General features: G+C 43.1%; 5 protein-coding genes and 1 long non-coding RNA gene across 24 annotated transcripts; 2 read left to right on the top strand and 4 right to left on the bottom strand.

Moving 5' to 3' along the window:
• Positions 1-1,931: 1,931 nt before the first annotated feature.
• Positions 1,932-11,224, bottom strand: LOC125448339 (uncharacterized). Of its 2 annotated transcripts, XR_007246689.2 has the most exons (4): positions 9,585-11,224; positions 5,426-5,752; positions 3,898-3,947; positions 1,932-2,496 (listed from the first exon to the last, which is right to left on the bottom strand). It is a non-coding gene; the product is annotated as an uncharacterized LOC125448339 (long non-coding RNA). The 2 variants fall into 2 exon arrangements; XR_009443509.1 differs by having other exon boundaries at positions 1,932-3,947.
• Positions 11,225-11,499: 275 nt separating this feature from the next.
• On the top strand, positions 11,500-99,892 carry slc11a2 (solute carrier family 11 member 2). 4 transcript variants are annotated; one of them, XM_048523613.2, is made up of 18 exons: positions 11,500-11,603; positions 11,745-11,867; positions 45,854-45,937; positions 49,036-49,172; positions 51,102-51,224; positions 51,543-51,662; positions 53,324-53,430; positions 55,530-55,600; positions 66,632-66,699; positions 68,647-68,802; positions 71,481-71,639; positions 72,530-72,616; positions 73,611-73,730; positions 76,656-76,805; positions 84,548-84,621; positions 85,009-85,162; positions 87,941-87,994; positions 98,639-99,892. In XM_048523613.2, exons 3-18 carry the CDS (start codon positions 45,904-45,906, stop codon positions 98,696-98,698), a joined length of 1,674 nt encoding a protein of 557 aa, XP_048379570.1. In that variant the 5' UTR covers positions 11,500-11,603; positions 11,745-11,867; positions 45,854-45,903; the 3' UTR covers positions 98,699-99,892. The 4 variants fall into 4 exon arrangements, with proteins under 4 accessions (XP_048379570.1, XP_048379568.1, XP_048379567.1 ...); XM_048523611.2 differs by lacking the exon at positions 11,745-11,867 and adding an exon at positions 95,008-95,026 and having other exon boundaries at positions 11,517-11,603; XM_048523610.2 differs by lacking the exon at positions 11,745-11,867 and having other exon boundaries at positions 11,517-11,603.
• A 25,811-nt stretch (positions 99,893-125,703) lies between these two features.
• Positions 125,704-132,237, bottom strand: LOC125448343 (zinc finger and BTB domain-containing protein 39). Of its 4 annotated transcripts, none has more exons than XM_048523607.2 (2): positions 132,200-132,237; positions 125,704-128,202 (listed from the first exon to the last, which is right to left on the bottom strand). In XM_048523607.2, the coding sequence occupies exon 2, from the start codon at positions 128,097-128,099 to the stop codon at positions 125,961-125,963; it is 2,139 nt and encodes a 712-aa protein (XP_048379564.1). In that variant the 5' UTR covers positions 128,100-128,202; positions 132,200-132,237; the 3' UTR covers positions 125,704-125,960. The 4 variants fall into 4 exon arrangements, with proteins under 4 accessions (XP_048379564.1, XP_048379563.1, XP_048379565.1 ...); XM_048523606.2 differs by lacking the exon at positions 132,200-132,237 and adding an exon at positions 132,078-132,193; XM_048523608.2 differs by lacking the exon at positions 132,200-132,237 and adding an exon at positions 131,973-132,030.
• A 16,086-nt stretch (positions 132,238-148,323) lies between these two features.
• Positions 148,324-338,432, bottom strand: LOC125448320 (arf-GAP with GTPase, ANK repeat and PH domain-containing protein 1-like). 5 transcript variants are annotated; one of them, XM_048523565.2, is made up of 19 exons: positions 338,030-338,432; positions 243,884-243,942; positions 236,678-236,765; positions 224,879-224,964; positions 219,354-219,495; positions 213,396-213,530; positions 206,962-207,086; positions 201,459-201,611; positions 195,673-195,759; positions 193,009-193,113; positions 188,881-189,028; positions 188,013-188,150; positions 182,932-183,072; positions 174,972-175,031; positions 173,589-173,743; positions 172,386-172,476; positions 171,311-171,533; positions 168,847-169,102; positions 148,324-156,023 (listed from the first exon to the last, which is right to left on the bottom strand). In XM_048523565.2, exons 1-19 carry the CDS (start codon positions 338,190-338,192, stop codon positions 155,826-155,828), a joined length of 2,553 nt encoding a protein of 850 aa, XP_048379522.1. In that variant the 5' UTR covers positions 338,193-338,432; the 3' UTR covers positions 148,324-155,825. The 5 variants fall into 5 exon arrangements, with proteins under 5 accessions (XP_048379522.1, XP_048379524.1, XP_048379523.1 ...); XM_048523562.2 differs by lacking the exon at positions 338,030-338,432 and adding an exon at positions 273,447-274,938 and having other exon boundaries at positions 148,326-156,023; XM_048523567.2 differs by lacking the exon at positions 174,972-175,031.
• A 9,580-nt stretch (positions 338,433-348,012) lies between these two features.
• Positions 348,013-420,023, bottom strand: cdk4 (cyclin dependent kinase 4). Of its 8 annotated transcripts, XR_007246680.2 has the most exons (9): positions 419,735-420,023; positions 411,693-411,950; positions 405,550-405,685; positions 403,989-404,156; positions 403,229-403,338; positions 399,260-399,284; positions 355,835-355,931; positions 351,563-351,619; positions 348,013-348,437 (listed from the first exon to the last, which is right to left on the bottom strand). XR_007246680.2 is itself a non-coding variant. In XM_048523434.2 (8 exons), exons 2-8 carry the CDS (start codon positions 411,908-411,910, stop codon positions 390,837-390,839), a joined length of 909 nt encoding a protein of 302 aa, XP_048379391.1. In that variant the 5' UTR covers positions 411,911-411,950; positions 419,735-420,023; the 3' UTR covers positions 388,894-390,836. The 8 variants fall into 8 exon arrangements, 6 of the variants coding, with proteins under 6 accessions (XP_048379396.1, XP_048379394.1, XP_048379391.1 ...); XR_007246681.2 differs by lacking the exons at positions 348,013-348,437; positions 351,563-351,619 and adding an exon at positions 354,549-354,567; XM_048523434.2 differs by lacking the exons at positions 348,013-348,437; positions 351,563-351,619; positions 355,835-355,931; positions 399,260-399,284 and adding exons at positions 388,894-390,926; positions 396,065-396,200; positions 396,773-396,823.
• Positions 356,493-375,805, top strand: LOC125448269 (tetraspanin-31). The gene is made up of 6 exons (XM_048523441.2): positions 356,493-356,677; positions 361,013-361,180; positions 362,426-362,506; positions 370,457-370,597; positions 371,617-371,724; positions 374,363-375,805. The coding sequence occupies exons 1-6, from the start codon at positions 356,615-356,617 to the stop codon at positions 374,435-374,437; spliced, it is 636 nt and encodes a 211-aa protein (XP_048379398.1). The 5' UTR covers positions 356,493-356,614; the 3' UTR covers positions 374,438-375,805.
• Positions 420,024-467,965: the final 47,942 nt, after the last annotated feature.

The raw sequence follows: 467,965 nt of genomic DNA on the forward strand, positions 1-467,965 counted from the left end.
CAGGCCTGGCTAAGACAGTTTCCCCCAATTTATCAGGAGACTAAAGCCATTTTTGTTGGTTCGCTACCACAAAATATAATCAGTGCTTTGGTGCTGTGTTCAAGCTCCTAAGCTCATTCACTTCCATTTGCTTTTCTTTCTTTTCTTCACTTGTTCATTTTTATTTTTAAATCTTTTACTTTGGCAAGGCATCAGTAACGGGCCCTGGCTGACCATGTTCCAGGTCCTGACAATCAGAGCCTGCAAGTGGGCCCTGCAGTGTTCCAGGTCCCAGTGATTGGAGCCAGCGATTGGGTCCTGCGGTGTTCCAGGTCCTGGCAATCAGAGCGTGCGAGTGGGCCCTGTGATGTTCTGGGTCCCAGTGATCGGAGCCTGCGAGTGGGCCCCGCAGTGTTCTGGGTCCCAGTGATCGGAGCCTGCGAGTGGGCCCCGCAGTGTTCTGGGTCCCAGTGATCGGAGCCTGCGAGTGGGCCCCGCAGTGTTCTGGGTCCCAGTGATCGGAGCCTGCGAGTGGGCCCCGCAGTGTTCTGGGTCCCAGTGATCGGAGCCTGCGAGTGGGCCCTGCGGTGTTCTGGGTCCCAGTGATCGGAGCCTGCGAGTGGGCCCTGCGGTGTTCTGGGTCCCAGTGATCGGAGCCTGCGAGTGGGCCCGGCAGTGTTCTGGGTCCCAGTGATCGGAGCCTGCGAGTGGACCCCGCAGTGTTCTGGGTCCCAGTGATCGGAGCCTGCGAATGGGCCCTGCAGTGTTCTGGGTCCCAGTGATCGAAGCCTGCGAGTGGGCCCTGCAGTGTTCCAGAACCGGGCAATCGGAGCCTGCAAGTGGGCCCTGCAGTGTTCTGGGTCCCAGTGATCGGAGCCTGCGAGTGGGCCCCGCAGTGTTCTGGGTCCCAGTGATCGGAGCCTGCAAGTGGGCGCTGCAGTGTTCTGGGTCCCAGTGATCGGAGCCTGCGAGTGGGCCCTGTGATGTTCTGGGTCCCAGTGATCGGAGCCTGCGAGTGGGCCCCGCAGTGTTCTGGGTCCCAGTGATCGGAGCCTGCGAGTGGGCCCCGCAGTGTTCTGGGTCCCAGTGATCTGAGCCTGCGAGTGGGCCCCGCAGTGTTCTGGGTCCCAGTGATCGGAGCCTGCGAGTGGGCCCCGCAGTGTTCTGGGTCCCAGTGATCGGAGCCTGCGAGTGGGCCCCGCAGTGTTCTGGGTCCCAGTGATTGGAGCCTGCGAGTGGGCCCTGCAGTGTTCTGGGTCCCAGTGATTGGAGCCTGCGAGTGGGCCCTGTGATGTTCTGGGTCCCAGTGATTGGAGCCTGTGAGTGGACCCCGCAGTGTTCTGGGTCCCAGTGATCGGAGCCTGCGAATGGGCCCTGCAGTGTTCTGGGTCCCAGTGATCGAAGCCTGCGAGTGGGCCCTGCAGTGTTCCAGAACCGGGCAATCGGAGCCTGCAAGTGGGCCCTGCAGTGTTCTGGGTCCCAGTGATCGGAGCCTGCGAGTGGGCCCCGCAGTGTTCTGGGTCCCGGTGATCGGAGCCTGCGAGTGGGCCCTGCGGTGTTCTGGGTCCCAGTGATCGGAGAATGCGAGTGGGCCCTGCAGTGTTCTGGGTCCCAGTGATCGGAGCCTGCGAGTGGGCCCCGCAGTGTTCTGGGTCCCAGTGATTGGAGCCTGCGAGTGGGCCCTGCAATGTTCTGGGTCCCAGTGATCGGAGCCTGCGAGTGGGCCCTGTGATGTTCTGGGTCCCGGTGATCGGAGCCTGCGAGTGGGCCCTGCAGTGTTCTGGGTCCCAGTGATTGGAGCCTGCGAGTGGGCCCTGCAGTGTTCTGGGTCCCAGTGATCGGAGCCTGCGAGTGGGCCCTGTGATGTTCTGGGTCCCAGTGATCGGAGCCTGCGAGTGGGCCCTGCAGTGTTCTGGGTCCCAGTGATCAGAGCCTGCGAGTGGGCCCCGTAGTGTTCCGGCCCTTGGGACCGGTAGCTCTCGAATCAGAGGCGGTGGCAGCAGGAGATCAGAGGCAGTAGCGTTAATGGCAGCCAGCACCCAACTCCTCCCAAGACTCCGGTTCGTGGCTTGACCTGAGTGCCTACATGGAAATAAGACTTCAATAAGACTTTAATATCTGGATGTTTTTCTTTCCTTTTGGCTTTGTTTGTTTCATTTCTGCTCTTTTTTTAATTCAGTTTTGTAATCAAGTCCACAGCCAAGATGGCGCTGGAGAATGGCCACTTGTACACTTTTTCCTGTGTTTCTAAACTTGAGTACACATGACAATAAAGTCTAATTCTAACAAAATATGTTCCCATGCCATCGGCTTCAGTCTTCTCCCTGGGCAATATCTACAGATGGCCCAGTGTTCACAGCCTGGGTGCACCATATGGCCTTGAGCTAGACATCTGGGCCCATATTCTCTGCATCACAAAGGGTCCACCTTCCAACTCCACAACACTGACTGTCTCTGCTCTTGTCTCAGCTCCTCCGCAGCCAGAAGTCTCATCCTTGTCTTTGTTATAGAGCTCCACTTTAAGAAAAGAGAGAAGAAAAAGACGAGAGACCAAAACACAAATGAAGACCTCGCTTTAAAAGAGTAGAAATATTAATCAATCCTACTCACCAGGCAACTGCTTTGCCATGCACTCACAGCATGACTATCGTTCTTGATGTCGCTCTGCTGGTTTCCCTCTCAAACTGCACCTTTTACCTTCTCCCGCTCAGCTCCTGCTCTGGAGAGTTTACTTCGCGCAGTAAGCCTTAGTTAAATTACCTCAAATTCTCCGTTTGAACCAAATTCCCAGTTTCGCACACTCAGCCCTTGTCTCAGTCAGACAAAGTCTCCATTCACATTGATTGTGCACCCTTGCCCATTGATCCTTGATGGCAATACCAAAGATAACGATACAGAGGCAGGAGGCAACTGGAGCTACAATGAGAAGGATAAGAGTGGAACCAGGTGGGAGCAATGCCCCCAGCCAGCTGGATGACAGTAGAGAGGTGTTGGAGGAGAAAGGTGACAAGGGACAGTTTACATTTGTCACAGGCACTTTGTTGACTGTCTTGTATTGATAGCTTCTCATTTTGCTCTTTCCCCGAAAACAAAAGCATTCTCTCTGTAGCCTTTCATCATCTGAAAGACCTCTAATCAATCACCGTTCAGCCTTCCCTTTGCAAAACAGATTCAGTTTACCTTGTGTTTCTGCTATAACCCTTGCAAATCCTTTTTGCAACTTCTCCAGGGCTGTATCTGCATATCTTTCTTTCTAACATGGAGAGTAGGACCGTACCAAAGTCGAGAAAAGTTTCATCGGCTCTGCTTTAATTTGAGGACAATGTCTACTCAGGGTTGGATTGTGTTGTGGGTCTTTGTGTGACTGAAACAGGCCAATTTCCAAACTACAGATCTTTGTCCACGTGAGGCAGAACCTACTGCGATGTGGAGTTCAGGCTCTGTCTCATCATGAAGGGGAGGTGATGGCCTAGTGGTATTATTGCTGAACTATTAATCCAGAGATGCAGATGTTCTGGGGACCTGGGTTTGAATCCTGCCACGGCAGGTGGTGGAAGTTGAATTCAATAAATATCTGGAATTAAGGATCTAACGATGACCGTGAATCCATTGTCGAATGTTGGAAAAACCCATCTGGTTCAACTAATATCCTTTCGGGAAGGAAACTGCCATCCTTACCTGGTCTGGCCTACATGTGACTCCAGACCCACAGCAATGTGGTTGACTCCTACCTGCCCTCTGGGAAAAGAGGGATGGGCAGTAAATGCTGCTTGGCCAGTGACACCCTCATCCCATGAATGAATAAAGAAATAAAGGTGCTTGGACTTAAAGCCTGATGGAGCACAATGGACAAGGTGTCACCATTATGACTGATTTGTAGCAAGCTCCTCTGAGTCTTTCTTGTCAATCCTGCCTCACCTCAAGGAGAGTTTCGGATGGTGTCTTTGGAGTGTTTTTTTTGTTGCCACCTGGGAATAAGAGAGAACAGATTCAAGTTTCATATAACCTCAAAATGCCCTCAAACATTACTTCTGTTTCTCTGTACAGATGCTGCCCGATTGTGGAATTCAATTGTAGAATGGTTACAATACAGGAGGCCATTCAGCCTATCATGTCCATGTCGGCCTTCTGCAAGACAATTCACTGAGTGCCACTCCCCAGTTTCCTCTGTAACCTTGAGTTTTTTTCATCTTCATACAACAATTCCATTCCCCCTTGAAAGCTGTGATTGAATCTGCCTCACCAGTTTCAGGCCGTGCATTCCAGATCCCAACCTCTCATGTGAGCGTGTAAATCAGGAGGAGTAGACCATAACTCCACCATTCAATAAGATCCTCCTGGAGACCAGTTACTAGTGGTGTACTGCAAGGGTCGGTGTTGGGTCCACTGCTGTTTGTCATTTTTATAAATGACCTGGATGAGGGCATAGAAGGATGGGTTAGTAAATTTGCAGACGACACTAAGGTCGGTGGAGTTGGGGATAGTGACGAAGGATGCTGTAGGTTGCAGAGAGACATAGATAAGCTGCAGAGCTGGGCTGAGAGGTGGCAAATGGAGTTTAATGCAGACAAGTGTGAGGTGATGCACTTTGATAGGAGTAACCGGAAGGCAAAGTACTGGGTTAATGGTAAGATTCTTGGCAGTGTAGATGAGCAGAGAGATCTCGGTGTCCATGTACACAGATCCTTGAAAGTTGCCACCCAGGTTGACAGGGCTGTTAAGAAGGCATACAGTGTTTTAGCTTTTATTAATAGAGGGATCGAGTTCCGGAACCAAGAGGTTATGCTGCAGCTGTACAAAACTCTGGTGCGGCCGCACTTGGAGTATTGTGTACAGTTCTGGTCACCGCAATATAAGAAGGATGTGGAAGCTTTGGAAAGGGTGCAGAGGAGATTTACCAGGATGTTGCCTGGTATGGAGGGAAGGTCTTACGAGGAAAGGCTGAGGGACTTGAGGCTGTTTTCGTTAGAGAGAAGAAGGTTGAGAGGTGACTTAATTGAGACATATAAAATAATCAGAGGGTTAGATAGGGTGGATAGGGAGAGCCTTTTTCCTAGGATGGTGACAGCGAGCACGAGGGGGCATAGCTTTAAATTGAGGGGTGAAAGATATAGGACAGATGTCAGAGGTAGTTTCTTTACTCAGAGACTAGTAAGGGTATGGAACGCTTTGCCTGCAATGGTAGTAGATTCACCAACTTTAGGTACATTTAAGTCGTCATTGGACAAGCATATGGACGTACATGAAATAGTGTAGGTTAGATGGGCTTGAGATCAGTATGACAGGTCAGCACAACATCGAGGGCCAAAGGGCCTGTACTGTGCTGTAATGTTCTATGTTCTATCATAGCTGAACTAATTTCTCCACATTTACATCTAACTATGATAACATGCTGGATTAAAAAACGTTTTCCAACTAATCAATAATTCCTTCTTTTGCCAATTACCTTAAATTTGTGTCCTGTTTTTGATCTGTCCACCAATGGGAACAGGCTCTGTTTTATCATCACTTTAGGACCCCGGAGCAACCTTGTAATGATGTCAGAGAGCTGCTCCCTACTGGGCATAAATAGCCCAGTGTGCGTGGTGTTAGTTAGTTGGTTGAATTCTAACCATGCGATTGAGAAAATAGTAGAAAATAGTCTTAATAACGTAATAACAAGAGTAGTACTTGATATCTCAGATTACCACGTATAAGAGTCTTTAGAGTGCATTTGCAATAAACAGAAGTCCAAGGAAGCCAAAAAAAAACCAAAACCACAGATGCTGGAGATCTGAAAGAAATAAAAACAGAAATTACTGGAGAACTGAAGCCCTTCCCTCCGTTGTCAACATTCTACAGGAATCATTCCCTCCAGGACACCCTGGTCCACTTCTCCTCCACTCCCAACACCTCCTTACACCCCCATGGCATCTTCCTTCGCAATCACAGAAGGTACAACGCCTACCCGTTAACCTCCTCACTATCAAGGCCCCAGGCACACCTTCCAGGTGAAGCATTGATTTATCTGTACTTTGCTCAATCCAGTTTACTGCTCATAATGCAGTTTCCTCTACACTGGGGAGTGAAGTGCAGACTGGGTAACCACTTTGTGGAGCACCTATGTTCTGTCAGGGAAAATGACCATGAGCTTCCACCATTCATGACCTCATCACCTCAGGGGACCTCCCACCCACAGCCTCCAACCTCATTGTTCCCCAACCCCGCACGGCCCGTTTCTATCTCCTTCCCAAAATCCACAAACCTGCCTGCCCTGGTCGACCCATCGTCTCAGCCTGCTCCTGCCCCACCGAACTCATCTCCACCTATCTGGACTCCATTTTCTCCCCTTTGGTCCAGGAACTCCCCACCTATGTCCGTGACACCACCCACGCCCTCCACCTCCTCCAGGACTTCCAATTCCCTGGCCCCCAACACCTCATATTCACCATGGACGTCCAGTCCCTGTACACCTGCATTCCGCATGGAGATGGCCTCAAGGCCCTCCGCTTCTTCCTGTCCCGCAGGCCCGACCAGGCCCCCTCCACCGACACTCTCATCCGCCTAGCGGAACTCGTCCTCACACTCAACAACTTCTCTTTTGACTCCTCCCACTTCCTACAGACTAAGGGGTTGGCCATGGGCACCCGCATGGGCCCCAGCTATGCCTGCCTCTTTGTAGGTTACGTGGAACAGTCCATCTTCCGCACCTACACAGGCCCCAAACCCCACCTCTTCCTCCGGTACATTGATGACTGTATCGGTGCCGCCTCTTGCTCCCCAGAGGAGCTCGAACAGTTCATCCACTTCACCAACACCTTCCACCCCAACCTTCAGTTCACCTGGGCCATCTCCAGCACATCCCTCACCTTCCTGGACCTCTCAGTCTCCATCTCAGGCAACCAGCTTGTAACTGATGTCCATTTCAAGCCCACCGACTCCCACAGCTACCTAGAATACACCTCCTCCCACCCACCCTCCTGCAAAAACTCCATCCCCTATTCCCAATTCCTCCGCCTCCGCCGCATCTGCTCCCACGATAAGACATTCCACTCCCGCACATCCCAGATGTCCAAGTTCTTTAAGGACCGCAACTTTCCCCCCACGGTGATTGAGAACGCCCTTGACCGCGTCTCCCGCATTTCCCGCGACACATCCCTCACACCCCGCCCCCGCCACAACCGCCCCAAGAGGATCCCCCTCGTTCTCACACACCACCCTACCAACCTCCGGATACAACGCATTATCCTCCGACACTTCCGCCATTTACAATCCGACCCCACCACCCAAGACATTTTTCCATCCCCACCCCTGTCTGCTTTCCGGAGAGACCACTCTCTCCGTGACTCCCTTGTTCGCTCCACACTGCCCTCCAACCCCACCACACCCGGCACCTTCCCCTGCAACCGCAGGAAATGCTACACTTGTCCCCACACCTCCTCCCTCACCCCCATCCCAGGCCCCAAGATGACATTCCACATTAAGCAGAGGTTCACCTGCACATCTGCCAATGTGGTATACTGCATCCACTGTACCCGGTGCGGCTTTCTCTACATTGGGGAAACCAAGCGGAGGCTTGGGGACCGCTTTGCAGAACACCGCCGCTCAGTTCGCAACAAACAACTGCACCTCCCAGTCGCAAACCATTTCCACTCCCCCTCCCATTCTCTTGATGACATGTCCATCATGGGCCTCCTGCACTGCCACAATGATGCCACCCGAAGGTTGCAGGAACAGCAACTCATATTCCGCCTGGGAACCCTGCAGCCATATGGTATCAATGTGGACTTCACCAGTTTCAAAATCTCCCCTTCCCCCACTGCATCCCTAAACCAGCCCAGTTCATCCCCTCCCCCCACTGCACCACACAACCAGCCCAGCTCTTCCCCCCCACCCACTGCATCCCAAAACCAGTCCAACCTGTCTCTGCCTCCCTAACCGGTTCTTCCTCTCACCCATCCCTTCCTCCCACCCCCAGCCGCACCCCCAGCTACCTACTAACCTCATCCCACCTCCTTGACCTGTCCGTCTTCCCTGGACTGACCTATCCCCTCCCTACCTCCCCACCTACACCCTCTCCACCTATCTTCTTTGCTCTCCATCTTCGGTCCGCCTCCCCCTCTCTCCCTATTTATTCCAGTTCCCTCCCCCCATCCCCCTCTCTGATGAAGGGTCTAGGCCCGAAACGTCAGCTTTTGTGCTCCTGAGATGCTGCTTGGCCTGCTGTGTTCATCCAGCCTCACATTTTATTATCATGAGCTTCCAGTTGCCTGCTACTGCAACATTCCACTGTTGTGATGCTGTCATTTTAGAAGGTTTTTTTTGAACAGAAGTCGTAAGGCAGTGGTGAAAAAACTGACGATTGAATATGACTTGTGTAAACAACTCGTGAGGTCTTGGGTTTTTTTTAAAAACAACCTGAATGGGTTTAGTCAACTTTCACAGATCCAGATTTCTGGGTTTTGTTTTTTTCCGTAACATCAGAAGGTCTTAGGGTCTCAAAAGAGTTGAAAGCCTCAGTGAATATCTCTTAGCTGCTACATTCTCTGAATTTTCTCTATTTTTTTTTACTTCTGGATTGGAGAACTGCATGTGAGAATCTGCCTGAATTTGCCTTTTTGCCAAGGGGTGTGTTTATTGGATGTTACTATATTGGAACTGTTAATAAACTGTTAATTAGTACTAGGTACTGTATCTATTATTCTGTTATGTTTCCAATAGTTAGGTTATTCTAAATACCTCTTCCTTTTGTTTGTATTCCAACTGAAGTGTTTAAATAAATTGTGTTTTGTTTAATGTTGAGTAGTTTGACCAATTGCATCTGGAGCACAGTACTTCACACCTACCTCGAAAATAAGAAAAATTTAGGGTCTTGGCTACATTCTTAAAATATCTTAAGGGAGTCTGGTCTGGCCCATAACACCATGTTCCAAGGTAACATTTCTGTCTCAGGCTTGCTGCAGTGTTCCAGCTTGTGAGGCCTGGGTTTTGTTTTTGAAAGTTGGAACAATAGAAGCAGCCTGAATGGGTGGGGCCAAGCTCTCACAGAACCAGAGTTTTTAGTTTTTCAGTAGCAGTTGCTGGGGTCTTCAAGCTGAGCTTGGAAGCTGCGGTATATCTCTTTCTGCTACCTCTCTCTCGCTTTCTCAGAGTTTTCTCTTGATGTTTCTTCCTTCTGGACTAGAGAACTGCATGTGAGACAATCTATTTTCATGAATTTGCCTTTGCCAAGGGTGTGTTTATGGGATGTTACTGTATTGGAACAGTCAATTAGTGGTAGTTAATATATACTTTTTAAGCATTTCAATAGAGTTATGGTTAAGCCAATTCTTTCACTTTTACTTTGTCTGTATTTTAACTGTAGTGTAAAAATAAATGTGTTTGCTTAATGTTGAGCAGTCTGACCAATTGAATTGCATTTGGAATGCAACACCTGGCACTTAACTTTAAAGTAAGAAAACATTAGGGTCTACACTGTACTCTGAATATTTTGAGGGGGTTTGGTCTGGTCCATAACACTCCTTCTACATCTATCATCTACCCCTACAAACATAGGTCTTGTCATGAAATGGGTTGCTTTTAACACAGCCATCCCATTTTCACCTCATCAAAGTCCCCATTATTACCTATATATCTTTTCTTCTCCATCTATGAAAATAAATCAGAGTTAACGTTTCGAGTCTGGTGACCCTTTCTCCTCACAGATGCTGCCAGACCTGCTGGGTTTTTCCAGTAGCTTCAGTTTTTGTCTCTGAGTTACAGCATCCTCAATTCTTTTAATTTTTATCTTTTCTTCTTTCCTGGCCTACTGTCAACCATTCCTTTATCTGCCGATCATTTTTGTTCTCTCTCTTTCCCAGAGTACTGAAGGAGATGATTTTTCAGGAATCAGGTTGTAGGCATGCTCACTGAGCTGGTGGATTTGGTTGCAAATGTTTTGTCACCCTGCTATCCAATGTCATCAGTGCGACTCCATGGAAGCATTGGTGTTCCATCCCGCTTGTTATTTATCTGCCTCAGTTTGCTGGGGTGGTTGGTATTATTTCCGGTTCTGTTTCTCAGTGGTTTGTGCACAGGGTCTACTTCAATGGGTTTGTTGATGGAATTCCGGTTGGAATACCAGGCCTCCAGGAAATCCCTGGCATGATTCTGTTTGGCTTGTGTGATTATGGATATATTGTCCCAGTCGCATTCATGTCCCTCGTTTTCTGTGTGTAGTGAGGCAAGTGAGGATTGGTTGTGGCTAGTTGGGTGTTCATGTAGTCAATTTTCTTCTGGTTTGGCCTATGCAGTGTTTCTCACAGTCCTTGCATGGTATTTTGTATATTACCCTGGTTTTGGGTATGGGATCCTTTACATTTGTCAGTAGCTGTCATAGTGTGGTTGTCGGTTTGTGGACTACTCTGATACCTAGGAGCCTGAGTAGTCTTGTGGTCATCTCTGAAATATCCTTGATGTACAGTAGGGTGATTAATGGGTCAGGTTGCGTTATGTCTTCCTGTTGTGGTCTGTCTCTTAGGTAATGGCAGACTGTGCTTTTTGGGTATCCATTTCATTTGAAGACAAATTGCTACGGAGGCCAAGTCATTGAGTGATTAAGACAGCGATAGATAGGTAGGCGAATGAGTTTGAGAAATATCAGCCATGACATGGTGGCTCAGTGGTTAGCACTGCTGCTTCACAAGTGTCAGGGACCCGGGTTCAATTCCTCCCTTGGAGGACAGTCAGTGTGCAGTTTGCACATTCTCCCTGAGTCTGTGTGGGTTTGCTCTGGTTGCCTCCCACAGTCCAAAGATGTGCAGGTTAGGGTGAATTGGCTATGCTGAGTTTTCTATAGTGTTGAGATGTGTAGATGAGGTGGGTTATAGGAAGATGGGTGTGGGTGGGATGCTTTGAGGGTTGGTATGGACTTGTTGGGCCAAAGGCCCTGTTTTCACACTGTTGGGATTCCATGATCAAATGGCCTAATTCTGCACTTAAGTCTTATGGTCTCTATCTCCACCTATCTGCTCACTCCTTTCCTCCCACCCCCAAACAGCAGAATAAATGCCACCTGCTTCTCCATTTGAAAGGTCACTGGACCTGAAACGCTGTTTCTCTCTCCACAGATGCTGCCGAGTTTCTCCAGCAATTTCAGTTTTTGCTCCCCGTAGCATTCTTAGGTTTGCTGAATATTTCCACCATGTTTCTGTTTCTACTCAATACAACCTCCACGTTCCTAAGAAAAATGAACCCCACGAGATTTGTTTGCATTGAAGAAAACAGGCCACACCTTCCCGGTCGAAATGCGGCTACTTCCTCCGCTCCTGCAAGTGGCGCTGTGCCTGGAAGTCTACAGATACACACCGGCGAACAGCAGACGTGCAAAGCGGATTAATGAGCAGAGAGCAGGCGGAGCCTGATCCAATGAGCAGCGAGGAGGCGGGGCCTGTGCCAACGAGCAGCGTGGAGGCGGGAGGGGGAATGAGGACAGCGGACAGGGCGGACCCTGGGATCAGGCCAATGAACGGCGAGGAGCTGGGGTAGGAGCCAATGAGCAGCGAGGAAGCGGGGGTGGGCCCAGATCTCGGTGGCGGTACTCGCTTGGAGTAAAGTTGGAGACGATCGAGGAAGGCGGCGTGGCTGTGCCTCGTCGAGTTGACCAGGTAAGGGGTCAGTTTTTCCTTCACTTCAGTGGTCAACATTTTTTAAAAGCACGATTTTGTGTGGTGGAGGCAAAAAAACATACTTAATCTGGGTGTTATGTTATATGTCTCTTACTTTTCTTTCACCTCCCCTCCTGCAAGACGTGGACTTTGCGTAGTAGTGCAGAAACAAATTGACGTGGAAGCTACCATTTCTTCAGGGGAGTGGATGTGTAAGGGACCCCAAGGTTTTGTCCTTTGATGACCGTCATCAACACAGAAGTGGTAATGCACAAGAAGTCTGTTCGGCCCATCGTGTCTACCCCGGGTTTGTTCGGATCCGGATTCTTTGTATTTCCCTTTCTATAAGCGAAGCTGGCCTTGAACGGATTTTAACGGTTTCGTGATGGATTAGGGAAGGACGAGGGCCAGTTGACATAATGAGACGGAGAGCTGTCTTAGACACGATCAGTGGCCAGTTTCTAACACTGTGTGAAGCTGGAGAAACACAGCAGGCCAGACGGCATCAGGGGGTCAGGAAAGTTGACGTTTCGGGTCAGGACCCTTCTTCAGAAATGGGGGAAAGGGGAGGGAGCTCAAATAAATAGAGGGGTGGGACTGGGGAAGGTAGGTGGGATGCTGATAGGTGAATACAGGCAGGTAGTGGTGGGAATTGGTCAATGAGGTGGGAGAGATGACGGCAGGCTGTGTCAGGGATAATGGGAACTGCAAATACTGGCGAGTCCGAGATAACAAAGTGTGAGGCTGGATGAACACAGCAGGCCCAGCAGCATCTCAGGAGCACAAAAGCTGACGTTTCGGGCCTAGACCCTTCATCAGAGAGGGGGATGGGGGGAGGGAACTGGAATAAATAGGGAGAGAGGGAGGCAGACTGAAGATGGAGAGAAAAGAAGATAGGTGGAGAGAGTGTAGGTGGGGAGGTAGGGAGGGGATAGGTCAGTCCAGGGAAGACGGACAGGTCAAGGAGGTGGGATGAGGTTAGTAGGTGGGAAATGGAGGTGTGGCTTGAGGTGGGAGGAGGGGATGGGTGAGAGGAAGGACAGGTTAGGGAGGCTGGGACGAGCTGGGCTGGTTTTGGGATGTGGTGGGGGAAGGGGAGATTTTGAAGTTTGTGAAATCCACATTGACACTGTTGGGCTGCAGGGTTCCCAAGCGGAATATGAGTTGCTGTTCCTGCAACCTTCAGGTGGCATCGTTGTGGCACTGCAGGAGGCCCATGATGGACATGTCGTCTAAGGAATGGGAGGGGGAGTTAAAATGGTTTGCGACTGGGAGGTGCAGTTGTTTATTATGAACCGAGCGGAGGTGTTCTGCAAAGCGGTCCCCAAGCCTCCACTTGGTTTCCTCAATGTAGAGGAAGCCACACTGGGTACAGCGGATACAGTATACCACATTGGATGTGCAGGTGAACATCTGCTTGATGTGGAAAGTCATCTTGGGGCCTGGAATGGGGGTGAGGGAGGTGGTGTGGGGGCAGGTGTAGCACTTCCTGCGGTTGCAGGGGAAGGTGCCAGGTGTGGTGGGGTTGGAGGGGAGTGTAGAGCAGACAAGGGAGTTGCGGAGGGAGTGGTCGAAGAACGAGGACATCTGGGATGTACAGGAGTGGAATGCCTCATCCTGGGAGCAGATGTAGCAGAGGTGAAGGAATTGGGAATAGGGGATGGAATATTTGCAGGAAGGTGGGTGGGAGGAGGTGTATTCCAGACAGCTGTGGGTGTCACTGGGTTTGAAATGGACATCAGGTCAAGGAGGTGGGAGGGGAGGTCAATTTGTTTGTTGTGGCATCTTTATTCATTCAGGGATGAGGGCATCGCTGGCTAGGCAGCATTTTTTTGCTTATCCCTAATTGTGCAGATGGCAGTTAAGAATCAACCACAAGTTTCCTTCCCTAAAGGCAGGAAAGGACATGAATGAACCAGATGGGTTTTCCCAACAATCGACAATAGATTCACAGTCAACATTAGATGCATAATTCCAGATATTTATTGAATTCAAATTCAGCCATCTGCCATGGTAGGATTCAAACCCATATCCCTATCTGGGTCTCTGGATTAACAGTTTCACTCTTGTCTTCAAATGCCACATTGGTGCCAGCTATCCCTATCCTTGTAATCTCAACTGACAGACCTCTGTGATCTTTGCAGCTTTATTTTTCACTTCTCCTGTGTTCGTCACTGGCCATGCCTTCAGCCACCTGGAACCCTTCCCACCTATCACCACTGTTCCGCTACCACCCCTCCCTCCCGTTAATCTGCAGCTCCCCCTACCCCCACATCCAGCCCTGAAGAAGGGTAATACCCAAAACGTTGAATGCTCCTTTCCTCCAGATGCTGCTTGGCCTGCTGTGTTCTTCCACCCTCCTGTTTGTCTCTCTTGGGCATTACCCCATATTCCTCCTTTTCAGATGTTGTTGAAAACCAACCAAGCTTTTGTTCCTGTACCTGAATCACTTCTTGTGCTTCAGTGTAAAATATTGTCTTTCAGTGCTCCTGTGAAGTGTCTTGCAATGTCTTATTACTTTAACTATACTGTACAAATACGAAGTGTTCCTCTAGCGGCTCCAATAAATGTACCTTTCAAAGTAAAGAGGAATGTGTGTCTTGGTGTCAGCCCTGAAATGCACCCAGTGTATCTGCCACTGTCAATTTTTTTCAAGATAAAGACGGTCAAAATTGTCGACGGGGTTACTGATATCTCCTCTTTAGAGGAAATAGCGCAGTCATCCCATATTATTAAAAGCAGTTAAAATTGGTTGTGTTGGTACTTGGTGGAAGACTGAAAATATGTCCTGAGTTTGAACTTCTACCAGACTGGTGATGTGGTCATTGAACAAGACAGGTTACTGATGCTGCTTAAGAGGGTCTGGTCGAATAATGGGTTGTGGACAGGTGGTGTAAAATGAAACCAAGAACTACAGATGGTGGAGATCGTTCGCAGAAAGTGTTGGAGAAATTCAGCAGGTGTGGCAGCATATATAGAGAATGAAGAACAGAGTTAATGTGTCATGTCCAATGATTCTTCATCACAACTGAAAGCAGCTGGGAAATGATGTGGCAGGTAGGGAGTGATATAGGAAGAAGTTAGTCAAATAGTGCCCAGAGAGAGAAAGAAAGGAAAAGCAGACAAAGGGATTGCTGGTGATAAGCCAGGCAAGCGTTAATGGACGCTAATAGGAAGCGTGAATAGTGGAAAATGAGTTGGCTGTGCTGGGAACAGGATGGGGATGTAGGGATGGGTGAATGTGTGATTTGTTGTCACACTTCTCCAGTGAGAGAAACAGTAAAATACAGTGAAAAGTGAAATAACTCCTCAAAGGCCAGTATCCCATCACCAGGTCACCCTTTACTTATACATGCATAGTACATCAGTGACCCAGCTAGCTTGGAGCTGCCTCCCAGAGCGAGCAGAATTCTGACATTCCTGTTTCTATCCATCAGCCAGGACTCACTGATTAGACCAAGTTAACAGCCCCAGTCATGGAACTCATAGGCACGACTGGTGAAGTCCAGCTGGCTGACCTTGTTGCAATCGCTACATCTCGCCCCCTCTCTAAGCCATGGGATTTAGGCCTGTTCTTTTTCCTGTAGTTTTTCTTGGGGCATTTTCACACCAGGTCTGGTTCCTCCAACTCTGCCTCGGATACATGTATCACACCATAGCACACCTCTTGCACCTGGAGGGTCTCATGAAATTCATCTTCAGTCAGTGATGGTGTTGAGGCTGAGACATCTCCTGTGTCCATTTTGTCCTCAGAGGTTTTCTCAATGCTCAGCGGAAGGTGAGAACCCACTGGCTCTGACAGCCTTACTGAATGTTCTGAGAGAACCGGGTTATGTTTGGCTGCTGCCCAGTTTGTGAGGTTGTTGCTTTCATGTGGTCCACGTGCTTGTTCAGGACTGTCTCTCCCACCTGAACTTTGTACGTTACAGGACCCCATGTTGTGTGACCATGTCCCTTACTTATGCAGGGCCATTCCCATGGTTTCAACATCAATCTTTAACCCCCGAAGTAAACTGCCTGTCTCATTTAGGGGAGTCATGTGTCAGCATTGGCATTCCTGATGCCATTTTCAACCACCACTGCCACAATTCCGCGAAGATCAATTTAACCTGGTGCGGGGTCTTCTCCCCATTAGCAACTCTGCCTCTGCTGTCCCTGTAGTTGCATGAGGGCTGATCCTATAATCCAGCATGAACTAGGTCAGTTTGGTATCAAGTAAAGCTGTAGGCTATTTCTTTAAGCCTGTCTTCAATGTTTGGACTGCTCTTTCAGCCACACCATTGGATGATAGGTGGTACTGAGCTGTCCTTACATGCTGAATGCGATTCGATTTTCGGAAATACTTCAATTCCTAGCTGGTAAATGATGGGCTATTGTCTGTGATCGATGTCTCTGGGCATCTGTGGTATTGCAAAAGATGCTTGCAGCTTTTCTATTGGCTTCTCCATGTTTGATGAATGAGCTCTTTGCACATCCAACCACCTTGACTGGCTGTCCGCAACGACTAAGAACATTGTGCCCATGAAATGACCGGCATAGTCAATGTGTAACCAAGTCCAGGGTTGACCCAGCCATTCCGCAAATGTGGGGGTACTGCTGGTGGTAATTTTTGTCCTTGTCGGCACTCTGGGCACTGCCCCACCAGTGTGACTGTCAGCATCCAATTCTGGTCACCAGTCATAACTTCTCACCAATACCATTGTTTCCTGGATGACCTGAGTTCGGGTTCAACCAGTATCTGGCAGTGACTTTTGCTCGGGACAGTCACTCTTGCTTCCCATAATAAAATGCAGTTCTCTCTCGTGATCTGGTCTCTCCGCGTCCAGAAAGGTTTCAACTGTGGCAGCCCTTTTGCTTGCCCCGTCCCCACCAGCTGTTTTAGTTTTGCCAGGATGGAATCTTTTTGCATCCAAAGTCTGATATTGTCAGCAGTGACTGTAAGGTGACCAGAAGGTTTAAAATCAGAATGGACGCTGAGTAGTGACGCCACTAGTAGTTGGTGTATCCACCAGCGGGAGGCAGCTCTAGGCATCGACCAGTCTGAGTTCTCTTACTCAGTTTGGGCCTATCCTCAAAAATTTTAACTGTCTGGCTGAGGCTTGGCTTTGTTTTGGGGTTTTGCTGTGGGCTGACCTAAAGCCCTCTTTTCAGGATATGCCCCACGTGACGCTATGCGATTACCTTCACTCAAGTGGTGTTCCCTAAGCACAGTTGGCCTGGTGAGGGTGTTCACGTCTGTCAAAATACGCTCTAACTCGTAAGCTCCACTTGCTGCATTTTCTAATGACAAAGCCAATTGTAGTGCCTGTTTGAAGCCCAGTTGTACTTTGGCTAGTAGGCGCTTTTTACATTGTCACATAATCCTTGTACTTAAATGGTCTGTCAGCATCCTATTAAATCAAACTCAGTGCCTCTGCCAGTCATCTTAACCTGGTTAAAAATCCTGACATGGATTCCTCAATTCCCAAGCTGCCAAGTAAAACTGATAGCATCTCAGAATTCGAAGAGGCTGGGGTGTGTAATATTCCTTAGCTAAATGTCAACTATTGAAAGGTTCTAGTATCTGGTGCCTCAGGAAAAGTTCAGCTCTTAATAACAGAGAAGACCAAAGCTTGTAGAGTGAACAGATCCTCTTCTCTGTCAGCTAGGGCTTCCTGATTGGATCAGATTAACAGCCCAAATAAGGAAACTCATTGTATGCTGTCAACCTGGCTGACTTCATTCCAGTCATTACAAAAACCTTTTCCACTGTCATCCAGTTTTTCTTTTTCTCCTGGTTTTTACCATCAGAGCACTTTCTTTTGTCAGCTTCTCCCTTTTCTCTGTGTCTGATGCAAATACCACCATTTACCAGCTGCTTAGCGTTCTGACAAAAAGCCAATGGACTTGAAACACTATCTTTCCAGGTATGCTGAGTTTCTCCAGCACTTGGTTTTTGCCTGGAGAGTGGAGACTGATAGGGTGGCCCCACTGGGTGGGAAACTTGCTAATAATCACGGAATCCCTACAGGGTGGAAACAGGCCCTTTGGCCCAACAAGTCCACGCCGACCCTCAGAGCATCCCACCCAGATGCATTCCTCCTCCTCCCACGCCCCATAATGCACCTAATCTATGCGTCCCTGGACACTATGGGTAACTTAGCATGGCCAGTCCACCTAAACTGCATATCTTTGGACTGAGGAAGGAAACCAGAGCACCCAGAGGAAACCCACACAGACATGAGGAGAATGTGCAAACTCTACACCGTCGCCTGAGGGTGGAAGCAAACACAGGACCCTGGTGCTGTGAGGCAGGAGTATTAACCACTGAGCCAGCATGCCGCACGAAGATAATAAAGTGTGGAGCTGGATGAACACAGCAGGCCCAGCAGCATCTCAGGAGCACAAAAGCTGACGTTTCGGGCCTAGACCCTTCATCAGAAAAGGGGGATGCTGCCTGGCCTGCTGTTGTCATCCAGCTCCACACTTTTGTTATCTTGGATTCTCCAGCATCTGCAGTTCCCATTATCTCTGATCACCATGCCACCCTATTGTGTTTATCTTTGCAAAACAATGATGTTTAATCCAATTAAACTCTGTAAATGGATGTCGAATGCTGTTTGAAGTGCATCAATGTATGAAAAACATGTTTCCGTGTCTTTAGGAAATGCAGCTTGAGGGATAGATGTCTGGATTTCTAACGCAAAATGCTGGTGTATGCATTTAATTATAGCTTCCTTCTAGAAGACTTAGATTGACATGTATATAAGGGAAAGGAGTCTGTACTTTATTGTTATAAAACTTTTGGATGACGTGCATCACAAAGCTGGACACACCCTTGATCCTTTGCAGAAGCAACCACATAGGGACTGGCCTTGGGAGGTTCCTGCAGAAGAACATTACTTTTGTCTCTCTTTCTGTCTCTTTCCCCCCCGATCCCCACCCCGTCTCTCTCTCTCTGTCTCTGTCTGTGTGTGTGTGTGTGTCTCCGTTCTCCCCCACCCCCAGCTTCTCTTCCTGATGTTTTGGTGGACTGTCTGGCCATTCAGTGTTATCCAGTGATTGGCTGTCACCCCAGCTGGTCAACAAAAGCTGTCACTAATACTTTCTGCTGCAGTTCAAACAGAAATGATGTGGAAAGTTGAGATAACAAGGTGTAGAGCTGGTTGAACGCAGCAGGCCAAGCAGCATCAGAGGAGGAGGAAGGCTGAATTTTCAGGCCTAGACCCTTTTTCTGAAGACGGGTCTAGTCTCGAAACATCAGCCTTCCTGCTCCTCTGATGCCGTTTGGCCTGTTGTGTTCATCCAGCTCTACGCCTTGTTATCTCAGATTCTCCAACATCTGCAGTTCCTGCTGTCTCTTGTGAAAAGCTTGTGCACCATTGCTGCTCGTCTGTTGAGCATGGAGTATAGACTCGCATGTCTGCTCATACAGAGGTGTAACAATTGTCGTACAAACCCATCTGGCTCTCTAATGTCACTATTGGAAGCAAAGCTTCTGTGCTTATGTGGTTGGGATTGCAGAAACATTTGCATCATCTATAACTACTGGGTGAGGTGTGATGCCTGGACCGTGGCTAATGTTGTACTTTTTTGTTTAAGTACAGTCGTAAGGAGTTGGCAGATGATGCTCAATTTGGATAAATGCAAGGTATTACATCTTTTTGTACAACCAACAGGAGCAGTTCTTATACAATTAAAGGTAGGGCCCTGGGCCTTGTTGCGGAACAGGTTGACCAAGGGGTTCAGGTACATAGTTCTTTGAAGTTTTCTTCACACATGGATGGTGTGGTTAAAAAAGATGTTTAGCACGCTTGCCTTCATTGTTCAGTCCTTTAAGTATAGGAGTTGGAGCATCATATTGACGTTGTACCAGATGAGGCCTCTTCTGGAGTACTGTGTCCAGTTCTGGTTGCCCTGCTGCAAGAAGGATGTTATTAAGCTGGAGAGGATTCAGAAAAGATTTACCTGGATGTTGCTGGGCATGGAAAGTTTGAGTTATAAAGAAAGGATGGGATTTTCCTCACTGAAGCTTAGGAGGTTGAGAGGTGACTTTGTAGAGGTTTATACAACCATGAGAGGGTATAGTTAAGGTGAATGGTAGGTGTCTTTTCCCTTGTGTGGAGGTGAGTGGGAATTAAAAAGACACAAGGGGCAATTTCCTTTCTACACAGAGTGGAAGGAACTTCCTGAGAAAGTGGTGGAGGTGGGCACAGTCACAGTGTTTAAAAGACTCTCAGATAAGTACATGAATAGTTAAGGTTTGGAGGAATATGGGCCAGGAGTAGGCAGGTGGGACTAGTTTAGCTTGGGATTATGTTTGGCATGGACTGGTTAGACCGAAGGGTCTGTTTCAGTGCTGTGTGACTCTAAACTTTATGCGGATATTGCTGGCTAGATCAGCATTTGCTCCCTGTCCCTAATTGTCCCTGGAGAAGGTGGTAGTGAGCTGCTGCCTTGAACCCCTGCAGCCCATATTATATGTGGGACACCCACACACTGTTGGGGAGGAATGGTGATTATTTCTAAGTCAAGGTGCTGTATGGCTTGGAGGGGAACTTGCAGGGGGTGCTGTTCCCATGTATCTGCTACCCGTTTGGCAGTTACTGTCTTAGGGAATCTTGGCGAATTGCAATAGCTTGTCTTGAGATGGTACAGACTGGTATGCCTGAGATCTACACGTCACTCCAATCACGCACCAATCTATTTGACTCTTAGCTGGTGTTTGGAGTGAGCTACCAAGCTCTGCAGTTGTAGCAAACATTTTTGAGATGTGTAAATCAACCCACATTCTGAAAGTTAATTTGGAAAGTGTTTGCTCTCTGCTGGTGCAGTAATTCCACTTTGTGTCTCAGTCCCACCGACAGCAAGAAGCTGACCAACTCCCTGGGTTAACACTGCAGCCGTATCCCAGCAATGGTACCTTCAGGCCTATACTTTTGCACAAGTGCTGTGCATGAGTGACTGACAGGATGTGTCAGGGAGAGAGAAGTCTGTGTGTGAGTGATGCGCTGTGGCTGTAGCTTGAACTGAGCACATGTGTATATCAGTGTTACTGTGTTATCCAGCCAGTCGATGATTACCCGAAAGCCACAGGCCTATAGGCTGACTGTTGTAAATTAGTTGTCGGCATGTCTGAATTTGTTTCCTGCAGTCATGGGTCATTAACCATTTGATTAGAGGTTTCCACACTGCTCCAGCATGTAGGATGACTCTGGACTGAGTTTTCTGGGTTGATTGTAATGCCAGGGTGGAGCAGTTAGCTTGTGTCTATCCTTTTGTCGAAATATTTTGCAATTGTATTCTCATCCAACCGTCGGACATGACCAGTTGAATTTTAGGTTGGAGAGGCAGCGCAACTTGTTTTGGGCCAGTGGCTGAAGAAGGAAGCCAGGTAGCAGGGAGAAGGATAGGGCAGTGGGGAGGGGAGGGGCACAGTGGATTTGGAGTTTCAAGAGAGCATGGATTTAGCTCCTACTAGTCAGCGTGCTGCTGTTTGCAATAAAACAAACGTGTAGTGTGTCTTGGCAGTGCAGTTAAGTACAAGTAATTTACTTTGTCAAGGTTTTGAGCACAGCAGCGAAATGAATGAGTGATTATTTTACTTTTTGGTATTGTTTGAAGGACTGCTGGCTCAAAACATTGAGAGAATATCCAGCAGTCAGGCTTTAGATGAACAGCTCATCTGCAAGAAGGAAGGTTAAGTCGGGCATTTCTGATAACTTTTCACAACCTCAGGATGTCTCAAAGCTCTTCCCAGCCAATGAAGTACATTTCAAATCTAATCACCTTGGAATGTGGGAATATTGATCTTGTGCATAATAATATTCCACAAACTGCCATGTTATAATGGTGAGGTGAGCTGATAGTTGAGGGATGAATGTTGGCCAGGATTGTGGAGGGGGTTCTCCCCCAGCACTTTGTCAGGGGTGACAAGGGCCTTTGATTTATTTAACACTTCTCACTTCCCACAATGCAGCAGTCCCTTGCTGTACCAGCTTATCATGTTGGATTTTATGTATGAGTCTTTGGAATGGAGTCACCTGCTAGTTAACTCCCCAGCCTTGATTATCTTACTGCAAGCTCTGGATTGTCTCGTTTACCCTGTTATTAACATTTCACCACCCTTAGTTACCCTTCTATTATAGAACATAGATAGAACATAGAACATTACAGGACAGTACAGGCCCTTCGGCCCTCGATGTTGTGCTGACCTGTCATACCGATCTCGAGCCCATCTAACCTACACTATTTCATGTACGTCCATATGCTTGTCCAATGACGACTTAAATGTACCTAAAGTTGGCGAATCTACTACTGTTGCAGGCAAAGCGTTCCATTCCCTTACTAGTCTCTGAGTAAAGAAACTACCTCTGACATCTGTCCTATATCTTTCACCCCTCAATTTAAAGCTATGCCCCCTCGTGCTCGCCGTCACCATCCTAGGAAAAAGACTCTCCCTTTCCACCCTATCTAACCCTTTGATTATTTTATATGTTTCAATTAAGTCACCTCTCAACCTTCTTCTCTCTAATGAAAACAGCCTCAAATCCCTCAGCCTTTCCTCGTAAGACCTTCCCTCCATACGAGGCAACATCCTAGTAAATCTCCTCTGCACCCTTTCCAAAGCTTCCACATCCTTCTTATAATGCGGTGACCAGAACTGTACACAATACTCCAAGTGCGGCCGCACCAGAGTTTTGTACGGCTTCACCATAACCTCTTGGTTCCGCAACTCGATCCCTCTATTAATAAAAACTAAAACACTGTATGCCTTCTTAACAGCCCTGTCAACCTGGGTGGCAACTTTCAAGGATGTGTGCACATGGACACCGAGATCTCTCTGCTCATCTACACTACTAAGAATCTTACCATTAGCCCTGTACTTTGCCTTCCGGTTACTCCTACCAAAGTGCATCACCTCACACTTGTCTGCATTAAACTCCATTTGCCACCTCTCAGCCCAGCTCTGCAGCTTATCTATGTCTCTCTGCAACCTACAGCATCCTTCGTCACTATCCATGACTCCACCGACCTTGGTGTCGTCTGCAAATTTACTAACCCATCCTTCTACTCCCTCATCCAGGGAATTTATAAAAATGACAAACAGCAGTGGACCCAACACCAACCCTTGCGGTACACCACTAGTAACTGGTCTCTAGGATGAACATTTCCCATCAACTACCACCCTCTGTCTTCTTTCAGCAAGCCAATTTCCGATCCAAACTGCTATATCTCCCACAATTCCATTCCTCCGCATTTTGTACAATAGCCTATTGTGGGGAACCTTATCGAACGCCTTGCTGAAATCCATATGCACCACATCAACCGGTTTACTCTCATCTGTTTGGTCACCTTCTCAAAGAACTCAATAAGGTTTGTGAGGCACGACCTTCCCTTCACAAAACCGTGCTGACTATCCCTAATCAATTTATTCTTTTCTAGATAATTATAAATCCTATCCCTTATAACCTTTTCCAACACTTTACCGACAACTGAGATAAGGCTCACTGGTCTATAATTACCAGGGTTGTCTCTACTCCCCTTCTTGAACAGGGGAACCACATTTGCTATCCTCCAGTCATCTGGCACTATTCCTGTAGACAATGACGAGTTAAAGATCAATGCCAAAGGCTCTGCAATCTCCTCCCTGGCTTCCCAAAGGATCCAAGGATAAATCCCATCCGGCCCAGGGGACATAGCTATCTTCACCCTCTGTAGGATTTCTAATACCTCTTCCTTGTGAACCTCAATCCCACCTAGTCTCATAGCCTGTATCTCAGTATTCACCTCGACAACATTGTCGTTTTCTAGAGTGAATACTGTTGAAAAATATTCATTTAGCGCTTCTCCTATCTCATCTGACTCCACACACAATTACCACTACTATCCTTGATTGGCCTAATCTTACTTTTGTCATTCTCTTATTCCTTAAATACCTGTAGAAAGCCTTAGGGTTTACCCTGATCCTATCCACCAACAACTTCTCATGTCTCCTCCTGGCTCTTCTGAGCTCTCTCTCTCTCGGTCTTTCCTGGCTACCTCGTAGCCCTCAAGTGCCCTAACTGAGCCTCCACATCTCATCCTAACATAAGCCGCCTTCTTCCTCTTGACCAGAGATTCCACCTCCTTCGTAAACCACGGCTCCCGCACTCTACAGCTTCCTCCCTGCCTGACAGGTGCATACTTATCTAGGACACACAGGAGCTTTTCCTTGAATAAGCTCCACATTTCTAATGTGCCCATCCCCTGCAGTTTCCTTCTCCATTCTATGCTCCCTAAATCTTGCCTAATCTCATTGTAATTGCCTTTCCCCCAGCTATAACTCTTGCCCAGTGGTATACACCTATCCCTTTCCATCACTAAAGTAAACATAACAGAATTGTGATCACTATCACCAAAGTGCTCACCTACTTCCAAATCTAACACCTGGCCAGGCTCATTACCCAGTACCAAATCTAATGTGGCTTCGCCCCTTGTTGGCCTATCTACATACTGTGTAAGGAAGCCCTCCTGCACACACTGGACAAAAACTGACCCATCTATAGTACTCAAACTATAGTGTTCCCAGTCAATATTTGGAAAGTTGAAGTCCCCCATGACAACTACCGTGTCTCTCTCACTCCTATCGAGAATCATCTTTGCTATCCTTTCCTCTACATCTCTGGAACTATTCGGAGGCCTATAGAAAACTCCCAACAGGATGACCTCTCCTTTCCTGTTTGTACCCTCAGCCCATACTACCTCAGTTGACGAGTCCCCAAACATCCTTTCTGCAACTGTAATACTGTCCTTGACCAACAATGCCACACCTCTGCCCCTTTTACCATCTTCTCTGTTCTTACTGAAACATCTAAATCCCGGAACCTGCAAAAACCATTCCTGTCCCTGCTCTATCCATGTCTCCGAAATGGCCACAACATCAAAGTCCCAGGTACTAACCCATGCTGCAAGTTCACCCACCTTATTCCGGACGCTCCTGGCATTGAAGTAGACACTCTTCAGACCAACTTCTTGCTTGCCGGTGCCATCTTGCTTCCCTGAAACTTTATTTCGGACCACCCTACTCTCAACCTTTTCTATATTCGAACTACAATTTTGGTGCCCATCCCCCTGCTGAATTAGTTTAAACCCACCCGAATAGCCTTAGCAAATTTCCCCCCCAGGATATCGGTACCGCTCTGGTTCAGGTGAAGACCATCTTGCTTGTAGAGGTCCCACCTACCCCAGAAAGAGCCCCAATTATGCAAGAATCCAAAACCCTCCCTCCTGCACCATCCCTGTAGCCACATGTTCAACTCCTCTCTCTCTCCCTATTCCTTACCTCACTAGCACATGGCACGGGCAACAAACCAGAGACAACAACTCTGTTCATCCTAGCTCTCAGCTTCCATCCCAGCTTCCTGAATTTCTGCCTTTAAATCCCCATCTTTCTTCCTACCTATGTCGTTGGTGCCAATGTGGACCATGACTGGAGCTGCTCCCCCTCCCCCTTAAGGATCCCAAAAACACGATCAGAGACATCACGCACTCTGGCACCTGGGAGGCAACACACCAACTGTGAGTCTCTCTTGTCCCCACAGAACCTCCTATCTGTCTCCCTAACTATAGAGTCCCCAATGACTACTTCTCTGCTCCTCTTCCCCCTTCTCTTCTGAGCAGCAGGGACAGACTCTGTGCCAGAGACCTGTGCCCCACTGCTTTCCCCTGGTAAGTCATCCCCCGCAACAGTATCCAGAAGGGTATATTTATTGTTGAGGGGAATGGCCGCAGGGGATCCCTGCACTGCCTGCTGGTTCCCTTTCCGATCTCTGACCGTAACCCATCTGCCTTTTTCCGTATTTGAGGAGTGACTACCTCCCTGTAACTCCTCTCAATAACCCCCTCTGCCTCCCGAATGATCCGAAGTTCATCCAGCTCCAGCTCCAGTTCCCTAACGCGGTTTTCGAGGAGCTGGAGTTGGGTGCACTTCCCGCAGATGTAGTCAGCAGGGACACTAGTGGTGACCCTTACCTCCCACATTCTGCAGGAGGAACATTCAACTGCCCTGACCTCCGTTCCCATTGTTCTAAATTCCCAAGACTTAAAAAATAAAGAATAAAATATAAACTTGTTACCTTACCAATCAATCCCTGACTCTGCCTGTTTGCCCCTATGTTAATTCTGAGCTCTTCTCAGGAGCAGTTTCCACATTACAGGACAGCAGCTGGTGTCAGGGTCAGGACTGAGAAATCCGATTCAACCTGCCGGAGCTGTGAACATTCAGTTGTACGGCCACTGAGATCCCTGTACCCTGCAAGTTCTGGTCTGAGCTAGTGGTTTCAGAACCAATTCTGCTTGAAACACTTTTGAGAAGGGAGTATTAATTGAACAAAGGTCAGCGTGGCAGGCATGTTAGCAGTTCATAGAGAATTGCATCATTTAGACATTAACGTTTGGGAGTGGAATCGGTTTTAACCCTTATCGGGGGAAGCCACATACTGGAATAATAACTGTTGCAAGAAATGGTGAGGAGGTTATGTAGAATCTGAGAGAGCCAACCACATTATCTTTTAAACAGCCAGCACTATCAGACTTTACATAAGGAATTTTTTTTTTCGTTTTGCTTTTGTTTGCAACTTGGCTGTTTCGCTCATTGTGGCTGCTTTGTATTATCAGAGGAATTGATGATTCTTGTGCCACGCGTGACAACCTTGTTGCTGTTAGTCACCCACTCACCACCTGAGCTTGACGTCCATGCATACAGATGCAAATCCAGGGTTTATGCAAGTAGTTCAGACTGAGATACCCAGCGCACTACCTCAGCACTGAGTGCTGCGCTGTTGGAGGTGCCATCTTTCAGATGAAATGTTGACCTGATGTAAAGGCTGGAGATTCTGGAAGTACTGTGTTTGGTAGGTTTGGCAACATTTGTGAAGAGAGCAACAGTTTAGTCTTTCAGGTTGATGACTGCTCATCAGGACGAGAATGTGTTAGGCATGTGACAGATATTGAGTAAGTGTAGATTTCGGGAAATGAGGCCATGCTGGCAGTTTTTGCATGTTGTATACTCTGTACAGCTTTGCGAATCAGAATAACATATTTTCTAAAGTCTTTATAGCCTTCTTGAATTGTTGCATTCCATTTGGTGTAGGGATACGCACAGTGCAGTTAAAATTATAGAATTAAAGCAGGCCATTCAGTCCATCGAGTCCACACTGGGCCTCTGAAGAGCATTTCCGCTCAGACTCACCCTCTCTACTCTTTCCCTGCATTTTGCATGGCTAACCCACCTAAGCCTGCATATCTCTGGACATTATGGACAATTTAGCACAGCCAATCTACCTACTCTGCACATCTTTTGGACTGTGGGAGGAAACTGGAGCACCTGGAGGAAGCCCATGCAGAGACAAGGAGAATGTGCAAACTCCACACACAGTCACCTGGGGATGGAATCGAACTTAGGCCCCTGGCACCGTGAGGCAGCAGTGCTAACCACCGAGCCGCAAGGGAATTCAGGATTTTGATCCAGTGATAGTCAAGAAGCGGTGATCTCGCTCTAAGTCTGGATGGTGTGTGACTTGGAGGGGAGCTGCAGATGATGGTATATCTGTTGGCCTTTTCTTTCTAGCTGGCTGTGGTTTTAGGTTTGAAAGGTGTTGTCTAAGCAGCCTTGGTGAATTTCTAAAGGTGTGGCTTGTATAAAATACACACAGCAAAGTGCTACTTTATTTTTAAAGGTGTTGAGTTTCTTGAGTATTGTTTGAGCTACACTCATCCAAGCAAGTTGGAGAGTATTCCATCACAGTCCTGAGATGTGCCTTGTAGATGGTGGACAGGCTTTGTGGGAAAAGAGAGGTGAGTTATTTCCCAGTCCCTCTTGTAGTTGGGGTGATGAGGATTGGGAGTTCAACTGTTGGGGAGTGAGTCTTCCATATTGAACTTGCTGGGAAGTCAAGGCTCTCTGAGATGAAAATATTGTAATGCAGTGGGACTTCGGTAGGACAGAATAACATGTTATCAAGAAGTGAAATTATGTAGGACCAGAGTTGCTTATTACTGTCATGGAAGAAGGGAGGACAGTAATAAGTGTAGTGCTGGTAATGAAGCTTTTCCCCTGTCATACTGTATTTCTGGTAACTGTGTCATAGTATTTTAAGAATCTTTGAACCTTTCAAATTTGCCTGTGCAAGCAAAAGCATTTCCAACTGAGTTGAAATGTCGCTCCTAGAATTGACTCTCATTCATTTCTTTTCCCCACCCCAAAAAAAAACTTTTGAAAAGACTATAATTTTGGAATCATAGAATGGTCACAGCACAGGAGGATGCTCTTCATCCCATTGTTTCTACTGGGTCTCTGCAGGAGCAACTGATCTAGTGCTGCTCCCACTCCTTTTCCCCTGCAGCCTGCAAACCTTTCCCCTTCAGGTAAGGATTCAAATCTCCCTTCAAAACCTGCATTCCAGTTCCCAAACGTTGAGAGCATGGGAAGACCTTTTGGAGTGTGGGGTGCTGCAGAGTTCTGTAAGAGCAGGGGCCTGTTAGGGTAAAACGCTGCAGCTCCACACAGCCATTACTGCTACCGAGCCGTTTGTGAAGCACTGTCCTCTCAACATCTTTTAAAATGACAATTTTTCCTCCTGTCACCATCACTTCTTTTGCCATTCACCTTGCATTGGTGTACTGTGGTTCTTGATCCTTCATCCAATGGGGACAGTTTCTCTGTTATTCTGTCCAGATCCGTCAAGATTTTGAACAGCCGTGACTGAATTTGGAAGAGTGTGGCAATAATCAACCTCTATTATTTCACAAGTTAATGCAAATGTATAACGACCCACTTAAACTAACGAAATCAATTTGCCACACTGACTACAATTCAAGACAAAAGTAATTCACACATGAGGTTTCATTAACAAGAAAATAACTTTGAAGAATATACATATGTATAATAACAATTGGCAAAAAATTTAGATTATTAGCTTCCTCCTCTGTAACTTTAACCATGTTCAATCGAAACCCAAGCACGCATACATTCACAAATAAGACCAATAAAAACAGACCCTTTGGCAAAAAATGTTATGGGTGGAAAAATATAGACAGTAAATAAATTCTGTGGTTAAAAAGTTCAGGCCACAAACAGGGAAAGAAGTTGTTTCTCACAGTTCTTTGTCTCACAATCACTAGAAAGAAAATGGTATCTACAGAGTAACCGTCACTCTCCGATTCACTAACTAATCAGGTTAACTTGGGTCCTCTCTTCTATTTGAATTCTTTATTTAGAATCTCTGGTTTTGTTTTGGCCAGAGAGAAATGATGTGAAATGCTTCTTGTCTGCAGGCTTCCTGATGTCTGAGTGCACTGCATACTCAACTCTAAGAATTTGCAGCTGGACCAATCTGAAAGCCATCACGAGATAATTTTTTTTCGTTGACTCAAAACTTGTGATACTGCACTGTCTGAAAGTACCTTACCTCACTGCTCCAAAAAGTCACCTTGTTTTGTTTGGTGAAAGTGTACACCACACAATTCCACTTGATCTTCAAGTTGCAGGAAAACAGCCTCTCTTGTCAGCTTATTAACTAAATTGCAGTGCCTGGCTTCAATTTTATAGTTTATAGTCAAAAAGGAACAATATGTTGTCTGTTACCATACCCTTCAATGCTCGTGTCTCTGACCTGAACAAACGCAGTTTATTTGGGAAATTGGGAACTGCAGATGCTGGAGAATCCGAGATAACAAAGTGTGGAGCTGGATGAACACAGCAGGCCAAGCAGCATCTTAGGAGCACAAAAGCTTATTTGGATTGCATCCTAAGATATTAAAGGGCGTCACAATAGAGATGGTAGATGCACTGGTACTCATCTTCCAAGAAAACTGCCAATGTAGCACCCTTAATCAAATGGGGAGGGAAAGAAAACAATGGGTAACAATAGATGTTAAGCTCACTGATCTATCATTTGTTTGTCTATTAAAGGACATAATAGCAGAGCATTTAGAAACATAGTATAATCAATAGAGTCGGCATAGCATCGTGAAAGGGGAGACATGCCTGACAAATTTTATTAGTTCTTTGAGGGGATAACGTGCAGAATAAATAAAGGGAGAACAGCAAATGTCATATACTTGGGTTTCTAAAAAGTGTTCAATAAGGTACCACACATAAGTGTGGGGTTCCACAGGGCTCTGTCCTTGGGCCTCTACTGTTTGTTATTTTTATTAATGACTTGGACGAGGGAATTGAAGGATGGGTCAGCAAGTTTGCAGACGACACAAAGGTCGGAGGTGTCGTTGACAGTGTAGAGGGCTGTTGTAGGCTGCAGCGGGACATTGACAGGATGCAGAGATGGGCTGAGAGGTGGCAGATGGAGTTCAACCTGGATAAATGCGAGGTGATGCATTTTGGAAGGTCGAATTTGAAAACTGAGTACAGGATTAAGGATAGGATTCTTGGCAGCGTGGAGGAACAGAGGGATCTTGGTGTGCAGATACATAGATCCCTTAAAATGGCCACCCAAGTGGACAGGGTTGTTAAGAAAGCATAACGGTGTTTTGGCTTTCATTAACAGGGGGATTGAGTTTAAGAGTCGTGAGATCTTGTTGCAGCTCTATAAAACTTTGGTTAGACCGCACTTGGAATACTGCGTCCAGTTCTGGGCGCCCTATTATAGGAAAGATGTGGATGCTTTGGAGAGGGTTCAGAGGAGGTTTACCGAAGAGAGGTTGACTGAGCTCGGTCTCTTTTCATTGGAGAAAAGGAGGAGGAGAAGGGACCTAATTGAGGTATACAAGATAATGAGAGGCATAGATAGAGTTGATAGCCAGAGACTATTTCCCAGGGCAGAAATGGCTAGCACGAGGGGTCATAGTTTTAAGCTGGTTGGTGGAAAGTATAGAGGGGATGTCAGAGGCAGGTTCTTTACGCAGAGAGTTGTGAGAGCATGGAATGCGTTGCCAGCAGCAGTTGTGGAAGCAAGGTCATTGGGGTCATTTAAGAGACTGCTGGACATGTATATGGTCACAGAAATTTGAGGGTGCATACATGAGGATCAATGGTCGGCACAACATTGTGGGCTGAAGGGCCTGTTCTGTGCTGTACTGTTCTATGTTTTATGTTCTATAAGGCTAACCACTTAGGAGTCAAAGGTGTTGGAGTCAGTACAGCATGGATAGAGGAACGGCTAACTAATGGATTATGGAAGAACACCTCATTTTCTGCATGCGAATTCTACGCCCTTCTGCACTCTATCCAATTCAATAGTTTTCAGGTTTGAGCTCTCCCATATCCTTACTATATGCCCCACACCAGGCCTTGTTGTCATATGGTCTTCCATTGCACACAACCCATTGATAATCCCCATTAACAGCTATTCACCCTCTTAGCCCAATCATTATCCACACCTTTGTCCAACTATTCTTCTTTCTCTTTGGGCTGTATCCCCAACTGTCGTTTTACTCCTTACCACTGCTCCCCCCGCCCCCATCTTATCTTCAGCATAAAACCAACATTTTCCTAGCTACCATCAGTTTTGAGGAAGGGTCACTGGACCTGAAATGCTGACTCTGATTTCTCTCCACGGATGCTGTCAGACCTGCTGAGCTTTTCCAGCAACTTCTGTTTGTTGTTTCTGATTCCCAGCATCTGCAGTTCTTTTGGTTTTTAAGGGAAGACAGAGTGGGGATAAGGGGTAATTTTCAGGGTGGTGACCCATGGTTGGGGAGCACCACAGGGATCAGTAATGGGCCCATAGTTATTTACAATATATACTAATAACTTGGATGAGGAAAGTGAATGTACTTGGAGCCAAGTTTGCAGAATACGCAAAAATAGGTGGGAATGCAACTGGTGAGGATGACCCAGTCTACAGAGGGTATAGACAGGTTGAATGAACGAGTTGGAAAAACTTGGCAGATGGAATATAATGTGGGGAAATGTGAAGATATGTACTTTGGCAGGAAAAACAGAAACTGAATATTAATTAAATGGAGAAAGTCCACAGAAAGCTACAACACAAGAATTTGTGGGTCCTCATGCATGAACCACAAAACACTAGCATCAGAGGTCAGTGGGAAATAGGGAAAAGCAAATATAAAGTTGTACTTTATTTCAAAAGGGATGGAGTACAAGCGTAGGAAAGTCTTGCAAAACCCATACGTGCCACTCGTCAGAACATATAGAGTCATACAGCAGAGAAACAGACCCTTCAGTCAAACTAGTCTGCACCAACCCGACAACCCAGTATGACCTAGTCCCATTTGCCAGCATCTTGCCCATGTCCCTCTAAACCATTCCTATTCATATACTCACCCAGATGCCTTTTAAATGTTGTAACTGTACCAGCCTCCACCACTTCCTCTGGCAGCTTGTTCCATACACACACCACCCTCTGCATGAAAAAGTTGCTCCTTAGGTCTCTTTTATAACTTATTCCCCCTCTCACCTTAAACCTGTGCCCCTTGGCTATTCACCCTGTCTGTGCCTCTCATAATTTTAGAAACCTCTATAATAAGGTCATCTCTCACTCTACAATAATGTGAACAGTTTGGGTTCCTGTGTCTGTTGAAAGATATACTGCCATTAGACATAGCCCAGAGATGATGTTCTGGATTGATCCCAGGTATGGAGGGATTTTCTAAAGGGATTGAACGTTGTTGGAGTTTAGAAGAATGTGAGATGACACTATTGAAAGAGTCTTGGCTGGGCTTGACGGGGTGGATGCTGGGAGGTTGTTTTCCCTTGACGTCAGTCTCAAAGCAGAAGCATAATCTCATAATGGTTCATCCACTTAACGAAAATAAAGGTGGACTTCTGAAGGTAGTGAAGCTGTGAAGGTTGTATTGTTAAGTATATTTAAGGCTGAGAATCTTGGACTCTTGCATCACAGATGGTAGTATCTGTACCTCTGAGCCAGGGGGCCTAGGTTCAAGCCCTCTCTTGATAACATCTCTGAGCAGGTTGATTAGAAAATATCTATTTAAGGATGAGATGTAGATTTCAATCTGTAAGGGACTCGAGGGTCATAGGAAAAGGCAGGAAAGTGGCACTGAGGATTATCAGATCAGCCAAGATCTTAATGGGCTGAATGGTCTGCTTCAAATCCAACATCTTATGGCCTTGTTGTCTCCCTCTGAAATGCCCGCATCACTGAAGATCTTCATTCCTAGAATCACTCTCATGAATATTCTCTGCACCTTCTCCAAAGCCTTCAAGCCCTTTCTAATTATGGTGCCCAGAATTGCATGTAATGCAGCCAGACCCCAACTTGCAAATGCTCATACTTACAAACAGAATCTCATATAGGAATGTGTTAATATTCATTTTAAAGATTTGACCTGCAAATGTTTCCTTGTACTTACGAACGGCTATTTAATGTCGTCCTGTATTGTGTCTGACTTGTGTACAAATCAACTTGCAAAAGTACTCCAGAAAGGAACCCATTGACAACCTGGGGACTGCCTGTACTATATTCCAACTGAAGCAGTGATCAAAAATATCGGACTTGGAATGTTAATTTTGTTTCTCATTCAAGAGACACTAACAGTCCTGCTGAGTTTCTCCAGCACTTCGTTTTTACTTTAGATTTCCAGCAACTGGAGTATTTCATTTTTTTTGTGTTTTACGTAAGTTTACCATGATTTTCCTGCTTCTGTACTCTGCCCCTGTTTATAAACCCCAGGTTACTATATGCTTTGGGAACTGCTCTCTCAACTTGTCCTGCCACTTTTAATGATATGCATATATCAGTGCTCCTGCATCCCCTTTAGAGTTGTATCCCTTCATTTGTATTTAAATTAAATTTCATCAGCCACTTATCTAGCCATTCCAGCATAGGTAGCCTACCATCTCGAATTCATAATGTGAATTTTCTGTTTTCAAATGTTAGAGTCAGCTGTGTCTTTTCAGTAACAAAAACAGAAGTTGTTGGAAAAGCTCAGCAGGCCCGGCAGCATCTGTGAAGAGAAGTCGCGGTTAATGTTTAGGATCCGGTGACCCTTCCTCAGAACTGTCTTTTCAGTATTTGTAGTCTTTATAGTAATGGTTAATGTGTGTTATATATCTGGGTCTTTTCAGGTCATGTATTCTAGTTATATTGGCTACTGTATTAAATTGGACTTTGTGTCTGGCTCCCTGTTATTTTGTGTTGGTTATGTTTCTACGAGTGAGCCCAGGACCTTGGTGATTTTTTTCTCTAGGTCTATCTTGTTTGTCTACTGAAAGCAGCAGAACATCAGAGTGTGGTTTGGTTGAACAATAGGTGAATAAGCAAATGTGAAACAGTAATATAATATTAACAATAGATATCCTAATCAGGTGATATAATTGTGTGCAATCAAGGCTAAGCTAATATTTTGTCGTAACACTTCTCAAAAGTAGTTATTATCCTGGACTTTGCAACTGTGAAACAGTTTGGTTTGCCCTATCTCAGAGTTTAAAGCGAGTGACTGATTTGAATCATTCAACTTACTCCTCAGAAGGAAAAAACCCAAAGGACTGCAGATGCTGTAAATCAGAAATTGCTGGAAAAGCTCAGCAGATCTGGCAGCATCTGTGGAGGGAATTTGGAATTAATGTTTGAGAAACCCGAGTTGCTGGAGCTTGATTTATTTATAGTCGCGGTCAGCTCAATTGAATCAGAGCAGTCCATCATGCAGTAGTCTCTTCGTATTTGAAAGAAGGGTATAAATAAACGGATGGAAGGTATGGTTGCCAAATATGCTGATGACACAAAGATGGGTAGGAGAGAATATTAGGTTCCCAGAGGAGATTGACAGGTTAGGTGAATGCACAAACACATGGCAGGTGGAGTATAAATTATTCATTCTGACAGCAAAAATGAAAAAGAACCATATTATCATATGGTGAGAGATTGCAGAGGGAGATGGGTGTTTTTGTGCATGTATCACAAAAGTTTTAATGCAGGTACAGCAAGTAATTAAGAAAGCTAATAGAATATTATCACTTAGTTATTCAGGGAATTGAGTACAAAAGAAGGGAGATTGTGCTTCTGTTATGCAGGGCACTAATGAGACCATATCTGGAGTACTGTGCACTGTATTGGTTTCTTTTTTAAGGAAGGATGGAAATGCACTAAAGGCTGTCCAGGGAAAGGTTGACTACACTAATAACTGGAACAGGTTAGTTATCTCATGAAGAAAGGTTGAACAGACTAGTAATCATGAATTTAGAACAATAAGGTGACTTGATTAAAGCACACAAAATCCTGAGGGAACTTGACAGGTAAATGTGGAGAGGATGTTTCCTCCAATGGGAGAATCTAGGACTGAGGTCATTGTTTAAACAATATAGTCAACACTTTTTAATGTTTGACAATCTTTTGGAACTCTTCCTGAAAAAGCAGAGTCCTTGAACATTTTAAAGGGGTAGATTCTTGACATGGGGTTGAAAAGTTATCAGCAAGTCGGTGGGAATGTGGATTTGAGGTAATAATCGAATCAGCCATAGTCTCAGAATGGCTGAGCAGGCTTGAGGGCTGAATGCCCTTTTCATTCACGTGATTGCATGTAGTTTACTTCTTTTCCTCCAGTACATTTGCTGCAGAGAATCAAACCAAGAGTTGGGCTAGGAACACAGTTCTGGTTAACGCTGCTTTTAAACTGCCTGTTGCCTTCTGACTTAATTAGGAAGGCTGTGACTAATTTTTTTTTTAAAATTGCACTTCTGTAGTATGTTTCATGACCTCAGACAGTCCCAAAGCACTGAACAGTTAATTAAGCACTTTTGAAGTATGAAACTGGTCAAAAAAAACTTCATTGGTCAGCATATTTCCGGTCACGACTATAAGAAGTCTATTTGCTTTGAATTTTGGAGCATTCCCTCATTATAAACACCAGTTCCTCACTGCCAAAAAGTACCTATTATCCCAGAATCATCCTGGAAAGCAGCCCTGCCCCCCCCCCCCCCCCCCCCCCCCAGCTTCTCTGTAATAAGTGAGTTAAAACCCTCTTCCATGTTGCCTCCATCCCAACTCCCTTCTCAACAGTGTGAGGAGTTTGTGAATTTCTCTGCAAACTGAGATTGGATTGTCTCAATTAGCTATCTCTGACATGTTTTTTTCCCCCCCGCCCCAAACCTCCCAATCACCCAGCACCCCAACCACTGCAGTCCATATGCATTAAGTTGACCTACAGTGTGTACGGAGGACTTTGGGTCGACAGGGCTGTTTCTCCTAACTTTTCCAGAGTGTAGGTTGATGCCAGGTGGTCCGCCTGGTTTCATTTCTTTGTCTTAGATGTCATAGCGATTCATATGACTGGCTGAGGGTGGCTTGCTCGGCTATGTCTGAGGACAGTTGAGAGTCAATCACATTGCTGTGCAGGCCAGACCAGATAAGGATGGCAGATTTCCTTCCCTGGAAGACATTAGTGAACCAGATGGGTTTTTCTGACAATCAGCGAATGGTTTAATGGTCATCATTGGATTCTTTATTCCAGATTTTTAAAAATTGAATTTAAATTCCACCATCTGCCTTGTTGAGGTTTAAACCCGGGTTGTGGATGTGGTGCCAATCAAGAGGGCTGCTTGGTCCTGGATGATCCTTTGTGTTGTTGGAGCTGTCTCCATCCAGGCAACTGGGGAGTATTCTGTTACACTCCTGACTTGTGCCTTGTAGATAATGGACAGACTTTGGGGCATCGGGAGGTGAATTACTCACTGCAGGATTCATAGTCTCTGACCTACTCTTGCAGCCACAATACATAGATGGCTCATCCAGTTCAGTTTCTGGTTATAGCCAGGCAGGATGTAGATGTTTGGGGATTCAGTGATGGCAATGGCATTGAATGAACGTCAAGGGGGTAATGATTTAATATTCACTCTTTCTGGAGATAGTTATTGCCGAGCACTCTTGTGGTGCAGGTTTTAATTACCACTCGTCACACCAAGCCTGGCTATTGTCTGGGTCTTTCTGCATTTGAACGTGGGCTGCTTCACTATCTGAGGAGTGGTGCTGAACATGGTATAATCATCAGCAAATATCCCCACTTCTGACCTGGCGGGTAGGTTATTGGTTAAGCAACTGAAGATAGTTGGGCTGAAGAAACTTAGTTGAGGAATTCTTGCAATGATGTCCTGAAGCGGAGATAACTGACCTCCAACAGCCATTTCCCATTGCTTAGGTACAATTCAAGCCCTAAGTTTTGACTAATTCTCATTGATTCCAGTTTTGCTAGGGCACCTTGATGCCCCACTCTGTCAAATGCAGCCTTTATGTCCAGGGCCGTTACTCCTGTCTCACCTCTGGAATTTGGTTCTCTTGTCCATGTCTGAACGAAGGCTGTAATGAGGTCGGGAGCTGAGTGATCCTGGTGGAGCCTAAACTGAATGTCAGTGAGTAGTAAGCAAGTGCTGCTCGATAGCACTGTCGATCACTTCCATTGCTTTACTGATAATTGAGCATATACTGATGGGGCCGGAATTGGCTGGTTTGGATTTGGGCTGCATTTTATGTACAGGGCATACCTGGGCAGTTTTCCACATTGTCGGGTAGGTGCCAGTGTTAGAACTATCTTAGAGCACTTTGCCTTGCCCCTAGACAAGTTTTTGCACATCTTCGATCCTATTGTCAGACTGTTGTAAGGGCCCGTAGCCTTTGCAGTGTCCAGTGCCTCCAACTATTTTGTGATATCACGTGAAGCAAATCAAATTGCCTGAAGACTGACATCAGTGATGTTCAGTCAGAGTTTCTGGTTAAATATTGCTACAAATGCTTTAGCCCTAAATTTTGCAGTGATGTACTGGGCTCCCCCCAATATCAAGGGTGCAGATGTTTGCGAGAGTGAGTTAGAAAGCTAGAATGGAAACTGTGTGGATGCTGTGATGAATGTTTGATAGCCTGGCCAGAATACTGGAGAAAGCTGTAATCTTCGGATTTGTGTTTTAACTGGGGAAGCTTATCCATTGTACATACGCAGTTTGTGACCTCAACAATGACCTGATCTATGATAATAAAATGTGAGGCTGGACGAACACAGCAGGCCAAGCAGCATCTCAGGAGCACAAAAGCTGACGTTTCGGGCCTAGACCCTTCATCAGAGAGGGGGATGGGGAGAGGGAACTGGAATAAATAGGGAGAGAGGGGGAGGCGGACCGAAGATGGAGAGTAAAGAAGATAGGTGGAGAGAGTGTAGGTGGGGAGGTAGGGAGGGGATAGGTCAGTCCAGGGAAGACGGACAGGTCAAGGAGGTGGGATGAGGTTAGTAGGTAGCGGGGGGTGCGGCTTGGGGTGGGAGGAAGGGATGGGTGAGAGGAAGAACCGGTTAGGGAGGCAGAGACAGGTTGGACTGGTTTTGGGATGCAGTGGGTGGGGGGGAAGAGCTGGGCTGGTTGTGTGGTGCAGTGGGGGGAGGGGACGAACTGGGCTGGTTGAGGGATGCAGTGGGGGAAGGGGAGATTTTGAAACTGGTGAAGTCCACATTGATACCATATGGCTGCAGGGTTCCCAGGCGGAATATGAGTTGCTGTTCCTGCAACCTTCGGGTGGCATCATTGTGGCAGTGCAGGAGGCCCATGATGGACATATCATCAAGAGAATGGGAGGGGGAGTGGAAATGGTTTGCGACTGGGAGGTGCAGTTGTATTTTGCGAACTGAGCGGAGGTGTTCTGCAAAGCGGTCCCCAAGCCTCCGCTTGGTTTCCCCAATGTCCTCTCTACCTATCTTCTTTTCTCTCCATCTTCGGTCTGCCTCCCCCTCTCTCCCTATTTATTCCAGTTCCCTCCCCCCATCCCCCTCTCTGATGAAGGGTCTAGGCCCGAAACGTCAGCTTTTGTGCTCCTGAGATGCTGCTTGGCCTGCTGTGTTCGTCCAGCCTCACATTTTATTATCTTGGAATCTCCAGCATCTGCAGTTCCCATTATCTCTAATGGCCTGATCTATGCTGCTTTGTAAATACAACAGAAGCTGGAGGCCTCAACAGGTTCCAGGACTGTTTGCCCCCATGTTTAAAGTAGGTGAAGGATTCTGCATGGGTCATGTGTAGCCTGTTTGAAGATAGAGATGCTTGGCAGCAGCGATAGTGTAGGAGGGGCAGAAGCTAGCCTCCCAACCCCCACAATCCATGGGTGAAGGAAGTGAGAGATTAGGTCTAGTCTAGTGACTTTGTAAAAGTTGTAACCTTTTCTTTCAAATGGAGACTTGGCAATTGTGGGCCTTTGTCTGCTTTGTATAGCTCCTCCCTCGAAAGCAAATTGCAAACCTGCTGTAAAGGACATTGTAAGTAGCTTTTAACTTTCAAATTGCATGAGCTGGATTTGTTGGCATTTTTTGAGGAGGTAAGGCCTCTGCCGAGAACACTGTTTGAGTAAGGGAAGCAATATTCCCTCAGCCAGTAGCTGATTTTTGGGAAGAATTTCAACTTGCTGAATGAAATGTGTTTTTTCTCCTTCTCTTGAAGTTCGAGTGGGATCTGTATACGGCATGAATTGGCTCCTTTCAGAGATCATGTTCTCTGCACTATGCTGCTGTGGGCTTGTATTGCAAGCAACAAATGCTGGAAATCAAGGTGGATCAGGCAGCGTCCCTGGGGAGAGAGCAAGCTAACATTTCTTGTCGAGGTGACTCTTCATCAGAGCTGAAGTGAAGTCTGGAGCGGGCAGCATTTGTGCTGTTGTTTGGGGGGCGGTGGGTGTGGTGGTTAGTGGGTGTAGAGTGCTGATGGAGAAAAGATGATATTAGTTCAGATTAAGTGATTGGAATGAGAGAATGCTGTGGGCTTGTGCCGTCCTCTCACCCTACAGCTCCTATTCCTCAGTTCTTGCAGTGCCAGCCCTATGCTTAAGTAAGCTTTCGATGAGACTGTTGAAATGCTTCCATAAAGGACCGACAACATCATGTGTAAAACAGTAGTTTGAGAGCTGCCAAAGTGAGTTAACCAGATAAACAAGCAATGTTGGGGGGTAAAAAGCCCTCCCCACACATGCCCTGCACAGCTTGTCCAGGCAAACAGCTGCACTATGCAGCTCCCTCCGGTTTACTTAAAAACTCTTGGGCATTCTTTGAAAATTCATGTGGCCACATTGGGCGATAGGGGGAGGGTGGTTGACAAATGCTTTCCTTGCTGGGTCATGTGAGCTGGAAGCAAACGTTACTGACTTTTTTTTCAGTGAAACCTTTATCAGCAACCAATTACATCTGCAAACTGCAGGCCCAACCCAAACCTGCCCTACCCCTCGTGTGGTTTTAGCCTTGTGAACAACAGCAACTTTAGTGCAGACCGCCTCTCCCAAGTGCGATCCTGACATCAAGCTGCTGAATTCTGTTTGAGAATTGGGACTGCTGAGGCATTGAAGACTGCGTATCAGTACCTGCTATAGAAGGTCAGCCAAAGTATCCAAGTCATTAACTGTTTAAGTCTGTGACTAGGACAAATGACTTTGCAGTTTTTCCTCCTCTACAATTCAGTCATCTTTAAGCATTCCTGGATATGGCAATTGTGCCAATGTGACGGTTTTTCTCTTAAAAGAGAGAGGGTGGGGAGTGGGCAGTGAAATAAAGCCGGTAACAGGAGACCAGCCAGTCTAATATTGGTTCTGGTGGAATTCCCAGAGGACACAATATAACAGTGACTACACTTTGCATTAGTGCTTTTGAGAGATCCTGAGGTAGTTTTTTAAAAAATGCTGTATGAATACAAGTTCCTTCTCGTCTTCCGGCACCACTGCTCCATGTTGCAGATGTTGTTCCTCTCTTTAAACATGTGTGACCTGGACTTGTATTGAAGGGCATAATGTTAAAATGTATAGGTGACATCAAAACTGAGAATATGGTTAACTTTGTAGAGGGTAGTTTGAAGACTTCTGGAGGATGCAGACGACTAGTAATTGGAATGATGAATGTCAAAATAAATTTAATGTGGAGAAATGTGAAGTGACATTTTGGGTAGCACGGTGGCTCAGTGGCTAGCACTGCTGCCTCACAGCACCAGGGATCCGGGTTCAATTCCATCCTCTGGCAACTGTCTGTGTGGAGTTTGCACATTCTCCCCGTATCTGAGTGGGTTTCTTCCCACAGTCCAAAGATGTATACAGGTTATGGGAATGGCCTGGGAAATGCAGGATTACAGGGATGGGGAGGGGCAGGTGGTGGGTGGGTGGATGGATCAGAGTGCGATGCTGTTCGGATGGCTGGTGTGGATTCGATGGGCCAAATGACCTGCTTCCTCGCTGTACGGATTCTGTGATTCTGTGAAAGAGAATATACAATAAATGATAAAATCTTAAAAATGAGTAGAGCAGAATTTTGGGTTCATACTTGCAGATCATATAAGCAAAGAGGTCAATTTGATGATAAATCATATACAGCTACCTTAGTTTTGTAAAGAAAAGCATGGAGTGGAAAAAGTGGGCAGTGCTGAACCTGTACAGATCCATAGTCAGCCACAGTTTGAATATTGAGCCTAGTTTTGATGCCTTACTTTAGAAGGAATCTCCAGATCGTAGACATGGTTCGGAAAATATTCACCAAGCTAGCAGGGGCAAGTGGCTGGAAAAGTCACATCCCCTTAATCGGTTTGGGAGATTTGGCAGAGCAGTTCAAACTTACTTTTGAGAGGCTTTTGAAAGGTTTTGAGTGTAAACTAGGAAAAGTGTTCCCTGTTGATCAGTGTGTCAGTAACTAGGAAGGTCAAAATAAAGATAATGACCAAAAAAATGAAGGGAGGGCTGTGGAGGAATTATTTGCACAGTTGTAAATTTAAAAGGGCATGTGGCACAAGTTTTCCCAGTGTGTAGGGACAGTGGGCAAAAGGGCAGAGCAATGGGATTGAGCTTTCTGAGAGTGCATGAGCAATAGGCCAAACATCTGCCATCATCCTTCAGAATGCTTACTTTGTGATTGAATTGCTCAATGTTTGTTTTGATCCGTTTCTGTTCAAACCCTGCCTCTTAAGCCAGGATGATAATCGAAAAGCTTTCATTGTCTCAGCAACTGTTGACATAAATAAACAAACAGAAGTTAAAAGTCCATTGGTCACTAGTCAATTAAACTGGGCCTTTTGAAGCTACCTGAAAAGAGAAGAAGAGCTGTAGGGTGAAAGCATAGGCCGTGAAAGGAGCACAAAAAACCATTATAGAGCAATCAGGAGTATCTGTAGAAAAACATTTTGATTGTATCTATCACAAGGCTGAGTTATTGAAAAGATGATGCAGGATGACTAGATTGAGCTTGGCTGAGACGTGTACAAGTTCCTAAAAATGATCCTCCCACAATTCTGCATTCATTGGTTGAAGTCTTTTTGTTATGGTCAAGATTTTTTTCAGGCTATTGCCAGTGATTCCAGTGAAGCTGAAAGGGTATCTTCAGGGTCTGAAGAGAGTTCGATACTGAATTGGTGTGTGAGCCAGCATGAACAGTGCAAACTCACCTGCATGGAGCTTGTGCAAACAGGTCATGTACTGCACAGATGAGAATGAAGCTGTTCAGTGGGAGAGAGAGGGGGCACTGCACTGTCCCTCGCGCATCAGTCTAGAGTCGGGGTCACACATGAAATTGAAGCTTAACAGTATTTTCTGCAAGTCTAACTTGCTAAACTCGTGCAGGACCCCTTCTCATACTTGAGGTCACTTAAACATAGTTCTGTCTAATGATGTGCAGACTTCAGTAACTGATTTCTCCCTATGGAGAGAATATGTTCTCTATCTTGGGCGAGTAGGCACAATACTGTGTAGATTTCTCAGCATGGTTTGGAGGCTTATGAAAATTTCCAAACCTGCCTGGGCACTTGGAACCCCCCAGCCCCCAAGCCTCCACAACCTCCAAAACAAACTCATATGTAAGTTGTACACTTTCACTGTGTCATGGCTAGTTTGCGTGAAGGTCAGTATATGAATCTTGTGTTAACATTTTGTTTTTCACAGTACAGATATCAAAAAATTGTGAGAATCTTTGCTTTTAAAGTTTGTACTGTGCACAGTTTTTTTTTTAGGTCTCAAAGTGATGGAGCCCTTTTAAAATGACCTGGAACTATGTTGAGATAATGGGAACTGCAGATGCTGGCGAGTCCGAGATAACAAAGTGTGAGGCTGGATGAACACAGCAGGCCCAGCAGCATCTCAGGAGCACAAAAGCTGACATTTCGGGCCTAGACCCTTCATCAGAGAGGGGGATGGGGAGAGGGAACTGGAATAAATAGGGAGAGAGGGGGAGGTGGACCGAAGATGGAGAGAAAAGAAGGTAGGTGGAGAGGAGAGTATAGGTAGGGAGGGGATAGGTCAGTCCAGGGAAGACGGACAGGTCAAGGAGGTGGAATGAGGTTAGTAGGTAGGAAATGGAGGTGCGGCTTGGGGTGAGAGGAAGAACAGGTTAGGGAGGCAGAGACAAGTTGGACTGGTTTTGGGAAGCAGTGGGTGGAGGGGAAGAGCTGGACTGGTTGTATGGTGCAGTGGGGGGAGGGGATGAACTGGGCTGGTTTTGGGATGTGGCGGGGGAAGGGGAGATTTTGAAGCTGGTGAAGTCCACATTGATACCATTGGGCTGCAGGGTTCCCAAGCGGAATATGAGTTGCTGTTCCTGCAACCTTCGAGTGGCATCATTGTGGCAGTGCAGGAGGCCCATGACGGACATGTCATCTAAAGAATGGGAGGGGGAGTGGAAATGGTTTGCGACTAGGAGGTGCAGTTGTTTATTGCGAACCGTGTGGAGGTGTTCTGCAAAGAGTTCCCCAAGCCTCCGCTTGGTTTCCCCAATGTAGAGGAAGCCACACCGGGTACAATGGATGCAGTATACCACATTGGCAGATGTGCAGGTGAACCTCTGCTTAATATGGAAAGTCATCTTGGGGCCTGGGATAGGGGTGAGGGAGGAGGTGTGGTGGCAGGTGTAGCATTTCCTGCGGTTGCAGGGGAAGGTGCCGGGTGTGGTGGGGTTTGGAGGGCAGTGTGGAGCGAACAAGGGAGTCACGGAGAGAGTGGTCTCTCCGGAAAGCAGACAAGGGTGGGGATGGAAAAATATCTTGGGTGGTGGGGTCGGATTGTAGATGGCGGAAGTGTCGGAGGATGATGCGTTGTATCTGGAGGTTGGTGGGGTGGTGTGTGAGAACGAGGGGGATCCTCTTTGGGCGGTTGTGGCGGGGGCGGGCTGTGAGGGATGTGTTGCGGGAGACGCGGTCAAGGGCATTCTTGACCACTGGGGGGTGGGGGGGGGAGGTGGGATGTTGCGGTCCTTGAAGAACTTGGACATCTGGGATGTGCGGGAGTGGAATGCCTCATCCTGGGGGCGGAGGCGAAGGAATTGGGAATAGGGGATGGAATTTTTGCAGGAGGGTGGGTGGGGGAGGTGTATTCTAGGTAGCTGTGGGAGTCGGTGGGCTTGAAATGGACATCAGTTACAAGCTGGTTGCCTGAGATGGAGACTGAGAGGTCCAGGAAGGTGAGGGATGTGCTGCAGATGGCCCAGGTGAACTGAAGGTTGAGGTGGAAGGTGTTGGTGAAGTGGATGAACTGTTCGAGCTCCTCTGGGGAGAAAGAGGCGGCGCCGATACAGCCATCAATGTAACGGAGGAAGAGGTGGCGTTTGGGGCCTGTATAGGTGCGGAAGAGGGACTGTTCCACGTGACCTACAAAGAGGCAGGCATAGCTGGGGCCCATGCGGGTGCCCATGGCCACCCCCTTTGTCTGTAGGAAGTGGGAGGAATCGAAAGAGGCCATCTGCATGCGGAATACAGGTGTATAGGGACTGGACGTCCATGGTGAAAATGAGGCGTTGGGGGCCAGGGAATTGGAAGTCCTGGAGGAGGGCGTGGGTGGTGTCACGGACGTAGTAGGGAGTTCTTGGACCAAAGTGGAGAAAATGGAGTCCAGATAGGTGGAGATGAGTTCGGTGGGGCAGGAACAGGCTGAGACGATGGGTCGACCAGGGCAGGTAGGTTTGTGGATTTTGGGAAGGAGATAGAAATGGGCCGTGTGGGGTTGGGGAACAATGAGGTTGGAGGCTGTGGGTGGGGAGGTCCCCTGAGGTGATGAGGTCATGGATGGTGTTGGAGATGATGGTTTGGTGCTCGGGGGTGGGGTCATGATCGAGGGGGTGCGGTAGGAGGTGGTGTCGGAGAGTTGGCGTTTGCCCTCTGTGATGTGGAGGCCAGTGCGCCATACTACCACTGCGCCACCCTTGTCTGCGGGTTTGATGGTGAGGTTGGGGTTGGAGCAGAGGGCTGCCCGTTCTGCGGGGGAGAGGGGTGGAGAGGTTGAGGCGGTTAATGTCTCGACGGCAGTTGGAGATGAAGAGGTTGAGGGAAGGTAGGAGGCCTGGGGGTGATGTCCAGGAGGAGGACTTGTGTTGGAAGCAGGCGAAGGGGTCAATGGAGGGAGGGTTAGATTCCCAGTTGAAGAAGTAAGCGTGGAGGCAAAGGGGGCGGAAAAACTGTTCTATGTCCGACCGTGACTGGTATTCATTGATGTGTGGTTGTAGGGGGACAAAGGTGAGCCCCTTACTAAGGACTGACCGTTCGTCCTCAGTCAGTGGGAGGTCTGGGGGGATGGTGAAGATTCGGCAGGGTTCAGTGTGGCTGTCTTCTCTGGGGTTGCTGGCTGTGGAGGTTGTGGGCGGGGTTCCGTCGGCATCAGCTGTGGGCGAGGTTCCGTAGGCGTCAGCTGGTATCAATGTGGACTTCACCAGCTTCAAAATCTCCCCTTCCCCCAGCGCAACCCAAACCCAGCCCAGTTCATCCCCTCCCCCCACTGCATCACACAACCAGCCCAGCTCTTCCCCTCCACCCACTGCATCCCAAAACCAGTCCAACCTGTCTCTGCCTCCCTAACCTGTTCTTCCTCTCACCCATCCCTTCCTCCCACCCCAAGCCGCACCTCCATCTCCTACCTACTAATCTCATCCCACCTCCTTGGCCTGTCCACCTTCCCTGGACTGACTTATCCCCTCCCTACCTCCCCACCTGTACTCTTCTCTCCACCTATCTTCTTTTCTCTCCATCTTCGGTCCACCTTCCCCTCTCTCCCTATTTATTCCAGAACCCTCACCCCATCCCCCTCTCTGATGAAGGGTCTAGGCCCGAAACGTCAGCTTTTGTGCTCCTGAGATGCTGTTTGGCCTGCTGTGTTCATCCAGCTCCACACTTTGTCATCTTGGAACTATGTTGAGATGGTTACTGTGTGCCAACCTTGGCACTGTGCTGAAACATTCCACGGTAGTTAATGCACTTTGTTTCTCGCTACGTTGCCTTAAGCTGAATGCCTGTTTGTGCTGAGTAAACTCTCTCTAGTTCTCTTCCATTTGCTGTTCCTTCTTGTTTTTTGTGTCCAATTGATTTTTTTTTCTATTTGCCCCAGGGAACGTGGCTTCAGCAGAGGACTCGGAGTGGGGGCTGGTTCCTATCAACATGGCTCCTGACCAGGAAAAGAAAGAGTTGACGGGTAAATTCATCATCTGTATTCTCAGATTCCCCGATTAATTTTTTTTTTCTTTTTTTTAAAAATATCCTCTGTCTTTGGTACAGTGTGTGGGGAATTATTTCAGAACTTTACACAGAAGCACAGAAGGATTCCTACACACTCTGGCACACTCTTGCCTTGCTGCTGCCCTCTCTGGTATGCATTCCAAATCCTGCCACGCCCTACCTTGCATGCTTTCTTCACTCCACCTCTTCTTCCCACCCCTGTCCCCAACAAACAAAACATCAGTGTTGCTGTTATTGGCTGTAAGAGAGATTTAATTTTTTTTTGGCTCACATTGCTTTATGTCGAGCCCCTATCCCAAGCACAGAAGCAGTTTTAAAACTTCACGACAGTTCAGATTTTGTTTTTGTTTGCTTTGAACAAGTGAAATTGTGTGGCTTAAAGACTGGCAAGAAGAAAGGTCTAATGTTATTTCTGTGGTTCTTTTGGTATAGCATTACTTAATGCAGGAGATCCCGTTCTGTTTCCTGGTCCTTTTTCAGACATTTCAAAGGAGGATCAGGCTAGCATAAAATACCTGGAAAGAAGCCCAACAAATTTAAATTTTCAACCAGCAATTTTGATTATTTTAAATGTCACAATAGTCAGAAAGTCCAAGGAAAATTGCATCGCATGTTATTTGGACATTTGTAATTTTTGGAGTTGCAGTTTGATTTTGTCCAGTTAGGGTTGATGAAGGGCGTTATCTGTAAGTTATATGCTTTTCTTCTGTGCATACTCTGCTTTGGTAAAATGAATTCTCTTGCTATTTTAATCTTCAAATGGGTGGTGTTCCATTACTTTTGCATCAGAGTGGGATGTTACAGGGTCACAGGATAAGTTTAATTGTTGAGAGCATTTGCCAGACTGACTTTGGTGTTCGGTTCCTAAACATGTTGCCAAAAATTTAGATGGATCTCAAAGCAAAACTTGAGTAGGGAATTACCTACAAGTGTGATTTAACACAGGACATAAAACCTTCTGGTTTTAAAAGCACAACTAGTAGCAGGCGCAAACAGTTGCACAATTGTACAAAAGTCACAATTTGAGCACTGGCTCTGCATTGGATTCACAAGCCAGTAATATAAACAGTACTTTTGGCATATCTAGGTGGGCCAAGAGGTCAAATGCAGCCTGAAACAAAATGGCAACATGTAAATCCCAACACCAGCTGCAGCAGTTTATATAACATTTTATTGTCATACATTCAAGGCTATGGGCTGAGTGTGGGGAAGATGAGACTCGCATAGTTGATGGTGCAGACTTAACAGGCTGAAGGGCCTCTCTGTACTCAATGATTCTTTGATTCCTGCTGTCTGGAGTACATCAGTTCTTGTGATGGTTATTTTTATGTTTTAATGTCCTTTTCTGTTTTTCTTCAGCACAGCCAGGTTCCAAGACAGTCAGGCTGTGTGCTTTGCCTGGGCTGAATCGCACCAAGTGTGATTGTGTACTGTGGACTCGGCACACTGATTTAGATTAGCCTTAGAAACAAAGTCTGTTTGTGTTATTGCTGTCCATCCCTATGCTGCTGTCCCCATTGGAGTCCTCTGATTCCCACCTATACCTCATTCCTCATGAGTAATGCCCTTGAAAGAAAAACAGCGTGTCTTTATACTTCAGAAACTGTCCCAAGATACTTCACAGGAGCATTATCGCTCAAAGTATAACACCAGGTGATCCAGAGAGATATCAGGTCAGATGACTCAAAGTTCAGTCACAGGGGTTAGCTTTTAGGAGGTTCTTAGAGAAGGAAATCGAGGTGGAAAGGTGAAAGGATGGAATTCCAGAAACTGGGATCCAGGCACCTTGGCATGGTTTTGACTAAAATTAAGCATCTTCAATAATTAGAGAAGCATTGGGTATTTTGAAAGCTTGTCAGACTGGAGGAAATTACAGAGATGGAGGGTGGGGTGTGGCCATGGAGGGATTTGAAAACAAGCTATGAATTTTAATATTGAGACGTTGCGTAGCTAGGAGTCAGTGTAAGTCAGCAAGCACAAGGGCGATTGAGATGTTTAATTTAGTTAATCCAAAAAAAACCACTGGAGAAAAGGAGGGAATATGGTTTGTACAGCGGTATTTGTGGCTCGAGTGATTTTTTTTTGTTATAAAATATGGCAGATCCTTCTTTTAAAACTAGACTTGTCCATCCTAAGAAACATGGTTACTTCACCAAGATTGTTGTCATTTTTACAACACAGACATAGATCATCAGCGTTACCCAGTATTATCAGTTTTGTAGATACTGGAAAATTCACACAACGGATCTGTAATGAGAGAGCTCTGTTTTCTTTGAGATTTGGTTCTGTCATTTAATAAAAAACAGGTGGCTGCATGTATTTGGAAAGTTACAATCGTAGAAGGCCTGGTTATCTCTGACTGCCCATTAATAGTCCAGGGCCATGGTGGTGTACTGGTTGATCACACTGCCCTCTCTCTGAGGGACTGGGTGAGTACAGTAGGTTATCACTGTCCTTTCCGATTGTGGTGTAATGGGTTACACAGTGCCCTTTCATACTCCTGGGACTGGATGATACATGGGTTATCAGAATATTCCTTCAGTCGAGGACTGGGTGAGTACACTGGGTTATCACGCTCTCCTTCTCACTCTGGGACCAAGGTTGACGGTCTTGCTAAAAGTTTCTGCTAGTTGTAAAGCTTGTGTGTAATTCTGTTGTGTAATCCCCTTGTGTATCCCATGATATCTGACTTATGATAGAATGGGAACAGTTTGTTTGGCAGTCTCATGGCTGCAATTACTGAACTAGCATCTTAGCATATGATGAGGTCTAACTGATTTTGTGACTGACCAGAAAGATTTAAAAATATCATCTGATTATAATTTAAAAGATTTCTCTGGGGAAGGGAACCTGTTCTGCTTAATGCTGCCTTGCCTGAGTGGCTTTTATTGTACACTCACAGTTGATTCTTCATATCGTGAGGCTGGGCAATGAATGTTGCCCTTGCTAGTGTCACCCACATTGCCAGAAATTAGAAAAAGCACAGGTGCTGATTTGAGATTTGAGCAGTACCCTACAATGTGGCTGAATCACTTTTTTTGTTTCTGTTTTCAGAGCCGCAGCTAGAATCTGGTGCTTCGAACATTCATTTGAGGTACAGCACTATTACTCCACCAGCATCTCCTGCTCCAACTGAGGAGAGCTCTCAAACCTATCTAGATGAGAAGATCCCAATCCCAGACGATAGCTCGGTGAGAATTTTCTTGCATACTGGAAGAATTTTTTTTAAAAATGTTAGAGTGTGTTTTTTTTAAAATTCTTCTTGCTAGTTCTTTTCCTGTTCCTGCTGTGATGGTGTTAGTTCTCGCTGAGAAGAGCGCACTGACATTAGTCACCTCCTGCCATCTCTCCAAAGTGACATTCATCGCTTGTTAACTTGAGATTTAAGCCTTGGGTTATTTGACTACAGGACCCACCCAATGCTCCCCTTGGCTGAATGAATGAGTCCTAGTTACGTGAAGTATGGCACCGTTGAATCATAGAATCCCGACAGTGTGGAAGCAGGTGATCAAGTCTATACCGACTCTCCGAAGACCATCCCGTTCAGACCCTGCCCCCTACCCTACCCCTGCATTTCCCATGGCTAATCCCCATACGTGCACACCCTGGACACTATGGGTAATTTAGCGTTGCCAATCCACCTAACCTGCTCACCTTTGGACTGTGGGAGGAAACCGGAGCACCCGGAGGAAACCCATACAGGCACAGGGAGAACATGCAAACTCCACACAGTCGCCTGAGGGTGAAATCGAACCCAAGTCCCTGATGCTGTGAGGCAGCAGTGCTAACTGCTGAGCCACTGTGGAAGAAAGTAATCAAATCTACTTAGGAGCAAATTACTGCGGATGCTGGAATCTGTAAGAAAACAACAAACGCTGGAGATCGCAGTGGATCAGGCAGCATCCATGGAGAGAGAGAGAGAGAGAGCAAGCTAGTGAGTCATCTAGACTCAAAAAGTTAGCTTGCTCTCTCTCCGTGGATGCTGCCTGACCCACTGTGACCTCCAGCGTTTGTTGTTTTCATCAAATCTATCTTGTCCAGCCTCGCTATGATCAAATCATGGATTGAATCTGGGCCCTTCTTGGCTCACATAGCTGTGTGGTATACTCAACACGCCCAGTAAAGTGCTGGAGAAGGCTCCACTTTAACGTGTGAAGTACATATGAAGGATATGAGCACAAAAAGGATCATTGTGAGGATGTAAGTTTAAATTCTAGTGTCAGATGAAAGTGTTTGAGCTCTTTGTTTCTGTAACTTGATCTCCTGACTGGCTCCTTTGCTCCTTATTGTTCTTTGTTTAAAGGTGCTTCCTATCGGTTGAAACACTTACCGAAACCAGTTATCATGAATTTTGGTCCTGCTGTTGTTTTCCTTGAGGTCACAATGTGCCATGCCTGGTGACTGAAGTTTGAAATGGGGTCAGCCCTCTGCAGTGAATTTGATCGTCCACTCCACAAGTCCAGCAGGTCCACAGCGTCTCAGGGTGCTGGTAATCTTTGGCTTTTCACCCCAGAAAGCCAGTTTTGCCAAAAAGTAGAATGATCCAGTTTGGACAAACAATAGGAAGCAGTTCTGGTAAACTGTAGTTCTAGCTGGTTCAATGCCAGATGTTTGACCGGAAGGTGCACATTTCTCAGTTGGAAATTCTTGAACATTGTGCTCTGGTTCTGCTCGACTGACCAAATAATACTTTATTTACCCAGTGTGTTCTGATAACAGTACTAATACGACTGTCGCTTCGGCCAAATGGAAGTACCCTTGCCTCTTAAGTTGCAAGACTGTGGGTTCAAGGCCTCGTCAAGGATTCTGTGCACCATCTATGTTGACATTCCAACATAGTACTGTGCTGCACTGTTGTAGGTGCTTGCATACATATGAGCAAGAGACCTATTTTCCTATCCAGCTTCTGCTGAAAGAAGAGCAAGGAATTCTCCTTGTGTTCTCCACCCACAACAGCAGGGAAGAATATTAGTCAAGACACCAGGAAGTTTCAGCCAAACACAGTTTGTCATTAATTTTAAATGTCCTATCTTGCATCCTCCTTTTATTGAAATGAGATATGAATAGACTGCTAGAAACTAAGCTCCTTGTGTCTAAGTGGCCTGTCTTTTTCCTGACAGACTCGATTTAGCTTTCGGAAGCTCTGGGCCTTCACTGGACCTGGCTTTCTGATGAGTATTGCGTATCTGGATCCAGGAAACATTGAATCTGACCTTCAGTCTGGGGCTGTGGCAGGATTTAAGGTATGTCCAGTACTTATTAGAAAATGTATTATGCTTACGTAAAATTTCATACACAAAAATGATCTGATTAGCATTCTATATATTGAAGATCCGAGGAAGTGCCAATTTGGGTCTTCTGATCAATGTGATGCTGGATTTTGGCCTTGAAAGAAAGCCAGGTGCTTAACTTGTAGTGTGTCAATGATATGTAGGATGTAAAGTTCATAGTGGAACCCAGTAATGTGTTCATGTGACATAACCTTAAAATTTTTCAAATTGTGAGGCAAGGATTTGGAGTATCATGAACTGTGTGTAACTTAATTTGTTCTCTTTCTGCAGCTGCTTTGGATCCTGCTGACAGCTACCATTATAGGGCTGCTGCTGCAGCGACTGGCTGCACGTTTAGGTGTGGTAACTGGCATGCATCTTGCTGAGGTCTGCCACAGGCAGTATCCTAAGGTATGTCTTAAGGTTCAGTCAGCCTCAGGTGACTGTCTGTGCGGAGTTTGCACGTTCTCCCCGTGTCTGCGTGGGTTTCCTCCGGGTGGTCCGGTTTCCTCCCACAGTCCAAAGATGTGCAGGTTAGGGTGGATTGATCATGCCAAATTGCCCATAGTGTCCAAGGATGTGTAGATTAGGTGGGTTATGGGGGATGGGTCTGGGTGGGAAGCTTTGAGGTTCAGCGTGGACTTGTTAGGCTGAAGGGCCTGTTTCCACACTGTAGGGATTCTATGGTGTATCTCTTTACCATAGCCAGAGGTACGCAGGCAGGTGTAATGTTATTGGGGGTAGATGGGAATGTGAAGTAATCAGATTGACAATGATTGTGTTGACTGATATAGCAGACTTGAGGGGCTGAGTGGTCCATTCCAGCTCTTAATCAGTATGTTTGTGTCCTCTGTCACAAACAGACAGACTTCTGCGACAGTACCAAAACGGCCTTTATTGAAGTCACTAATGGTGTCCATTGTGGATGTGATGCATTGTCTCTGCTTTACCCCTTTGTGAAACTTAGTTGCTGATGCCAACCCCCTCTGTTGTCCAACTCATTGCGATTCCCTTTGTTTGCTTCCAGTCGTGGCCAGAACATTGATTTGACAATGGATGATAATATAAAGATGGATGTGGATGGTCTTTGTGAGAGACCACCCTTTTGCCTCCAGAATTGTCTGTAGATCTAAGCTTTATCTTTTTTCCTCATTCCTTTTTTAATCTACTTCAGTCACAAACATGGGGTCAGGTTCCACACTTGGGCTGACGGTGACCCAGATCGATTTTGCTATTTGTCTCGAGTTACTTTTTTCCCCCCCCATACCCAAACACCAAGTCTGTTGTCAACCTGCTGGCCTGATATCCACTATAAGTTGCAGTTTTTTCCAGCTAAACATTGGAAAGATTGAAGTCATCAGCTTTGGCCCCTGCCAAAGGTTGTGTATTCTTGCCCTGCCTTATAGCGTGCGCCCTGCCCAGTGTCTGAGGTGGAACCAGCTTGTTCACAACTTCAGCAACACTAACCTTGTACTGTGCTCCTGACCTCGTACTCACACTCTCTCGCACAAAGACCACCCACTTTCATCTTGTTCAGCTAAGCTGTGTGAAAATTCTCATTCGTGCCTTTGTTACCTTCAGACTCATTCACTCCGATGTTCTCCTGGTAGACCTTGCATCATCCACTCTCCATAAATTTCAACTTATCCAAAGCTTTGTTGCCCATATCTGAGCTCAAATTGTGTGCTGTTCATCCATCTCCTGGTTTTTGTGATGACAATTTTGAAAAAAGCAAAAATCATTCTTATTTTAAAATTTACTCTGATCAGTTGTCTCCTGGTCTCTAATCTCCCACAGCCCCATAACCCTCCGAGATATCATTGCTGCTCAGATTCTGACCTATTTTAAATCCCTGATTTGAATGGCTGCACCACGGGTGAAGTCTGTAATCTCTGGAATTCCCTCCTTAAACCTCTCTTGCCTCCAAGAGCCTCCTGAAAACCTAGCTCTTGACCAAGCATTTGGTCATCATGATATTTTGTCCTTTGGTTCGAAGTCAGTCTTATTTTGATTACATCTCCGAAGTGATGTAGGATATTTTTTGTATATTGTATGTATTGTTCATGTTGCAGTTCCCTCGAATTGTTTTGTGGTTGATGGTGGAGCTGGCAATCATTGGCTCGGACATGCAGGAAGTGATTGGATCAGCCATAGCTATTAACCTGCTGACTGTTGGAAGGTAAAGTGCAAACACTGATCGTCACATCATTATTAGGAGCTACCAAAGCAGCAACAAGGCCAGTGTAAAAACATAACTGTGTTTTTCTGTGTTAATGACTAAGGACTGTTGGACTAGTTTGGTTTGTTCCAGACTGATTCGTTAGAAGTGACTTCTAGCAAGGAGCTAAATGACACAGCAGTAATCTCTGATCCTGGGTTCAAGAAAAACCAGAATGGATGTCTTTGCTGTTCGCATGGGTCCTATATGAAATGGCTTGGGCAGTTTTGATCCAGTTCTTTGTGAGCTAAATCCAGTGCAAAGTTTGGCTAATTCAGCAGGAATTGGCATTTTGCCTCTGAAAAGCCAAGGTGTACGAAATGGAAACAAATATTTCAGTGGTTCAAGTCGGGGAATTCTTTCTGAGATGAGGGGTGAAACACGTTATGAGCACAGAGTGAAGGGAGCTTTACTCTGTATCTGACCCCATGCTGTACCTGTCCTGGGAGTGTTTGTTGGGGGATAGTGTAAAGGGAGTTTTGCTCTCTGTCTAACCGAGTGCTGTACTGTTCTGGAAATGTTCCATATGAATATTGAGTTCATGTAATGGGAGAAGTTCTAGTCTAAAGCAATCATAATATTAACCTTTTAGTAGGTTTTGAACTTGCAGTAATCCCATCGCGAATATTGTCACAGATAAGAAGAGCATAGCCTGTTAGGGTATCTGCTGCAATTCAGTGATACAGCAAATCTGGTGTTGTGGAAGGATACCTCAGCTGTTGCTCAGCGATTGTACTGGCCTTTGAGTTAAACATTGTGGGTTGAAGCCTCACTGAAGCACATAATTAAAGATAATAGTTCAGTGCAGTAAGGAAGGAATGCTGCACTGTTGGAAGTGACATTATCATAATTGGATCTTGAATCAAGATCCAGTCTGCTTGTTGTTAGCTAGATACTATCAGAAGGCACCTTGGGAAAATGAGCAAAGAAATCTCTTGGTGTCATAGGCTAATTTTCTCCCACAACCAACTTGGCCAAAGAGCAGATGATCTGGGCACTCGTCACATTGCTGTTTGTTGGGAGCTTGCTGTGCGCGAATTGGCTGCTGCTTTTTCATTACAACAGTGACTGTGTTTCAAAGGTACTTCGTCCCAAGGGGCTTTACAGCCAAAGAGCATTATATGGCGCAATCTAAGTGCAAGTTCCTTGCGTTATTTGCTGGCAGCTGTTCCTGCACTTGGTCCTTCATATAAGTTTCTGGATTTTAAAACTGCAGCTTCAATCCACTTGATTTATTTTTCTGCAAAGCTCAAAGTGCTATCATGTATCTTATGCTCTGGCTGATTTCACATTGTTTCATGTATAGATTCTGGGCAGTTAGTGAACTTCAAATGAGATGGAACGTCGATTTTTTTTTTGTAGAATAATACTAGGCCAAGCTTGATCAAGAATGGTAGAACATTATAGAAAGGGATCATATGCCCCATTGATTTCATCCCTGTGTTCCTGTTAATGACCATCTTGTCTGATCTGACTCTATGAAAAGTGCTAATGATCTTCAACAAGTAAATATTGAGAAAGATTCAGAAATTGTAAAATAGAGGGGTCACTTTGTAAGGTAGTTGTCATTTAGTTCATGCATATCTACCATTTTGAGGGCAACTGTTGAAAGTACTTAATTTTGAGATGCCCAGGTGAAGGGACCCAAGTCCACGTGTGTGTGTGTGTGTGTGTGTGTGTGTGTGTGTGAGAGAGTGATGGGAGCGCTCGGGCAGTAGCTGTACTTCCATGACACCAAGGTTAGATTTTTAACAGCTATCAATATAGGTGAAAGGAAATACCAAGGCAGTTGATTTAGAGGAAAAGGCATTTACCTTCAGGAGTAGGACATAATTGAAAGTTGAATGAAATGGCACTAACTCTTGCCCTGCCAGCTGGACAAGGGCACAGTTGGTCCAAGCCCATACAGGTCCATGTTATGAGAGGAATCATGCAGAGTGCTGGGGCAAATTCAGCAGGGAAGGAGGGAACTTCTGTAAAGGCATATAAAGGTGTTGCTGTTTCAATTTTTCTTTCTCCTTTTGTAGAGTAAATGTCTTCTTTTCCCTTTGTGTGTTTAGGATTCCCCTGTGGGGCGGAGTATTAATAACTATTGTAGACACGTTTGTGTTCCTGTTTTTGGACAAGTATGGTAAGTTTGACAGACAAAACGATGGTGGCTGAGTGACTGAACATGGTGGGGTTGAAGGGTGAGGATGTCAGGGAGGGAGTGACTGTAAGGAGTAGCATTGGAAGTGGTGGACTGAATAAGAACATTGGGGTTGGGGTGAGGGTGACTGACTGACTGCAGTGGGGCCAGGATCAAAATTAAATGGGAGTGTTGAGAACTGACTGAATCCAATCATGATGGGGAGTGACAGTCCACCTGCTGGTATCGGGAGAGTGATTTGTTGATTAAATTTGGTGGTGGTTTGTGGGTAGGTTGATTAAAAAGCATGAATACATATGGTATGATCAAGCCCGTACAGTTGACCACTGATCTGATATTTTCTCGAGATCATGCACATTAACACTGCCAACATTTTATGCATTAATTGAATGATCCAGTTTGAGTGGCACTGGAAGAATCTGGGAATATGATAATCAGCTCTTGTGAGAGATGTGTAGGACAAGCTGGGATTTTCTCGGAGCTTGTAGAATGCTGTCAGGATCAGGGCAGGCCTTAATTCTCTAAGGCTAATTCCGAAAAAAAAGCTTTTGTCAGTGCTACATGGATCGTAACAAGGGTGCTGAAAACTAAGAGTAAATAGCTGGAGCTGTGATTGTATCCAGGATTTATCCTATGACCCTCCGATTTGTCTTGGGTTAGAGGAGAGATTACCTGACCCATGCTTTCTGAAATGAGGTGAGATCTGTTGTTCACCATTACCTCTGCTATTGGAGGTGTCCATTAACCCTCTGGATGACATTTAAAGGAACAGACTTGGAGTATCCACTCTGGGTATTTCTGTTAAATACAGTGGCACTCCCATTTGTAAGTAATATTACATTTTAGGCAAACTCAACTGGAGGTTTCATGGGCTGTACCTTCTATCTATCCTAACACATAACTTGATTGTCGTGATAACAGAAGCTGGCATTTTCGTTTTGGTTGGAACATGCAGTTGATTTTTTTCCAGTCCTAGTGGATGCCGAATCCAGCTTGGGATGCTGCCCTTCTGGACGATGCTGACAGAGGGCATTAGGGGTCTCTTCATTGACAGTGAAATGCCAGTGTAGGTGAAGCTTATGCAATATAACACATGAGTTAAAGCTGCTCCCAGTGTTTCAGAATCACAGGGTAAGCAACAAAAGTGTTTCATCCTGTGTGAAACTTCTAGAACTGAGGCACGAGAGGAACAGTGGGTTATGTTCCACACTGATGTGTCACTTTGCAGTTTGAATATGCATTCAGTGATTCAGCCTGGTGCACATTACGTATGGTGGATGACCAGAACTGCTGGCAAGACAAGAGCTGTCCTGTGGAGGCTCGTCCTTCACATTATGTTCTTTGACGGCATTCCCTGAAGGCCTTGTGTAAGAACATGTCCTCATGTTTTTGTGCTGCCTGCCCCAGGAAAACTCAAATTGACCTTTGTCAACTGTACAACAATTAACTTGTGACTCTTCTTTTGTGGGATGATAAATGAGGACTCTCCAAGTCAATATGATTTCAAAACGATGTGGGTGTTGAAACGAACTTGGAGCAAAGTCAAATCTCTGCCGTGCTCTGCTGTCCAATACCTGGACTAGGTAGTTGTTTAGTCTGTTGTTGAATACTGAGCCGCCAATTCTTTTAGAAACTTTCAAACATGGGATGAACTTTTCTACATGTTAAGTACATGTCTGACGACAAAACAAAAACAAAATCTTGCAAGGCTTCCAAAATCAGGGCTGTACTCTATCATGTGATAGAGGGCTCTGCTGGCAGCGGCAACATGACTAGCACTACTTCGTTTTGGTATCCAAATCTGTCTCTGTAAAATGGGTGTCTGCTTTCTGCACTGAGGTGGAGGTGTTGGTGTTGGACTGGGTTGGACAAAAGGTCAGAAATCACATGACACCAGGTTATAGTCCAACAGGTTTATTTCGGAGCCTTCTTTTTTGGAGCTTTCTCCAGGTGTCAGTGAGATAGGTAGTATCAGACACAGAAATTCTAAGTAAAAGGTTCACACCATTGATGAGGATGTACTAAACAAACCTAAGATGCTGTTAAATCTTTAATCAGTTAGAGGGTTTCAGTTGATTAATATGTATATGTAAACCCCCGAATTCCTTTCAAATCATGGTCCTGAGAGAACTAAAAGTTTTTTATTGGTGTAAAAAAAAAGTGACATTTAGGTCAGACAGTGCATGTTAGGTGTGAGACCTTGTTTAGAATCTGTTTGGAGTCAGACCGGTTTTATTTCTGAAGTAGGAATTTATAAAGCACCACATTGACTGACTGTTCAAAATGCACCCAATTTATAGACAGTCAGTCAATGTGGCGCTTTATAAATTTCTGCATCAGAAATAAAACTGGTCTCACTCCAAAAAGATTCTAAACAAGGTCTCCCACCTTAATATGCATTGTCTGACCTAAAATGTCACCTTTTTTTACACTGATAAAACCTTTAGTTGTCTCAGGTCAGTGGACTTGAAAGGAATTTGGGGATTTAGATATTAATCAATTAAAACCTTCTATCTGATTAAAAATTTAACAGCATCTTATGTTTGTTTAGTACATCCTTATCTGTGGTGTGAATCTTTTACTGATACTACCTCTCTCACCAACACCTGAAGAAGGACTGAGGCTCCGAAGGCTTGTGTTTTCAAATAAACCTGTTGGACTATAACCTGGTGTCGTGTGATTTCTGGCCTGCACTAAGGCCTGTAGTGTGAACAATGAGGAGTTGCATAATTGGATGAGATCATCCACAGGTTGCTGCTTGCCAATATAGGGAGTAGACTGATTGATTATCTTTCTTAACTTGAAGGAGCACCGTTGCTATGAGATGTGCTGCAATTCACCTGAAAACTGAGCACAATGCAGAAACTTCACTTTTTAAACAACCTGTTTGAGATCCTGCAAATGGACGTGGCCTGTTTTGGCTCAAAGGCCAATCTCCTGTTAAAGCCCATGTTTTTAAATGACATGGGTGGAAGTGGGAGAGTTTAGTCGGTGCATGGTTCCAGCCTGGGCCATCATGTTCCTGCTTTAATGCATATGCTACAGAAAGCATGAAAAAAGATCAAAGTTCTGTTGTAGCCTCTCTTTTTAAAAAATAGAGAAACTTTCCCCATTTTCTCAAAACTTGCATTGCGCAAAGATCCCATTGAACAGTTAATCTCGATGCATCTTGCCATCGCTAACGGCGCAGAAATTTCTTTGCGATACCCTTGGAGAGGAAATGAGATTGATTTGAGCATATACTGCTTTGTTGCTGGTCCTTTGGTATTTGCTTCCTGTTCATAACTGCTGGAGTGTTTCCAGGCTGCAGCAATGTGCAGCCACATGGAAGCTATCCCACCTGTCTTGTCCTCTATGTTGCTGCAGCTAGTGCAATGTGAGAACATGGGGACATAAGAGTTAGGAGTAGGAATAGACCATTTGGCTACTTGAGCCTGCTCTGCCCTTAAGATCATGGTTGGTATGATTATGGATTATCTATGCTGTTCTGCCTCTCTTTCCCCCCACCCACACAAACCCTTGACTCATTGTAGATCAAAACTTGTCTAACTCAGCCTCGCATGTCATCAATGTCCTAGGCTCCTCTGTTCCACGGGGTAGAGAATTCCAAATACTCAGAATTCAGAAGACATTTCTCCTCACCACCGTCTCAAACGGGTGACCCATTACTTGGAAACTGTGCCCTCAAGTTATAGCCTTGGTCATCCCCTCAGCATCCAGCTTGTCAAGACCCCTTAGAATCTTTTGTTTCAATAATATCACCTGTCATTCTTCTAATCTCCAATGGCTATGGCCCAATCTGCTCAACTGTTTCTCATAACATGACCCATTCATCCTAGGGGTAAGCCCAGGGAACATTTCCTGGGCTGCCTCCAATGCAAATGTATTCATCCTTTTTAGGTAAGGGGACCAAACCAATACTCAGTTGTTGATGTGGTCTCACCAGTATCCTGTACAATTATAACAACGTCCACATTTTATACTCCAATCCCCTTAGAATAAAGTCAACTTTCATTTGCCTTTCTAATTATTACTGAATTTGCCTGTTGACTTGCTTTCTGTAATTCATGTACAAGAACATCCAGACCCCTCTGCGCTGCAGCATTCTGCGGTCTGTCTATTTAAATAATAATCTGCTTTTCTGTTTCATCTGTCAAAGTGGACAGCCTCCCATTTTTCCACATTTATAGCCAGTTTATCAAATTTATTTATATTGCTTTTCAGGCTGTTTGCATCCTTCTTTCAACTTGCCTTTGTACTTATTAAAAGCAAATTAGTGTGGATATGGGAGATCTGAAATTAAAAAAAAAACAGTACTGCAGAAATTCACGAGGTCTGGCAGCATGTGTGGGGAGAGAAACAATGTTAACATTTCAAATCCAATAATAACTCTTTGCCACTGGCACAAGTAGCTTTTCTACCTATCTGTATCATCAGCAAACTTGGCTACAGTATAGTTAGTCCTCTGTTATAAATTGTCCTTAATCATAAATAGCTGAGATGCCAGCACCTAGCCCTGTGGCATTCCACTGTTTGCCAACATGAAAATGACCCACTTATCTCTACTCAGCCAATCCTGTGTCCGTAATAATCTGTTGGTTTTGTTGCTCAGGCCTTTTTGAGTATAGGAGTTGGGACAGCATGTTGAGATTTGGCAAGATGTTGGTGATGCCTGTTCTGGAGTACTGTGTACAGTTGTAGTCACCACGCTGTAGAAAGGACATTATTAAATTGGAGAGGCTTCAGAAAAGATTTACCAGGATGTTGCCGGGAATGGAGGGTAGAAGTTAGAAAAATAGGCTGGACTTTTCTCACTGGAGCATAGGAGACTGAGGGGGTGACCTTTTTAAAGGTTTATAAAATCATGAGGGCCATGATGAATGGCAAGGGTCTTTTCCCTGGGGGGAAAATGGCGGAGGATTTCAAAACAAGGAATATTTTTGAGGTGAGAGGAGAAAGATTTAAAAATGACATGAGGGGTAGATTTTTTTTTTTCCTTTTTTACAGTGGTTTATGTGTGGAATGAACAACCAGGGAATGCGGGTACAGTTAAAGCATTTAAAAGACATTTGGATAAGCCCGTGACTAGGCAAACACAGGCAAGTGGGGACTAGTTTAGTTCGGGGACATAGTTGGCGTGGACTAGTTGGACTGAAGGGTCTGTTTCTGTGTTGGATGATTTTATGACTCTGTTACCTTGCATGTAACCTTTTTAAAAAAAATCACTCCTGGGGTTTATCACTTGATGGCTGTGACACGTGCCTTTTGGAAATCCGAAGGAATGATACATCATCTTCCCCTTTTATCTATCCTGCTTGTTACATTGATTCCCTTTTATATAAATAGTGTTATCATGGTGCTATTATGATTTTCGAAATAACCTGTTATGACCTCCTCAATAATGGATGATAGCATTTTCCCAATTGCGAATGTTAAGCTAACTGACTACTAATTTCTTATTTTCTGGCTATCACCTTCCTTTGAATAAATGTTGCATTTACAGTTTTCCATTCTGCAGGAACCTTTCCAGAATCTTAAGAATTTTGGAAGATTATCTCTCCAGCCATTGCTTTTAAGGTCCCAGATTGTAGGCCATTCAGTCCAGGGATTTGTCATTCTTCAGTCTCATTAGTTTTCTTAATATTACTTATTTAGATGTCCAGATAATTTGAAATTCCTGCCCTTTGCCCCTTGATTGTCTATGATTCATGACATTCTTTTTGTGTCTTCTACCATGAAGAGGAATGTAAAATATTTATGCAAAGTCCATGCCATTTCCTTGTTTCCCAATATTAATTCCCCAGCCTCACCCTCAAAGGGGCTGTCATTTACTTTTAGACTCTCTCTTCCTTTATATATGTGTAAAAGTTCATACAGTCTATTTTTATATTTCTTGCTCATTTACTTTCATGTTCTAACTTCTTTTGTTCTTTTTAAGCTATCCTTTGCTAGTTTCTAAAATATTGACAATTTTTGGGCTTGCCACTAATTATTGCAGCATTGTAGCCTTTTCTTTCAATCACATAGGATTCTTAATGAAAAGAAACAAAGATCTGTGGATGCTGGAAACCGAATTGCTGGAGAAACTCAGCAGGTCTGGCAGCATCTGTGGAGAGAAAGCAACCACATTTTTGTCATGGCCTTCTTGTTGTACCCGTTTATTTCTATCAAGTCATTAAGTTGCTACAAATGCTGTGATCCAATTTGCTGGTGCACTTTTATGTTTGTACATTCATTCTTTCTCTCTGTTTATCATTATCCATTTTTCTACCTGTCCAATTGCCTTGTCTGTTTTCGTGTACTTTCTAAATCTCCATGTGAGCCCTGCCTACCTCTCTGTCCCTCAAACTGCTTAATTTAAAACACTCTCCAGCCCTATTTATAAATTTGCAGGGCATTGGTCCCAGTATGGTTCAAATGAAACCTGATTTCACTGGTTCATCTCTCTCTTTACTCCAATACTGGTGTCACACCTCCATCAATCAACCCGTTTCTCCACACCAATCTTAGAACTACACATTCAACTCTCTGACCTTATTTGCTCTCTTCCATTTCACTTATGGCTCAGGTAGTAATCCAGAGATTGTGTCACCTTTTTAATTTAATCTCTGCTTGCTGATACTCCCTTAGCAGAACCTTATTTCTTAGAAATGTCTGTCATTGGAACTTGCATGTGTCACATCAACTGGATAAAGGAACTGACTCCAGTTTGTCTTTAGCCTCAGATGTCCGAAAACCTGCACCCTTGCAGTCAACGCAGTATTCAGATCTCATGCTCTGTTGCACAGAACTATTTCTGTTTTCCACCACCCCCCCCAACTATACTGTGCCACGCCACTGCAGTTTTTACTGCCACTGCCCCCTGCCCCACACCAAAAAACTCCCAGCACCACCAACAAAAGGACAAATTCAGTGGCCTCCTTTATCGTGGCTTTATGGTCACTTTGGTCATCCTCCCTGCTGTCTCTCCTATCACGCACAAAGGCTGCGAGGACCTCGAACCTATTGGGCAATTGAAAAGGTTGAGGTTCCTGCAGTGCTTCTCAATCCCATTATCTGCTTCACTTGTGGCCGATACCTCTAGTCCTTGACTGGAGACTAAACTGAAGCAGGTGTAGAACTGCCTCCCATGACAAAGATGACTGCTCTGTCTCCCAACAGTACCCCCTGCCACCCCTGCCCCCATGAATCACTGTATCTGAAGCTATTTCCACCACGTTGATTCTGAGCGTTATATTTGTGTTATATGTCCCCTTTATGGGTGTGTGATTGGTATCTCTGCACTTGCCTTCAGACAAACGTTAGTGCACAAGCAAAAGTTATTGTTCACAGCCTTCACTGTCCACTCACAGTGGATATAGACAGAGTGCAGAAGATCTCTGTCTTCACTGCTGTTCAGGTGCAGGAAATTGCTGGAGTGAGTGGCATTTTCACAGCTACGCATAGAGCATCCCAAAGCAAGAAAAGCCCACGCAGCAAATCATTTTTCTGTTGATCGCCTGTGTGCTGTTACACCCCACTTGAGAAAGTAAGCTGATTCTCGAGCACAGTACTCCCAGAGTCGCCACCAAAGTTAATGATCTAATTAAAGTATGCAAAGTCCCCAATTTACCTCTGTTGGAATCAAGCTAACAAAGCCCTGACCAGGTTCCACTACTACTGTTTATTATAAATAAATACATTCTAACCACAGTTAAGCAAGCCATGAACCACCGACAGAAAACCCAACTAGTTGAAACTGTCTTTCTCTTTTAAACTCCTGCATGTATACACTTACAGACACAAACTCAGAGTTTGGTGTTATGGGTGGAGGGTGGAGGAGGAGAAAAAGTCTAGGGAAACATAATTCAATCGCACCAGTACACAGTTCAGATCTGGCAGCAGCTTGCTTTTCTGGCAGTCTGAAGGCTTCTCCCTGAATTGCCTGATTTGACAGGCCAAATGGTTGACCATGATACTGGACTTTGACCATAGACAAACCTCAAAAGGAATACTGGTCTGGAGCCTTGCTTGTTAGCTAGCTGTTTAGTCCAGACCCTGTAATACGGTAGGACCGTTCCATCCATCAGTACATTACCCCAGAGAGCAGGGTCAATAAAAAACCTGTGCCCTTTTCAGTTTTGTCTCCTTTCCATTGGGAAAGTGACAGTTGTTTAACTCCAGCAATCGTGACAGAAGTCACTTGCTTTACACATAAATGAACGTGCTTGGTTGACAGTTCCTTTAGTATTTTGGAAAGATCCTGTCGTATGGAAGCCTAATGCTGCAACGACTGAGAAAGCCGTCCCAATCCTTGGAAGGTGCCTGTACTGGTGCTTGCAGCAGATAACAAAGCTCAGCTGCTACTTCTGCGTAAAATGGAAGTAACAAACACACGTCTGACAGACTAAGCAAATGCCAGGTGGTTTGCAAATGTAACTTTCTAGCTGTTGACGAGCGAAGATACTGTCTGTGGTGTCACCGGGCCCCTTTTACCAATTCATACGAGATGGAATCCAAAAGATTAGATTCCCCACGGTGTGGAAACAGGCCCTTCGGCCCAACAAGTCCACACTGCCCCTTGGAGCATCCCACCCAGACCCATCCCCCTATAACCCACACACCCCTGAACACTACAGGCAACTTAGCATGGCCAATCCACCTAGCCTGCACATCTTTGGACTCTGGGAGGAAACCGGAGCACCCGGAGGAAACCCACGCAGACACAGGGAGAATGTGCAAACTCCGCACAGACAGTTACCCGAGGCTGGAATCGAACCCAGGTCCCTGGCGCTGTGAGGCTGCAGTGCTAACCACTGAGCCACTGTGCCGCCCCGAAGCCACTTGATTTCATCCTGCCCATCTACTTATTATGCAACAACAATTGCAAAGACTTTAGGGTAGCCTAGGAAATTTGGATGCTTTAGGAAGAATGTGCAAACAAATGAAAGTGATCCATGTTCAATGCAGAAACTGATAAATGGTCACGGTTTGTTGGGAGTAAGTTAGACTTTACTTTCCACCAGCAGCCACTCATGTTTTTAGCTGGAGTAGGCCAAGCTGAATCAGCAGGTGCAAACCCATTTTGTGTCTGAACAATGGGGAAGTAACTCCCGTAAAAGTTGCGGAATTCAGCATTTGGACCTTTTAATTCTGTAATATTCCATTTAAAGCTGGATTCCCCTTCCCACCATTACTAACTGCACTCTCCATTGTCCAGAATGCTCTGAATTGGGTGTTTGAGGTGGGATACACAATGTGCTGCTTACAAGTGCCCCACTTAAAACTGATTCATACCTAATGTTTTACATTTTGATCAATCCAATAACATTGTAACTCAGTGTCGCTGTCTCTAAATGTTCTGGGCCCCACTTGAGCAGTTAATCTTGGCTAACATGTCAGTGCAATACTGAGAGAGTGCTGCCCTGTCACAGATATCTTCCTTTTAAAGGCGACATCAAATGGAAAACAGTGTGCAGTTCTGGTCTACCTACTGTAGGAAGGATGTTGTGAAACTTGAAAGGGTTCAGAAAAGATTTAGGAGGATGTTGCTGGGGTCGGGGCGGGGGGTGGTGGTGGTTTGAGCTTTAGGGAGAAGCTGAATAGGCTGGAGCTATTTTCCGTGGAGCATTGGAAGCTGAGGGGTGACTTATGGAGATTTATAAAATCATGAGGGGCTTGAATAGGGTGAATAGACGAGGTCTTTTTCCCAGGGTAAGGGAATACAAAACTGGAGGGGCACAGGTTTAAGGTGAGAGGCGAAAGATTTAAAAGGGACTTGAGGGGCAACTTTTTTCCCCACACAGGAGGTGGTGTGTGTATGGAATGAGCTGCCGGAGGAAGTGGTGGCGGTTGGAACAATGACAGCATTTAAAAGGCATCTGGATGGGTACATGAGAAGGAAGGGTTTAGAGGGATAATGGGAACTGCAGATGCTGGAGAATCCAAGATAACACAGTGTGGAGCTGGATGAACACAGCAGGCCAAGCAGCATCTCAGGAGCACCAAAGCTGACGTTTCAGGCCTAGACCCTTCTTCAGAGAGGGGGATGGGGTGAGGCAACTGGAATAAATAGGGAGAGAGGGGGAGGCGGACTGAAGATGGGGAGAAAAGAAGATAGGTGGAGAGGAGAGTATAGGTGAGGAGATAGGGAGGGGATAGGTCAGTCCAGGGAAGACGGACAGGTCAAGGAGGCGGGATGAGGTTACTGCATCCCAAAACCAGCCCAGCTTGTCCCTGCCTCCCTAACCTGTTCTTCCTCTCACCTATCCCTTCCTCCCACCTCAAGCCGCACCTCCATCTCCTACCGACTAACGTCATCCCGCCTCCTTCCCTGGACTGACCTAACCCCTCCCTACCTCCCCACCTATACTCTCCTCTCCACCTATCTTGTTTTCTCTCCATCTTCGCTCCACCTCCCCCTCTCTCCCTATTTATTCCAGTTCCCTCTCCCCATCCCTCTCTCTGATGAAGGGTCTAGGCCCGAAACGTCAGCTTTTGTGCTCCTGAGATGCTGCTTGGCCTGCCTTGTTCATCCAGCTTCACACTTTGTTATCTAGGGTTTAGAGGGATATGAGCCAAATGCTAGCAAATGGGACTGGATTAATTTAGAATATGTGGTGGCATGGATGAATTGGACCAAAGGATTTGTTTCCGTGCTGTACAACTCTATGATTCTGTGACTCTATAACTTCAATTTAATTACAGATCACGTGATTTTGTTTTAATAAGGAGGGTGTTCTCCTGGTGTCTTGACCAGCATTCTCTTCTTTTTCTTTCTCTCCTCCAACGCACCCCCACCCACCCAACCGGCAACCACAAGATTTCTTTTTATAAAACCCTAAAATCAGATCAGCTAAGCTTTTTAATTCATTGTTGGTGATGGGACTCTTAGTGCAAATTGGCTGGCATGTTAATTGACCTACTACTTTACTTCAGTATAATTTCCTGTGAAATATTTTTGAGATGTTTGAGTTATGGTAAGGTGCTTAATAAACACCTGCCTCTCTAACTGGAATCCTCTGCCTGCTTCAGGTTTGCGAAAACTGGAAGCTTTCTTTGGCTTCCTCATTACAGTTATGGCAGTTACGTTTGGATATGAGGTAAGAGGTGATGAACCTTGTTTCTTCAGTAGCTTTTAGATTTTCAATGTTTGTGGTCCATCTATAATTGAAGTGTATGTTAATCTGTGTTGAAAATCTCATGGTTTAGTCCGTTATGCTTGTTTCATAATTAGTCATTTTAATGTTCTGAACTTATTGATTGACTTGTCTATTTCAAAACCATGGAATTAAATGAGGCTCTTTATTAACTCCAGAACTAACTATGTTTGCTGTCTAGGACATTCCTGTCTCATCTGTCAAAGTTGTTTCTTCTTTCAGCCTCAAGTGGTTGGAATCCAGATTTGCGAGCTGTCTCTGACTCTTGTTGAACTGACTATTTCCTTTAAATTTTGAAACTGTCAAGCCTGCCCTCTCCTGGTATTTTCCTTCTCTGAAGCACAAGTTTGGTTATCTTCATTCCTACTTGTATCCTGCTCTATGGATTCTTGGGTTTATTAGTAAAATATTCTGTGGCATTGCCAATGATTTCATTCACTTTATCCACTTTGCATTATTCTATCAACAGGAACAGATTCACTGGTATAGACTGTCAGTTTTATTGATTTGATACCATCTCCTCCCCCTCCTATCTTTATAAAGCAGAATCTACCGTGCACGCTGATCATTCTGAGTCCCACCAGCTTGCTCCCCACAATTCCATACATGGATGGTCTTGTCACATCTGGATAACCTATCTTCAACATCACAAGGCAGGATCTTTTTTGCAGCAGGGGGACACAGAAGCACAAGCATGGGTTCAAATAGACCATCGCCTCTCTTGTGCTCAACTCCTCTTGTCGAGAACCAATTGCAATATTCTTTGCCTCGACCTCCAGGACCAATTTTGTGACCTTGATTTTGTGCTGTATTAAACTATGTGGCAGTACTAAGCATTACTGTCATGGCAGTTGTGCACAGCTACTACTCTGATGTATGTGGGCGTTCCTCCTCTCACCCCACACCATGTCATTGGCCAACTGGGGATCATAGGATCCTTACGGTATGGAGACAGGCCCTTTGGCCCAACAAGTCCACACTGACACTCAGAGTATCCCACCCAGACACTACAGACAATTTCCCATGGCCAATCCACCTAGCCTGCACATCTTTGGATGTGAGAGGAAACTGGAGCACCCGGAGGAAACCCACGCAGACACGGAGAGAATGTCCAAACACCACACAGACAGTCGCCCGAGGGTGGAATCAAACCCGGGTCCCTGGCACTGTGAGGCAGCAGTGCTAACCACTGAGCCACCGTGCTGCCCTCAATTAGAGATTTCCAAGCTGAATCTGCTGAGGTTTTTGCTGGGTGAGAGTATTAAGGATTACGGAACCAAGATAGTGAGATGCAGGTTCGCTACAGTTCGGTCAAGATGTGATTGAGCTTCCAGTTCCTAAGCTCCCATGTCTGCCAGGTTCCACTTTAATGGTAATTGTAAGACTGTCAGTTGAAGAAACACATTTACTGAACTTTGACTATAACACATGGTGTGCTTTGTAAACCTGTTCTGGCAGCTGGTGCTCTGGCCTTTCTGTGGACCTTCTCCCCTTCTCTGTTATCCTGCTTTAGTATAGCCATACAGTGTGAAGAGGATACTGAAATAAAGAAGAATATGTACCTCTGTAGGTGACTTTTTATTCATTACATGATTGGTGTCATATCACAGTCCCACTCGTCAGTTAAGCTTCAGGTCAAAATGAACTGTTGGAATAACATTAGTCTTCAAGATTTGTATGCTGCTGGAGTAGGAGATCATGTGCAACACTGCCTTTCTTCAAAACTGTGACAATCTGTGTAAATGTTCATCGTTGGTTCTGGGAAACCACATCACGTTGGATATGCTGTACCTCCATTTAAAATGCTGCTTGTATAAATTAGATAATCTATCATTTCTAGTATAGAGGTTTGATTTCTTCACTACAAAACTCTGTTTCTGTGTCTTTCAGTATGTGACTGTGCAGCCAGACCAGGGACAACTGCTGAAGGGCATGTTTGTTCCCTTCTGCGCAGGCTGTGGAACCCGTCAGTTGGAGCAAGCAGTTGGCATTGTTGGAGCTGTAATTATGCCCCACAACATCTACCTACATTCTGCTTTGGTCAAGGTGAGTTTTGCATATGTTCTAACATTTGGATCTTTGTAAAGTTCCATTTCTATATTTCACACTGACTGAAGGTCCTTTGTTACATGGTGGAGAGCCTGCATGGTCCTGTTGGTGTTCCTCCGCCAATTTGGCAGCGAAATTGGTAGATGACGTGACATGCCCCCCCCCCCCCCAAGGCCTTGCCCATTTCTTGTCAAAGTGATGAGTGATTTATATAAATGGTACTTGTGACCTGTGCCCACATGTAGGTGATGGCCAATGCATTCAAGCCACCTTCCTCCATATAGATAGCAGCTGATGTGTTCAGTATAACCAACTTGGATTCTTTTTGCTAGAACGTCAGAGACCGAGAGGCAACCTGATCGAAGTATATAAAATTGAGGGGCATGGACTGTGTGGGGAGTTGGGAGTCTTTATCTCGGGGTGAAAATGCCAAATACGAGGGAGCATGGGTTTAAGATGAGAGGGGAGAAGTTTAAAGGAGAAGTGCGATTTAAGATTTTTTACACAGTGGGTGGTAGGTGCCTGGAATGTGCTGCCAGGGAGGTGGTGGAAACAAACACGATAGCAAAGTTTACCAGGCATTTAGACAGATAATAGACGGATATGGACCATGTACAGGCAGATTTGTTTAGAATAGCAACATGGTTGGTGCAGACATGGTGGGCTGAAGAGCCTGATTCCTGTGCTGTACTCTTCTCTGTTCCCTGTTCTTTGTTCAGTTAGCATGTATGCAAGTTAAGTGTTAAATGACAGAGAGAGTTCATTTGACACACCCTGTTACCTACACCACTGTAATGTGCCAACTCTTCCTTTGTGTTCACTTAAGTAGTTCTTATCAGTGTGTGTAATCTTCTGCCACACTTAAGCTGTTTGTTTAGGGTTGCTAGCACATTTCACAAGAACTATAAAATGGATTGTGGTTTGGATGGATACAGGAAATTAATGCATTGCCTTTTCATGTGTTTATTTAAACTTGTTTTAAGTTACCTTAATCATTGTAGGGGTGGTGGAAGGGTAGTGGTTATGCAGTTTTTCTTTACTATTTTTGGGACATCTATTGGCTGGGCTTCAAGCAGCAGTTACCATCCCGTAACCTCCACAAGTGATGACTCTTAATTAACCATTTGTGCTCATACATTGTCAGGATATTGGCAGCCAAACTCGATCCACGGCTCACCCGATATGTCCCTGTCTGCGCTTTGCATGTCAGCTGGCAGAGCTCCCACCCAGTCCTTAACTGTGTCCTCACTTGGTCACCAGTGGCTGTGTTCTGGGACCACTTTGCCTGGCTCAGGATGGTTTTGACATGGCGTGACTAGCGACCAAAAGTAAATTTTAAACTCCCATGACTTTGAGATTTAGGATCATACAATTGCCTGTACAGAGGAAATCCTGCCATTTGCAATGGGAACCTTTCCAAACGTGCAAATAACAAGAGGTATGTTGTGTGAGATATTGTGAAACGTTTTGCATTTTGGAAGATCAAATTCAAGGGCGAACTATACAACAAATGGAAAAGTCATAGGGAAAATTGATGAACAGAGAGATCTGGGTGTTCAGGTCCATTGTTCCCTGAAGGTGACAACGCAAGTCAGTAGGGTGGTCAAAAAGGCATATGGCATGTTTTCCTTCATTGGACGGGGTATTGAGTACAAGAGTTGGCAGGTCATGTTGCAGTTGTGTAGGACTTTGGTTCGGCCACATTTGGAATACTGTGTATAGTTCTGGTCGCCACATTACCAAAAGGATGTGGATGCTTTGGAGAGGGTGCAGAGGAGGTTCACCAGGATGTTGCCTGGTATGGAGGGTGATAGCTATGAAGAGAGGTTGAGTAGATTAGGATTATTTTCATTAGAAAGACGGAGATTGAGGGGGGAACCTGATTGAGGTCTACAAAATCATGAGGGGTATAGACAGGGTGGATAGCAAAAAGCTTTTTCCCCAGAGTGGGGGATGCAATTACTAGGGATCATGAGTTCAAGGTGAGAGGGGGAAAGTTTAAGGGAGATATGTGTGGAAAGTTCTTTACGCAGAGGGTGGTGGGTGCCTGGAACGTGTTGCCAGCGGAGGTGGTAGACGCAGACACGTTAGTGTCTTTTAAGATATATCTGGACAGGTACATGGATGGGCAGGGTGCAAATGGACACAGACCGTTAGAAAATAAATGACAGGTTAGAGAGAGGATCTTGATCGGCGCAGGCTTGGAGGGCCGAAGGGCCTGTTCCTGTGCTGTAGGTTTCTTTGTTCTTTGTCTTGATGTCGTATACCAGGCATTATCTGTCGAGCATCATTATCTGAGTTCCTCCTTGCCCTATTACAGGTTGGGCTCGTTGGCTGACATACTGAAAAGCAGGTGGAGGTGCCGTGGTTGGACTGGGGTGGACGAAGTCAGTAGTCACGTGACACCAAGTTATAGTCCGACAGGTTTATTTGAAATCACAAGCTTTCGTAGCACAGCTCCTTCGTCAGGTGTCATGGATGTAAGCGCGTACTTCACCTTCCTGCTCCAAAAGCTAGTGATTTCAAATAAACCTGTTGGACTATAACCTGGTGTCATGTAATTTCTGAAAAGGAAGTTAAGTAGTCTTTAACTATGTTTCAACCCCTCGTTTGCACAGGCTTTGAATTACTAATGCTGACATTTTTTCTTTCTCTCTCTCTTCTCTCTCTGTCAGTCCAGGGAAGTAAACCGAGCCAATAAGAATGAAGTGAAGGAGGCAAATCGTTACTTTTTTATTGAAGCCTGCATGGCTCTGTTTGTTTCATTCCTCATCAACGTCTTTGTGGTCTCTGTGTTTGCGCAGGCGTTTTATGAAAAGACGAATGCACAAGTGGTGAGTGTCACAGGTAACCTATTCCACTGGAAGCCACGCTCATACTGTGGTCGTTCCCAAATCAGGGTGCCAATACAAATTGACTGAATGTTTCAGAACAGAGGTCACTTTGTCCAATAAAAATCTGTGTGTATAAAGATCTCAAGGAACCACCCATTCTCCTCGTCTCTTCCCACAATCTTTACTATCCCACTGCCCTCATACCCTGTAATACGTCATCCAGTCTAATCCCACTGTCCCTGTCCTAGCATTGTTTAATATTCCTCCCAGCCTCCCCGTCACTCCCAACATCTTGTTATATCCCACCAGTCTAATCTCATTCCCTTTACTCCTCACACTGTTTAATATCCCACCCTCCACATCATTCCTGCCGCCCTTTCAATATACCATCCAATCAAATCCCATTCTCCTCCTCATTCTTCATGCTGTTTAATATCCCACCCAGTCTAATTCCAACTCCCCTGCACCCTCTCATATCCCACCAGGTCTAATTCCACAGCCCTCCCTTGTACCCTTTGTCCTTTAATATTCCACCCAGTATAATTTCTGTCCCATCCCAGAGAATCCACAATCCTCGGGTAAGGAATTCCAATGATTCACTTACCTCTGATTGAAGGAATTTCTTCTCCTTTGAGACCTGACACAGTGGTTCCAGAGGAGGTGTGAGTGGCAGAATAATGAACAGCTGCTGTCTGAAAGCAAAAATGGGAAAACCAGATTGGAATGAAAACCTGCAAAGAAACTGTAATCGCTGATCTCTTTTTTAATATAGTATTGATTTGTAATACATCCGCAGGGTAAATATATTTGCAGAAGTTATTGATATTGAATGTTGAGGTTTGTCTTTCACACTTTGATAAAATATTTTTCTTTTGGTTTTGTTTTTGAAGCACAATGATTGTTTCAACCAGAGTGGTCCATATTCCAATCTCTTTCCTCTGAACAATCAGACTTTCGACGTTAATATCTACAAAGGGGTAAGTAGGAACACGTTTTTTAAACCAGACAGAAGTAACGTTTGGCATAGCCCTGTTCAGTTTTCTCCATGGTTATGGGTGGCAAAACTGGTGCAGTTTCATTTTGAAACAGGCAGTTGGCATAAAAAACTTCGCAATACATACTTTCAATGAAATACAAATGAGCTGTTTCTAGTTGCAGTATCGCAGCTGATTAATTGAAAGTGCAACTGTGTTAACATACACAGCAATGTGAGGAATTCCACAGATCCACTCCCCTTTCAGAAAAGAAATTTCCTCCCTCTCTCTGTCCTAATTGGGCGGCCCCCTTGTGTGAGAATTTAGGACTAGAGGACACAATCTCAGAACAAGATGTAACAACCTTTCTGCATCTACCCTGTCAGGTCTCCCTAAAAAGCTTTGTTTCAGTAAGGTCTCTCCTCATTCTTCTAAACTGAGTACAGGCCCAACAGCTCCTCATAAGAAACTTCCCCAGGGATCAACCTAGTGAATCTTCTCTGGACTGACCCAATGTCACTGAAGATAAAGGGACAAAACTGTTCAGTACTGCAGGTGCAAGACCTCTTTACTTGAAATAAATGCCAATATTACATTTGCCTTTTTTCTTACCCGCTGACCTCAGATGTTAGCTGCTTATGATTCGTGAGTGAGAACTGCCAAATCCCTCTGCACTGAAGCTTTCTGTAGTCTCTCCCAATTTAAATAACATTCGGTTCCTCCATTCTTTCTACCAAAGTGCATAACTTCACATTTCCCCACATTATATTCCATCTGCCAAGTTTTTTTCTTCTCTCTCCCCCTTAACCTGTCTGTATCCTTCTGCAGACTCGTTGTGTCATTGTCACCATTTGCCTTGCCATCTATTTTTGTGCCATCTACAAATTTGATGATGGTGCATTCACTTCTGTCATCCAAGCCATGAATACATATTGTAAATGTTTGTAGTCCTGGCACTCGCCCTCGTCATATAACCTGTCTGTTGTCTTTCTCTCAGGGCGTTGTGTTGGGCTGTTACTTTGGTGCTGCTGCTCTCTACATCTGGGCCATTGGCATCCTGGCTGCAGGTCAGAGTTCGACCATGACTGGAACATACTCTGGACAGTTTGTCATGGAGGTAATCTTAATTCAAGAACTTCACCGTGTGTGCTTTTTGTTGGCTTTTATTTTTCTAACCTACCAGCCTGTTTGTGTCAGAAACAATATCCAGTGAAATATAAGGTTTTTATCATTACTCACAGAATGTCTGCAGAGGTGAGGGATTGTGATGTTGTTTAGGATGAAACTAGACAATTTTTTGTTTTTGTTTGTTTCTGACAGTTGCTAACACAACAATGACCACTACCCTTGGAGTTAGTGAGTAGAGTTTTTACAGCAAACATCTATCTGTTCTAGTCCCATTTTCCAGCACTTGGCTGTAGCCTCATATTCTGTGGTGTTTCAGGTGTTGCATCTATGTACTACTTAAATGTCTTGAGCATTCTCACCGTTACTACCCTTTTCAGGCAATGAGTTCCAGATAGCCACAATCCACTGGGTGAAAAAAATCACTTTTCCTCCAATATCCACTAAATCTCTTGTTCCTTGCCTTATAACTGTACCCCCTGGCTATTGATCCTTCTACTAAATCTACCTTAATCAGGTATCCCCTCACCTCTGCTTGAAGGAAAACAGTCCCAGCCTACCTACTCTGTCTTCATAGCTGAATTGCTCCAGCCCAGGCAACATCCTGGAGAAACTCCTCTGCACCCTTTCTCATGCAATCATGTAATTTCTATAGTTTAATGACCAGAACTGCATGCAGTACTCCAGCTGTGGCCCAACCAAAGTCTGATACAGCTCCATCGTAACATTCTTGCTCATTCATTCATTGCCTTGACTAATAAAGGCAAATATCCCATATGACACCTTAACTATTTTATCTAAGTAGCCTGGTGCCTTCAATGACCTAGGGACATGCACATCAAAGTCCCCCAATCCTCCATACTTCCTAGAGTCCTGTCTTTCAAGGTGTACTCCTTTGTTTTGTTAGTCCTTCAAAACGAATTACGTCACTTTTGAGGATTAAATTTCATTTGTTGCTGTTTAGTCCATCTGACAATGTTGTCCTGTATTCTAAGACCTTCCTCCTCACTATTTACCACACCGCCAACATTTGTATCAGTCTTAAACTTACAGATCGTACCTCCTTTATTCATGTCTAGATCTTTAACGTACACAATAAACAGCAAGGGACCCAGCACCAAACCTTGTGTGTACACCACTGCACGCAGGCTTCCAGTCACACAAACATAATTTGACCATCACCGTCTGCTTCCGGCCAATAAGCCAATTTTGGATCCAATTGGCTGAATAGCTCTGGATCCCATGAGCTCTTACCTTCTTAACCAGTCTGCAATGCAAGACCTTGTCAAAAGCCTTAATTCAGTTCATATAGACTGCTTCAGCCTCACTGCACTCATCTACGTACTAGTCACCTCCTTAAAATGTCACATTTGTTGGATGTGAGCTCCTCCTTACCAAGCCACATCAACTACCCTTGATTAATACCTGCCCCTTCAAGTGGAGATTAATTCTGTTCTTCAGAAATTTATTCCAATCGTTTCTCTACCACAGTTGGTCTGTAGTTTGAGTTTCTTTCTACCACCCATTTTGAATAATGGTACCACATTAGCTGTCCTCCAATCCCTTGACACCTGTCCTGTGACCAGAAAGGATTTGAAAATTCCTATCAGAGCCCATGCAATGTCCTCCCTTGCCTCCCACAGCAGCCTTAGATATTATCTCACCTGTGTGTGTGCATTTATCCACTTTTCAGCTAAAACCAATCCCTCCTCCCTGTCAATTTGTACAAGTATATCACAGTACCCATCTCTGGTCTCGACACCTACATCATCTTTCTTAACAGTAAATACAATGCAAAGTGCTCATTTAAGATTTCAGCTGTGTATTCTGGCCCTGCGCTTTCTCTGGTCATTCACTTGCCCCTGGCATACTTATAAAATGTCTTTGGACTTTCCTTGATGTTATTTCACAGTGTTTTTGCATTTTCCCCTCTTCACTGCTGTACTTTCTTTTTATGCAAACCCTAGCACTTTCTACACTCCTCTAGGGCATCTGCTTATGTGAGTCATCTGTATTGACCATGAATTGTATTTTTCGCTTTCCTGATCCAATCTTGACCATCCCTTGATATCCAGGGTTCTCTGGACTTGTTGATTCTATCCTCTCCTTCATGGACACTTGATGGCCCTGTACGCTCACTGTTAATCTTTTTTGAATGTCTCCTACTGCTCTGTGGATTTTATTGCAAGTAGCTGCTCCTTTCCCGCTTTGGCCGGATGCTGTCTTGTCTTATTAAAATCAGCTTTCCTCTATTCAGAAATTTTTTTTTATTCCAGTCCTTTTACTTTTTCAAAGTTGTTAATTGATGCAAAACACATTAGGGCATCTAAGACCTGATTACAAGGCGCATACTTCTTGAGGAAAAGATTTTCTATGATGAACACTGGTCATGACTGACACACTGCCTACTCACTGTAAATACTCTGCTTCCTTCCATCTCTAATTCTAAGACTCTCTTACCAATGTTGTGGCTACTACACCTTTTAATTCACCCTGGCTCTCCACACAGTTTGATGCTGATAACGTTCTTGTCGGTCTGCCTGAAAGTATTCTCCATGCAAAAAGTTTCAGTAAGTCTCAAATCAGATCTTCAGAGAAGCAAAATGCAAAAATATCCCAGTAGTCAATGTTAAGTGGGAAGATTAAACTTGGAGTTGGGTATTCTTTTGTGATTCAGATCCATGTACGTTTTTGAGATGATGTTTAGGGAACTTTACTCCATATCTAACCCCGTACTGTCCCTGTCCTGAAAGTGTTTGATGGGGACAGTGTAGTGGGACCTTTTATTCTGTATCTAACCCAGCGCTGTACCTGACATGTGAGTGTTTGATGTGACAAGGTACATTTGACATGTACAAATATCAGTCTTTTGTGAGAAGTGCTCAGAAATAATTTTAAGTTTACATTCTATCTGAAGGGCTTCCTGAACTTGAAGTGGTCCCGCTTTGCTCGTGTTCTCTTCACTCGATCCATTGCTATCACACCAACTCTGCTGGTGGCATTGTTTCAAGATGTGGAACATCTGACAGGAATGAATGACTTTCTGAATGTTCTTCAAAGCATGCAGGTGAGATGATTCTCCATCAGTAACAACATCTTCTTATTACAGGGTTTTTAAATATGCAAAGTTACTCCGCAAACAGATAACCCAAAGGAAAATCCCACACCAAGAAGATATTAATGGACTTGATAGAAACCTTAATGAAAGAGTGGATGAAGGTTTGAAGTTTGATTTAAATGATGGAAGTGAAGTTTAGAGAGAGGTGGTTCACAAAACACAGGCAAGCACCTGAAGGTTTTGCCATTTATTGGGCCATTGTGGGGAGAAAGGATGTACGCACTGGAGGTGATTAAAAATTAGATGCATGGAAGGCATTGGGGGAAAATGGAGCATTTTGAAGATGCAATAAAATTAGAGTAGATTGCTGTGTTTGAGTAAGATGAGGTCGAGAAGTAATTTGTTGATTTGGACAGAAATCTGAAGTTCAGTGTGTTAAAGGATGATGTCAACATAGGAAAGTGAAGATACAGTTGAAGGCCAAGTAACGCTGATATAGACCCTGAGAATTTTGAATAAGTTGAAGTTAATGGAAGATGGAGGCCCATAAGCTGGGTTTTAGTAAAGGAAATTCTAGTTAAAAGCACTGTCAAAGGCCAAATTGTGGATGGTCTGTGGTCATAGACGGGGCTGGAGTTGGTGGCAAGATAGCAACACTTTGTCTAAAGACAGTGGTTTGACTGATCTGATACTGAGCTTGACTTTGTGACTAACCCACGCTTAAATGTTGGATACACACAGATGCAGCTAGGAATCTTGATGTGCCGAAGCAATCAACTTTTGCAATGAGTTTAAAGGCAGTTCTGGAGCCAACAGTATTTGGACTATATTGCTAATGTGGAATCCTGATGGGTGACTGTGTATGTTTAACTTGCGCAAATTGTGGGGTGAAATATCTGTCTTTTATCTGACTGGATATAAATACAAAATATAAATGAAATCCAATGAACTTCTGTTGAATAGATTGAGGAGGTGGGATTAAGACACGAACGGAAAGAACTGTGGGCTTAATTGCCTTTCCGTGCTTCTAATGATCCACACGATGGATTCTTTGAGGGGTTGGGCATAGATGTGGATTTTTCCTTCCTCAGTTTAAGATTGACACGTCCTTTCTTTCTTTTTAAAAAAAAAAGGATATTAGAACCTTTTTTATCAGTTATCATTCTCTCCTAATTCACTCACTTCAGCCCAATGCTCAACATAGATGGGGGCATTGGGTGAGTTCATCCTTGAAAATCCCCAGATAAACCTTGGTAACCCTCATGATCGAATGTCCAATCCTTGTCCATAAGTAGAATGGAGAGAATTGGCCGGCATCTGCTCAGCCAATCACAGGCTGTTTCTCCTTCTACCACCTCCTTCCTCTGCTTCTGTGCAAGTCCAAACACCCATACAATTAGCACAGATACAGAAAGGTAATGTTACTACAGGACTTCATCACCTAATAAAGCAGTTGGTATGAATGAAAAATTAGCTCTTGGTCATTAAAAGTAACCCCTGAAAATCTCACAGTAATGCTCAAGAAAATCACAAGAGAGATTAATAGTTATTTTGACTCCTGCTTTAGTGCCAGAAGGCAACCCTTAGTGAATTCAACATCTGGAACACGCAACCCTGTCCTGGAGCAAGAGCACTAGCAATACCAGATTCTCTCCTGGTCCCACGCACTCTCTTTTCTGTCAGATTTCAACTGTTGTCAGCAAGATATTGTCTTGGGGTCCTTCCCAAATACACCACAAATGCATAATAAAATATTACTTGAATAAATGCAAATACTGGAAGTACTCAGGAGGTCAAGCAGCATATGTGAAGAACATAAATGGGGAACGCTTCGGGTTGAAGATCTTTCATCAGACCTGGGAGAAACTCGAGATATGATCAGTTTTAAGTAAATGAAGGTGGGGGGAGGGTAGAAATAGACAAAAAGATGATATGACAGGGTGGAAGACAGGAGAAATTAAATGACAGACAGTTCATGGTACAAGGCTAAAGGGAGTGGTGATGGGACGAGCAAAGAATTAAAGGATTTGTCTCGAGAGGAAGGCTAAATGGTAGAGTGGCAGCTGCCACCCAAAAGCAATGGCAAGGGTAAAGGTAAGGGGAGGCTACTGTTCAAAATTGCCAAAATCAGTGTCGAATCTGGATGTCTGTAAAGTGCCTAATTGAAAGGAACAACGCTGTTCTTCGAGCTTGCGTTGAACTTCATTGAAACACCAGAGGAAGCCAAGGACAGAGAGGCCAATATCAGAGCAAGGTGGAGAATTCAAGTGGAAGCTCCGTCTCACCTGGTTGAATGGAAGCATTTCTCAAAGTCTTCACCCAGTTTGTGTTTGGTATCTCCAACATTGAGCAGACCACATCATGAGCAAAATTGAAGTATATAAACTGAAAACACTAAGAAGGGGAAGTGGTCTTCGGAGTGACGGAAGAGTGGACCAGAATGTCATGGAGGAAACTATCCCTTCAGAAAGCTTAAATGGGAGAAAGAGGAAGATATGTTTGGGGAGGAATCACGCTGGAGTGAGGGAAATGATAGAAGATGATTCGTTCAACATGAAAGTTTGTGGGCTTGAATGTGAAGAATTGGAGGGGAAAACGCGAGAATAGAAGAGTGGGAAATGAGTCACAAGGTCAAGGGCTCTCAACCATTGAAACCTGTAAGATCTTGAGGGGAATTGACAGGGTGGATTCTTAAAGGATTTTTCCCTTTTCTAAGAGCGACTTGGACTGCAATCAGCGGACTCTGTTAAAGAAAAAGGTATCTCCCATTTAAACTGAAGATGCAACAGGAGATTTTGAGTGCTGTGGACCTGTGGAATTCTCTATCCCAGAGAGCAGTGGAGACTGTCATTGAACCTTTTAAAGGCTGACTCCATTTAGTATGCAAAGTGTGTTGGAGGACACTGCTATATCTTGTAAGCTTTCCATTGCCATGTGACTTCAAAAGAGGTGTTTGCAAGGTTTAGAAATGTTTATGACCTGCTCCTTTAATCAGATGATTTCGATGGATCTAAAGTCATGTTTGAATGTAAGGCTTGCAATAAGAGTGTTTCCCAATATAAAGTATGGAATGAAAATATTTTTTTTCTTTGTCCCATACCTTTAGATCTGTGGCAACCAGATTTAGTCTTTCTACAGTAATACTTGGTAAGGATAAAGGAACAATTGTAGATAAGTTGTGGAGAGGGACTAGATTTGAGGTATTAGCTAAGTTTCTGATCAATCATTGAGTATTTTCTAATGATGAGTTTAGAAACATGCGGAAACCTGAATATTGTGGTCATGAATAGTGCAGCTCAACGTCCTTTTAGCAAAAGGAATTGTGCAGTGATGAATGAAATGCTGCACAATGTCTTAGCAGATCAACCAAACTGCAAGCTGATAACTGCAATGATGTGTCACAAATAATTTGTTTCAGATGTTTGCAAGGCAATAGTGTCTATCATTTGATCAAAGGGAAGAATTCTAAATTACCTTCTGTATTGGGTGATAGTTGCCTTGCTGTAGAGGGAACTGCAATTCACTTTTTTCCTCCTGCATATTTGAATGCTTTACATGCAGGGAGAGGAGCTTTCATCAAGACTGTGTTCTTGGAGAAAATTCAGAGAACTTTAGCATTGTATAAGACTGTCCCAGATAATCTTTAATTCTGGGGACACAGTGGAGAACATAGAACAGTACAAGCCCTTCAGCCCATGATGTGCTGAACGTTTACTCTGATCCTAAGGATTAAATGCCCCTAATGAAGTCAACTCCACTACCCTCTCCGGCAATGCATTCCACGCCCCGACCACGCTCTGAGTAAAGAACCTACCTCTGACGTCCCCCCTGTATCTACCTCCACTCACTTTAAAACTATGCCCCCTCGTAATAGCTTCCTCCACCCTAGAAAAAAGTCTCTCTGGCTGTCGACTCATAGTATCTATACCTCTGATCATTTTGTACACCTCTATCAAGTCACCCCTCATCCTTCGTCATTGTAAAGAGAAAAGCCCTAGCGCTCTCAACCTTTCCTTGTAAGACCTTCCCTCCATTTCAGGCAGCATCCTGGTAAATCTCCTCTGCACCTTTTCCAACGCTTCCACATCTCTCCTGTAATGAGGTGACCAGAACTGGACACAATACTCCAGATGTGGCTGAACCAGGCTTTTGTATAGCTGGAGCATAACTTCATGGCTCTTGAACTCGATCCCTCTATTAATGAAAGCTAACACACCGTTCGCCTTCTTAACAACTCTATCCACCTGGATGGCAGTTTTCAGGGAACTGTGAACATGAATCCCAAGATCCTTCTGCTCCTCCACGCTGCCAAGAATCGTTGCGTTAAGTTTGTCCTTCCAAAATGAATCACCTCACGTCTTTCAGGGTTAAACTCCATCTGCCACTTCTCAGCCCAGCTCTGCATTCTATCAATGTCCCTTTGTAACCTAGAACAGCCCTCCGCACTATCCACAATGCGACCCACCTTCATATCATCCTTGAACTTGCTAATCCACCCTTCCACTCCTACATCCAAATCATTTACAAAAATCACAAATAGAAGAGGACCCAGAACAGATCCTTGTGGTACATCACTCATAACTGAGCACCATGCTGAATATTTTCTGCCCACTACCACCCTTTGTCTTTTAAGTGTTAGCCAATTCTGAATCCAATCTACCACCATTCTCCCCTATCCCATGCCTCCTTACCATCTGCATGAGCCTACCATGGGAAACCTGCTCTACCTTCATCCACGTGTTTGGTCACCTCTTCAAAGAATTCAGTAAGGTTTGTGAGGCATGATCTACCCCTCACAAATCCATGCTGGCTACCACAAATCAAACTGTGCCTCTCCAAGTGATCATAAATCCTGTATTACAAAAGGGTAGACTGTAAGGAATGGAAACGTCTTGTTAATGTAATAGTGGGTGACGGTTAGATGGTGGTTGTCCACATAGTAATCACACTATTAAAGTTCGTTCCTCACAGTTAATCTCTCACCCTAAATCTGAGCGGCTGATAGAAGGTGAAGTGCCTTTACCTCTCTCATTCACATGTTTTGTATTTGGTTCTTCAGGATCATCACAATAGACCCAGAGTGGAGGATGGTAGGCTGAATGATCCTGGCTCTCGAAACAGAGCTATCCCATCCAAAGACCAATACCTAAAGTGGAGACTTGGGAGAATGTTTGTTTAACAAGGGTCCAGTGAATAATAGAGGGATGTGCAGGAAAAGCTACTGATCAGTTTGAACATTGTTCAAATGTTCAAGATAATGAAGTAGAGAGGGAGCTGATTTCAATTAAGACCAGTATTTGCCATGTTTCATTGATATCAAAAAGCGAAACTTCTTCCTGATGATTGTTAATGATCTCTTATGAGGTGATACAGTGGAATTTGAGTGTACGTTAGTACAGCTCTGTTTATGTCCATCCCTGTGGATCCAGAGAACTCTTATTGACATAACCAGATGTTGACAATTGATATTCTAAATTTTAAAAGGCCTGAATTTGTGCCCTTCCTCCTGAACTGTAATCGGGTTCCCACCTGCTGTTTCAAAAGGCCTCCAGTTTTGGCCTGATTCCACAAAAATCCAGCCCAATTATTTTTGGAAAAAGCAGATTATGTAGAGATATATGGAGCTTTATCAATTCGTAATATAGGGGCAGAAGAAAGGCTAATTGTTGATTTATTACAGTTCTTTGTTGATGTTGAGATAATGAGGTAAAATAGAATAGACAAATAAGAGAATGGAGTGGGACTTTATTTTGTGGTCTGACCAATACAGGGTAGAAACAGGTCAGACTGTAAGAAGGTTAAAGCAAAATTCAGATTTTACATCAAGCTTCAGGGGCTTTTAACGTATTAGTTTCAATGCTAACAGGAATAGGTCTGGGGTGATGTACATTCTATATAGGAGTGCAAGTGAGAAGAAGATTAAGGAAGGATCTTGTTAAAATGAAACCAATATTAGAAAAATAATCTCCAAGATCAAATAGATTGTAAGTTATAAATTCTGGTGTTTCCCAAAAAGGAATGTTTGTACCAAAAGATTGTTGGGTTCCTGGAAGAGGGGCATGCTGTATCGGAATGATTTTATAAAAGGGTATGAAATAATTTTATTCTCTGATTTGTTTTGTGTCAGGACCGTGGGTTTATTCTGTACTTGTGGTTATTGGTTGAAATGAAAAAGACCTGTTGAAAAACCAAGGATTATTCAAGGATTGCCACACTTCTTAAAGCACATAACCTGACACTCGTTGCAAATGTTGTTTATGTAGTGATTGTAACATAGAAGATGGGTTCCCTGATTGGGCCAAATTAACAGCCCCAATCAGGGAGCCCTGGCTGACAAAGAAACAGGAGTGTCAGAGGTTCTGTTCGCTCTGAAAGAGGTGGATCAGTGTCAAGGACTCTCCACATGTAAATAATGGGTGGCTTAGTGACAGGATACCAGCTTCTGTTGAGTTATTTCAGTTTAGAACATAGAACATAGAACATTTCAGTTTACATAGCTGTTTGTTCAAGTAACAGTGGAAATCTAGTTTGCACACAAGCAGGAGCCATGGGCTGGGTATAAATGGAACTTTGGCTGGCAACATTTCAACATGGTGTCTCAGTGGTTAGCATTGCTGCCTCACAGTGCGAGGGACCTGAGTTTGATTCCACCCTCGGGCAAGTGTGCGTGTGCAGATTGTACATTCTCCCTGTGTCTGCATGGGTTTGCTCCAGTTTCCTACCACAGTCCAAAGATGTGCAAGTTAGGTGGATTGGCCACAGGAAATTACCCATCATGTCCAGGGATGTACAAGTTTGGCACATTAGCCATGGGAAAGGGTAAGAGGATGGGTCTGGGTGAGTTGCTGCTTAGAGAGTTAGTGTAGACTTGTTGGGCCTAATGGCCTGTTTCTACACTATAGGGATCCTATTCTACCAAGTAGCTGGTTAACTGGTCACTTATCCACAGACTATCGATGACCAAGGCCTCCTGCCTCTAAACAACAATGATTGGCTGCTAGGTAGCTGAATAGCATAGGGGTGTGGACAAGACCATTGGAAGCAACGGGTTGTCTGCAAAGGCAGAAACTATTTCTTTTCTCTGCAGTAAAAGCATCTGTCATCCAAACAGCCATTTTTTCCCCTCTTTCCAGTTGCAATAAGCTGTGACTTGTAAAGGTTGTGACTTATCAATTAAAAGTGAGAAGCACTCACTTTGTGCTTCCTGCAAATAGTGAAAGTATCTGGAGAAGGGAGGATTGAGAAGCAGTGTTCTGATCAACACAAGAATCATCTTAGCAAACCCTGTGGCTAGAGACCACTGAATTGCCTTCCCAGTCTTTCCCTCCACCCACGTTTGTTGTCCTGACTGTCTGTCCATGCATGTGTGTATATTTAAGTTTCAGCTAGTCGAGCTGTATGTCAGCAGTTCGTAATTGTTTATCTGTAGTTAGAAACTGTCTATTTGTAATGAATAATAATTCTTGTTAAGTACAGAAATCTGACCCATGCATGGATCTAAAATGCAGGCAGGTTGGGCAATTCTACACGATTTTAAAATCCTTTAATTTTTGTGATTGAATTTGGGAGTTCTCGGGCTTGATTTCTAGCTCGCTACTACAATGAGGCATTACATTTGAAATATTGCTTGCAAGCATTAAGTTTACCTTCTTTTAAACAAAAAATTTAAGTGTTCTGTGTAATTTTGGTCTCTTCATAGTGGGTTACCCTTCAGACCCAGCTCTAACTGATAACCTTTCAACTCTTTGCAGTTGCCATTTGCATTGATCCCAATATTGACGTTTACAAGTATGGGCTCAGTCATGCATGACTTCGCCAATGGTCTGTAAGTAATCCAAGTGCTTATTTTTCTTTCCTCACTGCTTTTATAATTAAAGAAGAGAATTGCAAGGTTTGCTTATTTGTTACTCTGCATGTAAAATCTTAGAATAGATTCCAACCTCAACTCAATCCTGCTTGTCTAGCATTTTAACTTATTACACTTGAAGGTTTAAGATGTGAATAGGCCATTCAACCCCTCAGTACCATTGTGGGAGCACAGGCTTCAAATACTGCTCTTGGGTTCAAAGAAACCAACATGGACTGGTTTAACTGCTTCCATGTTGTAATTTCTGTGTATTTCTGCATAAAATTACTCTCTGACTGATTGGAGACTCTGCCATCACAATTATGACGTCGTGAATATAATATATTTTTTTAAATTTCCCCTCAGGGCATGGAAGATTGCTGGTGGAATCGTTGTTTTTATCATCTGTACCATTAATATGTATTTTGTGATTGTTTATGTTTCGAGTTTGGGGCATGTGGCACTTTACCTGATTGCAGCCCTCATTTCAGTTGCATACTTGAGTTTTGTTGCTTACCTGGTAAGTCCTGACGCAAATTCTTCTATTATCTTGTAATAAGTCATAAAAAGAGCTTCTGTACTACCTCCAGGCTCATGAACTGCTCGGTGCAGCGCTGATTCAAAGCAGGAAATTACAGGTTCAGTTAATTTTTAAAAATTTCAATATCCATAAATGATATGAAACAGCCGAATGTAGTAAACTGTGAGGACGATGGTGAAATGGGTGGGGGAAGAGCAAAAGAAATAAATAGGAGTGTGAAATGATACATTTGATTAAGAGAAATGAGGAGAGGCAATATGGGTTTGCTTCTACAATCTTAAAGGTGCAGATACCAAAAGACATGGGGCGAATATATACGCTTTGAATGTATAAATAGTTTTTTTAAAAAAAGCCTTTCAAAAACACAAATGGGATCTTTAGCTATAAGTATATACAATAGCAGAACAGAGTACAAAGCCAGAGAATCCACACCAACCCTTTATAAAACATGAGTTAAGCAGAGCTGGAATGTTATGTCCAATACTGGGTACCATAGCATGTCAAGGCCTTGGAGAGGGCGTACGTGAGATTTTCTAGAACAGAATTTGTGCTTGAGCTGATGAATGACAAGTTACATTTGAGCCACACAGAAGTAATCATCTCCAATAAAAGAGAATTTGATCGTTACCCCTTGATGTTCAATGGCATTACCATCACTGAATAACTGTGACTGTCCTGGGAATTACCATTGCTCACAAACTCAACTAGACCAGCTGGTGGAATTTGAATTCAATAAAATCTGGAATTAAAGTCTATTATTATTTCTTTAAAAACCTATCTGATTCACTAATGTCCTTTAGGACAAAAACTGTCGTCCTTGCCTGCTGGCTGCAGGTCCACAGCTGTGTGGTTAACTGTTAACCACCCTCTGAAATGGGCCAAGCTAATTTGAGTATCAAAAATAACAGCCTCAAAAAAGGAGGGAAACCAGATGGTGGGGAAATCGTACTCAACCTCCTTCTCACTAACCTGCCTGCTGCAAGTGTCCATGACAGTATTAGTAAGAGTGATTACCACACATTCCTTGTGGAGATTAAGTCACATCTTTGCACTGAGGAAGCCTTCCATTGTATTGTATGGCACTATCACTCGCTGTTAAATAAGACAGATTTGAAACAGATCTAGCAACTCCATACTGGGCACCCATGGGGTGCTGTAGGCCTTCAACAGTAGAGTCATTCTCCAACACAATTTGTAACCTCATGGCCCAGCATATCCCTCACTCTGCCATTATCATCGAGCCAAGGGATCGACCGTGGCCCAGTGAAGAGTGCAGAAGGGCATACCAGGAGCAGCACCAGGTATAGCTAATAGTGAGATGTCAGCCTGATAAAGGCTAACACAGGACTACTTGTGTGCCAAGCAGCAAGTGACAGACAGAGATAAATGCATCCTTAACAACCAACAGATCATTTCTAAGCTCTACAGTCCTGTCACATCCACTTGTGAACAGTGGTGGACACTCGGTCAACTCACAGGAGGAGGTGGCTCCAGAAAAATCTGCATCTGAGCACATCAGTGCAAAAGATGATGCTGATGTACTTGCAACAATCTTCAGCCAGAAATGCCAGGTGAATGATCCATCTCTGCCTCCTCCAAGAGGTCCCAGCATCACAGATACCAGTCTTCAGCCAAATCAAATCACTCCATGTGATATCAAGAAAAAGTTGGAGACATTTGAAGGCTATGGGATCTAACATTTAGAATGGGGTGTACAGTTCTGGTTGCCCTTCTATAGGAAGGATATTGCTACACATGAAAGTGTTCAGGACAGATTCACAAGTATGTTGCCAGAGTGGGAGGGTTTGAGCTACGAGGAGGGGCTGAATAGGCTGGGGCTATTTTCCCTGGAGCGTCAGAGGCTGACGGGTGACCCTTATTGAAGTTTATAAAATCATGATGGACATGGATAGGGTGAATAGCCAAGGTTCTTTTCCCCAGGGTAGGGGTGTCCAAAACTAGAGGGGCATAGGTTGAAGGTGAGAGGGGAGAGATTTAAAAGGGACCTGAGGGGCAACTTTTTCAAAATGTATGTGTGTGTATGGAACAAGCTACCAGAGGAAATGGTGGAGGCTGGTACAATTACATTTGAAAGGCATCTGGATGGGTACATGGATAGGAAGGATCTAGAGGGATATGGGCTAAATACTGGCAAATGGGACTAGGTCAGATTGGGATATCTGGTTGGCACAGCAAATAGGACCAAAGGGTGTGTTTCTGTGCTGTATGACTCTATAACTTTCTGGCAATAGTACTAAAGGCTTGTTCTACAGAACATGCTGCGCTCCTAGTCAAGCTGTTCTAGTATAGCTCCACACTGGCACTTACCCGATAACATGGAAAACTGCCCCGCTATATCCTGATTGCAAAAAGGTTTTCTTTCTGAACTGAAGATGTACCACAAGCAACAACAGTTCTGTACTCAAAGAAGAATAAGACAAATCTGAAGGTTCATGAGAAAAGTGGAAAGAAATCTAATTTATAAGTATTGCTTGAAATGTCAGCAGCACATCTGAGTTGGTTCACTCTCTGCAAGGGATAATGAGACTGTAAGCCTATTCTTTATAAATATTGCTATCTAGCACACAAAAATCTCTGTGCTTTCAGGAAATTTGGGTGATTGTTAGACAGATTGCAGAAAGGAAAAAATTTAGTAGTCAACTGTGCCTGTTGCTTTGATTCTGGTGCGATGGAAGAAATGCTCAGAGCGTTCACTTTGTGAAGTGACCTTTGCTTTTGTTTTTTGTTTCCCCCTAGGCCTGGTACTGCGCAGTCTCACTGGGGGTCTCCTTTCTGAACTGCGGACGCACGGTAAGCAGCACCAGTGCTGTGCTTATAGAAGAGCAAGGCGAGTCTGGGAGTTAACCAGAGAAAGCTCCTTTATACATCCCTGTATCGAGACGCTAGGGATCTAGCTCTGTTGGGTTGCACCCTGAGCACCGTTTTGTGGGGAACCATACAGAAGCTACTCTAATCCAAGATTTCTCCAGAGGGCATTCAGTTAAACAGTCCCTGTGGATGAAGCAACCGTTGTAGGGCTTTAGGATTTCAATTATTAATTAGTAACTTTTAAGTAAACCCCAAAGTTAGCCCTCTACTTGTTAGATATTAGATAATTGTGCAGATACAGCAGTGGATGATCGATTGACCTCCACGAGCCTGCTGCCCTCGACCTAATTGTAAATCCCAAATCTGTATTGTATAAAAGGTACTGTGTAGTCATGATTCAGATGTAGAAGTTCTGTTGTAAATGATTTGTAATGTTTTTAAATTAGAACAATTTTATGTATTGGAAAAAAAAAATCAGTGCATGGGCTGCTGTAGCTGAGCATTTGCTGGCTCAATGCTCTGGGCAGGTCTCTCTCTTCAAATCACTAACTGACTCAACAGTACTCCTCCCCTACATGTCCAGAACATTGTATCTTTGGGGGAAGAGAGTGGGTCCTAAAATTCACCAATAAACAGTGTTTTATCGTTGAAGTATTTTAATTAAAGGTTGCCACAATTTGAAATATAGGTTAGGAGTGAAAATTGAAGTTTTATAAGTATGTGCAAGCAGGAGTGTGATGTATTCCTAAAGACCCAATTTCCAGTTTTCTGTCGTGGCACTGGATCAGAAAATGGGGTCTTGCAAACTCCTTCTGTACTGACCGAGTAGCTATGGAGTCTGGAAGGTTCAAACCCACATTTCCAGCAATGTTTGGAAACTGTGCTACAGCAGGCTGAGCTGACTATTGGGTAAAGTTACATATGAAATGGATGGAAAATGTATTTATATCTTGTCTTTTTAATATTTAAATTTTGAAAGCAAATATTTTCACTTTTGAAGTTTAAATACTGAACAGTGTTCCAGTTCTGCAATGTGCCACCTAGTTGTGGTACGAGATCACGTAGACCAGGAAGGCCTGAGGTTTTCATTAAACATAACAAGTAACGGCTGGAGCCTACCCTTTAGCCTGCCACTTTAACAAAGTCATGACAGATCTACCCCGGACCTCAATTCCTCTTTTGTGCCTGTTCATCAAAGCATTCAACTCCCCGATATTTCAAAAATCTATCTACATCTTCTTGAAATACTTTCCAGCCTCCTTAGCTCTCTGGGGTAGAGAATTCCAGACATCCACTACCTTCTGGGAGAAGAAATTTCTTCACATCTCCATTTTAGATGCATCTCCTTATTCTGTAACTACGTCCCCTAGTTTAAGATTCCCCAACTAGTGGAAACATCTTCTATCAAACCCCCTTTAGAATCGTGTACGTTTCAATAAGATCTCCCCGCAGTCGTCTTAACTCGGGTCTAATAAATACAGGCCCATGTGTGTAGCTGTTCTTCATCAGTCAGCCCTCTTCATCCATGAAATCAGCCAAGTGAACTTCTTTTGAATTGTCTTCAATGCCAATATATTCTGTTTAAAATATGAGAAATAAAACTGTACACAGTACTCTAGGTATAGTGTCAGCAGTGCCCTGTACACTTGTAACAAGACTTACCAGTTTTATACTCCAATCCCCCAGCAATAAAGTCTATTTGCCTTCTAAATTACTTGCTGCACCCATTGCTAACTTTGTGTTGCATGTACAAGAACACTCAAATCCTTCTGCGCTGTACTTGGCATGTCCCCCCATTTAAATAGTAATCTGCTATTTGATTCCTCCTATCAAAGTGTATGACCTCTTACTTTTCTACATTAAACCCCATCTGCTACACTTTTTTTGCCCACTCACTTTATCTGTCTATATCCACTTGCCGTTTCCTCCTGTTCTCATCACAACCTGCACTTCCTCCTATTTCTGTATCATCAAATTTGGATAAATCGCTGAATTTTCTCTTTCTCTTTCTCCCCCCCCCCCCCCCCCCCCCCCCCCCCCCCCCCCGCCCAAGTCAGTAATGTAGATGGCAGGCAACTAGTTGCCTCTTTCCAACTTAAAAAAAGACCTGTTAATCCCAATTCTAAACACTATCTTCTGTGTGTAATGCAAGCTCATACATTACTTCCTATTACTTCTTGTGTAATTACCTTCTGAAACTCCAAATACGCTATCTCTGCCAGTTTCCCTTTATCAACTCTACTTGTTCTATCCTCAAAGAACTCCCAATTTATCAAATGTAAAAGAGAAAATTATAAAACCATATTGATTGCATGAAGCTTTCCTAAATGTCCAATTTCTTCCTTAATACTCGACTGTAGCATTTTCCCAACAACAAACATTAGCGTGTCTATAGTTTCCTGCTTCCTGTCTACCTCCCTTTGTCAACAGAGTTACCTGTCTGCTGGAACCTTCCCAGAATCCAGTGCATTCTAGAATATTTCAGTCAGTGCCTCCATTATCTCTAGCTACTTCCTTTAAAACCATTGGATACAGGTCATCAGGTCCTGGTGACTTGTTTGCCTTTAGTCCCATTACTTTGTCCCTCATGAGACTGTTAAGATTTTCCTCCCATCAGTACTTTGCTTATCTAATAGCTTTGACATATTTATTGTGTCCTCTATTGTGACAACAGCTGCAAAATATTTATTTAAATTATCTGCCATTTCCCTGGTGTTTTCAATTCCCCAGTTGCATCCTCTAAGGTCCCCACACTGACATCAGCTACTCTTCCTTTAATATACTGATAAAAGCACTTGGTTTGTTTTTATATTTCTTGCCAATTTACTTTCATAATCAATTTTCTCTAAGCTTTTTAATCATTCGCTATTAGTTCCAGAAAGAAATTCCCTAACCTTTGGACTACAGCTCATTTTCACAACTTTGTATGTGTTACTATTTTTTGATCTACTGACCTTCCACTTCATCTATTTTCCCAGCCTGCGTTAGACATCTTCTTCTTGGTAATCTGTAATTGCTCTTATTTAATTTGAGATCCGAGCAAAACAAAATTTGAAATTCAACCATGTTCTGATCATTGCCTAAAGTTTTTCAGTAGCCCAGAAGAAATGTCCTGGGCCTTGGCACAAGGCAGGCAAGCCTTTGAAACTCTGTTCTTTGCTGCAGAAAACAGTATCTATTCCTATAATATCCCCTTTTACTACTACGTTTTTCTTCCCTGCCTCCACTTGTTTCGGACTATGGTGCTGTGATTAGTTCCGCAGCGGGAGCAAGAACCTTTAACTATTGGACAAGGATACTAGCTAAGGCTCCTCCAAAACTAAACTCTGGATCCCCACAGTCCACACTCACTCAGTCTGTCTCACTCACAGTCACGCCCGCCCATCCCTGACCACAGACTAAGTTCAATATAATTAATCCAAGGGCTGTGGCTACTTCCTGAAACTGTGGCTAGGTAACTACTTTCTTCACCTACCTGTTTACCTGAGATGCCTCAGCTCTGACTGTGCTCTCTGCTATTAGTATTTATCTCCCACTGCCCTCCCCGTGCACGTCCACTCTTCTCTTTCTTAAACTGCTTTCCCTCCTCTCTCTTGTTTGAGAAGCTGCTGTCACTGCTCTGTCTCGCATTTTCAGAAGCACAGGATCCTCTGTCACTCTTTTAGCTGCTGCTGACTGTCTCCAGGTCCTCCTCAGCTCAGTTTAAGGTTTTATCTATGGTCTGCAATGAATTCACTGGTCTCAACTGAGATTACAGTTTATGGCTCTTAAGTAACAGGGGAAAGAGTTTTAAAAAATTATTCTTGATTACTGTTGCCACACTTAACTCGGCCTATTGTGTATGGGCTTTGGAAGGATCAAGCATAGCTGAGATCTCCTCCATTACTGTCAAAGCACTCAGGAGATGGTGCATTGAGGTAGCAGACAGTGCCTGGCACCGTAAAACAGTATCCCAGCAAGAGATAATCTTTTTGAAGGGGAAAATCACTGCAGCAAAAGAAAGACACACCCTCCACATATGCTTTTTGTTTCAGTCCATTTCCAACAATGGTCTTGTGGATTCTTTTGTATTTTAACCCTGCTGGTCCTGGTTCACTCTCTTGAATAGAGGTTGAACTGTCAGACCTGGCACGAATGAGATTTGTTTCAGATTTTTACAGATTATAGTTTGATTTGCCCCAAGTTTGATCTTCAGAGAATAGTTCTGACACACTCTCAAAACCACAAATTAAAATCAACTCGATCCACATGATAAATTTCATGTGAGAATTTGTTTTCATCAATGCAAGCAAGTTAATGCTGAAGTTAAATCTGTTCCAAATGCTATCCTTCTGGTCCTCAAAATATTTCAAGCCTAGAACAAAAAAAGTCTTATTTATAGTAATAACAACAGGGCTACCTTTTTAAAAGATGGCTAAGTTTATTGTAAAGCCTTCCATCAAGGGTTGAGTATCTGAGAACTGCTGGATGTCTGTTCCATTCTGGAGTGAGATGCTGCATTTGATTGAGGAGGAGAGATGTGCAGCCCAAGTGCTGATTTAGAAACTCTACTAGTAGTTGAGTCTGAGCATCAATTTGTGATATGGTATGCCTGAAATAAGTGTCTCTATTTGAACTCTGCCTCAGACCTTCAAATAACCATCAGGCACTCTGTTTGCCGTGACGAGAACGGAGAGCATCTTGTGTTTAATCCTCCCGGTTTTAAGCATCTCTTCATCTCCATTCTCATTTCCTTTGCTCGTTTCCTTCAAGAATGTAGACACGTCACAACCAGCAGTTTCCAAATCTCTTACCCATGAGCTATTTCTCTTCATTCCATGATTCATCATCCTTCCCCTTTGTAAATCTGAATGGGTGGGAATAGTAGAAACGTTGGGGAATATTGCATAAGGTAGAGGACGCAGGCAAGAGCAGCTCTGCTTTGTCACTTTTTGTTACATATTTGGAAATCATTGACAATAGTTGCTTTGAGCACAAAAGAGCAGCAAAAGCCTGTGATGAAGATTCCGATTGTAATTTTCTAGTTTGATCTGTTTCTGATCATGAAGTCTTCAGAATTCTGTAATGACACCATTGAATTTTTTTTAAAAATAAACTAATTTGCTTGTGTGTCTCTGTTATTGCGTTTATGAAACCAGAGTAGTTTAAAGCAATTGTAGACCAAGCCCCATGTCAGTAGGGCCTCATGCTCTATTTTCTCTCACTCTCTCATACTTTGCTGTTCTGTGTAAATGGGGGGGGGGGGGGGGGGTTACACTAGCCCTCATACAGTATGTCCCTTGAAATTAAACTATATATGCTTCTTAATGCATAGTTACTGATTACTCACCAGTAATGAGAAAAATAATAATTACATTTTTGTCAGATCTTCTATTGAGTTATCCTTAGCTTGACTCTGTGTCAAGCTGGTTGTGGTAACAAGGGCTGGAGTCATGTAAACCAGACCAGATAAGAATGGTAATTTCCTTCCCTAAAGGGCATGAGATGGGTTTTTCCAACAATCAACAATAGATTCACCCTCATTGTTAAACTCTTAATTCCAGATGTTCACTGAATTCAAATTCTACCATGTGCCATGGCCACTTTTGAACCCAGGTCCCCAGAATGTTATCTGGATTAACAGTCCAGCAATAATACCACCACCACCACCCCCTCCCAACCCCAATTATTGAATTTATAATTCAAACTGTACAATTTCTCAAACTGTGCAGAAAAATGGCTTTACCATAAGCAATTCCCCATTATCTATTAATCAGAACATTGATTGTCTTACTTCAGTTTTGGCCAGAGATGTACACTTAAGGTGATGAGAAATTGATACAAGACAACAGTCCACAATAAACTGTTTTTATCCAAACTGCTCCTACTTATCAACCTGTACAAACATGATTTCTAAAATTAGGGAGTTTAAATGCCCATGGAAAATCTTGATTGTCATTCTCTAAGTATTGTACTGTTTCAATATCTTCTCAGTGGTTCTGTATCATGCACCCTGTAAATAAATGTGTTTTATCTTGTACGCTATGGTCTGACAGCATGCTATTTTCCACCAGAGAAGTAAGGCAAATGAAAGCTTCCCCAGTGATCAACAGCATACAAAATAAGACTAGAGTATTCGGCTCCTCAAGCCTGCTGTGCTATTCAATGAGACATGCATCAAGCCACAGATTTAGATTCTACTCCAGACACAGTCAGGATATTATAACGTGTTCCCCAAAGGCACTGTAGACAAGTGTTTTACACTAACAGACTTGTTCACAAACCATTATAGTACACCAGTGACAGACGTCCCCACCAGTTCTATATCCAAATGTTACACTGCATTTGACCTGATCCTACCAGTACTATATACTAGAGTTATATAGTGACCAATCTGTCTCTGCCAGTACTGTGTCATGGTCTCATACAGTGACAGCCCCATCTTCACTCACACTATAATAGTGTTATACAATAACAGACCTGTCCCCACCAATACAATATCCCAGTGTCAGACAGTGACTGGTGTATCTCTATCAGTATTGTACACCAGTGTTAGAGTGACAGACCTGTCCTCGTCAGTACAGTACAATGTTATCATGACAGACCTGCCCACCGCACCAATACAGTACACCAGTATTACACAGTAACACTCCTGTTGCCATCAGCAACATATTTCAGTGTTAAGCTGTGCCAGACCTATTTGCACATCAAAGCTTTATGAATGAAACTTCTCCACATTTATGATCTAGAAAGACGATCTATCAAGGCACTTTCGGTAAAGGTTCACCGATTTCACTGAAATTTCCATAACAGTGCCGATTCATACAGCGATCGGGAACTAGGCATGTAATGAGTTTCTTCGATAAATCTCTACTATGATTCTGTACCAGTCATTGGCTTGTACCAGCTACACCATTGTGCCAGTAATGTTAACAGTTACTACAAATTTTGACGATTTGTATAATCTTGGAGCTGGCCATGTGTGATGTTTTCTTGTTATGTATATCTTCCTGTAGGCAACTCCTGAAGACACCAGTAAGTACTAATTGTCTATGAGCTATAAATCATTAGTTTCTGATTCTGACTGATGCATCCAAATTAAGCACACATCTGATGTCAAATGGACTCTTTAGCAATGCACAATTAACTTGGGGCAACTGTAGACCAGCAACTTTATACATAGTGACGAGTGCAGTAGAAAATTGCTTTAGAGATGGTGTAGATTACCCAAATATTTGCATGCTGGTAATGGCTTGGTGGGCACAGCTGATGATTTGGTGCGCACCTTCCACTGTCATAGAGAACACTTCTATGGATGACTGCTTTTTAAATTGTTTTTGTAGTTCTAACTTGGGAGTTAGAACCTCCCAAGTGTTTATCTGTCCTGAGATGTATGAAATATTCCAACTATCAGCTCTTTTGCCCCTGTCACTGTTAATTTCCATGTTGTTATCGTCCCAACTGAGATTGTTGGATGAGTCAGCTCCCACAGAATGAAACCTGGCTTAATGCTTGTATCAGTTACCATGGTGGTTTGTCAATGGACATATTCACATTAGGAAAACTATATGTATGACAGTTTAGAAAGATCTTATCAGCAGCAAAAAGAATAATTCACCCTTTACTCCCCCAGCCATATTCTTTACAGATACTCCATCCCACTAAAATATCACTCCAATCTTAATTTGAGGAATTCTTGCTCAACTGACTATTTCAAGATTGATGGCCTGGAGACTTATTTCTAGGAGTCTGGATTCCTTTCCATTTCTGACAGCTGGGAGACTTCTACAAACTCAATTCTCTCAGTTTGGAGTTTTGCACACAACTGACAGACTATCTTTCTGCTAGAGTGAAACTTCTGAACTAAAAATCTGATTCTTCAAAACTGAAACCTATTTCTTCTGGACTCAACTCAAACCAGGTGGTATCTGGTCTGTTTTTCTGTATGTCATCCAATTCAACTTTGCAAACACTTCTTCAACTAACTTCCCAGCTGTCTGATTGAGGCATTTAACTTAAAGTTCATGCTTTCTTAGAAATGATGGATTTAGCTCACTGTGCCAAATGATTTTGACCTCTTTAAAAAAAGGCCACAAAACTAAAGCCACAAAGCTCTCTAGTTTAAAACTCAAATTGCAAATGATAATACTATATACCTTTATTACAATATTCAACTGTCGTCTGTTGAAAGTACACCTGAACTTGAAGAAAGTCTCACAGTCAGTGGATGCTCTGTCCCAGTCGCCAGCATTTGTAGTTCAGACTTTTAAATGTAAATGGCACTATGCAGGAGAAGAAAAACAACTGGTGATTACAACAATTGTATTAGTTCACTGTTTTGAGTGACTTTGGACAAAGGATTTTTGCAAGTTTGACTGCAGCTCATTTGTCTATTCAATACAGATTTCTAGCATTGTTCTCGTGTGGTAACTTGGCTTAGTGCTCATTGGACAAAAGTCAACATCGATAGGCCGCGCGTATATACATACATATACACACACACACAGACATGTATTCACACAAAACTTGTGCAAACATAGATTTACACAACCAAACACGCATGCACCTAAATATGCATGCACAGATATGTGCATGCATACTCTCACACGTAATGGGCATACGTACTGACACACATCCCCGAATACTGACAAGCATGCATGCACATCTGACACACAGCTACACCCGCACACAGAGACATGATTACACAAGTATGCACATACGTATCTATTACATGTAAACAGCCATTTGCACACATACACTGACAACCACATGTGAATGGACAAGCATATACACAGACACAGACATGCAAGAACACACACAAAGATATAAACACAGACACATTGGCATGCACAGTCTTGCAAATAGACGCATGGGCCACATATAGGCCCAGACATATGTGAAAACATAGGTGACACATGCATGCCTTCCCCATAGCACATACAAATACACACAAACATTTTGAGACAGAGACATACAAAGATGCTTTCCCATAACTGTGCCTAAATAATGATGGGGAGCAGGAATCACAACATGACTTATTCTATTCATAATGTAAAGAAACTGAGGCATACCGGAGCATTCCTCTAGCTGTTTCTGGTTAGGTTTGGCTCACAGAATAGGCTGGGGAATAAAATCTGGGCCTTTTCTACACTGGGGCTCAGTTCCACATCAGGAGTGGCCAATTACTTTCTCCTGTTCCTTATCATCTGAAAAGGTTATGTGTGATCACTAAGGCAAGATTATGGACATTGGAAGAGATCCTCACGCTGGTGACCCCCCGATGTAACCAGTGTTTTCAAACCATCTATTATTTCCCACCCCAGCTGTCCTACAGCCATTCCAAGGCAGTTTGTTGATCTGCTGAACTTTGCCTGTGCAAACAAGAAATGGAAAGAAACACAATTGCTGCCTGACCGTCACAGAAAAAGCACCCACCCACCAATCTATGATCTTTTCTTTACCTTCTTCTCATTCATGGGATACAGATGCCAGTGTGAGTGCAGTTAAATGTCAACCGTATGCTGTGGGCCTGAGACACATGTAAGCCAGACCAGGTTTAAACAGCGGCTTCCTTTCCTAAAAGGGCATTAGTGAACTCGATGGGTTATTTTGGATGACGTTTACATGATTGCCACTGGAGCAGTTTTAAAAATTGCAGATTTTTATCAAATTTAGATTTTGCCATCTGCCATGATCGGATTCAAACCCAAGGACCCAGAATAGCCAGATGTTCTGGATTCTGTAGTGCTACTAGACTATACCATCACCTTCCCTTAACCTGGGCCCTATAAGGTGAAACTCTTAATCCTCTGTAATTATGTCAAACACTTTGGTTTTCAGTCTCCTCATAGTGACGCTGTTTTAGCATGACGTAACTGGGACCGTGTACTTTACGAGTACAAAAAAAATCAGCCCCACACCTCATTACGGAAGTTGCATCCTTTGCGAAACAATCTCCGTCTTTAACTTTTCAATCAAGGGGTGCATGACGGCCAAGGCTGCTTCTGCCCTTGGCACTGCACTTTCCAACATGGCTCACTGGGTAATGATCAAGGGCAGGAAATTTTTTTTTGACAATTCCAAGTTCCCCGACCTTCATCCCCAGATCACAGAGGCCAGTGATAGTAACCTTGACCTGGCTGCAGTCCAGCTTACTCAGCACAGGTCAGGGAGGTCCATCCAGTGCAACACACCAAGTTGAGTGGGTAAATACACAAATAAGTAACCTGTGGCAAACTGAAGCATCACAAAGAGAAAAAACATGCCCACGCCCTGCGCCTTTAGCAACAGAACATAAACTTGGACAGTGGTTATGTTCTGGTCCAATCCTCATGGTAACACCCTGACCAATCAATGTTGACTCGCCTAGTCTGATTTTAAACAAAAACCTGGCAGTTAAGTGTTCCCGGACTCATTCTCCATGGCAAAGCCTCTAGCAATTAGAGTCCCCTTGCCAACCAATCAGCACCCTCTGCTCATACAATATAAATTCCCTTATTCCCTTCAAGATCTTGTATTCTTATGATTCTGCCCTGACCAATGCACGATGAAGAACATCTAGTGTCTCTTTTTTTTCCAGCAATTTTCAGCTGAAGCAATGACCTGATCAACTAACTTGCCCCTTATTCTCTCTTCTCTTACTCTTAGACTGGTTTCAGAACACCTATGGAACTCTCTCTGCTGAGTGATATGGACAACCACACGTAAATCCCACGGTGATCTCAAGCTGACAGTGTCAGGAGGTTAAGATGAATCCCATTCTCTGCTGCAGTCATTATGATGAACATCCCAAGACTATATTCACTGTTCAAGTGCAGGGGAACACCAAGGCAGAGAATCTGTTTTTAAATACCAGGAACAATCAACATTTCTTGTCAACAGTTTTATTGCTGACAGAGAATCCGGGTGGCACTTGTATCAGAACTGCCCTTAGGCAATCATGTAACACATTGATTCGCAAGATCATGACCTGTGCAGAATAGGAAATAGTGCAGCATTTTCTGGAGGTCCGGGGAAAGATGCTTCCAGTTTTTCAGTTCCAAGGTGCAAATCTCCACAAGGATTGACTGGAGTTTCCTGGATTGACTTGGAACCATCAAGGCTGCTCATGTACTGTGAAATGTACACAATGCCATTCTGAAGCCTTATAAATATATTTGGACAGTATTTGAATCTGTATTTGGACAGTAGAACATAGATGGATTCCTAACGTTTATGCAGTGTTGCATTTGTTTTTGTCTGTGGATAAATGGGAATTTGTATAGACCTTTGGGTTGTATCATTGAAGCAAATGGCAAGACAAACATATTCACAGACTTTCTAAGGGTATCTGAAAATGTACAGGGCGGGGCATTGTGGGTTGGGATGCAGGTTGAGCATATGGGAGAAATTATATTTCGTGTCTCACAAATCATTTCCCCCATGGTGACATCTAACTGCACAGTGCAATCTAACTGTCATTGGTAGATTGCCAGTGACACATTGGACAAAGTCAGCATTGTTCACATAGAGTGAGAACTCTCCTGTAGCCAGTTGGCAGACTCACTGTTCCCAATCTGTCTATGGTTTCTTGCCTGCCCAGGCTAAGCTTTGTTTTTCTGAATCTCTCTCTTCTGGGGAAGCAAAAGGGGAGGGAATGAAGTCCAGAGGCAGGCTATCCTACCATCTGAGTTGCCTGCATGTCTAAAAAAAAAAATCCATGAAATCTAGAAGATGAATAGCTTCAAAACACTGGGGTTAAATTAAGGAAGTTATTGAGCCCATCATCCCAGAAACAGTATCTCTTCTCACAAAATCCAATGTACCCCTTGGTTAGGTGCATCCTTACCATGAAGTACACATGGCCTTCCTACTTGTACTTGCAATATGTAAGATTCTGCACTTTTCAGAATAAAGATAATTTTTCACATCAAAGCATATAGACTGAGACTGCAACTCATTCATGTATATCAGCAGAAAGAGCCCTGCAAGTGAACCTCTGGGGCAACCCCATCAGCATCCAGCCCCATCCACTGCTACCATTGTGACAGCCTTGTTCCTTCACTTCAGCTTACACCATACTCTAACTATTGTCAAACCTTATCATTGAAGAGAGGACCAGCACACCTACACTATCAAATGCCATTTAAATGTACACTTTATGGGAGTGCTACCCTTCTATCATGTGGAACAATACCCGAATTGTGATTTCTGCAATATCTCCGACAGTCTAGTCCCTCTAAAGTTGTAATGATTATCATTTATCAGGTAGTTTCCTTGTGGGTCCCTAGTTCGTGGGTCTAATTTTCGGGTAAGTCTGTCGTTTTAAGGTGTGGCTTCTCAATCAGTCTGTAGTTCCTGGATTTGACGGTCCAATCAGTCTGTGATTCTTTGCTGAGCCTTTCCAATGTGTCAATAGTTAAGGATGGGGAGAAGAAATTTTGGCCTATATCCAATGAAATAAAAGAAAAACAGGTCTGCAGTTCCTAAGTGTGACCACCCACTTCCTTTCACCTGGCAGTGACCTATTTTTCATAATCACACTGTCTGCCCATCATATCACAGAATGACACATCACAAAAGGAAGCCACTGGGCCCACTGTACATGTGCCAGCTGTCTGTAAGCTATGCAATGCGTACCACTTGGAAACTGCTCCTGGTGAGGTTGCCAGCCCAGGATTTGCCCACCCATCTGGTTCTTTCAGTGTCAGACTGCAATTAAATAACACTGGGCCTCAACAGGTGATGTGGGACCTCAAACAGCTCTCCAGTCAGTTGGGAGGGACCATAATAGAACTGTTTCTCTGTCCACAGATGCTGCTTGAGCATTTCCAACATTTCTGCTTTTATCATGTGTTTAACAGTTGCAGTAATATTGATAGTTTCCTGACCATTATTGAGACTTATGGAGTCACAGAGTCATACGGCACTGAAACAGACCCTTTGGTCCAACCATTCCAGGCCGACCATAATCCCAAACTAAACTAGTCCCACCTGCCTGCTCCTGGCCCATATCCCTCTAAATCATTCCTATTCATGTACTTATCCAAATGTCTTTTAAATGCTGTAACTGTACCCACATCCACCACTTCCTCAGGAAGTTCATTCCACACATGAACCACCCTCTGTGTAAAACATTTGCCCTTGTGTCTTTTTTAATCGTCTCTCCTCGCACCTTAAGAAATGCCCCCTAGTTTTGAAAGCTCCCATCCTAAGGAAGACACCGACCATCAACTCTATTTATACCCATTATGATTTTATTAATTTCTATAAGGCCACTTCTCAGCCTCTTACACTCCAGTGAAACAAGGTCCCAGCCTATCCAGGATAATAGGCCTCCTGCACTGCCACAATGATGCCACCCGAAGGTTGCAGGAACAGCAACTCATATTCCGCCTGGGAACCCTGCAGCCATATGGTATCAATGTGGACTTCACCAGTTTCAAAATCTCCCCTTCCCCTACTGCATCCCTAAACCAGCCCAGTTCATCCCCTCCCCCCACTGCACCACACAACCAGCCCAGCTCTTCCCCCCCACCCACTGCATCCCAAAACCAGTCCAACCTGTCTCTGCCTCCCTAACCGGTTCTTCCTCTCACCCATCCCTTCCTCCCACCCCAAGCCGCACCCCCATCTACCTACTAACCTCATCCCACCTCCTTGACCTGTCCATCTTCCCTGGACTGACCTATCCCCTCCCTACCTCCCCACCTATACTCTCTCCACCTATCTTCTTTACTCTCCATCTTCGGTCCGCCTCCCCCTCTCTCCCTATTTATTCCAGTTCCCTCTCCCCATCCCCCTCTCTGATGAAGGGTCTAGGCCCGAAACGTCAGCTTTTGTGCTCCTGAGATGCTGCTTGGCCTGTGTTCATCCAGCCTCACATTTTATTATCTTGGATTCTCCAGCATCTGCAGTTCCCATTATCTCTGATACTATTTTAACCCCAGCCTATCCAGTCTTTCTTTATAACTCAAACCTTCCATACCAGCAACATCCTGGTAAATCTCTTCTGAATCCTATCCAGTTTATTCATGTCCTTCCTTTAACAATGGCAACCAGAACTGGACACAGTGCTCCAGAAGACGTCTCACCAATGTCCTGCACAACCTTAGATTTATTATTTAAATTTAAATTCCTGCCATGGTGGCATTTGAAACCTTGTCCCTCTGGATTACCAGTCCAGTGACATTACCACATCTCTCCCAGGAGTGCATTGGAACAATTGAGTCTAGAGTTAAGAAAAGTATGAATTAAGGTTTCAGCAGATCAGCTGATGTAGGAGTGACATTGGCTGATGTCACAGAGAGTCTAGAGTCAGTGAGTACGCGTAAAGATTAGCCACTGCTACATGGTCATATTTTGAAAGAAGGCAGAGGAACAACTGAGAAAGAAAAAGCATACAGCTGTAGGCAAACAGTGATGCAAAGAAACAAAGTTGAAAGATTTTGTCTGCATTGTTGACTAATTGTCAGCAAGAAACACAGTGCAGGGGATACCAAAATCAAGATGCAGCACCCACAGCTCCAAGCTGCCGCAGCAGAGGACTACTGGACAGCCAGAGGTTTCGCAATGGGAGTTATGTGGCAGTGAGCAGATCTAGAGACAAGAAAATAAAATCACCAAACTTTGTCAGCAGCAAACTAGGTAACCTTCTGTGGTCTCTCAAACTGCAGATATTGCCTCCCCTGACGCTTTGCCCAAGGATCCATTTTTAATGTGAGATTTGACCGTCTGGGTTATTGCACACAAACCCACCCCAAGTCCTGCCTCAACTTTCCAGCAGTAATCTCCGAACTGGTCTCAATGCTGCTATCCCCGTTCCCAGTTCTTGTAAACTGAGGACAATGGCAAGTTGCCAATTATTCCCCACCTGTGATCATCAAATTCATCAGTTTCCCCCAAGAATACAGATCAGTTAAATAAGTCAGGCTCCCAGCCCAACCACTGTCCAAAAACAAAACTCACTTTCGCAGAGGGTCGCTATTTTTGCCGAGATCTCCTGCTGTGATCATTATACATAGAGTAAGCAACACCTGGAAAAGATGGAAATTTCAACATCATTGGGTCACTACACTCCTTTTGCATGAGGAGTTTAGCTCATTGCTGCCTTAGTTTGCAAACCAACAATCCCAGTTACCATCCTCAGACTGATGAATTTGATGATCACAGGTGGGGAATAATTGGCAACTTGCCATTGTCCTCAGTTTGCAAGAACTGGGAACGGGGATAGCAGCATTGAGACCAGTTCGGAGATTACTGCTGGAAAGTTGAGGCAGGACTTGGGGTGGGTTTGTGTGCAATAACCCAGACGGTCAAATCTCACATTAAAAATGGATCCTTGGGCAAAGCGTCGGGGAGGCAATATCTGAGATATCAGGAGTCAGGAGAGAAGAGGACAGGGGAGATTCACTTATAGCCCAGCTTTACACGCATTGCTGAAATTGAAACTAGGTGGAAAAGCGAAGGAGGGAGAGGATGCTACCAAGTTTAATGAAGTGGAAACTGAATGAACTGTAAAAATTAAAGATGTTTTGATGTCACAGTAACAATGAATATTGAAGAGTTACTTTGAAACAGATGAGACACTTGGACATTGTTTGGTAGACCAATCATCCAGCCACCAACTCATGCTCACCCACTTCTACTTGAAAGACTGACATCCAATTTCTACAGATCTACTCTCCCGTTCCCGAGTTCTGCGGCTGATTCTGTGAGCAAAGATGATGCCCAGTGCAGAATCAAGATCATAGGGCTAGGAACTCACAATGAGCTCTGGTAAATCTCGGTCCTTGGGGTAGAGAGAGGGAGGCTGCATGGTGTACCACTTTGTAGAAACAGGTTAGGAATGGACAGGGAACAGCCAAGGAGTGGAACCCCAAATGGCAATGAAAAGGGGTGAAGACATTTGAAAAATGTACGTACAAATCAAATTCCTTCCCCCACCACCCCATCCCCTGGACCCCACACATATTGCTCCAAACCCCCACCCCCCAATCCTATTTGTAGAAATTGCACACAGATAGCACCTACACATGACCAGACCACATCCATACACTCCCTCTCTAATTGACAGACGCTGTAAACATGTGCAGCAACATGTGAACTCTACGTACTCTCCCCACGCTCACCCCTCCCTCAGATTGTGTACTCGCACTCCCAACCTCCCTGATCCAGTACACTCTGCCCCACCCACAGACCCCAAATGCAACACACCCCAGTCACCCACAGACGCCAGATTTGTGTCTTTTCCAAAGGCACCATCCAAGCTACTGTGCAAACATATCCTCTCTCCCAGAAGAGGAAATACCCTCAGGCTGCTCACACGATATAGAAAACCTTTGCCCCATAAAAAAAACAAATAGCTAAGATGTAAGCACAACTGGACACTTGGAAGTTTGAAGTAAAGAGTGGCAGATTGGTCACTGATGTCAGTCGAACAGCAGCTCACTTTTCCAGCTGCTCGACAGCCCGATAGTTCCCAAAGTACGCTTCTCATGGGCAATTTAAAATCATTGCTCTGAACAAAAGGAAATAAAGGTCTGATCCAAAATAAAAACATTTTTGGAAATGTCTCATTCCTGAAATATTGCTCAAATGTAAAAAACCTTCTCCTCAGAATACTGGTGGCTGACATTTTATGGCAGTGTGGGAAATGATTTGATGAGTGGTTTATCTCTTACCCCAAAGTCATCGCTCCCACCAGAAAGCCCTGTGCAGCCACCCTCATATGGATCAGATGCACCGATGTTTTCTGCTTGGTTTTGCGCAGCTTGTGAAAGCCCAACACCACGATAGCAAGACATCCCGTTATGCCTAAATCAAATAAATCCACTGCAAATTAGCAGGCAGGTAAGCGAGCACTGGAACAAGATCAGCCGACCCTCTCTCATCCACAATATTCAGCTCACACATATTACCTTCCACCATGTGCACACAGATGCAGGTTTCCCAATCCACATTATGATTAGTGATGCAGGGAGGAAGAGCATTGAAGTCCTCTAGTCAAGAATTTAAAGAAGTGGGGAGGAACTTAAAAAAGCAGGATCGCATACATAACTTATGGCTTATTACTGAGCGACATGCTAGCAAGAGTAGAAATGGGAGGATACAGCAGGTTAATGCATGGCCAGAAATGAGGTGCAGGTAAATAGAATATTCTTGGTCTCAGTGTGCTGCTAAACAACATTGACATAGGTAATTCTACTAAAATAGAAACGTTAATTTCATTTAAGAAACGCATCACTGCGGTTTCATCGTGTCATGATGCTACAAGGGAAAGACCATGCGACACTGCATCACTTCCTGTGATGATGTATACCATTTAATTTGCATTTGACATAGCTAGGCCTAACTCCTTATACTCCAAGGTGGGACAACTTTAGATTCCTGAGACAGATTGGGACCAATCTGTGACAGCAAGCATGCGTACAAGACGGACAGGTTGCACCTGAACAGAGTTAGGACCAGTATCCTAACAAGCAGGTACAGAAGGGAAAACAAATTAATTCATTTTCCAGAGATAATGGGAACTGCAAATGCTGGAGAGCCCAAGATAACAAAGTGTGGAGCTGGATGAACACAGCAGGCCCAGCAGCATCTCAGGAGCACAAAAGCTGACGTTTCGGGCCTAGACCCTTCATCAGAGAGGGACAAACAGACTGCACAAAACAACGTGTGACAGAAAAGTGTCTAGGCCCGAAACGTCAGCTTTTGTGCTCCTGAGATGCTGCTTGGCCTGCTGTGTTCATCCAGCCTCACATTGTATCATCTTGGATTCTCCAGCATCTGCAGTTCCCATTATCTTGGATAGAAGGGATCCTAGGTTGTCAAGAGGTAGGAGCTACAGACATTATGGCCACAATTTTCCAATAGACACTCTGGTAAGCCAGAGAACTGGAGAATTGCAAACCATCTAGAGACAAAGTACATTAAGGGCAAGTGAGCAACGAGGGAGAGATCAATGAGGCCATCCATGTATGGAACCACAGGAGACGGGTGAGATATTAAAGGAATATTTTTGCATCAGTATTTACTATGGAGTAAGACATGGAAGCTAGGGAACTTGGGGAAATAAATAGGAATGTCTTGAAAAGAGTCCACATTACACAGCAGGGGGTGCTGGAGTTCTAAAATAAAGGTAAATAAATCCACAGGACCTGATCAAGCGTATCCCAGGACATTGTGGGGCCCCTAAATATTTGTATCATCTACAGCCATGGGTGAGATGCCAGAAGACTGAATGTTGGCTAATGTTTTGCCTTTATTTAAGACTGGCTGCAAAGAAAAGTCAGGGAACTATAGACCAGTGAGCCTGATGTCAGTGGTGTGTAAGTTGTTGGAGGGGATCCTGAGAGACAGGATTTACATGAATTTGGAGATGCAAGGACTGATCGGAATAGTCAGCATGGCTTTGTGTGAGGGAAATTGTTTCTCACATATTTGATTTTTATTTTGTTTTTGAGGGTGTTACCAAGAGTATAGATGAGGGCAGAATGGTAGACGCTGTCCCATGGATTTTAGCAAGGCCTTTGAAAAGTTCTGCATGGTGGACTGATTAGTAAAGTTAGATCATGTGAGATTCAGGGAGGGCTCGCTAATTGGATACAAAATTGACAGAATGAGACAGAAGGTGGTGGTAGAGGGTTGTTTTTTGGGTTTGGAGGCCTGTGACCAGTGGTGTTCTGCAGGGATCAGTGCTGGGTCTGCTGTTTCTTGTCATTTATATAAACAATTTGGATGAGAATATATAAAGTATGGTTAGTAAGTTTGCAGATGACACCAAAATTAGTGGTATAGTGGACAGTGAAGAAGGTTATGTCAGATTACAATGGGATCTTGATCAGCTGGGCCAATGGGCCAAGGAGGGGCAGATGGAGTTTTTTTAAAAATTCATTCATGGGATGACAGTGTCACTGATGAGGCAGCATTTATTGCCCATCCCCAATTGCCCAGAGGGCAGTTGAGAGTCAACGACATTGCTGTGGGTCTGGAGTCAGATGTAGGCCAGACCAGTTAAGGATGGTAGTTTCCTTCCCTAAAGGACATTAGTGAACCAGATGGGTTTTTCCGACAATCAACAATGGTTTCATGGTCATCACTGGATTCTTAATTCCAGATATTTTACTGAATTCAAATTCCACCGTCTGCCATGGCAGGATTTGAACCCTGGTCCCCAGAATGTTATCTGGGTCTCTGGATTAACAGTCCAGCAATAATACCACTAGACCATTGCCTCCCCTATAGTTAAATTTAGACAAATGCCAAGTGTTGCATTTTGGTATGGTAAATCATGGCAGGACTTACAACACTTAATGGGAGTGTTGTCAAACAGAGAGACTGGGGTGCAGGTACGTGGTTCCTTGAAAGTGACATCTTAGGTAGACAGGGTGGTGAAGAAAGCTTTCATTGGTCAGAGCACCGAGTGTAGGTGTTGGGATACCATGTTGTGGCGAAACAGGCCACTTTTGGATTACTGTCAACAGTTCTGGTCGTCCTGCTATGGGAAGGATATCATTAAAGTGGAAAGAGTACAGAAGAGATTTACAAGGATGTTACATGACTGGAGGGTTTGAGTTAAAAGGAGAGGCCAGATAAGCTGGGACTTTTTTTCCCCTGGAGAGTAAGAGGTTGAGAGGTGATCTTTATAGAGGTTTATTAAATCATGAGGGGCATGGACAAGGTGAATAGCCAATGTCTATTCCCTGGGGTAGGGGAGTTCTAAACTTGAGGGCATGGCTTTAAGGTGGGAGGGGAGATTTAAAAGGGACCCGAGGGGCAACTTTTTTCACTCAGAGGGTGGTGCGTGTATGGAATGAACTGCCAGAGGAAGTGGTGGAGGCTGGTACAGTTACAGCATTTAAAAGACAGTTGGACAGGTCCATGAATAGGAAAGGATAAGGGCCAACGTAGGCAAATGGGACTAGTTTAGTTCGGGAAACTTGGTTGGCATGGACGAATTGGACTGAATTGTCCATTTCTGTGCTGTATGACTCTATGGCGGAGATCAATCATCTGGTTATACACTAGCAAATTTAACAGCAGTGGTAGGGAAACTTTAAGAAATAGCAACCACTTGTACAAGCATAGATTAATAAAGAAAAACCTGTGAAGATCTGTTATGAGTTAATCAAGTTTGACGAACTTGATTGAGTTTTTGGTAAGGTTACAGAGAGGGTGGATGAGGACACTGCAGTTGATGTTAAGTATATGGATTTTCAAAAGGCTTCAAATGTTAGGCTTATGAGCAAAGTTGAACTTTGTGATATAAAGGGGACAGTATTAGCACAGACACAAGATAGGCTTTGGGATAGGAAACAGTTGTTGGCTTTTGGTTATTTTTCAAACTTGATTACAGGGTGCAATTTGGAAATTTTCAGATGGAAGGAGGACATTAATGGACTACAAGAGGACAAGATGTTAGAAGAAGCAGGCAGAAGGCAGATGGAATTTGATGCAAAGTATGACAATACATTTTTGTTGGGAAAATGAGCAGTCAATACAAATTAAATGTAAATTACTAAAAGAACCTGCAAGTGTTGATGCAATATCTTTAAATACACAGGCTAGCACAGCTTTCTGATAAAGCATTTAGGATTCTAGCATATATATATATTGGGCCTCAGCTTGAAAAATGTTTGGCATTTTAAGAGATATAAAGGCTCCATGGGTGATTTGGTGTTGGGGAGAAGAATTATTCAGTTGTGTTTAAGAGCACTTCTGAATATAAAGAGAAAAGAGAAACATAAAGACTTTGGAAATGAAGAAGACTAGGAAGGTACCAGGGATAAGAGAGAATCATACCCAGGAACAAAAGAACCATGGGGCTGGAAACTGCAAAATCAATGGGGAGTCACCAATCTCGGGTCAGTTAGTCTGACCTCAATAATTGGAAAGGCACAGTGATCAACCACGAACCCCAAAAATTAAACTGAGCAGTATGGAGTAAACCAGTAAATAAGATTCAATCTACCTTTTGAAGAGGCAAATCATGTTTGAACACCCACAGGGTTTAAATTGGAGGATTGTTCTCTTTGGTTTAGGGTTCTCAAAGACAGACACACGCTAATTTGGTGATGTGTGAGGATGGAAAATGATCACCAGAATACAGGTAAAGTGGGAATAACCCAACTTCCAAGGCCCCATAAAGCAGATTTGGCTGTTTCAGATGGGATAGATCAGATTCAGTAACCAAGGTGAATGTGAAAAGTGAAACTCTTTCTAGGAACTGAATAAATTCTCTTGAATGTAAAATGAGGCCTCTGCATGCCAATTGAACTTTCTCTTTAAACTCAACAAAATAATCTCTCCTAAACCTTTCCTGCTTATCATACATGTACAGCAACTGACACAAGGAATTACTGACTCTGCAGCACCAGCAAGAATGAACCATTCTCTTTTATCCACTTGTGTGCTGTACATCTACAGGAGGTGAGACAGAGACACATACTGTATCCAGTGAAGTCAATCAATCCCATTTACCCATATACTGTACATCTACAGGAAATGACACTGAAACACACAGACAGACCATACAGTACAGTGAATCATACCCTTCTATTCACAGTATAGTGTACATGAACAGGAGCTGAAACTGAGACACACCCTTGCTGTACTGTACCAGACAGGAGTGAATCATTCCCTTTTACCCATAGTGCACTGTATGTATAAAAGGTAAATTCACCACAGTCCTACTGGACCATTGTGCTGCCCTCTCATTATAGAGAGACAAGTGGTGGTGGTTTAACTTGAGGGTCACCACACCTCAGGCGGTTGGGGGGAGGGGGGGAGGCTGAGGAGGAGAGTGCTTCATGAAAACCTCACCCAGTGTTAGAATTTAACCCATGGCATTGGCGTTATACTGCATCGTGAACCAGCCATCGAGCCCACTGAACTGGTCAACCCCATACATGTACAGGACCTAGAGCTGGCACATGCATGGACCAAACCATACCAGTCAGGAGTGAATCATTCCCTATTACCCACTGTATACTGTACATATACAGGAGCTGACACAGACACCCCAGCACGAGATAGTCGGGTCAGGTTTGCAGTGTATACTTTATTGCTGTTTTATGCCTCAGACAGATTCATACCGAATGGAATGAACGGTGACTCCTTTGATTATCTGAGAAGCTTGGAACTTTCGCTTTCATCTTGAGATAAGGACCTAGAACTATTCGATGATGACAGTACTTCCTGAAAAAAAGAACTGAAATGAAAAGAACAGAGAAAATCCACAGTAGCACATAAATGTCGAGATACACTGCCCTTATGCACACCCTAAACAAACTACAATCACGGACTCCCATCTAAGGGAACAAACCAGATGAAATGCATCGTAGGATGTATAGTGAAGTGAGAGTGAAAATTGCAGAGTCACTGGCCATAACTTTTTGGTCTTCTTTACACTCAGGTATAGTGCCAGTGTTCTGGAGAATTATAATTATTACACCTTCATTCAAGAAAGCGTGTAAGAATAACCCTAGCAAGTACAGACCAGTCAGTTTAACTTTGATGGTGGGGAAACTTCCAGAAACAATAAGCCAGGATAAAATGAATAGTCACGTGGACAAGTGCAATTTGACTAAGAGAAGCCAGCAGAGATTTCTTGAGGAAAAATTGTATTTAGCCAACTTCCTGTAGGTTTTTGAAGAGGTGAGAGAGAGAGAGAATTGATGGGGCCCATACTAGTGAAGTTATGGACATGGACTTCCAAAATGGCCTTTAATACAGTAACACACAACAGGCCTGTGAGCAAAGTTATAGGTCATGGAATAACAGGGTCAGTAGCAACATAGATTCAAAAGTGGCTGAGGGATAGGAAACAGAGTATTAGTTAACGGATTTTTTTTTGGGCTGGAGGAAGGTTTGCATTGTTATTGTATTGTATTGAGGCCATTGCCTTTCCTGAAATATATAAATGATTTAGACCTTAGTGTGCAGGGAACAATTTAAAAGATAACAGATGATACAAAACTTGAAAGTATTGTGAATGGTAAGGAAGATAGTGAAGAGGGGCAGATGGAAGTTGGTGTGTACATGTGAAGTGATTCATTTGGTAGGAAGAACATGAGGCAATACAAAATAAAAGGTACAATTTTCAAGGGGGTACATGAATAGAAGGACCTGGTTGTGTCTATGGATAGAGACCCGGGTTCAAGTCCCACCTGCTTCAGAGGTGTGTAATTACATCTCTGAACAGATTCATTGGGAAAGATCAGTCAAATTCTAGTAAAGATTCAATTTTAAAAGCTTCTTGTGGCACAGTGGAAGCATCGCTTATTTTTATTATTCATTCATATGACATGAGCATCGCTGGCTGGGTCAGCATATAATGCCCATCCCTAATTACCCTTAAGAAGGTGGTGGTGAGCTGCCTTCATGAACTGCTGCAGTCCACCTGCTGTAGGTTGACCCACAATTCTATTACAGAGGGAATTCCAGGAATTTGTCCCAGTGACACTGAAGGAGCAGTGATATATTTCCAAGTCAGGATGGTGAGTGGCTTGGAGGGAAACTTGCAGGTCATAGTGTTCCCCTGTATCTGCTAACCTAGACCTGGATGGAAGTGGTTATGAGTTGTCGTCTAAGGATCTTTCAAAAATTTCTGCAGTTGCTTCTGAACAATGATGCTACTGAACAATGATGAAGTGACTGAATGTTTGTGGATATGGTTCCAATCAAACGGGCTACTTTGTCCTGGATGGTGTCGAGTTTCTTGAGTGTTGTTGAAGCTGCCCCCATCCAGGCAAGCGGAGAGTATCCCATCACACTCCTGACTTGTGGCTTGTAAATGATGTACAGGCTTTGGGGAATCAGAAGGCAAGTTACTTGCCACAGTATTCCAAGCAGCTTACCCGTTCTTGTAGTCAATGTATTTACAACATGACAAATCCAATTCAGTTTCTGGTCAATGGTAACCCCCCCCAGGTTACTGATAATGGGGGATTTAGTAGTGGTGATACCATTGAATGTCAAAGGTTAGTGGTTAGATTCTTTCTTGTTGGAAATGGTCATTGCTTGTCATTTGTCTGGCATGACTGTTACTTGCCACTTGTCAGCTCAAGCCTGGATATTGTCCAGGTTCTATTGCATTTGAACATAGACTGCCTCAGTATCTAAAAAGTCACGAATAGTGCTGAACATTGTGCAGTCATCTGTGAACGTCCTCACTTCTGACCTTGTGATGGCAGTAAAGTCATCAATGAAGCAGCTGAAGATGGTTAGGCCTAGGACACTCCTTTGAGGATTTCCTGCAGAACTTCCCGGGGGTTGAGATGACTGACCTCCAACAATTATAACTATCTTCCCATGTGCTGGGTATGACTCCAACCAGCAGTCAGTTTTACCCCTCCCCCATTCCCATTCACTCCAGTTTTGCTCGGGCTCTTTGATGCCACACTTTACCAAATATGACTTTGATGTCAAGGGCCGTCACTCTCACCTTATCTTTGGAATTCAGCTCTTTTGTCCATGTTTGAACCAAGACTGTAATGAGGTCAGGGCCTGATTGGCCCTGTCAGAACCAAGGGCATATAGTTCAAGAGCAAGAAGGTCCTGTTGAACTTTTATCAGACACTTGCTCATCTTCAGCTGCAGTGTTACATCCAGTACTGGGGCTGCGCCTTAGGGGAGATGTGAAGGCATTGGAGAGATTGCAGAAAAGATTCCAGAGAACAGTTCCAGGTGTGAGGAGCTTCAGTTAGTTATGTGAAGACAGGTTTGATATTTTGGGATTGGTTTCCTTGGAAAGGAGAAGAATTAGAGATTTGATACAGGTACTCAAAATCATGAGGGGTACGGACAGAGTGCAGAGGAAGAAACTGTTTCCGCTCATGAAAGGATCAGGAACAACAAATACATAGATTTAAAGCGATTGGTCAAAGTAGCAAAAGTGAGATAAGGAAAAGGTTTTTGAAGGAGTGAGTGGTTCAGGTGCAGAATGCACTGAACTTATTTAAGACACAGGTTATCACATTATGATGCTTCAGCTTTAAGACCTGGCTTAAGGACGGGCAGATACAGGCATTAAATACTACTGGTTACAAGGTATTCAGAAAAGGAAAGGAAAAAGAGAAGTGGCATTTTTAATGAAGAGAGCATTACAGTATTGGAGAATGAGGATTTTTCAGAGAGTTCAATGTCAAAATCGATTTGACTAGACCCAACAAATAAGAAAGGTGGAATTACATTGCTTCGTGATATGTAAACCGCCACCTAGTGGGATGGATATGGAGAAACAAATCTGCAAGTAAATTTGAGAGGTGTAAACATCATAGTTATTATAATGGGGAACTTTAATTGAATATATTGAATATGATAAAGATAGCAAAGGGCAAATGCTCCTAGATTGTGTTTAGGAGATTTCGTACAGCAGTTATGTGACCAGTCCAACAAGAAAGGAAGCACTGGTGGACCTGGTTCTTGGAAGTGAGGTGGGCCAAGTGGATTAAGTGACAGACCTCGAAGGTCTGTGTTCCCAAATAAAGACAAAGTATTGATTGGGTGAACATTAAGGAGACAGTAGTCATTAAATCATAAGGTAAAGATGATTGTAAAATACAACATTGGTCAACCCAGAGTAAAAATAATCCATTGGCTGACTTTAATGGGGCAAGAACAAAGCTGAATAGATTGGAACAGCGAGTTTTGAGAAGATTTGTAGCTCAGGTTGAGGTTCTGGATGTGAGTTTGCTCGCTGAGCTAGAAGGTTAGTTTTCAGATGTTACATCACCATTCTAGGTAACATCATCAGTGAGCCTCCGATGAAGCTTCACCGGAGGCTCACTGATGATGTTACCTAGAATGGTGACGAAACGTCAGAAAACTAACCTTCCAGCTCAGCGAGCAAACTCACATCCAGAAACTGGAACAAAAAAATTGTTGAGAAAAACAATAGCAGAACATATGTTTAGCCTGTATGTTTTAAACAGTAAATTAGAGGGGCTGTGTTGGTTAATACAGGAGTAAGCTTAATTAGATGGATTTCTGAAGTTAAGTTCATTGCTTTAAAGTTGAAACTTTGAAAGAAAAATCTGAGTGAAACAGTAAGGGTGGATGTGGCAGGGGGAACACAGGCACACTAGAGATACATGAAAGGAAAAGTAAATAAATATTTTTCTTTAGTTCAAACTAATTCTATCACACAACTATGAACAAATGTATCGAGTTGTAAGGATAGGAAGTGAATTGAATGAGAACACAGGCAGGGGACTCTTCAAAGTCAGATTTTTAGTGTGGCAGGAGGGTAGTGAGCATAAATAAAGGGTGAAGTAGTGAGCAAATGAAAAGGGAAGTAAGATATGTTGAATGGTGGGTCAAAGGACAAGAGGTGGACTGGAGGTTTATGGGTTAAATATAATGACTATGACAGGGAATGAGATTTATCATATAAAGTATGAGGGGGCCTGGGTTCAAGTCCCACCTGCCCTGGAAGTGTGCCATAACATATCAAAGAGGTTAATTGATTCAACTTTCTGGTATTCGAGGATGTTGTGGCTCAATGGTAGCGTCCCTACCTTTACGCCGTTCGATTAGGTTCAAGTCCCACCTAAGGACGTGATGGTTGTGGAGATGTGTCATAACATGTCCAAACAAATTGAAGAAGGACGAGATGAGAAGCTGACGATACATTCAAGGCTTGACAGCAAAAGCCCCCAGCCCCCATTCCCCTTACCGTCTCCAATTGCAGCCTTCTTCCCCACCCACCTGGGTCGCTGAGGGCAGCCCATCACCCACCCATTCATTGGTGGAGCTCACAAATTATTTAGGGTAATAAAATGTGAGGCTGGATGAACACAGCAGGCCAAGCAGCATCTCAGGAGCACAAAAGCTGACGTTTCAGGCCTAGACCCTTCATCAGAGAGGGGGATGGGGAGAGGGAACTGGAATAAATGGGGAGAGAGGGGGAGGCGGACCGAAGATGGAGAGTAAAGAAGATAGGTGGAGAGAGTGTAGGTGGGGAGGTAGGGAGGGGATAGGTCAGTCCAGGGAAGACGGACAGGTCAAGGAGATGGGATGAGGTTAGTAGGTAGCTGGGGGTGCGGCTTGGGGTGGGAGGAAGGGATGGGTGAGAGGAAGAACCGGTTAGGGAGGCAGAGACAGGTTGGACTGGTTTTGGGATGCAGTGGGTGGGGGGGGAAGAGCTGGGCTGGTTGTGTGGTGCAGTGGGGGGAGGGGACGAACTGGGCTGGTTTAGGGATGCAGTAGGGGAAGGGGAAATTATTTTACGTTTCCATTGGCTGCTTCAACCGACAGCAGCATGCAGACTCCAGGCCGTGGCTGCCCGGCAACCGTTTTCACCGCCTCAGCAAATAGCAGCTTTTCCCAAACTCCATAGTATCCCAAACCAAACTGGGAGAATTCCCAAGCCCCGCCCCCTCCCCAAAGGTATGCTTTTCATTTGTTTGAAGACTTGGAACACTTCGGGCCATATGGATCACCGATAGATGCACAAATCAGTGTGACGGCCCTGGCCACTTCCCTGCCAACATCCTGCGTTACTCCCCTCTGGGACACCCTACCATAGACAGGGCAGGTCAGAAAATCTGGGGCCACCACTGACACCCCACCTCTCCCATGGGGCAAATGTCACATTGATGTAATGTTAGGCTATCAAATCCACACTCACTATTTGTAGAGCCTTGCTGAGTACAAATTTCAGAAGATTTATAATATAAATGTATTTATTTTTCTGTGAAATGCTATTGGGTGACCCAAAGACATAAGACTGTTACATAAATGTTCACTGTTTGTTCCGATTCTAGACTATTTACTAACCTGCTCCAACTTCAGCCAGCACACTCCTGCTACTCTTTTCAAAACCTCCTAGCTTGCATCTCTCCCACATTTAAAACCTTCTGCGGGACCTACTCATTAAGGTCCTTTGATTCACCTTTTCCAAATTCTTGCTTGGTGCCCAGTTGCCCTCAAACTATTTTAGATAGCAAGGAGTAGAGCTGGATGAACACAGCAGGCCAAGTAGCACCAGAGGAGCAGGAAAGCTGACATTTTGGGCCTAGACCCTTCTTCAGAAAATGGGGTATGGGGAGAGGGTTCTGAAATAAATAGGGAGAGAGGGGGAGGCGGATCAAAGACGGATAGAGGAGAAGATAGGTGGAGAGGAGACAGGTCAAAGAGGCGGGGATGGAGGCTGTAGAGGTGAATGTAGGTGGGGAGAGAGGGAGGGGATAGGTCAGTCCAGGGAGGACGGACAGGTCAAGGGGGCGGGATGTGGTTAGTAGGTAGGGAATGGAGGTGCGGCTTGAGGTGGGAGGAGGGGATAGATGAGAAGAAGGACAGGTTAGGGAAGCGGGGACGAGCTGGGCTGGTTTTGGGATGCGGTGGGGGAAGGGGAGATTTTGAAGCTGGTGAAGTCCACATTGATACCATTATGCTGCAGGGTTCCCAGGCGGAATACGAGTTGCTGTTCCTGCAGCCTTCGGGCGGCATCATTGTGGCACTGCAGGAGGCCCATGATGGACATGTCATCTAAAGAATGGGAGGGGGAGTGGAAATGGTTTGCGACTGGGAGGTGCAGTTGTTTATTGTGAACATGTTCCGCTTGGGAACCCTGCAGCCCAATGGTGTCAATGTGGACTTCACCAGCTTCAAAATCTCCCCTTTCCCTAACTCATCCCAAAAACCAGGCCAGCTTGTCCCCCGCCTCCCTAACCTGTCATTCCTCTCACCTATCCTCTCCCTACCTCCCCACCTACACTCACTTCTACTGGCTCCATCCCCGCCTCTTTGACCGGTGTATCTCCTCTCCGCCTATCTTCTTTCGCCTCCCCGTCTCTCCCTATTTATTTCAGAAGCCCCTTTCTGTTCCCTGTTTCTGATGAAGGGTCTAGGCCCGAAACGTCAGCCTTCCTGCTCCTCTGACGCTGCTTGGCCTGCTGTGTTCATCCAGCTCTACACTTTGTTATCTCAGATTCTCCAGCATCGGCAGTTCCTACTATCACTCAAACTATTTTGCTGTGTTTTAAAGGCTCCAAGTGTGATTCATTGCGTGTATCAGCGCGCCACTTAGTGGCTGCAAAGAAGTACGTTACAACATTGTCGCAGGACACTGGTCAGCAAAGATCCAAATTAGAACTAAAGTTGGGTTCTTCAGCAAAACATTTAAACCTCGCAAAAAAACACGATTAGAGCAGTATCATTTATAACAAAAGGCAATACATAAATTCTACTTTAAGTATTACAGTATATGTGGAGAATAAATATTCCAACAACTCTTTTAACTCTGTCTTACCCAATATTTTCTACGGGAAGGAACGCGCCGTAGTTTTCTCCACCCCCCACCCCGTGTTTCATGCAGCAGCAATCATCCTGCACGATGAAGAGACATTCCATACAAAAACGAAGCTCTAAAATCTGAGAACTTCGGCTGAACGTTCAGTCGGCATCCAAATAATTCAAAAAAATGCCAGATACAACGTGAAGAAAATGCTGATCATAAAAACCATACAATGACCTCAGGTCAAACAACAGAATTAAACAATTTTGTAGGAAATTAAAAGCCGATTTACACCTGAATAACAAATGACGTTTATGCAGGATTTTAAGGATAACTAACAGCAAGCTTGTCTTAATTTAAAAAAAGTTTCAAAATTACGTCGTTAGGAATTTAAATATAGTTTGAATACATTGAACCAACCCCTCGCAATGTTGGTAAAGGTCCGTAGCAATCCTCAAAAGTGGCTATTCTTCCCACGAACTGAAATGCTACTGAACCATAAGTGACATCGTGGTCAAATCTGACCCACTCCTCACTGCAATGTGCATACTGTCCAACATAATTCCAAGATTGTGATCAGGTACAACCCTATCGACCCTGCTGTTAGCTAAAATCAGCTAATTTGAATCACGGATCAAACCTGGGACCATCCTTGGCTTGGTTCTCTACACAGATTTGCCAACATAACCATTAGGGGAATTCTATTTGTTTTGGATTTTTAAAATGTTCGTTTTTGCCTGAGACTGGAAGGAAGAACTTCATTGAATAATACCGGACAAAAGGCCATTCAGTCCATCGTGTGTTTGGTAGAGCTATTCAACTAGTCCCACCTTCCAGTTATTGCCCTGTAGTTCTGTACTTCAGTTATGTTATTCGTTTCTCTTTTATTGGCTATGTTTTCATCGCCATTTAGTACATTCCAGGTCATAACACGCTGCATTAAAAAGTTGTGCAGTACGCACCGAGCGAGTGTTGAAATTGGAAGGAGACTGCATTCCTTTTGTTGATACTCTGCTGCAGAAGTAGAAAGTGAGAGCCAGAAGAGAGATTTCAACCAGTCCGCGCACAATTCTACTACCGTGGCCTCTCTCTCCACCCCCCCACCCCCCAGCCCCATCAAGTCCCTGGTTTAAGGAACTGCAAGTTCGTCTCCTTTCAAACCTTAAGAGGGAAAAGGGCTGTGAGTCAAAGCCATAAAATTTAAAACTCGAGAAATATACACCTCCGTTGAGGACTTTAGATGCAGTGGTAAATAGTGAACGGGGGCGTGCAGGTTACAAGATACTGCTGAGACGTTCACAGGGCAAATCACAAGATGTAATTACTACTTTGCCTCCAATATTTAACTCTTCTGGTGAATGTATTATTTAATTACTTCAGGGTATTCAGGCCAGTTTTTTTTAATGCAAGCTTGCTAACAACATCGACTGCATTACTGTAAAGTGGAAAACATGTAGAAAAGGCATGACATTTAACCTAAAATGCAGCATCTCAGTACGGAGACGCTGTGACTAATTTTCATTTTATCACTGAGCGATGAAACAGGTACGCAAGTCAAATATACCTGGAGAGAAATGCAGGAATTCCGCCCCCCCACCCCAATCTCTGATTGGCTCATTGTACTGCACAGGTACTTGGACACACGGAATATGTTCAAACTCTGGTCTGTGCTGAGATTAGGAAGCAGAAACAAACCTGTGTCTGGTTCTCTCCTGATAATGCAAGATGTGATTCTCTATCTTAGCATACGTAATTCAACATTTCTTGTAGTCACTGGATTACAGAGTTTACAGCACAGAAACAGGCCAGTCAAATGTTCATGCACCACCCACTGTTCTGGAACAATCTCAACCCATCAACGTTTCATTCCATTGCTCTTCACTCAAATACATTTATTAACCCAATCATTCCCTGTGTAAGCAGGGTGCCTATTCTCACCACCGTCTGTCTAAAGAAGTTACCCCTCCTATTGGATTTCCATCCACCATAAGATGGTAACCATGTTTTTGGACACTAGGAACTGATACACAAAAATAATGTACTTGGAACCTTAAACTCAGCAAAATAGTTTGAGGTCCTTGGGGGTGAATGGACACCAAACAACAATTTGGAAAAGGTGGTAAAAAGGACCTTAAACAAAATAAGTGGAAGCATCTCGACATCTACATAGAGCAGTACAGTGGCTCAGTGGTTAGCACTGCTGCCTCAAGGCACCAGGGACTCAGGTTTGATTCCAGCCTTGGGTGACTATGTGTGGAGTTTGCACATTCTCCCTGTGTCTGCATGGGTTTCCTCCAGGTGCTCTGGTTTTCTCCCACAATCCAAAAATGTGCAGGCTGGGTGGATTGGCTGTGCTAAATTACCTGTAGCGTTCAGGGATGTATAGATTATAGGGGGACGGGTCTGGGTGGGATGCTCTGAGGGTCGGTGTGGGCTTGTTGGGACAAAGGGCCTGTTTCTGCACTGTAGGGACTCTATCTATCCTAGCAAGCAACTTCATGATTTCAAAGGTGTCTATCGGGTCACCTCTTTCACTTTTTTTAAAAGAGTAACAGCCTGAGCCTTTATGAGAGAGGGGGGAAATAAACAGATCAGTTTAACCTTGCAATAATGACCCTGTACACTAGCACAGCATGCCAACAAGATGTTATACATTGCATCACAAGACTTAGATTTGTACTTGTAAGTCTTCTGCACAGGAGGCTTCTCATCATGGGTCAAAGAAAGCAAATGTAAACATGACAGTTACACATACATTTACACAGGTAAAAGGAGCCTGTAGAGAATGATGCATAGCATAACTCATGAAAGCAAAGGGAAAACACACTTGTACAGAAACTTGCATATGGTTTGCTTAGCTCATTGTAAACCTTACTTACTACATTAATTGTCCAGTACATAACTGAAGCTGGACAGGAAACAAAAACATTTGCACTTTTTTTGAATTATAAACACCATCATGGTCAGTTTTGGTGCCTTATTGCAATAATCCACAATAAATGTCTTGTGGAGGCACAAGAGGTATATCACATTATTCAATGAATGCCTGAGGCTGCAAGGTTCCAGGTTTGATCCACCAATGTTGAGCTAGGGCTTTGATACTCTGGAATTCAATGGGGAAAGAGAAAGCACAGCCACAATTCTCACTCATGGAAGATGCCACTGGACAGAATTCAGAGTGCATGTAGACTCTGAACAAGAGCAGGATCAGGTGGGTAAATGTCACTTGGGTGAGGTACTGCAGTATAACATCTGGATTCACAGAGCAAAGACTGAACAGTCAATTAAGTTAAAAAAAATCAAACTAGATTGATCACGAGTTAGTGTTCTATTACCTCTGATTCCTGTCATTCAGAGCACAGACACCTGGTGTACATGTGCATAGGTCACTAAAAGTGGCAGGACAGGTAGAGCAAGCAGTTAATAAAACATACAATATCTTAGGCTTTATTAATAGAGGCATAGAGTACAGGAGCAAGATGGTTATAATGAACAACAAGACATTGGTTCAGCCTCAGATGAAGCATTGTGTACAGTTCTGGGCACAATATAGACAGCATGTGAACCCATGAAATGTGTGCAGAAGAGGCTTATGGAAATAGATCCAGGGTTGAGAAACTTCAGAGATGAAGATAGCTTGGAGAAGTTGGCACTACTTTCCTTGGTGAGAACACTAAGATTTGCTAGAAGTTTTTTTAAATTATTGGGGTGGAGCAGAGGGGTAGTGGGGCTAGAGAGTAGATAGAGAAAAACTGTCCCTTCTCGTAAAAGAATTGAGAATTAGAGGGCACAGACTTGCAATAGAAGCAAATTTTATGCAAAGAAATTCAGTTATTAGGATCTGGAATGCACTGCCTGGAAGTATGATCAAGGCAGATTCAAGACGGTGCTGGATGATAAATAGAAAAAAATGTGCAGGGTTATGGTGGAAAAGGCAGGAGAATGACACTTGAATCATAATGCTCCTTCAGAGTTGGTGCAGACACAACGGGCTGGATGGCCTCCTGCATGATAACAACTGTGTGAGAGAGAATCCTGAAATCTGTTTCATTTTAAAGTATGAAATGTTGGTACATACACATCTATTAATCAAATTGCCTGTTAAATAGGTAACCACTGCAACAGTATGCCAACTGTATGACATCTTACCATTTTGTATGAGACCAATTTGGAAAATGTGTCACAAATGGCTTCTTTAAAAAGGATAAAATGTGGTAACACTTTTTTGTACAAAAAAGTGCCTGTTGGGGAGTAGTTTAAAGTCAACGTCTCTTTCGTTCCTGAGCCATATCGTTTTATCATTCATATTGTAAATCCTCTAAATTGAGTTTACTTTCCAATCACCTGAATTAATTCCCTCTCACATGAAAACAACCTGCTTCAGTGGCACATTCTCCAACATGGCTATGAGTTAACAAGCAGGCTAAAAATTCTGCTGAGAAGGCTTTGACCCCAGAACTATTTGTTCCTCAAACTCCAATTACCCCAACCTATGTACATTTATCCTTTTGCCTATATAGAAATCACAAAATGTGTCTTATGTGTTCCAGAGAGGAAATCTTACCTGCACTCATGCTAACAAAGTGTGGAGGTGAATGAACACAGCAGGCCAAGCAGCATCTTAGGAGCACAAAAGCTGACATTTTGGGCCTAGATTGAAGGGTCTAGGCCCGAAACGTCAGCTTTTGTGCTCCTCAGATGCTTGGCCTGCCGTGTTCATCCAGCTCCACACTTTCATATCTCAGATTGTCCAGCATCTGCAGTTCCCATTTATCTCTGTATTCATGCTGACTTTTTTTTTGCTGTATTAGGAATAATTTTGCCTCCAAGATCTATCATATTTACACTTAGTCAATCTTTGCCAGAACCTCAAACTACAGAACTGAATTCCTCAACTTTCCTATCTGCAAACTATGGACAATTCAAACTAACTCTCCAAATTCTTTCCAACTTTGGTGCTGTGTTGTAGAGTATGCTTTGGTTTCTTTAACTGGGGTTCATATAAATTCCATCCTTCCCTGTACTTAAAAGCATCCTCAGTTAAGCTACATCCACAGCTTTGTGTCCTGATTCCTCAGCCTTTGTCAAAAGCATCCCAGAGGTGTTGGGAGGCGTGTAAGATTGGTTCAAGACAAGGCTGGTTGCCAGTTTACCGTGCTGGCTGGTGAAAAGCTCTTTTTACATCTGCCTGGCATCCAAACGTGCAACTCAGCAGAAATTAGGAATTCAGTTTGTAGATATTCACAGATTTAAACCTAGCCCTACCAACATGCTATAGCACTGGATGTTGATGGTCCTTGCAGGAGAGTTATGTTTGTTTTTGAGCCAGTGCAGCAATTTTGCAACTTCATTAAAACAAAGATAGAACGCCTACACCACAGAAAGCCATTCAAGCCCATCATATCCATGCTGACTGTATGCAAGAGCAGCTCAGCTAGTCCAACTCCCCCACAACACTGCTCATTTTCTCTCTCCAGATGTGTGCCTAAATTCCTTTTGAAAGCACTGATTGACTTCTTCTCCACCACACTTTCAGATCATAATCCTGCACTGCAAAAAAGTGTTTTTCAGCTATTGACTTTATCTTTTTTCCTGATTACCTTAAATTCTCCCTATCTTGTTAGATCTGAACTGCAGTCTTGTGTACAGTTGGGGCTGCCATGTCACAGGAAAAATGTGAATGCAGTGGAGAGAGTTCAGAGGCAATTTACAAGAATGATTCGAAGAGTGAGAAATTTCAGCGATGAGCATAGATTGAAGAAGTTGGGACTATTCTCCTTGGAGAGACGGCAGCTGAAAGGAGATTTGATAGAAGTTTTCAAAATCATAACAGGGTTTCAGAGCATACATGGGGAGAAGTGGTTCCAAACCATAAAAGAAAAAGGATTGAGAGATCATAGATTTAAAGTGAAATGCAAACAAAGTAAGTGAGAAAAGAAAATTCCACACAGTGAATAGTTAGGGTATGGAATGTACTGAAAAGGTGATGGAGGTAAGTTCAATTGCAGTGTTCTCAAGGACACTGGATAATTATTTAGATAGAAATGATGAGCAGGGATATGGGGAAAAAGCAGGAGATTGGCACTAGGTAATAGAACCTGTGCAAGCACGGTGATCCAAATGGCCGCTTTCTGTGCCGTAACAATTGTGATTCCATCTACTCAGTCAGACATGTTCTGAATACTCCCAAATCTCCTCTCAGCTTCCATCCACAAATTGAAATTCCTTATCTGTAGAACCACTTTCAATATTTTTTCTACACCGTGTCGAAAGCTTTAACACCCTCCATAAAGTGCAGAGTCTGGAATCGGACAAAATACTCTACTTGACCCTGGATTAGCTCTTTAAGCAGGTTGGTCTTAAGTTACTTGCTTTTAAAGTTCGGATCCTGTACACCATTTGTTAACCACTTTCTCAACTTGTCTTGCCACCTTCAGCAATTTGTGTATATATACCATTGAGGTGTCTGATGTAAAAGAACAGGAAATCCTGTGTGAACTTTCTCTTTCCCAAGTCCAGTGTCTTATGTGATACCAGCAGAAAGCAAAATAATCAGTCCTGGAACCTCTCAGGTAACTTGGTCACTACAGTTCACTGCCACGCTAGATAGTAGACCTATCAATTGAGCAACCAGAAAAAAACCCTATTCAAAACCTTCCGTGGAATCACTGATGCTCACAGAACAGGTGGTGTCTGTGAATCCTATCGTGCCTTTGGAATGTTTCTACCATGCTGCTCTCTCCCTGTAGCCCTGGATCTTCCTCAGCCTCAAATATTGACCCACTCTTACTTTGTACAATGACCTTGAGGTGCAAATACTCCCTGAAATTAAAACAAAATGCATGTCCCAACATCTGGACAACATCCCAACAAGATCAATAAAGAGATCTGAATATTTACCTAGATGATTCCTTCAAATAACCCCCCATGAATAATCTGTCAGCTTAATATGCTCCGAGCAAGACACAAACAATGAGGGAATGAGGCATCAGGGCAGGAACCGCTACCACCTCCCTCTCCCCACCCCACCCCGCGCAACACCACCACCGCCACACTCATTAGAACTGAATGAAATTATGCATGTCTGCTCATTCTCTTGAAAATACCTCCAAACTGGACACGAAATTCAGGTCACAGCCACAATTACATCCTATAATTATGGCACAGTGCAGCAGTGAACACTAATTGTCCCCATTTCCTCACCCACAGGAGTGGTAGCTTCTGCTATGGCTTCATAGACACTGTACTAGCAAACAACTATACCTAGCTTCACGTTGCCATTTTCCAGGTGCAAGCACAGATTGCAGAATGGCACGGTATTTAACCATAAGGATGATCACAGCTAATATTGTTCCCTTCTACCTCCAACCCCAACAACATCTACACTTGCTCACTGAAGTTAATTAGAGTTCATTAGATTAACAGGCATGATTAATACTCCTCTGTGTTGGCCAGGAAACTATTCTGGCAGGGGTTCCATTTCTTGGATGTATTTTTGGACAGTTGTTGGTGGGATTGAGGTCAGCAGGTGGGCTCAGACCTTACAGTATAGGCCAGGCAGGAGGGCAGTTTTCAAGGTCATATTAATCAAATTAACATGGCAGGACACAAACACTCAACCATAAAGTGTAAGTCCATTACTATCATTATACTCCCCAGCAACCTTATTCCTTAAGCTTGAATGAATTTACATTCAATTCCAGCCATGCAAACAATCCACAATGAAGACTGCTTTATAAACACAAAAGGTGGTACTGGGAAAAGCCTATTCAAGACAATTTGCCACCCTATCCCTGTAACCCTGCATTTCCTATGGCTAATTCACCTAACCTACACATCCTGGCCACTATGGGCAATTTAGCATGTCCAGTCCACCTAACCTGCACATCTTTGGACTGTGGGAGGAAACCACAGCACTTGGAAGAAACCAACGCAGAGAGGCGAAGAACGTGCAAACTCCACATAGAATTAACAAATGCGGACTTCCCTGCTATGTACAGTATGGTTAAATTATGCCTTTAAATATTTGAGCCATTAGGGAGCCGAATGCATGCAGATATGTGTGAATAGAATGCAGTGATGCCTAACAAGATCTAACATGAACTCGAAAGTTATGATGCCTGAACGCCAGTCAGTCCAACAAAGTTAACACTGATTACTTGTGTATATTTAGGATAAATTATGTTTTTTGACTAACAGATATAATCAATGTGGATAAAGTGGCATTTTGTGTAAGACAATGAATGAAAAATTTAACAGTCACCAGGTAGCATTTTTAGAAAAATTTCAATAGACAGAACAAAGCAGTCACAATCAAGTACTTGAGATGACATTAAAACTGCAAAGCAGACCTGAAGTAGGTTAGTAAATTTCATCAGAATTCTGAAGATTTTACCTTAAATTCATAATGGTACTGGATACCAATGAGTTTTGCTACAAAAACAAAAACAAATTGCTGGAAAAACTCAGCAGGTTGGACAGCATCTGTGGAGAGAGCTTTGTAAGCAGAAAGCAAATAATCAGTCCTGGAACCTCTCAGGTAACTTGGCCACTACATTTCATTTCCAAACTAGACAGTGCACTTATCAGATGTGCTATCAGAATAAAAATTCAAAACCTTCCATAGAATCATTGAGGTTCACAGAATGGGAGGCAGCTCCACTGTACATTAAAAGGAGGCTTTATTTGAAGTCTATTTCTGAATACAGTTTTTCAAATCAACAATGGAACCGTTTCCTTTTCGAGTAAGGGTCAGTCCGTCATTTTTACTGGCTGTTTGGAATGCACTATATACATGAATGTCTGTGCAATATTAAAGTCAGGAGGGAGGCCCCCCTCTTTGTGTATCTCCACATGTTTAATCATAAGGTTCAAGGTGGGACAGTATTTCTGGCAAACTGTGCAGCAATACATAAGGGCACCTGAATGGGTCTTCAGATGGTTTTTAACAGTCGACCGTCCCCTGAAGAACTTGTGGCACAGTTTGCATTCATAGGGCTTCTCTCCTGAGTGGATTCGGAGATGATACTGAAACTCACTAGAATGGGAAAACCTCTTCCCACAAAACTCACATTCATACCAGTTTCCTTTAGAGCTGGCTTTGCCTTGGTTTGAGGGAAGGGTCAGAACAGTTTCTTGGTGTACAGCAGGCAAATGTCCATCGCTTGTAGATTCATCTGATGGCGTTGTTGTTAACGCCTTTTTGAGCCACTGGTGTGGAGTAGTTGGACCTTTTGGGCCATCTAAGTTATGTCTCTTATGTATCTTCACATGGTTTTGATAAGAGGCTTCTAAACGGAACTTTTTATTACAGAAATTACATTCATATAAATACTCCATACCCTGGTGTGAAGCCATATGTTGCTCTAGAACAGTTCGATCCACAAAGCTATTACCACATACAGAACAGGAAAAGATTGATATATTCATGTGGGACAAAACATGCCACATTAGGCTGCAGACTGATCTAGATGGCTGCTCACAGACACAACAGGAGAGACTTTTCATGTTGAGATGGGAAAGGATATGCTCTTTCACAGCAAGGTAGTCTTTAGTCACTGTCTTTCCACAGACAGCACAAAATAGTTCTGTGGGAGAGCCACCAAAATTAGCTTCAGCAGGCAGGATGGTATTTGGTTGGACAATAATGTTAGTATCATGTGGCTTCCCTTTCCTATGTCCAGCCACTTGCCACTGAGTTACAAATTTCATTTCACACATGTCGCATGAGAAGAGAAAAATTCCGACGTGAGACAAAACATGGGTGATTCGAGAGCTCCTGTCAGTGAACTTGGCGCCACACACTGTGCACAGCCCCTCTTTTGCATCAATGTGGAGTTTACCGTGTTGCCTAATCATTCCTATGTTGGCTGGTAAGACCTTGCCACATACCTGGCATGGCATATTCTTACTTTCACCATTACTATCTTTAATACAGACAAGATTGTCATCTTCGCTGTCATCTGTTAACTCAATTATTTCTTCAGAAGGACCTCTGCTCTCTTGGTGGTCATCAAAGTTAAGGCCATCCTGTTCAATACCTTCAAATGGCATGCACTCCATTTCCTTCATTGACTGAACCTGGAGATCAACATTATTACCGACACAGGAATTACTACTTTCTTTGAGAGATTCTCCAGGCATCAGTAAACTGGTTTGATTATAATATCCATTACTCTGTATTTCATATAGCTCACATGGGCCTTTATTAGAGGTCAAAGGCATATTCTCACTTGTTGTGGACTGGCTGTATTCCATCTCCAGGTTATCTTCAGTTTTTGTTGACTGTTGGTACATCACTGGCATACTTGGGCCATTTTCATTCACAAGATTTTGTTCTTCACTTTTAAAACTCTCTCCTACTTCAACCTGCATGATGTAATCTCTATTATGACAAATCTGTGGGCCTGGGCCACTGGAGTCTGACATTGTGGTGTTTTGGTCATTCAAACCTCCAGTGAGAGGTGCATAGCCTTCGGTTGATCTAACTGTTGGTTTGCTGCTTTCAGTTTTTTCCAAGTCAGGAAAGGTGGAGTAACAAGCCTTCAGGAGATCTTGCATTCCTAACTTCTCCGCCATCTCATAGATAACACCGACATTAATGAGATCAGTAAAAAGCTCAGCTGTATAGATAAAATTCAATATTCTTTCAAAATTTGCCGGGGTGATGAAGTCTACCACATAGGTTCTTGCAGTATTAACCTCGGAATTCAGAAAGAGCTTCTGGAAGTAGCCAGCAGCACATGCAAGCACTGATTTGTGTGCTGAAAATGTCCTGTCACCAACCACAATGATTACATCACACATGGTTTCAGACAGCCTAAACTTATTAAGTTCCTTAAGAAGGTTATTAGGGTGGTCAGCACTGTGTAGTTTAATTCTCATACCCATTTCTGTTAGTGCTTTGGAAACTTCCACTAAACTCAAATTGGCTGGCCAGTAAAGTACTTTGCCTTACACCGTTCCATGAACATTATCTTGTATAAAGACAAGCCTGCAAATGAGAACAGTTAGGTCAGTTACAATAAAAGATTCTACAAAACTAACATTTTTCAAAACATTATGCAGCTTTGCATTCCAACTCAGGGCTTTAAATTAAATCAATAAAGCTGAGAGGCATTAGGACACCACAATTTGTTGCTGCATAAAGCACTTTAAAATAGTAACACAGTCCCAACGAACTTCACTGGAACACTTATCAGACAAAAATTAACAGATAGCACTAGGACACGTGACCAAACACTTGGTGAGAGAGGTAGGTTTTAAAGAATATCTATCACACAAACATACATACGTACAAAATATTCGGCCTCTCGAGCCTGCTCCACCATTCAATAAGATCATAGCTGACCTGTTTGTGTTCTGTATTTCATATTCCCATCTAACCCCTGATAACCTCCCCTTGTCTAATAAGAATCTATCTACTTCTTTCTTAAAAACAATAACTGCCTTCCGCCACCCTGAGAGTCAGTGTTCCAAAGTCGCAAAATCCTCAGAAAAAATTGTCTGTCTTAAAAGGGTGATCTCTAAATGAACAAAATGCTTGATTTGTTGATAATAAAGTAATAAAACGCTTACACAGATACAAACACGCACAAAATGATGCCAAAATGACAAAGCAAGAGAAAAAACTTTTTGGTGTAGTACAGCTTAATATAGCGATCAAAGACTCACTGCCAAATTTACTGATTGGGTCTGGGAAGAGGAGATTGGTAAATTACAATTCTATAACTTCCTAAATGGTATGTTAATTAAGGCATTTCGCACATGTCTTCAGCTATCCTGTGGTATAATATTCTCAGTTTATTAATCATCTTCCAATAGATTCCCATCCATCAATGCCCTCTTCTAAACAATGGCAAAGATGGACAGAATATATCAGAAGGAAACAATTTGAGTTTATCTTCTTCTGGCTTGTACTCTTGTTTGACTCTATAGTTTGGAATTGACTTTCTTGGTGATTACAGCTCCTTAGTGAATAGAAATGTTGAATATCAAGTCTACTGAAACCAATTGATCTTTCCAGCTTGCTCAACTACGTCAACATAATTCACAGAATAAATGTGAAATACAAATCCTCGAAGATAACCGTAAGTAGATTTACAAGAATAAGTGAGACACTATCATTGTCTCCAAAACATGCTGAAAATCCCAATAACCCGCATCACAAAAACAGAGTTCGCCATACTCAAAAATGTTATTACAACCAGAGAATTACAGGACGCAATTCACAAAATAGAAATTAAAAAAGGCCCTAGAACTTTGTCTTAAAAATAGAATTGACTTTCCAGCAGTACGTTGTTTTGATCAGAGTTTAACTGAAAATAGTCACAGTACTCCAACCAAATCAGTTTTCCTCTATCTAGTCTGAAGTTTATTCACATCCAAATGATAAGAAACTTGAAAAGAAAGGTGAAACATTTAGAACGCAGAGGCGGCCATGTGATTCAGGGTTTTTGCCTCTGCCATTCTTTCAGGCAGAGTTCCAAACCCCTACCACCCTGAGGGTGAAAAATTCCTAAACTTCTCTCTAATCCCTGCGCCAATTATCTTAAATTGACACACTTCTGATTATTTTCTTCACTTTTTATTCACTCCATTTAGGACCCTCAATTTTATTCATCAATTTAATCTCCCTTCAGCCTCCTACTCCAATGACTGTACTCCAACTTTGCACTGAAAAAATATACTTCATATCACAATAAATATTGCACTGAATTATTTTTCTAAAATTTTGTCTGAGTTACTGTATATGATAGAAGTTGAGAATATCTTAAAAGATGCGAGTAAATGTTTTCTAAAGGTGTCTTGCTAAATCTCAAATTGCTTGCTGTCACGTGGTCAGTTTAACCTGGTTGAGCCAAATTAAATAGAACTCATTAAACAGCTGTTGGGAAAGTCCAGTGGTTGCACTAAGCAAAAATTAATGGCATTTTCTCACAAAAAGTCAAAATGTCTCTCAACAAGACACCCACAAATAGACAGCAGAACTCCACTGCCTCAATGTCTGTTACTACATGTCTTGTAAAATGTTTTAGTGAGAGCTCTGAAAGTTATATAAAAGTTTATTTTCAAATTTAGAACTTGGTTCCCTGACAACTTTGCTAATGCTAGGTAGCTGAGCCATTCAACTGAGAAATTCCCATAATCAATCTTCCATGTGGTGTTGGTTACTGATTTGATAAGTGGGCAGATTGCAAGTGGTGAAATTGAATACAGACAATCAATAACCTAACATTAAGGGACATGAGAAATACTGGTTGTATTACTGGACTAATATTGCAGAGGCCTTGGTATTAGTTCAAGTCTGATTTGGCAGTTTGAACATTTGAATCCACTTTTGAAAAGCTAGCATACCATGACATTTTTTTTCTTGTGAAAACTAATCTTTAATATCATCTTAGATTTGATTTTAAACATTTAGAAAAAGCAGATAATACAGAACCTTTACTTGAGTATTGTTTTGGTGTTAATTTCTTAATAGCTCCCACTGCATTCAGAAATTGTGAAAAGTTTGTTCACAGATTTACTGTGATAATGCAACATTACAGAATATTCCCCATGTAAATTCCAAAGATTCTTCTGATGAAAAGAGCATAACTATCCATCACAAAGCTTTGCAATGGCATGAAGCCACCTTATTCTTTGAATCAAACCACAAGAAAAATGAAACGTAAAGAAAAACTACTGCAGTCTTTCAAGGAGTTTGCCAATATCATCATAAAACATCCACAAGTTGGATGCTCTTTGCGCTACATAAACATCAGACTTCAAAATATTCTTGCATTCTGAAACCTGTTTACAAAAATTACTTCGGCCTTTACTATGTCCGAACTTGAATCCTTCCTTTAGGATGGTATGGGATCTGTTGAGGTATTACAGTAAATAAGAATTCAGTTCTGATGAAGGGTTTTGGCCCAAAACATTGACTTTACTGCTCCTCTGATGCTGTCTGACCTGCTGTGTTTGTTCAGCTCCAGGCTTATTGACTCTGGCTTCCAGCATCTGCAGTCCTTACTGTCTTCTACAGAGGAGTTCATTCGGTTTTCTTTTAATCACTTTGCAGGCAGAACTTAATTCAGGGTTCAGGTTAAGTAAAGCAGGGTGATTTTTAAAGTGAAAAAAATGTATTTTGTGTATTGGATTTTTTGTTAAATTTAAATGTTAACACTTCATATAACCAAGACCTGCTAATTCTGGTGACAATTACTCCATTATAAACAGCTCTGGTTTTAAGTTCAATAAAACTGCATTGGCCAGCTTGCATTATTTAATTTTTTTATACGATATGGCAAAGACACTAAGTAACAGTTCCTTTTTGCTCATTTTTTTTTCTCTAAACTGGCATGACACTACAAATTCGATTCTCTTCCCCAACCCGTGGATTTCGGGAATGAGGATATTATAACATTCCTCTTGCTTTAAACTGGAGTGTAGTTGGGACTCGGGGTGTGTGTGTGTGAAGTGAGTGCCGGGAGAAGCTCTGCTGATGTGCAGTCGGTTGATGGTAGGAAGCGGGAGATAGCCCTTTCTCTCCCATGAAGGGTTCTGCTCCGGACCCAGGTGAGAGGCCTGCACAAGTCTTACAGCGCCTGGACCGGCGGGTGGCCGCCAGGATCCCGATCCCAGTCACAGCCCCAGCCCCAGCCCCAGGCCCAGGCCCGGGCCCGGGCCCTGGGGCCCAGCCAGCGACCCCCCCGAGCTCCGGCCCCCGAGCCCCCCCCCCTCCCCGTGTCCCTGGTAACAAAGACCGAGCCTCACAACCTCAGACATTTTGTTTTTTTTACTCAGGATGCTGAGGGCTCTAACAGGCCAGGCCGGGATAATAAATCCCGGTGCTGCTTCACCATATCCTCTCCACACGCTTACCGGCTGGAGTACAATAAAATTAAAGCCTTTTCACCACCACATCAACATCGACACATCCAAAGGCCCACAGCGGCCAGTCTGTTTAAAAAACATCAAAGACATTAAGCGGGGACACAACGCACCATCACTACTCAAACCCATCTGACCCAGGAGAGCCGCCCTACCGGCCGGGAGGACTCCGTACACCGACACCCAGGAGAGCCGCCCTACCGGCCGGGAGGACTCCGTACACCAAGGCCCAGGAGAGCCGCCCTACCGGCCGGGAGGACTCCGTACATCGACTCCGTATGAGACTGCTGGCGTCGCCCAATTGTGGGAAGAACATAGAACATAGAACAGTAAAGCACAGAACAGGCCCTTCAGCCCACAATGTTGTGCCGACCATTGATCCTCATGTATGCACCCTCAAATTTCTGTGACCATATGCATGTCCAGCAGTCTCTTAAATGACCCCAATGACCTTGCTTCCACAACTGCTGCTGGCAACGCATTCCATGCTCTCACAACTCTCTGCGTAAAGAACCTGCCTCTGACATCCCCTCTATACTTTCCACCAACCAGCTTAAAACTATGACCCCTCGTGCTCACCATTTCTGCCCTGGGAAATAGTCTCTGGCTATCAACTCTATCTATGCCTCTCATTATCATGTATACCTCAATTAGGTCCCCTCTCCTCCTCCTTTTCTCCAATGAAAAGAGACCGAGCTCAGTCAACCTCTCTTCGTAAGATAAGCCCTCCAGTCCAGGCAGCATCCTGGTAAACCTCCTCTGAACCCTCTCCAAAGCATCCACATCTTTCCTATAATAGGGCGACCAGAACTGGACGCAGTATTCCAAGTGCGGTATAACCAAAGTTTTATAGAGCTGCAACAAGATCTCACGACTCTTAAACTCAATCCCCCTGTTAATGAAAGCCAAAACACCATATGCTTTCTTAACAACCCTGTCCACTTGGGTGGCCATTTTAAGGGATCTATGTATCTGCACACCAAGATCCCTCTGTTCCTCCACGCTGCCAAGAATCCTATCCTTAATCCTGTACTCAGCTTTCAAATTCGACCTTCCAAAATGCATCACCTCGCATTTATCCAGGTTGAACTCCATCTGCCTCCTCTCAGCCCATCTCTGCATCCTGTCAATGTCCCGCTGCAGCCTACAACAGCCCTCTACACTGTCAACGACACCTCCGACCTTTGTGTCGTCTGCAAACTTGCTGACCCATCTTTCAATCCCCTCATCCAAGTCATTAATAAAAATTACAAACAGTAGAGGCCCAAGGGCAGAGCCCTGTGGAACCCCACTCACCACTGACTTCCAGGCAGAATATTTTCCTTCTACTACCACTCGCTGTCTTCTGTTGGCCAGCCAATTCTGTATCCAAGCAGCTAAGTTCCCCTGTATCTGGCTGGCCAACAGAAGACAGCGAGTGGTAGTAGAAGGAAAATATTCTGCCTGGAAGTCAGTGGTGAGTGGGGTTCCACAGGGCTCTGTCCTTGGGCCTCTACTGTTTGTAATTTTTATTAATGACTTGGATGAGGGGATTGAAGGATGGGTCAGCAAGTTTGCAGACGACACAAAGGTCGGAGGTGTCGTTGACAGTGTAGAGGGCTGTTGTAGGCTGCAGCGGGACATTGACAGGATGCAGAGATGGGCTGAGAGGTGGCAGATGGAGTTCAACCTGGATAAATGCGAGGTGATGCATTTTGGAAGGTCGAATTTGAAAGTTGAGTACAGGATTAAGGATAGGATTCTTGGCAGCGTGGAGGAACAGAGGGATCTTGGTGTGCAGATACATAGATCCCTTAAAATGGCCACCCAAGTGGACAGGGTTGTTAAGAAAGCATATGGTGTTTTGGCTTTCATTAACAGGGGGATTGAGTTTAAGAGTCGTGAGATCTTGTTGCAGCTCTATAAAACTTTGGTTAGACCGCACTTGGAATACTGCATCCAGTTCTGGGCGCCCTATTATAGGAAAGATGTGGATGCTTTGGAGAGGGTTCAGAGGAGGTTTACCAGGATGCTGCCTGGACTGGAGGGCTTATCTTATGAAGAGAGGTTGACTGAGCTCGGTCTCTTTTCATTGGAGAAAAGGAGGAGGAGAGGGGACCTAATTGAGGTATACAAGATAATGAGAGGCATAGATAGAGTTGATAGCCAGAGACTATTTCCCAGGGCAGAAATGGCTAACACGAGGGGTCATAGTTTTAAGCTGGTTGGTGGAAAGTATAGAGGGGATGTCAGAGGCAGGTTCTTTACGCAGAGAGTTGTGAGAGCATGATATTCTGGATAACAAATACTATAGATATTGGAGAACTGAAATAAAAGCAAGTTTCTCAGCAATTTTCAATAAGATCACCTTTAATTATTCTAAATTCCAGTGGAGTACAAACCATAAGATAACCCTCCCATCACGGGAATAAACATCGATGTCTTCCGCCAAAGTACCTCGTAGACTTCAGGGCTCAGTAGAAAGTTTAACAATTTCAGAGCGTGAATATCTTTCTCCATGTTCGTTACCCATCCCCACACCCTTACATCCCGTTCCAAAGGGTGGCTCCGAGCAGTGCCAATCCATTTTCAATCATTTACATTTCTTGCTAGCAACCTGCCCAGCATTTATCTCTCCCTCAGCTTATCAACAGTAATCTCTTTGTTTGCCAATCCCTTTTTTCTCTCTTCCTCTGGTCCCCTTCTCCATGTATTCTATTCATATCCCCCTATCCTCACCTCACCCTGTCATCAGCATAAATACCTGCTTTAAGAACCAAAAGAACTGTGGATGCTGTAAACCAGGAACAAAAACAAAGTTGCTGGAAAAGCTCAGCAGGTCTGGCAGCATCTGTGAAGGAGAAAGGAAGGGTCACCGGACCCGAAACGTTAACTCGTTTTTTTCTCCTCCACAGATGCTGCCAGACCTGCTGAGCTTTTCCAGCAACTTTGTTTAAATACCTGCCTTTCCCAGCTATTTTCAGTTCTGACAAAAGGTCACTGGATTCAAAACTTTAATTCTGTGTTTCTCACTACAGATGCTCCCAGACCCGTTGAGATTTTCCAGCACTTTCTGTTTTTGTTCCTGTTGATGGGGGAGTGCAGAATCAGGGATCACAGTATAAGGATTGTGGATAAACCATTTAGGACTGAGATGAAGAAAAATGTCTTCATCCAGAGAGTGGTGAGTCTGTGGAATTTGCTACCACAAAAGCAGTTGAGGCCAAAATATTGGACATCTCAAAACTGTTTCAAAGGGAATGAAGCACTTTAAGTAACACGATAGTCAATATTGTGCAAAGCAAACTCCCATAACAACAATGCGATAATGACCACTTTTTTTTGTGATGTTGATTGAGGGATTAATATTGGCCAGGATAATGTGGGATATTTCCCTGTTCTTCTTCAAAATAATGCCACAAATCTTTTAAATCCACACGAGTAGACAAATGGGTTCCGCTTAACCAATTTACCCAACAGTGCAGCACTTCCTCAGTACTATTCTGGAAGTGAGTTTTGAGAAGTATCAGGCTGGATTTTTGTGCATGGATTTCCAAAGTGCACAGTCAGTGTACAGTCCCTTGAAGATCAATTGTGTTCTCAGCAAAAGGCACAATTTGATCCAAAAGTATAAACTCTTCTTTGAGAGTCACAAAACTGAATTCTGTCATGAAATACATCTTGATTTTTTTTTAAAGTTAGAAACAAAACTTTGTAACCTCAAGACATGGAGCCTCATTATCATTGGGCACAATTGTAAAATTGGTCTTTTAACCATGCACTGAAGATGTGATAGATTCAATTTTTAATGACTCATTTTGAAGGAAACATAGACCCTTCAACTGGCATGTGTTGTCCGCAAGCATATTAAATATTTATTCAAATATTGTGGGGATTCTGGGACTTGTTCAATAAGATTCTTTCAGTTCTTAAAATAATTTGGGTTTTTTTTGTTAAAATTTGCTGTTTGGGTCCAGTTTGGGCCAAAGGGCCTGTCTCCGTGCTACGACGCTATCAGGTCCTGAGCGCCAAAAATCCACTGATTGTTTTTGTTATGGAAGTTTTAATACCAAATCAAAGGGTAAAAATTTCCTTCATTATTCTTGGTAACTGCTAACAACTAAACCACACCATCCAAAGTGGTGTGCACAATGTTCTGATAGGCTTCTTGGTGTACTGGATGTTTTTGGAAAGAAAGAGGAATTCATAAGGACAAACAAATACAAGTGCTACAAAATCACTACCTTGGGATCGCTTCACACAAGCCTGGACATTTCAGAGCCCATAAGGCAGGCTATAACAGAATGCAGGGTGACTTACACACAATTTCTGGAACAGGACAACTCTTCCTGTAAAAGGTTACCACAGCATAAAAAATGCACACTAACAGATCCTTTCAAACCGCCCAAGGTGTATATTTGAATTTGATTTATTGTTGTCACGTGTACCAAGATACAGTGAACAATGTTATTTTGCTTGCTATACAGGCAGATAATACCGTACAAAGTGCATCAGGATAGCAGAACAGAGTGCAGAGTACAATGTTACAGCTGTAGAGAGACAGGTCAACATTCACATTTGAGAGGTCCATTCAAAAGTCTGATAACAGTGGGGAAGAAACAGTTCTTGAATCTACTCATACATGTATTCAAATGTTTAGATCTTCCTGACGGAAGAGGTTGGAGGAAGGTGTAACCGGAGTGGGAGAAGTCGAAGGGTCAAGGCCCGAAACATCAGCCTTCCAGCTCCTCTGATGCTGCTTGGCCTGCTGTGTTCATCCAGCTCTACACCATGTTATCTTTGATTATATTAGTTGCTTTCCTGAGGCAACAGGAAGTACAGATGGAGTCAATGGATGGCAGGCTGGTTTGCATGATGGACTGCATTGTGTTCACAACTCTCTAGTTTCTCCGACCTCTACATCACCGAGGACAAATGCCAACTCTCCGACACCTCCTCCTACTGCCCCCTTGATCATGACCCCACCCACGAGCACCAAACCATCATCTCCAACACCATCCATGACCTCATCACCTCAGGGGACCTCCCACCTTATTGTTCCCCAACCCCGCACCACCCGCTTCTATCTCCTTCCCAAAATCCACAAACCAGCCTGCCCTGGCCGACCTATTGTCTCAGCCTGTTCCTGCCCCACCGAACTCATCTCCACCTATCTGGACTCCATTTTCTCCCCCTTGGTCCAGGAACTCCCTACCTATGTCTGTGACACCACCCACACCCTCCACCTCCTCCAGACCTTCCAATTCCCTGGCCGCCAAAACCTCATTTTCACCATGGACATCCAGTCCCTATACACCTGTATTCCTCACGCAGATGGCCTCAAGGCCCTCCGCTTCTTCCTGTCCCACAGGCCCGACCAGTCCCCCTCCACCGACACCCACATCCGCCTCGCCGAACTCGTCCTCACGCTCAACAACTTCTTTCTCGATTCCTCCCACTTCCGACAGACAAAGGGGGTGGCCATGGGTACTTGCATGGGACCAAGCTATGCCTGCCTCTTTGTAGGTTACGTGGAACAGTCCCTCTTCCGCACCTATAACAGGCCCCAAACTCCACCTCTTCCTCCGTTACATTGATGGCTGTATCGGCACCGCCTCTTGCCCCCAGAGGAGCTCGAACAGTTCATCCACTTCACCAACACCTTCCACCCCAACCTCAAGTTCACCTGGGCCATCTCCAACACATTCCTCACCTTCCTGGACCTCTCAGTCTTCATCTCAGGTAACCAGCTAGAAACTGATGTCCATTTCAAGCCCACCGACTCCCACAGCTACCTAGAGTACATCTCGTCCCACCCACCCTCCTGCAAAAATTCCATCCCCTATTCCCAATTCCTTCGCCTCCACCGCATCTGCTCCCAGGATGAGGCATTCCACTCCAGCACATCCCAGATGTCCACGTTCTTCAAGGACCGCAACTTTCCCCCCGCAGTGGTCGAGAACGCCCTTGGCCGTGTCTCCCGCATTTCCTGCAACACATCCCTCACACCCTGCCCCTGCAATAACCGCCCTAAGAGAATCCCCCTCGTCATCACATACCACTCCACCAACCTCCGGATACAATGCATCATCCTCCGACACTTCCGCCATCTACAATCCGACTCCACCACCCAAGACATTTTTCCAACCCCACCCTTGTCTGCCTTCGGGAGAGACCACTCTCTCCATGACTCCCTTGTCCACTCCACACTCCCCTCCAACCCCACCCCACCCGGCACCTTCCTCTGCAACCGCAGGAAGTGCTACACTTGCCCCCACACCTCCTCCCTCACCCCCATCCCAGGCCCCAAGATGACTTTCCATATTAAGCAGATGTTCACCTGCACATCTGCCAGTGTGGTATACTGTATCCATTGCACCCGGTGTGGCTTCGTCTACATTTGGGAATCCAAGCAGAGGCTTGGGGACCGCTTTGCAGAACACCTCCACTCGGTTTGCAACAAACAACTGCACCTCCCAGTCGCGAACCATTTCAACTCTCCCTCCCATTCCTCAGACGACATGTCCATCATGGGCCTCCTGCAGTGCCACAACGATGCCATGCGAAGCTTACAGGAACAGCAACTCATATTCTGCTTGGGAACCCTGCAGCCCAATGGTATCAATGTGGACTTCACAAGCTTCAAGATCTCCCCTTCCCCCACTGCATCCCAAAACCAGCCCAGTTTGTCACCTTCCCCCACTGCATCCCAAAACCAGCCCAGCTTGTCCCGTCCCCCCACTGCATCCCATAACCAGCCAAGCTCGTCCCCTCCCCCCACTGCATCCCAAAACCAGCCCAGCCTGTCTCCGCTTCCCTAACCTGTTCTTCCTCTCACCCATCCCTTCCTCCCACCTCAAGCTGCACCTCCATTTCCTACCTACTAACCTCATCCCACCTCCTTGACCTGTCCGTCTCCCTGGACTGACCTATCCCCTCCCTACCTCCCCACCTATACTCTCCTCTCCACCTATCTTCTTTTCTCTCCATCTTCAGTCTGCCTCCCCCTCTCCCTATTTATTGCAGTTCCCTCACCCCATCCCCCTCTCTGATGAAGGGTCTCGGCCCGAAACGTCAGCTTTTGTGCTCCTGAGATGCTGCTTGGCCTGCTGTGTTCATCCAGCTTCACACTTTGTTATCTCAGATTCTCCAGCATCTGCAGTTCCCATTATCTCTGTAGTTTCTTGTGGTTCTGGGGAGAGCAGTTGCCATACCATCCTGTGATGCATCCAGATAGGATGCATTCTATGGCGCATCTAGAAAAATTGGTAAGAGTCTTTACAGACATGCCGAATCATGTAGTGTGCACAGCAAGCCTGTTAATTAACAATATGTTAATTGCCACGTTTGCAACAAGTATTATCATCATGTTCTTTGTGGAAAGAAGGTGCCAACTGGATAGGATGTTGAACTATGATTGGCTTTTTCTTGTGGTATCCAAATGGCATGTTTTTGAGCATCAGGATTCCTCAATATTAACCCAGGGTTTATCTGCCTGGAAAGAACATGCACACTGTGAACAGTCATGTTTTTAGGAAGCAACCATGAAACTATGTGTGAGTGTAAATCCACAGAGATTGCATTTTTGGAACGGGAAGCGAAGCAATGAGGGAATGGATGGTTGGAGCTCAGGACCTTAATGCACATAGCCTGATAGAGTCATAGAGTCGTAGTGTCCTACAGCCTGGAGACAAACCCTTCGGCCCAAACTGGTCCATGGTGACCAAAATGTCTATTCATGCTAACCCCATTTCTCTGCACTTCGCCCATATCTTTCGAAACCATTCCTATCCATGTATTCATCCAAATGCCTTTTAAATGTTGTCAACGTACCCACCCCAACCACTTCCACTGGCAGCTCATTCCATATGCGTACCACCCACTGTATCAAAAAGTTGCCCCTCAAATTCCCGTCTATTCTTTCCCCTCCTACCTTAAACTGATGCCCTCTGGTCCTCAATTTCCCCAACCCTGGGAAAAACACTGAGTGCACTCACCTTATCCATGCCTCATTACACTTCTATAAGATCCCCCCTCAGTCTCCTACGGTCTAAAGAAAAGAGTCCTAGCTTGTCCAGCTTCTCCCTATAACTCAGTTCCTTGAGTTCTGTCAATATCCTTGCAAATTTCTTCTACACTCTTTCCGGTTTAATAACATCCTTCCTATAGGAAGGTGACCAAAACTGAACACAATACTCCAAGTGCGGCTTCACCAACATCCTGTACGACTGCGACATAACTTCCCAACTTCTATACTCATTGCCCTGACTGATGAAGGCCAGTGTGCCAAAAGCCTTCCTCACTGCCCTGTCTACCTGTGACTCCATTTTTGGATAACCGTGCACCTGAACTCCAAGCTCTCTCTGTTCCATTACATTCCTTAAGGCCCTCCCATTCACCATGAAACTCCTACCTTGATTTGACTTTCCAAAATGCAACACTTCACACTTAAACTCATACACTTACACTTATATTAAACTCCATTTCTCGGCCCATTTCCCCAGCTGATCAAGAGCCTGCTGCAATTTCTGATAACCTTCCTCATTGTCCACAACACCGCCTATTTTAGTGTCATCCACAAACTTACTAATCATGCCTTGTACATTCTTATCCAAATCATTACAAACAGCAGTGGACCTAGCACCAACCACTGAGGCACACCACTAGTCACAGGCCCCTAGTCCAACAAGCATCTTTTTACTATTACTCTCTGCTTCCTACCATCAAGCCAATTGTGTATCCAAATAGCCAGCTGTTCGTGGATTCCATGCAATCTAACATTCCAGAGCAGCCTACCATATGGAAGCTTATCAAAGGCCTTACTGAAATCCATCTGGACTACATCTATGACCCTGCCCTCATCAACCTCCCTGGTCACTTCATCAAAGAACTCTAACAAATTTGAGAGGCATGATCTCCCATGCACTAAGCCATACTGACTATTCCTAATCAAACCTTGTCTTTCCAAATGTTTGTATCTGTTAACCCTCAGGATCTTCTCAATAATGGACCTACAACAGCTGTTGGGCTTACTGATCTATATTTCCAGGTTTTACTTTGCAGCCCTTCTTGAATAAGAGCACAACATTTGCTACCATCCTGTCTTCTAGGGGCTCAGCCATGGCTAACCATGATGCAAATATATCTGCCAGGGCCCCCACAATTTCTTCTGTAGCCTGTTGCAGGGCTCTTGGATATATCTGGACAGGACCAGGAGATTTATCCACCTTCATATCTTCTAATACTTCCAACAGTTCTTCTACTGTGATGTGGACTGTCCCCAAGATATTGCCACTAACTTCCTCAGGTTCCCAAGTCTTCATGTCTTTCTCCATGGTAAACACAGAGGAGAAACATTCATTGAGGACCTCGCCCATCCCCTGCGGTTCTACACGTACAAGTCCAATTGGTCCTTGACGGATCCTATTCGCTCTCTAGTTATTCTTTTTCCTTTAATATACTTAAAGACTTCCTTTGGATTCTCCCTAAATGTCTCAGTGAAAGGTATTTTGTGCCCCCTTTTAGCCCTCCTGATTTCCTTCTTCAGTAAAATCCTGTATCCCCTATTCGCCTCCAGGGATTCCCTTGATCCCAACTGCTTGTTACTGACCCATGCTTCCTTCTTTTTTCTGGTCAAAGCCTCAATATTTCTTGTCAGCCAGGGTTCCCTACTCCTACCAACCCTGCCCTTCACCCTCACAGCAACATATAGACCTTGAACTCTAGCTATCACACTTTTAAGGGCCTCCCACTTGCCAGAGGTCACTTTGCCTGCAAACAAACTACTCTAATCAACTCCTGCAAGCTCCTGTCTAATTCCAGCAAAATTCACCTTGCCCAAATTTAGAACTTGAACCTTTGGACCAATTTTGTCCTTCTCCATAACTATGTTAAAATTAATAGAACTATGGCCACTGGTGCTCCCCCACTGGCTTCTCAGCCGCCTGTCCTGCCCTATTTCCCAAGAGTACATTGAGTTTTGCCCCTTCCCAAGTAGGACCTTCTATATACTGCTTGAGGAAACTTTCCCGAACACATTTAACAAATTCTAACCCATCTAAGCCCTTAACACAATGGCAGTCCCAGTCTATGTTAAGAAATTAAAACCCCCACTCTGACAACTTTATTGCTCCTGCAAGTCTCCCCAGTCTCCCTGCAAATTTGTTCCTCGAATTCCTGTTGATTATTTGGGGGTCGATAGTACAATCCCTATAATGTCACCATGCCTTTCTTATTTCTTAGCTCCACCCACAGAGCAACACTGGATGATCCCTCAGTTAGTTCATCTCTGACTACTGCTGTGATACTCCCCTTAATCAAAAATGCAACTCCCCCTCCTCTCTTTCCTCCCCCTCTGTCCCTCCGAAATCACCTGTACCCAGGCACATTAAGCTGCCAGGCCTGTCCCTCCCTTAGCCATGTTTCTGTAATGGCTATAATATCCCAGTCCCACATACCTATCTATGCCCTGAGTTCATCGGCCTTACCTGTTCGCCCTCTTGCATTGAAATAGGTGCAATTTAATCCAACAGGCATTCCTCACTTCCTGTCCTGTTCCAGCCTGACCTGTCTCTTCAACTGTGATCAGAGATAATGGGAACTGCAGATGCTGGAGAATCCGAGATAACAAAGTGTGAAGCTGGATGAACACAGCAGGCCCAGCAGCATCTCAGGAGCACAAAAGCTGACGTTTCGGGCCTAGACCCTTCATCAGAAAAGGGGGATGGGGAGAGGGTTCTGCAATAATTAGAGAGAGAGGGGGAGGTGGACCAAAGATGGATAGAGGAGAAGATAGGTGGAGAGGAGAGTATGGGTGGGGAGGTAGAGATGGGATAGGTCAGTCCGGGGAGGACGGACAGGTCAAGGAGGCGGGATGAGGTAGTAGGTAGGAGATGGAGGTGCGGCTTGAGGTGGGAGGAAGGGATAGGTGAGAGGAAGAGCAGGTTAGGGAGACAGGGACAGGCTGGGCTGGTTTTGGGATGCAGTGGGGGGAGGGGACGAGCTGGGCTGGTTTTGGGGTGCAGTGGGGGGAGGGGAGATCTTGTAGCTTGCGAAATCCACATTAATACCATTGGGCTGCAGGGTTCCCAAGCGGAATATGAGTTGCTGTTCCTGCAACCTTCGGGTGGCATCATTATGGCACTGCAGGAGGCCCATGATGAACGTGTTGTCTAAGGAATGGGAGGGGGAGTTGAAATGGTTCGCGACTGGGAGGTGCAGTTGTTATTGCGAACTGAGCGGAGGTGTTCTGCAAAGTGGTCCCCAAGCCTCCGCTTGGTTTCCCCGATGTAGAGGAAGCCACACTGGGTACAGTGGATACAGTATACTACATTGGCGGATGAGCAGGTGAACATCTGCTTGATGTGGAAAGTCATCTTGGGGCCTGGGATGGGGGTGAGGGGGGAGGTGTGGGGGCAAGTGTAGCACTTCCTGTGGTTGCAGGGGAAAGTGCCGGGTGTGGTGGGGTTGGAGGGGAGTGTGGAGCTGACAAGGAAGTCCCAGAGAGAATGGTCTCTCCAGAAGGCAGACAAGGCTGGGGAGGGAAAAATGTCTTTGGTGGTGGGGTCGGATTGTAGATGGTGGAAGTGTCAGAGGATGATGCATTGTATCCGGACGTTGGTGGGGTGGTATGTGAGGACGAGGGGGATCCTCTTTTGGCAGTTATTGCGGGGGCGGGGTGTGAGTGATGAGGTGCGGGAAATGCGGGAGACACGGTCAAGGGCGTTCTCGACCACTGCGGGGGGAAATTGCGGTCCTTGAAGAACGAGGACATCTGGGATGTGCGGGAGTGGAATGCCTCATCCTGGGAGCAGATGTGACGGAGGTGAAGGAATTGGGAATAAAATCTCCCTTCCCCCCACTGCATCCCAAAACCAGCCCAGCTCGTCCCCGCCTGCCTAACCCGTTCTTCCTCTCACCTATCCCCTCCTCCCACCTCAAGCTGCACCTCCATTTCCTACCTACTAACCTCATCCCGCCTCCTTGACCTGTCCGTCCTCCCCCGACTGACCTATCCCCTCCTCACCTATACTCTCCTCTCCACCTATCTTCTCCTCTATCCATCTTCAGTCTGCCTCCCCCTCTCTCCCTATTTATTTCAGAACCCTCTCCCCCTCCCCTTTTTCTGATGAAGGGTCTAGGCCCGAAACGTCAGCTTTTGTGCTCCTGAGATGCTGCTTGGTTTGCTGTCTCTTCAACTTGCTATTTCTGATTATTGCATCTCCTTCCAGCCTCGCACTTGCCTCCCTGCTGTTGAGGACTCTGCACTCCTGCCAATCTAGTTTAACCCTCCCTTGTAGCACTCGCAAATCTGCGCGCGAGGATTTGCTTCCCCTCCAGTTCAAGTGCAACCTGTCCCTCTTGAACAGGTCACCTCTGCCCCCGAAAAGATCCCAATGATCCAGGACCCTGAATCCTACCCCCTGCACCAATTCTTCAGCCGCATATTCATCTGCCATATCCTCCTGTTCTTACCCTCACCAGCACATGGCACTAGAAGTAACCCGGAGATTACCACCGTCGAGGTCCTGGTTTTTAACTTTTTTCCTAGCTCTCTATAATCACTCCCCAGGACCTTGTCCCTATTTCTACCTATGTCATCTGTGCTAACATACACAATGACTTCTGGCTGCTCACCCTCCCCCTGGAGAATGTTCTGCAGTCCTTCGAAGACATCCTGGATCCTGGCACCCAGGAAGTAATGCATCCTGGATTCGGGTCCTGGTCAGTACCCCTAATTATCGAGTCTCCTATCACTAAGGTCCTGTTTACCTTTACCCTTTCCCGCTGTGCTCGAGAACCAGCCGTAGTGCCACTTGCTGCTTTCCCCTGAATGGTCATACCCCCAACAGTATCCAAAACATTGGCCACAAGGGGTTCCTGCTCTCTCTGCCTACTCCCTTTGAATTTGCTGGTGGTCACCCAGCTGCTGTCTGCCTGCACCTTACTAAAACTCTTAACTATGATGCATTCAGCATCTCAGATGATCCTGAGTTTATCAGCTCCAGCTCCCTAACCTGGTCTCCCAGGAGCTGCAGCTGGGTGCACTTCCCACAAGCGTAGACCATCAGGGATGATGAAAGACTCCCTGAGCTCCCACATCCTGCAGTAGGAGCATGCCACTGCCCTAACTACCCTCTCAAATGCTCGAAGACTAAAGCTAAAAGGACTTCACCTGAGCTTACCGATACTTTTTGCTGAGCCAGTGCTCACTGAAGCCTCCCAGTCACTCCGTGCTAGATGCTCTTCCTGCTACTGATCACAGGGGCTGTTGCCAGACATCCGCTCTTTAATGCAGGTGACTGCTTCCAGGCTCCAATGTGTGCACTGAAGTGATGCCTCTCCCCCTCAGTCACCCTCTGGAGGCAGGAAATCCAAACATGTATTTGCTATTTCCCATCTGCTCCCTTCAACGACAAGAAAAATGTACAGCCAGCATAGACAAAATTAAAGTATGCATGCAAAGAAAATGGATATTGTGAATTACTTGAAATGGTGTACTCCCCCACCCTTGTATCATGCTTGATGGTTTCCACAGACAATATGTGTTCACGTGAAGGGCACAATTCACCATCTTGCTGACACCTGCAACTTCTTTGTACAGTCAGATGCAAGGGATCCAGTGACTGCATGTACTTGAGCAAAACCATTCCTCATTACAGTGCTTTTATTGTAGAGAGAAATCTTTGACCTTGAATTAGGCCACCCTCAGTGTCCCTTCTGTGGCAAATAACCACAAAGAGAACACACCAACATGTCTCAGCTGTGTTAGCATTAGCACTCAGACCTTTTTGTCCGAACAAAACTTTTCCTTTAATGGCTACGTGCAGCCCTTTAAAAGCTGGAGTCTTGCTGCATTTTCCAATCTCCAGCCAAACATGGCACAGTCGAAGCCGCGTACACTGTAAATTTTCCCGATGTCTGCAGCTCATGCAAATTATTTGAAAAGTTATCAAAGCTTGCTAGCTTGTGCTTCAGCAAAAACGCTAATGCATTGGATCAATTCAATTGGATCGCTTCCATTATTGGATAATCAGGGTTTTACCTTTAACCAGCAGTGTATTTCTAAACAAATAATCGCTGGCAATTCAACACCGAAAGAGGGTGCACCATTGCATAAGCAGGCAGTTCAGATTTGTTGATGGAGTCAATGCCTTAGCTTTAAGTAGTGCAAACAGAGCTGTCTTCATTTTCGGCTCCTTGCAGTTTGGTTATTTGCGTTCGAATGCAGTTAAAAAGTATTGAAAGTTTCTTTGCAGTAATAGCCATTTGCAAATGCAGTGAATTCTCAAAAAACTGTGTGATGGCACGAAGGGGAAGAATTTATTGTCCTTATGCACCTTTGATAATATAAAGATTGCATGTGCCTGTATTGGGGTTATTTTGCCTTCTGGAAGAAAACGAATAGAAGCGCTGATTGTTGGTGAAAATAAATCTGTACTACTATTTCAAGTACAAGAGGGTGTTCCTTGAAATTTCAAAAAAGGCAAGTGAACCAGAATGGAGATGAAGGGAAAAAAAAACAGGATTTTATGAATCTAATTACTTTGGAGAGAGATACAAGAGATATTGAGAATGTTTCCTAGATACTGGGTGACCAATAATGAACTTTTACAGTCTTTTATATTTCTCAGTTGAAATTGTGGAATCTCTAACTTACGCTGGGCACAAACAGTGCCATTGGACATTGGAGGCACAATTCGGACGAGCTGGGAAATTGCAATGTAATAAATACCAACATCATTGGCCACTAATCACTACGTCTCTTTTGAAATATGATCTCTTGAAGAAAATGCTTGCATTTTATAGCACTTTGTCATATTGTTGTCAGCACTTCACACAATGAACTCCACCTTCAGCGCAGCAAAAAGAGAGCCATTCCATGCTAGCACCATTCTACAAACAGCAAATTCATTGTTGCTTAATATTAATGGCAGTGATAACAGGAGAAGGCTCTGCTATTCTTTGAACAATGTTGCAGGATCTTTAAAGTCCAGTTAGCCAAGATAAAGAGCATTTGCTTTTAATAAGATGAATGCCGTGACGTGGTGGTTCAGGAAATCTGAAACCAGAGGTGGGAGTGCCAATGTCTGAGCCAAATTGATAGAGAACTTTAAAAAGATCAAATGACAGGTCTTAAATGTAAGTGAATAATTGTGGAGGAGTGAGCAACTTGATATATTTTCAGAGAATATAGGTTACACACTAAATTGTAATCAGACAGAGGCCTCACATTCCACATTTGCCAGATGTTGGAATAAGCCAGGGCTGTTATGTTGAATAAAATTTAGTTTTTACACAAAATTGAATCCACAAGCCACTCTTCACAAGGAACAGAGCTATCATGGCATTAGACATTGAAGTGGTGGTGCATGTTTCATGCCTTGGTTTCTCTCTCATGGCAAGTTTGAAGCATTCAGCGCTGACTGCACCACTGGGGTGGTGGTGAGGGATTGGAGGGCTGACTCAGGGATCTGAATAGAAGTCAAGCCTCCACCTTTCACTTTTATTCACCTCCTAGTCATGGGATTCAAGGGCATTAATGGAAAATGCTTGGTAGTGATTTGTATGTGCACCCAGTTAGCTGATGCACAGTGAATGCTGGGGATTGATAGTAATGATAGATATACCTTGTTGTATCTTAGGTATCCACAAGATTAGCAATTATTCACACTTAATCTAGTCAGTTTTAATGCAGATGAGCTTGTTAAAGAAAATGTAAACTGCGCAAATATTTTGATTTTTGAATGAGCCTGATACGACAGCCAGCTGGGGTCAGCTTCACATTGGAACATTTTGAGAGGCAAGGCAGTTTAAACCACAGTGCCAGTATCTCCTGTACTTCTGTAGCTGGGTAGATTCATGTCACATTTAATGATCAGCAACAAGAGAGTTCTCTGCTGAGAATATGTGCAATTTGAATGAAGAAGCAATTGCGCTCGAATCAGCTCTGCCATAACATTGAGTCAGTAGATGTTCCTCTTAATGTAAAAGGATTGATAACAGCCATAAAAATAGCATAGACAGAAATTTAAAACAAACCAGTTAAGAAGTGTGTCAAAATTACACAGCAGTAGAAATGAAACCCTCAGGTTCCCATTTAAATAGGAAACCAGATCTAAATGTAGTATCCCAGATTTAGGCCCTGTCCCACAAATAATCCAGGTTAAAAGAGAAAGAGAGAATTTTTTTCCCGTCCATCTATTGAACATTTCTTCTTACAATTACAGAAGTACAACTTAAACTTTTGAAGGTAAATTCACTTCAATGGAATTCACAAGGGAAATCACAATTTAAGAAACAGTTTACAGACACTGTATACATTCATTTTATGTAAAAACAAGTAAAATGGAAACTAATTGCAAATATTATATACCCAATAAAGAAGTGGCCAATACAGAGAAAATGTTCACAAGAAGCATATACAATCTAAAGGTTGAAATTATTTAACATCTTTTTAATGTTTTTGCACAGATACCTGCAACAGATGTTCTTTTAATGAAATGATTACTTAAGTTTTGCAAAGCCGGCTTGGGCCGACTGAGACAGAAATATTCAAAATCCCAACTTAATAAATGCTGAAAAAGACAATTGTCTGACTTTCTAAAAATATGATCGGGGCACAGGAGAGATGGTAGCAGAACAAAATAACTGCCAAACTATTTGTTTCATGGGTTCCAACACTGTGGTGGTGATGAAACGGGGCTTGTTCTGTATCAACATAAAATATATCACATGAGCCCATCGTGAAGACCTCTTTGGCTTCCAACATCAGTTGACAGGGAGCTATTGGAATTTATCACCGAAGTCAGAGTGACTGAGCTTTTGGGCAAGTACGAATTGATCAAAGTAAATCAAGTGGATTTGTGAAAGGTGGGTCAGGTCTGACTAATCTAGTTGATTGTTTTGAGCATGTTACTGGTATTGTGCATAGCAGAGTGTCTATTGATCTTACCAATAAAAACCTCAAGAAGAAATTGCAGAATATTCTGCATCACAGATAAGTGGCAAAAATGAATGCACAGGACAATGGAACTATCTCTGTGACATGTGATGACAACTGGATGGGAGGCTGGAGACAGACAGTAGGAATGAAGGGAACTGGCAGAACGTGACAAATGATGTTCCCAGGGATCTGTACAGGAGTTTCAGTTGTGTTGTATGATATTACTGACTTGGATGAAGGAACGGAGAGTTTTATATCCAAGTCTGTAGATGACATTACAATTGATGGCACAGTAAATGGAGTAAATAAGAGCAGGAAGTTACAAAGGGACATAGACAGATTATGTGAGTGGGCAATGTGACAGAGATTAATGTGAGGAAGTGTCAAGTTAATTTTCTTCAGATCGGGGAAAGGAAAATCAGAATATTTTCACCAGAAAAGTACCAAGACTTAAACAGCTATGTTATAAGGATAAGATGCATAAAACTGACATGTTGTGCTTCAAATTTAGAGGATTGAGGGGTAATTTAATTCAGGAATTAAAATGATAAAAAGATTTGCGAGGGTTTTTTCTGTAATGTGGGAATCCAGAACATGAGGACATAGAATAGAATCTTATAGGGTTTTGAGCAATGAGGGCTACATTGAGATTTATGGCAGAATGGGATGACAAGTCCATTGAGGCCGATCTCAATATTGAGAACAACTCAGTCCACCTTTTCTGCTCTTTACAAACGGCATGGTGAGATTTGCACTGGGTCGTGGTAAGTTGACAATTAATAGGGATAATTGCTTGTTAAACACGTTGTTGCTGGCCCAGCTCAACTCATTAATATTTAGCTTCCAATGTTAGCAAACTCACCCAACAAGCTATACACTGTGAAGTCTCTACATGAATGTCTGGATGGGTACCTAGCCATTTCAGCTCATTGCTGCCTGCAAAGGATCAATGTTGGACACTGGGCACCAGTATCTCAGAGTAAGCCATACCCACCTCACATCCACAGACATTGGCATCCAACATGTACCAGCTTCCAAGAACCCACATGGCACATTTCCGATGCACTTACAGGACACTTTTGTCCTTCAGTGCTGCCCTCAGGCTGCCCTGGGAACTCTCACTGTAATGCTGCAGCAAGGGACACTGTGTGCTCAGGGACACAGCCCCAGCCTATGGCCTGCACCAGGCTGGATCTCCGGCCTGTTCACTTGCTCTCTTAGTGCAGACCCTTGATGTTCAGCACAAACACAAAGAAAGGAAGTTTGTCATGGCTGTTGGCAGGCCTCTGTTAAGTCAAGAGGATAGCCTTCAGTCAGGAGGTCCCAGCACAGTAAGACAAAGGCAATCTCTGGTACCAGTCCTGCCATACCAATGGCCAGAATCAGGATGGTCTCCACACTGGGGGTGGTGGGGGGAGAGGGGGGTGAAGCGAGGATCTGGCTGTTGGGCAGCTCACCACCTGCCTTGACTCTTTGTGCCCTGTAGGGCTTCTTTTCCTCCTGGAGTGAGAGAGAGGAGGGTAAGTGAGTGGCACAGTTGTTACTGTTGTTAGAGTTGGGGAGGTGTCACAAGTAAATGACAAGGCAGTGCTGAAAGCATGCAGTGGTGTCAGGGGTTGAGCGTTGGGCTGGGTGACAATAATCGAGAGAAGATGTTGCAGGCAGAGTGAGAGTGATAGAGCATGAGGGTGGGAGATGGGTACAGTAGCAGAGATAGAGTAAGTATCAGAGAGAAAATGGTGGCACTTATGCTGACAGTGACCTTCTTCCAGACAACTGAGTACGCACTGACATTTTGGACTGGACTGGCATGATCTGGTGTCATGGCTTCCTCTGCTGGTCCTGGGGAAAGAGGGTGACCTGCCTCTGCACCATGCTGCCCACCACAACCTACAGATCCGTGCCCAGAAGGTGGAACACTGATTTCCCCATCTGGCATCTCCAGGGTAAATGTCAGGTGCTGTGCAGGGAGCTCTGGACTGACATTACTTGTCTGGGCACACAACAGCTTTTAAAAATGGCACAGGCCCTGGTGATACTGCTGAATCCCAGGATATGTGCTCAATGGCAAGTTGATCCAGGAACACTGCATGGTAAGATGGGTCTGGAATTGGACGGGAGAAATGCAAGGGTTGGGTGGGTAATTAAGTTGAGGCGAGTTTGCTAAGATGAGAGAACACTAGGCCCCATGGTGATAAACCCCGAAAGAAACTAGATGCAACTTGGGCTTGGCCAAAAAAAATGTAAGATTCAGCCCATTGTGTTAAAATTAGAGTTAGGACATTTATAGGTGAAATCAGAAAGCAATTTTCCACAAACCAGGATAATAAAAATCTAGCCCTCTGTCTCCCAAAAGGCTCTGGGTGAAGTAAAGTTTCAAAGAGTGGGACCGCTGGGATTTTTTTAAAACAGGAATCACGGGGTATGGAGCAGAGACAGACAAATAGAGTTGAACGTCAAATCAACTATGATCTATTTGAATAGGAGGAACCACCTCAAGAGGTTGAATGACCTCCTCCTTTGCTCCTAGTCATCTATGTTCCAGCAGGAAAGTAACCATATAAAGCTCCTTAAGTGGATGTAATGACTACCTAGAACCTTTTAAAATGAATTTTTAAACCCTTTTGAGGCTAGCAAAGAACTATGTGATCAGTTCTTTGTTACCACTGAAAAGTTTTTAAATTGCCAATTAGAAGTTGGCAGAGGTTAGTTTTGCCTGGCCATATACAGAAGGTTTCACAGCAGTGTAACTTTAGTCTGCTGTGCCCATTTCATTCTAACTCAGCTATGGTCAGTACTTGATTAGTGACATACAGTTGCTACAAATCTTATGCTATGTGGGCATGCAGAGCGCATTTTGTTTAATTCTGGTGCAGCAAATACACAAAATTCTTCTGAGTCATTTTGGCTTTTACTGAAACACAGAGGTCAAATTGGTTCATCTTGCAGACTTCTGATAAACAGATAAAATACTTTTGTACATTTTAAATGTGACCACTTTAGTGGAGGGGAGGCAGAAAGTGCCATTAAAATTTGTGGATATGCAGTTTAATTTAAAATCAGCTATTTCCCCATTTTCTTTGCAAACCATAAGTTAAAAAGTTGTTTTCTTGAGGTCCAAAGCAATAATATGCACACATTTTAAATTTATTGAAACAGAATCTTTCAGAAGAGCAAAGATGTTTTAAATTGCATTCTAAAATCAACTTGAAAACAAGTTTCAATTTGGGAAGGGAAACAGTTCTTCCATCACAAAGTTGCAACCTAATGTTTGAAATACACATTTGGTTCCATGACTCAGGGTCTGTGCTGAGTTAGCAGACTTTAGACAGAGGAGGATTACCGTTTCTTCCTGCTGTACAGTGACTTTGCTGGGAAATGTGTCGGTGTTGGCTTTGCTTAGAGGCTGGAAGAGGCTCAACTTTGATGCCATCAGTCTAGGCTAGCACATGAAATACAGCTGCCAGGGAGAGATATTGGAGGATCAGAACCAGTAAAACTTTATCCCTGCAAAGGCCAGACAGTGCCTTTGGGAGAGAAAGGAGAACAACAGAAAATAAAAAAAATGGTTCTGTTCATTAAAGTTGTGATGAGTTTATTAGGCAGTAAAATAGTCACAGATACAGACGGGACTGAAGGGTAAAAATGTTGAAAAGTAACTAAAACAGTGAATGACTGAAAACTAATCAAAACACTCACCAAGGGCAATCTCCACTTAAAGGTAATCAATTTCTACACAATTTTCACACATTGACAATTTGTACCATTAATCTAGAAGAAAACAGAACATCTGTTTGGATTTCTTTTCCACTAAAATGTAAAAGCAGATTGTCTATTTAAAGTGAGCAATACAAGAAGTACTAAAAGCTAACAGTGGCTTAACAATGGGGAAATTACCCTGTGTGTTATACATAGCAAAGTTGTAAATATGTATTTATAATTTTGCTAGATATGGCACATGGAAGAAATTGTTCCCTAGAATATTTGAAAGAACAGTATTACTACAGTGTGTAGCACTCTATATACATAGAATTCATTACTGTCACATAAAAGTAAGGTATTGAGAATGCTAGAGGTCTGAAATAAAAATAGAATGTGCTAGAGAAAATCAAAGACCTGTCTTCGAGTTCATATTGGAATTGAAATGTTAGCTTTGTTTCTCTCTCCACATATGCTAGCAGATCTTCTGAGTATTTCCAGCACTCTCTTTTCTATTTCATTACTGTTACACTCTGGCTCTTTGTGAAACATCAACAGTATGAGCCAAATTAACAACTAAACAAGTGCCCACTGTCGGGTGAGTTTCAGATTTGATATTCCAGTATTAGCCCACTCCTTCCCTTTCCCCCAAGCAGGATGTGAAATTTGCGTTAAAAAGACTTGCACTTATTTTGCGCCTAATCACAGCTTGCAGGAATGCTCCAAAGCACTCAGATATCCAAAATTATTGAAATGCAATGATTGTTGCTATGGAGGCAAATGCAGCAATTTGCGCACAGCATGATTGCAAAAGCAGCATATAAATCAGAGCAGTTAATGTGTTTTTGGTGGTTTGTTGGGGATGGGGGTGGAGGCTAGGTGCTATTGACCGGGGCAAACTGTGCTATTGAATCTGTCCTGTCCACCTGTACTACTAGAAGAGATAAAGTCAACATTAATCAAAGTCTTATCCGATAATGCAGCAGTCTCTCAGTGCTGCATTGGGATGTTAGTCAGAAATGGAGGATCTGAACCTGCCATTTCTTTTGTTCAAAGATAAACTACCAAGCAAATCAAGTAAACACCCAGCCTGCATTTTGCATATGTTTACAGACTTTTTGATTTTACCATATGTGCGGCCAAAACAGTGGTTCAATTTTAAATGCTAGGAATTTGGACAAAATGGCTTGTCTCATCTGTTGAAACAGTCATTAACAATCTATGGGAACATATTTTTTCCATCAAAAGGCATTCAAGCATTAATGCAGAAGATCTCAATGCCTAGTTATTTGGTTACGGCATAGGAACTATAGTAGGCGACATGAGACCTTAATGCTCACCACTGCAAATTTCTCCTACAGTCTTTAAAGTCCAAGTTTGGTATCATCCAAACCCTATTTCTTAACTTATCCAGTCTCCTATCCCATTTGTTTCAAGCTAGGCAGTCTCCTGCATTGCGATTCTTGGTTCTTTCCCTATGTTTCAGAATCAAAAAAACAAACTCTTGAGATATTGACTTAGACCTTACAGATACAGTAAGCTCTCCCACCATTCCAGCAGTGTCTAACTATTAAATTACTATGACATAGTAATTTGACACCTAAAAGCTTGTGCACCGACAGTGTAATAAGACTGAAGAGGCATTATTAAGATAACTAGGAATTGTACTGAAGTTGCAGCACTTTCTATGGATCACTTCTTTCTTTTGAACTTAAATTCTCAATTTTCTCTTACCCCTTCTAGCCTCTCATTCCATGCACTTTCACTGAGACATGTAGTCAACTGTGAACCACCTGCCAATGCCACTCTGAAATCTGCCATTACCAGGCACTTGAGCAAATTGTCTAATGATTCCTGATGCAATCTTCCCTGTGGTGAAACGTCTGGTCTCCAATCCACAGTTGAGTTTGTGGGACTGCACATTAGTGGTCTGTTTAAAAAAAAGCTTTTTAAAAACAACTTATTTCACTTATTTGCCAAACCCCCCACCCCTGTCACTAATTCCTTTCATTACCTTCCTGTCAGACAGTGCTTCTTTTGTTGAAACAGCAGGATTGTTTGAGCTGCAGATTTTTCTTTTGATTGCAACAGTGCTGTTTTATTTCAGCACAAGCCTCTCTCTTTTTTAAAAAATGGTTTTTGTTCAACAGCGCATTGTAGTAGAATTGGAGGTCCAGCTTCAAATAAAACTGCAGACAGACCATTACAGGTTGTTGGCTTCATGCTATCATGGCAGAATATGGTTATGGACATATGACAGAATATGACATGGTTATGCAAGGTTAAAAGTTTTGTGCACAATACAGCATGAATAAAGCTTCAATCAGCCAAAAGAATGTAAATGGAACCTTGTATGGTGGACAATTGAGAAATCAGCCACTCCAGTGACTACTTTCTCATTCCCCAAAATAAGAATTGTATACAACTATTTCTCGTTTGGATTGTCAGAGGATAGCATGAAAGAATGTTCTGTAGGTCTTCATGTTTCTCTAAATACTGTAATATTGGATATTACACACAAATTTCCTTTACAAATTTAAATACAAGTGCACATCTGGGGGAATAAAAGGAACAATCAGTACTTATAGGACCACTATTTAAACAATTGGTAAATAAAACTGACAACATTTTTGTTATGTCAAATATAAAACATTTGGAGCTGAAAATTGGCCTCTATAACTTACTGCAGATTCATGACTCCAGCACATCACGGTAATGCTTTGTGTAAACAACCTTCAATTCTTTCAAAGAATTGTAAATCAGTCGGTGGCACAGAAACCTTAAATCAACTCCATGTTCCTATGCCGTCACATGGTGCTCTTGACATTTTAGATATGATCTGGGACGAACAGTCCAGGAAATGGGCTTTAAAACATCAAACAGCTCTTACATCGAAGAACAGCAGTTTCAATCTCTCGGTCAGAAGGCTTTGGGACAATTGATATAAATCAACAGTGGTAAATTAGTATGTGCTTTCCATGAATTGCACCTCCTGCTCACCAAATTCTGCAACAGAATGGGATGGGAGTTGGCAAGGGTGGGAAAGTCTGGAGGCTGCAGTAGCTGCCCTTTGAGAATGAGAAGATGTGGGTACACAGTGCTTCAAAAGCTTCGGTTTAATGTGGAAACCTCGACTCAGTCCTTTCGAGACTGGCACTGATACTTTTCCTGCTGAGACTAGGCGTCATACTGCAGCCATCACTGGGACAACCATGTTGCAACAGAACATCCATGCACTCCTGGGCACCTGCTCGCCGGGCGTGGTACAGAGCGGTGTTTCCTTTCACGTCTCTGGCCTTCACATCAATGCCATACTGTCGAGCACAGAAAAACAAGAAGTGTGTGTTACTAAAAGACACAATTTCCCCCTTTGTTCTCAAATGCATCCTTTCACTTGTTCATCACCCAAAATTCAAGCTCCTGCAACAAATCCCACATTTCCTCCATTAAGATGAACAATCAAACGTCAGTCGACAGTTTGATTAAATGGATCATATTACATGTAGTGATTGTAACAAAGTCAGCCAGGTGGACCTCGTAGAATGAGTTCCCTGACTGGCCTGTTAATCTGGTCCAATCAGGGAACTCTGGCTGACAGAAATAAACAGGAGTGTCAGAGGATCTGTTCACTCTGAGAGCTGGCTCTGAGGGACCTGGATCAGTGTCAGCGACTCTCCATGTGTTAAGAAAGAGTTACTAGCCTCTGTGGAGTTATTTCACTGTGCATTTTTATGTTGGCACCGTATTGGGAGAATGTGGCCTTTAGTTCTTGAATGGGGAGCCAGGAAATGTACCTGGTTCTCTGATTTTATGTAGCTTATCAGACAGCACATGTGGGACCTGGTTTCCCCCACCATTTACACCACTAAAACTCATTACTTTATACAGACAACAGAACTAGAGACCCACATTTTCTATCGTTCACAGCACTCTTGAGATAAAGCAGCTGGGTTTGTTCATATTACAAAGTATATTAGGTGATGGAGAAAAAAAATGCACCTCCTTCCATTGGCTACACTTAATGTCAAAGCACTGGATGAGAAAGAACAACAGCTGTATTTCTGTGGATGAAGGACCCTTCCTCATTGGTTGCCTCCCTTTTCTGACTTAGTCAAGATCAGGAACAGGAGGATAAATTGTGCCCTTGATGGACAGCAATCTACACTATGTGAGTTTATTTGGGCATACACCCATGTGCCATGATATTCTGCACAGGAAACTATTTCCATTGACAGAAATATCGATAAATGAGGGGGCTCGGATTTAAGACAATTGAAATTTCAGCAAAAATATGAGAATTTTTTTTACGCAGCAAGTTAAGAGAATCTGAAAGGAACCAGATTCAATCATAACTTTCAAAAGGGAATCAGATGAAATCGAGAAGAGGAAAAAATTATGGAGAAAGAACAGAGAACTTTCAAAGAATCAGCACAGGAAAAAAAATGGGCTGAATGACCTTCTTCAGTATTATATGATTCTTGAGGAGCTTGCACTTGACATTGAGAATATGTGAGAACAGTTAAACTGTTGGGATCAGAAAAACAAAACATTCTCGTTTGTCTGAGGAGTTGCTCACCCTTTAATCACTGACAGGAATAATTTTAGAGTGCTATCATAGCTGAATCATATAGACTTCAATTTCTAATTTTGTCCATTGAAAATGTCTCGCTAAGTGTCCAATAAAGCAGATATTTAAATTTCAGTTGAACCAAGAGTAATTTGATGTTGTGCAGCTCATTCTACCAAAGTGCACTGAGCAAATCACTCTCCAATCCTGTAATTTTGTTTGGAAGTGGGTGACAATTATATCTTGTCATAGCTAATCCCAGCAGCAAGTGTGATGCAATACAGATGCTCCAAAGAACGTTAAGAATATTTAAGTTATTTCATTAAATGGAACTGAATTTCTCCTGCCATAAGATATAGGCCATTCAACCCATTCAATGAGATCACGGTTGATCTGATCATCCTCTAATCCTGCCTTTTCCCTGTAACACTTGACTCCCTTGCTGATTAAAAATTGTCTCTCAGCTTTGAACATACTTAATGACTCAGCCTCAATAGCCCTGTCCAGTAAAGATTTTAATGGATCCACCATCCTGTGAGAGAAGAAGTTCCTCTTCATCTACATTAAATTGGCAATCCTTTAATCTAATGTTATTCCTTCAAGTCCTAGGCTGTCCAACAAGGGGAAATAACCTCTCCCCACCTACTCTGTCAAATCCCCCAAGGATCTTGTATGTTTCAATAAGGTTGCTACTCATTCTTCTGAACTCCAATGAGTACAGGTCCAAGCTACTCAACCTCTCCTCATTATGAAAATCCCTCCATACACAACTTTGGAAACCTTCTTTGGCCTGCCTCCAATACAAATATATATTACCTTAGATAAGGGGACCAAAGTGCTCACAGTATTCCAGCTGTGGTCTGGCTAGTGCATTGTATAGTTTCAGCAAGACTTCTGTTCTTTTATACTCCATTCTTTTTAAACAATGGCCAACATTGCATTTGCCTTCTCTATTACCTGCTGATCTTGAATACTAGCTTTTTATGATTTATACATGAAAATCTTCAACTCCCTCTATCCTTGTAGATTTTTGCAGTCTTTTCCCATTTAAATAATATTCTGCTCTTCTATTTCTGCCAAAATACATAACTTCATATTTTCCCACGTTATATTCCATCTACCAAGTTTTTGCCCATTTAACCTGTCTATGCCTCTCTGCAGACTCTGTGTTGTCCTCACTATCTGACTTCCCATGTCTTTTTGTGTCATTTGCAAACTTTAGCTACAGTATATTCATCTCCATGGTCCAAGTTATTAACATATATTGTAAATAACTGTGGCCCCAGCACTGGTGCCTGTGGCACTCTACTAGTTATGGGTTGCCATCCTGAAAATGCTCTCTTTATCCCAACTCTGTCTTCTAGTAGTCAGTCAATCCTCTATCCAAGCTAATATACCATCCCCAATACCACAGGCTCTTATTTATTAAATAGCCTTATGTGCGGTACTTAATCAAATGGCTTTTGGAAATATTACGTCCACTCATTTCACTTTACCTCAGTTTATTTTCTCCTTCTTTTTCTTTTTTGGTCATCCTCTGTTGGCTTTTAAAACTTTGCCCATTCCTCTGGTTTATTCTTAATCTTTGCCACGCTTTATGTTGTTTCTTTTGATTTGATGCTATCTTTAAATTTTCTGGTTAACCATGGATGGTTATCCCCTTCCTAGAGCCATTCTTCTCATTGGGATATATCTTTGTTGTGAGTAATTAATTATTTCCTTAAATGTCTTCTATTGTTCATCAACCGTCTTTTCTGCTGAATGCTTTTCTCAGTCCACTCCAGCCAACTCCACCCTAAATCATTTGTAATTATCCTTATTCATGTTTAGCACATTTGTTTCTGACCCGACTTTCTCCCTCTCAGACAGAACGCTAAATTCTAACATGTTATGATCACCGTTTCTTATTGGTTCTTTTACTTTGTGATCATTAATTAAACCTGCTTCGTTATATATTACCAGATCCAAAACTAACCTGATCCCAGGTTAGTTCTGCAATATATTGTCCTAGGAAATTATCCCAAATACATGGTGTATGTTGGGAAAATCAAATTTGCAAAGAGATTAGAGTACCCATGATTAATATACTGCCTTAATTTAGTGCTTGTTATTTCCTGATTTATTGTTTACCCTATACAACAGCTTTGTTAGGGGAATACAAATTACTTCCATGAGATAACACGGTGTGGAGCTGGATGAACACAGCAGGCCAAGCAGCATCAGAGGAGCAGGAAAGCTGACGTTTCGGGCCTAGACTCTTCTTATGAAAATTTCTGAAGACGGGTCTAGGCTCGAAACGTCAGCCTTCCTGCTCCTCTGATGCTGCTTGGCCTGCTGTGTTCATTGAGCTCTACACCTTGTTATCTCAGGTCCTCCAGCATCTGCAGTCCTTAGTATCTCTTACTCCCATGAGTGTCTTCTTCCCCATATTATTCCTTACGTCCACCCATTTGGATTCTAACATGTACTGATCCAAGATCATTTCTTGCTATTGTACTTGTTCCATCTTGTACTGACAAAGCTACACCACTTTTTTCTTCCTGCCTGTCCTTTCAAAAAGTCACATATCCCTGCATATTTAGTTCCTAACTTTCATCTCCTTGTAACCACATCTCCATAATGACTATAGGATCATACCCATTAACCTCCAGTTGAGTCATTAATTAATTTTGTTCGAAATACTACATGCATTTAAGTTAAGAGCCATTAATATTGCCCTTTATACCATTTTGTTTTCACTTTTGTCCCTACTTACTGCATTTTAATGCTTGTACACTCTGCCCTTCCTGTTCCACTTCGTGTATCATTACCCAAATAGTTGCCTGCAATATTACCATATCCTTTTGCCTTGTATGACCCTGTATCCCATCTCCCGCACTCTATTTAGTGTAAAGTCCTTTAGATTGCCCTAGTTATTTGATATACCAGGACACTGTTCCCAGTTGGGTTCAAGTAAAGCCCATCTCACTAGTGCAGCTCCTTCTAATCCAGCACTAGTGCCATTGTTCCGTGAAATCAAACCCATTTCTCCCATACCAATCTTGAAGCCATGCATTTAACTCCTTGACTTTATTCATCCTATGCCAAGTTTCCTGTGGCTCAGTGAATAATCCTGAAATTATTACCATGGAAACTGCTTTTTAAATTTAGTTACTGACTGTTCAAAGACAATCCTCCTTTCTAGTTCTATCAATATCATTGGTACTTATGTGGATAACGACAATTCCTCCCATTCCACTCGGAATTCGTCTCCAGCCCCAGGGAGATGTCTTTAATCCTGGCACTGGACTGGCAACACAGCCTTTGGGACTCACACTCACTGCAGCAGAGAACAGTATCTTTCCCCTTAATTGTATTGCCCCTTATCACTATTTATGTTCACAGTTCCTCATTCAACTTCAACACCTCCCACAGACAAAATTTTTATTATCTAATTCAAGGGATCGGACTACATCCTGGAACAAAATGTCCAGGTAATTTCACTGTCTCTGATGTGACACAATGCCTTCAGCTTGGACTCCAACTCCTCAACTTGAATCTGAGGTTTCTTGAACTGAAAGCACTTACTACATAGATAACAAAGTGTGAAGCTGGATGAACGCAGCAGGCCAAGCAGCATCTCAGGAGCACAAAAGCTGCCGTTTCAGGCCTAGACCCTTCATCAGAGAGGGGGAAGGGGTGAGGGAACTGGAATAAATAGGGAGAGAGGGGGAGGTGGACCGAAGATGCATAGAGGAGAAGATAGGTGGAGAGGAGAGTATAGGAGGGGAGGTAGGGAGGGGATAGGTCAGTCCAGGGAAGACGGACAGGTCAAGGAGGTGGGATGAGGTTGGTAGGTAGGAAATGGAGGTGCGGCTTGAGGTGGGAGGAGGGGATAGGCGAGAGGAAGAACAGGTTAGGGAAGCGGGGACGAGCTGGGCTGGTTTTGGGATGCAGTGGGGGAAGGGGTGATTTTGAAGCTGGTGAAGTCCACATTGACACTGTTGGGCTGTAGGGTTCCCAAGCGGAATATGAGTTGCTGTTCCTGCAACCTTCGGGTGGCATCATTGTGGCAGTGCAGGAGGCCCAGGATGGACATGTCGTCTAAAGAATGGGAGGGGGAGTGGAAATGGTTTGCGACTGGGAGGTGCAGTTGTTTATTGCAAACCGAGCGGAGGTGTTCTGCAAAGCGGTCCCCAAGCCTCCGCTTGGTTTCCCCAATGTAGAGGGAGCCACACCGGGTACAGCGGATACAGTATACCACATTGGCAGATGTGCAGGTGAACATCTGCTTAATTTCGATGCCGTCACATCTGCCACCATCAGGCACACCACTTCCGGGACCGCGGACGCGACCGCTGCTGCAGTCACCACCTCCACTTCCAGAACCAACACCACACACACCACCCTCACCACTGCTGCTGCCACCCACTCCGCTCCACGGCCGCCGACGGAACCCTGCCCACGGCCGACGCAACCCCGCCCACAGCATACGCCGCCGACGGAACCCCGCCCACAGCCGACGCAACCCCGCCCACGGCATACGCCGCCGACGGAACCCCGCCCACAGCCGACGCAACCCCGCCCACGGCCGACGCTGCCGACGGAACCCCGCCCACAGCTGACACCACCGATGGAAGCCCGCCCACAGCCGATGCCACCGACGGAACCCATCCACAGCCGATGGAACCCCGCCCACAGCCCACACCTACATCGCTCCGCCCACAGCTTGCACAGCCAGCAACCCCAGAGTAGACAGCCACACTGAGCCCTGCCGAATCTTCACCATCCCCCCAGACCTCCCACTGACTGAGGACGAACGGTCAGTCCTTAGCAAGGGGCTCACCTTTGTCCCCCTCCACCCACACATCAACGAATACCAGTCACGTTTGGGCAGAGAGCAGTTTTTCCGCCGCCTTCGCCTCCACGCCTACTTCTTCAACCGGGAGCCTAACCCTCCCTCCACTGACCCCTTCACCCTCCTCCAACCCAAGTCCTCCTCCTGGACACCACCCCCAGGCCTCCTGCCCTCCCTCGACCTCTTCATCTCCAACTGCTGTCGAGACATTAACCGCCTCAACCTCTCCACCCCTCTCACCACTCCATCCTCTACCCCGCAGAACAGTCAGCCCTCCACTCCCTCTGCCAAACGCCAACTCTCCAACACCTCCTCCTACCGCCCCCTTGATCATGACCCCACCCACAAGCACCAAACCATCATCATCAATACAATCCATGACCTCATCACCTCAGGGGACCTCCCCACCCACAGCCTCCAACCTCATTGTTCCCCAACCCCGCACGGCCCATTTCTATCTCCTTCCCAAAATCCACAAACCTGCCTGCCCTGGTTGACCCATTGTCTCTGCCTGCTCCTGCCCCACCGAACTCATCTCTACTAATCTGGACTCCATTTTCTCCCCCTTGGTCCAGGAACTCCCCACCTATGTCCGTGACACCACCCACGCCCTCCACCTCCTCCAGAGCTTCCAATTCCCTGGCCCCAACAACTCATTTTCACCATGGACGTCCAGTCCCTATACACCTGCATTCCTCATGCAGATGGCCTCAAGGCCCTCCGCTTCTTCCTGTCCCGCAGGCCCGACCAGTCCCCCTCCACCGACACCCTCATCTACCTAGCCGAACTCGTCTTCACCCTCAACAACTTCTCTTTTGATTCCTCCCACTTCTGGCAGACAAAGGGGGTGGCCATGGGTATTTGCATGGGACCAAGCTACGCCTGCCTCTTTGTAGGTTACGTGGAACAGTCCCTCTTCCGCACCTATAACAGGCCCCAAACCCTACCTCTTCCTCCGTTACATTGATGACTGTTTCAGCGCTGCCTCTTGCTCCCAAGAGGAGCTTGAACAGTTCATCCACTGCACCAACACCTTCCACCCCAACCTCAAGTTCACCTGGGCCATCTCCAACACATTCCTCACCTTCCTGGACCTCTCTGTCTCCATCTCAGGTAACCAGCTAGAAACTGATGTCCATTTCAAGCCCACCAACTCCCACAGCTACCTAGAATACACCTCCTCCCAGCCGCCCCCTGCAAAAATTCCATCCCCTATTCCCAATTCCTCCACTTCCGCCGCATCTGCTCCCAGGATGAGGCATTCCACTCCCGTACATCCCAGATGTCCAAGTTCTTCAAGGACCGCAACTTCCCTCCCACAGTGGTGGAGAACGCCCTTGACCGTGTCTCCCGCATTTCCCGCAACACATCCCTCACACCCCCGCAATAACTGCCCCAAGAGGATCCCCCTCGTTCTCACACACCACCCCACCAACCTCCAGATACAACGCATCATCCTCCGACACTTCCACCATCTACAATCCGACCCCACCACCCAAGCTATTTTTCCATCCCCACCCTTGTCTGCCATCCTGAGAAGACCACTCTCTCCATGACTCCCTTGTCCGCTCCACACTCCCCTCCAACCCCACCACACCCGACACCTTCCCCTGCAACCGCAGGAAATGCTACACCTGCCCCCACACCTCCTCCCTCACCCCCATCCCAGGCCCCAAGATGACTTTCCATATTAAGCAGATGTTCACCTGCACATCTGCCAATGTGATATACTATATCCACTGTACCCGGTGTGGCCTCCTCTACATCAGGGAAACCAAGCGGAGGCTTGGGGACCGCTTTGCAGAACACCTCCGCTCGGTTCGCAATAAACAACTGCACCTCCCAGTTGTGAACCATTTTAACTCCCCCTCCCATTCCTTAGATGACATGTCCATCCTGGGCCTCCTGCAGTGCCACAATGATGCCACCGGAAGGTTGCAGGAACAGCAACTCATATTCTGCTTGTGAACCCTGCAGCCCAATGATATCAATGTGGACTTCACCAGCGTCAAAATCTCCCCTTCCCCCACTGCATCCCAAAACCAGCCCAGCTCGTCCCTGCCTCCCTAACCTGTTCATCCTATCCCCTCCTCCCACCTCAAGCCGCACCTCCATTTCCTACCTATTAACCTCATCCCGCCTCCTTGACCTGTCTGTCCTTCCTCGACTGAACTATACCCTCCCTACCTCCCCACCTATCTTCTCCTCTATGCATCTTCGGTCCACCTCCCCCTCTCTCCCTATTTATTTCAGAACCCTCTCCCCATCCCCCTCTCTGATGAAGGGTCTAGGTCTGAAATGTCGGCTTTTGTGCTCCTGAGATGCTGCTTGGCCTGCTGCGTTCATCCAGCTTCACACTTTGTTATCTTGGATTCTCCAGCATCTGCAGTTCCCATTATCTCTAAGCACCTACTACAAATGTGTTCACCCTGGATCACCTTAGTGTCCAGCAGTTCCCACATCTTTAGCGGCTCCACCACACATCCTGCCATCACTGCCATATCTTATGTAATGTATTAATTAGTTACCTTAGTAATCGTGCTATTTACACTTGAAAAATGCCCTGCTCTTTATACTTTGTTGGGCGTTTTTCTTTCTGATCATTGTTTGTTAAGTGGGGCATATGGGATACGGCTGGAAGAATATGCATCTATTCCAAAGGTTAGTGGCTATATGTTTTCTAATTACATTTATATTTCCCTTTTACATTGTGGCTGATTATCACTGCAGGAGTGCTGTATTGTCGGAAGTTCCATTCTGCAGTTTAGATGTTAAACTGAGGTTTTGTCAATCAGTTCCAGTGATCAAAACTAATGCTAAATTGTAGCAAGTTGCTGTGCTCAGAATGACCACTATATTTGCCAGCATAACAACAGCTGATGTGTTTCAAAGTAATTCATTATGTGGTGGTCAGTAGGACTTTAAACTTCTGAGTCGGGGGGAAGGGAAAGTGAAAGAGACAGGGAGTATGGAGTTAAATGGAAAGATAAGCAACAGGATAGCGTGTGTACAGTTGGGTTTAAGCTTGAGGCAGACTAGGAATACAGCAAAAAGGAAGAATAGCTTAAGACATCTTAGGATTTCCAATCTCTCTCATAATGATAAGAAAGTTAACATTAAGGCACTTTATCTAAATGCTCGCAGTATTCGCAACAAAGCAGATGAATTAACAGCACAAATCATCTTGAATGATTATGATGTGGTAGGCATCACAGAGACATGATGGCAGGGCGTTCAGGACTGGCAGTTAAACATCCAAGGATTTACAACTTATCGAAAAGACAGGGAGGTGGGCAGAGGGAGTGGGGTTGCCTTGTTAGTTAAGAATGAAATTAAATCTACGGCACTGAATGACATAGGGTCAGAAGATGTGGAGTCTGTGTGGGTGGAGTTGAGGAACCACAAAGGCAAAAAAACTATAATGGGAGTTACATACAGACCTCCTAACAGTGATCAGGGCCAGGGGCGCAAGATGCACCGGGAAATAGATAGGGCATGTCAGAAAGGCAAAGTCATGGTGATCATGGGGGACTTCAATATGCAGGGGGACTGGGTCAATAATGTTGCTGGTGGATCCAAAGAAAGGGAATTCATGGAATGTTTGCAGGATGGCTTTTTGGAACAGCTTGTGATGGAGCCCACAAGGGAGCAAGCTATTCTGGACTTAGTGCTCTGTAATGAGCCAGACTTTATAAAAGCCCTTAAAGTAAGGGAACGCTTTGGAGGCAGCGATCATAATATGGTAGAGTTCAGTCGGCAGTTTGAAAGAGAGAAGGCAAAATCAGATGTAATGGTGTTACAGTTAAATAAAGGTAATTACAGGGGCATGAGAGAGGAATTGACAAAAATCGACTGGAAGCAGAGCCGAGCGGGGAAGACAGCAGAGCAACAATGGCAGGAGTTTCTGGGTGCAATTGAGGACACAGTACAGAGGTTCATCCCAAAGAAAAGAAAGATTATCCGGGGTGGGATTAGACAGCCATGGCTGACAAAGGAAGTCAGGAAATATATCAAAGAAAAAGAGACAGCCTATAAAGTGGCCAAGAGCACTGGGAAATCAGAAGATTGGGAAGGCTACAAAAACAAACAGAGGATAACGAAGAGAGCAATAAGGAAGGAGAGGATCAAATATGAAGGTAGGCTAGCGAGTAATATTAGAAATGATAGTAAAAGCTTCTTTCAATACATAAGAAACAAACAAGAGGCAAAAGTAGATATTGGGCCGCTCCAAATTGATGCTGGAAGGCCAGTGATGGGAGACAAGGAAATAGCTGAAGAACTTAATAAGTACTTTGTGTCAGTCTTCACAGTGGAAGACATGAGTAGTATGCCAACAATTAGGGAGAGCCAGGGGGCAGAGTTGAGTATGGTAGGCATTACAAAAGAGAAAGTGCTAGAAAAGCTAAAAGGTCTAAAAATTGATAAATCTCCTGGCCCCGATGGGCTACATCCTAGAGTTCTGAGGGAGGTGGCTAAGGAAATAGCAGAGTCTTTGGTTGTGATCTTTCAAAGGTCACTGGAGTCAGGGAAAGTCCCAGATGATTGGAAAATTGCTGTTGTAACCCCCTTGTTTAAGAAAGGATCAAGGCAAAAGATGGAAAATTACAGGCCGATTAGCCTAACCTCGGTTGTTGGTAAAATTCTAGAATCCATTGTCAAGGATGAGATTTCTAAATTCCTAGAAGTGCAGGGTCAGATTAGAACAAGTCAGCATGGATTTAGTAAGGGGAGGTCATGCCTGACAAACCTGTTAGAATTCTTTGAAGAGGTAACAAGTATGTTAGACCAGGGAAACTCAGTAGATGTTATCTACCTAGACTTCCAAAAGGCCTTTGATATGGTGCCTCATGGGAGGCTGCTGAGCAAGGTGAGGGCCCATGGTGTTCAAGATGAGCTAGTGGCTTGGATTGAGGATTGGCTGTCTGAACGAAGGCAGAGAGTTGGGATAAAAGGCTCTTTTTCGGAATGGCAACCGGTGATGAGTAGTGTCCTGCAGGGTTCAGTGTTGGGGCCGCAGCTGTTCACTTTATATATTAATGATCTGAATGAAGGGACTGGGGGCATTCTGGCGAAGTTTGCCGATGATACGAGGATAGGTGGACAGGCAGGTAGTACTGAGGAGGTGGGGAAGCTGCAGAAAGATTTAGACAGTTTAGGAGAGTGGTCCAGGAAATGGCTGATGAAATTCAATGTGAGTAAATGTGAGGTTTTGCACTTTGGAAAAAAGAATACAGGCATGGACTATTTTCTAAATGGTGAGAAAATTCGTAAAGCAGAAGTACAAAGGGATCTGGGAGTGCTGGTCCAGGATTCTCTAAAAGTTAACTTGCAGGTAGAGTCCGTGATTAAGAAAGTGAATCGTTTGTCTCAAGAAGGTTGGAATATAAAAGCAGTGATGTGCTTCTGAGGCTTTATAAACCTCTAGTTAGGCCCCATTTAGAATACTGTGTCCAATTTTGGGCCCCACACCTCAGGAAGGACATACTGGCCCTGGAGCGTGTCCAGCGGAGATTCACATGGATGATCCCTGGAATGGTAGATTTAACGTATGATGAACGGCTAAGGATCCTGGGATTGTATTCATTAGAGTTTAGAAGGTTGAGGGGAGATCTAATAGAAACTTACAAGATAATGTATGGTTTAGAAGTGGTGGATGCAGGGAAGTTGTTTCTGTTAGGCGGAGAGACTAGGACCTGTGAGCACAGCCTTAAAATTAGAGGGGGTAAATTTAAAACGGAAATGAGACGACATTTCTTCAGCTAGAGAGTGGTGGGCCTGTGGAATTCATTGTCATGGAGCGCAGTGGAGGCCGGGACGTTAGATGCCTTCAAGGCAGAGATCGACCTATTCTTGATCTCACAAGGAATCAAGGGCTATGGGGAGAGTGCAGGGAAGTGGTGTTGAAATGCCCATCAGCCATGATTTAAATGGTGGAGTGGACTTGATGGGCCGAATGGCCTTACTTCCACGCCTCTGTCTTATGGTCTTATGGAAGTGTTTTTGGATGTTTCAGCAGTTTAACAGGCCAATAATTCATAAAAACTGGAAAATAGAGGCAAACTTGTATTAGAAACATTAGAAATTCTATTTTAATGATGCTGAATTCTAAAGATTTTGTTTTAAATTCACTAATGACAGTTGCTGGTTGGGTCAGCAGTTATTCCCCATCCCTAGTTGCCCCTTCTGAAGGTGATGGTGAGCTGCCTTCTTGCACCATTGCTGTCTGGGTGCTGTAGGGAAGGGGGCTGCTAGATTATAACCCAGTGACCTGACAAATCTCATTTTAATTACATGCCTTCTAACTGACTATTAAAACAGAAATATTGACTTTGGGTCAGCATGACCTACTGTCTTCCAGTTTTGCTCTTCTAATAGGCCTTAAGCCACTTGCAAATGACTCAAAATTGGAGGTGAAGTGAGAAGTTGGACTGGTAAGAATGGTGCAAATCTAGGTTGGAGACAATGCCCACTACCAACAGTTTGTCAACAGCAAGCTCAATTAAAGGACAGGGAGGAGAGTGCACTATATTCATCCCTTTTCTGCAATGAGTAAACACGACTGAAAATTGATCAATTTTACCTGCCAAGGTAAATTGGCTTTAGAAACTGTTAGCATGTTGACATGAACATGAAACCTCTTAGCCAAGGGTAGAACAATAGGGACCGCAGTATATTCGAGTGGAATAGAACTATCACTGAGGAACAAGATCTGTGCCAGCTGAATAACACCTACCCAGACAAGAAGCTGCGTCACTACTACATCCTTTCGCTCACAGGCGAGATGCAGAGCTGTCCGTTTGTCTTTATCTTCAGTCCATTCATTGATGTGCTCCTTCTTGGCATGGGCAAGGAGTAGTAAAACACTGTGAAGGTCCTTCTCCATAACAGCTCGGAACAGCTGCTTTCCGATGGGAATGTCTCGGTATTTCAAGGATGCAAGAAACAGTTTCTGCTCATACTTTGCTCTGATCCAGTTCTCCCTTTCTTCCCTATAACAGGAAGGGTAAGTCACAGCAGTGTCTTGGCTATTATGACCAGTAGTTAAAACAGCAAGATTTCAACAATGCTTTGGACAAAGTTGTGCCTAAACAGGCGCCTACTCATAATATGGCAGCAAAAGAGACTAGCAGTAACTGCGTTAGTGTGTCAACAGGGTGACACGTTGTTAGATAGAGGGAAGGTGAACTTCTCTTGGAACAATTTATGAGTTGGAAATGCCCCACGCAAATTTTGCCTCAAACAGATTTTTAATTATCTTCTTGAAAATCATTTTAATTTTAAAAGTAAGACTTGGTGATACCTGTAATTGGACATTATGATGGCATAAGATACCACTATTTTATCAGTTTTGGGATTATAAACTGAAATGGAATTTGGACTGCTGTAGATGGTAAATACCAGGAGGGTTTTGCTACTTGGAAAAATAAAGTGCTGCTGTGTCAGACAATGTTGCTTTTCAAAGTGGTCAGGGAGATAAAATTTGAGTAGTAGTATTAAGAGTCTTTGAGTTAAGGAAATTCTGTCTAATGACACAGTCCTCTGTCTAATTGAACTGCAGTTTGTCACAAAGCTGGAGGTTCCAGGACAGCAGGGACTTCCACACGCTGGCAAATTGAACATACCTTTCTCTTTCTCTCCCTCTGTCGGGGGAGAAATGACAAAATTCTTTCTTTTAAGCTTTCTGGTTATTTTTCGAACAAGAAAGGTATAGGTCTGTTAGATAAACTATTAAAGCAAAGAGCAACCATCACTCTACAAGCAGCAGCATATCATTATTGCTAAAAAAGTCAGGAGGAACCATGTGAGACAATCTAACCTACCTTGAAATCTGGACTTATGATCTTCTGAACTTTGCTCAGCATATCTATATTCTTTTTCCATCAATGTCAAACTGTCTGTTTTTGTTTGTCTTAGTCGTCAATGATTGTGTAAATATTTTGGGTTTTAAAGGGGTTTCAGTTATCATAGAGTTATATGGCATAGAAACTGACCCTTCGGTCCAACTCATCAGAAAACCTCTTTTCTCTGCCATTTCTGAAAGTTAAGTGCTTCTCTAAAGTTATTTTCTGGTAATGATGAAAACCTGTGTGAATTGTTTTTGTCCTGAATTGCAATCAGTTAGGTAAAGTGAACATCTCAGGGGTCTCGTTGGAACTTTAAACATTCAGTGACGCCTTGTGGAACAGAAGAGCATAATTTTCGGCACACTCTTCCCAGTTAGGTCATAACAATGGCATTTGTATGAATCCTAACTGTCTTATCCCTTTCTTCACATCTGAATGGTGGACTACAGCTTGATAGGAGCTGGCAGCTTTTGGTACCTCATTCAACGTAGACAGATTATTTGCCCGACGAGGCAAGAGATTGCAGCCAAATTTAAATTTATCCTCTCCAAAGTTGATCAAGTTCCCAATTGCAGAGCATTAAAACCAATTATATATCCCCACCACCTCTCTAGCTGAGGCCAGTTACTTGGGCAGGAACACAGTGGGCTGAATGACCACCTGCACTGGCTCCTCCAGCTCATAGATTAGTTGGATTCAAATTGGACATCTTTGTATTTGAATGGTCCAATACAACACTGGACAGAGAATTTACTCACTGAGCCACAAGAGCAATGGACTACAACTTTTCAGATAGGGCTCACATGACAAACTTGGTTTGGGGTCTCAAACATGGACCAGAGGCCAACCATACTCCTATTTTTAAATCAGCTTATAAAGAACCTGTTAGTTTATTTCATCTTTCAGTGAAAGGCTAATCTCAACTTTAGCTCAGCTCCAATTTTTTTTAGTTCAAATGGAGTTAACAGATTTAATTCACATAGAAATCGCCAAATCCTCCAATTTCAGAAACTTTGGACACTTCAATCAGAAAATTCCAAATTTGCAAGATGAGTCTTGTAATGTTGTGAATGTGAAGAATCTTACATTTCAAGTACAGTGCTTGGTAAAACACTAGACATGTAGAATGAATTAAAGGACTGCATCTCAATGCTTGGAGTTGTCAGACAAACTGGAATGGGTCTCCTACAGATACAAAGAACGAGGTGGTGCACATATACAATACAATTTGTTGATGGGAATGAGTAACATTTCACCATACATATAAGATATTCAGAACTACAACTTTGTCTCCTCAGACCCAAATCTGTTGCTGGTGACTTTAGCAGTGGTGAATGCAAAGCAGTCACTTACCGTGTAGATTCCGGAGTCGGCTTGCTGCGTCCCTGAGTATTCTTCTCCCACACGCTGTTTGCCATCTCATTTCCAATAGACGTCAGCACAAGCGTTAGCTCCAAAGGCCAGTCATCAAGATCCAGAGATCGTACTCGTGAAAGATGGGTCCCAAGATTACGATGAATCCCTGAGCATTCAATACAGATAAGTGCTCCCAAATTCAGACTTGCCCAGGTAGGATCTGGAACAGGGTCAAAAAAGTTCATAACTCAATTTATGTTGTTATTAAAATTTGATAATGTGTGAAAATAAATGCGTCAGCAGATAAGAGAGGAGTTGCACATTGGTCACATGTGGAGCCACCAGACCTGTCTTGTACATAATCTATGGCCATCTTAGAACAGGCATGCTCTGACAGTAGGTTCCTCTCATTGTCACCACAGTTGGTGCCTGCGGAGAGTCAGAGTATTGGGAGAGATAGCTGACAGAGCATAAGAAATTCTGTTCCTCTAGTTCAACATTTAATTTTTCCACCAGTCACCCCCATTTTTCTGGAACAAACCAGACTGTTTAGCTCTGAGCTGACCTCTGCCCAACTGGTACAAGCACTGCTCACATTGCCAAATTTGTGGGGATCATTCTTTTTTAGTGCCTAACACATAGACCTGTTTTCACAAATTGGTAACCCCAAGAGCGGGGCAGATATTAGACCGTCCCCACTCAGGAATCGTTTGTGGCCTCCGTGGCTGCCAAGCAAGGCTTCTAGACCTACCTTCCCATGGAGCCAGGAGGTACAGGAGTGTTTCTGGAAACCCCAAAGAAGTTATTATTGTCCCGGTCCCATAGCCTGTACAGCCACTTTTCACCCACCCCAGGATTTGCATGATTGTAAGACACTCACTATCTAGGTGTATCGTCCCAGTGCCACACAGTAGGTCATCCTACTGAAGTGACACTGTGCCCTAGTCAGAAGTGAGCTTGACAATTTAACCATTCACACTGAGCCCATTTTGTAAAAAGATAATAAAATCTTGACCAAATCTAATAAGTTTAATTTTGCTGATGACTTTGAAAAGAAAATATAGATTCTTACTTGCAGCAGCGCAGTCAACACAGAATGAATTTCCTTTGGCGTTTCTTATCGCCTGAAGGGCAACGGCTTCACTCCGGCTGTCCATTCGAGCCTAAGGTATAAAATGTATAATTTAGGGAACTCAATGGATAAATGAGGTAGTATGAAAAGCATTGCTCCCTTCCAGTAAATTGCAGACCTGGAATTCTGGTCTGGGCAACGTCAAGGTGGAGCAATGTCTGGCCAGGGAATTGGAAAATCAATTGCATGTAGAACTGAGTAACTGGTTTGTTGTTGTTTGCTTCTGCATTGAGTGAAGCTAGAGATTGTGACCAAAGTGTAATGAATGTTGTACGTTGCAAGGTGCTTGTGCTTTGAAATGTCTCTTTAAATCCACAGTGAAAGGGAATTCTGGAAAGGTGTATTTGGAATTCATACTGAACACCTCAGTTTGGGGAAGTGCACATATTATTTCAGACTGCCAAGGGAATGAGACTTGAGAAGGGATATAAAGACAATTAAACCTACTGAAATGTCATCTCTCAGGGAAACTGACAAAACAAAAGAAAAGTTGCCAAAAGGCAGGGAGAAGAGAATTAGAATTCTCTCAGGAATTGGTCTTCTTTGTTCTTGAGAAAATCATGGGGAGCAGAGAAAACCTCTCCATGGGAAAAACAGTTTCACCAGAGATAACTAAATCATTTAAAGGTGTTGGACAGGACGGAAGATCTGGAATTCTGGGTAAAGACAGTTGTGACCAGAGGCTCGGGGAATTCATTGAGGCTCGCCTGGCCGATGATAATCAGAAAACTTAGGCAGTGTAAAGTGCTCATTGAAGGGCATTGAAAATTTCAACTTGATGTGGCAGGGAGTGTTGAAGCTCTGCTGCAGAGCCAGGAGTGACTCTGTCTGGCTTGATCAATATGTTTCCTATTCATTCAATCTTGCATTACACAGCACCTTGAAACAAGTTTGAAGAACATTAATTTAGGTATAGCCAAAGCTGACAAAAATGGTCAAAATCTGTGCTCCTGCACTACCATCCTTGATGAGCACATATTTTGTGGGATTGGTCACTTAAAGGGCATGAAACTTGCATAAAAGTGTGTCTTATCTAATGCACTTTAAGGATTAACTTTGGAGGCAGCATACACACCCATTGGGGTACCTTTATATTTGAAATACATTAACAGTAATCATACCCTGGTGTGCTGATTAAGTTACCTTGTTCTTGCTACTTTCACAGGACTGCAGACTGGCCAGGATTTGACTTTCAATGGCTTGGACCCAGGCATCCCTCTCTTCAAAATTCACTGCTTCAAAGTACCACATCTGGCCCGTGCTGGAGACAATAGTGAACTCAATGTTCTCCTCTTGTTCTGTGAGAGGATAATTAGAAGAAAACAGATTTTTTTTTCCCCCAGCAGTATTACGAAGTAGTCATTCATGTAAGGGTCTGTGAATTTGGCTGTTTTACCCAGTGTTGGATGTGACTAAGCAGTGAAATCACAGCATGCTGTGTATCGATGCATACTTGACAAAAGGAATTATATATTTATGTGGAACAGATTATTCAATGACACAAAATGTAAAAAGTTATTGTCACAAAAGAATGTCAATAAATGTTTTTTAGATTGAAAATATCAACAGGTTCCCCTCTACCTTTATTGGTTAAGTCAGCAAATTTACTGACCGGAATTAGGGAGCGTCCCAGGTTTGAATTCTAGTCTTTATTGAGTCACATTAGCAGAAGCACAACAATTTGCCACAATGTGCCAGCCTCAGATCACGGGAAAATCAGCCAAAATTCCAACTACTGATTCCATCAAAGAAGGCAAAGTGGGCACATGAATAGTCAGGACTGGGCTGTGTTGTAATGTACCAAGTTCAACAGGCCTGTGGGTACTTGCTATCTAAAAGCACAGTTCAGGAGAGGTCACAGAACCAAAGTACGGAAGAGTAGGCCAGAATTCAAGGATCTTTATCCCAAGATATCACCCAGGATTGGGGGGGTATCTGTTTTAGAATCACATATTCTTTAAGAAGGATTTTCTGACTTTGTAAGATATAGCACCTCTGATTGCCGCATTATGCTGACAATATTTCTCATGAATTGCATTCAACCTGAAGAAATCCTCCTTCAGATTTAAAGGGGGTTCCATCAACTGGAGTCTTTCTTTTACTTGAACGTCATTGCATATCCACCAAAATAGATTTTCAAGCTAACATAACCCTTTTTTAATGGGCAGTTTAATGAACAGGACAGCCTTCTTTCAAATGAGCAGGACATCTATCCTTTATTTTGCAAATACTGTAGATGAACATTAAAACAATTTGCCTTTCAATTATCTACAAATATATACTGGGCTTCCCTTTGTCAGGCTCTTCTTTCCCCTGTCCCTTACACTCTCCATACACACAGCCAAACCAATAAAACATAGGATTCACTGCCCAGGCAGGCTCAAGAGTGAAGGTTTAACATTCAGAATGCAAAAGGACACTGAAAAGCAAAGGCACAGGACAAACGCTTGAACACAGATGTATTCTGGACAGAACACACAACTAACAATGGTTCTAGCCACTGGATACAATTTAAAATAACATTACCTGCTCTGTAAATATTTCTTAAACTACCAAAACGCTTTAATTTCCACACCCTGCGTTTGGCTGCACCCAGAATCCAGCAAAGCAAGTAGTAGAAGCAATTGGAGAAAGACATTGGAGAAAAGATTACTGCAGAGCACAGCTTCACATTAATAACTGCAAAAGGAAACAGCTGATCTAGGGTACAGATGTGGGTGCTGTTGATCCCATGCATCTCACAATGGGCATGAATGGAACAATTATTATTTAAAAACTCAGAACATGCAATTGATATGCAAAATGCACCTCTCAAATCAAGTTCTTGATACCAATTACTTTTATTATTTCACCACACACTAGGAACAAGCATTAAAGTGAATGTTTGCCTTCACTGAGAGTAGCAATTAGCTGTTGAAGAGGGACTGAATAGCCTTTTGTCACAACACAATGTCAGGAGCCTATTGCCTTCTGAAAAATTAGTAAACCCTACCGCTTTTCAAACTCGTTTTATTCTCCCGCCCACAGTGCAAGATGACTGCATATTACAAACATACATACATACTTCATTGATTAATCATTTAAAAATTCTTAATCGACTCTTTATTTCTAATTTTCCATGTACTTCATCCAGCAAAATGTAGCCTCCTGACAACTGGAGACAAAAGCTTCTCCAACCCAGGCAAGGTTGTTAAACTTTAAACCTCCCCCCAGCCTTCTTTTCATCTATGTAAGTGGAGCAACCACTGGCCTCAGTGTGCTGTAAATTAAATAGAAGTTTTTACTTCTCTGTAAAGCTATAGGGATGTAGGACTAAGTAGCCAAGGATAGGATCCTGGCTTCTAAATCTAGGAAAGGGAGATGATGCTCTGTTGAATTTGTCTTATTCTACACAATTACTGACTGGGAAAGGTGTAGGCATGGGGTTTGGGGGGTGGGGAGTGGGGCAGAAAGAGAGAACAAATGAACAAAAGCTCGCTTTCCCCATACTTATCTCAGTGGCAACTCGAAAGGAAGACTTACAAACATCTTGGAAATACACCCTGAATGACTTCACCTACGTCGAGTTGCTGCTGTTACAGGATCAAATGCAGTTAGCATTTAACACACAGCAAAATCTCCAGAACAGCACTGCGGAATGACCGATCAGTCTGCTCTGGGTGGTGATGGTTGAGGGAGAAATATTGACCAGAACAGGGACAGCTCCCTTACTTGTCTCCTGGGGTTATGACAGGATCTTTACCATTTACCCAGAGAGGCAAATGCGATGTCTCAATGGCACAAGGCACAGCACGATGCACTGACGTTGACAGACACACACTAATCCTCACTGCTTGAGGCAGCCAATTTAAAGTTTCATTTCCTATTCAAATAGGAAAGGCTGGGAATATAATCATTAATAAGAGAAAACAAAGAGCCTCTATAAATTAATTACCTTTGCTGCTCCATGGGAAGATGCAATAGTTAGCCTTTCCACTCCAGCCCCATGTGTTAGATTCTGTTTCATTCAGTTTAAGTAAGGACAGTTGCTTGCTTAAATCAAATGAATACATTTTACTGAAACTTGTACCAGGGATATTAGAAGTGTGTGAGAGTGAGAGTGCTTGTGTGTGAGTGTGATTTAGAGACTCTTTTTAATTGGACTTTTTATACCAATGGCCTTAATGAGGCAACTCCGGAAACTGGTAACCTGAAAATAAAAGGTGCAATCATGTTCCAATGAGTATAAAGTTTGGTTTCTAACCTCTTTTGATCACCCAAGATGTTGATATCTGCAAGACATCAAGAAAAGTTTTACGGATCCTGCGATTGGCTAAACTCGTTTAGCCAGTGAGGAACAGAAATTGCCAGAAAGTTCTGAGGAAGGGTCACCGGACCTGAAACATTAACTCTGTTTTTCCCTTCACAGATGCTGCCAGACCTGCTGAGCTTCTCCAGCAACTTTGTTACTGTTCCAGGAATGGCTGCTGCTCTGTGATGAATTAGCCAATGTCAACCTGTGTGACAGTTGTGGAGGTTCAACTGACTCAAGACACATGGACTAGGGACAGAAAAATCAGCCCAGGCTCCTACTACTGACCACCATTATTTAAACTTGTTTTTGAGAGTCAGTCAATACTGACCCAGCCAGCGTACAGTACCCCGTAGACATTTTAAACAAATCACATTATGTTATACAATCATGAAAAGGCCGGATCAGGCTGGGGTGACAGGTTCTTAGCCCTGAAGGACTTCTGCAAGCCAACTGGCACAATCCAGCAGATCACATGGTCACTTTCTGGTGCCAACCCAAGAATGAAGGGGATGGAAGTAAATTTGACAACATGGTCTTGTATGAACTGAACGCTCAACCTCTAAGTTCCTAGCCCATTATCATAATCTCTGAGTTACCACACCCAACAGGTCAGCAACAAGTCTTGTGGGAAAGTGCATGTGTGCATGGACATTTGAGCAAGGACAGAATAAGGCTGGGTTCATCAGTGATACTCCTTGAAGTTGAATAGCTCAACAGTCATGGTCAAACATCACGGTGAGATTAATTGCCACTCATTTAGGTACTGAAAGGTGAGTAGCACTATGGGATTGTCATCCAGCATGCAGAAAACATCAGTAAACATTGACAGTGGATAGGGTTAAGTTGGTTTTTGGGGGGGAGGGGGCTAGGGAAAAAAGATGATAAAATTTGGTAAGTATCTATAAATGCAGCCCATCTTTAAAATGCAGTTCCAGTTTAGTTATTAACTTGACTTGAAGACTTCAGCCAAACTTAATGTTACAGCAAATTTCACTGGAAGTTCTGGGTATACCATAAGCTGCTCACATTTGTCAAGATTTCTACAAATGAAGACGTGCAGAACGGAAAAAAAATCCAGTGTGCTGCTGTACCATACTGCAGGATCCTTATAAAGTATTGAGATAAATCAACACGGCAGTTGTAACTACTTGGAAACTTCATGTCCCAGGTTAATGACTGGCTTTCTTTCACTTTTCAAAAAATATTGCATCACTCACACTAAACCAGGGAAATCTGATCCGGAGCAAAACAAATTCAATGGAACTCTTTGGAGCAACATGGTTCCAGGCAGAAGCTTGATACACCAGCTGTATGGCTTGCGATTTATTTTAGGAGAGGTGCAATGCATTCGGAAATATCACAATTTTTGTCAACTTAGCAAATGGTGCATTTATATTATATAATCATTTCTTTGACCCTTGGCTTCATGCACTGGCCCTACTCCCTCTCCTCTGGGTGGATCATTCCCTTATTATGCAGAGACCTACTGTAAAGAACCAACACTTGGCTGTGATAATAAAATGTGAGGCTGGATGAACACAGCAGGCCCAGCAGCATCTCAGGAGCACAAAAGCTGACGTTTCGGGCCTAGACCCAGGCCCGAAACATCAGCTTTTGTGCTCCTGAGATGCTGCTTGGCCTGCTGTGTTCATCCAGCCTCACATTTTATTATCTTGGATTCTCCAGCATCTGCAGTTCCCATTATCACTAACACTTAGCTGTTGTCTCTTACTGCCAGGCTGCATTATTTATACATCCTAATTGGATTTTCAAGGTAAAGCTACTTATCAATAGATCTCCCAGGCATTGATCAAGGTAATGAGGGAATACTAAATAAAAACTGAAAGAACTGTGAATGCTGTAAATCAAGAACAAAAGCAGAAGTTGCTGGAAAAGCTAAGCAGGGCTGGCAGCATCTGTGAAGAAAAATGAGTTAACTTTTCGGGTCCGGTGATCCTTCCACAGAGGGAATGAATTAATATTATGTATTATTCTGTTTATGTTGTGCTTCCTCTATCACAAATTCTAGTTGCTGTGAATAGGTACATCCTAATTAAATTAAAGTTACATATTAACTACAGTTAAAAAGACATCCTGAGGTCATTATAAGTTAATTGCTATTTTGAACTTCTGCTTTTTTAAAAATGTTTTCCTACATGACACATGAATGTTGACATACTGTACTGTACATTAGATATCCAGTGATATTGCAGTCTGGGATCTAGGGCATAATTCTAATGCTTGGTTAATAAGAGTTGTCTAGCTTGTGCAGTTAAAACCATTGTACTGAATTTCAGGTTTCCAGTTAATGACTGGTATTCTTTCACTTTCCAAAAAAGATTATTATCTATGATAGTATTATTTTGAGATGCAAGATTTTTAACAGAACAGCTGGCGTCGCATGATCTGTGATACTACTTTGATATACTGTTTAATAAAGTCTGGAATTTTGTCATGCACAATGTATTATTCTTCCAAGGTGTAGCTTTGTCCTTTCAAAGCAAAAGAAAACTAATTGGAAAAGTAAAGAGGAGCTTAGCTCAAAGTTTAATTATCCCATGTTCAGAATACTTTCTAAATGTACTGTGCACAATTTTCCCATCAAAATGTTAATGTTTGTTCCTGCAAGGCTGCAAAGTTAATTGCTTTTATGGGAGTTCATACAAAGATCAATTGAGAGAACTAAGCAAGGGCGACTCAAGCCAAAATGTTAACTCTGATTTCTCTCCGCAGATGCTACAAGACCTGCTGAGCTTTTCCAGCAACTTCAGTTTTTGTTTCTGATTTACAACATCCACAGTTCTTTCAGTTTTTATTTTGCATTTTAATTCTGTTGTTTTGCATTACTTTAGTTCCCCTCTGTCCATAATTTTCTTTTTGAAGAATTGAGATGCTGAAGTTTGAGTGCAACAGTTAAATATGTTGGTCAGGAAGCATGAGCCTGTAATAAAATGAGTTTTTATTTCCTGTATGTCATACTCTCTTGGGTAGCTGTCCGACCCTGCACTTATACACCCTGCTAAAGCCTAAAATTAGAAGGAATATTAGTCATTCCAGCACAATTGAACTAAGATCCTTGCTGCTGTGTACAAGCTCAAGACCACAGGGGTGCAGGGAAAGTATTTTGTGAATGATATGCATCAAATTAACTTACAATTACCAAAATACTTGGAGAATATGTATTCCATTGTAAGTTTGGAGGATGCAATCAATGTCAAAGTCAACAAGTTAAATGTGTGACTTAAAGATTGGTGTGGGAGGAATGTGTTTCAGTTCACGGGGCACTAACACCAGCACTGGGGTAGAAGGAAGCTGTTCTGTAGGGTGGCCTCACTTGAATCTTGCTGGGACCACTGTCCTGTGAATTGAATAACTAGGTTAGAGAGGGTGTTTTATGAATTGGGGAGGGGGAGCATTCAGGTGGGGGACTAAACAGTCTTACAAAGCAAAATGATATAGTAGCTTGGCAGGCAAACTATACCCAGAGCAGGTCAGGAAAGGACAGAGTGTACAAACATTGAAAAAAGCTGCAAACAGGGTCAAAAGTGGAACAAAATGGCAAAAAGGCAAAAATAATGCCCCTTTACTGAAATGCACTTAGTATTCAGAAGAAAACAAATGAATTAATGGTGCAAACAGTGGTAAATGGGTCTGATCTTATAGACATTCCTTAGACATGGTTATAAGGAGATCAAAGCCAGGAACTAAATATTCATGGTATGTAACTTTTCAAAAGGACAGGCAGGAGTGGAAAGGTGGTGGGGTAGCTTTGTTAGTAATGAGGTGAAATAAGTACAATATCAATAAATGATCTAAAATTGTACGATGTAGACTCCATATGGGTGGAAGTGAGAAAAGACAAAGGTTCACTAACCGGGGTAATCTATTAGTTCCCTAACAGTAACTGTACTGTAAGACAGAGAATAAAGCTGGAGATAATGAGTGTGTGTAAAAAGGCAGCACATCAATCATGGATGATTATAATCTTTGTGTCGATAGAGAAAATTAAATTGGCAAAGGTAACCATGAAGAAGAATTCAGACCGTATTCAAGACAATTTCCTAAAACAATATGTTGTTGATTCAAGCAGGGATCAGGCTATTTTGGATCCAGTAATGAGACAGGTTTAATAAATGATCTGAGTAAAATATCCTCTTGATTACAGCGACCGTAACCTGTTAGCATTTAGCATTCAGTTTGAGAGTAAGAAATGTGGGGTGGAGATAACTGTGCTAAACTTAAATAAGGGCAATTGCATAGAGATGAGGGAAGAGCTGGCTGGAATGAAGTGGGAAATGAGTTTAGCAGAAAAGCTGGATGATGAGAGGAATAATGGCAGACATCTAAGAAAATAGCTTGTGCCTCACAACAAAGAAATATCACAGTGAGAGAGAAGGATTCTAGGAAGGGGATAAACTGAGCATGGTTGACCAAAGAAGTTAAGGATAGTATCATATTGAAAGAAAAAAACATATAATGTTGCAAAGATTTGTGGTAAACTAGAGGATAGGGACAGTCGTGAAGATCACAAAAGATGACCAAAAAACAGGGAGGAAATAAATGGAGAGCAAGCTAGCAAGTAATAAAGAAACAGATGATAAGAGCTTTGAGGAGTTAACAAGCAGGATACATGAAGGAGAACCAGTAGATGCAATATATTTGGATTTCCACATGCCTTTTGATAAGCTACTGCACAAAAGGCTACTTAATAAAGAACCCATGATGTCGGGGATAGTGTATTAGCATGAATAGAAGACTGACTAATTAATAGAAGACAGAGGTATGATAAAAGAAGGGCATTTTTAGGATTGCAAACCATAACTAGTGGGGTACACAGGAATCAATACTGAGGCTACAATTATTTGCAATATATATTAATGATTTGGATGATAGAAGTGAATGTACAATCATCAAGTTTGTAAATGACACAAGGTTAAGCACAAAAGTAAGCAGTAGGGATGACACAAAAAGGCTAACAGAGGGTTATAGACAGGTTGAGTGAGTGGGCAAAAAACTTGGCAGATAGAAAGTAATGCGGGAAAATGAGGTTATGCACTTTGGCAGGAAGAGTACAACAGCTGAATATTATTTAAATGGGAAAAGAAAGCTGCAGCACAGAGGGATATGGGAGGTCCTCATGCACAAATCACTAAAAGCTAGCATCCAAATTCAGCAGGAAATAAGGAAAGCATGTGAACTGTTGGCCTTTATTTCAAAGGGAATACAGTATATAAATAGTGAGGTCTCACAAAAATACACAAGGCGATAGTCAGACCACACCTTGAATATTGTGAAAGTTTTGTCCTCTTGTCAAAGATATACTGGCATTGGAGGCAGTCCAGAGAAAGTTCATTAAGTTGCCTCCAGGCATGGAGGAATTTTCTTATCAGGAGAGCATGAGTAGTTTGGGCTTACACTCATTGGAATTTAGTAGAACTCAATGAACCATATAAGATTCTTCGGCGACTTGACAGGGCAGATGTGGAGAGGCTGTTTCTGCTTGTGGGACAGTCTAGGTCCAGAGGGTATCATTTCAGAATAAGGGATCACCCATTTAAGACAGAGATAAGGAGGAATTTCTTTTCTCAGAGGGTAGTGAATCTGTTGGGGGATTTTTTGTAACCACAGAGGGCTGTTGAGGCTGGGTTGTTAAGTGTATTCAAAGCTGAGATAGACAGATTTTTAATTCTGTAAGAGAATCAAGGGTTATGGGGAAAAGGCAGGAAAGTGGAGTTGAGGATTGAATGGCAGAACAGATTTGATGTGCTGAATGGCTTACATCTATTCCCAGATCTACGGTTTTATGATCTATGGGGAATGTTTGGGCATGAAGTTATTTGTTGCTGAAATTTCTTTGCCTCCATTATGAAAGTTTGCTCAGTTTTCTGTTTGGTGGTTTGACATACTGTGAAAGGAAAATAAGGGAGGAAAACAGAATGACCATCTCCAGTTCAAAACTACCAGTATAATACTCTCATTACTGAAATTTGAAGAAGATAGAGAAAATTGTTGACAAGACTGTGCTTCAGCACTTACAGTGAAGAGCAGCAAAATTATAGTAGCAGAAATATCTACAAGATGTTTGTGACCTTACCAAATACCAAATTTTTCTAGACAAGCACTCGAAAATATTTTCCAATAACATGAGCAGTTAAACTTTCTCAAACACATTCCATAGTGCCATGAATTTACCTTCTGCCAGTCCCATCATGCCATCTGCCCTGCTCACACTCTTCTTCCTTCGATGTTTCCTTCGGTTTATCTGGGGTGAGGGTGGGGAGTCCAGCTTGCTGCTTGAGGGACTTGAGATACCTTCACCTACGGCAGCCCCTTCTTTGTAAAGAAAAGCACAAATATGAAATGATCAGTGCTGCAATTCATTTAAGTCCTTTTTTTCAAAGTTATAATGTGGGTAATTGGAGGCCATTTTGTCTACCCGAACAAATTTTTCTCCCTTACCCATGACTCAAATGAGGTCCACTCCTCCTTGCACCGCTAACCACTCTAGAGGCTGCAGCACAAAATCTAAGATAATAAAATGTGAGGCTGGATGAACACAGCAGGCCCAGCAGCATCTCGGGCTGACATTGGAACGCAGAACTGAAGGAATGCTACACTGTAGGTGGCACTGTTGTTCAGGTAAAGCATTAAACTGAAGAAGATTGCTCTGCCATTAACATCCACATGTGCCCACTGATAGCAACCAAGGTTGGCAACCTTGGCCTACCTCGCAACAAGAAGCTAACTATGGTATCTCCACTGGCACATTGCCCAAAATGATTCAATTCAGCATGGGCTGGAAATTAAATTTGGAATATTCCTATTCTTAAGGGCTGAGTCTCACATCATGCAATCTGTTTTGCACAAAACAATATGTTGTTTTATTTCAACAAGAGAAGCTTTTTCTTCCCCTTCCTTCAGGATAATAAAGTAATTCACTTTTGATGATAACTTCTAAATCCCAAAGGATTTACTTAATTAATAAATTGTGAGGAGATCAGCCTTTGATCAGTATTTATAACATTCACGCTCAGTGGCAGCAGCGTGTACCATCTATGAGACACACAGCAGAAACTCACCAAGGCTCCTCAGGCAGCACCTTCCAAACTCATGCCCACTTCCGTATAGAAGGACAAGGGCAGCAGATGCATAGGAACACCACCCCCTGCAAGCTCCCCTCCTGACTTGGAAATATATCGCCGTTCCTTCACTGTAGTTGGGTCAAGGTCCTGGAATTCTCTCCCAAACGGCAAAGTGGGTCAACCCACAGCAGGAGGGCTGCAACAGTTCAAGCAGGTAGCTTACCACCACCTTCTCAAGGGGCAGCTAGAGACAGGCAATAATTGCTGGGCCCAGCCAGCGACATCCTCATCCCACAATGAATAATAACAAGAAATGATTCACTTTTCACTGTCCATAATTGATTTGTAATGAGAAAGTGCAGCCTTGTAAAGGTCAGGCTGGAAAACAATTTCTCCATTGAGCCTCTTTCTGGCAGTGTGTTCAAATGCATAAACCTGTTGGATTAAACTCCCAGCAATTTAATATGCAGCATTTAGACTCTGGCAGTTTCAAGTTGGAGTAATCAAAATGAAAGCTGTTAGTCCAGATTTTAGGAGGGCTGTCATTAATGCCTGAACTATATCCGATTATTAAAATGTGCTTTAGCACACAGAGAAGATAAAGTGCACCTGAGGGCTTTCCAATATTCGGTTTTTCTGACTCAGATTTTCCTTTTACTAAGTAATCAGGTTGCTACACAAGATTCTGTTGCTAGATCTCATTGTGTTTCATTTTTAAATCTTCTCGCTTTCATTTTCAATTTTACTTAGTCTCCATTGTATAATACAGTTGGTACCATTGTCACATCATAGTCATGATGCTGTTGTGTCTCATGAAGCCATGATTTGGACTGGCACACCCGAACAGAGGATGAACTACATTGTCATAGGTACCATCATATAAACAAACCCGTTCAGCTCTACCTAGCTGAAACCTCTGCAACAATTCTGTGGCTGCGGCTATTTTAATCATTACAACAATGAGCTGTACTTCCAAATATTCTCCAGAAGGGGTCACTATTGACAAGTTTTTCTCTGTAACCTAATCCTGGCTCTCTCTGCTCTGGAAATAGCAGACAGTAAACATCAAAGTAGATCTCGCACCACATTAATCTGTGCACATCATGAAAGGAAAGTTGCTGCACATTGTGACAATGCTGCACAGTATTCTATTGAACAAAAAGTAAAATTAATAAATCAAACACTTTGATATTGTTCCTATGAATAACAAATGTGTGAATACAGCTGTTATTCTTCGACTTGGAATTGGAGGAGGTGGACACAGATTGCACATATGCCCAGCTTATTAGCATTTTATGCTGACAGGCTTTTTACATGCTTATATTTGTAGGTTTGGGAATTAATACAGATTAAGCCCCTCCTCTCAACACGATTCTTAATGTCATCTGAAGTGATTTTTCGCCACCGTATATACTTTGGTTGGGCAATATTGTTAAATTTAATAGTACATTTCCAATCAAGAGAACAGCAACTGGAATCACATTCAGATGAAGTAGGAGAGAGGGATGGAAGGCAGTTAATGAAAGAGGAAGGGAGAATAGTCAACTATGAAGGAGGCAGAGGAGGAGTGGATGTCAGTGAATGCAGAAATTCATTAATTGTGAAGTTTGCTTTAAAATTAGACAGTAAGCATCGGTCTTAATACGAACACATACAAAATTTTCAGGCTTGGAGCTACCCACTAATGTTGTGCCATTGATATCTGTGCTTCCTCTTCCAGCTGGTCACCTACTTGATAGCTTTTCTCCTCCATTACAGGTGAAGGAATGTTAGCGCTACATCGAGTTTAAGGTGCAACTACTTATTTTCACAAACCATAGGCATCAAGGTCATATTTGATGCAGTGTGGCATCAAGGAGCCCCAGCAAAACTAGAGTTAATGGGAATCAGGGGAAAATTCTTCATTAGTAGTGCCATACCTCGCACAAAGGGAAATGTTTGGGGTTGTTGGAGATCCGTCATTTCAGCTCAAGGACATCACTGCAGTCCTTCAGGGTATCAGGCCTTGGCTTAACCATCTTCAGCTGCATAATGTTCAGCACCATTCGTGATTCCTCATGTATTGAAGCAGACCTGGTCCAAATGCAGCAAGACCTGGACAATACCCAGGCTTGGGTTGACAAATGGTAAGTAACATTTATGTCATGCAAGTGCTGAGCAATGACCACCTCTAGCAAGAGAGAGTCTAACCATTGCTCCTTGACATTCAATGGCATTATCATCACTGAATCTCCCAGTATCAACATCTTAGGGGCTACCATTGATCAGAAGCCAAATTAGATCAGTCATATATATATCTAGTGGATACAAGAGCAGATCAGCTTGATTGTTTACGGATGAGGTGCCATTCACCCTCTCCACCACTGACGCTCAGTAGCAGCAGTGTGTTCCATCGACAAGATGCAATTCACCTGAGAGAGGACCTTCCAGTGCCTCTATCACTTCCACCTAGAAGGACAAGGGCAGCAGATACATGGGAACACCACCCCCTGTGAGTTTCCTTCCAAACCACTCACCATCCTGACTTGGAAATATATTGCCATTCCCTCACTGTCACTGGTCAAGATTGTCAAACACCCTCCCCAACAACAGTGGATTGCAGTGGTTCAAGAAGGAAACTCACTACTACCTTCTCAAGGGCAATTAGGGATGGGCAGTGAATGCTAGCTCTGCCATTAACATCCACATTTGATAAATGATTAATTTAAAACAAAGGAGGTTGTTTGTTCAGTTGACATCCCCTGGTATTGTGGTCTGTTTGACAGATGTTGATGCGCTTTTGCTTGCTTGGTAGGTTAGTTTGTGCAGGATTGAATCACGAAGCGTAGTTGAGTACATCTAATGTCCTCTCACTCTTCTATTTCAGCGTCAAATCACTCTGGATCTTTCTATTAAAAGACATGACAGCTTCCGAATTACATTTCTGCAGGATATAGGTCATTTGGACTCCGAATGTGATCCCAGTGGGATGCTCTATGGATTCATTGTCATTGGGCAATGCACCTGAGTGGTTATTGATTTGCTGGCACAATTACATCTACAGGACAAATGGCAATAATTTTCTTCATACTGATAGCACTGAAGACAGTAGTTCTTAACCTCTAGAACGCAAATTAATTTTTTAAAAATTGCATTTGGACAACATATTTTCAACTCTGCAATATGTCCCAAAACATTTCAGGTTAGTGACTACTGTAAAGTAGTCTAGTGCGTCAACAAATCTGTACACTGCACAATTCTGAACACACAAAGAAATAGATATGCAACAAGATAGTCCACTTCACTAATGTTATTAAGTAGTAGTATTGGCCAGAACACTGGCGAAAGGCTGAAAGGGGACCCGATTATGTATACAATCTGAGGGGCCTAGGTAGGGTAGACAGTGAAACCCCTCCCCATTTAGTAGAGGGTTCAATAACCAGGATAACAAAGTGTGGAGCTGCATGAACACAGCAGGCCAAGCAGCATCTTAGGAGCAGGAAGTTACCCTCATCCCTCTGGAGCTTTCCTGCTCCTCTGATGCTGCTTGGCCTGCTGTGCTCATCCAGCTGTACACCTTGCTATCTCGGATTCTCCAGCATCTGCAGTTCCTACTGTCTCTGACATCAATAACCAGGGTGGCAGTTTTTACGGTTAGAAGCAGGAGGTTTAGAGGCGTTTGAGGAACATTTCTTCCACACGTATGCATATCTGGAACTCACTGACTAAAACGGTATTAGAGGAAGGAACCATCAAGATATTTAAGTCATGAGTAGATCAGCTTCTGAAACACTTGTGCATACAAAGCTACAGGCCAAGTGCTGGAGAGTGGGATTAGAATAGATAGATATTTGACTGGCTTTTACAAATTAGCCCTTCCTTATTATTAGAAGCTGGAACACAATTTTCTGCATTGGATTTAATGTGTGGAAAGTGATGGCCGGCATGAATTTGCTCTGCACTGGGAAAACTAATAGTTAAAATTTCTGATGGGGACTTTCTTCAAAGGCTAAACGGTCTCAGCCATTCACTGCACCTTCTGTAGATTTTTGAACCAACCTGTTCAGATGTGTTTTGATACACTTCTGGAACAGGTGGGACTTGAACCTGGGCGCTCTATATAATTAGCAGATATGCTTTGCAGCATTCAGAATGTTAACCACCACACTGCATGGCTGGTGGTTACTCACAGAGCTAATGTATCTTCCTTACCAGCAGTTTTTGAACTACTTTCACTCCACTGCTCACTACTAGAAATGGAGGAGCAGTTTGGGAACTTTCCTTTGATCTGCGTCTCACCAATAACTGCTTGCTCAGCAACAGGGTCTAAACCACCAGAATGCAGAGAATCTGTGGGAAAGAGACAATCCATGAATTACGCAATCTTTCACTTCCTAAATTAGATTCATGCACTAACTACGGTGAAGCACAGCATCAATATTAGTGATCATTCAAACTATTTATGCTGCGTTGTGAAATCAAGTATTACAACTGTCAAAATATTCTAGGTCTAGAGATTGAGAAGCAAATTCTTAATCCTCAAATGCACTTCTAATAAGATCAGAATGTTCGTCATCACTCAAAAAAGGATTATAATGATATGTACACATTTTTTATCCCTGCATTTTCACTCTGTTGAGATCAAGAGCCATCATGCTGTCTCCTACTCAAACTTAATCACTTAATACATGCAACACTCACTGACAAGTATCTCAACATGAATTAATTCTGAGCATTTTAGCTAGCTAAAAAGATAAGTTTCAAAGTGGAATGAAAGAAAAGTTCCGGAGAAACTCAGCAGGTCTGGCAGGAGCTATGGAAGAGAGAGAAACAGATTTCAGGTTTTGAGTCTGAGATGACTCTTCAAAGAAATCGTATTGGACTCAAGTTGTTCACTCAGTTTCTATCTCCACAGATGCTGCCAGAGTTGCTGAATTTCCCCATCACTTTCGACTTTTATTTCAGATTTTCAGCATGTGCAGTACTTTGCTTTTTGTTTCAAAGTGGAATTATGTGGAGTAAAGATTTATTGAGTGCTGCTGTTGGATATTGTGCAGAGCTTATATCGAGCTGTAATTACCAACACTTTCTTGCCCACTGCCCATGAGTCCATTCAGGCTGGTGGAGGCGCCACTGGCTGAAACAGCACGAGGTGGCCGCTTGCCAGGAACTTTAACTGTTGTCCTGAGAAGATCAATCTCTTTTCCATGTATGTTCTGCATATAATCCTGCAGTGAAAAACAAGTAGAATTCACCAGAACTTAAATGTGCTGTTAGGGTGGTGGAGGAAATATTTTTCAACCTTCACTGTTTGAGTGGCAACCTGACAGACTGGATCCTCCACCTATTGCAGGTGCTGCCTGATTTTCGTGCCAGGTTGGTGCCCAGATGGTAAAATTGAGAATAACTCCCATTGAGTAACATAACAATTCAAAATAACATGGTGAAATGATAATTGCAAACTGCTCCATTTTCACTTTGACAGATTACAGCAATCACTTATTCCTGTCTACTCGATTTCTACCTTGCAATTTCTCTCAGGCCACCTCCATTCACAATGGAAAGCTGTGCGTGACCTGTCATTATTGATCTGAGCATTAAATGCTGACACTGAATATCAAGAGTGGAAAATCGGTTAATTTCACATTACTGAGATCTCTCATCTTGATGATGCTGCTCGTTAAAAAACACAAGGTAACAAATGATGGCTGACACAAGGAATTCACTGGAGTCCCTCAGTGTGATTGAGGGAGCTGTTGGAGACTCTCGAAGTGATCAAGGGAATCAGCCAGAGACCCCTGTAGTACCAAAGGGAGTTTAGTGGAAATCCCCATGGTATTCATAGTAATAAATGTGTATATTATCTTTTAGGAATCTGGATTTTTAAAGTAGAGGTAGTTGGGTTTTGGTTTCAGTTCTGTGAAAGTAAAAGTCACATTTGGAACAGTGACCTAAATAGCTGCTTCAGTGGTACAGGACCTAAATATTGTTAAAATTTCCAAGGAAGCATGTGACTCAGTTAAGTATTTAGCAGGATACCTATGGTGTTGATTGATGGAAAGTTTACGCTGATGAGTTTGTGACTGACTGAGGAAACAGACCTATGGCCAGTTTTAACTTCAGTTCAGAAGAATCAGGAGTTTGGTTCAGGAGAAAAAATTTTCTGCTTGGAGGAAACTACATGATCAATTCAGGAGAATAGTTTACACTCTAGCAGAAGGGTTTTGGGCTGTGACGTCTCCAAGCTGTGAGAGTTTGTGAAGAAGTTCTCGAATTGTTAAAATCCAAAGGAGGTTTAGGCCATCAGAGCTGAAAATAATTTTGGGCCATCAGAATTGGAAAGAAGTTTTAAAACTGTTTCAACAGTCCTAGGACGAGAATTGAAAACTGTCAGTTGTGAAAGAAATTAAAGAGTTGAGGTATGAGCGCTATTTCTCTGGGATTTGAATACCTGTAAAGGACATCGCAGGGTAAAGTTTACAGCTTGTTTTGCCGATTATGCTAAGCTCTTTCAAAACTGACACACATACATACATAACTCCCCACCTACGTCCCATCGTCTCAGCCTGCTCCTGCCCCACCGAACTCATCTCCACCTATCTGGACTCCATTTTCTCCCCTTTGGTCCAGGAACTCCCCACCTACGTCCGTGACACCACCCACGCCCTCCACCTCCTCCAGGACTTCCAATCCCCTGGCCCCCAACACCTCATATTCACCATGGATGTCCAGTCCCTGTACACCTGCATTCCGCATGGAGATGGCCTCAAGGCCCTCCGCTTCTTCCTGTCCCGCAGGCCCGACCAGTCCCCCTCCACCGACACTCTCATCCGCCTAGTTGAACTCGTCCTCACACTCAACAACTTCTCTTTTGACTCCTCCCACTTCCTACAGACTAAGGGGGTGGCCATGGGCACCCGCATGGGCCCCAGCTATGCCTGCCTCTTTGTAGGTTACGTGGAACAGTCCCTCTTCCGCACCTACACAAGCCCCAAACCCCACCTCTTCCTCCGGTACATTGATGACTGTATCGGCGCCGCCTCTTGCTCCCCAGAGGAGCTCGAACAGTTCATCCACTTCAGCAACACCTTCCACCCCAACCTTCAGTTCACCTGGGCCATCTCCAGCACATCCCTCACCTTCCTGGACCTCTCAGTCTCCATCTCAGGCAACCAGCTTGTAACTGATGTCCATTTCAAGCCCACCGACTCCCACAGCTACCTAGAATACACCTCCTCCCACCCACCCTCCTGCAAACATTCCATCCCCTATTCCCAATTCCTCCGCCTCCGCCGCATCTGCTCCCACGATAAGACATCCCACTCCCGCACATCCCAGATGTCCAAGTTCTTTAAGGACCGCAACTTTCCCCCCACAGTGATCGAGAACGCCCTTGACCGCGTCTCCCGTATTTCCCGCAACACATCCCTCACACCCCGCCCTCGCCACAACCGCCCCAAGAGGATCCCCCTCGTTCTCACACACCACCCTACCAACCTCCGGATACAAAGCATTATCCTCCGACACTTCCGCCATTTACAATCCGACCCCACCACCCAAGACATTTTTCCATCCCCTCCCCTGTCAGCTTTCCGGAGAGACCACTCTCTCCGTGACTCCCTTGTTCGCTCCACACTGCCCTCCAACCCCACCACACCCGGCACCTTCCCCTGCAACTGCAGGAAATGCTACACCTGTCCCCACACCTCCTCCCTCACCCCCATCCCAGGCCCCAAGATGACATTCCACATTAAGCAGAGGTTCACCTGCACATCTGCCAATGTGGTATACTGCATCCACTGTACACGGTGCGGCTTCCTCTACATTGGGGAAACCAAGCGGAGGCTTGGGGACCGCTTTGCAGAACACCTCCGCTCAGTTCGCAACAAACAACTGCACCTCCCAGTCGCAAACCATTTCCACTCCCCCTCCCATTCTCTAGATGACATGTCCATCATGGGCCTCCTGCAGTGCTACAATGATGCCACCCGAAGGTTGCAGGAACAGCAACTCATATTCCGCCTGGGAACCCTGCAGCCACATGGTATCAATGTGGACTTCACCAGTTTCAAAATCTCCCCTTCCCCTACTGCATCCCTAAACCAGCCCAGTTCGTCCCCTCCCCCCACTGCACCACACAACCAGCCCAGCTCTTCCCCCCCACCCACTGCATCCCAAAACCAGTCCAACCTGTCTCTGCCTCCCTAACCGGTTCTTCCTCTCACCCATCCCTTCCTCCCACCCCAAGCCGCACCCCCAGCTACCTACTAACCTCATCCCACCTCCTTGACCTGTCCATCTTCCCTGGACTGACCTATCCCCTCCCTACCTCCCCACCTACACTCTCTCCACCTATCTTCTTTACTCTCCATCTTCGGTCCGCCTCCCCCTCTCTCCCTATTTATTCCAGTTCCCTCTCCCCATCCCCCTCTCTGATGAAGGGTCTAGGCCCGAAACGTCAGCTTTTGTGCTCCTGAGATGCTGCTTGGCCTGCTGTGTTCATCCAGCCTCACATTTTATTATCTTGGAATTCTCCAGCATCTGCAGTTCCCATTATCTCTCACACATACATAGCTTTGTTTGTTTTGTTTTCTGTTCTTTAATAAATGTTAAAGAAGGTTTATAGCCTTGTGTGAATATGTTCAGTGACTGGCTAACACTGTAACCAACTACAAGTTATTAAACTTATGATCCATCAAGCCAGATTTCATGCCAGAATCTGACTTGTCTAATACTACCGTCAGCTGGGACCATACCATCTGCTCCATTGTTTATAATTAAGAAAATTTGAAAGAAACCCTGACTTACAATCAACCCCAAAGCATCTAATTGACCTGGGAAGCTGTAGAAAGTTCATCCAGGACCATCAGAGGGATACATCAAATTGCATCCACTTACACTTCAGTCATAAAATACATTATGCATTACAGAGGATAGTGATCCTGACCTTTTGAAAACAGCAAATGCTTCAACCTACCATGAACAATGTTACATACAGCTATCTTAGCTAACACACTATTTTCCAAAGCATGAAAGACGTAGGCACAGTTGCGCTAGCTGCAAATTCCTCCGAGGAACCCCTGCCATGAACAATGTTACATACAGCTATCTTAGCTAACACACTATTTTCCAAAGCATGAAAGACGTAGGCACAGTTGCGCTAGCTGCAAATTCCTCCAAGGAACCAAAACTTATGAAGTACACTTACGTGTAAACTTGGATGATAGGACAGTATACCATTGTTACACAATGTAACATATTTCTTCTTCCACTCTTTATTTAGTGAGTTTCCACTCCTCTTCAACAATACACCCTGTAAAGAAACACACCTCAGAAAATCAGGATCAGAGGAGAAAGTCTCTTTCTTTTATACACAAGCTACTCTACACGTTGCTCACTCAAACAACTCAGCTCAAGAAAAATTTGGGTATTAGGAGTAGTTTGTAACCCAGGTTATGAAAAATTTGTTTGACTGACAACAGGATGGAATAAGATGGACAGAGTAGACTGTTTCTGATAGTTAAGGGGTCACAGTGAGGGACCACACACACAACATTACATGCAAGTTATTTAAAAAGATGGCAGGAGAAATTTGTTAATATGGAAAGTTGTGAGGCTGTCAACTTCATTTCCAGGATTAGTGGTTGAAGTGATAGAAATATTCAAGATCTGATTGGATGGATGGATGAAAGAAAGTGGAAGCAAGTTAGATAAATACGATTTGGACTAATTGCTTGTGCAAATGTGACTGGGTATACCAAACAGCTCTTTTCCTTACTGTGACCTAATTTTATTTATGTTACTAAAGTTATGAAAGGCTCCTTGGTACTCATGGTCATGGAATCACACTCAGCAGTAGTCAACACCTTCACAAGGGAAGAAAACTGAAAACAGACAAACTGTTGGCTTGATTGGCACATTCAAAAGGCCACCTAACTTATTTGACCTACTGATGGAAGGGAATAATTAAGTATAATTCATTAGTCTATGGGGAGCTAATGTCGCTCAAGATCTGTTGGATGATAGAAGAATGGGACTTGGTGTTACATAGGATAAACAGTTTGAACAGTTTAGAGTTGAGGGAGCATTGTGCATTGTTTGAGACTCCAAGGCTGAGCTTCTTCCTTCCCTGGCTCAAGCAAATCTCTAATGGCACTCACCTGGTGTGGGAGCAGAAAGCAGGAAATTAGACAATAAAAGAAAAGAACTTGCATATTGAAATAACAAGCTCACAGTAATGCTTCGCGCATTACAAAGAACAACTTGTGGTCATAAAATATCGTTAGATTTACAAAACATCCTATGGCATTTAACAAAGTGGGATAGGGAGAGAATGGAGAAGATAATGGACACTCAATAAGAAGTGGGTTAAGGGAGATGAACCGAGGATTTGTTTTGAAAATGGAGAGAAGATTTTGCAAGGATAATTAGAAATAGTGAGAGCGTGGAGACACCTGAAGTCTCCGTTTCTGATGGTGGAGCACAGAAATTCATAGGCTGATCAATGGAGATAGTCAAGATGTTTGCTTAGAGGAAACTGTATCGTAGAAAAGCCTGTAAATTAGGTCACAGATTTTGATGGAAAGCCAATGGGGTCTGGGACTTGATACAGTCCAGGATAGTAGGGAGGAAACGGCACAAGACTTTGCTAAACAAATAACATTCAGGTCTTTCAGGATTGTAGCCATTTGAATTGTGATGATGCTATGGCTTTAAGAGGTATATTTTGTCCTGGTTTCTTTTGAGACAGGGATTGAACAAGAGGTTACGAGTAGCCTGTGGTAACGTAAACAGCTTGCAAGGCCTTGGTTTTTTTAAAATTTAGAATAATAGAAGCAGCCTGGCTGGGCGTGGCCAGCTTTCGCAGACCAGGATTTCTAGATTTTTTTGGCTTTTATTTCAGCAGAAGCTGCTGGAGTTATGAAGGAGCAGAAGCTATTTTCCCTCTCTCTCTCAGATACAGCATAAACTGGAGTTTCTCTTCCTACTGTGAGCATTGCATGTGAAAAAGTCTGATTTCTGAATTTATCTTTTTTGCCAAGAGGTGTATTTATGGGATGTTACTATATTCGAAGAGTTGATTAGTAATAGTTACTGTATCTATTAGTCTGTTAAGTTTCCCAATAGAGTTAAAAGTTATTCTAAGTTCTTGCTTTTGTTCAGATTTTAACTATAGTGTTTGAATAAATTATGTTTTGCTTAGCGCTGAGTAGTTTGACGAATCGAATTGCATCTGGGAACACAGGACTTTACATTTGCCTTTATTATAAGAAAAAGTTTGAGTCTAGGCTACCTTCATAAAATATTGTGAAGGGGGTCTAGTCTGGACCACAACAGAATTTACAGGTTTAATGGCGAGCATTTCTTTAGAAGTGCTATCGTGGACTATTTGACAGAACATTTGTGGGCGACAGCTACGAATCTAAAGTACAATCCAAACTTCCGCACGAGAAAGTTCAGATTCTTGTTTAGATACAGCTTGGCAGATGCCAAGAGCCTCTGTGGTACTCCACCCAAGCAGCAATTCTCTATGCAAGCACCTGGATAGCAGCTAATCAGCTTTCAACACATCACCACAAAGTTTGATTTCACTACACAAGCATATTTTCCATCAGCATGCTATTAGGAGCTGGAAACTAGCTGAACTTTCTTCCCCACTAAGGGTAACTGTATAACCCCTGGCTAATATTCCCACCCTGATCAGTTAATCTAGGTAAGGGGTGAATACTTCTGATATCCCTTGGCTCTCCCAAATCATCCATGTCGCACTCTCCCAATTTGGGCAGCTATGATGAGGAGACAGAGGTAAAGAAGAGTTTAAGTGATATTTGTCAAGATTTGTGTATTCTGCCATCATGATGCTGAAACACACCTGTTTAATTGGGATTGCACGGCCACTTCCAATATTATCTGCTTTACTATCCAGACTCCTCCGCTCTGTATCGCTTCCCCGCCGAGTCTGTGGAGGAAATGAGAACATGGTGTCAAACTAAACCTGAAGTGCTTGTTCTCATTAAAAACAGCATCTTGACCCTCCCTCTGCTTAAAGTGAAACAGCTTAGAGTCATTACAGTGGTGGCGATGAATAGAATAACCTACTGCTGAAGTCTCACTCTGCGAAGGCTGAGTGAGTAGCTGAATCAGGGCCAGATCATCACGAGGATAAATATAAAGACATAACAATCCATATCCATCAGGTAATCCAAAAATCCATTGCACTGCTGTATACAATGGCACTGACATTATAACATTGCATGGCTGTGACCATTTCCCATACGCTGTGTTGTTCCAGTGTCCTGATGTGGTCCAGCTTTTCTCTCAAAGCAAGTGAGAGTGTCACAACATATTTGGTTTGTCAGCTACAGAGATGAAAAATTGAACCTGAAAACTGATTTGCCAGCTATTGCAATCCCATCTGTCCCATTTATCACAGGGGAGTAAACCACTGCTTCTGAATGGCTGACCAGCAGTTTTTGATGCTCAGAAAAGGCCTTTCAATTGAAGAACAGGCTGATTTTTTTTAAATCAAGCAAGTCAGCAGAATAGAAAAGGCTATATTCTGAAATTCAGCAATTAACCCTGTGATTGGCAACAGATTCAGTGAAATTAGCTCGTCAGCCTCCCAGTTATGTACCTATCTCGACTGAGATTCTGGGTTTGGTTCTGTCTCCTCCAGCCTCTGCTGTTCCAAACACTGCAGTAGTTTTAGCAAAGTCAATATAAGATTTCAGCTTGCTTCATAGCTGGATCATCCCAATTACTGCTTTCAATCTGGCGACTGAATGCCTGGAGAAGTGCACATTAGGACACATGTGAAAGGCACGATACTCACACCATAAAGGATTTGAAATGTTTTGGACCCCTCTGCAATTTATGTCTCATGATTAAATTTTAGTCCTCCTGCACACTTGGAAAAAGGAGTGGGGATCTCTTTTGGCAATAACTTGGACCACTGGATCCAGGTGAATATCCAAGCCAGACACCAAATTAGGAATATCCCTCGTGACCTCCAGAGTCAAGTATTTCAGTAGTGGTCTTCTTCAGCTCCAAACCATTCAAACTCTATCAAGTGTATCCTGTATAGCACCAAGACCCATTCCTCAATCACTCATCTTGGGTAACATTAGCTCCCCATAGACTGATGACTTATATTTAATTATTCATACTAATCTTCATATCCATCCATGGCTTCAGCCACCTTCTCTTGAACTTCCTTCAGAATGATCTATATTTCAAACATCTACTGCACATTCCCCCTAACCTTTTGCCCATCTTTGGGTTTTCACCTGATTTGGTCTCATCCTCTGAGATTCCCACTCTAAACATCCCCATCTCTTACAAAGCTAATTCCAAAGCCAATTTCTTTGACTAGGTTTACAATCCTCTTCCAACACAGCATCTGTTATTTTTGGTTGGAGTGGGGAGGGGGTGAAGGGGAGAGGGGGAGAGGGGGAGAGAGAGAGGTGGAGAGGGAGAGAGAGAGAGAGAAGAGAGAAATTAATTTGTGCAAATCAAACTCCTACTAGTGACCCAATAATCTGTTTCTTTGTGGTGTTGATTGACAGATAAATAATAGCCAGAACAGTGGGAACATCTTCTCTGCTCTTCTTTAAAATTGTTCCATGGCATCTTTTACATCCACCTGAGAAGGCAGATGGAACCTTGTTTTAATATCTCATCTAAAAGACAGCACATTTGTGCAATGCTTGGAATGTTATGATTTAGAGGTGTTACATGACATTAAAAGGTGCTAGAGTACTGAAAGTTATTGCTGTAGACCAGTTCCGTGTGTTTGTGAGCAGAGTGCTCCCCCCTTAGAACTCACTCTCATTAATAATGATACATAGCATATGATAACTTGGGTTACATTCTGGGATATGAGGCTTGGAGCACTGCTGGCCCTGACCATGTACATTATTCATCCCTTCTCCATTATTCCAACTCAGTGTCTACTCAGGCATATACTAAACAGGCCATTTTGGCCTCCTCCAGTGGTCCTCAACATTACAGATACCAGTCTTCAGCCAATTTGATTCACTCCTCATGATTTCAAGAAACAGTTAGAGACACTGGATACTGCAAAGGCTACGGGCCCTGACAATATTCCACAATAGCACTGAAGACTTGTGCTCCAGAACTTGCCGCTCCCCTAGCCAAGCTGTTCCAGTACAGCTATAACACTGGTATCTACCCGACAATGTAGAAAATTGCCCAGGTGTGTCCTGTACATAAAAAGCAGGACAAATCCAAACCAGTCAATTTCTTCCCTATCAATATACTGTCAATCATCAGTAAAGTGATGGAAGGTGTCAGTAACAGCGCTGTCAAGCAGCACCTGCTCAGCAATAACCTGCTCAGCGACACCCAGTTTGGGTCCTGCCAGGGCCACTCAGCTCCTGATCTCATTACAACCTTGTCTCAAACATGGACAAAAGAGCTGAATTCCAGAGGTGAGGTGAGAGTCACAGCCTTTCACATGAGGGTTGCATTCAACCGAGTGTGGCATTAGGGAGCCCAAACAATACTGGAATCAATGGGTATCGGGGGCAAACTCTCCGCTGGATCGAGTCATACCTGGCACATAGGAAGATGGTCGTGGTTGTGGGAGGTCAGTCTTCTCAGCTCCAGGACATCTCTGCAGCAGTTCCTCAGGGTAGTGTCCTAGGCCCAACCATCTTCAGCTGCTTGATCAATGACCTTCCCTCCATCATAAGGTAAGAGGTGCATATATTTGCCAATGACTGCACAATGTTCAGCACCATTCGTGACTCCTCAGAGACTAAAGTAGTCCATGTTCAAATGAAGTAAGATCTAGGCTTGGGCTGACAAGTGGCAAATAACATTCATGCCACACAAATGCCAGGCTATGACCATCACCAATAAGAAACAATCTAACCACCCCTTGGCATTCAATAGTGTTGCCGTTACTGAATCCCCCACTACCAACATCCTGGGGGTTATCGTTGACCAGAAACTCAACTGGACTCACCACATAAACACAGTGAGTCCCCAGAGCCTGTCAATCATCTACTAGGCACAAGTCAGGAGTGTGATGGAATACTCCCCACTTGCCTGGACGGGTGCAGCTCCAACAAATCTCAAGAAGCTCGACAACATCCAGGACAAAGCTGCCGCTTGATTGGCCCCACATCCTCAAGCATCCACTCCCTCCCCCACCACGTGCTGTGAACATTTACCACACTGATTGCTGGGAAAGCAGGACTGGCATATAAGTCTGGGACTATATTTGCTGGAGTTTAGAAGAATGAGGGGGGATCTCATAAAATCCTATAAAATTCAAACAGGACTAGACTGGATAAATGCAGAAAGAATGTTCCCGATGACCAAGGAATCCAGAACCAGGGATCACAGTTTAAGGATGCGGAGCAGGTCAATGAGGACTAAAATGAGGATAAATTTCATTAGCCAGATAATTCTTAGTCCCAGTAAGCAGTTGAGGCCAAAACACTCTGATGAAGGGTCTAGGCCCGAAGCGTCAGCTTTTGTGCTCCTGAGATGCTGCTTGGCCTGCTGTGTTCATTCAGCCTCACATTTTATTATCTTGGAATCTCCAGCATCTGCAGTTCCCATTATCTCTGAGGCCAAAACACTGCATGTTTTCATAAAGTGAGATCTAGTTCTTAGGGCTAAAGGGATCAAAAGGTGTGGGGAGAAAGTGGGACCAGGGAACTGAGATTGATGATCAACCATGATTGTACTGAATGGTGGAGCAGGCTCAAAGGGCTGAAAGGCCTTCTGCTATTTTCTATGTTTTAAACTAGTTTGCCAAAAGAAAGAGTAATTTTATTGGTTACTTTTTGGCTGGTTGATACTGATATCTGGAAAACAGTTACAGGAAATCAAAGTGGTTTTGTTCTGTGATTGTTACTGATTAAAGAGTCCAAAATTGTTATAATTCATTTTAAATTTTGCAGTTGAGCCAATAATGATATTTTGCCTGATATGTGATATAGACCTCCATAAGTAAGAGAGGGATAAACAGGAGGGTAAAATAAAGCAATAGAGGAAAGATAGTGAGGCAGAAGTACAGACAGACAGACCAGAACAGACAGCAGCATAATCTAGAATTCCTTTTAGTTAACAACAAACTGCATGTACTGCAGTGCAATTAATTAAAGATCTGAGAAATAACCATCAATCCGCAGGTTGCCAAAATTCTGTTTCACTTACATTTGAAGCGAAGCTTTAAATATCATGGCTCCATGTCTAAAGTACTTGTCAGGATTCAACTAGATTTGTTAATGTACTTTGATATTTTGGCATTATGCTTTAAACATAGAGATTCTTCTCAAGCCCCACCCCGCACCTCCATGGACTGCAAGATGCTCATATTAATCAACGCATATCAAACCAGGTGTACTGATCCCTGTTGGCAGTCTGCTGCCTTGTACAGAAGTCCGAGAAACAATTACTGGCAATGGGGTGTACATTTGGGCCACTGAGCATTACAGGACAGTTGAACGACACCAACTTGGTAATTACCCAAAGACATAACCCTGTCGGCTGCTTCACAAGTTTTTTTTTTAAATATTAGAATATGGCTTTCTGCATATAACCCATTAGTTATCAGTCTCCAGTTGGTGCAAAATGTCTAATCTCAATCAAGAAGGAAATAATGTGACTTGCACTTATGTGTAGAATTATACTACGCTTAATATTGTCACAGCTTAACAGCCTATTACACAAAACCATCAACAGTATACATTTCCAGAAAGAAACTCACCTCCTGACTCTCCAAAGCCTGTCCACAAGTCAGGAGTGTGATGGAACATTCCCTGCCTGGATGGGTGCAGCCCCAACAACACTCAAGAAGCTTGACACCATCCAGGGTAAAGCAGCCACCTGATTGGCTCCACACCCACAAACATCCACTCTTTCCACCAATGATGCTCGGTAGCAGCAGTATGTACTTCTACAAGATGCTCAACAGACGTTCACCTTACACAGCAGCTCCTAAACCCATAAGCACTGCCATCTAGGACAAGGGCAGCAGATACATGGGAACACCATCTCCTGTAAGTTCCCCTCCAAGCCACTCACCATCCTGACTTGGAAATACATTGCTATTCCTTTAAAGTCATTGAGTTAATATCCCTCCATGGATTTGAAGTTGAAGAAAAGCCACAATCTTACTGAGTGGCAAAGAGGACTTGAGGAGCTAAATGGCCTAGTCTGGCTATTACTTGTTATGTTCATTTTCTCAAAACATCCAGAGCTGTTAATCATTACAAATCCCATCATAGGCAATCCAGTTCTCCAAATCAAATAGGCCACTGGAACATACCTCACTCTGGTTAGACCAGGTAATTCATCCTGGATAATGACCTGAACATCTCCAAATATGTAGAGTGCAGCATCACATCACATGGTGCAATCAATCACTGAACTCCCTAAATTGGCAGGATGTCCATTAGTTACTAATTCATTGGGAGCCTACCTAAACATTTCTCACAAATATAACACAGCAATAAGATCAAACACCAAGTGCAAGCAGTACCTCATCCTATTGACACCCAAGCAATTTACCATCAAGTAAATGGTCTTGAACAAGAATAAATACATGTCGCTCGACAATTTTCTCTTGAAAGTCTTGTGAGTTATCTCCTAAAGAGCTCATGGAATCCAATAAATACTTACCGCGAAAAGACTTGAACGTCTTTTTGAATGTTTGCGGACAGAGCCTGGGGTACCAGAGGCTTGGCAAACATCAGCCCGCAAATCCCGGTGACTGATGTTCGGAGTGGAGGGAAGAGAAGAGGAATAATCACTCACATTGCCACCATTGCTTGCCTGCAAAAGGTAAGGAAGGGATGAGGAGAAAATATTGAAATGAAGTTAACATCAACAATTTAAAGCTCAAGTAGTAAGATTCTTCCAGAACAAAACGGGACGACATAGGTTTAAGGTGAGAAGGGAAAGATTTAAAAAGGACCTGAGGGGTAACTTTTTCAGTCTTCTAAGTCACATTAGATCTGAAGGCACAGTGGAACCGTTGTTGCAAAATTTACTCATAGGGTGACAAAGTGTGGGGCTGGATGAACACAGCAGGCCGAGCAGCATCTCAGGAGCACAAAAGCTGACGTTTCGGGCCTAGACCCTTCATCAGAGATGGGGATGGGGTGAGGGTTCTGGAATAAATAGGAAGAGAGGGGGAGGCGGACCGAAGATGGAGAGAAAACAAGATAGGTGGAGAGGAGAGTATAGGTGGGGAGGTAGGGAGGGGATAGGTCATTCCGGGGAGGACGGACAGGTCAAGGAGGAGGGATGAGGTTGGTAGGTAGAAAATGGAGGTGCGGCTTGAGGTGGGAGGAGGGGATAGGTGAGAAGAAGAACAGGTTAGGGAAGCGGGGATGAGCTAAGCTCGTTTTGGGATGCAGTGGGGGAAGGGGAGATTTTGAAGCTGGCGAAATCCACATTGATACCATTGGGTTGCAGGGTTCGCAAGCGGAACATGAGTTGCTGTTCCTGCAACCTTCGGGTGGCATCATTGTGGCACAGCAGGAGGCCCAGAATGGACATGTCGTCTAAGGACTGGGAGGGGGAGTTGAAATGGCTCGCGACTGGGAGGTGCAGTTGTTTATTGCGAACCGAGCGGAGGTGTTCTGCAAAGCGGTCCCCAAGCCTTGGCTTGGTTTCCCCAACGTAGAGGAAGCCACACCAGATACAGTGAATACAGTATACTACATTGGCAGATGTGCAGGTGAACATCTGCTTAATATGGAAAGTCATCTTGGGGCCTGGGATGGGGGTGAGGGAGGAGGTGTGGGGGCAAATGTAGCACTTCCTGCGGTTGCAGGGGTAAGTGCTGGGTGTGGTGGGGTTGGAGGGGAGTGTGGAGCGGACAAAGGAGTCATGGAGAGAGTGGTCTCTCCTGAAGGCAGACAAGGGCGGGGATGGGAAAATGTCTTGGGTGGTGGGGTCGGATTGTAGGTGGCGGAAGCGTCGGAGGATGATGCATTGTATCCGGAGGTGAGTGGGGTGGTATGTGAGGACGAGGGGGATTCTCTTTGGGCGGTTATTGCAGGGGGTTGAGGTGTGAGGGATGTGTTGCGGGAAATGCGGGAGACATGGTCAAGGGCGTTCTCAACCGCTGCGGGGGGGGAAAAGTTGCGGTCCTTGAAGAACGCGGACATCTGGGATGTACAGGAGTGGAATGCCTCATCCTGGGAGCAGACACGGCGGAGGCGAAGGAATTGGGAATGGGGGATGGAATTTTTGCAGGGGGGTGCGTGGGAGGAGGTGTATTCTAGGTAGCTGTGGGAGTCGGTGGGCTTGAAGTGGACATCAGTTTCTAGCTGGTTGCGTGAGATGGAGACAGAGAGGTCCAGGAAGGTGAGGGATGTGTTGGAGACGGCCCAGGTGAACTTGAGGTTGGGGTGGAAGGTGTTGGTAAAGTGGACGAACTGTTCGAACTCCTCTTGGGAGCAAGAGGCGGCGTCGATACAGTCATCAATGTAACGGAGGAAGAGGTGGGGTTTGGAGCCTGTGTAGGTGCGGAAGAGGGACTGTTCCACGTAACCTACAAAGAGGCAGGCATAGCTGGGGCCCATGCGGGTGCCCATGGCCACCCCCTTTGTCTGTAGGAAGTAGGAGGAATCGAAAGAGAAGTTGTTGAGGGCGAGGACGAGTTTGGCTAGGCGGATGAGGGGGACTGGTCGGGCCTGTGGGACAGGAAGAAGCGGAGGGCCTTGAGGCCATCTGCATGAGGAATGCAGGTGTATAGGGACTGGACGTCCATGGTGAAAATGAGGTGTAGGGGCGAGGGAATTGGAAGTTCTGGAGGAGGTGGAGGGCGTGGGTAGCGTCACGGACTTAGGTGGGGAGTTCCTGGACCAAGGGGGAGAAAATGGAGTCCAGATAGGTGGAGATGAGTTCGGTGGGGCAGGAGCAGGTGGTGACAATAGGTCGGCCAGGGCAGGCGGGTTTGTGGATTTTGGGAAGGAGATAGAAGTGGGCCGTGCGGGGTTGGGGAACAATGAGGTTGGAGGCTGTGGGTGGGAGGTCACCTGAGGTGATGAGGTCATGGATGGTATTGGAGATGATGGTTTGGTGCTCGGGGGTGTGCTCATGATCAAGGGGGCAGTAGGAGGTGTCGGAGAGTTGGCGTTTGGACTCGGTAATGTAGAGGTCGGTACTCATTGGGTGATTCTGTACTATTGATCAGCAGTTGCTATGGGATCTGCCTCCTTGCATCTATGCAGCAGTTTCCTCATAATCATCATTAGTGTAGAAAGAACACATTCAAACACAGAACACAGTCCATCCTTGATGTATTGTGAGAAGTAAGGGACAGCCTATTCATGCCTGAAAAGAACTCATTTGGGTCACACTTTGCCACAAGGGTCTGGATTAAGTTATTAAGGACTAATAAGCCTGAAACGTGGCATGGAATCTGGACACTAAGGTGACTGATGCCTTGTAAGCTGCTCTGGGTACATCTTGCCTGCTGTCATAAAGAAGGGGACTCAGATTTGGGATGATTTACTTCTGCAAGGAGCTCCTTTGAGGTTGACCAAAAGAATCCATCATCACATATCCAGGGCTCAGTGTAGACATCATTGTTTTTCAGAAAGTAAGAATGCATTGCTGAAGCTCTGCACTTCCAGTTAGTGTTGCAGAGTTAGGCTGCAGTGCAGTAGCAATGCACACATCCTAGGTGAAATGTTATTGCTTCATCTCTGTCATGAGGATCTCTTAGTTCCTACTGTTTAGCTGATAAGGGCTTAAAAAACATTAATCAAATATCTAATGATTAAATGGTTAATGCCATCCAGAGACACGTGATAGTGGATCACTGATCAAGGAGGCTGTTGGGTGAATCACGATGATAGATATTTGGAACGAATTCAATCTTCTGTGACACTATTTGAAACTAGAAATGATTGCTGATTGACCAGCAAGCCTAATCATTAATAGGAAAGACAGTAACATCATTAAGGCTCTGGCCTCTTCCTACACAGTTGTGGTAAACTCTGCAGGGCAATATCCCAACACTTAAGGTGGATTTAGTTGGGTAGGCAGATAACCAGTATTTTGTATAGGTAAACTGCGAGGGTTTAACTGGTTAAACTCCAATAGAATCCCACATAAACCCAGATTTTCTAAGCCTGGATTCTGTAAATGGTTCTGGAGTTAGGTGAGTGAGACATGCCCTTACGCTGCATTTCATGTTGGGCAAAGAGAAACTCCACCTCTGCAGACTTCTCAATTTGCTTTGGAGACTCCTAACCACAACAATTTATTTACCTATGTGTCAGACACACTGCTGACCCAAAAGACTCATTGTATGCTCTCATTCAAATTAACCACATGGCAGTGAAATAGACTGAACTGTTAGGGCATATAGTAATCATTAATTGAGGAACATATTACACAGCACATTGATCCACAGCAGCAAAGACTTCGTCAGGCTATTGTTAATGCTTAATGGTAAATAATAAACAGGTCTAGTTTCAGCCCTTGAACACATTACACAGAACACTGTTTGGTTTGCTCGAAGTTGTATGATAGTTTAATTACATGCCTAAAGCAAGGGTGCTAATTGTGAATTTGCCCAGAGCTGAAAGACACACAACGTAAGTTGGCTAAGTTAAAATATTATGCCAAGTGAACACAGCTTGGTATGACTAAGAACTGACTTTGGACAATAGACTTGACTTTGAAAAGGGTATAGTGGAATGTGGGTCCCTGAACTGCCTCCCACACACTGAATTGCTAGTCTTCACTTTTGTACCCAGTAGATGTCAAACAGATACAAGCACTGCTTTTATTTTTGCCTGCCTCAGTGCTTTATATGGTTTATCAGTAATGCACACTGAGATAAACAGAAACTGCTGCTGGAAGACCATCAACTTGGTGAAAGGCGTTCTCTGGTTCGCCTGAAACACACTGGACTTCCATTGTCAATGACTGAGTGCTGTAGACTGGCATGTTCCAAGGACCAGGATTACTTGTTGCGGACTACACATACTAAAGCTTGGGACAAGCTTCCACAAGGGCTCATTAGAGAAAGACCACTGTCTAAGACACTCTCGCCATAGGGTAAAACCCCTTGAGCTCTATGCACCAGAGAATATTTGATGTGAAATGTAAATACACATGTTAATTATAACTTGTAATGGTAAACGTGGAGGCACTTCATGTACTGTATTGAAAATGACTGATCTGTTTTGCACTTTGCGCAACATCAAATTTGAACTGCTATGTTCCTTTACAAATCCAAAGAATAAACACTATTCTTGGAAAAAAAATTGTTCCCTGACGGAGAAGAAAAGTTGGAGGGAGAATCCTCCCCATACAACTTCCTACAGCACCCAGATAACGTCCAGCATTTCAACCATAGATTCAATGGCATGACCCCTGTTGCTGAATTTCCCAACTATGAACATCCTGGGGTTCCCACTGACCAGAAACTGAACAGAAATAGCCAGACCAATACAAGATATTGGTTCCAAGAGCTGGTCAGAGGATAGAAATCCTGCAGTAATAACTCATCTGACTACCCAACACTGTCCACAAGGCACAAGTCAGGAGTGTGATGGAATATTCCCCATTTGACTGGATGAGTGCAGCTCCAACAACAGTAAAGACGCTTGACACCATCCAGGACAAAGCAATCCACTTGTTTGGCACCCCAGCCCTCGAACATTCACTCCCTTCACCACTTACACACTGTAGCAGCATTGTGTACCATCTACAAGATGTACTACAGAAATTTACAAAGACTCCTCAGACAGCACCTACCAAATCTACGATTGTTATCATTTAAAAGGATTAGGGCAGCAGATACATGGGAACACCACCCCCTGCAAGTTCCCCTCTGAGCCACACGCCATCCTGACTTGGAAATATATTGCCGTTCCTTCAGTGTTGCAGGGTTAAAATTGTGGAACTCCCTCCTGAACAGCATTGTGGGTATACCTACGTCAAATGGACTTCAGCAGTTCAAAAAAGCAATTCACCACCACTTTCTCAAGGGCCCCATGGAATGTGCAATTAATTCTGGGCCTGCATATCCCATTTATAGAAAACAACATTCTACACAAAACTATTCCAATGATTGAGGGAGGATGTAGCACATATTTCCTGTGCTTATCACTGTCTGCTGCTTGCCATCTCATGTTCTGTCTCTCTCACTCACCTGACTGCTGTGAATAGTAGAGACTGGGGTAGAGGCAGCTGAATGGCTAGGAGAGCTTGGCAGAGACTTGCATGATGTAGCAAAAAGGTGTTGCTGCTTCTTAATGGCTGAGATCTTCTGCGTGACTGAAAGGAAAAAAATAAAGGTGAGTCCTCTGCTGAATGACAGGCTGCATTTTCTAACCATGTTGACAAGAACACAAAGAATTCTGAAACTAGAAGATAAAAACAAATATGCCAAATTGTCAAGAGAAAGCAGGAAGCCTGTAACTCGTTGACAAAAATAGAGAGAAGCTATCGTCAATGATAGACATAATTACATGGACATAATGCCTTAAAGATCTCGATGGGCATTCCTTGGAACGTTGGAAGCTGAGGGGTGACCTTGCAGATGTTTATAAAATCATGAGGGGCTTGGACAGGGAAAATAGAGAAGGTCTTTTTCCCGAGGGTAGGGGAGTTAAAAATAGAGGGGCACAGGTTTAAGGTGAGAGGGGGAAAGATTTAAAAGGGACTGGGGGGGGGGACGGTAACTTCTTTATGCAGAGGGTGGTGCATGTATGGAGCGAGCTGCCAGAGGAAGTGGAGGAGGCTGGTACAATTACAACATTTAAAAGGCATCTGGATGTGTATATGAATAGGAAGGGGTTAGAGGGATATGGACCAAATGCTGGCAAATGGGACTGGATTTATACAGATGTCCGGTCAGTATGGATGAGTTGAACCAAAGGGTCTGTTTCCATGCTATACGACTCTATGACTCTGTCATAACACCAGCCAGAACAGGGAACAGCTCTGTTTCACCAAAATTACTCTATGTGTGCGAGAAACACAATGTTAAAAATAAACTATTTAAACATGTTTTGATAAAAATCATACAGCATTTAAGCTTTTTGCCCAACATTTTTGTAACAATACTGTCCCTTTAAAACTGATTTTGCTATTCCAATTGACAAAATCACCCGAGTTCCTTTTCCTTAAAATCTCCCGAAGGAACTTTAAGTCAAAATTCCGCCCTTTTTTGAGTGCTTTTTGTGCAGGCAGCAAGTTCCAACTCATTATGAACCAATTTCAGCTAATTGCAAGGCGAAAACATTTAAAGGAGAGGTGTTTTTGGCAACTTTTTCTGAAATGGTCATCAGGTCGGTGGTGGCTTGAACACCTACAGAGAAAATTATAATTCAAAGACTCAAAGACCAACAATTCCCATGAAGGCAGAAACGATTTTACAGCCCCACACTGACAAGAGAAAATCCCGTTGAGAGTCATTCATTTGGCCTGTTAATACCACTTCATCCAGTGTTTATGCCTGATTATTCCATCACGAATTCTCTCACACACCAATTGCCAATAGTTTAAGAAATATCAAGGCACTCAACCTACCCCTTGGGATATTAGTAACGAGCAGTTTAAATATTCCCTTGAAATTTCTACATCGGTTGGACCTGTTATCCACATGTTTTAAGCAGGTTGATACAGTATTGAGGGTAAGAAAATCCCTCAGATTCACCAAATATGGATAAGGGTGAATTTTATGGTTCAGCTCTCCTGGTACAAAGTGTCACCTGATCAGAGTGCGGCTTGGGATCTCGGGGATGCCATTCTCGGCTTTCCAGACATTACATGTGAAAAACAACTCGTATTTGTAACATGGTGAAACATCCCAAGGGACAGGAGAGTTACCATACAAAGACTGACACCAAGCCACTTAAGGCAATAATAATACGTATGACCAAAGGCTTGGTCAAAGGTAAGTTTAAAGGAGAGGTTTAAAGGAGGACAGGGAGCGGTAGAGAGGTTTTTACAGAAGGAATTCCAGATATTAGGGCCCATGCAGCTGACAATGTTGGAGTGATGGCGATTGAACAATGCTTGAAATACAAGGGGCAGTGTGAAAATCTATCCACAAAAGTCCTCAAATTGCCCTGGAAAATTCATTTACTGGGCAACCAGTCAGAGTAAAGACCACCCAAAAGGTGAGTAGAAAGATAAGGTAAGGAGTTATTCCTTCAATCAGAGCCTGATTCTCTCCCATGCTTGAGGAGTAGTGAACAGTGAGGTAAATAAACACTAGCAATGGCCTGGGGTTGGCGAAGCAAGAGCTGAAGTCCAGAGTTGGATAGTCGACATCTGCGATTGGGGGCTGGGTATGGGAGGTCAAAGTCTGGGTGCCAATTACCTTTTCACTGACGCCAGGAAAGGGTGCCATGGCCTGAAGCAGCCTTTTGGCCAAGGTCAGGAGGAGGAATGGAGAGTCACCATTTTGATCTTGCCAATTGAGTGTGGGGAAGTGGTACAGGCTTCAAGGAGACTGAGTCTAGGGTAAGATGGGGTGAGCACAAAGGGACTGAAGGTCTGCAGGGGAACTGGGGGTGTGTGGAGAAGATGGGGGCCAAAAGATGTCTGGGTATAGGGTGAGAGAGACAGGGGAGCTGCAAGGGGTCAGAAGTTGGGGGAGATGGGCTGCGGGACAAAGGGAGGCCACAAAGGGAGATGAGAGGCCATAAACAGGCTGGAAGAGAGGGAAGTTCATGGGAGAGGTGTGAGAGAGAGAGAGAGGTCACAGCGGGGCATGAGAGAGAGGGGGAGGCTTCAAGGAGTGGCGGTTGATAAGAAACAGGCTGCAAGGAAGGAGAAGAGAGAAAGAGGCTGCAAAATAGAGATAATAGAACTGCAGATGCTGGAGAATCCGAGATAACAAAGTGTGGAGCTGGATGAACACAGCAGGCCAAGCAGCATCTTAGGAGCACTAAAGCTGCATTGCGGGGAGGGGAGATTTTGAAGCTTGTGAAATCCACATTGATACCATTGGGCTGCAGGGTTCCCAAACGGAATATGAGTTGCTGTTCCTGCAGCTTTTGGGTGACATCGCTGTGGCACTGCAGGAGGCCCAGGATGGACATGTCGTCTAAGGAATGGGAGGGGGAGTTGAAATGGTTTGCGACTGAGAGGTGCAGTTGTTTACTGCGAACCAAGCGTAGGTGTTCTGCAAAACGGTCCCCAAGCCTCCGCTCGGTTTCCCCGATGTAGTGGAGGCCACAACAGGTACAGTGGATGCAGTATACCACATTGGCAGATGTGCAGGTGAACATCTGCTAGATGTGGAAAATCTTCTTGGGGCCTGGGATGGGGGTGAGGGAGGAGGTGTGGGGTCAGGGGTAGCACTTCCTGTGGTTGCAGGGGAAAGTGCTGGGTGTGGTGGGGTTGGAGGGGAGTGTGTAGCGGACAAGGGAGTCACGGAGAGAGTGGTCTCTCCAGAAGGCAGACAAGGGTGGGGATGGAAAAATGTCTTTTGTGGTGGGGTTGGATTGCAGATGGCGGAAGTGACAGAGGATGATGCATTGTATCCGGAGGTTGGTGGGGTGGTATGTGAGGATGAGGGGGATTCTCTTTTGGTGATTATTGCAGGGACAGGGTGTGAGGGATGAGTTGCGGATTTCACAAGCTTCAAACTCTCCCCTCCTCCCATGCATCCCAAAACCAGCCCAGCTCGTCCCTGCCTCCATAACCTGTTCTTCCTCTCACCTATCCCCTCCTCCCACCTCAAGCCGCACCTCCATTTCCTACCTACTCACCTCATCCTGCCCCTGTGACCTGTCCATCCTCCCCGGACTGACCCATCCCCTCCCTACCTTCCCACCGACACTCACCTCTACTGGCTCCATCCCTGCCCCTTTAACTTGTCTGTCTTCTCTCCACCTATCTTCTCCTCTATCCATCTTCGATCCGCCTCCCCTCTCTCCCTATTTATTTCAGAACCCTCTCCCCATCCCCTTTTTCTGATGAAGGGTCTAGGCCCGAAACATCATCTTTTGTGCTCCTGAGATGCTGCTTGGCCTGCTGTGTTCATCCAGCTTCACACTTTGTTATCTTGCAAAATAGAGATAACAGTCAAAGCTGTGAACAAAGGAACACTCAGTGAATGAGAAGCTAGGAAAATTTGAAATCACTGAGGAAATTAATAACTTACAAAATGATGCAATATCTCTAGCTTAAAGCCACACATTTTCAGGAGCTACTTTATTGGGAAGATTGTCATGGATGCAATTGTAAAGGACAGTGTGTCAATTGTAAAATTTAAATCTGTGATTGACATCTGAGATGCAGTTTTAAAAAAGGTATTAACTACTTGTTTAAAATATTCCAGCCTTGTAAATATTTGATGGAAATTTATTCGCTGTCACCTCACCAATCTGTGGAAGGTGAGTTCGGGCAATGGGCCTTTGTGTGTCAAAGTGCATGTCAGTAATTCTGAAAAAACCCTTTGCTAGTTTAAGCCTGAGATAATGGGAACTGCAGATGCTGGAGATTCCAAGATAATAAAATGTGAGGCTGGATGAACACAGCAGGCCAAGCAGCATCTCAGGAGCACAAAAGCTGACGTTTCGGGCCTAGACCCTTCATCAGAGAGGGGGATGGGGGGAGGGAACTGGAATAAATAGGGAGAGAGGGGGAGGCGGACCGAAGATGGAGAGTAAAGAAGATAGGTGGAGAGGGTGTAGGTGGGGAGGTAGGGAGGGGATAGGTCAGTCCAGGGAAGACGGACAGGTCAAGGAGGTGGGATGAGGTTAGTAGGTAGCTGGGGGTGCGGCTTGGGGTGGGAGGAAGGGATGGGTGAGAGGAAGAACCGGTTAGGGAGGCAGAGACAGGTTGGACTGGTTTTGGGATGCAGTGGGTGGGGGGGAAGAGCTGGGCTGGTTGTGTGGTGCAGTGGGGGGAGGGGATGAACTGGGCTGGTTGAGGGATGCAGTGGGGGAAGGGGAGATTTTGAAACTGGTGAAGTCCACATTGATACCATATGGCTGCAGGGTTCCCAGGCGGAATATGAGTTGCTGTTCCTGCAACCTTCGGGTGGCATCATTGTGGCAGTGCAGGAGGCCCATGATGGACATGTCATCAAGAGAATGGGAGGGGGAGTGGAAATGGTTTGCGACTGGGAGGTGCAGTTGTTTGTTGCGAACTGAGCGGAGGTGTTCTGCAAAGCGGTCCCCAAGCCTCCGCTTGGTTTCCCCAAGCCTGTTGTCTTGTGCCAATTTCAATACTGTGGCATTCTGGAAATTAATGTTTTCCTTATGTGTTGCTATTCTAAGTTTAATGAGGTTCATAATTATTGAGGATATTGATAATTCTGCTTCCGTGTGATTCCAAATACCCTATACAGCATGTCAAATAAATACAGAAGATAATGTTGCTCTGTAAGTGCATCACCTGAGAAAGGAATTAGTGAGAATTAAAAAGTACCTCCAAAAATCAAAACATAGACTCAAGGGAGCGCTCAGGGGAAAAAAAAACACCCCTGAAACTGAGATTTTTCAAGAAGTCAGAATCAGAGGAACAGATATCCTAGAGGGTTGTACAGTTGACAAACATCACAGAATGAGGGAGGGACAATACAATGGGGAATTTGTACAGAAGGATTAAAAATTTAAAATAGAGATATTGCTGGGCCAAGAATCAGTTTTAGGCTTGGTTTGAGTTAGGAGTGTTTGGATATACAAGAATACATAATTGGCTGTGAAGCATTTGACTCAGCCTTAGATTATGAAAATTGTTAAAGAAATGCAAGGCTGTTCCTTCTTTCTTATGTCATCTTTCGGGATGATCCAAAAGGAAGGTCTACTAGGCTGGAACGTAGTGGATTGTTTAATTTTTCCAATTTAGTATCAGCGAAAGTTCTGATGTGAGGATATGAGAGCACTTACTAAACAATCTGTACTATTTTACGTCATTACATATTAGATAGAACTCTCTTCCTCATGATTTTCTGGCCACCACTTCACAACCATGGTGCGGAAGGTATTCACATGCAGTCAATGGAAACCAAGTGTTCAGCCTGAATAAAACAGTCGCAGGCCATTGACTGTTTACATTGTTGCTGCTAGATTGCTGTTTTTAATGTGATCACTACAATACAATATACCTCTCTTGGTACATGAATAGGTTTATGTTTTTAGTGGGTTTGGATAAACTGGAGACTTGTTTCCCATAGTGGAGAGCTCAATCACCAGGAGACATCTATTTAAAGTGTTTGGAAGAGGGATTAGAGAGAATATTAGGAAAAACAGTTTCATCCAAAGGCTGGCAGGTGTTTGGACCTCGCTGCCCATTTTGAAGGTTGAGTCAGAAGTCCTTGATTCATTTAAAAAGAACTTGGATCTGCACTTGAAGCGCTGCAAAATGCATGGCCACTGCCCAGGTGTGGAATTAGAATGGGTGGTTATTCAGCCAGCACAGATACAGATAGACCGAATGACTCCTTTGTGTGCCATAACTCTTCTGTGGTTCTATGTAGTGAAATCAGCTGTTTACCAACTCATTAGAGTTTTAGAACACAGAAGTACACCATTTAGCTCAGTTTACCCTGATAGCATTTGGGGGTACTTGCTTGAGGGTAAACTTCGGATTTAATACTGCTGCCAGGATCAAGGTCCTTACCTTCGTTAAACACTCGATCGACATTGAGACCATATGTCGCACATGTTTCGTAATACATGCAGCGTTTTAGGTCAGCACAGAGTTTTCGTGCCCGAGCATCATCAATGACTCGTGGATTGGTAGCACTGATTGCATCTGTAAAGGAAGTGAAAGAAATCTTTCAGAGAGCAAGTGCTACACAGAAGGCATGTGCCTGCCAGAACTGTCCCATTATAACTTCTCTGGCTGCAATGTACACATATTAACTTCTCATTTATTGCTATTTATTGATATAATTGCTATTCAAAGGCAAATTAGATTACTTCATTGTCCAGATAAATGACCAACTCTTCTGCAATCAAATAGCTTTCCAAGTCACACAAATATGCTGCAGAGAGATGGGTCTTGTAACGGCAATATCCCTGGCTTGCTGGCTTGAGAGAGACCCAGAGTAATGTTCAGGAGATATGAATTCAAAACCCACTATGGCAATTGGTAGGATTTAAATTAATAAAAATTTGGTAAATAAATCATTCTGGAATTCAGGGTGTTTTGAGGTTCAGTGTCCCTACCTGTGGGTAAGAAGGTTTGGGTTCAAGCCCCACCTGCCATGGAGGTGTGTGACAACATATCCGAATAACGTACTTTAACAAAATATCAGAAACTGAAAGTTAGCAGCAGTAATGCTAACCATCAATTGCTGTAAAAATCCCATCTGGTCCTTTAGGGAAGGACATCTATCATTTTTACCTGATCTGGCAGCATAAGACCCAGAACAATGTGGCTGACTCTTAACTACCCTCTTAAATGGTCTAGGACAAGTAGGGATGAGAAAGAAATGGAGGCCTTGATAAGAATACCCACATTTCACTAAATAATAGAGTAGTTTGTAAAATCATTAGTATAGTAATAAAAGTCCACTAGTTTCAGGAATAGAATAACTATTGGAAAGGTTAGTGATGATGAAATACATTGTTCGAACATTTACAGCATAAGAAGCTGATCCCCTTGCAGTTTTATACAGTAGCATTATGTACAATATAGTGTGGTACTGGTAATGTATCTATGTTGAATATGTAGGTATCTATGTTGAAGACCTGACTCAGACTGACCTTGTGCTTACAAATCTTTTATGTTATTGAAATGAATGCAGACAGAGCCCCTATTAAACATGCCATCCTACTTGACCATTGTTATCCCTCTATCCTTACTGCATTGAAATGAAGACATAATTGAATAGAGCAGAACTATATTCTCTGCCAGACCTAAGTATTTTCAGCATTCTCAGTCTTTATTTCAGATTTCCAGCATCCACAATGTTTTGTTTCTCTATTCAATGTAATTCAGAAGAATGAGGGGTGATGTCATTGAGTTGTACAAAGTTCTGAAGTTTAACAAGGTAGATTGCTGAGAGAACAAGGTGTGGAGCTGGATGGACACAGCAGGCCAAGCAGCATCAGAGGAGCAGGAAAGCTGACGTTTCGGGTCTAGATCCTTCTTCAGAAATAGAGAAATGGATTGCTGAGAGACTGTTTTCCTCTGTGGCTGGTCATTCCAGATCTATGGGGCTCACAATCTTAGGATAAGGGGTTAACCATTTTGGATTCAGATCAGGAGACATTTTATCAAAATTTTGAAACTCATGGATCCTTGGAATTTTCTACTTTAGAAGGCTGTTGATGTTCAGTCATTGAGTTTATTCAAGATCAATATTTTGGGTGCTTAGAGCATTGAGAGATAGGGAAAGTGGAGTTGAAGTAGAAGGTGGATCTTGGGTGGAATCTTAGGTGGAACAGTTTCAAGGGACAGATGACCCGCACTTGTTTCTTATGTCTATCACACCATCTCCTACTCACTTCTTACCAACAACCTCCTCAACTTCCTCAGACTCCCTCTCCTCCCACAATTTTCAGGCTTTGAAAACCCAAATTCGGCATCACCTTGTTATTAAGTTTCCTGACTTCTTATCTATTTTCACAACACTGATGGAAGCCTTGCTCCGAGTGATATCTGGAGTGCTCTTTTGGATACAATAATGGAAACAAAATGCACGCAAACAATTTAAATTCAGGTGAGGGTGACTGCAGGCTTCTGTTAATGAGCTGCATGTACAGAGCCTTGGTCAGACCTCATCAGTTTTTTACATTGCACCTCAGAAAGGGTGCATTTGGTCATGGAGGAGGCGCAGTATAGGTTTACCAGCATGATACCAGATCTGAAAGTTAAATTACGAAGAGAGGTTACATAAATGTGGTTGGTATCCGTTTGAATTTAGAAGCCTGACAGGCAATCAAATTGAGGCATTGAAAATTCTAAAAGGGTTCGATAGGGGAGAGGCATGTCAATAATTTCCTGTGATGTGGGAATCCAAAACAACTGTGCAAAACCTTAAATTTACAGTGAGGCTATGGAGCAGTAAAATCAGAAAGCACTTCTTCACACAGAGACTAGTGAAAATCTGGAACTCCCTTGAAAAAGTTAAAGATGCATTGAATCTTTCAAAGTCAAAATTGATAGATGCTGGGATGCAGAAGGGTATCCCGAGATACGGAGCAAAGAGAGGCTTGTCATGTCAAGATACAGACCAGTCACAATCTGACTGAATGGCAGAACAAGCTTAAAGGGTTGTTCCTATGATAAGCTCAATGGCCTCTCTCATCTGTGCTTGTTCTCGTCTCCCATATTGTGGATGCTAGTCCTTCAGCTAGGATTTTCAATACGAAAAAAAAGGAATACACACACTATACTGACGCTGTATGGATCACAGCTAAGTTTCAGGCCTTTTGATGTGTTGCCAAACAGTGAAATACCATTTGACACTCAACATCCTTACATCATCAAATAATTTGATGTTCATTAAAGATCATCTTTACAAGCTTCCAGCCTGCAGCTTCTCTCGAGACAATAATATCTTCCCTCATGAATTGCAAATTTTTATAAAAATTTATGAGCAGAGGACATACTTGAAGCTTAAACACCCCACACTATTCTTTGGACTTTTCTTCAGGGATTGTGTAGAGAAAAAGGGGATATAAAATAAATTGTATTCTCAAGAGTTATGAAGATAGATTCACTGCTTTGTGACAGAGGTTTATTTTAACAAGGTATTTTTTGCTTTGGCTTTTTGCCAATCACTGAGCTGGAATGTAAAGGCCTTTTGGAGATGGGGGAGGGGAGAAAAATAGGTGGAAGAGAAACAAAGAAGGAACAAAAAAAATCCATTCATGCCAACGAGAACAATACACAACAGGGGGTTATTGTTAAAATGTTCACACTGACACCATTTAACTGATATTTCCAGTTGCACTGCATGTCCAAAACACAAATTATAGAAAGCACAGCTAAAAAATATACCGGCTAAGTTGAGAAAAGCTATATTGGCAGAGATTGACATGTCACTGACAACAGTATTTCATTGACTGCAAGGTTCTTTGGGACATCCTGAGATGCAGGTGAATGGCACTATATGAATGCCCTTTACAACGCTAATCTGCCTTAAGTCAAAGCCATTTGACGGAATGTCTCATTGCCAGATCTTTCCAACCAGCACCAAGACACGGTTTGGCTGGTGGTGAGAAGGGCACTATCTGTGAGATTCTTCACGTGTGCCTGGTCTCTGTGCACCTGAACGGGGGAAGATAGAGATTGTCACACATCTCCTTCTGGAATGTGACTTTGCAAAGGGAATCTGGAGAGAGATGCAGTGGTTTTTGTCAAAGCTCATCCCGAGCAGCTCGGTGACACAGGATTCTGTGCTCTCAGCTGTTCCCTGGCATGCATACCAAGCCAAACATCAGCTACGCCTGGAGGATTATCTACTTGGTGAAAAACGCTCCTTGGTCTGCCCAAAACTCCTTGGTCTTCCAGACCAAGGAGTTCACCTCAACTGAATGTTGCAGACTGACACATTCCAAGGTCCAGGACTATGTGCTGAGGCACGTACTCATGCTTGGGGTAACTGCTGCCAAGACATAGTGGGAAAAGACCACTATCTAAGGTCTTTTGGTCAAAGAAAAATGGGGCTTTGTACAGTTATGGAGCCCTCCCAGTGCCTCAAATGTATGTAAATAGTATCTTGTGTAAATACGAAATGCTTTGGGCTTTTTGGAACTGTCAGGAGAATCAAACTCCAATGTTTGTTTGCTCTCAATATGCTAAGACTGTACAGAAATGAACTGCTTTAGTGACTGTGTATGTATATAAAGACTTTTATGAATAAAAAATATTTTTGAAATGAAAAAATACGTGCAGGCATTGGAATGGAATTTCAGAGTGGCAGGAGAGACTGTGTCGGGCAAGAGCAGGATTAGTTTCCTAAGCCACCAACACTTGTGTAGATTGGCATGTGACAAATGATCACTTAACTGGAGCATTGTATAGAGTGAAGAGTTGATGACAGAGAATAGTATCACAGGCAAACAGTCAATGCCTGGAGGACAGGGAGTAGCTAGCGGACAAAGGCCAAAACTCTTTTTTGTCAACTGCTGCATCTCTAGTTTCCTCTTGCTGAGGGACAGCATTAATGAGCCACACTAGTATATCTCAAAAGGACAGTGCATTTGGTTGAAAAAAAGAGTTTAATCTCAGGTTGCTAGTATTTTTAGATTCTGGCCGACTGTGATAAAATAAGCAAAGCTACAAGTGTGAAGAAACTCTTTACAGCTCCCTCAGCCCAGATCCCATTTCTGGGCAGATAAACACAGCTGAAACAGAGAAAGTGCTGGATATAGTGTGACCTACATTAAGAACGTAGAACAGTATAGGCCCTTCAGCCCATGATGTTGTGCCTAAATTTTACCCTAAACCTAAATTCTATTTAACCTCCACCCCTACCTTATACTACCATCCATATGCCTATCTAATAGCTGCTTAAATGCCCCTAATGAGGCTGACTCCACTACCCTCTCCAGCAATGCATTCTATGTCCCGACCACTCTCTGACTGAAGAACCTACCTCTGATGTCTCCCCAATATCTACCTCCACTCATTTATGTATGAAATTAAAAGTCACGAATCTGAATTAAACTCTTGTTCCTCTCTTTGCAGGGGCTGCCTGGCCTGCTGTGTGTTTCCAGTATTTTTTTCTTTTATTTCAGGTTTTCCAGCATCTACAGTACTTTGCTTTTGCATTATTTAGAAACTCGCTCACCACAGCAGACAACAGACCTTATTAATAAATTGGCAGTTCACTTCCTGCCCAGATTAATGGGAGGGACATGCCCGCATGCATTTCAGTGAAGAGGAAAGAGGCTCTGAGGCAGAGTTTTATGGGAAGGGATGGAAGTGGCAGGGTTATTCCACAGCAGGAGAGAGCTAAGCTTTTCCTGCGGGGCCTAGACTTCTGCAGTGCCTAGCCACAATAGAAAATGAAAATAAACTTGTTTTAAGTAGTCATTTCTGGTCCCTGATCTTTTGTTAGTCAACTTTCCCTGATGACAAAACTGCAGTGGCCTGCCAATTCAGAAAATAAAATATTAAAACGTAGTGATTGCAAGGAGGTTAGCCAGGTACACCTCATGGAATATGAGTTCCATGACTGGGGCTGTTAACTTGGTCCGATCAGGGAGCCCTAGCTAACAGATATAAATAGGAGTGTCAGACAGCCTGTTCACTCTGAGACCTGGCTCTGAGGGAGCTGGATCAGGGTCAAGGATTCTTCACATGTAAATAAAAAGGTGGCTGGGTTATGGGATACCGGCCTCTGTGGAATTATTTCTTAAAATGGCAGCCAGGACCTGATGATACCATTGACACATGCAGACCGAAATCCAATGAGGACCCCACTGGTTTTGGGAGCAGGAAAAGGCTTTGAAATGTTTGGCTTTTTGAGTAGGGAGAGCGAGTTGCAGGAAGGTTTTTTACCCCCCTAACCACTCCTCCATCAGTGAAAGAATTTCCCTCGCTACCCTCACTTCCCTACACAGCAGTCTGCACCACTGAGATATAACAGAGATGAAGCGGTGCTAATAATTTACTTACCCTGTGATCCCACCAGCATCACGGCAATCTCAGCTGTACTCCGGTAGCTTGCGAGTCTGGTGTAGTAATCGTAAATGACCTCAAAGCTCTTCTCATTTTCCAAGCTGAAGACAAAGATAACAGCATCCACCCAGGCTGAAAACTGTGAGGGAAAAAAATTGAATAATTTAAAAATACATGTTCCAGATGTGGGCATCTGTTGCCCATTGCTAATTTCCCTGGAATTGAGTGTTTTGCTACAGCCATTTCAGAGAGAAGTCAAGAGTTACCCACATTACCGTGGGCCTGCAGTTAGATGTAGATCAATTGCGTAACGATGGTAGATTTCCTTGCCTAACGGACATTAGTGAACCAGATGGGTTTTAACAACAATTGATAATGGTTTTGCATTATTGTCATTCAGCTAGTTTTTAATTCCAGATATTTACTGAGTTCAAGTTTCACCATTTGCCGTGGTGGATTAGGAGCCCATGTCTGGAGAACATTAGTCCAATGACATTGCCATTATACCATCACCTCCCTTAATCTAAGTATATTGGCCGATCTTCAAATTGAGAAATTAGCTAACTTGGAAATCAAGGGTGAAGGGGTTCGTCAAATGAGCACATTGCTACAATTCTATTAACTTTTTGGAAAGGAATACCATAGAAATATAGAATGAAAGCGTTGTCCAGTGGAATTCAAGTTGGTTGCTCCAGCTGATGAGTAAGCACCATTACGGGTGCAATGGTTTGAATGTTCTTCTCTTCAGTCGTGATTTCTGTAAAACAAAGCTAAAAGTAAAGTTTCCGTAGTCTTACCAGACTCTAGGGCTTCTCTCTCATTACGGAGAGACAACTAGTGGTGGTTTAACCTGAGGGTCACCATGCCTCAGCAAGGGGAGAGGCTGAGAAGGAGAATCCTTCATGGTAACCTCAGCTGGTGCAGTGAAATAAATGAACTAATATACAGTTCGACGTTTCCAGTTCCTTATGGGAAATCCATGGCAACCAACAGAAGCACGCTTAAGTTAAGTGAAAGTTACCATAGTCCCAGAGGACTATAATGTGCTCACTCATTAAAGAGAAGTGACTGGCGTTCAGTTTAAGTTGAGGGTCATCACGTCTCAAATGAAGGGTGAGGTTAAAAATGTGGAGCCTTCATGGAGCCCTCCGCTGATACAGGAATTGAAACTATGCTGTTGGCGTCCCTCAAATTAGCCAGCAGCCAACTAAACTAACTGACCCCCTCATTTATGTGCATGTCAGATGAAAATATACCTTGACTTAGCTACAATGCCCTGTATAATCAAATAATTTGCTTGTTGCCATTTTTAATAAGGCATTTTAGATAAGATAGTGAATGTCCACTGAACTGCAGACCCACCCCAAACCCCCAAGCCCAAGGAGGTGGGGAAAAATAAAGAGAAAGTGATAACATTTATGGGTAACTGGAAGCTATGGGTGAGAGAAAATAAACCCTCTTAATTCTACCTATGTAACATGCTTGTGACTGGAGTTGCTATAACCACACAGAAATATGTGGGCACAGTAGCCGGAACAGATTACAGAACTGGTACCTGGAGTAAGCATGGATCATTTACTTAAAAGCAGAAATAAAGGAAACCGAAGCAACAGGAGGAAAACAGTGAGTAGTTGTCCTGATCCTGCTGTTTACTAGAGAGAATTTAAGAATGTTGGTGGTACACCGGAGCTGTGAAACTGATTATTCCTGCTATTAGTGCAGATGGGGAGGTGATGGCCTATTAATCCAGAGACTCAGGTAATGTTCCGGGGACGTGCTTCAAATCCTGTCATGGCAGATGGTGGAATCTGAATTCAATAAAATATCTGGAATTACAAGTCTAATGATGACCATGAATCCATTGTCAATTGTTGGATAAATCCATCTGGTTCACTAATGTTGCATCAGAGATAGTAGGAACTGCAAATGCTGGAGAATCCGAGATAACAAGGTATAGAGCTGAGATAATGGGAACTGCAGATGCTGGAGAATTCCAAGATAACAAAATGTGAGGCTGGATGAACACAGCAGGCCAAGCAGCATCTCAGGAGCACAAAAGCTGACGTTTCGGGCCTAGACCCTTCATCAGAGAGCTCTCTGATGAAGGGTCTAGACCCGAAACGTCAGCTTTTGTGCTCCTGAGATGCTGCTTGGCCTGCTGTGTTCATCCAGCCTCACATTTTATTATCAAGGTATAGAGCTGGATGACCACAGCAGGCCAAGCAGCATCTTAGGAGCAGGAAAGCTGATGTTTCGGGCCTAGACCCTTCACTGATGTACCTGCCATCCTTACCTGGTCTGGCCTACATATGATGCCGGGCACACAGCAATGTGATTGGCTCTTAAGTACCTTCTGGGGTGGGCAATAAATGCTAGCCTAGCTAGTGATGCCCTCATCCTGCAAATGAACTAGAAAAAGATATGGGGACCTGTACCTTATAGTATTCCAACTGTGATAGGTGACAGGTAGCTTCATAACACCAGAATCAACAGCACCCATCAAAATAGGCCCAACAGCATTTGTGCTGTAATATCCCACAATAGGAATAGAGGAACAAAAGGATCAAAGGAAGATTGACTGAGCTTCAGGTGAAAATAAAAATCACAAAAGCATGCTAATGAGCTGTGTCCAGGAGGCAATTCCTATTTAACTGACTACTTCAGTCTGTTTCAATCATTTGTTTGCACCATAGCAGGTTGGCTTCAGGCTCAGGCTATCCTTGAAATTTACCAAGCAATGGAAGATCTCCACACAGTCCATAATATAATAAATCAAATTGTTGTATATAAATAATAATGAGGTGCAATAACTGATCTTTTAACTATTATGCCAAGCTATGATATTTTGTTGATTGTTCAATGGCAGAGTGCTTTTATTATGGAAAATGGACACATTATAAAAGTGCAGTATAGCCCATCAATCAGCACTATATTAATGTAACAGCTTACCATGCCCGTGGGAATTTAAAGCCAGCCAAGTTCAAACATTTAATGGCATTTAAAATTTTAATACTTCCTTTATTCAAACCACCGGAGGGAAAAAAAGATTTGAAATAGTCTACAATAAAATCTTTTCTTCCTAGAGACAAAGAAATACAGTGGGCAAGAAATTCAATATCAGGAACCTGTATTTTTACTGTTTTGAATTAGCACAGGGTCAAGGAATAAATTTTAATTCCTTTCAGTGCATGAGAAATTACTTTGGAGAACTGAGCTGCCTCCGGTCCTTGTCCTCCTGGCTCTATGAAAATGCTATGGAAATCTCTTCCCTGGGAACATACCTCACCACAATCCCCACCCCACCAAAAAAACACCTCCCAAAACATGCAGGAGCCAGAACTGGAACCAGCCAGAATCAGTCAGAATCTGACCAATAAACTGCAGTAGGACCCACTGATTTGCATTAATCAGAAAAGTTGTGACTGCCAATGAGGCATGAGACCTAATTGTCACAAAGCCTTAGGCGAATATTTCCAGTGTAAGTTTGAATTCTGCATTCCCTCCCCCAATCACTGATTTTGTGCAAGCATTTGTGAAGCTAATTCCTTTTCTAGTGTGTTTGAAAATGTTCCCTTTGACTTGATTCAATTCAATGTCTCACACACTACCCAACTTCCATCCCTACAGTGTGGAAGGAGACCATTCAACCCATCAAGTCCACTCCAACCCTCCAAACAGCATCCACCCAGACCGACCCCCACACCCTATCCCTGTATTTATGCATGGGTAACCACCCAGTCTACACATTACGGGACATTTTAGCATCGCCAATCCACCTAACCTGCACATCTTTGGCCTGTGGGAGGAAACCAGAACATCCAGAGAAAACCCACACAGACACGGGGAGAATGTGCAAACTCCACACAGACAGTTACCCAAGGGTGGAACTGCTTCCAGGTCCCTGGCGCTGTGAGGCAGCAGTGCTAACCACTGAGCCACCGTGCCATCTTCTTCCTGGGATCCAGCACAACAGGCACCAACACTGCCTGGCAATAGTACAAACTGCTGATGCTGGAGTCAGTGATAGCACAATGTGGAGCTGGAGGAACTCTGCAGGCCAGGCAGCATCAGAGGAGCAGAAAAGCTGATGTTTCGGGTCAGGACTCTTCTTTGGAAATGGAGCCCCATTCCTGAAGAAGGGTCCTGACAGGAAACGTCAGCATTCCTGCTCCTCTGATGCTGCCTGGCCTGCAGAGTTCCTCCAGTCCAACACCGCCTGGCACCTTGTTTGAATAGCCATTTCTCATGTGTGCATTTACACAGGGATTGTTGCAGACTATTCAACCACGCTGGGCATTACAGGCGAGATATGGACTCTGTCCTCCTTTTGCCATCTGCCAAATGTCAAATTTCTGGCAGAGGATAATGGATATCAGAAGACAGCCTCACTGAAACAAATCATCCTTCCCACTGCCTCCTCATTGAGAATAACCATCAATAAAAAGATCTGGTATGTTTCAAGCACTTTTCATAATACCAGAGATAGTAGGAACTGCAAATGCTGGAGTCAGAGATAACACAATGTGGAGCTGCCAGGAACGCAGCAGGCCTGGCAGCATCAGAGGAGAAGGAAAGATGACGTTTTGGGTCGGGGCCCTTTGCTACAGCCAATGATGTACTTTTTGACATTGTAGTCTCTTGAAACGTAGGCAATGCAACAGCCAAAAAATGTACAACAAACTATCACAAGCTGCAATCTGATAATGATGCAATAATCTATTTTTATGATGTTGACTGGGGGATAAATATTAGCTGGGACACTGTGGAAGATTATCCTAGTCTATTTTTTAATTCATTCATGGAATATAGGAGTTTCTGGGTCAGCCATTATTGACTGCCCATCCCTAATTGCCCTGGAGAAGGTGGTGGTAAGCCACCTTCTTGAACCATTGGAGTCCTCGTGGTGTACAGACAAGTGTAGGAACAGTGTTCTAGAATTTTGATGTAGTGACAGTGAAGGAACTCTTCTTCAAAACAGGATCTTTTACATCCACCTAAGGCTGGCAGATGGGGCCTTAGTTTACTTTCTCAGCAGCCTCCTTCAACAATACAGCGCTCCCTCAGTGCTGCACTGAAGTGTTAACCTTGATGTTTATGATCATATTCAAGTGGGACTCGAACCTGGAACCTTGTGACTCAGAGGAAAATAATGCTATCAACTGATCCACAGCCAACATTTCACAGACAGACAGCCATAGATGCCAGAACATTCTGCTTAGTTTTACATCACAGATGTTATAACACAAACTTAAATGTCTGATGATCGTTATTTGTCAGGTTTATTTTTGCAGCCTAAGTCACGGTGTCATGGTTTTGCATACAAAACAATTTACTTTTGATATGGAAACTCTCAGACAGTCTCAGAGGTGCAATGATTAAAACTTGCATGTGTAATGACTCCAGGAAACCCTACTTATTTCACAATTATGCCTTTGCTCATGAAAAGCTGATTATAGTAGGGTTAATCTCTCCCTCCTGCAGCTCAATATGCCTCAGTTCCAATAACTGTGTTAAACACGTACCTGTGCATCTGGAGGACCTCCTTCATCCCTGATCAGCAGCAAATGGCTCTGACCATTGACATTGATTTCCTTTTTGTATCGACCACCTGGCAGAGACACAGTGAATACGCTATAAATTCTCCAGACAAACAGAAATTTTTTTGAAAAGAAACCATTTTAAGTTTTCTACAAATAAGCACTTGTTCCAATTGTTTATGGTCTAAGTCCGCTGGTTGTACTCAAGAGCAGAAGTTCTGTCACTGTGTAATCTCCTATGTGTGATGCTATTCCTTGGCATGATTTTCAGCCCTCCAATGGTGTCAGCCAGTGGGTGGCACTCTCGTCATCAAGTCAAAAAACACCAGGGTAAAACAGCATGATGGTAATGTTACTGAATCAGTTGATGAGCTGCCTGAGCTAATGATCCACAGTTCAAATCCCAATAGGGCAGCAAGGGCATTTGAAGTAGGTTAAATAAATTTGGTATCAGTGACTATCAAACAACCAGATTGTCATAACAACCCATCTCGTTCACTGATGTCCTTATGGGAAGGAAATCTGCTGTCCTTACTTGCTCTGGCCTCATGATGATCCAGACCCATAGCAATGTGGCTAACTCTTAAGAGTCCCTCTAAAATGACCCAACAAGTCAATCTGTTGCACTCAAGAATGGTGGCTCACCACCACCTTCTCATGAGCAATATCTATTGGTTTTTGTAGCAGTGTCTATATTCCATGAATGAGTAATAAAAACCTTCAAGGTTTGAGCATATAATGCAGACAGACCCTCCCAAAACAATACTGTGGGAGTTTTGCAATGTCAGAGATACCATCTGCCACATGAGACATTCAACCAAGGCACTGACTGAACTCTTGAGACTGGAGAACATCCCATGACACTATTTGAAGAAGGGCAGGCAAAGTTCGCCTTTCCCAAGACAACAGTTACCTTTTAACTGTTTATCTTTGTGTAAGTGTAGTAAACATCAGAACTTTAATAACTTTAAGAATAGCAGTAACTCTGTCTGGAATAAACAGTTAAGGGGCATGGACAAATTGTTATAGAGGAATTGTAAGCAATTAACCATGACTGGAAAAAGGAGTCAAAGCGACATAAACAAAACTGTTTCAACAACTGCTTGATAACTGGATGCCTGGATAAATGATTGCCCTGCAGAAGAATTCAAGGAGTTAATCGCAGGAACATTGCATCTTCAAACAGACAGTTAATGCCAAATATGAAAAGGAACAGGGAAGCTACTTGTAATAAGAGACCAAGCTGCAGACTTGCAATATTGTGGATGAAAGAATCTAAAGGATCATCAATAATGTCACACCATAAACTTGAAGGACAGAAAACGGTATAAGAATTCAACTTCAAGATTCTTCAGTCGCAGAACTCCAGAGAAAAACACTGCATGGGGATTGAACCCTGGGCACAACCAGAGACAGATGCTGTCAGTTGGAATCATCGCTAAATTCCACCAATAATCGGGTAATAGCCAAGTTAGACTGTGACAAATAACGTGCTTACTTGAGCGGTCTTATTTTGGATGCTACATGCAATAAAGTTTAATTGTTTCAGTATCTCATTGTCTGTGAGATTTCTTAATGAGCAGCTTGTGGTAATTTACACACATCTTTATTAATTACCATAATGCAGTTGGATCAACTGGTCATTTACCACACTGCTGTCTGCAGGGTCTTGCTGTGAACAAATTGGCCACCGGTTTCTCTACATTGCATCAGTTATGATGTATTTTTAAACTTGTATAGTACTTCAAAAACATTTTTAACACATTCTGATCCTATTAAATATAATACATACATTCTATTTTCAAATGAGCGAGCAGTGAGCCACCCCACTTTTGGAGAGGGATGGAAATAGAAATTGGATGGGTATTAAGAAAGAAAAAGGATGAAAAGACTTGAGGAAAGAACAGAGAAATGGAATTCAAATAGATAGCATCAGGAGCACTGCCACAGGCGTGATGAGCCAAATGGCTTCTATATGTCATGATTCAGTGAGAAGCCAACACCCTATCTGGCAAAGTAATTTTGCTGAACCAATAATGAGAAGGTACAAAGGAGCCGTATTAATAAAGAAGTTAAATTCCAGCAGTGGGTTTTCCCAAGACGTGACTGTGTCAATTTGTGTTCAAGCTGTTTGATTAAGTATGTAGCGGTAACCCTATGAGGCAAACAGAAACTCTGATTTCTCAGCAGCCTGATTTGTAGGTTATTACAAATGGTGGGAGCTTCCCCATGTGTATCAGGCACCTGGTAAAAGCAAAACTTATCCGGATCAGTTTTTATTTGTAAATGTCTCCCTCATCTCTTTCAGGAGTTAACTCTTCCTTGAGTACAGTTCTACAGGCTCCAACACCCTCTTGTGACTTTGCTCAAGTGGCTACCCTTTACATGTGAATTTGGATTGTGCAGCATGAAACAGTTTTTGCTCATGGGAACATCAAATGTGCATGGCTGTTCCTGCCCTCATCTAAATATTTTGACTCACCTCTGGAGCAGGGGGACTTGGAGCTAGCCCTTCTGGCTCAGAGGTAGGGAACTAGTCCTCATCTAGATATTTTCTAATCAATCATGTACAGAGAAACTATTACACAGCTTTGGAGTAGGTGGAACGTGAAGCTAGGTCTCCTAGCTCAGAGGTCGGGACTCTACCGATACACCACATGAGCCCCACCCTGACAAGAATTAGGATTATTGTCTAATAACCCACTCAGTGATGTTATTACACACCTCTGCAGCAGGTGGGACTTGAATTTGGGCCTCTAAGCTCAGAGATACAGACGATACGACTGCATTAAAGGAGGCCCTTCTATCCTCATCTAGATACTTCTTTCCTGATCAACCCATTCAGAAATGTTATGACACACCTCTGGAGCAGATGGGACACAAGCCTAGGTCATCTTCCCCAAAGGTAGGGACACTATCACTGCGCCACAAGAGCCCACTTTCTAACTGCAGTTACAGCTGAGATCTTTGACTAATTGTTGCCCCTTCTATTAACACTAACTGTACTGCATCAGCCAAGGGCCAGCAAACACAGCACAAACCAATTCAAACCCTTCCTGGTATAGCTCAGAACAACACAAAGTGGTGCACTTATCCAATGAGTTATGCTCTCATCCTTATATGATGTACAATTTTATATTAACAGCTTCTGTTAAATGGCTGTGAAAATCTCTGAAGTATCAAGATATAGAGGCTTATAAACAGGTTGCAGAGCTTTTCTTTTCGAAATGGTCACAATGACATTCTACATCTCACAACATTGCTCTCTGAAAGTAGCAACTTGCATTCATATGGCACCTTTAATGGAGAAAAACTTCCCAAAGTCTTTCATGGGGTCACTATTATAAGAAAAATGGCCATCAAGCCATGGAGGTAATATTTAGGTGGACATAACAAAAAGCTTAAGACAGATAATTTTGTAGTGATTGTAACAAGGTCAGCCAGGTGAACCTTGTAGAAAATGAGTTCCCTGATTGGGGCTGTTAATCTGGTCCAATCAGGGAGCCCTGGCTGACAGATATAAACAGGAGCATCAGAGGCTCTGCTCACTGAGAGCTGGCTCTGAGGAAGCTGGACGAGTGTCAAGTACTGTACACATGAAAAGAAAGGGTGACTTGGTGATGGGATACTGGCTGCTATGGAGTTATTTCAACTGTTTTTATATTTGGTCTTAAAGGAGGAGAGAGAGAGGTGAAGGGTTTTAGGGGGGTATCCCAGAGTTTGGGGCCCAGCAGTTGCAGCATGGGGAGGGATGCACAAGAGGCCAGAGTTAGAGGAATGGCAGATTTGGGTGATAGGTTGAATAGGCAGGAGAAGGTGAGAGAGATAGAGACTGTGAGACCATGTTGAGATTTAAAATTCTCATTAAATTGTTTAAATAGTCATAATCATAGTCTGATAATCATTAGTCTGAGGCATTGAGCAAGCAAAGACCAGGACGAGTAAGTGGACTTGGTTTGGATAAGATACAGAGCAAAAAAGATTTGGATGACTGGAAATTTACTCAGGGTGGAGGGTAGAATTATTACCTACAGAAAACTAGAGTAGTGGAGTCTGGAAGTGAGAATGTCTGGATGAGGATTTCAGTGACAAATTAGCTGAGGTAGGATTGGAAGCAGGTGATGTTATAAAGGTAGAAGTAGGTCTTTGTGATAGAATATGTGGTCAAAAGTTCAGCTTTGTTTTAAGTAGGACCCTGACATTGTAAACCAGCGGCCAGTGTAGGGAATGGAGTTCTTGGCAGGGGTACATGGAGTTTGTGGCATAGATCAAAGACATTAGCTGAAGTCATCTAAGAATGCAGCAGCCTAAGAATACATAGATGGTAGAGGGTTCAAGCAAAGTGATGGAAAGGGAGAACTAATCAGCACATATAGAGTGGAATTTGACTCCATGTCTATAGATGATGTAGCCAAGGGCCAAACATGGGTGAGGAAGAGAGTCAAAGCCACTAGAGATAACGGTGCAGCAGTCAACTGATGGGAATCCACTAATACAGTACTTTTACTGAAAAAAATAAATTTCACATTGAAGAATTAAAATGAACCATGGCTTTTCTGATGCTTTATCAAAATAAAAAAACCTTTGCATCACAAAATAGATTAACACAATTACAAGAATTTTGAGTGGCTTAGTTACACACTAGAGGCCTTTTATGATAGTTATATAAAATGCTAAAACTGTCATTATTTGATAGAAAGCATCCATGCTCGCAATGCCAAAAATATAGCCCAAAAACAACTAGGTACATATCAAAGAGTTGAGCTACAGACGATTGCTGCAATGGAACCACATCCTGTTAAGAGTACGGCACAAGTGTGAGTCTGTTTAACCGCATCCTGTGGAAGTGAAGCAGTCTTTGTTGAAACTCAATGTTCACTTTATGAGTGGGGAATGTTTCACTTGATTTTTCCAGGAATAAAAGTAAAAAAGAAACACTCAACTCGCTTTAACTATGAACTTTACTTGCAACCCCATTAGGCCACCAAACAAAATATCTCCATTGATCATATTTAATAAGGCCTTCATATTATTCATAATCACTTTAAATAATTGTTCTTTCTGCTGTCATTTCTGATGTTCTATAGCAGTGCTTAGCTGTGTACAAAGGTGTGCCTTTTAGTCCCATTAAATATAGGACGCAAGCTTGGCAACACTCTGGCACGTTCTTGTAGTTTCCAGAAATTAAAGATTAATTCCCTGGGACATTTATGAATAAATCTGATAGAAACATCCTCAGAGCATTGAAAGACAAAGGTGTTCTCTCTTTTCAGTTTCTGAGCACACACGTCAGCATTGTATTCTGTCTGTAGGCGCATAACAATGATGTCATTGGCACACTCTTCCTCTGCTACGGTGTTGGCAGGAGATACACCACTTATTCAACACTTTTCACCACTTCAGGACATCCCATTGCGCTTTGTTCTATTCATTCATGGGACACGGTGTCATTGGCCAGACAACAATTATCACCCATTCCTAATTAATTTCAAGGTGGTGTTGATGAGCTGCCTTCTTGATCAGCAGCAGGCAATTTTGGTTCACAATTCTCTTAGGTAAGATTTTGACCCAGCAGCACTGAAGGGATGGCAATATATTTTCAAGTCAGGATGGTAAGTGCCTTGGAAGGGAACTTGCAGGGGGTGGTGTTCTCATGTATCTACTGCCTTTGTCTTTCTCAATGGTAGTGGTTGTGGGTTTGGAAAGAGCTGCTGAAGGAACTTTGGTGAATTTTTGCAATGTACCTCATAGATGGTACACACGGTTGCAAGTGCGTGCCAGTGGTGGAAGGAGTAAATGTTTGTGGATGTGGAACCAATCAAGTGGGGGCAGCTTTGTCCTGGATGGTGTCAAGCTACTTGAGTGTTATTGGGGCTGCACTCAACCAGGCAAGTGGGGAGTATCCCATCACACTCCTGACTCATGCCTTGTAGATGGTGGGCAGGCTTTGGGGAGTCGGGAGGTGGGTTACTCATTGCAGGATTCCTTGCCTCTGACCTGCTCTTGTGGCTACAGTATGTATTAGGCTTGTCCAGTTCAGTTTCTGGTCAATGGTAATCCCTAGGATGTTTACAGTAAAAGGTTCAGTGATAGTAACACCATTGAATGTCAAGGGGCGATGGTTAGATTCTCTATTGTTGGAAGTGTTAATTTCTTGGGACTTGGGTGGCTTGACTTTTATTTGCCACTTATCACCCCAAGTCTGGATACTGTCCATGATTTACTGCATTTGGACATGGGCTGCTTCAGTATTTAAGGAGTTGAGAATGGTGCTAAACATTGTGTGAACATCTCATGTCTGATCTTATGATGGAGGAATGTCCATTGATAAAGCAGCTGGAGGTGATTGGGCGTTACCACTCTATCCTGAGGAACTCCTGCAGAGATGTCCTGGAGCTGAGATGACTGACCTCCAACAACCATAACCATCTTCCTGTGTGGCAGGTATGACTTCAACCAGCAGAAAGTTTTCCCCCGACACCCATTGATTCCAGTTTTGCTTGGGCTCCTTAATGTCAGACCTGGTCAAATGTTGCCTTGATATCAAGGGTAGTCACTCCATTTCACCTCTGAATTCAGCTCTTTTGTCCATGTTTGAACAAAGACTGTAATGAGGTCAGGAAACTGGTGGAACACAAACTGAACATCAGTGAACAGGTTACTGTTAAGCAAAAGCTTCTGGATAGCACTGCTGACAACCCGTTCCATCACTTTGCTGATGATGGAGAGTAGTTTGATGGGGAAATAATGGTTGGGTTGGATTTGATTTGTCCTGCTTTTTGCACACAGGGCATACCTAGTCAACTTTTGCATTACAGGCAGATGCCAGTATTGTAGCTGCACTGGAACAGCTTGCCTAGGGGTTCAGCAAGTTCTGGAGCACAAGTCTTCAGTCCAATCACTAGAATATATCTTAGACCCATAGCCTTTATGGTGTCCAGTGCCTTCAGCTGTTTCGTTTTATCACGCAGAGTGAATTTAATTGGTTAAAGATTGGCACCTGAGATGCTGGAGACTTCGGGAGGAGACCAAGATGGATCAACCACTTGGCACTTCTAGCTGAAGATTGTTGCAAATACTTCAACCTTAACTTTTGCACTGATGTGCTTGATCTGTTCAGTGATCTTATTACACACTTCTTGAGCAGGTGGGACTTGAACTCTGGCCTCCTTGCTCAGAGATGGCGACACTGTCACTGCACCACAAGAGCCCTTAGATGATAAATATATTAGTTAACGGTTAATTGAGAGAGTGACTTTTATGGAGTGTTGTTAACTGAAATAAAGATCTCAGTGAAACTGTGAACATGGATTCTCTACAAAACCAGTTATCTTCTTATCTCAATGTACCGGGCTCACAGTTATTGAGGATGGGGATATTTGTGAAGCCTGAATGTCACTGCCCATGATAGCCAATACATCTCACCCTATATAGTGTTGTACAGAAATATGGTGAGTTGTTTAATTGTTCGCCACCATTCACAGCTGAATGTGGCAGGACTGCAGAGCTTAGATCCGATCCATTGGTTGTGGAATCACTTAGCTCGATCTACCACTTGCTGTTCATGCTGTTTGGCATGCAAGTATTCCTCTTGTTATTTCACTTGCATGACCCCTCACTTTTAGATCATATTCCTGGCGAGCCCTCCTGCACACTTCTTTGAAATTAGGGTTGATCCCCTGGCTGGAAGGTAACAGTATATTGCGGGATATGCCGGGCCATGAGGTTGCAGGCTGTTTCGGAGAACAATTCTACTGCTGCTGATGGCCCAAAGTACCTCATGGATGTCCAGTCTTGAGTAGCTAGATCTGTTGAACATTTATTCCACTTGGCATGGTGGTAGTGCCACAAAAGACGATGAAGAGTATTCTTCATGTGAACTCAGGACCTTGTCTCCACCAGGGCTACGCGGTGGTGACCCTTACCCAATACTGTCATGGGCAGATACATCTGCAGCAGGCAGATTGGTGACGATGAGGTCAAGTATGTTTACCCCTCTTGTTGATTCCCTCACTACCTGCCACAGATCCGATGTGGAAGCTATGTCCTTTAGGAATAGTTCAGTTCAGCCAGTACTGGTGGACATTAAAATGTCTCACACAGAGTACATTCTGCAAATTGCCACTTTTATCGCTTCTTCCTGGGGTGAGGTGGGGGTGAGGTCAACAGGGCTTAGCTTGCTGTTATTATTTCCAATGAATGTTGATGCCAAGTGACCTGAACAGTTTCATTCCAACGAAGCGCTTTTTAAAGTGAGTGACTATTGCAATGTAGGAAACATGGCAGTCAATTTGTACTCAGCAAGTTCCCACAAACCTCAATGTGATAATTAGCTGCTAGTTGAGGGATATAAATATTGGTTGAGACACAGGACAGAACTTAACTGCTTTTTTAAATTGTACCATGGAATCTTCTACACTGATTGAAGAGGGCAGACAAATAATCTGGTCATGTAACTTGTTGCAGTTTGTGACAAAACCTGTATACAGACCCAACATGGTAATCTGGTTCCAGTCAAGAGACAAATCAGAGATACATCTGGTGTATATAGTTCTGTACAACACTACATAGGGTGAGACTTTCTGGTTATTGTGGGCAGTGACATTACAAACAAGTGCCTATTAAGTAATGTTTTAACACTACCCAATCCAATTCTCTCTTCTATTATACGATCATGTCAATTTGCAGTTTTCACATAAATAGCCAGAAACAATTCGCAAAACATGGGCTGAAATTCCAAAATTCCACATGACAAAAAAAAAATTGACTTGTTCAGTTGCTGTAAATCTGCACTCCTTGAAGTGGCACTTAAAAAATTAGTTGAAGTGAAATGCATTCTTAGAGGAAAACAAAAACTCATTCTGCAGGAAATTAGCCCATGAGCTGTCAGAGACATTTAAGAGTCAATTTAGCCAGCAGCTGGAGTTTGAAAGAGATATTGAGAATTTCTCAAGATATTCCATAATGGACAATTTGTGAATGACATGAGCTTGCACCAAGAATTATAAAGTGAACACACAAAGTTAAAGACAAATGGAAGCTGATGCTACCTCAGGAGCAGTGAACAACCCTGGTGCCACATCCTGTGCCACCGAGTGCCAGGATGTGGGTGCGTTCCCATGATAGCCCATCAGGCAAGTTCTCAATCATGAGGAGCCAAAAATTATTGAGACAGAATATCAGCCTGAGCTAGCGTTCTATTGACAATGCACAAGTGGGGCAATTCACCTGCCAATTTCCTCACCTGGGGATCAATGTATTTTCCAAATATCTTCAAGGAATGATGCATTTGCAAGGGAGTAAAACAATACAAATCAAATGTTCAATATGATCAGCAAATTATTCTCTAGCATTAAAGGACATTATCATCACGGAAAGACCATTGTGCTAATCTATGGGCTGGTTATTTCCCATGGTTGTGTCACTGGGCGCTTTATGAGATTAGCTTGGCATTATATCAGAGCAAACTCTGTCAGTAAATGTGCCATCAACAATGGAGTGAGTGTGAACTTTAACAAGTTGAAGGAGGACCATTCATTCCAAAAGCTCCCCTGTGGAGTTTTCATGAACATCATGCACAGGCCATTAACCTATTATGCTTTGATTTCAATATTTCAAGACCTGGATGTCTTCAAGTAATGATGTATTTGGTGAAAGGATCCATTGGTGGAGCAGATGCCACTCAAGCTCAACCATCTGAGCAATGACCTCACAAAAAGTATTAAAATGTAACTGATTAACAATTAAGTTTGATTTGTTATTGACTTATGGTAACAGCTTGCCATTTTCTATGCTGCATCCTTCTACGATCAGGTGATTCCAGTCCCTCAACACAACAGGACTCTCTGAGCAAAGTGACCTCAGAAAACTCTCAAACATTGAGAGACACAAGCCCAGAGTGTATTCCCCTGTTCCTGCCTGAGAACGTTCTTGTTGGCTCCATTGGCCCACCACAAACCTGCATCTTCCATTTTAAAAAAAATCATTAATGGGGTGAGGCTGTTGCTGGCATTTATTGCCCATCTCTAATTGCCAAGAGGGCAGTTAAGAGTCAACCACATTGCTGTGGGTCTGGAGTCACATTTAGGCCAGACCAGGTAAGGATGGCAGTTTTCTTCCCTAAAGGACATCAGTGAACCAGATGGGTTTAATGCCACTGCGTTGGCCAATTGGTTTTAAAATGCTTCTTCTTTTTGGAGGAAGCAGTGAGAGGGCGAGAAGAAGGGGAGTGATGGCTGCTGGAGATGCACACGGATACTAATTTGACAAACGTCCTCCTCCATGTGACTGAATAGGATTCCTTCAATGTGTTATATTTTTTAAAAGGGTATCTTTAGTCCTGTTTAAATAAAATAAGAAAGGGAAACAGATTTCAAGACAACTGTGAATTCGAGTTGCCAAACTTCCAGGATTGTCCTGGAGCCTGTGCGTAACCCAGGAGAAAAAAATGTATTAGGTGTTCAAAAAGATTTGTCTCACCAATTGCTTTGTGCATTTCTGTTTAGAAATGATAAAGATATTGGTGATAGAGAAAAGGCTACTTGATTCAGCAAGGCGGGCTGGGAGGAATGAACGCTTCAGGAGTTGACAGCTTTAGTATTTTGTTCTGAACAACAATTTCCCACAGATTTTTAACTGAGAATAAGGCAATATTCAGACATTTTATTTTATAATTTGAACACTTCTCCTGGTGAGAATCCTAGAATGTTGAGACTGACAAGTTTAATTTGTAAGTGAGCTGGGAAGATTTGCTAAAGTATTAGTGGACCTCCTGTGGCAGGGATCGTGGCTGAGTTGGAAGCTCAGTTGGTTTATGACAGAAGTATTGTACCACATTAATCTTCCTAGAGCTCTGACAAAGAAGGTCCACAACTGGCCGTAAGGATACAAGAAAGCCTGGAATGAGCAATGGCCAATAATTCTGAACATTTTAATTGAAGTGCACAGCCAGTTTTTTCAATACCAAGTACGTGTAAACTTTTTATGTGGCTGCACCTGTACAGTGCAGCTCTCATGGTACCTTCCAGGTTTCTGCGTAGGTGTGCATGCACAGAGCTTAGTGGAAACTGGGAATGGCTTTTCAGCTCATCGAGTTTGCTCCCTTCCACAGTCTATGAACAATGTACCCTTCTGTAGACAGTGTTCCACTTCTTCACCTTACTGAAGAGAAGTCCCATTAATATTCCATAATGAACCTAAGTGTACAGAATAAAATTCCAGACTATTCAGCAATTCCATTCTTTCACTGCATTAATTCCTTCACCTGGTGAGACAGCCATTAAATCCAATGCAGTATTCCATCATACCTTTTTAAAAAGAAAACTGTAAAAATGGGTTAGCTGCATCTGGAGGGGTACTGTATTAAAATAAAACCGAAGTTTGAGAGTATCATCTCAGTCTATCTCAGCACAAGAATCAGTTGTTGCAAACATGTTATCCACATCTCTTATGAAGAAGTTAAATTATGATTGGGAGAATTCTCCTCTACTGTATTAGAAAAATTTCTTCCAGTCTCTGATCTCATTTACTACACTCAGGGCAGATGGAAACCAATGATGTGACTTGTATTTCAAGCCATTTTGTACTGAACAAATTTGCAATGTAAAACAAAATAACATGAAGGCAATAATTACTTTTCGCAACATTCAGAGCATTTACTCCTGCACACTTTAATACATGAGAGCCTGGTTATGGTATGCATTTATAGCAGAGGCCTGAATCACATCCTTACTTTACATGAAGTACTAGAAGACATTAAAAACGCCAAGAAACTATGGCACTCACCTTCTGGAGACTCATCGTGTACATAGGTACCAGTCAGATATCGATGTACGAGTGCAGACTTCCCACTGCACGGGCTACCAACCAATCCCTATGAAAAAAGAATCATGAGATCACAGAGCTTGTAGTTCATAATTGGTACATTCACAAGAATGTGACTGAATCTGAAAAGACAAAACTATGTGATAAAAGACTGAACATGCTGAGGTCTTTTCTCTAGAAAAAGGCTCTGGAGCTGACTGATCAAGGTCTTCAAAACTACAAAAGGCTTGCGATAAGGTGGACATAGAGATGTTTCTGTTGTGGGAAGAGACCGGAACTAGGGGCCATCAACTAGAAGTATTAAAGCAGGCACTCAATGATTATTTATATAGACCATAAGACATAGGAGTGGAAGTAAGGCCATTCGACCCATCAAGTCCACTCCACCATTTAAATCATGGCTGATGGGCATTTCAACTCTACTTCCCTGCACTCTCCCCGTAGCCCTTGATACCTTGTGAGATCAAGAATTTATCGATCTCTGCCTTGAAGGCATTTAACGTCCTGGCCTCCACTGCGCTCCATGACAATGAATTCCACAAGCCCACCACCCTCTGGCTGAAGAAATGTCGTCTCATTTCTGTTTTAAATTTACCCCCTCTAATTCTAAGGCTGTGCCCACGGGTCCTGGTCTCCCCGCCTCACGGAAACAACTTCCCAGCGTCCACCCCTTCTAAACCATACATTATCTTGTAAGTTTCTATTAGATCTCCCCTCAACCTTCTAAACTCTAATGAGTACAATCCCAGGATCCTTAGCTGTTCATCATACGCTAAACCTACCATTCCAGGGATCATCCGTGTGAATCTCCGCTGGACACGCTCCAGCGCCAGTATGTCCTTCCTGAGGTATATAGAAAGAGTGTGCAATGGTATGGGGAAAAAGCAAGACATTGGCACTAGGTAACAATGCTTATTTGAAGAGCTGGTGCACGCCAACTGGCTCCCTCCTGCATCATAATAATTCTGTGATTCTGTGAATGCAAGATAGCAAGTAATAAGTCCAATGGAGAATTTTTTTAAACCTAGATTGCTGAGCAAACAACCACAGGGAGTGATGGGAACTGCAGATGCTGGAGAATCCTAGATAACAAAGTGTGGGCTGGATGAACACAGCAGGCCAAGCAGCATCTCAGGAGCACAAAAGCTGACGTTTCAGGCCTAGACCCTTCATTCCCCTCTCTGATGAAGGGTCTAGGCCCGAAACGTCAGCTTTTGTGCTCCTGAGACACTGCTTGGCCTGCTGTGTTCATCCAGCTTCACACTTTGTTATCTTAACCACAGGGAGTGGTTGAGATGAATAGTGTAGACACATTGAAAAGATACATATGAGGGAGAATGAATGAGAAGGTTATGCTGATGGGGTTAAATGAGGAGTTAGGATGAGACTTGTCTTGAGAAATGGGAATGGGATGAAAATGGGTTAGAATAGTTAGGTATTTCTTATTATCTCTTAGAATATTTTGGTGGCTATTTTTCACTGGTACCGATTTGATGGGCTGAAAGACCTTTTTCTGTGCTGAAGACCTCTATGATTTTACACAGCATAAAGACTGGCACAGACCAGATGAGCGAAGCAGCCTGTTTCTGTGCTGTCGACTCAATGTGATTCAATGTAATATAGGAACCTTATTTTTCTGTTCCTTTTCCAACTTGTCCACTGCACAATTCAACCTGCTTTTCTGCCCTCCAACCTACCACTGTTAACTTTGTTAGTGATCTGCACTAACCAGGAAGATTTGGTTGGGATCCTACATGTGGACAATAAGTACTGTATTCAGAGGAGTTACTGTTCAGGTAAGACCAGTTAAGGAGGCCAGTTACGTCCCTTCTTCCTCTGTCCCAAAATTACACACATTATCATCACGCACCATCTAGTGGCCTGACTGGGAACAACACAAAACTCAGCCAGTCTGACTGTTCTCTGGGATACATGGCTGAGCCACCTGAAATTAAGGTGAATGCTCTTTTTGTTGGCAGGTCTCCCAGACAACATTAATGGTATAATTGATAATACTAAACAGTTACATATCCCTACGCCTACTCTCATTCAAGAACAATAAGGTCAATTGGTTATGCCTTGGACTCATAGCAAAAAAATCATTGGTTCAAATTCTGGCAAAGTTCATTTAACCTTTCAGCTTTATGCAATGATATTATGTCTCAGGTCATCGGAAGAAACAGGAGTATGCAGAGTCCCCTGAATGACCAGAAAAAGAAACGGGGATCAGCATCAGGCCCAAAGTAAGTAGTAAACAGCAATTTACAATCAACATTAATGACTTGGATGAAGGGACTGAGTGTATTGTCACCATGTTTGTTGATGATATGAAGACAGGTAGGAAAGGAGTTTGTAAGGAGAAGAGTTGGCAAAGGGATTTAGATAGGTTAACTGAATGGGCAAAACTTTGGCAGGTAGAGTATATTGTGCAAAAATGTGAGGTTGTTCACATTGGTAGGAAGAAAAGCCGCATATTACTTAAATTGAGAGAGATTGCAGAATGCTGTGATAAAGAGGGATCTGGATGTCCTTGCACATGAATCATAAAAACAGTTCAGAGAATGTTCACTTGGCTTTTTACCAGAGATGAAGGAGTTTGTCTTTTGAAGAAAGGTTTAGCAGGTTGGGCCTATACTTAGTGGAATTTAAAAGACTGAGAGACAATCTTATTGAAAACATGCAAATGTCAAGGGGGCTTGACAAGATAGATGCTGAGGTAATGTTTCAGAATTTGGGAGAGCAGATTTTCAAAATAAGAGGTCTCCCATTCAACACAGAGTTGAGGAGAGTGTTCTCCTTTCAGAGAGTCATTAAGCTTTGGAATTTTCTTCCACAGAGAGCAGTGAAAGCTGGGTCATTGAGTAATTCTCCTGACAGGTTGTGGAACCGCAGCTTTTTTGGTTATCAGAGCCTAACATTCCCTGAGGCACCAGATACGAACACCTTGCAAACATTGACAAATTTATTTAAGGAATATTATGACCCCAAGCCTCCTCTAATTCTGAGATGCTCTTGCTTTTACTCAGCAATTTGAGAATAAGAGGACTCCATATTGGGATTTTTGACGAGGTTAAGATGACTGGCAGAGGCATGTGACTTGGGTTAAACCCTTAAATGAGATGTTGAGAGACTGTTTGGTATATGGGATTAATTTTGTAACCATGCAGAACTGTTTTAATGTGACAAGTGGAGCATATGAGTTACCGGGTAATTCGATGGAAGTAGGAACCCTCGCCTGGCCAACTGAGCTTAGGGAACACCGCTTGATTGAAGGCAATTGCATAGTCTCACTCAGGACATATCCAGATCAGAGGGATTCTGGATCAGCCCACAGTAAAACCCCAAAACAAAACAAGCCTTGGTCAACTGGTTAACACTTTCTTTAGGATCTGGGCCGGCAAGCCATTGTAGTTGCTGCCGGTATGTGCACTCGAGGCAACACAATAGTCCCTCTTGACCTAAATTAAGCAAGGGAATTCATATGGCAGTATGTAGGTCAGTACACTCCCTGGAAACCCAATCTATATCTGGCTTGGAACAGTTAAATTGCTTAATGACATCCAAATCAGAGCCAATCAAAATATAAGTCTGGTCACCTTGTTCTAATGGAGGATGATATCAGCGTGGATGTTTTCGCGATCACAGCACCAGTCTGGACTCCAATCCTTAAGATTGTGCAAGACCTCAACTAGACTGAGAACCTATACTGGGGAACCTTTACAGATTAAGGGGACAACTTTGGTTCTGGTCTCTTATGAGAAGCAGCTGGCTCAGTTAACACTGACTGTAGTAAAAGGCTCAGGCCCAAGCTTGGTTGAGAAAGATTCACCTAGATTGGTTCAATATTTTTCAATTAGAAAATGGCTGCCTGAGCGAAGGCCTAATTAAATGCCCAGCGGTTAAGAGTTTTAGCAAATATTTGTAGTTCGGGTTGTGGGTGAGGTTGTTGACTTGCTCGCTGAGCTGGCTTGTTCTCGTTTAGTGCCATTTGCCTTACGGGCAAAAGTAGAAGTAGAAATCAGGAGGCTGGAAAGGGAAAGAATCATCAGACCAGTGCAGTTTGCACAATGGGCATCACCACTTGTACCAGTTGTGAAGCCTGATGAGTCAGTTCGCCTTTGTGGGGATTTTAAACAAACGGTAAACAGCATTTCTCTGCTGGATAAATACCCAGTCCTTCGCATAGAGAATTTATACGCAAGCTGGCAGGCGGGCTGTCCTTCATGAAGCTGGACATGAGCCATGTGTACTTGCAGTTGTGTTTAGATGAGGATTGCCAGAAGTATGCTACAGTTAATACCCATAAGGGTTTGTACCAATTGAAGAGACTGCCATTTGGGGCATCGTCAGCCTGTGCCATTTTTCAGCGGACAATGGAGAACATTTTACAAGGTCTACCCCAGACTGCCATTTATCTGGATGACATGCTAATAACCGGGAAAATTAAATAGGAGCATTTAGAGAAGTTCGACATAGTCCTTAGACAGGTAGGCATATGCCGTAAAAGGGAAAAAGTGACCCATTTGGGCTGCAGAGTCAACAAGACTGGGTTACACCCACTGGAAGGGAAAGGGTAATCAAAGGTGCCCCAGCTCCCATGTCCGTACCAGAGCTTTTCCCTTCCCAGGTTTTCCCTTGGATTGGTGAATTATTACAGGAAGTTCACATGAAACCTAGCCTCCATCCTGACACCTTTGCATCAACGCCAGAAAAGGATCAGCCTTAGAAATGATCATGTAGACAAGCCATAACTTTTCAGGAAGTGAAGAACAGCTATCAGCCTCGAAGGTGGTGGTAAACTATGATCCCAAGTAAGATCTGGTATTGACATGCAATGCCTCCCCATACAGCATCCAGGTGGTATTAGTTCTCAGTGGCCCAACAGAGAGGTACACCCAATAGCACATGCTACTGGACTTTGGTTAATGCAAAGTGTAAATACACCCAGATAGAGAAGGAAGGTTTGACAATCATATTTAGAGTCAGGAAGTTCCACCAATTTCTTTACAAATGTAAATTTGTAATAATAATGGACCACAAACCTCTGCTAGGTTTACTTGAAGAGGATAAGGCTGTGCTGCCCATAGTTTCAGGCTGAATTCAGCAGGGAAGACTCCACACCAGGTTAAATCTGATCTTCCTAGACCTGGGGTGAGGGATGGGGGGGACATTGACACAGCATCAGGAGTGCTAATACCGAACACAAGACTCCACTAAGTGAGAGACTTTGCTTCAAGGGACAAGGTTTAGTGTAGGAACCATGGGAATGCCCCCACATAGGTAGGGAGGCATGGTCAATGTGAGGTCAGGTCCAGTGCCATATAAAGTTCAGGTGGGTGCGATCATCCTGAACAAGTGCATAAGCCATATGAAAGCTGCAAACTCAAACAGGGCAGGGGCAAAACATGGCCAGCTCTTCAGAATGGCTGGAAAGGCAGGCATGGGTTCTCCCTCTTCATCAAGCATCAATGATACCTCAAAATTTGAGACGGACATGGCGGATGTCGCCACCTCAATCCTATTGCCTGCTGAAGAAGAGAATGAGTGATAATGGGAACTGCAGATGCTGGAGAATCCAAGATAATAAAATGTGAGGCTGGATGAACACAGCAGGCCCAGCAGCAACTCAGGAGCACAAAAGCTGACGTTTCGGGCCTAGACCCTTCATCAGAGAGGGGGATGGGGTGAGGGTTCTGGAATAAATAGGGAGAGAGAGGGAGGCAGACCGAAGATGGAGAGAAAAGAAGATAGGTGGAGAGGAGAGTATAGGTGGGGAGGTAGGGAGGGGATAGGTCAGTCCAGGGAAGACGGACAGGTCAAGGAGGTGGGATGAGGTTAGTAGGTAGGAGATGGAGGTGCAGCTTGGGGTGGGAGGAAGGGATGGGTGAGAGGAAGAACAGGTTAGGGAGGCAGAGACAGGCTGGACTGGTTTTGGGATGCAGTGGGTGGAGGGGATGAGCTGGGCTGGTTTTGGGATGCGGTGGGGGAAGGGGAGATTTTGAAGCTGGTGAAGTCCACATTGATACCATTGTGCTGCAGGGTTCCCAAGCGGAATATGAGTTGCTGTTCCTGCAACCTTCGAGTGGCATCATTGTGGCACTGCAGGAGGCCCATGATGGACATGTCATCTAAAGAGAATGAGTTTCTTTTGAGATGCTCAGGGCGCAAGAGGCCAGCTACTGTGAGTGAGATGCCACCCGTCTCAGAGGCAGAGTTGGAGGAACCTTACTCGGTGCTAAAATGTCCCAGGAGGGGCTATAGAAAAGAAAGAAACAGCCTATGTCCTCAGATTCAGATGGGAAGGGATGTTGTGATTGTAACAAGGTCAGCCAGGTGAACCTCATAAACTATGAGTTCCCTGACTGGGACTGTTAATCTGGTCCAATCAGGGAGCCCTGGCTGACAGATATAAACAGGGCTGCCTGCCCCTCTTCCGCGGTCATGTTCGATCCCTCCCCATATGAATCTGAGAACATAGGCTGTTTCTTTCTTAAGAAAAGGAGTGAGTGGATAGGTGGAGAGACAGCCCAGAGGCAGAGAAGGAAAGTTAGGTAGGCAAAGGGACTGTTAATCAAAAGCCAGCGAAGGAGAAAAACTGATAATGAGTACCATGAAGGTGAAAATGGGTTGGCTGTGCTGAAAGCAGCCCGTGTTATGGCATGGGGTGTGGGGGTGGGCAAAGTACTTAGAAGAAGGTATTCTGGCTCTAAAATTATTGAACTCGATATTGAGTCCTGAAGGCTGCAGGGACCCCAAGTGAAAAGTGAGAAGCTGTTCTTCTAGCCTGTGCTGAGCCTCGCTGGAGCACTGCAGTAAATCTGAGACAGAAACGGCCAAGGAACTCGGTGGTGTTTGGGTTTTGGGGTCTGGGCTATGGGTGGGCAGTGGTGGTGGTGCTCGGGTTGGTAATGGTGTGCATGTGAAGCAATAGGAGTATGCTCAAGCTCTGAATACTGCCCGTTAGATGTTTGCATAAACTGCATGAACTTTGATCTGACGTTTCAAGCCACGAGATTGGAATGCTTAACAGCCATTTCTTACCCTGCTTTGTTTAATCACACTCAAATGTTTCACAGCAAATGAGGGAACAAACCAGTTGCTACAGTAACAACCAAAATGGCAGCTGGTGGGCATTTGATTGAGAAGCCACAAAAAAGGTAAACTTACCAACCGGAGCTCTGGAACTGAACGGCTTAGCGTCCATTCCTGGCTGTTCACAAAGGCCTCTGGGAGGAAAAGAGAATAAACGAGGAAGTCAACAGTGAAAAACTAGAGAAATATTCAACTTAACATGCAACATGAAAAGTGCGGTGAAGAGTTGCACACATGGGCCATTTTCCTGAGGTTATAGGTCATACAATTTTAAAAGAAGAAAATACAGTCCTGAAAGTAGAATTGTCACCTGGGTTAGGGTTAGGGTCAGAGTCCATTTGAGAAAGGAAGCAACGCAGTGGCTCAGTGGTTAGCACTGCTGCCTCACAGTCGCAGGGACCCGGGTTTGATTCCATCCTGGGGCGACTGTCTGTGTGGAGTTTGCACATTCTCCCCGTGTCTGCGTGGGTTTCATCCCACAGTCCAAAGGTGTGCAGGCTAGGGTGGATTGGCCGTGGGAAATTGCCTGTAGTGTTCAGAGAGGTGTAGATTGGGTGGGTTATAGGGGGATGGGTCTGGGTGGGGTGGTCTGAGGTTCGGTGTGGACTTGTTGGGCCGAAGGGCCTGTTTCCACACTGTAGGGATTCTATGATTCAGCAAAACAATGACCTGAATCTGAAATTACAGCCTAATAGTGTTAATAAGAAAAATAATGCTTGTTCATTAGAAATTCAAATACAAATTAACATTGATTAGACCAGAAGAAGCAGGAACTGGAGTACGCCATTTGGCACTTTGAGCCTGCTCTGCCATTCAGTAGGATCATGGCTGATCTGCCACTCCTCGTGTCCACTTTCCTCACTGTAATGATTGGAACACGGTCAGCCAGTTGGTCCACATAGAAAATGAGTCCCCTGATTGGGGCTGTTAAGCTGGTCCAATCAGGGAGCCCTGGCTGACAGATATGAACAGGAGTGTCAGAGGTTCTGCTCACTCTGAGAGCCGGCTCTGAGGGAGCTGGATCAGTGTCAGAGATTGTCCATGTGTAAATAAAGGGTGACTTGGTGACAGGATACCAGCCTTGGTGGAGTTATTTCACAACTCTTTCCCGATAACCCTTGATTTCCTGACTGATCAAGAATCTCTCTATCTCAGCATTCAATATACACAAGGGCTCTGCTGCCCCCAGCTCTCTATGGCAAGGGGTTCCAAAGGGGTTCACAATCCTATGAGAGAGGAAATTCCTCCACAACCCTGTTTTAAATTGGCACCCCTTTATTCTGAAACTATGTCCTCTGGTACTAGACTGTCCCAGGAGGTGAAACATCTTCTCAGCATTTACCCTGTCAAGCCTCTTAAGAATTCTATTTGTTTCAATGAGATCACCTCACATTCTTCTAAACTACAGTGAGTACATTTCCAACCTGTTTAGCCTTGGCTCATGAGACAGTCCCCCTGTATCAGGCATCATCATTGTGAATCTTCGCTGAACTGCCTCTAATGAATAATATCTTCCCTTAAATAAGGGGACCAAAACTGATCGCAGTATTCCAGATGTGGTCTCACCAGCAACCTGTATAGTTGTAGTAAGACTTCCCCTTGAAATAAGGGCCAAATTCCATTAACGTTCCTGATTATCTGCTGCACCTGTGTGCTAGCTTTCTATGCTTCGTACACAAGTTCCCCTAATTAGTTGCTTAATGTTGATATTGCAGTGTCTTTTTTTAAAAGCAGAATACTATGAAACCAAATTTGATCAACTTCATAAGAATATATCACGTAAATTTGTGCAGCTTGTGTCAACATTGTCCTGTGTGCTTTGTAGGTAGATCCCTCAATATCTGCAGATGCTTCATACTGAGCTGTTTTCTTAACAGTTTCTGTCAGTTGTAGCTTGCCATTTGCCTTCCACTCTCAGGGATAGAGCAAGGAGGCAACTTCAAGATCAACCTCACCCTGAGTGGAAATTAAAATCAATATTGTTGCATTATCCTGAATCACATACATGCCACCTAGCCAAATGAGCTAACCAGAATGGTAATAATGTGGTACTCACGAGTAAAGAGAGAGATTGAAGTGAATTGTATGGATGCATTTAAGAAGGGAACTGAATTAACATCAGGGAGAAAGAAATAAGAGACGATAATGGTGTTAGATAGAAGGAGTCTCGCATACAGCATAGACAGTGACATAGACTTGTTGGAGATAGTAGGAACTGCTGATGCTGGAGTCTGTGATAACAAGGTGTAGAGCTGGAGGAACACAGTAGGCCACGCAGCATCAGTGGAGCAGGAAAGCTGACATTTCGGATCTGGACCCTTCTTGAGAAATTTCTGAAGCAGGGTCAGGACCCGAAACATCAGCTTTTCTGCTCCTCTGATGCTGCCTGGCCTGCTGTGTTCATCCAACTCTACACCTTGTTATTTTATCATAGACTTGTTCGGCTGAATGGCCTGTTTCTCTGCTTTAAATACTGAGTAATTCTACATATTCATATTCCAACACAGATTCAGTACCATCTGAGCAATACATTGTTCTTCCTGTTCACTTTATAGCAAGTAACTGAGGTGTCCAGAAAATAAAGACCACAAATTTGTGGCTTTTGCTGATGTCAGCTGGGAGTGTTGGTAAATTTGTTCTCAGTGCCACCTATTTGAAGAAGATGAATCAAAATCAACAGGTCATCTGTTCTTGTAGGGAACCAGATTTGAAGGGATTATCTCCATACCCTGGAGTATGACTCTCTGGTGAGAAATGGAATTCAAACATTTATCCTGAAAATCCTTTTCAGTTTCCTTTCATTGTTCTCTTCAGCACTTTCCCATAATGTCCTTTAAAAACATGGCACCTTATACTGCAGGAGTGTGAGAACTACATGATCAGTAAAATTACAAATGATACACTTTGCTGATGTTTCCCTTGACCCAACAAGTAGTCTAGATATACTGATCTATTTAAAAGTATGTGCAAATTTCACCAACACAAATGAGTATGGGTAACCATCACTACCATTTCACTGTGATGGCAGACACAATGAGCACTGAAATGAGAAAAGACCAAATAACATGTGCAATAGTGGTAATATCTGTTTCCTCTGAATTATCACTCAGACATTAGCACTGCTTCAAATCCTGGATTTCCAACTCCATCAAAGCTGATGTCTTCGCACATATGGGTGTAAATAGAGATGAAGATGTTCTTTGTATGTGAAATGGTGCAATGTTTCCAACTTTAAATTCCGTGAGGAATTAATGTCCCCTCTCGCAGAAATTCAGCACACATTGAAAACTCATTGCATGCTGATGGCAGGTCTCAAACATTACGAAGCAAATATTTTGAGAGCACTGACATCCAGGGCACAAAACAAGAAGGTTTTCTTTTGTGATCAGGAAAATCCAATACATTCTATAACATTAACAGTTTCTTTACCTGAAGAGCACAGGGGAAATTCTCACCCCCTCCCCAGTCTTTGCCCACATATGAAACAACACTGACAGTGACTGGTGTTAGAATTATAGCTTGTAGCATTAACAGCATTTCTTCTATAGGAACATTTAAAATATGATTGTACATTATTGTTGTTCTCTGTTGGTTTCTCTCTAGTTATAAGTTATAGAAGTTTTTCTCTGCTTGAGCCACTCTGATGTAGTGCTAACAGCTTCTCCCTCATGCCCATTAAAAAGTGAATGACTTTACACTCATTATTTCAATCCAAAAAGGACAGTATCCATCTAGAGCCAGTCAGTGTCGGTGGCAATTCTGTGCATTGACATGGGGACTGCTAACAGGCATTTTAGTTTGTTTTTCCTTCTGTTTCTCATTCCAACCTAAATGTAAAGCTGAAGCAGCTGCCTGGCTGCTGTCAAGAAGCGGCCAGTAGGTTCAGCTTCCCGGATCGCCCGCCAGCCTTGAAGAAGGCTTTCAGTGAAGCTTTACTGTATACACCTTTTCATTTCAGTCATAGTGCTATACTTCAGGTATAGAATAAACCTTAGTCACTTATCAGATTCTTCTTCTGCAATAGACTGAGAACTAAACACAAAGAATACTGGAGAAACTCAGCAGGACTGGCTGCATCTGTGAGGAGAGAAACAGAATTAATGTTTTGAGTCCAGTATGGCTCTTCTTCAGCTCTGAAGAGCTTGTGCTCAAAATGATACCTCTATTTTCCTCTCTAGATCTGCGGAGTTTCTCTAGCAGTCTCTGTGCTCGTTTCAGATTTTCAGCATCGACAGTATTTTGCTTTTATGAGACTAGGACATAGAACAGTACAGCATTGTACAGGCCCTTTGGCCCACGATGTTGTGCCGACCTATTATCCTACTAAGATCAATCTAACCTGCATACCCTACATTTTACTATCCTCCATATGCCTGTCCAAGAGTCATTTAAAAGTCTCTAAGTATCTGACTCCATTACCACTGCCAGCAGCACATTCCACACACCCACCACTCTCTGTGCGAAGAACCTACCTGTGACATCTCCCCTATACCTTCCTCCAATCACCTTAAAATTATGCCCCCTAATAATAGTCAATTACACCCTGGGGAAAATGTCTCTGACTATCCACTCTATCTATGCCTCTCATCATCTTATAAATCTCTACCAAGTCACCTCTCATCCTTCTTTGCTCCAATGAGAAAAGCCCTAGCTCCCTCAACCTTTCCTCATGAGACCTGCCCTCCAGTCCAGGCAGCATCCTGGTAAATCTCCTGTGCACCCTCTCCGAAGTTTCCACATCTTTCCTATAATGAGGTGACCAGAACTGAATACAATGTTCCAAGGGTGGTCTAACCAGAGTTTTATACAGCTGCAGCACAGCCTCACGGCTCTTAAACTCAATTCCCCTGCCAATGAAAGCCAACACATCATATGCCTTCTTTACAACCCAATCAACTTAGGTAGCAACTTTGAGGGATCAATAGACGTGGATCCCAAGATCCATCAGTTCCACCATACTGCCAAGAATTCCACCGTTAACCCCGTATTCTGCATTCAAAGTTGGCCTTCCAAAATGAATCACTAAGACTAAGATCCAATTTGTGGCAGCTGAAAAGGTTATAAAAAGCAAAAGCAATCAGGCATCTATTTCTCAAAACAATGCAGCACTCCCTCAGCATGGCATTAGATTTTCAGCCTAGATTATTTGCTCACAGCAAGGAACTTAAGGAAGAGGAACTGCAGAGGAACTTAAACCCCCAAGTTTTAGACTCAAAAGATGAGACTGCTCTGCACTAAGCCTTAGCTAACATGAGACCTGTACCTGTGGAATTCTACTCCAGTGCTCACCCAGTGTAAACCTGGCCTGGAAGTCACGAATCTTAAGAAATAGAAACAACAATACCAAGACTATTTTCTGTGACTTAGCAGGAATTGAAGTTTCTCTCACCTAACCACCACTAACCCTGCTCAGCCCAAACCAAGAGGAAAATCGCAAGAGTTAGTCAGTAGTAAAACAGGTTTATGCTTTCTAACTAGAAGTACTCCACTGATCATAGATACATCCTGTAGCCATCAGGAATCAGACAATAGCATGTAAGAGACAGAATTTTCATTGTAAGTTGCGAGCAATTGCATTAACAACAGAAATTAGCATTCTTTTCTCAGATGCACATAAATAAATCAACATCTGAAAGCATTCAGTACAACCCAAGCATGTGTGAGTGATCTTAATGATTGTATTTCATAATCTTTAGGGAGCAAAGTACAGCAGTGCAGTTGAACTCATTTTTTAAAACTGGCACCTGAAGTCCCAGAGGGACTTGCAAGGGGAAGAAAGACTATTTAATAGTACAACAAATAGAAAAGAATACCTCCCAAAAAACTGAGTGCTGTAGGGTTGACCCTTCTGAAGCTGGGCCAGATGATGGGAGCAGTGCTCTGCAGCCAACCTATGCTGTATCTGATTTGGGAGTGCTTAATGTGGACAGTGGTTAATTATAGCTCCCTTGAATGGACAATACCTTCAGAATCCACTCACAAAACCAAATGCATTTAGTATGCATCATGCCTGCTATTAATCTCCCAGCCGAGCTGCATCACTCTTTGATGGCCTGGGTCTGGTCAATATACAGACTTCAGTGGCTGTGCAATTGTTCTGATTGCAGAAGTCATCAATCAGTTTGTATGGAGTTGACCTAAAAATAAATATTTGTCTTCTTTACAAGAAAGCAAGAACTGCAACACGTTTCCAGTGTGCATGCAGTTGCTAATTCAGGATTGCAGTGAATCTCTTGGGAGTGGCAGTACAACTTTTAACTCCTGTGTTAAAATTCAAGAAAGGTACCCTTGCTCTCTCCCCACCAAACCTACCCCAAAATGGTTGAGAGACGAAGTCACCGTCTCTGAGCCACACATTGAACAAGAACAGAATCATACTCTTCTGTGATTCTCTCCCCCACCCCACAGTCAAACTCCAGTGATTTGCCCAACAATTTGACGGGGAAAAAGCCAGTTAAACCTCCTGTTGCTGCTACTGACTGAGAATGAGCTTGAGAGCAAGAAAGTGAAAGCTCATTTTCCTCAGAACAATGCAGTATCTCCAATTTACATTGCTCCACCATTAGCAGCTGTGCCTTCAGCTGCTGTCGCCCCAAACTCAATTCCCATATTCCGTTTTTCAACCCTTTTCTCCTAAAACCTATTTAAATTGACCAAGCCTTTGGTTATATATGCTCCAATCTTTTTTTGTGGTTCAGCATCAAGTTTTATTCACTAAATTTCCTATGAAACACATTGGAACATTTTGCTTAAGGTGCGACATAAATGCAAGCTGTTATTGTTTGTCCATTGGCGAATGTGATGAACTTGTGCATTGGAAATCAGTCCCATGATAGAAATAAGAGCATTGTTGACATTGTTTCAGCAGCTACTCTCAAAGATTGGGTTCACAAGACAAAAGGAATGCTCATATTGTCACATTTTGTAAATTCCAAAATATTCTCTTTTTTGATAAAATATGGGATCTGCTTCACTTTGAAAGTTGAATGACGGTTCCAATCATGCAAGTATTTATGGACGTGTATGCACTGGGTTTTACTTGTCTATAGTGTTGCACCTTAACTCATAGTACCCATGGCCTATAAAGCTAATTGTTTCTCATCAGAAGAAGACTGTATCAACATAAGAAAAGTATAGTCACCTTATCAAAAGGTGAAGCATCAAAGTACATATAGAAAAACATCAGCAATGCTTCAGACACTCCTGAAGTAGTCTATAAGACCATAAGACATAGGAGTGGAAGTAAGGCCATTCAGCCCATCAAGTCCACTCCGCCATTTAAATCATGGCTGATGGGCATTTCAACTCTACTTCCCTGCACTCTCCCTGTAGCCCTTGATTCCTTCTGAGATCAAGAATTTGTCGATCTCTGCCTTGAAGGCATCCAACGCCCCGGACTCCACTGCACTCCGTGGCAATGAATTCCACAAGCTCACCACTCTCTGGCTGAAGAAATGTCATCTCATTTCAGTTTTAAATTGACCCCCTCTAATTTTAAGGCTGTGCCCATGGGTCTTATTCTCCCCGCCTAACAGAAACAACTTCCTAGCGTCCACCCTTTCTAAACCATACATTATCTAGTCCGTGGGATTTATTCAATTTACAAACAATAATCCTTTTCTGAATTATTTCTACCCACACCCTGTCCCAGATTCCTACAGCTCATTCCTAATGATGAGGATGGCTGGCAGATCTTCAATTATAATAGGGCGAGATGGATGGTTCTAGGTTACTGAACCAGTGTGCTCTGCTGAAATTTGCTTGGTATACCTTCAAACTTCACTGGTTCAGGCAATGTATTTGCACAAAATCACAAAGCATAGGAAGGAAGTCATTTGGGCCCATCAAGTCTGCGCAGCTCCTTTGAAACAGTACAGATTTTCACATGACTCCCCATTCCCACTAATATTGGCTTCAATCTTTTCATTTTTATACTTTAAAATGTTGTCACCTGAATGCAGATGTCCCTCTTCCTCCACCAACAGAATGCCATGAGCCATTTCACATTTTGCTGAGGACAGATAGAACCTCAATTTAACATCTAATCTGAAAACTGGCATCTTCAATAGTGCGCCACTCCTGCTCTGCACTGAGGTGTCAATCTAGATTTTATGCTCAAATTGGCATGGTCAGGGCTTGAACCCAGAACCTTTTGACTCAGAGGGCAGAAATGCTACAACTGCAATTGCTAAAAATGTTGGAACTGTTCATGGGGAAACTCTATGCTGTCAATTCACTCTAGCAGGAACAACTCCTCTGTGGCTATTTTCTGCACTTCCTCCAATGTCTGATTAGGGTACATAAAATTCTGGATGTGAGTTTGCTCGCTGAGCTGGAAGGTTAGTTTTCAGACGTTTCGTCACCATTCTAGGTAACATCATCAGTGAGCCTCCGACAAAGCGCTGGTGTTATGTCCCACGTTATAGTCTCACATCCAGAACCTCAACTTGAGCTACAAATCTTCTCAAAACTCGCTAGTGTACATCAAAAGTAACAAGATGCTAAAATTATATACAGGGTTTTTGAGGATGACAAACTTTATTAGTCTCATTCGTCTCAGCAAAAATGTTAATTTCAAAAGTTTAAATATTCAATGCCCCTTATTGCTACAGCCTTAAATTGTTTTCCAAAGTTCTTTTCTTCAATTTCGTTTAGGGAAGTATGCAGAAAACTCTGTTCTGAACAGCTCAAGTAGCAAGTAGCTGAGTAAGACACAAGTTCAATCCACACTCTGTTTCGAGTCAATAAGTCCCAGCATGGGGCAACAAGAAGGGTGGTTAATAGCCTGCCTCAAATCCTCACTTACCCAGGTTAGGGAAGAGGAAAGCAGCCAGTGTTCCTATTGTGTGTCATGCTCCAGATAGAGAGTAGGCATGGATGAGGACAGGATCGGGCAAGAGAAAAAGAAGAGTAGATATTTGGCTGCTCAGGCAATAGAAGGCTGTGGCTTTATGCAAACTGTCATCAATACCAAAAATTCTCGTTGCACCCTGTTCACAATTACAATTGTACAGAAGATGCTGAGTGAAGGTCAACCAACATTACACAGGAAAGACAAGGGGAGAGACAACTATATGATGTAGGAGAAGCAGGCCATTTAACCATTGAGTCTACTCCACCATCCAATTAGATCATGGTTTACTGATTATCCCCTGCTGATTAAATATCTGTCTGTCTCAGCTTTGAATATACCTAAAAACACAGCCTCAACAGTCTTCTGCAGTACTACTGCTGCACATCCTTCCAGGGTTACACAGCAGCATTGACAGAGATCTGGGGATAATTTGTCTCACTGCTTTCAGATGAAAAACAGTATATGTATAATGGTGCTAATACTGTAGTAATTGTAATGAGGTCAAGAACGTGAAACTCATAGAATAAGAGAGCCCTGATTGGGGCTGTTAAGCTGGTCCAATCAGGGAGCCCTGGCTAACAGATATAAAAATATCAGAGGTTCTGTTCACTTTAGAGCTGGTTCTGAGGAAGCCGAACCAGTTTCAAGCACCATGCTCATGTAAATGAAGGGTGATTTGGTGATGGGAATTATTTCAAGTATGAGAAAGAGTTACAGCACAAAAAAGAGGCATTTTTACATTGAAACTAAATATCAGTATGTATGCAAGTATAAAAATTAAATATCAATGACTTTGTTTGCAAATCTCTCAAGATGCAAAGCATCTGTAATCCTCCTTTAAAAAAGTTAAAAGGTTTCCCGTCCACATCCTACAATGAGTCATGTTAAGATTTCTAGATGTAAAATCATCATTTTCAGTTCCCTGCAGTGTGCCGTCCACCTTCCCACACACTCATGAAAATTAATGCTCAACTGTTGTTTGAAGTTGTTGTGCTTTTGCAAAGGAGCATGAAAGGAAGCGTGAGAGCAAGAAAGGCTGAAATCATGCTTCAACCAGAAAGAGATCTATTTTTAACTTAAAGCGTGGGGCTGGATGGACACAGCACGCCAAGCACCCTGAAGGGTCTAGGCCTGAAACGTCAGCTTTGGTGCTCCTAAGATGCTGCTTGGCCTGCTGTGTTCATCCAGCTCCACACTTTGTTATGTTGGATTCTCCAGCATCTGCAGTTCCCATTATCTCTGATCTATTTTTAACTTGTTTCATTTTCATGCTTTGCAATGTCCCAGGGCTTGATCCAAAACTGCCAGAAATTGGGCACTTTTGCGACCAAATAGTGTAATATTCTCTGAGTTGACAATAATTTATCTACTATCTGAGCAGATTCTTGTTTTTGGTATATATTGCACGCGCTTCTCCGTAGCTGATCAAATTTGGTTCGTTAGTGTAGGTACGATTCATTGAATCTTCAGAGTGAGCAACCTTCTATCCTAAAGGGTTTAATGTGAGTTGAGTTCCGGGAAGGAAAGCCTCCGTGGAATTCTTTATTTTCAAGTAATCTCTCACTTTAAGATTTGAAAAAAAATGTTTAAAAATTCCATTTCTTTGCCAAGTTTTGATGGAGCCACTCTTGGATATGCAAGGAAGCTTGCTGTTAGAGGTGACAGGCAAATTGATACAGGACAACCCTGATCCTGATGTGTCTTGAGGCTAAAAGAATAATTTGTTTTTTTTAAAATGAAGTAAAAAGTCATAATAAGTCACACTTGTCAGTTGATGTGTATATTGCAAATTAGGCTGCTTAAAACAAAACATTTATTTTGAACTCCATATTTTCTTAGCCTTCCATTCAGGAGTGCAGACAGGTCACAAGAGCTTCAAAGGATCTTGACCAATATATTTTTGTCTTTCAATACTGCCATCTAACTAGAAAATTCACAGCAGTCCCATCAGCAGTAGCTTTTGCTGAAAGACAAGCTGGGTATTCACCAAGCCTTTCTTTTCAGTTGCTGGTAAAGCTAAAAATGTATCCCATTGTGTTGTGTTGTAATTTGTGTATCACCATTATAGCAGCAAGTATGCAAATCATTTGAAAAATTACTCTCAATGAGTAAGTTCATGATTTGCTGGAAGTGAGTCCTGTGCTTTAAAAAACAAAATCAAGGCAATTTTGAACAGTTTAATGATTTGAATATTCAAGTTCAGAGTTGACTGCCACAGACAGAATGTGTAGGTAATATGAACAAACAAAGTTAGTGCAGCTTTCCTTTCTGTTTTGGCAATATCTCCATGCATCTGGGAACCTTGAGTTTCTGTTTTAACCCAATGTCTATTGAACTTACAGATTGTTCAGATATTTTTCTGCCAGCCATAGAAATTTGGACAGTGCCTTTCTTTTTGTTTTGAAAAGACCATACATGTCTTTCTGTAAAATCTATAAATATCCAAAATGAAAAGGTAGCCAAGAAAAATTGTTGATGAAGTAATGAAATCAAACTGGGCTATAAGGTATGTACGTAGCATCTAAGACCAGATTGCACCCTACTACATTGATGCAGAAATAACCTGAGCTACAGCAGGTATTTTGGAACTCTATGCCTTTTAACGGCAAGGTGTGAAATCTTATTGGTGACTAACAGAGCTCTAAAGATTAGCACTGGATGCAGATGTGTCAACATAATCTGACTATTGGTTTGAGCATGACTCTAAACTGTACAATGCCTTGAATAAACAGTTAAAACTGAAAATAAAATGGTTTCACAGGTCAGTGCAACATTGAGGGCCGAAGGGCCTGTACTGTGCTGTAATGTTCTATGTTCTATGCTCTAATAAATCAGAGTGACCCTTACAAGAACATAGCAGGGCACGCAATGTGAAAAGGCTACTCAACTCCTCAATCCAGTTCCTTCCACAGCTTGTATATACTCTACCCTACCCTGGCCTTTACTCACCCATTTAATTTCGTCCCACTCTAGCATTTTTTTTGAGGTTCTAAGAGAGGAGTGTTGTCAAGCCATCTGAGGAACTCTTTGAGAACTGCCACAGGACATTTTGCATCCCTTTGTTACAGTCACATCATTCGACTGCAAAACTTGTGTTGATATGTGACGCTAGTTTATGATATTAAATTACTGCGTGAACGATGGAATACCCCAACACCACTGTCACGTGACAAAAGAGAGATTGTGATTTAAAAAAAACAAACACTTTATAACTGATATTCTTTGAAAGTCAAGAAACCAGTTCATGTGGGAGACAAATAAAAGGGGAGAGATCCTGAGCCAGTACAAGGAAGAAGCCAGCCTAGGAATCATTACAGATAGAGAAACGTGGCTAATTCATTTTGCCTCAGAAGTATATATGTTTAGCACTATTCGCAACTTCTCAAATAGTGAAGCAGTCCATGTTTAAATGCAACAAGATCTGGACAATATCCAGGCTTGGCCTGACAAGTGACAAGTAACATTTGCAACAAATGCCAGGCAATGGCCATCACCAATAAGAGACAATCTAACCACCGCCCCTTGACATTCTATGGAGCTACTGTCACTATCAACATCTTGGTGGTTACCATTGACCAGAACCTCAACTGGAATCACCAAATAAACACAATGGATACTGAGAGATGAGGAATATTGCAGACAGCAACTCAACTCCTGACTCCCCCATGCCTGACCATCATCTACAAGGCACAAATCAGGAACGTGATAGAATACTCCCCACTGGCCTGGAGGGGCAGCATCATCAACATTCAAGAAGCTTAATACCATTCAGGACAAAGCAGCCCCCTTGATTGGCACCACATCCACAAATATCCATTCCCTCCAATACCAACGCTGGGTCAAAAACCTGGAATTCTCTCCCTAAAGGCATTGTGGGTCCACTTACAGCATATGGACTGCTGCGGTTCAAGAAGGCAGCTCACCACCACCTTCTCAAGGGCAATGAAGGACACACCAGCCAGAGATGCCCTCGTCCCACAGGCGAATAAAAAAAACCCTCCACTGCAAAGCTTGACCACAACTTTGACTGGAAAAACCACAAACCTCCAACCTTCATCTTTTCTTCAGGGAACCAAAAGAGAATCTTTTAGATCTGCAATCTTTGCAACTACCAAGTTCAAGACTGGCAATAAAAGTGACGTTTAAGATCCTTTAAAAAATTTAGAGTATGTTCTTTGTGTGTGTTCATGTTTGTAACTTGTGTGGATGAGGAGTGGCTTTGTGTTGCATTTTTGGATGTCATGATAAATCAAATGTTTATCCTGTAACAATACTATGTTATTAAGAGGTGTATTCTGATGTTGTGTTTTTGGCAGAGCAGTGATGAAGTATCTGGTCCAAGGCAATAGAGTAAACAGCTGGCGAGGTCACTGGTTCTTTTTTCAAGTTGGAACAATAGCAGGAGCATGAATGAGTGGAGTTAGGCTCCCACAGGACCATGGTTTCAGTTTAGATTTCAGTAATTGGTGGGATTTTGAAGCTGCTACTGCAAAGCACTTGAGTCCTCTCTGTCTCTTCCTGAATTTTCTGTTCATGTTCTTTCCTCCTGGGCTGAAGAAACACTGCATGTGAAACAATCTATTTTACAGAATTTGTCTTTGCCAATGGTGTACTTATGGGATGTTATTGCATTGGAACAGCTGCTGTCTCATAATTCAATAATCTATTACTTTGTTAAGTTTTCCAGTAGAGTTAAAGTTAGAACTATTCTTCTTTCTTTTGTTTGTATTTTAACTGTAGACTAAGAATAAAGTGTGTTTTGCTTAAACCAGAGTAGTGTAATCAATCACATTACATCTGGAACACAGCAAAGTTAGGGATTAGCTGTTTCCTTGATATATTTGAAGGGGGTTTGGTATAGTCCATGACAATCCATTGTTTGATTGAAACATACAAGAAAGCATGTCTGTGTTTTTTTTAAAAGAGGATTCAAGGGGTTAAAATATTCCTTCAAAAAATACATCCTATTATGGTCAGTTGAGGAGTGGGAAACAGAGGAATTATGTCACACCTCTACCTTGTCTGTAACACCTGAATTGCTGATAGCACCTCTGACAGTGCGACACATCCCCAGCTTTGGACTGAAGCATAAGCCTAGATCATGTATTTAAATTTAGAGAATAGGGCTCGAACCACCACCTTCTGACTTAAAGTGAAGCAACTAGATCTTACATTTCCCAGTTATATTGTTTTACAAGTCTATACCCCACACTACTCAATCTTGCAAAGCACTTCTTTTGAAAAGAATAGCACGACAACCTTTCAGCTCATGCACTTTTCTTCATTTGAGGGAAATTTCATAAAAATGTGGCTGCATAAAATGCCCAAGGAATAGGTTCAACACACATGGACGGATTGAGGAGTTGAGTAGCCTTTTCACATTGTGTGCCCTGCTATGCTCTTGTAAGGGTCACTCTTGTAAGGGTGCATCAGGAACTCGCAGTACCAAAAACAACATAAAGGACACTTAAGAATTCCAAGTTGCATAGAGCCACAAAAGTGTGGTGTCAGTACCTTACATATCAGATTAGATACACTAAAGATGGGAATTGCATACTCTTGTAATGTGAAGTGTGCGAATAAGACATCTAACACAATACCTCACAATGGACAGTTATCACAATATATGCTCGGCAATGCAGAGTGACCAATTTTGCAGCAGCACTTGGTTAGCAGAAATGAATTATATCCAAAGGAACATATCCTGTCCTCTGCCCTGTATAATAAATATGGTACAGGGCAGAGGACATTATAAATATTATACAGGGCAGAGGACAGGATGTGTTCCTTTGGCTTTCACAATAAATGATGAACCCTTTTATTACCACCAAAATGTACCAATTTCTATGTAGTAATTACAGGGTAGAGGAGGAGAAAGAAGAAACTGTTAAAAAGGAAAATTGAGCTTCAGGAATATTTGATAACCCCTATTCACCTGAGGTCTATGACTGAAAAGGTTGGAGAATATCAGGTTTTGCCATCCAGGGCGGGCATCAGCTGTCAACAGTACTTTCCCCTACCATAATGCTTTCAGTTAAAAACAATGGTATTTACAAGTAGCCTGATAAAGCAGTACAGTTTTTTTTAAAAATAAATTTAAAAAAGACACTAGACCCATAGACTGAAGACAAAAGTGTTCATAATTCTGGACATAATGGCCCAGATACTTGCTCTGACAGATTGCTAGGCTCGTCAAGATTTTGGGACACTCTTATTGTAATGACAGAGATGGTCCTGATGGCATCATCAAAACAACAGCAATGCAAAATACAATGGCCAAGACAGCATTCAATGCTTATTATATGTTGCCATGCCACTCAGCCTATTTCAGCAAATGCTTTATTATTTTGAGCTTTTTCCTGAATAGAAGAGATTTCTTCAAAAATAAAACAGGACAATAAACAACACAACAGGAATCAAAGGATCTTCAGTGAATTCTTATCACAATAATATTGGAATGACCCTTTGAAAACACAATGAAAGCCAATTAAAGCACAGTCTGCAGCTGAAAGCTTGGAATCTATTCCAGGGCAAATGTTCCTTTGTAAACCACAAGGGAACGATCATTCATAGACTAATAGGCCAAAACACAAGCCAATTTAGACACTTCTATGACCTTGAACTGCATTGCTTTTGACCTCTTGTTTCATTCTAAAAATTAGACGATTCAACAGTCGTTAATATCCAATCAGTCAACAGGCAACCAGTTCACTCAATTTGGAGAAACTCATCTGCAAATGGAGATTAACCCAGGTTTTCAAAATAAAAAAAGACAAAAGTAGACAGGCGTGGCTTAAGCTGAACTTGCATTTCCATTACACCTTTCACAGCCTTAGGACATTTAAAGCACTTTACAACCAAGGAAGTACTTTTGAAGTGTACTCAGCTTTACTGCAGGAGACGCAGCAGTTAATTTGTGCACAGCAAACTGCCACATAAAGCAACATGATAATGTTCAAATAAACATTTTTGAGTTGATTGAGGGCAAATATCAGGGAGAATTCCCTTACTCTTCTATGAAATATCGTCATGGAATCTGTTAAGTCCCCACTTCAGAAGGCAGATAAGACCTCTGACAGTGAACATTGTCTTCAGTGCTTCACTGAGTATCAATCTGAATTTTGTGTGATGGGGATTAGTGTTAAAAAACCACTTCAGTCAACTACAAATCAACTACATGTCAATCTTTAGGCCTACACATGTGTGGACAACATGAGGGACAGTAAACACTGCTGCCCACATCTCAAAACGAAACAAAATCTGGGTTATTCCAAGCAATTTAATACCCCAAAAATAGGATGCAGTGGGAAATGGTCAGCCAGTGTTTCCACTCCTAATTAGCTTGTGGGTGATTCTTCCACAGTCAAATAGGGTGATAACAGTCAATGATAACAAAGTGTGGAGCTGGATGAACACAGCAGGCCAAGCAGCATCTCAGGAGCACAAAAGCTGACGTTTCGGGCCTGGACCCTTCATCAGAGACCAGGCCCGAAACGTCAGCTTTTGTGCTCCTGAGATGCTGCTTGGCCTGCTGTGTTCATCCAGCTCCACACTTTGTTATCTTGGATTCTCCAGCATCTGCAGTTCCCATTATCACTGATAACTGACAATGTCTGAAATCACACATTAGGAATAGCCATTTGCGTGAATCATGGCATTGCAATGCAGCATGAGAGTAGCAATGGTAGGAAAGTTGGAACAGAGCATTTTTGTTTAAATATAATCAATGTGAACAACTAAGCTTGCTTTCATTACTTTCTTTGTTATCAAGGATTGTCTTCATGCCGGATCTCTGCTTCAGATGAGAATCTCCAGTCTATTTTGCCTCACAGTTGAATGATTATTTGCTTTTAATAAAATCTGTTAGGGTTACATCTACCTCCAAAAGGCAAAAATGACAATTGCCAACAAGCTACAGTACAAAAGATAAGTTCTGGTGTGAAATCAAGAGCTCGAGCTTGTTTAATCATTGATCACATTATACAAAGCAAGCTGGGCCCTCCTGTAGCATAGTTTGATGTTCCTACCCCTGGACTAGGAAGCCCAGGTTCAAGTCCCACCACTCCAGTGGCATATATTAACATCTGTGAACAGGTTGATTAGAAAAATAGGTAAAGACTAGGCTAGATGGGGAGCTGGAACCCAGCTGTTGACTCCTGGTTAATACAACACAATACTTTTGTTTCAAATTCCCACCCTGAACAACTTGAAAATAGTACTCAACCACCCAACTCAAGCCCCTGTTCCCTTCCGTTGCAATCACAAGCAATGTCATTTCGAAGAAGCATCTGATTTTTAATTATACTTAGAAGGGCTGACACTACAATTGCTCTCTTCAGTCTTTCTGGATGACCAACACAATCTATTTCCTATCCAACTACTCTGAATGGGTTTTAAGAAACAAATACTTGCTTCCTTGTGTAGAAAAGGTCTATTCTATCCCAGCCCCTACTTGCCAGAAAATGATAACTGCAAGGTCTTCAATAGTGCTCAATCCTTTTATAATATATGCCCACATGATACCTGAATTGCTATTCCTCATTGAAGAAATGTATTTAAATCTAATGGGTCGGTTTTTCTTGAAATATTTCACAACACACATCATTAGGCTTGTCAGTTTAACCACTGGATTTTAAGAGAACCAATTTCTTCTATACAACAGATTCATTGTAGTTTTCATATAATAGACCTTTACTCTTGCAATTCAGAATTAATGGTCTTTCAATAAACTTTCTTGCATCGTGTGACCCATTGGATGAACAATGGCTCAAAAGAATACATTTTCAGAGTCATTTTCCACAACCAACACATATTGGAAGATGGGCTGGCAGATCAACTGCAGAGGCAAGTTAAGACCTAGCTTCAGGACTGTTGGATTGCTACAGTCAGAAACTCTCATGGCAAGGGAAAGGAAGACAACATCTTTCCTTAACACTCTATCTAATTGGCTGTTTCAAACAAAAAGATGGACATGAGCCTCCAGTCACAGTACAGAAAATCTTAAGAAAAATTCAGCAGCCTTGCACTTTCAGTGAACTTCACTCATAAATAGGAATACCATCTACAAGTTCCTCTCTAATCACTTGCCATCCTAACTTGGAACTATAAGATTGTTCCTTCACTGTTACAGGGGCAAAATCTTGGAACCCCTTCCCTAATATCATTGGAGATTTCCGTACACCATACCGACCCCAGTGGTTCAAAAAGGCAGCTCACCGGAACCATCTCAAAGGCAAATGGAGTGGACAATAAATGCTGGTCTGGCCAGCCACACTCATGTCCTGTGAATAAATAAAACTTAAATGGAGCGCAGGCTGAAGAATCCACATTGCAGTATTGTGAACAACTCTTAAACAATGAGATAACACGGTGCGAAGCTGGATGAACACAGCAGGCCAAGCAGCATCAGAGGAGCAGGAAAGCTTGACATTTCGGGTCGGGAGCCTTCTTCAGAAATGGGGAGGGGGAGGGGAGCTCTTAATAAATAGAGAAGAGCGGTGGGGCCGGGGTGCTCCTCTGATGCTGCTTGGCCTGCTGTGTTCATTCAGCTTCACACCGTGTTATCTCATATTCTCCAGCATCAGCAGTTCCTACTGTCTCTCTTAAACAATGATCCCAACAAGCCTGGCTCCCAACTGGGAACACACAACCTCTGAATTTATACATACTTCTTTCTTCAGCCAAGTACACACTGGGTCAATCATCCTTCGTAAGCACTCAAGATTTCTAAAGTATTTCCCCATTTGAAGCAATAGATATATTCCTGGCCAATGCATGACAAAACAAAGTCAGCAGTTTTACATTTCCATCCCACATTCTGTAATAGTGTAATATAATGACTTATTACTCCTCAGGTTGTCAGTTCAGGCCACAAAATCATCAGAACTGCGAGAACATTTTTCGTTTTTGTAAAAGCCCTCAACTTTGATGTCCATAACTTGTGATTATTCTTAAATATTAATACAGTCTTGCGGGCAGATAAATATATTTGCAAGTGTAGGTTAAGATAAGACATAGGAGCAGAATTAGGCTATTCAACCCATTGAGTCTGTTCCAACATTCCATTACAGCTGATATGTTTCTCAACCCCATTCTCCAGCCTTCCCCCTGTAAACCTCAATCCTCTTACTCATCAAGAGCCTATCTAGCTCTGTCTTAAATAGCCTCAATGACTTGGCCTTCACAGCTCTCTGCAGCAATGAGTTCCACAGATTCACCATTCTCTGGCTGAAGAAATTCCTCCTCATCTCAGTTCTAAAGAGCCGTCCCTTCACTCTGAGGCTACGCGCTCAGCTCCTAAACTCACCTACTCGTGGAAACATCTTCACATCTACTCTATCCAGGCCTCTCAGTATTCTGTAAGTTTCAATCAGATCCCCCCTCATCCTTCTGAACTCCACTGAGTGCAGACTCAGAGTCCTCAACTGCTCCTCATATGACAAGCCCTTCATCTCCCAGATCATTCTTATAAACCTCCCCTGGAGCCCCTCCAACACTAGCACAACTTTCCAAAAATATAGCACACAAAACTGTTCACGATATTCCAAATCAAGCCTGACCAAAGCCTTATACACCCTCAATGCTACATCTTTCTTTTGTATTCCAGCCTTCTTGAAATAAATGTCAACATTGCATTTGCATTCCTAACTGCCATGTGAACCTGCATGTTAAACTTAAGAGGTTCTTAAACTAGGACTCCCAAGTCCCTTTGTGCTTCAGATTTCCAAAGCCTTTCTCCACTTAGAAAGTAATCTACGCCTCTTCTTTTCCTACCAAGTGTGAGGCATAACCTCACACTTTCCCACATTGTATTCCATCTGCTAATTCTTTGCCCACTTGCCTAGCACATCTAAGTCCTTCTGCAGCCTCCCTGCTTCCTCAACATGACCTGTCCCTCTATCCATCTGTGTCATCTGTAAACTTAGCAACAATGCCCTTAGTTCCTTCATCCAAATTGTTAATGTATAACATGAATAGTTATGGACCCAACACTGACCCCTGCAGAACTCCACTAGTCACCAGCTGCTATACTGAAAAAGACCATTTATTCCTACATTCTGCTTTCTAGCAATCAGCCAATCCTCCAACCATGCAACAACCTTGCTCCAATGCCATGGGCTCTTCTCTTAGCTCGCAGCATCCTGTGTGGCACCTTGTATACTTTTGAGTTTAGAAGGATGAGAGGGGATCTGATTGAGACATATAAGATAATTAAAGGATTGGACACTCTGGAGGCAGGAAGCATGTTTCCGTTGATGGGGGGAGTCCAGAACCAGAGGACACAGTTTAAAAATAAGGGGTAGGCCATTTAGAACAGAGTTGAGGAGAAACTTCTTCACCCAGGGAGTGGTCAATATATGGAATGCTCTGCCCCAGAAGGCAGTGGAGACCAACTCTCTGGATACTTTCAAGAAAGAGATGGATAGAGCTCTTACAGATAGTGGAATCAAGGGTTATGGGGATAAGGCAGGAACAGGATACTGATTGTGGGTGATCAGCCATGATCATAATGAATGGTAGTGCTGGCTCGAAGGGCTGAATGGCCTACTCCTGCACCTATTGTCTACTGTCTATTGTCCATTATTGTCTTATCAAAGACCTTACGGAAGTTCAAATAGATTACTTTCATTGGCTCTCCTTTGTCAACCTTGTTCGTTACTTCCTCAAAGAATTCTAACAGATTTGTCGTGAGTGACCTCCCCTTGATGAAGCCATGCTGACTCCGCCCTATTTTACCATGAACTTCCAAGAATTCAGCAATCACATCCTTAATAATGGACTCTAAAATCTTACCAATAACAGAAGTTAGGCTAATCGACCTATAATTTCCCAGCTTCTGCCTCCCTCCCTTTCTAAACAAGGGTGTTACACTAGCCATTTTCCAATCCTCTGGAACCCTCCCTGACTCCCAGTGATTCCTGAAAGATGCCTCTACAATCTCCTCAGTTATTTCCTTTAGAACCTTGGAGTGTAGTGCCACTGGTCTAGGTGATTTATCTACCTTCAGTTTTTTCAGCTTCCCCAGCACTTTCTCCTAAGTGATGGCCGCCACACTCACTTCTGTCCCCTAACTCTCTTAAAGTTTTGGTATGCTGTTGGTATCTTCCCCTGTGAAAACTGATACGAAGTACCTATTCAGTTCCTCCACCATTTCTTTGTTCTCTATTACTACTTCTCCAGCCTCATTTTTCAGCAGCCCATTGTCCATTCTTGCCCCTCTTTTATCTTATAGATTTTTTTAAAAACTCTTGCAATCTTCATTTATAATACTAGCTAGCATACTCTCATATTTCATCTTTTCCCCCGTTTTGCTTTTTTAGTGATTTTCTGCTAATTTTAAAAGCTATCCAGTCCTCTGGCTTCCCACAAATTCTCACCACATTCTTTGTTTTTTCTTTTACTTTTATGCTGTCCCTGACTTCCCTTGTCAGCTATGGTTGCCCCATCCTCTCTTAGTATATTTCTTCTTCCTTGAGATGAATTTTAGCTGTGACTCCTGAATTATCCCAAAATCCCTTGCTGTTGCTGCTTTACCATCTTCCCTGTTAGGCTTCCCTTCTAATCAACTCCGGTCAGCTCCTCCCTCATATATTTGCAATTACCTTTACTCAATTATAATATTGTTTCATGTGATTCCAGCTTCTTCCTCACAAACTGCGGGGAGAATTCTATCATATTATGGTCACTGGTCCCTCAGTGTTCCTTCACCTTCAGCTCCCTATTCAAATCTGCCTTATTACACATTGCTAAGTCCAGAATTGCCTGTTTACTAGTGGGGTCTACTACAAGTTGTTCCAAAAAAAAATTTCGTAGACATTCCATGAACTGCCTTTCTTGAAATCTACTGCCAACTTGATTTTTCCAGTCCATATTGAAGGCCCCAAGATTATTGTAACAGTGCCTTTCTTACATGCCTTTTCTATCTGCTGATTTATTTTCTGACCCATATCCTTCCTACCACTGCACCACAAGCACCCTTTATATCTCATCGTTAACAGTGTAATGTTAGAATATTCAGCTGAGGCCATCCTGTCCTCAGTCAATGTTTCTCAGGTTACGGGGATAATAATCATGATCTATTGAAGCCCACCTGTAATCACTGCCTTTAGGAGAGGTGGGGAATTGGTGGTGGGGGGGCAGGGATTGAAGGAAAATTGGGAGAAAGACGAAGAATAATGCGGCAATCATCTAGAAATGGAGAGAGAGACAGGCACAAGTTGCCTAAGTTAAGGTGCTTTACAAAATCAACACTGACATGGATGATACTAATGATACTTAACCCAGATACACAAGTGATGCCACCCTGCTGACACCTCCTTTGCACTGCAGGTCCTCAGACCAGTGCGGCTGGCCAAACTGCTGGGAATTTTTCAATTCAACTGTGCAAAAAAAATGGCATGTGGTTTTATTTACAATGTGCAGTCATTAAACATTTTAATGATATCTTGGGTCTTGTTTCCCTTTAGTAACAACAGGGAATTAAAACAGATTGGACAGGTGCCGAGAGATATATTAATTTTCATGTCTTTGCGAACCAAGCAATCTACACCTCGTGTTCTGTATCAAACAAAAATACCTGCATGAAATAAGCAGATGTCAAACTTCACACCCCACTATCTCCTATCTGTGGATCTCTCTCCCATAATGGCTTCATTGAGAATTCTAATCTGTGTATACACATGAAATACAGGATGTGCTATTATTTGCCAGCTGCCCTCAACTGCAGAGTTGGTGGTACTGAGTAATATAGACCAGGGAGACTTCAGTATCAGTTGCTGGTCTATACCCAAGTTAGGTGAGCTGAGGCTTAGATCTCACTATGGGAGAAATACAGTTAGCTTCAGTCTCACTTGGCTGCATGGTGCAGAGGATGGATACATTAACCAGGGTTGCTGATTGATATCTGATGAAGGCTCTCTGATGAAGGGTCTAGGCCCGAAACGTCAGCTTTTGTGTTCCTGAGATGCTGCTGGCCCTGCTGTGTTCATCCAGCTCCACACTTTATTATCTTGGATTCTCCAGCATCTGCAGTTCCCATTATTGCTGATTGATATCACTGTGTAACGGACTCTGTGAGACAATGCTCAAGAGTTTGAGTTGCTCAGCTAGGAAACATCATGAAGGAAAGAGAAATGCAGTTCCAGAAACATGCCATTTCAACCACACTGTTATTAATAATTTAAGGTTCACACACAATCAGCAACCCTGGTTAACGTATCCATCCTCTGCCTTCTCTCATCTGTATCTCCAATTCTGTTTTGAAAGTCTTTGTTTGAATCTGTTTGCAGCTATATGGAAAGGGTAAGAGAATGGGACTAACCGATAGTCCTTGCAAGGAGCTATCCTTCACTGATGCTGCGAGACCTGCTGAGCTTTTCCAGCAATTTTGTTTTTGTAGCTCCTGCAAGGAGTTGGCACAAACAGTGAGAGCCAAATCATTTTCTCCTGTGTCCTTTCATTCAATGATTCTATCCAATGTTATGCTCCATCATGTGTAACTTAGAAATACTGGAAGGCACAGGTTGCTTCCTGGAATCTCACTGAAGTGGCCATTCTTCAGTTTGAGATTAGCTAGTGACTGGCAGGATATTCTAATGTAAATGCATTACAGTCAAGCTTGGCCACTCCTTCATCTGGTGTCAACGAATGTACACTTTCCGATCATACGTTAGATTCAACCAGAGATAAAAGTAATATGAAAAATACTGGAAGATTATAATAAATTTGAGGATAATTATAGCAAATTCAGCTGTGGGTAAGCATAACAAAAAAATGTGGCAGAAAGAAATGTTACATCAAGTATTACAGGGAGTGTGCAGAGTACAAGATTTGCATTGTAGTGATGCATGTTTACATGGAGGAAATTATTATTCATAAGTGTGCAAGGCAGTTTCTCAAAAGGGCTCACAACATAATTTGAGAACAAACAACATTAACGCCTAATTTCCTCCATTGTTTATTTTACCAAGTTATTGTCCTAAAGAAACACACTTTTGAGACAGAATCACCTGCAGATCTCTACAGAGAGAGAGGCTCAGTGAGACAGGCAAATCTGGATGAAATGTTTCTCCATGCTTTTGAAAAATGCATGGCTCAGGCCAAGAGTTTACTGAGCCTCTGGTTACTGCAGCCAGTTTGTTAGCTCTGTCCTACAGTCTACTTAATTGTTCACTCAGCGACTCAATCAGATGCAAATAGAAAACAGGAAGAAACTTAAAAAAAGTAGCAGTACAGAATTTATTCACATTCATATATTTTGATGACAGTTTCCATAGCAGACATGAAAATGTTGGTTACAATTAGGAAAGCCATTCTAAATAAAGACAGAATCCCCCTTGTCCTCACATATCACCCCAGCAACCTCTGCATCCAGCGTATCATTCTTTGCCACTTCCGCCACCTACAATCTGACCCCATAACCAAAGAGATATTTCCTTCCCCACCCCTATCTACCTTTCATAGAGACCGGTCTCTCCGATACTCCCTCATCCACACCACACTCCCCACTGGCTGCATCTCCCCCAGCACCTTTCCCTGCAAACACAGGAAGTGCTACACCTGCCCCTACACATCCTCCTTCACGTCCATTCAGGACACAAAACAAACCTTTCAAATTAAACAGGGGTTCACCTGCACATCCATCAACATGGGCTACTGCATCCATCGCTCCCGATGTGGCTTCCTCTACATCGGTGAGATCAAGCGCAGACTTGGAGACTGTTTTATAGACCATCTGTGCTTTGTACGCGACAAACAACAACACTTTCCGGTCTTGAAACATTTTAACTCCCTCTCTCACTCCCTGGCTGACATGTCCATCCTGAGCCTCCTCCAGTGTCATAGTGACACCACCTCAAACTGGAGGAACAGCACCTCATATTCTGCCTTGGGAGCTTACAGCCCAAATGGTCTCAATGTGGACTTTATCAGTTTCAAAATCACCCATTCCCAGCCTCATCCCACGACCAACCCTCCCTCTCATCCCCACTCCCTTGACCTGACACAACCTGTCCACCTTCTCTCCCACCAATCTGCTCCTCCCACCTCACTGACCAATCCCCACCACTGCCTATCTGCACTCACCTAACACCATCCCACCTACCTTCCCCAGGCCCACCTCTCTTCTCCATTTATTTCTGAGCTCCCCTCCCCCTCCCCATTTCTGAAGAAGGGTCCCGACCCGAAATGTTAGCTTTCCTGCTCCTTTGATACTGCTTGGCCTGCTGTGTTCATCCAACTCCGCGCTGTGTTATCTCTGACTCTAGCATCTGCAGTTTTTGCTATCTCAGCCATTCTAATTACTCTTGTTTAATCTGCTACAGATGCTGAGTCTTATGGGCTATGGTTTTGTGGTGCCAGTACCTTCCTCAAGTAATCTTGCTTTCTGCGACAATTTCTATAGCACTGGAATGTTTTAGTCCTGTGAAGGACATCATTGCTGAGATCAAGGCTACAATCCAGATACAAAACTCATCCACTTCCACAAACTCAAGGAGTGGAAACACTGCATAATTTTTCCTCTCTTCACCTCAAGGGCAATGAGACCAATTGTGGCGCCATTCATGCTAAAACCAGTTAACTCATCATGCCCGGGGCCCAGGGAACAGACCCAGAGCCTCTTCCTGCTCTGCATGGCTAATTTCAACACTGGAGTGTGCACTTCTCAGCTGAGATCAAGATGAAGAAAAATATTACATAAATGGAAGATTTTCTTTTCTGTCAAAAGGCTAGCATGCAGCTAGGACCTGTTAATCAACTTGTGACGGCAGCAGGGGCAGGGTGTTTTGGTCAAGATTGCCCTGTCTGATTCAATTTTGTTTTAAAACAACTGAAAACTCGTTGGAAGGACAAGGGGAAATTGAAGTACAACTTAAAGTGAATAGATTTGATTCCTAAAGATGGAACATTCCAGGTGAACTGGTAGTAAATGGATTGGCTGGTACGTGGAATATTTGACACAGATGATCAGAGATAACTGCTGTCATGACAAGTAGTTGAATGCTCTAGAATGTAAGCTTTGAAGTTAGAAGAAATGTGTCATTTTCAGAAAAAAAATGACAAAACATGGAAAATAATATTTCGTATTGAAATAGAAGTGTGTTTACCAAAAAAAATTTCCTCTTTCATGAAACAGTGATACTTTAAACGACTATTTCAATATATGTTTCAGTTCCCACACCAGCAATCCTGTAGCCTGTGTGACATGGCCAATTAGAGGTAGTTTTGTGCTGTGGCCCCGTTAGGAACTGGGTCTATTCTGAATGCAAGATAACAAAGTGTGAAGCTGGATGGTTCCTTTCTGGTCAACAACATGAAATTTTCATCCATCTGTTTCACTAAACTTTATTCCAGGCCCAATAACTCATTGCATCATTTACTCCTTTACACAAATTACACTCAACAGACATCATAAGTGATCACAAGATTAATCTCCACTACACACAACTACAGGAAGTGAAATTGTTCTATTTGCTCTCGTATTTATCCTCTTAGAAAATAAAGGAAATCAGAGAAATCTATTCAGCCAACCGATCCACTCTCAATGGTCAGTTACCTGCCCTCTTGGAGAAATACAGAGATACCCATATTCTCCGTGTCCACAGTTCCTTCTCTCTGAAGCAACATATGTTTAACTGATAACCCTCCATATTTCAAACTTTCACTACAATTTTATGAAGTTCTCTCAGTAACTTATAAACTTCCACTGCATCACCTCAAACTCTTCTTTGCCCTAGTAAAGAAGGCCAATTTCCTTAGTCTTTCCACACGAGTGGCTCTTGATACCTGGGATGATCTTTATTGTCCCATGTCCCCTAGGAAGGGCAGTAAAGTCCTTTCTGTGTTTAGGCGCCCAGAACTGCACACAGTACCAGACAGTCTTAACATCACCTTATATAACAAGGATACAACCTCTTTACAGTTGTCTTTGTCCTTACATTTATATACTTGCTGTACAGTCATAAATTCCGGGTTTGTGTTCCACTCCAGACTTAAGCTCATAATTTCCATTCCAGTCTGACACTCCAGCGCAGGACTGAGGGAGTTCTGCATCATCAGCAGTGACATCTTTCAGATGAGGTGTTTAACAAAGCCCTAAGTGCCCATTCAATTTGACATAAAAGGTCCTGGGGAGAGTTTCCCTGGTGACCTAGCTAATATTCATCCTTGAATGAACATTACACAGTGCAACAAATTATTTGGTCATTATCTCACCGGTGTTTGCAGCTGGCACATTTCTTACATTTGGATATTGCTGAAAACACACACCCATTTTCACCATCAGGACAAATCACAAGAAACAACAATGTAATAAGAAAACAACATTTATTCTATATGAAAGAAGAGCATAGATTGATTATGAAGTGAACTCTGATTGACAGTGGTGTTGCCATGAAGAATGCACCAGTTAGATGATGACTGGCAGATCATTGCCAGTCCTATCTATCACACAATCAGTAATATAGTATATGAATTTCAAAGCCCTGTGTGATGCTAAGTATCTAGGCCAGGCATCCTAAAGGCTGGATATTATTAAACAGTATATTCTTTTGGCATTCACAGTAAGCAAGGCATTGAGTGTACCCAAGCAGCCCACGCTTGCAAAACTCAGACCAGTTTCCGACATTGATGTGATTTCATGATTGGACATTTGCGAATTTGAGAATTGGGCTGACCATCAATTTAGGATAGTCAGTCAGGCTTCAGTGTAGTGCACGTTCGTGTTCTGGAAGCTATGTAAATTAATACATATGGGCTCGTTCTTTGCAGACAGAGAGAACATTTATATACAGTCACCTATTTCAGTGTAACAAAATAGGTGAAAGAATTTCTCTGGTTCATTTCTCATGGCAATGCCTTGACCAATCAGAGCCAATCTGCCTGGTTTGAAATTTAAAATTTAAGTAAAACTTAGCAATTCCCTGCCAGTCATCATCTAATCAGTACGTTACCCTGGCAATACCTCTTCCAATCAGAATTCCTTTGCCATCCAATCAGCACACTCCTCTCATACAGTATAAATATTATTTTCCTTCTACATTCCTATTTCTTATGAATTGTCCTGATGAGTGCAATATGAAAAGCTTTGACAAAATCTTTCAAGAATACTCAAGTTCTGTACTATGAAACAACTGTTTGATTTTTCTACATTACAACAGTGACTACAATTCAAACATACTTCATTGGCTGTAAAGTGCTTTGGGAATGTCCAAAGGTCATAAAATACAGTAAATAAATGGAAGTTTTTCCTTTACTCAATCTCTACAGCACTGTCTGTATTTGTACTATCCAGGACAAGAATGGTCCATCAGGCCAAGAAGTGCTTCTTACATCTAGTCCAGATTTTCTCTTTTTAGAAGTACCCATTATAATATTTATCCTTCCTCTCATGAGCTACACGACTGTTCCATTTAACAGGATATGTTCTAAACTGTTCCCAACTCAGTTCTATTTGAGGAGATGCACACAAGCTTACTCTCGCAAAGTGCCTTATTCTTGACATCCATTCCCAACAGCATGGCTGAGGTCAAGAACCCAGTAAATGGGCACTACCAGCCTCTGACATAACAGACTGGAATATTGGCATACTCCAAACCCATCTAAAAGAGGCTACAGTTTATACAATGATGTGGAAGTGACAACATGGCAACTGGCTTTTGCCCCAACCAGTCCATGATGGTGTTTAAACTCCACATAATCTGTAATCCTTATCTTATGTTTGCACTCCACTCCCATATCCTGTTATCATTTTTATTCTTCAATCATTCTTGAATCTTAACATGATTTCTGTTTCAATACTAACTCCAGCAGTGCATTCCACAGCCCTGTAAGTCTGTGCAAAAAAAATTATCTTTCTCCTGATCCTAAATCACATGTTTTTACACCTATGCCTTCTTATCTGCAGCTTGTCAATTGCTGGATACAGCTTGTCGTTACCCAATCTGTTCCATCCTTCATAAAATTAAACACTGCTATCAAATCAATTCTTAATCTTTTGTCTTGTAAGAAAAACAGCTCTATTTCATAGGTTAAAAGCATTTTTTGTGGGCAAATCTGATAAAACAGCATTTATTCCCCTTCTCTAAGAGCCATGGGGGCATTAAAAGTCAACCATATGGTTTCAAACTGGAGCCACATTCCAAACAGAGCAGGTAGAGTGACAGTGAGTCCCACTGATGGCTGATTAAATATCACTTCTTTGTAAAGCCCCAGTTTAATCTCTGGCAGTATCAAGTTAGTTGACGATCTCAGTCAGCACCCCTAGGATTGGAGCTGAAGAGGAAAAACAATATTAGCTGTGCAAGTAACATAGACACAGTCACTACAACCAGGATAACAAAGTGTGGAGCTGGATGAACACAGCAGGCCAAGCAGCATCTCAGGAGCATTGGCCTGCTGTGTTCATCCAGCTCCACACTTTGTTATCTCTGATTCTCCAGCATCCGCAGTTCCCACTACAACCAGGATCCTCTTTCCTAACTGTTGTCCTGTGACTCCAGCTTGGAAGTGAGCTCTCACTAGCACATGGTGAATGAGGACAATACCAGGTTTATCTGCGATGCCTCTGAGTGTCCAGATCCTGGATGTAGAATGGTCATTTGGCTGGAGTATGCAAGGGAACCCAGAATGGCCCATTAGGATTCAGCATTTTCAGTACATGAGGCAAGAAAATTGGATTGGGGACATTTTCTTGCTTCAAAAGAAGCAGATAAATTTCTTTGCAGCCCAGGACAAACATCACTAAACTGATTTAAAAAGAGTAAGTTGAGCTCATTTTATGCTTACTTTGATTTGAGGAGGGACCTTTGGATCCAGCAGCAAACTCCCTTTGAGCTAATCCACCACTTGCAGGTGAGACAGACACCGCGCCCACGCTCTTGGTGAAAATTCCACTGATAAATTTTAACATCTTTCGATCCCGTGCATTGGACTTGGTTCTCTCTGGTGTTGGCATGCCCCGGCCTTGTTCAAGGTCTTCAGAAAGAGTATGAATGTCACTGTTATCCAATGTTCTGCTCTTACCTTTCCCTTGTTCAGTTGCTATCTGTGTACTTTTCCTGTGGAACATCTCCCCTGTGCTTCTCAGGCTTTCTACTCTGGAATACTTCCTGTTACTCACTTGAATTTTCATCTTCATTTCACTTTCTTGCCAAGACAGGCAGTTGGTATGACGAAGATTCTTCTCCTTCTTTCCTGAGGTTTTAATTGGTTCAGCTCTACCCTGGTTGCCACTGGAACTTCTCAGCATGCCTGGGCTTTTCTCAGCAATCACAGGCAGAGATTGGGGCTTAGGTTTTACATTGCTTTTCTCCACATGTTGAGAAAGAGTCACAGCCTTTTCTTGTGGCAGGTCCCTTTCAACTTGAGCTTTCTTCTCAATTGGAATATTGAGACATTTACTTTCCAGTGATTGCTCTGGTGGGATGTGAAGGCTCATGGTTTTCTCAGTTTGATCTTTCAAGACTCCTTCTCCCTCAGATCTTCTTGGATGGTCGCCTTCAGTCTGTGTTTTTGTGTGGATTTTCTCCAAAGCCAAAGGACTGGCAAGATTCTCCTCAATCTTGGCAATGGCACACATCTGGCACGGTTGAATGTGATCATTGTGGGTCTTCTCATTAGCACCATTAAAATCAGTATGTCTGCACTGGCCTGTGGACTTGGCAAAGAGTGTAGAAAAAGGCAACAAACCTACATTTTCAGATTTATTTACGGATTTTAGCGTTGGTTCAACTTGGAATTTGCTTGGTAATTCGCCCGCTTCAACCCAGGCTGATCTGGCACCATCACCCAATTCATCATTTCTAATACTGAAGCTGCTTCGATCGCCTATTGTTCGAGGTTCAATTGGCTCCACATTCTCAATAATATTTAACCTCAAATTTTGGGGACTTTTGGGTTGCTGGCCAGAAGCATCTTCTTTACCGTACAATAAAGAAATCTTCCCTGCAGCCTTGGCACCAGGTTCCTCTTCCGAAAAGGTGGCTTTGTCCCTCTGACAAGTCTCACTCCCACTGCCTCCATCGCTCAGAGGCTCTAATTTCACTAGTGTGAGAGAGATATGAAAAGTAGTCCTTCGTTGCAAGATTGCTCCTCTGTTCATGGGTTCAGAGTACGAAGGTAGCACGGGGCTCTGAAAGGCTCATGGCCCCTTCCCATCACAGACCACCCATCCGGACAACAATTCTCTGTGCGTTAGGCTTCTTGGATTCCACAATGTAATACAAAAGGATGCATGCTTTGCGCTGCAGAATAGAGATCATCCGAGGCATCAAGCATCCTCATTACACAATACAGACACCCCCCCACCCTTCCCTTACCACAGCTGCAGCTCTCTTTCCAAGGTTTCCGGACATATTCCTATTTGTATATCAGGTGCCAAAAGCAAGTGGAGGAAATACTGAACAGGGGGAAAAAATTATACAAAAACATTTCAAGGCTGAAAATAAGATGAAGCAAGCCCCAATTCTGAGGAGGAAACCAGTGAAATCCTTTCAACACTTCTTGGATCAAACAGCTTGATGAGATAATGAAGACACCAGAGTATACATTGAGAATTCACATTGATTCAGACCTGAAAAGCTCAGTGGGGGTTTTCTGGAAAATGTGGACTGGAATCCCCAACCCCTTTCAGCTCCAAGGAAACAATGCCTTACGTTTAGTGGCCACCTCCTCTCACTTCAGCCACACCTTCACTAAAACACCTACATTAGGCATTTGATCAGTATTTAACTGTGGTAGAACTGTCAACTAACATACAGAAAGGATGAGTAGGGCGATAGGTTGCTCACTGTTAATAGTTTGTGTAGAAATCCATCCCTCATTTGTCAGTAAGGCAATTACTGCGGGTGAAGCAACATGGATGCAGGATGACACATCCCACATTAAAGGGAAGAGAGCCAGCAAGCTGTTTGTGTGAGCTACAATTTACAACAAAAAAACACACTCAGAATTTCAGTCAGAAAATGGGTGGGTACCATGTTGATGGGCAGGAGAGACAGAGAGAGAGAGCATGAGCAAGGCGAAACCTCCTAAAATCATGGGGAGACTATAACTGTCAATCTCAATAACAATTTAAGTAAATCACACAGTAGACAGGAATGCAACATCTTCAATATCAAATCTAACAAGTCAATTGGCTGCATACATCTCAAACATGAAGAGAGATGGTGTCTGCAATGCACCAAATAAAAATAAAATAAAGTCAATTAAGTAGAGGCCAATTTTTAAAAAATAGTCAGTTTAATGTCACATGACAGCAGTTAGTACCTAATCCAAATTTCCGGTACAGACAGAAACAAAGTTAAACACACTCTTAAAATAAAAATGAATCACATTTGAGGTTAGATTTGCACTTCGGACCACTCTACATACACAATTATTTTCAAGTGCTGATCACTCTCCCAAGTGTAGAAGTATTTCTTGATATCAATCTTAAATTTGGCTTTTAGTAGTTTCTACCTGCATCCTCAATCTACTTCCCACAATTTAATTTTAAGGATTATTTCAGATTAACCTTTTGTTATACCACTAACAATCTCGCATCTCTCTATAAAATTGTTTCTCGGATGGCTCCTGTCTGTGTTAAGCCAAAAATAAATTCCATAGGAGTTCCACAGGTCTCCTACTGTATTTAATGGAATGCCAGCAAGAGGAACCAGGGCTAAAAATTATCAAAATACTGCAGATGCTGGAAATACTCAGCCTGTCTGGCTGCATCTGTGGAAAAAGAAACACAGTTAACATTTCAGCTCAGTGACCTTTCATCAGAATCAAATTCCAAAGGAATCAAATTGGTTCCTGATTGGCTGGACTTTCCAGTATGAGCAATGAGGACAGAATTTCTGTCCACCCCTTGAAAGGTAAATGATGCCCAGAGGTGTGTTCTCCCAAACTCAGACTGCCCACTCCCACCTCAGGGTCCAGTTGAATCTAACGTAATAGCAGTGACCAGTAGACCAAGTAAGTAAATAAAGGCATAACCAGCCAGCTCAGAGACATATGTAGGCTCCAGACCACTCCGTTCCACTGTCAATGAATTTTCACACTACAGTTTTTAAAATGGTGCAAACCAGCACCCTCCTCTGGGGGCATAAAGGACAATTTGTGGATTTAAGGGAGTGCCACCCGGACAATCTCCACTCCCCAGGACAAGCACCAGGGTTTTCCAATAGTCATAGACAGGTGAGTGTCAGAGATGTGCCCCAAGTAGCATTTATGCCATCAGGCCCATGTAAATGAGATGCCCTCTCTTCCATTGAATTGGCAAATTTAAGTATGGTCAGTACTGGAAGGCCCACACTGAATTATGAGTTGAGGAATTTCAGAGCTCTGGTCTCTTGTCTTTTCTCATAATCTCCTTTGTGGTCCCTTCCGCATGACCTCCGTTTCATGAATATATCCATAGTGTATCAGTGATCTTAACTGGATTCAATACTCAAACTGTAGTCTAGTATAATTTTGAGTATGACATCCTCCAATTTGTACCTTTCTTTGTAGTACTGGTCTCACTGGTAAATGTAGGCTGCACGATGTTTAAAGCAAATATTTTAAATGAAAATTGCTCAATCAAAGCTTTCAAGTTTTGGTTCAATGTTTTACTGGCTTTTGTCAATTTGCTGCTCCCTGTGTTGAGTGCACACATTGAGTCAATAAAGATTGCTGGTTATTTCACCTTTAGCTACCATCAGACTGGAAAAGCCGCATGGATAATCCTGGAATAAAAGCAAAACACTGCAGATGCTGGACAGCGGTTGTAAATCTCTGCCGCCAAGAACCTTCAGAAACTGAGATTAAAAAGTTAGCATTATTGTTCACTTAAAACACAACATGATAAAACTACAGGCAAAGACATTCCAAACCACTGCAGGTAATGACACATTCTTGCAAGTGTTACTGAAACATGCCTGCAGTAATCACACTAGAAAGCTTTTGATTAAACTATTTTCATTGAAAAAGTTTACTTTAAGTAGCATGCAGTTCAATGTTTACCAGTCGGAGCAGTGCTATGAAGAAAGAAAGACACACTTAGCAAATAACTTGTTATTCACAGTACATTACACTTTACTGTTGTAATCTGCTCTGCCATTTATCTGCAGTGCTGTCTCTAATGGAATAAACATGTTTAGATTTTGCTGCTAAGTTCTTCTCCAAATCTAATAAACAATGTAAAAACGTGTAATTATTTATGAAATGACACCTTTGCTCTTCAATAGCTCTGAGATGAGCACAGTGCATTTAAGCAATAAAACCAGGGAGGCCTCAAAGGTACCAATGTTAAAAGGGTCAAATTAGGGAGTCAGGTTGCATGGGCTACACTCGTACTCATTTGATTAAAGAAGATTAAGGAGTTATTGAATTGATGAAGTCAGTATTTACAGTGGAGAAGGATATGGAAGCTAGAAAACTTGAAGGAATAAATAGTGATATCTTGAAAAGTGTCTATATTACAGAGGCGGAGGTGCTGAACGTCTTAAAACACATAAAGGTGGATAAATCCCTAGGACATAATCAGGTGTATCCCAGAACTTCGTGGGAAGCCAGGGAAGTGACTGCTGGGTCCCTAGCTGAGATATTGGATCAACGATAGCCACAGATGAAATGCCAGAAGGCTGGAGGTTGGCTAATGTAGTGCCATTATTTAAGAAAGTGGGTAAGGAAAAGCCAGGGAACTATAGACCAGTGAGAGTGACATCAGCATTGTGTAAGTTGTTGGAGGCGATTCTGAGGGACAGCATTTACCTGCATTTGGAAAGGCAAGGACTGATTAGGGTTAGTCAACATAGCTTTGTGTGTGGGAAATCATGTCTCGCTAACTTTATTGAGTTTTCTGAAGAAGTGACAGAGAAAATTGATGAAGACAGAGCAGTGGACATTGTCTACATGGACTTCAGCAAGGCATTCGACAAAGTTCCACATGGTAGACTCATTGCAAGGTTAGATCACATGGAATCCAGGGAGAGCTAGCCATTTGGATTGAAGGTTGGAGACAGAGGGTGGTGGTGGTGGGTTGTTTTTTGGACTTGAGGCCGCAAGGATTGGTGCTGGGTCCACTGCTTTTTGTCATTTATATAATTGATTGGGATGCAAATATAGGAGGAATGGTTATTAAGTTTGCAGGTGACACCAAAATTGGTGGTGTAGTGGACAGTGAAGAGGGTTATCTCAGAAAAACATGGGACCTTGATCAGATGGGCTGTTGGACCAAGGAGTGGCAGATGGAGCTTAATCTAGATAAATGTGAAGTGTTGCACTTTGGGAAGGCAAATCAGGGCAAGACTTATATACTTAATGGTAGAGTCCTGGGGAGTGTTGCCAAACAAAGAGACCTTGGGATGCAGGTTCACAGTTCCTTGAAGGTAGAATCGTAGGTAGACAGGGTAGTGAGGGTGGTGTTTGGTACACTTGTCTTTATTGGCCAGTGCATTGAGTATAGGAGTTGGTATGTCATGCTGCAGCTGAACAGGACATTGAGGTGTTGTGAAACTTGAAAAGATTCAGAAAAGATTTACAAGGATGTTGCCAGGGTTGGAGAGTTTGAGCTATAGGGAGATGCTGAATAGGCTGGGGCTATTTTCCCTGGAGCACTGGAGGCTGAGGGGTGACCTTATAGAGGTTTATAAAATCATCATGGATAGGGTGAATATCCAAGATCTTTTTGCTAGGGTAGGGAGGGCATAGGTTTAAGGTGAGAGGGAAAATATTTGAAAGGGACCTAAGCAGAGGCAGTGGTGGAGGCTGGTACAATTACAACATTTAAAAGGTATCTGGATGGGTACATGAATAGGAAGGGTTTAGAGGGATATGGGCCAAATGCTGGCAAATGGGACTAGATTTATATAGGATAGCTGGTCAGCGTGGACAAATTGGACCGAAAGGTCCGTTTCCATGCTGTACAACTCTACGACTCTATGACTGTATAACTAAAGGATTGATGAGGTGGACAGATGGAGTTTAATTGAAAGTAATTTGGGGGGAGGAGGAAGAGTCCAGAACAAGGAGGTAGAGCCTAAAATTGAGAGCCAGGTCATTCAAGGGTCATGTAAGGAAACACTTCCTCACCCCAAAGGGTAGTGGAAATCTGGAACTCTCTCCCCCAAAATATTGTTGAGGAAATTAATTGAAAAAGTCAATTAAGATTTCTGATAATTCACCCTATCAGGACCCAAGCTAGGTCAATGGAGCTGAGATACAAATCTGTCATGATCTGATTAAATTGCTAAACTGGTTTAAGGGGCAGAATGGCCTTCTACGGTTATGTCTACAGTGGCATAGAGGCACTGCAATTGGCTGCAGAGTTAGAAAATGGTGAAAAGTTGACCATTTCACTGTTCCTATCCAGCAGACCAGTACATGAGTATAGATGTCAGGGTAAGGACAGCTCTCACCTCTACTGCCATGAACTGTCAAAACTGAGTCCTGAAATCTGGCCACCAAAAAGTGGATGTTCGCCGCTGCTTATGAGCTGGGGAAACTGATGCCTTTGGGTGAAGTAGAAGCAGAATTTAGACAGGGAAAAAAATTGTGCTGTTTTTACAAAATGTAGGATAGAAACATGAAATGCACATTCTAAAGAAGCCAAAGAAAAGCACTGCACTATCCACTTCCCAAAGTAATTTGCAGGAAACAATGCAAAAGCTCTCTGTCACGATGTACAGGACTGTTGCTTTCTTGGGTTATAATCTACAAAGTTGGGGATTAAGCCATTGAGGCCTCTATTGTCTCTCACACATTTGCCATCTGATCATTGGACACAAATCATCGAAATTAGTTGGATGCAACAAAGCACAAATACAAAGCGTTTTAACAAGTATAAATTCAGCAACCTGGGCAGTTGATAAAAAGTGAGAGAGTGTCAGTCCTGCTGGTGCACACAGCATTGGGTGAGGGCTGGACAACTGCTATTTAGAGACAGTAAAATAAAAATGGAAAAATTTCAACAAAAATAGGTACAGGTATTTGACCTATTAAGTCAAGAGGATCACAGGCTAGAACATGGCCTTCAGAAGAGGAAGGACACATTTAGGGTAGGTGCAAACAACATGATGATTTGGCAGTTTCATGAAATAAGGGTAGTGAGCGAGACATTCAGAGGTTCTTCATATACTGGAAGGAAATTGTGGGTGGGGGAGGGCAGGGAGAGAGGGAGGTCAGTCAGAGTACCTATTTTACAAAGTGTGCCCTTAGCGTCTCTGGCAGTAAAGGAACAAAGCCTCAAGGATAATGAATCACTGGGCTAAGTGAATGCTGCTGGCGTTCACAAGCTAGAATTCCTTTTTTTTCACCCAGATGCATTGGAAAACACAATATTCTGATTTCAGGTGGAGCAGTTACAGTGTGTGACTAAGTAATTTTGAGCAATATATCCAGGAAATAGGAGATGGGTATTCAGCAGTCTCTGCATGATTACCCAGGACTGCGCATTATTCCATTCTATTCCTATACTCCCGAGGATCAGAGGGTTGAGCATTAGTACTTTGGAATGATACTGTCTGGAATCAGTCTGGTCTTGGGATTCACAAATCAAGGCTGCAGATCAGATTCACTCTTAAAACAAATGTCCTGAATCCTAAAGCTCTGCATTGTTCCAATGCATGAGATCTTGCCTTTTTGGTTCATGCTGTGCACTAAAGTGCTTGACAGCCAGCCAGTAACTTACTAAATGCCATGGGGGTTGGGGGGCAGGAGTGTGCGTGGTGGTCAGGTCATGGCTTTGAAAGGAGGAGAACTCAGCAAGCCAGGCAGCATCGATGCAGAGAGAGAAACAGAGTTGACATTTCAGGCAAATGACTTTCACCATCATATTAAAAACTGTTGTTCCTGTAGCTGTTTCACTGTATGTTGATGGCAGTTATCGGTGAAGATTTTCTGAACCTTTTGACATATTGGGGTTTGTAAGAAATTGAACACGGAACAATTTTAGAATTAAGGTGTTTTATGTTGGTAATTTGTCATTAATAATATGTTGCCCATGGCATAGCACTACTGTGACCTACCCTCCTAACTTACAGCACAGTAGACGCTGAGTGACTGTATCTTAAACAACATCAATAGTTGGCCAATCAAAGAACAGCATTCACTGTCGTCATAGAGCAGTCCATTGGCTGGAACATCCTGGACCCCTGCCTGATGCAAGAGACCTTGTACTGAGAGTGTAGTAAGAACTGCAGATGCTGGAGTCAGAGATAACACAGTGTGGAGCTGGAGGAACACAGCAGGCCAGGCAGCATCAGAGGAGCAGGAAAATTGACGTTTCAGGTCGGGATCCCCATTTCTGAAGGGTCCTGAACCGAAATATCAACTTTCCTGCTTCTCTGATGTTGCCTGGCCTGATGTGTTCCTCCAGCTCCACACTGTGTTATCTTGTACTAAGAGTGAATGCTTGTCAAAACATGCAACAAGAGAGCAGCAGGAGAGAATGAATTAGTTAACACTACGGTCTTGGTAATATTCAAAACACATGGTTTATTTTCACAAGTTGACCTGACCCCGCTATTCTATAGTTTAATTCATGTGGGCAAACTTATTGATTTGTTATTTGCGATTGGCGTTTGTCAAGTGGCACTTCCAGCATTTCTGTTTTCTTTCAGATCTCCAGCATCTGCAGTATTTTGCTGTTATGTGGCATGTGGCATTTCCCACACAACGAAAATGAAGTAGCATTTGGAGTGCAGGCCATCTGAAAAAGAGCCCTTGATGGGGAGGATTTTTTCAGGATGACCTCAGCACCTGACTGGGAGACCATGATGACTCATGTCCACTGCATTAATTATTCTAACACAAAGGAAAATCCCATGTCCATAACCCAAAATAAATCTAACAGCATTCATTAATAAACATGTGCACAAACTTTGTTGATTGTGTGCTTTGCATATATTGAAGCATATTCCGACCAAGATTTAGACCTCAACCACCATCAGTAAAACATATTCTCTGGTGGTTACAAGATAATAAAATGTGAGGCTGGATGAACACAGCAGGCCAAGCAGCATCTCAGGAGCACAAAAGCTGACGTTTCGGGCCTAGACCCTGCAGTTCCCATTATCTCTTCTCTGGTGGTTAGTCTGTGCTGTGTGCGAACTGACTGTTGTGTTTCCTACATCAACAGAGATGGCACTTCAAAAATGATTATTTAGCTGTGAAGATGCTTTGGGGCTTTCTGAGGTTATGAAACTGCTATATAAATGCAATCTATTTTGTTTCTTCTTTTTGTACAAAGTCTGCTTTTATGGAATACTAGCTGAGGACAGGACTAGGTTCGATTGCAATGCACATGATCCTAATAATATGCCAGAAGTCGATCTCAAAGCTGAGAGCAAAACCTGGTCACTTGAGGACGTGTACAGAACTGACTAACTTTTAACACAACAGTGGAAAAAAAATGGGGTGTGGGGAAATAATTAGCCAAAATTATATACTTGTATCTCCTTTAAGGCAAGTGCTTTTTTTAAAATTGAGATGGACACTGCAGTTAAAAAGCTTGTAAAATCTGCTACTAGTTAGAATTTTTGGAAAACTAAAACTTTCCAGTTAGGTGTGGATAAGCTAATAAAGCATTTCATGGAATGTATGAGATCTTACATTTTACGTCCTGTACGTTGCAGCATTGTCGCTCCCAGGAGGCTAACAATTTTTCTAACGTATGGCATCCAGATGGCATTTGATTTAAACAGCATTACTATAAATAGAGTGGCTGTTTATGATTCAGCTGTCTGAAAAACCCAAAGCCACTTCCTGGTTGATTGACTGTATACTTCCAATAACCTTCTTGTCAGGTCTAGCACTCCAAACCAAAAGAATCCTATCGTCCTCACCTCTCAGCATCACTAATTACAAGACACTGCTAAGTGCCGTAGAATGATAGAATCCCTACAGGGCAGATAAGGCCATTTGGCCCACCAAGTCTGTGCCAAACCTCCAAAGAGCATCCCATACAGACTCACCTCTCACCCTATCCCCGTAACTCCATATTTACTATGGCTAATCCACCTAGCCTGCAAATCCAAAGACACTACAGGACAATTTAGCATGGCCAATCCAACTAAATTGCACACAGGTTAAATGAATTCCTTCTGTGCTGTACTATTCTGTGATCCTGTCAAGTTAACAGGGACTGTGATATGATTAACTATTTTTTTGATGACGCCATTCTTAGTTCACCTTCATCTCCATTTTAGTGGCTGAAGAACAAATACCGGCCTAGCCATGGCTATAGTTTGAAAAAAATGTATGCATTTGCTAAAAATGTAAAGAAAGATCAACAAGAAACAGATCTTCAAATGACAGTATTGCTAAATTTGCAAAATGCAACAAAATCTGGTCCTGACTAGTAACATTCACAATATGACATTCTAACTGCACAAATTGAGCAAGAGTGAGACAAACAGCAAGTGCCTCATCATATAATCATCAATTCTTTTACAAAGGGTCAAAGGTTGTGCATCTCTAGACCACAGTCACAAAAAGTTACAACTGTACAGTGCTTTTAACAGGAAACTACTTAAACATATCCACAAGAGCACGGTCTGACAAAATTTGGCACCCAGCCAAAAAAGGAAATATTCCAAGAGCATTTGTTCAATTCTTCACTTGTAAGTAATTAAATTTAAAAAAGTGCAGTCTTTAAATGTAATAAAAATGCTGATGACTGGTTTAGACCTGTGTATTAAATCTGTACCTCATGTTACATTAGCACATTGACATATAAAAAAACCAGCAGGACTCAAGAAACCTGAAAGCAAATCACACTTTTCGAATTCTGATAGTGAATTAAAAACTAATGACATTTCAGCCTGGGAGTTCTTGCAATCAGGCATTGGATCAGTGCATTGGGATTGGGATTCACATTTTAGCCTCAGCAAACGGAACCAGCTGCCCACGATGAATAATAGAAAATAGAACATAGAACAGTACAGCACAGAACAGGCCCTTCATCCCACGATGTTGTGCTGACCATTGATCCTCATGTATGCACCCTCAAATTTCTGTGACCATATGCATGTCCAGCAGTCTCTTAAATGTCCCCAATGACCTTGCTTCCACAACTGCTGCTGGCAACGCATTCCATATTTTGGAAGTCTTCAAATGGCTGAGTAGAATGCTTTCAAGTTGCATCAATCCCAAAGGCCTTTGCTATCGAAAGGCAAAGGCAGAGTTCTAATTCCGTCTAGCAGGCCAATTTCAGGGAAAGATTTCAAAACTTCACATTTGAGTATGGACTGCAAGTCCTGGCAGACGATTCAACTATAAAGGGAATTGCAGCCAAATCCACTTCCGTCTTCACCAGTCGTTCAAGATGACCCAGCCTGTTCTCCTGAATCTCCTATATCAGATAGTGGTGATTTGCCACTTTCTTACAAGATTCTCACAGAACTATGAAAATACTTCTTGCGCCTGCATTTCTACGTTTTGCTCCCAACAAGTCAGGGAGGGGCAATTAGTATCTCAGCAGCCAACAGGCATTGTCATTGTTTTTAATCAATGCTGCTATTGACAATCTCAAATTCATCCCCTCCCCCCGTCCACTTTCGTTGACAGCCTCAATCTTCTCGTGCTCTTCAATGTGGGTTGTATCCAATTGAGCTGAATTGCAGGAAATTTTTGTTTTAAAGTCATGCAATCTATGCTAACTGATACAATTCACAGTGAGTCAACCTCTAACAGCCACAAACAGGGTTGCATAAGAGTTTCTGAGAATGCAACATCATCATCCGATATAAATTATGCTGAAGAAATATAAAAAATGCATTTTTTACAAAACTGAAACATAATCATGAATTTATGCATCACTTAGATTATATCAATTTGTTCCTGACATTGCACAAGGAATACAGAGCATTCCTGTTGGTAGATTAAAAGCAAATTCTAAAGGTGAAAGTCAAAGTCAATTGTAATCCCCAACTGTAACCCTCACTCCATATACTGGCCTGTCTGAAACTCACTCATAGCCTCTTGCCCGAGTCAGATGTTTAGAAATTTGAGCCATATATGAGGTTTTCATCTATACCCTAGGCTGAAACTTCATTGCAGTATGGAAGAAGATGGACATTATCAGCGCTTTCTTCAATCTGAATTCCTGTCAACATATTTCTGATTTTATTATATCCAGTAGCAGCTGTGGCTTAATGGGTAGCCCATATACTTTCAAGTCAGAAGGTCATAAATTCAATCCCTAGCATACAGTCCAGGCTGACTCTTCCAGTGCTGTACTGAGAGACTACTATGTGTCGATGAGTTGTTAAAACTGAGGTTGGTTCTGCCTCCTAAGATGGATGTCAAAGATCCTACAGCATCAATCAAAGTGTAGCTGGTGAGTTCTCCCTGGTGTGGCAGCCAACATTTACTTGTCAACAAGTACCATTGAAACAGATCATTCAGTCATTTATTCTAGAGCTAGTTATGGGATCTTGCCATGCATAAATTAGGCCCCACATTTCCGATATTACAACAATTTGGAAGTACTTAACTAAGTTGTGAAGAGCTTTGCAATTTCCTGGGGTTAGGGTTGTGAAAGGCATTATGAAAATATCTATTTTCTCAAATGATAAGGAGACTTACAAACCTCAACAAAATTCATCCCTCAAACTAACATCATAAAAAAAAGGCAGAATAACTGGTCATTCAACCCTTTGCATTTAAAAAAAATTAACCTATCTTTGCCATCAACCTGTTCAGAGATGTTATTCTACACCTACTAGAGCAAGTGGGACTTGAACCCAAGGGCAGGGACACACCCACTGTGCCACAGGTGGGCCCTCCCTTTGCACTCTATGGGATGTTGCTGGTGCAAAACAGCTGCCATGCCTGTCTCCATAACATTCCTCCAAAGTTACTTAATTTTGTGAGGTGCTTGAAATGTTTTAAGGGAGTTAAATGGGTTAATAAGCTTTCAATTGCAATTGGACATAGCTTTTTTTTTAATAATCAAGGTACTGTTACATCAGGGATTTCAATTAATTGCAGGGAATCCTACTGCTTCCCCAGTCTAGACTGCTGACCTCCAGAATATCTCAATGACACAGTGAACAATGAACAGTTCAGTTGTTTGAGGTAGCACAGCCCAATCTCTGATCCATGGCTGATGTGTTTTTAGTGGAATAGGAAAGCTTCTTGGACTTTTATGTGCAGCCTCATAGGCCGGGATATTACCAACATTCACTCATTTCTACACTTCGCCATAAGGTTGTTCATCTATTCGCTAAACCATTTGTGCTCCTTAATCAGCCAGAAACTGTACTTATTTATTTCCTTGCGTAGGGGAGAGGAAAAATCAATTATCTTTTGGCCAGAATGAGGACATACTAATTCTGAAAACCAGAGTTTGCATCATTGGTATTCAGAGTCATATTCAGCCTCACACGTGATCTTGTGAGAGGGCACAATTATATCACAATGAGTGTGCACTTCAGTTTTGTTTTTTTTTAATGGTTGTAGGCTTGATTCTTAAAAAAAGGGACTCCTGGAATTTCTAACTTTCCACTTATTTGAGTGAACAAAATACTAGTGATTGTGTTTGAAATGATTTAGTTCCACAGAAACTTTGAGAAGGGTCTTTCAAAATAGACTGAAATTTGCCATGACTGAGATTTGAATCGAACTTTTTTTTAAAAAAAAGCTTGCCTAAAGGCACCATGTGATTATAAAGAAGAAAAGGCTCTTATAATGAAGTGGCTGCGTCCCTGCCTCTGAGCCAGGAGGCCCAGGTTCAAGGTCAACCAGTTCCAAAGATATGTAATAACATCTCTGAACAGATTAATTAGAAAATATCTATAGACAAAAGGAGGGGTCAGATCCTTGAAGGATTTGGGAGGTTCCTATTGACACATAAGAGGAAATTCAATAATCTAACACACTGATCTTCTCAACAGACAGCAAATACAAAAACACTTTACTTTCAGGTTCCTGCCAAGTTACATGAAATTCAGACGTGAATATGACGGTGAGGTCAGATGATTAGCACTGTATGCTGAAGTGCTTCAGTTTGTAAATTTAGGGATGCCAAAAGATATGATATGAGAACATGTCAGGTTCAGACATTTTCTTACCTGACACAATATTTTATGCAACCAAAAACAAAAATTGCTGGAAAAGCTCAGTGGGTTTGGCAGCATCTGTGAAGAGAAATCAGAATTAATGCTCGGGTCCAGTGACCCTTCCTCAGAATATTTTATGGTTTCACTTCATGTGAAATAACATTGAGAGGGAATTAAAAAGTTAAAGGATTACTACAGCTGATGACTCTGGCACACCTCATTAACTGACAAGTGTGACCTTCGCTGCAGGCCCAACAGACTGCAAATTGATAGCACTAGTTTCCGCTTACAGCCTCAGGGAGGATGCACAGGTCTTGTCTGTTATTGAGCTAAGGCTTTTTAGACTTTGTCAGACATGTGGACAGGTTTCCTGAAAGCGTGCAAGGCTCTCACTGAAAATGGAGGGGGGTATGGGCAGTATTGATAATCTAGTGCTATCGAATCATTCCCTCAATTTCCAGACAGTCATTCTGCTCTCATGCCACACACCACCAATATTGAAATGGTGACCACAGGGTCTCTTTCCATGCTGTTCTGAAGCCTCCTTCTTTGCAACTCCTCAGGACCAAGGATGACTTGCTTCCATTCTGTTTCATGGGGTTCTAAGATAGATGAGGGATGTTTGATCTATCGTCATGTGCAAGGTAGGTGGTGCTTGAAGGGTTTGATAGATGAGTTGTTTGAAGCCAATCTATCAGCTTGAGATGTTTCCCCATGTGCCCTCTTAAGAGGACATAAAAATCCCATTGGAGTATCCAACTACATTGGAGTAACCCTATATGAAGGATTTTTGCAGTATGCATACAGCGTACGCACAAAAAAGGGGCTTGTGACGTAGTGATTATGCCGCTACTGCAGGGCCAGAAGGTCTAGGCTCAAGTCCCACCTGAGAATGTGACGACCGTAGGGACGTGTCAAAATAGTCCAAACAGGTTAATTAAAAATTTGATACAAGATATACTTGAGAGATCATTGAAGATATACCTGCTTGCTCAAAAACCAAAACAGATGTTTACAAGAATAAATCTTGAGGTTGCTGTGAGCTTTCTCAGAAAGTTCAAGAACTGACTTGTTTTGTAGTAAACTATACACTCCAGTGCAACCTTAGCTTCGAATGCCTAGGCTGAGTTAGCTGATTTCAGCCAAGGCAACAACTGGGTTGTTTCTAATGGCCTTCATATCAGCACCACCACCACCTACCCCATCTCCCCTTCCTCCCAACCCTGCCATGGGAAATGCTACTCCTTCAGTCTAATAATACTGCGTTGTTCATTAGTAAAACTTTATCCATTCTCCTCTCTCTGACCCAACAGAACTCATGCTGCTAGGACCACCTCTTAATAACAAATGCAGAATCTCTCCAGTCTTTAAAGAATATTCAGGCATGGTTCAACCAAAGAGGTGGATGACACAAAATATCCTTTTTTATTATATGATTCAAAACATCTGCAGGTCAAAACACCAAGACTCTCAAAAACATTTGTAATAAACTGGATAATGTTAAACTCACCAATTCAAGGGCCAAAACCAGTTTGGTTTCCAAAATGAAGACGTTGGCGAGAAATTGCGTCTGGTGACCAGGATTGGAAGCAGACTTAGCTGCGTTGGTGGAGTAATGCCCAGAGTGCCAAAAAGGACAGAAATTACTACCAGCAGCTCCCCCACATTCATGGGAATGGCTGGGCAAACCCTGGACTCAGTTACATGTTGACTATTCAGGCCTTTTCATGGGCTCAATGTTCTTAGTCATGTGGCTCACTCAAAGTGGCTGCACATGTATAGAGTTCATGCATCAAGCACAGGGATAATGGTAGAAAAACTGCACACATCTTCAGCAATACACTGACCCCTGGAGGTGTTGATCACAGATAATGGGCCATCATTTATCAGCAAGGAATTTGAGTATTTCCTAAAGTCAAATGGCAATCGTTATGAAAAGACAGCTCCAAACCATCCATCATTCAATGGTCTGACAGAAAGAGCAGTCCAAACTTTGAAGGCAGTCTTAAAGAAATAGCCTACAGCTTCACCAGATAACAAACTGTTCTGTTCATATTTGATTATAGGAGCACCCGTTATGCAACTACAGGGATAGCTCCAGCACAGTTACTAATGGGGAGAAGACTGAACAGCAGGCTAGATTTGATCTTCCCAGACCTGGAAGCAGGGGTGGGGGGGGGGGGGTGGGGGTGGGGGGGTGGGGGGTGAAACAGCATTGGGAACACCAATGCCAGACGCAAGACTCCACTAATCAAGAGTTTATTTCAGGGGATAAAGTTCATTATAAGAACCATGGAAATGACACTGTATCGGGAAGAAGCACAGTCAACACAAGGTCAGGTCCAGCGGTGTATAACGTTCAGGTAGGTGCAAAGGTCCTGAACAAGCACATTGATACCTGCATTAAGGGTGTCATAATGCAATTGTTTTAATAGAAGGACTTCACCGTTGCTAAGAATGCAGTGAAAGTCCCATCTTCATGGACCCAGCCATGAAAAGGAAAGCAGACAGTTAAGCCCAGATTTTCTATCACTATCCCCCAAGCAGGAATGAGGTAAACAATCTGTTTTGGTGATCTTAGTTAAGAGATAAATATTGGGCAGGGAATTGGAGAGAACTCCTCCAGCTCTTCTTTGCAGAGTGTTCTGAGTATTTTTTTCATCCACTTTAGTGGGCAAACAGGGCTTCTGTTTAATGGCTAATCAGAAACACAGCATCACCGATAGGGTGGCGTTCCCTCAGCACTGACCATCCAAACAGGGTGACATCACTCAGCACTGACCCTCCGGCAGTGCAGTGCTCCTTCAGATCTGACCCTCTGACTATGCAGTACTCCATCAGTACTATCACTCTGACAGTGCTGTGCTCCTTTAATAATGACCCTCCAACAGTGTGGTGTTCTCTCAGCATTGGCCCTCTGACAGTACAGCACTATCTTAGTACTGACCATTTGACAGTGTGGCATTCCTGCAACAGTGATCCCCTCTGACAGTATGGGGTGTTCCTTCACTGTTGCACTGAAGAATCAGTCTGGGTTACATGCTCCAATCTGTGGGGTAGGTTTGTCTCCATGACCTTCTGACATTAAGTCAAATGATTAAGTCATTACTAACTCATTTATTTGGTTTGATATTAAAAGAAGCCTGCTAAAAATTCAAATAATGTGAAAAGTGTGTTAGAAAATGTGAGTTATTGTTCAGAAATGCACATGCAACATTGGGAGAAACTGCATTTTGGCCAGTGGTTCTTCACATGATGGTCTAGTTTCATTCAGCTCTTTTGTACTGGAAGGCTCAATCAATCTTTCAAACTTGTTGCCACGTAAAGGTCATTGGCAGCAATTGTTCAAACAGGTTATTCAGCAAAAGTAATTGGAAGGACAGGATTAGACAGACAGCATTTCACATGATGCCATCTTGTCTCAGATTGCACAATGTTAATGCACTAGTAACCACACGGATACTTATAAGCTGCTCCATTGTCCTGATGGTTGGATTATGTACCCAGGTTATTCGGTGGGTGTATTTGTGAAAAGGTTAGGCTCAGATATGAGAATCAAATCTATAGATGGCATTTTCACATAGCTTGAACGGGGGATAAAAGTAGTAGTCTAAAAACATTGTCCAAAGGATATTACAGTCTGAGGAACCACTAGCCTTAGAATAAACTGATCTGTTAGTTTTAAGTTCTGAGGTTAGGTCATTAGACCCGAAACGTTAACTCTTTTTTTCTCCTCCACAGATGCTGCCAGACCTGTTGAGCTTTTCCAGCAACTTTGTTTCTGTTCCTGATTTACAGCATCTGCAGTTCTTTTGGTTCTCTGTTAGTTTCAACATAGTTATGGAGAAAGATAGGAGAGGTCCACAGGTTAAGGTGCTGAACTGGATCAGGGCCAATTTTGGGGCCATTAGGCAGGATCTAGCAGAAGTCGATTGGGTGATTCTGTTTGAATGAAAAGGAACAACTGGCAAATGGGAGGCTTTTAATAGTGTGATATCAAGTGTCCAGGGACAGTATGTCCCTGTTAGGGTAAAGAGAAAAGCTGGCAGGTTTAGGGATCCCTGGCTGATGAGAGATATTGAGGCTCCAGTCAGGAAAAAGAAGGTGTGCATTGGGTTTGAGCTCTCAGGCTGAAGGGAATCCCTAGATGACTATAAAGCATGTAGGAGTACACTTAAGAGGGAAATCAAAAGAGCAAGAACAGGGTATGAGATGGATCTAGTCAGATAAGGTTAAAGATAACTCCAAGAGGCTCTATAGCTATATTAAAAGTAAGAGGGTGGATAGGGACAGAATAGGTCCCCTTAAAGATCAGCATGGCAGTCTATGTGTGGAGCCACAGGAGAGGGGGGAGATTTTTAATGAATATTTCTCCTCCGTGTTTACTGAGGAGAGAATCATGGATGCTAAGGAAATAAGGGAAACAAGTGGAGATGTGTTGAACTGCATACATATTACCAGAGAAGGAGGTGTTTGCGGCCTTAGATTGCATTAAGGTAGATAAATCCCCTGGGCCTGATCAAGTCCATCCTTGGATGTTGTGGGAGGCTAAGGAAGAAATTACAGAGGATCTTGCAGAGATTTTTGCTTCATCTTTAGCCACTGGTGAAGTTCCAGAAGACTGGAGAGTGGCTAATGTTGTTCTGTTGTTTAAGAAAGGTAGCAAAGACAAGCCAGGGAACTATAGGCCAGTGAGCATGACATCAGTGGAAGGCAAGTTATTGGAGAGAATACTGAGGGACAAGATCAACCAACATTTGGATAGTCAAGGTCTGATTATGGATAGTCAGCATGGATTGGTGCATGGGAAGTTATGCCTAACAAATCTTTTATAGTTTTTTGAACAGGTAACTGAGAGGATAGATGAGGATAGGGCAGTGGATGTTGTCTACGTGGGCTTTAGTAAGGCCTTTGACAAGGTCCCACATGGCAGGCTAGTCATGAAGATTAGGTCAGATGTGATCCAGGTAGAGCTAGCTAATTGGATTCAAAATTGGCTCAAAGGTAGGAAGCAGAGAGTGATGGTTGAAGGATGTTTCTCAGACTGGAGGCCTGAGACTAATGGTGTGCCATAGGGGTTGGTGCTGGGGGCCTTGTTATTTTGCTTTTTACATAAATGATCTGGATGTGAATGTACAAGGCATGATTAGTAAGTCTGGGATGATACCAAATTAGGAGGTATTGTTGACAGAGAAGAAGGTTATCAAAAATTACACAGGGATCTTGATCAGAAGGGGAAGTGGGCTGAGGATTGACAAATGCAGTTCAATACAGATAAGTGTGAGGTGTTGCACTTTGGACAGTCAAACCAAGGTAGGACTCATACAGTAAACAGTAAGGCCCTGAGGATTGTTGTGGAACAGAGGGACCTCGGAGTACAAGTATATAGTTCATTGAAAACAGCGTCACAAATAGACATGGTGGTGCAGAAGGCATTTACCATGCTGGCCTTCATCAGTCGAGGCAATGAGCATAGGAGTTGGGACATTATGTTACAGTTGTATAACTTGTTCGTGAGGCTACACTTGGAGTATTGTGCACAGTTTTGGTCACCTTGTGAAAGGAAAGACATAGTTAAACTGGAAAGTGTGCAAAGAAGATTTACAAGGACGTTGCCAGGACTGGTAGGCTTCAGTTATGGAGACAGATTGGCCAGGATAGGACTTAATTCCTTGGAACGTAGGAGAATGAGGGGTGACCTTAGGTGTATAACATCATGCGGGGAATTGATAGGATGAATGCATATGGTCTTTTTCCAGAGATGCGGAATTGAAAACTAGAGGGCATCGGTCTAAGGTGAGAGGGGAACGATTTAAGAAGGACCTGAGGGGCAATTTCTTCACGCAGAGAGTGGTGCATACATGCAATGGGCTACCAGAGAAAGTGGTTGAGGCAGGTACAATAGCAATATTTAAAAACACTTAGATAAACACATGCATGGGGAGGACTTAGAGGGATATGGACCAAAGATGGGCAATTGGAACTAGTTAAGTGGCACCATGGACCAGTTTGGTCTGAAGGGCCTGTTTCCATACTATATTACTGTATGACTCTACGTTGACACTGACACAGTCATTTGAAAAAAGACAATATAGGAAAGATGTGGATGCTTCGGAGAGGGTTCAGAGGAGGTTTACCAGGATGCTGCCTGGACTGGAGGGCTTATCTTATGAAGAGAGGTTGACTGAGCTCGGACTTTTTTCATTGGAGAAAAGGAGGAGGAGAGGGGACCTAATTGAGGTATACAAGATAATGAGAGGCATAGATAGAGTTGATAGCCAGAGACTATTTCCCAGGGCAGAAAAGGCTAACACGAGGGGTCATAGTTTTAAGCTGGTTGGAGGAAAGTATAGAGGGGATGTCAGAGGCGGGTTCTTTACACAGAGAGTTGTGAGAGCATGGAATGCGTTGCCAGCAGCAGTTGTGGAAGCAAGGTCACTGGGGACATTTAAGAGACTGCTGGACATGCATGTGGTCACAGAAATTTGAGGGTGCATACATGAGGATCAATGGTCGGCACAACATCGTGGGCTGAAGGGCCTGTTCTGTGCTGTGCTGTTCTATGTTCTATGTTCTATGTTCTACAATATTGTCATTATCTTTGTGCTGTCTGTGAGGGTTTGCTGTGCACAAATTGCCATTGTGTTTCCTACATTACAACGGCGACTACAACTCAATAATGCACTTTGTTGAATTTAAAGTACTTTGGGGCACAAAAGTCAAGGCAAGTCTTCCTTTTATTGCTATTAGTACACTTTTTCTGTCACAATGCAAAAACAGACATTTCACATTTTCATTATATCACACTCTTTCGCAAACACAAACAGGACAGACAAGCTCATGATCTTAAATGTGACCACTACGAAGCAAATAAGAAAACATAATTTATTGCAGATAAACAATGAGCCAGACAGCTAGGTCTGTGACAACCTGATGTCAGCAGTTTGTGCTGAAGACTCATTTTGAAGTGTTAATAATTTATGGATACTTCAGATGAAATTTGCTTGTGGGTTTAGAGGAGAGAAAAGAAAGGAGAAATGACTCAAACACCTGCTTCCCCATGTAGGTATTCTGTGTTTGCATCCATTTTACCTTGAGGGAACCTGTAAATCTATTACCATATTGAGACTGGACACTTTAATTGTATCTGCCACAAGGGTTTTTAGATTGTAAAGAGAACAGTTAATTACAATTTTTAAAAAGTTACTGAATTATAGCGTAGGGGACTGGAAATTACTTCACAAGGGAAAGTTGGAAAATAAAATTTCTGAAATTTACTTTGAAGTAACACCAGGGGGCCACATTGCAGAACAGTCTCAGATGGAGGGTCAATTATCAAGCTTTCTAGAACCCTTGTAGCCCGGTTTTATTTTAAAATAAATGATGTTGAGATTGGTAGTTCAACTCTTTTTTTGAAAGCTGCTTTTTGTTTGTCAGTTGCTTTTAAAACCACTTGGAAGTGACTTGACCATGTGGTAATATTCTTGCCAACTTATCCTTCACTGATAAAAATGAGAGCATGAAAGGCACCACAGCAGCATGGAAATACATTGCAACCTCAACATGGTCAATGGAGACAGACAGTGGGCATGTTTCTTTTTCCACCTTTGCTCCATAATTCAAATCTCTGGCTTTAGGAAGACAGGGTAAAGCCAGTTTTACTGCAACACCTCTCGCTGGGGTTAGTAGGCCTTCTGATCAGGCCTATGATCTTATTTTGCACTTCTACTGGTGCTACTTCTTATTTGTTATTAGACACAGTATTGAATGTCACTTTACACAAATCTTTTGTAGGTTTGATAACACTGAATTATGCTAGCTGTCTAGTTTCAACCGAGTATTCCACTTTGATAGCGCTGTCTGAAAATGTCCAAAATGTAAACCTAAATTTTTTTCTACCTTTATCTGTAACTTATGATGGCAATATTAATTAAGGCTTACAGCACTTTGGCTTGGGTGGCTCAGTGGTTAGCACTGCTACCTCACAGCACTGGAGACCCAGGTTCAATTCCAGCCTCGGGCAACTGCCTGTGTGAAGTTAACACATTCTCCCATTGCCAGTGTGGGTTTCCTCCCACAGTCCAAAGTGCAGGTTAGGTGAAGTGGCCATGCTAAATTGTCCATAGTATCCAGGGCTAGGTAGGTTAACTGTGGGAAATGCAGAATGGTGGGGGTGGGTCTGGGTGGGATGCTCTCTAGGCAGACAGTGTGGACCTCGTGGACTGAATGGCCTGCCTGTGCACTGTAGGGATTCTATGGTTTACATTAAATTCTCACCAGAAACAAACACAAACATTGAAACTGAAATCATGGTGCTTAGTGCTGCCCTGTCAGAGGGTTGTGTGGCCTTATGAAAGAAGGGTTAAACTGAGATAATGGGAACTGCAGATGCTGGAGATTCCAAGATAATAAAATGTGAGGCTGGATGAACACAGCAGGCCAAGCAGCATCTCAGGAGCACAAAAGCTGACGTTTCGGGCCTAGACCCTTCATCAGAGAGGGGGATGGGGGGAGGGAACTGGAATAAATAGGGAGAGAGGGGGAGGCGGACCGAAGATGGAGAGTAAAGAAGATACCTACACTCTCTCCACCTATCTTCTTTACTCTCCATCTTCGGTCCGCCTCCCCCTCTCTCCCTATTTATTCCAGTTCCCTCCCCCCATCCCCCTCTCTGATGAAGGGTCTAGGCCCGAAACGTCAGCTTTTGTGCTCCTGAGATGCTGCTTGGCCTGCTGTGTTCATCCAGCCTCACATTTTATTATCAAGGGTTAAACTGAGGCTCTGTTTAAAAAAAAATCCTTGGCAATTATTTAAAATAGCAGCAGGGAAATGAAACCTGATGTCCTGAACAATTTATCCCTCAACCCATTTCACTAAAATCGATTATCTGGTCATTATCACGTTTCTATGTGCAGATGAATTGTCATGTTACCAATATCGCAGCAGTGACAACCCTTGAAAAGTTCTTCACTGGCTCTAAAGCATTTGGGACATGTTGATTTTGTAAAAAAAACTATTAAAATACCAATCTTTCATTTCATCCTACAGTTCCATCCACCCTCAGATTTACATCCCTAATACGGGCGGAATTTCTTTTCAGTAGAGCACGTGCAGTAAAATTTTCAAGATAGTACACCATATGCCAAGATAACTCATTCCTTATTTCTGAATGATCACTCCTACTTTTCAACACTCATACAATAATGTCCCTACTTCATTTCTGGAATATTTTAGATTATGATACAAATCAAGTACCTGTGAGAACCCAAAACTCTGGAGTATAAAATAGGGAAAAAACAAGAAGCACATGGAATAGTGTAGGTTAGATGGGCTTGAGATCGGTATGACAGGTCGGCACAACATCGAGGGCCAAAGGGCCTGTACTGTGCTGTAATGTTCTATAATCTATAATCACCTTTATTCAGGGTGTGGTTGCATGTTTTACCTCATCACAAGTTCCTCAGTTTGAGTTATTTGCATTACGAACAGTGAACAAAATAAATTGACCGCAGAGTGATTTGCCCTTGCACAATCATCACAAATGAATATGATTTGTTAGCCATTACAGAGACATGATTACAGGACGGTCATGACTGGGAGGTAAATATCCAGGGGTACGAGACTATTCAGAAGGGCAGGCGGGAAGGTAAGGGAGGTGGTGTAGCTCTGATATTCAAGGACGACATCAGGGAGGTGCTGAGAGATGATATAGGTTCTATGGAGAATAAGGTTGAATCCATTTGGGTGGAGATTAGAAATACTAAGAGGAAAAAGTCACTGATAGGCGTAGTCTATAGGCCACTAAATAATAACATCACATTGGGGAGGACAATAAACAAAGAAATAACTAATGCCTGTAAAAATGATACGGCAATTATCATGGGGGATTTTAATCCACATGTAGATTGGTCGAACCAGCTCGGTCAGGGTAGCCTTGAGGAGAAGTTCGTTGAGTGTATCCGTGATGGTTTTCTGGAACAGTATGTAATGGAACCGACGAGGGAGCAAGCTATCCTAGATCTGGTCCTGTGTAATGAGACAGAAATAAATAATGACCTCATAGTTAGGGACCCTCATGGAAGGAGTGATCACAGTATGGTTGAATTTAGAATGCAGATGTTGAGTTTGAATATAAAATCCAATACCAGGGTCCTGTGCCTGAACAAGGGGGACCACAACAGAATGAGGGAGGACTTGGCTAAAGTAGCCTGGAAACAAAGATTTATAGTGGGACAGTTGGCGAGCAGTGGAGGGCTTTCAAAGCAATTTTTCAAAGTGCTCAGCAAAAGTATATTCCAATGAAAAGGAAGGACTGTAAGAAAAGGAGCAATCTGCCCTGGGTGTCTAAGGAAATAAAGGACGCTATCAAATTGAAAGAAAAGGCATACAAAGTGGCCAAAAACAACATGAATTGGGAAAACTTTAAAGGTCAACAGAAAGCCACAGAAAGAACTATAAAGAACAGTAAGATAGAACATGAGAAAAAACTAGCACAGAATATAAAGACAGACAGCTTAAGTTTCTATAAATATATAAAACGAAGAAGAGTGGCTAAAGTAAACGTTGGCCCTTTAGAGGATGAGAAGAGGAATTTAGTTATGGGATATGATGAAATGGCCGAAGCATTGGACAGGTATTTTGTATCGGTCTTCACAGTGGAGGACACTAATAACATGCCAGAAATTGACAAAGAGACGAAGGTAAGTGAGGACCTGGAAGCAATCATTATTATGGAAGAGGTAGTGTTGGGCAAGCTAATGGAACTAAGGATTGATAAGTCTCCTGGCCCTGATGGAATGCATCCCAGGGTACTTAAAGAGATGGCAGGAGAAATAGCAGATGCACTGGCGGTGATTTTCCAAAATTCGCTGGACTCTGGGGCAGTCCCAGCAGATTGGAAAACAGCAAATATGACGCCACTGTTTAAAAAGGGAGGTAGACAAAAGATGGGGAATTATAGACCGGTTAGCTTAACCTCTGTAGTGGGGAAGATGCTTGAGTCTATTATCAAGGAAGAAATAGCAAGGCATCTCGATAGAAATTGTCCCATTGGGCAGATGCAGCATGGGTTCATGAAGGGCAGGTCATGCTTGACAAATCTTTTGGATTTCTACGAAGACATTAAGAGCAAGGTGGACAATGGGGACCCAGTGGATGTGGTGCACCTAGATTTCCAAAAGGCCTTTGACAAGGTGCCGCACAAGAGGCTGCTGCAAAAGATAAGGATGCATGGCATTAGGATAACGTATTAGCATGGATAGAGGATTGGTTGACTAACAGGAAGCAAAGAGTGGGGATAAATGAGTGCTATTCTGGCTGGCAATCAGTGACTAGTGGTGTGCCTCAAGGATTGGTGTTGGGATCACAATTATTCTGGTCTGGCAGATGGAATACAATGTAAATAAATGTGAAGTCATAGATTTTGGCAGGAGTAATAGTAAAAGGGACTATTACTTGAATGGTAAAAAGTTGCAGCATGCTGCTATGCAGAGGGACCTGGGTGTCCTTGTGCATGACTTATCTTATGAAGAGAGGTTGACTGAGCTCGGTCTCTTTTCATTGGAGAAAAGGAGGAGGAGAGGGGACCTAATTGAGGTATACAAGATAATGAGAGGCATAGATAGAGTTGATAGCCAGAGACTATTTCCCAGGGCAGAAATGGCTAGCACGAGGGGTCATAGTTTTAAGCTGGTTGGTGGAAAGTATAGAGGGGATGTCAGAGGCAGGTTCTTTACGCAGAGAGTTGTGAGAGCATGGAATGCGTTGCCAGCAGCAGTTGTGGAAGCAAGGTCATTGGGGTCATTTAAGAGACTGCTGGACATGTATATGGTCACAGAAATTTGAGGGTGCATACATGAGGATCAATGGTTGGCACAACATTGTGGGCTGAAGGGCCTGTTCTGTGCTGTACTGTTCTATGTTCTATGTTCTATGAATCATAGAAGGTTGGTCTGCAGGTACAACAAGTAATTAGGAAGGCAAGTGGAATTTTGACCTTCATTGTTAAAGGAATTGAGTTTAAAAGCAGAGAGGTTATGTTGCAGCTGTACAAGGTGCTGGTGAGGCCACACCTGGAGTACTGTGTACAGTTTTGGTCTCCTTACTTGAGAAAGGATATACTGGCACTGGAGGGAGTGCAGAGGAGGTTCACTAGGTTGATTCCAAAGTTGAGGGGGTTGGTTTATGAGGAGAGACTGAGTAGATTGGGATTATATTCATTGGAATTCAAAAGATTGAGGGGGGATCTTATAGAAACATATAAAATTATGAAGGGAATACATAAGATAGAAATAGAGAGGATGTTTCCACTGGCAGGTGAAGCTAGGACAAGCGGGCATAGCCTCAAGATTAGAGGGAGCAGATTTAGGACTGAATTGAGAAGGAACTTCTTCACCCAGAGGGTTGTTAATCTATGGAATTCCTTGCCCAGTGAAGTAGTTGACGTTACTTCAGTAAACATTTTTAAAGCTAAGGTAGTTTTTCTTTAACAATAAAGGAATTAAGGAATACGGTGAGAGCGGGGTAAGTGGATCTGAGTTCATGAAAAGTTCAGCCATGATCTTGTTGAATGGCGGGGCAGGTTCGAAGGGCCAGACGGCCCACTCCTGCTCCTAGTTCTTATGTTCTTATGTTTTTATGGTGGATCTTCAGCCTTCATGCTATTCTGAGAACTAAAATTACCCAATAAGCCACCAAGGTAAGAAGGCAATCCTCATTTTAAGATACGTCTTACTTCAGCTTTGTCACTTATGCAGAGTGGAAGTGGCTGCATTTGATTCCAGTGCAACTTGGCTGTCTGGTTAAAGAAAAGGGGCAATTGAGAAATGGAGCAGGCTCGATGGGTGAAAGGGTTTCTGTTCCTATGTCACTAAATGAGAATGCTGCTTTCTACAATGGTTGGGAGAGTCTGGGATGAGAAAATTGGGACAGCTGTGAAAACAAATTACCATTTCATTGATCATTGAAACCCCAAGGAAATGTCCCTTGTATCCCAAGGGACAAGGAAACCCTGTGAGAGTCAAGACATTGCATTATAAAACTGCTGCAAAGGGCACATTACTATCTTGGCTTGGAAATGATCCAAACAAACACTAACATTGTTGTTCTGTCTCACGAAGGCTTAAAAAATCCTTTTTGATAGGTAAAATAGTCCCCACATTTTTATAAGAGTACTATAAGAGTATTTTGTGAGCCTTTTGGTGGAGACTGGGAAGTTGTAAATTTGGATGAAGAGACAGAGTGCATGGTTGCTAAATTTGCTGATGATACAAAAGTAGGGAGGAGAGTAAATTGTGAAGGGGACATAATGGGATATAGTATCAGAGACAATGGGAACTGCAGATGCTGGAGAATTCCAAGATAATAAAATGTGAGGCTGGATGAACACAGCAGGTCAAGCAGCATCGATGCTGCTTGACCTGCTGTGTTCATCCAGCCTCACATTTTATTATAATGGGATATAGATAGGTTTAACAGGATGCAGAAATTTGCAGATGGAGTATAATATGGGAAAATGTGTACTTGCCCACTTTGGCAGGAAGGATAGAAGAATCTTATAATACTTAAATGGAGAAATTTTGCAGAACTCTGGGTGTCCTGTTGATGAATCACAATAATCTAGTGTACAGCTGCAGCAAAAGATTCTGAGGGCAAGTGGAATGTTGCTGTTTATTGCAAGGGTAAGGAATATAAAGGTAAGGGAATTTCTCCTACAGTTGTACAGGACATTGGTGAGACAATTGTACTGTGTACAGTTTGGTCTCTTTTCTTAACAGGATTTGATGCATTGGAAACAGTTCAAAGAAAGTTCCTGGGACGACGGTGTTACCTCATAAGGAAGCTTGGAAGGACTGGGCCTGTATCTATCAGTGTTTGGAAGAATGAGAGGTGATCTTATTAAAACATAAAATTTTCTGAGGGAACTTTGATACAGTATATGCTGAAAGAATGAGAGATAATGGGAACTGCAGCTGCTGGAGAATCCAAGATAACAAAGTGTGGAGCTGGATGAACACAGCAGGCCAAGCAGTATCTTAGGAGCACAAAAGCTGATGTTTCAGGCCTAGACCCTTCATCAGAAGAAGGGTCTAGGCCCGAAACGCCAGCTTTTGTGCTCCTAAGATGCTGTTTGGCCTGCTGTGTTCATCCAGCTCCATATTTTGTTATATGCTGAAAGAATGTTCCCTTTGTGTGGGAATCTAGAACTAGGGGACTCAGTGGGGAGATTTTATTTTCTTTCAGCAGATATTTATCTGTGGAATTCTTTGCCCCAGACAGCAGTAGAGAAAGGGTTGTTGATTATTTTTAAGGATGATAATGATCGATTATTGATTGACAAGATAGTCAACAGTTTATGGGAGCAGAGAGGTGACTTTCCCTTACAGGACCATCTAAGTCTAGACAGCATAATCTCAGAATAAGGGTTTGACAATGTCAGAGATGAAGAGGATTTTCTTTCCTCAGAGAGTAGTGAATCTGTGAAACTCTTTACCACAGAGAGCTGTTGAGGCTGGGTCATTAAGTATATTTAAGGCTGAGATAGATTTTTAATCAGCGGGATCAAGGGCTATAGGGAAAATGTAGGAATGTGGAGTTGAGGATTATATGATCAACTTCTGCTGCTACATTTTATGGTCTTATCGGTTGGCAAGAAGATAGAATTGAGGCCACAATTAGATCAGTCACAATCTTATCAAATGGCAGAGTGCGCTCAGCAGGCTGATTTAGCTTGCTGCTCCCAACTCTTGTATTCATATGTAAGTGTGTTTCACATTTTCTCATTGCATTATGATTTATTCTGTAGTGATACATAATCTGCAAACTATTTGAGCTAAATATATACAGATAGTAGGAACTGCAGATTATGTATCACTACAGAATAAATAAGAATGCAAAGTTTTCGGGAGCCTGATGTAACCAGTTCTGGGGAGCTAAATTGAGCCTGACTTTGTCATTCAGTTTATGGCTGAACCTTCACCCTTGATCTGCAAGTTAGCAAATGCTTTAGCAAAATGTAACACAGAAAATTGTAAAGTACTTCATATGGGAAATTAGAACAAGTGATAGACATACTCCACAAATAATGCAGTTGCAAAATACCTTGAAATCTTGGGCTCAACATGCAATATGCCCAACAGGCTCAGAGCGGCAAACACTGACATAATCCCAGAACCCTGCTGTAAATACTAATGCACTCTCAGAAAACCCCCTGTAAATACCAATGAACTCTAACGAACATCCCTACAAATTCCAAAACACTACTTGGAATTCCATTGTAAATACTGACGCATTCCCGGTAAGGGCCCTATAAATGTCACTGCATTGCTTGGAATGTCCCTGTAAACAACAATGCACTCCCAGGAAACCCTATTTAAGTGTTGATGCACTCAGGGAACACTTCTGTAAATACTGATGCACCCTTATGGACACCATGTAAATACCAACACACTTTCAGGGACCCCATGTAAATACTGACGCCGTCTCTGACACCCTCTCTAAATAACAATGCCCTCCCAGGAACACGCCTGTAAATACTGATGCACTTCTAGGAACCTCCCTGTAAATAACAACATGCTCCTGGGAACGCCCCTGTAAACACTGACACACTCCCGGGAATTCCCTGTAAACACGAGTGCCCTGTTGAGGATCCCCTCTCTAAACATTGACTCAATCCTGTAGAATGCCTCCGCATGAACATAGGTGACTTCCTGGATCCAACTGCAAGCCTCCGCGTAAATACCAACACATTTGGATGGAGTCCCCTATATCTTGTACTCCTGAAATATGCAGACTCCTCACTCCTGCTGTAACCCAGGAGCTTCCCCCACCTTCCCACCCCTCAACCTACAGATACAAATGCGTCCCAGGGGACACCCTTAAAAATGTCAACGCAGGTTCCCCACTGACTGATACTCCTGAATCTTACACATTTGCAGGAGGCAAAAACATAAATACGTATGTATTCCCAGGGACCCCACCCCAACACTATGAATACTACTCTCAGGTAGTAGACCTACTCTCAGGTGCCCCCCTTATGCACCCAAGGGCTCCTTCGGTTAATGCTGATTGGTGTAGTCCACGTGAAGAAAGTTATCTAGGATTAGAAAGGGATCTAGATCAATTGGGCCAATGGGCTGAGGAGTGGCAAGTGACATTTAATTTGGATAAAGACAAGATATTGCATTTTGGCAAAACAAACAAGGGCAGGAGTTAAACAGTTAATGGTAGGGCCCTGGGTAGCATTATCAAACAGAGACGTGGGGTTTATGGAAAATAGTTCTTTCAAAGTTGCATCACAGGTAGACAGGGAGGTTAAATAGGCATTTGGCACACTTGCCTTCATTGCTCAGACCTTTCAGCATAGGACTTGGGATGTTGGTGAGGCTATTTTTCAAGTCCTACGTGTAGTTCTGGTTGTCCTATTATAGGAAAGATATTATTAAGCTGGAGTGGGTTTAGAAGAGATTTACCAGGACGTTCCTAGAACTGGAGGGTTTGAGTTATAAGTATAGGCTGGGATGTTTTTCACTGGAGTGTTGGATATTGAGGGGATGACCTTTTTGAGGTTTAGAAAATCATGAGGGGCATAGATAAGGTGAATAGCAAGAATCTTTTCCCTACAGTGGAGGAGTTTAAAACTAGAGGGCATATTTTTAAGGTGAGAGGAGAAAGATTTAAAAGGGACCTGAGGGGCAACTTTTTCAAACAGAGGGTGGTTCATATGTGGAATGAACTGCCAGAGGAATTCATAGATACAGGTACTGTTACAACATTTAAAAAACATTTGGATAGGTACATGAATAGGAAAGGTTTAGAGGGATATGAGCCAAACACAGGCAAGTGGGACTAATTGAGTTTTGGAAGCTTGGTTGGCATGGACATGTTTGACTGTAAGGTCTGTTTCTATGCTGTGTGACTCTATGACTCAATAACAAAGAACTAAGAAACTGCAGCACAGGAACAGGCCCTTCGGCCCTCCAAGCCTGCGCTGATCTAGCTTCTCCATCTAAACCTGTCGCCTATTTTCCAAGGATCTGTATCCCTTTGCACCCTGCCCATTCATGTATCTGTCTAGATACATCTTAAATGACGCTATCGTGCCTGCCTCTACCACCTCCGCTGGCAACGCGTTCCAGGCACCCACCACCCTCTGTGTAAAGAACTTTCCACGCATATCTCCCTTAAACTTTCCCCCTCTCACCTTGAAATCATGACCCCTAGTAATTGAGGCCCCCACTCTGGGAAAAAGCTTCTTGCTATCTACCCTGTCTATACCTCTCATGATTTTGTAGACCTCAATCAGATCCCCTCTCAACCTTCGTCTTTCTAGTGTAAATAATCCTAATCTACTCAACCTCTCTTCATAGCTAGCGGCCTCCATATCAGGCAACATCCTGATGAACCTCCTCTGCACCCTCTCCAAAGCATCCACATCCTTTTGGTAAAGTGGCGACCAGAACTGTACGTAGTATTCCAAATGTGGTCGAACCAAAGTCCTACACAACTGCAACATGACCTGCCAACTCTTGTACTCAATACCCCGCCCAATGAAGGAAAGCATGCCGTATGCCTTTGTGACCTCTCTATCAACCTGTGTTGCCACGTTCAGGGTACAATGGACGTGAACACCCAGATCGCTCTGTGCATCAATTTCCCCCAGGGCTTTTTCACTTACCACACAGTTCATGTCAGAAATTCATCAAAAATACACACACACACTGATTTAGACAAAAATATCCTAAGAAATGAACCACAATGGGGAGTTTCCCAATGGCACAATTCTTACCCTGTGTGGTTCATTATTTTGAAGATGGGAACCTTCCAAAATTTTTGCAGTGTGTTGAGCTACCCAGGACAGCATTAGTGTTGGTTTCAGCATCCTGGAGACTCAAGTGTGAGAGAATAGCTAACTGATTGCTAGTTAATACAAGCTGTTCATTTGGGTGAAGTACCAAATGTTCCCATACCCTTTTGGATTGTACTCCATTAACAGGGAGTTATTTTACTTCATTCAGAGGGTGCTGGCATCACTAGTTAGGCTAGCATTCATTGCCGAGAGTGCAGTGAGAGTCAACCACATTGCTGTGGGTCTGGAGTTACATTTAGGCTAGACCAGGTAAGGATGGCAGTTTCCTTCCCCAAAGGACATTAGTGAACCAGGTGAACAATTGACAATGGATTCATGGTCATCATTCAACTTCAATACCAGACTGTTATTGAATTCAAATTCCACCTTAGAACATGGAACATACAACATTACAGCACAGTACAGGCCCTCTGGCCCTCAATGTTGTGCCGACCTGTCATACCGATCTTAAGCCCATCTAACCTACACTATTCCATGTACGTCCATATGCTTGTCCAATGACGACTTAAATGTACCTAAAGTTGGCGAATCTACTACCGTTGCATTCAAAGCGTTCCATTCCCTTACTACTCTCTGAGTAAAGAAACTACCTCTGACATCTGTCCTATATCTTTCACCCCTCAATTTAAAGCTGTGCCCCCTCGTGCTCACCGTCACCATCCTAGGATTCTGCCATGATTCAAACCAGGATCGCCAGAACATTAGCCTGGGTCTCCGGATTAATAGTCTAGTCAAAATACCACTACGGCATTGCCCCCCCAATGGTGAGAAATGCAAGGGCGAATGATATCGACAGCAAAACCAAACAGTACATGAAGAGGCATTGGCTTGCATTTATATAGCACAGTTAATGTATTGTAACATCTGAAGATGAAATACTATTCAGAGGAAACAAAATTTTACTTTTTTTTTAATCAACCTGTCCAGAGATGTTATTTTACCAAGCCACAAATGGAAATGTTAATCTAGAGCCTGATCAAAGTTAAGTTTTAAGGAGTATCTTAAAAGAAATCAGAGATATAAAAGCCAAGAGGTTTAAGGGGGGAAGATGAAATATAAAAACATGGTTAATGCATATCAGTTATCCTCAGAATAATATTAGCAAAATTATTTAACAGTAAATGCCTACAATGACAATATAATTGGATATTTCAAATCAAATATTTTGATTTAGTTGAAGCCAGACGAAGACATTTTCAATTAAATTGTCCATATGCTTAAGCAGTGAGGAATACTTTGCCCTCTTAGTATGTCTGTGGTTTTATGAGGGCCTGTTTTTTTTATGGTTATAGTCCTCAAGGTTCCCATTTCCCTTGTTAAGTGGTGAGTGCACAGATAGATTTTTTTTATTGTTATAGCCAATCCCCTGAGTAGTCAGTCTTTAAAAAGGACAGAGCAAAACCAATAAACGATCAACTCCCATCTGTCACAGCATATACCTTTCAGTGTGATCACTACACTGAGTGTTATATTTAAAGGCTGAGGGCAGCATGGAACACACACAGCACTACAACAGCCCAGACTACAACAAAGAGAGTGTATGTGTGTCTGAGTGCCAGTGTGATAATGTGTTTTCATAAAAGAGGAAGTCTGAGGCTGGGTTCTATCATTGACTGTGCACCCACTTTTTGAAATATCTCCTGTCAAAGTCAATTTTCCCCTCCTCATTGGAAGGTACTGGTCCATGCTGATGTATGGCTTCATGTTCCAGTAACCCTCCAGTTCAAGATAAGCAGCATTCTCTTAACATCCTGTATTACAAACATGATGATTTTGGTTCAATTTGCCAACTCAATATTCTGCTACCAAGAAATGTAATTTAATAATTCAATACTAATGATCAAATGTGACCTGACACCTCTTTGACCACCTGACTGGATTGAAGGAAGCAGGTAGTGTAGAAGAAGAGTTTAAAAGAAAATATAACCATTTGTTATTATCTTCAGCTACATCTGCTCTTTGTACGTCAATGAACAGACAATCTGCCACTGCTAAAGGAAGTCAATAGACAATATGAAGAGAGAACCAGAAGGCAGTGGCTTCCGTTATCAGTCCATCAAGTCATACAAGGCCTACACAGTTAAACCTCAACTGTGCAACATAGTTGCAATGAGCAAGATTTATAGGACTCAGACTGATCTGCAGATCTACCTCCAGCCACCAGTACTGCCCATTTTCTGGCTCGCACCCACAAATTTGACAAATAAAACCCCACAATACACTTGCTGAACTCCATTGCATGGCATCAGCCATAGTGCAGACTATAGTTCAACTTTCTCTGAAATACTAAGAGGCAAAGATGTTGCATAACCATTCTTGCGATTTGGAGTGTGAGCACAGAACTTAAAAAGGTCCCTTTTTTAAAACAAAAATTAGCTATCCTTAAATGAAACCAAAGACTGGAAGAAAAATATCTCACCCCCCACACCTCCCCCACCCCTCACCTGGTGTGTGCATGGAACAAATTCCTTTTCCTGCTCTGTTTTTAATGCTCATATGTTCTTGATAATAGTAACTGTATGACAAAGGACATAAAACAAATTTCCACCATCAACATATTTGCAGAAACATTTTGAAAGCTGCTATTCTGGATAGTAAGAACAAAAATACTGTAAACGCGCAGCAGGTTCTGAAGGGTCCAAACTTTCCTAGTATGTTAGTCTGGATTCTTTAGAGGCTTGGTCTATTCAGTTGAGACAAAGCTGCAGAATAATAAGAGAAGCAACACATTAAACCTGACTAAAACCACAGATAAGAGGTGCTGCGCGAGTGTCTGAAAACACAGAGCTCAATAAATGCAGGGTCAGAGTGTATCCGTTGGTTTTGGTAGGGGTCTTGCAGGCACTTAGGCCAACTAAGAAAGGTTACAGGACCCAAAATGTTAACTCTACTTTCTCTCCACAGATGCTGCGACCACTTGCTGTGTTTCTCCAGCCATTCCTGATTTTGCATATTGTTGTGTATTGGACAAGTTCTAGAGTCAACCTGAGGCCCACCATAAAAGAAGTTTAAAAAAAAACACATGATTAATCAGTCAAGCACTGACATTTTTTAAATGAAGCAATACAAGTTATATGGCTTAAAAAAATTAAACCAGATCTTGTGAATTGTAAAACAAACTCCAATGTTAAAAACAGTGAGATTTGTCCTGTTTTCTCACTTCACTACCCAGACATCATTTTGTCCTCCTCGTCCTCCAATAAGATTCTGCTCCAGAATTTGCTAAGAAGCACTATCCCGCAGATTAGTTTGCTCCTGTGTCACGCTCCAACAAACAGTTTCACTGGACAGTCATCCACTTGAGACAAGGAGATTGGTATAATGGGCAACACCCAGGATCCAACTCAATGATCTTCTGAAGATCACTGGAAATTCAGAGATTTTCACCATCTTGAATTTGCTCAAGTACATGGATATTATGATGGATTTTAAGGTTAAACACAATGTCTAACATGACATTGTAATGGAGTCCAGTAAGACAATCAATCAATCATGGATCTGTATCAAGTTAGCTCACATCAACTAGGGTGATAACTACCCTCAGCACAACTATCCCTGTAGCCACCCACACTCAGCCTCACAATAGAAGATTTTAGTGTTGCTCCAAATCTGCCTATTACGTATCCCTGATTTCTATTGTTCCACCATCAGCAATGATCCCTTCAGGTGTGTGGATATTAAGCTCTGGAATTCCTGCTCTAAACCTCCCCACTTTGCTCTCCTCCTTTAAGATGCTGTTCAAGACTTGTCTCTTTGACCAAGCTTTCGATTACCTGTCCTAACGTCCTCTTATGTGGCTCTGTGTCAAATTTTGCTTGATAATCATCCAATAAAGCACATTAGGACTTTTCACTGCATGAAAAGAGTTATATAAATGCAAGTTATTTGCTTTGGAAGGAATCACTTGCACCTCTCACCGATTAGTGACATTCTGCTTAAAAAAAAACATTTGATCAGTATGGGTAGCAAGGGATATGGAAGTAAGAGGGATAAATGGAGTTCAGGCAAAGATGAACCAGGGTCTAATTGAATGGTGGAATAGTTTTGGAGGAGTTAAAGCCTTCTGTGTGCACAAACAGAATTCAACTCAGCTACAATGGGTGACATGGCTGAATAGCCCACCAAAAATCATTTATACGAACAGGCCCGTTTGCCTTCACAGGTATGCAAAAACTATCCTGTGGCTACCAGTGGAGGAAAAGCAAAGCAGTTCTCCCTGATCTATATTTATTCCTCAGTCAGCATCACCAAAATCGATTATCCAGTTAATATCACGTTTCTTTTTGTTGGAGGTGGCTTTGTAAATTGGCTGTTGTGTTTCCTTTATAACAACCGTGACTACTTCAAAAGAAACCTCTTTGACTGTAAAGTGCTTATGAAATGTCTGATGGATGTAAAAGTTGCTATACAAAGGCAAGTCTATTTTTTTGAAATTTTAAGATAGAACGTACTGTCCCCTAACTGTGACTTGGCACCACTCAAGGGACTTCTGCTACTTCAAAAAAATTGGTTTTGCCAGTGGTCATTGCCGTGGTAACTATTACACCATTTTCTAGTCCAACATATTGAGTTGTGCTGTTTTGGGAAGTGCTTCCAGACTATTATAGCAAATTTTACAACTATCAAGGAACTGTTTTTAAATTACAAACAATGGGGAAAAAATGACAGCTACAAGTGCCAAATACGATAATAATAAGCTTTCAACAGCAGTCTCTATTGCATTTTTGTAACTGTTCAAAAATTATTTTTAATCCTAATGCAACTATTTGCACCATATTCTTAAATTCATCACTATCTCTCTTCTACAGTGCATGGACACAGTAATTTCTGCATGGAGGCTCAAAATTGCTGACACGCTCCTCAAAATGATATAGCCTGTGCTTGTGTAATGAAATTCTGATGCCACAGTTACTTTAAGAACCTGAACCTCAACGACCCTTCTACCTTCTATCAATGCTGAGATTTAACAATCTAATCTAGAAGCACTGGTGCTTGACAGGGTGACAGAATGTCCTTGCATAGTCCTATTAAAGATATTGTTACCCAATCCTTCCCTCACTTGCACATTCTCTATTTTACTGCTACTATGGCCATTGCTATTCTGAACCTCCCCAAGACCAAAGATTCTTTGTATAATAAAAGCAAAACACTGTAGATGCTGGAATTTAAAAAAAGGAGGTGCTTATACAACTCAGAAGATCCGTTAGCATCTGTGGAGACAGAAACAGTTAAAGTTTGATTTGAATAGGATTCTTCTTCAGAACTGAAGGAGGCTAGAAATGTGATGAGTAAGATGCAGTCAAAACTTGGGCAGAGTTGGGGGGAAAGGAAGAACAAAAGGGCAGGTCAGAGAGCTTAAATGACAAAAATGTCATGAAACATAAGATGAGACAAATGGTAATTGTCGTGGTAACGAGTTTGGAGAGAAAACTAATTGAACAACACTTACTTTTGTCTTCCTGCCTTGGTAGCAAGATCGATAACTGTAGTACTGTTCACTATTTTTAACTTATCACCCTCGTGAGTCCACCATTGGCCTTCAACCTGTCCCAGGCCTCTTTGCTACACTCACCCCCTCTAAGAGCTCTCTCAAATCCAGAACGTTGACCTAGCTTTCGGTCACCCTCCCCACCAAAATGTCTTCTTTGATTCAGTGCTTGATAATGAGCCTCTGAAGCACCTTTGGACATTTTTCTACATTAAATTAGACACAAATTGTTGTATTGTTTCCATAAAGCAGAGAACCTTCAGTTTCAAAGAAATGGAAATGGGGGAGTCCATTGCCAAACCTGTTTCATCATTCAGTGATCTGAAACTTAACTCCTTAAAACTGTATCAGTGATAATGGGAACTGCAGGAGATGCTTTGTTTCCTTAAAACTGTCTTTGCCAAATATCTTTTAACACAAATAGGAGACAAAAATGGTTAACAGAGATCTATCAATATCAGACACAATATTAATAATTAATCTAGCATCAATTGTCTTTTGCGCAGGAGAGTTCCAAACAAAGTGTATTCTGAGAATAGTTTAGTTCTATTTCACTGCTGCTCCATTGCCTTTGCCAGAACGGGTTTGATTTATCACGCAAAGGCATCTCAGAATCACTAAATTGTTACAGTGCAGGAGGAGGCCATTCAGTCCATCATATCTGCACTAGCTCTCTCTCAACATTTGCGAAGGCAGCCCTTTTAAATTTCAGAAATCTGACAATTAATTCCAGGAGTCAACAGAGCAGCTGCTTTGTACTTTGTTGTGAGAGCTGGATAATCTTGGTGGCTGCACTTGTCCTGGCTCCAATCAGAAGGAAACAAAGCCTCCTGGGCAATAAGGATCCTACTGAAACATGTAAAAGGCTTAATTCATCCAGTCTTGTGAAACTGAGTCAGGTCCATAATCTCAGTTAACGCAAAGCAATTTTCATCCATTACTCTGCAAGTTTGTGAGTTGATTAGATTAGATTAGATTCCCTACAGTGTGGAAACAGGCACTTTGGCCCAACAAGTCCACACCTCCCCCATGAAGCATCCCACCCAAACCCATCCCCCTATAACCCACACACCCGTGAACACTACTGGCAATTTAGCATGGCCGATCCACCGAACCTGCACATCTTTGGACTTTGAATTGTCCAGCAGCCTGCATTATTCCACCCAAACTAGATCTGACAGCTCTCATTCAGATTTAATTACTTCCTTTCATCCCAGCTTGACTGGAAATTGCTTATTCCCTTTAAACTGCCAATATAACCCAAAGCTGCTGTTGTTCTCCCAGCATCCAAGTCAGGGATGGCTTTAGAATTCCTTGTACCATCAAGGGTGTCTGCTTTACAGTCTGATTCAGGGAGAATTAATCAAACCTCCAATATATGAAGCACTTCAAATGAGGAATACAGGACATTAGAAAGTTTAGTGTGCAGGGGAAAAAGGAGGAAAGAAAGAGAGGTAACCAAGTGTGGGACTGGATGAACACAGCAGGCCCAGCAGCATCTCAGGAGCACAAAAGCTGATGTTTCAGGCCTAGACCCTTCATCAGAGAGGGGGATGGGGAGAGGGAACTGGAATAAATAGGGAGAGAGGGGGAGGTGGACCGAAGATAGAGAGAAAAGAAGATAGGTGGAGAGGAGAGTATAGGTGGGGAGATAGGGAGGGACAAGCGATTTCTGATACAAGAAAGAGAGGTGATGGGCCTATTCAATACGCACAATTGAAGATTCTACATGTGAAGTTCTACAGGAATTTGATGGGCTGAATGGCCTATTTTGTGCGGTTATGGCTCTATGACTAAGTAATAATAAAATCAACTGAACAAACCACTGCAAGGAAGTGGTAGGTAGATCAGAAAAAGAAGCTTTATGTAAATAAAGGGATTTCAACTATGAATAATTTGAAGTGATTACAACAAAAAAAGTGACCCATTTAACAGACAAGTAACAAAAATACCAGTACATTCTTTCCAAAGCGGTTGATAGCTCTGCGGGAGAAAAATGTAAATTGGGCCAGCTTATACAATTAACATTTTGGGAAAAAAAACTGGAATATGGAGGTACAGTCTCAGGATCTGTCATTTAGGACTGAGATAAGAAACCACTTCTTTGAAAGGGCTGTGCATCTTTCAGATTGTCCACCCCAAAGAGTTATGGATACCAAATTGCTCTCTGTAGTCAAACTCCCTCCCCACAATAACAACAAAGGTAGAATATCCCTGACATACCACCCCACCAACCTCCGGACTCAACGCACCAGCCTCTGCCACTTCCACCACCTGCAATCTGACCCCACTACCAAGGACATTTTTCCCTCCCCACCCTTATCTGCCTTCAGGAGACACCGCAGTCTCTGTGACTCCCTCGTCTGCTCCACACTCCCCCCTAGCCCCACCACCCTGGCACTTTTCCCTGCAACTGCAGGAAGTGTTACACCTGTCCCTGCACCTCCCCCCTCACCCCCATCCCAGGTCCCAAGAAAACCTTCCACATTAAATAGATGTTCACCTGCACATCTGCTAATGTGGTATACTGTATCCGATATTCCCAATGTGGCCTCCTCTGCATAGGGAAAATCAAGTGGAGGCTTGGGGACTGTTTTGTAGAACACCTATGCTCAGTTCGTGACAAACGACTACACCTCCCAGTGGTTCGGGTCCAGACCTGAAACGTCAGCCTTCCTGCTCCTCTGGTGCTGCCTGGCCTGCTGTGTTCATCCAGCTCTACACCTTGTTAGCCCTGATTTGATCCCCCTGGCCTATAAGGAGCAATAGCTAATCTCAATCAGAGCAGCACTGGGAGAATATAGCACCCCCCTATTTGAAGCACAAGGGCATGTGGACTATGGGTTAACATGGTGAATTCCGTCCATAGGCAAACAGACAGTATCCATTCATGGCCAGGCACATGAACAAATAACAACCAGCTGGACATGATCCTACTGGTTGACTGCCAACCAAGAAGACAGGGTCAGAGAGGAAGGAACAAAGCCCAACCTGCACCCAGATATGTGGGGGCTGTGGGATAGGATTCAGATCCCCATCTGAATTGGAAACACTGGACTTAGCAGGTCATCAGCTGTGGTTGTGTGGTGCCCAGAGTGGGAAGACTTGGCAGAGACTGGTCGCTACAACAGAGGCAGTGTCCAGAGTGGGGACTCCTGGCTGCAGTAGGTTTGAAGCATGGGCTCTTGGTGGGGTTATCATTGCTGTGCCCCAGAGCGGGGAATCCAAGAGACCCAGGACATCTTGCAGAGACCTTGCAAAAGCCATGAAGCAATGCCCGAACACCCCTTGTACAGAGGATGAACTCTAATTGTGTGATTTCTTTTTGTAACTCAAAATGGCACTGGATTGCGGCGACAAAACATTTTTTCATTGTATCTTTCCAGATATATGTGACAATACATAAATAACTCAAATCAAATATTGGCAGCTCTCATACTGTACCAGCAAAAATGTCAAAAGCAAAAGTCCACATCACTGGTTTTAGTTAATTTTCCCAATGATATTTAACTTTAACATTAATAGCTTCCTCCAGAATTCAATATTTATCGAGTGAAATGAGAATAATCATGCAAGGGCAGATTAACCCTGAACAACACCAATTTGATGAAGGATCAATTGCTTTTACAATTTGATTTTGTTACTTGTGGAAAATGCAGAAAAATCTGTGCTCTCCACACATTCTCTCCTCGTTTGTCCCCAAAGCTCTAATGCAGATAATATATAGGTGTCCCACTCTGTCCAGGACCCTCTTGATTTGTTGAATGTGGTACCAAGTGGATTATGCAGCATTTTCCTGTGAGAGATGTGATCCGAGGATCCCAACAGAAGTATCCAAACAATGATCCAAGGACCAAGCATAGACCACAACCCAAGGTATATTTTTTCTACAGAACTGAGGTTCTCTAAAAGTGCCCGTGAAGGAATACTGAAAAACCACTTTTCTTGCAGCCAATTTGCTTGCAATAAGCTCTGACAAAAGACCAATGAGATAATTACTAGATAACCAGTGCTTGTAACATTGGTTGAAAGTTAAATATGCATCAGAACATTAGGAAAAATTTTTGGCTTTTCTTCATCTTTTATAATTCACCCATGATGACAGACAGGGGCCTCGATTTAACGTCTTATTTGAAAGACTTACTGTGTTACAGTCCAACATTCCCTCAGTATTGCAGAGAAATGACAGCCTGGATGCTGTGCTCAAGTCTCTGGAGTGAGACTTGAACCATGACTTTCTGACTCAGAGGTGAGAGTGCTACACAATCAGCCATGGCTAAGGCAGTGTTTAATGCAGTGGCAGAACTCTTGGTGCAGGTCCAAGTGGCAAGATGTTTGGGCATCTCCTGCACTGGCAGATTTGTTCCATATTTAACTTCTCCCTATCCTGGCACAGCCAATAATTGGAAACTCAGCACAAGGAGAACTGTGTCTGTAAGTCAGGTCCCGGTACCCTATGGCACAACAGTGTGCTTGGGGCATAGCCTGCTTCTGTCTGCTCAACTAGGCATGCAACATATATGGGAACCTGTATTCCACATTTAAGATACTCCTCTTGGTTCAGAGACTCTGGATAATGGATTTCCAGATGCTTCAGGCTGACTTAAAGCAAAACATGCTGAGACTCACCACCAGCCTTTCTGAAGATGATTCTCCATGACATTCAACTAATGAGTATCAGCAGTACAACGGCTTGTCTTCTGAACAGCTCTACAGAAAACACTGTGCAGGACCATCTGTCCCTTCTCAGATTTTGGGAGATGATTTTATTGCCCAAATCCACCACAATATTGAAGCAGTAAATTCTGGAAATTCTTAAGAAACAATTTAAAATGACAGAAGGAGCGCTGAAGGAGACCATTCAGCCCATCATCTCATGCAGAAACGCTGCAAGAGAAACTCAGCTCATCCCCTCTCCTCCATCTTTTCTTTGCAACCCAACAAGTTTTTTCTACTTACATAATTATTCTTTATCAAAAGCCATGGTTGAATCTGCCTCTAGCATGGGTACAACCTGTCACACTCGCACAGGTCCCACCTTTCTCAGAAGTTCCAGCACTAAATCTTCAACCATGCATTCATGTGCACTATCTCCCTATTCCTATACTTACTAGCACTAGTCCTGCTTCTCAATCTGTGACCTAGTTCCCGAAGTTCTTACTGCAGAACCTCATCTCTCTTCCTACTTGTGTCATTGGTACCAATGTGAACGACAGTCTCTGACTGTTGGCCCTCCCTCTTCAGAAGAGACATCTTTGAACCTGGCCTTAGAGAAGCACGACAGCATCCTGGAGTTATGTCTGTGGCTGCAGATACATCTATCTATACCCCTCACTATTTAGTCCACCAATACTATTGCTCTTTTTTTCTTTCTCCTGCCCTATTTGTGGAGTTGGACTCTGGTTGCATGCCCCAGATAAACCATTACGCTCACCAATCTCCAGCACAGAAACATGGTTCATGAATGAGATGCACTCTGGGGCTTTTCTGACTATTTGCCTGTCTCCCTCCTTCTCATTGGTAATTATCTATTTCTTCCATGACTGTGCTAAGCTGTGGGATAACAATATCTAAAAATGTGCCATCCGTGTAACACTCAGCCTCACTGGCCCATGATGCTTGCTCTGCAATTTAAGAAGATAATGGCTGATTTGATTGTAACGTCAAATCCCCATTGTTCATAGAATCCCTACAGTGTGGAAACAGGCCATTTGGCCCAACTAGTCCACACCGCCCCTCCAGCCCAGACTCATTCCCCTACCCCTGCATTTTCCCACATCTAACCCACCTAACCCAAACACCCCTGGGCACTACGGGACAATTTAGCTTGGCCAATCCATCCAGCCTGCACATCATTGGACTGTGGGAGGAAACCAGAGCACCCGGAGGAAATCCACACAGACACGGGGAGAATGTGCAAACTCCACACAGGCAGTCATCCAGGTCTGGAATTGAACCTGGGTCGCTGGCACTATGAGGCTGCAGTGCTAACCACTGAGCCACCATGCTGCCCCAAAGGGAATGGAGAATGCAGGCATCGATCCTGCTACCTCTCACATGCAAAGAAAAGATGGAAGAGGGGACGAGCTGAGTTGCTCTTGCAGCGTTTCTGCATGAAATGATGGGCTGAATGGTCTCCTTCAGCGCTGTAACTGTACTGTGATCTCTGATTATAGGTCCAGCAGTTAAAATTGTTGAGCTTCAAGCTGCTGATATTAGGGCATTACCTGTTTCCCCACTCTGTAATCTAATCACTGGAATAACATTCGCATTTTAAGTTGCCCTGATATTCTGGACATTGACTAGTGACCAATATTGTCATCTTAAAATGTTCTTAAGAATTTCCAGAATTTACTGCTTCAATATTGTGGTGGATTTGGACAATAAACAGCATCTCCCAAAATCTGAGAAGGGACAGATGGTCCTGCACAGTGTTTGCCAATAATCTATCCACTTCTGTCTTTAAAATAGTCAAAGATTCCACTTTCAATATCCTTTCAAGAAGAGAGTTCCAAAGACTCAAAACCCTCTGTGGAAACAATTTTATCTAATCTCTGTTTTAAATGGGCGAACCTTGTTTTTTAAATAACGGTGCTTAGTTCTAAATTCTCGCGCATGAGGAAACATCCAGTCCACATCTACTGTCAAGATCCCTCAGGATCTTATACATTTCAATCAAGTTGCTCCTTACTCTTCTAAACTGCAGAGGAGACAGGCCTAGCTTGTCCAACCTTGTAAGACAACATGGCCATTCCAGGTATTAGTCTTGTAAACCATCCTAGAACCGCATCCATAGTTGTTAAAAGATACTAATTCCCACTCTCAACTTTAGGTGGGGTCCGACATAATTTATTACTACCCTGCTAAGTGGTTCTTCAAAAGTTGATATCGGAATTAACGGTGCAGGTTCAATTGATGGTTGGGGTTCCTTCACGTCCTGATGATTTCTGGCAAAATTTTACCACATCTTTATGTAAACCTTGTCAATAAAAATGTTTTCCTATTTTCGCCTGCATTTTCCTCAGACCTAAGTGGCCTGCCACTGAAATTTTGTGAGCCATTCAGAAAATTTAGTAATACTCCTTCTACATAGAGTCATATAGCAGGTACATGACTCCTCCTACTGAAGCCTTTAAACTCCACATGCAATGAGAACTAGATAACATTTGGACAAGTTATATTTGTGCTACCTGTGTGTGAGCATCACCAAAATCTGAGAATCCAGCTATCTCTCATTGGCAGTACAATTGCTGAAACCCTCACGACCAACATCTTGCCTGTAGCATCTCAGTTTCTTCTCCTTCTATTGATTGTTCTGACACTCTTAGTGAGGCCATTATTTTTGAACCAGTCAGTCAGCCCCAGAAATAAAATCAATTCCTTAGATTGGAATTTGTTGTACTCCTTTGACCTCAACTTCTCCATTTTCTAATTCACTCTTTAATCCAACTATACATAATGGGACCTATGACTAACTTCCATGTACATTTGCAAAATGCAGTTATTAATAAAGAAGCTATTGCTGGGCACTTGGATTAGTTCAAGGTGATCAGGCAGAGTCAACATGGTTTCGTAAATGAGAAATCACGTTTAACAAAAGGTGCTCAGAAGAAAAGTCATACTGGACTTGAATGAGATGCTGCCAGACCTGCTACGTTTGAGTTTCTCCAGCATTCTCTGTGTTTGTTTCAGATTTCCAGCATCCACAATATTTTGCCTTTATTATAGGTATGTTACGCTTCAGTTATACAGGGCACTGGTGAGACAGCACCAGAAGCAATGCGCACAATACTGTTCACCTTAGCTAAACAAGGATGTAAATGTTTTGGAAATAGCTCAGAGAATGTTTACCAGACTAATACCTGAAATGAGAATGTTGTCAGGCTAAACTTGTACTTGCTGGAGTTGATAACAGAAAGAAGTAAGTTGTTTGAAACATAAAAAACCTGAGGGGTCTTCACATGGTAAATGTGGAGAAGATGTTTTATTTAATTGGAGAATTGAGAACATGGGATCACTATATAAGATCAGGGCTCACTCATTTATAACAAAAATGTGGTGTTTTTTTTCTCTTACAGGGTAAAGAGTCTTTGGAACTCTCTTCCTGAAAAGGTGGTGGAAGAATAGTCTTTGAATATTTTTAAGGCAGAGTGCAATAAATTCTTGTTAAGCAAGGGTGTGAAAGGATGTCGGGGTAGGTGGGAATGCAGATTTGAGGTTACAATCAAATCTCGGGCAAGTAAAAGGAAGAAGTCAACCTCGGAATCATTACAGGCAGAGATATGTGGCTAATTAATTTTGCTTGAAGAAATATATATGTTCAGCACCATTCGTGACTCCTCAGATACTGAAGCAGTCCACGTTCAAATGCAACAAGATCTGGACAATATCCAAATCTGGGCTGACAACTGGCAAGTAGCATTCGCACTACACAAATGCCACGCAATGACCATCTCCAATAACAGATAATCTCGCCACCACCTCTTGACATTCATTGGCATTGCCATCACTGAATCCCTCACTATTAACATCCCGGTGGTTATCATTGATGAGAAATTCAACTGGATTCACCACATAAACACAAGAGCAGGTCAGAGGCTAGCAATACTGCAACAAGTGACTCACTCCCTGACTCCCTTTACAATGTTGAGCTTATGACATACAAAAAACTAGTTGCAGGTCTCTAGTAGTCTGGTTACAGTTCAGAAGAATCAGGTTTTTCAGTGCAGAAGAACAGTTTCATCCTTGCATTTTGGTTAGTTTTTGTCAAAATCTTCATGTCCACCATCTACAAGGCACAAGTTAGGAGTGTGATGGAATATTCCCCACTTGTCTGGATGACTGCAGCTCCAACAACTCAAGAAGCTTGATACCATTCAGGCCAAAGCAACCCATTAGTTTGGCACCATATCCATAAGCATCCACTCCCTCCACCACCGATGCTCCGTAGCAGCAGTGTGTTCTAACTACAAGATGCGCTGCAGAAATTTACCAAAGATCCTTTGAGAGCAGTTTACAAACCAACAAACACTTCCATTTAGAAAGACAATGGCAGCAGAAACATGGGAACACTACCATCACCTACAAGTTCCCTTCCAAGCTACACACCGTCCTTACTTGGAAATATATTGCCATTCAGTCACTGTTGTTGGATCAAAATCCTGGAATTCCAAACTTAACGGCATTTGGGTCTACCAAAGCAGTTCGAGAAGGTAGCTCACCACCATCTTCTCAAGGGAACTAGAGACGGGCATTTTTCCAAATGTCTTTCTGTGTTCTTTAAAAAACACTACTTCTACAACTGAAAATAAAACTCCATTTGCCTCCATTTTAAAATCCAAATTCTACAATAATAATATATTATATACCATGATCACACCTAACAAAATGCATCACTTCACATTTCTCTGCATTAAATTTCACCTGCCACATCTCTGCCCCTTCCACTATGCTGTCTAGATCCTCTTGATGTCTATCACTGTTGCCCCACGTATCATCATTCTTCCAGTTCTGTGTCATCTGAAAATTTTGAAATAGTGCCCTGCACACCCAAGTCATGGTCATTAAAACGGTCAAGAAAAGTAATGTTCTAAATACTGATCCCTGTGATTCTTATTCTTTACCTTCCTCCAGTCTGGAAGACAAATGTTTACCAGGGGGCTATTTGAAATGGGGAGAGAGTCACAGTAGTGGGAGGCTCACTGACAAAAATGTCATGGGGAGCAGAATAATAGAAAGAACTTTGTTATGGACCTGGGCACTCTTCCCAATTTCTTCAGCTGACTGGAAAGTTGTAATGGATTCTCCTCTCAGACCAGACTTCAAGTTGTACTCAGGGCCAGCACTGGCTCTGAATCTGCATATTTGAAGACGAACCCTTTCAGCTTTTGGCAGGTGTATTTGTCACCTGTTTGTAAATAAGTTAGAATCAGGATTGGCACAAAATAGGCGGGCAAGTCAACTATGATATTTTAATTGTCCACCCATCTAGTTTCTGCCATATAGGAAGGGTTAAAATCACCCCATTGTAAAGCTTAATGCAGCAATTCATCATATCACTCAGGAAGGTACCAATGCAGTCTTTGCTTTGTGCCAAGTCAGTGCTATTGTTTCCCCGAAGTGTTCATGAATGCAAGAGCTGGTAAAACAAAGTCAAGGTTCACAGCCTACAAATTCAGTGACCTCTGCTGTAAAGTACACTTCTGTGCAGATCAACCATACAGCAGGATCAGGTTCAGTCAAACACATCGCCTCCAACAATCAAGAAGCCTTCCAAGACACCAGTCCAGTCTCTTTCTTTTACCTGGTTGTTGATAACCCTGTTTCTGATAAGTGGTTTATCTTGTACTTAAATGTGATGATTGGCAAACTGCTAGCTTCCAAAGTGGCATTCCTGCAAGTCAGCCAGTAGGATTCAGCGCCTTCTTTTGTAGAATATTTAGATAGATCTGTGTTATGCTTCTTTGAAAAAGAAGCTACAGTAATTATCTTCAGTCCAGTATTACTGAAAGGTACAAAGTCATTCAGAAGATCCTAGATGAAATGAACAAATCCTGTTGGCCACCAATAAAACGTATTTGATCCTGGCTGTAATACAGAAACTCCTGCTGCACAGTAATTAATGTCCTTACTGCCAATACAATAGCAAGCAAAATCTGAGAAAAGTGATAGCTCACAGCTCAGAATTTTGTAAAGAACATTTTGAGTAGCTCTAAAGCTGCAACTATCAATGAATTCACTGTCTCCCTCACCTCACTGAATTCCTCCCTTTTCCAAGGTGCCAAGCACCTTTCTACACCTCTCCCACGAGGGCAGCCTTCATGTGACTGTGGAAAGAGTGTATTTAGAGTCTGTAACAGGAAGTGAGACAAATTGTCAACCATATTAACAACCAGCTGAGATCAGCTAACTTAGTTGGCACCATATGCTTGGATCTAAGACCTTCCTAGTCTGTGTGGCCCAGTTATTTATTGGGCCAATGGGGCTGTCTCCCCAAGGGTTTCTAAAGTGCCATTTACTGTCATAATGGATGTGATCTCTTCTCCCTTTGTCGTAAATGTACAGCCGTATGAATAATCTGGGCTACCTATGTAAAGAATCAATTCATCCCTCCACACCAACAGCTGACAAGTGCTTTTATTCAGTGGATGAATAATAAACTAATCAAGGCACAGTTGAAAAATATCCACATGATGCAGCAAAACGGCTTAACCTCCAACAATCATCCACGTAGGCTATTAGTGGCAATTATAATGCAAATGTAATCAGATTTCACAAATATAGTATCCAACAGATTATCTGAAAATATTAAACTGGGGTCACTGAGCCCCAAGGAATCTACAAAGGCATCTGATGTCAGATGCGTGAATTTTATGTCCCAAATAATGTCCCAAAAGTATTGTGGAACACAGGGTCTCATGAGAGGGAGGGACTGAGAGAAACCAATATTAATAGGGAAATGGTTTTGGGGAACTTAATTTTGGAGGATTTTGGGGAACTTAATTTTGGGGAGATTAAATGTTGCTAAATCCCAAGGATCTGATAATCTACCACACAAAGTACGTAAGGAGGTTGCCCTAGAAATAGTAGATTCATTGCTGGTCATCTTTCAAGATTCTAGAGAGACTATACAGTTCATATGACTGGAACTCCACTATATTTAAAATGGGAGGTAGAGAGAAAACAGGAAATTATAGACTAGTTAGCCTGACATCGGTAGTGGAGAAAATGCTGCAGTCCGTTATGAAAGATTTAATAGCAGATCACTTGGAAGGATTGGACAGAGTCAGCATGGATTTACAAAGGGAATTTTTTGAGGATGTAACTAGCATAGTCGATAAGGGGAAGCCAGCAGCTGTGGTTCATTTGGATTTTCAGAAGTTGTTTGGTAAAGTCCCATGTAAGAGATTAGCATGTAAAATTAAAATGCATGAGACTGGGGGTAGTGTACTGATATGGATAGAGAACTGGTTGACAGACAGAAAACAGGAGTAACAGTAAAAGTGTGTTTTTCTGAGTAGCAGGCAATGACTAGTGCGGTTTTGCATGACTGACATATGAGAGACTGGATTGGTTAGGACTATATTCACTGGGAGGCTAAGGATATGGGTTGGCCATTTAGGACTGAGACGAGGAGAAATTTCTTCACCCAGAGAACGGTGAGCGTGTGGAATTGACTGTCATAGAAAGTGGTTGAGGCCAAAGCATTGAATGGCTTCATGAAGCAGTTAGATATTGTTCTTAGGGCTAAAGCGATCAAAGGACTTGGGGAGAAAATGGGAATAAGGGACTGAATTGAATGATCAGCCATGGTCATATTGAATAACTGAGCAGACTCAAAGAGCCGAATGGACATCTCCTGCTCCTATTTTCTGTGTTTCTACAGTTTCTGTATCTTGATATTTCTTGCAATGGTGACTAATTTATCTTTTGCAAGTTGCAGCAGAGATCATAGAATCCTACAGTGTGGAAACAGGCCTTTTGGCCCAACAAGTCCACACTGACCCTTGAAGCGTTCCACTCAGACCCATCCCCCTATAACCCACCTAATCTACACATCCCTGAACACTACGGGCAATTTAGCATGGCCAATCTACATAGCCTACACATCTTTGGACTGTGGGAGGAAACCCACGCAGATACAGGGAGAATGTGCAAACTCCACACAGACAGCCGCCCCAGGATGGAATCAAACCCAGGTCCCTGCGACTGTGAGGCAGCAGTGCTAACCATTATGCCACCGTGCCACACAAGATTGCAGAAGGTCCCATACAAAAAGCTTTCCAACTTTAGTGGGAAGAGAATTAGGAGTGCGGTGGGATTCGAATTTGAGCTCCAGTGAGAATGGAGCAAATTCACGCTTTATATTCAGGCAAGGTATCCTCTCATCTCTTGTAGTGTATGGCCAATTTGTTTAAAGTGTGTTGGCTGTTTGATTTTTCTACCAATGCATGTAACCTAAAGGAGCATTGAGTGACCGGTACTAGGGATTTGCTATGTGACCATGTAATTTAGCATCATAGAAGAAACACTGCACCTACAGTGCCTAAATTTACTCTGCATTGATTCATGAGTAACAGAAGCAGAGAGAGCAGATTGGCAGCCCATTTCCACTTGCTAAATGGGTATGGTGCATGGGAGGGTTAGGAAGCAATAGGAACAAACAGATAAAATGGAAGGCATTTCACACGAAACACTCAGGATGGAATTTCAAGTTTGCAATTGACTTTGGATTTTCTGTAGGAGATTCCAGTTCAGCTACTGCGTCTACAAGTTACAACTTGCCCATCCCAAGGCTTGCGGATATAACTTGGGTTGTGACAGTCACTGACTGCATTGTATGTAGCGTTGTTGTCATAACAACATTTCTCCTTTTCCAAACAATATCAATTCAAATAACATCAAGGTTTCTTAAAGCAGAAAAAAAATCCACATTTATTTGTTTTGACAAAGGGGTTGTGTCTGTCTATCAGGTATACCTTTGGACTGGTTTCATTCCAGGGCTCTTTGCAACAGTCTGTTGGAGTGAGATCCTGTGAGTGCAAAACTTGGTTTTGTGAGTCCAAAAATGGTTTCTATCATTTATTGAAGTACGAACACATACATAATAAACGGGTAGCGTTTGAGCCAACATGACATAACTCTCCAGGAAATAATGTTTTAATAATTAGAATCACAATCGCAGGGGGATCCAGACTGGTATAATACATTCTCACCATAGGGTGCTGAAGTTTAAGGTTTGAACATGTACAGGGATAGATGGGTTTAACCCCATCTTTTGATTGACATTTGAGTAAATCTCTCTCTGAAGTCAGTGGAGTCATTGACCATTGACACATATAAAACTGTTGGCCCTGCTTGTATTTTTTAAAACAGTGTTCTGAGTTGGAAGGCTGCTGCAGCTTTCCTTCAAAATCTAAACGTTGAAACTAGGAGCAGGCTATTCAGCCCTTTGGGCCTGCTTCACCATTCAATATGATCATGGGTGATCCTCCATCTCAACGCCATATTTCACTTTCTCAACATACCCCATACCCCTCAATGCCTTTGATATCAGAAACATTTATCAGTCTCTTCCTTGAGTATAATCAATGACCCAGCTTCCACAGTTTTCTGTGGCAGGTTGACCAACCTCTGAGTGAAGAAATGTTTCCTCATCTCAGTCCTAAATGACCCACTCTATATCCTGAGGCAGTGAACCCTTGTTCTAGACTCCCCAGGCAGGGGAGCCATCCTCCCTGCGTTTAGTCAGCCTAGCTCTGTTAGAACTTCATACATTTCAATCAGAAATTCAAATGAAAAGAGGGTTACCACTAGAAGTGTGATTTGCTTTTAGCTTCCTTGAGGAGCAGGTTTACTCCTGACCTCAAAGGCTAGATTAAGCTTCCCTACCTGCCCTTCTCCCCAGTTCCCTCCTAAGAGATATTCATGGAATTTCTTTTCCCATTGCCACTTCATACTGCTGGACACCCAAAGGCTGTCTCAGCTCCACAGGCTGATGGTCACTCCATTCCAGTCTGAGTACTCATTAGGCCCAGAAATTTAAAACAGGTTTGTTTGCTGCTCCATCAGGCAACCATAAAAATCATATCGAGAAGAATACCATTTGTTCCATTCCACATGCGCTGGTGTTAGCTCTTTAATCAGGTGTTGTCTACTCTAATCTTCCTGGCCTTTCTCTGTAGCCTGTTACATTCTTCTTTAAAAATATTGCATTGGCACAATGCCCTTTGAAATTATGATCCAGACCTTGTCTCAGCAACTCTCAACGGCAAAGCTTTTCATGTTCTAACAATCCCGCGTGAAAAATTTCTTATCCAATGATTTAAGTGCCTGTGTATGTGTGTGTGTGAGAGAGAGCACATATGCATTACCTAACTCTTTTCTTTCCTCAAGACAGCTAAACAAAATGGTCATTTTTTCCACAAAGATACTGACACCCCTTTGACCCAGAAGAATGCACTAAAATGTTGATATTTACAGTTTCCAACTAAATAGAATAACAGCATAGTGAGGTTCAGATAAGAAGATCAAAGGGTTTTCCCAAGTTCAGAAATGGCAAAAGTAGGAATAAGAGCAATTTAGTTTCTCTCCCTCCCCTACCAGCCCCCTCACACAGCCCTCCTTCACACAGCCCCCTCAGCAAGGACTGATGTGTCTAATGATATGAGATGGATGAAACAAATGTGACCAAACTGTCGGGTTTGTTGGGTAGAGAACTGTTTCCAGACAGTGGGAGCAGATGTGAAGGGTTTGCTTTCTTTCTGCACCAGGCACAGAGTCCATTTGCTTGAACACAGAGCAAAAGCCAGTGATCACTATTGGAGGGAAAGGCTCATCTGAAAGGACTTTTCTTTTGGAATAGATGGGAATGGAGTTAATGTTTCAATTCATTGCATTATTCAGACACATTCCATGGATTGTGGAAACAGAAACTCAGGTTGGGTTCAGGAAGAACTCAGCCAATTTTCCTGAATAAGTGGGTTTCAGGTTTATCAAAATCACAGCAAAGGGTCATTGTGACTAGACAGACTAAAAGTCCTCCTTCTGCCTGGAACTAGAATATACATAGTGGAGCACCACAATTCTGAGCAGAAAGACTAATACATCTTGTAGTGATTGTAATGAGGTCAGTCAGGTGGACCGTCATAGAACATGAGTTCCCTGACTGGGGCTGTTAAGCTGGTCCGATCATGGAGCTCTGGTTGACAGATACAAACAGGTGTGTTAGACATCCTGTTCAATCTGAGAGCTGGTTCTGAGGGAGCTGGATCAGTGGCAAGGACTCTCCACATGTAAATAAAGGGCGATTTGGCAATGGAATACTAGCCTCTGTGCAGTTATTTCACATCTAGTTTGGCTGTTTTAGTGCTGGGTGAGTTTCAATACTTGTAAAGCCAAGCTCCATACTTGGTGGTAATCACAATCGCATTTTTGATATTAAGTACACATTTTCTGAACACCTAAATATGCTTTTAAGGGAAAGAGGAATATAAAGAGAAGCTGATGGAATTAGAAGAAATAGGGTAGAAGGAGGCTTGTGCGGAGCATTAACACCTGCATAGATCTATTAGGCTGAATGATCTGTTCCTATATTGTATCTTCTGATTGAGACTGATGAGTCTGTTTCCCACATGATGCTGTTCATCAATTATTAAAAAAAGTTATAAGAATAAACACATATTATTTCAGTATTGTGGACTCACTTTCCAGGAACACTCATGTATTTACTGCACTGATGGCAACAGGAGGTAATACAGAAAGTTGAGTAATGACAGACCTTGGATGACAGATGGAGAATATGAATCCACATGTAAAAAGTCAGATTTTAAATACTTTAATAATTACTAGAGAATTAGCTGACATAGTGCTACAAAAACACAAATCCACACTAAAGAGAGCTTTGAGAATTGCATGAGATAATCGGGCCTCTCTGATGAAGGGTCTAGGCCTGAAACATCAGCTTTTGTGTTCCTGAGATGCTGCTTGGCCTGCTGTGTTCATCCAGCTTCATACTTTGTCTTACATGCAAAAGTTGAGGCAGAAATCAGGAGGCTAGAAAGCAAAGGAATCATCAAACCAGTGCAGTTTGCAGAATGAACAGTACTGGTCATATTGATTGTGAAGCCCAACGGGTCAGTTTATCCTTGTAGGGATTTCAAATGAAGAGTAAACTGCTTTCGGCAGCTGGATAAATACCCAACCCAATATAAAGAGGACTTAGATGCAAAACTGGTGGGGGGTGTGGGGCTGTCCTTCATGAAGCTGGACATGAGCCATGCATACCTGCAAATGCAATTTGATGAGGATTGCCAGAAGTATGCTACAATTAATACCCATAAGGATTTCTACCAATATATGAGACTGCCATTTGGGGTATCATTAGCTTGTGCAATTTTTCAGTGGACAATGGAGAACATTTTCCCAGGTCATTGTTTATCTAGATGACATGCGAATAACAGGGAAGACCAATAAAGAACATTTAGAAAACTTGGACATAGTGCTTAAACATTTCTCCAAGGTGTCTGTACGCCTTAAAAAGGAAAAATTGCCCGTAGTGTTCAGGGGTGTTTGGGTTACAGGGGGATGGGTCTGGGTGGGATGCTGCAAGGGGCAGTGTGGACTTGTTGGGCCGAAGGACCTATTTCCACACTGTAGGGAATCTAATCTAAAAAAAACCTCTGAAGACAAAATGGACACAGCAGATGTCTCAGCCTCAACACCATCACTGACTGAAGAAGATGAATTTCAGCTGAGATGCTCCAGGCGCAAGAGGTGGGCTACAGTGTGATACATGTATCCGAGGCAGAGTTGGAGCAAATGGTGTGAAAATGCCCCAACAGAAACTACAGAAAAAAGAACAGGCCTAAATCCCAGGGCTTAAAAATGGGGATGCTTGTAATGATTGGAATGAGGTCAGCCAGGTGGATCTCATAGAATATGGGTTCCCTGATTGGGGCTGTTAACCTGGTCTAATCAGGGAGTCCTGGCTTGTCAGGGGTGCTGCTCACTCCAGGAGCTGGCTCTATGCTGGCTGGACTAGTGTCAAGGATTATGCATGTTAAATGAAGGGGGATTTGGTGACAGGATACCGGCCTTTGTAGAAGTATTTCAGGCCCCTCTTTTAGAAGTCTAGGGTATAGGCCATCAGATCCAAGGATGTTAATATCTTCAGTTAACCACAGATGGATCACTTTTGCTGTAGAGTTTTTACTTCTCAATTATTGATAAATATACACTTCTCTGGCAATCACCATTTTTATCTGCCATCATACGTTTTAATCAAATTTCTCAACCTACTTTAGCTAACTTACCCCCATATCCATATAATCAACTTTATGTTTAATTCAGTAGTTTCAGACTTAAGCACATCACACTCAAACTCAATGTAAAATTCTACCATATCATGGTCACTCCTCCCCGGAAAAACAGTCACTGTTTCATTTCAGAAGACAAAATCTAAAGTCGCATGTTCCATTTTTTCCCCAGAATGAATTGTTCTAGGAAACTATCTCAAATGCATGTCATTAATCTGTCCTCCAAACTACGAGTACCAATTTAATTTGCCCAACTACATGAAGATTTAAATCCCCCTGTGATTATTGCATTATATTATTACAAGCCCCTCTAATGTACTAACATTCTGTCCAATAGTACAGCTACGGTTAAGAGGCCTATAAACTACTTTAGCTTTCTGTCCCATTATTTCTCAGCTCCACCGATACTGATTCTATTTGCTGCTCTTCCAAGCCAAGATCCTTCCTCAGTATTGTTCTTATTTCATCCTTTATGATCAAGTCTACCCTCATCACAATACCCCGTTGTTTACCAGTTCGTGTTTTTTGAACAAGTACAGTGCAATATTTAGTTCGCAATCTTGGTCACCATGCAACTATGTCTCTGTAAATGGCAATGAGGCCAAACTAATTTTTCTGCTTGTGCCATCAATCAAAGTTTTGCATTGAGATGAAACATCATTAATTTTAACTTATAGCCATTTTTCTTTGATTCAACATTATTCACTAATGGGCTACAGTATTATCATTAAACTCCTTGTCTTTTTCTGTCACACTACTTAACTTCATTCACTCACCGCATTGCTCTATGGTCTTCACTTTTCTTTTCAGATTTATTGATTTTCCTTCACCTTTTTAGTTTAGAGCCCTATCTACAGCCCTAGTTATTCCCTTCCTCACATTAACATTTCTCCTGCTAAATAAAAAGGACATGAAATGATTGCTGCCACAAAGCATTTTCAGAATTAGTTTCTCCCATCAGAATTTATTCACCAACGTTCTTACCTGCTGTAAGGTTGCCAAATAAAATTAGACAAGTGGAATGCAGTGCCTGATTTCACAGGAGGCTCAGTTGAAAAAACAATGAGTGTTGGTTGCAGCCCTGCATATGACGTTAGTAGGGCAATAAAAATAATGTTGTATGTCTGTAAATTGACATCTAGTCTGTTGCCAAACTCCATCTCCACCTTCATAAGACAACACAATGTGACAAGGATGTAGGGAGGGGAAGATCAACAAAGTACAAATAGATTTTTGTTTATGTCTCTTTATTTTCCCCTTCTAGAAAAGGTTAAAAGGATACTTTATCAAGTGGTTCAAAATCACAAGAGATCTGGACAGATGTGGTAAAGAACATCATTCCCCTTGGTATAAGGGTGAAGAACCAGAGGTCAGCGATATTAGGTGATTGCTAAAAGAATCAACGGCAACATGAGGAAAAATCCCTTTTACGAATCAGAGATAATGGGAACTGCAGATGCTGGAGAATTCCAAGATAATAAAATGTGAGGCTGGATGAACACAGCAGGCCCAGCAGCATCTCAGGAGCACAAAAGCTGATGTTTCGGGCCTAGACCCTTTTTACGAATGGTTTGGATCTGGAATGCACCATTTGACAGTGGGGTGAAAGCAGATTCAATTATGGACTTCAAAAAGGGATTGGATAAACATCAGTAGGGAAACAAAACTGTACAGCTACAGAGGCTGGGCAATGTAGTGGGACTAGCTGAGTTGGTCTTACAAAGAATAGGGACTCAATAGGCAAGGGGATCATTCTATGACTAAGAGCAAAGGATATCATCTCTCTTTGGGGATATCGACTAGTGAAGGGCATGTATCAATGAAAATAAAAAGATTAGATTCCATCAGAATCTCTCCATGCCTCAACTTATTGCATTATGCATGAAGACTTATCTTGGTTTGTGTTAAACTGTGACTATTTCAGGCTCATTTTTAATATAATTGTGCAGTACAGAGTCAATTGGACAAAGACAATCCTGGCTTTGATTCATCATCTGTGTCAGGTCAGCCTGTCTTGTCTGAGATAGCACAGTATCCCTAGGTTGAAGGGGAACTCAAAGGTTTTTACTTGCACTATTCAGTGGACTATGTTGGAAGTTTGCATATAGGGAACACATTTATAATTTCACTGCACATGGCAAGCAAAGAATATATCACCCACCTCCGGAAAGAATAAGACGCCACATTAGCTTCCATAGTCAATTAGTCTATCAACGTTCAATACAACCAAAGACAGAAATGGCTGGAGAAACTCAGCAAGTCTGGCAGCATCTGTGGAGAGAAAACAGTTAATGCTTGACCCCAAGTGACCCTTCTTCAGAACTACTGAAGAAGGGTCACTGGACTTGAAACAGACAGAGTTGGCGTTAATGCTCAAGCATTAACTGTTTTCTCTCAACAGATGCTGCCAGACTTGCTGAGTTTCTCCAACAATTTCGGTTTTTGGTTGTTTCATATCTCCAGAATCTGCAGTTCAGTGCTTTATTTCAATGTCCAGGTTCAGATAGAAAAAAATGGCCCCTTGGGCAAGATCTCAGCTCCTCCACCCGAAGTCAGGAGATAACAGATAAGGGAGGGAATTAGACTTTGTAAGAAATACCAAATTCTCCCTCCAAATCATTTCCCTTTCCCCAAGATTTGACAATTTGTTTATGAAAAATGACCCTTATATGTTTCTATATTCAAGGGAGTCAAGGGCTTTGGGGGAATGGGGGTGCTGTGTAGTGGTTGAGGGGGACAGACAGGAAAGTGGAGCTGAGACCATAACTAGATCTGCCATGAACTTATGGAATGCTGGAGCAGCTCAAAAGGCCAAATGGCCTGTTCCTGTTCCTACGTGAACATACAAATAAGGAACAAAAGTAGGCCACTCAGCCCTTTGAGCCTGCTCTGCCTTTTAAAAAGATGGCGGCTGATCTGATTTAAACCTCCATTTTACATTCCTGCATATCCCTGATAATCTTTCATCCCCTTATTCATCAAGATTCTATCTACTTCTGCCTTAAACATAGTTAAAGATTTTGCATCTACTGCCTTTTGAGGAACGGAATTCCATCAACCCTCAGAAAAAAATGTTTTCCTCATCTCTTCCTTAAATGGACAACCCCTTGTTTTTAAACTATGACCCGGTTCTGATTCTCCCACAAGAGGAATAATCCTTTTGACATTCACCTAGTCAAGTCCCCTTAGTAAACGAAATGTTTTAATCAAGTCACCTCTGATTCTTCTAAACTCTAGAGGATGCGGGCCTAGCCTTTCCTCATCAGGCAATCTGCTCATTCCAGGTATTAGTTTAGTAAACTTCTCTGAATTGCTTCCAATGCATTAACTGTACGACAGTGACCAGTACTAAATATAGTTCTCCAGATGCAGACTCACCAATGCCCTATATAACTGAAACATAACCTTCCCTACTCTTGCATTCAATTCAGCTTGCCCTACACCGTAACGTATGAAGTCAGAGTCATACTACATAGAAACGGACCGACTGTGTTCTCAAAGTAAACTAGTCCCACTTGCCTTCATTTGACTCATATATAGGGAGGGGGGTAGGGAGTAAACGATAGGATAGAGCCTGAAGAGAGAGAACGTCTCTTTAGGGTCTATCCTACTGCTTACTCCCTACCCCACCCCCTCCCTTTTTCAGCATATAAACTGACGTCTTCCCAGCTACCAACAGTTCTGAGGAAGGGTCACCAGACCCAAAACGTTAACTCTGATTTTTCCTTCACATATGCTGCCAGACCTGCTGAGCTTTTCCAGCAATTTCCGTTTTTGCTGCTATACTCAGCAGGTCTAAGCAATGAAGGTAAGTGTGCTAAATGCTTTCTTAACCATCCTGTCTACGTGTGACATAAATTTCAAAGAATTATGCACCTGAATTTCTAGGTGTCTCTGTTCTACAACACTATCCGGGAACCTACCATTAATTGTGTAAGTCCTGCACTTGTTTGTTTTAGCAAAATGAAATACCTCACATTCATCTGAATTAAACTCCATAAGCCACTCCTCAGCCCATTGAGCCAAATGATTAAGATCTCTTTTTAATCTTAGATAACCTTCTTCACTGTCCACTGTACCACCAATCCGCAAACTAATCAACCATGCCTCCTATACCTTCATATGTCTGTATTAACATCAACACTCAGCATACAAGGCTTCTAGCAAAGCATACAGTGGAATGGGAATATTCAACATTACATGGACATAAACCTTATTTTGGACAGATGCCAGAATTAGACAAAAAAAATGTAGATTAGATATGAACAGGAAGTGGGTTTCTCAGGGAGAACATAATTCAGATCTGGTAGCATAGCAGTCAAGTGCTCATGGATCTAGTCTCCTTTAGTGATAAACTCAAGGCATTATCCTGTTCAATCTTTCAGAAAATAGTATTTTTCTGCTTTCTGTTCAAACCTGTCATCCAAAAGAAATAAAAGCTCAAGGACCTCAAAACTGTGCAGTTTGTAATTCGACCTTCTGTCTGTTTCCTGCCTCCGCCCACCTCCCACATCCGCAGTCTGATATATTTGCAACATTTCACATCTGAACGGTGACTTTTTTGTTCAGTGTACCTATAGAGCCAAATTTACTGTTACTGGTATGTGCCATAAAATGTAGTGTATTCATTGTGCAGTATGAAGCCTGCAATGTTTACCTTCAGCATGGAAATCTCTAAAACCCAAGTTAAGAATTCTTGAGGCTTGTGGATACCTTGAACATTCAGGGTTCCTACAGACTGCCTTCTCCAGAGCCACTAAAACACAAGCTCTGCCAGGACCCCTTCTGACAGGATTTTTAAAATAATTTGTTCCAGTAGTTTTTCTCTATCATGGTGAGAGAGCCTGTGCAGGGTCTTTTGTGTGAGCTTTTTAGTTGTCTGATCTTTCTGGGCACAACCTTAACATTTTTGAATGATTTCTGGCCCTGCCAAAACACAAACAGCTCGAAAGATGAAGGTTACACAGTCTTTAAATAAAGTACATTTTCACACTGTCTACATATCTGGTGCAAGTGCTAACTTCTTGATGTACAGTTTCACAAATGCTAGCCTGTCTCCAAGTCATCATTCTTCAGGCACAAGCCAGAGAAGGCATGTTGGCAAGCCATTCAATAGCTTTGGCCATCAGAGCCTAGTCCACTTTTGTCCTTACCCAATAACTTACAGCATATTTTGCAACAGGAGTCACTGAATATTGATCATGAGAGGAAAAAAAAACAATTATGGGCATTTTTTTCAGTAGCAAAATTTTGCTTTTTTTAAAAAATGAAGCTGTCCTTTCTCCATGCGGATGCTGACCTTTAACATCCTTCAGCCTATCTAATCAGATCAGCATAGGCCATGGATGAAGGTAAAATCCAACTGGTCATATGGGCAATTCTCACATTGTAAAGTGCAATTTCATCCACCAAGTGAGCTTATTTTCCTCTTTTTAACATCCATATCACACAGTTATGCCATTATTCGGATTTTTCCAGTTTCTAACCAGGAAATGTAAAAGAAACTCTGCCTTTCATGAACTTAGGAGTTTAACACAGCCTTTTAAAAGTAAAAGTCCACAACATAGGATAAAACTACTTTATATGATCTATTTTCTTTTTCTTTTAAAGAGGATGAGGACTGGATTGTGCAAAAGGAAAGCGAAGGATGCAACAGCTAAAGAATGGACCACATCAAGTTTGGTGATCCAGTGTCAACAGCATCTCAGCAAGCAGCTCAGAGCTCAAGCCTCTGAGTAACCAGCCAGACATCCAATGGGGTACACCCATTCCCCCCTTGCTCTAACAACACATTGTATCTCAGAAGACATCTAGCTAGATTTGGGAGGGAGACTCTGTATTAAATTATTTGTATTAAAAAGATCTTTGTCGTGGTAACAGCCAAGAGTATCCATTTGCTAGATAAAGCAGAGGAAGACATAGAAAAGTTCCCATGTCATGAGACATGCAAGTGAAAGCAGTGTCATGGCATATATAACATGGACCAGTGCAGAGTAAAGCTACATCCACTTTTGATGAGAGAAATCTACTTCTATGATCTTTTGAGAAGTAGGTAATACTGTCAATTCATTCTCCATAGCCCCCTAACTTGACATGGAGTTTGGATGTGATCTTCCCTTGTCAGTTCCTAAATTCAACCTCAATCTTCCCACTTTCCCAAGCAGGTTTCACAGTAGAGTCTTAATCTTCAAGTTTCTAAATTCTACTCATGGACCATTATTCATTTTTTATCATGGCTTGCGTGTGCCAGAAAACTATTTGATAACAGTAGATGTCGCAAACGAGCCTAATCCTGACCTCATCAAGTGTCAACCAGACCTGCAAAATCCAGTTACTGGATAGTGACCCAGAGCAGGAGCTCTGGCAGACTTTACATTTACTAATACATAATCATTGTGACTAATACCATCTGTCACCTTTGACAAGGTCAGTGGTAGATCAGCTACATTGACGGAGTCCACGGATTGAAAATGTGACCTTGGAAATTCTTGGTCTGTGCAGATCAGATATTTTATGTACTGCTTCATTTCAGGCTCAGAACCCATGGCAGGTGTCAGGATGGTGGTAGCAGCACTAATATAAGGGAATTCCAGACTTAGATTGTTCTATTTACCCATCTAGGGCACAACTGTAATGAGGCACAACTGAAATTCACACACAGTTAAAGTTTACAGAATGCCGTTTATGTAAGTGATGTGTGCAACGTCAGACAGCATAGGGGGTGTAGAGGCACAGTTGGATCTGGCTATGCAGTCAGCAACAAAGACATAATGTACAGTGTTGATTTTGAAGGGCATTGTCCACAGAAGTTTAGTAGGGGAACGGCAAAATATTCAACCAGCTAAGCAGCCAACTAGATCAAAGAACTCTCAAAGAGAGTAAACCAAGGAGTAAAAAGTGGAGATGATAATTCACCACTTAATTGTTTTACAGTAATCAAAAAGATTGGAATATATATAGGTTCAATTTGGAGCTGAAATACCTAACTTTAAAAAACTGATTTTAATACCATGGAACTTTGAAAATGTTATTTAGTGCTGAGACGGTCCACTTTTCTGGGTCCATAAAGATTGTTCAGCATAACTTATTACTTAGTAGCCTATTAAAAATTGGCTGCATTCCATTCATCAAGTCTTAATATTTCCATTTTTTTAACAGTAAGAACAGTAAGCAAAAAGTTTAAATTCATGTCAAATCACTGACCCTGCATTAATTGTAAATGGAAGACAGACTGTGGGATAAAACGCTGCACAGATAACAACTTGCTGATTTCTGAGTTTATCTGTGCATGTGAGAACACCAAAATTGCTCTTAGTTTACACAACAATAGTAGTCAGCACTGACATGTGCTGACAGGACAACAAATGTGAGGCATTATCAATTTGTTTGACGACAAGTTTTAAATTTGGTGATTTAATAGGATCTAGATAGATAGCCCATCTCCCCGCTGGCGTTTTGCTGATAATTTTGGAATTGAGAAATCAAGATTTTTGACATAGATTTCTTCTTACAGTGGTGTAAGTGGATTATACCAAGTTATACTTTCATTCTTGTTCTACACTCCCCCAAAGCAGTTAGGCGCTTGCTGTGGGCTGAATCTGTGATCAGTGCGAGACCACTTCCTTCCTCAGTTTTACATACAGTTCTAAATGCCAAGCTGAAAAATGCAAATCAACAAATTATATCATTTACCAATATATAACTGTTGTTTGCAGCAGATAAGATTGGGCATTTAACAGCTCAGATCTTCCACACTGCAGAAAATAGAAGCAGTTATATTTCCAGTCAAGATATTTGCCTTATCTGCTGTCCTCCTTACATGAATTAAACCATTAAATGTTTAAAAGTAAGCCATTTGAGAACAAGTGTTATCTTTTTCTTTGGGTTGTGATTTTTTTAACAACAAAAAAGAATTGATTGTTCTCCCAGTGTCCTGAGCAACATTCCTCACCTCCTCAACCAATACCATCAAAAATACTGTGGTTGCCATTTACTACTTTACTGTAGGCAAAATGGATGTCGTAGTTGACTCCAAAACAGTCGCTATTCCTCAGAACTAACTTACTACGTATACAGCAACAATATTTGAAATCTGATGGGATTTTTGTTGATATTCTGGTGTCGAGGCAAGAGGTGCTTTCTGCCTTCCATCTCAGTTCTATTTTCACCCCATATCTTTCTTCCAAAGAACAAATCTAAACAAGATTGGCTTCAACTTAATTCCATTCTTCATTACTTAAATCTCTCTATTAATTCTTCTTTAGGAAATTATTTCGCTTGTAATGACCCCCCCCCCCCTCCCCCCACCGCCAAATGTTAACAAGCAATGCTTGGTTCAGAACTTCAAGTAAATCTGCTCTGGAGATTTGGCACAAGTCCAGCAACCTCCTGGATAATTACACAAACAAACAAGGGAGGCCCATGTTCCTCCTACTTCAGCAAACGCAGATAGCGTTCAATGAACGAAGACCATCCGATTTCATAAAAGCATATTCAAACATAAAAATATTTTATTTAAAATCTTAGTCAATGGAGTTTTAATCATGTAGCTGGAAGTGTGGTGGAGTGGAATTAGATGAAGAAACACTCCTGGAGACACTCTGGTGTAAGCAAATAAAACATCACACAAACAAGCAAAAATTATGGACTACACACTGGCATCCATTACCAGAGTTAAAAGAAAACAGCTTCTAGTGTCGAGAAACTGACCAGTTGCCTAGCTTTACTGATGTTCAATGGCAAGACGCCCTGATAGTGACAAATAACACCTATCCGACATCCCATTGAACTTATGGAAGGACTGCTCGAGTTTCCAGTGCCCTGCTTCGAAACAAATGCATCACCATCGTAACCCACTGGCTGGGATACATTTAAAAATGTCCCCACGATGAAGTTTACATCACCGCTTAAAGGATAGTACTAGATCACTGATAGCTATTGAAGCAGCTATGAAACCAAGGTAGCGAGGGTATTTGGGAGAAATTTTAAAATAAACTTTGCCAGTAAACTGTTTCTTTAAGACACAATTCGAGCCGTCTCGAAAACAGTGAGAGATTCCGTTAAACAGATCGTGTCAAAAGTAAGAGGTCTTTTTTTTGCTTTAAAAAGACTCTAGGAGCTGGTGGTGTGGGCGATCTCGGCTCGAATTCCAGGCAGATGCACCTGCTCACCTTCAATGCGTGTAACAAGTTGCTGAATGGTGTTCCGCAGCGACGGGTCGGGAACGCGTCGCAGTAACTTGTAGACGTTGTAAACAGTTGGCTGCACGCTCTCGAACCTCTGGATTTCGCCACGAATGGCCAAGGAATGGGTCAACTGCTTTTGAGAATTCATCTCCTCCCGTGCTGTGCCTCCTTACGCGTTGTATTTGTCCCTGCGGGAGCGCAGATCTCCCCCATACTGTTTCTCTGGTCACACGCTAGCCCCTTCCCCGACCCACATAAAATAAAAAAAAACTGTTTGAACGCGAGCGACTTTTCAAATCCTTTCCATTTGTTCGCGAGCCTGTAATGTAGTGCTCGGCTCGCACCTCGTGTACACAGTCACTTCCGCAACTCGCAACCTGTGGCAGTTTCATTACCTACTCCGGACATTGGCTCCACTGACGTCAAGCTCCTGCCGCTACCTCGGAGCAAAGTTTGGGAAAGTGCAATAATTAAAAAGAAAGTTTGATTGCCTCACACCGTTCAGAATCCCAAACTGTGCACGACTTGCTCACTAACTGAAACGGTTCACTCAAGCAGCCGAGATGACAGCTGCTACACACAATTACTGTCCTGACCAGGATGCATTTTATTCACCATTTATAAACAGACGAAGCTCATCAATATCCACAGTATGGGCTTGGACGGTGTGCTGTGTAACTGGCGGGTCCTTGGCAATTGTTTACCCGTCATTACATGAACTTCAAGAATTGTTTCAAGTGTGCAAACACGCAACGTGAAAACGCATCCGAATGATCACAATTACACCGGTCCAGGTCGTTGGTCAATTTCATTATGGCTTCACGATTAACTTCAATTGCTTCAAGTTTCCATGCATCTTTAAGATGTTAGCTCCTTTAAAATACCCAATATTCTGTCTCTCTCGCCCCCGTCCTCCTAGGCTCAATCCTAACCCCCCACCCCATGTAAAAAATGGGTGGTTTTCGTTGTTCACAGGGGATTCAAAGGGGCAGGGGTAAGAACAACAAGGCGCGAACATCAGATTTCTGACAGTCATAGACTTAAAAACGGGTAGTGTTATAACTCATTCAATCTCCATCTCCTGAAGGGTTAAAATCAGGTCCATTAACCCTGGTTCTTAATCCAAAAACGTTGCCTGACTCCCAGCTGAATATTTCCAGCATTTTCTGTTTTATTTTATTATTGATTTGTTCAGTTACATCTAACATGGGTTCAGCACACTGTGTAATTCTTACAATAAGTTCATCTAATTGCGCCAGAGATATATTTGTAGTTAATAGCATAATTCAAATTGTTTCCATACAGGGAGGGCAGAGAGCAGTGACCTTAATGCATAAACTTGATTAAACATCATCATTCGAACCACAAGTAATACCCCAAGGAGATCTGCTTGTATAAGTTTTTAAAAATCTATTTTCTGAGCAGTAACAGATAAAGCGGTTTTCTGGTACCTCACTGATTTGTCAATTATGAACTTGATCAGAGTGAAATGGCATCAGTCAATATCAAGCCTGGTGTATGGCTCATACCACACCTACTCGTACAAGTACCTTTCACAACATCATTTATAGTCAGTGAAGTACTTCTGAAGTTAGTCAATGTTATTAAATGGCAACAATTAAATGACAGTAAGCTTCCACAAATAGAAATGAGATAAAACAGCCGATAACCTGCTTTTGTGATGTTGGCCAACATACTGGGGAGAACTTTTCGGCTGGCGATGTCTAAATGTCTTATCTGAAATGCAGCACCTTTGACACTGCAGCACTTCTTTCGTATTGCACTGGCAATATCAACCAGGATTAAGTGTTTAAGTCTGTGGAGTGGACTTTGAATCCACGACCTTTTGACTCAGAGGTGACAGAGCTACCTGTGAAACAAGTCTGACTCTAAATTGTTTACATACTACTCAATTTGCATTGCTGTGACATGGAAGCCACCTGGCAGCTCTTTCATAAACTGTACAAAGGCAAATATCAAAAATTGAAGACAAGGCCATATATTGAAATGGAAATAAGTGACTGGAAGATGCTTGGTTCCCACTGGTTAATCTACACCATTTGCAATAACGTAACTTGCAATCAGACACACACATCAGGGAACAAAGGATCAAGAACTGACAAAGAGCCTGCACTTTAGTCTGACAGACCTACTGTGTATTTCCAACATTTTCTAATACCATTTCAGATTTCTAGCTTTTGAAATACTTTAATTCCCAGCAAAATGAAGCATGTGGACAAATTCATAGTCTACAATATCACTAATAAACGCAAAATAATACCATTTGAAATGACAGCCAGAACTAATCCTTCAGCATGTAATTTCTAAGCATTAGGCCTTATTTTCCCCCCAACACCATCAGTACGGAATATGTAAGAAAAAAATTTGGACTAAAAGATACACAGACTCCACCAAGTATTCTGATTATTTAGCACACATTAAGATGCAGAGAGTGCACTTGAGATAGGAACCGAAAACAGTGTATAAGTGAACCTTAGCAAAAAGGCGGCAATTAAAGGAACTGGCAAAGTAAGGGGGCAACATTTCTTTAGGAAATATTCTAGGCATTCTGATCCATTATCAATTTTTACCAAAGCTGAAAGAACAGGGGACTAAGGTACCTGATGAAATGGTGGCAGTGGACAGCTGTGCAGAATCTCAATTCCGAGCCACAAGGTTGGGGAGGGTGAGATTTTACAAGATTCACCAATAATAATAATTTTCATGTATGTAGAATCTTTAGCATAGCAAAATCATCCCCAAGCAGTTCACAGGGGCATAATCAGATAAAAATCGATACTGAACCAAAAGTGGAGACGTTAGTACAGGATACTAAATCAGAGGTAGGCATTAAACAGCATCAAAGTTGGAGAAGCTTAGGAAATAGGAAGCCAATGTTTCAACCCATTTATTCAGTCTAAGGCAGTGGTCAAGTAAGTACATAAAATCAGTGGCTTGGAACAAGGTTTGTGGCAGAGAATTAAAATAATTGTTTCGGTCTTCCTAGTATTGTTATATCTGACTCCAGCATCAGCAGTTCTTACGATCTCTGATAGAGAAAGTTTGGTTCTTGCAAGATTGGTTTCTCAACAAGCAGTGTAAACTTTGAAGCAGGAGTGGATTTTGTGGGTATCATTAGAATAGAAAACAATGTTATAACTTCAAAGATCTTCTAATTAATATGAGTATGAAAAGGAAAAGAAAAGAAAAAGTTATCAAGTTAATAAGTTGGACTGGACAGTGTGCAGAGCCATTGTGGGATGGAAGAAATTCAAAACTAGACCGTAGTCTCTGTATCAATTGGGAGATATAGAGGGAGGCTCAAATGTCTCCCCGTGACTACAGGAAAAATAGCACAAGAATTTGCCTACTCCCCCTCCCAATGTTTTTGGAATACTCCACATTGCTATTTCTAGCTTTTATTCTGAGAACGTACAACTCCCACCCCAATCCCAATCCTCAACATGTGTATGGGATCTATTCTTGTGCAAAGAAGTAACGTAAAGGCCCTTGGTCAAGTTCTTAAGTTTGTCTCAATTCAGTCCAGCATTCTTCTCCATCATTTTTTCCATCTCCCCATTCAAACTGACACTAACCTTCTCCCACCCTACCTCCTTATTCAACTAATATTCTTCCTTTTCCCTCAGTTCAAACTAGCACTCTTCTTCCCCACCCCTGTTCAGGTAGGAACTCACTCTTCTCCTCTTGTTCAGTTAATACTCACAAACTCTTGCCTATCTCAAGGCATTAGGCTCAGCAATTTCCTATTTCCACGAAGCAGGACTAAGAGACTCAGGCATCATTGAGTGACAGGAGGGTGGGGAATTTGGTCTGTATTTAGTTGCCCTATAGTTGCCATGTTTACCAAACAGCACAAATTCCTAAAACATAAAGCACTTTGGAACATTTTGATAGACAGGATGCAGACACTATATAAGTGGAATTTATTTCTTTCTTCTTCTGGAAGCAATAGTTATAGACAATACATACAATGCTGTGTCATCCTGTATGTACTATGCCTCACCCAAATATCTTTCATAGAATCCCCACAGTGTGGAAACAGCTTTTTCAGCCCAACAAGTCCACACCATACCTCAGAGCATCCCAACCAGACCCATCCCCATATTTCTACACATCCCTGAACACTATGGGACAATTTGCCACGGCCAATCCACCTAGCCTGCACACCTTTGGATTGTGGGAGAAAACCCACGCAGACGCGGGGAGAATGTGCAAACACCACACAGACAGTCACCCGAGGGTGGAATCAAACCTGGGACTCTGGTGCTGTGAGGCAGCAGTGCTAACCGCTGAGCCACCAATTTTACTTCCAAAATTAGATCCCTAAAATGGATCACATATTTTTCACATTGTTCAACACAAGCGTTTTTCAGGAAAAAGGTTAATAAATGAGGTTAAGAATGAGATTCTGCAATCCAAAGGGAATTGCACTGATTTGTAGCAGGACTGCCTTTTACTTGTCCATTGCACTTAATTGTGATCCTGGTTGATCTTTCATCTCAGGCTAATTGTCATCATTGTGGTGGCCTTTCATTGGTGCTTCTGATCCAGCTGCAATCTACCTTTTATGCTTCATCACTCATTTTTAAAAACAAGAATATTGTGGAATGCCGATCTTAACCAAAGATGTAAATCCATCTCTTCCCACTTTAGATATTGACTTACCTGTAGCAAATCTCTAGCACTTGTTTGAGATTCGATCTTGTGTTTTGAACCTGGCTGTAATTTATGCGGGTCTCATAATTTCTATTCAGAAGAGTCAGATGACTTGCTCTACAAACTGGGGCATTCTCTCCCTCAGTTCATTTCCTAAATAAGTGAAAGATAAATGATACATTTCTTTGTAGCTTTTTTTTATTGCTGCTGACAGTGCTGCTAGGAAAGTAGGCACCATGAGTAAAATAAGTATTTCATCATCAAGGATGGCAACCACTTGCTGATCCTCTTTTCCATACTATTGAACTGTCACACAATTAATTTCTCACATATTTGTAAACTACGTTGTAAGCACATCAGTCTCACTGCCAATTTTTTGCCTTTAAAGGTGAATTTTATCCTCACTGACTAATTCACAATCCTTCCTGAAGGCAAAACAAACCCTTCCCTTTGCCTCTTTCCCCGGACAATACATCCTTTGAGTGATGAAAAATCTTGTGCCAGGCGCATGGGTAGCCTAATGAATGTATTTTTAAAAATTCTCTCAAGGGTCATGGGCATCACTGGCTGGTCAGCATTTATTGCTCATCCCAGTTGCCCCTTGAAAAGGTGGTGGTGAGCTGCCTTGTTGAATCACTGCAGTCCATCTCCTGTAGGTAGACCCACAATGCCATTAGGGGGGATTTCCAGGATTTTGACTTAGCAACTGTAAAGGAACAGTGATATGTTTCCAAGTCAGGATGGTGAGTGGCTTGGAGGGCAACTCCCAGATGCTGATGTTCCTGTATATCTGCTGCCCTTGTCCTTCTAGATGGAAGTGGTCAAGGGTTTGGAAGATGCTGTTTAAGGATCTTAGATGAATTTCTGTTCGTGCATCTTGTAGATAGTACACACTCCTGCTATTGAGCATCAGTGGCGAAGGGAGTGGATACTTGTACATGTTAAGCAGGCTGCTTTGTATTGGATGGCACCAAGATTCTTCAGTGTTGTTGGAGCTGCACTCATCAGGCAAGTGGGGAGTATTTTAACACATTCCTGACTTGAGCCTTGTAGGTGGTGGACAGGCTCTGGGGAGTCATAGGGTCAATTACTCACTGCAGTGCTCCAAGCCTGGTTCTTGTAGCCAGTGTATTTATATGGCTAGTCTAGTTCAGTTCCTGGTTAATGGTAACTCCCAAGATGTTGATAGTTGGGGATTCAGTGAAGGTAACACCATTGAATGTTAAGGGGTAGTGGTAGGATTGTTTCTTATTGGAGATGGTCATTGTCTGGCATTTGTGTGGCACAAAGGTTACTTGCCACTTGTCAGCCCCAGCCTGGATATTGTCTGGGTTTTGTTGCATTTGAACATCATTTTTTTCAGTACTTGAGGAGTCACAAATGGTTCTGAACATTATGCAATCATCAGCGAACATCCACACTTCTGGCCTTAGGATGGAGGGAACATCATTGATGAAGCAACTGAAGATGATTGGGCCTAGGACACTACCCTGAGGAATTCCTGCAGAGATTTACTAGAGCTAAGATAACTGACATTCAACATCCACAACCATCTTCCTATATGCCAGGTATGACTCCCATGAGTGGAGAATTTTACCCCTGATTCCCAATGATTCCAGTTTTGCTAGGGCTCCTTATGCCACGCTTGAATGTGGCCTTGATGTCAAGGGGTGTCACTCTCACCTCCCCTCTGGAACTCAGCTCTTTTGACCAGGTTTGAATCAAGACTGCAAGGAGCTCAAGAGCTAGGTGGCCCTGGTAGAACCAAAACTGGGCATCAGTGAACAGGTTCTTGCTGAGCAGGTGTTGCTTGGTAGCACTCTTGATGAAACCTTCTATCACTTTACTGATGATTGAGTAGACTAATTAGGCAGTAGTTGGCTGGGTTGGATTTGACCTGCTTTTTGCGTAGACGACATACCTGGGTAATTTTCTAAATTGTCAGGTAGATGCCAGCATTGTAGCTCTACTGGAACAGATTGGCTATGCGTGCAGCAACAAGGCTTCAGCACTACTGCCAGAATGTCATCAGGGCCCATAGTGTTTGCAATATTGTGTGCCTCCAATGATTTCTTGATACCATGTGGAGTGAACTCAATTGACTGAAGACTGGTATCTGTGATGCTGGGGACCACTGGAGGAGGCCAAAGTGGACCATCCACTTGGCACTTGTGACTAAAGATCACTACAAAATGTCTCAGCCTTATTGGTAGCACAGATTTCTGGGCTCTTTCATTGTTGAGAATAGTGACTTTTGTGAAGGCTCCTCCTCCAGTGAGTTGTTTAATTGGCCACCACCATTCACAACTGGATGTAGCAGGACTACAGAGCCTAGATCTGATCTGTTGGTTGTGGGATTGCTCAGTTCTGTCTGTTGCTTGTTGCTTCTGCTGCTTGGCATGCAAGTATTCTTGTTTGGTAGCTTCACCAGGTTGACACCTTATTTTTAGGTATGCCTGACATTCCCTCCTGCACTCTCCAGTGAACTAGGATTGATCCCCTGGCTTGATGGTAGTTGTTAAATGAAGGATATGCTGGGCCACACAAACAGACAGAAAGATTCTAACTAGATAGGATGACAGTATTTTCCACTGTGTTCAGAAGTTCAGGTGAAGTCTCATGGCACAAATTGTAAGGTGTTATTCAGTTTGAGAAGTATAGGAGAGAAATCAACGGTGGTGGTGAGTACAAACAATATAATTTTGGGGACACTAAAAATAGTTATTTTTAAATTTGGGATTGTAATAGAAAGAATAAATAGAAGGAATAGAAATAGAAAAGAATGTTGCAGTTCCTTGGAAAGTGTCTCTAAAAGATGGTAAGCCTCAATTTTAACAGTGAGGAACAGCCAACACTCTCAATCTTCTCCAATATAGAACACTAGAGGGCAACATCACACCATAAATGAGTAAATGCTGAGTAAAAGTCCTAAAGCATTCAGTAGTAGTTTTGTCTTTTCTAAGCAGCATATGCATTCTCCTGTTTCTCTCTGCAGATCTCCCTTTATCCAGTTTATATTTGTGAGAGCAGCTACACAGCCTACTTTCACTGATCTACCAATAATGAGGCATCTTTGCATTGATAAGTCACATTCAAGTGTTCAGGGGTGGAGAAAATTGAGATACTGATTCCAGTCTATAAATTTGATAATACATGTTTCAAAATCTGGCCTTGAGAAAATTATGCTTCCAGTGCAATTTGAACAAATAGATAATTGGGACAAGACTGAAAAGTTATGGAGACATCGTAAAAATTCTAGTCAAGCTGCTAATGATTTTAGACTTTAAGAATCAATGTTTATCTTGAAATTGCACAAGTTGTGCAATTAAAACTCAAACACCTGAAAGTCTGCACTGGACTAGAAGACCCAATATTAAACCAAAGGGTCAGAAAGGTACAACAGAACAAGACAGTGCAGTACAGAACCAGAAGACATTGGCAGTTTCAGGCAGAACCCCTTCAACAAACTGATAAAGGCAAAAATAGTCTGACGTTTTACAAAGATAAAATGAGCATATTCACACAGCAAGTCTGAATTTTTAAGTAATATTGCAAAAGATGGTTTTGCAGAGGTCTGAGAATGCGAGAATGTTGTAGCCTTTACAAAAGGCTGGAAATAATCACCTCACATACATCTGTAAAGTCTATGGTTTGCTCCAAAGATCCAGTGTATTCGAAGACTGTAAGAAATATTTCTTGAAGACGAGGATGAAAATCCCTTCTGGATCAGTTTAATCTTTGTCCAAGAGCTTATCAGCAACATGCTGTATATTTCTAAATGTGTAACTACATTAGAAATGGATCTCATTTATTAGTCTTTACCTGGAATGCAACAGTCCAACAAATATTGGTATCGGGTGCAAAGCATTCTGGTATGTCTTGCAGCTGTGAAATAGGTAATTTATTGCTGGAGACTGTCTTAATGCAAATTGACTGAAATGAGTAGTTTTAAGTTACTGTTTGCAGACTTAAGGGAGCTTCACTGTTTGATACAAATACAAAATGTATTTCAGTTCAGCATTCTTTTCTCCCCTCAAAATTACATCCTCAGAGATCAAACATTTGCCACTTAAGAGCTTACATGAGGGTCAATAGGGTTCTTGCTAAGTTGATGGAGACACAGAAGAATCTTGTTCATGGGAACTTGCTGCATACAGGATGCCAGAAAACAAAACTTGTTAGCTTTTCAAAGTAATTCATTGTAGGTGAAGCATCTGGAGATACAGTTTTTTCTTTAGAGCCTTTTTGGCTTCACAGCTTTGCTCCATCTGCTTGGTTTCTGAAAGATAAAGTGTATTCACTTGCAGCGTTAACCTCAGGTAGCAGACACAAGGACAGCTTTTTTTTTATACTTTTTCCTGGTGTACCTGTGTTGATCATGAGGGAAGACTAGCTACAAGTCTGTAGTTTGGACAGTTCTACACTGTAACTTGAAAGTAAATTAGAAGTTTTCTGACTTTGAGTAGAAACTACAAAACCTCTATCTCAACCTAACAAGACTGGTTCACTTAGCACTTAATGTTAAGTACCAGGCCAAAGTAATTTGTGCTAGGCAGTTAATATGAAGTTTATATTTTTTTTTAAAGTAAGGCAACTACATATATCCCCAAGTTAAACAGCATCCAAGATAAGTGATAAACTGATTCCTTGACAAAGAGCTACATCTACTGGGCAATTTTGTCAGTAATCAACAAAAACACTGTTTGATGATGTAGTTTCTGTGCAGTGGCATTCCAGCAACTTCTCTTTGTTCCCTTTACTTTGAAAAACCTCAAGAGAACATCTAAAAACACACCAAAGCCGTCAGTTGAGTACAAGGTGAAATTTTTCAGTCGAGGCAAAAGAGAAAGAAAATCTTGTGTTCATAAGCACAGGAGAGACAGAGGAGATACCTGAGACTGACCATCTAAACCACACAATTAAGTGTATGATTTTTCTCTAGATGCTCACAAAGATGAAGGGGAAAGTGCATTTTCAAAACCCAAATAACATTTTACCAATTTTAAACTTTAGCTCCCATTTTTTCCTGTTATTGGTACAATGCCACTGAAAGTACTTTCCATACTCATGTAAAAGTTGAGTTTCTAAGACTATATTTTTAGTTTATAATGTAAGGAGGTTGAAATCCACCCTCTCCTATCATCTTGCTATTGTAGAGTTGACTGGTCAGATACTGTACCCACCAATCCTGAAAGTGCTGCAAAAGAAGCTAAAAAGTATTTTCTTTTATTTATGAAATATTTTCATGGAATCTGACATTCATTTCTGCACATAAATTCAAATACAAAAGCTTTATGTACATATTTACAACATTTTAATTAGATTTTTCACAAGACAAAAATATACTAAGCAGCAGGGCATGCTGAGTATGTATTAATATCCATAGAAATCACCTTCCTCCTTAACTCCAAAATCAAATAACTCATCCCAATCGGCTTCTTCAATTTCATCGTCACATGGACCATGATCAATATTAGCAATCACATCGTCATCGGCCATATTGTTCCGCAATTTATCTTTTTCTAAGCCATCGAGTGCACTTCATATCCAACATTTCTTGAATGGTTTAACAACTTCCATTCCGTTTGTATCCTGGGCCTCAACAACCCACTCAAACAGCATCGCTAACATTGGAGCCCATATACTCTTGATAAATGTCTTCTCTCCTTTGATCATCCAGTGATGTAATATTTTTCTCATGCCATCCTGAAAGGGCCTGTTTAGAAAGACATCCAATGATTGAACAAGACTGGTTAGACTACTAGGAATTACTGCAATATCAGAGATAATGGGAACTGCAGATGCTGGAGAATCCAAGATAATTAAATGTGAGGCTGGATGAACACAGCAGGCCAAGCAGCATCTCAGGAGCACAAAAGCTGACGTTTCGGGCCTAGACCCTTCATCAGAGAGGGGGATGGGGTGAGGGTTCTGAAATAAATAGGGAGAGAGGGGAAGGCGGACTGAAGATGGAGAGAAAAGAAGATAGGTGGAGAGGTAGGGACGGGATAGGTCAGTCCAGGGAAGACGGACAGGTCAAGGAGGTGGGATGAGGTTAGTAGGTAGATGGGGGTGTGGCCTGGGGTGGGAGGAAGGGATGGGTGAGAGGAAGAACAGGTTAGGGAGGCAGAGACAGGTTGGACTGGTTTTGGGATGCAGTGGGTGGAGGGGAAGAGCTGGGCTGGTTGTGTGGTGCAGTGGGGGGAGGGGACGAATTGGGCTGGTTTAGGGATGCGGTGGGGGAAGGGGAGATTTTGAAACTGGTGAAGTCCACATTAATACCATTAGGCTGCAGGGTTCCCAGGCGGAATAGGAGTTGCTGTTCCTGCAACCTTCGGGTGGCATCATTGTGGCACTGCAGGAGGCCCATGATGGACATGTCATCTAAAGAATGGGAGGGGGAGTGGAAGTGGTTTGCGACTGGGAGGTGCAGTTGTTTGTTGCGAACTGAGCGGAGGTGTTCTGCAAAGCGGTCCCCAAGCCTCCGCTTGGTTTCCCCAATGTAGAGGAAGCCACACCGGGTACAGTGGATGCAGTATACCACATTGGCAGATGTGCAGGTGAACCTCTGCTGAACGTGGAATGTCATCTTGGGGCCTGGGATAGGGGTGAGGGAGGAGGTGTGGGGGCAAGTGTAGCATTTCCTGCGGTTGCAGGGGAAGGTGCCGGGTGTGGTGGGGTTGGAGGGCAGTGTGGAGCGAACAAGGGAGTCACGGAGAGAGTGGTCTCTCCGGAAAGCAGACAGGGGTGGGGATGGAAAAATGTCTTGGGTGGTGGGATCGGATTGTAGATGGCGGAAGTGTCGGAGGATGATGCGTTGTATACGGAGGTTGGTGGGGTGGTGTGTGAGAACGAGGGGGATCCTCTTTGGGCGGTTGTGGCGGGGGCGGAGTGTGAGGGATGTGTTGCGGGAAATACGGGAGACGCGGTCAAGGGCGTTCTCGATCACTGTGGGGGGAAAGTTGCAATATCATTGCTTTGCAATCTAACTTCAGCAAGAACATTAAAAGGTGTGATCTGAACATGTCACAGATGAGAAGACTTGTTTTCGCTTATGTAACCTTCCTAGTTGAAAGCTGAAAAATTTCCTCAGCTTTATTTTCAAACCACCTCCGTTCACTCATTGCTTATACACATTAGCCAACTATTTCTTTTGGGAATTATTATTTTGGGAGGGATCACAGTTGCTTAAACTTCATGCTGTCAGACATACAACAATACTCTTTTATTGTTAGTTGTCTTCACTGTTTCTTCTCCAATTTGGCTCACCATTTGCTTGGTCAGGATGTCAAAATTCATGGGAGTCTCATTGATGTTCCCAAAACAGGCCAATCTGTATCCATTCTTTTGTCAATGTTTGGGTATAAATCACAGATATGCTTTAGCCTGTCTTCAAGTTCTGCTGGGACAAGCTGTGGAACCTTGGTCTTTTGTCTCAGGACAACACGGCTTGCCTTTATAAATATGGCATGTAGGCTAACTTTGAAACTTGGAATGCCCAATTTTCTTTGTTGTTTTAGAATGAAGATTTGGATAGATCCTTGAGAAACTGAAAGCCCATTCTGGTGATTTTCATTGGTGCATTTAGCAATTTTGTCTTCTGACTGCGACCCACGTCAGGGTTTTCTCCGTTTGCACATTTATCATTAGCTCAAAGGTGTGGTATTCTCGGATTCTATCAAGTAGGTTTGCACTAGAGCAAAATTAACTTTACCAGTGTGTACAGAGTATAAAACTTTGGCTAAAACCTGATGGTTACCTTATACATGACGTATAGGGCCAAAATTCTGAGATCAATTGTTATCAAGTATACAAGTGATATATTTTGAGTAAGTAAACAGCTTAATCAATAACAGGTTTCCTATTCTTCTTCATTGTCATTGTCAACTATGTAGCCATTATCCATTTTAAGGAATTCAATTTAAAGACAAATGGATCCTTCTGACAGCATTTAGGATTTCCACCACTACTTTCCAAGCAGACCTTCCGGAGACAGGTGTCTTTAGATAAAAATCTAACTGTCAGCAGAACTAGTTATACTTTACTTCCTGTTTTTACTACCAAACTAGAGGGCTGCAGGAAGAATTGTAAATTGTAAATTTATCAATTTTAAAAAAAAGTGTAATTATTGGAGGGTCCTATCCCTTGCCAGAGGCGAGGCATGGCTTGGGTTCAAAACTTTAAATGTTCCTTGTATAAGGGTTCTGGGTTATTAGTACTTTCTAGGTTACATGAGCAAGTCATTTATTTAAACACAGCTTTGAACAACAGATTAGCCATCAACCTAAAGTATAAAAACCAAAAGAAATGTGGATGTGGTAAATCAGGAACGAAAACAGAAGTTGCTGGAAAAGTTCAGCAGGTCTAGCAGCATCTGTGAAGAAAAAAATCACAGTCAATGTTTTGGGGCTTGTAGACCCTCCTCATGTTCCGAAGAAGGGTCTCCAACCCAAAATGCTAACTCTGATATTTTTCTTCACAGATGCTACCAGACCTACTGAACCTAAAGTATAATTCTGTTAATACATTAGTTTTGGTGGCTGGGGGAGTGAGGGGTAGTGGAACTTAACTTTCAATATGAATAATGACATAAGATGTAATGATTGACAATCTGGCTGACCAATAGAGTAACTTCCCTCACGTAGATCAACGATAACTCAGGAAAGGAGACCAAAATAATATCAAACCTTGAATGACTAGTTATAGACAATTGATAATTTGAGTAGCAAACATTTCTCTTTTGCTCCAGTTGATGTGGCGACCAGGCATCTCCAGAAAGATTTCAAGGAGAGGACATAATTGATAAAAAGTTATGAGTTAATGTTTTTATTTCAGACTTACATCATTTGCAGTTTTTAGCTCTTGACGGAACATATTGCTGGTTGAACAACTAAATTCCTGCAATGACAAAACAATAGAAGTACCTATAATTATAGTTAAGAGAACAAGGCTAAACAAAAGCTTTGCTTTGCATTTAATTTAAATTTCATTTTTACACAAACAAATGTTGCCCTAAATCAGTGAACTAATATTGATATTTCTGGCCCCAAATCTACATACAGCATGTACAGATGCAGGATCCTTGAGAGATTTTGGCTGCCAATTGGTCAAAATCTATTGATCGTATCAGCTCTTGTAAATTCAGATCATAAGAAATGTTATTTTATTTAATTTGTCTGCTAGATGACATGTTGTCACAATGCACATGGGGAGTCAACTGTAGTCTTCAGGTAGAATGGGGTTATAAGGCCATGGATAACTGAACCAATGTGCAGACATGGAATTCATACCCCATTTCAAGGCTGATATTCTACCAGAATTGTGTGTTATAACTACTGGTAATTAAATTTAATAAAATTATAGCGATTTAGGAAATCAATAGGTTGAAGAGAAATTAGTGTGACCAGTTTACACATATAAATGTTGATAACAATTAATAAAGGGAAAAAACGGATTAAAAATTACAAAATACAACAGGAAAAACTTTTGTACAGATAGTGACTGCATGGAAATACAGGGGTGGGAAAGGGAATTTTGTTCCACAATCCAACCCAAAATTGGACAAGATTATGGCAGAGAATATCAGAAAGCTCAGGTAATGAGGTCCCGACGATTGGCTCATCAGGCAGTTCCCACTCCCTGTCCAATAGCTTAATCCGAGGTGGCGGTTGCAGGGAAAACATGACCCTGACTCTCTTTCTCCATAATTCTCATATCCTCCTCAGCCCATTGTATCTTTATCCTCTTATCTTCAATTCACAAACTTGGGGAAATAAATAGCAAAATCTTGAAAACTGTCCATATTACTGAGGTGGCTGTGCTGGACATTTTAAAACACACAAAGGCAGATAAATCCCCAGGACCAGATCAGGTGTACCTTAAAACTTTGTAGCAAACTAGGGACGTGATTGCTGCATCCCTTGCTGAGATATTGTATCATCAATAGCCACAAGTCTGGAGGTTGGCTAATGTGGTGAGTCTGGCATCAGTAGTGGACAAGTTGTTAGAGAGTATTCTGAGGGACAGGATTTACATGCATTTGGAAAGGCAAGGGCTGATTAGGGATAGACAACATGGCATCTCACAAACTTGATTCAGTTTTCTGAAAAAGTGATGAAGACGAATGATGAAGGCAGAGTGGTGGATATGGATTTCAGAAAGGCATTTGACAAGGTTCCACATGATAGACTGGTTCACAAGGTTAGATCACATGGAATACAGGAAAAACTATCCATTTGGATACAAAATTGGCTCGAAGGTAGGAGACAGGTGGTGGAGGGTCACTTTTTGGACTACTGTGTGCCACAGTGATCGGTGCTGGATCCACTGCTTTCTGTCATTTATATAAATGATTTGTATGTGAAAAGAGGTGATATGGTTAATAAATTTGCAGATGACACCAAAATTTATGGTGTAGTGGACAGTAAAGTGAAGGTTACCTCAGGAGTACAACAGCACCTGGATCAGATAGGCTGAGGGATGGCAGATGAAGTTTAACCCAGATAAAACGTGAGGTGACACATTTTGGTAGGGCAAATCAGGGTCAGATGTATACACTTAATGGTAACGTCCTGGGGAGTGTTGCTGAATAAAGAGACCTTGCAGTGCAGGTTCATTGTTCATCAAAAGTGGAGTCACAGGTAGACAGGGTAGTGAAGGCGATGTTTGGTATGCTTGCCTTTATTGGCAGTGATTGAGTACAGCAGTTGGTATGTTATGTTGAGGCTGTACAGAATGTTGGTTAGGCCATTTTTGGAATACCACGTGCAATTCTGCTCTCCCTGCTATAGGAAAGATGTTGTTAAACTTGAAAGGGTACAGAAATGATTTACAAGGATGTTGCCAAGGTTGAAAGGTTTGAGTTGTAGGGAAAGGCTGCGGCTGTTTTCGCTGGAGCGTCAGAGGCTGAGGGGTGACCTTATACAGGTTTATAAAGTCATGAGAAGCATGGATAGGGTGAATAGTCAAGGTCTTGTCCCCTTGGTAGGGGAGTCCAAAACTAGGCAGCATAGGTTTAAGGTGAGAGGGGAATGATTTAAAAGGAACCTAAGGGGCAACTTTTTCACACGGGGGTGGTGTATGTATGGAATGACCTGCTAAAGGAAGTAGAAGTTGGTACAATTACAACATTTAAAAGGTATCTGGGTGGGTATATGAATAGAAAGGGTTCAAGAGGGATAAGGGCCAAATGCTGGCAAATGGGACTGGATTAATTTAGGATATCTGGTTGGCATGGGCAAGTTGGACCGAAGCAGCTGTTTCCGAGCTGTACATCTGTATGACTCTGACACTCATTACTTAAAACTCTTCCTCCTACCTGCTCCCTCAACGTACACCTCTTTCCCTTTGAACTACATATATAACCCCCGTTTCTACCTGTCCCCTTTAAGCCACTGCAGTTGGCTTTCTCTCAAGTCTCCATCCACTCTTACTCCTTTCCTTCAAGGCAGTTTGGTGGTAACCTCCTCGCATTCAACCATTATCACATCTCCCTTCCAAACTCTTGTTATCTGTTTCCCTTTGCTGTCACTTGTTTTCCATATTGAACTCGTCTTTTCCTTTCCATTTAAAAAAAATCAGTTTGGAAGAAATAAACTTTTCCATACTCTTTCTGACCTAAGTCTCTCATTCACTTTCTTTCAATCCAGTCTCCGTCTCTAACACCCTCAATTAAATATGGTTCATAAGCTTGTAAAATGGTCAACAAAAGCTGTAATAAAAACACTGTTGGTTCCTTCCCTATCTCGCAGAGAAGTCAAAGCTTGCCTCAGTGTGTTCGGTAAAGCTGCTAATATGTTTCCTCTTATCATTCACCATGAAGAAACCAATGCAGAAAGTGTAAGAAGCTGAAGAAGAATAAAGAATAACAGTAATGAATCATAAAATAAATTGATACATTTCAGATACTCAGCATGCACGATCCAAGTTCAGATTGGAATCACAATTTTAGTCGAAAATATCAAGTCCAAGCATGGGTCTTTTGGAGAAGCTAAAACCTACAAGTAAAATCTTTAAGGAAAGCATGAAAACACCAAAAGGACTATGTGATGGATAAATTTGAACAGGATATTGAGAAGTCTTTTTCTAAATTTAATTTGGTTTAAACCATGATTTTGGACACTAGAAATATCTTGTACTAATGGAAAAAAAACTGTAAAAGAATCAGAAAGAATTTGGAGTCAGCTGTGGGAACCCCATGCACCCTTAGGGCAGCAAACTATACAATAGCAGATATGCCACATGAAGCGACAAACATCCGCACATCACCTATTACAGTGTCAAGTGCTGCAGCTACTTTATAATAAGACCAGTTAGTTGACTTACACATCTGTAGAAGGAAGTATTGAATGGATCTTTAAATAAAGATCAAATTAAGATCAAGATTACCAGAAAATAGTTAAAATAGAAAATATCTATCAGATGGAATTACAGGAAATGCTTTCCAAAATGCAGAGTTTTAAAAAATCCCAGAATGCAAAGCATTTAAAAACCAAAATCAAATGCCATTTTAAGCCACAATGAACTGGGGCTTTCCGCATACTGTTTGAAAATGGACAAGTTATCTGCATGTTCCTTACAAGTGTAGAAATGGAAAATATCTAAATCCATTTTTCATTAATCTTACTCAATATTTTTGCTGGAATTTTCAACGATTAGCAGGACAATTTAATAGTTAGGCCCAGGATTTGCTAACTTATAAGCAATCATTTCCAGGAACATACCTCAGGCATAAACTAATTCTAAAACGGCATATTCTCCTGTATTTCTAAATATCGGTATACAGGTTATTAATTAAAAAGAAAGTCAAAGGTTATTAGAGTAGCTGGGAATGTGAAGTTAAGTCCATAATCAGATCAGCCATGACCCTATTGAATGGTGGTACAGGTTTGAGGGGCAAAATAATTTACGCTTGCTCCCAATTCATATGTGCAGGGCACAGTTTTAACTGTTTTTGATGTACATTAATTCAGATGTTTCTTCTAAAAGGATAGCAGCAGAGTAGTCTGTTTCTTTTTTTTTCTCTGTATTTTTTTTCTTTTTACCTCCCATCCTCAGTTGGCAGCGGCAATGTTTGGTGTGAAAGCCAACTCAGCGTGGACCTGGACTCCTTACCTTAAGGTGAAACATCTTCCCAACATGTATCTTATCAAAAACTTCCATAACCTTAAACGACCTCCTGGAAGTCAGGTCTCATTCTTCATTCACTCTGCTGAGGAAAAAGAGAGGGGCAGTACGTGTTAACTTAAGCTCTTTTCTGGTCAAATTCTCGAAGGTTTAGCTTGGGTAAACTAGTTGTGATGTTTACGTTAACGTTATGAGAATGTTTTTATAAGCGGTTCAGGTTGATAGAAAAGTCTAGAAATGCATACAACAGGTCAAGTAACAGTTGTAAAGAAAACTTAATGTTTGAGGGCAGTTCTGTCATTATAAATGATTCATTTCAGTTAATTGAACCCTTTAAAGTAATACCGCCTTGTTAAGACAAGACAACCTTTTTGTCATCTCAGCGAGACCGTTTATTAAATGGCGAGTCCACGATAACAGGGTCTTTTCCTCGGACTGCAACTCAGATTGACAGCCAAGACAACCAATACGTAAACGGAGTTCCGACACATCCCTTCATTGTCCGTTTTGTCATCAAAGGAAACTGTCCAATCAATAAAGGTACATTACAAAGGCGGGACAAACGCTGGGTTTAGAGGGTCTAGGTGATTGGCAGACAATTAATCAAATGAAACATCAGAGTGACTGTCACGGGACTATAGCGAGTACCAATGATTTGCGAGGGGTGGGACGCAAACCGCGTTGTGGAGGACGATAGCGTCGGGGCCTAAGGGATATTAGCGACTGGCTGGAGAGAAAGAAGAAGTAGATATACAGGCGGCAGTGAGGATGGTTTGCGGTGGCTTCACCTGTTCCAAGAATGCGCTAATTGCTTTAAATGTGGTGTATATAGTAAGTGGGGCGGGTACGAGGGGAGGTCGCTGGAGGCTTACGTGGTTTTTGAGTGTTTGAGAAGGGGTTTAAATCAAACAACCCTAAGGATCCAGAGCATGCGCAACCCCCAACTCTGACATGCAGCCGCAAGAAATACCGGATCCGAGAACGGTTACGGTTCAGGCCATCTGACCAGTCTTGGTTGCTGGTTTTCGACAAGCAAATCGTTTCTACTCCTCCACCTTTTTCTCATAGTCCTGTATTTTGTTATACTCATAATCCAGTTGACTTTTGAAAGTCACGATTGAATCTGTCTCTCTCATACCCTTGCATAAATTCCAGATTCTAACCACACGCGCTGTGAAGTGTTTTCCTTTTAGTCAACTGTAGTTCTTCTGCTATTCAATTTAAGCTGGTGTGCTCTGGTTCTTGATCAATACAAATAATTTCTCCGATCACATCTGTACAACCTTTTCTTGATTAATCCACATTTGTCTAACTGGATGTTAATTGTGTCCTGGATTGTTATTTCTTAAAGTTTTCCCAGTGCGGAGGATAAAAAGACTGGCATGTTATCGCGGAATTTATTTCTGCATCCAGTTCTGAATATTTGCAAATCTTCCATTCATTTGACATCAGCGCTGTCACCAAGGAAAAATTGGATGATATAGCCAGTACTTTGCAATTTCCACTCTTCCATAAATATCCAAGGACGCAGCTGATCTGGTTCTGGTGTACAGCCCCTCTTTCTGCATTTTGTTCTGTATATGTGTATTTCTCAGCCTGAGCACACTGCAGCTGATGAAGCACTTTTAAAATGTAACTGTTGTGGTGTAGGGGTCAATAAAATGTTGCAGTGTAATCAATTTGAATTAGAAGCTGGGATTTCTAATATGAGTTAGTGTGTCTATATGATTGTGATATTTGATGCACTGGGTATTTACAGTTTATGGAGAGTATAGGTTTTGTATCCATTTGATTTACAACTTTGGCTCCATCTAATGAGGTAGTTTTGACATCTTATTGGCTGAGAGCCTGTCTTGATCAAAAGACCAGGGACTGTCCTAAAAAAGACTGTGGGACTGCGTCTTTTGACAGCTCAGCAAGTTTCAATATGGAAATAACTGAGGCTGTCACTTCTGTCCCTGCTCTGTGCTGAGTTGGCTCATCTCAGTTGAGGCAGTGGTAGAAGTGCTGCAATTGGCCTTAGTGTCCATAGGTTAGGGAAAATGGACTTGCTGGTCGCTATCCTTTGACCCCTGTTGAAAGTTCAGAAGTGGACACCAGGTCATTATAGTCTTGACTATAATGTTTGCTGTGATCAAATAGCTTATCAACAGTAACTGTTAATAACACCATATTAGTTAGGTGAGGTTGAAGCATAATTCGAGTTGTTTGTTTGGATTATCGAAGAGTGCATTTGCATGCCATCTGTAAAATGATTCTGCACGTAATGAATAGTGGTTGCCAGGCCCAGCTGTGGAATCTACAGCACTTTGCACTTGATTTATTTCACGTGTACCAAAATACCGTGAAAAGCTTTGTTTACAAGCAGTACAGGCAGATCTCAAGAAGTAAAAGATGTACAGATCAAAAAGACTGAGAAACACGAGCATGCAGGTTACATTGCAAGTTACATTATTTGAGGCTAGAGTTCATTCAACAGTCTGATAATGGCTGGGAAGAAGCTGTTCCTGAACCTGCTCGTGCTTGTGTTCAGGCTTCTGTATTTTCTGCTGACCGAAGAGGTTGTAGGAGGTAATTACTGGGGTGCCATGGGTGTTTGATGTTGATCGCCTTTCTGTGGCAGCGAGCCATGGAAATAAAATGTCCATGGATGGAAGGTTGGCTTCTGTGATGGCCTGTGCACACAACCTTCTGTAGTTTCTTACGGCCCTAGGCAGAGCAGTTGCCATATCGGGCATTTTAAGTGGAACTATAGCTTTCTGACTGGTGGCCCGAATGTGGCATCATGCAGTCTGTTTAACACAAAAGTCAAAATAATTGGAAATTGAACTCTGTTCTCGCATTCTTGTGTTTGAATGCTATGATGACTGTCCTGAGATGCACACTGGTTCAGATAGTGCTATATCCATTGTGCGTCAGAATATCAAAGATTTGAAGCATTGTTATATCATAGCTTTTACCTTGGAAAACTGAAGGACCTGGTATGGGAAATACCCTTCCTTTCTGTTGGGAGTTGAGGAATAGTTATGTTCAAAGATCAGTGTGTTTTTATTTTGAAATCAAAAGTCCTGCACACATGGACAAGCTCTGGTGGTTATTCAAATCTTGATTCTTAAGTGAAAGATTCAAGAGGTGCCATTTGGTGGCTATAAGGTCACCTTGAGGATTTTGACTAACCTATGTCTATGATAGAAACCCGCCCAAAGAGGAAGCTGTAGAACAATGGAACTGACTACTTCCTCTTCACAGCAAGCAGGTGTACAATGGCATGAAAAAGGCACAGCAGGACTCAACAAAAGAAAGTCAGTAATTTCTGTGCTGTATGTTTTGTCTTTCTTTTGAATTATGAAATTGGTTACATACAAAGAATTGTACATCTTCCAAAAAGAGAGAACTCCAGTTTTATACCTGTAGAGAAGCCCTGATGGCTGTTGCGATCTTGAAAAAATCAAAGGACTTAGCATGGTGCAAAACACTTGCATTGATCTTAACTTAAGTTCACGTGTACACAGTAGCAGTTTGATACATAAATTGCAGCAGTCATTACAGTATGATGGGGACTACTTTTGAATGCTCCCAGACCTCATTCACTTGACTTGGACTGATTCTTAATTTCTAACTTGACACCAACATTCTGCGGCGTTGTTGCATTGAAAGAGCATCAACGCTTGAACAAACATCTACACTTTTAGCACTTACTTGAAATCTACTTAATTGAGTCATAGTAATGACTATTTACATTTTCATAGTCCCACCAAGATTAAAGAACATCCTAAAACACACCAGGAATGTAATTTGCCAAAAATACCCAGGCGCAGATTTCAGGAGAACTGAAGAAAATCTTAGTAAAAGTGGTGTACTTTTGAGGAGAGGCAGTTTAAAAAGGAAATTCTTAATTATGGGGCCCAATGGCTAAAGGTACAGCCATCAATGGAAAAGAGAAGGGAGTGAATATGACAGTCAGTTAGAGGAACAAAGTGTGTGGTGCTGGTTAGTTGTAGGCCTGGAGGAGTTGATAGAAATGAGATATTTGTAAAATGACTTAAGCACCAGAATGAGAATTTTAGATCAGAAGGCCAGGAGGCAATGAAAGATCAGATCAACAGCTGCAAAACTGTTGTGGTGAATGGAGACCCAGGCTGAGGAAGTTAGTATTTAATTTGCAGTCATAAGTGACACACTGAAGTTGTGACCAGCATAGCTGAGACAGTGGTTATGAATCTAGATAGGATAGTCATAGATTTTATGTGGAGAGCAATTTTGCATAAACAGATTATAAAATGACAAGATCTAATTACCAGTAAATAACTACATTTAGGATAGATTTCTTAACACATTGAAACAACTGTTAACACTGATTTTAGATTTGAATGTTATCTCACAACTTGTGGCATTAGCCTTTGCCTGATCAATTTATACAATATGGTGATCTTTGGTATTTTCACATGTTTAGCCATGTAACTGACATTAGGGCTGGAGCAAAGGATAGTCGTTTTGCATAGTCTTACAACAATGGTTTGCATTTCTATACAGACTTCCAAATCAACATCCCAAGGAGCTGTACAAGGTACAGGAGGGATAAACAGGTTTGGCTGAAAATCTACTGTACATAATGATAAAGTAGATGGAACACAATGCAAATAAATGTTAAAGGGAACATACAAGAGACCACCATTCGTGCCTCGTTCAGAACTGGTTTATGTAGACTGTTAAAATCTCTGATTCACTTACTGATTCTCCTCTGCTGGGTTGGGGTTGGCGTTTTGGGCACCATTACTGATATTTCTAATAGATCTGTTCAAGGATGGTGTTACACATTTCTGGAGCAGGTGTGTCTTGAACCCAGGCCTCCTAGTTCGGAGGTAGCGACACTACCACTGCACCACAAGAGCCCCTTTAGGGCACCACTACTGGCCTTGGTGCCTTGGTTCAGTGAGTTCTTACTCGGTCCAGTGAACCCTGCTAAAGAGTATGGTGAAGGTGCCGGGTGACTAACCGGTAACTACACTGCAAAAGTTTTCACGGTTGTAAAATGTTTTGGGAAGTCTTCAGGACTTTTAACATATGTTGTTGCCTTTTTTTTTCCTAAGCATGACAGTACAATTCCAGAATCCACTGAATTGCAGTATTATTTGGATGTGACAGTTGTTCCCCTTTCTCTTCCAGCTTGTCGGACTGTTACTTATCGGAGTAGCAGCATGGGGCAAAAGTTACGGCATTGTTTCCAGTATAAACATAATTGGTGGAGTCATTGCTGTGGGGGTCTTCCTGCTTCTCATTGCTGTTGTCGGACTTATTGGAGCAGTCAATCACCACCAAGTCATGCTGTTCTTTGTATCCTTTCGCTGATTTCTTTTATCTTTAAAAATGAATTGGGTATGACTCTCAAGATATTCTTCTATTTGTAGTCAGATAAATTTATGTCTTACTCCTAGGTCTTTGACACAATGAACTACACGTTAGAAGCTTAGAAAAAGAGATCCTTGGTGGAGATGCCTGGCGTATGTTCACTACTGCCCAGCAGAACCTAGGCTATCATTAGGATCTTAATCTTTTGCGTTTCTGTGGGAAAAGCAAAATGCAGCAATAATCCCTAAAGTATAACTGAAAAGAATCATACTGAAGGTTGCTTCAAGTCTTCTGCCAAAAAAGACCCATGGTTGTCTTCAAATTGAAAATTGGGCTGATCATTCTGATACCAGTAGTTCGGAACAAACAAGGAGCACCTTCTGTACATCACATGCTGCATGAATAAGCAGGGAAGCATCTGTTGTGTTTCTTAAGCCCTTGTCAGAGGTGCACTGTCAGTATTAACCAGATGCCCTGGGATGGCGTGTTACTGATGCTGTGGGTGCCACCCAAGCTTTGTTAGGATTTTGAAGTGTGGTGCAAGAAATGAGTGAAATGTTTGGCCACCTTGCAAGCCAGTGTATGGGAAAAATATTGTGAGCTGCATTGATTGATACCACTTCAGATGATTTCATGCTTGGTGCCATGTTACTCAAGTGTGTTTGTTTGCTGCAGTATTTTTTTCCCCGAGAGGTGTCAATACATTTACATTAAAACATGCTGATAAAGCTGCACCTTTGAATATAGTCAAGGGACCAGTTTAATTAATGAAGTGCATGAACAAATACTAAATTGCTTGTGGCAATTTTTTTTAAAGGAAGAACTTTGAAGTATGCCAGGGTCCATCACTATGTCACTGCACTTTAAAATCTATTTTCTGCCTGTAGTGGATTGTGGTGGTGGCATCCCAGTTGTTGGGGGGGGCGGGGAGCCAGCAATTTGGATTTAAAGTACAATGCTGGAATACTAGTGAAAGCTATTGCACTGCAGTTAATCTATATTCTGTCTGACCTGAGTATACTTGATATTTTCACTTTGTCACAACAACAGACAAAGTGTTCAATTCACTTTTATAAACTGAAAATGCCACCTGAAGGAATATTCGAAATGGATTTCAGGAGAAACCTTTATAAAATGCACATTCCAGTCATCTCAATTTTTTTTTCAGTAAGTTTTATTTTCATTAACTTTCCCCCCCCCTTTGTTTCCTTGACTTTGCTTTCACTCCAGTATATGGTTATTTTATTCCTGGTCTTTTTAATTCAGTTTGGAGTCTCCTGTTCATGCCTGGCTCTTAACCGAAGTCAACAGGTACCTTTTTTTGCTTTATTTTTACAAATGTTGTGATTTCTCTTTGAAAAGGCCTGGCCTTTTGTAATTTTTCATGGGGTTGACGACGTCACTGCACAGGCCAGAATTTCTTGCACATCTCTAAATTTCCCTGGAGGAGGTGGTTGTGAGCTGCCTTCTTGAACTGCTGCAATCGTTGGGACAACCACAATGCTGTAAAGGAGGGAGTTGCAGGATTTTGACCCTGATGGTGTGTGGCTTGAAGGGGAATTTGCACCTGGCAGTATTCCCATCTACCTGCTGCCTTGTCCTTCTCAGCAGTTGAGGTCATGGATTTGGAAGGTGCTGTCAGAAGAGCCTTGGTGACTTACTGCAGTGCATATTGTGAATGGTGCACTCTGTCCAATTCACAGCGACAATAAAGTAGGGCTCAAGCCATACTTTAGTATTGGACCATCCAGGTAAGTGGGGAGTATTCCATTACACTCTTGACTTGTGCTTTGTAGATGGCAGAGTCACTGGGGAGTTAGAGGGCGAGTTACCCATCACAGAATACCCAGCTTCTGACCTGTTTTTCAGGTCATTATTTATATGGATTGTCCAGTTCAGTTTCTGGTCAGTGGTAATCTCAATGTTGATAATGGGGGATTCAGTAATGGTAGTGCCATTGTAAACTGAACTTGACCAGCCATACATGCCATGGTTACAGGTTAGATGCTGGGAATTCTGAGAGTGGTGGCTCCTCTCCTGCCTCCTTAACCTGTTCAAGGCACAAATCAGGAGTGTAATGGAATAATTGTTGCTTGCTTAGATGGGTTCTGCTCCAACAACACTTTAGCTTGGCACCATCCAGGACAAAGCAGGCCACTTGATTGGCATCCCATTCACCACCTTGAACATTCAGTCCCTCCACCATCAATGCAAATAGCTGTAGTTTGTACCAACATCAAGGTGCACTTGTATCTCACCAAGGCTAATTTAACAGTTCCTTCCAAACCTGCAACCTCCTATCGTCTAGCAGATCAAGGATAGCAGACAAATGGGAATACAACCACCTGCAAGTTCTCTCCAAGCCCTGCTCACCATTCTGACATGGCGATATAGTGTCATTACGTCAGTGGTGCTGGGTCAAAACCATGAAACTCTTTCCCTAATGATATTGTGGGTTTACCTGTACCATACAGACTGCAGTGTTCAAGAAGACCACTCTCTCCACTACAAACACCTCAAAGGCAACTTGGAATGGACAAATGCTGACCTAGCTATCAATAGCTGCATCCTATGAATTTTAAAAAAATTCTCCAACAAGGGCTCAGGAAACGGTGGAGAAAAGTTGGAAGCAAGCAAAGGGAGGGGTTCTGAGTGGAACAGTCCACTCCAAATTGGTGCCAATCAGGTCTTCTGTGTTCTGTCGGCTCCAGCACAAAACAACGGCAAAAAGTAAGTCCTGAAGCAGGTCGTTACGTGTGGGTTGCAACTGCTCAAAAATATTACTGGTGTGTAAGTCAACCTTTTTCTTTTTTTTTGCCAAATCATTTGGACTAAAAGCTAACTTTTTTTCCACCAGCACATACAGTAATTTTGTTGAGGGAAGCCTTCAGGGAGTCTTAGAAATGCTTCCTTTGTCTTCCTCTCATTTGAGTGCTTTCCTTGATTTGGGTGAGAAAGATTGGCTTTGGTGGTCATAACTCGGGCATCCTAAGAATGTGGCCAGCCCAATGGAGTTGGTTTCAGATGATCATGTCTAGTGCTATTGGCTCCTTTGAGCACACTAATGTTAGTAAGCCTATCCTCCCAGCTGACGCAGAGAACCTGTCTCAAACAGCATTGATGGTACTTCTCAAATTCTTGAGTGGCATCTATGCATAGTCGCAAGTTTTGGATCCATGTAGACTAGTTGGAAGAGACTGCTTATACACAATGATCATGGTATCAGCGTGAATGTCAGTCATCAAAGACTGTCATCCTTGAGTGTCTAAATGCAGTGCTCACAGACTGGATGTGGTGTTGGACTTCCATATCAATATCAGCCTTAGATAAGAGGTGGCTCTCTAGGTAGGGGAAATGTTCCACAATTGGAAGGATTTTTCCATCGATCATAATGGAAGGAACAGACCAGAATTTGCTCTGGGATGTGTTGGCGAGGGGTTTGATTCTTCTTGAGGTTCAGGCTGAGACCAATTCTTCACATGCTTCCACAAAAGTATTAAGTGAGACTTTAAGATTCTCTTCCAAGAGAGTAGTCATAACATTGTCATTTGCCTATTGACGTTCCACAAACAAGGTCAGAGTTGTTTTCTTCTCAGATTTCAACGGTTGAGGTCGAGAAGTTTTCTCTCCATCCTGTACAATATTCCCCAATTTGAGTCAAAAGCTTTTGTGTGTTTGAAGGCAATGGAGCAAGGTTGGTGTTGTTCCTGGAGTTGCTGTGCAGTGAAAATCATGTCCCTAGTTCCATGGTTTGGTCAGAAGCCACACTGCCTATCAGGAAGGATTTGATGAGAGACTGGGAGAAGGTTCCTCGTGAGGGGAATAGAGAGATTCCTCAGTAGTTCCCATAATCTACTTTGTGTCCTTTTTTTTGAGGATGGTGTTGATGACAGCATCCCTGGGATTAGCAGGGGTTTTGTCTTTGGCCAAGATTTTCAGGAGCAATTAATGAAGTTGATGGGTAGGCTCTGCTCATCCAAGTTTGTAAATCTCTGGATTCCCAACTATTCTTATGACTTATCCATTATTTGTGCCTCTGATTTGGGGCTTTGATTTCTGCCACACAAGGCGGGAATCCAAGATCATCACTGGGGAGTTGGGAGACTTCCTCAAATATGTACTGATTTTGGTTTAGAAGTTCTTCGAAATGTTCTATCCTTCAGAGGTTGATGTTTTCTCTCTTGCAAAAGGATTATGTCCTTGATCTGTGCTGGTTTGAGGCCAAGGGTGTTGGGTTTGTATATTGTCTTGGTGGCACTGAAGAAACTCCTGGTGTCATGCTTGTCAGCAATGAGTTGCAGCTCCTTGGCTTTCTCCACCCATCATTGGTTCTTGCTTTTCCCCTAGCTATTCTTCGTAATTCCACTTTGGCTGTGTTTTGAGTTTTTCTCTTTGCCTTGCTGGTGATGTTGTTTTGTCAGGCCCTGAAAGCTTTCCTGTCCTTGTTGATGAGGCTTCGATTATGTGATCATTCTCGTTGAACCAGTTTGTATTTCTTGGTCTTGTAGCCAAGGGTGGTCGTCACATGAGATGATTGCTGTCTTTGGCTCTTTCCAGATTTTCTCCACTCCATTAAAATGAACTCTTTGGAGATTTTGGTAAAAACCTTGTTGGAAATTCACAAGTCTGCTTAGCTGATGAAGCTGCTCAATATTGAACATTTTTCTAAACTGTTTCTTCATCTTTGGCTGTTTCTGGTGGCGTTTGATGGACACTGATGAGCAGATGCTTTGGTAGTCTGTCCAATGGTCGTCTGCGTTGATCATCACGTTCATAATGGGTTGTTTTTAGTCTCTGGATTGAACGATGTATTTGATCATGTAGCAGTGCATTGATCGTGGATATCTCCAAGTCTTGAACTTGCCTTTTTGGTAGAATAGTGTGTTAATGACCAGCTGGTGTCCTGCAGATTTGATGAGCAGGAAAATCCCATTGGAGTTGCAATTCCCGATTCCTTCCTTTTCTGACGGTTCCTTTTCAGAGTTGGGAGTTCTTTCCAACCTGGCATTGATGTCCACCTTGGGTGGTCTTCAGTTTTATCTTCTTTGGGAATGTTGACGAGGTATGGTGTCCAAAGTAGAGTAGAAGCCTCCTTTGGACTCGCCTATGGCATCAAGTGTTCGGGTAGAGGAATTTGCGACCATTGCATGCTGGCTCTTGACATGTTGTAGATGAAGATTCATGAGGTGATCATTGCCAACTGGGAGATCGGAGACTTGATTGAATTCATTCTTGATGACTGATCCAATTCCGTGTGTCCTGGGTTGATCCTTGGGTTTACCCCTCCTGAAGAAGGTGTAATCACCACCTCCTCCTGTCAGCTGCCTTTTGCCTGCTGTTCATGTCTCTTGCAGGGTTGCAATCTCCATGTTGAAGTGTCCGAGTTCACAGGCAACCAGGGCAGTTCTTTTGTTGCAGGTGATTTTTGTCCGTCTGTCAGCGTTCATACATTCCTGGTTCCAAGACTGAGTGCGACTCCAGGTAGACTCCTTTTGTAGGGCATCTTTTTAAAATGAGAATGCTGTCGCACTTCAGCAGCCACACCGGTCCTTGACATGTAGATCCAGTTCTAGTGGCAAAGAAATCTATAACACTGGATTTCCCTGGTTGATACAGTCTTCATTTGCTCTCGTAGCCATTGATATCTCAAATATCTTCTGCCTGAATGGCCATTGAGGTCTTGAATTTATGCTTTGTCTGGTCCGTTCTTTGATCTTACTGTCATGGCGGGGCCTGCAAGGAATTGAGAACTCCCTGATGGCATCACTGTTGGATTCAACTGAACACTCAAATCTTTCCTCTACAGCAAGATGGCAATTCACAGAAGAGACCTAGGCTTATTTTGTTATAAATTGCTAAAATTGTAACATTGCTAACAAATTAAATATTTAATTTATCTTTCGAGGTATTCACAGAAATAAAGATCAATCCATTTGAGGCTATAAGTGATGGTGTCGGCTATTTTTATTATTGCTTTAATGTAATCACAACAAATCCCATTTTGTGTCACCAGTTATTTCTTTTGCTTTGCCAGGTTTAAAATTCTCTAGTCTACTGCCGTCTTCAAGTGTTTTCTTTTAATTTATGTGATCCTTCCTTTCAGAACTTCTTCAAAAAGAAAATGCCCTCTTTATGATCTGTGCAAAAAGATAAGAATAGTCCTAAAAGATTTACTGTAGGAATAAGGGTATTTGCTGTTTAGACATAGAGTAGATTTCACTCCTTTTTGAATGTGACCAGGCTTACACTTGTTATGTCTATGTCACTGTTATCCATAAGTGTGGAAAACATGAAGGGACGTGATGGCCTAGTGGTACTATTGCTGGACTGTTGATCCCCAGATCCAGATAGCGTTCTGGGGATCAGGGTTCAAATCCTGCCATAGCAGATGGTGAAATTAATTCCAGATATTGATTGAATTCTAAGAATCTAACGATGACCGTGAATCCATTGTTGATTGTCGGAAAAACCCATCTGGTTCACTAATGTCCTTTTTAGGGAAGGAAACTGCCATCCTTACCTGGTCTGGCCTACATGTGACTCCAGACCCACAGCAATGTGGTTGATTCTTAACTGCCCTCTGGGTAATTAGTGATGGGCAATAAATGCTGTCTGGCCAGTGATGCCCTCAGCCCATGAATGAATAAAGATTAAAAGACTTTTTTTCTTTTTTTATATAAAAAAAAGCCAAGAGCTGTGGTGAGATTGAAAAGCTGATCAAAGTTGGAACTCCTCACTTTAAAAGTGGGAAATAAGTAGAGCAATCCTTTAACTGTTACTGAAGAAAGCATCCTCCGTGCACAGTGCATGTTCAGCAGCTTATCTTTTATCTGTCAGACTGGAGTTGGAATCTAACCCAGACAGATGGGGATCATAGCTTGCTTTCTTTTTTAAAAAAATGTTACGAATAGAAGAAAGGGTGTGTGCGCCAGTCTCACTTTTGTACATGAGTGGATTATTTTTAAAGCAGGGTGACTTTATATATAGTTTGTTTTTCATGGTGTTGATTAACGTAGGAATGCTTGCCAGAACACTCGAAGAATTCAGTCCTTTCCTCCATTCATGCATTGGAACCTTTTTAAAGTTCACCTGATTGCTAATATGTTAGGCCAAGATCCATCTGGGGCAGGGACAGGGGATGCCACAAAGGGAATGGTGGCACAGTGTACTGTCACTTGATGCGTGATGCAGAGGCCCAGACCAGTGCTGTAGGAACATGGGTTTAAATCTGACCATGTCAGCTGGAATTAAATTTAAACTTTTTATGAATTCATAAATCTGGAATTTAAAGCTTGTCTCAGTAATGGAGCCATGAAACTAGCTTTGATTGTCATTAAAAATCCACCTGGTCCACTTCCCTTTTTATGGAAGGAAGTCTACTGTCCTTATACGGTCTGGTCTCCATGTGACTCCAGACCCAGAATGTGATTGACTCAGACTGTTGATGGTCTTCAGAAATAGCCTAGCAAATCACTTGAATTAAGGGCAGTTAGGGATGGACTGCAAATGCTGGTCTTTGCAACGATACCCACATCCCATGCAAAAAAAAACGACAAAGTTTAGCATGTCTCAGCAGTGTCATTCTTCCTCTGTCCTGCATTGGTGTGCAAACCTAGATTAATGGGCTCAGACCCCCACATTGGGATCTAGCAATAAAGCACTTTATCTTGCTTTGCTGTCCTGATCTTCCAATCAGAAATGGAACTCAAAATTAAAGAGTGGTTAGAACGATTATACAAATTAGGCAAATAGTCAAAACCACACACACCAGGGCAGGCTAAACGGGGCTAAATTGCACCCTACTGGGCCTAGTTCTTGTGCTCCCTGAAACGAACGTCTAATCCCCCTTTGGCTTTTTCATAGAACTCCATCACCGCTCCACTTTGATCTTGAATCAAAGTCCAGTGACATTCCACATCACGCACTTGGAGATAACAAAGTGTGGAGCTGAATGAATACAGCAGGCCAAGCGGTATCTCAGGAGCACAAAAGCTGACGTTTCGGGCCTAGACCCTTCATCAGAGAGGGGGATGGGGAGAGGGTTCTGAAATAAATAGGGAGAGGCGGACCGAAGATGGACAGAGGAGAAGATAGGTGGAGGGGATAGGTCATTCTGGGGAGGATGGACAGGTCAAGGCGGAGGAATGAGGTTAGTAGGTAGCAAATGGAGGTGTGGTTTGAGGTGGGAGGAGGGGATGAACAGGTTAGGGAGGCAGGGACGAGCTGGGCTAGTTTTGGGATGCAGTGGGGGGAGAGGACATTTTTGAAGCTGGTGAAATCCACATTGCAGCCCAATGGTATCAGGGTTCCCAAGCAAAATATGAGTTGCTGTTCCTGCAACCTACGGTGGCATCGTTATGGCACTGCAGGAGGCCCAGGATGGACATGTCGTCTAAGGAATGGGAGGGGGAGTTGTTTATTGTGAACCGAGCGTAGGTGTTCTGCAAAGTGGTCCCCAAGCCTCCGCTTGGTTTCCCTGATTGTAGAAGAAACCACACTGGCTACAATGGATACAGTATACCACATTGGCGGATGTGCAGGTGAACATCTGCTTGATGTGGAAAGTCATCTTGGGGCCTGGGATGGGGGGTGAGGGAGGAGGTGTGGGGGCAGGTGTAGCATTTCCTGCAGTTGCAGGGGAAAGTGCTGGGTGTGGTGGGGTTGGAGGGGAGTGTGGAGTGGACAAGGGAGTCACAGAGAGAGTGTTCTCTCCGGAAGGCAGACAAGGGTGGGGAGGGAAAAATGACTTTGGTGGGGTCAGAGGATGATGCATTGAATCTGGAGGTTGGTGGAGTGGTATGAGAGGACTAGGGGGATTCTCTTTTGGCGGTTATTGCGGGGGCGAGGTGTGAGGGATGTTCCCTTGACGACACTTCCGCCATCTACAATCCGACCCACCACTAAAGACGTTTTTCCAACCCCACCCTTGTCTGCCTTCCGGAGAGACCACTCTCTCCGTGACTCCCTTGTCCGCTCCACACTCCCCTCGAGCCCCACCACACCCAGCACTTTCCCCTGCAACCACAGGAAGTGCTACACTTGCCCCACACCACCTCCCTCACCCCCATCCCAGGCCCCAAGATGACTTTCCACATCAAGCAGCTCCACACTTTGTTATCTCAGATTCTCCAGCATTGCAGTTCCCATTATCTCTGATCACACACTTGGAATGCTGTTGTATTTAGGGCCATGCGGTAAACTTTAGAAGTGACTTGTCGGAAGTCAGTATGTTGTGTGACATTGATTTTTGTTTTTGTTTAGGAGCATCTGCTAAAGTTGACCTGGAACAGAATGTCAAATGCAACCAAACAAGATCTAGAACACCAGCTGAATTGCTGTGGATTTATGAATGATACAGAGAATATTGCCAGCTATTTGACTGATCATTTATTGTGTAAAGAAGTGAGTAATTTTTTTTGTTGGATTATTAGTGGTGTTCAATATCATACTGTCAGCAAAGTAAGAGTTCCCTTGACGACACTAAAGGGAATATTCATTTCTAGGCTTTGTATATGCTTGCCCTTAATTCCAGGAAATTAATGTTAATGCACCCCCATCAATCGGTTTGTTCTTGGAAATATGATATTGGGGGTCTTACTTGGGGTTGTGAAAGTGGCTGTGTAGAAACAAATGGTTATCTATTACAGTTTGGCAATGTGTACAGGTTTGAATTAACTTTTCACTCACTGCTGTAAAGGAGAGAGATGGGAGTGGGAGTGTGTGATGTTTAGAAAGGAGACAAGGTCCTTGGAACTATTCCTGGTGGCAAAATGGATTTATGACCTAAGCGCACATTTCCAGTCGGTGGGACAAACATGGATGTTAAATTTCCCTAAAACAGCTGTTCCGCTTTCGTTGAAGGGTCAGTAGCAAGGGAGCTTAATCTCAAGGTGAAAGACAGGCGGTTTAGAGGGGATTTGAGGAAAATACTTTCACCCAAAGGGTGGTGGGAATCTGGAATGCACAGGCTTGGAGGGTAGGTGAGATGGGAAACCTTATTATGTAAATAAGCACTTGAAATGTCATAACGTTCCAAGGCTATGGGCTGAATGCTGGAAAGTGGGATTAGTTGTTTGTTTGTTTTTTGTTGGGGAGGACTCAATGGGCCAAAGGATCCCTTCTGTACTCCACGATTCTATGATCTAAGATCAAATCTCCCCCAAGTTAGACCCTGCTTTTCTGTGTAACTTTCTACCCTGATGCTGTTCAATGAGACTGTGTTGCATACCAATTAGAAATTGAGCAGAAGGTTAATTTTTGAAAGAAAACCCTTACAGGTTCTGAACTGAACAAATATAACTTTCAAAAAATAATTATAACTCCTGAATAGATGTTTTATTGAAGAGTGTCTGTATGACCTATCTTGTCTGGTAAGTGTTTCAAATTTTCCCTTTTAGTGCTGTTGTCATTTTTTTTGACAGGTCTGCAAACCAACTGGTTGTAAAACTTGTGGGAATGTCATGCTGACACATTCTGGTCAGGCTCTAAGGATTCTGGGTGGAGTGGGGCTTTTCTTCAGCTTCACTGAGGTGAGGTTTGTTCTGTTGTAAAGTAACGTTGATTTTGTTTCTTCTGAAATGTCTTGTGGAAGTATAATTTTCTTTTGTTTTAGAAGTAAAGGTTTCTGATCAATTTCACTGAACCATTGCAGTTCTTTGTTCTAGGTGTGAAATCCTAAAGCTCACAGATGCTACATAGCGCTGCCAATTGTCCTGCCTTAAACCATTTTAATTTTTCTTTTCATAGGTTTCTTTACACAGGTATTTCTGAATTATAGATGAGACTCAGTTAACCTAGTTCCTTGATCGTTTCCATTTGTTTTATGATGTGGGGATATCAATAAAGATTTTTAATGAATAAATCCGCTTTGCATATTTGCATCATTAGCATAATGCAAAAGTCTGTAAGTTTTGTAATTGGTCATCTGGCCAAACCCAGGATCGTACACGGGGAGGCGATGTCCTAGTGGTGTTATATCTGGGTCTCTGGATTAACAGTCCATTGAATGTTCTGGGACCCTCCTTTGAATCCAATGATGGCAGGTTGTCAAATTGGAATTCAGTAAATATCTGGAATCATATGAGAATTGTCAACTGTTGTAAAAATCCTATCTGGTTCACTAATGTCCTTTACTGAAACCCTAATCCTGTGAATGAATTTTAAAAAATACAAACAGTATACAAAACTACAGCAGCAGTCCTGACTAATTATTAGGGTGGTGACTGATAGGAGAGAGATTTGGAATGGTAAGGGCTGAGTGGTTTCCCAAATCCAAGTGATAACAGCAGCCTGAAAGTAAATAGCACCAGTAGGAGATCAGTGTTTGACCCAGACCTAGGAACAATTTGGTGTTAAGCACGTTGTTACAATCTCCAATCGATTACTAAATTCCACCACCAAATAGTCTTGTTATGGACCAATAATCTTAAATTTGACAAAAGGTGAGACCCAGTGGACTTGCTAAGAGAATAAGGCCACAAGATTCCACAGTTTTGAACAAACAATAACACTGCACAAGTTAGAACAGTAGTATGAGAAATTATTACATGTACAACTTCTTTCTAAATACCCAGAATTAATGTGATAAACGTGGCTAATATATTGCAATCACACCCTAAAGCACACATCAAATACCAGTTGCAATCATGACTGTTCTCATGGAATTCTCAGCAATTCCTCCCCAGATATTAATGATGCTGTGGGTCATCAAATCTCATGCAATTACAATTCTTCACTTTTGCTGATCCTGTCTTGCAATTCCCTCTTGAGTTGTTCCATCATTGACTGCCTCAACAGTTGCTCCTGTTCTGATTTATCACACTTTTTTTTCCTGGGTTTATGCCCCCAAACTCTGAAACTGCACTCCAGCATTCATTCATGAGCATAACTCCAGCTCTTCACCAACAACTAACTTTACAGTGTCAGATACATCCCTGGTGAAATAACTCCACCCAGGCCGGGACCCCGTCACCAAGACACCCTTTATGTGTGGAGAGTCTTTGACACTGGTCCAGCTCCCTCAGAGTAAACAGGATGTCTGACACTCCTATTCTCATCAGTCAGCCAGTATTCTCTGATTCAGTCAGAGAACTCATATTAAAAGAGGCCCACCTGGCTGACTTCATTACAATCACTACACCTGAGATTTTCCTGAAGCTCCAATCTTGCTCGGTTCTATGAAGCACATACCGCTGAAAGCTCCCACTTCCAGCTTAATTGAAGTATTTGTGCTTGCAGGCTTCTTCCAAGCTTTCCTCCAACACCGAATTGGTGACCTTACCACTATGACACTTGGCTACTTTCTGATTCCTAGATCTTCCTGAGCCATCCAACTAACTTTGCCTTCCTGCAGCATATGTAAAAATCAGCACTCCTAAAATGGAGTGAATGGACATGTCTGTCTCTTTCTCTGACTAACTATGCCCTTGGAACTGTGACCCTGAACTTCCCTGAATAACCTATTGAAACTTTGCAATAGGCCCCACCCCTATCACAATGTGGCATTGAATGTTGCCACTGCACAACTCTTAGAACTCTCTCTGTTCCCCTGCAAGTCATAGTCTTGCTGTTTTCACGACATGCTGGCTTTCAGCACAAAGGAGGATTCCTCACAATGGGAAATGGAGTTCCAAATGTCAACCTAACCATGAACAAAGCTGTGGGAAATTTATGTTGAGAGAAGTCTTGTGGGCATTGCAAAGTAAAACACTTACTAATTTAGTATCCCCAGTAATTGACTGCAATTTCAAAAATAAATTTATGGTTTAGCCACAATTTTTAATCCCTGAGTTGTTACCTATGAGGTGTAGCTGGCAGGTCAGTTTCTCCCTGGAGAACCATTAATGATCAAAGCAGCCCGTTGAAATTTGCAAAAAAAAAACCTGGATTATAAATGGTCTAAACTTTTAATTTCAAGCTGTGTTAGTTTGTTTGTTAGTTAAAATTTATATGATCTGAACCTATTAATCAGTTTACTGCCAAATATTTGCTGTTGGATGTCTATTGTTCTTTGGGTATGCTTTCTCCAATATTACCTTCTGACAACAATATTCAGTACATTAGTTCTGTTTTGATTTAAATATAATGTGCCAGTGAGAGCAAGAATGAAAAGTAGCTGGAAGTAAATATCAATATACTGATTCTCCTTCTTTGTTCCCCCACCCCCAGATCCTTGGAGTTTGGCTAGCTATGCGTTTTAGGAATCAGAAAGACCCTCGAGCAAACCCTAGTGCCTTTTTGTAGAACTTTCACCTTTCTCTGCACTGTCATGACCGTTGTATTCTCTAGCTGCTAGTCAAAAAATCTTTCCCAGGGATTATTTTCATCAAAGCTCATACATATGGAAGACAGAAGAGGATTGTCTGCTTACCTTCACGAATGCATGATGGGATGGAGCAAGCTAGCCAGACTCTTTGAATTATCATGATGCCACAGCTGATGAGATTCAATGACATCTGGTTTGTACTAACTGAAAGCTTCATCCTTGATGTGAAGTCCCTGGTTATGTGACTATATTTGAGTGTAAGAACCAAACTTGAAAAATGTGCAAACTGTTGAAATAATTTTTAAAAATTTAGTCCAGAACATACTGTTTGTTTATGATGTAGTTAGATATGTCGGGGTAATAATGCATCATTACAGCTACTATTAATGTTCGTCCAAATTTTAGACTTGTTAATGGAGGGGGGGGTGCAAATTGAGGACAGGAGAGAAACTCCCTTTTAAATAAATGTTTTAATTGATCACGCCTTTTTAATGTACAGTAATTTTACAAGGAACCCTTGTCACACATTAAAACTGTCAAGTTTGAACTCTGATAATTTGCAATAGAGGATTGAGTTGGAGAAGTTGTACTGATTTCAAATTCTCAATGAACGTCCAGCTTCAGTACTGCTGCAACTTTGGAACTGTGGTAGTGAACATATTTGCTGAGGTCCTGCTTTTAGTTACACAAGTCCCATGTCTTAGCTTCTGCTTTGGTGTGCAGCCAAAGTTTCCAGTTTACTCGTGCATTCTAGTTAATGGCGAGGGGTGTGATTGACATTCTGGCCAGTCTGGTAGTTGCATTGTTCTTCCAATTTCCTGTGGGACAGTTGTAGATTTGTAGCTCCACCCTATCTGGCAATTGTAATTCAACAGAGTGCCTTTGAAGTAAAGGGAGGGAGGGACCATATATGTGAAGAGTTAACTCTTTTTTTTGTCTAAGACCTGGTTCAAATTATCTGTCATAAAGACTCAAGACCATATTACGATTGTTTGGCTTTGGTGTTTAAAATAGTTACGCCAATACCACTGTACTGTGATGTACCATTATACTTCCAGCCTTTTGTTGTTCTTCCTAATTGTTTAAGGGAGTGGTCTAAAGATGTATTAGAGCCATGTCTGATTTTGTATATTCTGGATTACAGTGCTGAAAGTCGAGGCCACACTGCTGCTTTTCCTATAGTGTAGACCTATGTTCCATACCACATTAGAATTCAAAGGGATAGCGAGTTTTGAGAAGATTTGTAGCTCAGGTTGAGGTTCTGGATGTGAGTTTGCTCGCTGAGCTGGAAGGTTAGTTTTCAGATGTTTCATCACCATTCTAGGTAATATCTTCAGTGACCCTCCAATGAAGTGCTGGTGTTATGTCCCGCTTTCTATCTATCTGTTTAGGTTTCCTTGGGTTGGTGATGTCATTTCCTGTTCTCTTTCTCAGGGGATGGTAGATTGGCTCCAATTCAATGTGTTTGTTGATGGAATTCCGGTTGGAATGCTATGCTTCTAGGAATTCTCGTGCATGTCTCTGTTTGGCTTGTCCTAGGATGGATGTGTTGTCCCAATCAAAGTGGTGTCCTTCCTCATCTGTATGTAAGGATACGAGTGATAGTGGGTCATGTCGTTTTGTGGCTAGTTGATGTTCATGTATCCTGGTGGCTAGTTTTCTGCCTTTTTGTCCAATGTAGTGTTTGTCACAGTTCTTGCAAGGTATTTTGTAGATGACGTTTGTTTTGCTTGTTGTCTGTATAGGGTCTTTTAAGTTCATTAGCTGCTGTTTTAGTGTGTTGGTGGGTTTGTGGGCTACCCTGATGCCAAGAGGTCCGAGTAGTCTGGCAGTCATTTCGGAAATGTCTTTGATGTAGGAGAGAGTGGTTATGGTTTCTGGGCCCGTTTTGTCTGTTTGTTTGGGTTTGTTGCTGAGAATTCGGCAGACTGTGTTCATAGGGTACCCGTCTAGAAGCATGGAATTCCATCAACAAACACATTGATTTGGAGCCAATCTACCATCCTCTGAGAAAAAGAACAGGAAATGACATCACCAACCCAAGGAAACCTAACCAGATAAATAGAAAGCGGGACATAACACCAGCGCTTCACCGGAGGCTCACTGATGATATTACCTAGAATGGTGACGAAACGTCTGAAAACTAACCTTCCAGCTCAGTGAGCAAACTCACATCCAGAAATTCAAAGGGATGGAGGACTGTCTTTTCTTGTGCTATGAATAAAATGCAGCATCAGTATTATAAAGATTCTACATTGTACTTTAACTAACTGAGCTAATAAATGTGACTATCTAAATCTCAAATCCTGGTTGGGAAATGTCTGCTGCCATCACTTTTTAAATGACGTGTCATCAATCTGTATGGAAAGTATCGACACTCAACTAGAGAAATGCAACTGCCAAAATTAACATTCTAAATCCCTTCAATCAACATAGGTAAGCTTTAATTCTATTATTTTTAAACTAAAAATCTAGAGACCTAGGCGAACGTTTTCGTTTTCCCTTTTCACTGATGCAACTAAACTGACTGCCAGGTGGATTCTCACAAGGATCAGAGGTTTGAAATAATGTGGTGGTGGTGATGATGATTTGATGTGCAGTATACATTGGTACATGCTGTTTAGAAATCACCTAATTGGCCTCTTACCAAGTTTTAACATTTTGTTTAATTTTATGGAAGAAAATGTTTAGTTATGAATTTAGTAATCATTACTGTAATGTAACTGAACGAGTAATCGCACCATGGTAGTCGTAAAGAATCTGAATTTCTTTTTCTTTTTTCATTTTAAGACCTCCAATAAACGTGAACACGGAGGTATCAGACTGAATTTTTTAAAAAATTGTTCACTGATATCTAAGGATTGAAACCGGTGTTCATTGATCAGGCCTCTCATTCTCTAATTTTGGCTGTGGCTAAGCTAGACACTTAGTGCTACATGCAGCAGTTTTAAGAAGGCAGGCCACCATTACCCAATGCACCTGGAGGTAGGCAATAAATCACTTAAATTTTTAAAAATAAGCCAAACTTGCAATAATTATTGATCCTTCATTTAAGATGTATACCAATTGCATGAAATGCTCTGTATCTTCATGGGTATTCTGTACTGTTTTAGTCATGAAATTATACATTAAATTCTTCGAACAGTTCACTGTTGTCAGAATATTTTCTGATACTAAGAGTTTGATCCTCTGACTATTCATTATACATTTTTGAACTTGATCCTCTGCTAACTATTCATGAGACATTGCTAAGTTAATATATGTATTTTTTAAGACTGAAACGTTTCTAGCCAAAAGTGAAACTAGGAAAAGGAGGTGTTAGCTTGAGACTCAAATGTACACCAACCCCGTTCATAGAGCTAGACTGTGTTTCTTTCTTAGTGGTTTTCCATTTTTTATGTCGAGTTTTAGCAATGTGTTTGTGATTCAGGCAAATTTTGCTCCTGGCTCTTTGTCTCGCCCAATAGCATGATTTTACAGTTGTGTACTGATTTTAATTGAATGCACTCAGTATCTATGGAAGGGGCATATAGCCATGGAGAGAATAATAAAGGGCATGAAAGAGATGAAGTTTTAATTCAATAAAAAGTAACCCAATGGTGACCAGGTAACTAGTGTTGATTGATTGTTGTAAAAACCCATCTACTTCACTATTGTTTTTGGGGAAGAAAATCTGTCTGTACTGGGCTTGGCTGACATGTAACTCCAGACCCACAGCAACATGACTGACTTGAACTGCCATCTGGGCAATAAATGTTGGACTAACCAATGATATTTGCACCCCATGAATGAATTTTTAAAAATAAAAGTCAGGGGATCATTTATGTCGGCAGTGAGCTGGCACGATGTGGGCTGCAGTAAAGTGGATTTGTAAAGTTTTTAAGCCAACTTGAAGTTTAGTGGTCTCCAGTTAGTTACTAGATCCAGCATGTGCAAGGCTGGAGGGTCTAAAACTGGAACATGTGAACCATGCAATGTCCACTGGATTCTGGCTCACTGCTTCTGGGAGTATGGGCAGGATTAAGTGTGTACTACACGTTGGCGATTGAAATCTCTTTGTAATGGAACTCTTCTGGAATTGTGCTGTGTTTTTAGGATAATACCAAATATTTTAATTTAGATATACTTATTTGTTTGCAAAATTTGTAATGGTACCAACAACCGATCAGTCTTTCTGAAGTCCGCACAACTCTTGTATTTTAAATAATAGTGGTAAACTAAAGTCCTTTAGGGAAACTCTTGAGCAGATTCTAATCAATGACAGACCTGATTTTTTTTTAAAAAATTCCAGCATAATCTGGATTTTACAGGTTCACAAGGTAAATGACAATGTTTTATTGTATAGAATGAAGTGGAAAAATATTTCTGCAATAAATGCTTTAATTCACTAACAATATTTTTCTTGTCAATCTGTTGTAACAATTAGCATTATCACAATGTGGGACAATTAAAAGTACAAATCCAAATTCCACTATTCAGAGTTCTTTACCCTACTTATGTTATTGTGAGGTGTAAAGCAAAACCTGGAATCTTCCCAACGGAAAAGAGAATGTTTGAAGGATTCCCAGCAAGAAGGAAAACATGATTAGATAAGGGTTCAATTAAACTTTGAGGAGCAAGTTCAGGGAAGCTTGCTGTTTAAAAATAGAAAACCAGGCCCATAATAAACTGGAGTACCTAGTCGGCTAGAAGTTCTAAGAAATACACATTTTAACAAGACGATCTGCCAAACACACTGAATTGGTGTATATGATTGGACTTGAGATGCTCCAGTATCATGTTAAAACTATGGGGTGTGACATTCAGCCCTATTTTGTTACAAAGTGATGCTAATAGTTTTTTTTTCTTGTAATAAAAATGGATTGGTAGAGTTTACATTTTAATGATATGTGGGTAGGAAGTGAGTGCTCATTAGTCAATCTCAGCATCTGTAAAGAGGAAACTGCAAAACCACATACCAAAAATGTTCAGGTGAACAAGAAAGCCTATGTTCAGTGTGAACAAAGGATGTATAAGCTAACTTCACTCCAGAAACAGACAATTAGCATCCAGAAATGTAAATATGTGCAGCTTTGCCATGTTTCTTTTTCTTCTTCCACACTTCCCCCTCCAATACTTGTGCATGTGAACAGCTGAGTAAGTTGCAGTTAATATTTTGCAACTCTCCATCAATCTAAAAACTTGTAAGCTGATGCAAAAGGTAATGCTGGGGGAAAAGAGGAGAGAAAGTTACTATTTTTCCTCTCCCTTTTATTTACATGGTCTTATTTTGAAGAAATTCAATCAATCACTCTAATGAAAGCCTGTACTGTATTTAGTGCATATTTCCACACTGTGCCAGTGCTGATGGGTTAGACACATAACATTGGTAACCATGTTAATTCCTAATTAGGTCCAGTGCAAGTGGAGCAGGCAACTTCATCACAGCATTTTACAGACTTCTGCATTCAACATTTAGTTATATTTCAGGCAAAATGTTTTTTATACTGTTTCAGAGCAGCTGCTGTAGATTTTTTTTTAAGTGCACCTTCTACTGGACCCAGCTTGTTTCTTTACTTGGCCTGATCACATTTCCTTTTTGCCTTTCACTATCTCCTGTCTTCCATGCTAATACAGTGTATATTTCAGGTGCTTCATAACAGGTACAAAACGCATTCCAACACGTGCCACCAATGCCACAGGTCTGACTGATCAGAGGTGGATGGATACAATGAGGATAATTGTTTTAAAACTCCACATTTACAATACTAAAAGTATAATAGACAAGATCTTAGCTGGTTGAATAGCAGACAACAAAATGGCAGCTCTTGTCATTTTGATGTCAAGACTTGAATATGCTAAAGTGCATTTTTTTTTGCCAAGTAGTGTACTTCATAGGAGGTCTTATGCCACCAGGGTAGCATCCATCTCTGAAGAAGCTCCCAGATTCAAGTTCCATTCCAGGACTTAAAAGCCAAGGAATGTATACTCTTCACTAAACAGGTTGATTATTGATGTGCAAATTCTTCCAACAAATGCAAATAGTAGGCAGTAGGAATAGGAGATATGCGTGATGTTGAAAGTTGGATCAAGGCTCAAGGTACAACATGTGAAAAGTCTGTTTCCCAGTAAATCTGACTCCTTGAATATTGTCATCCAATCAAAAGTGCTATATAAATACAAGTCGTTTTTATCGTCCCGCTCTCAGCACAATTGCCATTTGCAAGAAGTCTAAAAGGCAAGGCCAGAAGAGTGGGGACGCCCCCCCGCCCACTGGCTGAACAGCAACATTTGGGACTGACGGTTAGTCAGAGGCTACTCTGGGCTGACCAACTGAGGTACTTGGAACCACTATAAAGGGGTAGTCATGATCAATAGCTTTAAATACAATAGGATGGTCAGCAAACAAGCTAAGTACCAGAATAGAACAATGACTGGCTCATTCTGTGTCACTATTTAGTAGCACTAGGCATTTGGAAACAGGTTCATTTATATTCCTGAGTTACTATTAAAACTGTAGAGGAAAATATAAATGCACTCCTTGCAAGGAAATGGAGAGCAAGACAAACCTCAGTGAGGGCAGTTAAGAGTCAACAACATTACTGTGGATCTACTGTCACGTACACCATAACCAGGAAATATTTGTTTGGCATCTAAATTCAGCTAAGCCCAAAAGCTGTCACTGATCGCACAACTCTAAACTAACATCAATTTTTTATTGATAGTAGAACTGCAGAATCCAAGTTAACAAGGTGTAGAGCTGGATGAACACAGCAGGCCAAGCAGCATCAGAGGAGCAGGAAAACTGATGTTTCAAGCCTAGACCCCCACTTCAGAAATCTGAAGAGGGGTTTAAGCCTGAAACGGCAGCTTTCCTTCTCTGATGCTGCTTGGCCTACTGTGTTCATCCACCTCTACACCTTGCTACAGCAATTTTTTTTATAATATGCCTTTCTATCGTATACACTGAATAGTAAAATAACAAATGCCATCTCTCTACTTATTGATATACTTGTTTTGGATGATTATCCAGCTTGCGTTACAAAATCAATTTTTCTTTTTACATCACATCTGTGTGCAGTAAACTTTAGTAGCTGGAGTCCTTGCTGGCATAATTTGTATCATTCTGGATGTCACATTATAGGAAAGATGCAAATATGCTGGAACGTGCACAGAGGTGGTTTACAAGAATGGTTTCAGGCTACAAGGATGGATTGAAGAAATTGCAGCTGCTCTCTTTGTTCAAACTCAGCTGTCTCCTCTCGAGACTGGATAGAGGCAATAGGAAGAAACGGTTATAAAACAAAACTGCAGTTGGAGCTCAAACAAAAAAACAAATTCCTGGAGAAAGGGAGAGGAAAAACTCCCTGGAGATAGTGGAAATGACGATCAACGATCTCTTGGATGTGGATGGTGGTGAGGTGGTAAGCAAGTGAGAACCATGGAGAACCTTTGCTGTTGTGGGAGGGAAAAGACAGGGTAAGGGCTGAAGTGGAGGAGCTGGGTCGGAGACAACTGAGGGCTCCATCAACCACAGTGGTGGGGATGATCATTGGTTGAGGAAAAACATGTTCCAGCTTTTACAAGGGGGTCTCTGACATCAGTACAGAGGCAAGGGAGATAGCAAAACTGGGACAATGGAATGGAAGGGTTTTCCCAGCAACTTGTTTTTGTTTCCAGCATCCAGAGTTTTTGTGTGGGGTTTTATTTTGAAGTTTCGCTTCTCCTGGCTTACTACCAACAATCCCTTGATCTAGTGATCCTTTGTCCCTCTCCCTCCAGGCTCCTTCGTCACCTATCTACTTGCCCCTTTTCCCTCTCAATCCATCCACCAGCATATGCTTTTCTGAGCTACTTTCAATTCTGGGAGGAGGTTCACTGGATGCAAGATGTGAACTGTTTTCTCTCCATAGCTGCTGAGACACCTCTGGTTTCCCCCAGCAATTTGTGTTTTTTTTTGGGAGGGAGAAACTGTTCCTTTTGTGAAAGGAAGAAACAAGAACAAAAGTCATTAGAGTTAGTGATTTGCAAAAAGGAGCAAATGAGGGAACAGTTATTCCTCCAACCCTTGCTGAATGTGTTAGGGTATGGAATGTATTGCCTGGAAGTATGAATCATGCAAGTTCAACTGGAGGCATTCAAAAGGGGTGATTATCTACATAAAAATAATATGCTAAGGTATGGGGAGAAAGGAAGTCATTGGCACAACGTAAGAACGTTCATCTCAAAAGTTGATGCAGGCACAGGAGGCCCAATAGCAGTGTTTTACAGCAGGAGACAGCTATAGGACCCACTGGCAATAGACAATGGTGCCTTGCTTAAGTGCAAATACAGGGCAGAATCTTAAACTTACAGCCTAGATATTCACATGAGACATCAAGTGCTTCCTTATCTAAAAAGGGGAGTGGAAATGTGTGTCATTCCCCCCCCCCGAAAGCTTAAGGGTGAGTGAAAGCAAATATAAAACACCAACATGGAAGGCCACTAGATTTTTTTTTGGTTGGGCTACAGTACGAAAGTGTGGTCTTACATGAGGCATTAAACAGAGACTTAAAATGCTCTCAAAATATAATTGAGATGAAACAATAACTGTTTCTCACACCACTGACAGCATGGGACCTGTCAAGTGTTTTCTGTTTGCATATCTGGGGCTCACTTTACAGATTAACAGAGCTGCTGCATTTCGGAAAGGGAAATCAGGGCTGGATGTATACACTGAATGGTAAAGTCTGAGGGAGTGTGGCTGAACCGAGACCTTGGAGTGCAGGTTCGTAGCTCCTTAAAAGTAGAGTCGCAGGTAAATACGATAGTGAAGAAGGCAGTTGGTATGCTTGCCTTTATTGGTCAGTGGATAGACTATAAAAGAGTTGGAAGGTCATATTGCAGCTGTAAAGGACATTGGTTAGGCCACTTTTGGAATACTGCGTGCAATTCTGGTCTCCCTGCTATAGGAAGGATGTTGTAAAACTTGAAAGGGTTCAGAAAAGATTTTAGAAGGATGGTGCCAGGGTTGGAGCTTCAGGGAGAGGCTGAAGGGTAACCTTAGAGGTTTATAAGATCATGACAGACATGGATGGAGTAAAAAGCCAAAAGATCTTTGCCCCACAGGTCCCTTTTTAAATCTTTGGACTCACTTACCTTGGGGAAATTTCACACAGTGTGGTATGTATGTGGAATAAGCTGCCACAGGAAGTGGAAGGGGCTGCTACAATTACAACACAAAAAGCATCTGGATGGTTTAGTAGGATCTGGGCCAAACGCTGGCAAATGGGACTAGACTAATTTAGGATATTGGTCACTATAGATGAGTTGGACTAATGGATCTGTTTCCATGCCATACACCTCTGACAATTAAAGAGCAAGGCATTGTTTCTTCCCTGTATCAAAAGCTAATGAAGGATCCGTTCAGCTTTGGTGTTGTGCATAAAGACAATTTACAAATATACTACCACTAAATGATGACAGACATTCACCAATCAAATCATTGCATAAGGAGGGAGCATACTTCCACTGAATTAGATCATACTTAAGATGGAGGCCAATTTGTATTTTCATTTAATAGCAGGCTTAAAAATCAACTAAAGTATCCTCACCCCTAATTGAAAGGTGGTATTCAAAAGTAGGCTACCACTTGTAATTAGGATTTAGTCCAAGGGAAGGCAAGGCAGGGTGGGGGGAAGGGACGTGGGCAGACTACAAGTAAGCAAGTCTGACGATCGTACAATTATAAAATCAAATAGGGAAGCCTTAACCCATATTCTATTGCCATCATTTACTGCTGTTACATATTAACAGCACTCCTTGCAAGTCCTTTGTAGCTTTATAGGCCAAGATTGTAAAAAAATATTTTCATGGATCACAAGTATGCAGACAGTTCTATGTCAATGAAACAGCATTGAAAGAATCCCACTGATAGTGCAGTCCAATCCCTTTAAACTTGCTGTTGACTGTGAATATTAACTTTAGAAAGCATTCTGAGGCCCTCTAGGGTCAGATGACAATTACTGCACCATCTGTTTCAACATTGGACTTCATAACAAGATGACTTAGCCAATTTACATACCCATAATTTGACATAATCTGTTACAGCATTCAGCCAGATTTCAGCATCACAACTGGGGAGGGAGAGTTGGCAGATTTGGTTATAAAACAAATGCTTTCTATCTGTTCCTTCAGAGATGGAAATAACATCATGATGTAGAGGTGCCAGTGTTGGACCGGGGCAAAGTCTAAATTAGATGATACCATGTTTATTTGAAAATGCAAGATTTTGGAGTCTCTCTCCTCCAGGTGTCAGTGAGAGGGGTGGTATTAGACACAGAATTTATAAGCAAACAAGGACCTGGAACTGATGCAGTGTTGAACAAACCTAAGATGGCTGTTAAGTGACATTAATAAAATATGATTGCATACAAACACTGCATGTAATCAGACACCAAACCTTAACCAACATGACTAGTCAATTCATTGCCTCAACCCACAAGAGTAGTATCTGATCAGGGATCCAAATGATACTGGGCCAAAAAGGACAGAAGTGAGTCTGAAGTAGTGGATTTCTAAAACATTGCAGCTGAAATTTGCACACATCACTTTCTCAGTTTAAAGAATTTGCTAGGGACAGTGTAGTAATCCATCTCCGAATTATGGTATATTTTTGCCCAGAGGAGTATTTTGACTCCATTAAAAAGGCAGGTCGTAATATTTAATCCCATTGACACCATTTGGGAAATGCCAAAATGAAATACTCCGCCAGAGGCTGTCTGCAAATCATTCTCCTCGTCCCTCGTTCTCTTTTCTCCCCCACCCCGTGCAATTCAACAAACATACAAATGAAAGTCACAGGCTTCAGGTAGGGGCACTGGCAACCACTTAATGAAGACTAAACAGACAATTCTGAACCTTTGGTGTGGTAATAATAAAGACCAAGTTCTGTATTATCTCAAAATGATGCATACAGTTCAACACCTGATGCAAGTGTTAAGCTGCAAGACATCTTCAGCAGTCAGGTGAACTTTTGAGGTTGTTCCAGTTGTTTGGTTTTATCTCCAGCACCACCTTATTTTTAATTCTTTGTTGTAATCTGATTAATTTGAGACAGAGAGAGATAACATCATCCCTTCACTTGTTATTTCAAGCTGTTGACACTTTACTCACACCATCTGACACTCGATCACCTACAGAGATCAATCATTGAGCCTGTCAATATCCACTCACACCATTTGTATGATCTTATGAATTTTATAAGATCATAAATCTTAAATTCTAGCCAAGGTGCTCTCTGAAAAAAAGATACTGCTCCAAAAGCTTGTGATCTCAAATAAACCTGTGTTGTGTGACTTTTGACCTCAATCACCCCGGCCCAACACCAGCACCTCCACCAAATGACACCGAAGTTTTGCCATCAGCCATTAGGCAGCCTTGTAGAGAAAAGAAAAATCAGCAAGCAGGATGTCAAAAAAAAAAAACAAGCTGGTAACAAAAAACAGAAAGACAAGACGAATGCATGAATGGAAAGATGATACAGGCAAGCTTCAAATATTATAAAGAGAAGAGAGGGCAAACTGAACACAGGCCAGGAAATAACAGAACCAGGAAGTGAAAAAAACTTGGCAGTCTTCACAGTAGAAGATACTAATACTATTAAAAGACGACTAAATAAACCAAAAGTTCAAAAAGGTGGTGAGCAAATAAATACAAAAAAATTTCCAGAGAGAAAATACAATGGAAATTAATGAGACTAAAAAGAAAACAATTATCTCCTGGGATGAATCAAACATGTTAAAAAGAATAGCTACAGAGGTTGTGGATACTAATATCCAAGAGTTGTTAAATAAGTTCCAGAGGATCAGTAAACAAAAAAGGGAAGATGAAAAAGAACAGGTATCTACAGACCAGTTAACATTTTCCTAACAGACAATTGAGCTAAGTCTGTGATAAAGGATTTAATAGCAGAGCTTTTAGAAATACTTATGATGTAGCATAGTTTCACACAGGAGAAACCATGCTTGACAAGTTTGCTGACGTTCCAGGTAGAGACCCTTTTCTGAAGAAGGGTCTCAACATAAACGTCAGCTTTCCTGCTCCTCTGATGCTGCTTGGCCAGCTGTGTTCATCCAGCTTCACACTGCGTTATCTCAGATTCTCCAGCAATCAGCAGTTCCTACTACCCCTGATAAGTTTACTAGAATTTATGGAAGAATTAACAAGCAGGGTAGATAAACGAGGAAAGCAATGGACGCAATATATTTGATGTAGAGAATGATGGTCTTTTAGTTAGCCAGAGTTGGATGGCAACCTGTAACTAGAGTGACACAAGAATCAGTGCTCAGGCCATAATAATTTACATTAGATATTAATGACGTGGATGAGGAGAACGAACATACTGGTCATCACGTTTGTGGGTGACACAATGTGCAAAAGGCAAGTAATGAGGATGACAGTGTCCACAGAGGGATATAGACAAGTCAAAACAGAGTGGGCAATGAATGTGGTTATGCAGTTGGCAGATTGATCCCAGACAGAGAGGGACGGTCTTACGGAGAAGAGAATGAATAAATTGGAATTGTATTCATTTGAATTTAGAAGGAGGCATGACAGGATAGATGTGGAGAGGTTGTTTCCCCTTGAGAGAATCTAGGGCCACAGAACATCTTAGATGAAAGGATTAAGACAGATGAGGAATTTCTTGAGGTTAGTGAATCTGCAGCATTCTTTACTGCAGAGGGTTGTTGAGACTGGGTGCCTCAAGGCTAAAATGGACAAAGTTTCAAATCAGGAAGGGATTCAGGGTTATGGGGTAAATGGCAGGAAACAGCAGAATGGGGTGGCAGTGGAATGATCAGATCAGGCATTGCTGGAGGACTGGAGAATTGAAACATTAGGTATGGCTTCAAAAATAGGGGAAAAAAATTGTCTGGAGAAACAGATTAACTTAAGTGGTGAGAAAACTTAATTAAATCTGAAATAATTGTTTCAAGAGACATGTGGTTGAGGGGGGGGGGGGGTTAATTTGGAAGAGCTAGTACAGATTTGTCAAGTGAAAATGCTGTCCGACTAACCTGGGACACACTTCCTCATATATAGCAATGGTCTAAATCACAACATGCAGGGGACAATTTGGAAATGTGCAGAAGAGACAAAAAACTGGGAAGCATTGTAAACTGAGGCAGCCAGGGTAAAATTAGAGGAAAAAATAAGGACATTGACAAGTTGAAGTGGGCAGTAATGCTCACTGAAGAGAAACAAGAAGTGAAGTGGTGATACTTTTCTGGTAATAAAGAACATATAGCAATAGATAGTACAAAGCAGAAAGGCACTACCCAAAAGAGTGTGCAGGAGCACACAGACTTGGTGTACATGTGTAGAAGTCAATGAAGGGTAGCAGGACAGGTGAAAGGAGCAGTTAGTAAAGCATACACTGTCTCTATTAATAAATCCTAGAATAGAGTATAGGAGCAAGGTTATGCTCAACTTGTATAAAGACACTGGTTAGACTTCAAATTGACTACTGGTAGGTTCTGACTACACTTCAGAGGATGTGAACACATTGGAAAGTGTAGAAGAACTGGAAGGTTAGTTTTCAGATGTTTTGTCACCATTCTAGGTAACATCTTCAGTGAGCCTCCGGTGAAGCGCTGGTGTTATGTCCCGCTTTCTATTTATCTGGTTAGGTTTCCTTGGGTTGGTGATGTCATTTCCTGTTCTTTTTCTCAGGGGATTAAAAAAGAACAGGAAATGACATCACCAACACAAGGAAACCTAACCAGATAAATAGAAAGCGGGACATAACACCAGCGCTTCGTCGGAGGCTCACTGATGATGTTACCTAGAATGGTGACGAAACGTCTGAAAACTAACCTTCCAGCTCAGCGAGCAAACTCACATCCAGAACCTCAACCTGAGCTACAAATCTTCTCAAAACTCGCTAGTGTAGAAGTAGTATACAAGAATGGTTCCAGGAATGAGAGATTTCAGTTTAACAACAACAGACTGGAGAAATTGTTATGCTTTCTATGGAGAGAATACCAAAGAGGAAATTAGACAGAAATTTTTCTTTAATCACGAGGAAGCTGCAGAGTGGACAGGAAGAAACTGTTCCCATTCAAACGGATTAAGAACAGATTGCCTGGAAGTGTGGACGAGACATGTTGAATTGGGGCAAAGAGGACATCATATGATTTAAATAGAAATAATAGTCAATGTTATTGGGAAAGAAAAAAAAGTGGCAGAATAGCACACAGCGCTCAAGATCAGAAAGTCCGTGCAAACAACAGGCTGAATTTCCTCTTCCGGTGCCATAACAATTCTGTAATTATAAACACTGTGCTGTAGTGAAAGGATCTTTTACAATGGCTAGAATCTACTTCAGTGAAATGCTGTTGTCCAAGTTAGACTTGTATTTGTGACCCAATGACTGTACAATAGTGTAAGGATTCCACTTCCGGTAAACCAGAGATTGATCTTCAATGTTAGAAGTCTTTATTAAAACCATTAGTGGCTATAATTGGCTTGATCAGGCATCAAGTACTACAAATAGGGTCCTTAATGTGCCCCCAAATTACTGCCAAGCACAGCTCCCATGCACCAGTAAAAGACGGCTTGGCAAGGTGGTTTTAGCGTGTAACTTCAAAACCATGTTGCACAGTTCTTTCATTGTGGTAAAACTGACTATTTGATAGGCGAGGGAAAAATAAAGTGAGCATTGTTGTAAAATATACACCTTGTCAAAGCTTTTCATCTTGTACTCATCAGGACAATATCCTTGAAATACCAAAACAGAAGGAAGGAAACCAATATTTATAATGTAAGAGATGAGAATGCTGATGGACTCTAATAGACCAAACTAATTGGCAGCCATCAAAACAGGTAGAGTGTATAAAATGCATGCAGTATAAATTTCAGGTTTCCCTTCTAATTGATATTCCTGCAAATCGTTCTGATGAGTACAAGATTAAGAGCTTTGACAATGAATACTTTTTGCAACAATACTGAATTTCTATAATGCCGAGTGACTGATCAACTGGTCATAATCAAAGTGTTTCCAGTAACAATAACCACCTCCTAAAATAATGCTTGCTCCTCAGTGTGAAGGGATTGGACAGGAAACAGTAGCTGCAAATCTACAGGTTTTCCAAGTTTAAGCCAACCTACACAGAGGTGGCTCAGCCAAGACAACAAACAATACAACACAAGGAGACATGGGATTTTCCATATGCATTTTTCTACCGGCTACATGTCCATAACTGCAGGCTGTTGTGACTCAGTGGGTAGCATCCCCACCTGGGAGTTAAAGATGGTGGATTCAAGCTCCACTCAGAGACTACAGTATAAAGTCAAGGCTGACAGCCCAGTGCAGTATTGAGGCAAAGTTGTCCCATTAGAGATTGCAGCTGTCAAGAAGCTTTAGTTGAAGGTGTCTTCCCTCTCAGGGATCCCTTGGCATTAGAAGGGGAGTTCTCCCTGGTGACCTGGGGCCAACATTCATCCCCAGTCACTGCCCAAAAACTGATCATCTAGTCATTTGTCACATCACTATTTATGGGAGCTTACTGTGCAAATTGGCTGCTGTGTTTCATACACCTGAAAAGACCAGAAGTTCAAAAATACTTCATTGGCTATGAAGCACTTTAAGACATCAAGTTCAAATAGAATTTCAAAGATTGCAGGATTCACGGGTCATAGCTCCTTTGAGAAAGTTTTTTTTGGGGGGCTGGGTGGAGGGGGATGTGCAGAACAGAGCAGGGGCAGGGGGAAAAGAGAGAGAGAAGAATTAGCTCGCTGGGTAGCGTGGAGAACCTGCAATCTTATTTTTCAATAAACCTCTTCTGGGTGGACAGTCTTTCGTTCTTGCTAACATGGAAATAGAGTGGGTTTAAAAAAGTATTATTCTCTAACTTACCTTTTAAAACAAAACCACTAGGAGGTGCAAGGCTTGGGAGGTGTTGGAGAAGAACAGACTACCTCCTCAGATGGCACCAAACTCCAAACGCATGTTTAGTGCCAGTTGTACTTCCATGTAAAGTGGATGTACCAACTGGTGCAGGTCAAGAAAATGATGCCACACATACAAAAGAGACCTCATTCTAACCAACTGAGGACTGCATTTCAGGTGCAAAAGAAATCTGCCCTAAACGAACCACTCAATTATATATTTCAGGCTTCACACGCTTTGCCAAAAGGAGCAAGACAGAGTTTCACAAAATCAACAGAAGGAAAAACATTTTGCAAACTGTGGCAAGTCCTTAGTCAGTTAATGCTCAATTCTCTGCAAAACTCCCCTCTTCCCTCCCTACCCCCAGGAGTGCAAGTCTTTAGGATAGTTGTAACAGTAGCACCCAGGTGATGATTTGCAGGTAAAGGCACAGGCAGTTTCTTATCCTCAGCTCACTATCGATCATCTTAAACTTCAGGACTTTGGCTTTGAAAATAAGGATGTCGTAGGGCATCAAAAGCGGAGATTCTTTTATGAGGGCTGAATGCCAATAACTCCTGAAAAGAAAGCAAAAGTCAACATTCTATCAACAAGCTCCTGAATATCCACAGTACTAATCTCTGTGACCTGTCACAATTTTTTTTTTGATTTAAATGTGCAGATCATTTTCTTCAAAGTGAAAAAAAACTAAAGATTTGTAAAACTTAATTCTTACTTTTTTGGGTAAATCTAAAAGAGTGATTGGGGGAGGGCATTTTTATGTTTTACTGAGATCAGTCTTGATTAAATTTTTTAAAAACAAAATATAGGTATCAAGTTACCTTCGAATAGTGTTTATAAAGCAGCAAGAACATGCTATTTTCTGGGTCTGTAGATTGTTAAAGGCACAGAGATGGCCTTTATTAGGCTGATGTGTTCTTCCCAATCAGAGGTGAGAGATTAGGGAGAATTTCAACATTCCTGCAGGCTTAATCATCAGGAAGTGTGTCTGATTACAAGTCCTATCAGATTGCATGGATCGGTTAGAACAACAGTTAGAGGCAATCAGGAATATACAGGAACCAAGGGGCGAGGCAGATGGCAGTTTCAAGAAGGTAGATGGGTTGACTCTAGGAAAGGAGAAGGAGAGGGAGAGGCAGGCAGCAGTCTCAGGTGGCTATCCTCATCTCAAACAGGTACGCTGTTTTGAAAAACATATGGACTCAGGGGAGTGTTGCATTTTTCAGCCAGGTTGCTGGTACAGAGACTGGCTCTACTGGAATGTGACATACCCTTCATTACAAGTGATCAATGGTGATTGGGGGCTCTCTAGTCAGGGGCACAGATAGACGTTTCTGCATCCAAAGAAGACATCAGAATAGTGCGTTGCCTCCCAGGTGCCAGGGTCAAGCATTTTTGTATCATCGGAATCTCTTCTGGGGTTTTTGTAACCTGTGTAAGGGGGATGAGTTGCACCTGAACCAGAAGGGGATCAATATTCTGGCGGGGAGACGTGCTAGAGCTATTCAGGAGTGGGAGCCACGGAGTGAGCGAGACAGATCCGAGACAGAAAGAGCAGCAAGAGCAAGGCAGAGAACGGGATAGGAGGAGTGATAAACTGCATTTATTTCAGTGAGAGGGGCCTAACAGGCAAGGCACATGAACTCAGGGCATGGTTGGAAACATGGGACTAGGAGGCAGCATGTGTCAGGTAGAGACAGCTGAGATAGAGTGAATCCCTCAAGGAGTACAAAGGACAGTACGAGTATACTCGAGGGAAATCAGGAGGGGAAAAGGGGGGATATGTTATAAAGCTTTGGCAAATATGGTTAAGGAGAATCCAGGATACATCAAAAGGACAAAAAAAGGTAACTAAGGAGAGAACAGGGGCCCTTGATGATCAACAAATCAGTCTGTGAGGAGCCACAGGAGATGGAGTAGAGATACTAAATGAGTAGTCTGTATTAGTGTTCACTGTGGTTAAGGATTATTTCTCTAAGTTTTCTACCTTCTGTAAACAGGAGATATTGTGAGAAGTGTCCATATTACAGACGTGGTGATGGTGCTGGACCTGGACGTGTTAATATACCTAAAAAGGTAGCTGAAAGCCCCAGGACCCGATCTAGTACATCCTTGAACTTTGTGGAAAGGTAGGAAAGTGATTGCTGAGATATTTGTATCATCGACAACCGCAGGTGAGGAGGGAGAAGACTGGAGGGTGGCTAATGTGGTGCCACTATTTAAGAAAGTTGGTAAGGAAAAGCCAGGGAACTACAGATTGGTGAACCTGACATCCGTGGTGGGCAAGTTGTTGGAGGGGATCCTGAGGGACCGGATTTACACGTATTTGGAAAGGCATGGCCTGACGAGTGATAGTCAAATATAGCTTTGTGCATGGGAAATCATGTCTCGTTAATTTGAGTTTTTTTTGAAGAGGTGACAAAGACAATTGATGAAGGCAGAGTGACAGACATTGTCTACAGAGATTTCAGCAAAGCATTCAACAGGTTCTGCATGGTAGACTAGTTTGCAAAATTAGATCACATGGAATACGGAGAGGACTAGCCATTTGGATACCAAAATTGGCTGGAAGATGGGAGACAACAGCATTGTTTCCTTCCCTGGATGGAGGCCTGTGGTCAGAGGTGTACCACAAGGATTGGTGCTGGGTCCACTGCTTTGTCATTTACATAAATAATTAGGACATGAATGTATTAGATATTGTAAGTAAGTTTGCAGGTGATACCAAAATTGGTGGTGTAGAGGTCAGTGATGGAGGTTCTCTCAGCTTGCAACAGGACCTTCATCAGACAGGCCAAGGATTGGCAGATGGAGTTTAATTTCAATACATGTGAGGTGCTGCATTTTGGAAAGACAAAGGAGGACAGGACTCAGAGTCCTGAGAGACCTTGGGGTGCAGGCTCATAGTTGAAAGTAGAGTTGCAAGTTGTAGTGAAGGCAGCGTTTAGTACACTTGCTTCGATTGATCAGTGCAGCAAGTATGGGAGTGGAGATGTCATCTTGCCGATGTACAGGACATTGGTTAGGCCACTTTCAGAATACTGTGTGCAATTCTGGTCTCCCTGCTATAGGAAGAATATTGAAAAACGTGGAAGGGTGCAGAAACGATTTAAAAGGATGTTGCCATGTAGGAGGGTGTGAGCTATAGGAGAGGCTGAATAGGCTGGGGCTTTTCCCCCCCCTGGAGTGTCAGAGGCTGAGGGGTGACCTTATAGAGGTTTATAAAATCATGAGGGGCACAGACAGTAAATAGATAAGGTCTCTTCCCCAGAAGGGAGTCCAAAACTAGAGGGGCATAGGTTTTAGACAAGAGGGGAATATTTGAAGTGGACCAAAGGGGCACCTTTCTTTCCCCCACAGACATCGGTGCTGCCAATGACAGATGAAGTGGTGGAGGCTGGTACAATTACAATATTGAAAAAGGCATCTGGATGAGTACAGGAATAGGAAGGGTTTAGAGGGATATGGGCAAAATGCTGGCAAAAATGGGACTAGATTAATTTAGGATATCTGATTGGCATGGACACATTGCATCAAGGGATCTGTTTCTGTGCTGTACAACTATGCCAAAGTTAATTCAGTACCACTAGCAGTCCCACTGGCAAGTCTGGCTTTTGTTGCCCATTATTAGTTGCCCTTGTACAAAATGAAGTAGTTTGCGAGAGTCAAAAAAGGTCAGTTAAGAATCAATCACTTTTGCATCACAAGTAGATAGTGGTTTAAAAAGGTGTTTGGTCGCCTTCAAATCATTCAGCCCTTTGAGTACAGGAGTTGGGAAGTCACATTCAGATTGTACATTGGAATACTGTGCCCAGTTACAGAAGGATAGTATTAAGCTAGAGAGGATTTACAAGAGATTTACCAGGACATTGCAGAGTACGGAAGGTTTGAGTTATAAAAGAAAGGCTGACTTTTTCACTGGAGCGTAGGAGGTTGAGTGGTAGCCTTGTAGAAGTTTATAAAATAATCAGGGGTACAGATAGGGTAGTTGACTTTTCCTCAGGATGGAGGATTGCAAGACTAGGGGACATGTTTCTTAAGGTGTAAAGAGACAGACTTAAAGACACAAGGGGCAATTAAAAAAAAAGAATATGAGTGGTTTGCATGTGGAATGAACTTCCTGAGGAAGTGGTGGATGTGGGCACAGTTACAACATTTAGAAAACATTTGGATAAGTACACAAACAGGAGAGGTTTGGAGGGATATGGGCCAGGAGCAGGAGGGCCTAGTTTCATTTGGGATCGTGGACAGCATGGACTGAAGGGTCTGTCTCCATGCTGTATGTGTCTTCGTCTGGACCAAGTAAGGATGGAAAGTTTCCCTTCCCAAAACGACAATCATGAGTCAGTTGTGTTTTTAATGACAACAGAACAGCTCTGTGGCTGTGTTTATCGGTGCTTGCTTTCTCTATTAAAGAGGAAAATGTAGTCCCACATTTTCCTCTTCACAGCTGGATGACCTGCTGGTTTCCAGCACAGGCTTGTCCCTCACTAGGGATATTCTGCATGGAAAACTAAACAAGCAGACCGGAAAGCTTGAAAAAGGATAACCATTCATTTCAGTCTTTCAGCAGCAGCTGAGAGAGGAGTACATCTAACAACTGTTGAGCTGGGAGCAACAAAGCCAAATCAAACACAGGAGAAAACTAGCCAAAGAACAAAGCAATTGGAGCGGAGCTCCAACTGTAGTGTGCTCTGGTCAGGCAGCAACCAGGAGTCACCAGTACAAACAGGCAACAGTTCCAGCAGAAGAACCACAAGGCTGATCTTTTGCACCAAAAGATTGAGTTGAAGACTGACTGGAGAAACTGGTTTTCATTTGCTGCAACTAAATGACACAAAAGATCAAAAGGCAAACTCAAAAATGGCATATACCAAATGCGACAGGGAAGGTAGAAACAGCAGATAAGTAAACGCGACAATACGACAGTGGAAAAAGGAACGTGCACAGGTTCAAAATACAAAACACAACCAAGACAAACAAATTAAGATGGATCAAACCTATTTCCTCTCTGTATTTAATCATGGAGATGATTTGGAGATAGTCTAGACAATACTTCAGCTATCCGAAGTTATTGCTGCACAATATAATTAGTGATCCTTACATCAACTGCTTCTTCTCTAAGACAGGAAAGGATATTCAAGCAGTCAAGGGTGTGATGGTTTAAATTTGGAAAAAAGATTTTAAAAATTGGGAGGGGAGGTGCAACAAGAGGGATCTGACATTGCTGCACCAACAGGAGCCCAGCATACTCCACTGCTTCCCAGAGCTCAAGTAAATCTCTGCAAAGAGATGCTGTATGGTACCCAGGGAGCGGAAAGACAAAAAAAAAAAAAAATTCAGCTTGAACTTCCTAGTGTCAAAAAAAAAAACAGAGGAATGACAGGGGCTTGGTTGTCAATAGCCCCTCCACCCTCAACTACAGAGACTGGCAGATGCCACAAACTCAACAATATTTAAATCCCAAAAACCACCCTGAAGTCCATTTGATTGTAAATCTCAGGTTATCAGGGTCTACCCTTCCATGGTCCATTTCCTAGGAGGCAGAATCCAGCTACATTAGCCGAGTATTCATTCCTGCCTCAAAAAAAGTGACAAGGTTAGCTGTCCTCTGAACTCCTACTCTTCAAATCCTAGCATTCCATTCTTAAAAAATTGAGAGTTTGTGGATATTCTGCCCAAGAGTCCATCTCACCAATAGCAGCTCTGCTCCCAAATCATCGATTTCAGGTACATAGGACTTGACCAACTGCGGAGGACGGTTGGGGAATGCGCTTCGTGGAAGCGTCACATCTTCTGGCCAATCTTCCACTGCCGGGAGCCCAGTCATGCTGAAAAGCAGAGAAGTTCCCATTCTCAATTACCAGTGTAGAACAGCCAAGCTAAAACCAGGAACAACCTGAAGAGTCAGTTTTATTATAAGATTTGCGCCTTTAGCCAATGCGGTGCGCCAGTTTTCAGATGCCAGCAGTCACTTATTTTTCAACAATCACAGCCAGCAATCAATGAGGTGCAAAACTGCCAATGGAATGTCAGCCAAAGAAAAAAAACAAAAAAAAAAACTTGCATTTATAGTGTCTTTTGCAACCTCACACTTTTAAAAGAACTTTAAAAGTATTTGAATTCTTGTTTTTTTTGTTGCAATATAGGAAATGCGACAGCCAATTTTGCGCACATAACAGGCTGGTACTACTGTACTCTATTCAGAGAGAATCTCCTATCTGCCCCAGAACATTTACTTGGGTTGCACTATGAACCCAGGCCCCCAAACCTCCCTCCACCTGTACCCACCTCCCAGTGAACTTCAGCCTGGTTTTAGGGCCCCCACCTCTCCGTCCACCGACTGGAAATTGGAGACCCCACCACCCCAACCCCCAGCCTAGTACACATCAAATACACTTACTCAATAATCTTTCCTAGTTGGTCAAGTTCCGATTTCCCACAAAACAGAGGCCTGTAAAAAGACAGTTTGTCAGTTACACGTCATTGAACAGTACAACCCTAACGGTTCAACATATCTCCATTTGCAGTATGAAGACCCCAAGTAGTGAACCATCTTTAGGAGTTAGAAAAACAACTTGCATTTATTTAGCGCCTTTCACAAGTGCAGGCTGCCCCAAAGCACTTCACAGCAATTGTACTTGAGGCCTCGTAATTGTTGCAATGCAGCAAACACAGCCAATTTGCGCACAGCAAGCTCCCACAGTGATAAAGACTAGATAAGTGCTTTGTGTTTCAAACAACTTTAATTCATGAAATATAGTGGAGGAGACATTGGGATAACTCCCTTGGCTCTTAAAATGCTTTTCATTTGCTAGAAGCAACTAAGAGAGCTCTATTTTAATATCACACCCAAAAAGACAGAAGACAGCATTCCCTCAGCCGGCATTGGGGTGTCAGCCAGGATTTGAGAATGAGTACCTACAGCAAGATGCAAACCCGCAGCTTCCTAATTCAAAAGAAATTTTTAAAAAATGTCCCACTGTGAGACACGCACGGTCATTGCCAGGATTCACCAAGGGCACCTCAGGGTATTATGGGAAATTTGCTCTGGAATCCTATGCAACATTCCACTCTGCTAGGTCCCGAGGACCCCAAGCAAACGGACAGTGGAAGCATCCAAGGTTAGTGATTACAGACGTATGGATGGGATGCACTACAGAATTTGCCAAGGTTCTTTGGACAACCCCTCTACCAACCAATAGGACAAGGGTACTTGCATTATCATTTGGATCTTCCCCCAAAGTTACACACCATCGAGACTTTGTACCATAATTACCATTCCTTTCACTGGATCAAAATTCCACTGCTCCGTACACCACACAGACGGCAGCAGTTCAAGGTGGTAGCACACTGCTACCTTAGAAGGCAAAAAGTATGCTGGGTTTACCAGCAACATTCACACCTCATTTTAATGAGTTAAAAGAAAAACTCAGGATGGTGAAGAAAACAGAAAAGGACTTCATGCCAGTAGAATAAATGTTTCTCTTGGAGGTTTCAATTATAGTAGTGTTGAAGCTGAGAGAAGAAAAAAAAAGGAGCCTGAACATTAAGCAAATACATGTTGCAGGAAACACAATTGATGAAAAGCTAGACAGCATGCAGTCAGACCACTTGAATAAACAGAACCAACTTCTTAAAGTGTTAGGTCAATTGAATTGACTAAACCGCAGTAGATAAACAAAGTTTTTACAAAAAAGACCCATCACACACATACTACACACAGTGTGCAGTCCCTTTAACAGAGAAAAAAAAAATTCCCTGAAACGAGGCCAGGATGTAGGGACCCAGCTGCTGCCCTGGTTAAGGGGAAATACACTAGAATTCAGCAAGTCATGCAGGTTTCAACCGAGACTCTTGGCTTGTACACAATAAGGCTTATGACATTTGCAACGTTAGTTTCAAAACCAGCACAAACTCAAGGCCACCCTTCATCGGCTGTCGCGGTGAAGCCTAAAGGCAGATCTTCTCTGTGGCTCTTGCAGACATACCATCATGAGTCAGAAAGGCCACCCAGCATGTCTGACAGCATTATACTCCTCCTACAAAAAGTTCCTTTTCAAGTCAACTACAGAAGCCAAATACTTTTAAAACTTTCATTACTGGGAGTTCTTTGAATTTCCAGATAAATTTTTACACACAGTCTCAAAAGAACACGAACACACACACACACACACAGGATCAAAGCATTACTCTGAAATAATCTGGGACACAAAATGTGCTCTCATGCCCAAAACTTCATTTTTAAGCCAACACCACACCAAATTTCACCACGTAAGAGACCCTGTATTCCAAAGACTGTATTGAAGGATTAGAATCACAAAAAAAAGTTTTAAACAAAAACAGAAGTGGAGGGGAAAATCTCAGCTAATCTGGCAGCATCTGCGGAGAGAAATCAGTTAACATTTCAGGTCCAGTGACCCTTCTTCAGAACCGGTTTTTGACAAAGTTTTAAAATTCAGACAAAGCCATCAAAACCAAAGTGACAAGACAAAATGAGGAGGCAGAAACAGAAGACATGCTGATGCATGAACTCAAGTCACATCTGTGTATCTGCCCCCAAGGACCAATGAAAAAATATGCTCTTATAAAGAGGAGCTAGGAGTATTTCTGGGTGGCAGCAGCAGAATTAGTAAATTCCTCCTCCACCCACCACTAAAAACAGACTCTGCAACTGGCACTTTGAAGTCATACTGGGTTTGATGTGATGTGGAGTGTGGCTCCTTTCTAGCCAGGTTAAGAAGGAAGGTAGATGGATTGCACCATTCATTGGTCCATGTGTGCAGCACAGGCGTGCACCCCATATGGATTAATTGTTAGTTTCCTTAGTTCAACCCCAAGCGACATGTTCAAAAACAATGCTTAAAAAAAGAAAAGTTACAGCACTTACCTCACTTCCAAAAGTTTCCTGCAAGCTTCAAACACAAAACATAAACATCCTCAGAAAATTGCAACCCTCCAGTATACATGATTTGGAGTCTTCCAGTAAGGGGTTAGACAGTTGCTTGAGATACAGACCAAAAGTACAGTATGGAATTCAACCTGGCTTTAAATGTGAATCCCTTATCTTGTCACTATCCCCTCCAATTCTCTTACCCTCATCTGCCCCCTCCCTAGGGGCAGAAGTCCACAGCTACCCAAATTACAAATCACCAATCAAGCTGGCTGGCTATTGAAGGGCTACCACCAACATATTAGTCTCCAGGGAGAAGGCACTGTTTAGTAACACAATCCTCCCCATTCCCACCCGAGGGACAGTGGGCATATGAGAAGGGGAACAATGCACCCTGCCCCCCCCCCCAAATCGACATTGTTGGGAGAGAGCGAGAGAGACAGATCAAAAGATCATGCAAATGGTGTGAGTGGAGTGGCAAAGAAGTCCCTGCAGGTGATCCAAGAAGTGTTAGACAGTGTGTGAGTTAAGGGTCAACAGCTGTATAACAAGGGAAGGGATGATCTACAATCCAAGTAAATTAGGCAGAGAGAGAATTATAATTTAAAAAAGGGTGGTGCTGGAGACAAACAAACCAAATGACTGGAATAAGATGATGATGATGGGTACAGGAGTGGCATGCCAAGGGCCTAACCAAAAGTAATAAGTAATCCAAACTAATTAAGGTAGAGAGAGATCAAAACAATTCATCCAGGTGACGGTGACAAAAACAGAACAGTAGGGAAGATTACACAGATAGGGAGCAGTGTGGTGGGGTCACATCACACACAAACCTAAGATCACGGTTGAGGCCGTCTTCATGGGTATGGGACTTGGCTTTAAGTTTCTGCTCAGGGATTCTGTGCTGTTGTGTCTCTCAAAAGACCATCCTGAAGACTGGAAGCCAAATGTCCTTCACGGCTGAAGTGTTCCCCCACTGGAAGGGGCATCCCTGTCTGCAACTGTTGTGTGGTGTCCATTCATCTGTTATCATAGCATCTACATGGTCTTGCCGACATACCAAGCCTCAAGACATCCTTGCCTGCAGCGTATGAGGTAGGCAACACTGGCTGCATCGCATGCATATCTGCTGTGCATGTGGTGGGTGGTGTTCCCACATGTGATGGTCCTGTCCAGGTCAATGATCTGACTTGTCTTGCAGAGTTTGCTTGTGGCGGGGTTGTGTTGTGTTGTGTTATGGTAGATTGTCTCCTGAAGGCTGGGTCATTTGCTTTGAACGATGGCCTGTTGAAAGGTTTGGCGATTGCTTGAAGGCAAAGATGGTGATATGCTTGTTGTCACTGATGACGTGTTGACATCTGCGAAGAACATGGCATAGTCTGGGGAAGTACTGCACAATGAAGAATACTCTCAGTCATATCCTTCTGAAGATACAAAGCACACACACACCTGGAAGTCCCATCGTATCAGGCAACGGGACTCTGTGATAACCTCTCTGGCTATGTCAAGGGGGCATCTTAAAAGCCATTGTACAGGGAACTCCAGGTGCTATCACAACACTTTTTTTTTTGGGGGGGGGGGAATCTATAGAAAAAAACCAACCTAACTCAGCACCCATGGACCAGTCAGACCAGGAACATTCTTTGTCAGAATGGGCGTCTCAGCACTCTACACCAGCGTCTCTGCAACAGCCTCAATACTCTACACCTACTGCCAATTTCCAGACATCCTACAACTCATCAACTTCATCCTCGACTACAACGTCTTCGACAACCAGTTCTTCATCCAGGCAGATGGAACAGCCATGGGAACCAACTATGCACCCTAATATGCCAACATTTTCCATGCACAAGTTTGAGCAAGACTACTTTACTGCATTGGACCTCCAACCATTGCTACACACCAGATATAGAAAACAAAATAAAAATCAATGCCATCTTCTTGCTTTAGGCTCATGGTGAGGAAGAAGTGAAATGATTACGTAGCAATATCAACAAGTTTCATCCCACCAGACTTACCATTGATTACTCTTCAGAATGTGTCTCATTCTCAGATACACACATCTCCATCAAGGATGGACACCTCAGTATCTCACCTCTACTGCAAGCCCAGCGATAAACCTCACGATGCTGCACTTCTCTAGCTTCCACGCTAAACAAAGAAGCCAACCCATACAGGCAAGCCCTGCACATACACAGGATCTGCTCAAAGTGAGGAGGAACACGATGGGCACCTAAAGATTTTGAAGGACACTCTCCAACTCATCAACTGCCAGTTCTGATGCGCCATGACTGATAGAATAACGTTTATCGTCCAGTACTTTCCCAGAGCAGAGAGACCACACCATGCCATTTGCAGACTTCAACGTCATTGATGACGACAAGCACCTCACCAAGATCAGCCCTACGCCTCCACTGCTCACCTTCAAAACAACCACCAAACCTTTAAACAGACCATCGTTTCACAGCAAACTACCCAGCCTTCAGAACAACATCTACCATAACACCACACAACCCTGCCATGGCCAGCTCTGAAAGACATACCAGATCTTAGAACGTGGACACTACCATCACGTGGGAACACCACCCACCACGCGCGTGGCCGATACTCACGTGACTTGGCTAATGCAGTCTACCTCAGATCATGTCCGAGGCCATCTTCGCCTGCAGTGTATGTAGGCATGACCATGCAGACGCTACAACAATGGATGAATGGACACCGTGCAGTGAAAAGTAAATAAATAATATTTTTTTTTTAAAAAAAGCAGCCAGACAGGGACTTACCTCCCAGAGAAAAACACTTCAGTCAAGGACATTTCAGATTGATCATCAGGCAAGCATCCTCCAATAATGCAGAATTGCCAAGCGAAGGCTGAAAGCCAAGGTTTGTACCCATGAAGACTGCCTCAACTAGGATCCTGGCTTCACATTGTGCTACGTGACTCCACCGCACTGTTCACTAGCTATAAAAATCTTCCTTACTGTCCTGTTCTTGTCACCAGATGATAGTGACATAGGTTAGATCCTTATATCCATCGTGTTATTCCAGTCATTAGGAATGTTTCTAGCACCTCATTTTTTCAAATTTTCTGTAATTATCTCTGCCTCGTTTGAATCAGATCATAGGTCATCCCTTCACTTGTTGTTCAGTGTCAGCAGCTGAACACCACTTTGGATCACCTGAAGGGACTTCTTTGACACTCCACTCACGCCACTTGTACGATCTTTTGATCACTCTGCCCATAAATTCTGTATTCTATGAGCTTCTCTCTCACTTCACCTGATGAAGGGGCTGCACTCCGAAAGCTTGTTTTCTCAAATAAAACTGTTGGGCTATAACCTGGTGTAGTGTGATTGCTAACTTTATCCATTCCAGTCCAACACCAGCACCTCCACATCATGGCTACATTTGACCTTGGGCTTGTCTGATTTGTGTAACAAAGACTGGAGATGTGAGATGGCAGAGGCAGAGGAAGGAAGAAAGATATGGTCTAAATTATGAAAGCTAAAAATCAGGAAAATGGAGTTCCACAGCCCTCTAATAATACTCACAAGACAACATTTGTTTGCCAGGAGAGATGGCTGCTATATACTCGGATCTCTGGTGGCAATGCAATCAAGTGCTACTGGTGAGAGATGCCAGACAACTGAGGACTTGAGTAAGTTACAAACTAAACATGCTGACTCCAGTGTTAACAGAATGCCAATTTTATTTTGTTAAAATAAAATCCAAATGGTGATAAGTCCTTGCAATTCTGAACGAACTATTACAAATTGAACACTAGATCACAGCATCAGGACAGGTCAGTTTAAAAAAAACTCAATCTTTGAATCAACTCAATAAGCAAAAAAACTAAATAAAAAAGCAAAATTAATCTGCAATGCTCGGATAAACAATTTACAACAGTCTATGCTTGCAGCCATTGGTTGTATCATTTGAGTTAATGGATTTCTTTTCAGTACTGACCTTCGTCGAAACATCTCAGCAAAGATACAGCCTGTACTCCACATGTCGACAGGTGTGGCGTATGTTGCCTGCAACAGTACCTCTGGGGCACGGTACCACAGGGTCACCACCTGAAGAGTTAAATACATCAGATTACGATCAAGTGTAAAGTAACAATAAAATTTATGGGGTCATTGAGGATTCTCAATTCAATACGTTTCTAATCTTTGCTCCCTGACCCGCTCCTCAAAAAGGCTACAGAAGCTCAGGGTGAATTGAAGATGATTTCCAGATGGAAATTTGATATTTCAAAAGTTAGCAAGGGTGTGAACGGAATATGGGTAAGTGGCAGACAAATGGATTTCGAATCAGTGTGATATAGCACTGGCATTGGGGGGGGGGGGGGGGGGGCACGCACACGCAGGTGTCCTTCAAAAGAAGCTATCCAACTGAATCCCAAAAATCGGGGGGGGGGGGGTCGTCACAGTTTTGATCAGACTGAATCACAGAACAGGCTTGAGGGGATGAGCAGCCTCCTCCTGTTCTCAGAACTCATGCCAGGCTGCGGCTCCATGGACAAAAAAAAGGTGCCTGAACAGTACCTTACACCAAGTTGTTGCCACATACAGCAACCCACCTGTCACCAAGACCAGCTCACCTAGCCCAGAGGGAGCAATCGAATTTGGTGGCTTTCTTGATCTGAATGCCTCAATGCCCATGCATCTCTTGGCACAAAAGCTAGCCTCTTTATGGAGGCCTACACCTACAGCCTTGAGCTTACCACTGGAGTGAGGGCCATCTGGCAGCTGTAGATACGAGCCAAGCCAAAGTCAGCCAGCTTCACTTGTCCCCGGCTGGTCACCAAGATGTTCTCTGGCTTAAGGTCCCGGTGCACCACACTGTGAGAGTGAAGGAATGCCAAGCCATTCAGCAACTGATTCATCAGATCCTGTCCACAAAATCAGAACAAAAGAACTCCGTTAGGTCAGTGTGCACGCAAGGGCTGACTGCAACCTCCTGCACCCAGCCAGGTTATCTAGCACTCCACTGACTGAGTCACTGATGGGTGTTTTAACTCTGCTCTGCAGTGCAAACAAGTCTTTACTTGGTCACCCAATCTGGTAGTTTGGGATTTTCACTGAGAAAGAGGATTCAAAGAATACATTTCGAGGATAATGAAACAGAAGAATGGGAACAATAATCTGCTGTATTGTAACCTGCTTTAGATACTATTGGTAGAATTTTAAGTTCCACTGCTGGAAAGTTTGCAGGCAGAAGCAGGACTCAAAATTCTCCTGATGGGCTTTTCACCACCTCTCGTTCTGTCTGCTGTTTTACTGCGTAAGGCCTAGGCTGACCAACTGCCCTTGCCCCCTTTGTTGTCCTTAAATGGGACAAATAATGACTGCTTAAGAGCATTTGTCTGCCACTTCTCTCCTAAACTGCCCATGTACCAGAATCCTGTGCTCAAAAGTGTGTACAAACGTGATCCATGCTGCTCTTTCCCCTGCTATCTAGCAGAGCTTGCTGTTTCGTTTTGTTTTTGGGGGGTGGGGGGAAATGTTAGACCCAAAAAAAAAACAGGTCAGTCGCCAAAAATGTCACTAAATATTTGTACTAATGCAGCACCTTTGACATTAAAAAAATGCTTCACAAGGTGCTTCACAAGGCAAAAAAAAAAGTGATTATCAAGAATCAATTTGAAAAAACAATCGACCACAAGGAGACATTAGGAACAGGTGACTAGAAACAGACAGACAGGCAGAGAGGGTGGTTTTAAGGAAGGAGTTAAAAAGGGAAGGTGAAAGAGCACACCCAGGTAGCTGATGGCACAGCCATCAGTAGGGGAGTGATGGAAGGCTGGGAAGAGGCCAGAACGGAGGTACGCAGAGACGTCTAAAAAAGGGACGTGGGAGCCGCAGGGGATTACAGAGAATGCAAGGGGGCAGAGGATGGAGCAATACAAACTCAAGGATAAGAATTATAAAACACAGGTATCACTGGACCAAAAACCAATCTTTACTCGCCACCGATCCTGACTGGATGTGCATAGCAAAGAGATCAATATTTCTGTTCATATTTCAGTTTTTTTCTTTACAGAAGAAGAACTGGACATTCACTTCAAGTCTCTTCTAATTCAAGCAGAATTGCTTCCAGGGAGTGTACTTTAATATCACCTGAAACTTCAGTGTTTGTTTGTTTGTTGAAGTCACCTGTCCCACCTGTGGCCAAGTGAACATCACGATAGCCTCATCCATCACCCCTTCTTTGCTAGTACGTGGTAGAAAGAAAAGGTTAAAGAGACAGTAGGACTGCCTCAAACAGTCTGTTTTGTGCTTTACCTTGATAGTCTCAGCTGGTAGGCCAGGTAACGGGGCTTTCTCCAGATATGTTTTCAGATCCTGGTCAACATGCTCAAACACCAAAGTGACTTTAGTTTCCCTGTCCGCTCTCACTGTCGCACATACATCAAACAATCTGCAGCAACATGGAAGGACAGGAAGTTACAGAAAGGTGATGTATAAACATAGAAAACGCAAGGTCAGTCTGGAAGGTAGAGTATACATAATCAAGTCAAGGTGAAGGGAGCAAGGCCTGATGGCATTTATTTTAATACAAGGAGTCTTGTGAGTAAGGGAGAAGATTTGAGAGTACTGTTTAACACCTAGGAATATGGTATTATTGCCACTACAGAGACATGGCTGAAGAGGGGCAGGGCAAACAGCTCAATATTCTGTGGTATAGAATCTTCAAGCAAGGCAGGGAGGGGGTATTACTACATTGATCAGGGAGTCAATTACTGCAAAACGCAGGGATGATATCTTTGCTAAGATAACAAGGGGTAGAGCTAGATGAACACAGCAGGCCAAGCAGCAGAGCAGCAGGAAGGGGGCCATTTCGGGCATAGACCCTCAGCCTTTCTGCTCCTCTGAGGCTGCTTGGCCTGCTGTGTTCATCCAGCTCTACGCCTTGTTATCTCAGATTCTCCAGCATCTGCAGTTCCTATTATCTCTGAAACAATGATATCTTTGCTGGTTCCTTAATTAATGGGAAGTCAGTCGTACAATAGAAAAGTGGACCCTTCAGTCCAATTCATCATACTGACCAGGTTTCTTAAACTGAATTAGTCCTATTTGCCTGCGTTCGGCCCATACCCCTCTAAGCCTTTCCTATCCATGTTCTTGTCCAAATATCTTTTAAGTGTTGTAACTGTAACTGCCTCTAGCAGTTCATTCCATACATGCACCACCCTCTAAACAAGTTGCTCCTCAGGTCCCTTTCAAGTCTTTCCCTTCCCCCCTTAAACCCATGGCCTACAGTTTTGCACTCCCTTAAGGGAAAAGGTTTGCTATTCACCTGGTCTATGCCCCTCACGATTTTGTAAACTTCTAAGGTCACATCTCATCCTCCAACATGCCAGTGAAAAAAAAAGTTCCAGCTTCCCATCTTGGTAACATTCTTCCAAATCTGTTTTGCACCCTTTCCAGTTTAATAACATCCTTCCTTTAGCAGGGAGACCAGAACTGAATGCAGTATGAAAAAGTTGCCTCACCAATGTCTTGTACAGCCACAACATGACATCCCAACACCCATAGTCAATGCTCTGACCAACGAAGGTACACAATGCCAAACGCCTTCTCACCACCTTGTCTACCTGTGGTGCCACTGTCAAGGAACTGAGTACTTGAACTACTAGGTCCCTGGTCTGTGAGAGAGAGCACCATAAACTCTCAGCCAGGGAGGGACAGAAGGGTAGATGTGCCAGTGGAATTCAGAGAAGTGTAAAAGTCACAGGATAATAGAAAGGAAGTTCAGCTTCCTCAATATGAACGGGGATAACAAGGCTTTGAGAGGGGTAGAATGCTTGAAATGTGTCCAGGAAAGAAAAAAATAGCTAGTATGTAGAAAGTAAAGCGGCTGGGCCTGATCTCCAGGAACAAAGCCAGGGAAGTGACAGAATTGTCACTAGAGGAACATTTCACTGACTGACCATAACTAAGATTTATGATAGTTTTGGAAAAAGGACCAAAAATGGACCAGATAAAGGTTCTATATGAGATGAAGGCAAATTTTAGTGGATGTGTGAGTATCTGCCAAAGTGGACCAGGAGCAGCTACTTGCAGGAAAATCTACATCAGAGCAGTGGGAAACATTATAACAGATTGTGCAGGATCAACATGCTGATGTTAAAGGTGAAACTAAAGTGCAGAGAACCCTCAGTGTCAAGACACGTACACGGGTAGACAAGGTAAAAAGGGATGCTTCCGTTTGATAGCAAGGGCTCAAAACATTGGAAGCACAATTTTGCATGCAAAGTACGGAGGAGGGGGGGGGGGTTACTTCAAAAAGAAAAAAGGAATTAGGAGAAAGAAGGGGAGGGGCTTAAATAAAATACTGGCAGATAAAATACCTTTGGATTTTTTTTTAAAAAAAAAGATGTTGAGTAGGAGTGAGCTTTTCAGGGCAAGAGGCTAACCAGGGAAAGAAAGAATGAGGCCTATTAGGGACCAAAAGCAGCAAATTATGTAGAGTCAGAGGAAGTAGATGGGGTTTTAAAGTGATTGAGTACAGAAGGTGCATTGGTAATTACCATACAGCATGGGTGATGTAGGTAAAGAAACGTGTGCGCGTGCAAAACTGTTTTGCTTAAACAAATTTTTAAAAAAACAAAAACACCAAGGGAGATAAAAAGGTATTAGTGGTTTTAGCAGGCTTAAAATTGGGCAAATCCCCAGGGCCAGACGGGATGTACCACAGACTGCTGTGGGAGGCAAGGGATGAGACTGCAGGATATGAATTTTTTAAAAATTCCCCAGACACTGGAAAAGGTACCAGAGGACTGGAGAACAGCTACCATGGCAGCACTATTCAAGGTGATGATAAACGGAGCCAGAATAGATATTTAGATGTTTGAGGAGACTTGGACACAATGGGCTGCAAGGCTTTTTTCCACAGTAAAAAAATTCTGCAACACTAACTTTCTTTGCAAGTTTTTTCTCCTCCCACCCCATTTTCAAGCCTCCCAAATTCAAAGTTTTCCACACATTCAACACTTCCCCAGCTGGCTCCATTGGGAAGTGCACTGCCCAGCATGGCCATGGTCCACACAGACCACTCAATCCAGCCTGTATTGACTGCAACGAGGGCCAATGTGAAGTGGTATCCTTGCCTGAAGAGGGCCTCAGCATACCTAAAATGCACGGAGAGTGTAGTAAGGCTGGTAAATTCCAAATTAATCACCAACAATTTGGATGCAAGCATTGCTGACAAAGCAGAGGTCAGCTGCTTGCTGAAACTGCTGCACCCAGTCTGCTGTAGGTGTGCTGCTGGATGGCTGACAGGAGACCAACGGGTGGTTAGGGGGCAAGTGTGAAACAATGAACCACCTACCAAGAACAGGCCATGGACACACGACTGTGCAGTTAGCTGGAGGCCTATGGCAACACTTGACAGTTACCTGGCTCTGGAGTACTGTTTTTAGTATACACAAGGCCCATGGACTACTAATTGCAACGTTCCACTTCTCACACCAGCAATCGCGCGGGCCCTCTCCTCCTCCTCCTCCTCCTCCCCCCCACCACATTGAGCAACTTGACTAAGTATAATGCAGAATCTGTCATGGGAAGTGAACAGTACTTCACAGGCACCATGTTTGTCTATAAACCGTTAACATAGGTTTATGTACCAGATATCTTAGCATTGAATGCTCCAATTCATCTTACTACACACAAGAATGATTTTTCTGTGAAATGCACGCATCCTTGGCGACTTTAAGTGACTACACTTTCCACAGTGTTTCATCAATTACGAAGTATTTCGAGATGTCCTCAGATAGTGAAAGGTGTTTTATATTTTAAAAAATATGGAAGGACTTTTGCCATGCATGAAGGAAATGTTGGCTTGAGGACAGCAGAGGGTGGAGGGTTTTTGACCTTGTAGATTGCAGGAGCCACAACATTTAATTTTCAGAGCTCCATTTCTGCATTATTGCTCACTTGCTGGTTTTCAAATAATCCCATTTTACATACCACTATACAAAACCACAAGGAACATCCGTTAAAACACACAATGGATTTGTTGGTGTAGCAATTGGAACCAGGTGGATCTTGTTGACAGAGATCGTTGATCAAAGTTATTAACCTGGACCAATGAATCCAGCAGGCTGGCCATAGCTGGTGTACCACACACACGGTGTTTTGGTGGTGGGATACCAGCATCTGCAATTATAGTACCCAGAGCCTAGCAGTGCACCAGTTTATAGGGGAAATAAACTGCTAAGTCGGTAGCTAGCAAGTGTAGAAGTATAATTTGTGTAAAAAGTAAAGCTATCAGGTTAGAGAATAAGCATTCTATCATTTCAGGCTGACGTACACTTCCTTAGCACTCAAAAAGTCCTCGTCTTGTCAGCATGCTACTAGAACAAGACAGGGCAGCAAAATGGAGCCAAAGTCTTAGCCACAGATTCCTTCTGTGTCAAAGTACTTCTGCAAACCTGTTGTTTCGGGATCTGGCAGCCCATCCCCAAAGAGTTCACTTGAATTGAACAGAGTAGAGAAGTAGTTTGGTACCGGCCTGCAATTCCAAGTGTTTCTAGGTCATGGCCCACAGCCCACAACATAGCTTTTTGGCCTGCAATCTCCAGAGGCAAGATGATGGCTGGTGACAAGACTTATTTTATAGCCAGGTCACGAAACACTGTCTTCCTCTGCATGCCCTCACAATCTAATACACCATTTCCCCGGGCTGATAACCAGGGAGTGTTTGATGCCACACTGGACAACTGGATGGGAAAGGTGTCTGTTTGCCTATCCTGGTGCTGTTCATGGCAGCAACTATTTCATTTAAAAAAGAAAATAAATAAATAAAATCAGCATGTGCAGTGTGCTTAAAAGTTCTGAAATTCTCAAAAGAAAAAAAAAGTAAATGAAATCCAGGTCCCGAGCAGAATGCCAGGAGGAGGAGAAGAAAGGTGCCCACTCACTGCAGCATATCGCCAGTGGTCAGATAACACTGTACAATTGGCTGTCTCCCCACTGTTACCTCTCGAGTTTGAGCGCGCTAGTCTGGGTGAGAGCATTTCTTCACCGACCACACACAAAGCAGAAATAACAATGGCACAGCATCAAAATGGCATAAGCCAACATGCATACCAGTGCCAGCATGCCATAACAAGTACGTGCTGGTCAGATTCTCCTACAGCACCAACCTCAAACCCCACCCGATGAGTTAGGCACCACCACATGATGCACAATGCCAGGATGTCAAGCTTTATCAGCTGTAAATGGAATTGCTCCAAGACCTCCACATCCTTCCCCTTCAAGCATGTAGAACTTTGTCCAGAATACAATTACATTCCAAATGCCTGACTCAGACATGACAGACTCAATCCCATCAACCCACTGGCAGACAAATCAAGCACCTTGACTTGAAATGCATTAGAATGAGAGTTCAATCAGTAATTTTTCACAATTGTCCCAAAGAGAAAACAGCCATTTACGGTCAACACTGAATGTGACCTCTACATCCCACTTCCTGATGAAGTGAAGCTTCAAAACGTACTTCATACAGCTCTGCAACAAACTAAATTTCTTAAATTTATAGCAAACAAACAGAGGGACACACGAGGCAACATGAAAAGTTTACCTTTATAAAAACACCTTGCAAAGGTTTAAGGCATCTCAAAACATTCTTTGCAGCGTAGTCACTGTGGTAGTGTAGGAAAAGCAGGAATCATTGTGCACGAGCACCTACAAACAACACAATGTACTGGGAGCGACAGCCTAAATTTTTGTGCTAAATACTTGGAGTGGAAACTTAATTCCAAAAAAAAACACAAAACAAAAAAAAACACTGACTCATGTGAAGTCACAGCAAGCACACAATCCATGGACAGATCAGTGGAGTTCATTTTTTTTAAAAAAAAGTCAATTGGTTCAGTTCAATTTGAGACATACTGTGTATAAGTATCAGAAGGTGGAAGCTTCTGCCTCCAATCTGGGTTAGCTAGCACACAATAAGTGACAATAGAGAAGGGGACATATGGTCAGGACCCCACCACTCGTCACTATCCAGTGATCTTTGTCGAATGTAATCAATTATTCAAATTTGACAGTTCTTCCGACAACCAAAACAGCCCTAGTGCCTGTACTCTCGACGTATAAAGAGCAGCCACTTGGCAAAAGCACAGAGAGGGGATCAGGAAACCAGCAAGGAGAAACAGGAGAAATAAATAAAGCCTCCTTCATTCCTAGCAGCTGTAGGGTAGGACCCATTAATCTGTTATTTGTTCAATTGTGCTGATTGGCATTTAATAGTCCATGTTGTGTGAATTCATGTCCTGGAGCACAGACATTGAGACAAAGTGAATACATGTATGACACAAAGCCCGAGGGGGGGTTAAGATTTCTAAAGGGCATACAGTCAGTTGGCCTCAGCCAGTCAAACCAAAACGTTGAAGCCAGGCTCTCAATCCGAACACCCTCACCTTACAACGTTGGGATGGTCAAAATGCTCCAACCGCTTCAGAAGGGCCACTTCCCTCACAGTCGACGGTGGCAGGCCATCTTCATTCCTCTGAACCCGCACATTTTTTAGAGCAACAAATTTTCCACTCAGGGAGTCTCGTGCCTTATAGACAGTCCCATACGCCCCTTCTCCAATCTCTGCCATGGGCTCATACTGCGGGGTGGAACCCTGCTCCATTTTGCCACCACACACAGGCCTGTTCCCTCCTCGCTTGCACCTGGACAAAATGAAAAGAAACATGAAAAAAAACAGTCCCCCTTTTGTTCTTCACAATTCCCTCCAGACTGTGCCCAAATATCCATTATTCAGATGTGATTTGCACAAATATAAAAATTCAGTTAGCCAGATAAAACACCATAGCTCCAACAAAACCTCCCATACCCATAAACCCCACTGTCTAGATGGACAAGGGAGGCAGACAGATGGGAATACTACAATTCAAGTTTTACACCTAATCTTAACCACACCAGCATTTCTTTTTTAAAAATCGCTGCTGGATTAAAATCTGGACCTCTCTCGCCTGAACAGTACTGCGGGAGCACCTTCACCAGAGACCTCAAAAGTTTAAAGATGGGCATTAAGCTTCAAGGGACAAGTAGGAACATGCAATAATGATATCTATATCCTGAGAATGGACACTTAGAACACGTTGGGGGAAAACAGCCTGGGATTCCACTCAGGTACTTACTGGGTGGATCCAAACAGACAGAGGAAAACAAGACCAAGACATCTTAAGCAAATAACACTAGTGCACTTTGAGCAAAAGGAAAAGCTGCATTCATATATCATGCTTTTCACAGCCTCAGGTTGTCCCAAAACCCCTTTTACACCCAACGAACGACAGTCAGTTGCACATCTGGGCAAATGCAGCAGCTGACGCACACACAGCAAGGTTCCACACAGAAACAAAGACTAGACGTTCTGCTTTTTTTGGTGCTGCTGTTGACATTCCTTCTCAATTAACCCTGTTGCTTCTTTAAACACTCACCTCAGTGAAACTAAGATTCCACTTGAATACTATGTCAAAAGCCACCCAAAACAGACTTCACTGGTCAGCAGAATTCAGAGATTCAATACCCCAAGTCTTACATTGAACCAGCGCACGAATAGCCTTCAGCATCTACACACAGTGACAGTGACAGAGACAGAGCACCAGTAACCTCTGACATACACAGAGTTCCTAATCTCAGTTGTGCTCTCATGGGGAGGGGCCCAGGATGGCCCCTATCCAAGTCTCCCCTTCTTCCTGCAATTGGGCATTTGCAGTCAGAGATGGAGTAGGAGATGGATGTTGACCGGAAGGAACTAAGTAACAACTCCACCACTCTGGTTTCACAAACACAGCTTAACACAGTAGAAAGCCAGCTAGTCTAGAAGACCCTCAATTAATATTAAGAGAGCTAACTCCAGGCACTAACAGCACTGTAACTGTGGTCTTGGCATCCTCAAATAATTCCCAGGATGCATCACTGGCACAGCTGGCATTTACTTGCCCATCCAAAGTAACTGCACAATGGGCAACTTATCAGGTCATTTCAGAGGGCAGTTATGAAATCAAATTGGTATCAGATTAGGAGTCTTATGTAGACCAGATAGGGGGAAGAAACCAAACATCTTGAACAAAAAGCATGATTATATGACCAGATGGGCTTTTACAATCCAATTGCTTTGTGGTCATTTTTAACTGAAACCAGGGATTTATTTCCAGATTTTTAATGACATCTATCAAATTACCATAGCAGGATTACGTTCCATGTTTTATGGATTATTAGGGCAGGAACAGAAGATGTGACAGTACTGTCTAGCTCCTGATTGTTATGAGGAATTGTGCAGAAAAACTGGAATAACCAAGGCTTCAACTCCATACTGCAATCCACTTACCCCTTTGAAAAACAAGGTGTAAAACAGGATCAGGTTCAGTGGTGATACCGATTATAGATCTAATAGAAACTTACAAGATGATGTATGGCTTAGAAAGGGTGGATGCTGGGAAGTTGTTCCCGTTAGGTGGGGAGACTAGGACCCATGGGCACAGCCTTAGAATTAGAGGGGGTCAATTTAGAATGGAAATGAGGAGACGTTTCTTCAGCCAGAGTGGTGGGCTTGTGGAATTCATTGCCACAGAGTGCAGTGGAGGCCGAGACGTTAAATGTCTTCAAGGCAGAGATCGATAAATTCTTGATCTCACAAGGAATCAAGGGCTATAGGGAGAGTGCGGGTAAGTGGAGTTGAAATGCCCATCAGCCATTATTTAAATGGCAGAGTGGACTTGATGGGCTGAATGGCCTTACTTCCACTCCTATGTCTTGTAAAATCAAAATTACCTACCCATAAAACTTGTACTCATCATCCAAGAGCATATTGTTTCCACAGAAATAAGCAAAAGGAAGGACAATATGACAGTTTCAGTTTTCTTAACATAGGGAGGTGGGCAGCAGAAGGATGCAAAATGGCCAAAAGCTCTGTCTCTCAGTGGTAGTGGGAGGTTAGAGCTCAGAAGTGGAGATACTGGGTGGGATGCAAAGTTGCAGACTCGCAAGTGTATTACCAAGCTGCAGACGACTAAAGAGCTGCCCTGTAACCAACAATACAGGCCCAAAAAGGAAAAAAGAGAAACATATTCACTAGAAAAGAACAGATACCTAGGCCATTGCTAAAGAACGTGGTTAGACAAGCTGCCTAGAAGCAAGAAACAACTATTCTATCTCATTGTTCCCTAACCAGACAACCACTATTCATCTAGTTGCGCTGCTTTTCGACTAAGGCATTGCACGCGTGCGTATACACACGCACGCACACACACACACACAATGAAGGTTCTATGGCACTATTCTCTGGGGCCAATATTCATCCCTTAAATCAACAGCATAAAAACCCGTGAAGGATCTTGCTGTGAATTATTTAACTGTCATACGTCCTACATCACAAGAGTGATTACAATCTCAATGTCCGTTAGAATCATATATGAACACCATTCAGCCCACTGTGTTTGTGCCAGCTCTTGACGGAGCTCTAGGTTAGTCTAGCTGCCTGCTCTTTCTCAACTTCGCTGCAATCTTTATCTTTTCAAATGAACACTGGTTTTATGCATAAAAGTTATTAACCTCACGTCCAGCAACCAATGCCATCACTATGGCAACAGCTGTGTCTGTTCCATTATCAACTGTTCATTGCCTGAGGCAATAGAAAAGCTGCATTGGCAGATTCTGCTCAATCCTGAGGCTTAATTGAGGGAGAAAAAACAGCAATTTAGGAATATTTCAGCAGCTCTCCTGGCAAAGTATTTGTTTTGATTTCTCCAAACCTGGCATGCATGCTCTGTGCTGAATGGAAGCTAGACGGAGGACACTAACACAAGCATGAAGTGGAGGAGAAAGTTGGCAGAAAGACAATGGGCTGAAGAGCCTCCTTTCACACAGCATCCATTCAAGAATTCAGAGAAGCGTCAAAGCAGCAAGTAATGCTCATAATGTTTGTCTCAATTTTAACAGAGCATCATCATCCTCCAGAGTCAAGTTTAAATCCAACCTAACGTTTACAAAAAGGTTCAAAGTTCAGCAGTTTGGTTTTGCCTCAAGATTATGAAAGGGTTTGATGGTACACACAGGGAATGATTCACTTGCAGATGCAGCCTAGAATTTGAGGACCATCAACACAAGACAGTCACTAGTAAATGTAATCAGGAAATTCAAGAGAAACTACCCACAAGAACAGTGAGCAAATGGGATTCATTGTCGCAAGACGAATGGCATCAATGGGCAAGGGTGGGGGCAAGGGGTGTATAAGCATAAAGGAAGAAAGAAATAGAAAGATACAGCAAGGTTGGGAGATGAGGCAAGAAGAGGCTTGTGTCGAGCATAAACACCAGCATTGAAAAGAAGGCCTGCAGCCATGCCATAAATACCTTGTAATTCTATTGTGGGGATTATGCAGGCTTGTTAACACAGGAAATCTTCACAGCCATTTGTATCAGGAGTTCATTCAGGAGATCCAGATGGTCCCGTGACTGGGTCCTGGGGAGTGTTACTGAACGGAGACCTTGGGGTGCTGGTTCATAGCTTCTTAAGGCAGAGTCACAGGTAGACAGGATAGTGAAGGTGGCATTTGGTACACTTGCCTTCATTGGTCAGTGCATTCATTATGTGCATTGGGAGGTCATGTTGCAGCTGTACAGGACATTGGTGAGGCCACTTTTTGAGTAGTGAGTTCAATTCTGGTCTCCCTGCTATAGGACAGAAGGAAGGATATTGTGAAACTTGAAAGGTAGCAGAAAAGATTTACAAGGATTGAAAGATTTGAGTTTTAGGAGAGGAGGAGCTGTTTTCCCTAGAGCACCAGAACGGCGGAGTGACCTCAGAGGTTTATAAAATCATGAGGAGCACAGATAAGATAAACAGACATGGTCTTTTCCATAGGGTAGGAGAGTCCAAGACTACAGGGCATACATTTAAAAGGTGAGGGGAAACATGTAGAAAGGCACTTAAGGGGCAACTTTTTCCACACAGAGGGCTGTGGCATGTATGGAATGAGCTGCCAGAGAAAGTGGAGGCAGTTGGTACAATTACAACATTTAACAAGGTATCTGGATAAATATAAGAAAAGGAAGGGTTGAGGGAGATCTGGGCCAAACGGGACCAAATTAATTTAGGATACCTGGTTGGTAAGGACAAGTTGGACCAAAGGGTCAGTTTCTGTGCTGTACAACAGTGACTCTATAGAACCAATGGTTTCTCGCGTGAAGACTGATGGCATTTTAGGCAATTAAGTAATTGAGGCAAGGGAGTTTAAATAGAGTCAACTCTGGATCAGCGGGGAGCACTCTCCGGAGACAAAAAAAGTGACAGGTTCAAGGCCCACTACAGTGGCTCAACCCCAACAATCCAGGCCAATATGCCCAACACAATAAAGGGAGTGCCATGTTTCAGTTGAGCACCAAGGCCCTAAACAGTTGAAAAATATCCCAAGACTATTCAAGGCAAAAAGGAAAAGGTATTATCCTTGGCATCCCAACAGATATTTGGCCAGTTTTTGTGATAATATCCAGGTAATAAACATCACAAAGTTACACGTCTTTCTGATTTAAAAAAAGTCATTAATCTGGAAGATTAAGCTCTTTCTTTCTGGAGATACCTCCAGTCCTGCTAAATATCTCCAAATGATTTTGGTATTTTTCCTTTTATAAAGGGAGTGACAAGTGTCAAAGGGGAATTGAAAAAGTGTTCAACACATTTAATGTCACAATTTAGCCGTGTCAGATGAGCAACTCTCAAAAAGGGTTCGCTGACTTATAATTGAGCCAAGAGTTTAAAAATTCAGTGTTGGCCATCTTCCTCACTTCCCCCTCCCTCCTACTTTAAGACGTGGTTTAAGTGAACTCTTTCCCACTCTTGCTAAGCCCTTGAGAAATACGGGACAGGAGATTATGGATCAAACAGATTCAAGTAGCACATCAAGGCTTGTGTAGTCTAAGCAGCATCTGAAATACAAATGACAAAAAGAACTGCTCTCACGCAAAACAAGCAAAACCCTTGGTTTGAACTAAACAAAGCCAAACATTTAGCTCAAAGTAAAACAAAGTGGAGGAACTCCGTAGATCTGGCAGCATCTGTGAAAAGAAAACCCAAATTAACATCAGAGCTGAATTTCTCCAGCAATTTTGCTTGTTTCAGATCGCCAAAACCCACACCATGTTTTTTAAACTATAGCAAAAACCTCATCTGATTGGTACTCATCTTTCCGTTAGGGCACTGGTAAAAAAGTGAGATAAACAGGGGCAAGAAGAAAACCTAAATTTTGAATTTACAAGTTGCAGATGATTAGCGTGGAAAGTTAACAATTCAGAGAACATAATCTCAAAAGGAAAACAGCAACACCTCAAATGCTGCGAAATACACTGTGAAAGCACTACCATCACCTGCATCCTAAACCAGACTGGACAACCTATTCCACTTATAAACTTACTTCACGAATACCAAGTCAACCAGTTTTCCAACCTAGGCCATCTACTCATATTGCACAAACAGAAGCAAGCATCAGCACAAGCATATTGTCCACAGAGAACCCCACACAGACATGCAATAACAAGAAGAATGTCAGGGCCCATGTTCAGCCAGGAAATGGTGGGTGGGATCAAGCAGTCTTCAGTGGCAATTCTGTCTTTAGAGACACACTTGGGAAAGTTGACAAATTTCTGAAGATCTGTAGATAAGTAAACAAATGCTCCAGCATCTGAAAAAGGCCTTCCTTAGCAGAAGGTAAACGCTACTATATCAATTTCACAGCTATTGCCTACTGTCATCTCCATCCCACCATGACAGGAAAAATTTTTAAAGATTCCTACGAACACATTGTCAACTCCTCGCTCTCCTTCCACCAACAAAAAAAGTCTCTTCACACTTTCAGATCCTTCACTTGAGATAGCAATGGTAGCAATTTTAAGAGCCACCTGAAGGCACTTATCCATCCCATCACCCCTATGTTCACATCCCATTACAACAACCAGTATTGTCACAGCATGGCTTTCAGAATGTGGTCAACAAGGCTCTCAATCACAAACTCATCACCTGTATCTCCCCACATTTGCCCTCAACTTCACAAATCACCATCAGCTTCTGGGAAAAGCTGCACCCTCCAACTCCCCAAACACATACAGAGACTTCAAGAGCAGAACAGCTGCTGGACCATTTCAATAAATAGCTTGACCTCCTTTTGGGCCACTAGATCATGGCATGCCCTCCATTCTCAAAATCACTCCTCCTGAGCAAACCGCCTCCCACATCCAAAACAAACCTGGGCTTCCCATCTTTAGTCTATCTTTTCCCAATCCTCTGACCCGATGCCATGACCACTTGAGAATCTGAAATTATACTGTACTATATTCAGAGAAGGGCACACATAGGGAGTTACCTGACCTGGAAGGAAGGTCGGAAAGCACATGTCGCAGCAGTCAAGTAAAACTGCCACTACAAAAAAAACCTGGTGGGACATGGGTGTCACTGTCTGGCGAGCATTTATTACACGTCTATACCTCAAGGCTGTGCTCCCCACTTTTAGTGATGGTTCTTGCCCCTTCGCATTTGCTCAAGAGCTTGGCTGGCTGAAATCTGACCCCCGCTCCCTGATTCGGTGCAGCCTTCAGGCTCATTTTGCAGTAGTGCTACAGAAACGTAAGTGAGCAAACGTTGGCCACTTTGTTTATAGAGGGGGGAAAATGAAAAGATTTGGTTTAAAATCTTAATAACCACAACCATCAAAAAAAAGCTGCAGTTTTTGTTGCAGATCCGAAGAGCGATTACAGTTTTTTTTAAAAAATCCAACCTGGAGCACATGTATTGCTGCCATCTTAGAGCCCAAGACAATCCTCGCCAGCAAAAACACCAAGCTGCTTTCAGGCACGGCTCCCTTACAGAAGTCTTAAATTAATTCTCAAGTCTATTGCTGATCGAAAGATTCCACATTTCAAAAGATAACGATACCACTTTGTGTCTCAAACTCTGAAAAGAGTGAATGGTATAATGGGGGGGGGGGGAAGAGAGGGGAAGAGAAAAAGACGGACACCTCACTGGTTTGGGTCAGAGTAAATCGAGACGAGAGATATTAGGCAGATTTTTTTTTAAAAAAAAATCAACGTTTAATTAAACCCTCGGTTTATTTGGCAGCAAGTTAGATAAACAGACGTTAGACCGTTCGCACGTGGCGGTATTAAGCAATTCTTTTGTCGTCCTTTTAGCTGCTGTAAGAGGGAGATGACCCCCCCCCAAAAAAATACAAACAGATACGCGACAGCAATTACATTGTGGAAACCACGTAATTCCCCATTTTAGTTTATTTTTTTAAAAAAAACAACAAACAAGAACAAATTTCCTCTCGCTTCTGCAGGCGCGGGCTTGCCAGGGAAGCCATTTAGAAATCACTCCCTCGCGATCACAAACTGGACCCGTTCGCCTTTTCACATCGTCTCACTTTGCAATCACATCACAAAAACTCCATCCAGATACTTACAACGTGCAGCAAACTTCCAGCGGGGTATTCCGAGATTTCCGATGGAATAATCATTCAATTAAAAATCATATTTTGTTTTCCCCTAGAGCCGCCTGGTGCTACAAACTGATTTTATAAATGCCTACAATCAATAAATAGCTAAAATGTGATGTTTTTGTAAAAAGAATTAACTAAAGCTTTAAAAACACTTAGTGAAATTAGCTTTAAAAAGTTTGTTACAGTCACATGAGGTCATTCCCAGAACATTGTCCTTCCGCCTGCCATGATTGACGACAAAAAAAAATCCACTCCTTTCTGCTTTTACTTATTGGTCGAATCCAATTCCTGGCAGGCCTCTTTTTTGCTGACTGGCTGGCCAGTTGCCGCTGTTTTTACATCTTTCTGAGCTGATAGGTGGAAACTAGTTATAACTGTTGTCATTCTCAGTTTCTGGAGAGTTTGTTTGAAGGCACAACCATTTTTATTTAAACCCTACTCGGGGGGAAAACCTTCAAAGACAAAAAAACTCATGTGGTGTACAATGACCTGCACTATTTGTTCTGGAATCTAAAATATACCTAAATGCTAATTTGCGTGCATTTCAGTCTTTCAGTCACAAAAAGGCAATGAAGTAATAAGTAATTTTACATAAAGGGTAAATAGAGATAATAATAAATAAAATAAACCGTTTCAGATAGTTCAATGGGATCCACCTGTGAGGGCAAATGGGGCTTTGATTTAATGTGTCATCTAACAAACCGTACCTTTGATAGTGTGATAAGTTTAGGGTTTGATGGTACAGCACTTCATGCGTGCCACCAACTTGAATTTTAAATCAACCATTCCAGACATGTTATGACACATCTCTTGGGCACTTGGGCCTTAAACCTGTTTCAGAGATAATAGGAACTGCAGATGCTGGAGAATCTGAGATAACAAAGTGTGTGGAGCTGGATGAACGCAGCAGGCCAAGCAGCATCAGAGGAGCAGGAAGGCTGACGTTTCGGGCCTAGATCCTTCTTCAGAAAAAAGGGCCTTAAACCTAGACCCTTTGGCCCAGAGATAGAGACACCACCACGAGAGCCCCTTCAACCTGGATTATACAATTGAAGTCACAATCTTTGACTCAATGCAAGCAGTGTAATTAAATAAGAACAATACAGCAATAAAAATCCTGATTTTCAAGTATGATCCTCTAACTTAGTGGCCATTGTGTCATAAATGGTCTTTTTCCAATGCCAAGCATTTTTCCATAAAACTGTGCTAATAAATTCCATTTGAAAACAGAAGCTTTTCCTTTTCCCAAAACATTCCTGCAATATACATTTACCAATTTCAGAATGATAACATAGAACATTACAGCACAGTGCAGGCCCTTCGGCCCTTGATGTTGTGCCGACCTGCCAAATCAATCTGAAGCCCATCTAACCTACACTATTCCATGTACGTCCATATGCTTGTCCAATGATGACTTAAATGTACTTAAAGTTGGCGAATCTACTACCGTTGCAGGCAAAGCGTTCCATTCCCTTACTACTCTCTGAGTAAAGAAACTACCTCTGACATCTGTCCTATATCTTTCACCCCTCAATTTAAAGCTATGCCTCCTCGTGCTCGCCGTCACCATCCTAGGAAAAAGGCTCTCCCTTTCCACCCTATCTAACCCTCTGATTATTTTATATGTCTCAATTATGTCACCTCTCAACCTTCTTCTCTCTAACGAAAACAGCCTCAAGTCCCTTAGCCTTTCCTTGTAAGACCTTCCCTCCATACCAGGCAACATCCTAGTAAATCTCCTCTGCACCCTTTCCAAAGCTTCCACATCCTTATAATGTGGTGACCAGAACTGTACGCAATACTCCAAGTGCGGCCGCACCAGAGCTTTGTACAGCTGCAGCATAACATGTCAGTGGGTGTCGAGTCCTGTCAGCTGTCTCATTGACTGACTGATTGTTCATGTGAATCCTAGTTCATTGGTTCCACTGTTACAGTGTTCTTCATCTCATTTGGAATATCTCGGACAAATTCTTCACCCTTTGCTGAACAGAGAAGTCAAAAACAACAGCTTGCATTTTATATAGTATCTTTAATTTAGTAAAGCATCCCAAGGGACATCACCAAAGCACTGATGAAAATTGACATGTGGAGAGATATCAGTTCAGGTGACCCCCAAAAACCTGAGCAAAAAGAGGTGGGCTTTAAGGAGCTTCTTAAAAGAAGGAAAGCAGAGTCGAGAGGCTGAGAGGGGAATTCCAGAGCTTTGGGCCTACGTGGCTCACTGTCATCACCAATAACTCACTAATGAGTCCACTTAGGAAATTTTGTGTCACTGGTTATGGGTTCTGTGGTTCTTTGTGTGGCTAATGAACACAGTCCAGCAGTCATATCTCTGACCACACATTCTCAGGTGTTTCTGGGGGGTGGAATTGTTCCTTGGTTTTGAGATCACTGGCATTCTTTTCTCCGGTTCATTTTCCATACTTACTTTTGCCGATGGGTGTTCTCAAAGAATTGTGGTCCTTCATACAGGAGCTTATTCCAAGTCGATTTCTTCTGAAGGAGGGTCTCCCCTACATTGACATCCAAATTGCATTAATTGAGGGAATCCTTCAGGGAGTCTGTGAAGCCTTTCCATTTTCTTCGAGTCATTTAAGTGCCTTCCTTGATCTGAGCGAAGGATTTTCATTGGCAATCAGAACGCAGTCATTTTAAGCATGTGGCCAATCCAGCAGAGTTGGTTTTGGATGATCATGGCCTTGATGTTTGTATTATTGGTTGCTTCAGTGGCTAATGTTGGTCCTAAGTGCCAACTGATGCAGAAAATCCGTCGCAAACAGCATTGATAGTACCTGTGGAGCACAAAAGCTGATGTTTCGGGCCTAGACCCTTCATCATCCCCCTCTCTGATGAAGGGTCTAGGCCCGAAACGTCAGCTTTTGTGCTCCTGAGATGCTGCTTGGCCTGCTGTGTTCATCCAGCTCCACACTTTGTTATCTTGGATTCTCCAGCATCTGCAGTTCCCATTATCTTTGATGGTACCTGTCAAGAGTTTTGAGGTGGTTTCTATACATTGTCCAAGTTTTGGATCCATACAGAAGAGTTGGAAGGATGAATGCCATGTACTCAAGGATCTTGGTATCAGCATGGATGTCACGGTCATGGAAGCTTCTTACCCTTAGGCATCCAAAGGTGGTGCTTGGGGATAACTTGCAATGTTGAATCGCTGCATTGATGTCAGCCTTAGCTGGGAGTAGCTTCCCAGGTAGGAGAATGGTCCACTTTAGGGAGGATTTCTCCATTCATCATAATGTTGGGATGGACTGGAATTTGTCCTGTGACAGGTTGGTTAAGGATTTGAGTTTTCTTGAGGCTATGTGCTAAATACATGGCCACCGTTTTTGAAGCAAAGGGAATTGGTGGTGTGTAAGAGGTCATTGCCATTAAACAAGAGTAGAATCCCCATCCTCCCCTCACTTTGGCGCTTGTCATATTTCAACTAGGCTGTAATCACAGATAGCACTAAATGTAGTAAAGCATAAGTCTGCAGAACCTAGGCAATATCACAGCAGCACAGCATCAGAGGAATGAATTCATTGTCTAACAAGTGATCTCAGGTATCCTTTTTGTAACTAAAAATATATTTTGGAATCTAATTTACATTTTAGAAGTAGAACAAAGAATAATACAGCACAGGAACAGGCCCTTCAGCCCTCCAAGCCTGTGCCAGCACATTTTGTCCTTCCATACTAAAACCGTCTTCACTTACAGGACCTATATCCTTCCATTCCCTCCCTATTCACATATTCGTTCGTGTTTCCTGAATGCTGCTATTGTGCCTGTTTCCACCACCTCCTCTGGTAGTGCACTCCAGGCACTCACCACCCTTTGTGTGAAAAACATGCCCCTGCACATCTCTTTTAAACATCCCTCCCCCACCTTGCTCCTTGAACCTGTGTCCCCTAGTAATTGACCCCTCCACCCTGGGAGAAAGTCTCATACTTTCCAAACTATTCATGCCATTCACAATCTTATGAACTTCTAATTGTTTGCCCCCTCAACATCCTGTGTTTTAGCGAAAACAAATCCAGTCTATCCAACCTTTCTTCATCGCTAAAACCCCCCCCATACCAGGCAGCATCCTTTTCTGTACCCTGTCCAAAGCATCCACATCCTTATGGTCGTGTGGTGACCAGAACTGTACACAATATTCCAAGTGTGGCCTAACTAAAATTCTGTAAAGCTGCAGCATGACTTATTTGTCCTTATATTCAATGCCCCTTCCAATGAAGGCAAACATACCATAGGCCTTTTTTACTACCTTATCTACTTGTGCTGCCACCTTCGGTGATCTGTGGACTTGCACACCCAGATCCCTCTGTATATCAATATTGCTAAGTGTTCTGCAATTCACTGTATAATTTCCACCTGTACTTGACCTTCCAAAATGCATCACCTCACATTTATCCAGATTATACTCCATCTGCCATTTTTCTGCCCATGCCTCCAACTGATCTATACCCTGCTGTATCCTCTGACAACCCTCCTCACTATCCGCAACTCCACCAATCTTGTGTTCCTGTTTGTCTGCTCAACTGTACTTGTGGGAAGAAAATTAAAAACCTGCAATTGTGTAACACCTTTGGGACATCCAACATTACGTTGACAGTGTGGTCTCTGCAGTTTAGAGACAAACACAAAAGCTTATTTGCATACAGCAAGGTCCTAGCAACATTAATAAGAGAGACATTAGCAAGTTGTGGTGGCGTTAGTTGAGGGACAAATGTTATCTAGGACACCAGGAAGAATTATCCCTGCCCTTCTTCAAATCTTGCACCTCATCTGAAAGACAACCCTCCAATGACGTCATTCTCCCTCAGCACTGCACTGAAATGCCAACATAAGCGTACATTTATATAGAGATAGTAAGAACTGCCTTCCTGCTCCTCTGATGCTGCTTGGCCTGCTGTGTTCCACCAGCTCCACACTTGTTATCACTGTACATTTATATAGCATTTTTAACCTAGTAACACGATCCATCCTGCTTGACAGAAGTATAATCATGGAGGATTATGTCAGTCTCAATTATATTCTCAGGTCTAGGAAGCGTGGTTTCACTCCATGACCTTCTAATTTGGAAGGGAGAATGCAACTCTTGAGGACAAATTCATACTTGAAGATGACATGAGAACCTTCAGGGAAAACTTGCCAATACATATCCAAAGCACTTTACAGTTTAGTACTTTTGACATGTAGTCACTGTTGTGATGTAGAGAATGTAGCAGCCAATTTGTACACAGCAAGCTGCCACAAATGGCATTGTGATAGTGACCAGAGAACTTGTTTTTGCAATGTTGGTTGAGGGATGAATATTGGCCCCAGGACATCAGGATTAGCTCTCCTGCCCTTCTTTGAAATCCTGCCTTTGGATCTTTACAGTTATTTGAGAGGTTGGATGATGTTTAATACCTTATTCAAAGGCACTACCTCAGTACTACTAACAGTAACAGCTAGCTTTCAATTTGTATTCAAGTCTCTGGAGTAGGATTTGAACCCATAATCTTCTGACTCTGAGATAAGAGTACCACCTTCTGAGCCACAGCCAACATTGAATGATAACACTGAAAAACCATCTGAAAATAACAAAAATACCTGAGGCAGCACAGTGGCTCAGTGGCTAGCACTGCTGCCTCACAGCGCCAGGGACCCAAGCTCAATCCTTGCCTCAGGCAACTGTCTGTGTGGAGTTTGCACATTCTCCCCGTGTCTGCATGGGTTTCCTCCAGGTGCTCTAGTCTCCTCCCACAATGGTAACCTACTGTGTTCATCCAGCTCTACACCTTGATAACAAAGTGTGCGCTGGATGAACACAGCTGGCCAAGCAGCATCTCAGGAGCACAAAAGCTGACGTTTCGGGCCTAGAGAGAGATGAAGGGTCTAGGCCCGAAACGTCAGCTTTTGTGCTCCTGAGATGCTGCTTGGCCTGCTGTGTTCATCCAGCTCCACACTTTGTTATCTTGGATTCTCCAGCATCTGCACTTCCCAATATCACTCAGCTCTACACCTTGTTATCTCAGATTCTCCAGCATCTGCAGTTCCTATTATCTCTGAAACAATTTTAACCTCACTGCGAAGCCTCTTCTAAGAAGTTATCCTCCTCCCTCCAGACAAACCTCAGGGGATCGCTCTCCCACTGCAACTCTCTTGTAATCTATCTCCTCCCTACCTACCTACCTACCTACACTCACCTTTACGGCTCCTTGCCTGCTTCTTTAACTTGTCTGTCTCCTCTCCATCTATCTTCTCCTTTATTCACCTTCAATCTGCCTCCCCCTCACTCCCTATTTATTTCAGAACCCTCTTCCCCTCCCCCATTTCTGATGAAGGGTCTAGGCCCAAAACATCAGCTTTCCTGCTCCGAAGAGCTGCTTTGCCTGGCGTGTGCATCCAGCTCTACACCTTGTTATCTCAGATCCTCCCACAGTGGATTGACTATGCTCAATTGCTCGTAGTATCCAAGCATGTGCAGGCTAAGTAGATTGCCATGGGAAATGCAGGGTTACAGGGATAGGGTTGAGGAGCAGGTCTGAGTGGAATGCTGTTCAGAGGGTTAGCAGGACTCAGGCTGAATGGCCTGCTTCCACACTGCAGGGATTCTATGAAGCAGTACAAACAAAGCTGATTACATCCAGCTTTACCAAATGTGCATTCACTAACGTGCTGGTGAAGTTTCGGAAGAAGTCCATTTAAAGCTATCAACCAAAATAAAATAAAGTGTCAGAAAATGAGTTGTAATTGGCACAAACTGAGCTATCAGACCTCAGACTGTCCTGTTATTTGGATATCGACCATTCATCAATTGTTAATACAGAATACACGCCAATAATAGAATAATGGACAAAAATACACCCCTCCCTGATGCACTCAATGCATTTTATGCTCATTTCAAACAGAAGGTCAGTGAAACGGTGTCACCTGCCCCGAAAGCCTCGGGTGCACCTCTTCCCTCAGTCACCACTGCAGACATCACATCAGCCTATTTGAGAGTGAACCCACAGAAAACAACTGGCCCAGATGGAGTCCCTTGGCGTGCACTCAGATCCTGTGTGTACCAGCAGTGGGAGTATTCGCTGACATCTTTAATCTCTCCTTACTACGATATGAAGTCCCCACCTGCTTCAAGAAGATCACCATCATCCCAGTACCAAAGAAAACTCATGCAGCGTGCCTCAATGACCACTAGCCAGTTGCTGCGACCTCCATAATTATGAAGTGCTTCAAGAGGTTAGTCATGGCTCGCGTCAAGTCTAGCCTCCCAGCCTGTCTGATCTCATGCAATTCGCCTATTGGTGGTGCCACCTCCCTGGCCCTGCACTCATTCCCAGAACATCTAGATAACAAGGATACCTCCGTCAGGCTCCTACTCATTGACTACAGCTCCACCCTCAGCATTACAATTCCAAACAAACTAATCTCCAAACTCTGAGAGCTAGGTCAAACCTCCACCACTGCATCCTTGACTTCCTGACCCACAGGCCACAATCAGTGAGAAAAGGCAACAGCACCTCCTCCACAATAATCTTCAACACTGGTGCCCCACAAGGTTGCATTCTCAGCCCCTTACTATACTCCTTGCACACGTGTCCTAACTCCATCTACAAGTTTACTGACAACACCAGTGTTGTAGGCTGGATCTCAAACAGTGATGAGACAGGATACAGAAAGAGACAGAGTGCTGTGTGGCGTGGTGTAAAGATAACAATCTCTCCCTCAACGTTAGCAAAACGAAAGAGCTGGTCATTGACTTCAGTAAGCAAGGTGGAGAGCACGCTCCTATCTCCGCTAATGGTGCTGAGCTGGAGATGATCAACAGCATTAAATTCCCAGCAGTGATGATCACCAACAATCTGTCCTGGACCACCCATGATAATGCAACTGTCGAAAAAGCACATCAACGCCCCTCCTTCCTCAGGAGGCGAAGGAAATTCGCCATGTCCATGAAGACTCTCACCAATTTTTACAGATGCACCATAGAAAGCATTCTATCTGGATGCACCACGGCTTGGTTCAACTGCTCTGCCCTGGACTGTAAGAAACCAGAGAGATATGAACACAGCCCAGTCCATCATGCAAGTCAATCTTCCATCCATTGACTGTCTATACTTCTCACTGCCTCAGAAAGGCAGCCAACATCATCAAACACCCCTCCCACCCCGATTTTAGTCTCTTCCAATCTCTTCCATCGGGCAGAAGATACAAAAGCTTAAACACACATACCAACAGATTCAAGAACAGCTTCTTCCCCACTATTATTAGACTTCTGAAAGGACCTTTCAAATTGAATGTTGATCCCGCTCTTTGTGCACCTTCTCTGCAGCCATAGCATTGTATCCCTTGCTCTGTTTGATTACCCTTATGCACTTTGTATGGCATGATCTGCCCGTATTTCACGCAAAACAAAAATTTCCACTATAAGCACTACACTGACTTGTATTAAAGAACATTTTTAGGATGTGTTTTTCAGCTGAAGATGATTTTGTGTGAGAAAGCTGCTTATACTATTGCCCTGGGAACTAAACTCCATGGACAAATAACTTGGTCAGCAGCAACAGGCTGGGCAATATTCCTTGCCACAATCTTGAACAATAAATTGACTCCACCTTTCACCTTGGCAAATGTTTAAGGCTGAACCAGACTGTTTGCAACCCTTCTAAATATCTCTCTCTGGCCTCTGGCACATCCACAATTTTAATTGTTTCTCTATTGGCAGCCATGCATTCAGCCTCCTTGGCCGTAAGTGCTTGAAATCCCTCCTGAATTCTCCTTTGCCTCTCTCTCCTTCTTTCAATGGCTCCTTAAAAGCTACCACTTTGGCCCTAAAATGTACATAGCTCAATGTCAAATTTAGCTTGGGAATGAGCCTGTGAAACACCTCAGAAGGTTTTACAATGTTAAAGGTGTTATAGAAATGCAAGCTGTTGCAATAACCTACAGTCATTGCTAAACAGGCAAAATTTTAATTACCATTTCTGAAGCTGCGGTGTCAGTTTCCAGCCAGCCAAAACCCTACACCCTTCTGTCCCAGGATTCTATCCTTGAACATTGTTATGGAATTAAACCAGCCTGGAACTTAACCGGCATTGTCATGGTTACTTTGTGCACTTCTCAGTTAGCCTGGAACACAGCACTCACACCTGACTTCAGTGCATTGAACTTTCAGAACATTGTAGGTGTTCAGTCTAGCCTTGTCCAATCTATTTCCTGCACATCTGGCCTCACTCCTTCTCTTCCCTCCCACAACAATAGAGACCCCTTGGTCCTCAATATCTACCTCACTGGCCTCTGCATCCAAAGGATCATAAGCTGCCATTACTGCCACCTCAAATGGGATGACACAGATTCTGTTCCCCTCCCTTGTGTCAGCATTTTGCAGTTCTGAGGAAGGATCACTCAACCCAAAACGTTAACTCTGATTTCTCTCCACAGATGCTGCCAGACCTGCTGAGCTTTCCCGCCAGCTTTATTTTTATTTCTGTAGCGAACGTTCCCTCCGGGACACGCTGATCCAGTCCTCCTCCACTCCCAACACTCCCCCACATTCCCACAGCACTTTCTCATGCAGTCACATTAGGTGGGAACACTTGCCTGTTTACCACCTTCCTCTTCACTATCTAAGGCCCCAGACACACCTTCCAGGTGAAGTAGCAATTTAATCTAGTGTACTGTATTCGCTGTTCAGAACACGGTCTCCTCTACATTGGGGAGACAAAACACAGACTGGGTGACTGTTTTGCAGAACACCTATGTTCTGTCCATACAAATGACCCGCAGCTTTCAAGTTACGTGCCACTTCAACAGACCACCATCCTCCCATGACAACATTACTGTGTTAAACCTGTTGCACTATTCCAGCAAGGTTCAGCGCAAGCTGGAAGATCAGCATCTCATTTACTGCTTGAGGACCCTGTAGCCTTCAGGACTCAATATCAAATTTAATAATGGTAGAGTCTGAACACCACTTTCCATGTTCTTTACCCACCCCTAAACCCTAGGTCCTGTCAACAACATGGGTTGTTTTCAACACAGTCACCTTATTTTCACTTACTCATAGTCCCCATTATCTCCATCTAACGTTTCTTCTTTCCTGCCTTACTATCAACTACCCTTTTGTCTGTCTAACTGTTATGCTCTCTCTCTCTCTCTCTCTCTCTCTCTCTCTCGCTATCTCTCTCTCTGTCTCTCTCTCTATATATATATCAATGTCTCTGGGCTCCCTCGCCACTTATCCACTCATTCCCTGCAAGGGGAACTTGCAGGGGGTGGTGTTCCAATGTAGCTGCTGCCTTTGTCCTTGTAGACAGAAGTGGTCATGGGTTTGGAAGGTGCTGTCTAAGAATCTTTGGTGAATTTCTGCAGAGCATCTTGTCAATAGTATACACTGCTGCTACTGGAGGGTGTGGATGCTTGTGGATGTGGTGCCAATCAAGTGGGGGGCTGCTTTGTCAAGTTTCTTGAGTGTTGTTGGAGCTGCATCCATCCAGGCAAGTGGGGAGTATTCCATCACACTCCTGACTTGTGTCTTGTAGATGGTGGATATGTTTTGGGCAGTCAGGAGGTGAGTTGCTCGCTGCAGGATTCAGACTTGCTGTTGTAGCCACTGTGTTTATGTGGCAAATCCAGTTGATGCATCTGTCCACAACAGTATCGGTGAGGTTGACCACTGCACAGTCCTTGTGGAGATGAAGTCCTGCCTTCACATTCAGAATACCCTCCATCATGTTGTGTGGCACTGTCACGGTGCTAAATGGGACATATTTCGCGCAGATCTAGCAACTCAAGTCTGGGCATCCATGAGGTGCTGTGGGCCATCAACAGCAGCAATACAGTACTCCAACACAATCTGCAACCTCATACCACATCCCCCATTCAACAATTACCATCTAGCCAGGGATCAAGTTCAATGGACAGTACAGGAGGGCATGCCAGGAGCTGCACCAGGAATAAGTAAAAATGAGGTGCCAAGCTGGTAAAGCTACCAAACAAGAATACTTGCATGCCAAACAGCATAAGCAGCCAGTGATAAAGCTAAGCGATCCGATAACCAATGGATCAGATCTAAGCTCTGCAATCGTGCCACATACAGTTATGAATGGTGGTGAACAATTAAACAACTCACTGGAGGAGGAGGCTCCACAAATATCCCCAACCTCACTGATGGAAGAGCCCAACACATCAGTGCAAAAGATAAGAATGAAATATTCGCAGCAATGTTCAGCCAGAAGTGCTGAGTGGATGATCCATCTCAGCCACCTCCAGTGGTCCTCAACATTACAGATACCAGTCTTCAGCCAAATTGATTCACTCCACGTGATATCAAGAAATGGTTGTAGGCGCTGGATATGGCAAAGGTATGGGCCTTGATAACATTTCAGCAATTGTGCTCGAGCCAAGTGCTCCAGAACTTGCCGCTCCCGGAGCCAACCTGTTCCAGTAGGGTTACAACCCTGGTATCTACTTGACAATATGGAAAATTGCCCAGGTGTGTCCTCAACACAAAAAGCAGGCAAATCCAACCCGGCCAAATACCACCCTATCAGTCTGCTCTCGATCATCAGTAAAGTGCTGGAAGGTGTCAGTAACAGTGCTATTAGACAGCACCTTTCTCAGCAATAACCTGCTCAGTGACGCCCAGTTTGGGTTCTGCCAGGGCCACTCAGCTCCTGACCTCATTACAGCCTTGGCTCAAACATGGACAAAAGAGCTGAATTCCAGTGGTTAGGTGAGAGTGACAGCCCTTGACATCAGGGCTGCACTTGGCCAAGTGTGGCATCAAGGAGTCCTAGAAAAACTGAAATGATTGCAAATCGGGGGCAAACTCTCCACTGGTTGAAATTATACCTGGTACATAGGAAGATCGGTTGTGGTTGTGGGAGGTCAGTCATCTCAGCTCCAGGACATCTCTGCAGGAGTTCCTCAGGGTAATGCCCTAGGCCCAACCATCACCAGCTGCTTCATCAATGACCTTCCCTCCATTGTGAGGGCAGAAGTGGGCATGTTTGCTGATGATTACACAATGTTCAGCACCATTAGCAACTCCTCAGGTACTGAGGTGGTCCATGTTCAAATGCAACAAGATCTGGACAATATCCAGGCTTGGGCTGACAAATGACAGATAACAGTTGTGCCACACAAATGCCAGCCAATGACCATCTCCAGTAAGAGACAATCTAACCATTGCTCCTTGACATTCAGTGGTGTTACTATCATTGAATTCCTCACTATCAACATTCTGGGAGTGATTATTGATCAGAAACTCAACTCTGTACAAATACAATGGCTATAGGAGTTAACTGACCCCTTCTTGGGTCAGTTTGAACTGCCATATCCATGCTCCATTAGAGATGCTCAAGACAGTCTACATGTCAGTTAAACAAACTCACACCTTGGTTTAGTGATAATGGGAACTGCAGATGCTGGAGAATCCAAGATTACAAAGTGTGGAGCTGGATGAACACAGCAGGCCAAGCAGCATCTCAGGAGCACAAAAGCTGACGTTTCGGGCCGAGACCCTTCATCAGAGAGGCGGATGGGGAGAGGGAACTGGAATAAATAGGGAGAGAGGGGGAGGCGGACCGAAGATGGAGACAAAACAAGATAGGTGGAGAGAGTATAGGTGGGGAGGTAGGGAGGGGATAGGTCAGTCCAGGGAAGATGGACAGGTCAAGGAGGCGGGATGAGGTGGTAAGTAGGAAATGGAGGTGCGGCTTGAGGTGGGAGGAAGGAATGGGTGAGAGGAAGAACAGGTTAGGGAAGCAGAGACAGGCTGGGCTGGTTTTGTGATGCATTGGGGGGAGGGGAAGAACTGGGCTGGTTTTGGGATGCAGTAGGGGAAGGGGAGATTTTGAAGCTTGTGAAGTCCACATTGATACCATTGGGCTGCAGGGTTCCCAAGCGGAATATGAGTTGCTGTTCCTGCAACCTTCTGGTGGCATCATTGTGGCACTGCAGGAGGCCCATGATGGACATGTCGTCTGAGGAATGGGAGGGGGGAGTTGAAATGGCTCGCGACTGGGAGGTGCAGTTGTTTGTTGCAAACCGAGCGGAGGTGTCCTGCAAAGCGGTCCCCAAGCCTCCGCTTGGTTTCCCAATGTAGAGGAAGCCACACCGGGTGCAATGGATACAATATACCACATTGGCAGATGTGCAGGTGAACATCTGCTTGATATGGAAGGTCATCTTGGGGCCTGGGATGGGGGTGAGGGAGGAGGTGTGAGGGCAAGTGTAGCATTTCCTGCGGTTGCAGGGGAAGGTGCCGAGTGTGTTGGGGTTGGAGGGCAGTGTGGAGCGAACAAGGGAGTCACGGAGAGAGTGGTCTCTCCGGAAGGCAGGCAAGGGTGGGGATGGAAAAATAGCTTGGGTGGTGAGGTCGGATTGTAGATGGCGGAAGTGTCGGAGGATGATACGTTGCATCCGGAGGTTGGTGGGGTGGTATGTGAGAACGAGGGGGATCCTCTAGGGGTGGTTGTGGCGGGGGCGGGGTGTGAGGGATGTGTTGCGGTTTGCCAGGTTTGAGAATCAAAGTCCTATCGGAGGATGCTGCAGAGGAATTCATCCATTGGAACCCCTCATTAGCAAATATTCTTTGGTGTTTCTGGCTCAATAAATTGAAGTGGTATTAGCAAATGTTGATGGTCGATGCTGTTCATTAAGTTTGATTGATCATACGTTATTCTTTCACTGCAAAGTTCTGCAGTCAGCCCAATACTCTTCTTATCAATCTGTACTTCAGTTCTCCCCAGACTTCTTGCCACTGGGACTTCATCTCAAGAATTGAAGATTGTCATGACCTTTTGGTGAAACCTGAGAGGTGGAAGGAGAAGGCCTAGCAGAGCAGGGGTGTAGTAGAGAAGACCAGTGAGAGTTGGGTAAAAGGAGGTGAAATTCCATTGCTGCTTTAGAGCTTGTGATCACAAAATCTCAACTCACAACCCCAGCGTGCAGTCCCAACCTCCACTTTGGGAAGTCTTGCCATACTTCGTGAAGAATTTGGACAGTGATTTTATTTGCAATTGGGTATCCTATGAAGTATTCTGCCAGTGCCGAGGAATGTAATCTTCCATTTTTAACACATTATACCTTTAAATATTTCCTTGTGCTGTCACCCTGCAATTTTCATTGGCTCATTACCCTGTGATGATTAAATTCAGACATGATTAGCATCATCCCTAGTACATCCACATACAAAGCAGGTTTTTACTTTTTCATGGTTTGTGGCCTTTTTAAAATTCTAGATATTTTTAGCCTTCTGTATTGGTAGTATATTTCCTGAAGAGAGTAATATCAGGTCAATTCCTTGCATGAAGAGGGATTGAAGAGAGAAATCAAAGACTTGCATTTCTGTCGTGCCTTTCGTAATCCCAGGATATCACAAAACATTTTGCAGCCAACGAAATGCTTGTGAAGTGTGATGTTGTAATATAGGAAACACGGCAGTGAATTTGTGCACAACAAAATCCATGACCAGAAAATCTGTTACTTTTAGTGAAAACCACTTATCTCTGTTTGAGAGATAAGCATTGCTCAGGATACCAGAGACAACATTGCAGCATTTCAAATAAGATCTTTTATATGACTGGCAGAAGGCAAACAGGGCCTTTACTTAACGTCTTATCTGACAAATGGCACCCTTGACAGTGCAGCAATCCTTCAGCACTGCATGAAGCCATCAGTTTGGATGACAGATAGTAGGAACTGCAGATGCTGGAGAATCCGAGATAACAAGGTGTAGAGCTGGATGAACACAGCAGGGCAAGCAGCATCAGAGGAGCTGGAAAGCTGACATTTCAGGCCTTGGCTCTTCTTCAGAAATGAGGGAGAAGAAGGGGATTCTGAAATAAATAGGGAGGGGGGGAAGCGGATAGAAAATGGATATAGGAGAAGATAGGTGGAGAGGAGACAGACAGGTCAAAGATATGTGGGGATGGAGCCAGTAAAGGTGAGTGTAGGTGGGGAGGTAGGGAGGGGATAGGTCAGTCCAGGGAGGACAGACAGGTCAAGGAGGCAGGATGAGGCTCGTAGGTAGGAGATGGGGGGTGGGGCTTGAGGTGGGAGGAAGGGCAAGTTAGGGAAGCGGGGACAAGCTGGGCTAGCTTTGGGATACGGTTGGGGGAGGGGAGATTTTGAAGCTTGTGAAGTCCACAGTAATACCATTGGGCTGCAGGATTCCCAAATGGAACATGAGATGCTGTTCCTGCAACCTTTGGGTTGCATCATTGTGGCACTGCAGGAGGCCCAGGATGGACATGGCATCCGAGGAATGGGAGGGGGTGTTGAAATGGTTCACGACTGGGAGGTGCAGTTGTTTACTGCGAACCGAAGGTAGATGAGCGGAGGCTTGGGGACCGCTTTGCGGAACACTTACGCTCGGTTCGCAGTAAACAACAGCACCTCTCAGTCACGAACCATGTCAAACCCCCTCCCATTCCTTAGACGACATGTGGACTTCACAAGCTTCAAAATCTCCCCTTTCCCTACCACATCCCAAAACCAGCCCAGCTTGTCTCCACCTCCCTAGCCTGTCCTTCCTCCCACCTATCCCCTCCTCCCACCTCAAGCCCCACCCCCATCTTCTACCTACTAACCTCACCCGCCCCCTTGGCCTGTCCATTCTCCCTGGACTGACCTATCCCCTCCCTACCTCCCCACCTACACTCACCTTTACTGGCTCCTTTCCCACCTCTTTGACCTGTCTGTCTCCTCTCCACCTATCTTCTCCTCTATCCACCTTCAATCTGCCTCCCCTTCTCTTCCTATTTATTTCAGAACCGCCTTCCCCTCCCCTATTTCTGAAGAAGGGGCTATGCCTGAAATGTCAACCTTCCTGCTCCTCTGGTGCTACTTGACCTGCTGTGCTCATCCAGCTCTACACCATGTTATATCAGTTTAGATGATATGCTTATATCACTGTAGTGGAATCTGAACCCAACATCTGACTCAGAGGCAGAAATGCTACCTATGGAGTCACAGCTAACATCAAAAATGTACTTTGGCTTATTTAAATGATTACTGATAGTATCCGATGTTCTCATGTGATTCCCCCACTGCTAACCAACCACAACTGTCAGAATTGTTGTGGACTGGATGGACTCGGCTTCAACATTTTCTTAAAAATAAGATTTATTACCCAGCAAGAGAATTAGTGAATATGAGCTCTGACACAACACAATAATTGTTTAACTCACCCAGCTCCTCGAGTGATAGAAAGCAACAAATAATTCCCAACTGCTGTTTTAAATGTGACGTAAATGATATTCTGCAATGACTCCTTTCCTTTTCTCCTCTATCTGTGGAAGCCCTCTATCCTGCCCATCCTCTTCGAAAGAATCTCCAATTTCAAACAGTGAGTCTGATAAATAACTGACAATTTAGCTAAATACACGGTAAATCAGAAGGTTGACTTCAGGGTCCACTCTAAAGGCATAATCTAAGCTGACAGACTCAGTGCAGTGCTGGGATGTCTTGTAGATGAGATATTTAACTAAAGTCTGGACTGCCTATTTAAGCCGATGTAACAGGGCTCGTGGGCACTGTTTGTAAAGGAGCAGGCTGATCTCCTGCAGCCAATTGTCATCCCTCAACCAGAAAAGATAAAATAATCCTTCACAGATTTGCTCTCTGTAGGACTCAACAGTGTTCAAATTGGCTAGATAATAAAATGTGAGGCTGGATGAACACAGCAGGCCAAGCAGCATCTCAGGAGCACAAAAGCTGACGTTTCGGGCCTAGACCCTTCATCAGAGAGGGGGATGGGGGGAGGGAACTGGAATAAATAGGGAGAGAGGGGGAGGCGGACCGAAGATGGAGAGTAAAGAAGATAGGTGGAGAGGGTGTAGGTGGGGAGGTAGGGAGGGGATAGGTCAGTCCAGGGAAGACGGACAGGTCAAGGAGGTGGGATGAGGTTAGTAGGTAGCTGGGGGTGCGGCTTGGGGTGGGAGGAAGGGATGGGTGAGAGGAAGAACCGGTTAGGGAGGCAGAGACAGGTTGGACTGGTTTTGGGATGCAGTGGGTAGAGGGGAAGAGCTGGGCTGGTTGTGTGGTGCAGTGGGGGGAGGGGATGAACTGGGCTGGTTGAGGGATGCAGTGGGGGAAGGGGAGATTTTGAAACTGGTGAAGTCCACATTGATACCATATGGCTGCAGGGTTCCCAGGCGGAATATGAGTTGCTGTTCCTGCAACCTTCGGGTGGCATCATTGTGGCAGTGCAGGAGGCCCATGATGGACATGTCATCAAGAGAATGGGAGGGGGAGTGGAAATGGTTTGCGACTGGGAGGTGCAGTTGTTTGTTGCGAACTGAGCGGAGGTGTTCTGCAAAGCGGTCCCCAAGCCTCCGCTTGGTTTCCCCAATGTAGAGAAAGCCGCACCGGGTACAGTGGATGCAGTATACCACATTGGCAGATGTGCAGGTGAACCTCTGCTTAATGTGGAATGTCATCTTGGGGCCTGGGATGGGGGTGAGGGAGGAGGTGTGGGGACAAGTGTAGCATTTCCTGCGGTTGCAGGGTCAAATTGGCTGTTGTGTTTCCTACATAATAATAGTGACTGCCCTTCAAATTAGTTCACATATCTATATTATATATTTACTAGTGCAGGCACAAATGGCCTCCCTGAGCGCCATAACACTACTATGATTCTATCCTTCTCAGAAGGAGTGTCATTGGGCCTTTTACATCTACCCGAGAAGGCAGGTAGAGCCGCAATTTAACACCTTATCCAAAGAAAGCCAGCACTCCATCAGTGATGCTCTGGGAACATGAGCCAAAATTTTATGCTCAAGTCTCTGGCATTAGGTTTGCACTGACAATTTCGAGATGACAATGCTGGCCACTCAGCTAACAGCTGACACTCGTGAAAGTGGATGACTTCACCTCCAAGTTACTGAATCCTGAGATGCCTTTATTGTCTTCCGTAAAGTGATTCAATTCGGCTTTTTACTAGCTTGATGACTTACTCTGAGATGTAAACATTACACAATCACACACACTTCATTGGTTTTTCGCTGGGCAAATGCACCCTTACTGTACTTAAACATAATGAAAGAGACAATTGACAGAGTAATGAAACTTACGCATGTGTGGAGGGCCAAGTTATTCTAATGTGCAGATCTCAGTGGGTTGGAGGACTGAAGGAGATTATGAAGATGTCAGGGAGGGGCGCTTAAGTTGTGGAGGGATTTGAAAAGGAGGAGGAGAATTCTAATATTGATGCATCACTGGATTGGGTACCAATGTAGGTTAGGGAGCACAGGAGTACTGGATGAACAGGACTTGGTGCAAGCCACAGTCAGTTGCTGCTTAAATCCTGACAGTAACATCGAAAAGAATAATGCACCAAGAGGCGGTGGACCATAGGATGGGCCAAAGGGCTAAAAGTTAATGATGATATTTGACAGCTGCTTGAGAAAATAGATTGTACAGGATGGGAAAATAGGCTGGGAATGTTTAGAATAAGACTTAACAAGCTGCATGACCTTGGATGAGTCCTGTGAACATTCCTGTACGTGTTGCAGACAGCACAATTTTTAAAAAAAACTTGTTTTCTGTATGACCCAGCAGTTGCGTCTATTGTATTTGCTGTTTTCTGCACTGGTAGTTTGTGATACTGTATAGGAGAGAGAGAGTTTCATTCCAAGCTGCTGCTGCTGCTGGACTTTGCTTCGGCTCAGAATTGTGAACAGTGCCGGGAACGAACCTAAGCCTCCAGAGCAGCCATTGATCGAGGGGTCCCTGATAGGCAGAAGAACATGAGACTTGTTGCTTTTTCTACAAAGGCGTGAGACTTCTTGCCTTTTTTTCCTCTTTTCTTTTCTGCTTATTTTTGCCATTATAATCATTTATTATTACTTCATAAACATACATATTTAAGCTGTTGCTGAGCCTTCACTTAATTGTATTTACCCGAATCTGAAGAGAGCTGCTTGTCTCAAAATAAAAATTGCACTTCAGAAGAAATCGCTTTGGATTAAAATTTCAGATCGTGCAGCAGATGTATGAGAAGCTTCCATCTGGCTGGATGATTAGCCTCGGTATTGTACTCCTGAAAATTGTGCAAATACATTTTGCCCATTCATTACAGTTAAATATTTCAAACTCACTCTGTGGCATAACTCAATGTTGTCAGACCAAACTGCTTTTGCATAGATGTCCTGAGTGAGAAGGAGGAATACTGATGGACAAACGTACTGTTCTCTTCATTTTGTAGTAACTTGAATTGGTAATTATGGTGTAGATATTTGGGCTGGATAGGCCAATGCCAATGGTGTGCCTGTGATGCCTACCAGCAGAAAGGCTCAGACCACTTTCAGGTGCAGGGCACTATAACATTCTTCTGGTGAGCTACAGATGACAAAGGAGAAGTGCTGTGATCTGATGTCCCTTTTTAATATTGACGTACTCCCAGAGAATCTCTTTATATACTGGCACACTCCCTGGGTTTCTCAGTGAAATACACTCCCAAGGACCCTTGTAAATACTGGCACGCTGCCAGGCAATCTCTATAAATACTGACACACTCCCATGAATCCCATGTAAATACTGACACACTCCAGGAGATCCTCTCTAAATACTGATCCCTTTTGAAAAAAAGCCCTAAAGATACTTACACAGAGTTCCATCCTACAACCCTAAGAAATTGAAAGTCACCCTGACCAAGTTTTCAAACATTTTGTTAATAAACTTATCCCTTTAAATGATAACTATCCTAGGATCAGTCTGCAGTGATTGATGGTCTCAGGAAGCAAGCAAAACAGCCTCTAACCTTCTTACCTTGCAGAATTTAGTCTAACTTATACGCATGTTGCTATTTTTTAATCAACAGATTTGAGGTTTTCCTGAAGGCTTCGCCTCACTCTGGCTTTGAGTATGGAGAGAAGGGGAAAATATCAATTATTTTAGAATTATTCACCATTTGGAGGAGGATACCTTGTCCCATTCAAATATCATTAGAGCATAGAACATTACAACGCAGTACAGGCCCTTTGGCCCTCGATGTTGCGCCGACCTGTGAAACCAAACTGAAGCCCATCTAACCTACACTCTTCCACTATCATCCATATGTTTATCCAATGACCATTTAAATGCCCTTAAAGTTGGCGAGTCTACTACTGTTGCAGGGCCCTTACTACTCTCCGAGTAAAGAACCTACCTCTGACATCTGTCCTATATCTATCACCCCTCAATTTAAAGCTATGCCCCCTCGTGCTAGCCATCTCCGTCCGAGGAAAAAGGATCTCACTGTCCACCCTATCTAATCCTCTGATCTTGTATGTCTCTATTAAGTCGCCTCTTAACCCTCTTCTCTCTAACGAAAACAGCCTCAAGTCCCTCAGCCTTTCCTCATAACAAATTTGCTCTTTCCCGCCTCAGAGATGGGTCACAGAATGGCAGGAACTGGTGCTTGCTCTGGGGAGGAAGGGTTAATGATGGCCATAGCAAAGCTGCTGAGCGAGGTTTGCTGCAAGAAACTTATTGTTAAATTTATGTCATTTTTGTTATCAATGGTGTAAGAAGGAAAATTAAATTAAACCTGATGTTGATTAATGACAACCTGGAACAAAATATTAAAAACTTCAAGCCTGCCAGTGATTTTCACCTCAACTTACAAATATGTGGTAAGTGACAGTCCGTGTTTTAAGCACATTTAGTTGCTATTACGGCCGTTTCACAGATTGCAGCTTGGTTTAACATGATAGTAATCATTTATATTGGTAGGCTGCAAATCAGTTAGACTGGATGCAGAATCCTCGTCCTCAAGTTTAAATCTCTATTTTGCCTTGCTCCTCCAATTTGCACCTCTCAGCATTATAAGGACTTCTTTCAGTACAGCTCACCCATTCTCTCCTACTCTTGACTCTTATTATCACATATTCAGCTTTTCTTCGGTCCTGGCCTGCTATCCATAAGCTTCTTGGTTACCTCCGTCCTTCTATCTCTCTGTGGGCTCCATCTCCATCCATCTGCTCACCTTTCCTCCAGCTCTAACCTCATCTTCAGCATAAATACCAGTTTTTCTGAGCTGCTAACAGTTCTAATGAAGAGTCGCAAGACTTGGAAACATTGACTCTGCTTTTTTCCCAAAGATGATGTCTGACCTGTGAGTTTCGCCGGCAATTTCTGTTTCTGCTGTAAGGAGGTATTGTAGACAGTGGATAGCATTCCTGCCTCCTGCTCCACAATGTAATGGTCTAGGAAGGCACATTTATAACGCGGCCAAACAGTTTGATTATCAATACTCGAATCCTACCAGCACATGCCAATGGCAAGCGGTAAGAATGGGAGAGATTCCTGGTCAGCCATATGATGGAAAGAAAATTGGAGCCCTTCTATCTATAGCTTCAGACCAGATCATTCAATTAAAGGTGCATGTTGCCACAGGTCAGGTGTTACATAAATGCAAGTTGTTGTTGGTGTTGTAAGTCCATTTATCTTGAACCATAACTGTCACTGTAAATACTGTACTGTCAATGGAAGAAGGGGGAAGGCCACAAGAATTTAACAGAGGGGCAAACAGAAAAAGAATTGCCAGCAAGCCTACAACTACTATTACTTAATCCCATGTCTTTTGGTTGAGTAGCAACATTGGCAGTGTTTGGATTTCAGAGATGGAGAATTGGCAAATGTTTGACAGTTACTCCAAGGTTATGTTCACAAAGTTGAGTTGGTCAGTTGAGGCACTTGGCATCACTAGTGAGATCTGGGTGAAACATTAGGACCAACCGTGAGTAATACCACACTTCTACGTCTTGTTGTTTGTCAGTCAGAGGTGTCACTTTTAAGACCCAGGGAGTTAGTGGACCCAATATCGTTGGCTGATCAGAGAAGTATATGTTCAGATGCTGCAAGGAGGCTCTATCCTGTTGTGATACTGACTGTAGATTTAAAGGAATCACCAGAGCTACTTATTGCCTTCAGCTCGAGGTAGCAGGCATCACATTTCTAATTAAAGGATTTCTTCAATCATCAGGATGTAATTTCACTGCCATTCGACTTGGTGTTATGTTCACTTGCACTCGACCACTATTGTGGAAGGTTCTCCTGTTCTGTCAGATGTGGCTCAATGGGCAACACGCTCTGAGTCAGAAGATCATGGGTGGAATCTCACAGTGGTCTGAGCGACCTGGGCTGTGGTGGGATGTGTGGCAGAATCAGGAAACAAGTGAATCAAGGCCCATCTGATTGTTGAGATCATTTCGCACCACCTTTCGTATTTTTCACAAGCAGTATGGCACGATCCTCTCTAAACATCAGCGAGATGTCAAGTGACAGTCATTATTGCTTGTTAAGACCATAACTCACCTCATTCACATTCAGACTCCCATCATACCAAGCTCAACAAATAAGCTAGGCATTGGGAAAACTCAATGAAACCAGACCATGCACCTAATGAATTCAGCTCTGTTGCTGGGAACCACCTCCATGTTAGAAACTAGACGTGAACATTTCAGGGCATGATCCTCAGGTATCAGCCAAATGCACTCAGCCTCTATTGATTGCTTCAGCAATCTGCCATCCCACCATGACCATCCTGGTACTCAACAATGCATAGGCAGTGCACTCCAGAAGCATAAGTTACAATGCAGAGCACTCTGGTGATTTGCATTGAAAGGCTGCATTGGGACATTTTGTGCACAGGAGCAGGCAGCCAGCTCATGACTTGTTTCGGCTGCAACTCAGGGACAGCCATTTGCTCTCTTAGTGCTTACTCACTTAGTGCCTAGGGAATGGGAAGGGAACTGGGAAATACATAGAGAGAAGAGCGGTGGGGCTGGGGGAGGTAGGTGGGGTAGTGATAGGTTGGATGCAGTTAAGGGGTAGTGGGGATTGGTCAGTGGGAAGGGTAGGGTGGATAGGCGTTAGGGAAGATGGACAGACAGTGTCAGGTCAAGGAGGCGGGATGAGAGGGGCGGTTGGATGTGGGATGAGGACGGAGGTGGGGAGATTTTGAAACTGGTGAATTCCACGTTCAGGCCATTGGGCTGTCGGCTCCCAAGGTGGAATATGAAGTGCTGCTCCTCCAGTTTGCGGGTGGCATCATTGTGGCACTGGAGAAGGCTCACGATGGAGATGTCACCCAGGGAGTGGGAGGGTTATGGCGTACAGAGCACAAATGCTCTGTGAATCTGTCACCAAGTCTATGCTTGGTCTCACCGATGTCAAGGAGGCCACATTGGGAGTGACGGATACAGTAGACCAGGTTGGAGGACGTACAGGTGAATCCCTGTTTGATGTGGAAGGTTTGTTTTTTGCCTTGAATGGAAGTGAGGAGGGAGGTGTAGGGGCGGGTGTAACACCTCCTGCAGTTGCCAGGAAAAGTGTTGGGTGTAGTGGGGTAAGTGGAGAGCGTGGAGCAGACGAGGGATTTGTGGAGTGAACAGTCCCTACGAAAGGCAGATAGAGGCGGGGAGGGAAATATCTCTTTGGTGGTGAGATCAGATTATAGATGGTGGAAGTGACAAAGAAAGATACATTGGATGTGGAGGCTGGTGGGGTGATATGTGAGGACCGGGGGATTCGGTCTTTATTTTTGTTGGGGGGAGGGTATTTGAGGGCAGAAGTGTGGGAAACGCAAGAGATGCAGTTGAGGGCATTTTGGATCAATGGAGTGGAGATTGAAGTCGGAGGATATCTGGGATGTCCAGGACAGACAAGTCCCTGGCCCCCAACACCTCACCTTCACTACGGATCATGAAGCCCTGTACACTTGTATCCCCCATGCAGAGGGCCTAAAAGCCCTCTGCTTCTTCCTCCCCTGAAGGCTCAACCAGTTCCCCCTCCACCAACACCCTCATCCACTTAACAGAACTTGCCCTTACCCTCAACAAATCCTCCCACTTCCTACAAACCAAAGGGGCGGCTATGGGTGCCCGTATGGGTCCGAGCTATACCTACCACTTCATAGGGTATGTGGGACAGTCCCTCTCCTGCTGTTACACTGGCACCATCCCTCACCTCTTCCCCTGCTACATTGATGACTGTATCATTGCTGCCTCATGCTCCCATGAGGAGATTGAACAGTTCATCAAATGTACCAACACCTTTCAACCCAACCTCAAATTCACCTGGACCATCTCTGATACCTCTCTCCCCTCCCTGGATCTCTCTGTCTCCAAGATGGACATATCATCAAGGGAGTGGGAGGGGGTAGTTAAAATGGTTGGCAACCGGAAGGTGGTGTTGTTAATCATTTACAGAGCACAGATGCTCCACAAAATGATCCCCAATTCTGTGCTTGGTCTCATCGATGTAGATGAGCCCACATCAGGTACAATGGATACAGTAGACCAGGTTGGAGGATGGACAGGTGAACCCCTATCAGATTTGGAAAGTTTGCTTTGGGCCTTGGGTGGAGATAGGGGTGGAAGTGTAGGAGCAGGTGTAGTACTTCCATCTCTGGTAACCGTCTCAGCAATGACATCTATTTCAAACCCCCTAACTCCCAAAGCTACCTCGACTACACCTCCTCTCACCCAACCTCCTGCAAGAAAGTGATCCCTTTCTTCCAATTCCTCCATCTCCGTCGCATCTGCTTCCAAGATGGAGTGTTCCACTCCCAGACTTCCCAGATGTCCTCCTACTTCCAGGACTACAACTTATTCCCTCTCTTGATCAAAAATGCCCTTAACCTCATCTCTTACATTTCCTGCACTTCTGCCTTAAACCCCCCTCCCCCCAATAAAAATAAAGACAGAATCCCCCAGGTCTTCACATACCACCTCACCAACCACTGCAACCCAGTATATCATCCTCTGTCATTTCCACCACCCACAATCCAACCCCACAATCAAAGAGCTATTGCCCTCTCCACCCCTATCTGCTTTCTGTAGGGACTGCTCACTCCACAACTCCCTTGTCCGCTCCACACTCCCCACCATCCCCACCACCCCCAGTACCTTTCCCTTCAACTGTAGGAAGTGCTACACCTGCTCCTACACTTCCACCCCTATCTCCACCCAAGGCCAAAAGCAAAGTTCTGTTAAGTGGATGAGGGTGTTGGTGGAGGGGGAACTGGTTGAGCCTTCAGGGGAGGAAGAAGCAGAGGGCTTTTAGGCCCTCTGCATGGGGGATACAAGTGTACAGGGCTTTATGATCTGTAGGGTTAGCAGGGTTCCCAAGCGGAATACATGATAAGCAATACCACCTTCCGGTTGTCAACCATTTTAACTACCCCCTCCCACTCCCTTGATGATATGTCCATCCTGCTCTCCTCCAGTGCCACAGTGACAGCATCCGCAAACTGCAGGAGCAAAACCTCTTATTCCACCTTGGGAGCTTACAGCCCAATGGCCTGAACATAGAATTCACCAGTTTCAAAATCACCCCATATCTAGCCTCATCCCATGTCCAACCCTTTCTCTCATCCCCACCTTCTTGACCTGACAAAACCTGTCCATCTCTCCCACCTATCCACCCCTCTCACCTCAGTGACCAATCCCCACCACTGCCTACCTGTACTCGCCTAACACCATCCCACCTACCTTCCCCCAGCCCCACCCCTCCTCTTTCCTGCCTCCTTGACCTGACACAACCTGTCCGTCTTCTCGCTCACCTATCCACCCCACTCTTCCCACTGACCAATCTCAACTACGCCCTACCTGCATCCACCTATCACCATCCCACCTACCTTCCCCCAGCCCCAAACCTCCTCCCTCTATTTATTTCCCAGTTCCCTTAGCCCATAGCAAAATCCCCATTACAATTATGATGATTGGGGTTTTGGCCAGGAAATTATCAGGAAAGGGATTATAAAACAGGCAAATGCAACTGAAGAAACCAATGCAGGGATTGTTCATTCTCAATGTAAATTGTTTGTTGCTACTCTTTCAAGCAGATACTGGGGAATTACTAATCTTGCAGTTGTTGAGAAGCAAAGTGCAATCTCACCATCTCCAGTCTAATACCTTGCACTGCCTTTCAATTATTAATCTGCATGGTCAAATTGACCTGCAAGTCACAGCTTCCCCTGTTTCCACTCCATTATTGAATAGACAAATCCAGTACAAAGAAAGAATCAGTGATAATGGGAACTGCAGATGCTGGAGAACCCAAGATAATAAAATGTGAGGCTGGATGAACACAGCAGGCCCACCAGCATCTCAGGAGCACAAAAGCTGACATTTCGGGCCTAGACCCTTCATCAGAGAGGGGGATGGGGTGAGGGTTCTGCAATAAATAGGGAGAGAGGGGGAGGCGGACCAAAGATGGAGAGAAAAGAAGATAGGTGGAGAGGAGAGTATAGGTGGGGAGGTAGGGAGGGGATAGGTCAGTCCAGGGAAGACGGACAGGTCAAGGAGGTGGGATGAGGTTAGTAGGTAGGAGATGGAGGTGCGGCTTGGGGTGGGAGGAAGGGATGGGTGAGAGGAAGAACAGGTTAGGGAGGCAGAGACAGGTTGGACAGGTTTTGGGATGCAGTGGGTGGAGGGGAAGAGCTGGGCTGGTTGTGTGGTGCAGTGGGGGGAGGGGACGAACTGGGCTGGTTTTGGGTTGCGGTGGGGGAAGGGGAGATTTTGAAGCTGGTGAAGTCCACATTGATACCATTAGGCTGCAGGGTTCCCAAGCGGAATATGAGTTGCTGTTCCTGCGGCCTTCGGGTGGCATCATTGTGGCACTGCAGGAGGCCCATGATGGACATGTCATCTAAAGAATGGGAGGGGGAGTGGAAATGGTTTGTGACTGGGAGGTGCAGTTGTTTATTGCGAACCGAGCGGAGGTGTTCTGCAAAGCGCTCCCCAAGCCTCCGCTTGGTTTCCCCAATGTAGAGGTAGCCACACCGGGTACAGTGGATGCAGTATACCACATTGGCAGATGTGCAGGTGAACCTCTGCTTAATGTGGAAAGTCATCTTGGGGCCTGGGATAGGGGTGAGGGAGGAGGTGTGGGGGCAAGTGTAGCATTTCCTGCAGTTTCAGGGGAAGGTGCCGGGTGTGGTGGGGTTGGAGGGGAGTGTGGAGCGAACAAGGGAGTCACGGAGAGAGTGGTCTCTCCGGAAAGCAGACTCTATTGTTTTCTATTTTGGGACAGAGCTGTTTCCCCAGTAACAAGTCCAAAACTGTTCATTTCTAACAGGTGGCACTGCATTTGTAGGGAAAGTTGGCGTTTTGTGCAGAAACCCATTAACAGAGTACGAAGGGGAATAGATCCTTGTTTGTAAAGGTTGTGCTATAGATAGCTCCTTGTTTCTGTGCGTAAATTACAGAGGGAGGCAGTTTTTTTCAGTAATTATGGATAATGACAGGATGTCACACTGTGGCGTTGAAATATTGCATTAAGAATCCACAAAGCATGACTTTCTTCAGTAGATTTCTCCCTCCACCCTCCTCAGTTTACTTGGGTCCAGTTTCACAGCTGCCATCTGCCATTCTGTCCCTCATTTAAGGAACAAATCCTTGTGCATGACTCCTAACAGTGATTTTTTGACAGGCTACATTGGGGTCACTACAGTTGAATGTAATTCTGTCCTTATCTGACACCCACATATTTGCAGTGGGCAGCCATAGATTCCTGTTTTTCTCCTCAACCTGGTGTGCACTGCCGACAACTTGCATTTATACAGCGCCCTTAACACAGTAAACTATTCCAAGGTATTTTATTGGAGTGTTATGAAATGAAAGCTGACACTGAGTCACAGAAATAGATATTAGGCCAGGGGACCAAAAGCTTAGTCAAAGAAGTAGAGTTTTAGAGAAGCAGAGAACACAGAGAGAAGTGAGCGATTGACGGAGGGAATTCCAGAGCTTAGGGTCCTGACAGCTGAAGGCGTGCTTACCAATGGTGAAGTGGTGAAAATCAGGATGCACAGGAGGCCAGAAATGGAGACGTGCAGCAATCTCAGATGTTGGAGATTGGAGGAGGGTACAGAGCGAATAAGGCTTGAGGCCACAAAGGAATTTGAAGACAAGCATGAGTTCTCTAAATTTGAAGCATTGCTTTAACCAAGAGCCAATGTAGGTCAGCTAACATTAGGGTGAGGGACAATCAGGACTGGGGATGAGTTGGGACATGGGCAGCGAAATTGTGGATGACCTCAAGTTTACAGAGGGTGAAAAATGGGAGGTCAGCTGTGTGCACTGGAATAATTAAGTCTGGAGTTAATGAAGTTATAACTGAGGGTTCAGAGAAGGGGCTGAAGTCGTGGTGGAACAAGTAATGTCACAAAGTTATATTGTTTGCTATCCAATTGCCATCGTCAAAAAATCAGTTAACATAACACAATTGAGGGATTGAAACCTGAGACCTTCCTGCTTTTGAATGTCATCGTACATTTACCACAGCCTCATTAGGGAGAATTCTACAGCTTATTTTCAACGGGAGGTCACTGGAAGCGCACAGCAATCTTTGTGATCTTTTTCCCTTCAAATTCCTAATTTTTTTGCCATTTAATAACATTGTGTCAATTAAAGTAGTGTGTTACATATAGGATCTTAATGATTAAATTGAGTGACTCCCTAGAAGAGTATAAAGGCAGTAGGAGTACACTTAAGAGGGAAATCAGGAGGGTAAAAAGGAGACATGAGATAGCTTTGGCACATCAGGTTAAGGAGAATCCAAAGGGATTCTGCAAATACATTAAGAACAAAAAGGGTAACTGGAGAGAGAATGGGGCCCCTTAAAGATCAGCAAGGCTGCCTATGTGTGGAACCGTGGGAGATGGGGGAGATACTAAATGAGTATTTTGTATCCGTGTTTACTGGGGAGAAGGATGTGGGAGATAGAGAGCATGGGGAAATAAATAGTGACATCTTCAAAAATGCCCATATTACAGAGGACGAGGTGCTGGATGTCTTAAATGCATAAAGGTGAATAAATCCATGGGACCTGATCAGGTGGACACTGCAACTGTGGGAAGCCATGGAAGTGATGCTGGGCGTCTTGTTGAGATATTTTTATCAGCGATAGCCACAGGCGAAGTGCCAGGAGACTGGAGGTTGGCTAAAGTGGTGCTACTATTTAAGAAAGGTGGTAAGGAAAAGCCAGAGAACTAGAGACCAGTGAGTCTGACAGCCATGGTGGGCAAGTTGTTGGAGGGATTGATTGATTGATTGTCATGTGTACTGAAGTACAGTGAAAAGTTTTGTTTATAAGCAGTACAGGCAAGATGTACAGATCAGAGATTGCAAAATGACTTAACAGCGTACAAGTTACATTGCAAAGGACTGATTAGGGATAGTCAACATGGCTTTGTGCAGGGGAAATTGACAAAGAGGGCTGGGACAGCATGGTGGCTCAGTGGTTAGCACTACTGCCTCACAGAGCAAGGGACCTGAGTTCAATTCCAGATTCAAGTGACTGTCTGTGTGAAGTTTGCACATTCTCCCCGTGTCTATGTGGGTTTCCTCCAGGTGCTCTGGTTTCCTCCCACAGTCCAAAGATGTGAAGGTTAGGGTGGATTGGACGTGGGAAATGCAGGGTTACAGAGATAGGGCTGTGAGTCTGGGGGTGTGCACTTCAGAGCATCAGTATGGACTCATGGTAGACGGGTTGGCAAGGTTAGATCACACAGAATGGAGGCCGAGCTAACTATTTGGATGCAGAACTGGCTTGAAAGTAGAAAACAGAGGGTGGTGTTGGAGGTCTGTGACCAGCGGTGTCCCACAAGGATCAGTGCTGAGTCCACTGCTTTTTGTCATTTATATAAAAGATTTGGATGTGAACATAGGAGGCATGATCAGTAAGTTTACAGATGACACCAAAATTGGAGGTGTAGTGGACAGTGAAGAAGGTACCTCAGAGTACAACGGGATCTTGATCAGATGGGCCCAGGAGTGGCAGACGGAGTTTAATTTAGATAAATGTGAGGTGCTGCATTTTGGAAAGGCAAATCAGGGCAGGACTTATATACTTAATGGTAAGGTCCTGGGGAGTGTTGCTGAACAAAGAGACCTTGGGTGCAGGTTCACAGCTCATTGAAAGTGGAATCACAGGTAGGATAGTGAAGAAGCTGTTTGGTATGCTTGCCTTTATTGGTCAGTGCATTGAGTACAGGAGTTGGGAGGGTCATGTGCGGCTGTACAGGACATTGGTGAGTCCACTTTTGGAGTACTGTGAGCAATTCTGGTCTCCCTGCTGTAGGAAGGATGTTGTTAAACTTGAAAGGGTTCAGAAAAGATTTACAAGGATGTTGCTGGGGTTGGAGGGTGTAAGTTCTAGGGAGAGGCTGAATAGACTGGGGCTATTTTCCCTGTAATGTCGGAGGCTGAGGGGTGACCTTATAGAGGTTTATAAAATCATGAGGGGCATTGATAGGGTGAATAGCCAACGTCTTTTCCCCAGGGTAGGGGTGTCTAAAACCAGAGGGGCATAGGTTTAAGGCAAGAGGGGAAGGATTTAAAAGGGACCTGAGGGGTTAACTTTTTCACACAGAGGGCGGTGCATGTATGGAATGAGCTGCCAGACCATGTGGTGGAGGCTGGAACAATTACAACATTTAAAAGGCATCTGGATGGGTACATGAATAGGAAGGGTTTAGAGGGATATGAGCAAAATGCTGGAAATGGGACTAGACTAATTTAGGATATCTGGTCGGCATGGACGAGTTGGACCAAAGGGTCTGTTTCTGTGCTGCACAAGTGTATGACTCCATGTATACTGACAAAGCTGAGGACTGCTTAGCAACAATTCAACCTGCTTCATTATCTGGCTGCACTAATTGACATGGCAAGGCCAGGTAAGGGAGGGATGCTGTGAGTAAGCGGGGAGGCACTAAGTGAATAAGCACTAAAGCTTTTGAACTTGAATCAAGAAGAACCAGGATCTTGTACTTGAGACAATAGGACCAGGAGCCAGAATCGTGTACTTAAGTCAAGAGGAACCAGGGTCTTGTGTTTCAGTAGAGGGGGATCCAGATTATATTTCTGAGTTGAGGGAAGCTAAGGTCTTTTACTTGAGTAACAGTAGTCCAGGATCTTGCAGATCTATTGTCTGTCACCACCTAAATTAGTTTTGATTTAATTGAGGCTGAAACAACACCAGCTGCAACTGATGCAAATGTTTCTGAGTATTAAAATGGCCTGTGCTCTGTACACTGCACCTTATACACAAAACATCAAATTAAAATTTAATGATTATTTGTTCATGATTTTTCTATGATAAGAGCAATCGTAGAGTCACAGAGTCATGGAGATATACAGTATGGAAACAGACTCTTCAGTCCAACTTGTCTGTGCCGACCAGATATCCTAAATAAATCGAGCCCCATTTGCCAGCATTTATATTTTATAAAGGGGAGACCAGAAATGAATGTAGTACTCCAACAGTCGCCTAACCAATGTCTTGTACAACCACAACATGACTTCGCAACTCAATCCACTGACCAATAAAGGTAATGCCTTTTTTGTCCCCTTGTCTACATGCGAATCCACCTTCAAGGAACTATAAATCTGCATCCCAAGGTCTCTCTGTTTGGTAACACTCCCCAGGACCCTACCATTAAGTGTATAAGTCCTGCCCTGATTTGCTTTTCCAAAGTGCAACACTTCACATTTATCGAAATTAAACTCCATCTGCCACTCTCGGCCCATTGGCCCATCTGATCAAGGTCCCGTTGTACTCTGAGATAACCTTCTTCTTTGTCCACTACACCTCCAATTTTGGTGTTATGTGCAAACAATACTACCTATTCCTCCTTTTACACATCCCAATCATTTATATAAATGACAAAAAGCAGTGGACCCATCACTGATCCTTGCAGCACACCACTGGTCACAAACCTCCAGTCTGAAACACAACTGTCCACAATCATCCTCTGTCTCCTAACTTCAAGCCAATTTTGCATCCAAATGGCTAGTTGTCCCTGGACCCTGTGTGGTCTAACCTTGCTAACCAGTCTACCATGCAGAACATTGTTGAAGACCTTACTGAAGTCCATATAGACAACGTTCACCACTCTGCCTCCATCAATCTTCTTTGTCACTTCTTCACAAAACTCAATCAAATTAGTGAGACATGATTTCCCACACATTAAGCCACGTTGACCTTCCCAATCAGTCCTCACTTGTTGAAATACTTGTAAATCCTGGGCGTCAGAATCTGCTCCAACAATGTTGCTGTATGGCAATGTGCTACGTCAATCTCAAACCTGCTCCATATGCCAGCAGCTTACGCAGCAAGCAGGCAGCTATGTATCCAATCCAAAGGGGAATAGTCATCAATAAAGTCTACAGGGGCACCCTGTAAGTCAGAGGGTCCCAAGTCAAGGGCAGCTTTCCATGCCAGTCAAGGGCATTCATCATGCTCAGGCAGCTGGTTGAGGGCTGTTGGAGGTGTTTTTATGTGGTCTATTCATCTACAATGTAGGAAATGGGCCACAGTCAATCCATTGGCTCCGTAGCAGCAAGACCACAGGAACAGGCCCTTCGGCCCTCCAAGCCTGTGCCAATCCAGAACCTCTATCTAAACCTGTCGCCTATTTTCCAAGCATCTGTAACCCTCTGCTCCCTGTCCATTCATGTACCTGTCCAGATATATCTTAAATGACGCTATCGTGCCCGCCTCTACCACCTCCGCTGGCAACGTGTTCCAAGTACCCACCACCCTCTGTGTAAAGAACTTTCCACGCATATCTCCCTTAAACTGTTCCCCTTTCACCTTGAAATTGTGATCCCTAGTAATTGAGTCCCCCACTCTGGGAAAAAGCTTCTTGCTATCCACCCTGTTTATACCTCTCATGATTTTGTAGACCTCAATCTCCATCTTTCCAACGTAAATAATCCTAATCTACTCAACCTCTCTTCATAGCTAGCACCCTCCATACCAGGCAACATCCTGGTGAACCTCCTCTGCACCCTCTCCAAAGCATTCACATCTTTTGGTAAAGTGGCGACCAGAACTGTATACAGTACTCCAAATGTGGCCGAACCAAAGTCCTACACAACTGCAACATGACCTGCCAACTCTTGTACTCAATACCCCGTCCAATGAAGGAAAGCATGCCATATGCCTTCTTGACCATGCTATTGACCTGTGTTGCCACCTTCAGGGTACAATGGACCTGAACGCCTAGGTCTCTCTGTGCGTCAATTTTCCCCAGGGCTTTTCCATTTACCGTATAGTTCGCTCTTGAATTGGATTTTCCAAAATCCACCACCTCGCATTTGCCTGGATTGAACTCCATCTGCCATTTCTCTGCCCAACTCTCCAGTCTATCTATATTCTGCTGTAATCTCTGACAGTCCCCTTCACTATCTGCTACTCCACCAATCTTAGTGTCATCTGCAAACTTGCCGATCGGAACATCTATATCTTCCTCCAGATCATTTATGTATATCACAAATAACAGTGGTCCCAACGCGGATCCCTGTGGAACACCACTGGTCACAGGTCTCCATTTTGAGAAACTCCCTTCCACTACAACTCTCTGTCTCCTGTTGCCCAGCCAGTTCTCTATCCATCTAGCTAGTACACCCCGGACCCCATGCGACTTCACTTTCTCCATCAGTCTACCATTGGGAACCTTATCAAACACCTTACTGATGTCCATGTATATGACATTCACAGCCCTCCCTTCATCTATCAACTTTTTCACTTCCTCAAGGAATTCTATCAAGTTGGTTAGACATAAGCTTCCCTGCACAACACCATGCTACCTTTCACTGTTAAGCCCATTTTCTTCCAAATGGGAATAGATCCTATCCCTCAGTATCTTCTTCAGTAGCTTCCCCACCACTGATGGTCAGGCTCACTGGTCTATAATTACCTGGATTATCCTCCCTACCCTTCTTAAACAAGGAGGCAACTTTAGCAAATCTCCAGTCCTCCAGGACCTCACCTGTGCTCAAGGATGCTGCAAAGATATCTGTTAAGGCCTCAGCTATTTCCTCCCTCGCTTCCCTCAGAAACCTGGGATAGATTCCATCTGGACCTGGGGACTTGTCCACCCTAATGCCTTTTAGAATACCCAACACTTCCCCCTCCTTATGCCGACTTGACCGAGAGTCATCAAACATCTATCTCTAACCTCAACATCCGTCATGTTCCTGTTTGCTAAAGATATTTTTAGCCTTCTTAATTCCTCGTTTCAGATTGGTCCTACTTTCCCGATATTCTTCCAAAGCTTCCTCTGTTTTCAGTCACCTAGACCTTATGTATGCTTCCTTTTTCCTCTTTGCTAGTCGCACAATTTCACCTGTAATTCATGGTTCCCTAATCTTGCTCTTTCTATCCCTCATTTTCACAGAGACGTGTCTATCCTGTACTCTAATCAACCTCTCTTTAAAAGCCTCCCACGTATCAAATATGGATTTATCCTCAAACAGCTGCTCCCAATCCATATTCCCCAGCTCTTGCCACATTTTGCTATAGTTGGCCTTCCCCCAATTCAACACTCTTCCTTTAGGACCACTCTCCTCTTTGTCCATCAGTATTCTAAAACTTATGGAATTGTGATCACTATTCCCAAATTATTTCGTACTGAAACTTCAACCACCTGGCTGGGCTCATTCCCCAACACCAGGTCCAGTATGGACACTTCCTGAGTTGCACTATTTACATACTGCTCTAGAAAACCCTCCTGGATGCTCCTTACAAATTCTGCTCCACCTAAACCCCAAACACTAAGTGAATCCCAGTCAATGTTGGGGAAAATTAAACTCCCATCACCACCACCCTGTTGCTCCTACATCTTTCCATAATCTGTTTACATATTTGTATCTCTATCTCACACTCGCTGTTAGGAGGCCTGTAGTATAGTCCCAACACTGTTACTGCACCCTTCCTATTTCTGAGCTGTACCCATATTGCTTCACTGCTCGAGTCCTCCTTAGTGCCCTCCTTCAGCACAGCTGTGATATCCTCTTTGACCAGGAATGCAATTCCTCCACCCCTTTTACCTCCCTCTCTATCCCGCTTGAAGCATTTATATCCTGGGACATCTAATTGCCAATCATGCCCTTCCCTGAACCAAGTCTCAGTAACAGTAATAACATCACACTCCAAGGTACTAATCCAAGCTCTAAGTTCATCTGCCTTACCTATTACACTTCTCTAAAAGGTCGTCCATGGTCAGAATCACCCTGGCTTCAGACACCCAGGCACACAATGCTATGTGTATACATTGTTCTTCCTGGTCACAGATGGCATAGAATGCTGTCTGTGCAGACCCCCATGCATTAAGTCTTGTGTATGGCCATGAACTGCAGTCTGACACTTCCAATGCAGTGCTGAGGGACTGCTGCACTGTCAGACATTCTGATTTTCAAATGAAACATTAAAATGAGGCCATTTCTGTCCCTCTCAGGTGGCTGCAAAAGACTGCATGACACAATTGCAAAGAAGAAAGGGAGCAGTTCTTCCTGGTGTCCTGAGCCAACATGTATTCCTCAACTTACCATCACCAAAAACACATGAACCTATTTCTACTTCACTCATGAGATGCTGGCTGGGTCAGCATTTATTGCCCATTCCAAGTTGCCCTTGAGAACGTGGTCGTGAGCTGCCTCCTTAAATCATTGCAGTCCATGAACTATTGGTAGACACATCAATGGTCTTGGGGGAGAATTGCAAAATTTTGACCCAGCGACACTGAAGGAACAGTGATATATTTCCAAGTCAGGATAGTGAGCATCTGCCCAAGTTCTTCTCAATGGAAGTGGCTGTGGGTTTGGACGGTGTTGTCCAAGGATCTTTTAGTGAATTTCTGCAGTGCAGCTTGTAGATGGCACACACTGCCATTTGTGTGAGAATGCTGTGCACAAATTGTCTGCGTGTTTCCCGCACTACAACAACAACAATACTTGAAGAAGTACTTGATTGGCTGTAAAGCTCTTTGGGACATTCTGAGGTCAAGAAAGGCACTATATAAATGTAACTTCTTGTCAGCCCAGCTGAGCAAAAGAGCACTTGGCAGTAGCTGAGCATTTGGAACTGGGGACAGTTCTGTGAGGGGTGTGGTTTGGTGACAAGGCATTCCATGTTTGAATTATGGGACTCTTGTGTAGTGAGAGTGTGAGATTGGCCATTGATGGCTACGACAATTCATATATTTTGACTGAGGATTGCCACTTTTTGGAAGTTTGGACATTGCAAAATCCCCATTACAATTATGATGATTGGGGTTTTGGCCAGGAAATTATCAGGAAAGGGATTATAAAACAGGCAAATGCAACTGAAGAAACCAATGCAGGGATTGTTCATTCTCAATGTAAAATACTTATTGCTACTCTTTCAAGCAGATACTGGGGAATTACTAATCTTGCAATTCCTTGAGAAGCAAAGTCAATTCTCATCATCTCCAGTCTAAGACCTTGCACTGCCTTTCAATTTACCACATGGTCAAATTGACTTGCAAGTCACAGCTTCCCCTGTTTCCACTCCATGATTGATAAGATAAATCCAGTACAAAGAAAGAATCTATTGTTTTCTATTTTGGGACAGTAGCAAGTCCAAAACTGTTCCTTTCGAACAGGTGGCACTGCATTTGTGGGGAAAGTTGGTGTTTTGTGGGGAGACCCATTTGCATTGAACAAAGGGGAATAGACCCTTGTTTGTAAAGATTGTGCTATGGATAGCTTGGTTAACAAAGTGTGAAGCTGGATGAACACAGCAGGCCAAGCAGCATCTCAGGAGCACAAAAGCTGACGTTTCGGGCCGAGACCCTTCATCAGAGAGGAGCTGTGGATAGCTTCTTCTTTCTGTGTGTAAATTACAGTCTTGACACAAGACCTTGGTTCTTCTTCACTCAAGTTCCAGACTCTGGTTCCTCTTGGTGCAAATTCAAAGGTCTTGTTCAACTTGTCTCATATAGTTCCCAGATTCCCTTTGCCTGAAACACATGACCCTGATTCACCTCGACACAAATGCAAGACCCAGGTTCACATTAATACAAATATAAGGTCAGGATTCAACTTGACTTACACACAAGGTCCTGAATCACCCACACCCAAATATGAAATCCTGGTTCATCTTGACACAAATACAAGACCCTGGTTCACCTTGAAATAAATACAAGACCCTATTTGTGACATTTCCTTTTCAAAGAGTATTGCTGAGTAATTTTTCCCTTTGAAAATGTGATTTGAAACCAAAGATATGAAATTCATTGAGTATTGTGAGGGTTAATTAGGAAACAAATTGAATGTAATGAAGGAAGTGAAATGACACTTCAAGTGATTAATGATGACTTGTGGGAAATTAATAAAGTGATGATATTGCTCCTCGTGACCTACACTGTCCTTTATTCTACTGAAACAATTTCTTCTCCATTGCTTTCCAACCCTTGAAGCCATTATCCAGGATTTGGCACAAACTTGCAAGAAAGCCCATTCACATCTCTTTCAGGGACTCAGCAAGTAGCTACCGTGCTTGGTTTAATCAAATAACGAAGAAATCCCCAAAGTTCTTTGCATACTCCTTGCTGAATAAGTTGTTCTCAGCCAAGGCTGCATTTAGGGTTCTACGATGGGTCTCAATTACCTCAGGCTAAGGAGAAAAAAGAATCATCCAGGCTGACAAGTGTCTGGGTCTTGATTAATTTCATCCTAGGATCTTAAAAGAAGTGGCTAGTGAGATAGCTGATGTATTTGTTTTAATATTTCCAAAAGTCTTTTGATTTGGGGAAGGTTCCATTAGACACCAAATGCAACTCCTTGTCAAAATATGGGGGGGAACAGAAAGCAGAAAAACATTAACTTAATATCTTGTGAAAGAAGTCACAGCAGCGCATTTAGATAAGTTCACGATAATTAGGCAGGTTCAATATTGTTTTGTGAAAGGGAAATCATTTTGAACCAATCTGAGTTCTTTGAGAAGGCATCATGAGCTGTATATAAAGGGGAACTGGTGAATAACTGTGCTGAGATTTCCAGAAGGGAAATCTGATAAAATGCCACATCAAAGCTTATTGTGAAAAATAAAAGGTTGTAATACAGGGGGTAGCATACTGGCCTGGATAGAAGATTGGCTGAGCTAGCAGGATGCAGAAAGTAGGCAGAAATGGATCATTTTCGGGTTGGCAAGATATAACAAGTAGGCATCAACTGCTTACAAATTATATTTATGACATGGATGAAGACACCAAAGGTATGGTTGCCAAATTTGCTGACAACTCAAAAGATAGATAGGAAAGTAAGTTGTGACGAGGACATAAGGAGGCTACAAAAAAATATCAGGCTGATCTTACTATATTTTGCCAAAGTGTCATTTTCATCGAGTTTCATGGAGGGTTCCTCTTCGTGAGGCCTAGCCAATTAATTAGCTACTTCATCCCATGGACTCTCATCCAATGCTATCCCAATTCTCCCACCTCCACACCCCGCATTGCCTCGATAACCTAGCATATATGGGCATCTCGTGTGTTGGCACCATATTTAAAACACTTGCGCATCCAGTTCAGTGCTGGCAGTCCAAAGCTGCCCTGCACAGTCTCACATATTCCTTCCGCGCATGACAAAGACAGAAAAATTGGACCTTGCTTCGTGGTCAATGACCAGGAGGTTCAGGTGGAGCACCAAAGGAGGCCATGACACCAAACTCTGACAACCTGGTCTAATTTTACCACCTGGGTCAGTGCAGTCTCCATGGTTTTGGAGAAATGCCCAGCAGTACAGGAAGAAGGTAAATGACTTTCTTCATTGTACCAGGGTTTTCTGTCTGCTACCTGACACTCTATGTCTGTTACTGCACCCACCTGCCCGCAAGGCTGATACTCTATTACTCACACTATTGCAGGCTACCTCTTCTCCCACTGGCTATCAAGCCCCCAACCCCATATCCTCATCCCCCAACCTCCACCCAAGTAACCCTATTGTATGGCCTGTGTACTGTCTATTCACTCACTCGGGACACCTCCCCACCTTTCCCCCGCCTGCACCAGCACTAATAGCTGTGCTACTCACTTTCAAACACTCAATCCCTGCCTTTCTCTAATTTCAAGCGAAAACAACCCATAACAGGCCTGAAAGGGCCAGGGTGGGTGGTGGGGTGCCTGACATTCGCGCTCCTCACCCCTACATGGAGATGATCTTAGTCCTCACTGGCAAAGACTGAGTCCACTTCTGTGGGAATGCAGCAACCTCCATGTTCTAGCAACTAATAAAGATGCATTGTTCATTGTTGTGCTACCCTCCATAGCTACAATATAATGCAAGAAAATATTAAGTTCTGCACTTTGGCAGGAAGAAAAGAGGAGCTGAATATTACTTAAATGGGGGAAGACTGCAGAAGGCTGCAGCACAGTGGGATTTTGGGGTCCTGGAGCGTGAATCATAAAAAAATGCTAATATCCGCATTTAAGAGGTAATTGGAAAGTTTTCCTCGATTTCAAAGGGAATGGAGTATCAAGATACAGAGTGGCACTGGTCAGACCACAGCTAGAATAGTGTGACCAGTTTTGGTCCCCATATCTAAGGAAAGATAAATTGGCATTGGAGGCAGTCATGAGGAAGTTCACCAGGCTGAAACCAAGGTATGGGAGGTATGATGGGGAGTTGAGTAGGTTTGGGCTTGTACTTATCGTAGTTTAGGAGAATGAGAGGAGATCGTATATAGCAACATATAAGATCCTAAAGAGACTTTACAGGGTAGATGCGGATAAGTTGTTTCACCTTGTAGGACAGTCAAGGGCCAAAGAGCATAATCACAGAGTAAGGGGTTGCCCATTTACGACAGAGGTGAGGGTAGTGAATCTGTAGAATGCCTTACCACAGATGGCAGTTGGAGCTGGGCCATGAAGTATATTCAGGTAAATTGGCAGTTTTCCAAACCTAAGGATTTTATTTTGGAGAATTACAACCAATGCACCGACTGTTGCTGTGGTTACTGATTTTAGGATCCTAAGATGCAACACAACTGGACTGAGAATTCCTGACATGAAAGTCTGAGCGGGTACCTAGTGACCCCAGCTCACCACGTCCTCCAATGGACTTCCATTTTGGACTCCCAGCACTAACATCTCAAGGTACACACCATGGGCAGTGACTACCCACAGGCCATGTCCACAGATGCTGCCATCTGACACCTGCCAGGCTCTGCACCATCATGGCATCTTGCAGTTGCAGTCTGCTGTTGCACTGCCATCCTGGACTTTGGAGTGCACTAGAAAGTATCATTAAGATGGCACTGCAAGGACAGCTCCCAGACGGGGCCAGGCTGCATCTCAGGGCAGTTCACTCACTCTGTTAGTGTATAGTCCACTTAGCACTTACCTGCATGTGCCAGCGTTCCTGCCTCACCATGCCAATCCTGCTTCCTCAGCTGCTGATGAGAGGCTCACACAACTGCAGCATTACCTGGCAGTTTAGCACAGACACCAAGCCAAGCAACTTGTCAGCAGTCATCAGTAAAGGGGCTAGATATTTTCCTGTGTGCCAAAGTGCTACGTCAATCTCACACTGGCACCGTGTGGCAGCAGCTTGCACAGCAAACACACTGCATGTACTGTAATCAAACGGCCATGTCTCAAATTCTAAGGGGAGAATTCCAGGGCGACATCCTTCATCGCTGGATTTGCAGCAAGTCAGTTGAGGAGTTGTTGTTTTCTTCATTCATTAATGGGATGAGGGTATTGCTGGCCAGGCCAGCATTTATTGCCCATCCCTAATTGCCCAGAGGGCAGTTAAGAGTCAACCACATTGCTGTGGGTCTGGAGTCACATGTAGGCCAGACCATGGAAGGATGGCAGTTTCCTTCCCTAAAGGACATTAGTGAGCCTGTTGGGGTTTTCCTGACAGTCGACAATGGACATCATTAGATTCTTAATTCCAGATTTTTTAAATTTAATTCAAATTCCACCATCTGCCGTGGCGGGATTTGAACCCAGGTGCCCAGAACATTATCTGGGTCTCTGCATTAACAATCCAGCGATAATAACACTCGGCCATCACCTCCCCCCTGCAGATGTCAATCGGGGTCTGGTCACTCATTGCTCATGGCCATTCAGCTAAGTCACTCAAAGTGGGGTCGAGGCCACAGATAGTCCAAGAGTCTGTCTGCTAAAAGTCAAAGAGGGGGCTTACCAAGTGCCACCGCTGCAGGAGAGTTCTCTACAAGCTGCAGTCCTTCGAATGCCAGTATTACCTCAGCTTGAGCCACTTCTTCCTTGGCCAGCTGTGGAGATGTGACAGCAGGCATTCCTGACTCTAATCTATAGAGAATACCCCCAAGGTGTCAGTATCTGAACTGGTGAGGGTGCAGGAGGCAGCCTTGTTGGTGATTCCTCTGAGGCATCTGGGGTCTCTTCCTCAGAGGTGGAGGAAGGCATGCCCTGTAGAGCAGCTGCCTTGACCACGGCCATGATGGAAATGCCGATCAAGAATGACAAATGTTAATCAGCAAGGAAATCAATGGTTTTGGGGAAAAGGCAGGGAAGTGGAGTTGAGGATTGTCATTGATCTCATTGAGAGTTGACGGACCAAGAGGCCGACTTTGATTGTTACATCTTACGGTCTCCCATTGCTCCACTGTGTATTTAATGTTAACAAGCAACAACCTCTATCCCTTGCTCACCACATTCTCTCCTTTGTCTCCTGCAGGTTCCAGTTGGACTTCTAGTTTGTGAGACAGCTCTCCCAGCCTTGGACCCCAGTAAAGAATACTTTGCAAGGTCAACAGGGTTGTGTTTGTTGTTGTTTCCTGGTGTCTTAGTCAATGCCAAGTGATCTGTCTGTTTTCACTCATTTTTTAAGGCTTTCTAGCTGGAGGTTGATACAACTGAGATGCTTGCCAGGCTGTTTCAGAGGGTAGTTAAGAGCCTGTGGGTCTGCAATCACATGTAGGCCAGATCAAGTAATGACGGCACATTTCCTTTCCTAAAGAGCATTAACAAACTCGTTGGGTCTTTTTAAAAACAATTGACATCGGTTACATGGTCATCGTTAGACTTTTAATACCAGATTTTTATTGAAGTCGAATTCCACCATTATTATTAAATTCCAACCTGGATCCCCAGAACATTACGAGTCCTGTGACAACACCACGAGGGCAAAGTTTCCCCCTGGATCCCACCTTAGTGCCCATGCCAAGAATGGAACATGGTCCCTTCCAAAATGGGTATAAAGTGGAGTTGATGAAATAACTCCCTTGTGCAGATGGGTACCCAGATTACCTTGCCAGGAATGATCACCCACTGCACTTTTTCAGGTATTGCCAGTGTTTCTGCAGGCATAGAGGATCATGGATATGCCTCTATACTCAGAAACTCACACCAGGAGAAGCCTGCTCTTGCAGGCCCTCTTTAAAAGACACAGTCAATGGTGGAGTACTGTGGCAACTGCTGCATGTCCACCACAGCCCTGTTGGGATCACTAATGAATCAACAATATCAACAATTGGCACTTTATCAATGAGATGGTGCAGCTGTCCAAGTTGCTTAAAATTAGCAGTCAAAATTTGACACAGCCACATACGCAGATATTAGGACAGATATTTGATCAAAGAGAGCCTTTAAAAGAGTGACTTAAAGGATGAGAGAGAGAGGCTTAGAGAGGGAATTCCAGAGCTGAGGGTCCAGGCAGCTGAAGGCATGTCACCAATAGTGGAGCAATGAAAATCTGAGATGCTCCAAGAGGTCAGAAATGGAGAACTGCGGATATCTTAGAGGGTTATAGGGCTTGAGGAGATTATTGAGCTAGGGAGGTGGATGAGACATGGGAGGATTTACAAACAGGGCCAAAAATTATATTGTTTGAGATGTTGCTGGACTGTTAGGTAATGTGGGTCAGCTAACACAGGAGGTAACGGGTGATGAGCCAGAAGGTAGGATTGTGTCCTGCCTCCATCACGTGCTTCAGTTTCAAACTGGGCAATGTATCTACTAGCTAAACCTCCTGCATTTGGTTCAGTAGTTGCTGAAATAACTACTCAGGCACTTTCGTAATGAACAGTTGTTTGGGCATTTTCAAAATCAAGCTCTACTTTAAATGCTTTAAAAAGAATCTACACGGCAATACATTTCCACCCACATACTTTGGGACAGCTGGGCAACACATATTGTAATTAGGGAGATTATTCACAACAGAGGTGCTGTGTCTAGACTCCAGTCCATTTATTACCACCATTCATACAGCTTAAAACAAAAGTACAGAAGCAACAAATAACATTTTATAACTAATTACTGTAATTGTGCCTCAGTGATTTTCATCTGCTTTTCTGCACTGTGTGACAGAGTTCTGAGTAGGACAGTTGCTTTGGGAATCTGGTGTGGGGCTTATGAATGACATCTCACCCAATGGACCTGGTTTTGAATGATGAAAACCTCAATACTGGCCATGTTGTCTTGGGAGAGGACACTGTTGTTGGACAACCTTTCCTGCCGTTGGTTTTGGAAGATTTTGCAAAGGCATTGCTGGGAGTACTTCTCCAGTGCTTTGAGATGCCATGTATGATTAATAAGGCCTAGATAGAAATATGCATTGCCTCCAGCTTTGAAGAAGAGAATATGCTTGGCAAAGGCTTTTTGGAGGAGGAGGACTTGTAGAGCTTGGCATCATGAGCAGCCCAATAACACCGTTGGTCAGGCACATAGTGATGGGTTTCACACACCTATTTCTCCTTTTTCTCATCAACATTCATTGGTTTCTGTCCTCCAGCATATTGACCTCAAGATCTTCACTCTCACCCTCCACGGCCTAGTTCCACACCACACCTGAGATGGTAAGCACTCCCACATCCCAAAAGGACTCCTCTGCTCCTCCACCTGACCTTGAATTTTCTGGATTTGTCCTTTTTTATTCATTTATGAGTCACAAGCATCGCTCAAGGGCAGAATTTATTGCCCATTTCCAATTATCATTGAGAAGTCTCTGAGTCATCTTCTCGAATTACTGCAGTGTAACTGGTGGAGATACTCCCATTGCGCTGTTAAAAAGAGAATTTCAGGATTTGACCCAGCTGCAGCGAAGGAATAGACACTATAGTTCCAAGTCAAGATAGTGTGTAACTAAGAGGGGAACTTGGAACTGATGGTGTGCCAGGCATCTGCTGTCCTTGTCTTTCCAGGTGGGAGAGGTTTGAATTTGGAAGCTAGGGCAGGGGTATAAATCACAGGCCCCAAAGCTGCTCATGGCCCAGGTCCCCAGCTCTGCCCAACCCAAACACGGTGGCAACACTCCTGTTGCCTGTGAGCTGAGCAGGTCACCCAGCTATTGGGCCCTGACATATTCCCCTGTTCCAGGCCTTTTTGGAAGGTGCTGTTAAAGAAGCCTTGGTGAGTTCCTGTAGGGCACCTTATAGATGGTAGTCACTGCTGCCACTGTGCAACAATGGGACTGAATGTTGAAGGTGATGGGTAGTATGCTGATTAAACAAACTGTTCTTTCATATTTAGTGACGAGGTAAAGAGTTTAGCAGTTATATGGTGTTCATCACGTCTTTCAGAAATGCGGCAAAGCACTTCATGTACTATTGCTTTGAATTGTGATGTCTGCCTTTTTTTAGGCAAATGTGTCAGTCAGCAATGAAAAGAATGGCAGTCAATCTACTTTTTGAGCAAGTTGGCTGAGACAGGAAGCTTAGCCAGCACACTAGGAGATCAATTCTTCTTCACATAAGGGAAGACAGTGGTGTAGTGGTAATATCCCTGGACTAATAATCCAGAAGACCAGGATAATGCTCCAAGGGCATGAATACAAATTTAAATTTGATTAATTAAAAAATCCGGAATTAAAACCTAATCTAATAGTAGCTAAACTTTTGTCAACTGTCAATGGTTGTAAAACCCTCCTGAATTACTACACTCCTTCAGGGAAGCAAATGTGCTACGCACCCGAAATGACAATGGCAAACACAGACCTTTCAACACTGCAAACTCCTCCTTTTGAGATCTGGAGGCTAGTGTCAAAATTGGGAGAGCTGCCCTACAGACTAATCAAGCAACAGCTTGATATAGTCATATTCATGGATAATGTTCCAGGCAAAGCTGTCGCCACTCCTGGGTATGTCATGTGCCACTGGCAGAGTGGTATGTCATGTGCCACTGGCAAGATGCAGTTACCAGAGGTAGGGGTACAGTAATACTCAGTCGGGAGAGAGTTGCCCTGAGAGTTCTATCATTGACTCCAGACACCATGAAGTCTCACGCCATCAAGTCAATCTTTGGCAAGGAAACTTCTTGCTGATTACCACACACTACCCTTGGCTGATGGAGCAGTGGTCCTCTGTGTTGAAAACTGCTCAGAAGACGCATTTAGAGTGGCAAGGGCACAGAATATACTCTGGAACATCAATGTCAACGCCAAGAGCAGCTCAGTAGCATAAAGGCAGAAGTGGGGTGATGTTCGGTGATGATTGCACACCATTTCCCACTCTTCAGATTCTGAAGCAGTCTGCATCCATATGCAGCAAGATCTAGACAAAATCCAGTCTTAGGCTGATAAATGGCAAGTAACATTCATGCCACACAAGCGCCAGGCAATGACCATCTCCAAGAACAGAGAATCCAACCATTTCCCCTTGACATTCAACGGCATTATCATCACTAAATCTCCCATTGGTACCACATCCACAAACATTCACTCCCTTCACTAGTGACCGTCAGTGTGTACCAACTGCAAGATGCACTGCAGAAATTCACTAAAGCTCCTTAGACAGCACTTTCCAAACCGTTACCATCTAAAAGAACAAAATCAGTAGATACATAGGAATAGCACCAGCTGCAAGTTCTCCTCCAAGCCACTTACCATCCTGACTTGGAACGATATCACCATTCCTAACTGTCACTGGGTCAGAATCCTGGAACTCTCTTCTAAGTGGCACAAATAAATTTCAGTGGTTGGAGACAGCAGCTCATCATCGCCTTGTCAAGGCCAATTAGAGATGGGCAATAAACACCAGCCCAGCCAGCAATGCTCACATCATCTGAATAAAGAATATAAAGAAAAAAGAAGCATGGGTACATTCACAGCTATCTGTGCCAATCCCATTCCTTGCTCCTTCCTTGTATTTCGTTTTATGCTGTGATCTTTCCCACAGGTTTGTTCAATTCTTGCTTAAATTCTGTGACAGTTTTGACTTTGAGAACACACCAGTCATGATATAATTCTAATGAGTCATTGTGTGAAAACACTTTTCAACCTCCTTTTGAGCTTTGTGTACCAGCCCTTAACTTATGACCCTCAGCTGGAGGGTGCAATTTCAAAATAAACCCTGGGACCTCAGATGCTGACTTGTATCTCCCATGTAATTATAACTTAAGAATGAGGTGATCTTTCAGAATGTTGCTGTTGAGGTACAATGAGCTAAAGCACTGCTTTACACCTCTAGGACCAGAGAGCCAATCACTTCTGACAAAGAAGACAAAAGTCTCTCCCCATCAGCTCACTGAGGTCCTAAGTGAAATGGAACCAGACAGTCTCATTCTCTGCCTGGGTCCCATGAGAACTGAGTTCACAGAACAAGATTGACCATAATATGGCACAAAATGGGTAATCTCATCACTACAGCTGCAAGGGAGGCTAGCGTAGAAAAGGCTGCTCTTTCGAATCTCTCTAGCAGTACTTCGAACACAATTTAATTTAGCTGTTTGACAGCACCAAGTATCCTCCTTTGAGCCTTCAAAGCCATTTTTCTCAGATATTTCTGGAGACGTTTCATGCTAATTGGGGGGGGTGGATTTGGAGGGGGGTATGGGGGTTGAAGCTCTTGATCTTCTTTGTTTGTGGTGTTTGCGTCAAACATTCCAAGGGAAAATACAGCATTGGTAAGATATACTGCTGTACAAATCACAAGAAGCCTGCTCACTGGACAATGTGCAATGCCTCAGTGAGACTCTGAATTTTGTGACAGGTTGTCAACTGGCCAGTTGGACAGTAGATATGCTATGGCCTCTCATTGATGTGCACGTACCAATATCTACAGACACAGGTCTAACACTTTGCTCTGGCAGAAGACTTGTGCTTGCAGAGATTTCTGCAGAAACAATCAATCAGAGTTAGTCCTGCTTACATCAAAGAATGCAGGCAAGAGTGATCAACAGCTAGCACAGTCAGATTGGCTACAGCTACCAACAAACACCAATCAAATTTCTTGTGATAACCAAGACAGGTAGTCTTCAAGGGGTTGTACAGTAAATGGTCTGTCGCATGTAGAAGTTTTTAATGAAATGGACCAGTGGCCCTTCACTGGATGCATGACATGTGAATTCTATGTGAAGGTGATATGAATTCTTAAATGGTTGTCAATTTCTACAGGTTATAATCGTCAATAACTAGCATTCTTTCTCCCTCAGGAAATGATTGTGCACAATTGCCAAGAAAGACAGGCCACAGAAGGAAGGGACAAAGCAAATCCAGGCAATTCATTTAAATAATCTGTAGGGGATGATGACATGGGGGTGGCCCTCCTCCAATTTTTTTTCAAACCATGAGGAGACCATTCCATGAGCTTCACAGGCAGCAAGATATGGACTGCGAAAAATGAATTGTATATCTTGTTCTTCTTATCTCTACTAAAGCCAGAAGCATTAAAAAGAAAAAGAGAAGTAAAGGGAGAAAAAGAGCGAGGGAATCAAAATTAGAGCTTAAATATTTGATCCTGCATGTAGAAACTGACCTTTTTTCTAAATATTTATTCACAGGACATGGGCATCACTGACTAGCCCAGCATTTCTTGGCTAGAGGGCAGTTAAGAGTCAACCACATTCCGGTGGGTCTGAACTCACATGTAGGTCAGAGCAGGTAAGGATGTCAGATTTCCCTCCCTCAAGAATGTAGTGAACCAAATGGGCTTCCATAATAAGCATTACATTTTGAAAGAATGAATTTAAATTCCACCATCTGCCATGGTGGGATTTGAACCCGTGTCCCAAGAGCATTGGTCTGGGGGGTTTGGGGTGGGGGTGGGTGGTGATGCATACGTGAGCTGGATTGCTAGTCCAGTGACATTACCATTATGCTATGACCAGGAAATACTTGAGTGGAAGCTTTAGAAATGTTTGGCACTGCCTGTTGAACATTCAGATTCTGTTCTCAAAAATCCTACCAATGAAAAGATGAATAATATCAGAGCCACCTGAAGGCAATGTGAAGACAGTATGAAAATGTGTAGCAGATGGCAGGGTTGGCAGCAATGCCATCCTTTATTGTGCTTTCAATGAGAACTTCTCTACAATGCAGGGGATCTTGTAGCAAGTGATGGCTCCAGGAGCATCACCAAGTATCCCATAAATCAGAGATTGAACAACACATGGATCTATGGAAGAGGATTTTCAGGAGCTAGATGCCCTGCTGGCTAGGTATCTGAGTTTTAGACTTTTTGGTTCTAACACAAGAACACATAGTAACA

This window comes from Stegostoma tigrinum, chromosome X (assembly GCF_030684315.1).
Source record: "Stegostoma tigrinum isolate sSteTig4 chromosome X, sSteTig4.hap1, whole genome shotgun sequence".
NCBI lineage: Eukaryota > Metazoa > Chordata > Chondrichthyes > Orectolobiformes > Stegostomatidae > Stegostoma > Stegostoma tigrinum.

Excerpts from the sequence above, each read along its gene's own strand:
- LOC125448343 (XM_048523607.2), bottom strand. The coding sequence starts at position 128,099 with ATGGGTATGAGAATTAAACTACACAGTGCTGACCACCCTAATAACCTT.
- LOC125448320 (XM_048523562.2), bottom strand. The coding sequence starts at position 274,761 with ATGAACAGAGGAGCAATCTTGCAACGAAGGACTACTTTTCATATCTCT. Across the intron at positions 236,766-243,883 it reads CAGTTCCAGAGCTCCGGTTG|GGATTGGTTGGTAGCCCGTG; the intron begins GTAAGTTTACCT and ends CTTTTTTCATAG. Across the intron at positions 219,496-224,878 it reads GAGGTCCTCCAGATGCACAG|TTTTCAGCCTGGGTGGATGC; the intron begins GTACGTGTTTAA and ends TTTCCCTCACAG.
- LOC125448269 (XM_048523441.2), top strand. The coding sequence starts at position 356,615 with ATGGTTTGCGGTGGCTTCACCTGTTCCAAGAATGCGCTAATTGCTTTA. Across the intron at positions 361,181-362,425 it reads ACCAAGTCATGCTGTTCTTT|TATATGGTTATTTTATTCCT; the intron begins GTATCCTTTCGC and ends CTTTCACTCCAG. Across the intron at positions 362,507-370,456 it reads CTCTTAACCGAAGTCAACAG|GAGCATCTGCTAAAGTTGAC; the intron begins GTACCTTTTTTT and ends GTTTTTGTTTAG.
- cdk4 (XM_048523434.2), bottom strand. The coding sequence starts at position 411,910 with ATGGAGCAGGGTTCCACCCCGCAGTATGAGCCCATGGCAGAGATTGGA. Across the intron at positions 404,157-405,549 it reads TACCAGCTGAGACTATCAAG|GATCTGATGAATCAGTTGCT; the intron begins GTAAAGCACAAA and ends TTTTGTGGACAG. Across the intron at positions 396,824-403,228 it reads GCTGAGATGTTTCGACGAAG|GCCTCTGTTTTGTGGGAAAT; the intron begins GTCAGTACTGAA and ends GTCTTTTTACAG.
- slc11a2 (XM_048523613.2), top strand. The coding sequence starts at position 45,904 with ATGGCTCCTGACCAGGAAAAGAAAGAGTTGACGG. Across the intron at positions 55,601-66,631 it reads CCTGTTTTTGGACAAGTATG|GTTTGCGAAAACTGGAAGCT; the intron begins GTAAGTTTGACA and ends TGCCTGCTTCAG. Across the intron at positions 87,995-98,638 it reads TTCTGAACTGCGGACGCACG|ACTGGTTTCAGAACACCTAT; the intron begins GTAAGCAGCACC and ends TCTTACTCTTAG.